The sequence below is a fragment of the Amblyomma americanum genome, chromosome 7 (genome assembly GCF_052857255.1).
Source record: "Amblyomma americanum isolate KBUSLIRL-KWMA chromosome 7, ASM5285725v1, whole genome shotgun sequence".
Classification (NCBI taxonomy): Eukaryota; Metazoa; Arthropoda; class Arachnida; order Ixodida; family Ixodidae; genus Amblyomma; species Amblyomma americanum.
In genome coordinates, this window is record NC_135503.1 from 153,406,118 (window position 1) to 153,982,833 (window position 576,716).

The following is a 576,716-nucleotide window of genomic DNA, read 5'->3' on the forward strand; positions in this document are numbered from 1 at the left end:
AAGTAAATCAGAGAACTGTTGGAAGATTAGCACTATGTGCCCACGGGAAAGCCACAAACAAGGCAGTACAGGGGGATATGGGCTGGGCAACGTTCGAAGCACGGGAAGCTCAGAGTAAAGTTCTATACGAAGAACGGCTGAGGAAATTGGATGATAACAGGTTAACAGCTAAGGTATTCAAATACCTGTACAGAAAGTGCGTTGACACACAGTGGCGGGAACGAACTAGAAAACTGGCCAGTAAGTTTGCCAGAGACGAGGAAGGAGAAAGAAGGAGCATTAAACGACAGGTTAAAGACGTCGAAGGTAAAAATTGCGTCGGTTCAATGGAAAAGAAGCATAGTCTAGAACTCTGTCGATGCTGGAAAAGGCAGATCAGGAAGGAAACGTTTTATGACAACTCAAGAGGCAGTGCCCTCCTCTTTGAAGCTAGGTCAGGGTGTCTTAGAACGCGCAGCTACGACAGGAAATTTAACGAAGATGTGCTGTGTGTGGTAAATCTGTAAAAACAATAGAACACCTCATCCTACTATGTGATGGTATCCATCCCGATGTCGATGCAGACACAGTCACTCTTCCTGAGGCCTTAGGGTTTAGAGATAACAATAGTCACGTAAATAAATCTGCGGCGGAAATTAGCAAAAAGCGATTGGAGGATTGGTGGCTCAAAATCAGAGAGGAGACATAAATTTTAAGGTGTAGGAAGATGTATTTTAAAGAAAATGGCAAATTTTATTAACAACTTACACTAGAATTAAACAAAAATAAAGGAAAAAACTGAGCATAGTGGCAACAACCACCGCCCCGTTTCAAAGGGGACGCTCCTATCTTCCATCCATCCATCCATCTATCCAAGGTTCGCTTATACGCAAAACATAAATACCCTGCTTGAAGGAGACAACGTAGGAAATTTCACCCGTCATAGGCTTTGGACAGCATTATAAATCAAAATACGCCGGTTGTTGTTCTTGACAACTTCTCCCACGCGCTGAAATGGCTGGGAATCTAGCTGTTTATTTTCTCAGTAATCTCCTTTGTCCAACTTACAGCCAGCATCCATGTTCTATCTGGAATAGACACCTATATTCTAACTCTATCACCTAGCCCACTTGGACCACGCGGCAGCCCCGCGGGCCGCAGACCTTTCGCGGTTTCCGCACACATGTATTATTACTATTTTCTTTTTTTTAACTTTTGTTTGATAATTTTATTGTATCTTGTGTTATGTCTTCCGCGCCTTATTAATTCTCATTAACCATTTGGTATTTGTTTGGCACCACATTCTATTCATTTTCTTTGTGTGTGTTCATATTTTCTTCTTTCAAAGGTCTTTGTGCTAATATTAATTTTTCTTCTCTTTTTCTCTTTCGTTTTCTCTCCCAAATTCCTCTCTGCCATCTCATTATGCACGGGCGCTTCGCTCAATATTTTTTGTCTTTTTTCTCCACGGCTGCCGCTTTTTCACGGGAAGCGCACTGCCGGACACGGGTTCAAGCGGCCTAGCATATTTATGGGAAGAAGGGCACCAGGATGTCTGGTAGAAAAGCCCGACAGAAGAGCCTAAAGAAGAAAAGAAGCAGAGATACGCATACGACACGGTTGCAGCTTGCCGTTGCGGCGCCGCGCAACAAGTGTCTCGTGCGCGTCCCCAGCAAGCGTCTCAGGATACCTGATACGGGCCGCCCGCGCGGGCACGGCGGCGTCCTGCGGGAGTGGCGTAGAGAGGGAGGGGGAGAGTGCGGCCTCCCGGTGCGCCGAAAGCCGTGTTTAACGCTCCTTTTCCTTTTCTATCGTTGTTCAAATTCGTTGTCTTTTGTACTCCTTTAACTATTTCCACCTCCCCGTTTTTCTCTGCGTTTTTCTGTGTTTCATTCAGTCACTGTCCCTGTGAGAGCTGCTGCGCGGTCAAGTACACGGCCCCTTGCCCTCACTCTCAAGTTTGCTTTGAGGGCGGAGTTTATACATCCTCGCTCGCTCTGTGTCCTTATATTGACAAAACTTTTTACTGTTGGCACAATAAACCTTTGAAAACGAACAGTAGCGTTTGTCGTAATGCTGTAGTTCAAATATATATATATATATATATATATATATATATATATATATATATATTAAAGGAAATGAGGGGCCCGTTTGACAAACTTATAAAGGGAGCCAACAGTCACCGAAACCAAGGTTCATAGGGGACGTTATTATTGTTATTATTATTTTTAATGTGTTGCGCTTATCAGTGGGATAATATTACTTAGATAAATAAATATTGCTTAATATTACTTAGATAATATATATATATATATATATATATATATATATATATATATATATATATATATATATATATATATATATATATATATATATATATATATATATGCTTTAAAAGATTAATTACTCCATCTTCCACACATCGAATGTCCCACAAACCCTCTTGAATAACGTTGTCGTAGGCTCCCCTGATAACCACCCCCTCCCCTGGCACACCGCGTCGCAGCGCTCTCCATTGGCGCCTTTGGTAACTCAGTACCTTGGCCGCCACGAAGCGGCGCGCTGTCAGCAGCCCTTTGCTTCGTGTGCGCGAAGCTCACTGCCGGCGGCCGTAACTGGCGCTCCTCGCGCTTTAAATGCAAGGCTAGCTGAGATGCGGTTCGAACGCCGTCTGAAGCGGATCAGCCGCTGATGCCTCTGCGCGCCTTGATTGTTTTGTCACCATGCTGCCATGATCACCGTGTCGCTGCTTCTTTTTTTAGGGCGAAAGCCTTTACTGGCTCATCGTTGTCCGTCCGTCCGCGAAATCTGTCGCACTACAGCTGTCAAGCAAATAGCGTCTACTGGATAAGAAAAACAAATCATTGTGCACGGCCGGATTCGAACCACCATCCTTCCGTTCCGCCGTCGAGCGGGCTAACGAATACGCTACTTCCTGCCAAGGAATATGTAGAACTCCTTGTCTAGCTGATTTTACGAGCAGGGACACTTTCTTTTTCGTTATTTTCATCGTCCCACAATAATTTTTGTCTAGCTGATTCTCTCACGGGCAGGGAAACTTTATTTTTTATTCTTTTTACAGTCCCACAGTAGTTTTTGTCTAGCTATTTAGCTCGTTGTGCCTTAGGCTGTGTGGGCTGGTCAACATTATTTTTCTCCCTTTTTCTCTGCCCACACTAATATATTTCTAGAGTAGGGAAGCTGGAGAGTGTTTTCGGAACGGCGTCGTATCGGACGGATACCTCCCAAACGCCCTCCAGTGTCTCCAGCATTTAAGATTCACAAAGAATTGTGCACTCAACCAACACCTTGACCGCACATCATTGACACGAGGAGCAACACCGCGCTTACGCCTCACCGCACTTTAGGTCAGCAAAGTGCCCCCCTGAAGTTTTCTCCCCCAGCTCTGCTGGGAACGCAAACCACGAGACTCAGAGGCACCCCTACGGGACGGGCGCTCCTAAGAAGGTTGGGTCGGGACACGAGCTGACTAGTAGACAGATAGGCGGACGTACCGGACCACCTTAGCAAAACCATTAACGTGGGGCCATTGCCGAAAAACATGGACCCCAATCTTCACGAAAACAGATGAAAAGCGAGGGCTGAGTACGTAGAAAGAACGCTAGCCCAGTTAGACAACACCGTATACACGGACGCTGCCGTATATCCGCGCGAGAGAGAACGCGTAGCCGCGACGGTAGTGGTAAACAAGGAAGGAAATATGATCACGTGTGCCACGGCAAAAGTCGCCGGCACAGCGGAGGCCGAAGAGATTGCCGTTGCGCTGGCGGCAGCAGAAGACTACACAACGGGCCGATCTCTCAACGTACTGACGGACTCGAAGGAGACGTGCAGGAACTACACGAGGGGCAGGATCAGCAGAACAACCCTTAGAATACTCAGCGGGGTAACTTCCGCCGAGGAGAAACCCAGGCATAACCTAATCTGGATCCCGGGCCACGCGGCCATAGGGGGGAACGAAAGGGCAGACAGCCTAGCTCGAGGTAACGCATTCCGAGCAGGGCAGTCAAATGCTCCGGAGCTCCGCCTACAGGCTTGCGAGGGGGGATACGCAGAGGCCTTGAACTTGCATAGGGGAGCTAGAATTAGATATCCACCACCACACAAAACCCTAACAAAGGATGAAGCGACCGGCTGGCGCAGATTACAGACCAACTCCTCTTCTAACCTACACATACTTAATAGGATGTTCCCGACACAATACAGAGCCACCTGCCCTTGGTGCGATGCCATACCTATACTTTACCATATCGCGTGGGAGTGCGAACGCAACAAAGCATTCCACCAACACGAACACCCGAGTGCGGAGCAATGGGAGAGTCGGCTCACCAGCGGCGAGCTCACGACACAAAGGGCCTCTGTGCAGCACGCGAATGATGCAGCACGACTCAGTGGAGCCATGGAATAGGGGCCCACCCTTGCTGACGAGAAGCCTCAAGTCGCCAGCGCCAGAGAAGACGACGGAGACTTCATAACCGCGAAACCCTTGAAAGATCCAATAAATTTTTCACTCACTCATTCACCCCCAGCTCTAAGTGCTTTTTCGTGGCTTCAGGCGGGTTAATCAGGCCCCGCGATCTGTTCAGAAGCATTCCTTCCTCTTCTTGTAAGCTGCACATGCAAAGCCTACTCAAAAAGCCGCTGTCAATCCGCACTGAACTCTTCGAAGTCGTGAAATTGGGGCAAGAGTAACACATCGTCCTTAGTGCGCTCAAGTTCTACCGTAAAGAAGAAGGATTAGGTACAATAAAAAAATACAGCGGCTGACGTTAATTGGCTTCCAAGATACCTTTTTTGTGCGTGGAGAATCTCAGCATTTATTAACACCAGAGTTTCCTTTTAGTTCCAGGTCCTTGTGAGAAGAGTATGAATATTCTTTGACGCTCTACACCGATTCTCCTTGCGGAAATGCGTTTCCTTCAGTTTGGTTCGGTGTGTGGTTCTTAACGCCCGAAGCTCTACGTGTGCCTTGGGGGACGCTGTATGCGTAGGCAGGATTAGTTTCGACCACCACGTGTTGTTCGACGCTCACTCACTTTGCGCAGCACACGAGGACTTTTGCATTTAGCCCGCGTCGAACTACCGCAACGACGGCGCGCAAATGTGTGTGTTTATTCCTCGAAAGCAACTTAATTGGCACGGATGAACTTGTGTGCAACAAGCAAGGAACGCTTGTCGCTCGGCTTTGCTGGCGAAAGGGAGCGCATTAGACGAGGCTGCGAATTTGTTTAGAGTCTTAATGGAAACAATGAATAATTGCGCAAAAAGGACGGGACAAGAGAGCAGAATCACACGAGACAAGCGCAGAATAACAACTGATTTATGTCGCCGGTAAATTCGTCGTAGAGGTCCTTTTTTCGGCGCCTTGCAAGCTGTCGCGTTTGTGGAATTTAATTATGCCAGATAGGTATAAGAAGACTTAGTGTAGCATCAACCACAGGAACAAGTTTGTGCACGGTAGATCGAATGTAATCTATCAGATTCCGCTTAGTTGTGGTAAGGTGTACGTCGGGCAAACTGGCCGCTGCATCAACATTAGATTATTAGAGCATATCAATTCCTTAGCTGATTCTAGAAGGCAGCATCTGCCTGAGCATTGTAAGACCTGCAAGCATGACGACAAAGATTGCACTCCACTTTTCGGCAGGACTAAGATTACCGGACGCGCCAGGGATAGGAGAGAATGTGAAGTTATCGAAGCCTTGGAAATTGCGAGATTAGGGCCTGACAAATGTGTTAGCGAGGCTTCCATACATTAGCACCGCGAGGAGTTGGAGTTTCTTGGATTGACGAGATGATTATGGCTTTTTTCTTTGTAGTTGGTGCGCATGCGCTTTGTTGTCGAATGAAGGAGGCGTTGGTGCAATAAATTAGCTGTTAGTCTGCGCTTGTCTTGTGTGATTCTGCTCTCTTGTCCCGTCCTTTTTGCGCATTTATTCATTGCTTCCATTATGTCGTACCAACTAGCCCCTCAGCGGAACTTCTAGATTGTTCAGAGTCAACGATTCTCTACCCTGACGCGTGAAAGAGGCAGTGCCACCCGATTCTCGTTTCGAACTATTTCCGTTGTGCAATCGATTAGCGGGATATCTTGTTTTCTACTAAACCAATTAAAGCAGCCTCTTCCGAACTTCCGGCATGCTTAGTATGCGTTACCACCATGGCTGTTTCCGAACAGGAGCGCTTGGCGTATCTTTGCTCTTAAAGCATGTGGTGCTCAAAACAACACAGAAAAACATGGGGAACACGTGCTCGAGGGTGTTCTCCTTAATTTTGTGTAATTTCGTGCGCTCGCCGTTCCGTTACATCGAAGAGAACAACAATCACGGCGTCGTGTCCTTTTTGAGCGTTTTGAGTGTAGTTTCTGTAGTCGCGTGCATGATTATATATGCGCAATTTACTGGAAACGAAAAACAATGTTTGCACAAAAACAATACCGTAGTAGCAGCTAGGACAAAGGATTTCGGCCTGAGCGAGAGAGAAAGAGAACAGTGCCCCGAGACATGTCTGTCATGACAGCATCGTGACTAAGCAATAAACTAACCAAAGCTGGTAGCGGTGTGCACTCGCTACCGGGCATGTAGGAAGCCGCACACGTCAGTTGCTGACCCGCTTCGAATGGCGCTCGAGCTGCCGACGTGAAATGCGGCGCACAAGAGCAGGGTGTGCCGATAGCGCGTCGGATTCTGGCGACCTAATTATCAAAGGCGCTAAGCCACAGTTTGTCACGCCTTCCATTTGCTTACTTTTGACAGCAGCTGCATGCTTTACAGAGGCTTCGGTAAAGTCGAGAGAGGCGGAGTTCATTCTAGGTTCGAATTTACCGCGAGTTCTAAGCTAACAGGGAAGGAGACATGTTTTCTTCATGTGTCTGGCAATGTTAAGGGCAGTAAACTGCTGGGCGAGTTTATTAACATTACACGTCTTGGCGAACTGCGCAGAAGCGCGAGGAAGCCAGGAGAAAAAAAAAACTGACCCATGATTACGGTACTTTCCAGTTCGAAATTTGAGCGCAGTTTGATTTTATGCAATATATCGAGGCATAAACCTTGGACGCCCTCTAGGATGTGGCACAAGGCCTCTAAACTACTGCATTGAACGAACGATCCTAATTAATGCAGAGTGGCGCGTAACAGCAACCCTCTCTCTCTTGCGGCGTCCTCTCCTGCGCTTGCTGCCCCCTGCGAGGACGCGTTGCAGCGTGGTTGTCTCAGTGCTTCATGGAGGAACGCTGAAGCCACGAAAGACGCGTCTTCGCTTGGAGAACATCCCAAGTTTCGCGTGCCAGTTCCCAATAGTAAAGGTGTAGTCTGCACAAACTGCCCCCATAGACGCCCATGTATGGGCTCCTTGACGGTACGACTGCCGATACTTGGCTTACTCAAATTGCGACTAGTAGTTTTGTGGTAGTTATTACGAGCGCTGTTTGGAACATAATCGGCCACGTATCTGTGCGACAAATAAGGGCGCCACTTCCCTTGCGCAAGGGATCACCTCACATGGGCAAGGCTGTGCAGGGATTGCTGGGGTATCTGTCTGCTACCGCAACCACCGCAGTCACTATAGCACAGGTTACTACGCTGCACGTTCTAAGCACGACGGCTATCATGAAGGGGTTTAGGTAGTCGTTACGCAACAACGCAAACTGAGCGCGACCCCTCTCGCCTGCCCTCCGCGTCCACTTTTCAGCTTACGCTTCTCATTCTTCCACCCCCTCATCCGCCTGCACACTCTCGCCCTCCACCCTACTTTCATCTTCATCCTTCGACGTGCTCTGCCGGTTATGCAGACAATCACGACCACGCGCAAGCCAGCGTCTAAGAGCTGTGCTCTGAACAACGCGCATGCGCAGACTCCGGACTAAAACTTCAGGGGGCACTTTGCTGATCTAAAGCGCGGTGTTGATGCTTGTGTCACTGATGTGTTGTTAAGATGTTCTTTAACTACACAATTGTTCGTGGATCGTAAATGCTGGAGTCACTGGAGGGCGTTTGGGAGGCATCCATCTGATTGGACGCCTTTCTGTAAACACTCTCCAGCGTCCTAGACAAGGAGAACTACATACGCGTTGGCAGTAAGTAGCGTAGTCGTTAGCACGCTCAGCTGCGGAACGGAAGGGTGGTGGTTCGAGTCCCATCATGCACGAATATTTTTCTTATTTTGAAGAGTGTCATGGACGGACGGACGCCGCGAGGTGAAGCATGCATACGCCCGCAAAAGGGCCTAAAGTGACAGTAGCCGTCAGAATAATAATGCAGGCTGCGTCGAACATGAAAACACTCTACTTATTACTGGGCGAAATCGAAGAAACGCTGACACACAGCACCGTTTGGAGTGTCAAGGTCGACGTCACAACGGTAGGGCGAACAACACAGACATACTTTGTAGTAAAGAGTTACGCAAATGCCCCTCTGCCCGGGGTGGAGCACGACAAAGAACCATGGATGGATATTATTCGCACCCACCCCTTTGAATCCAAACACCACGCCTTTGAGTCGGGCTACTTGCTGGTGCTACCTGGTCTGGTAAATGTGTGTGGTGATCTTATTTATTTCATGCTTGACCTTTTTTTTTTTGCTCTAAGGGGAATTGTAGTTTAATGTTCTGTGACGGGTGATACCTCATTTGAAGCTATGTTATTTCGCCTTAAAATTCAAGAACACTCCCTTGTGGGAACTGACACGCCATTCCCTTTGTCCTTCAGACAGCGGCGATCAGCTTTTGGTACAAATGTACAGTCAAAAACTGTATTTTTTCGCTCGGTAGAATATTTATACCATTTTCACGCTTTGTTGTTGTTGTTGTCAAATGTGCTTAAGTGCTTGATGCCGTTACGTCTCTATTTCGCAAAGAAGCCGCTATTTTTTGCGTTGGAGTGTGCTTGTCGTGTCCTATTCCGTTATTAAGTTCGCACTGCTTCAAATGTCTCATTGTCTACGTCGCTATTAATTCCTACTTCAGTACAATGCATGCCGCAAAGAAATTTCAAAATGAGATATCTGCGGTGGTGATAGGTGCTCGGTAGGCCAAGCTCTGTGTAGGAGGCAAATGGAGAAGCTGTGCTGAGGATAAGTTCAAGCTTGCTGATAAGCTGAGCACAGCATGCGGATCACAGGATGCACAAAAATATTCAAGCACAAAAGAAACGAGGGCGGATGCGGGCGCCTCTGGTAGCTTCCCTTGCAACGGAGTAATAGCGGCCGAGAGAACTCAGGATGCGTGCAGCCTTGGTAGCGATGTAACATGCTGTTTCTTAAGTGAGTATAACGTAAAAAATCACCTGCGCATTCATATTTATGTACATAAACTTTCTTACAGTCGAATCCCTCTATACAGCAGCGGTTGCTGCCACATTGGCCTCTCATGCGCGAGGTGCGGGGTTCGATGCCCAGTGCCTCCAGGCACGCGCTGGTGATACAGTGGGCACAAGCTTTTCCTTGCCCTGGTGCTTGGCTTCTTTAGGATAAAATACTTAGACAATGGGTCTCTAACCCACATTGAGTAGACAAAAAGTTCCTTCTGCCATGGCACTAACTTGGCCACAGATGTCTTGCGCCATAGCATTCATCGTCATCACAGCGTTGTCCCTCTTTAATAAAACCCGTGCGAACAGTGGCAGCCTAGTCGAGCAAAAAGTAACTGTGCGCATTGCAGCTAAAGCTGCTTTTTCGCTGCGCTGCTCCGTGTGAGCAGCGTGAGGAGAATTTGTTCTGTCTTCGGCGTCACTAGTTGTTGCATCGGATTGTCGAGTGAGGCCTCAGAGGCAGGCGGTCGGCGTGCCTCGGTCTGCGGCGTTTCGTCAACGGTCTTTTCTACACCCCTCAATTGCATTCGTGCACTCAAAGTGTCCGCACTGTAAAAGTTCTAGCGCTTTTGATGGACGTCGCAACGTAGAAGAAGAGAGGACGCGTGCAAACTTTCTTGGTTTCTGTCTGAAGCGCTAGTGGTATTATACGATATCGTGAACGACTACCCCAGCTTTCTGCCCTGGCCAGATTATCCGGTACATGACACCACGAATCTTTTCGGGCCCTTTAAGCATGGCGTTATTCAATGTAAAAGCTACGCTTCTGCATCATGGTAGCACAAAGGTAAGATGGGCACGCACCAAGTAAGCGTTTAAAGGCACGACCAGACTGTGATCGAACACATCGGCGAAGCAGCGAGATGTCTTAACAATGCAGCACGACAGCATGAACGGCAGCAGTGCTTAAAAGGGGATGGTTGACACTGTATTCTGCACGAGTGTGCTGACTTCTGAACGAAGATAGTAATCCACCGCCACTTATGACAAGGACAAAGACAGGCATGGAAGGACGGGCGCTGAGCCCACCTAAGTTTATTAACGAGAAATCCTTCCTGGCCCCACTATGGAAAAAGCCAGCCGCGTGTGTGTGTATCTCGCAGGTGGTGTTGAAAATCCCAGCGATGGCGAGAAAGTTTCCAACGGTCATATGACGTACACAGCAAGCCGAGCACCGGCACTGAACACGGTGCTATACATGTCGTTCATTTAGTATATAAACTCGGCACTGGCCGATCTCAATGTGGCCCCAGTTTTCCCAAATTCGGACAACACTTTTGTGACGAAACCGATGTCGAACAGCGTTTCCGGGTGGTTTCATACGATTTCTCGTTGCGTGTACCTTACCTCTGCTAGTCCAATCGGAGAATAGCTTGCGACAGGGATTTTAACCTACGACATATGAACCTTTAACTGTATGCCCTCCCTGGCTTTGTTATTAAAGTTCTGATGCAACCGTTCGTCGTACAGGGCCTGGGTGCTATCACGCGCGAGTGTGCGTGTGGCTAGATCTCAGTGCACCCAGGGACAGCAATGCTCTTTGCATCCCCACACGTAAGCAGTCGTAAGTATCTGCAGAATTTTTGAAGCATGCCCTCCTACATTGATATCGAATAAAGAACGTCAAGCTGGTCTAGTTGGCGGCTGTTCACCTTTGGTTACTGGCCCGAAACGCACACAGACACAAGTATGTGTGTCCTTTATTTCCGCTGCCCCAGCTCAGGTGCTTCAGTATCGATGGCAGATGCCGGGGCTAGCAAAAATCTTTTCCTTCCTTTTTACTATTATTTTAATAAAACCACTACCACCACACAAGTATGTGCGTGTTTCGTGCGCACCCTCCTTGTGTCTGTGAGTGTTTCGCGCCTGTAACCAAAGCTGATTAAGTTAGAAAGAAGGCAGTTAGAGTATGCATGCGCTAGGCTAGACAGCGCCCTTTTGCCTATTTACTAGCAATCTGAGTTCACTTCACTAAAGTGGTGCTAGTGCACCATCCTAGAAACAATGCACTGGCAACTATCCCCGCAACGTGTTTAAGAGTGAGCAATGGTCTGGACACAGTGACCTACGCAAGGGCCTTACGTCCAAAAGTGTTCCGTGGCTTTCTTCCTTTCTTCTTTCACTCCCTCCTTTATCCCTTCTCTTACGGCGCGGTTCAGGTGTCCAACGATATATAAGACAGATACTGTGCTCACCCTCAGCCCTCCGCCGCCCAGGAGTGCTCTGCTGTGCGACTCCCGCGCCGCCCTCAGCCGCCTGCAATCTAACGGCCGCGGTACCCCACTAGTGCGGGAAATTCGCTCGCGCATCGAGCGCCTCGCGCAGAGAGGTTGTGCCGTGCGTGCACAGTGGGTGACCGGTCACTGCGGCATCGCCGGCAACGAAGAAGCTGACGACCTCGCGACCACTGCACACCAACTACCTGCCAGCGATCTGCCCCTTGCGCTGGAGGACGTGCAGGCGGCCATCCACGACCATCTCCGAAAGCAGCACCCCGACCCACGCATCGCGGGAGGTGAGCGCATCGACAGTGTCACCGGCTGTCGCGCACTTACACGGTCACAACGTGCAATGATCCTCCGCGCGCGCATTGGCTGCGTGTGGCCCGGGGAACGACGGGTGCGTCACGGAATCGCGACGAGTGATGTGTGTGACGGATGCGGTGCAGTGGAAACACTAGAACACCTGCTCCTTCGCTGTTCCGCGTTCGCCGATGCTCGTCGCGATATGCTCGCGGCCTATAGGGCGCAGGGCATACTATCAGACTCCATCAAGACGCTATTGTGGCCGCAGGGCAGTGCGCGCACTCGTGAGCGAACTTTGGTGAGCCTCTGTGCATTCCTCGAACACACGGGCTTGACGTCCCGTCTGTTCTCCGTCACGTAGTTACACGCAGTGACCGAACGCTCCGCGAGTTCTTCCTTGAACGATTAATAACTGGACGCCCCACTCCAGTTGTAACAAACACAGTGCTGTGCGCGTGTGTGATTTAATTCCTCTAAAATGAACTAATCACGCGCACAGCCTGGACACATTTCTTATTGTGTAAATAGTTTGTACATACTACTTCTCCCCCTATCCTCTATTCCTGTCCCCTCACCTCTTTCATTTCATTTCTCCATTCTGACTGCTGTCCTTTATTTCCGCTGCCCCAGCTCAGATGCTTCAGTATCGATGGCAGATGCCGGGGCTAGCAAAAATCTTTTCCTTCCTTTTTACTATTATTCTTAATAAAACCACTACCACCACCACCATTTCCTTTCCCCCCAAACCAATTATTATTATTATTATTCATGCGCGGGCTTCTGCTTTCACTTTTACCTTTTCCTTTGCTTTCGTTTTCGGATGGCCTCAAACAACGGGGCTTTCTTGGTCGCTTTTCACGGGGTCCAGTCCCTTGTTCAGACATAACGGAATCCCTGTAAATCAGTACGAGAGCATTACAAAAATGTCGCAATAGAGCGGCGGAACATCCCGCAGGTCACAGATTTATGGCTGTAAACCACTGCCAAATCTATCTATACGCACTCAAAAATCAATGGTGATTTCACAAGTGGTAATGAGGGTAGTGAGCACTAGCTATAAAAACGCAGTCATTTTTCAACCGCAATTTTTTCATCGTCTCCACCTCTCTCGCGGGCTGCTCCGGATTCTTCTCGAGCAGCAGCACCGATGTAATCGTTCTTCAGTTTGGCCTGCGTGACATCGAGACATAGTGAAAAAAATATTGGATAATATCTTGAAACACGAAGAAGTTACCTCTTGTCTCCCATGCAGTATTAACCAAACAGAAATACACTCTAACTGTGAAATCAGCTCTGTAATCAGTTACAGGTACTTGGGAATTAACTGCGACTCTTTCATGGATCATTGGCATAAAGAAGCTTACTAATGATGCTAACTGTGTACACGGCTGTTTGCGCCGCAACAATCGTTTAGCCCCTCCTTCCTTAAGGTTGCCATCACAATGCCTCTTTGTTCCACCTAGACCCGAGTTCGCATTTACTGTCAGGACCCCTACCATGTTGATCACGGTAACTTGACGGAATCAGTTCAAAACCATGCGGCGCATTTACTTTTTTTTTCGATTAATCGTATATGTCCAGTTTTACTCAACTTACAACGCAAGGCAACCGCCCCAAACTTGGATATCGACGCAAAGTCACCTGTATAGTTTAGAAGAACTTCTATTTGGGCTAGATGGTTCACTTCGATCCAGAAGGGAAAACAGTAGCACCGAAAAACACACACACGTACAGCAGAAGAACAACGTAGAACAAGCGCTAACTTCATCTGATTTTATTCCTTGAAAAGCGAGCAAATATGCAGAAAATCTAGCCATGCGCAGACAGAAATCTCACGTGCGATCAACAAAACCGTTCAAGATATGAAATCTCAGCTTTTACAAGGTTCACAGATGTATCGCTCACACACCCTTTTCCTCTTTTTCTGATGTGGTACGACCCTAAAACCTCTCGTGCCTTACTATCTCCGCTCCCGCCCAGAATCTTTATCTCATTATGTCGTGGTTCACACTTTTTGCATTGATTGCAATTTTCCCCCGCCGAATGTTCAGCCGCTCGGTGACACGCCTTGCACTCTGCGCAGTGTTTGGGTAGATGCGCCCCTCACCCTCCTTTGAGCGAGCGCGCGTGCTCTGCTGCACGGTCATTGATGCACCTGCCCGTTTATCCCACGTAGGGCTTCCCGCATGTCAGTGGTATCTCATAGACCACACCCGTGCAGCACTTCACAAAGTGTTTTCTATGTTTTTTCTCTGCAACCGTTCCTCTGTCCATCGCTGGCTACGCGTGCGCAGAGCTGAGCAAGCTTCCGTGGAGCCGAAAACACGACTGGTATGTCATGCCTATTTGCCACCTTTTTTACGTTGTGGGCGACCCTGTGCACATACGGAACAACTTCAGGTTTCGCAGCTTGCTTCTTTGGCTCCGATGGCCGCTTAAACACGGCGCCCTTGACTTTTTGTAGGAGGGCTTCTGCAACGCCTGTGATTACCGAGCTTGGGAGCCCGGCCCCCATTAATCGAGCCACTTGCGTATCAAAGCTCCATTGGATGCCATGCTGACACGACTTCACGAGTGCCGATTCCAGGCAAATATTAGCAATAGCGCGTTTAACTGTCTTTGAATGAGCCGATGCACACGGTAGCAGGTCGTTCTTAGCTCGAGGGGCATACTGCGAGCATACATGTTCTTCTCCAAGAGCAAGCCTCAGGTCTAAAAACCGAGGGCGCCATGTTTAAGCGGCCATCGGAGCGAAAGAAGCAAGCTGCGAAACCTGAAGTTGTTCCGTATGTGCACAGGGTGGTCCACAACGTAAAGAATGGTGGCAAATAAGCATGGCCTGCTAGTCGTCTTTTCGGCTCCACGGAAGCTTGCTCAGCTCTGCGCACGCGTAGCCAGCGATGGAAAGAGGAACGGTTGCAGAAAAAAAAAAATAGAAAACACTTTGTGAAATGCTGCACGGGTGTGGTCTATGACATACTACTGACCTGCGGGAAGGCCTACGTGGGCCAAACGGGCAGGCGCATTTTTTTATTTTTTTTATTCGAGAAGTGTGCCATGAGGCATAAGTTGAAAAGGAAAGGGCGGAAGGAATGCACGGGATTGAAAGTTAAAAGAAGGAGTGAAGAACCGTTGCGCTGAGGTAGTCGGACAGGTTGCTAATGAAACGGTTGTCCATTGTCCACTTCACGAAGTCACTTTCGCGGTTCCACCGCAGGCCTACCTCCCAGAGGAGCCGTTTTCTGATAGCAGCCGTCGCTGGGCACGTCCACAAGTGCCGCACATCACATATGTCCGGTGCAGCGCCACAGTGAGGGCACCTGTCAGGTAGTGGCAGATCTTTGGCACGCCAGCGATGACGGACAGATGGTGTCAGAGCCGCCCCTGCCCGAATCCGGCGCACGGATACCTCCTCCTGTCGAGTAAGACTACGGGGGAGAGGGTGCGAACACGGAGGAATTAGAGCACGTGTTCGCTGGCGCAGAACTTCGGAATCGGAAACGTGGGACAGGAACGGATCTGGGGGAAGAGGGGAAGGTGGCGGATCGTCTAATGTATGAAGATGAGTCATAGCATCCGCTTGAATGTTATGTGGATCCTGGGCATGGCCGCGAATCCAGTGTATGCGCACAGGACATGGATACTTTGCGCAGAGCACATGAATAGACTGTGAAATCTGGAACGTTCGTCGAGCAGCCTTCAGCTGTTTAAGGGCGGCGCGGGAGTCGGTGTAAATGTGAACTGTATTGAATGTTGGAACGAGCGGAATGGAAGCAATGGCATTGTAAATGGCTTGAAGTTCCAATGCCAGGGGAGTGCACGTATCCGCAGTATACGTTGCGCGAGAGTTGAGATGCGGATGAGATGGACTATACACAGCAGTAACTCCCCTCTCTGCAGAATGAGATGCATCCGTGTATAATATGCACCCTTCAGGCAGATACGCTGCTGATACCGACGGGGAAACAGTGGGGCGATTGTCAGTGAGCTGTCAATAGGACCACGGTGGAAGTGTCTTTAAACGATGAAGTTTGAGAGACTGTTTTCGAGCTCTATTTGCCACCCGTTGGTCGATGATTTCACTGAGTGTATTAAGTTGGGCGAACTCCTGTAGCACAGGTATGGGTGTTAAACGAGGCAGATATGTTATGACGCGCATAGCCTCACGATTGATAGCTTCAAGGGAGTCCCACTGTCTGCGGGTGAGACGTTGAAATTGAGCCTGATATACTATCCGTGGCTGAAGGATAGAGCGCACAAGCTGGCGGGCCGTATGAGCACGTGCGCCACCAGAGCGCATAGCTATGCGACGAATCAGACCTAGAGTAGCGTGAGCCGATTTACGGGTGGCTGTCAGCCACTGGGTGCCAGTCCCAGATGTATGGAGGAGAAGACCAAGAATACGAACAGTTTCTACCTGAGGAATCAGAGAATTATGTACCGTAAAATTTAAAGGGGGAGCTTTCCGTAAGGCGGCTTTATTTCCAATTCGAATGAAACATGATTTAGTAGGAGAGAGTGTTAGACCCAAAGGTGGGAGGCGAGATGTCAATACATCCAGCGCGTGTTGAAGGACCGACTGATGAATAGACGCATCTGGATGACAGCACCACAAGGTGATATCATCGGCATATGCAAGCACGCGGATAGAAGGGATGGTCTCTAGGGCTCGAACAAGAGGAATTAAAGCCACATTAAATAATGTGGGGGCGAGAACGGAGCCCTGCGGCACTCCTCTATTGGAAGTGAAATTACCAAAGGGCTTTCCGTGGACACGCACGCTGAAGGTTCGATTTGCTAAAAAGGCGTGAATGGAGAGGAGGAACCGGTGAGGGAGACCAAGAGTTTGAAGGGAGGCAAGAATGGCAGAGTGAAGGATGTTATCATATGGCTTTGTTATGTCTGTAGCGATTACGGTTCGTACAAGGTGACTCTGTGGAGAGTGGTCAAGCACGTCAGCAGCCAAAGTAGCAAGGCCGTCCTCCGTTCCAATTTGTGGGCGGAAACCAATTTGGGAATCTGGTTAACAATCATGGGATTCCAGCCACCATGATAAGCGTGCGGCTAGAATGTTTTCATAAAGCTTGCAGATGGTAGGGGTAAGGGAAATTGGACGAAAGGCCGAGAGAGATACTGGAGGCTGACCTGACTTGGGGATTGGAACCACAATAGAATGCTTCCAGTCTCCCGGCATGACGCCAGAAAGCCACACTTCGTTAAAAGTATCAAGTAGGGTTTGCAAAGCCCTCCCTTCCAAGTTACGGAATAAGGAGTTAGGTATGCCGTCGTGCCCGGGAGTAGTAGTAGTTTTTAAACGGTCAATGGAGGCCAGCAGCTCTGCCATGGTGAGGTCAGAAGTAATCCCATCGGGGGGCTCTGTTACCGATAAGTCAGGTGGAGACGTAGCGGTGCACTCATGGTTTGGAAAAAATTGACGGGCCGCTTGTTGTGCAAATGTGTCCTCATCCACATTTAGCGCGAGGCGAATGCTCTCTGTGTAATCTGCAACCTGAGAAGGGCGCTCCATGGCGTGAAACACTCTCCAAAGATGTCGATTGCCCTCCGTAGAGGACAGGCGGGCACACCATGCAGCCCAGCGTTGCCTGTCTAGCCGCTTTGCGTAGCGCCGCGGCCGTGCGGTAGCGCGGTGAAGAGTAGGAAGAGCCGAAGGGTCATCGGGGTGACGAGTAGCGTAATGATCCGCCTGGCGACGAAGAGCCCACAGATTCAAGAGATGTATGTCCGGGTTTGGGTCGTCTTCATTTACAGTAGTGGTAATAGTGTGAGTAGCGAGAACAGCAGATAGAGTAGACAATGCTGAAGAGGGGTTGAATGTAGGTAAATGATTGTCTGCGCGTACAGAATCCCATGATGTTATTCGTGCAGTGCGGCGTATTTTCCGTAGACGCGTAGGCGTGAGGGAGATAAAAATAGGGCTGTGATCGCTACCCCAAGTATCAGAATCAACAGCCCAACGAGGGTTACCGGGGCCTAACCTCCAAGTCAAATCAGGTGAATACGGGCCACCTCGTGGGCGGGTAGAAATATTCGGGTGGTTTAAAAGTTGAAAGGAATGATCTGAAAAGCTCCCTTGTATGTGTGAACCCCTTGAGGAATCCGATGGGTAACCCCACGCAGTGTGTGCGCCGTTGAAGTCACCACCAATTAGAATAGGGATACCCGAGTTGGTAGAACGTAGAAAACGAACCCATCCCAGATTGGGAGATGCGGAGCCAGGACGACTATAAAAAGAAACTAGGACAAGGGGTGTGCGTGCAGGTTTTACGAGAAGGGCGACAACCTCTTGACGTGTGTTGCACCACCGTGAAAGGTGGAGCGGTGTGTGCGGAACTGAACTGTGAATATAAATTGCAGATTTACCTGGGCTGAGGGAGGAGGCGGTGCAACGGCGATCAGGGATAGATGGTGAATGTTATGCGCAGAAACCTGAAAGGCGTGGGAGTGCATTATTCTCTTGCAGTAGGAACGCCCATGCCCTCAGCTTTCCGTCGCGAAGGCGGATGTTCACTTCAGAGGCCTTATTAGAGAAACCTCGACAGTTCCACTGCACCACCACCGATGATGATGCGCAATCCATGACGAGGCCGAAGAGCTTCCACGATGAGGGATGTCACCTGCTTCATCAGCGCTAATATCTTGTCCACTGTCGGGGTAGTCACGGCTAACAGGTGGTCGGCACCTGATTGTGGGCCAGTGCTTACCCTAGGTGATTCCTCTGATGATTGCTCCCGAGTTATGAGAATTCTTCGAGAGGATCAATGAGAGGATCAATGCAGGCGCATCAATGACCGTGCAGCAGAGCACGCGCGCTCGCTCAAAGGAGTGTGAGGGGCGCATCTACCCAAACACTGCGCAGAGTGCAAGGTGTGTCACCGAGCAGCTGAACATTCGGCGGGGGAAAATTGTAATCAATGCAAAAAGTGTGATCCACGACATAATGACATAAAGATTCTGGGCGGGAGCGGAGATAGTAAGGCACGAGAGGTTTTAGGGGCGTACCACATCAGAAAAAGAGGAAAAAGGTGTGTGAGCGATACATCTGTGAACCTTGTAAAAGCTGAGATTTCATATCTTGAATGGTTTTGTTGATCGCACGTGAGATTTCTGTCTGCGCATGGCTAGATTTTCTGCATATTTGCTCGCTTTTCAAGGAATAAAGTCAGATGAAGTTAGCGCTTGTCCTACGTCGTTCTTCTGCTGTACTTGTGTGTTTTTTCGGCGCTACTCTTTCCTTTTATGGATCAAGTGACCCGTCTGTACCGCTACCCTGTCTCACCTCGCAGCCGTATTATTTTACCAGCACATCGCCGCTCTCACCGGCTCAACCATGACAAGGCCGTACGTCCATCTTGGGCCCGTTCGTCGGCTCATCTTTCCTCGTTTTTAGCGCGAACATCCAAAGACTGGAATGACCTTCTCGCTGCAGCTGTCATCCATCGTAACCGTGGCCACTTCAAGTACGTCGTTGAACAACTTATCCGTAATTAGAAACGCCCACCCCTTTTCTATAATCCCTTTGCATGGCCTTTCATCATCACCATCATCCCCCTCGCTACGCACAGTGCAGGACAAAGCCCTCTCTCCAGTTGACCCTCTCCTGTGCCAGCTAATCCCATCCGCCCACCTAACTTTCTGCTGCCTCCTTTCCCCAAGTCTGGCGCATCAGCGCGTGAGGATTCAACATAGCAGGGTAGCAGCTACTGTTCTGGACAGGTTTAGAAGATCATTTCTTCGACGTAGGAATCCTCGCCCCCCCCCCCCCCCCCCCCCCCCCCCCGCCCCCTGATGCCGGACTCTGCGGCCGCATTTCGATCGAGGCAAACACGCTTGCGTGCTCTGTTCCGGAACACTCATTTACGGCGTCATTCGCAGCACGTGAGCATCTTCGTGATGGGCAACCCCACGTGCGGCGATTTTCTTTCATTGGAGCAGCCTGGCAGGACCAGAGCGACTGCTGCCTATGATCGCAGCAGAGGCAGCTCTTGAAACGGGCCGCGCTCTTTCGCAGCCTGTCTTGAGCGGGAAAGGCTCGAAAGGCCCGCGCGTCGGGGAGGCGCTGCGCTCGCCCGCGGCCGTGGCCCCCGCGGCGGGGCGCGTGCATAGCGCCGGGCGGCGGCGGTGGCGTCGCGGCGGCGGGCGAGTCCCTATGGCCGGCAGCCGGTGGGCGCCTCGCCGCCGGCCGGACCCCGAGCTGGGCGCCCCGCCGCCACCGACTGGCAGCAGCGGAGAGCAGCCCCCTCGGTCGCTGCTGCCCGAGCGCTTGTCGACGCGGCAGCCCGGCCGCGACGCGCGCCGCCGCCGACACCAGCTCCTCGTGCACAACTTCCTCGAGAGGCCGCGCGGATGGAGGGCCGCGCTCTACCACATCGCCGTGTGAGTGCGTGCGAGCAGCCCCTTTTGGCAGCGCACCAGCCGGGTCGAAAAAAGCTGCGCCTGCTTTGCTGCACGCCGTCCCCGCCCCGCCGTGTGTGCACGCGTCTGCCGCTTTTCCACGAGGGCGGAAGTGTGCATGCGTCCTTTCGGGGCACCGTCTCGCCCGCACGGCGCTGGAGCAAATGTCAAAAGGTTGGCGCCAGAACCCCGCATTCCAAACAATGGTGCGGCCGCTCCAGGGCGCCAGAGCGTTGCGGCGGCGTGCGCAACCAAGAAGCGACGAAGCATGCGTCTCCGTCCTTGTAGTCTTGGACGCAACGTGCGCCAAGTGTTAACTGACAGGCGGCATCTTATTCTGCGCCGGTGTCCTTAATCACCCGCATGCACTCTTCCGGGGCTTGGCGTGAGTGTGACGGAGTACTTCATTAATAACTCTTCGGAGCCATGATTGCATCATGAAGAAAAAGTGGGGTCACACAGAGCGCGTGGAACATTCCCGATATCGTGTACGGCACTTGGCTGAGTGAATCACTGTCCAACTATGCTCACCCCTGCTATGCACGGCTGATTTAACGACCTTTGGCCTCGGCCACGCTAACCGATTTGTGTCGAACCGACCATGTGCACCGGGACGAATGTGTTCGCCGCCTCACATCGGAAGCGCATGCTGGCGTGAAATACAGCCAGCAGTAATTCGTCGCGCGGACGGGGATCGTATCGACGTCACGCTATGACCCGAGAGGCGCAAATAAGGCGCCGCCGCTCATTTCGGGTGCCGCGCGTCGCGTGAGCTCGCACCTGCAGGCCGTTGCTTTGCGTTATCGTCCATCGATTAGTGTCCCCAGAGTGGCCCGTGGACTGCCTCACGGAAGGCATGGTTCAAAGGTTATGCTCGACACGCCCCAATTTCGGACAGACAGTCAGTTTCTGTGAACAGCAGTGGCACGGGATGGTTTTACGCGGTAACTGTCGGCACAGCAGCTTTTATTAGTGACTTTCTTGGCTCCACAAAGGGCTGTGAGGGTGTGCCCGCAATGGTAAAGCCATTCATGCCGGCGTCGTACTATTATAAACTGCCAAATGCACCGGTAAACTACCAGTGCATGTAAATCAGGTATCATGAGATAAACCTGTCAGGAGCCGGCCCGTGTGCGCGTGTCTGCCCACCTTAGCGGATTGTGCAAGCTGCGGTACTGCGCTGAACGATGGAACACAGTGCCAGCCACCGACTGTTTGTGATTGGCAAAGGTGTGCGAAGGGAAACGTGTGCTTTCCATGGAAAATAGGTTCATGAGCATCTTTAGTAACAGGGCAAGAAATAGAAGCGGCGTTTACATGACGGGGTGGAGTTAATTGAGTTGTGTTAAAAACCGGTTACTGGGTTCATGGAAACACCACTGAGTCGGGTCCGGGAGTCGAGGGAACGAGTGCAGTCAACTCCGCTGCAGGGGGTGCGTTCACTCGCTCGAGCCCAACGGCAGATAGCATGTAAACCGGATCGAGTCGAAGAGTCGAGTTAGTGGGAGGGGTGATGATGAATGCAAGCCTTTCTTCGTTTGCACCGTCACGACACCGAGACAGCGATGCCGAGCCGCAATATTGGAGTATGCCACTGCCCTCTCCCGCTGCGCTGCTCAACGCTTAGTGTCGCTGCAGTTGAGCTGGTCTCGACTCGCTGAAACCGAGTTAATGTAAACACGCAGTCGTTGAGTTGAGCTGACCTTGCTCAGCTCGATCCCCTCACTCGATCCCCGCTTTCGGGTTCATGTAAACGAGGCTATAGTGAATTCGAGGCACACAGCTCCTAGCAGTGACGACGGTAGAAGGGTTGATGTAAAAATTAAATCATTTCTTAAGCGCGAACGTTTCGGATACGAATCGGATTGTCTTTGGTTTGCGGTTCAAAATACTTTGCATATTGTTGTACAGACTTACTTCAATGTCGCTGTTCTGCGTGAAACAACGGACACCCCAGCGTTCTTCAGCTCAACTTCATTCAGGAAGGGTGGCCTCCTCGTAGAGATATTGTGGTAGCCACAGCGCGTGGACGATCATTTGCGTCTATTGAGATCTGACTATGGTCGGAGCTCTTAGTTCGCTGTATGGTCCGGGACCCTGTTTCTCTGCCAATGACTGTGGCCACAGTGTAGCTACAAATACAACAAAGTATTAACGACCAATGCAGCAGAGCAGGGAGGGTCTTTATATCGTCGGGTTTCTGTCCAGCCCATTCTGGACTAACCTGAAACCAGGCCTCGCGTAGCCCGTATTGGTTGCGAGGCATCCCAGCTGAGAATGAATGGCGCGTCTAATGAGCGGCTGCGGAAAGGCCCTTCCCCTCGCGGTTTTCACCAGCATATTTTTTTTTGTGCGCGCCCACGACGCCTTCGCCACCGCTTTGGAGACCTTCAGGGAATCCGGCCAGCAGCGGCCCAATTCAGCAAGGTGGTTGGCGAAGAAGAGAAAGTTAGCCTGGCCCCAACGCGGCATCGTGATAGAATCCTTCTTGCACAAGGGACACAACGATCAACCACTCGCTTCTCCGACGAGTGGTGAAAACGATTTGAAGTTTCTCGTCTTTTTAGCACCGCGTGATCATAAAAACGTAGCAGAAATGCTGTTCACAGTGGTCGTCAAGGTACAGGCGACCGCAGGAGATGGCTGGCTTGTTAACGGTAGGATATCAGGAGGCATTACCACCGCGGTTAGTGTGGCGAGGGTGCACATTAAAGCGCGGCCGGCGGCTTTCGCTCTCTGGGTTCCGTATATTATTCTACGCCGTACGACCATTCCAGCTCAATGCACTTTTTGTCGCTGGCCCAGGTCTACCCAGTGCAATTGCACTTCTCGTTGCGGACTGCTTTGGGACTCCGTGGACATCAGTGCCCTGCAGCTTATGGCCGTGGAAAGGCACGCATTAGCGCTAAGCTTTGTTCCTTTTTTGGTCTGCTCTCTACGTGCGTGGAGCATCACCGACGTTCTCTCTTGCCTCGCCAGCGCCGACCTTAACTTGTTTCGCCTGATCCCGGCGTAACTTACCGGCTGTCACTGATGATGCTTCTTTGGCCGCTGTAGCTGCGCAATAATTAAACGCCGTCTGTATTCGCCGCTGTGTCCGCTAGGATGGTTTGTGCGTTGCTGGTTTTTTCAGCCCCTCTCGCGTTACGTGGCAGCCCTGATGACGAGAAACGTAAGCCTGTTGGTTATTTCCTCCGGGCTCCTTGCTTTTTCTCCGCCACGTCGCTCACACATGTAGTCGCTACCACAATCGATGGATTTCAACGGCCGCGTTTCGATGGACGCTAAATGCAAAAGGCACCCTTGTGTTGTGCCATATCGGTGCACGTTAAATTTCCCTAGGTGGTCGAAATTATTCTCGAGCCCTCCACTACGGCACCCCTGTCTTCTTTCAGTCCCTGCTTTTTCATTCCCTCACGGCGTGGTGAAGGTCACACCGAGAAGTGAGACGATTGCCGCGCTTGTCATCTTCTCATAACCAATCACTTCATCGTGCCTGGTTTGCTGCTTGGCTTTTTGGGCACTCGAACCACGAACTGGTGCGGAACTTGCTCTCGTTTAAATGAGCGCACCGCTGTCTCATAATTTTTGCGTCTCAATTTTCAGACAGCGTCCTCTCCTGCGGTCTGCTCTAACGTGGGCCTTATTTCATGCAATTTTACGCTTGCGCATCAAACGTGCGCGTTGCCCGAACGCGGCTCGGCAACACACCTTATTTAGCTTGGAAGGACTGTGCGCGGACGTACAGCGGACTATGCATTCAGCATTCCCCCTCCCTTCCTGAAGTTCGGGATCGTTCCCTTTGCTGCGGCTGAGAGCTTTGCCGTAGCTGGAATCGATTTGTCGTATACACAGCGCGCCCCAGACAAAAAGACAAATCCGCTCGGGATTCGCCTGCGCGCGAAACAGCCTCCACGGCCGTCTGGCTGAGGACCTGAGCAACCCGTTGCGGCGTTCCCACTGGCATGCGTCTTTTTCACTTGCCTCTTTCAGCGCATGCTGCACTACGATGGCCCTCTTAGAGAGCTTGGGCACCTGCTTACCAACCGTCTTAGAGATACAAAATCCCATAGCATTTAGATTATCTGCTGTGGTGTCTACGGTAGTGTCTAGTGTTCTTGTTGCGATTTTCCCGCCACTAATCCACCTTAATCCATTTAGAAGGGAGGGGTAGGGGCAACTTCATAAATTAGGTGGTCCCAAGATTGTAAAACTTGGCGGTGCTGATGACGTCATGACCCTCTCGTCCATCAGGGAATTTCATGACAGACAAGCCGGAAATTTTTTGTCAGTCAGAAAAAATGCTGTCACATTAGTAACGAGGTGCACTTTGTTGACAAAGCTGTTAAAGCTCTTCAAAACCTGCAGCTGAGCACTCGTGCCGGAAGCGTGTTTGCTCACACTACAGCTGTCGCATGACACTGTCACTTATCGCCGTGTTCTATTAAATCAGACAGCTTTCTGTGGCTTCAGGAAATGAGCTGAGCCGACGCGAGTACTGTCTGTGCACAGCGTGCGCAGAGGTCGCATTCACCGCGTTCTCTCGCTTGCGGTCGCCTTGCTTGGAAACGGACATTCCTGTTGCATTTGCAGCCCTTATATATACAGTCTAAAAAATGCAGTGTACCGCAGAGCGTTTTCCTTATTTGAGTTATGACAAGAGGAAATCCAATGGCCTGGAACTATTAGAAACACGAGTCGAGAAAAGAGCAATGCAAGTTTTTGTGTGAAATAATTACCTTGAAAAAATAAGCGAACAAACGCATATTCCTCTCTCTTCCTTTCTTCTTTCACGACTTGCTTTATCCCGTCCCTTACGGCGTGGTTCCGGTGTCCAACGATATATGAGACATGCAGATACTGTGCAATTTCCTTTCCCCGAAAACCAATTATTTATTTATTCAAACGCATATTCATGCCTCCTCCAAAACAACGATACGTTTGAACAATACTGCCGCGTTACAGCTTTATAAAACGCGATTAGATGGGTTCCAAAACTCTTTCCTCCCTTGTATTCATTTGTGGAATGGCCTTTTGAGTTGCGCCCCGCCGCGGTGGCTCAGTGGTTAGGGCGCTCGACTACTGATCCGGAGTGCCCGGGTTCGAACCCGACCGCGGCGGCTGCGTTTTTATGGAGGAAAAACGCTAAGGCGCCCGTGTGCTGTGCGATGTCAGTGCACGTTAAAGATCCCCAGGTGGTCGAAATTATTCCGGAGCCCTCCACTACGGCACCTCTTCTTCTTTTCTTCTTTCACTCCCTCCTTTATCCCTTCCCTTACGGCGCGGTTCAGGTGTCCAACGATATATGAGACAGATAATGCACCATTTCCTTTCCCCCAAAACCAATTATTATTATTATTATTATTTTGAGTTGCGCTACTGTGGCGCGAAATGTATTGAACGCTCACTGGAGTCACACTAGAAGCAACGAGAGAAACGAGCTTGTCCTCGTTGTTCCGCGCCAACTTCTTCAGTATGCATATCAACCAACTAGCCCAACTTTCTGCTCTCCTAAGTGTTATTTCTAGTACATCAGGCTCTTTTTTCTGCAACTTATTTAACTTCGATGCCCCCGCAGTGATTGTTGCAGCCGTTTCTGTGTGCGCGTGCAAGGCGAGGGTCTTTTCATGGCATCTTCGTTATGGTCTGTGCCCTACGGATGTGTTTGTGCTCACAGGGTTCTTGGAACCATCGGCGGGACACCGAAAACGACTGTGCCGAATGTTGAGGTCGGAGTGGTGCATGCAAGCTAGATTTTTTAAGGACCAGCTGCGTATCGTCAGTGGCAGAACGACAAATGACTCGACATTTCGTCACTGGTGTGCCACTTCGTCGTACCTAACTGAGCTCCTTTGGAATTGTGTTCTCCCAACATTGCCAAGACAACAAAAGACTCGAAGACCGATTCAGGACGTTGTGACACTGGGAAACGATGAAGTTCCTGCCCAGTAGCTGGAAGTCCTCAAGCTTGGTCCGTAGTTCGGCTTGCCTTTGGTGCTAAAACCTGTTGAAAAGATAGCAGTTGCCCGGACAATTTCGCGGCTATCGCGCAGTGAAGTTCAGGCAAAGATGTTCCGAGGAATGCGTGGACATGGTGGCAAGGACGCATGAGAAGAAGAAAGAAAAAGAAAACGAGCATTGATCGTGCTTTTGGTGCCTATTTGTTGCTTCTGTGTATTCCTGCTTTTCACTGTACTTTTTAACGCTGCGCTGTCAGTGGCTGACATTCTTTTTCTGTCACTCACTCCCTTTTCTGTTATGACCCTCGTGTCGGGCCTGCGTTACTCATAAGTGAAAGAGCGAATAAAATTACCGGGGGCCCTTGAGCAACTTGCGTGCGAGTAATGAGAAAACATTCCAGTTCTGTTCTGTTCTGTTCCTTTATAGTTGGTGCAGTTGCAAGCACTAGTACTGATTCTTCCTTTCTACCATTTCGTAGTTCACCGTATTTGGTGAAGTAGCGCTGTTTAGACCAATCGCGAGATTTGTAACGCCGCCACTGTTTGGGAGACGCCGGGCTTTCGTGTCGATTAGCCATCTAACGCTTTCGCATTAGCGCTGCAATGGCTAGCTCTCCTCCGCGGACCGGGCTTCCTTCCGCGCACGAAAGGCTGAATTCCGCCGTTGAATGCGTTTCACCTTCGTTCACACCACGCTTCCACCGTGACGTTTTTGGGGTACTGCACGTCAGCATTGTTATTCCCTGGGGAGTGGAACCGAAGGTCCGTGAAGAAGTGGCAGGCCTTTCAAGGCTGCTTCTCGACGAGTGCGTGAGCGGAGCCGCCGAGGGCCGGAGCATTAATGGCGCTTTGAGTTTGAGCATAAACGGAGTAGGTTTTTTTTTTAATTTCGGCCATTGTTGAGCGCTGTGTGTAAAAATAGAAATGAATGTTGCTTTACTTGGTACGGGGCAGTCTGTTGAGCCTGCAATGTGCTGTCTTCTTTGCCACTGTTTGCCACGCCATTCATTCATGTACCGAACGACTGTGCCACGCACTCGAGGGTTTTCTGCGGAAAGGAGCGTATAATCAGTGACGAGATTCTGAAACTGCTTTGGTACACCCCGCCATATGCGCAGTGAGTATTTCGCGAATAACTTTCGAATGAAGCGCTCCCTCTCGCGGCCGAGTGGCGGCCCTCGAAAGAGCTTCCTATCAGAGTGTGACCCTGCCAGTGCTTCCGTGAGCCTCCAACTGCTGACAGATGGTGTGCTGCTTGTGCTACGTGGGCTTCGCCACCATGGTGCACCGCACTATGAACTGGCTCCAGTCATAAAACGGTCTCCAAATGACGCCCTGTGGGCCCTTTTATGAGTGCGCTGAAAAAATAAAAATGCATTTTAAGTGAACGCAGCGAAGGCTGTGCACCACGGCACGAAAAAAAACAAAAACAAACAAATCGCCATTTAACTCCTGCTGAACTTGAACGGTCAGTGATTCCCGCATTGCGTTTCTAAGCGACGCAATTTGCTTTTCGTTTTTCACTACTTCCTCTACGAAAGTGGCAGCAATGGGTCATGAATTGTGTTATTATGCTGCGTTGCCCGCATCGAGAATTATATTTAGGCGATTTGATTATACTTAGGCTCGTATTGTGCACAGGTAACTGATATTTCATTCTTTTTCTTTCTCCCTGAACTCTGTTTTTCTTGTCATAATTTCGCGGCCTGTGCTCTTCTAGCCTGCGCAGCATGCAGTCTCCCGTAGTAGGCAATGCAGCTTTACTCGCGGCAGAGGTGAGGGATTTACTAATGCGCGGGGAGCAGCGACAGCTGTCAGGCGCTCCTTTCTCGGTTTCGCGTCGTAGTATGATGTCGTTGTCTGTCGTCGTATTTGGCTGGTGCACTGCCATGAGAACCACTGGGAGGGTGCTTACCACGCAAGGAGGAAGGTAACGTGTGAGCGGAGATGCGCCTCACCGTTGGGTGGGAGGAGCAGGGTACGGCGAGAGCGTGAGAAGGCGCAGCCGGTCGGCGGTTGCCACCGAAACCACCCGAAGGGTAGTTACCCTGGAGGGACGAGGAGGGTTGTCCTAGAAGGAGGACACACGGCGAGAGGAGAAGGCTATGGCGAGAGTGTAGGGGCGTCATGGAGAAAAAATAAACTTAGGAGAAAGCGTCAAGTCAGGCTGCCGGCCTTTGCAAGCTAAGTGCTCATGAAGCCGTTCCCTCCCCCGGTTTGTCGCTCTCCCAGTCAGCCCCTAATGTTTTGGTGTCCGTATGCTGGAAGAGAGAAACAGGGAATGAAAAGAGGTTATCGCTATTATTTACCTCTTACCCTGCAAGATGGACTTCGCCTCTGCCCTACGTTAGCTTTAGCGCAGTCGTGTTGCATGACTAATGCTTCTGAGGGTCCCGGATTGAAAGATTAGAAAGAGAAAACACAATCGTGAAGTGCATCGTTTGCTTCGAGAGGAGTATTCTGCGCTTAACAGTTATTGCGTTCTCTGTTTGCTTAGTAATTTGCGCTTGCGAACTTAAGTTGGCTAGTTTCCGTGGACGAAAGCTTCACTACTTCTTGGAGAATTAGTTCGTGACGATGAAGTTATCGTCAGTGCTGCTCTGCCACGTGCCTAGTAGTGCTCAGGATTCCTCAAGCTCCCAATATGCTTTCGCCTACGTTCTCGGCATTGCATCCGTTTTCTGGTAATTTGGGAATAAACATATTTTTCTAAATGCTATTATAATCACTTACAAGACCGTGCAGTGAATGGGCCCCAGCGTGGAGCATGTAATGCAGTCGCTTGGGCGCTACGCCGTTGCTGTAAGCTGATAACCATCTCGCAAATGTGGTCTCCTGCATGGAAGCGATCAGACAAACGACGTCCCGGGCTGAAGTAATCACGAAAGAAAAAAAGGAACAAAAGAATGGCTGGCTTCAGCAGAGTGAGCTTTCAAATGAGGCCGAAGAGGCTTGCAGAGCCGCAGCTGGATTAAATTCTCTTCTCGAAACCCTGCTGTGCGCTCGGCGAGTGCTTGTGCGAGGAAGTTCAGCATGGCTGCGCAATTCCTGCTTCACGTTGCGTGAAAGCTCGAGTGGCTCCTGACAAATTAAAGCACTCATCCCGCACTGTCGGAAGCCTAGCCACAGCACCGGCCTTGTGGAAAGCGCGCGAATAAAACGGGCGGCCCAGGGCTTAAAGGGCCGCTTCCAAGCATGAAGTGACTCAGGAAACTGCCCAGCGCGCGGATTCAGACGTCGGGACAGTTCAGTGCAGCGCTGATCCGTCCGCAAAAGCGAAACGCAGTTGGTCGTGGGAAGGCATAACTCCTGCAGTTTCGTTTGCGGAGTAATTATGTTTTTCTTAAAGGAAATTAGTCCGCCGAAGCAGTAGTTGTTTGGCCAGTAGCAACATGCCTGTACTATTCACTTGGCCTTTCAGTCACGCCACGCATTTGTTCAACCGGTCCAGGACGTCTATCAAAAACGTGCATAGGACAAGAAAGCCGCTCCTCTTCTCGCAGCGTCCGCACAGTTGGCTCTGGTGTTCGGCTGCTGAGTCTAAGGTCGCGGGATCGACGACTCACGGTAGAGGAGGCTGTATTTACATGGAAGCAATATGCAAAAGACGCTGCGCGATGTGACTGGACATTAACGAATCCCTGCTGGTCGGATGTTTCCAGAACCCATTGTTTCCTCGCAAATAACGTCTCTATAATTGTAGCATTTCACCCGTGTGCTGTTTCCACGAAGGTGTACCATCTAGCCCGGCACTGAGCCCTTCTGTCCAGAGCACAGCGTCCCTCATAGCCCCATGGGCACGCTAAGCGCAGAGTTGAACATACCAGTTCTGGAAGCAGCTGCGATAGACATGTTGTGTGCGTACAGTGCCTTTGACGCTGCACTGTGATATTCGCGCAGCTCATGCAGACAGTGTGGTGCTCGAATAACTCTGCTCATGCGACGTGGGACTAACGAGAAACGCGGATTCGAAGGCAACTCCAAGCGCTGATGTGATCCCGGCAGGCATGGCACCGGCGGGAAGGAAACGAGCGGACACCACTAGCGTCGTCCTCCTCCTCCCTTCGCTGTGGCGCCACGTGTCTCACCGGGTTCAACACAACCGATTTTATGTCCGTTGTGAGCGATGATCCTTTCTCGGCGTTGTCGCATCCTTGTTTTACTTTCTCCTTTAAAGGAGTAGAATATGATAAGCCATCGAGGAGGCCCTGCCGTAGCGGGAAAAATAGGCAGCACTAAGAGAATGCCCGCCCTCATCCTAGTTGGTTGCAAAGCAGGGATGCAACGTTGTTCACACGCGGAAAGAGTCTTGCCTCCACGAGACTTCCATGCGACCGGGGAAAAACAAAGGCATCGGAGGAGGAGGAAAAGCGAAAATTGACGCCCAGAAGCCAATTAGGCGAACGTCCAAAGTCGCCAGGACAAGCAAAGTGGAGAGCAAAAACAGCGATGCCACAAAGATACCGCCACGAGTGACCGGGCTGGCAAAACCAAGTGAGAGAGAAAATGCTGATCACTTCTCATTCGTCGCACTCGATACCTAAAGCAGCAATAAGGCCGTAGCGCAAGCATTAGAGCTGGGTGGCCAAGAAGACGGGACGAGTGAAGTTGGCGGGTCCTCGCGCAATGAAGATGTATTTCAAAGACAGGTCTCGTACTGAGCATTTTCGTGCAAGATTTTATTGGGAGGGCAATAAATACGATGAATAGGGCGCATGTCAGCGCTGTCTGCTCCAGTGTTACACACCGCATAAAAGGCACAAAAAAGTAAGAAAAGATTGGACGCGTATTGGTTCAGCGTTCGTAGCGATGACTGGAATGCGACATCGAATACCTTGCATGGCATTGACCTTGAATGGAAAGCGTCGTTTAAAGCCATTCCCGGGCCAGACATTCTACGAAATAAATGGAATCTGGGTGACATGCCCGCCTCTAAAACTGAACTGCAGAGTCACATTATCCGGGGTTTCGAAAAAGTCCGCGTAAAGCGGCCGATCTCTTCAGAGGTTGGACGCCTTCCCCGCGCGGCTCGCGGGCGTCGTCCGCGGCCTTTGCTGCAGGGCGCTACGCCTCCTCCTCCTCCTTTCTTGGCCGTTGCGTGCAGATCGTGTCGCTCGTTGGCGGTGTTTGTGGTCTGCACGCCCCAGATGAAAAGAACGAGGCGCCCGGCTTAATCACTGAACCGAACAGTTAACGTTCGCTCTTCTAGCGTTCCACGCTGTGATTCACGCAGAGAAGTGTCGTCGGTGTCCCACTCAGCGTCCCCGTATGCGACCCGTGTTCGAATGCAGTTCCGATCGCAATCACGCCTGTCGGACTTTTTAGACCAAACTTCCGACGCGTTGCCTCCGCATTGCTGCGCTATATATAGGACGGAAAACAATAAAGCGGCGCGGGATTGCGCCAGGTCTCTGCGTCCCGAAGCGAATTTTTAATTCCGCTCGTTGTAACGACCCTCTGCGGGCATGACAGTGAAAAGCTAGAGCTGACAGACCTTTCTGTCTTCAGCAGTCGCGGTCACATTGTTTGACAGCTGAGGGCCAGGCGGTCAGGTAGGGATTGTATACGCTGGCGAAGGCGCGCCGCAATATCAGCCCGCTTGAAATATGAGGAGCCGAAAATTGTGCATACAGTCTTTAGCAAAACCGACACTCGGGTCTGGCGGTGACAGCTCGGGGTGAAGAGAAACAGCCCGAAGAGACCGTGGGTGGAGAGTAACACTTCGTGAACGCCTAAAATCCGTCTTAGGGGTTACTAATGGCCTGGTTTCCTCTTTGTTTATCGTTTCGCAGACACTGATACTCCCTCCTGCGCAAGTATTCCTTCTCTTCCGCCTAGATACTGCCTACATGCATGCTAATATACGCGGGATTGGTCATTCTCTACTGTATAGCCATAGGCCACCGGGAGTCCTCAAACCTCTGCGGGCGCAGGTAAGCGCGCCTAAGCGAAACGCCACTGTCCCGGCAGGTGGCTGTTTCAGACACGGCCACCGGTGGGGCTTGTGAGACCCAGGTTTCTATTCCCGTAGTCCCCTCAGGCTCATTTTGGCAGCTGAAAATTGCATCGAATTTATTTCCATTAATTTCATTTCCACGGGGGCAAGTTGCTCACCACTCGGTCGGCAGGTTGTCACCTACTTTTCTGGACACTCCTCTACGTGACGACGGGTTCTGCGCTGAACGGGCGCCTCGCATAAGCTTGCTGCGGAGAGAACGACAAATATACATGATTGGAAACATGCAAAAAAAGAAAGAGAACAGCTTGAAAAATTAAATGCGATTAGTGGAACGCAACAGTGTCATGTGGACGCAAAGTTGGCGCGTTTTTTACATGCAGTTGAGAAAAATGATTGCGCTCTTATGGAGCGACGCAGCCGGTGGCTGGCTCAGGCAGACGGGCTTCTTCCTGTAACGGTGGTATGCCTCATAATTGCCCGGTGACGTTTACTTTCGCTTACAACGTTCGCCCCGTCTCTCTCTCCGCCGTCTGTCCACCACGAACGCCGTCTTGACGGTTCGCTCCTAAGCGGCGCCACCGCGACGAGAAGCCAGGTTTCATTTCTTTCCCCTTTTTTTCTCCGCCTGCACTGCTCCCGGTGACGTGCGCATACAGCGTGAGGAATGACGTCACGCTAGCGGTGGCCCATGACGCCGGTCCCCTTGTCCGTGCTGCACTGATGGACAGGCGCCAACCCCCGCCAGTGACGGCACGCTGAACAATTTTGTCGGCTGTTATGCGACGGATGGGCGGAGCATTGTACCTGTGACGCGAGCAGAGGCGTGCCTGCATTGGTCGTTTACTTCCGCTCCTCCCGTGGCTGTTATTGCAGTATGAAATGAAAAGGAAACGAAATGTTGCGTAGCAGCCCCAGGTGTCGATGCCAGGTGTAGAGACAAGTAGAGTGATGCCCCGCCTTGACGGCGTCGGTGACGGGGCCTCCATTATTCGCGGCGGCCGCCTAGACTGCGTCTCTGTTCACTCGCATTCCCCTCTTCGACAGACCGTTTCTCCAATGAATACCACGAGGCCCTCTCTCGACAAGGTCCTCACGGTGAATGGAGTGATTATACGTGAAGAAGACCTGACACAGGCTACAAGAATGGACAAGTTGGTGTTGCTCATTCAAACCTCGAACATGGGAAAAGCGCTCTCGATCTGCGTAAAAGTGTTGTGAAAGACAAAAGCAAATGACTGCAAACAAGCCTCGCTTTCATTTGGAAAAAGAACAGTGGCTCGAGGTCTGGCCTTAGTTTATTTGTTCCACCACTTCGTAGTTCCTTCGAGCAACGCTTTGACCGGGTCTGAAAGTGGGATTTCTCGAAGAAAGTACTTTGGATGCCACTGTAATACAGAAAATCACGAGCTGTGCCATGTTCAGGGAAATAAGCCCTTGAAAAAATGTGTAATGAGCTTCTCATAAAAGTCAATTATCCTAGACATCACGTTCACCAGGTATTCCAGATGACGCCTGAGCGGAGCTTCAGATGCACTGCTGATTAGTATTAGCCACCGAGTTCCTCATTACGACGTGATTTGTTTTTTTCCTTTTGAGACTCTCATTATTTGTAATGAATACATCTTGAACTCATAATGCATTGCTGAATGGTTTATGATGTACGGAAACTACTGTTTTGGCAAAAAATTAACTCTAGTTGTGCATGTGCCTTAAGTGTGAAAGCATTGGTTTATGTTCTTTTTATTTGCTGGTTATTTTCTAATTTATTTTTATTTTTCCTTTTGCTCTGTAATGGCACACCCCGTTGTAAGGAAACGCATTAACTATGTTCACCTTTGTCCGCCGAAAAGCGATGGTTTCATTCATTCACATATTCATTCATTCATTCATTCATTCATTCATTCATTCATTCATTCATTTAACATACCCTCAGGGTTGCGTGCTACCTGTTAAAGTCCTGGGTTGAGTTCCCCGCACCTTCGGAATAAATCTTTTATTTTGCACCACGGTGACGTCATCTGGGATTGTTCGCGACCACTTCCTCTTTCTACGACGTAGTGTTTCGTTGTGAATGGGCCATATAATGTTTCCGCATTAGAAGACAAGCTCTATGTCGAATGCCATTCTTTTCTAACGGCTTTTTAACATCATAAAGAAAAGCTGCGGTGATACTCTAATTGCACGTAATGTAAACATCCGCTGCAGTATTATGTATGGAGATTTTCCCCGAGCGTGGGACAGTCCAGCACCAGATCCGTCAATCATTACAGCTGCCGCTGGCCCTCTGAATTTAGCAAGTAATAAGATCGATTAGACGACATTACAGTGCTCTGGAAAGGTAGGCAGGTAGGTAGGTAGGTGAAAACTTGATGAGCCTTATGGATGAGCCACTGCCTAGGGTTGGTCTGGCTCTTCATCCCGGGTGGTGGCCAACAGTCCATGACGTGCGGCGACCTCTCCAGACCACTCTACCAGCCGCCGTTGTGAGGCGGGTTCGCAGCTAGAGACCGCGATCTCCCAACCTTCTTTGTCCGTGAGGTTTCAGCGAGATTTTGGTTGCAATTCTTAGCAGAGATATAAAATGTGGTCAAAGTTGGCTCTCGCAGCCCCACAAAGAGAGCATTCGGGTCTGTATTGGCCTGGATGGATAAGGGCTAACAATGGCGGTGAAGGGAATGTGCTAGCCTGGAGCTGTCTCCAAGTAGATTGTTCTTTCTACAGGGAGATGTGTGGTGGGGGATAGACGAGTCTTTGCTCCCTGTAATGGAGGGCTATTTCATGATAGGTGACGAGCCGGTCCCTAGCGCTACCCCGGTCTACGGTGTGCCCTGCTCTGTTGACGTACGCTCGAGCAAGAGAGTGGCCACTTCGTTTCCGGGGTTGCCTGCGTGGGCTAGCACCTAAACAATTTGAACTGGTAGGGGTTCTGTGGAGCAAGAATTGAGAATTTTTCGGGTGGTAGAATGAATCTGTCCCCGTGCAAAATTCGTGATTGCTCTGGAAACACATGCGTCGCAGCGATACACTCGCCTGATCCGATGTTTTTCATACCCTGCTCGCTCCTCACATTTATATACTCCTAATAAGAGGCCCCCTAGAATGTGTTAGCGCGGTGCTGCTAATAAACAGCTTTTTCTAAGAGAATTTTGGCGTCATGCATGCAAATTCTGCAGGTGCAAATGAAGGGATTTAACTGTAAGGATTTTTTTACTTTATGCGCATCATTACTGCACGAGAAATTGAAAAAAAATGTGTTGGACGTGCATGATATTGGTACTTCTCTGATGTCTCAATGCATCATGAGTGGTGCTAAAAAACTATTTTGTTTTAATGTTGGAGGTTAATTTAAGAACTCATCTAGAATTTTATGATGTGATTTCGGTGCAAAAAAGTTAATGCCAAAAACCAATCAAGAAATTATAATGGCGGTCTGATGCAAGAACACTACACATGTTGCCTTTACAACTACCTCGTGATGGCACATGATTATATCATAATTATATCTGAAGTTTAATACCAATTTTTTAAGGAGGGAGTGGGGCAGAAGAAAGTCCATCTGGGTGCACAAACGATTGATGTGAAGTGCATTCGCAGTAACAATTTTATTAGGGAGAGTCTGTGCCGATGTTTGTTCACTATATTACACGCCTAAAAACAACATTAATCTTTTTAATTCCATGAAACGACAAGAGCGTCCCCAATTCATGACAGCGGCTATTTACCCTCTTCCGCAAACTGAAAGTGAATTTTCACATATTCGCGAAAGACTGAGATAGTGTCTCCATTCTGCCTGCTTTTCTTTATTTCCGCTGCCCCAGCTCAGGTGCTTCAGTATCGATGGCAGATGCCGGGGCTAGCAAAAATCTTTTCCTTCCTTTTTACTATTATTCTTAATAAAACCACTACCACCACTGTCTTCCACTGCAAGCAGCGTTCCACCCCACTCTTAAAGGGTCCCCGAAAAAGGTGCTTGAGGTTGGCTATAAAATGCTCGCATTATATAGAGTACAGGCCAACGAGTGTTCATGCCGCGCACGAGACAACAAAAGCGAGCCGATAACTTACAACAAAATTTTTAAAAGTCCCGCTTCCGTGCCTACCGGCGACCTGCGGTGCTGGGCTTTCGCCCAAATCCTGTATCCGCGCTCGTTGCGTCAGCAGCGCACTACAATCAATGGTTCGCGCGCGTCGGCAGCCCGCGGAGGGGGCGAGTGCAAGGGGGCTGCGGAGGAGCGCCGACATTTCAGCGTGCAAAAAGTGACGAGAGGAGAGGGAAAGGCGCGAAGACGCGGAAATTCAAATTTTGCCTACAGATAACTCAGCTTCTACAAAATGCATCAAAAAAATTCTTGCTGGAGGATATTGGTGAAGCGGCGCCCTTCAGCATCCTGGGCACACCGCATGTTTGTTGGGACCTTCTTTCATGGCTTCTTTAAGAGCACGTGCATCGCTTAGATTTCCTCTTAGTCCGCCACCCAATGACACAGGCGATATTGTTTCTCCTGAGCAAAGGGACGTGCACCGCCGACTCAGAATATGCGTGAGCAGTAGCATTCATCGGGGACATGGCGTCAGTGCGGAAACGTACGCGGCACCATAAAGGTGTTGGCGATGCGGAGACGATGCAGTGCCGTCCGGAAGGACTGAAGTCACGTCCGTTAGGGGGCGCAACGCTCTGTACGGTACGGCTTAGCACTTTTTCCGACACGCAAGTTTCCTCACCAGAGTAGTTAGTAATCGACTCGTCGGTGCGGGGGGTTCGGAGCGGAGCGAATACGTGCCTTGTAGTCTCCTGGTGTGCATGCGGCAAATTGGGTGCTGAACTAATTGCCCGGCCTCCGGCGTCAGTGGGAGGTCATCAGTTGTGCACACATGCCTGTTACAGCACCGTTTGGCCATCGCTTCCGTAAATGAGACGAGACGGCGTACTCAAACTGGCTTCCTAAATGGCCTTCTCATGCGCGAATGTCACGTGTGTGATGATCGAATTCCGGCAGCACGGCATGGCAGACCGTGAGCACGCTGGCAATGCTTCTGCTGAGTCTGTCCGTGAGTCAGCGAGGACACGCACTCGCCTTGCGGTGGCTCGAGTGACTCAACTTGAACACCTGGACCGTGTTCCAGGCAATCACGCGTGACGCGCTATGCGTAAGACGATGCATCACTGCGTGTCTTCAGATGGTACACAACGCGGCGGCGCCTTCGTCTCCACATATTGGACTAAAAGCTGGTTTGCGACTATAACCCACTTGATTGCTTTGACGAGCTGTACACATCAGAAAAAAAAAAACGTAACATACAGATCACAACTGGCAACTGTTTACTCATTCATGAAATCTGGCTGGTAGACATGCGGAAACGCCTTCTTATTAAGAAGATTTAAAAAGGTATCATTGTAGCAATTGCGATTAGGTACGGCGTAGCCCAGATGTGTGTCAGTGTTGTTTCGGCTTCCCTTTCATAAACCTAATTAGATATGTTGAAAATGTTGCAGAGATCATGTTTTAACTGGGGTTTGCTACCTCATTTCGTTCTGCTTTATTTTTTGTGTTGGTTGTGTTTTTTCGCAGGTGTGTATGTTCTCGAATTTTTCCTATGCTCGTGGTTCCCTGCCTATAAAAGACAGATTTCATGACGAAGTCGGTAGAATTGTCAGTTTGCGTTCTCTGCGCCCGTGCCATTCCTAGTGCTCGATTTTTTTGTGACGTGTACAACGCGTCAAAGCGACAATAGTGAACCAACCGGCCCCGGTTGTCGCACTTTTATAGCCCTCTTGTTGCCGGCTGACGACAAACTGTCGGGGGGGACCCATGCCAGCTTGATCGAACCATGTGCTACGTGGCGTAATGGGTTGGAGGATACCAGCGGGTTTAGATGCGCTTACTTGAGGCTATTCCAATAATGGCAGCCCTTAATGTAGCTGTGGATAGCTCCCGTGATCCGGCTGTCGCACTGGAGCTAGCGTTCGCGCAAGAGCTCAAGTGGCATGTGCTGAGTTCATCATAACTGACCAGAATAACGTCGTAGGTGGGCTCAGTCAAGGGGCCGAGTTTTTCTTGTACAGGATGCCTCTGCGCATGCAGGAAGACGAGCGGTCCCTATAGAAACCTGTCGTGCATGGCAGACGCCCGGCTTTCCAAGTGATCAATTACAGGTCGGAGCTCTGCGTCAGCTGAATGATTTGTAGTCAGAAATGATTAAATATTTTCTAGTCAATCATCAATAGCCTAGTTCTCGTTGAAAAAGAACAGTGCACCAAAAAATCCATTTCCAGAAAAACGCAATAAAAATTCCGGACACGTAGAAGCAAGAAGATTTTTCAAGCGACTGCACGAAATATTCTTTCTTCGTTGAAGCAGCTCGAGATTTCCATACTGTGGCCAGTCATAGGAGTTCTTCACTATGTTTTTAAATTATTGCAGTTGCAGCTCATGTGTGTTAATGCATTGCTGCGGTTCTATGCTCATAAATGCATTGTGTTGCATGTATCATTGGAGATTGATAATAAGGCGTGTATACCTGTGCCTAACGTACTCCTGCCTATCTCGGTCCGGAACACGACTGACAGTATGTTAAAAAATGAATAAATATTAAGTGAGTCTCTTTTGCTGCTCATTTCAAGGAGACAACAGTCCTCCTACTTGCTGTACTCGTAGGCGCGTACGAGGGCGGGTCAACGTCTTCGTCCCTGCGGCCATGCCTGCGGTGTTGACCGTAGATCTAGTCGCCCAGACGGATCCCGGAGATGTGGTCGCCGCGAAGAATGGTCACCGTTTTCAAATGGCGTCCGTATAGATCGGATAGAAATTTGCTGGTTTCCCACGTGCCCTGAAGGCATTCTTTTTTTTCCTGGGAGCAGTAGCTTGCAGCGGCTCGGGGGAGTGCGTACGCGATCACCATTTTCGCACCATCGCGGTGTTGGACGAGTAGACGTCTGGATCGACGTTGCTGGCGCCGATGTGCACCTCGTGTCAGTCTCCTCGTCCACGTGCATAGGTATGCCTGCAGGCGTCGGTGCACAGCCCTGCAAAGGCCTCTTTTTGATCGTCGGTCCAATCGAATGGTGTACGTATCATTGCGCGTTACAGATCAAGCAAACGTTCGCCAATCTTGGATAAGTCGCCGAAGACGCGGCGGCGCACAAAATGCGCGCAAGCTCAGAAAGCGCCTGATCGCTGCAAATTCGGATACAGTGACACTTTTGTCCAGACCGTGTCAAACTCCGTCGGCGCTGACAACACGACCGAGGAACTTCAGCCGTTGGTAGTGGAAGTGACGCTTTTAGCTTTGACCTTGAGGTTGACCCCCCGGAGGGCATTCAATATTGTCCGCAGTTGCTCAATTTGTTCGGTTGAGCGTTGCAGGAAACATGACGACGCCATCTGGGTAAACAAGATTGCCAATTGAGGCTCGCGACGACAGCGGTCAACGTGCGCTAGGGAGCCGTCTGGGTGCAATACCGGCTGCAAAGGAGCACCTTGCATTTCTACAGACGATCCGGGGTCGCGAAGGCAGTTTGTACACGGCCCCTGTCGTCGGCCGCAGTTTGCTGGTCAATCGATAAAAAATACTCCGCAGAATGAAAGTCTGTCACAGAGTTAGTCGTGGATCCGTTGCAGGATAACCTAAATTAAAATTTTTGCGCTTCATTTCCGTAGCAGGTAAGAACGAGAAGCGCAGACGCGGCTCAACACGGATCGCCATGATTCAACAACACGAACGTAGAAGTGCAAGCAGCGCTGCGAAGAAGCCTCGTATCGTTCCTGCAGGCCCGCCAATGTGCTTCTGGGCAGTCGTCAAAGAGCTGTGCTATAACATCCCGCAGACTGAAGTTCTTGTGCCACTTTCGGTGCAGTGAGCTTCCAGAACATGTGCGCTGTTTGAGCGGAGCGGTTTCTGTTACAAGCCTACCTCCAGTTTGTCAATAGGTTCATCTATTGTACCTCTGTTAATAACAGTCGATTGTATTTGGCAAGACGCAATGGAATGCTACACCTATAGGACTAAATGAGCTCGGAGTCATGAGGGCGGTCAGGTGGACGACTTCCTGAATTGCTTGCCTCACGATATTTACTCGGAATCTTACCGAGGGCTCCAATTCACGTCGGAGGTCCCCCAGGATTCGCAGCTCCAGTTTTTGGAAGTCAGTTTGGCGTTGGCTAGGCACCGCACATGTCGGTTTACAAGACGAGGGGGAGAAAGGAATCCTTCGTCGTGACTCCGAGCACAGCAAACTGGTGCAAAGAGGAATGGCACTGTCTCGTGTTCTCCCTCTGCTTATAGGCTACTTATTGGTGTAGCTGCACCTCGTCAGAGCGGCAAAACCAGCTTTCAGTGGAAAATAGCAGTCAAGAAAAGGAGCCTTTTGCTGTCCTGCCTGACGTTCATGGCATCTCTCACAGGCCGAAATAAATTGATCACTGGCTCGAGGTCAAGGTCGTCCTTTCCGCTTCCCTCAAGTTTAAAGCAATATACGAAAAGGTTAATTAGTAATGCCATAATTGGGGAAAGGTATCTGTGAGGCTCGCCATTTTTCACCTTTCATCACCTGCTGAACAGGACTTGTCTATAAAATATCTCTTTCATGTGGCATGTACTATGAGAGGCCAACTGCACGATGCCTTAATGATCGGCTCCTAGTGCAATGAAGAAATTGTCGTTACCTGCAGAAGTGAAGGAATTTGGCCAATCACTGTATAAAACACGAATACGTGAGGGAAAATACAAGAAAAAAAGGTGAGGTCATCGAGGCTTTCCGAATGATTTCTGGCAAGCAAAGCGGCTACTCAAGCTGTTATCGGTTGCCCTTATCCGGAGGGAGATTGATTTTGCTGGGCAAAGATAAAAAATTGACATCAGTGCCGACTGATGTTCTTATGGGATAATTTATATCCTATACGACAGCATTTTAGTAACTCTCCAACTAGAGTAATGTGATTTTCGTAGCCTACCCACGCGGCACAGGCCCGGCATCAGCGTGAGAGCGCCCTGTTGGACTTCCCGCCCTCTTCCCCGAACACTCGCAGCATCTACGCGCGATAGACGAAACATCCTTCATCGCATCTCGCTCGGTGTCCGCAAAAGACAGCCGAGCCGGTCTCCTCGTTCCCACGTGTCAGCCCTGGCTTCCCGCACTGGCACGGAGCCAGGTTTTGGCCACGCGACACCAGGCGTGGCATCGAGTAGTTGAACGATGAGGTTGGAAGGCCGCAGCAGCCTCCAAAGAGCAGAAAAGAAAGAGAGAACATCGCTTTCGCGCCCCTGGCATCACGCGGTTCTTCCTCTCTCCTGCTCTCTGTCGGCTGTGCGTGCCACTCGTGCGTTACGTGGAGGGTTGCCGTCTTTGGGCTCTCCGCTCCGTTGGTGTCCAAGGGCTAAAACAAGCGCCAGTAATTACGCCTCCGAGTAACGGCCCACGTGGGCGTTTCCGACACCGGCGTGGGGAGATTAAAACGTCTCGTCGCCAACTTCCCTGTTAGCGCGGCTTCCTAGCGGTGACAGCTGCGCTTGGACGGTTTTGAAGCGATAATTAAACGTTCAATTTTTAAGCGCGCTGACTATGTCTGCTTTTCTACCACGTAGCATGCGTATGGGGATGTTTCAGTTCCGAGAACACGGCGAATGTCAGCAAGCAAGGAAGTGACGTTTTATCCCGCTACTCCGCCCGCCAGTGCTGGGGCGCACCCCACTGCAATGGACAGGCCCAGGATTCGCTCGGGTGCCGGGTGATTTTAGCGAGCTTCAGCGCATCCACAGTACAAGCGTTCTTGGTAGCGTTGGCGATGAGATTGTGTCGGAAAAGCGTCATTGTCCGCACAACTTTTCCGGTGGAGCATTGTTACAATTTAAAGATTGGCGGCGGCTGCGTTTTTATGGAGGAAAAACGCTAAGGCGCCCGTGTGCTGTGCGATGTCAGTGCACGTTAAAGATCCCCAGGTGGTCGACATTATTCCGGAGCCCTCCATTAATGCACCTCTTTCTTCCTTTCTTCTTTCACTCCTTCCTATATCCCTTCCCTTACGGCGCGGTTCAGATGTCCAACGATATATGAGACAGATACTGCGCCATTTCCTTTCCCCCAAAACCAATTATTATTATGTTAGGCGGAAAAGAAAGGCTCAGTAATAATAATAATAATAATAATAATAATAATTGGTTTTTGGGGAAAGGAAATGGCGCAGTATCTGTCTCATATATCGTTGGACAGCTGAACTGCGCCTTAAGGGAAGGGATAAAGGAGAGAGTGAAAGAAGAAAGGAAGAAGGAGGTGCCGTAGTGGAGGGCTCCGGAATAATTTCGACCACCTGGGGATCTTTAACGTGCACCGACATCGCGCAGCACACGGGCGCCTTAGCGTTTTTCCTCCATAAAAACGCAGCCGCCGCGGTCGGGTTCGAACCCGGGAACTCCGGATCAGTAGTCGAGCGCCCTCAGTAGCTGTCTCACTATTCGGCGGGCACCTGAACCGCGCCGTAAGTGAAGAGAGAAATGTGGGAGTGAAAGAAGAGATTAAGAGGATCGGTAGCGGAAGACTCCGGAATAATATCGACCACCTGGGGATCTTTAACGTGCACTGACATCGCACAGCACACGGGCGCCTTGCCTTTCGCCTCCATCGAAACGCGGCCGCCGCGGTCGGTTTCGAACCAGGGTACTCCAGCTCAGTAGCCGAGCGCCTTAACCACTGAACCACCGCGGATGCCCACACTACTGCCGCAACATTATGAGCAAGAAGGAATGGACCCGCGGACGTGATGCTGTAAAATGGACCTGGGGTGAAATCAGCAGGAAGCGCCGCTCTGTAAAAACTGCATTTGTTTTTATTCTGGGCTTGTCTGATGGTGTCATCCGTGCTGCGAGAACTGAAATGCCAGAGGAGAAACTTGTTTACTGCTGCACTGCAAAATCAAAATCTAGGTTTCAATCTCTCAATGGAAACAAAACATTCATTGTGCCCAGTTCCGTTTTCCTCGGTAAATGGAGGAGGTGTTATTGCTCGCGATTTATATTTTTAGCCTCGTGAGGCAGTGTGGTGAACTCTGCACGTTTCTTTTGCAGTTGGGTGCTTGCGGCTGGAAACGTGTGACGTTACTGTATCCGCTCGAAAGTAACGTTGCGAAGAGCCACATTTTTGTGCCTAGTATCCCGCTTGACGCCGTCCCATAGAGGTTTTGGAATAAATTGTATCCGTGCGTTTCAGTCTAGTGGCACATGTTTTTTGAGATATCCAAACCACAGTCTATAGCCCGAACGTGCCTATAAATATGCTCAAGGCTGCGAGTTTGTTGCCAACGCTTGCTCTTAAATGTTATCTATATGCATACCCAGAAATACTGGCAAGAACATTTTTCAACTGTAAATAATTTATGCACGGAGTTTCTTCATATATGAAAAGAATTTACTATGACAATCAATGCATTGCAGATCTCCCCTGAGCACCCTGAGCAGGCTTGCATTCTTTGCTATCAACGTTGTCGCTATCGTCACAAACTTCTGCCTTTGTTTCCTATGGCAGTCGTAACTACGCTATGCGAGATGTGTACAAACTTTAAAAGAAAGATGTTGCCGCACATCGGATGAATAGGCCATCACTTTCAGTAAATCCATAACAGTGCCTGACAATATTACACAGTTGCCTCACAATTAAAATTGATGCTCAAGAATCGTGGACATGATGCAGTTGACTGACACCTTGAGTTATTCACAGGACGGCACGTCGTGACTAAAACACTCACATTGGCGCTATTACATCCTGTCCCGTCCTCCGTGTGCCCTAGTGTGCAAGTAAATGCATAATCGCCACGTTGCTCTAATAGATTTTGAATAAAGTTTTCACCTTTATTGCTACCCTAAAACCGGGCCTCTTAAGTGCGTTTTTTCTACGCTTCTTTACTTCTCTCTTCAAGTTGGAGTTTGAGACGGAGAATCAAATCGAATTAAGTCCGGGACGGGTATAGAATTGTCTCTCCTCTATTCATGAAAAGATAGGTGCCGAATGAGACTGGATGGAGAGTAAGTTTTCCATTCTTCATTATTTTGATAAATATGCAAAACCTCCCAAAGTTGCATGATTTCTCTTCATTTTTTATTCTGCCGTGTGCGTAGAAGAGCGTTGTCGCTTCTGGAAGTAAATCGCTTTGCAGCAAGAGAGAAGCGACCATTTATATGCAGAAATTTAATATTCCCATACATATATGCGATGACCATCGAAAACCTCATAACGCGGTATAATTCGGAGAAAAAAAAAAACAACGTTCTGAGCTGAATTGAAAGGGGAACATGAGATACGTAACCGTGGACGGAGAAAAAGATCAACTACTTTCCCGCGTGCTTTTCATTTTAATTACCTGAGCACAGGTGAATAGCCACCCTATTCTTTGCCGATCCCCCAGTGTGGGTATGTGCCACCGTTTGATAGGCTAACAACAACAACAACAACAAATGGCGGTGAATGGCGCTGCTCTGTCCCGGAATCTTCGTCGTCGCGTGTCGCTCATTGTGTTTCCAGCACACTGGCCATTCGTGCTCGAGACCATTTTTTGTCGCGCATTGCATATTGCGCGTTGCAGTGAGTAGGTGTTTAGTCGCAGTGCGTTTCTAGGTTGCAACGCTGAGCTCCTGCCCACGATACCACCGCAGGCCTGGGTTGTTATTGCTGGGTATGAAGCTTGCTTTTTAAGCCAGTGAAGTCATGAGCAGAACAAATTTAAACACGCAAGGGGAAGGGGCAAGCTGTCGTCTGCGTGGAAGAGCGTGATGTGATGCGGGTGGAGACAGAGGGTACCACTGGAGTCCGTTTCGAAAGTTGTCAGGCGAAAAGAAAGAAAGGCACGGCCCATCATCATCATCATCATAAAGAACTCTATATTTTAAAGAGAATTTTGAAGCGCACCATCTTCCGAGCCCCCGCAATGCCCCATTGCACTCAAACGTTTATGTTCCTGCGGTTCCTCAAATCTCGAACGCAGTGCGCTGCAGAGGACAGTGCACTTCCAGGCTGCTTTGCTCCATTCGGCGTCAATAAGACCCGATCGCTGGGAGATAGAGAAAAAATAATGGCGGTGGTTTAGCTCTGGTCAAACCTGGAGTGACGCGATAGCTACAGCTGGCCGAGTGGAACTTGCTCAGTCGAATTGGAAAGTCAGTCTTTGGCCGCTCTTTTTCGCTGGGCGTTCCTTCTTCATCGTCGTCCCACTTGACACGGCGCATGCGCACAGATGTGGCAACTCTGTTTCGCCCTCCGCACCACGTGGCTGGTCACGTGACCAACTACGTGTTGAACCACGTGACCAACCACGTGACAGCGTGGCGGCGCAGCCACGTGGTGGCGGCGCCGCCACCTCCACGGCGCCGTCACGCCGAAGGCTCGAAATGCTACCGTAATCTAGCTATCGCTACAAAAGAGTGACTGCATTGCACAAATTCGAAAGCATTAACGTTTGAACGTTTGCTGCGACGTTGGTGGCTTCTAGTCGACGCCTTTCTACACCTACTTACCCAGTCTGCTCAGATCCGACCGCCACTCTTCGATCTCGGATGCTATACTACTCGACGATGTGTACTTTTAAAGCGAAAGCTTTAATTATTACTCCCCTCCGTAGCTTCTTCGCCATGTGCGCGAGTTTGACCTTGAACCGAAGAAAACCACGTGAAAGTTATGACCTCACTCAGCCGCCACCGCCGAAACCGAGCGCTCGCCTGTTTCTATAGGCCGTGGACGTTCATTGTGTTCATTGGCGTTGATGTTGACAAGGCGCTAGACTCCGAAGATTTTCCGGAAAGGATAGGCGCATAACTGGCTCCCTGGGTCAGTGGACGCCTCAGTCGAGCTTTGAGGTACGTGCCGGTGGTGAGAGAGAGGTGCGGGCTGCATTCATTAGCGCTGATAACGCTGTGACAGACACGCGGAACTGCAGCAGTAGCCCCGCTGCGTTCATTGGGCGACCAACCTTTCGCGATCAACTATTAAACTGCCACCTGCATGGTGGCGGGGGTGGGCGCGCTGCCTATCCAGTGTGCGGGCCGCACTCAGCGTTACAGACGCCAAGCCGCGTCCACTTGCCGGATACACCACAGCTTTCGCTTTATAACCAGGAGTGCCCGGGTTCGACCCCAACAGCGGCAGCCGCGTTTCGATGGAGGCGAAACGCAAAAGGCGCCCGTGTGCTGTGCGTTGTTAGTGCACGTTAGAAATACCTATGTGGTCGAAATTTAGCCGGAGACCTCCACTACGGCAGCTATTTCATCGTTTGTTCTTTCAATCCTTCTGGTCTTGAACCCGACCGCGGCGGCAGCGTTTCGATGGAGGCGAAATGCATAGGCGCCCATGTGCTGTGCGATGCCAGTGAACGTTAAAGATCCCCAGATGGTCGAAATTTTTCCGCAGCCTTCCAGTACGGCACCTCTTTTTTCCTTTCTTCTTTCACTACCTCCCTTTATCCCTTCCCCTACGGCGCGGTTCAGGTGTCCGCCGAGATGTGACACAGATACTGTGCCATTTACTCCCCCCCTCCCCTCCCATAAAAGAAAACAATTTTCAGTTGCCCTGCTCGAGATGTGAGGAAGATACTGCGCCTTTTCCTTTCCCCTGCACCATTGCGGTGGTGCACGAGGGAGAACAGGTCAACAGGATCTCGGCAAAAACTAGCGACGCGCTCATGTTGGAGGACGTGGCAATTGCACTGGCCGCCACACACTCCGACACAGCGTACATAATTTCGGACTCGCAGCAGACCTGCCGAAATTGCGTGCGGGGTAAGGAAGCGCCACTCGGCCGCAGAATACTATTGGAAGTTGAGAGCAATTCGGATTCGGCGATTAGTAAAAAAAAAAAACATAGTATGGGTGCCCAGACACCATGGGGTTCATGTGAACGAGGCTGCTCACTCGGCTGCCCCAGCGTTCCTTCCCCCGAGTTCCACTCAATCCCCCAGTTCTGCCGCTGCAATCGTACCAATCCCGCTATTCTCTTACGCGGATGTTACAAACCATTTACGCGTCTGCAGGAGGGTACTCCTCCCGGGACCCGCCAAGGGTCTCGACAGAACCGAGGAGTGCCACCTTAGACGACTCCAAACCGGGTCCTTCTTAAATCCCGCCGTACTAAAACGCATGGACACTACATTCACGGGCAGGTGCAAATTCTGTGGGCAGTATGCTGACCTATATACCACATGGTGTTGGCCTGCCAGCACAATACACACAGCCGTTATAAGTCAGACAAACAGGGAGGGCTCGGAGGCGGCCCTGTCCAGCTCGGAGTTGGAGGCCCAGCAGTCCTTGGTCCAGAAAGCACGGGCAGCGGCGGCGGCCAATGGCGTCCCGGAGTAGGGATTGCCACCCAGCGCAACAACCATCCCCACCTCTGCTTCCCAATTTAATGCAGTGCAACAATAAATGTTTTCCCCTCCTCCTCCTCGGCAGACTTCTGAACCGCGCCGTAAGGGAAGGGATAAAAGAGGGACTGAGCGAAGAAAATAAGAGGTGCCGCTGTGGAGCGCTCCGGAATAATTTTGAATGCACCTGTTGCCTGTAGCGCCCCTAATCTTGTTCTTTTCGGAATGACTCGATTTCAGTGTTTTCAGTTTATAACCGCCATGTGCAACTGTCCCTTACTCTCTACTGTTGACTACCAACATCTCATGTACCCATGGAAGGCTCGTGCGTGTAAAACCCGGCAGTGTGAGGTAGCTATGACACTCATGCGGTGCAGGATTCCCCATTTAACTTCTACTTATATAGATGCAAATTCGGTTTCACAAACATATGTGCGGCTTGTGGTGAAGTCGACACGTTGGGGCATTTCCTACTGTCTTGCCGGAGGTTTGCACAACAGAGGACAGTAAGCCTAGAAATTCCCATTACAAAGTTGGGTCTCAGTTTGTCGTTCCCTCTCCTCCTCTCTTTCGGCGTGAGCGCCAGGGCTTTTGCTTTGCATCAAGTTAACGAATACCTCCACAATTATATAACAGCTACCAGCAGATTCCCTTGCTAATTGTTTCCGAAATTTCCGCATTTAAAAGAGCGTTTGGATATTGTAATATATTTAATTCTCAGATATTCTCTCCCGATATTTTGTTTTTTCCTTTTCTTTTTAATCACTCTGAAATTTCACCCAAGACACAATCATTAGCTTGGTACCAGTTCACCCTATTCTATGCGGTCTCCCCACTGAACCCTAGCCAATCCCCCGCCGTCGGTATGTGCCATGTCACGAAGGCACCAACAACGACAACAACCTGGGGATCTTTAACTTGCACTGACATCGCACAGCACACGGACGCCTTTACATTTCGCCTCTAAAAAAACGCTGTCGCCGCGGTCGGGTTCGAACCCGGGTACTCCAGCTCAGTTTCCGAGCGCCTTAACCACTGAGCCACCGCGGCGGGTTAAGTGCCCTCAGAATTTTTGGGTACAGGAGCCGAGGCGGCTCAGTTCCGCTGTTCGGTTGCTGTCCGGAAAGACGCACGTTCGATCCCGGCCGCGGCGGTCGCATTGCTATGGAGGCGAAATTCTAGAGGCCCGTATACTATGCAATGTAAGGGTGCTTTAAAGAACCTCAGGTGGCCGAAATTATCCAGAGCTCTCCACTATACGGCGTCCCTCATTGACTCAGTTGCTTTGGAACGTTGATGCTGGGGCTAGGTAACTACACCTCTGGCTCAGGAAATCACTTCGAAGAGCGCTATCTCCATAACTTTACTCGCGAACAAGCGACGCAGAAGTGCCTGATGGTGGCTTTATAATCCGTGGAGAACATTTCCTCGTTGCATCCTGACGATTTATTCTGTAAACCTGTCTCCACGTACGTACCTTTTCTTTTTGTCGCGAGATGATATTCATCGTTTTTATGTCCACTCTTAACGCGCCCGCGTCACGAATATCGACGAAGTCCAGGAAGGGACCGAGCCAACCCGTTCACGGTACTGATCTTTTAATCGGAAATCGTCACGAAAATACGCCACACAAAAAACAGAGAACACACGAACGTCATATGTTATCCAGGGTAGGAACGTCTTTGCTTGACGACGACGGAGGATTTCTCATTAAAACGAGTTGCGATTGCGCGCGTGTCGTTTCGCTCCCTCGTCATTTTTGCGGCGCCTTAGATATACGCACCACCTCAGCATCGTTTCTGATGCGTAGTTTCCCGTTCCCCGTGCATGCTTCCATGGTGGTTGACTTGAGGGATCTCAGTTGCCCAAGTCGCAGTTTGCATTAGTTTTATTGTCTGCATATCGCGCAGTTGCCTGCCGAAGACAAGTGAAGCAGGCGCCGTATCTTGCCTTTGTGCCGCGGTTAGTTGGTGCTCAGAGCGAGACCAGCGGAGCCCGGAAGCCAGACGTGCGCTTCTTCAGAGAGCTCAAGAATCGCAGCGCATAGGTCGGCACACTCACTCGTCGGTGTGTGCCCAACTATGCCTCGTCAAAGCCAACACTCAGAGCTGTGTGACTGGCGGGAAGTGTATGAGCGACCCTCATCTCAAGGCGCAGGCCGGGGTCATCTATTGCGTTCCCCAGCATGCTGTACCCATCGTAACGTTTGGATCACTCTGACGGCCCCGATCCTTTCTAGAACAAACGTGACCGCACGGATGGTTTCGCACGTCATGTTGGCGCTGGAATGCACGCTGCACAGTGCCGAACAGCCTGCGTCACTGGTGGCGGGTGTTTACTAGTTCCAGTTGATAGACGCGACCTTGACCACCTCGGCTGGCCCCGTCAAGCTTCGGTCGCGTCGTCACGCTGCGCAGCCTTTACTGGAGGGCGCCCCCGTGAGCGATGCGTCCCACCTATAGAGGCTGCTGCCGCCGCGGAGCCCCTCCGTAGTTGCACGTGTTTGCAGGCGCCGATCGATGGGCGGAAATGAGCGCTGCCCGCGGATCGTGACCGCGGGCCTGACTGCGCGCCAGCGGCGCCGTGTTGACACGCCCTAATAGGCCGCCGTGGAACTGTCGGCGAAGCCCCGCTCTGGACGGCGGCTGCTGGTCCCCGCCCTGGGGTGTAGTTAGTGTTGCCCTCGAAACTCTGCCAGGGTACGGCCTCACACTTGGTCGTTAACAGCACAAGCTCGAAGCAGAAGCGATCTCGCGTCGCCGGCCCCACTGAAGCGTTCCTTATGAGGAGCGTATACGCAATTGCGGAATGTGTACTTTTTAATGCCACAGCATTATGTGCCTAATGCGAAGGAAAACCCGTCACCGGAAGGTGTCGGCAGAAGTTGTTTTCAAAATGTGCCCAGAAAATGTGTCCACAATTGGGGGTACCGCTCACGTGACCTCATTCGTAGAAAGAAATACACAGACATTGGGGTTTGAAACCAAGCCCTATGCGTGCCAGGGGGGCACTCAGCGCATATCCGAACAAGAGTTTTTTCCTTCCTTTACTACGTGTTATATGCCACGAAGGGTCTTTGTTTCTTGCTTGTTAGAGGGGCACGAGGTGAACGCGTTGTGGTCCCTATGACAGTAAAGTGTGTTGTGGATGTGTACTCATGTTACACAACGGTGACTTGAAAAAAAAAAAGTTGCTGACGCATTTTTCTAATGCAGCAGACTGCAGTGCTCTCAAAGTTTTTTTCCACACGTTTTTCATAGGGCTTTCTTATCCTTTAATTCCGCTTGGTCTCTACATAATTTTTTTTTGGGGGGGGGGGGGGGGATCGCACATCACACGGACACCTTTAGCGTTTTGCATGCATCGAAACGCGGCCACTGCGACCGGGTCTGAAAGAGGGCTCTCCGGCTCAGCAGCCGAGCGAAGCCACCTAGAGGTTGCTATACTCAGTTACAAGTGCAGCAGAGGGACCGCTTCCACAGACTGCACGACCTCTTTGGCCGCGCGACAGATGAAATAGTCTCTTGACCGGCTGCTGTGGAGACGAAATTCAGCGTGTGGACCATCACCCGCCGCGGTGGCTCAAGGGTTAGGGCGCTCGGCTACGTAGGCGGAGTACCCGAGCTCGAACCCGACGGCGGCGGCCACGTTTCGATGGAGGCAAAACGCCAAGGCGCCCGTGTGGTGTGCGATGTCAGTGCACGTTAAAGATCCTCACGTGGTGCGAAATAGACATGGCATCACGACAAACAACACGAAACGGCACGGCAGCTGACGTAATGTGACGTATCTTGCGCTCGCTGCTGTTTTCTGTTCACGTCAAAGCGGTCAGAAAACGGCGCATGGCGAAGACGCGGCTACCACAACTTCGTAGCAGTTTTGTTCATTGGAATGCGTGAGTAACGCCATGTATACCACGCATAGCGGTCTTGCAAAGCATAAACGGTTTTTGGTGGTGTGGTATGACACTTTTACTTAAACAGCCATTATGTGAGACGGTTAACAAGTTCTGCGCCAAGGTGACGAGGGCGCGCTGCACGTTCAAGTTCTGGAAGGTGAGCCAGGTAAGCCAGCGCGGAGGAAAGGATAGGCGGGGGTCTGGAAGGCTGTGTGGCACTGTGTTAGGCAGTATTCTGCATCTGCGTATGATTATAAACGGTTTCAGCACTGAGGTGTAGAACTGTACCGGTACAAATTAAGTTTGGCGGGCGTATGAAGGAGATTAGATTGTATTCAGCGAAAGATGCGAGCTTCACGGATCGATAAGGATGGGTGTAGCGGAGGTAAATCAGCTGTCTAATTTTTGCTGCGTGTAGTAACCGGCTGAGGTGGCTCAGTCATTATGGCGGTGATTTTGTAAGCCCTGACTGCGTGCACCGTCGGTGGGCTCGTGCATGGGATCCGCGGTGCTCGGTGTATAGAATCACAGGCAAGCTGGTGGGCCAGCTCTGCCGGCAGTGACCAGGGACCCACCGAAGGGTCAACAGCCGTGGCGCTCAGTGCTGCCGGCCGAGTAGGGAAGGGGAGGGTTTTGTCGTGAAAAGTCCGCAGAGCTGCCTGCGAGTCTGTATACACTATGTATGCGGTGTCGGGCGGTGGAGTGGCGAATTGTTTAATGGCATCGGTGATTCTCGTAGCGCGAGAGTGGTGGCGGGGAGTTCTACGGGCCGTTTTTGTGAGAGCTGGTAGTAGAGAGGGAAAGAAGGAGAGTCACAAAATATGAATAATATCCACTCTTCATACTCATACGACGTCTGCATTTCTTCGTTGAAAGTGATATCAGGACAGCAGCCCCTATCATTCCGCCGCCGCATTGCGAGTCGCACCCTTTATCACAAATCTTCACTCGGTCACCGTATGTTACAGCCGCAACACACATATCTCACCACACCGGTCATTCACTTCAAGTTGCCTGGTCACCACCGCTCAGTGCCACGTTTCCTGCATGCTTCCTTTTCACATAAAAATACGTACTGGAATGTCCTACCCCATGACATCAACGTCACTTCATGATCTACCTTTCAAGAAAATGTTACCGATCACGTAAAATGCTAAATAATCGTCGTTGCTTGTTTGCTAAATTAAATAAAATCCCTCCCCTTATGTAATGCCGTGTCAATGCAGAAGCTCGGGCAAGCTGGTACAACATTCTAAATAAATGTAAACCACCGCAAAAAACGGGACGATGGCAGAAAACGACACACAACGGGCTGACTAACAAGTCTAGTTTAATACGCCAGGAGGGAAATATATACCCAGAAAAAGAAAGATAACAAATAAAAAAACACATGACAGAAAACTCGATAGAAGATTTGCTATCATTGTCAAGCCAACAGGAGAGATAGGTGATTTCTTTCTCGATCAGGTGAACAGGTGGCTTACTGACAAAATTCTGGCCCCTCAGTTGAACTTGCAGGCATTTCCTGCACCGTACGAGCTTGACCAAGAAATACAAGACCAAGAAAAAGAGGAAAGTTTTCGAAGTACTGATCGAGGGAAGCCATCTGTTCACTTGATCGAGAAAGAAATCACCTATCTCTCCTGTTGACTTGACAATGATTGCAAATCTTGTATGGAGTTCTCTGTCATGTTGTGTTTTGTTTTGCTTTCTTATCTTTCTTTTTCTGGGTATATATTTCGCTACTGGCGGATTAAACTTGAGTTGTTAGCCAGCGCGTTGTGTGTCCTTTTCTTCATTCGTCCCGTGTTTTGCGCTGGTTTACCATTCTTTCTATGTAATACCCACGGCAAAAGGGGACCATTAAGATAATAAAACTACACTGAACACAACTGAAAGATGGAGGATGATGGCAGCTGTGGAGCGCGCGGTTTCAATGAGGCAGGCGTCTGTGCAGTGCACCGCCGCATTGTCAAGGGTGGCTTGTAGTTCTATGCGCAGGCTTGGTGGCAGCCTGCATGTGTGTGTGTGGACATGTTGCGTGGGATGGATGCAAGGCGGAGGTTAGAGGGTAGGTCGGAGACTGCGGTGGGTGTGGGAAGCAGATGGTTGCGTACGGGGTCTGGAATAGTATCCACCGCCCAGCTGGCCAGACGGACAGGCGGATGATTTGCCTCTCCCGGTGCAGGTTGCGGAGTGCTTTAAGGGGTGAAAATTACCTATTCTGTACGGAGTGTCTGTAGAAGCCTCAGCGTGGAGTTCTAGTGTTGATTTGCATAATGTATTGAGGGCCCGGTTTAGTTCTGTCTTTTTATGTGCCTGTGTGTGTGGGGGGGAGGGGGGTAATAAAGTCTGTAGCATAAAAGTTTGTTCAGGACCAGCGCTTGAGCTGCGTGTGTCTCGAAAAGGCTGGCACGTTTTAAGACTACGCGGAGAAGTAAGTGTGTGATTGAGTGGCATGTACGTACGGCTGATTGATGGCAGAAGTGTTGGTGGTGAAAAACTTTTTTCATTGTGCAAAAATACAGTTTTGGAGTCAGAATACACCCGCCGCGGTGGCTCAGTGGTTAGGGCGCTCAGCTACTGATCCGGAGTTCCCGGGTTCGAACCCGACCGCGGCGGCTGCGTTTTTATGGAGGAAAAACGCTAAGGCGCCCGTGTGCTGTGCGATGTCAGTGCACGTTAAAGATCCCCAGGTGGTCGAAATTATTCCGGAGCCCTCCACTACGGCACCTACCTCTTCCTTTCTTCTTTCACTTCCTCCTTTATTCCTTCCCTTACGGCGCGGTTCAGGTGTCCAACGATATATGAGACAGATACTGCACCATTTCCTTTCCACCCGAAACCAATTATTAGTCAGAATACCCCGCTACATGGTCGGTATCCTTAGCCCGGGACACAGCACGACGAGGCTCCGTCTCGCGCCCGCTTTACCAGAGGCCTTGGGACTCCATGGGTGTGGAGCAGTTGAGGAGGGCAGTCTCCCATGCCCCTTGGGTAAGGGTAGGGGAAGGTGAGGATTCTGGTTACATGCTCACATCATGTGAAAGATATATCGCAGATCTCTCCACAGTGCGGGCAACGCCCATCTATGTTAATTGGGATCAGTGTTTCACGTATACGGCAGGACAGAGAAGAGTTCCTGTCTGCAGGCTCCGCAGAGTTCGCTCCTCAGCTTTACTCAGCTCCTTGGCAGGGCCCGGGCAGAGGTCGTGGCTGTTGCAGTAATGGATTAAGACTTCGCGGAACCGCAGAAGCGGGTGATGTGCTTCTGAGCAAGTCGTGCTGAGATGACGAACCCGCTCTGTAAGCTATCGGGCGGCCGCATCAGCGGCCTCAATGCCTTGTAGACCCTGTTGGCAAGGAACCCAGGTTATCTTTGTGTGAGTTGGATCGGCGGCAGCCACTCTTGGAATTTGGGAGCTAAGAGGTAATATTTATCCTGCAAGCTAATGTTCACAGGCACCTGGCGCGAAATTCGGAGGTCGTGGGTTCGGATTCCACAGACGGGATGGTTGCTTTTTCTGCTGGTTTATGATTAATTTCCTTTACGCAACAGATTAATTGCAGCATTATTCTCCCATCGTTCAGCACTACAAATAAAAAGAAATCCAAACATTACCCTATGCACCTTGATTTCGGTGACTGTTGGCTTCATTCGTAATATATATATATATATATATATATATATATATATATATATATATATATATATATATATATATATATATATATATATATATATATATATATATATATATATATATATATATATATATATATACACGATAATATTTACCTCTGGGACACGGATGCCAACTGCGCAGTTCGTTTGGAAACGTCAGGAAATGATGCGCCACAAGTAGAAGCTCGGAACCCGGGAAGTCCTGATGACTGACCCAATCACCTACCTGCCTTTATTACATTCAAGTAACTCTTCCTTACCACCACTTGATAAGCATAGTAGTGATAGCGCGTTATGTTTTTTTTTATGCTAATGTCAGAAGTATCCCCTCGAAAGCCGTCCTTATTTTTTCGTTCATCGACTCGTGTTCTGCACCATTAATAGCGCTCACGGAAACGTGGCTTACGGACAACGTTCCTGACGACAAATTTTTTTTTTACTCAAGACACGTTCAATATATTGCGACAGGGCGAATCGGGGAGGCGGCGGTGTTCGGTTGGCAATAAAAAAAAAGACATCCTGTGTACCCATTATAGTTTCTACGTTTCTTGAATGTGTATGGGCTTTGCTAAAATGCAGTACTACAGACATACTTTTTGGTGTTTTTTATCGGCCCCCAGATTCGGGCAGTGTTTTCGCTGAAGAATTCTATCGCATTCTGGGTGAATTGCGCAACCGGTTTCCAGATTGTGCTTTATTGATATTTGGTGACTTTAATTGTCCCCACATTAATTGCGCTACACTATTTGTCGCGGCGAGTGAAAGAGAGTCGAACGCATTTCTTCAGTCATGTTTAGATTGTTCATTATCTCAACTCATCATGGAACCGACACGGCGCATTCCCACATGCTCCAGCATACTTGATCTAATACTTACCAATATTCCTGACATTTGCACCAACATCAGTTATATTTATGGGCTCTCCGATCATGACATCATTACTGGAAACATTGTTTGTTCAGAGAGAGGTACGAAGGTGACTAATAAGAAAATTATATCCTATAGCAAAGCTAACTTCGATGGAATGAATGCTGCACTATCTCTCTTTACTGACGTTTTTCTTACTAGCTTCTCGTCCCGTACTGTTGAAGAAACATTGATTGCGTTCAAAAATGTGTACTCCGCCCTTGTCGATAATTATATACCCACCATAACAATTAGGAGTAACAGTTCTGCACCATGGTTTAACAAGCAACTTCGACGCTTAAACAAAAAAAAAAGCGATTATAGAGACAAGCCGTCAAGAGCAATCGTACATCATCGTGGCTTAAATACAGGCAGTGAGACAAAGAATACCTGGCCTTACTTAAATCCTCTCATAGACACTTTTTTAACCATGACCTGTCATCTGTGGTGACTATCAACCCTCGACAATTTTGGCAAGTAATAAACTCCAGCAGTCATCCTGAAATCCCGCTTACTGATCACACAGGCGCCACTGTTCCCGAGACAGAGTGCGCAGAGATATTAAACAACGCATTTTCGTCTGTGTTCACCCGCGAGGACGTCTCTCCGTGCCCAAACATAGGTACACTTTCAGATATGAATATGCAACAGATTACTATCAGCGAGTCCGGTATCATATAACTACTTAATAATCGCAAATTGATGTCTGCATCTGACCACGTTGGCTTCAACAACAAGTTGTTAAAAAGCACATCAGAAAGCATTTCGGTAATCTTATGAGCACTTTTTTCAGAGCCATTGTCATCCGGCCGGATTCCTAATGACTAGCTCACAGCCAAGGTTATACAAACTTTTAAATCTGGCGATGGCACATCCCCTCTTAACTACCGACCCATTTTATTAACTAGTACCGTCTGTAAACTACTGGAGCACATAATACATTAACAAATCATAACATACCTAGAAGAGCATAACATAATCTTCAAATACCAGCACGGCTTTCGCAAGGGACATTCATGCGGTGTGCAGTTAGCAGGATTTACTAATGACTTGCTATCCTGTATTGACGTCGGCAACCAGGTGGATGCCATGACCCTGAATTTTTCCAAAGCTTTCGACCGCGTTCGTCACCACAGGCTACTAAGGAAACTAAAACATTTTATCTTTGACACACAAGTCATTTTATGGATAAAAGATTTTTTGTCATTTCGAACACAGTTCACAAATATAAACACCTGCAATTCCTCTTTTATTCCCGCCACGTCCGGCGTTCCACAAGGAAGCGTGCTTAGTCTATTGCTTTTTCTAATATATATCAATGATTTGTCTAACTGCATCTCGTCCCGTGTACGACTGTTCGCCGATGACGGTGTTATATACCGCATAATTACTACTGAAACTGGCCAACGAGTGTTGCAATCAGGCCTAAGCGCGATTAATATGTGGTGTTCTGACTGGCAAATTACCCTAAGTCATAACAAAACTAAGTGCATGTCATTTACACCTTCCGCTTCCCGCAATCTAACCTCATATTTTATAGATAACAATATTGTCGTGCTTACTACCACATACAAATGCCTAGGAGTATTTTCAAACGGATCTAACATGACATCATCACAGCAACGTTACTCTTGCAACTGCTAATCACTCACTCGGAATCATGAAACACAGACTAAGGTAAGAACCCTCACACTTAAAAAAGCTCGCATACATCAACCACCTTAATCAGACCTAAAATTGAATACGCACGTGCAATCTGGGACCCGAGCCAAGATTACATCGTACGTAACATTGAATCCCTGCAAAGCCGTGCTGTTCGCTTCATTTTTTCCGACTATTCACCGTACACCAGTGTTACATCTTTAAAAAATCGTGTCGAGTTTGATCCACTATCACTACGACGAAAACACGCCCGACTATCTCTGTTTCACAAGCTTTATCACCACGACGTTTTGCATGACGACTTCTTTCAGCCACCTTGCCTCGCCGTGATCATCCTTACAAAGTGAATCGCCCAGCCTGCCAGTCATCACTTTAGGCGCAATCATTCATACCTATAGAACCATAAGTGACTGGAATGACCTACCATCAGATATGACTTCAGAGGTTCATCCAGATAAATTTCACAAATGCTGCATACTTACATAAGAGTGTGATGCCCCTGTGCATCACTTTAATTTTATAGAGATAGTAATCCTTTTTTTTTGTTCTCCCTCGAATATCACTACCTTCTTCCAGATGTTTCTTTTCCATTCTTTTTTTTTCTTTCTGCGTTGTTTTTGTATTCTTAATCCCAGCTGCCTGAATTTTTACGCTTTCTATTTGCGCTATAGTGTTGTTGAATTGTTTATTAGTGTACTTCAAAATGATGTCTATTTTTTCTCTCTCTTTTCTGTTTCGAGCAAAGTGTTGTCAAAGTGCTTCGTGTGCCCCCCCCCCCCCCCCCCCCCCAAGTAATACCCTCCCAGGGAGGGCCTTTAGGTTATATGAATGAATAAATAAATAAATAAATTTAGGGGAAGTTTTTGGTATTAATATTTTTTTTTAATTTGTGGTGCTGAACGACCAGATTAATTGAAGAACGGCTACGGTACGCGGGCCATCCTAGGGTTGGATTTAAAGAAAGCGCTTGATAACGACTCGCACGAGGCGAGACTCACCAACCTCTCAAAACTAAACGTAGGGCGACACACGCGTACGTAAGAGATTTTTTGTCCAACAGGACAGCGCAGCTAACTATAAGGGAACTCAAATAGGAAAATATACCACTGATAAATAAGGGTGCCCCGCAGGTGTCAGTTTTATCGCCCTTTTTATTCAACACTGCGCTGATGACGCTCCCTCGGAAGACTTGACGGCATAGAGGGTATGAGACATACCATATATGCTGATGACGTCACGCTGTGGATGAATCACGGATCGCACGGGCAAATCGAGACGGCCGTACAAGAGGCGGCGGACGTCGTAGACGCCCACGCCCATTGAGCAGGACTGCAATGCTCCCCACAAAAGTCGGAACTGCTGGTCATCCGTAATAACGGATGGGCCTGCAAAACTGAGTCGAATAGGATGCAACTGAAAACCCAAGACAACGAAATTCCGGAAGTATACATGATACCGGTGCTTGGAATGCTTATACAATCCAACAGATGCAACAAAGTAACGCTGGACAGGTTGACGACCTCTGTCCAGCAAATTATAAGGATCATTAAGCGCGTGGGCGGCAGGGCATGAGAGAGCGCTGCGCATTGCGGCTCGTTCAGGCTTTCGTCCTCAGTCGGTTCGTGTACGCCACCGCTTACCTGGATCTCAAGAGAGCAGATATTGAAAAGCTGAACTGCCTGATAAGGCAGGCATACAAGGCGGCTCTCGGCATCCCCAGAGACACGTCCACCGCGAGACTTCTGTTTCTTGGGGTACACAACACCCTTGAAGAGCTTATCGAGGAACATCTTATACATCGCAAGAGCAGCGGCTCAGGCAGACAGGTACGGGGCTTTACATTTTGCGAAGCTTAGGCATACAGGGCGAGGACCCTTCAGGCCAGGTGATATACCTACAGAGATGCGCGAACGCATTCTTGTCAAACCTATCCAAAGAACATGCAAGCCAACCATCACGATAACCGGCCGGGGCGAAGACGTTAAGCAAACAGTATCGAGGGGACGATAGTGCCGTGTATGTTGATGCGGCACGCTATAACATTACAGGCAAAGACGCACCAGCACAATTCTCAGTGATTCCAAAACCGCCCTTCGCAACTTCGCGAGGGGACGTATCTCCGCCGCTGCATACAAAATTATTCTTACGATGCCAAAAGATAGGAAGGAAGTAGATCTGGTGTGGGTCCCGGCCCACGCGGGTGTTCCGAGGAATGAGACCGCTCACCAGTATGCTCGAGGTTTCGTCACCCGAGCCGGCGAGGTGGTCTCGGACCCGGATGGCCCCAGGGGCGAGACACTAATTACATATCAGTCCAGAACCAATTATTACAGGGAGCTTAAAACGAGCCTTCCTCCTCCGCTCGTTTCGTTGAGCCGCGAACAGCCTACCGCGTGTAGGTGGCTGCAAACGCGGTCGCAGCCAAAGCCGTAGACGTATTCCAATATCTTTCCTGATTTGGTAAGTCCGTATTGTAAGCAGTGCGGCGAGCCTGCCACATTAGACCACATAATCTGGGACGGCACGGAGGACCCGCCTCCGGCAGATCTAGTGACATCGCCCACGCTTTGAAAATGGGAAGCTGTTCTCGCCAGCCCTGACCCGGACGTTCGGTCCCGGGCCACGGCAAGAGCGCAGGAGGTCGCCGACACACTTTAACTGCCGGCCGCCTGGAGCGGCTGAATTGGCCCAAGAATATCACCATCTTCCTGACCATAAAGATTTCTCTCTCTCTAGGTGGGCGGATGAGGTTAAGAAGTCTGCGGGCATATATACGATGGCCGCAGCTGGCACAGCTAGACAGGGTCAATTTTTATCACTGTTATTTAATATTATTCATTGTCATTCCAGGCACATCTCCAATAGACAGAGCTGAGCAGATCCATAGCGAAAGGCCAGTAATGAATCTATACACATGAATGTCAAAGAGAGAGGTGGAAGAGTGCACGCACGAACACAATATCGCACACTAAAAATGAAAAACAAATGATTGCACAACTCATCCAACTACATCGTCAAAGTAACCCAACAACTTGTTTACAGCAACATTACATAATTAACACTGTTATGCAAGCAAAAAGACACATTATTATAAAAAGAATATGCACTTCATACACCACCAACAAAATCCACATTACACACAAGTGAACTAGTACAGTTAAAGCACAAAAACCTATGAATAAATGCCCTTTACTTACTGTTTGCATAATAGCAGCATGGCTATTATAACCGCAGCGCCAAAAAGTATCTTTTTAGTGTTATTGTGTTAGAACTATAGAAAGCAGGAAGAATGCCTAGGGGAAGACCATTCCAAGATTTCACACCTGTGTTCCTCGGGCGCCGGTGGCCATACATGTTATGACAGAGAGGCATTAAAAATTTCCCTTCGGACGCTGCGCGTGAATTTCTATGAGGTGAAGAAAATCTAGTTGGCGGAAAGGGAGTCTGGTTCTGTGTTACCCTGCATACGAGTAAAGTTGTGGCGTAATCACGCAGTTTAAGTAAGGCCATTATTTTGGAGTCCATAAACAGCGATCCCGACGGGGTGCAAGGTGCTGCCGAGTGAACAAACCGTAAAGCTTTCTTCTGTAATATTATGCAAGGTTCAGGATAAGCACGATATGTAAATCCCCAAGCCTCAATGCAGTATGCTATATGTGACTGAAAGATGCAAAAATAAATTTTCCTTAAAGTTGCCATATCAAAATACTTTCGTGCTTTTTACAGAACGAAGCACGAATATGACAGCTTTTTCCGGAGGTTGTCTAAATACGGTTTCCAGTTTAATTCACAGTCTAGTAAGGAACAGTTAAGACTTGTTGCAGTTCTTGGCTGCCTAGCTGTATATGTCAAGGCAGCATATTCCTGCGCCTATAACCTGATTTATTAAAGATTCAAAGGGCGACATGGGAGAGGTCTTTGCCCTGCAGTGGGCGTAGTCAGGCAGATATGAGGTTGAGTGGACGTTGTGCGCTAGATCGCGAAATGCTGCAGCGATAGCGGTGGTCTGAGGCGTAGGCAAGCGAAGGTGCCAAATGTTGCTCCGGCGTAGTTTGATATTGGTTTCATGGATATTTAAAGCGCAGCAATTATCTCACTTCTGGGTCGACATCTCCACTGCGCCGTGAGCGAAGGGAGGATGGTGGGAATGAAAGAAATGTTGGGTTGTGTTCAGAGCGCTGGTGTGGGAAACGCTTTTCCGCCTTGTTCCAATGCCTTGACAAAATTCCGGCGTAGAATTCCGGTCGTTTTAGTTTCGGCAGGGGCGGTTTCAGTTTCGGCCTCGGCTTCTCCGTGGCTCCGGGACAATGTTCGCCTGAGCTTTGCTAGAATGGGAGCTAAAAGCGTATACTGCTTTAAAGGTAATAATCCGCGACTCCTGGGCAGAGTGTACCTGAAGGAATCGAGGAACGCAGCTGCGTTGTCCATCGCATATTCTCGGCGGCTACATTTCCCTTCCGGCGAGTGCCTACCAGCACCTTGTGCGACGCAGGTGGCGTATCGTGAAATGTTTGCGGCCCCATCTACAGGTGCAGGAGGCAGCAGAACGGGTACTACTTGGTGTGTGCAAGCTGCTGCTGGGTGCAACCACCACCACTTCTCTCACCCGTAGCGCTGCTGCTCCCTCCCTATTTGTAGTCAAATAGCGCCCCGCTGTTGCTCGTGGCCCGTGCAAGGTTCGCTGGCCGCAAGCGGCAAAGCCACTTTCGGTGCCGCTTTGCTGGGCTGAGTCGCTTCGCGTCTTCGATGGAGCCAAGCACTTAAGCGGCGTCCTTTGAAATGCACTTAGCACGTGCCAGGGGCGGAGATGGACGTGCGTTCTTTGGTGATGTGCACCCCAGCTGCTGCGCTTGGTGAGTGATGCGTCTGCGTCCCGTGCGGGAAGGAGCGATCACGCGACCGAAGGACAAAAGCCGTGCGCTCACGTTTTAAACAATGATAGCTTTTTTGCATTGTGAGCCTTGCATGCACCCTCCTCTTTCCTGCCCTCTTTTCTAGTTCCCTCACATAGTGCGGTAGTTGTGCGGGAACCCTCCTTCCGGGCACTCGGCTGGGAGCTCCTCTTGGCTAAGCGCTTTCTCTGCTCCGTATAGCTACGCACTCTGTGGGGGTTCAACGTGTTTGTCTTGGAAAGAATGTCACCTCTGCAAGCTTTGTCGGAGTGTTGCGTTGCGCAGGTTAGAACCTTACCGTTTCATACTGGCAATGGAAACGTGGGGAAAGACAGTGGAAGCTTATTCTTTGTACAGCCTCCAAGCGCGCCTTGTGGCAGTTGAAGGCAAGGGTTATTTAAATAAGGACGGGAACACCGCAACTTTTAGGCGTTACCGGAGCCAGCCTATACACTACCCGCCGAGGTGGCTCAGTCGTTAGGGCGCTCGTGTACTCAGCCGGACTACCCAGGCACCCGGCCGTGGTGCCCGCGTTTTGATGCAGGCGAAACGCAAAAAATCTCGCGTGCTGTGCGACGTCTGCACGTTTAAGACACCGTGGTGGTCACAATAGAGAGTTTTAGTTTCACGTACGTAGAGGGTTCACGTACGCAAACGTGAGACGTCTACGTAGCCTGCACGCAGGTGGTTTGAAACCCTTATAGTTACACGTACGTGAAACATGCCGCGCGTTACGCTTAGCGCCATCTACTAAGAAACACAGACACTGGTTGTAGCCAAAATCATCCGACAAGTCATTAAGCCAAGCCATTCATAGCGAGACCGTTGCTATGATGACGACCAACGCTACTTCGTGAGGCTTAGCAGCTGAAAAATCGCCCTTCTGTTTGAAAAACAAAACCTATTTGTCGCTTGAAACCTTATGCGAGGGTAAGAATGGGCAAATCGAAGGCGAATACAACAGCTTAGAACACGATATCGCCTCGAGGGATTAGCGAAGAAGCTGTTATCGCTGTGAAGCGGCGGGCAGGGCGCCGCCATGTTTGTCAACGCTACGTACGCAAGCAACGCAAAGACCGCAACGCAAAAATCCGAATCTCACGTACGTACGCGAGACTCGCGCAGACCCTTTGCGTTCTGCGCATGCGCACTGGTCACCCGTAAGAGCTCTACGTACGTGAAGCCTCTACGTACGTGAAACTAAAGCTCTCTAATTATTCAGAAGCCCTTCGCTACAGGGGCCTTTTTCTCTCTTCTTTCACTCCCACGAACACGGACAACCTCCGGCCCATCTCGCTCACGTCCTGCGTGGGCAAGGTGTTGGAGCACGTCCTCATGTGTAGTGTGACGTTCCATGTGTGTGCTACGAGGGTCCGCGTTCGACGGCGCGGCGTAGACGGAGCCCCCAGTGGCGGCTAAAGCACTCAACGGAAAACAATTCAGCTGGAAGAGAGGAGAACGGCGACAGCCGGTCTCGTTTTGGAAGCAGCCAGCACACATGTTTCTACTGTATATGGCTGCAAGCAACTTGAGTGGGATTGCTTTCGGGCCTGCCGCCGTGGACCGCACGGAAAAGACCCAGGTGACAGCTGCGTCCAATTCCCGAGCACATCCTAGCGTTGAGAGTGAACGACCAAAACGAAGGGGTTTAAGCACAACCGGACCCCCTTTCCATAGTGTCGGCACGAGTCGAACGCCGCCGCCGCCGCCGCCGCCGCCGCGGAGAGACGGGCGTTATCTTCCCCAATTGCCGTGGCCGTCCCGGGGACAAAGGGGCCTCGTTTCGGCGGGCCTGGCCCCGTGGCAAGACGGCGGGCATCATCAATCAACCCTTCCGAGCACATCCCAAGACAAGGGACCACTTTCCCGGCCTTTTGGTGACCTCGCGTTCCGGCCTTGAGTGGCGAGTTTCATTTGATGGAGAACGGAGGTCGGTGACCCGCGGGAACCGTCAACCAGCCAGAGCGTGCCTTACCACAGCCGACGCTACCTCGACGACAACCTTCTTTCCCTCGGACTCAACACGTGAGGGGGGCGAGACCATAAGTGCGATGGTGTGTTTGTGCGCCCAAGTGAAAGGCCTAGGGCCCCCCCCCCCCACTCCGGCGTGGGCGTCCTCACCCTAGGGAGTGTGGGGATAAGAGGATATAAAAATCTACAAGGAGTACGGAAGAAGGAACGCTCAGGACGACATCGTTCGCCAAGGGGGCCTTCAGCGCCGAAGCCCGACGGCGTGCAGCTTCTGCCAGCAACCGTTCGAGCTCAACTCCGGAGCCCCTCCATCGTCCCCATGAAGTCGTCGGCACGTAAGCTCGGACGCCCCAGCCTCTGATGTATAATCATAATCCTGTGTAATTATTGAATATATCTGTTTTGTTTAAACTGAGCCATACGGTGTCTCATTGCCTCTCCGTCCCGTGTGGACCTGCGCATTATAAGGGGTCATCACAGTAGGTGGCAGGATTACCTGGAGGAGTCGGGACTTTATTCCACCACGATCATCGGGTTTCGCCGTTCCCTCAGCACCCAAGATGCGATGATTCTCTTGAAAAACGAAATCATTGACGCTGATACCCGAACGAAAGATAACAAGGCTATCCTAGGGCAGGACCTGCAGAGCGCCTTGGACAAAGTGAAACACTCTGCGATCCTAGCCCAGGTGTCCACACTCAACATGGACACAAGAACGTACAATTACATCAGGAACTTTCTGACAGGGCGGACTACCGAGCTCTACGCCGGAGATCTACGGCTCCAACCGAAAAGGCTCGGCAGTGTCGGGACCCCCAGGGCTCGGTCATCTCCCAGTTGTTATTCAACCTCGTTATGATCGGGGTGGCCAAGCGACTCTCTCGAGTTGAGGGAGTCCGGCACACTATCTATGCCGATGACATCACGCTGTGGGTTCCGGGAGGCAGCGATGGTCACATTGAGACCACCCTGCAAGAAGCCGTCGACGCGATCGAAGACCAGCTAAACGGATCCGGATTGATCTGCTCACCGGCCAAGTCAGAACTCCTGGTGTTACCACCAAAGTACGTCAGACGTAACAAAAGCGAACCGAGGGATTACGAGGCCATCAAGATCGTCACGAGGAACGGTCAAGTGATCCCTGAGGTCGACAAAATCCGGGTGCTTGGCATGATTATAGACAAGCGACGGGGCAACGGCGAGACCATTTCCCGTCTTACAGCCAAGATTACCAACGCAATACGCCTCATCCGACGAGTCGCCAACCGCACGGCCGGTATGAAAGAAGGAAGTTTGATTCGGCTTGTGCACTCCTTCGTAGTTAGCCACGTCACCTACGTTGCAGCCTTTCACAACTGGATGCAGTGTGAAAAGAATAAGATCAACGGCCTCATACGCCGAGCTTACAAGGCGGCGCTCGGCCTTTTCGAGTGTACGGACACCAACAAGCTCCTGAAACTCGGGGTCCACAATACCTTGAGGAACTTGCGGAAGCGCAACAGACTGCCCAGCTGGAGCGGCTCTCTATCACCAAGGCCGGTAGGCGTATACTTCATTACTTGGGTTTCATGCCCAGGTTGAAAAAGGCCACTAGTGACGTTCCTGTTCCTGACGGGACCCGATGCCGGATTCGGGTAGACCTCATCCCTAGAAACATGAACCCTGAGTTTAATAAGGAGCGAAGAGCGGCGAGGGCCAAATTCCTCATCGACTTTTATGCCAAGGATGCGCATGCCAGGTTCGTGGATTCGGCTGAATACCAGGGAGACCACACGGCGTTCGTAGCTACTGTCATCGATGCGTCATCAGGCGCCACGAGGGCAAGCTTACGGGTCCCAGAGGCATGTCAGGCGGAGGAGGTAGCCATTGCCTTGGCCATTGCCGACCCCGGATGCCAAACGGTGCTGTGTAATTCCCGAAGTGCAGTGCGGAATTATGCCAAGGGCAAAGTGTGCGGTGAGGCTGTGCGCGTTCTGTGCTCGACTGACCTACATCGGGAAGAAAGGTATGTCAGACTCAGGTGGTTCCCGGCGCATGCGGGTAACGATGCGTCGGAGAAGCACGCTAACCACAACGAGACGGCACATGCAGTGGCGCGAGCGCTAACCAACCGCGCCGCTGCAACCGACCGTCCAACGTGGTGTAGTGCCAAAGACCACATGACAACATTCAATGAACTTACGCAGTTTTACCGCCTCGCTCGAAGGACTTTCCCACCCCCACACCCGGGACTGAGCCGAGCGGAGGCGGTGCTGTTTAGACAACTTCAAACTGGTTCTTTACCAACCCCGGTCTTAATGACTCATCTATACCCAAACTTATATAAAAGTGATGTGTGTCGCGTGTGCCAGCGGGAGAGGGCAACTCTGACGCACTTCCTATGGGACTGCACAAAATTCCCCGACGAGGCTTCTAAAAGCATAACGATTCCGCCGCGACTCGCGGCTGCGGCGGAATGCTCTGACCGTGACGTGCAAACCTGGGCCGTCCAGCAGGTCTCGGCGGCTCTTGAGCGACAAAGGCCTCAGATCCTCCGCTGAGTTGCCGCCTGGGCCCCCGTCACGGCGCCATTAGATCATGATGCCATTAGGCCATGACGTAAATAAAGTTGTTCCTCCTCCTCACTCCCACGTTCCTCCTTTCCCTCATGGTTGAAGTGACCGCCGAGAAGTGAGACAGTTTCTGCGCCTTTCCTTTCTTCAAAAACATTTTTTTTTCACACAGCACGTTAAAGATCCCCAGGTGGTCGAAATTATTCCGGAGCCCTCCACTACGGCACCTTTTCTTCCTTTCTTCTTTCACTCCCTCCTTTATCCCTTCCTTGACGGCGCTGTTCAGGTGTCCAACGATATATGAGACAGATACTGCGCCATTTCCTTTCCCCCAAAACCAATTATTATTATTATTATTCACACAGCGGCTGTTCGTTCTGGAACAAGCCTGAAACGTTGCCCTCCACGCTACAAACACTGTGTTAGAGCGCGTGCACAAAGTCACCGTTCGCGTTAAGAAATACCCGAACTCGGCCATTTCGTTCGCACCGAGAAATTCCCGACAGAGCATTTTTCAACAGCAGGTTGTGTTTGGACGCAATTTTTTCGATTGCACCATAAAGATTAGTATAGATGCAGATCCCTACTCGGGACTTGCAGTGTTCTGCTTTTTATATTAAAAAACGAAGTGCTAAGACAGAAGTCCAAACGAAGACTGCGTATTGTTGAGGACCCGTCGTCGTCGAGTACGTCCACGATCACCACGTAGCGTGGATCATCGGCACATACTATCTTGTTTGTGCCAGAGACTCCCACCAACAATCTCAACCACATCAACAGGCAAGCCACGTCTGCGTTCCTAGAGGCTGGCGTCCCGGGAGCAATTAAAGATCTGAGGGTGAATGGTTTCGGGAATGTCGTCGCCATTGATGTCATGGTCCGAAACGCGCTTGAAAGTTTGAGCAACATCAAAACGCTCGGCGGCATCAGAGTTAGTTCTCATGTCCTTCTGGGCAGCGGCAGTGCGGCTGGCGTCGTCTACGACACCGACGTGGCTATTTGCGACTCAGATCTGCCCATTTTGATCCAACCAGCTACCGACGGTATAGCCATACTACAATATAAGCGCCTTGGGAGGACAAAGTGCATCAAGTTGACGTTGCAAGAGTACTGCATTCCAACGTACGTGAAGTTTGGGCACTTTCGGCACGTGGTTAGGCATTTCGTCCCGAAGCCTTTCCACTGCCGGAAATGCATGAAGATTGGACATGTGAGCAGTGTTTGCTATTTTTCCATCGTGTGCCCACTGTGTACGCAGCCACACAGCGGCGATTCTTGCCGGGCAACAGTCCTTACGTGTGCCAATTTCCGCGGCCCTCATGACGCTGCCTCAAAAGATTGTCCTCGCCTGAAAAGGGAACGTGCGATACCTAAATGACAAGAGACAATTCCACACACAGAGGAGCCGCCGCTGTGATGCGACGACGCCATCCCCCTCGTCACAGCCCTTCTAAAAATCTAGCGACCATTGGAAAAGATCGTCCAGGAACTTCCGCAACTTGTCCTCCCTCTCCGCATACCACTCTAAGGAACGGGAGCCATATGACTAGAGAGGCAGGGACGGTTGTCGCAAACGGGCCTTGGTCATCCTTGCCTGAGCTACATACACCCGCAGTGACCATGCAGGTATTGCGCACCCCATATCCCGAGCCTATTGCTAATCAAGCGCAAGGCCCAACTCCGGTCCAAGACCGGGATCGGGAAGTGACTTTGCCATCGCCAGTCAGGAACAACACTTTCTGCGTGGCATGACAAGTGGCTGGTGAGGTCATTGTGCAACCACTGGTGATTAAACTCACAGCAGTTCTAACAAACTATTTCTTCCTTTCCTCAAAACCAACGTGTTTGCTTATATGTGTCTGGTACACTTCTCGCATTGAAATAAAACGCTATTCAGCTGGCCGTCCAGCCTGCCAGCTCGTATATGTTTGATTGACCTGCGTGTGCTCCGCCGTCAAAGGCGGGCGCGTGTTGCGACCCGCACCATTCTTGCTACTCATATTGGGAGGCGCGTATACAATTTGGCATAGAAAACTATGCGGATTGGCGTTTTTTTTTTCTTTAGCAACGTCGATTAAACTTAATCCTAACTAGGTATGTATGCATGATAACCTGACTTTTATATTACGTTTCAAAGTGTAACCCAAATTCAAACCCCATCTTGCAGACCCCGGAATACATGGCTTTAATTATGGGCGGACATAGATCACGCACATGAAGCATATAGGTAGAGAAATAGTTTACAGCTATGTACACGCATGACTTGTGCATGAAATGCATACCGCAGCGCCCTCGGATACCACGGTTCCCCGCTACTCTCACTGACTCTACGTCACCGCTTGGCCGGACATGGCCATGTGCGATCGAGCGTAGCGTCGCCAGCGGTGTCTGCGTCCATGCTGCGCGCTTTAATGCGGCCCTTTTGTTTTAGCGGAAGTTGAAATTGTTGCAACCTAGCAGTGGAGTTCACCTTGCGGATTCTGCCGGCAACTGCTCCAACGTAGCGACATTTAAATGTTGAATAAGGTCGACAAATCAGACCTGAGACCCAGTTCTAAACACAATCACCTAGAACAGTCAACACTCAGCTTTTGCTGTCACCGTCTGGAGTCCAAATCCGAGCCCTGGAGGAAGTTTAAGAGAAGGCGTGAAACCTCCTTCCTATACGACTACTTTCCGCACGGGTAGACAATGTCCTGAAGGGAACTGTTAGGGGCGCTCCTGTATTCTTGGAGGGAAGCGAAAGACACACACCTTTCCGCGTTGTGCACTGGACAGCACATACGATAACGTTGTATATAACCGCACGCAACACATGTGGAACACAGAGGAGACGATTCCAGACCCATCTTATACATCCACGCAGGGGTACGAGCAGAGCCTGGCTAATGAGGTGGAGTAAAGTGGCCTGGGATCTTTTTAGTCCCTTGGTCACACATGGCTTGTTGGGTGAACTCCACAGGGTTCTGAAATGGCCAAGCACCGTTTCTCTGAAGAGAGTGTTGACATTTTTTTAGGGCATTTTCTTCGATTAACTGTCAGCGCTTTATGGGCGAGACTGTCCGCCACCTGGTTGCCTATGACACCAATATGTGCGAGCACCCATTGGAATCGTATGGGGAAGCCTCTGCTGTGCAGATTATGCACCATGCATAGAGAGCTAAGAGACAAGGCATCAGTAGGGAACCCGCGCTCTAACCTTTCAAGGGTAGATTTTGAATCAGTCAGGATCACAACATATTGAGCCGGACAAGACCCTAGCTTTCGTAAAGCCGGCTCAATTGCAACGCTTTCGGCCGTTGTGGAGGTCACGACTTCAGTAAAGCAGCATCCAAAAAGCAATGTGAAAAGTGGAGGCTACGCCCAAGTTCAGCTCTTCGATTACGACAGCCGCTAACATACCTTTGCGCCGCCTGACATTCGAAACGACTGCTAGAGACGTCCTTATACCTGAGTCTACGGCTCCAGCACAAGGACGTCTCGAGCATGATGGATAATGTTCAACTGTCTAGCAGGGCAGCTCGCCTTTGGCAGTCAGGTGCTAGAAGTGATAAGGGAACACGCCTACTTAGGGCAGGTAGTTACCGCTGATCCGGATAATGAAAGGGAAATAACCAGAGGAATTGGGTGGAGCGCAAATGGCAAGGTTCTATCAGATCATGAATAGCAGGTTACCAATATTCAATTGTACAACAGCTGTATCTTACCGGTACTCGCATACGGGGCAGAAATGGGGAGGCTATAACGAAAAGGGTTCAGCTTAAGTTAGGGACAACACAGCGAGGCATGGAAAGAAAAATAATAGGTGTAACGTTAAGAGACCGGAAGAGGGCAAATTGGGCGAGGGAACAAACGCGAATTAATGGCACCCTAGTCGAAATCAAGAGGAAGAAATGGTCTTGGTCAGGGCATGCAATGCGAGGGCAAGATAACCGCTGGCCCTTAAGGGTAACGGAGTGGTTTCCAAGAGAAAGTAAGCGTAGCAGGGGCGGCAGACGGCCAGGTGGCCGGATGAGATTAAGAAGTCTGCAGGCAAAGGGTGGATGCAGCTGACAAATGACAAGGTTAATGGAGAGACATGGGAGAGGCCTTTGCTTTTCAGTGGGCGTAGTCAGGCTGATGATGATGATGGTGATGATGAAGGGAATTTAGTTGCAGAGTTCCAAGTATTTGTACGTTACTGTAGGGTGAGATTAGGGGTTATGGCTGAGTACTAGCTCTGTTATAGATTTAAGTTTAAGTTTGAAGTTTGAAGTTTTGTTTATTTCTTACAATATACCTCCTTTCGAATTCTAGGTTAAAAGCCACTAAGCGGCTATAAGAAAAGTGAACTTTGAAGTTACATGAAACAGGCACCCCGCCTGGCATCAGGCTTCAAGAAACAATCTGGCCTGAACCAAATCTTCAAGCTTTCTGCCACCTTATGCGGACTCAGAATTTAGACATACAGAAATGGTGTTATCTACAGAAGATATACGGAAGATTGTTATACATTATATACGTAACATATTTTAGCGGCATGTAATGCATCAATTGTTTTGAGCAAAAATAATGAGGGGCGCTTCAAAGGGCATGAAAAGCAGACAAAAAATTGGCTGTGGTTTTCTCGGGTTAAACATGGAGTGACGCGATAGCTACGGCTGGCCGAGTGGAACTCGCTCAGTCGAACTGCAAAGTCAGTCTTTCGCCGCCCGGTTTCGCTGGGCGTTCCTTCATCTTAGTCCCACTTAACACGGCGCATGCGCACAGCTGTTGCAGCTGTTGCACGCCGCGCCGCAGGAAGCAGCAGGTGCTCCGCACCACACGACCAACCACGTCACCAACGGCCGCACAATATGATCAACCCACGTGATCAACCACGTGACCAACGGCGACGCCACGCTAAAGGCTGGAAATGCTGGTGTAATGTAGCTTTCGCTACAATAAAGGTTTGCTGAATGCAGGATCAAAAGCGCGGGAAATATGTTAATTTCAATAATAACTTCCTAGCTGACATAGCTGAAATTATCTTCTTCTGAATTGCAGACGAGAAAACATGTGAATGCGTCAGAATCTGAGGAAGACGGGTGGAATTAATTCAGGGCTCAAATGAGTTCAGGAATCTTCGAAATTGGGCTTGGGTTACAGTGTGCGCTAAAACGGGCTGTCAGCCGGGGGCGGTTTGAACAGTTTTGAAAGGAACCTCACATTTTCAATAGCAGCTGAAATGGCGTTTAACTTAGTATCACTGAACGCATGCAAATAAAAAGAAGAAAGCTCTATAACAGAGCTTTCCCCCCTGCCACAACTGCAGTCAGATGGCACTATAACTAAACAGTGTCTAACAAAATAATGGGTGTGACGAAGAAAAGGGCATTCCCTTTTGAAGCTTACTTGGGTGTCTATGTGTTTGATATCTCGTTTTAGCGAAGTATAATTCTCCTATAATGAGAAACAACTCACCCCAAATCAACCCCACCAGCCACTTCGCACTTATGCCAATTTGTAATGGACGCCCACACATCCGTACCATTTTGTTGTCGCAAATCACCGAAGATACTTTGCCTTGTCGAACACCGCATAAATCATAAGGAATCTTATCCCACCTCCAGCGTGGCCTGAGTGGAGAGTTTGTCTGGACCGTTCGTAAGCTTCAGCTTGTTTTCTGATGCTGACATGTCCTTCGTCGCCGAAAATTAGATCTGCGGTTTGCTGGATGATGCCACGCTTCAGACTGCACAAAGCCCGCTGCGCGGGCGCTCTTGTTCTCTGGTTCCATGAGCAGTTCCGTTTTCGTGGCATGGCTGCATGGTCAAAACCGCCTGGCAGTGCACTTGGTGTGCTTGGCAGTGCCGCTAGTTTCGCAGGGCCAAACGGCAAAAAAAAAACAAAGCGAAAAACAATTTGCGTTGGCCTGAAGGCGGCCATTGTCAAGAACATTGGTCTGGGGCCTGCACTCTCCACAGGACATTCCTGTCTTGCGGACAAGTGTTGTGGCCTGCGTGCGATTGAGCCAGCCAAGACGTGTACTCGTGACGAACAGCCGTCGCACGGCCTCTTTTACAACCGCCCATATCGGCTTCAGCGTCCATAAAACGCCGCTAAATATTGCGTATAGGCCTCTTCATATCCTCTACGCCCAGCCTCGCTGGCTATGCGCGGCCAAGAGGTGACATTTAGTTCAGTGCAGTTTATTTTCCTTGAAGGGCAACTGAAGAGGTTTCAGAATTCGATGAATTTAAAACGGCTGAATGTCTTGCAAAATATCCTGTGGAATCGTTTTTCCCTGCCATTTCAAATCGCGGCGTAATCGCCGAATAAAGCGATGTGGGCGTTGAGGTTCCTCTGGAGCGCACAGCGACGGGCAGAGGCCCCGATAATAATGGCATCACGTACGACGGCGATACGTTTCCAGCGAAGAAACGGTTGCTTCATGGAACAAAACCAACGCCATCCAAGGTGAAGCTCACGAAGCATTGTTTGGCGGCATCGGAAGACGCACAGCTGCATGCAGGCGGAGGCAGCGGACATCTGAATTTTCGGCGGTAATGACGTCGCTACGAGTTTCCTCACACTTGCCAAACGCAGTGAGAAGCCTGAACATCGTCATGGTTTTAATCGACGATTACGCCACCAATTTAGATGCTAGTGCAAAAATAATTTGCGTGCTTTTCCGAGAAACTCCGTAGGTTCGAGTTCTTGAATAACCTAGAATTCTCAGAAAACGATTTTAGCTTCCCTTTTAAGGGCAACTGCAGAGGTTTTAGAATTTGGCGAGCTTAAAGGGGTCGAATGTGAGAAACTTGCACGTAAAGCATGCGAATTCATTTTGGCGTAGCATCTGAAAAGGTGCTGTCATTGCCGATTAAAGTCGCAGCGTTCTTCCAGCCTCTCAGCAGCCCGCAGCGCCATGTGGAGGATACGTGATGACGTCATCTATGGTACCGGTTCATTTACAGCCCATGAACGCTTACTTCGAAGGAATAAAACCAACGCCACGGAATGCAAAGTCCACCGAGTGTTCAGAAGAGCGAGGTTCCGGGCTAGTTGGTGATGCATTGTATTTAGAAACAGCGCGATGAAACGCTGACAACGCGAAGAAACGACACACACAAGCGCTGACTCACAACCTAATTTTTATTTTGAAGGAAAGATGCTTAAATAGAAAGATATGAGAGGGTCGGTAACTGAGCTTCTGCAGCAATAACCGGCAATCAGTGTGGTCGCGTCACAAGATTTCTAAAACAGGAACAAATGAAATAAATGATAAAAAGACGGTGTAAAGAGCCGCGAAAAGTTGGTGAGGTGACAATAACGGAAGCAAAACCAATGAAAAATTACCCAAAAGGGCGGAGAATGGGCTAAAACCTTGAGGGACACAGAGGGAAATATACAAGCGAATACATAAAAATGAAGAAGGTAAAACCTTTAAAAACGTGCCCAAAAGTGGGGATCAAAACCGTTAAAATCTTGTAAGACGCTGCGGAGAATGAAACTAGATAAAGGCACTACTAACAAGGGATCATTGAATCATTCAGCTGTATGTGGCACAAAGGAACCTTAGTTGTTCGTCAAGCCACTCAGAAAATTCAGCTCTTTTTCCGACAAGTAGAGGGGCTGAGTGCTCACGCACTGTTCGCCAGGATAATGAATTTGGCTCCCAACATGATTTCCGCACTCTGTTCCAAAGTGAATAAACCACCGGAAACCCGAGGGTGTAGGGTGACACACTCTGACCAATATGTCCCCTGTGATTAAGGAATAATTTACTCCGTACCAGTGTCATGCGGGAAGAGGCATATCCGTCAAACGGGAACGTTCATCAATATTCGTCTCCAAAAACATCAAGCAACGTAAAAAGTATAGCCATTTCTGGGCACCTGGCTAAGCATTGTAAGAAGTGCAAAATCACAGAAAACGGCCTTGAAAGTACCTGCACCCCTGACTTTAATCATTGCACTACTGTCGGCCGAGGACGAGATAGGTTGGCGAGGGAAATCGTCGAAGCGCTCCAAATTCATTATGCTTGTGAACAATGCGTAAGCACTGCATCCCTCTCATTTTCGGAAAAGGAGCTCAATTTTCTGGGTGGCTTGATGAACACCTAACGTTTCTTTTGTACTACTTACAGCTGAATGCTTCAATGATCCCTTGTTGGTAGTGCCTTAATCTTGTTTCTCTTCCGCCGCGTCTTACGAGATTTTAACGCTTTTAATCGCCCCCTTTTTGGGCACGTTTTTAAAGCTTTTGCATTCATTTTTTTAGTGTTCATTTGTATATTCCCTCATGTGTTCCTCAAGATTTTAACGCATTCTCCGCCTTTTTGGGTAATTTTTGATTGGTTTTGTTTTGTTATTGTCACCTGATCAGCTTTTTGCAGCCCTTTACAACGTCTTTTTATCGCTTATTTCGTTTGTTCCTCTTTTTGAAATCTTGTGACGCGTCCGCACTGATCGCCGGTTATCGCTGCAGCAGCCCTGTTACCCACCCTCTCATGTCTTCTATTTAAGCAATTTCAAAAGAAAAATTCAGTTGCGAGTCGGCGCTCGTGTTTGTCGTTTCTTAGTGTTGTCCGCGTTTCATCGCGCTGTTTCTAAGTACACCGAGTGTTGTTTGGCAGCATCCGACTACGACGGCAGGGTGTGGTGTAGAGGCAGCGGAAATTTAGAATCCTACCCTCCGTGGCGTTATACCAAGCTTCTCCGCAGTCTTCTGATGCTAAATGGAGAAGCCTATAAATTTACATACGATTACGTCATCGTCTTGAAACGCTAGAGGTAAAAAAAAAAATCTTGGCATATTTCACCTACAGCCAATTACATTTGGACCTTTGAATATCGCGGAATTCTCAATAAGTGTTGCAGTTCATCTATAAAAACTCCTATTCAGCGAACAAAGAATTCCACAGCGCTCAAAAAGGCGAGCACGCACAACACACAGGCAGGATGGGCGGTGGGAGGACTGGGAGGCGGCGCTGTCGAGCTCATACGCGCAAGGACCAGCACTGGCTGGCGAACTTGGCAAGAGTGGTGGCTGCAAAAGCCAACGCACTGCTTGAATTAAGGCGCACCCAATTGACATTGATTTATTCTGTTCATGAAATGTTGCGCGCGCGCACACACACACACACACACACACACACACACACACACACACACACACACACACACACACACACACACACACACACACACACACACACACACACACACACACACACACACACACACACACACACACACATACACGCACACGCGCGCGCACACACACACACACACACACACACACACACACACACACACACACACACACACACACACACACACACACACACACACACACACACACACACACACACACACACACACACACACACACACACACACACACACACACACACACACACACACACACACACACACACACACACACACACACAACGCGGTGACGCGTTCAAATTTGGGCTTGCACATGCAAGTACTTGCGTGCTGTTTTTGAACCGATCTGCGCACGAATGGCAGGTGAAGACGAGGGCATCCAAAGCAGAGCCCCAGAGGCTGGAATTTTATCACGTGGGATGTTATTGGTCGCACTATGGCAATGCCGACAAGAATAGATGCGGATTGGTCGAAAACTCCTGAAAGGTATCGTCCGACGCCCTTATGCTTCGTGCATTACAAGATATCTTAGAATATTCGTTCTTCTGGTCTCCAGCTTGTGGCATTCGATTTATTAGGGCAGCACGAAGTGCGTGGAAAGAAGGCCATAATATCCAAAAAAATAGCCGTATCGCACGTTCGTTGCTGGAGACAGTGACGGATGGGGTGAGCCAAGTGACCCTTATTCAGAATGATCGTGCAAAGGCTTTTCATAAAATGCGTCACGCTTTTTTGTTTGCAGTCTTGGAGAGTGCTAACATTGGTTATGTCTTGCTTAAAAGCATTGAACTATTTTATGTTATACAGCGTCCTCTACAAGACTGATGGTTAATCAAAAACTTACAAAGCGTAATCCACTTGGATCATCGGTTAAACACGGCTTTCCGCTATCGCCTTCGTCATTCTCTTTATGTATTGAGTTCCTATGCCTTAATATAAAATATAACAGCAATTCAAGGGTTCTCGCTACCGAAAGATGGAATTAAGATTTTGGCTTATGCTGATTACGTTGCCTCTTTCTCTTCTGATAAAGAGGGCGTGCTCGATGTTTTACATGTAACTTAGCAGTGCTCTGCGAGTTCGGGTCTGCTCTTAACCATGATAGACAAAAGGGGTTTTGGTTAGGACAGGGGGGGTTCTTAACCGAGTCTTTTTGGCAGCATCAGGTGGGACTCCGAAGAGTTACACTTTTTTGGGCTTCCCTTGCATCAGTATCGCAATAGTGGGTTGAGCTGGGATTCTCAAATCTCATCCGTCAGACGATAAACCCAGGCTTGGATGGGTATGGAGGTGTCTGTGTTTGCACGAGCACAAGTATGCAATACAGTCCTAGCTTCGACGCTCATCTACGTTACACAAGTATTTCATTGTGCAAGAAAAAAAAAATCACAGGCAATGCATAGAATTTTTGCGACATTTATGTCGCGCTCTCAGTGGAAGCGTATCCCTGCTGAAAAAAGTTGCCTGATGCAATGGCCTCATGCAGGCATCGGCATAAAAATTTCATAAAATTTGTATGATGTTACACTACATCTGTGTGACAAACGTATGGTTATGCGAAAATGGATGACATTTGTATGATAATTGTATGACATTTCTATGACAAACTGTATGAGTTAATTGCATTATACATCTTTTTTCAGCAGCGTTAGATAGTTTGTTTCTCCTTGTGGAGTCTGGCGGAGCTCGTCTTCAGCACCTGTTTGCCCATCAGCTATAGTTTCTCTTTCTTTAAAACGGCAAACCATCTCTTCCCCGTCGCTGTGCTTAACAGGTGATCAAGTGCCTATACTATCTGTGTCCACTGGTCATAGACGTGAGAAGCCTTTGTGGGGTTTCTTAAGGAAGTTGCCGACACGTTTCATTTCCTTATACGTTTTTCCTTAGAGTGCCCGTACAGTCTCTCTACAAAACAGACGACAAAAGTTTGGATGGAGACGTGCTTTTCTGTACCGATGTATGTTCAGCTTTACCTCAATTTCCTAGAAAACAGTGTATAAAGCAGGCGGAAGGGATATGTATCTAATCGCTCGCCACGGCTTTCTTTTTTAAGCTTCAGACGATTACCTGTCGAAATGTGGCTGCGTGCTCACGGGACGTTCGTGCCATGGTCAGTGATCCGTCACATAGGTCAGCAGCCAGAAAATATTGATTATTGCTTTGTGTTTTGTCGGGACTCCATGTTTTTTTTTGTTGTGGAATTCTTCAACGAACTCTCCAAAAAGACGTTGAGATCACTTCGTATACGATAAGGTTTTTTCTCACAATAAAAGGTTCTAATCTTCCATGTGATCCGTTTTGTTTTCATCGGGCTGTTTAGCCTGTGGAAGAGCCGCATTACATATGCCACTCAGACAACATGCAGGCCCGCAACGTTCATCGAAGTCTGTTCAGAGAGCGGTCTGCTTTGGTGCGGGGGAATATGCTGCGCAGGATCGTGTGTGGCTGCCCTTTTCTTACTCGATGCATGCGTGTGTCTCCCGGAGTTTCGATGTGCGGACAGAATGATAGCAGGGTGCTAGTGTGACTATGTCTGAAGGGTTGTGGCCTGGTTATTTAGGACTTACCTAAAGTATTTACCTTATTTACCCGTACGCTAATTTACCTTATGTATTGTCAGGAGCCTGCACTGCACGCAACTGGTTTCTCATCAGTGACTCTCTTCTTTTGGTGATGGAGCAGTTCCTTCAGCACGCCTGCTCGTTTTGGCACGCTAGGCTGCGTGCAGCCATGCCAGAACCGTGAGCGCTCCTCTCTTCGGCACCGTCAAGCTTTTTTATTCTTGCCTACGTGTGCCTTCAGAAGGACCCAGAGTTCTCATTTAAAGGGGGCCGTTTTTTTTTTTGTTACTCTCTTTCTAAGACGCGCCTAGCTCCGAGCTCCCTGTCCTGCGGACGCAACGCTCCGTAACTTTTCATCGGAGCCAAGGAGGACATCCGAGCGGCCCTCTGCTGACGCTCATTGCGGCTTAATGGGCTGCCGCCGTTTCAGCGAGGCTGAGCGGGGGCGCGTCTTCCTTTCGCTCAGCTCTGTATCTTCCTCACCGAGCGGCGAATAGTTGCCCGCGTTGGCAGCTGGCACGCCTAAAAGACCTCAGCGGACGAACTGAACTCGCGGCTCCTTGGGTCAGTCTGGACATATATACAGCGTATCTGCGTAATAGAACATTTTGGAGGCTGCTGATTCTGAACGCCCGTTGCGATGGAAGGGGGCACATTTCCTTCCGTATTGGGTCACCCTGTCTTCGGCTAGACGATTTTGCGCGAGAGTACTGCCTTAGGGATACCGGTCTTGAAAAAAAAAAACTGTTAGAAAACTTTGCATCCTCTTCGGATCCTGACCACTAGTATTTTCGGGTGTTTCTCTTTCCATCAGTGAAAGTGATCTTCCCGTCAACTTCGCAACTCATAATTTCAATCAACGAGTTTTGCCCATTTGTGTGATGTGTAACTAGCGTTACACTGCTCACTTGCTCGAGGTGTACAAGTCATATTTCACCCGCAAGACCGGATGGCAAAGTGTTTCATCGAGGTTTATTCGCGTTTCCCGCCCCTCTTTTTCTTTTCCGTTCTCATGTCCGAGGACATTTTTATCGCTTGCTTCTTCATTGTGGCACCAACAGCGAGTGGGACTAGCGAGGGCCAAGTCCCGCCCCTCGAATAACAACTGCCGCGAGTCGCAGATCGGTAGGGGCAGAGGTACGGAGGCTGACACGGATGTGTGTCCCGCAATGCCATTTGATGCTACTCAGCAGTGATCCCTGCGTAACCCGATGGGAGGGCATCATAGACAAGGAACAGCAAAAAAAAAATAAAAAGCGCTTGAAATCTTTGTTGTTCTGTTTCAGATCCAAAAATGTAGTATTGCGTCGCTATTCCAGCGTTGCACAATGAATTTTTTCCAGTTCATGTTCCAGCTTATTGTTGAATTGTACAGTTATCTTCCTGCCATAGAGAAGGAGCAGGAAATCATTATTAGTTCCAGAAAGAAAAGAAAAATGAAACTTGAGGTCTTGGCTAGGTGATGAGAAGAAGTTGCTTCGTGGTGAAGACGTCGCTTCCTGAGGGTCCGGCGTCGACAGCTAGGTCCATTGAATAAAAATTACAGGTCTTTTGCGAATAGGAGAGATCTCAACAAGCCAAATATTTTGCTGCTGTTAAGATGCTGCACATGAACTTTTGTAAATTATTTGCACTTACCTACGCGCGTATATGTTCTGGTTATTAGGCATGCCTGCTTTGCAACGTATGCACCGTCTTTGCCAGAAGCAGAAGCCAGAAGAATGTGATTTGCTTCTTGCTCGTACAGATGAGCCCCTAATGCTTCGCTAAAGATAAAAGAAGCCTTGAAAGGTGAGGGCAAAGGGGATCTCCATACCTTACACAGATTTTGTGCCTGACGGGTGAATGAGGGGCGACGTGCTTCAATATAGGGACCCTGCGCTGGAGTTTCTCTGCCTACCACCAGCGTGGCCTAGCGGCCATCGGCCTAGCGGCTAGCGGCGCGGCCTAGCGGCTTCAGCGCCCGTGGCGCATGTATGGTGTGCAGACCACACGGCAAACCATGCAAGGCGCGGCCGACGCCCGAAGGAGCAAGTATTTTGCCTGGAATCCCGAGCGACGTAAGACACCACCTTACAAGTGTTGACAATTTTCCCCGCATTATACGACCGTGAGGCTCCTACAGTGGCTCCTTAAGGATGGCTGAGAGGCATAAGCTGTACACCCGAAAAACAATTCACCGGGTGGACGTTTGCTCGCTGTAAACAGAAACTAATATCCACATCGTTTCGACTGCACTCGGAGTGCTTTTGTCTTTTTTCTGCTTCAGTGTTGGTATTTGCTTGCGTAAGCAGCACGAGAACTTTCAGGCAGTTTTTTTTTTTGGATACATGCTAGCACCACATCGCTTTATTTGTTTTAAGAAGCGAAGCAAATTTTCTCTATTTAAATGATATTCTGTATACTGTGCCTCACGTTGACACTTTTCTTTCTTGAGGTAGGTATGCCATTATCGGCTGCACTGACGCCTTTTTTTTTTGTCTCTCATGCTTTGTCTCCGATTTTCGAAACCTAGCAGGCGCTCTAAAGGGGCATAGGAAGGCGCGTTAAGTGCATACGAGCCTCAAATTTCGCATAGTGGTGCAGGCGATAGACAGAAACTTGCTTTTCTGGTTTTGCCTGAATAATGATTTCATTGTGTGACACTGAACGGAACAACTTCCAATGCTGAATAAATTTTGACTCCTAAAGTTAGAGCACGCCAAGTGGCTGACTGGCCTGCTGCAGATGATCACTGTGTCGTCCCCACACTTGACTCTTTTTTTTGAGGGGGGGGGGGGGGGGGCTTACCATTGTCGTGCATTACGAAAGCAACGTTCTATAGCGGCGTCATGCTTGCATGCCCTCAAAGCAAGCCATGCAGGCGCATGCTATATATATATATATATATATATATATATATATATATATATATATATATATATATATATATATAGAAGGGGGCACTTCTACAAAGACACTTTTATTTATCAACGTTTCGACCGCGGTGCGGTCTTCTTCAGGACTGTAGTGGTCTCGCGTCAGATGGACGTTTTAAGTTTGTGAGCTTAAGAGGAGGGAGAAAAGAGTGTAACACGCAAATAGCAACAACAGCTCAAAAAATTGGAAAAAAAAATAAAGATGGGGGTGCGGGGAGCAGACACGGACAATATTAGAGGAGGAAGCAAAAAATAGAAATAAAAGAAAAAAAAGGGGGAAAACTAGTATAGTAAGGAAGGGTGGGGTACAAAAGGAGATGGCGAAACGAGAGAAAGGGAGAGGAAGACGGTGCCCGCGATATGGGCAGCGCGGCCACCACAGGCGTACGAAAGCAAAACGTGCAAACAAGACACAAACAAAATGCACGAACACAAAGATGGGCGCAGCTTCAGATGCGTGGCCAAAGAGGAGCCGCTGCGCAAATGACACTGGCAGTGACGAACAGGCCAAACGAGGCGCCTTTTGGGGGTCTCACTAATTTCCGGTGAGCCGAGGGCTAGAACGTTAAGGAAGGAGTGGGCTACGTTAACGAGCACATGTGTAAGAACTTACGGGGTCTGGGTTTCAATGAACGGTGCACCCCTCTCTCTGGGCGGGTCGTTGAACCGACCTCGCCGGGAATACTTGTTTGTAGGGGAGGAGGGCTAGGCTAGCTGTGTGTAAAGATTTCAAATTGTCGGAAAATATAAGGAAAGAACGTCAAAAGCTTATCAATACTGCACGAGGCATAATAGTGCAAGCAAGGAGGGGTATGATTGCCTGGGATATACACTACGAGTTATAAAAGGTATATATGAGTTAGCCAATTAACGAGAAGTGTAGTATTATTTTGTTTGGGGGTCGTGAATAAAAGAAAGGGTACCAGGCTTTTCGTTAAGACCTTCTTGAATAGTATTAAACTTGTGGATAAAATAGGATTCACGTTGTTCACGTTCTCGCCTGTTTTTGAAGCCCCGTTGAACAATTGTTACTTTTAGTTGGTCAAATGGGTGCCCTTCTGCGTTTACATGCTTGGATAGGGGACGGTTTGGGAGAGACTTGGCGTGTGCGCGGTGATTGTTAAATCGAATGCGGAATGCAGTGTATGTCTGTCATGTGTAGAAGAAGGTAAATAGTAAATAATGTTTGATGAGTCGCAGTCAAACTTGCCGTTGATTGAATGCTGGAAAACTGACGTCGTACTAGTTGCGGAACACGTAGTCTGCATGCGTTTGCAAACTTTGCAGCGACCTTTACCACAGGGCTGGCATCCATATTTTGGGGTTTTGTGTTCCTTGGAGTGGACTAGATGGTTCTGAATGTTTTTGGCACGCCTGTAAATCACGCGGGGTGCGCATGTAAATATTTTCGATAGTCGTTGACTTTACTGGAGAATATTAAAGTGCTTATTAAGAATTCTGTTTATGTTCGGTGCGTTACTGGTAAATGTGAGGATAAGGTTTGTAGTGTAATCATTTCGGTTATCTCTTCGGTGCCCCTGGAGTATTTGACTACGGTTAAGATTTGAAGCTCTGCTTATGGCGTCATCAACAAGGCAACGTGGATAGCGCTGTGTTAAGAGCACGTTGCGCATGTGTTCGGAGTTTTCATGAAAGTCTAGGTCGTTAGAGCAGATTCTTCGAAAACGATGGGCCTGCGAATAAGGGATGCTGGTTTTGCAGTGACGGGGATGGGCGCTTTGAAAATGTAGATATTTTTGTGAGTCGGTTGGTTTTCTATAAACGGTTGTACGAACTGACCCCTTGTCCACCAGAATGTCAACATCAAGAAAATTGATTTGACTGGCTGAGTAGGTGTGCGTAAACTTTATGTTTGGGTGCACGCAGTTGAAACTGTCAATGAAATGGATAAGCTGTTGTTTTGTGTTTGTCCATATATAAAAAACCCTGTGGTAAAGGTCGCTGCAAAGATTGCAAGCGCATGCAGACTACGTGTTCCGCAACTAGTACGAGGTCAGTTTTCCAGCATTCAATCAACGGTAACTTTGACTGCGATTCATCAAACATTATTTACCTTCTTGAATGCACTGTGTGTAACCAGCAATACATAGGACAGACAAACACTGCATTCCGCATTCGATTTTACAATTACCGCGCACACGCCAAGTCTCTCCCAAACCTTCCCCTATCCAAGCATGTAAACGCAGAAGGGCACCCATTTGACCAACTAAAAGTAACAATTGTTCAAGGGGGCTTCAAAAACTGGCGAGAACGTGAACAACGTGAATGCTATTTTATCCGCAAGTTTAATACTATTCAAGAAGGTCTTAATGAAAAGCCTGGTACCCTTTCTTTTATTCACGGCCTCCAAACAAAATAATACTACACCTCTCGTTAATTGGCTAACTCAGATATACCTTTTATAACTCGTAGTGTATATCCCAGGCAATCATACCCCTCCTTACTTGCACTATCCTGCCTCGTGCAGTATTAATAAGATTTTGACGTTCTTTCCTTACATTTTACGACAATTTGAAATCTTTACACACAGCTAGTCCAGCCCTCCTCCCCTACAAACAAGTATTCCCGGCGAGGTCGGTTCAACGACCCGCCCAGGGAGAGGGATGCACCGTTCAGTGAAACCCAGACCCCGTGAGTAAGTAGCCCACTCCTTCCTTAACGTTCTAGCCCTCGGCTCACCGGAAATTAGTGAGACCCCCAAAAGGCGCCTCGTTTGGCCTGTTCGTCACTGCCAGTGTCATTTGCGCAGCGGCTCCTCTTTTGCCACGCATCTGCAGCGGCGCCCTTTGTGTTTGTGCATGTTGTTTGTGTGTTTTGTTTGCACGTTTTGCTTTCGTACGCCTGTGGTTGCCGTGCTGCCCATGACCCCCGCACCGTCTTCCTCTCCCTTTCTCTCGTTTCGCCATCTCCTTTTTTTACCCCGTCCTTCCTTACTATACTAGTTTCCCCCTTTTTTTCTTTTATTTCTATTTTTTTGCTTCCTCCTCTAATATTGTCCCTGTCTGCTCCCCGCACCCCCATCTTTATTTTTTTTTTTCAATTTTTTGAGCTGTTGTTGCTATTTGCGTGTTACACTCTTTTCTCCCTCCTCTTAAGCTCACAAACTTAAAACGTCCATCTGACGCGAGACCCCTACAGTCCTGAAGAAGACCGCACCGCGGTCGAAACGTTGATAAATAAAAGTGTCTTTGTAGAACTGCCCACTTCTCTTAAATCTATATATATATATATATATATATATATATATATATATATATATATATATATATATATATATATATATATATATGATGCACCTGCGGAACCCGCACATGCTGTTAATATAGCAAGCGTGAACAGTGGTAACCTCGGTGAAAACCATGTTGTGGCAATCATACACGATCGTAAGCTAGTACGAATGTTTTGAGGCGCAAGGACAGGCATTGTTTGACGCCCAAGTTTGTTTTCATTGGTTTACTGTCAGACTCACTACATTAAATTTCTACGCGTGAAAGACGACTAAAGTGGAAGATTTTGGCCTCGTTAATATGCTAGCGCAGTTTTTCGAAAGCACGAACATATGCTGAACAAGTTTACTGTGCGTATCGCGTGCAGTTCGCGGAAGTTCACTTGAATACTGACCCCGTGCATTGACACGAAGGTTCGTCGTTTCAGAGCATTTCCTTACCGGGGTTCAGATAATCAGCTGTGCAAATGCTTCCGCGGTTGTCAGACACACTGGAGCGAAAAACAAAAAAAAATACACTCAAAAGGAGTTTGACTTCGAAACCCGTAGCGCAGCATCAATGGCGATGTTTCCCACAGTGCTGCGAACGCATAGTCGGTGTTGGCAGGCAACTGCGGCGATGAAGACGTGCTGTTTAACTAATCTAGAAATGTCCTTGCTCTTCGGAACAGTAAAGTTGAGACAGAAAGTCTAGGAACGCAACAGAAAGCTGACGAGGCAGCCATCACGCCAGCCACGTTCCAATGGCATCGTCTGCTCTGTCGTACTATGTATTTACTCACTTTAAAACCAGGTGACGTTGGGCGTCAGAAAGGCAGATGAGGAACGAAGCCTTCTATAATAACTCAAGAGGCAGTGCCCTACCCTTTGACGCTAGGTGAGGGTGCCTTAGAACGCGCAGCTACCAAAAATTTAACGAAGAAGGTGACACATGTGCTGTGCGTGATAAATTCGTAGAAACAGTTGAACACCTCATACTCAATTGTGATGGTATCCATCCGGATGTCGATGCAGGCACAGTCACTCTTCCTGAGGCCCAGGTTTAGAGATAACAACGATTATGTAAATAAATCTGCGGTGGAGGTTAGCAAAAAGTGATTGGGAGATTGGTGGCTCAAAAGCAGAGAGGTGACATAAGAAAAAAGGTTAGTGCTGCGCGAATGAGGCACGGCAGGAGAACTCACTCGGGTAAGGTTAGAGGTGTAGGAAAAGGTATTTAAAGAAAATGGGGAATCTTAATAACAATTTACAACACAGTTAAACTAAAATAAAGAAAAAAACGGCCATGGCTTAGCTTAGTTAACCCTGGTGATTGCGAAGCAGGGCCAGCCTTGGTCAGAGATTTCTCCTGTCTTTTCTTCGAACGCTCTTGTCTCTGCTGGGGTGTTTCTTGTGCACGCTGTTTTCTTCGCTTTTCGTTTTCCTTCTCTCGAAACGCACGTTCCTTCTCGAGCCGCTGCTGCCGCTGTTCCGGGGTTTCTTGGACACGCCTCTGCCGTTTAGTCGCGTTCTGAACTAGTAGAAGGAGACTCACTGTCGGGCAAACTCATAATTTCTTCCTTTGCTTCTGCTGTTTCCACAGGGGAGGTTGCACGTTGTCGCCGAGCTGCATACTGGGCACGCCGCTTAGAAAGTCGTTCTTCTTCCGTCTCCGTAGCTCGCTGATGCTTCCTCTTTGCATTCTGCCGAGCTGCCTTGTTCGTAGGCACATCGTAACATCTGGCTGTATGACTGCCTTGGCGAGAGGAGCGGAGCTGTTTTATACAGCTGGTGTGACGTCACTCTGACCGTAGCGCCCCTGGTGAGAGGAGCGGGAGTTAGGCCGCCGTTGGTGGCTACCGCCTCGCCTCGCGACGGCGTGAGATGGGGCCCCGTTTTTACACAGATGGTGTGACGTCACACCGACCGTAGCGCCCCTGGTGAGAGGAGCGGGAGTTAGGCCGCCGTTGGTGGCTACCGCCTCGCCTCGCGACGGCGTGAGATGGGGCCCCGTTTTTACACAGCTGGTGTGACGTCACTCTAGGTCACGTGGTGTGACGTCACGCAGCGAGGTCGCGCTAAAGGTCAATGGTGCCTACCACCGCCTCGCCACGGAACGGGCTGAAGTGCGACCTAAAGTAGTATTGCTTCGCAATAAAAGCCGAGCATGCTGGCAACTGCCACCACCCTGTTTAAATGGGGATGATCCTACATTCGATGGATGGATGGATGGATGGATGGACGGACGGACGGACGGACGGACGGACGGACGGACGGACGGACAGATGAATGGATGGATGAATGGATGGATGGATGGATGGAAGGAAGGAAGGCAGGAAGGAAGGAAGGAAGGAAGGAAGGAAGGAAGGAAGGAAGGAAGGAAGGAAGGAAGGTGCGTCTTACCTTCCATCCATATTTGACTCACCACCGAGCACTAGGGTATTCTCTTCCTCCCTCCTAACTTCCAGATTTTGCTGCCTCATATCAGTTACTGCGACCTTATTGCTTGTGGTTGGCTTGTTCCCCTCCTCTCCATCGCCTCCAAACTTCCTAGCTGCCACGTGTGCATAGCTGTTCCTGTCTAAACCTGCCTGACCTAATTCCTTATCGCTGTCCATGCCAACGCATGCCCCATACACGTGGCTGGCGTTGGAATGTCCGCCAATGTGGCTTCACTTGGTGGTGTCAGCCATTTTTGCCTCCAACAATTGTCTAAGCTGTTCTTGAAGTTCGCGCTTCTCTGCCCTCTCTACCTGTAGCTCTCTTTTTAACATGCCTACGTAACGATAGGTTGGTGTTCGCCTGGTCAGCCCTGTTCAGGCGTGTACTTAATACGCAGCATTTGCACACAAAATTCGCGTCTTCGGCCTCCTCTACAGTTTCTAACTGTGTTTCCTTCCAATTCACCGATGCTTCACACTCCTTGCATTTAACCTTCAGTTGCTTGACCATCCTAGCAGCACTCTATTGTTACTACCACAAAATGCTAGGATATCTACATGCTAAAAAAAACCACCCGCAAGCACGTGCTCAAATAAAATTCTGCCTACCCAAGAGTCGATCACCTAAAAAAAGAAAAACGAATAACAACCGTTTTAAACTAGTTAACTCACAAATGAGCCCTACAGATTTATTGCTGCCGGCCGGAAAGGACCCGGCCTTTAGGTCACTGACCGGCTCTTTCGCGAGCACTTCACCTAACTAGCTTAGATCTAAACCCATCCTAAATTTAAACTCTCAACATATTAAACGAAAGAACTGATCTATTTGTCGTAGTCACGGCGCTCTCGCAGTCGTCCATCCGTCCGTCCGGTCCCGGTCAGTACGCGTAATCCGAAGAGCACCGAAACAAGCGTCCGCACCGCACGGCTCTCAATTGCCCATCCATCCTGGAGCGCCCCCTGGGCAGCGCAGGTTCCCTATACGACAGAGAAGAAAACCGTGCTGCCTGCCTACTTTTGCCAACGACGTTGCGTATCTCACATTACACTTAATTTGGTTTTTGTTTCTTATGGCATTTAACGTCCGAAAAGCAACTCAGGCAATGAGGAACGCCGTAAAGGAGGACTCCGGAAATTTCGACCACCTGGGGTTCTTTAACATGCGCTGACATTGCACAGCGCACGGGCCACTAGCATTTGTCCTCCACTGAAATGCGACCGCTGCGGCCGGGATCGAACCCGCGTCTCTCGGGTCAGCAGCCGAGCACCATAACTACTGAGTCACCGCGGCGGCCCACTAGACTGAAATATGTCGTATGGGCACAAGCGGCTTGGTCTCTAGGGCACTCCGCACTATAGGCTCGGTATCTTCAGTAAATCCTAAACATTCGCACTCTGAAAAATGCGGAATATTCAACAGCCGGTATTGGGAGCTGAATTATTTATTTTTTAAAGTAAAAATGCCTCCCAGAAGAATGCTGAGGTGCATTTTGGCGATATTCATGGTGTTTAAAACCTTACACGCGCTTCCGTTTGCGCACCCGAGGCGCATAGGTCCAAAACACAGGAAGTCACAAAATTCTGTCGGGTATATTTCATATCCTGGATTTTTCCACGCGTGTGAAGTGACGGAAGGAATAATTCGCGCACGTGGTGTTGTGAACCCTCAGGCTTCATTTCATCATGAAAGGACGCGAAATGAACAGAACAGGGAGGTAGAAGGCATTCGGTATGATGGATAGTAAAGGCATTCACAATTTCATTGACGAAGCGAAAGTCCAGCCCACTTCAAACGCATATGACGGCCGCGCATACTGCGTTCGTTCTATCCGCGAAGGTTGTTGTAAGTGGATCTCCTAGATTATAGCGAAAATTATTTAGAGAAAAGAGGCTTTTATATTTTTAATAAATGCTTCATGTGCGTCTGCATCAAATCAGTGTTTTCTAAGCTCTGCGGCTGTCATGGGCTGCACAGCCGAGACCCTTGCCGCCAACAATCTGCCTCAGGGACGTGTTACATCGTACCCCGGTTGCAGTGTTCACGGCAGCTGGTGGTAGGTGGGCCTCCTCGTAGAGCGGCAAGTTCTGCTAGTTGGTGCGTCGGCACCAGCTGGGGGGGGGTAGGGGTACTGCACTAAGAGACACGGTCGGCAGAGCTAGGTCCAGTCTACTTCTGTTGTTGGCGTCTCTTAGCGCAGTACCCTCGGCTTTCTCGTCATTGCGTTCATAAGACTGATGGCAGTAGGGGAGCGCTCATTCATTGCGTACAAAGACTTCGTCACTTCGTGGCTCGGCGATTTCGGCGCCATCATCCGCAACAGCGAAGTATATGGGCCGGCCAACTGAGCATTAACGACGCGTTACCACAGATGCGCACGCATGTGGTAGCGGATGTTTTGGGCAGAGTCACTTGCCCTTCCTTAGCGGATGCAGCAACGAAGCTAGCTCAAGTACGCGAAGCACGTATCAACCGCACAGTCTCCGCGCTGCCTGCTTCCGTTAACAAGCAGACAGCACGCCAACTTCGAGCTGCTCAAATCACTCCCATTGGTTGGTCAGAGACTGTGCGCAGTAGTCTTGCTTTCCACGCTGCCTGTATCTTGCGCCTGCCACGCTTCTCCTTCCACTTTGAACAGTTTGCCGGCCCTCATCAACTTACGCGCTGACTGATTTTGCAGAGGCCTGTGCGCATGCGTAGTGTACACTTTAAAATGGACATTTAAACTGATGCCATCATTATTATTATTTATGCATTCTTTAATTCTTACCGCATAACGCACAGAAAGGCTGGCAACTGAGGCGTGTGGCAACATGGGAGTGCAATGACGACGCACCGGTGAGAATGTTTTCAGGGAGATTGAGGCCCAATCAATGAGTGCAGATTACGGGGACTTGGGCTGTGATGTGTCCGTGTACGGTCTTTCTCTCGTGCGCTGCCACATCCTGCAAATGCTACATCATGCTGCTCACCGATCTATGTTAATAATCTTTCGCTCTTCCCGCACTTTCGCCAACTCTTCTTGCATTTACCACGTGAACACTGATGCTAACAATAACTGCAACGAAGAATGTACCGAAATTCTGGTGTTCCCATTTGGCATTTTAAAAACACTTGCCACAAATCGATATGTATACAACAGGCTGTTCGGAAAGGAAGCTCTTCGAGAATGATGCGTTGATTTCCAAATATTTATCCGTTCTAGGACGCGGAAGTGCGACCTATTTTCTACCACAGTACGAGAAGCCTGCCCCAGGAAGCTCAGGAGACAGTATCTTAATTGGGGTAAATCGGCGCGAAGCACGCAGGGTGTTGAAGCAGCATGCACTTCACAGAAGAGAAGAGGTTTTCACTACAAGATCCTGACCACTGAGCGCATGATGTAGAATGTAGCTCCCCCCGCGGAGTAATTATTAAAAAAACATCAACGCTTGCAATACTATTGGCGTAGCAATGAAATTTTAATATCCCACAAACTCCGTTTCTTCATCCTGCATTGTCACGTGCTACAGGAATGTGCTATTACAAATGGGAGAAGAGTCCAGCCGTGCGCTGCAATCCTGGAAACCCTTACCAGAGGTGCACACTTCTGACAAATTTTTGCACCGTTATATTTTAGAGTTACTGCGTACCGTATGTTTTTTTTTTACCGGTTGCGTTGCACCTTTAAATTTAGCGTCGGCTCCGAACTATTTGCAGGCTACGCTTTAACCCTCATCTTTACCGCTCATGGTTCGTTCGAGGTGAACCGCCAAGCTGCCGAACTATGTGGCGGCTTGACGCAGTGAAGGACGCTCCGCCTCTGTCGCCTTCCCTATGTGGCCAAGAAAAGCTGTTGCTCAGTATAGCTAGTGCGCGCAATGATGACGTTGGAAGTTTTTAGGTGGATTCCGTCTTGAATGTCCCCTTTGTGATTTAAGAAATGTGTGAAAACGTTTCTAACGGTGTGTTTATTGGAGCGCACACGAGGTCTGTGCCTGTGTGGCGAGGGGTTGGATGCGGAGAACTGGTTTTGACGATATTCTTGACTTCAGCTATCAAGTGTTTATCCTGCCTGGCGCCCATTTCGAAGGATTAGCGCAGAGCGCTGTACTGTACATCGACGAAGGCGGATCTGACTAGTCAGTGCTTTCACCTTGCCTAGGTGACCACTGTCCTGAGAGGTATTTTATCACTTTTGCTGAAGACGACTACGGTCTGCAGGCATGGGCAGTATCGAAGATATTGGCATCTTCGTTAATACCTTTCGTTACGTTTTGTGAACCGGTATTAGGTATCGCTCGCCAAAAATGATAGTATTGGAGTATAGGTACCGGAAATGCATTTTTAGTGTATCGTGCATTTTAACGATACTCGATACAAAAATAAAATAAGTGTGCCTCAGATTGTGAAGCTTCTGTGAGTCAGCCTTGGGGCCCGTTGTTCAGACGATAGCGCGCTGAATAAAGGGAGGGAGTAGGAAGAGATGATGCCAATGCCGTTGGCCATGTCAGTCGTCTGTCTTCCTACGTTCTTCGTTTGGCAGACAGAGGGCATACATATCGCGCTTCTGCACACTCAGTTGGAGAAGGGACGAGGAGGAGCTTAGAGGACATTTTTTTGTTTACTTTGTAAGCACGATAGAGGTCACGCACTCTTCCACGTGCAGGTCAACGGGGTCATCAGCGCCGGCAGCATCAAAGGCATCTATCTGCTCACGCATTTCTATTGCTTGCAGGAGCAACGCTACAACAGTTAGCTCTGAAGAGGCACTTGTCAAGCTCGAGTTTCTTAACTACATCTCGAGGATCGTCGAGTCGACGTGGATTTATGGTACAATCCTATGCGCTGATAAAAGGTTCTTCATAAAATACAACGCGGCAACCTGCTCGTGTGCTCCTGTAGAGAGACGTTTTCATTTGCTTCGCTTGAAGTGAAGCCACATCGCACAGCTCTTTTGGACCTGCGGTTTGGGGAAATGCTGTTACTTGCTACGTTTATGTGAAAAAAACGACAACATATAAATAATATAGAAGTGGAAGATATGTTTTACCTAATTAAAAGTTTTAGCCATTTTTTCCTTTGATGTCTTCCTTCTAGCCTTTAAGAGAGAATGTTCAACTTCAAACGTCTTTTAAACTTAATGCCGAGAAAATAACTGTTTGACTTTCCAAAGCGCGCGGAGCTTGCACCTTTTAGCTCAGGACAAAGGCAAAGGTAACTGGTAAATGCTGCATTAAGAAACGAAGAATATCAGAAACAGTTTCAAGTTTACTAGCGTGTAGTTAAGTGCTTAGAGACCGGCTCGTATGAAGAACATTAGCTTTAAATAAAATTTTGCTCGGCAGCTTATGGAAGCGATCGTTTCAAATTCCGATGCTAAAGTTTTAAAGAATCCAGCTGAGCCGACTTTGACGAAGTTCAAGCTTCAAGAAATCCACGCGGCCAGATTCGTTTAAACTCTTTCAAGTACAGTGCGCTATATCAAATGCACCAAAAATTTCAAAACCCGCAGGGAAATTTTTTAACCTTGCAAGTCATATTATCAACTTATATTACTTCCGTGCGAAGTGTCTGCACTTTGTAGAACTCCATCTGTAAACTGATGGAAGCCATTTTTACGAAGTGATCACAGTTTGCTCGAAGAACAAAAACTGATGGAAGAAAAAAAAATCGAAATGAGACAGTTTTGCTTAACACGTGGCGCTTAATACGGGCGCAAGTCCAACGACCACGAAGCTGCAGTGTTTTAGTGTGAGCGTGACTCTGCAAAGCAAACAGCACTGCGTTCTTCTTCGCAGCAAAATAACCATTTGGCGTATAATCATGGGACCTGAATTGTGTTAGAGGTTTCAATCGAAAAAACTGGCGAATGCTTGCACACTCCAAACGGAACAGGCACCCGCTATATATGTGTGTACATGCGATACCCGCGTGAAGGCATTTTGCACCTGCTGCAAAAAGCTTGCAGTGCCGGGGAGGACAGCCAGACTAGTGGCTGCTCTGCAGACTCTGGAGCCTCGCCTCAGCAGCGGGCGGAGAGGTTCAGACAGGCGTCAGTGCAGCAGAATCATCGCATTCCGAGTACTTGCTTGGTCGGGGCGCCAAAGGCTATTTTACAATAAAGGCTCCGTCGTGAAGTTTCGAGCTTGCACGGGATATTTCATTTGGTCATTTGGAGGCGCTATAGGCTGCCTTCAACAATGCTTTCCGAGTTTCATTATTTAAACGTGCACCGGTAGTTCGAATGCCCCTGAATGAGATTACATCGCAATTTTCGGCTGGTACACGCGGCAGCAAAGGTGAAGTGGTTACTTTTTGTACACGAAATGGTAAAATGGAAGTCGACGTGCCACCTTAATGAATTACAGAGGACGAAAAGATGACACTAAGTATTCTGAAACAACTTTATGCTTTCGAATGATACGCCGGCGGCGTTGCTGCCACATGTTCTCGGAAGCGAGTAGAAGCTAGTTTTCCCTCTTCTAGGTAAGTAAGCCGACACGCGGGCGTTGTAGAAACAAGGAACGCCTCCTTGGGCTTTTGCTACGTATACAGTATAGCTCCCCTACCGGCGCGGATTAGTGAAGGATCAAGGCATGTTCAGCCCTGATCTTAAGTTTCATAGCGGTGCTATCTTTATAACCCGCAGAGGGAAGGTGTTACTGTAGTATCGCGTGGTATATTATGGGATTTAACGTCCCAAAGCGACATCGGCTTTGAGGGCTCCGGATTAAATTCTGCCGGCTGGGGTTGTTTAATGTGCACTGACTTGGCATGGCTCACAGTACAAGGCCCCATAGCATTTCGCCATTTCGCCTCCATCGAAACGCCGCCGCCGCGGCACGACTCGAACCCGTGTCCTCGGCAAGGACAGGTCTTCCATTTCGACGGCACACGCTCGCGGAAGGGTACGAAAGTCAAAGGTCAAACGCGTGCCGAGCTGCTCTCGCGCAAGAAGCGGAAGAGAAAACAAACTTGAAATTCGAGAGGCGGGGCACGATGACACTTCTTGCAATCACAGCGTGACGGAACCTCGCATCGTCCAAGTGTTTACACTCTGCCCTGTCCACCCGGCTCGTCCAAAAGCATCTTCAGCTCAAAAAAGGGCCCGTCTCTCCTCATGGGAAAACAGAGCGGAGCGCCAGGCGGCCGTGTAAGCGAAGAAAGGGGAGAAAAGGGAGCGTTCGGAAGTGGTGCTCTAGTTTGGCCGCTGTCTATCGTGCGCCTATGCAATCGAGCGACGCGAGACAAATGTTTGCCACGCTCGGTGGCCGCGGACCAATCGGGCTAAGTGCACCGCGGGGCCGCCCTTGGAGAGGAGGAGCCATTTGTTTCACCAGCCGATTCTCCGGTATCAGCGATGCCGACGGACAGCTCCGGCCCCGCTACGCAGCCGTTATTTAACCCGCTCTGCTGCGGCCCCGCTTCGAGGCGAGACGTGAGAGTCGCATGGCTTTGCGCTGCTCATTTCGGCTCCTCCCTGGGCGTGACCACGGGGGTCGGCACTCGCTGGGCTGAGCGCCGCTTGAATGCCCCCTGGCTCGCGAGTGTCGCAGCCTAGACACTGCGACCCTTCGCATGAGGCGTCGGCTTCAGGTCGCGCCGCTACATATGCACCTCGTGACGCTGCGCGCCACATGAGACGACTTTGCATCCGCGTTATGATCGAAGGCGGAATGCGCACTCTAGTTAGTAACAAAACTGAGATACAGACTACGCCTGAGTGGAGAGAGCTGATGGCCCCAACAGCCCGCAACTATGGACCGCGAAAGCCTAATGCGCTAGCGGCACCAACGACGGCGTTTCCTTCTCGCACATGCGGGTGCGTCCCATTGGCTCCGCAGCTAATGAGCCGGATCGGCCTGGCGGTCACGTTCCGCTTAGCGGGCCAAACAGGAGGCGGAGGAACATAATGCACTGCGGCTGCTAATTGAAACTTTCAACCTCACGGCGACGCGTGCCGATGGCGACTCTTAAGTTCCGCTGTTTCCATCGCTGCTTTTTCGGCCTACCACGGCGCAGTAATAACCGCAGTACGTGGATGAACTGCCAACGTGAGGGCTGCTACGTTATTTCGCATAGATGGGCGACATTTTCATCTGCTGGGAACTTTAACATTTCTTCCTTTTTCCCTCCGCAACGCATTTTAAGTGATTCGCCCATCTCTTCAGTAACTTTCTCTGAGCCGCTTCTCGTGGGGGCTAGCTCCGCGGATGTGGCTCGGAGGTGGCCGACGGGGATGAACGGGTTGGCGCCGATTTGGCCCGAGGCCGAGGGGTTTCGTGCAGTTTCTCGACGAAAGCGAAATGCCTGACGATGTATGCAGCGCCGCGCCACTGGGTTCGTCGCTTTAAGATCCTGAAGCGATAATCTAGAGACTACATAACATGTTTTAGTGGCGTGTCCACCATACGCACGTGAAAGACTCATGCTCGCACCTGCTTTGAAGTCTATGGACACCAAGCCCCTCTCGGATGATTTGATCCTCGATGCTTGGCCAGATAGTTTGAAAACTGTACAGGCAACGCGAGCGCTCTCACGCTTTTTAAGCGACAGTACGTTGCCGTGCGTTTGTGATGTTAGAAAGTGTGCCTCGTTTTATTTTTATGTATTTCTTCATCTGCCTCCTCCCATTATCATCATCCCCCATCGTGACCCTCCTTTTTCTCCTCTTCCCGTTCACCAGTGCAGAGTAGCTGTCCAGATATTTATTTTTCAGGCCAACCTCTCTGCCTTTCCAACCAATAAACCCCCTCTATCTCTGAGGCGATAAAAATTACAGCCCTGAACACCGCCTCTCCTATACCCAATGCTGCTGATATGGGGTGTAAAGACATGTTCGACACTTACTGAGCAAGATACGGCTCAGCGCGTGTACTGCTGGGCAGTAATCATAAATGCTGCCTTTTCAAGTTTCCTTTCCACCCTGGGGGGTGAAGCGTGCTATGCGCTGCATTACCATAGTAACAGCTGAATAAGCGTGATAACCAGAAAAGGAGTTTTATTCTTCTTCATCCCATGTCCGGAAGTTCGCATTGTTTCAAGAGACTCCTCTTCGTAGTATTCCGGTGCTCCCTGCTGATTTCTCTTCATCTCTTGAACGTATTACGACGATGGTATCGAATGTAATGCAAAAGTTCATATAACTTCTTCATAAACCTTTCACACGTCGTTCAAATTGTATGTGTGTTTAGAGTGACGTTATTCTTCTATAATAACCCCTTTTTTTCAGATAAGCAACTGATCTCTTTCAGTGCATGTAGGTTGTGGATTTCAAGCAGAAGCAATCGGCTGTCATGGAGGTTTTTTTGATGGTTGCAGGCTGTCCGACGTTCACAGAAGGCTTCTGAATGTTTACGAAGATGGCATCACTGACGAGAGGGATGTGCTTTGATATATTCACAAGTTTAAACGAGCAACACAAGCGTTGAACTCAAACCATGCCGTGGCAGAGCATAAACGGCGACCATTAGTCAGCGAGTGGAATTGATGCCGGACCAAACCTATCGGTTGCGATGGAAACTACATTGACTAATAGCCTTGTATAGAGGAAGAGCTGCTCTGCGAGCGTGCATAATGTGAACGACGTGTGGCTTAAAATAAAAAGAAAATTATACCAACTTTTACGTTGCTTTCAGTACAATGCTCGTACATTCGAACGAACCTGTCTCGGGAAAATATAGCAGTACAAAATATCCACTAGCTAAGAAATGTGAGTTTTTCTTCGAGTCTATCTGCCTTCAAACACGTGTTGCTGAAAAGCGGTTGCTTGGCACTGCGGAAGATTTAGTGCGCCGCGAAAATGCTAAACATGAAAAAAAAAATATAAAAAGCCAAGCAGCTGCTCTCAACTAGGCCGCGTGCGTGCGCCCACCTCCGCCCAGCAGCGCAGGGGAATTGATATGAGCCGCTCCTGCCTGGGGCGGAAAAGGAAGGCCGACAGAAAGCTTCCCACAAGTGCAAGTAACTGCGTCCCAACGCAGCGGAGCACAGATGCCTTGCTTGCCTTATTTTCGTCGCGTTCTCTCCCTGTTGCCCTGGGACGAGCTAGCTTGTTTGTCGCAGTAGTGAATTAAATCTGTCCCTTCATTTTTTCGTCTAGTTCTGTTTTCTTTAGTCGGGTGCGTTCTATTATCCTTTTTTATTTATTTATATGAACAGTAAAAAAGAGATTCTTGCTGCGTAGCGGCTCTGACTACTCCTTTTCACCAATTCGTAGCAACCAGTTTTATCCTTCTTTTGATTAAGATTACCCAGAACCTGCACGTGATGCTGGAAGCAACTTTCCGGGGCTTTTTCTTGTTTATTTCCCCTCCATTTTCGGCGCAGTTTTTCCTGTCTCTCTGCGCTTGGCACATTGTTTCTTCCAAGACGGTCCCTCGCTCGCCCTCCGGGGGTTCTGTGGGGGGGGGAGAGGATCTGTTTCAGCGCGCGACGCCTGTCGAAGCCGCGACGCTCTGTACTGCCTGGTCGGCTCCGAATGCGGAAAAAAAATCTTCCCGTTTGGAGCAGCCCCTCCTTATTGCGAGATCAAACGGAAGCTTAATGTAGGTGCACACGAAGACGTGAAGCCGTTCGAGCGCGTCGGCAAGGCCAAACAGCGGGCGAGCAACACGGTGCGCCAAAAGATGCAACGGTGCAGGCAGTAATGCACACCGCAGAAAATCTTCACTCAATTCCACGGCGCACGGGATGTTAAAGGTTCACCCTTCGCGAACGGGTTTACGTAATTCTTTGCATTGAAAATTCTTTGCAGCTTCCTGTGCGCTCGCGTGAAGCATTTGATCGGTAGTGGCGCTGCAGTCTTTTCCTCAGAAGGCCGCAGTTCTTAAACACATATAAGAAAATAGGAGTAGCGTGCCCGAGAGGCATAGCATATTTACACTTGGTTTAGAGCTATAATTATTTCGCAGAAATTATGCCAGTTATAAAAGGTAGCCTCTCCTCGTACTCTTCTACCCAAGTGCACGCCTTCGCTGAGTGGTATACTAATCGTGAGCCCGTGCTCAGGCATACAAATTTTTCCCGCCGCTCAAAAAGAAATCCTTTTACGTTCAGAGGAATCAGCAAAGGGTCTATTTTGCGAGAGGCATAGGTGAAAGGTCATACAGCTGCGCGGCATTATACACCCTGCAACTCCTTAATTGGGCCGTAGAAAGAGCGCACTGTCAGTTGTACTCTTTGCCAGAGGAGGCGCTTCACTCCTTAAGAAATTGGGGGGGGGGGGGGGGAGTAAACAGCTGCTATGAGAGAGTACAGCAGTCCTACTCCTTGGAGGGTAGCAAGAAAATCGTAATTGGCCAAACATAAAATGCAGCCGGGTGCTGAGTCCGAGCGCACTGTGCAATTAAATGGAAGAGGCTGACGTCGGCTGCTCTTCATGGCCGCGAAAGGAGCCACGACTGTCAGGTGTAGTCTTTGCCAGAAGAGGCGCTTCACTCCTTAAGCAATTTGGGGGTAGTAAACAGCTGCTATGAGAGAGTACAGCAGTGTCACTGCTTGGAAGGTAGCATTAAAATCGAAAGTGGCCAAACATCAAATGCAGCCGGGTGCTGAGTCCGAGCGCGCTGTGCAATTGCATGAGGCTGACGACGGCTGCTCTTCATGGCCGCGAAAGGAGCCACGACTGTCAGGTGGTCTTTGCCAGAAGAGGCGCTTCACTCCTTTAGCAATTTGGGGGTAGTAAACAGCTGCTATGAGAGAGTACAGCAGTGTCACTCCTTGGAGGGTAGCAAGAAAATCGTAAGTGGCCAAACATCAAATGCAGCCGGGTGCTGAGTCCGAGCGCGCTGTGCAATTGCAAGAGGCTGACGACGGCTGCTCTTCATGGCCGCGAAAGGAGCCACGACTGTCATGTGGTCTTTGCCAGAAGAGGCGCTTCACTCCTTTAGCAATTTGGGGGTAGTAAACAGCTGCTAAGAGAGAGTACAGCAGTGTCACTGCTTGGAAGGTAGCATTAAAATCGTAAGTGGCCAAACATCAAATGCAGCCGGGTGCTGAGTCCGAGCGCGCTGTGCATTTGGAAGAGGCTGACGACGGCTGCTCTTCATGGCCGCGAAAGGAGCCACGACTGTCAGGTGGTCTTTGCCAGAAGAGGCGCTTCACTCCTTTAGCAATTTGGGGGTAGTAAACAGCTGCTATGAGAGAGTACAGCAGTGTCACTCCTTGGAAGGTAGCAAGAAAATCGTAAGTGGCCAAATATCAAATGCACCCGGGTGCTGAGTCTGAGCGCGCTGTGCCTTTGGAAGAGGCTGACGACGGCTGCTCTTCATGGCCGCGAAAGGAGCCACGACATTTAGGTGGTCTTTGCCAGAAGAGGCGCTTCACTCCTTTAGAAACTTGGGGGTAGTAAACAGCTGCTATGAGAGAGTACAGCAGTGTCACTCCTTGGAGGGTAGCAAGAAAATCGTAAGTGGCCAAACATCAAATGCAGCCGGGTGCTGAGTCTGAGCGCGCTGTGCATTTGGAAGAGGCTGACGACGGCTGCTCTTAATGGCCGCGAAAGGAGCCACGACTGTCAGGTGGTCTTTGCCAGAAGAGGCGCTTCACTCCTTTAGAAATTTGGGGGTAGTAAACAGCTGCTATGAGAGAGTACAGCAGTGTCACTCCTTGGAGGCTAGCAAGAAAATCTTAAGTGGCCAAACATCAAATGCAGCCGGGTGCTGAGTCCGAGCGCGCTGTGCATTTGGAAGAGGCTGACGACGGCTGCTCTTCATGGCCGCGAAAGGAGCCACGACTGTCAGGTGGTCTTTGCCAGAAGAGGCGCTTCACTCCTTTAGCAATTTGGGGGTAGTAAACAGCTGCCAGAGAGAGTACAGCAGTGTCACTCCTTGGGGGCAGCATTAAAATCGTAAGTGGCCAAACATCAAATGCAGCCGGGTGCTGAGTCTGAGCGCGCTGTGCAATTGCAAGAGGCTGACGACGGCTGCTCTTCATGGCCGCGAAAGGAGCCACGACTGTCAGGTGGTCTTTGCCAGAAGAGGCGCTTCACTCCTTTAGCAATTTGGGGGTAGTAAACAGCTGCTATGAGAGAGTACAGCAGTGTCACTCCTTGGAGGGTAGCAAGAAAATCGTAAGTGGCCAAACATCAAATGCAGCCGTGTGCTGAGTCCGAGCGCGCTGTGCATTTGTAAGAGGCCGACGACGGCTGCTCTTCATGGCCGCGAAAGGAGCCACGACTGTCAGGTGGTCTTTGCCAGAAGAGGCGCTTCACTCCTTTAGCAATTTGGGGGTAGTAAACAGCTGCTATGAGAGAGTACAGCAGTGTCACTCCTTGGAGGGTAGCATTAAAATAGTAAGTGGCCAAACATCAAATGCAGCCGGGTGCTGAATCCGAGCGCGCTGTGCATTTGGAAGAGGCTGACGACGGCTGCTCTTCATGGCCGCGAAAGGAGCCACGACTTTTAGGTGGTCTTTGCCAGAAGAGGCGCTTCACTCCTTTAGAAATTTGGGGGTAGTAAACAGCTGCTATGAGAGAGTACAGCAGTGTCACTCCTTGGAGGGTAGCAAGAAAATCGTAAGTGGCCAAACATCAAATGCAGCCGGGTGCTGAGTCTGAGCGCGCTGTGCATTTGGAAGAGGCTGACGAGGGCTGCTTTTCATGGCCGCGAAAGGAGCCACGACTGTCAGGTGGTCTTTGCCAGAAGAGGCGCTTCACTCCTTTAGAAATTTGGGGGTAGTAAACAGCTGCTATGAGAGAGTACAGCAGTGTCACTCCTTGGAGGGTAGCAAGAAAATCTTAAGTGGCCAAACATCAAATGCAGCCGGGTGCTGAGTCCGAGCGCGCTGTGCATTTGGAAGAGGCTGACGACGGCTGCTCTTCATGGCCGCGAAAGGAGCCACGACTGTCAGGTGGTCTTTGCCAGAAGAGGCGCTTCACTCCTTTAGAAATTTGGGGGTAGTAAACAGCTGCTATGAGAGAGTACAGCAGTGTCACTCCTTGGAGGGTAGCAAGAAAATCGTAAGTGGCCAAACATCAAATGCAGCCGGGTGCTGAGTCTGAGCGCGCTGTGCATTTGGAAGAGGCTGACGACGGCTGCTCTTCATGGCCGCGAAAGGAGCCACGACTGTCAGGTGGTCTTTGCCAGAAGAGGCGCTTCACTCCTTTAGAAATTTGGGGGTAGTAAACAGCTGCTATGAGAGAGTACAGCAGTGTCACTCCTTGGAGGGTAGCAAGAAAATCGTAAGTGGCCAAACATCAAATGCAGCCGGGTGCTGAGTCCGAGCGCGCTGTCCATTTGGAAGAGGCTGACGACGGCTGCTCATCGTGGCCGCGAAAGGAGCCACGACTGTCAGGTGGTCTTTGCCAGAAGAGGCGCTTCACTCCTTTAGAAATGTGGGGGTAGTAAACAGCTGCTATGAGAGAGTACAGCAGTGTCACTCCCTGGAGGGTAGCATTAAAATCGTAAGTGGCCAAACATCAAATGCAGCCGGGTGCTGAGTCTGAGCGCGCTGTGCATTTGGAAGAGGCTGACGACGGCTGCTCTTCATGGCCGCGAAAGGAGCCACGACTGTCAGGTGGTCTTTGCCAGAAGAGGCGCTTCACTTCTTTAGCAATTTGGGGGTAGTAAACAGCTGCTATGAGAGAGTACAGCAGTGTCACTCCTTGGAGGGTAGCATTAAAATCGTAAGTGGCCAAACATCAAATGCAGCCCGGTGCTGAGTCCGAGCGCGCTGTGCATTTGGAAGAGGCTGACGACGGCTGCTCTTCATGGCCGCGAAAGGAGCCACGACTGTCAGGTGGTCTTTGCCAGAAGAGGCGCTTCACTCCTTTAGCAATTTGGGGGTAGTAAACAGCTGCTATGAGAGAGTACAGCAGTGTCACTCCTTGGAGGGTAGCAAGAAAATCGTAAGTGGCCAAACATCAAATGCAGCCGGGTGCTGAGTCCGAGCGCGCTGTGCATTTGGAAGAGGCTGACGACGGCTGCTCTTCATGGCCGCGAAAGGAGCCACGGAGACCAAGTGCAAAGAGCGGAAGCGGGTGGAGGCGGCACTATTGAAAGAATGCGCTTACCACCACCTATGAGCTGTCCTATAGAGCGGACCACGCCTTTGCTGCGATGTATTTTGTGCCTTCGCTTACACTGTTTCATGCATGGAAGCGGCTGAACGAATTGAGCGACTGAGCAGGGGTGTTACGGCGAAAAATTCCAACTTGTTGGAACTCCTTCGCCGTTCGAGTCGCTGCGACGGCTCGAATCACGTTTTCGCGCCATGGCGGCAGCAGCGGCGAGCGTTTTCGCCTGCCCGCGAAACGCGCTTAGGCGACGAAAGAGACTGCAATCTTTTGCTCCATGCAGCTGCGCAACATGCCCCGTTAGAAACGCATGCACTGGTGACTCCATCCGCGTAATCCCGGAGTAACATATGTTTCCATCTACCGGGCATTGAAGCCGGGCTTCAAATGCCAGACTCTCTCTGCGGCATACCGCGCTGGGTCGTGTGCAGTAAGCACCAACTGCACGCCCTCTTACAACTCAGGTGCAGCAGCGTGCATGAGGAGCGCTCTTTGGCACTCACGCGTGCAAGATAGCTTCAGCCCCATAAAAAATGGCAAGTTTAAATCTCTACGTACGCATGCGTTGGAGCAGACCTCTCGGTGCCATCTCTCGGGATTTGGGGCGAAACTGTTCTACGCCTCTGTACTTCGGTGCAGCGCTGTGCAGGGGCGGTTTGGCCTGCTTTTGCACTGCAACGGAGCTATAACACAATGTGCCCAGTTTGGGCCGGCGTCAGAGCAGAAACGAAATGCGCTGTAGTGGGAGGAACGAGTATGCCCCCCCCCCCCCCCAAAAAAAAAAACGATTTGTTTTGCTACTTCTTTAATGATTTTAGAAACAACTTTTGGATGTCATGCGCAGGAAGCGAACTATTTAGAAACCGGAAGAAATCATGGTTGCCACACATATTTGTGGAGTAATCTTTAACTTAATGCCCGAACCTTGTTGCCTGTCATATTGAAGAGTCTGTACATTCGTGGCCTCCTAGTGGGACGGAGTATAAAAATGCGCTGTGTCTGCGGAATGCCGTAGCGAACTCCTGCATATCCATTAATTTGGGCTTTTGCGAGAACAGACAGACATGTACAGCTAATTGTTGTAAATAGCGTCTCCTTGTGGTCTTTTTTACGACATTTTTGCTATAAAGAAATAGAAATACGCGCTCCGTAGGATGGATCCCTCCAATGGAAAAAGACAGCCGCGGAACGTGAGAGAAAACAAAAGGCTCGCTATCTGGGTCACATCACTCGGCAGTAGTAGGTTCAACGAAGAAGTAACGCGAAACACAGCAGAAGACTTACCGCCCCGGCTATAATATTACTAGGCGCGCTTCGGAGATCACTCTTGACACACCATACCTATAGCGAACATTAGCAGGTACTTCATACATATGCTAGCACACGCCGTTTGGGTGCTCGCCTATGAGCCCAGGAAACCATCACGCCTTCCCTAAGGATGGGTTCGAAAATATCTAACGCCGAATCGTGCTCCGTAGTATGTGGACCGCGTCTGTACACTGTACTGACTGGCAATCCGCTGCTTTGTCTCGACAGGTGAAAATACATTGGAGAGGCAAAATATCGATGAATTTCTCTGTTTCGACGCACACAAAACCTGCGCCAAGCGGAGCAAGGATTCACACTGTAGTAGAGCGGCAATCTGTGTAGTTGGTGGATGGACATCTTGGAAATGGGAGAGTTACGCTTAAGAAAACACGGACAACAAAGCGGAGGTGGACAGGACGCGCGCAAACTGACAACTCAGTTTTATTGAAAGGAGGACGACATATGCACAGTGAACAAAAATCACGTACTCAGGGCTATCAATTCGCTGTATATAAGTCATCTTCCGTACCAAAAAATTCAGTGTTGAGTCTGCGCGTGTCCTGTACACTTCTGTTCCTATCGTTCGCATCCTATAGCGCCAATTAACCACATTTTCAAGACGAAGAATTGATACGCAGCGCTCACCTGCAACTCTGAATATCTGTGAAGGGGTAGAAGAAGAGGAACCGAAGAATTAGTGGAAAGAAAAACAACCAATCAAGAACGCGCGACTGCCTGAAAATCTACCGTTATCTTCAGGCCTGCTGGTGTCGCAGAGTGTGGCGTCCACCTCATCCCCTGAATGTGCAGGCGGTCGTATATCCCCGGAAGCGATGCCTGTAGCAAAGGCCATTGTGAGCCGGGTTTCCCTCCGCACCGGCAAAGTAACGGCGTCTTCGCATGAGCGTCATGCGACAGGAGGCGAGTCAACGTTCGGCCCCCATTTCGTACGAACGCCGTCTACCGCATTCCACCTTCTCGTGACGCAGGTGCCCAAATGATGGCCTGCAGAGAGAACTCGCGTGCTCCGCGAATCGCCCGCCAGAAGCAATGCGCACTGTGCTGCGTTTCGTGCGGCCGCGAGCTGAGTTTCGGAGCCGCTGCTGTTTTTGCTGCTGACACAGGGGCTCGCCTGTCTTCATTCCTCGGAAGCGCGACGAGAGCGCATTTGGTTCTGCCTGTGCCCTCCAAAGATGGCCACTGTGCCTTCGTCACGGTGCCTCGTGGTTTTTTGTTTTTATTTTGGCTTCGCTACCTTTTCAATTAAGTTTTTTCTTCGTGTTTCTGTATGCCAGCAGCGGATGTGCTCAGCTGCGAGTCAGCGCTGCGCGCTACCTGCACTGTCCGAGTACGCTGCTCGATCGTCGTCGAAATGTCTGCCACAACAGAGCACCCATTCGCTGCTATGCGCCAGTTTGCCCTTTCCATGACAGCTGTATTCTTCCTGCCGTTTTAATTTCTCCAAGTTATTTAGCTCACGTCTGTATGAGCGTCAAGAAGGCTTGCAGCAAAAATACGTATATAAATTAGGCTCACCGATTCCATCTCAGCGCGGCCAAACACCGAGTCTCGAAACCCCATATTTTGTTTCCGACTGTTTGCTTCCGTATGATCGGCGTCATTTTCCTCCCAGGGCGTCGCCCCCAACGGCTGCCGACACTAGGGTCTCTGGTCCTTTGGGCCTGGCTGCGCAGCTTTTCAACTGACAATAGACAGAAAAACAAGTACGCAGTGGAAAGACCACAGTAACGCAGCGTTCATAACGGTTCGCTCCGCAGTTGGCGCCTTCACGTGTGCGTCGTGAACAAGAAAACGTCAGGCACTGGTAGGCGCTCCTGTTCCACCGATGGACAAAGCTGAATGGAGGCGTGATCCGTAGCATGAGTTGCGCGCTGGTCGTTCTGATAAAGGAGAAGAAATTTTACTCTGAAAGGCTTCTCGATGGGAGCAGTGTGGGTAGCTGGAGGCAGTCTATGAGAAAGAAAACATGCTTCTGCTTCTCCATTGCACGGTAGGTAAAACGCGTTGTGGGCGCTGGTCGCACTGTCAGCTGGGCTCCGCAGCGTCACCTCTGCTCTGCGTGTATGTGCACTGCTTGGACAGAGCCAGCTGCAAGCCTAGGAGAGAAGTGCGGAGGCGCCGTCGGCATAACGCACAACGTGAGATGGGTCTGTGCTCGCGGCGTCTCGGTGGATCGCGCGACTCGCAATAAAACATGACCGGCGCCGAGGGAGCTTCTTTCATGTTTCGCTTCTGCTTTCATTGCCGTTATTCAACGCGGTCTTTCTTGCCTTGGGCGATCGTTATTGCGCACTGGGCCCCGTGCGGCAAGTGTTTTTTATCGTCGGTCCGGTAGATGGCGGGGCGTTCCATGATGAACGGGGCGGGAGGAAATGAGGAGAACAAACACCGCGGGCCAACGGCGGAATGCAGCAGTGTCTCCATGGCAGTTGCGTTCAATGCCACGGACTGCGGAGAGGCAAGTTGCCAGCGCTTGCGCAACCTTGGCCCCGTCTCCGAAGTGGCGCTGTGGAGCGTGATTAAACATCATCAAATTCATGTCAACGTGCGACAAATTCGGTGCAGAGAATTGTTGCGAGAGGAGGCTCCCAAGTGTACAGCAACACCGATTCAGGACGCCTGATCGTTGGAGGCCAACTTCAGTCCTTCAGGCACCGTGCACTACGTTAGAGCATCCTTGTCCAGTCTTTGGTTTTCCATTACGCAGTGCTATGGCACCGCGGCTTGGATTGCGTCGAATTGCGCCAACGGCACGATCACGCATCCTTACATTCGATCGTGCGATTCGGCTGCCTCGCCCGAATGGTACTGAAGTGTAGTATATGGTATATTTTGAACGATAGCTTAGCAGTGTGGACGATTATAAACGGCGCCCGTTTTGCTTCTAAAGCTAGGACAGCACTTTGTGCGCATTCTTTTCTCTTACTGACACAGTGCAGTCGGTCGGCTGCGCAATCAGGGCTGAAGCCGTGTGCTTCGCCGGTTCCGGCATCGGAGGCCGAGCTTACCGAAGAGCCCAAGGAAGCCCCGCAAAGCCCGTGGTTCGACGGACAAAGCGCTGCTCGGATACCCGTACACGGACGCGCGCGGGTGAACCGGACTGGCAGCCCTTCCTTTACGCGCGTATCTCTGCGAATATCGATGTGGCCAACTGCGTGCATGCTCGCGCCCCTCTCCGCCTCTCGCCCATGTGCAGTAGCGCACAATACGCGGGAATCTTGGTCGAGGCCGATTCAGAGGTAAGCAGCATCTACGATGCAGTGTGCGCTACCATTTTATGGTGTCATCTACATTCGGCTACGAGATGCGCAGCACATTGCCTGTCTCTTCGCACTAATGAGGCACGTAGATGCGCGTCTTTTACCGGTGGTCGCCAGAGGCTAACATGCGCGAATTCACTACGGTGGGTGACGCTAGTCGGTGCGACAAAGCGAATTGATAAAGCACTCTTCCGTGTCTCTCCCGCGATGTGCCACATCGCTGACCGTGCACACGCGAGAGACTGGGTGCAGCTGCCGCAGAAATGTGCGCCCACACAAGACCCTCTGTTCTCTCGAGTATGCCGCACTCTCAAATAAAAAAAGAATATTTTTCGTCTTAACTTTCCTGCTTCAACACCTTCTTTATCTTCCAAGGCTACGTGAAGGCAGAGATGTACACTGCAAAATTGGCGCAAGAAACAGAACTGACAAAGAGGAAGACACAACTACCGGCGTCATGACCAGCGTTTTGTTTCCTCCGGCGCCGTGTGTCCATGGGAGTAGCGACCGTCGGCAGGGGACCAAACGAAATGCAAATGAAATAGATGGTTGCAGAGTATTGCGCCAGATTTCGATTTCTGCAGTGGCGTTCAGATTAGGCTACGCCTATCTGGCATTCAGCCAAATCCTTTTCAAACGAGAATACCTTCTGCCGAAGACATTCGTTCCTTTTCTTCACATGCTTATTTTCCTTAGGGTGGTCTCTAGGCGGGGACTAGCCTCAAGTGCCTTACTCATGTCGATCATTCATGCTCAACTTTTTTCCCCTAGTTCTCTGCGCAGGCCTACGTTTCGCTCAAAGGCGTCTCTTAGGTTTTTCATTCGAGTTGCATTTCTTCTTGAAACATATGTAGTACTTTTGCCGCTTCCTTAGTCATATTTCAGAAATGCATTTTTCGCACTTGTTGCAAGCATGCGTGAAACCCTAGCGCAAAAATACTTGGCGTGGTTTACGTACAGGTATTCGACGAGGTCCTAGATATTCAGGTATGCATGTAGCCAAGAAAAACTATCGGCGCTTTCAGGGCTTCCGTGGCGCACTTTCCCCCTGACACAGCGATCTTGTCGCTGCAAATAAAGCCGGCTCACTGTAGGTGTCGGGCTTGGCGCCTCCTACCGGTACGCCGCCCGTGCTCTGAACCTCAGTTCACCGCTGCGGGCAACTGGCGCCTCCAGAGCCCAAAGCAGCGGAGGGCTTCGACGGGCGAAAGGACATCGCGCGCATGCTTTCGAAGCAATTCAGTCGGCTACTCCGGCGGTGCCGACAGTGCTTTCTCTATTTCTTGAATTGAGAAATCGTGGCTATAAAACCTGGGATTGTGGAATAATTCCTGTCGTTTTGCAGCACATTGGCCTTTGAGCATACGTAATATTGCATTTTATCAACATGCCATTTATGCGGGAATATCACAGCCGTTTTACTCACTATTCCCGACATAAAAACAAACGGCTACCTATTGTTTGCCCACACACCCTGTTCAGACCCGTACTGAGAAAATAGTGAGAGTGAGCCTCACGGGAGGCACCCTGGCAGCAAATATTATATTAGCGTAATTAGACAAGAAATTAATGTTCCAATCCGCTAACAATCAACTTATTGGTCTTAAAGTTAAAAACCATGTAACTCAAATTCGGTCCTAAATTTTTCCTCTCCTTTTCTCATTTTACACGGAACGCAAGAATTTTTCGCAACTGTATTTAGAAAAACTGCATGACTCGCTCGTACAGCTCAGCTTTCCTGCTGGTAACATGCTGAGGAGATCGTGAATATTTAAGTGTTTGTTTGTCCATTCTTCAAAGCTGCCGCCACGCCGCTCTTTCGCTTTGTTTACGATGCAAGACGCGACTAGATTTACCTCGATTGATCCAGCCGGATCTGATTCTACGTTGTTCCAGAATATTCTAGTAGCTTTGCACGCTTGATCTCGAAAGTTCGCTATCAGCTTTAAATTGAGCACTGCCAAGAGCGGCGGGCACTCTCTTCGACGACCGCCGAGCAAGCTGGTTGCTACGCCGCCGCTGAGTGATTCAGTCCATTGTGGGCGCAAGTCAGCCCAAATGAAGAGTTTTTTTGAGACATCTTCGGCGCCTTTCTGCTCTCCGGACTACAGTCACCACTTCGTCACAATATGAATAATAATAAAAAAAACTATCGCATGGCCAGTTTTAAGCAAGGACCGTGATGAAGAAATAAAGCCAACAAACGTAATGTGACACGGCTGTAGTGAATTCCTAGATGGATGCACCGAATGTATAAATAAAGCGGCAAAAAATGTAAACAATGTCTGAAGAGGTTCAAACGCGTGCATCGTTATGCGTCGAAGTGTTTTGCTGGCAAAATGAGCAAGAGTGGCGGCCAAGCGCGTTTTCATCGTCACCAGCTGCAACATTTTTAACAACAAGGTTCGGGTAACAAGATCAGTGTCGCCGCCGTGGTCACTTCACACCATGCAGCAGCTGAAAGGCCCCTCAGCAGCACTGCGTCAGTCGAAACTCCGTATAAAAGAAACTCTGTTTCTTTTAACACAAAACAATAAATGGAAATGAGGAAAGCTACTGCTGCCGGGTATAATGGCAGTCAAGACGTCAAGTATAGTGGGCTGTCGTGCAGACGACGCCACGAAGGACTACAACCAAGATGGCGCTTGGCCACTTCCGCTAAACGCGCATGCAGGCGCAGAGGGGTTTGTGAGATCTCGGTGCTCATGCGACTAGTGACGTCGCCTGTGACGTCACTCTAACGACGCCTTAGTTGTCTCCTCCACGGTGTAGCCGAGGTAGCTGAGCTCTATCATTTTGATCTACTTTGAATCCCCGAACGAAGGAATGTGGCCGAGGCGAGCCAAGCTGGGATGCTTGGTTGAAGTTGATTTTGCAACAAAGTGTTGCGAGGAAGGCCAGGGAAAAAGCTGTATAAACAGCTTGGGGGATACTGACTTCCCCTTTACAAAGCGGCATTGACGGTGGCAGAAGCACGAGAACAAAGAACAGATAAAGGGAAAAATGGGAACATCATGAAAGCATATGCATAATATAATAAATATATACTTGTAAATAAAAATAAATATCAGAATGCAGCGCGCAGGAAAAAAGACTACAGGAGGGGGGGGGGGGGGAAGAGTGGTGCTCACGACAATAGCAACATAAACCTACTTGAATCTTGATCGCAGATCCCGTAGAGAAACGTCGGACAAGTCAAGATTATCACGGCAGTGCAGCTGGCTCAATAACTTAGGTAAAGTGTATTACAACATCTGATGGCCATAATGGGTACGATATGTCTTAAAATTCCAAGGCTCTATGCGGCACATATCATACACTGTTTTGTTTTTCTCTAAACCATCCAGGTTAATCAAAGCATCATCGTTTTTCATTCTTGCGAGTTTAATTTATGAGACAGCCTATAGTCATATGTGCATTTTATTGGTACAATGTTGTGTTTTTTGAAAAGATTTGCGGTGTGAAAAAATATGGCACTTTACTTGCAATGCTTACGATTCGTTTCTGTAAGACTAAGTTTATTAAGATTTTCTACTGCTGTTCTTGCCCACACGAGGCATCCGTAGTTAAGTACAGAAGAAAATAAAGAGTTGTAGAGTAGAATTTTAACCGCTGTAGGAAAATTAACGCAATGACGGCGCATGATACCGACTGTTTTGAAAGCTTGTTAACTGTGTAGCTAATGTGGTCAGTCCATGATATATCGTCAGCAAAGTAGACGTTCAATGTTTTTACAGACTGTACGAAATCAACTCTGGTATTGTTATTGGTATTGTTAGCAAGCAGCTAGTCACCTTTGCTAAAGCTAATTCCGACAAATTTGCCCTACGCTACAAAACCTTGCATATCGGTCCCAGGCGCTACATTTTTGATGAGATCTCGCAAACTGTGAAAGAAATAACAATTGCTACACCGCAATCAGATTAGCAATCATCTCTTCGCAAACAACTAAAAACCCGCCCCAAAAATATTCCCCTGTCCGCTGTGTTCACCAACATACGTAGTTTCCTTTCCAAGCGCGAACTTATTTCCAATATTGTCTTGTCATCTAGCAGCAATCTACTGATACTAACCGAAACCTGGTTGAACAGTGCCATCGCAGATAGCGAAGTACTAACTGACTTGCCAGACTTCCAAGTCTTTCGGAAAGACCGCCAGGACTCACGAGGAGGGGGAGTACTGATAGCGGTGAGCCAGCAGTTATCAATGTCGATAATTGACGACTCGTCCGACCTGGAAATCTTATGGCTCCACTGCCACGCTGTACCACACACGATTTTACTTGGTGTCTGTTATAGGGCTCCACATAACTCTCGTGATTTTTCCTGTCAGCTTAATAATTCCGTAAGTAAACTTATCACGAAGCACCCTAACGCACACATCTTCCTCTTTGGCGACTTTAATTTTCCTAATATTGATTGGCAGCACCAGCCCGCACCGACAACTAATAATGGCGAAGCAAGGGAATTTCTAGATTTCTGCTACAATTTTAACCTTACTCAAGTAATATCCAAACCTACGCGCGTAACACAAAACTGTGCGAACATTTTAGACCTATTACTGACTAATTGCCCAGATAGCGTTCAGCCCATTACGTACCTCCTTGAGATTAGTGATCACAAAACTATGCATGTCAACATCGACCTTAAAGCAATTATGCGCCCAAAATACAATAAAACAATCCGCCTTTACAACAAAGGTAATTATGATATAATGAATGCCGAACTGACAACGTTTTTCGTAAGTTTTTCCTCAAGTTTTCATTCACGAAGTATTCATGAGAACTGGCTAGCATTTAAGAATAAACTTGATGCCCTAGTCAATGAATTCATTCCCCAAATAACTTTCCACGCTAATCCACACAAACCATGGTTTACTAAACGTCTTAAAAGGTTGGAAAATAAAAAGAAACGCCTGTTCCGCTCAGCAAGAGCCCATGGAGCGCAAAGCGCATGGGCGAAGTACCGCGCTGCGGAAAAATCGTATCAATCTGCTATCCATAACGCCAAGCACAACTTTTTTCATCAAGACCTTCCTAATATGCTCAGCGATAACCCCAGGAAGTTCTGGCAAGCCGTTAACCCTCATCATGAACACATGATTACCCTCAAAGACGAATCAGGCATGGCTATGACCGACTCTGAGTGCGCTACTTTATTCAACGCAGCGTTCTCATCCGTCTTTACTAATGAAACCGATACGCAACTTCATACATCTAATTTACTCTTTGAGCATGCTATGCCGGTAGTCGCATTTTCCTCACTGGGTATTGCGTCCTTAATTAGAAACATGGAAATCTCATCTTCATCTGGTGTAGACAATATTAACTCGAAACTTCTAAAGAACACTAATGATATTTGTGCCGAGTTCTTATGCTTACTTTTTACCCAGTCACTCTCAACAGGACAACTACCGGACGATTGGAAAACTGGAAAGGTCGTTCCAGTCTACAAATCAGGTACCAAAGATTCGCCGTTAAATTACCGACCCATTTCCCTTACTAGTGTGCCCTGCAAACTAATGGAACACGTCATCTATACTCATATTATAAACTTCCTCGACTCGAACAATTTTTTCCATTCGTCTCAACACGGTTTTCGGAAAGGTTTTTCTTGTGAAACGCAGCTAGCCCTATTCATTCATGATTTACATGCTAATCTCGATTCTAACCTACAGACCGACGCCATTTTCCTGGATTTTGCAAAAGCATTTGACAAGGTACCTCATAAACGCTTAATCCTAAAACTTTCCCGTTTGAACTTGGCCCCCGACATAGTAAAATGGATAGAAGAATTCCTGACTAATCGCTCACAGTTTGTCGTTGTTAACAATCAAAATTCCAATCCGCTACCAGTAACATCAGGCGTCCCTCAAGGTTCTGTACTAGGCCCGCTTCTCTTCCTAATTTATATTAATGACTTACCGACCAATGTGTGCTCTAATTTTCGCATGTTTGCGGACGACTGCGTCGTTTATCGCACAGTTACTAACGCCTCCGACCCAACATATCTTCAAGATGACCTAAACCGCATACAGGAATGGTGCGACCGTTGGCTAATGGAACTGAACCCTCATAAATGTAAACGTTTGTCCTTCCACCGCCGCCGTAACCCGCTTGATTTCCCATATGTAGTCGCTAACGTTCACCTGCAGTCCGTTTCATCATACAAATACCTAGGCGTCACACTGTGTAACAACTTATCATGGGCTACACACGTTACTAACGTCATTTCCTCGGCTAATAAAACTCTCGGATTCTTACGATGTCATCTTCGCCACGCCCCACAACAGGTAAAATTACTAGCATATAAAACTCTTGTCAGGTCAAAGTTAGATTACGCATCGCCAGTTTGGAACCCTCATCAAGTTTACCTTATCAATGCGCTCGAGTCACTTCAAAACAGAGCAGCCAGATTCATTCATTCCTCCTATTCGTACGATATCAGTGTAACATCTTTAAAAGCGGAATTCAGTTTAGCGCCCCTTTCACTTCGTCGTCGTATTTCTAGCCTCTGCCTATACCATAAATTTTTCCATAGTTCGCTGCGCTGCGCTCCCTACATTGCCCCGCCAGCCGGCATATCCCACCACATTCGTCATCCTTTCCAAGTGTTTCGCCGCCGTGCCCGTACTGTTACCTGTGCCGCTTCTTTTTTTCACCGTGTTTCTGTAGACTGGAACGACCTCTCCAATGACATCGCTACCATCTCATGCCCATCCACATTCGCCGAAGCTGTTACCAACCATTTTTCAACATAACACTTGTTCATTTGACTGTATGTACCCACCCCTTATGTAATACCCCCAGTGGGTCTTTAAGGTATTAAAATGAAATGAAATGAAATTCAGTCAGAGGAAACGCGAAATGTTTACGACGCGAGTGAAACATGACCGCTTTAGTTTTATTAACATTAATTTGTAAATGATTGTTAAATGCCCAAACAATTATTGCTCTCAAGGTTTTGTTTGCTTGGTTGCCAAGGTCAGCAGTTAAAGCACCAGAAGAAAAACAGAAGACTAGTGTCGTCAGCATAAATTATGTACTTGGCAGTTCTATCGACGTGGACAATGTCATTAACATAGAGAACAAAATGAAAGGGGCTTAAAATACTCCCTTGTGGAACGCCAGAAACTACCGGTTTCAGCTTGGAACATTCACCAGCTATATTAACGAACTGGGACCTATGTCGCAAATACGAAGAAATTAACAAGTGTGGTTTGCCTCTAATGGCATAATTATCCAATTTGTCAAGTAAAATAAAATGATTAACTAAATCAAACGCTTTTGAGAAATCTAAAAATAATCCGAGTACCAGATTCTTTGAAGTTTTGCAGTATGAACTCTTTCTGAGCAAGAAGAGTTAATTCTCTCGATTTTTTTTTTTTGCAAAAGCCATACTGAGCAGTAGTAACAATGTTATATCTATCAATGAAAGACGGCAGCTGTTTAGAATAACTTTTTCCAAACCTTTAGAAAAAACAGGCAAGATAGATATAGGACGATAGATTGCCAATTCATTTTTGTTTCCTTTTTTAAACGCTACTATAACTTTCACTGTCTGCATAAGACGCGGAAAAATGCCAGACAGAAAACGCAGATTAAAGATATGGGCAAGGCAAGGCGCAAGAAAATCGATAACAAACTTTATCTGATATACCTGCCAACCTGACGCGTCTGTAGCCTTACTGTTATTCAGCGATAAGAATGCTGTAACTACTTCATTTATTGTAACCGGTTATAAAAATATTGTTTCACGGTTTTGGCCAATCATATAGGACAAATCTGCGTCACTAACTCATGAGTCAGCAAAGGAAATAAAGTAGTCGTTGAAAGCATTCGCTAACTCAGCACCCTTTAACTAATTTCTATCTTGCATACTTTGAGCTGTTGGTTGCAGAGAGTTTCTTAACATCGACTTTAACCTCTTCCAGACATTTTCAGATCGCCCCTCATTTGAAATAAAGCGGTTAAAAATATATTGCCTTTTAGCAACGCAAAGTTGTTTAGTCACAAAGTTCCTAAATTTCTGGAACTTTTTCAACGCTTTAGGACACCTGCTTTTCAAAAATAGCTTGTGAAGTTTATCTCGATTCTTTATTAACTGCAGCATTTCTTCGCCGATCCATATTTTCCTACTTTTCTTTGATTGTGTAAATTTCTTCAGAGGGTAAGCAATATAGTGGATCTCGGAGAATTTTTCTAAAAAAATTTTTATATGCTTTATCAAGGTCGCTTTCTGCAAAAACCTATTCCCAGCTAACGATAAATAAGTGCTGCTTAAACTCACATAATGTGCGATCATTTATAAGTCGAGAAGATGATCGTTCTAGTTGTCGCTTAGAATTGAGACTCATATTGACAGATATAAATATTGGGTAGAGATCGCTTATAGCGCGAACGATAGTATAGGATTTTAGGCTTTCTGGATTAAGGTTTGTGATGAAGAGGTATAAGAGCGTTTCAGATTCTGAGGTAATCCGTGTGGGTGACATGATAACATTTTCACAGGAATGAATGTTCAGTATGCTCTTGAAGTCAATTGTATGTTACTATTGGCTAGCATATCAATATTAAGGTCACCACGTAAATTTAACTGATACTGTGATGAAGAAGACGAAGTTGGCAGTGGCCCGAGACGGAGCGCTCGCGCTAGGCCAGCGGCCATTAAACCATATCATTGCCATAAGTCATCTCGTCTCATTCTTCGGCTGGCCGTCTCGTAAAAATATTGGTTCATGTTGACAAATTCTAAGAATGAATCTTAAAATGAAAAGAAATCAGTAGAACGACTACCGGGAGGCCGATAGCATGTAGAAAATATCCGCGTGCCAGGCCTAACAGTAAGCACTTCAGAACGAGGTGTTTACAACAATATCCGAGAAGCATTTTGGATTCCAAATCATTCGAAACTAACATATAAACACCTCCTCTTCTTCTAGCAGGACGGTTCAGATAGGAACACTTGCATGTTGGAATGTCATAAACATCCTCTACACAGGCAAACCAAGTTTCCGAAAACATAACATAAAAGCGTGTTTGCACTTCAGCGAAAAAAGTCAATTTCGTCTTATCTCAGATTAAAATGATTGAAGGTGCAACATTGCGAGTTATCACAATTAACGAATCTACTGAAGTCACACAAATCGACGGGATCAGTAAAAAAGGATGCCATTTAAAAAAAAGTTACGCCGCTTTTCAACACAAATTACTTGCTTCACAGTTTGTCAAGATCTGCTTCACAATGAATGACAATCGCAGGATCACGTTCTTTCTTTCTAAAAAAACACTTTTCGATTCCGGTGCCAAGCGAAGCTGCCACCATTGCCACCTGCCTAACCCTTTGCATAGCGCAGCAGCTCACGACTTTGAACCGTCATATTCTCGGCTACTGAAACCTCCGACTTGGCATCTCTGATAGCTGTCCGCTTTTGAAGCCACATGTCACGCATTGAGTATCGTGAAAAACGCACAATGATCCCGGGCGCCTTTCCTGGCTTTGACGGAAGTCTGTGCGTAGTTTCAATATCATTCAATGTGAGTTCTGGTAAGTTCATGGAGTTTGCTACATCATTTATCTTTTCCATCAGATTCTCATCTTTAGTCACTGGTATGCCGTGCATTTCAAGGTTTAGCTTTGTACTACGCCATTCGAGGTCGTGCACTGTCATTTTCAAGGAGTGAATCTCATTAGCATCGGAGCTCGTCACAAGCGCATTTATGCACGTTTCTTCAAACTACAGATTTCCTTATCATGTACCAGTCGCTCGAGTATGTCATCATACTCTTTTGACATTAGTTCATTTGAAAGCGTCACTTCATCGTCTTGCATAGGTAGGCCAGCGAGAGCATCAAGCTTTTCACATATACCGGCTAAACAGCTAGCAAGTTCAGGTTGCTTACTGGATTTGTCAGAGCCTACTGCTTTTGTTTTGCGACAATCTGGACATCGCCACGTCTTACGACCTTTCTCGCCTTTAGACTTATATGCTGATTCAGAAATTCCAGGGCAATCACCAAGATCATACGTGTACTCACATTCGGCACACCTGATGGCGCGTCCTTCACTTGGTAGGCATTCTTTGCAGGAAGGGCATATCTCTGGCATGATGCCCTTTGGTACAACTATTGCACATACACGTTTCAAAAGAAAAAAAACTTTCGTGCAACACCAGCAAGGAGAGCATAGCGAAGAATACGGTCATAGTAAGCAACACGGCAGATTAGATAGCTAGGTGCATCAGTTTGCTGGGACACTAACGTCGACCGACCGGCACGGCCGAAATCTGTAGTTCACCGACGACATGACCCTGAATTTTCTGCCTTTTTCTAACGCGAAAACATTAAATGGCTCATCGGCACAATAACCTGGCGTAGCCCAATAAGCGGCCTTACAAAGCTAACGATTGGTCGAAACGGTGTTGCGTCTTCAAAGGCGGAAATATACGAAATGGTAATCCATAAAGGTCACTAGTGCTTACAACTGCACTAGCTACAAAAGGACAGAATGGAATTGGAAAAGAATTAGAAGGGAATTTGAATTTAATAAGAATAGGATTCGAATTGAATTGCAATAGAATGCATACTTTCGCATTACGCGCGTAAGTTCCTCAAGTGCCCCCGGCAATTTTTTAACGTTTCGAAAATTAATGAACCGTTAATGAACCATTGATACGAGTGAATCGTGCAGTCGCGTCTAGTGCAGCTTAATCAATGCCATAAAGGCACTAAATCAAATCAGTGTTTGATCTCAATTTACCTACAGTGTTACGGCGTACTCACCATAGCTTATCATACCCCATTCTTGCTCTCTCTCATCACATGCGGGTTTTGCGTTGTGTGGTACTGGCACCTGATTTGGAAGTGGTTGAAATCAGGGGGAGAGACTCTGTTCCATTTATCTTCGGCCAAATGAACAGGCCGAGCAGCTCGCCAAAGAACCCCCCCCTGGTAAATGATGTACCCTGAGAAAGAAAAGGCCGCAGCAGCAAGACAGGCTGATCGCACTTTCATAGCTGTCGCGGAGAGGTCCGCTCGAAGCCCCGGGGCGAAGGAGAGCTGCGCTTGCGCCAACTGATTCGATCTGAGCGAGACCAGAAGAGGTTGCAATTGCCTTCAGCCCACAGGGCCCGGAGGCGCCGCGCTTTTGTTTCCGCTGTGCGACGCACGGGGTTCTTTTTTAGCCGGTTCTCCGTTCTGTTCGCAGTGGACGAGAGCCTTGAGAGGATTTTGATACTTCTCGCCTATTCGCTCAGAGTGACTCTTTTGATCGTTTTCGCGCCAAGGCTTTTTTTGTGGCCTTCAGCGTAATATTAGCTATTTTTCGAAGATCCCGCAAGGACCATAACTGCGATCGTTTATAAGCTGAGATTAGAGATCTTAGAAATCTTTAATGTATTGCACCGACATTCTGTAAGCGTAGTTGAGAAACAACATGAATATACTTTACCGTTAGTTGTACACGGGCAACACATGGCCGTTAACGCTTTCTTTGATATCAAGTGACATCCAAAGAACTTTAGTACAGCCTTGGCAGCTGCATGCCGATCATCCTGCCCCTGTGTGGGATGCAATCCACGCTTATGGCGAGAATGAGTAGCATTTATTCCTCATTTAATAGGCATGTATGAATATGCAATGGCGCTGAGCGCAAAGAAACAGTACTTGAACGCACAGGGCGCTTTCAAGCCTTGAACAACCATGGTGGACAATAAAAATTTTCTGCGAACCTCGAATCATTCTTTTTTCCTCTCTCTCTCTCTATCCCTCTCTTTGCTTTTTTTCGTTCTTTCATTCTTTGTTTATTTCTTATGATGTTTCTCCATTTTTCTGCCTCCTGTTTTTTTATTTCTATCTTTTTTTGTTTCCTTCGTTCTTTGCTCATCTGCTTCTGTCTTTCGTTCCATGTTAGTATGTTGCTGTTTATAGGTTTTCGTTCCTTCCCTTCATTCTCGCCCTTTCTTGCTATTTGTTCTCTTTCTTCCGTTTCTATTTCTTACTTTCTTCATTATTCTCCTCCTTTCTTTATTTCTCTATTTCTTTTACACCTTGTGCCTTCGTGCCAATCACAGAGTCATCGCTTTTTGTGCCCTCGGCGTTTTTGTCGGACTGAAATAGTTTTCCGTCTGCGCGTGCAACTCGTTCCCCCGTCACACCGGTGACGGCGCGAAGTCTGATCGGCTGCGCGCAAGAGACAACACGACAGAGGGCGCGAGAGTTTCTCGCACTGGGCCGCCCGCGCTGTTTGCGATTCGGCGGGAATCCCACTCGCTTCCATTTCGGCCAAATCCGCTCCGTACCTGCGCGAGTCGGGCCATGGCAATGCGGGCAGCAGCGGCTTACCGCGCGAGCTGTGTGGCACTTCGGGAACGTCGAGAGAAGAGGGGCGAACCTCCCTCCCTCCCGGGTTCTGAGCGCTGTTAGCCCCGACTGTCGGCGCTGCGTCGAGTCGTATGTTTGCGAAATGTTTCGGCTGTGGAGAATTCACCGAGCGCCTGTGCGAATGACTCGAATGATTTAGTGCGCCACTGCTGCTTTCCGCTCGAGAAACTAGCCCACTGAGCATGCATAGCACCTTTATTACTGTTATGAAATATCCATGTCCAGCTCAATGTCGCATATAGGGGCAAAAAAAAATTGTTTTTGAAGATTGGAACATTCCTTTTCCCCCCAACTCAGTTAAAGCTAGCGTCGTTGAGACCGAAAATGGCTGCGTGATTCTTGTTCAGATAGCTGTGCAGTCTAGCCAGGGTGATCTATGTAAAAAAAATTGGTCTTTGCGCCACCGGAGTTGGCTAGAAAATAATGGCGGCGGGTGGGGTAGCCCTAAAAGCTTTGTCTTCAGCGACGGCTATAGCCTCCGTGTCGCATGAGCGGTGCAGTCCGCCGGTAGAGAAAATAGATGAGCCGTCCACAAGAGCAGGGCTCCCCGCTCCACATAAGTACCGCGGGAGTCAGCGAAACTTGAACTCTCCTTGGTTTCCACCTAGTTTGTGAATCATGAATCATTAGGACTCGTCGAGTTCAGATCACTTCACTGTCATTGGCACCGCGGCGTTTTACCGGCAATATGCGCATATAATTTCACAGCCTGGCCTGATTTGCACACATTCACTTGCTCGGAAACGTTTTTAAAACCTAGTCCCGATACGGACGTTTTGAAGAGCTGACTCGTTCACGATGATATGAGGAATGTTTCGAGGTGCGTGCAGAAAGTACAGAACAGCGCCAACCTATCAGCTTGGACTTCGCCGATATCTGCTCACGAGCTAGAGGGAAGTGGGCCAGATGCAGTTTTCTCCAACGAGGCACTACACTGACGCCATGTTTGCAGTGAATGTGGCAGCGTTCAGTGATCGTGGTCTAAAATAGTCGGTGTGGGTGGATGCCGAGAACACACGCGTGCCTGGCGTGCGCTGCCGACGACCAATGGCCAGCAGACGGTGGAGGCTTCCTTCTGAGATGCACAGCAAAGTACCACGAAGCTTTCATGATCGGGCGCTTGTATACTGGGTCTTTCACGTAACGCTTTATGAAATTTTTAGGCTTTTTGAGCTAGAAGACCGCTTTTTTTCGGCATAGCGTTGTCGGCGGTGTAAGCATCTCCTAAGACCTGCGAACTAGTAGGCTGCTTAACTAATATTGATTAATTAACTTTTTAATCACTATTGTTGGCATTCTTATTTACTGAGATGCGTGTAGCCCACGGTAAGTAGTACCAATATCACTTTTTAGAATTTCAAAAACTCACTTAACCCCGGCGCCGTGGCCGAGCAAATGCCGACTATTTGCATGAGTCACGTTCACTGTATTCGTGGCTTTGCGTGCAAGCGGCTTGAAAGCATTTTGGCGTGATAGAGACAAAACTTGTTGGGTCACAGCACCGTAGTTGGCTGCGTTTTCGAAAGTATAAAACCTGATAAGCATATTAGTTACGGTGTGCCGCGACTATCAGTAAATAAGAACATAGTAAGAGTTAACTATTCAGTGCTGGTTAAACAGCCTAATGTTAACGCGCCTTAGCTGCACTCCAATACGCCACACCGTTGACAATGCTATGCCGAAAAAAGCGCTCTTCTAACCAAAAAGCATAGTTTAGAACTTGCAGAACATGCCAGGGGAAACGCGCGGTATAAGAGGAGAAGAATAAAGAAGGAAGTCGGTCTAGTTGGTACTTTTGATTAGCTGGCTTCGACGTGGTAACCAGCGGTAAAAAATACAAGGTACAACAAAAAAGGTGCCGACAGGAGACACGAGAGACAATGGAAAGGATGGAGAGGAGGGGACACGTGTAGTGCGTGTCCCGTCGGTATCTTTTCGTCGTGTTTTTTTTTTTACCGCTAGTTACCGTGTCGCAGCCAGCTAATCAAGAGGAGAAGACTCCCAAGCACGGCGCACTACCGCATAACCACAGATTCTGAGACGGTTCATTGAGAGCACCAACGTTCGTAGAAGGACGGAGCAATGGCGGGCAGGAAACTGTCGCGGGGCTGCTGCGTTTGTTTCTCATTTCCGGTTTCTCTTTTCTGGCGCAATCCGAGGCTCGCCGTTGCACGCGTGTGCTAACCGCGTCCCGCGCGTTCTTTCGAGGGCGCCCAGGCTTTGTGTTTACGTCGACTGCTCCTAGCAGAGCCGCGTACCTCTTTCCTATTCGTGCGGGGAAAAAATTAGCGTCCTTCCTAAGAGTGTCCCGCGCATGCACCCGCCCGGCCAGACGGCGGCGCCCCTGGCCGTCGTGCGCGTTCACTCGTGTTCATTCCAGCGCTTGACGGGCATTAGAATAAGTGGGAGAGGAGGGCATAGACAAAATTAAACGCATGATTTGCACTGAGTTCCTACGATAGCGCCTTCTGGCGACGTAGGTATTCTGAATAAGTAAATAAATAAATAAATAAAACGCAACCCACCGGTAAAATAGCGGTTCTATACGAAGCAAGGGCACAGGAGAACTCAAAGACCGCTATAGAAATATGAAAAGAAATTAATGATCTAGGCACCCTGAAAATTCCCCTAGTCTCCAGGTTTTGCTTCATCTTGCATTAATGAAAAGAAACTAATGAATGAAGAACAAGCGGGAAGACCACGCGGACGTGCAGAACTTTCGTCGCGGGGCTGAGCTGGGCAAAGCACGGCGGTCTATAGCGACGAGCGGAGGTGGTGTCACATGCTTCGTCGTGGCGTTGTAACCCGTTTAACGATCAAAAGGTCCGCCAAGGAGAAGCGACGGCGTTCACGAGGCTGCCGCACGAACATCGCCAGACGAACTTCGTCAGTGTTTGCATGTTGTCTGTATCACTTAGGCGCGATGCGTGCGCTGTGAAGCAGCTCGTCCAGCCCCCGTTCTTACCTTGAGTTCAGACGTATCAACGCTGTGCACGGCGCGCCATTGGCAGTTATTTCCGCTTTTTGTAACGGGAGGGTCGACCTTCTTGGAGCGCAGCCGCAGACCCGCAGGTTCAACCCCGTGCCCTCAAGACTTGTGGGGCCTCGTGCTTTGCAAGGATGCTTCTGCCGCTTTATTGTCGTGCGATCGGTGATCGGCGGCTTTTAAACCGCAGCCGGTGACCGAGATTGATTGCCGGACAGGCGGAAACTGCTAGCGGCAGAAGGATAAGAGAGTGCATGGGGCGAACGATCGATAGAACACGGTGATTTTCTTATGCGATTGTCCATATGACTCTTACAAAGACATCGATAGAAGGAAGGAAAAGCCTTCGTTCACAGGCTTCGCGCTGAAACTCGTCCGCCAGTGTGTGATAGCAAGACAGTTGACGCCGCATGTCTCAGCGCTTGGAGAACAAAGCACGGAGCACCATCGAAACAATATGTATTGGATGAGAAGTAATGCCGCCAAATTACGGGGCACTAACGAGCACTCACGGAGATAAGGGACGGAGGGCGCGCAACTTTTCACTGAAGCTCGAAGCCTGCATGCGCCACGCCTTTTTGTTTTGCTAGAAACAGAGCTCCGGCGTGGTACGGTACGGGCGGGGGGACAATGGCTTCTCCCACAGGCGCTCGTCTATTGCATTTCCCCTCGATTATTTTGCTTCTATTCGCACCAGTCAGTGGTAGCGGCAAGGTCGGACCCAGTCGAAACGCACCAGGGCACGCGCTCGTACGCTACCGTTAGAGGCTATATTTCGATTTAAACCGACAAGAACCGAAGAATGTACGCCGAATTCATTTTCTGAAATCTGTCTTTCCCCAACAGAGGTCCGTATCCTTGAGGTGTATACCACAGCTTGCTGTCTATTGAATCTGAGAACAGTGGACAACAAGAGAAATAACGAAGTGCCCAAGCAGACAGTGGTGAAAATACGGTATGGTTGCATTACGGGATGCTCCCTACTTCCTGAATGAAGGAGTGAGCAGTTTATTGCAAGCAAGAAATGCAGTTACATTAATCGGAACCAGGTAACGCTGTTCTTACATGAAGGCGACTAGACAGGTAGGCTTAGTTTTGCTCGCCTAAGGCAGGCAAGTGTATAAATGTGTTGCAGCTCTCGCTTGTACATTTTCTTGTTCATTTGGTTTTTGCACAGCCTAGATTTAGGAAACTTCCGTTTAAAGGGGCTGTGAAGCATCTTCTGAGGAGAGCACATAAACTCGCTCAATCGCTGTATTCTGTCTTCGTGAACACCTGAGCCAAATAATACGGTTCTGCACACAGCAGCCACAATCGCGCATAAGAGTTGAGAATTCTTTCCCGGGGACCTTTCTGTGCTAGCGGGCGGCCTTCCTTGCGGCATGCTCCTGCGTAATTCTGCTTTGCTCAGATTCTTCTAGGCGTCACGCAGCTGTCATGGCCGGGGCCACTCAGCAGCGTTGCTCCGGCGGCTCAGGAAGCTCCGCTCCCCGGGGAATTCCCGCGCGTGTCCAAGGATGGGGCCCGCGGAGGAGCGCCGACATTTCAGCGTGCAAAAGCGAAGAGAGGAGACGGAAAGGCGCGAAGACGCTGCAATTCAGATAACTCAGCTTCTGCAAAACGCATTGAACACATTCTTGGAGGGGCATATTCGTGAAGCGGCTTCATTTAACATCCCAGGAATTCCGCACCCTTATTGATAGCATTTTCAGAGTCGGTTTAAGTCTTGTGGCCTGATATCTTAACTTCTACACTTTTACTTTTCATTTAATCACGACAATTTGCGCTTTAATTACTGTGCATTAACTGCTGTTGCTAGAAACTTTTTGCTGACTAGGCTCGAAAAAAAAAAAACAGCCCGTGATATCGAAAACTGCGTTCTGAAACGAACACCGAATGAAGTCAGGTGAATTTTCAGGTCCTAACATGCAGTAAGGCCATCTCGTACCAATCTGCTATCGGCGCGGAATTTTCACCCTCAACCCAGCAGCGAGATGAACGGGTCCTACGTCCAGCGCAAACAGGCTGCAGAGGCGACATTTTCGCCCCATGACGCGCAGAAATCCAGCAAGCAGTGAAAACGTGTGTCGCGAAGAGCGCTTGGCAGTTACCAATGTACACTGCGGGGTTCCTGTGCTCCGGTTAGAGCAGGAAGTTCCCGGCTCGCGGCCGCTGGCATTCGAGAGCCCGTCGTCATCTCTCCTTGTGTCGAGTCGCTGTGAGGGTTCGCAGAGTTGCGCCTATACCTCCGCCATATAGCTCTGTTGAGCATGCAGGTGACCGAGGAAAGGCGCAAACTCTGGCATGCAGGAGCGAGGCTTCATGCAGAGGTCGGAGCGAATGCAGGCTCAATGCACTTCTTTTAGGCGGCAGAACTTGCTCTGTTCAGGCCAAAATATTGCTACGCTGAATGGCACTCTTGCTAGTAATGTGTCGGCTGCACCAAGACCTGTCTCACTGAGTCAAGAACAAATACTCGCCATGAGGATGTGCGGCGCCACCTCAGACCAGACAGACCAGGCCATTTTATTTCCTTTCAGTTGAAAGTGGAAGACGAGGCAAAAGGCATGGAGCCTGACAAGGCCTCGACTCCCATATTTAGTACGGAGCAGGCAAAACTTCAATACATTTGCAGGGATTTCTCCTGATGAACGGTGTACACATGGACATAAAATATAAAGTACTTATGAACACAAAATGCTGGCTGTCGATTAACGCAACGTTCGAAAGCACATCAGAGGATCCGCGACAACACACTGGCGAGAAAAAGAAACCGCTGGATAACATGTTGACAGAAACATGGAAAAAAAACTTTTTTCGCAAGAGCGGTGATTTGCATGGGCATATGAGTGCAGCTATATACCTAAGATATCATCAGTGATCATTAGGAATGCTTTGTACTGTAATTTGAAGGGCTTAAATGGTAGCGTAATATCAATGTAGGGCTCATGATGGTTAAATAACTTTGTTGCTTGATAATCAGCATCCTGTCTTCCATAATTTGTTCTAACTTTTCTTGTTTTATGTGTATGGGTTCGAAAGCTATAGTTTGGCGATTTATCTGTAAATCTAGTGTAGTTTTTTTTATGGATTAATTTCATCAGTTTAGAGTAATACACTTTGTTGGTCGGTAATATATCATGTCTTAAGACTTGTGGCTGGGTTGGTAGGTCACGTATTCTACCTCTATAATTCTCAAATAAACGTAGAACGCGTTTTTGCAGTACGAGCAGCCTGTCGTAATTTCCTTTAGTCGTAGTGCCCCACACTAATATTGCGTAAAGTAGCCGTGAGTAAAATAACGTATAATATAAAGTCTTTTTCAGCCAGAGAGAGATAAGTGGAGCTATACGTCTCATACAGCCCACAGCATGGGAAAGATCAGTTAGAAGGTGATTAATATGTGGAGTCCAGGATAGATCTTCACTGAACCAGACACCTAGAAATTTCTGAAAATGTACCTTTTCAATGTGTTTCATTCTGAATTTAAGTGTGAGGCTTTCTTTAGTAACTTTGTTGACTGGTTTGAAAAGCATGAACTTTGTTTTACGCGTATTTAGTTGCAGACTATTGTACTCGAGCAAAATAGATAGCTGAGACAGGTAAAGATTAGCTGTCTTTTCTAGGTCATTTGCGTGTTTACCTGTAAAAAATAAACTAGTGCCATCAGCAAAGACAGTTATATCAGGTGTGTACTTAACATCTGTGATATCATATATATACAAGAAAAAGAGCGTGGGACCTAGTATGGAACCTTGAGGTACTCCTAGTTTTATTTCTAAGTTTTCAGAGTGCTCTCCATTGAGGTTTATGAACTGGTATCTTAATGACAAATAGCTTTTAATGAGGTCTGATGCAGCGCCTCGAATTCCATACCCGTGAAGTTTGTGAAGCAAAATTTCGTGGTTGACAGAATCAAAGGCCTTCCGTAAATCAAGAAAAATTCCCAAAGTAAACATTTTTGCTTCAAAATTCATTATGATTAATAATTTTACATTGAGCAGGGCCTCTTCAGGTGCCTTGTTTTTTTGGAACCCGAATTGAAATGGTGAGATTATATTATATTTTTGCAGGGACATAGTCGATTATTTATAGACTTTTCGTATACCTTTGAAAAAACCGGTAACACAGAAATTGGTTTATAATTAACGAAACCATTTTGTGTTCCTCCTTTGTGTACAGGTACCACTTTAGCTATATTAAGCTGGTCAGGAAAAGTTCATGTTGATAGAGATATGTTTATTAAATGTGACAATAGAGGACTTATTTCAGATGGTACATACTTGACAGTTGGGACTTGGATATCATCATAACCGCTCGCCGCATTTGGCTTCAGTTGCTTTATGATTTTGTCAATTTCTGGAGGTGTGACGGCACTTAGGACTATAGAGGTTGTTTGTGAGCCTACCTGTGTTATTTTGTTGCCTAAGGATTGAAGGCACAATGCTTTATTAATGAAGTACTTATTCATTTCATCCGCCAACTCTTTCCCGCGGAGAACAGCATTATTCACCAACATCTGTTCTACTGGGTCGGAATTTAGGCCTTTTCCTCTGAGGGCGTTGACTTGTTTCCATATTTTTGCAAGATTGCTCTTTATTTTTCAAAACATGGTTTCATAATTTTTTAACTTAGCCTGTTTGATGTCAGCATTTCATTTATTTCGGATTTTCTTGAAATCACAAAAATGTTTCCGTCTTTAGTGGCAAGAAATCTGTGAAACATCTTGTTCTTAGCTACTATGCTTTTGTATAGTGCATTATTAATCAATGGTTTCTTTATTTTCTTGTTACGTTTTTTTTTATTTCTCAAGGGGAAACGCAGAATCATAGCAATTTCTGAATATTTTTAAGAACGTTTCATATGTTCTGTTTCTCTTCATATTCTAGGTATACGGGATACCAGTCCGCTTGTTGGATTAAAGCTTTGAAATTATTCATTGATACCTTATTGATACTTCTATTTTGAAAACAATTGCCGTTATGAGCCTCATGGGATAGGCGATGCGTGGCGAAAAAAAAGAGGTAGGTGATCACTGATGTCACAGGAGAGCGTGCCAGAAACGAACTATGAAGTGTTGTGGTTGGTGACACAAACGTCAATGGATGTAGGGCAACTGGGGGTGATTCGAGTTGGTCCTGGTATAGTGATTTCGCATCCGTACGATGCAACAAGATTGTTGAAGTCGGGTGAATAAATGTCTTCAGACACTGTATTAATGTTAATATCACCCATGATAAGGAATGGTTTTTGAGAGGATTTACAGTATTCCAGAACCACGTCGAACTTAGCCAAGATACGTCGCTGGTAGCCAGTTGGCGGTCTGTGCACAACCACAGGTGCGAAATTTTTTGCATCAATCCCCAAGCACTCAATATCACAATCTGAATCAGTAATGCCATCAATTATCTCACCTGCGAACTGGCGCCGCAGGTAAACAGCAACATCACCACCTTTACCACTTCTATCTGATCGTATGGACGAGTAGTTTCTAATTTGTGGCGAGGATTCAGTTTTACCTAGCCATGTCTCACAAAACAACAATGCATCAAAATTTACTTGTAGTTCATCAAGATAACTAACCAAGTCATCTTGTTTGTTTCGAATGCTTCGTAAATTCAAGTAAAAAAGGCAGAAACATGGTTGGAAAATACTGAGCTTTTCCTTGAGTGCATCGCTTTCAATACAGTCATCCATTGACATGTCTGGCATAAACTAACAAATGAAATTGATAAAGCAAAAAAACTGGGGGTACAATCACTGAATAAGAGCAATGTCATCTTTTGGAGCAATTTGAATGACATCGGACGATTCATCCTTGCGCGCAAAGATTTTGCCCCCGCTTGTCCAGACAAACTTCCATTTAGCTTGCTTTTTCTTCGCAACAGCTGCGCCAAGAAGTTGTTTGTTCTGCCTCGTCAAGTGCTCGTTAATGTATACAGGAACACTTCGTTCGCTGATATCATTATCAAGATCAACTGTGGAAATTTTCTTCTTCTTGGTCTTGGCAGGCAGAGCATTCCTCTTTGCGCGACTTACAAACCGGACGACAATATTCTTATCACTTTGCTTCATTGTCGGCACTCTGTGGCAGATATCGATATCTGCGTCATGAATGTCCTCACCCACCAGTTCACCGATATTTTTTAGAATGGCAGCCGAGTCATGATATTTTGGAACACCTTAATTTCTAAGTTATTGCCCCGATTGTACTGCTTGAGCTCATGAAGGCGTTTTTCAAGCCTTTGGTTTTCGACTTTTAGTTGATTATTTTGTTCAGTGAGGGCTTGTATTTCCTTTCTGAGGGCCTTGACATCGCTGCCTATTTCCTTGAGCTCATCACAGGTGTCGCTACAGAAGCGAATGCTGTCTTTTAGTTCCCTGATGTCTGCACGCATTTCTTTGCGAGAGTCGGCTAGCTGTTTCTCGATCTCGGCTTTCCCTCCCGTGATTTACAACTGTAGAGACGCAGTAAAGACAAACAGTTCACAGCAGAAACCTTTTGCTGTGTTCGGCAGCAGTGCAACACAATCTACTCATTAAATGTGCTAATGAATTGCTTCGTGCTCACCACCTTGTAAGCGCCACACTTCACAGGCGTATTCTTTATAACAAGTAGCAAACACTTGTCTAAAATATGCGTGTGTTCGATAGAAAGCATCATTTCGAATGAACATGCGCGCTCGGTCAAAACTAAATGTCACAAACCACGCGAAGAGGGTGTCAGCCGCGAAGCATTTGGCTTCTCAGCAATGCATGAATGCTTTTTTTCAATTATGTTTGGCCAACACAGGTGCGATAGGCCCAGAGTAAGCAGACGGGAAACACTGGGAACCCGTGACGCTGCAAGGACAGAGCGCGGCCGCGGAGAGTCTGCGTGCAGAAGCCGCCTGGGTGTACACGTTCGCCGAAATTTCTTCGCCTGGCAGTGGCCGTGAGAAGTGGTTGCGGCGAATCGACCGTTGCGATATATATATATATATATATATATATATATATATATATATATATATATATATATATATATATATATATATATATATATATATATATATATATATGTGTGTGTGTGTGTGTGTGTGTGTGTGTGTGTGTGTGTGTGTGTGTGTGTGTGTGTGTGTGTGTGTGTGTGTGTGTGTGTGTGTGTGTGTAAAAGTGCTACATAAGAAATGTCCAATATTTTGATATCTTTACAATCCTTGATACAATCTTCTGATTGTATCAGTCTACTTTATACATTTGTTCCCTGCTGTGTGCCATATAAAGGGTGCTTTGGGGGTACCTCAGACGATTTCAGGTCACCTTTTACCCGGATCTACCCGCATCTGTGATGTCAATAAACGACATGGCTATGCGCCGTTCGTGTTGTGCAGAAATATTCCAAGGCGGTCGAAGCGCGTTATAACAAAGCCGAGGGGACCTTGCGATTCCATCGCTATAGCCGTTACTTCGTTATGGCTGTACGCAGGCTTAGAAACAACCACTGGCGTTAATGCTGGCGTTGGCGTTGAATAGCTGGCGTTTAATGTGGCACCGATGTGCGCTGCTCGAGACACCCGCACCGAACGCCCACCACACGGCCGGATGTACGTACCGCAACCGAATATATTTATATTACATATTTATAAGGTACGGCACTGCATAGTAGTCAACGTGTATATTGTCTGTCTGAGTTGTGTCTTTTTTCATTACTTTGCTTGCTGTTGCTTAAAGTGGGGCCCGCTGCTTTATCAAGCTCTCGAGAGACAGCTTCTACTTCGGTCCGGGTGTATCATCATTGACATGATGGTCAAAACGAACATTATTATTTTTATATTTCGGTCTTCCCGACGCGCACCGCTTTCTGCCGTGCCACACACGAGCTTCAGTGCTTTGCTCTTAGAGGAATAATGCCGCAGGGGACAGGCAGAGACCTATAAATAATACTTAGCTCCGCCAGATAGGCGTTGAAGCCGATATGGGCCGTTGCGACGAGGGCGAGAACCCGTTTTGGTTGGCTTCACCGCACAATACTTGAGTGTATGTCGTGAGTGTATTGTGAAATATGTGCACGGTGGACCGGAAGGCATCGATGGTGGCAGCCTTCTGTTCAGGGAGATTGTTCTGCTCATCCGCTTCCCTCTTTTGGGCTCTGTGATGCCTGCGTGATGTCGATGCCATCGAATCCACCAAGCGCGCTGCCAAACAGTTTCAACGATGCGACCACGGGCCGAAAATGGGGACCAAACTGCCCGTGCAAGTAGAGAAACGAGGCTTACTCGCCTTAGGTTTGAATTACCAGTACTTCTTGGTGGGCTGGTGCGTCCCTCTTCCATATATTGTAAAAGGCTTAAAACTTGGTCATCGTCGTCTTCTGTGTTCGCCTTTGAATTCTGCGCAATTAAAGGGGCACAGACGACAAACTGAAGTTAGCCTGTAGCAATTGGAGATCGAGTTGTAATCACGAAGAGAACGCACTCGCTAAAAAAACAACTTTTACAAGTTGGAAAAGACATAGAATTTCTTCAGTACGCTGACGACATCACGCTGTGGAGTACTCACCAGAATCTCCGTACTCAGGAGGCTGCCCTTCAATCTGCTTTTGATGTTACCTGTAATTACGCATCATCCATCGGACCTCAGCTATCCATGCATAAAATAACATACACGTCAGTCGCCAACCGCTGGGGACGCCGTAAACTTGCTGCAAGTCCAATCCCTCTTCGTCTATCAGGAATCCTACTACAGGAAAGTCCGAGTGTAAAAATCCTTGGCTTAATGATTCACCAATCAGGATCAGCGTCTGCATGGCTTTCTCATTCAAAAAGGCAAGCTGTTCATACTTTGGGTTTGATCAGAAGAATTGCCCCTAAAACTGGTGGCGCAGGCTCGTTCGTTGCATGGCAATTGGTGAGGGCAGTTCTGCAGCCACGTATTGTTTATCAAGCCCAGTTTCAACATCTTACAAGAGCCCAATGGGATCGCCTTGAAGCCGTGAACCGAGAGGCTATGAGGACCATTACGTGCCTTCCACGCATCACACCGGTCATAGCTTTACAAGAGAATGCGCAGCTCAATACCATTGATGTGAGCTGGTGCAGCAGCGCCGTGAAGCGCGCAGCCTTAAGGCCAGTCTATCGCACTCCACGCATGCACTGAGGACTTATGCAACGTCACACTCCATTCTTCAGCCGCCAACGCCAGTTCTTCCCCGATGGAAGTTTGTACAGCTCAGCGACAACAAGCAAACAGATAATCGCCGGCCAACATCTGCTCATTCGGCATCATTGCTTCGCCAGAAATTTGAGGAACAAGATGCTTGCCTGCCTGAAGGATCCATTGTTGTCTACGTAGACGTAAGCATACAAGACTGCAAAGCAACAACAGCTATCTACTGCCCGTGCAGACCTGCCCTGAATCAAAACTCCTGGTTTCAGCTTACGGAACCCCCTTCGTCCTTTTGTGCTGAGCTCGTTGCAGTTCAAGAAGCACTCTTCTCTGTGGCCGACTTAACTATGCTCCCTGCGGCCCGCGTTGTAAACCGCACTGACGCCTTTCAAGTTGTCCGGTTGCTACGACGTGTTCGGCGCTGTCCAACGATATGTCAGGGCGTCCACCGATTCGCGGCACGCATCCCGCAGCCAGTACATGTTGAGTGGGTCCCACGGGATCTGCTCATCACCGACTCGGCTCCTTCATTTGGACAATTTTACCCTCCTTTCATCAAGAAAGTAACTCCTGCGGCGCCGCACACGTGCTATCACCCCTCCGTGTGCGGTAACCTTCTCCCGCGCTCTTATCCGTGCAGAGGAGGTTGCGCTTAGGAGGATCCGGGTCGTGGTTGGCCTCACACCAGCCATCACTCGGAAGTGGCCTCAGTACCGAGAATTGTTTCCTCGGCCAGGGTGTCCGGTATGTAAACACGAGGACATTGAGGCCGACATTCATCACTTACTCTGGGACTGCCGAGCTCTCAAGCATACAAGGATCCGGCACCTGATGGTAGCAGGTCTTTCACCAAGCAACCCTTCTTCATACATTGCCTGGACGCAGGGACCGTACCATCGTTCTCTACTGGACTTCATCAAATCATCTAACCTTTTTCCATTCATTTAGATCATTCATCACACCTTCACCCATCATTGATGCCCTGGGGCAATAAATTTCGCTTTACAAAAAAGACAAAAAAGGTATGCAGGTGTACACTAAAATGCATGCGTCGACACCGGTCTCGGATCCCAGAGGCCACTCTACACCTCCATTCATTTCAAACCTCTCCTTTTCTAAGGAGACCACAAGTTTGAATCGACTGGCGAGAAGGTTATTAGAACAGACTTTTGTTTTCCGCTATAAATGCGTAATTCGCTGTCAGACAAACGTCAGCACAGAGATGGAAACCGACTGAACCGACTTGAGGGAAGAGAAGAACACAGACACTGTTCTGTGTCCTTCTCCTCCGTCCCGTCTGTTAGCGCTGTTCAGTCGGTTCCCATCAACATGCACCAACCAGCCCGACTAAGCCTTGTCAGCATAGTCGGTGTCCCATTAAAGGGGCCCCGAAACACATAATCAGCGCATTGTTTTGCCTCTTGGTTGCATACAATGAGTTATAGTGATGCTATTAGCATCGGTCGTACCGCGTATACTGTGGTTTTTAGTGTTTTAATTAGCTCGCAAAATCAAATTCGTGGCTCGGACGGTGTCACCATACAGTGGCGGTTTTTAGTAGCGGATATGACATCACTTTGCGCGAGGTTGATGATTGGACAAAGAGTAAATATATTGCAAATTGGGTTAATAACTAGAGATAAGTTTTGTCATGTTTTTGTGTTTTATATTACATTAACAAAACCAGCTTGTTTGCACTAGATAAAGGCACTGTCAATCAAGTAAAACAAAAACACGCCACCAGAGGAACTGGCTACTTTTTGCATCGAAGGATTTTGCGCCTCTCTGCAAACATCCTACAACCTAGCACTAAACACTTATTACTACTCTCTATGTATCTGAAAGCGGCTTTGCGGAATCGACCGATCGAGCCATTGTTCTCTATAAGCGTTTGTTTCGGTCCCAAGGAAGGATGCGTTCGTCTCACATTTAGCAGGCAGTGCGCATCGTCAGTTTGTGGAGAATCATCGGGCGGTGGCGCCACGTTCCCGTCAACAGCGCGCGCTCCTTGCCCGCCGTGGCCAACCAGCGCGCTAGGAGCGACGGGCGATTGTTGGCGGCAAGCAGTAGCGGTACGCGCTATGCTAAATGTGTCTGATATCTTGCGCACGCTGTCACACCGTCGCAGTATCTCGCGCTCGAGTTCGGATCCATAAGTAAAGGAACGCCACTGATCAGTGTTCCCTCCTGCGCCGTCGACGAGACGGTGAAGCATCGCTGGGTCAGCTGGGCGTTCACATGGTTCTTGTAACCATGCAAACGGCGCCGCCAGCCTGGGCAAGAACGGGTTACAGAGAACAGGCAACCGTGGAGTGCAAACTTCCACCATGTGCTAAGATAGGCTGTTTTGATTGGTCGCCCTTGGTGTCAACATTAGGAGAGTGAAATGGGAATGGGAAGCTGCGCGAAAATCGAGTTGAGGGCAGCATTTTGTTTGCTTGCATTTTGAAATTTCTTCATTGAAGAACTCCCGTTCCTATGCATCGATTCTCGTAATTCTTTTTGAGTCAGCATATGTGTGACAAAGAATCCATCTGAAGCGTAACCGGCATCCGTTCAAGCGGTGTTTCGCAGCCGCTTTAAGTGGAGATTAAAAAACTTCAGTAATTTTGACAACTCTGTAGAGCCGCAGCGGGTCGCTCGTGGCATCGTTAAGCGGCGCATTTACCCAATTTTTGGCAAAGTAAGGGGCGCCAGCGTCAAACTGCGCCTGACAAATCGTACAGACAAACGCTTTCCGGACGTTTTCCGGGTGTTTTGTGCGGTCCTCGGCAGCGCAGATTTTGCGCAGGCGCTTCAATTTGCCACATTGAGTCGGCACTGAAGTTTTGTGCGCCGTTGCAAGATCGACATACTGGGCGCGAAATGACCAGCGAGGTTCACTAGATCTTAGTTATATCACGTTGCAGGTCCGTACAAATGACATATATAATGCATGAGCTACTATGGGAGCTTCTAAGGGGAATGGATATTCCTTCGATACATCCATTATGTCGTTTTAATCTCTTTAAAACGGCTTTTGACTCTGCTTTCGCGCAGATAAGTCGGCATAACAGCAAAAATGAAAACAATAATATCGAAACATAGTTCTTTCTGTCAAAAAGTGATAGATGTGATATTAACCCAATAATTTTGTACTCTGCCATTCAGATAATCCTGAGCGATCTCCCGCACCGCTTCTGATTTCTAGTTCTTTATTTCTTCGCAGCAGTTATCGAGCATTGGCGCGAAGGAAACTTTTTATTTCCTTTTTACAGTGGTGGGCCAAGTACCGGTGCGTGGAGCTCGAAGGGGAAATATCATGCTTAGGCATCGTAAATTTATTATATCGTGCGGTAAACTGTACGGTCATCCATCGCTGTCTGCCTTCTGTCCGCGTCTGGACCATCCGCTCGAAGTTAAGCGCATCGCGTGTCGTTCATCTGCATTTGCGAAGTCATTCATACCACGCACAGTGAACAACTAATCAGCGCACATAGCTGTTGAACCTAACGCATCGAATTCCATAAGCTGAAACGCAGTGGCGTTGGTATATCTTTATCCCGTGTCACTCATTTTTTCCTTGTACTTCGCGATAGTTTAGTTTTCTCGCTTTCTGCCTTGAAACGTACCCCGCCTCATTTTTCATTTGCCACAATGCTTTAACATTTTATTGCCTAGCTAGTAAAAACATTATAATGTTCTGACTGTCGTGTGTTTGCGTACTTATAGTGTCAGGTGTTGAAATTATACTACCATCTAGTTCAGTCCTTGACGTTCATAAAAATGCACTGCACTCCCCCCTACTCCCACCCGTGTCTTCTAGAAAGAAGGCGTTTAAAGAGAAGCTGAAATGATTTTTTCAGATTTCGAGGTTAATAAAGAATTCCGATCTGCCACGCTTCTAGGCAAGGCATGCAAATTATTCTTGAGCTAGCATTTAAAATGGTGGCGCAATTGTCGATTAAAACCGCGACGATGTTCAGGCTTCTCTTCATTGCGTTGGACAATGCGGGGAAATACTAGTGACGTCACTGCTGCCGAAATTTCGGGTGTCCGCTGCTTTCGCCTCCATGCTGCTGTGCGTCTTCCGATGCCGCCAAACAATGCTTCGTGAGCTTCACCTTGGATCGCGTTGATTTTCTTCCATCAAGCAACCGTTTCTTCGCTTGGAACGTATCGCCGTCGTACGTGACGCCATTATTATCGGGGCCTCTGCCCGTCGCTGTGCGCTGCAGAGGAACCTCAACGCCCACATCGCTTTATTCGGCGATTAAGCCGCGATTTGAAATGGTAGGGCAAAACGATTTCACAGGCCATTTTGCAGGACATTAAGCCGTTTTAAACTCATCGAATTCTGAAACATCTTCAGTTGCCTTTTGTCTTGAATAATCCAAAATCAAGAGGTGAAATGGGATTGGGCAGGGCATGTAATGCAAAGGCAAGACAACCGCTTGTCCTTAAAGGGGACGTAGCGTATTCCAAGGGAAGGCAAGCGAAGCAGGGGTCGGCAGAAAGTTGGGTGAGCGGATTAGATAAAGAAATACGCGGGGATACGGTGGCCGCAGCTGGCAATGGACAGGGTTAATTGGAGAGACATGGGAGAGGCCTTTGCCCTGCAGTAGACGTAATCAGGCGGCGGCGGCCGCCTGATTACGTCTACTGCAGTCCGCCGCCCCGCCGCTACCGCTGCCGCCACTGCTGCTGCCGAAGTATAAAAATAAATCTGTATAGTGTAGCCGGTTTGTATCTCAACTTTTTGTGCACTATTCTGAGGTTCCCCGAACGTTGTCACAAGTGATAATAATAATAACTTTATTTGCATCACACGCACATGATGCCGGAGACCCGCAGAAAAAGCTGTCATTAAGGCAGCTTGACAAGGCCACAGGCCCCCACACTGGCAACTACACGTAGCGGTCAGCAGTCATTAAAAAATATATACAAGAAAGTGTGAAAGAGCAAGCAGAAGTTACCACATTGAAAAAATGAAATTTCCACAAGACCTGACTGTAACAAGAGGGCACACAATTTCAACAAATCTCACTGCCGGAGATATAAAAGACGACATAGCAAATGAAAGTGACGGTTTGAGATAGAATGTTCTGAGAATATTTTGCTATTTTGATGATTTTTTAGTTCCTAAAGTAGTGACGAAGTTTCTTGAAAGTAATATTCTTCGGTTGGTATGTTCTTCTTAGGCAACGTATTTAAAAGTCTTGGTAACCGGTTTTTTAACATTTGTAAACCATATGTTGTCCTACATGTTTCAACTTCCCATCTCTCAAAATTTCGCGTGTTTTGTGTGCTGGGATGATTTCTTAGGTTGGCTATCTGGCACAAGAAACAGTACCATTTTTTATCTCTTGTTTGTATTGTTTGGACAGACGATAATCATAAGTCTTCGTAACAGGCATCACTTTATACATGAGAAATAATCGTTCCGAGGGATAGCACATGGGGACACTTGCAACGGCACGTGGAAACTTTTTTGCAGAACACGAATTTTGTGTATATTGTTTTGCGTCGTAGAGGCCCAAACCAAATGGCAATAATTAAGTCTTGAACAAAACAAGGTATTATGCAGTAGCATCATTACATTACGCAGTAGTACACTTGCATTTCGGTATGTGAGGCCGACTACTTGCGGGAGTTTTTTGTTAAGCAGTTAATATGTGCATTCCAAGATAAGCTCTCGCGAAATATAACACGTAATGTTTTAATACAAGGCACCATTTCAACTGTGGTTGATTTGAGCAAGACAGTTTGGCTAGTTCTTATAGGTTTATTTCTGGCGTGAAATAAAACTGCCTTTGTTTTTTGTATGTTTATTTTTAAAAGCTTTTCTTCACTCCATTTCTCCAGCTTAGCTAGGCTTTCATTGGCATGGCGAATTACTTGATCGGTATCATTTTCTGAAAAGAATAGACTCGTGTCTTCTGCATAAGTGTTGAATTTTGTAGCTGGAGCTACGCTTACTATGTCACTCACGCAGAGATTAAACACGAATGGCCCCAAAATACTGCCTTGCGGCACGCCACAATGAACTGCTAGCGAGTCGTACAAAATGCCTCTATATCTACAATTTGCTTCTTATTGTTCAAATATGATCGGATTAACGAAGCAGCCACACCCCGAAAACCATATCTTTCTAGCTTCCTGATGAGTAGCTGATGATTTATGAGGTCAAAGGCCCTTGAAAAATCTATAAATATGCCTAATATTACGTTTTCTTGTTGAATATGGTCTAAAATGTACTCTTTTTGGGCAAGAGGTGCCGACGCGGTGCTAACTCTCTTTCATCAATCTAATCCCCCTGACCATCCCCCTGACTCCCTGACCATCTAATCCCTCGATAGGCAGGTCGCGCGTTAAACTGCTGCCTGAATTGCAGAAGAATCGTCCAAACTTGGCTGGGTCGCCGCCAACAATGCGAACGCCTATGTACATGTAAAAAAAAATGACTGCTCTTTGATCTCAAGGCTGCCTTGAAAAACAAGCCTCACACCGAACTTCTACTGTTACCTCAGCCGCATGCTGTGGCACATCTTACAGCTGCGGGGTATTGCCGTGCTGTCCTCACCAGAATTGATCGCGAAGTTGGGACAGGGCGTCCGCTTCGCTTGTCGACGCCCAGTTCGCCAGGCGAGGTAGCGCTTTCTTGCAAGACTACTGACATCTCAGGAACGACATCGGTACAGAAGCAAATGAAACGATGCTCACATGCGTGTGCGCGCGCCTGCGTTAAATTTATAGCGCAATTCCTCCTCCGCGCCGCTAAGGAATGCTTTGTGCCCTCTGAACTACAGTGCTGTGGCATCTGGTAACGCTGCAATACGACGCCAGCGTCTATATTTGCTACGTGTTGGGCTCCGTTTTGCGCATTTTGACGCCGTTGTCCTGTTGACGTTGGCGCTCGGTAGGGGGTGTACGGGCGACGCACATTCTGGAGCCTGTCCTGTCAAGCCGACATTCCAGTGGCGCCGGGGAAAGCTTTGTCGTTTGGGGAGGGCAAAAAGCGTTGCTTAGGAAGCCGCGACAAGTGTCGGCTGACGCACTAACTGCTGTCCCTGTAACACGGATATCCATTGCTTTGAGCACAATCTTTCCCAACTATTATTTTGCTGTCCGAAGCGGCGCCTGTGACGCCAGGGCCGCATCGCCGCCTCTCCTGATGAAACTTAAATTGATGAATTGGTTTTCATTTGAGGACGCAATACAGGTGAATCCCCGCAGGTGGCGTAAGGCTAAAGGCTCGAAAGCCTGAAGAGGCCTGAGCCCCCTCACACTGGTTACAGCCTGCAGCAGCATAATTGCATTTTCTGACATCCAAACATATACGCGGGCACGATAGAACAGAAAATATTTTGCATGCTTTTAAAATACAACGCGCGAAATACGAGGAATGCACAGTACAATAAATCAATGCAACGAAAGTACATTTTGGAGGTTTTGTTCAAGAATGAGGATACAGAGGCAAGCATGTACACTCGACAGAACCTAAGCCAAAAACTAATAACAAACGTTGCACACACGCTGGATGTTCGAAATAATACCATTGAGCAGAATAGAGTTTCATCTTAAATCGCGGGCTAAGGAACAGTAGCACGTGAAGGAAAGAACTAAGACTATTAGGATGAAAGTGGAGCCGAATAATACCAAAGAGGCGGCTCAATCAGTTGAAAAGACAGTCGTGACGAAATACGACTTGCGTCCTGCATAGCGCCGCCGAGGCAGTTCGTGGTGGCAAGCTTTTGCAGCGCGAACGCCGCAAGAGAACGCGTCTCTTTCTCCGGTGGATTAGTTTTCCGCTTTCCACCGAACAGAAGTGCGTTGAAGGAGAAAATGAATTTGATGATATAAAATTGTGGCTTTAAAAGCGCGAGCAAACTGCCGCTTTTGCTTCCTGTTTTTAGGCTCTTTGTTTGCCTACCTTTTTTACAGACAAGCCTCGACTGACGATTGCTCTTTGTTCTTTTTGCCTCTTTTCAGATTTTTAATGGTTTTCACGTGTCTGGTGCTAAGTGTTTTTTCAACAATCAAAGACTTCGAAGAGTTGGCCGGTGCCATATTGCTGCGAATGGTAAGTGCTGACAAGAAAAAAAGCGGTGAGTTTAGAGCCCTTCTACATCCAACGTAACGTTCGCTTAACGGTACTGCGCTTCAGCGTCATTCTCCTAGGGCTCACGTTCGAGGCCTTTAACGCACCGCGTACTGCGTCAACAGTACCGGGAATACTACAGTCCTCCCTGTGCCAGTAGTGCCGGTGGCGACGATGGTAGGGAATTAGTGCAGAGTTATCGTAATGCGGTGAACCTAGCAAGTGACCGCGGATGTGCCACAATGCAGTGTAATAGATACGGCGGTACATAGGATGAGTAACATTTTAGCATAGCGCATAGCGTATAACATGGCGCACAGACTAATGGGTTCCCTGAAAAAAAGTTGCAAACAGTCAACGCAGAAAAGACAACGCCCATTGACGCGTAGCAAAATAACAGCTACGTAGTAGCGTTTCTTTCAGCGGTCGTGAGTGACGCGGCGTAAAATCAGTTCGCAAAAGTATGTATAAAACTGTCTATCTGCTTCAACGAAGAACCACTGTGACTGGTTTTTTAGCGCCGAGTTTATTTTATGTCCCGAAAAATTTTGGGCGGCAGGTAAGGAGGCCCTCATCTTTTCTTTGTATTTCTTCTTCCGCGGCAGTAGCGTACAGCAGCAAAAGCTTTTCAGTTTTCTACAGACAGAAAACTTAAGAGAGAAGCGCTGGTAACACCATTTTTCGCCCAGATCGTTGGGTCCCTTTCGTCGGAATCCGTAGCTTTATAGCTGCGATATCGTAACCTGACTTCAGTCGACTACAGGACGTGAGAAGCCCGACACGAGGCGGTCAGCGCAATGAACCAGGCCCACCGCGGGCCCGTGGCTTCAAGCCCTAGACCGGCACAAGCCTGGAAACGAAAAGTGAGGTCCAGGCCCAGCGACACAAAGTTTTTCGGCGCGGCCAGGCACGAGGGACAAGCCGGTGCCGTATGCTTTTCGTTAGGCCTGAGACCAAGTTGTGCTGTATTGTGTATTCTCCTTGCTCGGAGGAGGAGGAACCAAGGTTGGTGGAAAGTGTGGTGTTGGAGGAACGCGGCGCACTTGGCCGTCTGGCTGCGGAGGAGGCTGCCACTGCGGAGGCAAGAAAACGGGGTCGGTGGCCTTGTTAGCCTGACAAGAGAGAAAAAAAAGAAGCCCCGAAGGACGCGAACACGGAAGGGCTGCAAGAATTGCGCTAGAAGCAAAGAAACTTTTACGAAAAAGCCTTATTAAAAATAATGCCAGGAAAATGGAATGGGAGGAAACATCGGGAAGTAAAAAATAGCACGCACAGAAGGATGAAAATAAATGCAAAGAAAAGAGATACCGACTAACAGCATAAGAAAGGGAGAGCGGCGCAAGACAGCGTGAGGAAATCAGGTCTCCCATGCCCTGCAATGCAGGACAAAAGCATTTTTTACCACGAAACCGTTTATGCAAGTAATTTTTTCATATAATGTAAGATTTAACTATACCATTCAATATACCCGCAAGACCACCCTATGGCAGTCTCGGATCTTTTTTTGCTATTAATATTTTTACTATCGCCAAAAGCGCTTCCATTTGGTTTTCTGCGGCAGTCTTGACTGCTCGATGCGATTGATGAAAGCAAGCTAAAAGAAAGTTTTTGTTAGACATCGGAAGAATGGACCATTACGTTCAATATATCCATAGCAGTGTCTTACATTTTTTCAGTATTTAAAATTTTTGTCCGAGAATGTTGGACATGTCCAGATTTGAGACCTTGTGAGAAAATCATGCCTGTGCAGAGAGGAGCTCGCATTGAAGTTTTTTTGCGCAATGTTTTAGCTGCCGTTCAGGCCAAATTCAGAAAAAAACATCGCCCTGAAACCTCGGCGGTCTTCGAGCTGAACATGGAGCCGAAAACTCCGAAACTTTACATCCCACTCTAGCGCTCCTTAAAGGAACTGACGCGCCGCGTTGGCCTCCGGGGGTTCTCAAGTCATAGCGCAGACAGCTGCCATTAGAGGTGGTAGCGCGTAGCACAGTGTGCGCTACTAAGAGTCTTTCCCTCGTCACTCGCAAGCTGCGGCGCCTGCCAGCGTGGAAGGGACTCTAATATCTGAGCTTTGTTTGTGTGCGCCGGGGGCTAAACTAAAAGAAGCGACGCGTCTCCTAGCGCCGTTAAGCCTTCTGTATCTTAGACATACTGTTTTTCCGTGTTGCAATTGCGCGATTTCAAAAAGCCCATAAAATCAAGAAATTACGCACTGAATGCATAAGCGACAGCTCGGTTTTTCAAGAGAATGTCATTTCATGAATGGCACGTAATTGGTCACCTGCAAGATAACAAACCTGCACTATTGATTTTTGTTTTTTCTTTTAATGTTTTTTTTCTCAGCGTTGTTAGTTACGCGCACGTGAGCCCACCTGTATTGCGACAATCTTCACAGAGTAAAATACAGTTATGTTCCAGCGTCATCCTCTTGCGTACGCGTCTTTTTCTGGTGGTTTTTTCGGCGACCATGCACGAACTGGCCCGTCGAGCTAAGCTTGCTGAATAGAGAATTTTTAGTTCGAATTGACCAGCCTTGGGATAAGGACGATTGGTCAGAAGACTCACAGACTGCTTTTGGGAGGCTCCATGCTGTGTTTTCACTCTGCCCATTTAAGTACATGTTGGGCGGCGCGCAGCTGGAGCTTGGATTTGCGCTCAAGATGAGGTTAGCACGGAACGCTTACTGCACAGCCGCCTCTATAACGTGTCCGACAGCCATGATGGAGGAGCAGGCAAGTTTCGGAAAGCCCAAGCAGGTCGCCACTAAGACTAATGTGAAGAGAGATGTGAAATTGTCATCTTCGATTTTCAAAGTATCGACCACTCTTCATTGGTGGGAGCCTATCAGTTGGCTGTAATCTTACAGATAAGCATGTTTGGCTGACAGTGACAAAGTTATAGAGCCATCAAGCTCCTTCTCCTGTAGTTTTGGTTTTAGAGCCCAGCGTTCCTCGTCTTGGTCGACGTAGTCGGTGTTGTTGGTGTAACTGGTTGTCCATGGATGGAAGGATAAAGCTGAACCCTTTAAATCAAGCCACCTAGCCATGACTTATGAAATTTTACTCTTGTCTTGATTTTAGCCGCCAATCAGATAACCATCGCTTGGCTACTTCTACCCGCTTAAAATCTACTTTCCCTTCACTGTCCTTAAACCCCAATGCCTTGGGTAAATCAGCCCCGCTGCTTTCCACTGTAGGGTGAAGCCCTTTACAGAAAAGTATCAGGAGTTCAGCCGTTTCCTCCTCCTCTCCGCACGCAGCGCACAACGTGTCTATCACGTGGTACCTGGCTCTATATGTCTTAGCCCGCAAAACTCCCGTCCTGGCCTCAAACAAAAAAGAGCTCCCCGACAATTATCATAGATATTTACTTTCGCAATTTTCTGCTTAAAGATCCTGTATGTTCCCAGTGCCGACTTCGTCAGCATCCCTGTTTTCCACTGAACTCTCTCTGTTTCTTTAACCTTTTTCTTAACCGATAATTGCTTATTTGCCCCCCTACTGCTGTCCAGATATTTGCTTGTCAATTTTCAAGCACGCTTTCTCCATTTCGTGTCCACATTTCTCATGTACAGGCACCTGCAAACTATCCTAGCCCACTGCATTTCCCCCAGTTTTCTCAATCTCTCCTGAAATGCTATCTTACTGCTAGCTTCTCTGCTCTCGAACGACACCCATCCCATATCACCCTGTACCCCCTGATTTGGTGTATTGCCATGTGCTCCCAAAGCTAGCCTCCCTACGCCGCGTTGTTTAATTTCTAACCTTGCTTGAACATCTGGTCTCATGCACAGGACAGCATTACCGAAAGTGAGGCTAGGAACCATCACCCCTTTCCAGATCCCTCTTACCACTTCATACCTATTGTAATTCCACAGTGCCCTATTATTAATGACAGCTGCATTTCTACTAGCTTTATTCATTACATATTTTTCATGCTCTGTCAGGTACTGAGCACCGTTATTTATCCAAACCCCAAGATACTTGTACTCATCCCCTACTTCTGACGTGAACTCCTGTATTCTATGCTCGCCGCCTTCATCTATAAATATCATGACTGCAGATTTTTCCATACAAAACTTGAAAACTAATCTATCTCCTTCTGTACCACATATGTCTATAAACTTCAGCAAATCTTCCTTGTTGTCAGCCATTAGCACTATATCATCGGCGTATATTAGTGCCGGTAATGACTGTTTAATCCATTCTCCTTGCTTGAAAAAAGAAAGGTTGAAGCCTAGTCCGCTCCTCTCTAGCTTGGTCTCCAACCCTTGCAGGTCCAACATGAACAACAAAGGAGACAGAGGACATCCTTGCCTAAGCCCCCGCTGTATCTCTACAGGCCCTGATGCATTTTTTCCCCATTTTATGAACACTCTGTTACATTTATATATATCTTTTAAAATATTAAATACTCCATCCTCCACATCCAATGTGTCCAGTATGTCCCACAAATACTCTTGAATAACGTTGTCGTAGGCTTCCCTGATATCCACAAATGCTAGCCATAGGGGCCTGTGATCCGAAGCCTGTGCCCAAGTAGCAGAGCGAAACGCCACCTGGAAGGTGGCTATTGCAGCGTAACACGCCACGTGCCAGCCGTCGCAGGTATCGTGTGAAGAGCTGCTCTCACACTTTGCCTTACCGACTGTCCTAATCGTCTGTGAATTTTTCATTGCTCGCCGTTAGCGACGCTTTTTCTCCTGATTTAAGCTTATTGTTTCATCAGTGTTCTAACTGACCAGCCGACGAAACCGTTTAAAATGAATTGAGCCACTCACTTGCTCATTTAACTTGAAGTTCAGGAACATTCCCGTGCTTTGTGCTTACAGCAGAATGAAGCTCATTGCCTTCACGTCAGTGCTGCCATAGTGTTTTGAGCATGAAACGCTCTCAGCTGCCATTCTCGGCGAAGTCAGGTGAACATTGTCCTAACCTGAAAAACGGGAAACCGAACGTCAAGAAGAATATGAAACCAGACCATAAGAATGACCTCGTGCTGAACAATTGTTCGGAATATTCCGAAAGTTTTCGTCCGAATGGCAGGCAGTGGGAAAAAAAAAGAAACTTGCCACGCTTGTAGCCCAAAGCCATGATTGGAACAAGCACCGGCGCAAACTTAGCAGCCTCGTCCTCTGATGTCTTGGACCTCCCATCCATCGCCGTAGATTTTTTTTTTGACGTGATGTTTATTACACGCGTTTATGCACAAGTATGTACACGGAAATGTCTATGTATACGAAGGTTATTTACGAAGCAGTTAGCTAGCGGCTGCACTGCACTAGTTTAACTTGAAAGTAACATCGCGCGCAGCTAACACAATTGGAAGGACGGCAAGGAAAGACAACACATCAACATTTGAAACCAATTTAATGGAAAGCCGTTTTCCTCGTGAATTCCATTCACCTCGAGCATCATTTGGCTGAAATATGATCAGGGTAAAACGACTGGGGTTGGGCTGTACTGTTCAACACGCGTGTTTTCCACAAGCTGTGGTTGATAATCATCGTACACCGTGGGAGTTTAAAATAATGTGTTTCTCTGGTGACCCCCCCCCCCTCCCTCCCCCAAGAAAGAAAAAGAATTGCATGGTTGCTGTTATTGAAGCAGAGTTCGTGATCGTTTTGGGTCGACCACACAGGCGGCACTTGACAGAAGCGACAGAAATATCAGTGCGAGCGCACTATTCCGACGGGTCAACCCCGGGCAAGACCTTGACATGCTTGTATGCTTGCGGTGTTCGCGGGTTTGTGGCAAGTGAAAGATATAAAAAGATATCCACGACTGGCATTTGAACCCGTGGCGGCGCGAAGAGGTCAGCTTCGCTCGCCACTGCACGGGAACACTACGCTATCGCCGAAGCCGTTCGCGCCTCTTGTTAAACTGCAACACAATCTCGCGCTGCGCATTGCCCATCATCTTGTTCATTTACTAATACTGCTGTGAAAATAATATTCGTGGTTTGAGCCATGTTGCGGAAGTGACAGAGAGATGTGCGCTGCATGCGTCGGCGTGTACACCGTTGTGGCAGAAGCACGGCACTAGAGCAACACGCGTTTTCGTTGACAACAGAAACGCAGCACTGGGTCATAGGACGCCGGCGTACATTGGGCAAATTGGCACTGGCGATGGGAAAGTTGAAGACGTGCATAACTGGCTCCCTGCGTCAATGGAAGCCTAAATCGCGCTCTCACGTACGTGGCAATGGTGCCCACCTGCAAAAAAACGGTGCTTTCGCACAATACTTTGCGCTTAGTAGTGCTAAACTGCCAGCAATTATTTTTTACAATGTAGTAGTAGTAGAAAACATTTATTCCAAAAAGGTAGGATATAGAGGCGAAAATACAGATTTTGGGTGCAGTCCTTATTTCAGGACCCCAATGTCCACCGCAGTTGCTATTGCTTGGGATATCAGCTTTCGCTGCTTCGCCAAGTCAGAGCTGAGCAGGGCAGACTCTCACTGCTCCTCGGAGGGATGGTTATCTAGTTCGGGTGGCTTGGGACCGGAGCAGTCCCATGTTACATGATATGTTGTTGGAATTCCGCCACACCAGGGGCAGATGCTGTCATATCTGTCGGGGAAGATGATGTTGTACTTGTGTAGGTTAGGAAAGGTGTTCGTCTGTAGTTGTCGCCATTCCCTCGCCTCAGCTGCCGTTAGCTTACGGTGTGGTGGGGGATAGACTTGTCTTTGTGTTCGGAGAAAGAGGAGGCGCTCGCCGTACGTAGAGGGGAGAGGGGTGAGGTCGGGGAGGTTAGTCGCTCGGTTAGTATATCCTCGAGCTAGACTGTCCGCGGCCTCGTTTCCCTCGAGTCCCTCGTGCCCAGGAGTCCAAGTGATGTGGTGCTTGCATGTGGAATTTTGAACTTGTGGGGTAGTCATAATGGGAGCGACGGAGTGCGGAAGTCTGCCAGAGAGGAAGAGGCGACACGCGGACTGGGAGTCGGTAATAATTTTTAACGCATTTCCCGTAGCATCGCCGTGCTGGATTGCGAGGGCAATTGCAGCAGTTTCTGCTAGTGTGGGAGAGCAGTTTCGTAGGGAGGCGCTGGCGATTTCCTTGAAATTGATGTCCAAGACGACCACCACCGCGTTTGTTGAATCGGGGTACATGCATGGCTGCGTGGACGTATACAGCATTTTGTGCCTGTCGATGTGTGCGGCGCATAGTCCACTCGCGCCTTTCGTCGTCCCTTTTGTGAGTCCGAGTGCATGTTCTTCGGGAGTGGAGCTACATACAGGCGAGTTCGCAGAGTTGAGGGTAGGTTTCGGTTGTCCTCGACGGCGCGTATGTCAGCCGGGGAACCCACTCTTTCCAAGATTGCGCGTCCAGCTTTGGTGGTGAGGAGGCGTTCCTTTTGCGATGCTAGGACGGCTTCTCGAATTTCTTCTATTGTGTTGGTCAGTCCCAGGTCCTCGAGGTGGCAGTTGGCCGTGTACATCGGGAGGCCTAACGCATGTTTGTAGGCGGTACGGATGATGGCATCTGCTTTGTCTCGCTCATTCCCCAGAAGGGGTAGGAATGGGAGACCTATGAAAGGCGGCTCATAACTAGAGGCTGTATCAGTCGAATTGTATCCTCCTCTCTCATGCCTTTTCGGTTGCGGGTGATGCGCCGAATCATGCGGGAGATCTGGAGGGCAGTTGTCCGGAGACGCTGTAACGTGTGGTTGGCTTTCCTGTCGCTCTGAAGCCAAAGGCCCAGGATGCGGATAACAGGGACTTCCTTTATTCTCGTTCCTTCGAGGTAAACCTCGATGCCGCCGGGAGATTTGTAGGCATAGCCCTGAATGCGGAAATTTCGGATTTGTCGGGTGCGCAGCGGAGGCCACAATTTGCTGCTTGTCTTTCTACGCAATTGACTGCCTCTTGTAGGGTGTTTTCTTTGTCGGCAAGGGAACCCCAGGTGGACCAGATGGTAACATCATCAGCGTAGATAGTATAGCCGATGCCTTCAATAGCCTCGAGTGCTTTTGCCATGCCGATCATAGCTATATTGAAGAGGAGAGGAGAGATGATAGAGCTTTGGGGAGTGCCTTTGTTGGGTGTCTGCTCTGTGCCGGAGCGGTAAAGCTTCAGTTTGTAGCTCATAGAAAAATGTTTGCAAATGTAGAAATCAGCGTTTTACTGACTCCCATTACCCGCCACGGTGGCTAAGTCGTTAGGGCGCTCGGCTACTGATCCGGAGTTCCCGGGTTCGAACCCGACCGCGGCGGCTGCGTTTCGATGAAGGCCAAACGCTAAGGCGCCCGTGTGCCGTGCGACGTCAGTGCACGTTAAGGATCCCCAGGTGGCCAAATTATTCCGGAGCCCTCCTCTACGGCACCTCTTTCTTCCTTTCTTCTTTCATTCCCTCCTTTACAACTTTCCTTACGGCGTGGTTCAGGTGTACAACGATATATGAGACAGGTACTGCGCCATTTCATTTCTCTAGAAACCAATTATTATTATTATTACTGACTCCCATTAATACATATTGTCCCTTGAGACCACAGTAGATAACGCGATACATCGTAGACGGGAAAAAGCATCGCTATCAATTTCCTGCATAGAGTATGGCGTGAAACTGAACGGAAATACTCACTAGAAAACAGAAAAGGCGAAAAAAAGACACACACTGAAGCATAACGTCCTGCACAAATGCTAGTAAAAAGAGGCGGTTGTTGAAGTTTAGAAAACGCACAACTAAGTTTTGAGGCACAGCCATGAAGTCGACCTGCAAGAGTTATCTAACAAAAGATGGAAACAATCTCAAAAAGAAGAAACGCGCAGCTTGCTGCCTCACGTACATAGGTAGACTTAGCCTAGCCAGCCGGCACCAAACGGGCCTGAAAAGGCGAGCGCGCTGCATCGGCCTGATAGAGGGTGACCATATAACTGTCACAGATATTCGATGGGAACGCTCGATGTAATGTTTGCAGTAGAAGGGGACCCTTAGAACGGAAGTTTTTGGGGCGAAAAAGCCCTTGCAGGCCTGGCTGCATCAAAAATTTCAAGGCGATGGGGTCTCAGCAGAAAGTTCAACGGCTGGAACCAACCCGCTCTCTACAGTAATGTGTTCACGTGAATGCGGGAAGTGGGACCACTATATATATAGAGGCCACACACGCCCATTTCATTCCAGCGTAATGGGGCAGTTCTCAGCTCCGTTGGGCCAAACCACAAGCAGAACTTTTGAAACAATTCATCTGAGCACCAGAGGCAACGCCACACTGACCTATCATTGTCTTTTCTCGCCCTTCTCAATGCAGTAAAAAGTGAAATCGCGAGCATATATATGCAAACACCTTGACATTATTACTTTTGAACAGGGAAGCCATGGATACCTGTATTGCAGCTGTGGAGAGCACTCAGATATAGCGGCTGTAAGTATAAATATAAATAAATATAAATAAATTCTTTATTTCACTCATGAAGTGAGGGAGTGCGGGAAAAAAAGCTGAAAATTCAGCTTGACTAGTTCCCAGCTCCCCAGATTACAAAAAATTCAAGAAACAAAAGAGAGGACAAGGGAAAAAAATAAAATAAATAAAATAATGGCAGAGCGGCATAATAACAACACAAATCAAAATACAGAAATGCTTTGTTTACAAAGTCAGATTGGCTTGTACAAGGAAAATAAACAAAACAATTCTAATTAAACTGTATGATACACCGGTGATAAGCGAAAGTACATGCCGGAAAAAGCCCGAAAAAACAAGAACTTTACATAAGTAAAGGAAAGAGACGGAGAAAACAATGCGCATGAACAGAAAAGCGTTGCTCAAGGAAAGGTACAGCGTACATATGCAAAATGCTAGAAATACCCCATCATATGAAGGAATTGTTTTCTATGAACAGTAATTTCAGTTCTCTTTTTGAAGTTAACTCGGGAGTGATACCGTTTCTGTAACAGATATTTAACAAGTGTGGTAGCAATCTGTTTATCATTTGTCGTCCATAATCTGTCCTGCAAGTTTTTACTAACCAAGGCTGTGTGCTTCTATATTCATAAGCTAGTGTCCTTTTACAAAGAGATGCCAACCGTAATAGACAATGAGTGTTGTTTTTTATTTCAATCCTATAACGCGAACACAAGCCGTGCGAGTATAGGCTGTCTATTTTCATTATGCAATATTTCGAGAACAAAAGGTGGGAAGGGTGACTTCTGGGGACGTTTTCAATGTTTCTTAACATTTTTTTCTGCAATGTCAGAATTTTTTGCAAATTTCCTTTGGTTGTATTCCCCCAGACTAGTTGGCAATAGTTTATGTGTGAGTGGAATAGTGCATTGTACAATAAAAGTTTAACCTTTGGAGGTAGAGTATATCTGTTTGCGTACGTTACTCCCACGATGCAAGACAGTTTTGAGATAACGTGGCTCACGTGATTGTCCCACGTCATATTTTCGGTGAAATATACTCCAAGTATTTTGAATGTGTTTACTATCTCTATCTTTGAGTTGTTCAACTTAATGTCTCTGTCTATGCTAATAATTTTGTTTTTCGCACGGTATAGGACAGCCTTCGTTTTACTAACGCTTATTTTTAATTTGTTCAGTTGGGCCCATATGTCTAATTTCTCAAGAGTTTTGTTCGCTCTAGTGATGACCTCATCTGCGCTAGCTGCAGTGAACAACAGTGTCACATCATCCGCGTAAATGACAAATTTTATCGTTGGATCGATGCTTATGATGTCATTTAGGTACAAATTAAAAAGAAACGGGCCAAGAATACTCCCCTGAGGCACACCTGCAGAAATGGGCAATACATGGGACGAGTAGCCATTTAAATATACGTACTGGTTTCGATCATTTAGGTAGGATGTCAAAAGCGATAGCACAGTTCCACAGAAGCCGTACATTTCAAGTTTTTTCAGTAGGATAGAGTGATTTAAGTAATCAAAAGCTTTTGTGAAATCGACGTATACACCAAGGGCTACTTCTTTGTTTTCGAGAGATTCTAGAACAAATTCCTTTTGCTCCAGCAGTGCCATTTCTGTTCATCTGTGTTTTCTGAAGCCGTATTGCGCGTCGTGAAGAATATTGCATTGTTCACTAAAATTTGTTATTCTAGAGAGAATCATTTTTTCAAATCCTTTAGAAAAAACTGGAAGTATTGACACGGGTCTAAAGTTTGTAAATTCATTCTTACTTCCTTTCTTGTGCAGTACACTCACTTTGGCAAGCTGCATTTGCTTCGGAAATAGTCCTTGAGATAAACAAAGGTTATATGAGTTAAGCACCCTGCTATGTCTTCTATCACATACTTTACTGGTTTTATTACAATGTCGTCTGCGTCAGCACTTTTACTGTTTTTTAAGCCCATGAAAACCGATATCACCTCTGACTCTGATATTGGCGTTAAGAACATAGATTTCTCGTTTCGAGTATTAAGAGTATTTTAATCGACGAAATTACTAGTTATATCTGTAAAGTGGCTGTTGAATGCATTAGCTAAGTCAATGCCTGTCAATTCCTTACCCCCCTTCTGCATTGTTGTTATTGGGCTTGAACCTGAAGACCTGCCCAGAAGTGCATTCAGTTTCCTCCATAATTCATCTGACTTATTCATAGAGGAAAACTTGTCACAAAAATATTGATCGCGCGCTCTCCGTATTTCCGTCGTCAGTTTATTTCGAAACACTTATAAACGCTTTAAATATGTCAGGGTCTCGTGTTTTTTCAAACTTTTTGTAAAGCTTGTCCTTTTTACGAATTTTCTTCAGCAATTCAGGTGTAATCCATGGCTTCCTAATGTTCTTACGTTTCTCTGCATGTTTATAAGGAAAACACTTGTATATACGTAAAAAGGCCGTTAAAAACAAAGCGTAAGCCCTTTCGGCAGCTGTTTCATTGAGAACGTCACTCCAATCATGACTATTAACTTCCTCTTTGAAAGTGTTCAGTTTTTTTGTCGAAATATCCCGAAATAATTTAGTTGTCACTTTTCTATTAGGAAATTTACTTTTCGGAATGCACATAAAACTGGCGCGGTGGTCACTGATATCTGTATTTATTACACCTGCGTTCAGGACAGGCATGTGCGTATTGGTTATAATTAGGTCAATTAGTGATTCAGACTGCAGTGTAACACGTGTAGGATTGGAAATCACGTTCTGAACAGCGAAGGAATTTAATAGATTTTTAAATTCAATTTTCGTGGGGTTGTCTACAAGGAAGTTGATATTGAAATCACCACCTAAAATGACATCGTATTTGTTTTCGCTTATAAAAGATAAGAAAAAGTCGAGAAAGGAAAAAAAGGATTTTAAGTTTCCGCTTGGGGGGCGATAGATAACTGCCACAACCTTCCTTTCGATAACAAGAGACAGGACTTCATAATCAGGGTGGACAAAAGGAAATTCATGCAACACTTCAGATTGAAAATGTTTTTTTACCATCAATAGTACGCCACCACCGCGACTGTTCGTGCGATTGATAAAGTGTGAGTCATACAAAGGAATCTTGAATACATTGTTATGTTCAGTATACCAAGTTTCGGTCAGCATGACCGTATCAAAATCAAAGCCTAACTGCGTAAAAAGCAACTCGAGATCGGCTGTCTTAGCCACCGCTGAACGAGCATTTAAATGAAATACACTAAATGATTGCGGGTTCTGAGATCCGCAAACATTCAGAAATTCACTTGGCATTACACAATCAGAAGTGTCCAACGCCATGTGCAATGAAGGAATGGCACCTTGACGCTGTCACTGACAAAACTGAAACTGAAAAAGACTAACGAAAAAGGAACACGTAATAAAGCTAAGGAGCTTTATCCAAATCCGCCGTACACGCAACATGAATTGCATTCGCCCCGTCTCGCTGTCTGACAAAAATTTTCCCATTTCTGTGCCAAACGTACTTGAAGTTGTTTTTTGCCCAGTTTTTTGCGTCCCTAAGCAACTCCTTGTTCCTTTTTGTCAAGTTCTCGAGCATAAAGCAGTTTGTTTTCATTTGGTTCAGTTCTGCCCTCTTGCTCAAGAACAGATCTTTGTGTGATTGTCTTGAAAACCGGACAAGAATCGCTGGGACCCTATCTTTAGCTGCTGGCAATTGATGCACAGCGGCCACATCGCTCACAGTCAGCGCGGGCAGGCTCACCTTGCTCGTAACAGCGTTAACCTTCGACAGCAGGTCTTCATTTTCACTTTCTGAAATTCCATGGAATTCGATGTTTAATTTCCTGCTCTGCCACTCAAGGTCATTAATATCCTTCATTATCTGATCAGAGTCAAGCAAGGGTTCCCTGCTTTCTATAGCGTCAGCCCGTTTCCTTAATTCGGCAATGTCCTTATCTTGGCGGGTAATGTGCTGAAGAATTGTGTCATACTGATCTGACATTGTTTGTACCGACTGCTCAATGTTCTCCACCGTGCACTTCAATGTCATAAGCTGTTCCAGTTTTTCATTTATGCTCATGAACAAGCTGGCATAATCAGTTTCCTGCTCCGTGTTCGACCTGCCACTTTGGCTGCCCCTTGCGCCTGCATGCCGACATGTTGGACAGCGCCACGCCTTACGCCATGCTTCACCCTTTGACCTGAACGTTGATTCAGCAACTCCTGAGCACTTTCCGAAGTGATGCATATAAGTGCAATCCACACATGGAAAGCCCTCGTCATCTGGGCAATCGTCATTACAAGCCGAACACACCTCCGCAGGCATGGCAGCATACAAGCACAATTTCACACACGCGTATTTAGCCGCGAACTACGAGAGAAACAAATCAAATTACAACGACAGATCAGCAGCAGCAGCAGCAGCAGCAGTAGCAGCAGCAAGGGTAACGAAGAAAGGTAAGAATAATACAGAGGAATTTTCGACCAACCTGCAAAAATGCAGTAGAACAGCGTTCACAGTTGGTCGACTTGGCTGCTGCCGCCGCTGCTGCCAAAAAGCTCAGCCGAGGGTGGTTCCGTCCTTCTTATACGCTTGACAGCGACATGCTTGGTCACGTTGACGTCACGATGCTCCGAGAGATGTTGCGCAGCTGCAGGCAGGGCGTCGGCCGGTATCGTCAAGATTTGCCCTCTTTCCTCTCTTGAATCAAGGTGCGGTAGCTGATCACACGAACATCGATGTACACATCTGTCGGCCCTGCAAAAATGCAGTAGAACAGCGTTCACAGTTGGTCGACTTGGCTGCTGCCGCCGCTGCTGCCAAAAAGCTCAGCCGAGGGTGGTTCCGTCCTTCTTATACGCTTGACAGCGACATGCTTGGTCACGTTGACGTCACGATGCTCCGAGAGATGTTGCGCAGCTGCAGGCAGGGCGTCGGCCGGTATCGTCAAGATTTGCCCTCTTTCCTCTCTTGAATCAAGGTGCGGTAGCTGATCACACGAACATCGATGTACACATCTGTCGGCCCTGCAAAAACGCAGTAGAACAGCGTTCACAGTTGGTCGACTTGGCTGCTGCCGCCGCTGCTGCCAAAAAGCTCAGCCGAGGGTGGTTCCGTCCTTCTTATACGCTTGACAGCGACATGCTTGGTCACGTTGACGTCACGATGCTCCGAGAGATGTTGCGCAGCTGCAGGCAGGGCGTCGGCCGGTATCGTCAAGATTTGCCCTCTTTCCTCTCTTGAATCAAGGTGCGGTAGCTGATCACACGAACATCGATGTACACATCTGTCGGCCCTGCAAAAATGCAGTAGAACAGCGTTCACAGTTGGTCGACTTGGCTGCTGCCGCCGCTGCTGCCAAAAAGCTCAGCCGAGGGTGGTTCCGTCCTTCTTATACGCTTGACAGCGACATGCTTGGTCACGTTGACGTCACGATGCTCCGAGAGATGTTGCGCAGCTGCAGGCAGGGCGTCGGCCGGTATCGTCAAGATTTGCCCTCTTTCCTCTCTTGAATCAAGGTGCGGTAGCTGATCACACGAACATCGATGTACACATCTGTCGGCCCTGCAAAAATGCAGTAGAACAGCGTTCACAGTTGGTTGACTTGGCTGCTGCCGCCGCTGCTGCCAAAAAGCTCAGCCGAGGGTGGTTCCGTCCTTCTTATACGCTTGACAGCGACATGCTTGGTCACGTTGACGTCACGATGCTCCGAGAGATGTTGCGCAGCTGCAGGCAGGGCGTCGGCCGGTATCGTCAAGATTTGCCCTCTTTCCTCTCTTGAATCAAGGTGCGGTAGCTGATCACACGAACATCGATGTACACATCTGTCGGCCCTGCAAAAATGCAGTAGAACAGCGTTCACAGTTGGTCGACTTGGCTGCTGCCGCCGCTGCTGCCAAAAAGCTCAGCCGAGGGTGGTTCCGTCCTTCTTATACGCTTGACAGCGACATGCTTGGTCACGTTGACGTCACGATGCTCCGAGAGATGTTGCGCAGCTGCAGGCAGGGCGTCGGCCGGTATCGTCAAGATTTGCCCTCTTTCCTCTCTTGAATCAAGGTGCGGTAGCTGATCACACGAACATCGATGTACACATCTGTCGGCCCTGCAAAAATGCAGTAGAACAGCGTTCACAGTTGGTTGACTTGGCTGCTGCCGCCGCTGCTGCCAAAAAGCTCAGCCGAGGGTGGTTCCGTCCTTCTTATACGCTTGACAGCGACATGCTTGGTCACGTTGACGTCACGATGCTCCGAGAGATGTTGCGCAGCTGCAGGCAGGGCGTCGGCCGGTATCGTCAAGATTTGCCCTCTTTCCTCTCTTGAATCAAGGTGCGGTAGCTGATCACACGAACATCGATGTACACATCTGTCGGCCCTGCAAAAATGCAGTAGAACAGCGTTCACAGTTGGTCGACTTGGCTGCTGCCGCCGCTGCTGCCAAAAAGCTCAGCCGAGGGTGGTTCCGTCCTTCTTATACGCTTGACAGCGACATGCTTGGTCACGTTGACGTCACGATGCTCCGAGAGATGTTGCGCAGCTGCAGGCAGGGCGTCGGCCGGTATCGTCAAGATTTGCCCTCTTTCCTCTCTTGAATCAAGGTGCGGTAGCTGATCACACGAACATCGATGTACACATCTGTCGGCCCTGCAAAAATGCAGTAGAACAGCGTTCACAGTTGGTCGACTTGGCTGCTGCCGCCGCTGCTGCCAAAAAGCTCAGCCGAGGGTGGTTCCGTCCTTCTTATACGCTTGACAGCGACATGCTTGGTCACGTTGACGTCACGATGCTCCGAGAGATGTTGCGCAGCTGCAGGCAGGGCGTCGGCCGGTATCGTCAAGATTTGCCCTCTTTCCTCTCTTGAATCAAGGTGCGGTAGCTGATCACACGAACATCGATGTACACATCTGTCGGCCCTGCAAAAATGCAGTAGAACAGCGTTCACAGTTGGTCGACTTGGCTGCTGCCGCCGCTGCTGCCAAAAAGCTCAGCCGAGGGTGGTTCCGTCCTTCTTATACGCTTGACAGCGACATGCTTGGTCACGTTGACGTCACGATGCTCCGAGAGATGTTGCGCAGCTGCAGGCAGGGCGTCGGCCGGTATCGTCAAGATTTGCCCTCTTTCCTCTCTTGAATCAAGGTGCGGTAGCTGATCACACGAACATCGATGTACACATCTGTCGGCCCTGCAAAAACGCAGTAGAACAGCGTTCACAGTTGGTCGACTTGGCTGCTGCCGCCGCTGCTGCCAAAAAGCTCAGCCGAGGGTGGTTCCGTCCTTCTTATACGCTTGACAGCGACATGCTTGGTCACGTTGACGTCACGATGCTCCGAGAGATGTTGCGCAGCTGCAGGCAGGGCGTCGGCCGGTATCGTCAAGATTTGCCCTCTTTCCTCTCTTGAATCAAGGTGCGGTAGCTGATCACACGAACATCGATGTACACATCTGTCGGCCCTGCAAAAATGCAGTAGAACAGCGTTCACAGTTGGTCGACTTGGCTGCTGCCGCCGCTGCTGCCAAAAAGCTCAGCCGAGGGTGGTTCCGTCCTTCTTATACGCTTGACAGCGACATGCTTGGTCACGTTGACGTCACGATGCTCCGAGAGATGTTGCGCAGCTGCAGGCAGGGCGTCGGCCGGTATCGTCAAGATTTGCCCTCTTTCCTCTCTTGAATCAAGGTGCGGTAGCTGATCACACGAACATCGATGTACACATCTGTCGGCCCTGCAAAAATGCAGTAGAACAGCGTTCACAGTTGGTCGACTTGGCTGCTGCCGCCGCTGCTGCCAAAAAGCTCAGCCGAGGGTGGTTCCGTCCATCTTATACGCTTGACAGCGACATGCTTGGTCACGTTGACGTCACGATGCTCCGAGAGATGTTGCGCAGCTGCAGGCAGGGCGTCGGCCGGTATCGTCAAGATTTGCCCTCTTTCCTCTCTTGAATCAAGGTGCGGTAGCTGATCACACGAACATCGATGTACACATCTGTCGGCCCTGCAAAAACGCAGTAGAACAGCGTTCACAGTTGGTCGACTTGGCTGCTGCCGCCGCTGCTGCCAAAAAGCTCAGCCGAGGGTGGTTCCGTTCTTCTTATACGCTTGACAGCGACATGCTTGGTCACGTTGACGTCACGATGCTCCGAGAGATGTTGCGCAACTGCAGGCAGGGCGTCGGCCGGTATCGTCAAGATTTGCCCTCTTTCCTCTCTTGAATCAAGGTGCGGTAGCTGATCACACGAACATCGATGTACACATCTGTCGGCCCTGCAAAAATGCAGTAGAACAGCGTTCACAGTTGGTCGACTTGGCTGCTGCCGCCGCTGCTGCCAAAAAGCTCAGCCGAGGGTGGTTCCGTCCTTCTTATACGCTTGACAGCGACATGCTTGGTCACGTTGACGTCACGATGCTCCGAGAGATGTTGCGCAGCTGCAGGCAGGGCGTCGGCCGGTATCGTCAAGATTTGCCCTCTTTCCTCTCTTGAATCAAGGTGCGGTAGCTGATCACACGAACATCGATGTACACATCTGTCGGCCCTGCAAAAACGCAGTAGAACAGCGTTCACAGTTGGTCGACTTGGCTGCTGCCGCCGCTGCTGCCAAAAAGCTCAGCCGAGGGTGGTTCCGTTCTTCTTATACGCTTGACAGCGACATGCTTGGTCACGTTGACGTCACGATGCTCCGAGAGATGTTGCGCAACTGCAGGCAGGGCGTCGGCCGGTATCGTCAAGATTTGCCCTCTTTCCTCTCTTGAATCAAGGTGCGGTAGCTGATCACACGAACATCGATGTACACATCTGTCGGCCCTGCAAAAATGCAGTAGAACAGCGTTCACAGTTGGTCGACTTGGCTGCTGCCGCCGCTGCTGCCAAAAAGCTCAGCCGAGGGTGGTTCCGTCCTTCTTATACGCTTGACAGCGACATGCTTGGTCACGTTGACGTCACGATGCTCCGAGAGATGTTGCGCAGCTGCAGGCAGGGCGTCGGCCGGTATCGTCAAGATTTGCCCTCTTTCCTCTCTTGAATCAAGGTGCGGTAGCTGATCACACGAACATCGATGTACAATCGCCCAATTTTTTAACCTGAACGCGCGAGCATCGACCGGCCAGTCGATAAGCGCCGTATAACGGAGCACAGCGGCGAAGTGTGCGAGAATACGCGCGTGCGCGCAATGCACAGTCCAATGCAGCTTCCCTCTGCCAGGCTGTTCCGGCAACCGGACCCCACCCCACCTGCTTTTTTGTCCGTTATCGCCTTTCCTTCTGTTTTCTGCACGCCACTGACAAAGGATTAGAAAAGGCAACGTGGTACCGCCTTCTTTTCTGTAGGAGAGGGAAGTGTGAATTGATAAGTGAAATAATCCGATCAGATGTCATTGCTATCGCGCTTCACAGTATATAAGGCCTTGCATCCGCTTTCTGGAGTGTTTGCTTCACGCAGCATCAACAATGCCTCCTCGGGTGCCAGAGGAAAAGAGAGTAGCTGCAGTACGCATGTCTTTGAGCGGCACATCCCAAAGACAGATCGCGATGGCTTTGGATTTAAATGTAGCGACAGTGAACAGGATAATTTGCGCGTTTAGAGACGAAGGGCGCATAGGTGATGCAGCAATGAACTGCGTTCGGAAGACGACAGCAGAAGAGGATGCCGCCTTGGTTCTCGCCGCCGAGACTAATCCCTTCATGACGGCTGGCCAGGTTAGAGATGCGGTTGGCCTCGATGTCAGCGAAGAATTGGTGAGAAAACGGCTTTTGGAAGAAGGCCTGAAGAATCGAAGTGCTGCCCAATAGCCGCTTCTTTCCGACACAGCGAAAGCAAAAAGACTGGATTTTGCACAGGCCCATCTGCACTGGACAGCAGATGACTGGCACAATGTCGTCTTTACCGACGAGTCCACATTCTGCACGCAGTGGGACCAAAAACGCCAAGTATACAGACCAGACCTAACGAGGTTCGTTTCTTCCTATTACGAATATTTAGTTAGTTTGTGCCTGTTTCTATTTTCACAAATTTATTCCTGTGAGCCTTTTCTTGTTATTGTTAATTTAAGATACGTTTGTGGTGTAAATTGCCGCAATTTTAAATTGACTTATTGTTCTCCTCTCTTGTAGGTATGACCCCCGATACGTCCACCAAGTGAGAGCCAGTGGACGCAAAAGCATCAACGTTTGGGGGATTGTAACCAAAGAGGGCCTTGGACCACTATACAGAATACAGGGCCGATTTTGTACCGCCTCCTACATTAATATCGTCGAACAGGTGCTCCTGCCTCATGTGCTCGACGGTCCTTTCAATGACGGCTGCTTCATCCTACAGCAGGACTTGTCCCCCGTGCACACGTCTCGCGCTGCCAAAGGCCGCCTGGAAGAACTCGGAATCATGACGATTGACTGGCCGCCACAAGGAGCGGACATGAATGTAATTGAAAACGTGTGGGGCCTAATGAAAAAGAACTTATCAAAAATGGGTCTTCACAACGTGAGCTGCGATGAACTGTGGCGCAAAGTTGAAGCCGAATGGGAGCTGTTGAAAATCGACCACGACCTCGTACCAGCGCTGTACGACTCTCTTCCGCGACGCATCGCAACGGTTGTTCAGTCTGGTGGAGCCTTCTCCAAATACTGAAGGGCAACAAGCGAGTTGCGACACCCGGGACCCCACAATTTCTCAAGCAGCTGGAATTACCAAAATCTCTAATACCCCTTGGTAACCAGTGCGAGCAAAGGTATCCTTATTGAGGCGTTGTTTTTCTTCTGGTTTCGCTCTCGAGAAAAGCAATAAATTTATTTCTGGTCAGACATAGGCAAGGCACGCTATTCTTTGCAACATCGAAGTTTCTAATCAGCAGGACTTCCAGCGGCAGATATCTTTTTGCCGCAGGAAATTGCCGCGTGAGCCGTAGGGAAAATAAAAATAAAAAGAAGTGCTGATTCTCACGTAGTGCAATCAGCCGGTGTATGTCGCATTCCATCGAGCCCAAGCGGTGCCACTTGACCCTTTGAATATAGCGTGATGGCAGCGTTCAGAAAAGAAAAGACGAAGACGATAACGGTGCTCGAAAGGGGGTGGGGTCCGGTTCCCGGAACAGCCTGGCAGAGGGCAGCTGCACTGGACTGGGCATTGTGCGCACGCGCGTATTCTCGCACACTTCGCCGCTATGCTCCGTTGTACGGCGCTTATCGACTGGCCGGTCGACGCTCGCCCGTTCAGGTTAAAAAATTGGGCGATTGTACACATCTGTCGGCCCTGCAAAAATGCAGTAGAACAGCGTTCACAGTTGGTCGACTTGGCTGCCGCCGCTGCTGCCAAAAAGCTCAGCCGAGGGTGGTTCCGTCCTTCTTATAGCTTGACAGCGACATGCTTGGTCACGTTGACGTCACGATGCTCCGAGAGATGTTGCGCAGCTGCAGGCAGGGCGTCGGCCGGTATCGTCAAGATTTGCCCTCTTTCCTCTCTTGAATCAAGGTGCGGTAGCTGATCACACGAACATCGATGTACACATCTGTCGGCCCTGCAAAAACGCAGTAGAACAGCGTTCACAGTTGGTCGACTTGGCTGCTGCCGCCGCTGCTGCCAAAAAGCTCAGCCGAGGGTGGTTCCGTCCTTCTTATACGCTTGACAGCGACATGCTTGGTCACGTTGACGTCACGATGCTCCGAGAGATGTTGCGCAGCTGCAGGCAGGGCGTCGGCCGGTATCGTCAAGATTTGCCCTCTTTCCTCTCTTGAATCAAGGTGCGGTAGCTGATCACACGAACATCGATGTACACATCTGTCGGCCCTGCAAAAACGCAGTAGAACAGCGTTCACAGTTGGTCGACTTGGCTGCTGCCGCCGCTGCTGCCAAAAAGCTCAGCCGAGGGTGGTTCCGTCCTTCTTATACGCTTGACAGCGACATGCTTGGTCACGTTAACGTCACGATGCTCCGAGAGATGTTGCGCAGCTGCAGGCAGGGCGTCGGCCGGTATCGTCAAGATTTGCCCTCTTTCCTCTCTTGAATCAAGGTGCGGTAGCTGATCACACGAACATCGATGTACACATCTGTCGGCCCTGCAAAAACGCAGTAGAACAGCGTTCACAGTTGGTCGACTTGGCTGCTGCCGCCGCTGCTGCCAAAAAGCTCAGCCGAGGGTGGTTCCGTCCTTCTTATACGCTTGACAGCGACATGCTTGGTCACGTTGACGTCACGATGCTCCGAGAGATGTTGCGCAGCTGCAGGCAGGGCGTCGGCCGGTATCGTCAAGATTTGCCCTCTTTCCTCTCTTGAATCAAGGTGCGGTAGCTGATCACACGAACATCGATGTACACATCTGTCGGCCCTGCAAAAACGCAGTAGAACAGCGTTCACAGTTGGTCGACTTGGCTGCTGCCGCCGCTGCTGCCAAAAAGCTCAGCCGAGGGTGGTTCCGTCCTTCTTATACGCTTGACAGCGACATGCTTGGTCACGTTGACGTCACGATGCTCCGAGAGATGTTGCGCAGCTGCAGGCAGGGCGTCGGCCGGTATCGTCAAGATTTGCCCTCTTTCCTCTCTTGAATCAAGGTGCGGTAGCTGATCACACGAACATCGATGTACACATCTGTCGGCCCTGCAAAAACGCAGTAGAACAGCGTTCACAGTTGGTCGACTTGGCTGCTGCCGCCGCTGCTGCCAAAAAGCTCAGCCGAGGGTGGTTCCGTCCTTCTTATACGCTTGACAGCGACATGCTTGGTCACGTTGACGTCACGATGCTCCGAGAGATGTTGCGCAGCTGCAGGCAGGGCGTCGGCCGGTATCGTCAAGATTTGCCCTCTTTCCTCTCTTGAATCAAGGTGCGGTAGCTGATCACACGAACATCGATGTACACATCTGTCGGCCCTGCAAAAATGCAGTAGAACAGCGTTCACAGTTGGTCGACTTGGCTGCTGCCGCCGCTGCTGCCAAAAAGCTCAGCCGAGGGTGGTTCCGTCCTTCTTATACGCTTGACAGCGACATGCTTGGTCACGTTGACGTCACGATGCTCCGAGAGATGTTGCGCAGCTGCAGGCAGGGCGTCGGCCGGTATCGTCAAGATTTGCCCTCTTTCCTCTCTTGAATCAAGGTGCGGTAGCTGATCACACGAACATCGATGTACACATCTCTCGGCCCTGCAAAAACGCAGTAGAACAGCGTTCACAGTTGGTCGACTTGGCTGCTGCCGCCGCTGCTGCCAAAAAGCTCAGCCGAGGGTGGTTCCGTCCTTCTTATACGCTTGACAGCGACATGCTTGGTCACGTTGACGTCACGATGCTCCGAGAGATGTTGCGCAGCTGCAGGCAGGGCGGCGGCCGGTATCGTCAAGATTTGCCCTCTTTCCTCTCTTGAATCAAGGTGCGGTAGCTGATCACACGAACATCGATGTACACATCTGTCGGCCCTGCAAAAACGCAGTAGAACAGCGTTCACAGTTGGTCGACTTGGCTGCTGCCGCCGCTGCTGCCAAAAAGCTCAGCCGAGGGTGGTTCCGTCCTTCTTATACGCTTGACAGCGACATGCTTGGTCACGTTGACGTCACGATGCTCCGAGAGATGTTGCGCAGCTGCAGGCAGGGCGTCGGCCGGTATCGTCAAGATTTGCCCTCTTTCCTCTCTTGAATCAAGGTGCGGTAGCTGATCACACGAACATCGATGTACACATCTGTCGGCCCTGCAAAAATGCAGTAGAACAGCGTTCACAGTTGGTTGACTTGGCTGCTGCCGCCGCTGCTGCTAAAAAGCTCAGCCGAGGGTGGTTCCGTCCTTCTTATACGCTTGACAGCGACATGCTTGGTCACGTTGACGTCACGATGCTCCGAGAGATGTTGCGCAGCTGCAGGCAGGGCGTCGGCCGGTATCGTCAAGATTTGCCCTCTTTCCTCTCTTGAATCAAGGTGCGGTAGCTGATCACACGAACATCGATGTACACATCTGTCGGCCCTGCAAAAATGCAGTAGAACAGCGTTCACAGTTGGTTGACTTGGCTGCTGCCGCCGCTGCTGCCAAAAAGCTCAGCCGAGGGTGGTTCCGTCCTTCTTATACGCTTGACAGCGACATGCTTGGTCACGTTGACGTCACGATGCTCCGAGAGATGTTGCGCAGCTGCAGGCAGGGCGTCGGCCGGTATCGTCAAGATTTGCCCTCTTTCCTCTCTTGAATCAAGGTGCGGTAGCTGATCACACGAACATCGATGTACACATCTGTCGGCCCTGCAAAAATGCAGTAGAACAGCGTTCACAGTTGGTTGACTTGGCTGCTGCCGCCGCTGCTGCCAAAAAGCTCAGCCGAGGGTGGTTCCGTCCTTCTTATACGCTTGACAGCGACATGCTTGGTCACGTTGACGTCACGATGCTCCGAGAGATGTTGCGCAGCTGCAGGCAGGGCGTCGGCCGGTATCGTCAAGATTTGCCCTCTTTCCTCTCTTGAATCAAGGTGCGGTAGCTGATCACACGAACATCGATGTACACATCTGTCGGCCCTGCAAAAATGCAGTAGAACAGCGTTCACAGTTGGTTGACTTGGCTGCTGCCGCCGCTGCTGCCAAAAAGCTCAGCCGAGGGTGGTTCCGTCCTTCTTATACGCTTGACAGCGACATGCTTGGTCACGTTGACGTCACGATGCTCCGAGAGATGTTGCGCAGCTGCAGGCAGGGCGTCGGCCGGTATCGTCAAGATTTGCCCTCTTTCCTCTCTTGAATCAAGGTGCGGTAGCTGATCACACGAACATCGATGTACACATCGGTCGGCCCTGCAAAAATGCAGTAGAACAGCGTTCACAGTTGGTCGACTTGGCTGCTGCCGCCGCTGCTGCAAAAAGTGCATAAACTATGGCGGAGCTTAAGTCGCCTGATGGTGGGAGCTGGGACGCCTGCCGGCGTTTGCATACGTCATATTTTTTCTGATTTTTTTTTCGATTATCTATCTAGGTTGCTGTGCAAAACCTAATGGTTGCGCACAAACCGGTGGGAAGGTTCTGACGACGTCATAAGGCCACGTGACCTCTCTCAACTAAACAATAATTTAATTGCCTCCTGCCACAGTTGGCAGGTTGCAATCACCAATCTGGATGGCTCACCATAGCAGGTTGCGATGACGTTGCAAGGCCAGGTGATCTCCCTTTTACCAAACGCCGGATTTCGCTTACCCTCATTAACCGCATTTTAATGCGCTACGCCCTCGCAGTAGTGCAGTTTATGCTTACTGCTACTCCTTACACCGGCATAGACAGTAATATTTTTTTGCACTGCTTTACTGACAGAGGGACTTCTAGCGTAAAGCCAAGTGAAAACATTGAAACTCCGCCTAAAATGTCCGCGGCAGGGCACCGTGTGATTTATAGGACGCGGCCGTTTATTGTCACTGTGACCGGCAATATTGATACGGGAATAAAAGAAGAGGCGGAGAGCGAGCGCGAGCGGCGAGCGCGCGGCTCTGGCACGAGGGAGATAGAACGAAAAAGCTTGGCCGCCGCCGGTCGTGCTTCGCCGGCTCTCCTCCGTACTGCTGCTATATTTCTCTGGGCGGGCCCGTGGCCACCCCGTGGCATCACACACCGTAACATTTTGGTGGCAGCGGTGGGATCATGCCGCTCACCCGCTCCCGGAATCAAGCACCCGACGTGCCAGACGACAGGAGTCCACCACCAGCCGATAGCGCCGACGACGCGGCGGCCGGCGCCGCTAGTCCTAGGCGCTCGGAGGGGCTCGGCTCTTCGCAGCAGCCGGACGCCGGTGTTGAGCGCCTCCTGGATACAGTCACCCAACGGATGGACGCATGGGAGGCCCGTCTGACTGCCCAGGCTGGGGAGATGGAAGCTCTCCGGCGCGAACTCCGTCGCCTGGTGCCAGCCGAGCCGAGCACAGGTCAGGTGCCTTTGGGCGTCCCCGCCGCCGCTGTTTACGGCTCTGCCGTCGCTGGGCCTGCGGTCGTGGCCGCCAATGGCGTGCTCGGCGCGGGTGCGTCCTCGCCGCAGTGTTCGTTGGACGTTGTGGAATTGCCCACATTCGACGGCACCATCTCGTGGGATGCTTACCGCATCCAGCTGGACGGTATTGCGGCGGCGAGGGGCTGGGACGAGCAAATGAAGGCATGGATGCTCGTTGCAAAACTGAGGGGCCGCGCCACCGAGCTGCTGCAGAGCGTGCCGCCCGACCAGCTGGGCTCTTACACTGTTCTGGCGGGCCTCCTCGCCGACCACTATGGTGCCTCAGGTCAACCCCGTGTGCAGTACCACCGCCTGCGAGCCCGCCGTCAAGAGCCCGGGGAGACGTACCAGGACCTCGCCGCCGCCATTGAGCGCCTGGCTCTGCAGTCGCTGCCGGGAGCGCCTCAGAACGCCGTGGCCCTGGTCGGCACCGAGGCGTTTGTCGACGCCATCCGACTCCCCGAGGTGCAGCGCTTGGTCCGCTCTGGCCGTCCTGATTCCGTCCGCGCCGCCATGGCGCTCTCCATCGAGGCGGAATTGACTTTGCTGGCCACGCGGGGGTCGCCACCGTCTGCCGAGCGCAGCGTCCGGGTGCAGGCTCCTCGGTCCGCAGCCCCAACTGCGGCCTCTATCCGACGCCTGCGTAACGACGTCCGCATGACCTGCTTCCGCTGCGGCCTGCGGGGACACTACGCGAGGGACTGTGCCGGCCCTCCAACGTCGGGAAACAATTTGGCGGAGATCCCCACACTCCTTCGTTCTCCGCGTCCCCTCCTTTCGTCGGCTCCGATTACCACTGATGCTCCTTACGTGCTCGTCGACGTCGCCCTGCTTGACCGGCACGTAAAGGCCTTGGTTGACACTGGAGCGGCTGTCAATGTACTGCACAAATCGTTTGTTGCTAACGCGCCCCACCTGCTTCTGCCAGCCGCCAAAACCCGGCTCTTAGCTTTTAACGGCACCCCTGTGGAGCAAGTCGGACGTGTCGTCGTCAACCTGACAGCACTCGGAAATACCATCTCCACCGAGTTTGTTGTCGCAGACAGCCCTATTTGGCCAGTGGTCCTCGGGTGCGGGTGGTGCCAGCAAGCCGGAGTCGTCCTTAATTTTACTAGAACCAAACCACGGGCGAGCCGAACTTTCTGTGGGCCGGGCTGGCTTAGCCGGGTTTCCAGCCTCGGTGTCGCCCTGTGGCAGTCCCTGGTGTCGGCGACCAAGCGTGCCTCAGCATCTCTGCGTGACCTCGCGACGAAGTGGCCGTGTCGAGTCAAGCCGTTCGACGTCACTACCGTGACTGTGGCGTCCGCCGTGACCCTGCCACCGGGTGCGGCAACGTGGGTGTATGCCAAGCTTGACAGTCCGGTCACAGCAGACCTGCTGTTCGAACCCATCCGGTGTTCAGCTCCAGCCCGTCAGATGACCTCCCCTCGAAGCCTTCTGCCTGTGCTCAAAGGAGAGGCCCACGTATTTATACTCAACATCAGCAGCGTACCTCTCGCGCTGACTCCCGGCACGCAATTGGGTACAGCCTCAGTTTTGGACCCCGGGTCACCAGTGGCGTCTCTGCAACCTGAAGCCCCGCCTCGCCACCCTCCAGCGCCGGCGATCCTATCATGGGAAGAATTTAACTTTGGACCCAGCCTGACCTGCGCGGAGCTCGCCTCTCTGAAGACCTTGCTGCTCGAGCATCGCAGTTGCCTTGCTCTCAGCGCCGGTGAACTCGGGTGCACTTCCTGGGCTCAACACCGGATCAACACCGAAAACCGCGGGCCCGTTCATCACCAACCTCGCCGTGTAGCGCCAGCCGAACGGAGAGTCATCCAGCAGCACGTGTGCGACATGCTTGACCAGGGAATCATTGCCCCTTCTTGTAGCCCTTGGTCCTCCCCTGTCGTCCTTGTGCGCAAGAAGGATGGAACATTCCGCTTCTGCGTTGACTATCGGAAGCTAAATGCTATTACTAATTGCGACGTGTACCCGCTGCCTCGCCTCGACGATGCGCTTGACCGCCTGAAGGGGGCCCGTTATTTTTCCACGCTAGATCTGCTCTCGGGCTACTGGCAGGTGCCTGTTCACCCCGATGATGCGGAAAAGACGGCTTTTGTGACTCCCGACGGCCTTTACCAGTTCAACCGTATGCCCTTCGGTCTCTCGAACGCTCCAGCCACCTTCCAGCGTCTCATGGACCGAGTCTTAGGCCATTTGAAGTGGACTATGGCGTTGGTCTACCTGGATGACGTAATTGACTACGCGGCTACATTTGAAGAACACCAGAGACGCCTCAAACTCGTCCTCGAAGCCCTTACCTCTGCTGGGCTTCGCTTAAAACCAAAAAAATGTTTCTTCGGTTTCGCGGAGGTGACGTACTTGGGTCACGTTGTGAGCCGGCATGGCATCCGTCCCGACCCTGAAAAGCTAAAAGCGCTTACAGCTTACGAAGCTCCCACCACCGCCAAGGAGCTCAAAAGTTTCCTTGGATTTGCTTCGTATTTCCGTCGTTTCATTCCGGACTTTGCCAGGCGCAGCGCTCCATTGACCGCCCTGCTGAAGAAGAATGCACCGTGGAGTTGGACGCAGGCCCAACAGCTCGCGTTTCTTGACGTCAAGCACGCCCTCCTCGAGCCTCCTACATTGGCCCATTACGACGAATCGGCCCCCATCGTCCTCCACACGGATGCCAGCCAAGATGGGCTCGGCGCTGTCCTCCTGCAAGAAGACGAGTCTGGTGACCACAAAGTCCTAGCTTATGCCAGCCGCCAGCTTTCCGACGTTGAGCGCCGCCGCCACTCTTCAGAACTCGAGTGCCTCGCCGTTGTCTGGGCCGTCGAGAAGTTCCGTCCCTACCTGTACGGCCGTCACTTCACCATAGTCACGGACAATAGCGCTCTCACTTGGCTGCAGTCCGCCAAACATTTGAATGCCAAGATTGCACGCTGGTCCCTGCAACTTCAAGAGTACAATTTCACAATAGTGCATCGGCGCGGCTCTGCCCATCAAGATGCCGATTTCCTTTCTCGCCACCCTTGTTCCGTGACGGCTTTGACGGACCTGAGGACTGCACAAACGCAAGATCCCGCCATTGCTGCCATAATCCACTCCCTTGGCACCGCCGCCGGCGCAGGCCTCCGCCAACTACGCCGGGTCTACCGAATGAAGGACGACCTCTTGTGTCATGTGAAGCGGCTCCGTGGTCGACCACCCGTCTGGTTGCCAGTTGTGCCGGCAACACTGCGGTCGCAAATCTTGCGCGGCTTACACGACGCTCCCACGGCTGGTCACCTTGGTCGCGGCAAGACCTACGCACGAGTGTCGGAGCGGTTTTGGTGGCCTAATATGTCCAGAGATGTCAAGGAACACGTGGCGTCCTGCCAGACATGCCAGTACAGAAACCCGTCCACAGGTGCAACCAAGCCACCCCCGCAGGCTTTTTCGCCACCAAGTTCCCCTTTTGAGCTGGTTGGACTGGATCATTTGGGCCCGTTTCCGAAGACGCGTGCCGGCAACCGGTATGTTCTGGTTGCGATCGACTACTTCTCCAAGTGGGTCGAAGCACTGCCCGTTCCAGACACGTCGTCCGCTCATGCCGTCGCGTTTGTGGAACTGCATCTCGTTCTTCGGCACGGTGTTCCCCGGCGCCTCATCACGGACCGTGGGAGCTGCTTTATGTCCCATGAATTCGAGCGAGCCCTCCGCTCCTTCGGCATTGCGCATTCCACTACATCCGTCAATCATCCGCAGTGCAATGGCCTCGTGGAGCGTGTTAACCGTACCCTCACGGATATACTCGCATCCTACGTCGCTCCGTCCCACACACACTGGGATCGTTTTGTTTCTGCTGCAGCTTTTGCAGTCAACACTGCAGCGCAAGAAACAACGCATGTGACGCCGTTCTCAGTCGTCTATGGCAGAACGCCCTCCATCCCTCTCGACGCGCAGTTGGGCCTTCCCCATCCTACTGCGTCACCAACTGAATCTGCTCAACGACTTCATTCCGCCCGCCTCGACGCCCAGCGCAACCTCCTCACGGCTCACGCGCGTGTGCAAGCGGCCAACGCGGCAGCACCACCACATCCCCCCTTCCGGCCCGGTGACTTGGTCCTCGTTCGCCGCACCATCCGTGCGACTGGCCATGCCGCAAAGCTCTTGCCCCGATACCGCGGCCCTTACCGTGTCGTTGCCCGACTCGGCCCCGTGACATACCGCCTCGAAGACCTGCCAGAGCATCGACCATGCGGTGTGCACCACATTTTCCCAGAGCATGTTTCAAACATGAAGCGATATGTCTGCGGCGCCTGCGGTGACTCCGACTTAGCTACCGGGTCCTCATCAGTGCCGTCGTCGCCTGCTGGCTCCATGCCTTCCCCACGCAATGCAGTCCCATAAACGGATCGCCGCTCAATATGCATAAAACTCCCTGAAGTTAGCCTAACCGGTGTGGGACCTTCTTCGGCGACTGCAGACACCTTCGCCCAGCTCACACACTTCGAATTCAACGAAGAGTGTGACCGTTTCCTATCTGCGAGCCCACATTGCATCGGCCCAGGAAACCCTGCATCAAAGCACGGCCTGACTTCTAACAGGCGGATTTAATTGCTATCATCCTATAAGTTTCAAGGATTCACCTTGTCTTATGATTTATCATGGCACGCCCATATTGGCAGCATCATTTAAGCTTCGAATAAAACACTCGGTTTTCTCACGCTTTGTCTGCACCTTGCCCCCCTCCCTTCCCCAAATACATGTAAAATTACTCGCATGTAAATCATTTATGAGACCAAAATTAGAATATGCCTCCTTCATATGGAGCAGTCAAGAGTTCGACGGAAATCCGTCTGGTCAGGCATGGTGATGCAATGAAGTGAAGTAGCAGTCACTGACCATAGTCGAAAAAAGAAAGACGTTTCGAAACCCGTACGGGTTTCTTGTTCACAGTGAGCAGGACAAGAGCGGTGGCGAATTTATATCCGGAGAATGTGACGTAAAGATCGGGCGTAGATGCCTGGCATGGGGCCAGCGTTCTTGTTTAATGTTGCTTGTGATGTTTGGATGAATAGCGATTCCAGCAGAAGGCGCGTCGTCAGGTTTCTTTCCTTAGATAAGATGGAGGCATTGCCCCAGTGAATCTGGTGGCCAGTGTCGTGTGCATGACCCGCCAGCGCATTTGTGGCATGCTTTTTGTTTTTCACATCACGTTGGTGGTCCTTTATGCGTCTTGAGAACTTCCCTGTCTCACCGATGTAGGCATGATTGCAGTTCAGGCATGGTATTTTGTAGACGACTCCTGGAAACTGCTCATTTGGTAGTCGGTCTTTTACATTCATTAGCTGATTCCGCAGCTTGCTGACAGGCATGTGGGCCACGCGTAAGTCGTATTTTGAGAACACACGAGACAACGCTTCGCTGATACCAGGCATGTATGGAATGCCTGCTCGTGTTCGATACGTCCTACAATCAGTGGTAGCTGGATGTGCAGCTCGTTCTTGTAGCTTTGATATGAAGCGGCTCGGATAACCGTTGGCTGACAGTTCTTCGTGCACTCTTTTTAACTCCTTTTCTTGATCTTCTCGGCTTTTGCAGACACGTGTCGCACGTTTGGTCAGTGATGTGACGACGGAGGCTTTGTGCGCAACTGGATGATTTGAATGAAAATTTAAGTACTGGGCTGTGTGCGTAGGCTTTCTGTACACAGAGAACGAAAGGCGATTGTCCCTCCGCTCGACCAGGACATCCAAGAAGGGAAGGCGGTTTTCTTGCTCAAACTCGGCCGTGAACTTCAAGCTTGGTTCGACACTGTTTAGTTCATGTAGAAACCGCGACGCGTCCTCTTTCCTTAATATGCAAAAACAGTCGTCGACATACCGGTAGAAGACCTTGGGTGCTGGAGTGAAAGCATTCAATACCTTGTCCTCTAGTGCTTCCATGACGAGGTTTGCTGGGGTGACCGATATGGAAGCGCCCATCGCAGTGCCTTGGGTCTGTCTGTAGAACTTTGAATTAAAGGAAAAATACGTATTGCTTAGGCAGAACCGTAGCAGTGTGCTCAGCTCTGGAACGTCGAAGGGCGTTTGACTTGCCAGGTTGCGGTCCTTCTCCAACGCTTCCTCGCACGTGGAAACGGCTAGGTCAACCGGGACACTGGTGAAGAGTGCCGTGACGTCGAAGGAGACCATTACGTCCTCTGCGTCCAATTCCAAGTCATGCAGTTTCTGAACAAAATTTGAAGAGTTCCCGATGTACGTCCTAGTCTTTCCGGATAAAGGGCTGAACACTTCGTGGAGGTACCCCGAAAGTGGATACAGTGGCGACCTTGTGAAGTCCACTATCGGGCGTAGGGGGACTCCAGGCTTGTGGATCTTCGGTAGACCGTATATAGCAGGAGCCGAACCATTTGTGCATAGGAGGCGGTAGTAAAGTTTCTTGTTATCCGGGGGCACGAGCTTAAATAGGCCCGCCAGCAGTTCTTGCAATTTTGTTTGCAATCTGGCCGTAGGATCGCGTGGTACAGACAAGTAGGTGCCGTCGTTCAGTAAACCGATCATCTTGTCATTGTATTCACTGCGGTTGAGCAGGACGGTAGCATTCCCTTTGTCTGCCGGTAAGATGGCAATCTCCGGGTTCATTCTGAGGTCGCGTATGGCTCGTTTCTCAGCCACAGAGAAGAGGGGCTTATGCCGCCACTTCGAGAGAACGCCAATGGCGCGAGTGCGGGCTTCATCTCGGACGTTCATAGGTAGCAGGCTTACCGCACGCTCAACCGCACAGATTACCTTTTTCTCTTCTGGTGGGCGATCTGTATTAAAGCTCAAACCGCGGCAGAGGACAGAGGTTTCAGCTGCGCTTGGCTTGTAGGAGGAGAGGTTCACCACAACCTGTCTTTTGTTCTCTTTCCTTGGAATCCGAAGAGCATCAATCTTCTTCTCATGCGATGCCTTGCAATGCCGTTCTCTTACTGCTGCCGTGTAGTTGGCGTGCAGTTGTACGTCCGGAAAGCGCTCTTGGACAATGTATTCGAGCTGTCTCCGCGCAAAAAGCGAGTCGGTCTCGAGGCGCTTTATCTTCTGCCGGCATTCCTGAACACGTGCAAGTACCAGTTTTCTTTCGCCGTGTTGAATGATCTGGTGGCCCCAGACGGAGTGGACGGGAGTTTTGAGACGGAGAGAATTGGGTACCAGGTTCTCCCACTTGCATGTCAGGTTGAAGTCTAGATGGGTCTTGAAGGCTGCGACTCTTGAAGTTAGTGAAACAAAGCGACGAATCTTGGTGACCACGTCTTGTCCGTAAATGCTCCGAAAGTTCATGTAGTCAAGAGTTCGACGGAAATCCGTCTGGTCAGGCATGGTGATGCAATGAAGTGAAGTAGCAGTCACTGACCATAGTCGAAAAAAGAAAGACGTTTCGAAACCCGTACGGGTTTCTTGTTCACAGTGAGCAGGACAAGAGCGGTGGCGAATTTATATCCGGAGAATGTGACGTAAAGATCGGCCGTAGATGCCTGGCATGGGGCCACCGTTCTTGTTTAATGTTGCTTGTGATGTTTGGATGAATAGCGATTCCAGCAGAAGGCGCGTCGTCAGGTTTCTTTCCTTAGATAAGATGGAGGCATTGCCCCAGTCAATCTGGTGGCCAGTGTCGTGTGCATGACCCGCCAGCGCATTTGTGGCATGCTTTTTTGTTCTTCACATCACGTTGGTGGTCCTTTATGCGTCTTGAGAACTTCCCTGTCTCACCGATGTAGGCATGATTGCAGTTCAGGCATGGTATTTTGTAGACGACTCCTGGAAACTGCTCATTTGGTAGTCGGTCTTTCACAGTCATTAGCTGATTCCGCAGCTTGCTGACAGGCATGTGGGCCACGCGTAAGTCGTATTTTGAGAACACACGAGACAACGCTTCGCTGATACCAGGCATGTATGGAATGCCTGCTCGTGTTCGATACGTCCTACAATCAGTGGTAGCTGGATGTGCAGCTCTTTCTTGTAGCTTTGTAGCTGTTTCTTGTAGCTGTTTTTTTCGTTTCTCTGCAGCTTGTGCTGCCAAAGGTGTAAGCCGATCGAGAGAAGCGGTGGGCGAGTGTTTGGTGGCGCTTCTGGAGAGAGAGGGGTTAAGGCGGAATGGTGAAGTATTTGGAGTGAGTGTGGGCAGCGCCCTGTCAGGGAGGTTTGGTGGGGAGGTGGGTGGCGCTTGTGGGAATAGAAGACATCACACGCCAAGAATTGCACGTCGGGAGCTTCGCGCGCCGCCGTTTATTGTTAGCGCTGCTCATACTGCTAAACACGGTAGCAGAGGCTAACCTGAATTGGACGCCCCTCCTAGTCTCGCAGATGGCTGCACCATGGCGTATCGCGATCTGCTTATTCATCACAGCGGCTGGGAAGCTGCATCGAAGCACACTAGCTAACCGGATGTTGAAGCAGCAGCTGCAGGCGACGGTTCCATCCCACGCACGGTGTGCGCAAGGAAGGAGTGAGTGTGCATAGAATGCTGTGAGCGACGAAAGAGCGGACGTGCCTCGTTCCGTGGCGCGGAACGCAGTTTTGTCACGCTTTCCCACTTTCCGCGAAATCGTGATCCCGACAATGCATTGTAAGCTCTGTTTACTCTACTTCATCGTCCACCGTAACGCACTTTCTTCTTATCTGCACGTGCCTCCTTGTAGAGCACTTTCTGGGGACCGATGGCACCGCGAAAAGTGCGTACTGGCTGCTGCACTCTCTTCAGTAGCAGCTGCTTGCTGCGTCTAGACTGCCTGAGGTGTGAGATACTGCGGCCACCCCTGCTTCGGCACGGGCTATGCTGCCTGGTGTAGTCCCTGCAAGTAGAAAATGAGTTGCATGGTAGTTGTACTTTCTCCCCTTGTGTAACGCACAAGAGCTGTGGTCACCTGTGACTTGCAGCTCTCGCGAAATTCTTTCGTCTGTTATTCTGTTGTCTGCCAAGGAAGAAAGCCCCTTCTGAGTGGCAGAAAAAAAGGCGCTTTATCTCCGCAAGGGCTCTTACTAAGTATCACCCAGAGACGCGTCGGGCACTTGCGCACTTAATTTTCAAACTATAGATCGCCTGCTGTTACTGCTGCACTTTCTGCAAAACAATTAAAGCTCAATCGCCAAGTCAAAGCACTCCATGCACTTGGAGGCTGCCTTTCACACGTACGGAAACCCTTTGAGTAATAAACTTTGGAAGCAATATTCGGCGCCCAGGAGGTGGGCGGCTGGTTGTACCAAGGCGACTTGATCACTCCAGTCAGGCACGCCAAGAGGCAGAGCTAGGCTAATGTGGTGACTGATGGACAAGGGAAAAGCCAGTGCTCTGGTTTAGCATAAAGGGAGGGAAGGAGAACTGGCAGAGAAGCGTTGGCATGGTGAGGACATTTTTTTTCTTTTGAAGCGATGTTTATTGCCTCAGGGCATAAAAACTATGAAGTGAGAGATGAGTAAGATGCTTAAATTAATGAAAAAAGGTGGGCTGATTTGATGAAATTTGTTCGCAGTTTACGTATTTGCTGACATGCGGCACCGGAAGACGAGTGACATCGTCCCTAAGCTGCCTTCCGTAGCGCTTCAAGTCACGCTTCCACATAATCTGTCTGTCAGTCATCGGTGGGCTGACCCAGGGGATTGTTGGAGCCCAAATATGGGAATCGCGGGCAGCCTGATGAACCGCTCCTCTACCAGCTATCCCTAAATGTCCAGGTACCCACCACAGCCCACAATAAAGCAGTGATCTAGCGAGGAAAAAGGTTTCGTACAAACGATCGATATTTAGTCTGAAGTGATGCGCCACGAATAAGTTCCCGTAAATCTAGAAGATTTCCAAGAAACACTGCTGTGATTTCGTCATATTGTGTGAATTAATTACTTCATGGAGTAAAACTTAGGCGTGACCGGTAGTAAAGATGTGTCGCTTTTTTTTATAATTGCGTCGACAATTTGCTCCAAAAGATGAGATTTTCTGTGGTGTAGTACTGTTGCTGAACTGTTTGTCAATTTATCGAGCTGGGTAGTCTCTAAAGCGCCAGCGATGAGTTGATTACTGAACCCTTAAGGCCTCGTTGCTGGTCGGTGGCTTCGCCTTTGGATTGCAGATGCACTAATGTGAATCTCGAGGGCGAGCTGATGCACCAGCTCATCACCTGAAATCTCTTTGCTTCGCAGTTGTAAAGAAGCGATGGCGGCCACGGATAATAACTCCGTTCTGATGCCTACTGCGCAGACTGCCTCCCCCATGGGCCAATCTGGAGCGTTACCTCTGGCAGTGTCCGGCGGCACTATCACACCTTCCTGACCCGCCCTCTGAGGCTGTGAGAGATACGTCGGTGCGGTCTGTTGAGCTGGATTGTTCAGCAAGGTGGACATTATGTACCTCATAAGTATCAATATTTAAACTATAAATTAACTAAATTATCTAATTAACTTTTAACAAAATAGCATTGGGGAGCTCGTGTCGCTCAAAATTCGCCAATTCGGCGTTGTTGTTGGCGTCCTCGACCGTGAGCAAAAAATCCCGAGAGAAGCAGCCTATAGCAGGTAGGTGGGACAGCTAGGTCGAATAACCTCCTTGTGTGTCATCACAAGCTGCCCACCGGATTATGAGCAAGCTGCCCACCGTACCAGGTGCCACTTATGATGACTGGTCACTCATTGGCATCCATCCAAGCGCACTCATGCGGCTACAGAGGAAAGCTATAAAGCTTTCTCAGAAACTTCGCACTTAAAAAAAAATTGGCGGTGGTATAGATCTGGTTAAAACTGGAGTAACGCGACAGCTACAGCTGGCTGAGTGGAACTTGGTCACGTGACCAACCACGTGACGAACCACGTGATCAGCCACGGCGCCGCGCCGCCGGCAGCTGCTCCGCACGACGTGACCAACCACGTGACAGCGTGGCGGCGCAGCCACGCTGAAGGCTCAAAATGCTACCGTAATGTAGCTATCGCTCCAAAATTCGTCCTGTTCCGGGGTTCGAACCCGGGACCACCGCTTCACCGCAGCAGTCGCTCTACCTATTGAGCTAACCGGGACGGCACGCTTATGATAGGGCGACTGCGAATTGATCAATAACTCGAATAATCATAACCATGCCGTCGCGGTTAGCTCAGTAGGTAGAGCGACTGCTGCGGTGAAGCGGTGGTCCCGGGTTCGAACCCCGGACCAGGACGAATTTTTCTTTAACTCCGAAGTTTCTAAGAAAGCTGGATAGCTTTTCTCTGTAGCCGCATGGCTGCGTTTGGGTGGATGCCAATGAGTAATCATTCCCTTATTACAAATATACTCCACCCTGTGGGATTCCCCTAAACATTTGTTCAATAACTACTGGTCGCGAGAGGTTTCTCAGAAGAACTACTTGGGTCGCACAGGTCCCACCTGTGGCAGTGCCTGCAATCGCAGGGCAGTGGCACATCGCTTATCCGCTGCACCACCGCGCCAGGAGTGGCATGAGGACTCCCAGGGAGATTTTTTATTTTTGAGTTTAGATAAGTTGCTTCTGAAATTGATGGCCGTCAGCATCCAAGGTGAGCTATATTTTAAATTCTCTTTATCGGCAATGTGGTTCCAAATATCGAGTGTCAAAAGCAACCATTTCAAAGCTCGTTGAGTTGGCTTAGAGCATGCATATTTATAACATAGCATCGCTGGCACTTTTGCATCAAATACAGGCGTAGTAGCATTGCATTACCTAGAACAAACTAACTTGATTTTGGCTACGATATCACGTCCAGGGACGCCATTTTATAATTAGGTAAATGAAGCATTCAAATGCGTGTTTTTGACGTTTCATATTTCAAACCACATTGCCGATTAAGAAAATAAAAAACAGGGCTTTCCTTCGAGGTTGACGGCCATCAATTTTGCGGTGTAAATTTGCCCCTAAAATCAAAAAATAAAAATTTCATTACTTTATTTAAGTCAATTAATCGTTTAACTATTGGTATTTGTGAGGCACATAATGTCCACTCTCCTGTGAAATCCAACTGAAAACACGGCAGCGACGTATTTCTCACTTTTGCAAACAAAAATCTATAAAGGTTAAAAGAAATGACCCATTATATTGACACCGCCCATTCATCGTCGTCGTTCTACTAGAACCACGAGAGCGCGGAATGCGCGCGCGAGCTGGCCTTAGAAAAAGAAGCCGAAGTGTCTGGCTGCGAATGCTCCGCTTTTGGGACTGCTACTGACGTCCGCTGCAGTCACCTACTTTGACGTATCCAACCGAGCTGTACCACCCGTGACATCTGGTGGAGGTGCTGGGTCACGCATTCCATGCCTCGGACTCCCCCAGCAAGCAGGGATTCAAGTCCTCGAGGGTCATCTGCCATCGAGGTGACGCCTGTACACCACGGCAGCCGCCGGCTCCAAGGCCTTCAACCCGAGTTTGGGCTTCTGGAGTCTCGCTCAACCCAAGCGGTTCGTTCAGCGCCATCGTCGACGACCGTCCAGCCCGAAATAGGCATGCAGACGACGATTAGTTCACCTTCTGTTGTGCTGCAGCAGCCTCGGGAGCCACCGATCTTCCAAGGTTCTCCAGGGGAAGACCGGGAAGACTGGCTGGAGAAATTTGAACGCGTGGCCCGGTACAACAGATGGGCGGAAGACTCCAAGCTTCAACACGTGTTCTTTTTGCTGGAGGGCGCAGCTCGTACGTGGTTCGAGAACCGGGAGTCGTCCATAACGACGTGGAACGTATTTAAAGACCAGTTCCTGAAGGATTTCACCACGGTGATTCGAAGAGAACGGGCCGATCTGCTCCTTCAGTCCCGAACCCAGCTACCAAATGAAAGCATACTGGTATACTTCGAAGAGATGGCAAAGTTATTTCGTCGAGCTGACCCGGACATGACAGAGCAGAAGAAACTCCGGTACCTTATGCGAGGTGTCAAGGAGCAAATCTCTGCCGGACTGGTTCGCAATCCACCGAGCACGGTCGCAGAGTTTCTGTCGGAGGCAACCACCATGGAAAACACACTCGATATGCGGTTGCGGCAATACGAGCGTCAACCTTTGGCCATGACTGCGGCAACCACGGACATCAGTAACACCCACATGCTTCGCGAAACCGTACGAGCTATCGTTCGCGAGGAGCTCCAGAAGCTGTTCCCGGCTGCGCCGCCTGCGCCAACGGTTACTGCTCTATCCGAGGTTATTCGGGAAGAGGTGCAACAGGCGCTTACAACACCAGCTCCCTGTCAGCCGTCCACAGCCCCACCGCAAATGACATACGCCGCTGTTGCTCGTCGCGCACAACCGCCGCCGACTCGTCTTCAGGAAACCCCGGCCTCTTTTCGGCCGCTCGTCCTGCTCCATCGTATCCCCGTAAAAGTGACATCTGGCGCACTCCCAACTACCGTCCTCTCTGCTATCACTGCGGTGAGCCGGGCCACCTGTACCGCAACTGCAGCTTTCGTCAGATGGGCCTGCCGGGGTTCCCTGCAGATGCACCACGTCCGCAGCCTGGGCAGCGACCCAGAGAAATCAACGATTATCTGGCCGAATCTGCCGATGGGGCCCGCAGGTCGCCATCCCCACGTCGTCGGTCTTACGGTGACTTTCCTCGGGGAAGGTCGCCAAGCCCCCGCCAGGAAAACTAAAAGCGGCAACCTTTGAGGGGGAGGTTGCTCACCGACGAAAAGCAACAGACCCTCCTACGCCGCAACTAGGTGGCCACCCGATGCCACGACCGAATGCCGTCCAACACCGTGAAACGCCGACTCGACGGGAAAGCCACCTGACGTATCGAAATGAACCCGCGCCGCACCGCAGCCGTGACCGAACACCGCGCCGTACCGCTCACACGCCGTCTACGACAGCAAACCTGAGCATTTCCCTCGACGGAACAGACGTCACTGCACTCGTCGACACAGGGGCGGATTACTCTATCCTCAGTGGAAATTTCGCCGCCACTCTGAAAAAGGTCACCACTCCGGGGATGGGCCCACAGATTCGTACAGCCGGGGGTCACTTAGTTACACCGACCGGGACTTGCACATCAAGAGTAGCAGTTCAAGGCGCAACCTACCTGGCAACGTTCGTTATACTCGAACATTGTTCACGTGACGTCATTCTCGGGATGGATTTCTTGACCGAGAATGGAGCGGTCATCGACCTCCAGTCAAAAGCCGTGTGTTTCTCCACAGAGAACGCAATACACAGAGATCCAGACCATCCGACCGCACTTTGCATCCTGGATGACCACGTCACCATCCCACCTCGTTCGAGTATTATGGTTTCTGTCGGCGCCAAGACTGTGCGGAATTTCGAAGGCGTCGCGGAAGGCAACCAGATCTTGCTTTTTGCCAGGAGCCTTGCTGTCGCCAGAGGAGTCGTTAATCTCGTCGACGGAGAAACAGAAGTGCTGATAACCAATTTCGGTGGTGCACACCAACATCTGAACGTGGGAACCGTTGTGGCTCACGTTGATGCCATCGCCCATGTCAGCAGCACACCCAGTATTTCCACAATGTCGGTGTTGCAAGAGCAGAGCCCAGGCACTGGTTTCACGTTCGACGTCAATCCAGCACTCTACCGACGCAGCAACAAGTTAAAGATCTTCTTCTGCGCTACGGCGACATCTTCTCGGTATCATCGCGTGTTGGACGAACTCACCTAGCGAAGCATCGCATTATTACGGACGATAACGTGCACCCTCTCCGACAGTCCCCCTACCGAGTGTCTCCCGCTGAACGCGACGCTATTGGCCGCCAAGTCAAGGAAATGCTCCGCGACGACGTAATTCGTCCTTCCCGGAGTCCCTGGGCGGCGCCAGTCGTCCTTGTGAAGAAGAAAGACGGAACATTGCGGTTCTGTGTAGACTACCGTCGCTTAAACAAAATCACCAAAAAAGATGTCTATCCTCTCCCCCGGATCGACGACGCTCTGGATCGCCTTTGTAGCGCTAAATACTTTTCTTCGATGGACCTCAAGTCAGGTTACTGGCAAATTGAGGTCGATGAGCGGGACCGTGAAAAAACAGCTTTTATTACTCCAGATGGCCTGTATGAATTTACGGCCATGCCCTTTGGACTGTGCTCTGCACCGGCAACTTTCCAACGCCTCATGGATACCGTCCTTGCCGATTTAAAATGGCAGACGTGTCTCGTCTATCTTGACGATGTTGTCGTCTTCGCCCCGACTTTCCAGGAGCATCTTCACCGCCTCGAATTGGTCCTACAAGCAATAAGGTCTTCTGGACTCACGCTCAAAAATGAGAAATGCCACTTTGCGTATACAGAGCTGAAGTTCTTAGGGCACGTTGTGAATCAAGCCGGTGTTCAGCCTGATCCTGAGAAAACAACAGCTATTGCCCATTTTCCGCCGCCGCAAGACCCGAAAGCTATCCGCCGTTTTCTTGGATTGTGCGCGTATTGCCGTCGCTTCGTGAAAGATTTTGCTCGAATTGCCGAGCCGCTGACGCGCCTAACAAGGTCGGACACACCTTTCACGTGGGAAGCAGCGCAAGAAAATGCATTCCGCAGCCTTCAAAGCCTCCTGCAGGCGCCTCCCGTTCTGGCTCACTTCGACGTAAACGCCGACACGCAGCTCCATACTGATGCCAGCAACATCGGCTTAGGTGCTGTCCTGGTCCAGATCCAAGCAGGTCAAGAACGGGTCATCGCTTACGCAAGTCGATGTTTGTCACCAGCCGAATCAAACTATTCCGCTACCGAGAAAGAATGCCTTGCCATTGTATGGGCCACTTCGAAATTCCGACCGTACCTTTACGGCAAAAATTTTAAGGTGGTGACCGATCATCATGCCTTATGCTGGCTCGCAAGCCTCAAGGACCCGTCCGCTCGCCTCGTCCGATGGAGTCTGCGGCTCCAGGAATACGACATGACTGTCGTGTACAAATCCGGGCGCAAGCACTGACGCCGATTGTCTGTCTCGCGCCCCAGTAGATCCTTCTACCGACGCCTGTAATGATGACGACATCTTACTGACTGCTCTCAGCGCCTCCTGCCTCGCTGACCAACAATGCGCCGACCTCGAACTTCGAGACGTAATGTAATTTCTCAACGGCAGCAACAGGACCGCCCCACGCGCTTTCAGGCGCGTGTTGCCATCTTTATGCATCCGCAATGGTCTTCTGGTCAAGAAAAATTTCGCTCCAAACAATACGCAATACCTAATCGTCGTACCGCCTAGCCTGCGCAATGAAATCCTCCAAGCCTCCCATGACGAACCCACTTCTGGACATTTGGGCATAGCCCGTACGCTATCCCGAATCCAAGAGAATTACTACTGGCCTCGTCTCCGTGCTGATGTCACTCACTACGTCAGAACGTGCCGAGCCTGTCAGCGTCGCAAGGTACCGTCAACCAAACAAGCTGGGTTCTTGATGCCCATTAGACCACCCACAAGGCCCTTCCAACGAATAGGAATGGACATGCTGGGTCCGTTCCCACGTTCGAACTCTGGCAACAAATGGATAATTGTCGCGACGGACTACCTTACCCGCTATGCAGAAACGTCAGCTCTACCCAGCGGCACCGCTTTAGAAGTCGCTAAGTTCTTCGTGCATCAGATCGTACTCCGCCATGGGGCACCTGAAGTGCTGATCACTGACAGAGGCCCTGCGTTCATGGCTGAGCTGCTGCAGGAGATCTTGGTTTACAGTCATACCGACCACCGCCGAACAACGTCGTACCACCCTCAAACGAACGGGTTGACTGAAAGACTGAACCGAACCCTTTCTGACATGATTTCCATGTACGTCGATATTGAACACAAAACGTGGGATGAAGTGCTTCCTTATGTCACCTTCGCCTACAACACGGCCATGCAAGAAACAACGCAGATCTCCCCATTCCAACTCGTCTACGGCCGTGCAGTGACGACGATGCTCGACGCAATGTTACCACATCTGGACGACTCCAGCCTTCACACTGATACCTACACGTTCCTGGAACGCGCCGAAGCTGCTCGCCAACTGGCCAAAGTTCGAATTCAGGACCAACAACTTCGAGATGCAGATAGCTACAATCGGCGCCGTCACGACGTCCATTATGCGCCTGGCGACCGTGTGTGGGTGTGGTTCCCCATTCGGCGACGAGGACTGAGCGAAAAACTCCTCCATCGCTACTTCGGACCATACCGCGTGGTCAGGTCATTGGGCGACCTCAACTACGAGGTCATTCCCGATGGATTTCAGAAGTCCCGACGGTCCCCGTGCCCTGAAGTGGTTCACGTGGTCCGCCTGAAGCCTTATCACGATCGGTAGCCTCGCCCACTAACCCCGTTCAGTCCTTCCGACCTCTCCACTCACTCCCAGCATCGGGACGATGCTTCTTTTTGCCGGGGAGTAATGACACCGCCCATTCATCGTCGTCGTTCTACTAGAACCACGAGAGCGCGGAATGCGCGCGCGAGCTGGCCTTAGCAAAAGAAGCCGAAGTGTCTGGCTGCGAATTCTCCGCTTTTGGGACTGCTACTGACGTCCGCTGCAGTCATCTACTTTGACGTATCCAACCGAGCTGTACCACCCGTGACAATATATGCTAGGGGTGCGCGAAAATACAATTGTTCGCACTCGGAGCCAGTACGACAAGTTGGCTTAGAATATCGAATAAGTTATGAAGTAATGGAGCAGAGATGGAGGTATTCGCAAAAACAATTTGATTTTAATGTACAGCGGCAGCGAAGATTGTTTCGCGTCCGCAGGTTGGTTTTGGTTTTGGGCTGGGGAAAGGAAATGGCGCAGTATCTGTCTCATATATCGTTGGACACCTGAACCGCGCCGTAAGGGAAGGGATAAGAGAGGGAGTGAAAGAAGAAAGGAAGAAAGAGGTGCCGTATTGGAGGGCTCCGGAATAATTTCGACCACCTGCGCCCGTGTGCTGTGCGATGTCAGTGCACGTTAAAGATCCCCAGGTGGTCGAAATTATTCCGGAGCGTCCGATGCAGACGAATGTTTTTTTTTTACAACGATAGCTTTTAGGCGCCCGTCCCAGTTTTGCACGTCGCCGTCGTTGTCGTCGGCTTAACCGGTGGGTGTGCGCCGGTCAACCTGGGTCGCTTAAGCCTACGGGTGGCTCTGTGTGGAACAGCCGCCTGCCGGTGCAGGGGTGCATCACGTGACCACTGCAGCAGTGCGATATTTTTTCTTTATTGCATGGAAATAGTGCCGATAAGAAAAGTCCAAGCGCGCTTACGCCACAAAACACCAGGCCATTATACCTCTGCATGGCCCTTCCTTCCAAAGCATCAAGAGTCTGGGAGGCACACACATGCATCTAGACAGGGGAGCCAGCTAAGCGGCTCTTGCAGGGCAACATATACTCCCCGCACCAAAGCGCATTGTTCACGAAACAAAGACTTCGATGACCGTAGTGATTCGGCGTGGCGGTCCACCATGCGGCTCTTCCAGAGACTACATAAATAGTCCCAGCAACATAAATATTTGTTTACAAATACAAATCATATGACGCAACACAGTTTTTCTCCACAGGCAAAAAACGGATACTGTAGGGAGTGATGTCAACGTCCTTCTTAATTGATCGTTGTAAAATGTCCCAGAAGAAGATGGCATCAATGCAAAGGACAAAACAATGGTCAATTGTCTCTGGTGTATTGCACAGGCGACAATTAACCGTCCATGGCACAAGCATCTCCTCAGCATGAAGCCATGCCTTCACAGGCAGCGCTGACGTGTGCAGCTTAGAATGTTTTGGTGGCAGCAGAAATGCACATTCTCCTAACACGTTTCAAAATAGTGTTGTCAAGGAAGTCCAGAAAACGTGGCCGATACAACGGTACAGGGAAGAAATACTCTGTAAGTGCCTGAGTCATCTGCCTTCTGACGAGGCTATACAGGTAGTCTAAAGAAAAGCGCACAGTGAGGAAATTGAAGGTGTCAGCAACTTCCTTAAGGAATCCCCATAAAGGCCCCTCACGATTGTGTCCATTCGGTGCAAATAGGAAAGGCAAATGAGCACTGAGGCGCCTAATAAGCACAGCTACTAAAGAAGGGTGGTTTGCCGACTTAAATTAGGGAAATCGGCCACAGAAAACAATAATTCGCAGTTTCTAAGAATGGTCGGAACGTGTGGATCGAGTTTTCGCGGTAAAAAGACGAGTTCAGATTCCTCTTTAGTGCACCTCTAAGGAAACAAGTGAATCATGTTAGCTAGTAAGCTGGTCAACTAATTTATAATAGTGAACTTTTTAAATCTCAGTTAGGCGTCTCGTTGCAAATGAAGATTTGTAGGTAGGCATTAGTAATAACCGGATATTTTTAGAATTTCTAAAACGCGATTACACTCCGCGTGGCTAAACAAGCTTCGACCGCCGGGCGCCTTTCTTGAAGAGCGCGCGTCTTTGGCACGTGCGTGAAACAGCGCTAATTCTCCGTGGCAGGCGTGCCACGTGACTATTAGCAATTTCCACGAAAGGGGCCGCTTCAGTTTATCCAATATGGCGGCGCTACGGGGGTATCCTTCTGGGCACAGCCTACGTAGAATCGTGCTTGTTTCAAAATTTAGTTATAAACTCGCGATTCATTTTTCAATATAGCGACGTCGTTTGAGTTGGCCTTTCATTGCTCGACTTTTAAGAGGACTAAAGAAAAGATAAACAACTCACTGACTGTAGTGTGAACATGGCTGGCGTGAATGCGTAGCCGTGAACGGAGTTCTTCCTTTGGGGCAGGGTAAAAGGAGGGCACATGTCCTCCTGACTCCTCCTGAATTACGGATTAAACTTCGTCTGGACACGTGGGGGTAAGAAAGGAGGAATGAGGGCAGCGCTCAAGAGAAGGTGCGCACAACGAAGACAAAGGATAGTTAGACGAATTGAAAAAATAGTTGCTAAATGTATTCGCCATTTCCTCGGGATCAGATAAAATAACACCACCGTTATCCTCATTATGCTTAATACCATTAATACATTGTTCTTACTAACTGCATTGTCGCTGGTTGTATATAGCTGCCATTGTGAGTGTTTCTACATATCTTCGACCTTGTGATAGCGCGGCTTGTATTGTTTGTTTCACACCCCAATATCTTTATTATGTAATGGATATTTCTATACCATTGTTTAAAGTGCATAATATGTAGTGTGCCCCGTAATGCAGTATAATGGTGTTGCAATATTTTAATCTACACGCGTTCATTATTACTGGAAAAGCCTGCTCAGCATTGTTCTTATGTACCACTTTGCAATCGCTCACTCCCCTCTCTAATGCCCTTCGCATGGGCCATGAGGGAACTTGACATAGATAAATATGAACTTCTGGCGCTTACGTTAGGTGTGTGCTCTGGGGGGTTGTTAAAGAATAGTGCCTCGTATTAACACAGGTCCGCGGAAAACATCTTTTTCTGAACAGCGCCTCGGTGGCTGACAAGAACTGCGTTGTCATGGTCCGGCAAGCCCTAGCCTGCAAACTTCATGTCCGCATGCTCTCTCTCCAGTGCTGGCACCAGAAAACTCGTGAGCAGCTACCGCATCTTCTGCCTCGCCAGCATGCAAATACGCACTGAACAGGGTTGGTAGGAAATATTTTTACTGCAGAACTCTGACAACAACGCTTTAATGTGCCGGTGAGCCCCTGACACAGCGGAGCGAGAGGCGCCGATGCTTCTCAAGGCGGAACCGCATGGCGCGTTTTCCGCGAGCGAAAAACGCGACGCGCGGTGCACGCCCGCGTTGCCGTCAACGCGCGAGCACCCGCACGAAAAAAGGGGAGCGGCGCCTTCGCGGCGCGTTTTCCGGGTTGCCAGACAACTTAACTCCCAACGACATGAATTGTCCCTGCTACCGCATATGTAATATGCCCTTAAACTTACACAACACTGCAATAGAAATAATCTTAGTGTAATTACACAACGACATTTTTTTTCGAAGTATATTTATCAAGCTTAATTTCAAGCAGGAAGAGTGTGTGCGAAACTGCGACTATGTGATTTCTGCATGCCAAGAGGCCGCTGCTTGTTTACAACTCGACATAGAAAATGGAGAGTTGGGCGCTTACTACAGAGCAGAAGAGGCGGTCGCGTATATCCCACAGGACGCGACGCCTCTCCACTTCCGTGATAAGGGCCTCGTTGAAGACTGCTTTCTCCATTTTCGATGAACACGATGCGCGCACGAAACAGTAGCACGTGTTTTTCACGTGCGCGCCGGTTCTGCAGAGCGAAAAAAAAAATGCGCCGAAGAGGTTCCGTCGAGATGCGCAGAGAGTAGGGCCATCTAGTGGCAAAACCAAAAACCAAAAATGCCACGTGACCAAATACCACGTGACTTACTTGAAATCTGATTGGCGGACGCGCCGCGCGAGGCGTTTTTTTCTACTCCGAGCAGCAGCACGCGGCGGCGCGATTTCGTGCTGGGCACGCGTCAAAACGACGCGCGCGTCCCAGTATCCGCGTGTCAATCGCGCCTGAACCGCGCCATGCGGTTCCGCCTTCAGACTAGTTCGCGGCGACGCCGCATGGTGTCGATCTCGTGAAATTCGCTGATCTCCATTTTTAACTTGATAGCGTTAAGGCTCCCGTTCTGTAGAAAATCAGGCGCTGGCATTGCTGGCGTTGCGAGCGGAAAACGCCCGGAGAAACGACCTAGAAGGGGCCACCTAGGTCGCGTGACCTGTTGGCGTCATCAAAACCTGCCCATCGGATTGTGAGCAAACTGACCACCGTAACAGGTGGCAGTAAAATTAATGATTGGTCATGAGAGGTTGTTTGCGAAGGCTCAACCTGAACCGCACCAACCCCACCAGTGGCAGTACCTGTCATCGTAGGGCAGCGTCGAATTGATTAACCGCTGCACCACCGCATTAGAAGTGGTCTGAGGACTCCCAGGGACCTATATATGTAAATTTTAAAACGACCAATTCTGCGTGTATCGGCATTAAACCTTTTCACTCTGTCGAGTGCTTAAGTGTACCCTCCAGTTTTTGTTTTTGGTCGCGTCGTATATCCAGTTGCTTGCGAGAACTTTTAACAAACATATCAGTTAGTGGTGCGCGCTGTTTGTCTATGCACATGCAGTTTTTTTTTTCGTTCCGGCCGATGGAGGCAACGCGGGAAAGCAACATCACAGTTTGGCACGGGAGTAACAGCTTGGAGAGATGCGAACGAAGAGACCCACGCAACACGCTTGATCGCCAACAGCTGGCTTTCATTATGCACGCAGCAAAATGCGTAGGAAGGCGTTAGGCTAGTAATAACCCCACTTTAACAACAAGCCACGCATGCACCGAACCTCAGGTCGTGTAACACAACGCTGAGAAGAACTGCCGCGGAGATGAAGAAACGGTTAGGAGAGTTAAAGAGAAGAAAATGACACTAGAAGAAGAAACAGGAATGAAGGGGAAGGAAAGGTAATAAAAAAAGGTGTCGACAGGGCCTCAAATCCAAATAAAGGCCCGGAAAGAAAAGGACGGTGCACAGCAGTGTTCAAGTGGGACGAAATTATGCGGGTACAGTGTATATGTCTGCCGCTTTGTAGCTGGTCAGTTTGATTCCGGTCAGCTACAAAGCTCGTCAGCTATAAACCAAGGTTTACCCCCATATGAGACAAACCGGGAGTGTGATGTCTATTTGTTTACGGAAATGTTTTCATTTTAACTTGATATCTATTTGCGACCTCAAGAAGCCGGTCGTCGTGATCGCACTCAGACGCTCATTTGTAAGTCGTGTCTCACTAAACGTACAAACAGTACAAATAATGCTTCAAATGACAGGTCGATCAGATGGAACAATGACGTTTTTTACCCTTCATTTTTTCCACCGTTTACGAGGCTGTCTTCAAGTAAACAGCCTTGAGATCCTTCCGGTTGAGCAAGTGCAGAACTTAGAAAATTGCATCCGTACTTATTCTTCAGAGTGTGTCACATAAGCTTATTAAGAAAGCATGAAATCTTGGCATGTTTTGCAATGCGCGGCATGTTTTGCAATCCAATCAAAATTAGGCGCAGAAAGCGCTGTTGCACGCAACTACCCCCCTCCGCGCACCTTGCATTTCTCCCATGAGTTTCTTTTCAGTGTCCCTTCACGGTAGAGTGCTCGTTCGTCTGGAGGGTGTAAGATCACTACCGGCATAATTGCTGCGAAATCTCGCAGTTTTGGTTCACCGTCACCGGAGATGATGAAGATTTCCGATTAATTTTGACCGAATGAGGCAAGTATTCCACCCAAATGTAACGTAAAACAAAACTAACCGCCAAGTGCCACCTTTGGGCGAATTTTGAGCACTAACGAGCATACGGTTAGGCCGAGGGAATTTTTTCCCATTTCGTTTGGTGTACTCAACAGTCAGTAGATCTCACTTCTCGCACGCCCAAGACGCGCGCTTTTCAAAACGAGAGCGCGATGGCAAAGTTTTGTTGTGCCATAGCGGCGAGGGTTATCGCGTATTCTAAATTCTGAAAAATGAAATGGCTATTACTAACGGCTAGTTATAAGTCTCGATAACATGATTCACCTTTACTATTGATGACCGCCAGCACTGGCATCAGAACGCTGCAGAGGTTAGGTCTATATTTCTGAGGGCCCATATTTAAAATTTCTAGTTCACCTTCGTTCAAGCGGCGGGTATACACAGAGGACCACGGTCCTTCGAGAACTCTCTGGCGGCGCCCTGTGCAGCGTACACAGAGTGATGCAGAAAGAACATGGAAAAAGGAAGAAAACGTTTCGTGGCACGGTGTTACCGATGCATTCGTTACATCTGGGATCGTTGGTTAACGTATAGGTAAGTGGAGCACCATTGATTTCGTTGGTAAATATTTGCCTGTGTTGTTCTTTGGTTACGACAGTTGCGACGGGTTTATTGGTGTTAGCCAGATAGAGCACCGATCAGCAGGTGTCTCGAGTGGACGGTTGAGCATGGAGTTGTCTTGGGCGCGGCATATTTTTCTTTAAATGGCGCACTCGCCCGCGAAGAGTTTGATGTAACGCCTCATATGTGCGGTAATGTCAGTACTATAGATTATAAACAAACGCTCTGGGGGAGCCTTGAGTAAGCTCGGGTCTAACTGGGACCGAGTTGAAAGAGATATTATCCTCTATCCTTCACTAGTGCATTATTGACGTACTGATGCCCTTTTTAAACGGAAGACAACGCGAAAAGCACTAAAACTTACGTCGTAGGTCAAAGCAGCCGTGCTTCGCTGGCAGCGACCTCGTTTTAGAACTATCCAAGTTAATTCGTCGCTGCTTCTTCCGAGGGAAACGGAGCGAAGTCTCTCATGCAAACGAAAGCTCCTTTCTCAGGGGACATTTTCGATGCAGTGAGTTTTTAGAACAGTTGGACCGAAGAATACATAGAAATAATGGCCTGGCTGGGGCTGGATCCAGGAAGTTCTGTATGTTCATGGTATGTAAACACTTGCTCGTGGTAATAAATAACAGTAAATAAAGGAAACATTCATTTTCTTCAAACGCACAAAAAACTCTCTGAGCCCTTTCTTGAAAGGATATGATGCATCAGATATTGCGGTTCTCCGTACGACTGAAGACTGTACGTAGACAATATTACATGCTGATCAATGTTGCATTGAATTCTATGGTGCGTAAGCGACTAGGCCTATTACACGGCATACGCGAGGAAAATATTTCTTTTTTTGGTTTTAGCAGCAGAACGTTTCTAAAATGTAAACTTAGCTTGAAAGGCGTTCTTCCTTTATAAACATAAGCGCGCACTTGAAACCTCAAGTACACGTACATTTTCTGCTAGGAGAATGCTAGGTTTTAAAGTGATGCGTTCGTAGCGAAATACTTGGAATGCATAATGTGAAAGATTAATCGAAATACGCTTTGTGTGGTAAAACCGGTTGTGGTCCTTTTCCAAGCATTTCTCCCCGGATGAGCCGATAACCAGGTCTGGGGATCTTTCATACCTATTGGAAAACCAGTGGGTACCCGGCCGGGTGCCCAGAGGACAGAACTCGGGAGGAGTAGGAGGAAGAGGAGGAGGAAAGGCTAGGAGGTTAACCGGTAGATGAAACCAGTTTGCTACCCTGCACTGAGAGAAATGGATGGGGGGATACAAAGGTGAGGGAGAAGAGGCAGTGATAGGCAAAAACAAAGGGAAAAAAGGCTTGACAAAGTCACAGCCTGTCGCACAGGTCCGACACTGGTAAGAACCGCAGGAGGGCCTGGCAGGCCCTCACCGCTGATGATCGCCGCGGCCAGTGTCCAAGAAATCTGAACTCCGTTAGCGGGCGTGAACCAATGTGTTCCAGCGCACGGCGTAGAAAAAGTCTGTCAGAAGTGTACGCTGGTAATTCACAAAGAATATAAGATGTGATCTCGTCGTGGCCACAGATGTCACATGACCGAACCCAGCACCTTCCGAATGCAAAACGGATGCTTCTCAAGTGTTGCGCATAAACATAAGATGTGTTTTATTTTTCGCGCGCTACTTTCTACATAAGTCACACCTAGATTTGTCTTGTTTCTTGAGTACGGAGCTGCGTGTAAGATGCGTATGTGAAACGCGAAGGCCACATAAAATCACTTTGGTAAAGCGTTCCTCTTGTCTACATGACTTCCATTCTTCGAGGAATGGCTTAATGATTGCAGTTTGTTGTTTACTTGAATACACCATAATGCCTAGCTGAAATTTAGGTCTCAGTTTACTGTGTAGTACTATCTTCACGTTATATGTCTGCAGGGTATATTTACACCTTACTATTTCATCAAAACGGGCTCCTGGGGCACATATGTCAGACCTCTTGTTACGACTAATTCCCGACCTGAGTGACGCAGGAGAATGTTATTACATGTCCGTGTGTTGGGGCTGTTATAGTCAGCACAGTCAGGCCGGAATTAAACGTTAACAGCGCCTGTGAACCAGACAATATATTTTATTTGTGAAGTTTCGGCTGCAGTGTACAGCTAACCTGATTCATGTTTCTGCATAAAGGGTCTACCAAAGTACATATGCACAAAATTTTACCTTCACATTATTTGTTCTTAGTTTTCCACATACAGAAAACTAAAAGGTCAGGGACAAAAGGTACGTTGTACCTGATAAGGTCCCTAATTGTTTAACTTAGTTCGGAAGCAAAGCAATTTTCTTCTAAAAAAACAAAGATACACGCTTAGATCACATAATGCAGCAATAAAAAAAATAGCGCTAGTAACCGCACATCACAACAGCATGCACGTGATACCTCAACTAGGACAACAAGTATAGTTAAAGAATGCAGCGCGAAAAGACAAGTACCAACGAAGAAGTGCACAGGACTGGCGCTGTTTTTGGATCAGATCGCACACCGCTGCGTATAGAACACTGTGCGGAACACTATAAAACAAGTCTTCAACGTCAATTGGGAAGCCAGTCGTAGCTTCTGTACTGCCTTTGTGTCGCTGTATAGCCTCTGACGAGCTCCTTACCGGAAAAGGGTCAGCTATAGGTAAGCCGTCCAAGTGGCCTGGTAGGTAGGTACCAACTTCAGCTTACCACGTACCTTTTTCCGAGATGATGGTCCTCAGAGGGCAGTCGGGCTTATGGGTTTTGCCTGTGAAGAAGACTTCCAAAGACAGTCCCGTGCCTTCTCAGCCGATGATCTTACGCTATCGAGATTGAAACTTGTCAGTAGGTTCAAAGCAATTGCTTTGTCTACTGGGGCGGAATTGAACCCTCTTGAAATTCTTTTCGAGCGCTACCTCAGCCTTCTCCTGGTAGAAGTGGTCAGGGAGGATGACAAATCCGCCTTCTTTGCCGCTTTACCGTGCCATAAGGTTTCCCTCCTTGAGGCGTTTGGCAACGAACACAAGGGGAGGCTTAGCCTTCTTGACCGATGGCCCACAGCGACGTAGCACCTCGAGCCGTCCCCAATGACACGTGCCTTGTCTTGCTCCGGAACTCGTTGTGCCATCTGCTGCACAATAGCCAGGAGTTGGTAATTGTTTGATGGTGGTTGAAAGCTGAATTTGGGACCATTCTGTAGGGACCCTTCTCAAGTCCTCAGAAGAGATGCATGCACCTCCGAGAACGGTGACGTTGGTCGTACCTGCAGCTCACCCCGGTCAAATGTGGCCTCTGAAGCGCGAGCACTCCGAGCCAGTCTTGGAAAAGATGCACTTGTCTCCTGAGCTCTGACTTCAAAATCTTGCACATACGTCGAGCATACCCCCATGACGGCTCCACAGGGCCGAACAACACCCGCACTTCAAGCGGCACAATTTTCTTTTTGAGATGGAACGAGAAGATCCTGGCAAGTTGAAATCGCAATAAGATTCGCGCAGGATATGGCGGCATCTTGCTTGCTCATGGTAGAAAGAAAAGAGCCCAATATAGAAGAAATCTGATGACCTAAAGTGGCTGTTTCGGTTGTTGGTCAGTGATCATGGTTAAAGAATGCAGCGCGTAAAGACAAGGACAAGCGAAGAAGTGCACAGGACTGGCGCTGACGCTCCTACCTACAACGCAACTTGTACGGCCTACCTATAGAAGACCCTTTTCCGGTAAGGAGCTCGTCAGAGATGATACAGCGACTCAAGGGCAGTACAGACGCTACGACTGTCTTCACAATTGACGCTGAAGATTTGTTTTATTCCGCTCCGCACTGTGGTCTATACGCAGCGGTGCGCGATCTGATCCAAAAACAGCGCCAACCCTTTGCAGTCCTTCGTTTGTCCTTGTCTTTTCGCGCTGCTTTCTTTAACTATGATAACTGACCAGCAAGCCCAAACAGCCACTTTAGTTCAACAAATATACATGATTGCAAAAAAAAAAGATTACTTTCATCACTCATCTCTGAGCTGCTGTTAGCTACAGGTTACAATGGTAAACAGAAATTCATCAAATAAAGTACAGTACTAGTTACAGGACGGTACAACAAATGTATCAGAATACATTAAGTTGACCAATACGTTTTGCACAAAAAAGAGATCATTAAGTTTGCACTATTGATTTGCAAAGTGATCATTAAATAGAGGCAATAATAACACAGGAAACAATTAGGACATATCAAACAGTGGAACTTTGCTCAACCAAGTATTTAACTAAATCTCTCTAGAACATTTTGGTTGTGGAATTTTATATTGCAGCGTGAATTTCTCAATTTTGATTTAATGTACATGGTGCAAAGTATTTAATACTTTCCTGACCGTAATTTGTCATATGCCGTGACATTCTATATTTAATTATTCAGAAAGGAAAGGATTCATTTCTCTCGAAGTACGTTTGTTCAAAGAAAGCATGAGTACCTCTCCTTTCTAGATAAATATGCATTGCAAGTTTATAAGAGTAATTCATCCATATGCAATACGGCGTGCTTTTCGAAAAACTCTCTTGTTGTACCCACGTAATTTCAGCCTTCTATAGCTCTGGTGGCTTTCTTTTCAAGTGTTTTTAAAGCTGTGATATTACTTGAAGTTTTTATTCCTCATTTTAAAAAGCAGCAACTTAAATGCGACTGTATCAAGCCAAAATATAGGGTTAATCTAAATTTCCGCGGAATTTGATTTCAAAGCTTCCACAAGGTTCTAGTGAGTTTTGTTAACATTAGTTTTAAGCTGTTTGCATCCTTGTTCCGTGATAAGAAGTCGTTAAAGTATGCACCCAGAAATTTAATGCCTGATGTTGACTGTATGCCTATATTAAGCGCAAGCTAAAGCCCTATCTACCAATACATTTTTTGACCAAAAAAAAACATATTTCGTTTAGTTTTTATTTAATTCTAACTTATTGCAGTATAATCACCCAGAAAGCTCTCGTAACCAATAGTTCGCAGTTATTTTATGTATGAGATGAGATCCACAGAAAAATTCGTTTGTATCGTCCGCACAGTGTATAGTATCTCGTCTGTTTTAGGTACGTTACATATACAAGTAATGTAAGTTGAAATAGAAGTGGTCCTAATATTGAACCTTGCGGGACTGGTATCGATAGAGTGCTATGACGAGAAGCAGAGTCCCCTATCTTCACGTACTGCTTGCGATTTGAAAGATTCTTTAATAACGTTTAATGCAGTGCCTCTTATGTGTTAACAATTAATCTTTTTTAACAATATGCCATGATTAACACAATCAGATGCTTTTCTCATATCGAGGAATATGCCAACTTTGTACAGCTTTTTGTCAATGTTTTCAACTATCCTTTCCTATATTGTTATTAGTGGTCATTCTATCGAATTACTGTCCTGATATCGAACTGCTTGGAGTAATGATTTTTGAGCTGTGTAGATAGGCAGAAAGCCTCCTAAGTTGAATCTTTTGACAATTTTTGAAAAAAAAAATTTATACATATATTGGTCGAAAATTTGTTTAGGTTTTCTTTTTCTCCTCCTTTGTGTATTACTGTCACTTGTGCAATTTTTAGTTTGTCAAGGAAACATCCTTCACTCAGTATACAATCGCATATATGTGCCAAGTGTACTGCAAGTACATCAGACGCTACTTTTATTGGCAGGGGTTTAATATCATCAGGGCCAGCTCCACCTGACCTATTCAATGATCCTACTATCTCTTGAATTTCGGTCTCATCAGAAGGCGGCAGAAATGTGGAACTTTCATTATGTTCGAACATATACTTTGTTTGGTCGGGTAACAACCCATCATTTACTGGCTTGGAAACACGTGTGAGAAAATGTTCATTGAAATTTTCGCAGAGCTGCCTTCCTGATGTTATTACTGAAGTAAAGACTGAAATTACAGCCATGCGCACATCTAATACTGAGATTCATTCTGAACTTGAGGGCATACGAGAGGCTATGGGTTTCCTGAATTAAAGTTTTGAAGAGTTTAACAATGATGTCGACGAGTTCAGGTGTTAGGTGGCGGAGGTGAAGTTCCAGAATATTCAATGCCAGCAGGAAATGCAGTAGATGCAGAAAGAACTCGTGGAGGCTAGGAGGGAGATTATTGAGCTAAAACAATACGGCAGGAGTCATAACATCGAGATTGGAGGCATTCCAGTTGTTAAAGAAGAAGATTTGCGCGCGGCCCTTTTGAAAATAGCTGCCTCTGTGGGAGTCGACGTCTCAGACGATGCCATAGACGCTGTACACCGTGTCCGTTCGAAGGACAATGGTACGCCAAATGTTGCGGTGCGCTTTTCCTCTCGTGCTGTGCGGGGTAAGTTCTTCCCTGCGGCTAAAAGGACAAGGCTTGACACTGGTATTCTTGGCTTTGAAAAGAGCGAGCCACTTTACATCAATGAGCATCTCTGCGTCGAGAAGATGTTGCTGAGCAAAGCCCGTAAACTGCGTCTGGAGAAAAAATGGAAATTTGTCTGGGTGTCGCAGGGAAAGATTCTAATGAGAAAGACAGAAACCTCTACAGTGTTAAGAATCGAGAGCGAGAATGACCTGGCTGGTGTCGTGTAGTGTTAGTTATTGTGCGCAGTATCAGAAAAAATCTAAACTTGATGATTGCTTATCTCTTCCGGCACACTTTTCGATATGACATTATCGCCATCAGTGAAACGTAGCTTAAGGAGAAAGAATCACGTTTTGTACCTGGCTACAAACTTTCCTCTCTACCGCGGGTTTCACGTGCACGTGGGTGTGGTGTTGCCTTCTTTGTAAAAGATAATATATCTTTTGAAGTCCTGCCCATTCTTACTATCAGCGACGATACAATTAAAGTGCTGTTTATAAAAATTGAGTGTGGTATAATTGTTGGAGTGGTCTACCGCCCTCCTGGTTCTGCTATTTCAGTTTTTCTTGAAAAACTCGAATCGGTTCTAGAAATTTTGACCTCTAAGAAAAGTAACCGCATTGTAATTGTGGGAGACTTTAACATAGATATTTCGGGAGACTCAAACAACTACACCTTACTTTTAAGATCATATAACATGTCCAACCTTATAACAGAACCCACACGTGTAACTGGCAATTCTAGTACGTTAATAGATCATGCACTTACCAATATTACTAATGACAGATGGGCCGGAACTTATATAGATCCAATAGCTGATCGCATACCCATATTTATTATAGTTAATATCCAAGAAAACATTAATCGTAAAACGACTGGTGGTGGGCCACAAAAAAAGATTGACTATCGATTATTTCGTGAGATTCTGCAGCAAACGGACTTCTCCGCTGGCTATGAGAGTGACATAAATAAGGAATGTAGAAATTTCTTTGCAACTGTTCAGGCTGCCATTTCGCAGTTCCACAATAATTAAATCGGATAAATATAATGTCCCTATATGCCCCTGGATGACTAACGACATCCTAGACAAAAAGAAAGAAAAATGGCATCACAAATGGAAACAGGCTAAAACAAAACATTATTTTTTAAGCCAGGTTAAGCGCTTTCGGAACCTGTCAGTATCTTTGTTACGCAAAAGAAAACGTGAATATTACTCATTTATCATTTTAAATGCTAATGAAAACATGAAAAAAATCTGGTACATTATAACAGGTGCAATAGGGCTTCGTTCAGACCAGCGTATATTACCTGGTTTAATTGATCAAGAAACTGCTGATGAGTTTAATGACTAATTTATAAATATTGGACCACACCTAGCAACTCAGCTACCTCCAGTTACTGATCCTGAGCCCACAATCAAATCAGTTGTAAATAGTTTTATAATATATGATGTAAAGATATATGAAATAATAACAGTAGTTAAAGAGCTGAGAACAAATAAGACAGCAGGCCTTGATCAAATTTCTGTTAAAATAATTAAGGATAATATTGATATATTAGCCGATCCTCTTCTTTGTCTATTTAATCACTCCCTTGAAAGTGAAATATATCCTGCTGAATTAAAAATAGAAAAGGTAGTTCCAGTATTTAAGGACGGAGATCGCTCGCATCCATCAAGCTATAGACCAATATCAATGATCAGTGTTATCAATACAGTTTTCGAAAAGATACTCAGTACACGTATAAACAAATTTATATCCGAATACAATGTGCTTAGCCCCCACCAGCATGGTTTCAGACCTCATAAATCTACTTCATCTGCGGTTCTCAACCTAACAGGAATGCTAAATACAGCTCTCAATGAGAATAGAATTGCTATCGTTGTATATATTGATATAAAAAAGGCCTTTGACACAGTCAACCACACGATTTTACTCAACAAAGTTAGCAATCATGAATTCAGGGGTAAGTTGCTGAACTTACTCGAAAGCTATCTTAGCGACCGCAAGCAGCATACAGTAATTGAAAAATATACATCTACTTCACAAACCGTATTAACTGGCGTGCCACAAGGATCGGTTCTTGGGCCCATGCTATTCTCACTGTACATAAATGATCTTCCTGCTATCCTTAAGTATTCCCAACCTTTAATGTATGCTGACGATACCGCTCTTGTATTTATGGGAGAGAATTTGGATGAAATATAGGATAAAATAAATGCAGAGCTAGACAATGTTTTTACGTGGTTCACGTCCAATCAATAACCCTTAATCTCAGTAAGTCTAAGTATACAGTTTTTCATTCCATAAAAAAGGAAATAAATACTGAGGAACTGCACATATCATTACGCGGCCAAAAAATAGAACAAGTTGGCTCGTACAATTATTTAGGTATTTTATTTGAATCATACATGCACTGGAAATCACATATTAAACACATTTGTTCGAAGCTCGCTTAAGCTTGCTATGTATTACTTAAAGCTCGTGAATGTTTTGCATACCCCATTATACCCATTCTTTACTTTTCCTTCTTTCATAGTCATCTCTCTTACTGCATTGAGTCTTGAGGTGCCACTTTCACAACTTATCTCGAACCTGTAATCCGTCTGCAAAAACGTGCATTACGAATTATTAAATTTTCAAGTCGTCGTCAATCCAGTAGATCTTTGTATAATTTTGTCCATGTGCTGCCATTCAAAGCATTGTACGAATTAAAAATTGCACAAACTATACATAGTATCTTAGAGACTAATGACCATCTCCCCATAACTTTGTTTAAACTCCCATTACGAAATACAAGAGCTCATAGAATTTAACGGGGCCTTGATCTGGAATTCTTTGCCAGTGCACATCAAGCAAGCCAATAACTTCAAAACTGTTCTAAAGAAATACCTTTTTGAAACCTATTGTAATGTTTAAATCAAATTGTGACACAATATTATTGTATTCCCTATGATGTGTGCGTCAAGAATAAATTTTGTATTTGTTAATTACATTCCTCCTCTGCTGTGTTAGTATTTGTGTTGTATTTCATCACTGGACCCTTTACTAGCCAATGGCAATGGGTCCAGCAACTGTTTTGTATTTTGAAAGAAACATGAATAAAATCTTTGAATTGAATTGAAACCGCCTACGGTTATTTAAGGGGGAAGAGAGTCCTTCCTTCGAGCATTAGATAGGTCGTTATAAACCTACCAGAAATTGTGCGGCTGGTTAATATTTTTGAAATTTGCTGCACTGGTACGCGTGTTTAGCTTGTTTTATCTGAGCAATAAAATTATTACGGATTTTTTTCAGTTCCTTGAATTTAGATTGGTCTTTTGTCACAAGGTAGTCCTCGAACAGCTTGTTTCTTTGTCTCCTTTTATGATAAATTTCGGTACACATCTGCTGCCTTCGTGCTTTCTTTTATGTTTCCAGTAGCATTCTGTGAAAGCTTTATCGTATAGGTTGATAATTTTACCATAAGAAATGGACGAACTTTTTCGCGCATCAGTTTCAGTAAGTACGCTAGACCAACCTGTCTCAAGAAGAACAGCTCTAAAATTGGTTACCGTTATTTCATTAATTTTCCTACTGTATACTCTGTTGCAGTCGGCAGTCTCAGAACATGACATTTTAATATACAAAAGAGGGCAGATGGTTACTGATACTAGCTGCAAGGACAGCTGAGGCGATGTTACCGTTGTCATAATTTGCAATGCAGACATCAGTCATAGTCTCAGAAGTATCAGTCATTCGTTTCGGAGTAGCAAAAGGTTTCTGCAGCCATGGCAAAGCATCTTCAATAAAAATTCACTCTGAGGCCAGTCCCCAACAAATCAATATCGATATCTCCAATAATCATCATTTTTAGACGAGGCCCCTATAAGTGTATGCAAATGTTGAGTGATGCAATGTGCTTTTCCTACTGGAGGTCTGTAGACAAGTGTTACAGTCACACCTTTACATCTGAAAGTCAGTATTTCGTAATCATCATTAACTGTAGAATATTGCTCTAGCAGAGTGCATTTCAGCCCCATCCTAGTACCTGTAGAAATACCGCCACCTTTCTTCTCGTGTCTAAATAAAGCGAAATGAACGCAGCCGTCGAAAATATGGACATTAGACTGATTAGCAAACCAGGTCTCCATGAAGCATAGAAGATCGAATATCAAAGCAGGTTCATCAAAAAAAGCCCAGAGCTGCTCGCCCTTATCCCTCAGAGACTGTGGGAATTCGGTACGAATACGAAAAATGCTTTACGGGTCCATTTGTTGCCCAAGACATACTGATTAACACATTCATAATCACACTTCGTTCCTTTCAGGATATCGGCCATTAGCAGCATTTGAGCAGCACGAAAAATAGCAGGTTGATAACGCCACCAGTGATACTATTACCTTCTAGGTTTCTCGCTCGACTGCGGTTTCATGTAGCGGCGGCCGTGGCCTTGGCATCATGTGATTGATATCACTCTCGTTTGCGATACGTAAGATAGGCGTTGACTCGCCTCGGCGTACAAGAATCTGCATTGCTGATGCAGACATATTTAAATCCCACTTCTTTCTTTCGTAAGATTGCAGCCCCTAGTAATTGCTCCTTCTTTTGCGCCAGGTGCCTATCCACGAACACCGTCCAGCTGTTGCCAGGTTGGGAAAGGGCATCTGTCGTTAGGCGAGTTTTCCTTGCCTTAGCCAAAATAGCGTTATGTTTGAAACGGCGTGTGAAACGAACAGTCCCATTCTATTCGCTGGATTTCAGCACAACTTTTTGTCACGCATCTATGTGAGCATATTCAACATCTTCGCGATGTTTTTGCATATTTTCTTCACAGCTGCCACTTCATTGCATCCATTCGGTAGCTCGTTTATCCATTTCATCTACCCTCTCTTGCAGCCTTTTGTTTTCCTTTCCGGCTCCCGGTTTTTTTCTAGCAGTTTCTTCTTATCCCTCTCTAATTCCTTCATGTCCTGCTGGATTTCGTTTACATTTTCGCAGGCGTCCGAGCAGTATTTCACACAATATTTAAGTGTACGAATTTCAATGCGGAGTTCCCTTCGAAACTCTTCGAGCTGTTCGGCTAAGTCCATAGTATCCTTCGTCATCGCTTCCAGTTAACAAACATAAATCATGACAGGAGTAACACACCCGTTTGCTGCAGCACAAGAGTAACACTCGTTTGCAACAGTAACACTCGTATGCTCTGTTCGGCAGCGGCGCACAGGGAGATACTGAAGTTGAGGTGCCAAATAAATTGCTCACCTGCAAAAAATAAGCGCGCAGTCTTAGCGTCCTTCCTCCCGAAACACAGCTGCCGAGCTGAGTCGAATGCAGTCGTTTTTGGCATCCGTCGCTCGCCACAAGCGGCGCAGGCGCTGTGGCGAGCCGGCACACCGTCCGAGGTGGTCACCCATGCTGTCGCCTAGCTTCCGTCGATGGCAGTCAGTGCGCTGATAAACAAGCTGCAAAAATTGAGCACGCAGTTAAGCACCGGCTGTGAAGGAATATCTAGTCGCAAACTATAGCACGGCATATGTACAGCCGCCCGCGCACTTGTGTGGACTGCTCGAGCAACGCACTCTTTTGTGCATTTATGACAATTGCCTCTGTCTGCCGGGCCTCATACAGCTTTTACAAAAATGAGGATGATGAGTTAAACATAACCCATCCTAATGTTCATGCACGATAACGTCAGGTGTAGAGCCATGGGCTGATGATAAATAACGGAAGTGCGCTCTATGGACGGTTCGTTCGAGCGCTCGTACAAAATCAAGAATATTTCGCTGAAGCTCATTAATTTTTTTGAACGACACAACAAGTATTCGCAAGCATCGCAACCAAGTCTTCATCAACACACGAGGACTGGATTCTTTGGCGTAAGAAAGTCATCGTTCCCTTTGATGCTGGGCGGTATTATGCTCTGGTCGCCGCTACCACGTGATACCATCGTGCAGTAGCGCCCATTCTCGGCCACTGATGGACGAGTTGATGGCGGAGCGCTTCGGCTACTTCAGCGCCAGAATGGTTGCCGATGTTTGTGTGGCACTAAAATAGAACAAATAACCTGAGTTATTTGGCAAGCAAGTACTATACGCCATAGCTCATCAGGCACGACCCACGCCTTCATTACTTTCTGCCAACACTGCGAAGGTTGCTGTGCTTTTTGCAAGTCGAACCGGCACTGATTCATGCCGCACTGAGCCAGAGGAATGAAGGGCAAGGCTTTGTCCAAGCATATGTGGTGCTTCTGCAGTGTAACGAAAGCCACGGAGCACGTCGCTGGCAATGAAGGATCACTTGCTGTATCTGCGGGATGCCTCGAGTGTGCGCAACATGGATGGGGACCGAAACAATCGTCAGAGTGGGGAATCGGGAGCACTGCTTCACTATAAACTTGGTTCCATGGCCTCCGTCTGCGCTTTTCGTTTCACTTGTACTTACCGCTCGTCCGTTTTAGCGTCTGCTCACAGCTTCCTCAACCTGATAAACATTCGACCCCGCCCTTACATATGCAGTACACGTCGAAATGATGCATGGGTTGTTCCTCACTGTCGTACGGAGAACGCTCGCCAGTCCATTTCATCTCATGCTGCTGTTCTTCGAAATAACTTTGAGTTCATCCTACCCGGAAAAGATGGCAAAACGTGCAATGCATGCGCACGAAAGCATTACCAGACCCATTACTGAGAAAAGCCTGCGGCGTGTGCTAGTGTGTACACTCGCAGGTGGTACAGAAAATCCCAGCGATGGTAAGAATAGAATGGCGTCATCAAGCGGCCGTAGGATGCACGCAGCAAGCCGACCACCACCACTTTATTATTACATGCATATCGTTCTTCGATATATACCTGCCACTGGACGACTTCTATGTGGCGCCAGTTTTCTTGACTACATCCGTACCAAAATTGTGACACAGCCGTTTGTCATACAGTGTTCGGGGTGCTGTCGTACGTTTTATCGCTGCGTATAGCTTACATGTGCTAGTCAAGTTAGCGGCTAGGTTGCGACAGGGATTCGTACCGACGACATATGAACCTTCAAATGTATGCCTTCCCACGCTCTGTACCTCTTTCTTTAAGGCGCGGTTGAGGTGTGCAGCGCGATGTGAGACAGTTACTGCGCCATTTCCTTCCTTCAAAAACCAGTTTTCATATCAAAACTGTGATGTAACCGTTCGTCGCACAGCTTTCCGGATGGTATACGCGCGCGTGTGTGCGTGGGTGGAGTGTGCGTGGGCGGGTGTCAGTGTATCCAGAGACAGTAATACATTTTTATTCCCATACGTAAGCATTCTGAAGTACCTCTGCCAAATTTTTTCTTGATGGATATATTTGATTTTTTGTATAGTTGCGCTTGTACTTTCTTGATGTTCTCGATGCCTCTGTCATCCGTTGCTGTGCTTTGATTTGAAATGCAATGCTGTTTATTTCTGAGTGGTGTTGAAAGTTTTATCGGCTTTGGTGTTCAAGCTGAATTTGCAAGTGTATGTGTTCTCAAATATGTATGTATTTGAAAGTAAATGTGTTTTTTGTCTGGGGGGGGGGGGAGTGTTTTGATCTGAAAGGTGCTAATTAGGGTGTTTCGTAGTATATCGTGGAAATTGAACATAGTATAGTCTTTTTTTATGTTTATGTAAGTACTAGATCTGCTGTCCGAACTGTGCATATAGGTTACCGGGCTGCGGCAATTAAGAGCCTTGAGAGAGATAATAATATTTGATTCGATTTTGATTTGACTGTGCGTGCATCTATCGAAAAGAACCGGCATAGCATGCATGGATCGAAATCTTGCGTCTCGCTCGAAACGGTTCGTGCTGGTGTGGCCGACCCACATACAAGGGCCAAAATAACGATTTCGCGAGAGGCGCCACATCACGTGACTCGGCGTCATCGTTCTCTGCACAGCAGGCCCCGACCGCGGACGGCGCAGGCGGATAACGAAGGATACGGGCCCTTTCTTTCTCGAATTCTGGCGTTGTTCTGCAGCACATGTAAAAGTAAAGCTCTAGGGAGTGGCATCGATGGTGTTTATTATTTTGTTTCGCTGGTGCGGGGGCGCTCGCATGTCAACTTTGCTTCGCCTCTGCTATTGCTTTCTGCCGGTGGTGCCATGTTCGTTGTGCAGTGTCGGCGCTCTGGTCTACGTTTAAAGAATGGAGGCGCTTGACGACGGTGTTAATTGTTTATTTAGACAGATCGAACATTACATCGCACGCAACGAAATAGAACCACCACTTTCATGAAATGTACAAATGTAACATACACTATAAGCAGTCTAGTTCAACATGACTTTGCAGATTCAAAATGCAGAACAGTAGTGACAAAAATATCAACATAGAGTGAATCACATGTAACATGTAAATTATATCAGAAATAGATATTTCGTACACGGTACTGCGTGTGCATAACATTTTAATGATTACAAATCTTACTTTAACTGCGAACCTATATGACTAAGGCATCATCGTGACACTCACAACACGTTACTGTCGTCCTTGTGAGCGAACGCAGGGGCCATGCAAGGATTGCAGCGAGCCGTAGTTGATTTTGGCGGACCTTCATGTCGACCTCTTTCCTTCCTCATGTCATCTTTCCACGAATGATTTGGAGGAGAGCGGTTGCAAGAATTGCCTTTGCGTTCGCTCCATTGTCGGCTGCCATGGTCCATCATGTGGTTACGAGGGGCGGCTGGATGATCAGCGCGTCACTCACCATATAACTCTCGTGCAGAGTCCCTTCCATTGTGTGAATCGACCTTAGTGGAGAACACAAACACTATATTAAAGGAATTTTCGACTACGCCAGCCAGCGAGCATGACGAAATGAAATTTGGAGGCATGTGCAGTCCGCTTAATGTCTTTCTGTGTATTTTTCAAAATATCGCGCTATTTAATTTCGAGAAAAGATGTGCAGTTCAATTGTGCGGGTTAAAGCATCCTTGTCCTCAAAATTGGCTCTGTGGAAGGGTGGACGACGAGGTGATTTATGGTGCTGGACGCCAATTTCCCTTTGCTGTTTGCCTCTTTAGTAGCCTGGCGCTCGGATGTTGATGTGAAACACATGGGCTCGACCCCGGCCTTGGCAGTTGCATTTCGATGAAAGCGAAAGGCTAGATGCATATGCACCGTGGGACATCAGCGCACAATAATAAACCCGAGGCGGTAGAAACTATTCGAAGCCCTGCACCATGACGCGTCTCACAGCAAACACCATAAACTATAAACCATCTTCATTCTGTCTTGCCTTGCGTATATTGTAACGTCCGTAACGCTGAAATAAAACAGTGGGCGCAGAGAGAGGCAGACAGCATCAGCCCTCAATGCACCCAGAATCTCTTTTCATTCATCGTTTTCCTCCGGGGGCGTCGTCGTCACGTCTGGGGCGCTTTCCTTCTTCGCAGGCGAAGCCCTTTGGGCGAGTGGGGAATTATGAGGCTATCAATTGGGCAACGTCCATGACTTTTGCTCTTGCAGACCGTCGATCACCGGTGGTAAGTCGAGCAATCCGCTCATCGAGGTCTCTGATATAGTCCACGACGACATAGGAACGAGTGTAGTTTGCCAGCATTCTTTCGTGTAAGCCAAGATTCCAGGTCAGTCTACAATGCCAGACGAATTCGCCAGTCAGGTAGGTGACATAGTGATGGTGGTCGCCGTAGTGAGCTTCCGAGCAGTTTTTGGTTGCGAAAGTCCTCAGGCGGCAAGTCGGTGCGCCTCTTCAGCCAGCCATGCAGTGATCTTCGTCGGCGAAGAATGGGAGGGTGCACGCTTTACACAGTATGTCGGGGGGCATGAAGTGGGAAGAATGGAGTGTAGCCTCTTGTCTGGCATTGTTGAATGCATACGTGACACAGTCCCAGTTTTGGGATACGCTAGTCCGCGAAGCCCCCAGATCTCTTGTCTTCGTTTCCCTGCTTGCCTCCTGAGTTCAATTTCAAGTTTATTGTTATTGCATGTACAAGAAACGGGCTTACATATTATATACAGCATCAGGAGGTCCCAGAGTGAGAAACTGCCAGGGGGGACCTCCTATCATTAGTGGGTGCATAAACGTATTAGAGCATCAAGTAGAGGGCGAACAAACAAAACAAAAGAAAAAGAAACAACCGCGTCAAGAAATACAATTCATAGGGAACAAGTGCAAATAAATAGAAGACAATTAGATATATACTAAAAACAGCGTTATACAGTAATATCACAATAAATAATCATAAGCAGGAATATCTAGTAATCTGTAATAAAAATTTGGCTCTTCTGCATATTACGAACAAAGAAAAATACAAAGTGTTTTACAGAAACATGAAGCCTAACGATACAATAACAGAAATAATGTAAAGAAAATTTAATAAATGTATTTATGACAAATGAAAAGATGGTTCTGCTAACAGTATTATTTTCATATTGTGTTTAAAAAACTGCAATGAAAGAGATGACATAATATTAACAGGGATGCGATTCCAAAGTGAAATACCATAGAAACGAAGTGTAAATTTACCATAGTTAGATCTGATTTTAGGTGTTCACCTCGTCGGACTGCGATCAGAGTACTTTGGCGTACTGTTTTTTTTCCCTCATCATGTCTCCTATTTCCATGGGTTTTTGTGGCGTTTGTTCAAAACTAGTGCCTGATGATAACTGTCTTAACTGCAGTGAATGTAAGAGCTCTTATCACTCTGGAAAATGCTCTGGGATTACAAAGAAATCCTTGAAAACACTGAACAGATCAATCTGGGTGTGCCGGACATGCATGTCGTTGAGGTCTGCACATCAAAAGGATACAGAAAATTCTGATACAGACAGTGAAGATGAAAGGAAGCAACCGACTATGAATGAGCTCATGAGGGCTATCCGTTCGCTAGATGAGAAACTTTCCAAGGTTAGTTCTAGAGTTGACAAGCTAGACAAAGCTATACAGTCACAGAGCTCGAAGAGTGATTCAGTGCTTGAACACATTGAGAAGCAAGGGCAGGTAATTACGGGCATTGAGACTTCGATGGAACTGCTTGCCTCCAAATATGAAGTAATGAAGGTGTCTGTGGCTTCGTATTCAGCTGAGGTTTCTGCCTTAAAGGAGAAATCAGAGGAGTTGACGGGATCTCTTGCGGGGCAGGCGGCCACGCTGAGTTATCTTGGCACAGCCTTGAATGACCTGGAAGCCTACTCAAGGCGCAACAACATAGAAATTCATGGTCTCAAGCTTGAGCAAAATGAGGACCTTGACGTTATGCTGAGGTCACCGGCAGGTAGGATGGAGATTCCAGAGACTACGCTTCAGTCCATAGAGGTGGCGCACCGACTACCTGCCCAAAAGGGAAAGATACCAGCTGTGCTAGTAAAATTCCATTCACATACTGCTCAGGAACAGTGGATAAAAAAACGCTACGCACTTAAGGAAGAGGATGTGTACATTAATGAGAACCTGCCTGCCCAGACAAAGAAGTTGTTGTGGCAAACTAAACAGGAAGCAAAGAAGAAGTCGTACAAGTTTGCATGGTTGAAAAATGGCAAAATCTTTGTGAGGAAGATCGAGGGCTCTCGAGCTATAAGAATTGAGAGCGTATGTGACTTTGATAAGCTTGAGTAACCATGAGTGAGGACTTCGGCTCATTTACCGACTGGAATACACACAGAAGTAGTTTGTTTAACTCCCAAGTCAATTCTGCTCTAGATGTTATCCATATCAACATAAGGAGCATTAGAAAGCACTGGAATTTATTAAATATCTACTTGTCTGATTTGCTTGGGTACCTTGATATTGTACTTTTGACTGAAACAAATGTTAACGAGTATGAGTCTGATACGTTTATTCTTCCAGGATTTCAATCTTTCTCTTGTTGCCGTGACTCTGGTAGGGGTGGTGGCGTATTAGGATTTGTTAAAGAATGCTGGCACATTGAAAGAGTAGCTTGTGCTTTTACTGCTGCGGAAGTAGTAGCTCTTTCACTCAGTTGCAAAGATGAGACATTTATTGTGCTAGCAGTTTATGGCCCTCCGCACTCAATACTAGAGGTATTTTTTTCTGAACTTGCGGAATTTTTAATTCACCACGATCGAATTAATGTAATAATAGCTGGAGACCTTAATATTGACATTTCCGAAATAAAGAAACCCGGTGTTGAGTGCTATTTAGATTTACTAGCTTCATATGGAATAGAAAATATGATTTCTAGTTTTACCAGGGAAGAGGTCATGGGCACCAGACTTACTCAGTCGTGCATCGACCATTTAGCAGTCAGACTCCCGAATAATGTCGCCAACGCTGCAGTAATACGAAGAAAGGTGGCGGATCATGATTTCACAGTGCTGTGTGTTCTGGCGCAAGAAAGGGAAACGCCGGGTCAAACCGTTAGAACGATAAAAAATAATTGATAACAAGTGCTTGGATGAGCACGTTCAAACTTTTGATTGGAGGTCTCTGCTAAGTCAAACTCACCTTGACGCTTATAACTCGTTAGTAGCCAAGTTTGATGAGATATATGCCAGTTCCACGAAGGAGGTTAAAATCAAGTTAAGAAATCCAGAGAAGAAATGGATAACGAAGGATATACTTAAACTTTCTCATGAGAAGGACAAACTATGGAATGACTATAAACAAGACGTCGAGAATCTTGCCTTGAAAGAGCAGTATAGGGCACATCGTAATAAGCTTACTGCTATGCTGAGGCAAGCAAAGAAGCAATATTTTTCGGCTGAGTTTTCTAGGTGTAGCAGCAATACGAGGAAAACTTGGAGTCTATTAAATGAATTATTAGGTAGACAGAAGAAATCTAATTTGGATGAGAAGTTGCTCTGTACATTTCTGAAAGCAGATCCTTCGACCATTGCAAGTTCCTTTAATGATGCGTTTGTATCATCCATTACGGAACTTAAAAAACAAACTGTTGTTTCTACCATTCAATACCAAGGCAAGAAAACAATTAATTCTGCTGCTTTTCCTCCTGTTGATCAAGATGAGTTGTGGAACCTTATTAGGATGCTACCAGACAGCAAACTGCCAGGCTACGATAAGATTAGACTGCGTGATTTGCGAAACAATTACTCTAAACTTAAAGATGTACTTTTACATATACTTAATGGGTGTTTCAAGACCGCAGAAATACCATCAGGTCTGAAGATCTCAGTGCTACGACCCATCTACAAGTCGGGAAAAAAGACAGATCAAACAAATTACAGACCAATTGCCATACTTCCAGTCATTAGCATCCTGATGGAAAAAATTGTGCACCAATATATGACATGTTTTTGTGAGAAGTGTTCTTGTTTGAGTACTACACAGTATGGTTTCCGTCGTAATATTGGTGCGGTTGAGCTTCTCGAAGATTGCTGTGATTTTATCAATGGTAACTTTGATGTTAACCAATGTGTTTTTGGATTATTTTTGGATTTATCGAAAGCATTCGATACCGTGGAGCACTCCGTTTTGTTACGTAAGTTGGAAAGTATTGGATTCCGTGGTCCATACCAACAATTTTTTGCAAGTTACCTTTCGCGCCGTAAACAAGTAGTGAAAATTAAAGAATCATTTAGTACTTTCTCTCATATTCAGTACGGCGTTCCACAAGGCTCTGTTTTGGGACCCTTTTTGTTTAACGTTTATGTAAATGATATGGTTAATCTAACATTCAATGCAAAATTATTTCAGTATGCTGATGATACAGCTTTAGTGATATCCCATGAATCAAGCCCACTCGCACTGAAATTAATTCAGTACGATATCAATAAAATAGTAGACTGGTTATCTGGAAATCAAATATACATAAACATAAACAAAACTGTGTTTATGTGTTTCAGAAATCCGCACAAGAATGTTGATCTTACCCAGTCGGTTATACTGCATGGTGGCAACTGTGCCAAATGCGAATGTTCGCCACTACCCTACTCGAGCAGTGTTAAATATCTTGGCCTATATCTTGATTCCAACATGTGTTGGTCTTCCCAATTTGACTATTTATTAAAACGACTCCGTGCTCTTTCTGTGCAGCTTTATCGTATCAAATACACTACACCTATAAACTTGCGTCAGACTGTGATTCATTGACGGCTGTGAAATCTGGACTGCAAGCGTTGTTTGAAAGTTTTAAAGAAAGGAAATACTGAGTTGCTTTCTAATTTCTATCTTGTTTGTGTTCTATTTATTAACTCCAGATTTTCTTTGCGTTACATTTATCAATCGCTAAATTTGTTGACTGAACTATATGTAATATTTCGGCTTTGTGTTATTGCTAAATTTTTTCTTCTTCTTTTTGCATTGTAAATTATGCAATTTCAGCGTTTTGTATTGACCGCATGCTGTTGTGACTGCCGTGGCCCGCCCACAAGCGCTTGCGCTTCTGCGGGCACACGCTATGTACTGTATATACATATCTTGCAATAAAATTCCTGTATGTATGTATGTATGTATGTATGTATGTGTGTGTGTGTGTGTGTGTGTGTGTGTGTGTGTGTGTGTGTGTGTGTGTGTGTGTGTGTGTGTGTGTGTGTGTGTGTGTGTGTGTGTGTGTGTGTGTGTGTGTGTGTGTGTGTGTATGTATGTATGTATGTATGTATGTATGTATGTATGTATGTATGTATGTATGTATGTATGTATGTATGTATGTATGTATGTATGTATGTATGTATGTATGCATGCATGCATGCATGCATGCATGCATGCATGCATGTATGTATGTATGTATGTATGTATGTATGTATGTATGTATGTATGTATGTATGTATGTATGTATGTATGTAATAGAAGGTTATAGAGTTCTGAAAACCTAGTATTATTTTTGTTCATGAGGTTATCAAAAGGAAGACTCTCTAAGGTTATTTCACGATGAAAGAGACGAAATGTAATGAGTGATAACTTATGATAGAACAGCTGTTGAATGGGTAAAACGTTAAGACGTTGATAGATAGGTAAAGAATGGCAGCGGAATGAGCTTAAAGGTCATTAATTTTATTGCCTGATTTTCAAGACGTTGAAGTGGTTTGAAATGAATGGAATATGTATTACCCCATGAAGATAAACAGTATGATAAATGACTGTTAATATAAGCATGATACAACGATCTAGTAATATGAGGGTGGAAGAATGCGCGTGTTTTAATGATAATGCGGATGCCAAATGAAACCTTTTATATTAGCGAGTTGGCATGGCTATTGAACTTAAGGTGTTTGTCGAGAGAGTAATACCCAGAAATTTAACAGTATCAGATGTCGGTATAACATAAGTATTTAACGAGGCAGTTATTGGAGAAGAAATCGACGTTTGTGGGTTATGAAATAGTACAAAGGTTGTTTTTAAGGGATTGATTTCAAGTTTATTATCAGTGCACCAGGAATACACATTGTTAAGATCAGTGTTAAGTGTGTCTTGAAGTGCGGTAAGCGATTTCTGTGATGAGTAGATGGTCATGTCATCAGCATATAACAAACAGTTACAATTGGTAAGTACATTAGGTAGATCATTTATAAATAATAAGAACAACAATGGGCCTAGTATAGAGCCTTGGGGAACCTCACCGTTAATTAATTTAGTAGAAGAGAATTGGTCATTAAGATACACTACTTGAGGCCTGTTAGACAAGTAGCTGCGAATAAGATTTAAAGGTGGGCCAGTAATACCGAAAGATTCGAGCTTATACAGAAGAATAGAAGGATCTAGAGTGTCAAAGGCTTTTGTTAGATCGATGAATATGGCTCCTGCAACAAACCCTTCGTCAATAAAGCGTTTAATGTTATCCGTGAAATTAATTAATGCCAATTCCGTCGAATAATTCTGCCTAAAACCAAATTGTAATGAAGAAAGAAGATTAAATTTATTGAGATAGTGCATTAGACGAGTGTAAATAAGTTTTTCAATGATCTTACTAAAAAACGGCAAAATGCAAATTGGTCGGTAGTTATTAATGTTTTCACGAGAACCCTTTTTGAACACAGGGATTACGTTACCATGTTTCATCAAATCAGGAAATATGCCTGTGCTGAAAGTTTTGTTAACAATATTTGCAAAAACAAATGGTATGTCTGCCGCAACCAGTTTTATTCTAGAAGGCGGAATAGAATCTAGGCCAGGTCCAGTGACATTATGAGAAAAAATTACCTTTAAAACTTCTTCGGAAGAAACCGGTCGAAGGAAAAATGACTGAGGGCAACGTGGGAGATGGCGTAAAACACTAGGCGATAGCGTGTTCTGGCAAGTGGCAAAATGATCACTAAAAGCATTTGATATGTCAGCCTCGGTTATGCATTCCTTGTTGTCGTAAATTATTTTTTTAATGCCCGTGTTAGACTTTGTAATATTAAGAAATTCTTTAATAAGCTCCCAATTACGTCTGGTATTCCTTCCGTTCTGAATTATCCGTCTTTCATAATAGTCCCGTTTTGCGCGTTTAAGGATACCAGAAAGGATATTGCTATAATTCTTAAATTTAGTTCGCAAAGCTGTGTTGAACGGCTGCAGTCGCACCTTTTTGTGAAGATTATTCTTTTTTGTTATAGAGCGCAGCAACGCATTTGTAATCCATGGATTCCTGGGAGACGAGAATCTTTGCTGATATGACACATGAGTTGTGCACTCATTGATATAATTTGTTATTGTTGATAAAAATATCGAGTACGCCCTGTCAGGACAGTTCTCCTGGAAAACGCTCTCCCAACAAGTGCCTTGTACCTTCTGGATAAATAACGTTTCATTGAAAGAAGTTTTGGAATATTGGTGACACTGCGTACGTTTTGCGACACCCAGAAGGAAGAACACAGGATAGTGATCAGTAATGGAATAATCTATTACTCCAGTGGTATAATCAGAAGATGATGAGGAAAATATATGATCTATCAATGTGCAAGAACCAGAAGTGTCGCACCTGGTTTGAACATCGATTAGGGAAGAGAAACCGTAGCTTAATAAGCAGTTGGTATAATCAGAGCGTGACTGACAGTTGGGATTAAGTATGTTGATGTCAATGTCACCACAAGTTATGATGACTCGCACAGCAAATTGTGGAACGAAAGATCATGACAACGAGTGTACGAAATCGACGAATTCACAAAAATGGCAGATCCGCCACTTCGCTGAACCCCACGGTAACTACATTCACTGGTATATCCTGGCAGACCAAATAGATTGCCATCTATCGGTGTTAGCCATGTTTCAGACAGGCATATTAACGAAGCATTATGGTTGAGTAAAGTAAGGAAGTTCAAAAGGTCATCATGTTTGCGCAGACTGGACAGCCGATTGGACAGCAGATTGGACAGCCGTCGCCGTAGCTCAATTGGTAAGAGCACCGCACGCGATATTCGGAGGTCGTGGGTTTGGATCCCACCGGCGGCATGGTTGTTTTTTCTGCTGGTTTATAAGTATTTTCTTTAAAATAAAAAAAACAAAAACAATTGATTGGCACTATAAATTAAAAAAAAAATAGAAAAACATTCCCCTATGCACCTTGGTTTCGGTGAGTGTTGGCTTCCTTAATATGTTTGTCAAACGAGCCCCTCATTTCATTTGCCTTGTCTGCTATATATATATATATATATATATATATATATATATATATATATATATATATATATATATATATATATATATATATATATATATATATAATATAATATAAAATCACCAAAAAATTGAAGAAACATAACAGGATTTAATTCACGACGTTTCGGCTGAACCACACTCGAAAAAGGCTGGTCCTCCAGCCGAAACGTCGTGAATTAAATCCTGTTATGTTTCTTCAATTTTTGGTGATTTTATATTATATTTTTTATATTATATTGACCAAATCAGCTGCCAGAAATCACTTTTCGCATATATATATATACATACACATTTAGGAGAAGTGGGCATTTGTAGAAAGACACATTTATTTATGAACGTTTCGACCGCGGTGCGGCCTTCTTGAAGAAGACCGCACCGCGGTCGAAACGTTCATAAATAAATGTCTTTGTAGAAGTGCTCACTTCTCTAAAAATCTTTATTCTGCGGAGCCAACGCAACCTACGTTCGTAACATTATATATATATATATATATATATATATATATATATATATATATATATATATATATATATATATATATATATATATATATATATATATATATATTAGCAGACAAGTTAAATGAAATGAGGGGCCCTTTTGACAAATTTTATGAAGGGAGCTAACAGTCACCGAAACCAAGGTGCATAGGGGAACGTTAATTTTTTTTTATGTGTTATGCTTATCAGTGAGATAATAATACTTGGATTAATAAATAGCTTAAAGAAAATTACTTATAAAGCAGCAGAAAAAACAACCATGCCGCCGGTGGGATCCGAACCCACGACCTCCGAATATCGCGTCCGGTGCTCTTACCAACTGAGCTACGGCGACGGCTGTCCAATCTGCTGCTCTCGTGGGTATTTAAGTTTACTGGGTGTAAGCGAGCCTTGAGAGTGTTCACCAGCGCCACCCTCGACCATAGCGGCGGACGTAGCACGTCCTGTAATACCGCGAGCGTGACGTAGAACGTCATCTAACGGCGAGGGCGGAAACTGTGCGAGAGCCCTCTTATGCTACCTATGGCATCAAGACTGCCAGAACCGAGACCCTCGTTAAGCTATTAGCAGACAAGTTAAATGAAATGAGGGGCCCTTTTGACAAATTTTATGAAGGGAGCTAACAGTCACCGAAACCAAGGTGCATAGGGGAACGTTAATTTTTTTTTTATGTGTTATGCTTATCAGTGAGATAATAATACTTGGATTAATAAATAGCTTAAAGAAAATTACTTATAAAGCAGCAGAAAAAACAACCATGCCGCCGGTGGGATCCGAACCCACGACCTCCGAATATCGCGTCCGGTGCTCTTACCAACTGAGCTACGGCGACGGCTGTCCAATCTGCTGCTCTCGTGGGTATTTAAGTTTACTGGGTGTAAGCGAGCCTTGAGAGTGTTCACCAGCGCCACCCTCGACCATAGCGGCGGACGTAGCACGTCCTGTAATACCGCGAGCGTGACGTAGAACGTCATCTAACGGCGAGGGCGGAAACTGTGCGAGAGCCCTCTTATGCTACCTATGGCATCAAGACTGCCAGAACCGAGACCCTCGTTAAGCTATTAGCAGACAAGTTAAATGAAATGAGGGGCCCTTTTGACAAATTTTATGAAGGGAGCTAACAGTCACCGAAACCAAGGTGCATAGGGGAACGTTAATTTTTTTTTTATGTGTTATGCTTATCAGTGAGATAATAATACTTGGATTAATAAATAGCTTAAAGAAAATTACTTATAAAGCAGCAGAAAAAACAACCATGCCGCCGGTGGGATCCGAACCCACGACCTCCGAATATCGCGTCCGGTGCTCTTACCAACTGAGCTACGGCGACGGCTGTCCAATCTGCTGCTCTCGTGGGTATTTAAGTTTACTGGGTGTAAGCGAGCCTTGAGAGTGTTCACCAGCGCCACCCTCGACCATAGCGGCGGACGTAGCACGTCCTGTAATACCGCGAGCGTGACGTAGAACGTCATCTAACGGCGAGGGCGGAAACTGTGCGAGAGCCCTCTTATGCTACCTATGGCATCAAGACTGCCAGAACCGAGACCCTCGTTAAGCTATTAGCAGACAAGTTAAATGAAATGAGGGGCCCTTTTGACAAATTTTATGAAGGGAGCTAACAGTCACCGAAACCAAGGTGCATAGGGGAACGTTAATTTTTTTTTTATGTGTTATGCTTATCAGTGAGATAATAATACTTGGATTAATAAATAGCTTAAAGAAAATTACTTATAAAGCAGCAGAAAAAACAACCATGCCGCCGGTGGGATCCGAACCCACGACCTCCGAATATCGCGTCCGGTGCTCTTACCAACTGAGCTACGGCGACGGCTGTCCAATCTGCTGCTCTCGTGGGTATTTAAGTTTACTGGGTGTAAGCGAGCCTTGAGAGTGTTCACCAGCGCCACCCTCGACCATAGCGGCGGACGTATCACGTCCTGTAATACCGCGAGCGTGACGTAGAACGTCATCTAACGGCGAGGGCGGAAACTGTGCGAGAGCCCTCTTATGCTACCTATGGCATCAAGACTGCCAGAACCGAGACCCTCGTTAAGCTATTAGCAGACAAGTTAAATGAAATGAGGGGCCCTTTTGACAAATTTTATGAAGGGAGCTAACAGTCACCGAAACCAAGGTGCATAGGGGAACGTTAATTTTTTTTTTTATGTGTTATGCTTATCAGTGAGATAATAATACTTGGATTAATAAATAGCTTAAAGAAAATTACTTATAAAGCAGCAGAAAAAACAACCATGCGCTGGTGAACACTCTCAAGGCTCGCTTACACCCAGTAAACTTAAATACCCACGAGAGCAGCAGATTGGACAGCCGTCGCCGTAGCTCAGTTGGTAAGAGCACCGGACGCGATATTCGGAGGTCGTGGGTTCGGATCCCACCGGCGGCATGGTTGTTTTTTCTGCTGCTTTATAAGTAATTTTCTTTAAGCTATTTATTAATCCAAGTATTATTATCTCACTGATAAGCATAACACATAAAAAAAAAAAATTAACGTTCCCCTATGCACCTTGGTTTCGGTGACTGTTAGCTCCCTTCATAAAATATATATATATATATATATATATATATATATATATATATATATATATATATATATATATATTGTAAGTTGAAAACGCTTCATTTAGCCACAGATTTATTTTGAGTCGACGTTTCGGACAGAGCCTGTCCTTTCTTGTGAAAGGACAGGCTCTGTCCGAAACGTCGACTCAAAATAAATCTATGGCTAAATGAAGCGTTGTCAACTTTAAATGTTTGCCTCTAGCAACCAAATACGTTTATCTTTCTATACAATATATATATATATATATATATATATATATATATATATATATGAAGGTTTAAAGAATAAAGCCTTTAGTTGCGACTGGTCCGTTGTCTGTTGTTGTCTGTTGCGCTGTTTTAATATGAATCCTTACCAACTAGCCCAACTGAACGAACGTTTTGCTCTGTAAAGGCAATATCAACCGCTGTATATTGCCGTTGTGGATTACGAAAAGGCATTTGACTCAGTCGAAAATTAGCAGCCACGCAAGCAATGCGGAATAAGGGTGTAGAAGAGCCTGAGGTAAAAATGTTGGAAGATATCTATGTGTGTGCAGAGCTACAATATCCCGCCATAAAGTAAGCAATAAAATTCCAATAAGAAAGGTTGCAGGAAGAGAGACGCGACCTCGCCAATTGTATTCACCGCCTGTTTACAGGAGGTATTCGGAGGCATGGATTAGGTACAGTTGGGGATAAGAGTTGATGGGGAATACCTTACTAGTCTGCGATTCGCAGATGACAATGCCTCGCTTAGTCACTCTGGAGATGAATTGCAAAGCTTTATCAGTGTGTTAAACCGGCACAGCAGAAGAGTATATATATATATATATATATATATATATATATATATATATATATATATATATATATATATATATATATATATATACATATATCAACATACATAAAACCAAAATAATGTTCAAAGGTGTCGAATGGGAGAAGCAGTTGACTAATAGCGAGTTGCTGCAGGTGGTAATGAAAAACGCCTACTTAGGGCAGATCTGGATGACGAGAGCGAAATAATTAGAAGAATAAGAGCAAGGTGGAGCGCAGTTGGCAGGTTCTATCAGATCATGAATGGCACTCTAGCTAGTATCTCTCAAGAGAAAAGTATATAACAGCTCTATCTTGCCTGTATTTACCTATGCGGCAGGAACGTGGAGGCTAACGAAAAGGGTTCAACTTAAGTTAAGGACAACGCAGCGAGCCATGGAAAGAAAAATGATAGGTGGAACGTTAAGAGACAGGAAGAGGGAAGAGTAGCTCAGGAATCAAACACGTGTTAATGACATCCTAGTCAAAATAAAGAGGAAGAAATTGGCTTGGGCAGGGCATGTAATGCGAAGGCAAGATAACCGCTGGTCCTTAAGAGCAACGGAGTGGATTCCAAGAGAAGGCAAGCGTAGGAGATGGCGACAGAATGTTGGGTGGGCGGATGTGATTAAGAAGTTTACAGGGACACGGTGGCTGCTGCTGGCGGAAAACAGGGTTAAGTGCAGAGATATGGGAGGTGCCTTTGTCCTGCAGTGATCGCAGTCGGGCTGTTGGCGATGATTATTATTGGAAATACATTTTCATTATTGCACCAATATATATTTGGCGCAGGGGCCAGGTAACCCTACAGCCAAGACAGAGCTCCTCAGGGTACACCTTGTCAAGTTTTTCAGTCATGCCACAGAAGGGGACGCTGCTTATCCACGTGATCTCGGGACACCGGAACAAAGGGCGTCTTACTGGGGGATTAACTCGCCGCGTACAAGCGTGTCAGCGCGCACAACCTGTATGACCCGATGATTAAGCTTGCCAAAATCATCATTACCTGCCGGGCACGGTGAGGATTTGGTTCGAGAGCCACGAGGATGAGCTTACCAGTTGGGAGGCTTCTAAATGTAATCTCTGGGACCTGCATGCTTCAAAGAAAGAGCTCCTGTGCCGTGGACAGACGTCCACGGAGTCGTATCTACGTTTAGTACATCCAAAACGTGTTAGCCATCCCCCTAGAAGTCGACGGCTAGAAGCGCCCGTCCTTGTCGCCTCGTCTCTGTCCTCGTCTGTTCAGCGCTGCTTTTCCAAAAAAATCAATCTCAAGGTTGACCACGTCCTAACATGCGTCGCTAATCACGCCTCACACCTTTTGGTGCACAAAAATTGCGGTATGGTTGGCGGTGTCAACCAGAAATGGCGACGTTTCGAACATTGCAACAAAATCAATATATCCCAGCAGTTCACTTGAGTGCTGGAAACTGCTGCGACGTCAACGCACTCCGCTTCTACATCGGACAGCCTGCCTCGCATTGTTCATCGCGAACTGGAGGCCATGGCGCCAGCCTCTTTTATGCGAAGCATACTAGCCGAACAACCGAGCTCTTCCTTGCTGCGCCGCGCGCGGCCGCGTAGCTACCACTTGACCTACATCGGCGCACCACGTGATATGACGTCACAACAGCTGTGAAAGCTGGGGCTCAACTCGTGCGCTCGCTTGCGGACGCGCAGCCTCCGCCGGCGGCCTAACTCCCGCTCCTACCGCTAGGAGATACTGACGTCACGCAATTGTATAAAAGGCGACGCACTCGTTGAGTCAGTTGATCAGCGAGATGTCGGCCAGGGAGAGGGCGGCTCGCCAGACCGCAAAGCGCAACTTACAAAGAGCCACGTAAACGGGCGAAGAACGAGAAGTACGGCTTGCCAAGCGACGTATGCTTCGCATCCTAGGCTTAACCATAAGCTAAGCCAGGCCATTTTTTAACCACCGGTGCCTTACCCAGTTCCTACAGTTTCGCTCATTCAGCCTATTGTGTGGCAGGAATTTTGTTAATCTTTGGCTTACAACCTATTTTCACCATCAGTTCCCAAGATATATGCTATTTCAGAGCACAGCTCTTAGGTGTCCGTTCGTGGATTCCGCGTCGAAGTCATCGGCGTCGGCGCCGCATGGCATGTGGCATTTTAGCTCGGCGCTACCTGCCACGGCGAGAGCAGAGGAATGGACAACCGGAAGGTGCCGCGGGAAGACTCGCATTGCTGACTATCGTATTCGTCTGTCATTTTTTCCACAATGCTGAGAGCTGGCACTCCGTACTACCCCCTCCCCTTCCTCCCCTGGCGTCGGCCAAATCTCTCCACACTGCCGAAGCCCCCGGTCATCTCCGTGCCATTGCCCTGAGTATTCTGGAGGGGAGCGGGCCGCCGCGCGTCTCGAGCTGATGCGTCTCATTTCGGCTCCGGCAATTTTCGTCCGGATTACCGAAAAATTCCACGCGACCGCGGAGATTTTGCTTCTGCTAGACGGACAACACCTCCTCGCACCCGAAGATACCGCTCTCCACCATGCGGGCCAATTTTTGGGCCTTTTAGGTCAATTTATGTCTTCACCCTGTGGGAGCTCCAGCTAGGCCCAAAGCCAAGTAGCCAGTCTCCAGCGTTCTTCGCGGACGCCATGGGGGCCTTTGCTCGTCGCGGGTACGATCCCGAGACGATGGCATGGACAGAAGTCGTCGCAGGCGCATTGTTTCCGCCTGAAACTTCCACTCCGATTAAGGAGATAGTGGACGAAGGTCTCTTCTCGCTGGTGGCACTTCGTAAACGCCAGCAACGCCTGAACACCTTGGCGGTCAACGAACCCTCCCTGAGTGCCGCTGTTTCTGTGCATCCGAATACTGCAAGCTCCAACTCTCAGCTCTCTCAAACAGTGCTATCGAAAAAATGGCGTCCCACCGCTATGCCACGACTCCGCAAAGAAACCTGCACGATCGTCATCAAGCCTAGAGTGACGATCTCAATGAAGACGGTCCTGCAGAACGGTGAGCTTGGTGCTTTGCTCTCAGCCGATGTAAATGCCTCTTCTGTGGACACGCTTAGTATCTGGCCCATCTGGGACCAGAATATCATTATCGCCACCACTCAAGGCGTCAATGCGGCGAACGCACTTGCTCGCGAATTTACCGTTAAATCTTCCAACGGCTCCATTCCGATAGTCGGCCACGCCAAAATCTATGGTGAAGTCTGCAGGGGGATTATTACGGTCCTTGAGCAGGAAACTTCTAACACCCTGAAATCTAAAGTCCAGTGGCGCGCTGGAGAGATAGCCTTCATCCGCAAGCTGGGGAAGTCGACGATTTCCCTGCTCACCTTCGTGGGGCGTAGAGTACCGCGTTACATGCACTATAACAGTGTGGTGACTGTGATGCGCGACTATATGCGGACTATTCCCGCGTGTTTCTGATGCGGCACCATCGGTCACCGCGTGAACTTAGGTCCGAATCCTCAAGACAATCGCTGCGGACACTGCGGCCAAACGGTCGCAGTCCTCGAAGACGGCAACAAGGCGTCCCACGAGTGCAATCCCTCCTGCATCGTCTGCGTTGGCGCCCATCTTACGGGCTCGCAAGACTGCAAAGCCAAATTCCGACGGCTGCAACAACCGGGCAACATGACCGGTTATAGAAAACAACCTCAGAATGCAGTGGCCACGGGTCTTGGCACCGCTCCGAAAGTCCCCCCACCAAGCAACAAGATAGTGCAAGGCACAATCGGACAAGCGCCACCGGCGGGCGCCTTGACCGGGCGTGCTCTCAAGCCCAAACCTCCTCGGTCAACTAATAAGAAGGCGTCACGTGATCCACGTGCCGTCGCTTTCCAAAACGAGGATTTTCCGCCTCTCGTGGGCCCTCCACCTGGCGCGCCAAAGAAGACATCACAGCCCAAAGTAGGCAGCCGAGATGGGCCTCCTCCGCCTCCCCATATTCCCTTACCTTCTCCTCCACCAAACCTTCGTCCTCCTCCCCCCCCCCCCCTTAAAGCGGTTTTTTTTGGGAGGGGAAAGGAAATGGCGCAGTATCTGTCTCATATATTGTTGGACACCTGAACCGCGCCGTAAGGGAAGGGATAAGGAGGGAGTGACAGAAGAAAGGAAGAAGAGGTGCCGTAGTGGAGGGCTCCGGAATAATTTCGACCACCTGGGGATCTTTAACGTGCACTGACATCGCACAGCACACGGGCGCCTTAGCGTTTTTCCTCCATAAAAACGCAGCCGCCGCGGTCGGGTTCGAACCCGGGAACTCCGGATCAGTAGTCGAGCGCCCTAACCACTGAGCCACCGCGGCGGGTCCTTAAAGAGGCTCCGAAACACATTTTCAGTGCATTGTTTTACCTGTTGGCTACATAGAATGAGTTCTTGTAATACTGTTAGCACCGGTCGTACCGCGTATACTGCGTTTTTTAATATTTTAATGAGCTCGCAAAATCAAATTTGTGGCTCTGACGGTGTCACCATACAGTGGTGGTTTTTAGCAGCGGATATGACATCACGGAGGGCGAGCTTTATGATTGGACAAAGAGCAAATATACTGAAAATTGGGTTAATAACTAGAGATCCGTTTTGTCAAGTGTTTGTATTTATATTACTTTAACAACACCAGCTTGTTTGCCATAGATAAAAGCACTGTAAATCAAGTAAAACAAAAAAAAACGCCACCAGAGGTACTGGCTACTTTTTACATCGAAGGACATTGCGCCTCTCTGTAAACATCCTACGACCTAGCACTAAACATATATGGCTACTCTCTATGTATCTGAGAGCGGCTTTGCAGAATCGATCTGTTCGAGCCATTGAACTCTATAAGTGTCCGCTTCGGTCCCAAGGAAAGATGTGTTCGTTTCACATTTAGCAGGCAGTACGCATCGTCAGCTTGTGGAGGATCACCGGGCGGCGGCGCCAGGTGGCGCCACGTTCCCGTCAACAGCACGCGATCCTTGCTCGCTGTGACCAACCAGCGCGCTAGGAGGGACGAGTGATGGTTGGCGATAAGCAGTAGCGGTACGCGCCATTCTAAATGTGTCTGATATTTTGCTCAGGCTGTCACAGGGTCGCAGTATCTTGCGCTCGAGTTCGGATCCATAAGTAAGAGAACGTCACTGATCAGTGTTTCCTTCTGCGCCGTCGACGGGACGGTTAAGCAGCGCTGGGTCAGCTGAGCGTTCACATGGTTGTAACCATGCAAACGGGGCTGCCAGCCTTGGCATGAACGAGTTACAGAGAACAGGCAACCATGGAGTGCTAACTTCCGCCACGGGCTAAGATGGGCTGTTTTGATTGGTCGCCCTGCGTATCGTCCTTGGGAGAGTGTAATGGGAATGGGAAGCTGCGCGAAAATCGAGTTGAGGGCAGCATTTTGTTTGCTTGTATTTTGAAATTTCTTCATTGAATAACTCCCGTTCCTATGCACCGATTCTCGTAATTCTTTTTGAGTCGGCATCTGTATAACATAAGTAATCCAACTAAAGCGTAACCGGCATCCGTTCAAGCGGTGTTTCGCAGCCCCTTTAACTCTGACTTCGCGGACCTCCGCCGTGAGCCCGAGACTCTCCGGGCACAAATTGTTCAACTTCACGAAAAAATTCACGCGCTAGAAACGGCTCGTTCCTCCCCACCCACTGCCCAGGTAGCTCCGGAACCGATGCAAGAAGTGCCGGCGGACCCGACACCCCCTAGCTCTAACGTGCGTTGCACCTCCCTCGAAAATTCCCTCGCCCAATTAACGACTCAGATGTCCAATTTTTACCAAATCCAAGACAACCTGCTCAAGGCAGTCACGGCCACAGTTACGCCCGCCGTGACAGCAAACATTAAGAGGTGGCTAGAGTCAAACCCTCGGCTTCTCCGCCGAATGGGACCCCTCAAAGACGCGAACCGCTCATCAATATACAACCGACCCCATGATCTAACCGAACTCTCGGAGGAGCCGGAACCGCTCCCGCTTCAGGTGACGGAACCTGTTCCGGCTCTCCAAGGTAATCTCTCTTCAAATCAGCACGGCTGCGTCCCTTTCAAACCAACCCCCTAGAGGGCGCCGCCCCCGCAAAGACAGCAAGCTCCTTGCCTTGAACAGTGGAACTGTCGGGGTTTCAAAGACAGGACCAAACGCGCCAACTTAATGGCGTATATTTACAACCTCAAGCACCCCGCCGCAGTCCTTGCGTTGCAAGAAACCGGGGCTGCGGTCAAGTTCTCGGGCTATAGTACTTTTCAACGATACCCGTTCACCTGTCTCCTAGTCCATAATGCCTACACAGCGCAGGAGGTTAATCTCGACTTAAATATGGAATATTCGTGCGTAATGGTCTTTGCCATCCCTCTACGGCGAACAGATAGTCCTGCAACCATCCTTCAAGGGACACTGAGGAGATCTCTAACAAATTTTTTTTGTTAGCAGAATCGGATAGTTCGGCATTTCATGGCTTTGTTGCCGCTTGTCCGAGAGCGAAATATGCATCTATTTCAATGAAATTTGGATTGAAAGTTGAAAAATATTTTCCCGCTGCTTCGATTCAAACTCGAGAACTCTTATGACGTCATAAGACGGAGTGACGTGAAACGTGACGTAAACACAGACTCCGTGATTTCTGGTGCTAGCGGTGCGGTCTAGCAGCTGCCGAAATGAAAGCTACCGCCGCCGCACGTTGAAGGCATCTATCGGGGGTCGCTACCGTCGCTTCGTTTACGTTTTCACCGGCGTCTTGCCAGCGTTGCGATGGATCCTGTTCCCGAGCCCGACGACGTAGTTCTCGCAAAAACTCCGGCCTGCATTTGAGCGACCTCCGCCCCACAGAGCGTGCGATGCTTTTGAGGGAGCACGGTTAGATTAGGCGCCGGCGGGTCGTTTCCCCTTTCCTCAGTGACCAGCCGTTGCAAACTACATATCATAACCCCAGTGCGGGCAGTCGCGAGGGGCCAGGACAAGGTCGGTGCGTTGCGCCCATCGCAGGCTGGCCAGGGCTTTGGGGCCAACAGATTGTGATTCCTTGAACGGCGCGGTTGCACGGTGCAGCAGGCGGCGTCGAACTCTCCCACCGTTGCAAGAGCCAAGTTATTAATTTATTTTTTTCCCACAAAAAACGGATGGGTGCTGAAAGGTGGTCGCGTTTAAAGTTGGCGGCTTAAGACTAAAGCCGACGCACGACGCTTCAACGGCTTACGCTGGATCCAAACGGGTCCACTGGATCGGGCTGTCTCGCCCACTTGCATGTACCTTCATATGTGTACTTTGAATGGATTAAATTAGCCGAGAGCTCGAAAAGAACAGCTCCGCCCAACTGCCGAAGCTATTGAATCACATCACAACGCGCACCTCGCGGCGGAGCCGTATGAGTCTGGCCGGGCCGGCTGCGGCTGGCGCACTCGGTGCGAAATAGACATGCTTCAAGTCTCCGCCAGTGCGGTCAGAGTGCGCCGAAGCCGCCGAACGCGTCGGCGGTCAAGCGCAGTTGGAGTATAGAGGGTCTCGCTTTGGACGACGTGACGTCGCCGTGCAGCGCGCGCGCGCGCGCGTTACGCCGGAGCATAAGCGCGCCTTAACAGAACCCGCCCTTAACCGCTAACCTGCGTATTCGGTGGCGGCATATATGGGAGCCACTGCAATCCCCCGCACACTCACTGAATAGACAAAACAAACCCTGTGCCGAGGCTCGGAGTCGAACCAGGGCCTTCGGCGTTTCAGGCGGAGACGCTGCCACTCCGCCACGACGGCTCAAGATGTATCCGTCAATAAAGGCGCATCTAGTGAATGCACTCTTCAGATGCAGAAATCTCAGCGCTTTCGCTGCCTAATAGAGCTAGGCCATCAGAAATTTTTCTTAACTGCCTTGTACCTTGTCTCCCGTCCCTAATAAACGATTTCCGTTAAGTAGTTTGAAGTTGACTGGCACAGCCGGGAATGTTTCGCCGGGCGAGCGTGCGAAGACACAAGTGCTCTTTATACTGCAAACTGTCTTGTACGATCGCCGACCATCGTGCCATCATAGTTTTTCATCGACCGTGGCGATCATCTGACCAGCCTTAACAGGCTGCTTCAAAAGTTAGCTAGCACTTGAAGCGGCACTTGGAGTTCCTCTGCTGTTCGGCGCTTGGAAACCGAGGTGCGTCAAAAACAAAACCACGGGCACGCAAAGCTCATAGACGCGAAGCACCATAACAAATCGAAACTCTCCTGGCCGCCTGTGGCATCGGTTTTCATTGCTTCCAACAGGTTGAATTCTGTCTTCCCTGCTTGTGTGATAAAAGTGCACTATCGGTTTTAAAACAAAACTTTCTGCAATATTTAACCGCGCAACCTTTCTTTGTCAGCCTCAGAGATTCGCGTCGAAGTAGGAAGGAAAACTCTTCCAAGCTGGCGACTCTTGTCCTATGACGTAACCACACTTGTACTTGCGCGATTGGCCTGTGGCGGCGATACGTGAATTTTGGTTCTCGCTATTTTCTACCTCACAAAAGCTTTGTTTTCAGTAAGAGCGGCGTTTTTGTGATCAGGAGCTCGTATTCTATCAATACAAGCCAACTTCAATTTCTCCTCAGTGTCCCTTTTATATTGCCACACTACTAACTCCTCTAGTGGCGCCATACCGCGGCTAAACTGCATTTCCTGGCAGTTGGCAAGCCTTGAGTCATCTCGGGGCCACATGCTTTGTCCTCTTCATCTCTCGTGCTGCCTGCTGCCTTGCGCGTCCCAACGTCTTGCGCGTATAAGTAAACCAGCCCTGCTTACGTCAACCGTTTCTTGGTGACATATTTCGTGGAGGTGCTGGGTATGGAGCTAGGGGTGGCTGCACAACTCGTCGGATTTCTTCGCGGACCATGTCCGTTACGGCAGCGACGCTGACCTGTGGAGCTTCAAAGCAAAGTTTCGCCAGTTCCTCGCGTTCAAGGCTTCTTACACGCTCCCTAAGCTCCTCGGCGGGCAGTGACGTAGGCGTGTACTGGGAAGCGGCTGCTACGCTTGCCTGACGTCCGTAGTGCGCACCACGTTCTTGCAGAGAACGCTCGATGCCCATTGCCTCCTTGGTGAAGTCGGACACTGTTCGTGGTGTGTCACGTACCAGTCCGGCAAACAGCTGCTCTTTTACGCCACGAATTAAGTGGCGTACCTTCTGGGCTTGGGGCATAACAGGGTTAGCCCGATTGAACAGTCGCGTCATGTCCTCGATGAACTTTGCGACGCCTCTCACCCGACTCACGAAAGATTCCGAACCGTTCTGCTGGGCCCAAGAGCAACAGCAGGCCTTTGAAGACCTCCGAACTCGTCTCCAAAGTACGCCCATCCTTGGACACTTCGACGAGTCAGCCGACATTGAACTACACACAGACGCCAGCAACATTGGCCTCGGTGCGGTCCTTGTGCAGAGGCAGGATTGTCTCGAACGCGTAGTCGCATACGCGAGCCACACCTTGTCACGATCTGAGGCGAACTATTCCAGAACCGAAAAAGAATGCTTGGCCAGTGTGTGGGCAGTAACCAAATTTCGCCCGTACCTATATGGCCGCCCTTTCAGGGTCGTCAGTGACCACCGCTCGCTGTGTTGCCTGGCGAACAGCAAAGATCCCTCGGGACGGCTTGCACGCTGGAGCCTTCGACTTCAGGAATTCGATGTCACCATCGTCTGTAAATCTGGTAGGAAACACAGTGATGCCGACTGTTTGTCTCGTGCTCCTATCGAGGACAACCGAGCTGACCCCGACGACGATTCTGTTTTTCTTGGCGCCATCTCCACGTCCATTCTCATTCAACACCAAACGGACGACAGCGAACTACGGCCCCTCATTGTGTATCTAGAAGGAAGCGCTCAGTCTCCCCCGCAAATCTTTTCGCTTCGCGCGGGCTGTCGTCATTCTGTTTACGTGATGGCGTCCTGTATAAGAAAAACTACAATCCAACAGAAGGGGTCTATCTACTCGCCGTGCCTACGGCCCTTCGCGACGAAGTCCTGCAGGCGAGCCATGATGGCCCACCTTCTGGTTACCTGGGTTTTTGAACTTCGGCACGAATACGGCAAAAATACTGCTGGCCCAGGGTTTCTGCAGAGGTGAAGCGTTACGTAAGAACTTCCCTCGATTGCCAGCGTCGCAAGACGCCGCCGACTAAGCCATCCGGCCTACTCCAGCCTATTGATCCGCCTCAGGTCCCCTTCCACCAAGTCGGCATGGCCATACTCGGCCCATTTCCGGAGTCCTCGCTGGGCAACCGCTACATTGTGGTCGCCACCGACTACCTCAGCCGATACTGTGAGACTAAACCTCTTCCCCGTGGTACTGCTGACGAAATTGAGAACTTTTTCATTCAAAACATTGCGCTTCGTCGCGGTGCACCCACCATCGTTTTGACTTACAGGGGAACAGCGTTCACCTCGGCCCTTACGCAGGAGGTTATGCGCCTAAGCGGCACCAGTCACCGCAAAACAACCGCTTACCACCCTCAAACGAACGGCCTCACCGAAGGGCTCAAAAAGACGATCGCCGACATGATTTCTATGTATGTCGACGCGGACCCCCGGAACTGGGACGCCATACTCCCTTACGTCACCTTTGCCTATAATACTGCGGCCCAGGAAAAGACACGCTTCACTCCATTTCGATTAGTACAGGGTCGCGAAGCCACAACCATGCTGGATGCAGTGCTGCTTCCAGCTAGCGCTACCCCCTCTGTTATGGGTGCTGCCCAATTTGTTCGTTACGCTGAGGCCGCTCGCCAACTCGCTCGACAGCGTATCCGGCGCCAGCAAATTCACGACGCTCGGCGCTACAACCTCAGCCACCGAAATGTGCGTGACCCGCCCGGCGAACAAATCTGGGTGTGGAGCCCAATCCGCATGCGAGGATGCTCTCAGAAGCTTCTACACAGATACTTTCGCCCCTACGAGATGCTTCGCCAGCTCAGTGAAGTTACCTACGAAGTTCTCCCCCAGGAAACAGTTCGCTCTTCTAGACAGCCGACTTCTGAAGTTGTCCACGTCGCTCGGTGAATCCGTACCACGCCCGCTAGTCCCTCGCGCGTGTCTACACCACACGCCAGACACGTGCGACTGCCTCCAATTGCTACCACACGAAGTCGGTGTCTTTAAGAGCTGTTCGTTAGCTGTTGGCCGTTTTCCTCAGGGCGGTACGTCTGCTATCGTCGGAATGTGCACTGCTCGTGTATCATTGGATCGACTACAGCCATAGTTTTGTTCTCTTTTCTGCCCTGAAATAGTGCACACACCACCTGTTCCTCGGCCTTTAGTTCCTCTGCGACCACTCAGCCCTCATCTGTCCTGGCAGAAATGTTGTTTTGCTCACCCTCCCGTTTTAAGAGGATTCGCCCGGTCTTCCTCTGCGTAGCCAGTGCACCGTCGACCTTTTCCGCCTCGCACCCAACGTAATGACGTAATCCTCCTTCTCCTGTGTCCCGCCTGTACCTAATGGAGACTGCGTCGTTTCTCCGGTGATTGACGGCCTCCTCGTTAAAAACTCATTTCACATACCATCGACACTATGCCGGAAAACTTCGCGTACCTTCCTGTTTTCAGCTTGGCCCTTATATCCAGCCGCTCCTGCGAGGCTTCTAATTGGCGACCCTTTGCTCTCCAGCCGAATTCCACGCCCCTGTCCAAACGCCACATCTTCCGGTTGGGCTTCCCTTTCTATGGCCTGACCGGGAGAGGTGTCGTCCAGAATGATCGCTACCAGCCTGACGCCCGCCCATGCTCATAACCTATGCCATCTTTTGGAATCTTTTCACGACAGCTTTGTTTTTACGATCGGCTTCGGAATTTCACGTCGGTTGTCACGCATCTCATCAACACCGACTACTATGCCCCTGTTCATCGAAGGCCGTCTACCTGTCTCCAGCGCCGAAGGGACGGTCATCTGGCACGAAGTCAACAGTATGTTAGGCAGTCATTACTGAGTCCAATTCGAGTCCGTAGGCGTCACAAGTAGTCTTAGTCAAGAACAAGGACGACAGCTGGCGCTTTTGAGTAGACTACCGCCACCTCAGCCAGATATCTAAGAAAGACGTATGCCTTCTTCCCCGAATAGAGGGCACACTCGACTGTTTTACGGGCCTAAAATTTTTTCATCGAAATATTCCGCTCTGGGTACTGGCTGTTTGCTGTGAATGACCTGCACTGCGAGAAACCGCATTGATAGCACTTGACGGTCTGTATCAGTTTAAAGCCATGCCGTTTTGTTTATGGAACATTCCGGCCACTTTCTAGTGGTCATTAATGGACTCCGATTCGGGGCTTCAATAGCGCCTCTTGCTTGCACTTCATTCGTTCATCGGGCATTTACATGACGCACTTAACAATATAATTAGGTTACGCCACCATTCTTAGGTATTAATATCGTACTTGGCGACTTCAATTTGCCTGGAGACATGACGCTAACAACATCGAAACATACATCTGAAAATGAACTTATTAGTACTTGTCTAATATTTGCTTTATCGCCAATGGTCCATCTCTCAACCAGGCAAGCTCTCAAATCGGCTAACATTCTTGACATCATCCTCACGTCACACCCAGATAACGTTTTGTAGGTTTCACACCTTCACATGCTTAGCGATCATGTAACAATTCATGCTACATACGAGTGTCGCATTACGCTCCGCGGAAAAGTAATCAAGAAAATAACATTGTTAGATAAAGCCGCTTATCAAAGGATTAACGAAGTGCTGACTCAATTTTGTAACTGGTTCTTAATTGGTTTCCACGAGCTCTCCGTAGACACTAACTAGACACTTTATAGAAATAAAATGCCGGAACTTATACAGCCCCATGGTTCAAAAGTACTCTAAACCATGTGTTATAAAAAAACGATTATTTCATGTGGCGAAAGCGTCTTGTAGCACAAGGGCTTGGAAAAAATACCACGGTGCAGAGAAAATATTCGCTTCCTTGGCAAGAAAACAAACAAAGCTATAATTCTATTCATTCATCCTGCCTTCCATGCTGCGCAACAACCCTAAAAAAGTTTGGAAACTTATTAGCCACCTTGGAATATTTTCCTTGTTTAGATCACCATTTACTGCCTTACTTGAGATTCGAATCCCTTGGAATCATAAGACTTATTGAATCGCTTAAACTTACTTAATCTGCTGGTGTGGACGGAATTAATGCAAAAACAACAATCAGCACCAAGAACGTCTCAAGTATTAGTTTATCGCATATCTTCCAGCAGTCTCTTTCATCTGATTCGGTTTCGCAGGATTGGAAGGTAGGAAAGGTCATTCCAGTCCTGAAAAAAATGCTCTTAACAGTCACCCATTAACTATTGCCCTTTATCTGTGGCTTCCGTTTGCTCTAAACTAATGGACCATTTACTTCACTCACACGTAGTGAACTTTCTTCTTGTAATTTCCTTCACCCCAACGTACATGGGTTCCGGAAGGTAGCTCTTGTGAGACTCAATTGGCATTATTCATTAATGATCGTTGTTCTAGCCTTGGCAATAACATTCCAATTGACACCACATTTTCAGATTCCGAAAAGGCTTTTGACAAAGTTCCTCAGAAACAGTTATTTTGAAAACTTTCCAGTCTTAATCTTGATCCGCACGTGTATGAATGCATTTGTGATTTCATGAATAACCGACAGCCATTTATTTGCGCTAATAATACTGCTTATTCCTGGTCCCCCGTGCTTTCATGTGCGCATCAGGGTACTTCTTTGGTCCCCTGCTCTTTCTAATATACATAAATGACATCAAACATTTCATCTAACCTTCGGTTATTTGCAGGCGACTGTGACGGTTGTGATTACTTATTGTGTTATCTGTCTCCCTATTAACAATATCGCTGATGCCTGTGCCCTCCAAACTGATGACCTCTTACGAATCGAATATTGGTGTAAAACCTGATTAAAGTGTTTAAATGTAAATAAAACTTCGTGAATTTCCTCTCATAGGCGACACTTTTATCCAGCGGCTGGAAGTGTACGATGCCGCGCTGTTATTTCTCCCATATCAGCCTGTAAGTACTCAGGAATTAGCATATTCCATGATATTTCCTGGTCCACACATATTGCAGCGATTACCGACAAAGCTAATTGTGTCCTGTCTTACTTACGACGTAGACTCCCATTAGCTTTTTTTTCTGTTAAATCTCTCGCCTGTAGAACGTTTCTTCGTCCTCAAATGTAGTATGCATGCGCAGTTTTGGACCCTCACATTTAATAATTTACCAAAACACTTGAACCGGTTCAAAACCGCGCATCCAGATTCATCCACTAAGGTTGCTCATATCGTTTTAGTATTGCTGCCGTGAAACATAAAGTATAATCTACATGGCCTCGATGTATGGCGCAAAACCTACAGACTAAACCTCCTTCACAGATTTTATCACTTATCCCTCGCTGATTTTGAATCATGCGATCACGCCTCCCTTCGTACCAGTCGCACTAAAGCCGTTTGACGGTCTCGCCGACGTACTAGTGCGCAGCTGCATTCTTTCTTTGTTCAAACAGCACTCGACTGGAATGGCCTGCCTGCCGAAGCCACACTCCACACCAGCACCGTTTATTTCAATAACCTCTTAAAATTAACCCAGTGTCATTCATTTCGTATTGACATATTGCATTCCATTTCCCCTCATGCAATACGCCTATCAGGGGCATTTCAAGTGTGAAATAAATAAATAAACAAATAAATAAATAAATAAACACCACCTTCACGATGCGCTGTACGTCTCATCTACGTTTCCAACATATTTAGACAGCGTTTGTACCATTCTTGACTTTTGCCAAAGAGACAGGCTTCAGCTTAATTCTGCGAAATTTCAGTTCGGCCGCTGCCAGCTGAAGATATCTATGTAGCTCGGACATCTATGTAGTCGGCACCTTTGGTGTGCGACCAGATTCAGCTCAAATCCATGCCGTTAATGGGTTCTCTACTCCCCAATGAAATGGAATTACCCGGAACATTACAGGCCTTTGTCCGTATTTCCACCGTCTCGTCAGGCGTTTCGCCAACATAGCCCGTTCACAACACACCTCCCCATGAGAGACGTTCCGTCTGTCTAGGGTCCCGCTGAGACGAAAGCCTTTCCGTCGTTCATCACGTTGCTGACCACGCCCCTATTCGAGCACTGACGCCAGTGGACACTCATTGCTGCTGTGCTAGCTGAGCCTATCGCGGCCATGAGCACCTCATTTCTTACGCCAATCGCCCTCTTTCCGCTGCCGAGAAAAATTACTCATTAATGCATGATGGCGATGGGGGCAGCGATGGCATAGAGGTAGAGCATCCGCCTCGCGTAGAAAAAGGACCGGGGCTCGAATCCCGGTGCCGCTCAATTCTCTACCGCATTTGTTCAAAAAAGAAACTCCGCGGGTCGATGGAATTGCATAACCAGGCCTGAGGTGCGGCCTGATCTCGGTGACCAGAAAAACGACAACGCACTTCGTCACCAGAGCAGGATTTGGACACCCTGGTGTAGGACTTGGCCACAACCTTCTATCAACAAACCAATTAGCCCTCGGCCCTCAGTCCCCAGCGGCTGCAGAACAACTGACCAAGGCGGCGCTTAGACCTGTGACGCAGCACAGGGTGCTAGGAATCTCTGGCTCCTGACAGACCGCTATTGGAATCTGAACATGGCAACGCTTCACGCTAGAACTTTATCCAGTGAGGATAGCCTAGCAGTACTGTTCGAGGAACTAACATGCACTAGATGGGATGTCATATATACGGCTCAGTGAAGTTAGGAGGGCAGCTGAGGCGTTTACAGCATTAAAGGTTGGCCGCATACTGTGCTTTCGCGGATTAGTGGATACGCGAGAACTAGGTTCTAGGAATATATGGGCAAAGTTATTGGGAGAGTTTGCAGATGGAAATAACTTGCGCATCATGATTGCCTTCTTCGGCAAACGATAGAACAAGAAGTAGACCTGAAAGAGCACCAATGGTGAGACTAAAAATGAAATAGCCTTCGTATTATGCGCTCACCCTGGCATTTTGCAGGATCTGGAGGTCGTCGGAAAGGTGCGTTGTCGCGACCACAAAATGGTAAGGTCTCGAATTAACATAGGTTTGAAGAGGGAACGGAAAAAACTAGTGAAGCGGTAGCCCATTAACGAGCTAGCGGAAGTAGAGAAATTGAGGATTTCGCTAAAGAACAGATAATTGGCTGTAACTGAGGAAGATGATCTTAATGTTGAAACAATGAACGATAATCTCACTGCTATCATTACTGAGTGCGCAGCAGAAGTAGGCGACGGGACGGTTTGAAAGAATACCGGGAAGCTGTCACCAGGTGACGAAAGATCTCATTATAAACACGAAAGCATTAGGTCGTCCAACCGTACGCACTGAATAGAACAAGCAGAGCTATCGAAGTTAATAAATAAGCGCAAGGGGAGTGAGGTAGCCGACATAAGAAAGTTTAATATGGAGAGAATATAGCATGCTGTATAAAACAGAGGTAGCGTAAAAGCGGTGGACAGGAAACTAGTCATAGGCAAAAACCAGATGTATGTGTTAAGAGGCAAGGAAGCAATATCGACTGGCAATATGGATAAAACAGTTAAAGTAGCCGAAGAGTTCTACACAAATCTATACAATAGCCATTGTATCAGAACGTTAATGAGAGAAAGAGTAGCGCAAAGCAATACGCCATTCTGGCAGAAACAAAAGAGAAAGTAAAGAAAGCCTTAGGGGCAATGCAAAGGACAAAAACAGCTGTTGAGGATCAGGTAACAACAGATCTGTTGAAGGATGGAGGGGAGAATGTGCTATAAAAACTAGCCACCCTCTGTACGCGATGCTTTATGACCTCGACCGCACCAGAACACTGGAAGAACGCTAACATTATCTTAATTCATAAGAAAGGAGGCGCCAAAGAGCTGAAAAATTACAGACCGCTCAGCTTACTGTCCGTTGTCTACAAGGTTTTAGTATTACAAAGGTAATCGCTAATAGAGTCAAGGCAACCTTATACTTCAATCAACTAAATGATCAGGCCAGCTTTTGCAATGAATATTCCAGAATAGATCATGTTCATATTATCAACTTGGTGATAGAAAAATGAGCAGAATATAACCAACCCCTATATACAGTATAACCTTCACTGATCACGAGAAAGCATTTCACTCAGTGGAAACCTCAGATGTCATGCAAACACGGCAAAATCAGGGTGTAGAAAAGCCTTATGTGAAATACTGGAAGGTATATATAGCAACTGCACAGCTGCCATAGACCTCCTTAAAGTCTGCAATAAAATTTCAATAAAGAAGGGCGTCATGCAGTGAGACACGATCTCGCCAATGCTATTCACCGCCTGTTTACAGGAGGTATTCCGAGACCTGAGTTGGGAACAGTTAGGGATAAGAATTTATAGAGAATACCTAAATAATCTACGATTCGCTGATGACATTGCCTTGCTTAGTAACTCAGGAGATGAACTGCAAAGCATGATCAATAAGTGAAAGAGGCAGGGCAGAACGGTGGGTCCAAAAATTAACATGCAAAAAGCCACAACAATGTTCAACAGTCTAGCAATTGAACAGCAGTTCACAATTGGCAGCGAGAGCCTGGAAGTTGTAAAGGAAGACGGCTACTTAGGGCAGGTAGTGACAGCTGATCCGGATGATGAGAGGGAAATAACTAGAAAATTAAGAATAGGGTGAAGCGCATATGGCAGGCTCGCTCAGATTATGCATGGCAGTTTACCAATATCGCTCGAGCGAAAAATGTGCAACGGCTGTAACTCGCCTACAGGGCAGAAACGTGAAGGCCAAAGAAAAAGGTTTAGCTTAAGTTCAAGACAACGCAGCGAGCTATGGAAATTAAAATGGTAGGTGTAACGTTAAGAGACCGGAAGCGGGCAGAGTGGGTGAGGGATCATACGAGGGTTAATGACAACCTAGTCGAAATAAAGAAGATAGGTGCTTATCTCATTTTGCCTTCGCATCTAATGAGAAGAAAAGGCAACGGCTGGTCGTTAATTGTAACAGAGTAGATTTCAAGAGAAGACAAGCGTAGCAGGGGGCGGCAGAAGGTTAGGTGAGCTGTTGAGATTAAGAAGTTTGCGACAATAGGGTGGACGCAGCTGGAAAAAGAAAGTGTTAGTTGAAGAGACATGGGAGAGACCTTTGCCGTGCAGTGGGAGTAGTCAAGCTGACGACGACGATGATGGTGATGTATTCGATGGCCTGCCCAGCTCTGTCCACTTTAGGGTATAACGCACGTGCGACGGGGTGCGCCGCCGTTCTGATTGATCCAGTGAGTATACCGCAGCGTACGCCGCTCCGTTGCTTGCAACGAGCGTGCCAGCGTTGGTGCAAGTTCTCTGCGTTGCCCAATGGTCCCCTTCAGCATGTTGACATTCCCTTAACCGTTTGTCGCGCTGGTCTCGATTTCTGCGACATTTTCTCAGCGTCTCGCTCTGGAAACAAGTAGATCACCATTTCCAACGGCTATACTACCCGTTACGCTATCACGCGTTCGTTGCCCACAAGCTGCGCAATTGATGTTGCCGATTTAATTCTACGCTACCTGATTCCTCACCATCGTGTTCCAAGGCAGTTACTTCCTGACCGCAGCCACTACTTTCTGTGAAAGCCAATCTGCTGTACCCTACTTTCGGGTTCCACGTAGAAGAAGTTGACCACAGCCTATCATCGTCAGGTCAGTAGGATACGGAATGCCTCGACGGCACCCTGATCAATACGGTCTGAATGTACACTGTATTGCAGAAGTTTATAGTCCACCGCACAGTTCATCCGAAACAGGGTGACTGTGTCGTTTCGCTTTGGTTGGCATCCTTTGGTCACGCTTGTCTTTCGCTTGTGCGGGGCTGAGGGCGATGATGTGAAGTCCCCTAAAAGATGCGCCGTGTCTCCGTTGACAAACAGGCGCAATATTTTAACAGGCGCTCGATATACTAAAGATCAACAGAAATGATTGTAACAAAGTGGAACCTAATTACAACACGGCAGAACTCTTTTTCTGTTTGGAACTGAGCTGAGTCACAACAATAATGTTAATTCCGCTGACGCACCGCCTTGCAAGTGACACTACGTTTCATTGCGGGTGTTGGTTCTAGATGGTAGAAAGGGCCAGGAACACACTGGAATTTTATTTACTCGCGCTCCGAGCACGTATTAGGGCAACTGAAAGCCAGAACTCAGAGCCAGTTTTTAGCAACGTTCTCATCACTGTCGCACTTATTGCAAAATAACTAGTGCGTCAGCAAGTGCCGCTTTCCATAAGGTTCTATGACCTGCATGCCGGATGACTCAGAGGTACTGGGAGTACGTTTGCTGCAGCAATCGCTCGGGGAGGTCGTGGTTTTCTGCGACTCTCCTGTTTTTTCAAACGTTTTCTTATGCATGTATTTCTGTCAACTGTCTTCTCTCTGAACGCGGCAGTGGTAGTGGCGCAGTTTGAGATAGTCATTTTCGGGCTTCCGCCGTGGCTCAGTAGTTGTGGTGCTCGGCTGCTGACCCGAAAGACGTGGGTTCGATCCCGATCGCGACTGTTGCATGTCGATGACGGTGAAATGCTGGGGCCCAGCGTACCCTGCGACGTCAGTGCACGTTGAAGAACCCCTAGTGGTCAAAATTTCCGGAGCCCTCCACTGCGGCGTCCCTCATAGCCGGAGTCGCTTTGGGACCTTAAGCTCCCATAAGCCACAAGATAGTCATTTGCTCGTGATGTGGACGGACGGACGAAAATTGGCAGACAGAGAGCGGTGAAGAAAAGACGCAAAGGCCCGCTAAATAACTCAACGTCGGCGACCTCGTCATTGTGGACACTGTAAATTTGCCTCGGTAACTGTGGAAACTTGCACGAGTGATGATACAGGCGTTCCGACAGACACAGAAGCTCTTGCGAGATCAGAGAGGATTTGTCTTGTGGAAATGAAAGGCGCAGTAACTCTCGCACTTCTCGATGCGCGGATTGCGCCGTGAGGAAGGGAGGGAGGGAAGTGGTCGTGAAAGAAGAAAAGGAAACAGGGTTGCCGTAGCGGAGGGCTCCGGAATAATTTCGATCATTTGGGCATCTTTAATGTGCACTATACTGTCGCTCCACGACGGATTTTTCATTCCAGGCATATTCGTCATTCCAGAAATCTGTGCGATTCACGTTTTCGCAATACAATCGAACTGCTTCAGTCTCTGCATTAATGCAGTTGAATTTAATACCAACCCTGCAGTCACGGCGCAAGTTTCGTTGGTTGAACTTCATAGTTTTGCTATTTAACCATAAATTTGGAAAACATTCTTCACCGTATCTTATACTACAAAACACCAGACGAACTCGACACTCCCGCCCCCTTTCTCTTACACCGTATTTTGCAAAGACTAACTATATTCAGCACTCTTTCTTTCCGCAAACCATCAGTGATTTGAACAGCTTACCAGCTTCGTGTGTACGGTCTCTTGACCTGATTAGTGACCATTTTTAGCTTTTTTTAGCTTGTTTTGTAAGCTTGTTTTTTGCCTTTCCATGTCATTTCCCGCTGCTCGTGTTCTGTTTGCATTTTGGTATTATTCCTCAATTTGTTATCTGTTACTGTAATCCAATGCTGCTTTGGCCTCACAGCCTGCAGTAAGTTATAAATAAATTAAATAAATTATATTCCATAGAGAGATACTGGAGCTTGTCCCCCTCGACATGAACGCGTAACATAATTTGGTGACCGGAACCGTTTTGAACCATAGATAGCTGGAAAGTAAAATAACAGTAACTGCAGATGTGGATGCCACAAGCGCTCCGCATGAGAATGGAAGAAGAAGGACAGAGAGAAAACAAAGGAGTCGCCGTAGTGGACGAATATTTTGTTTGATTATAGAAAACATTATTGATTTCATGCAGTAGGAAATTGGGAAATGGTGGCAATAAAGGGCGTCGCAGTGCAAAATCCGAACGCTATTTCTTTTCGCATAGTTGCTGTGGTTTAGGTTTGCTATATATATTGAGCTTGATACAGAATTGAAGATAAACTATAAACCGGTTTGGCTTATTAAACCTAGCGTCAAGTTAACGTAATGTGTACGCACAAAATGAGTGCTACTAGTGAAAAATATGCTTACAAGGCTGGAATAAGACTAGGTACATAGTTATGCTTTCGGCTGTTATTTCCAGGCTTCGGGATTATATGCTGCGGTGAACTAGGAATACGGTCGCTTTAATCTGCACTCAGTGATTATCAATAGGGGCCTTTCCCTTTGAATGACAGGTTGTTACCCGCCGTGCCAATTGCGCGCCCTGGTCTGGGCGGCAGCTGGCGTTGGCATTCGAGTCGCATAGCGTAGGACACGAAGAGGTCAGCTACGTACTTTCAGGAAGAGGAGCCTCCAAGATGCGTTAGCGAACGGCCGCTGCGCCACCTGGTGGCTCCGCACTGTGCACTGGAGAATGCGGAGGACGCGTCCATTCGTGCTAGAAGGGGTGATCGTTCGAGAACTTATCGGCTAATTGTGACGATCGTATCTTTATTAGCACGAAGGCAGCAGAGCGGACATTTTCCGTCCACAATCACATTTGAAAAAAAAGAAAATTCTGGCGCATGTGTAAAGCGTCGGCTTGAGCAATTGCATCAAAAGAATCATCAAGAGTAAGTCCACATGCTTTCGCGGAATTGTCCCATCAGATTTCTGATCGTTCCGTATTTTTTTTGTAACCATTTGTAATTTTTCCGTCCTAAGCCTTTTTTTCATTTTTTTTCTATTCAGTAATGGCTCTTGAGACAATTGCATAACATTCATTTAAAGGATGGGACGTGCTCGAGCAAGCTTTTTCCACGAAGAGCACGGAGGTGATTGCTTCCCTAGGCTACACTTTCATTCCCTGCGCCGTGCTTACCACAAAGAGTGTGATGGCGCGGCAGCCAATAGTTCAATGACGGAAGAACTACTGCTTACCGCGTATTCATATCGTACATTCTTGGGCGACAATTTTGAATATTGGAATATTGTAAAGCACTGTTATGAAAATATGGAAGGTAAATTCTCCATTCTTCCGATCTGTCGCAAAATATTTTCTTTTAATGTTTTTCCAGCGCTTGCATAGACCAGTTAAGACTACCATAGATATCCAATGGGGAACGTTTTCGACGATTCCAAAAACTTACTAGCGAACAATGCAAGCTTGCCGACGGGAGATCTGCGGATATAGTGATTGTTACGGTGAAGTATTATAATGTTTGAGAAAATAGCGCCCATACACTGTTTTCCGCTCAAAAATGCTTTTGTCCAGAATTGTTGGGTATGTATGGTGGACTTGTAACCACAGTTCAGAAAGGAAGTGCTTCTTACAGCTGAAAAGCGACGGAGAGCGTTCTTTGTGGCCTGCATGAGAGCAGTACGGGTCAACGCTCACTCGCCTGTAGGAGAATGGTAGTGTATGTTTAATCGAGACGTAGAAAGAATATAGAAAGAACCTCACCAGAGCAGGATTTGGGCTTCCTGGTGTAGTGTAGTACTTGGCCGCAAGCTTCCATGAACAAACCAATTTACCCACAGCCCTCAGTCCCCAGCGGCTGCGGAGCAACCGACCAAGGCGGCGGTCAGACCAGTGACGCAGCGTAGGGTGCTAATAATCTCTGGCTCCGGACAGGAAACTATTGTAAACTGAAGCTGGCAACATTTAACGCAAGAACATTATACAGTGAGGAGAGCATGGGAGTGCTCTTCAGGGAACTAGCGAGTATTAAATGAGATGTCATATATGGCTCAGTGAAGTTAGGAGGACAGGTGAAGCGTATACAGTACTAAAGGGCGATCGTGTACTGTGCTATCGTGCCTTAGCGGACAGACAAGAACTAGGTGTGGGATTACTCGTCAACCGGGATAGAGCTGGCAACATATAGCAGCTCTGTGGTATTAACGAGAGGGGAAGCAACTATCGTAATTACGCTCAATAAGAGGTGCAGGCTGAAGGTGGTGCGGGCCTGCACGCCTAGATTCAGCCGTGATGACCAGATCGTTGAAAGCTTTAGTGAATACGTGGAATGAACAAAATAAAATCGCAATACACTGTACTGACGGGTGACTTCAGTGCAAAGGTGGGCAAGAAGCAGGCCGGAGACCAGGCGAAAGATCTTATTAAAAAAAAAACGCCAAAGCATGAGGGCGTCTAACCCTGCAGACAGAATAAAAGTAGCATAGCTATCAAAGTTAACAAATAAGCGCAAGAGGGGAGGGGGGGGGGTGTAGCCGACATAAGGAAGTTGAATATGGAGAGAATCGAGTACGCTCTAAAAAAAACAGAGATAGCCTAAAAGCAGTGAAGAGGAAACTGGGCATAGTTAAAATCCAGATGTATGTGCTAGGAGAAAACGTGGGAAGTGTCATTGACAATGTAGATAAGATAGTTAACCTAGCTGAAGAGTTCTACAAAGACCTGTACAGTAGCCAATGTAATCAGAGCGTTAATGAGAAAGGCAGTAGTGCACAGCAAGGCGTCATCCCGCCGTAACGAAAGAGAAAGCAAAAAGCGCCTTATGAACAATGCGGAAGAGGTGAGTAGCTGGTGAGGATCAGTTAATAGCAGATCTGTTGAAGGACGGAGGGGAGATTGTGCTAGAAAATATAACCGCTCTGTATACGCAATGTCATACGGCTTCGAGCGAATCGGACGCTTGGAAGAACGCTAAATTGATCTTACTACACAAGAAAGGAGAGTCAGCGGCTTACTATGCGTTGGCTACAAGGTATTTACTAAGTTAATCGCAGATACAATCAGATCAACTTTAGACTTCAATTCAAATTCAAATTCAAATTCACTTTATTTCTTGTAGAAAGCAAGTATACATCATGAGCAAGAGAGTTTAAAAGAGGATTATTCTACCAAGGAAGACGAGGCAAAAGGCGTTTCATCTACGCCTGACAAGGCCTCGCCTCCTGGCGAGATACATTGCACTCTCTATGCTACAAAAGCCGTTGTAAAAAATATATTGTACCATTCATTACGTGTAGAAAACAGAAGCATTGTGAACAAGCATTATATGAAATTAAAACCGTAAGTACTACAGAAAACAAGAGAAATTTTCTTCACAAAAAAAAAGCTTACATCACAACCTGTTAGTTATTATTGTGTCAGAAGGTAAGAACCGCAGTTGCATAAATATTTATCTCAACAAAAGATTAGCTCCTAACCAGAAAATTATTGCAGAGTCAAAAGCCTGAAGAAGCAACATTTGTATCGACATATTTCAAGAATCTAACAAGGAACACAGCAATACAAACGAAACACAAACCTAAATGAGATAACAAGGAGACAGGTCATTTTTTTTCTACCAGGAGTACTTTTTTTATCCGTGCTTTATAAGTATACGGTGACTGTACATTCACTGCGATGTCAATAAGCTCTGGAAACAAATTTAAAAGGACAGGAATCTGGTAGTCTAACGATTGTGTACCATAGGAAGTTCTGACTTTTTTCTTAACAAATGAATTTGCCCTAAAGTTATAGCCGCATTCTTGACGTCGGTACTTCCCAAGAAATGAATTTAGGTTACTTTTTATGTGAGTGAATATGTTCAGTGCCAAGCGCTGTCGAAATATACTTGTAATTGCAAGTATTTCATTTTTTACGAACAGTGGAGCTGTGTGTTCTCGCAACGCTGCATTTTCTATGAATCGGATGCATTTCTTTTGAAGAATATGAAGACGTTCCAAATTACTAGTGGTAGTGGTGCCCCAAACTAGTATGTAGTATTGCAGTCTTGAATTAATCATGGTATAATAAAGCTGGCGTTTGAACCACGCTGGGAGCATAAACTTAAATCTATTTAGCATTCCAATAGTTTTCGCGAGGTCCATAGTCAAATAGTTTATGTGGTGTGTCCAGTTCAAGTTTTCGTGGAAATGTACACCCAGAAATTTCTGAGCGCTAACACGGTTTAATGTTTGCCCCTCGAAGACTAGTTTAAGTTTAGTGTCAATCGCCTTATTTTTAGCCCGAAAGATAATGTAGTTGGTTTTGTCTGTATTGAGTCGTAACTGGCTATGCTGCAACCACGTCGATAATTCTTCGAGCCATGTATTGGCATTCTTCATTAGGGTGATTAGACAATTGCCATGGAAAAACACATTAGTATCATCAGCATACAACACTATTTCGGGGGTTTGGGGTATTGATACAATGTCATTAATATATAAGAGAAATAGGAGAGGACCTAAGATGGAACCTTGGGGTACGCCATATTTAATTACCTGTGCTGTTGATCTGCTGTTATGAATACTAACGAATTGGAGGCGGTTGTACAAATAACTTTTTATCAAATCAAGAGCTTTGCCGCGGATTCCATAGTCGTAAAGTTTACTAAACAATATATCGTGTTTAATGGAGTCAAATGCCTTCCTGAAATCTTGGAATATACCAAGAGTATATAGCTGTCTCTCTATGTTTGTTATTATTTTTTCCTTAATATTCAGTTGTGCTGATTCAACGGATTTCCCTTTTTGGAAACCATACTGTTGGTTTGAAATTATACCCTTAGAGGACAAAAAACTGCTGATTCTAGTGTTGATTATTTTTTCCGCCACCTTCGCGAAAACTGGAAGCACGGATATCGGGCGATAGTTACCAATATTGTTCTTTGCCCCGCTCTTATGTATTGCGCACACTCGGGCGATCTTCATTTCATCAGGGAATGACGCATGACGCATTATGCAGTTGCAGATATGACAAAGGGGTACGCTCAAAATGTCGCATGATCCTTTCACCGCACGGACTGCAATATCGTCATGACCACATGCGCAAGTATCTTTGAGGCTTTTGATGACTGTTTCGATTTCACTTGGCGTGGTTGGAGACAAGAATATGGAACTAGTTTCTATCTTAGTTATGTAACTCCTAGATGAACTGCTCTGCGTGCTCTGTGACGCACCAGATGCTAGAAAATGACCGTTAAATTTATCTGCCAGTGAAGGACCTGAATAGGTTTTGCCATCAATGATTATTTGCTGGGGGACAGAATCTTGATTTTTACAGACAAGAGAGCGCATAAGTGCCCATGTTTCTTTCGGACAGGTATAAGCTGCTGTAAACTTGCTCATGTAGTACGATGTACGGGCTTTTTTTAAGTCAGCGTTTAACTTATTCCTAACCTTTTTGAATTCTAGGAATTTCGAGCTATCTTTAGTCGCAATAAATGAGTGGAACAGATTATTTCTATAGTTCAGTCTATTGATGTATTCATCTGTAATCCATGGTTTTCTTCCTTTCTTATTTCTTTTTATTTGTTTGAGAGGGAAAGCAATATTATATAATTCTTTTACTGTACGAATGAAGGAGTTATACGCATCGTTCGGGTCGTCGGTGCTCAAGACGTCATACCATGTTGTTTCTGATAGAAGATTACGGAATTGCGCAATGCCATTATCGCTGATAAATCTGCGCGATGTTTCAGTTTGGGGTCCTCTATGTCTTTGGATGATAGGTAAAAAACAAAAAAATGGCATGTGGTCACTAATGTTCACTGAAAACACTCCATAGCACACGGTGTCCTCTAAACAGTTTGTAGGGCATAGATCAATTAACGTCTCGCTGTCTGGTGTTACGCGTGTTGGGATACCAATCACATTAACAAGTCCTATCGAATGCATCGTCGCGAGGAAAGCATTGCAAGAATTGTCGAAAGAAAGCATGTTTATGTTGAAATCGCCTGGCATGACGAATGGAATATGTAATGAGAGCAGGTATTCGCCGAGTTCTTCAAAGAAGCTTAAGAATGCGGAAACAGACCCTGAAGGTGGACGGTAAATAACGGCTACTGCAAAAGCATGACTTACAACTGTTAGACATTCGTAGTTTTCTGTGATAAGTGTATATTCTGGAATAACAGTGTACATAATATCTCTGCTGATATAAAGTGCCACACCGCCACCCCTTTGCCGCTGACGACACAGTGTTTCGCAGTTATAATTGTCGAAGTGCACAGCATCTTGCGCGTTTTCGAACCAAGTTTCCGTGAAGGCTAGTATGGAAAAATTGTGATTCAGTGCGTCCAAATATGTACCAACATCGATATGCTTATTTTGCAAACTTCGGGTGTTAAGATGGAATAGAGATATAGATTTCCTCCGTGGTTGCTCTTTTATCAATTTGTTGAAAGAGTTTGTGTCATGATAACAGCAGTTACAAGACTGTTCAGCCATGATGATAGGCGCTCCTCTAGACACGTGACTTGTTCAAGTGATCAAGCGATTTGCATGATGTCATCTTCTGACTTTATGTGGATGGCCGCTTCACCTTGCTTTTTCCTGACAAGGATCCTGCCGTTTTTTTGCCAAGCAAACTGGTACGAACGTTCCTTTGCCCTCATCTTAGCCAGCCACAGCAGTTTCCGGTTTCGTGAAGTCATGTTGTCAAAAAAACTAAGGTCGGGAAGTTTCGTTCGGAGAAGTGCTTTTCGTTCGGACCACTGTTCTTTTACGGCGCGCGAAGCAAACCGTACAAGGACAATGGGTGTCTTCGGGGGTTTGGACGGCAGCCTGTGTACGGCTTCTATGTCCCTGTGTGTGACTTCTTCAATGTTCAACTCTCGTGCAATGTCGTTCAGCTTGCTCAACAAATTTTCATCATCAGTCTGCTTGAGGCCGTGAATTTCAAGGTTCTGTCGGCGGTTATATTGGTCCAGGTCGTTTAGTTGCTGTTTAAGTTCATTGATTTCTTCAGTCGCTGTTTGTGTTTCGATTTTTTCCACTCTCTCTTTGAGGTCGTCAATGTCCTTTTTTTTGTGAGTCAACCATTTCGATAACCTTATCGTACTTATCAGACAAAAAGCTGATGCTTGTCTCAATGCTTTCGACAGTTTCTTTGACTGACATGAGATCATCAATTTTCTCAAGAAGTGGGAGTAGGGCGGTGATGTTCCGATTCATCACGATTAGCCTAGCCGCAATATCAGCATCTTGTTCAGGTTTACCCTTTGCAGAGCTTGGGCCCTCCCTTAGTTTAGAAGCTTTACATGTCGGGCAGAGCCATGACTTTCCTATATCCGGCTTGGATTTCACTGCTGCTTCCCCCACTCCTGAGCAGTTGCCAGCATGATAAGAGAATGAACACTCAGAACATTTTATAGCCGTAGATTCCTTTGAAATAGTCTGCTGGCAAGCCAGGCATACGTCACAAGGCATAGCGTCTAGGAAAACACCGCAACACAGCAAACAGAAAACACAGCAGCAGCAGCAGCAGCAGCGGCAGCAGAAAAAATTTCGCAACTACTTAGTCGTTTAGAGCTTATTTCTATCTGAGCAAAAAAAGAAAAAGAGCACCAACCTGTAAAACACGGTTTGAAAGGATTATGTATAGTCCGTCACAGGCCGTTGCTGCCGCTGCCACTACGTGCAATGATGCGAAGCTTGGTGCGTCGACCGCTTCTTATAGTTGTCCATGGGCTGTCACTGATGACGTTGCTCCGGACGGGCCAATCGGGATGCAGGCAAAGATGCAGGTCATGCAGTGTTGTCGGGCCACACCGCCAAGCAGCTGTAAAACACGGTTTGAAAGGATTATGTATAGTCCGTCACAGGCCGTTGCTGCCGCTGCCACTACGTGCAATGATGCGAAGCTTGGTGCGTCGACCGCTTCTTATAGTTGTCCATGGGCTGTCACTGATGACGTTGCTCCGGACGGGCCAATCGGGATGCAGGCAAAGATGCAGGTCATGCAGTGTTGTCGGGCCACACCGCCAAGCAGCTGTAAAACACGGTTTGAAAGGATTATGTATAGTCCGTCACAGGCCGTTGCTGCCGCTGCCACTACGTGCAATGATCAGACAGCAAATGATCAGACAGGCTTTCGTAAAGGATACTTGGCAATAGACCGTACTCACACTATCAATCGAGTGATTGAAAAATGAGCAGGTTATAACCAACCCCTATATATAGCGTTTACTGACTATGAGAAAGCACTTGGCTCTGTGGGAACCTCAGCAGTCATGCAGACATTGCGGAAATAGGGTGTCTCAGGGCCTTAAGTGAAAACTCTGGAAGATATCTATAGCAACTGCACAGCTACCACAGTCCTCCATAAAGTCAACAATAAAATACCAATAAAGTATTACGTGTTCACAGCTACCATAGTCCTTCATAAACTCAAGAATAAAATTCCAATAATGAAGGGTGTCGGACACGGAGAGAAAACATCGCTAATGCTATTAACCGCTGTTTCCAGGAGGTGTTCAGAGGCTTAAATTGGGGACTGTTGGTGACAAGAGTTAATGAAGAATACCTAAATAATTTGGGATTCGCTGACGACATTCCCTTGCTAAGCCACTCAGGAGATGAACTACAAAGCATGATCACTGAGTTAGGCAGAGGAGAACGGTGAGTCTGAAGATTAACATGCAGAAAACTATAGTAATATTCAACAGTCTCACAAGGGAACAGCATTTCACTATGGGTAGCAAGGTGCTCGAAGTGGTAAAAGAATGCCTCTGCTTGGGGGCCGTAGTGACCATCAATCCAGATCATGAGAGGGAAATAACCAGAAAAATAAGAATATGGCGGAGCGCATAAGGCAAGTTCTCCCAGATCATGAACGGCAGTTGACCAATTTTGTTGGAGAGAAAAGTATACAACAGCTGTATATTACCGGTACTCATCTACAGGGCAGACACGTGGAGGCTAACGAAAAGGGTTCTTCTTAATTTTTCGACAACGCAATGAGTTATGGAAAGAAAAATGACAGGAGTATATAACGTTAATAGACCGTAAGCGGGCAGAGTGGGTGCGGGAACAAACGCGGGTTAATGACATCGTAGTCAAAATCAAGAAGAAGAAATGGGCTTTGCAGGGCGTGTAATGCGAAGGCAAGATAACCGCTGGTCCTTAAGGGTAACGGAGTGGACTCCAAGAGAAGGCAAGCGTAAGCGGGGGCGGCAGAAAGTGAGGAGAGGGATGAGATTAAGATGTTTGCAGGGATACGATAGGCGCCGCTGGCAAAGGACAGGGTTAAATGGTGAGACATGGGAGAGGCCTTTGCCCTGCAGTGGGTGCAGTCAGGCTGATGATGATGGTGATGACGGCGGAGTGACAAGGATGGAAGGTAGTTTGTCACGCGCATTTTGCTACTCTTGAGCCAGATAGGCGGGATCAAAGATGCAGCTGAGTGGAATCGTTCATACCCTATAGTAAGCGCCACTCAGGTGCGCATGTAAAAGTAGTTACAATTATGAGAGTAGTCATGAGACCAAAGCAGACATCCGGAAGGTAACTATCACCTTCTAAAAACGACAACTGCGCTAGAAAGCGCAGACAACAGAAGCCTAAGTAGACAAGAGGCGTGCAGGCACTCAAGTGAATTCAGATGAGCCTAAGCGCATCCTGTCCACTTGTGGTCCGGTTGTCCGTGTTTGCTCCCGGTGCAGTTACCCGATTTTCGAGATGGACATCCACCAACCGCTTAGGTTGCTGCTCTGCTATGAATATTACAGGCAGGGTTTTGAAAGCGTTCCATATGCCCGACATCAGGCAGTATTTCGCGGAAACTGCAATAGTCCACCGATCCGAGAACGCCCGAGCACCTCTTCCGAAGACGTTAGTGCTTCGAGAAGGGCGCGAATGTGACAGCTGGTCATTACCGTTCTTAGCGCCACTTGATGCGGGGGTTACTCGGCAGTTGTAGCTCTTCCTCGTTGACAGCAATCCGCTGAACGTAGAGTGTCTTACGATTGACGACTGCGCACACTGGCGCTCCCAAGCAACTCCCTTACTATAAACCTCCTCATAAGCACGGGACAAAACACGCTGGCTCAAACACGTATGAAAAACGACAAGTTATGCGGATGATGGTTTGTTCTGAGCGGACTGACTGCGCGAAGCCTTCAACATTTATTTCAACGTGGCGTCTTTTTGGTAGTTCACTCTTGGCCAGGCAGCGCACAAACGCTGCACAGGCAAGGCGGGGGCATGCGGTCCCTTTGGGGAGGACGATTCCGGCCAGAAGAAGGTAGAAGGCCTGCAAACTTTGCTGCAGTGGCATAGGAACGGGTTCTCCTGTATAGACCGCAGTTGGTCCGCAATGTGCAGAGGGCGGTCTCACTGTTTGCGCGTGGTTTGCAAAATGTTAGCTCGCATGGGGCAGCGGGTCTTTTATGCGGTTATCACTCCACCTGTTTTATGCCGAGTCACACCGTTTCTGTCGCGTCGGGTGCAGTTTGAAAGAAATGAGCTGTAGGGGGGGGGGGGGGCGTGGGGGGGGGGGCTTCTATAGAGTAAACGTTGGAGCCACAGTATACTATGCCTCATGTGGGGCGTTGTGTGGAATGGTAGTGGCCGCATTATAATTGTCAACGATTCGGCAACGTCGGTGCAATTTGGCCGTCTCGCACTTCGGCGTGTGCTCTCCTGTCCAATTTCGCGCTCTGATGCCCCACTCCGTACTCAGATGAACACGTACCAGGGCAGTCTTTGAAAGCAGCTAGATTTATCAAAAACTGCTGAGCGCCATTAAGGCCAGGAAGGAATGTCTTTCGCGTCGTAGTTTTGCTCATTGGTTTGCATACTCCCCTTGTTCGATGCGCAATACTTTGCAGATTACTGTTGACTCCGAAAGCGGATTCATTCACTAGAGAGCCGAAGTACGCGGCGTATGCCTGCTTGCTCGGGTGCTTCTGTCGTTTTCATGTAGGAAACGCAGTTCGTTCCCCGTTGCTTCTGATAGCCCGGAGTGCGATGCGACGATGCAATTCTAATAAGGCAATCGGTGTAACGCCGCCGTGGTTTTCTTGCTCGTAGGAGATCGTGATGGTCATCTGGTTCACCATCGAGTTCTTCTGCCGGCTATGGTCGGCAGGGTGCCGGTCCAGGTACCAAGGGTGGATGGGGAGGCTACGCTTCCTCCGGAGCCCGTTCTGTGTGATAGGTGAGTGCTTTTCTGGGCCATCTCTGCGACAATGGTGCCGACAATGGGATTGAAACACATCCGCCCACAGGGTGCGCGCCAATTAACGCCTTTCGTTCTTCCAGCTCGACTGACCCGTTTGCCCGCGATACAGGACGGGCCTCGAAAAACTGCGAAGGGCAATATGTATTTAGCGCGGATACTGCGCGGTTCTGGCTTTAAGTTTAGCATAAGTTAAGAACAACGCAGCGAGCTATGGAAAGAGAGATGATAGGTGTAACGTGAAGACACCGGAAGCGGGCAGAGTGGGCGAGGCAACGAACGCCGGCTAGTGACACCCTAGTCTAAATCAAGAGAAAGAAATGGGCTTGGGCAGGGCATGTACTGCGAAGGCAAGATAATTGATGGTCCTTAAGGGTAACGGAATGGCTTCCAGGAGAAGGCATGCGTAGCAGGGGGCGGCAGAAAGTTAGGTGGGCGGATGAGATTAAGAACTTTGTGGAGAGAGGGTGACCGCAGATGACATAGGAGAGGGTTAATTGGGGAGACATGGGAGAGGCATTTGCCCTGCAGTGGGCGTAGTCGGGCTGTGACGATGATGATGACCCTCTGCACAGACGACACTGACACGTTACTTTTGTTTCTCAAGCCCCTGCTGCGACTAAGTTTGCCTAGAGAACTTAAAGGAGTAAAAAAATACGCAGCGACGCGCATGGATTTATTAGCGTGTACACATCGGTACATGGAAGTCATGATTGCGTTGGATGGTTCCATTTGCCGTTGAATTTTTCTGCGACACATTCAGTCGTTGCTTGGGTCACGGCATCCGCTGTTCTTGCTACCTTGCTGTTCTTGCTTTAACAGCGGCCTAAGTTTATTTGTATGGCCTGTGTCTTTGTCCCTCTATGGGTAACTGACGCCTCGCCATTGTTGAACATAACCACATTGCACCAAACTGAAACCTGTTTAGCGACCACGATACACCAACCCAAGTTCTTAAAGACTGCAACACTTTCTGCTCGGAAGGAGTACGCGCTCTGAAGCAGGCAGTGGACTAAGGCGGACGATGCGCTCAGCTTCTGCATCACATTCGTTAAGTCTGTCCTCAAGCATGCTAGACTGTGCATTGAGCACTCTTCAGGGAATATTACCTCGTGCTCGGACACTTTTTGTTTACCGTTTGTTTGACCTACAGTGATCTGCAATTTTTGAAAATAGGCTTTTTATTTATTTGTTTTTTCTCACCCTTAAGGCTGTAAAGGCATTGCAGTGAGAAGAGCGCTTCTTTCGGCATAACGTTATCAGCGGTGTAACTCAACAGAATACGTCAAAGACGTGCTAACTAATAGGATGGTTATGTAATATTGAACAGTTAACTTTTTAAGTATACTGTTGGTCTCCTATTTTATTCAGAGGCGTCTAATCCACCGTAAGTTAGAAACACAACAGTTTTTATAATTTCGTAAACGGAGTTACCCTCGCCGCTTTCACCTAACAAATTTTGGCTACATCGCGCCAAAATACACGAGCATTCGAAAAGCTTGCAGAGAAAGCAACTCCTCCAGTGCACCTAACTCGTCGAAATAGCTAAAATTTGCTGCGCCACAGCGCCGATGGTGATATGGATATCGCTTACGATGGTCTACACGCCTCTCAATAAATAAGAATACTGACAGTACTACATACAAAGGCAACTATTCAATATTATTTAACAAGCCTAGTAGTAAGCAAGTCTTAGTTGCATCCTTACGGGCGACACCGTTAACAATGCTATGCCGTCAAAGCGATCTTCGAGTTCATAAAGCCTATGTTTAAAAATCACAGAACATCTTAGGGAAACACCCGGGATTTTTCACGCCCATCTTCCGTGTTCTACTACATCGCAATGAATCTTCTTCTATTGATTATTTTGTCTTTGGACACAGGTAGCTTTCATTAATGCTACGACGGCTGACAGCTGTGCTACAGTGCCACTCTGTGCTTCCGGCATCAAAAGCGCAGCGTGTCGTAATATGTGGTACTTCGAATTGAAATTATAGCTGTGGCTTACACACAAAGCATACGCCTTTATCAACGAAGAAGAGACATGATGGATGGGTTTCAGGCAGGTTTTCATTCAGGATATCTTAGTTGCCTGATTATCAAAATAATGCACTTTGAAACTATAAAGTCAGAGGCATACTGCTGGCAGCACGCGCGTTTGTTCCTTTGTCGTGCACTTCGTCATCAGAGAGCTTTTTCTATTATGATTTAGGATGTCAAATACCAATACGAGTATCCGCTTGTAGAATAAGTGCCGGTTTGACATATGTGTAGCCGGTACCCTTATGCTTGTGAAAGCATCACGCTTTAGTCTTAGCTCTTAGCTAGTGCAAATGAGTAGCTAGTGCAAATGAGTAGCTAGTGCAAATGAGAGAGCTTGTCTCCTGGGACAACTAGCGGCGATAAGCCGATGTGAAGGCAACGCTTCGGTGAGCTCTGTTTAAAAACTTGGGGTATCGGAGAGGTGTGCCTCCAGCAGCTCCGGCAGCACGTAATCGCAGCTCGCCGGGACATGTTGGCTGCTAAATCACGCCACGAATTTCGGTAGGCGGGGAATCAGGCTGCCAGGATTCACGGCGCAAGATTTGTATACGTAAAAGGTGCAAACACAACTCCGAGAGACGTGGCTGCACAGCGCAGGTCAGGGAGGCGTTGGCATCAGTCAGGTTGACTTGTTTCGAGGGCAGTGACTTGAATTTCCTTTCTAGGGAGATTTCAATGCACGAAAATGCTTGCTTCCCTTAAGGCGGCTTCCTACTCTTCAGTACCGCTGGCATTATTACTTGAGTTTAGCTCATGAGCGAACGGAGGGAGGGATATGTGGCCCCGTATAATGATGATTACCACCAGGTGTAGACAGGCGAGTACTGTCGTGATAGCAGGGTGCTGATCGCAGACGTGATCGTGATCGTGGCCTCTGTGGTGGTGCTGGCCATGGGCAGCAGCGGCCAGATGTTCGCGGCTTCGGCTCTCCGAGGTCTCCGGTTCTTCCAGATCCTTCGGATGGTGCGCATGGACAGGCGAGGGGGCACCTGGAAGTTGCTCGGCTCAGTCGTCTACGCGCACCGCCAGGTGTGTATGTAGCAAGGCCGTGGCGCATTCAAAGGAAGCGACTGTTGTGAAGACCTGATTTTAATGGCGTAGGATTAATTCAAATTTATTGCAATAAAATGGAATATGACTAGAGGCGGGGCATAGCTTGGAGAGCCCGGTCAAAAAAAAAAAACATGGCAGAGCCATGTCAAAAATAACAAAATATTTTGAGTTTTACCATAACGACAAAATTTCTTTTTCTGTGGTAATTTTGTTTAGTAGTGTAGTTTTTTCCGTAGAACTTTTCTGTAGTCTGTAGTACTTTTCTGTAGTAACTACACAGAAATTTGTTGTTACTACAGAAATTTCTTTCGTTGCTATAAATTTTTTTTTTCGGAAACATTACAGAAAAACTCTTGTGACAACAAATGTTTTTCTGTTGTGTTTTTCGACCCGGTAAGTACTGTGCCATAGTGGTGACGAATGTCAGATTGTTTATACCCAAGTAGTTATCGATAATTTGGCAGTGGAGAAAGGAAAGGATCCTGGCATATGGCTGTATTGTGCAGCAAGTTTTGTTACTGTCTGTGCGGTTTTCAGCAGGTGAGTTCTGTATGCCGTGCACTATGTCTGGTGGCGCGCAAGTCTGCGTAATATTCATTTCACCGTAAACTAATGAAATGGTTCCTATGGAAGTATTCAGTTTCATGTCTCACGTGACTGCATCTACAGTGTTCCGTAATGTGCACGCGCGTTAACTTCTCTGAAGTACAGAACGGAAGACGCATGACACTGCATTACGTATATGTCTGCAGAAAAGCAATCAATCTGCGCAGCTTACAACCACAGGCGCGTCTTGGCTAGCTGAGGAATCGTGAGAAACCAATATGATCCATAGCAGTGATCACGTCAATCAAAAATGTAGCGGTGGTCCGGATTAAAGCCTATTGCTTCCGGATTAGTAGAGAAGTTCTTTGAAAATTTCGGATATTAGTGGGTGTTAGGTTTTTCATGAAACTAGTTACGCTACATTGTCCTAAGTGTTGTCGAGGAGCTCAGGAAAAGAAAAAAACGTAGCGCAGAAAAAGACAAGGAATGAGAAATACGGATGCACGGAGCGCTAACTTCAAGCTGTTATTTGCTGCACAAAGAAAGGATGGCTTTTGAACCGTTGTATCACAGTTGCAGCATCTGTATATTCCTATAGCTAAGCATATCACACAGATACGCAAGCCGCTTTGGCAACAGTAGACAGAAGAGATACTTACACAGTCATTTTCCAAAACCGCAATCTATTCAGCCTCAATTATATCACGTGTTAGTCGGTTTTTGTGCACTTTTAAATGTGCATACCTTTCCGACACTCGTTCATCACGTCATGCCCTTGCTCCCGAAGCCTATCATTCAGGCAGATGCCTGTTTGTTCTACATATTGCTTGCCACGGGAAAGAGGTAACTGATGCACGACGTGTTCAATGCAATTGGCAATTTTTTGCTATGTTTCTTTTGCACAGCAGATCGCCTTTTCGACTTCTGCACATGTTTGGTGCACAGGTGACTCAATTTATTTGGGGCCGAAAAAACTACTATAGCGCCCGATTGCTGCGGTATTTCTTTTTGAAATTACGAGACAACTTATGAAAGTATGGGATGAAGGCAACTTTTTCTTTCTGATTATGGATTTTAATTAATTATGGATTTTTGAGGGGGAAGGACATCTGTGGTTCAAGAGCGCCATGACACAACTTTCCCTTTCTGACGCGGAACCTCTCACGGAGTGCACATCTCCGCGTACACTTCGATAATAGGCTGAAGTTCAGGCGCTTATTTTCCACTACGCGGTTGAACGAGCGCCCAAACAGACTAAGACTCTCAAATAAGTACACGTAGCGTGCTTGGAAGCATGGAATTTTTATTGCGAAAGTACTACTACATGAGGGGAAACCGGCTCGCTGAGTTTATGTGCAGCTTGACCTCGAAGCTGGCCTTGGCCAGACCATAAACAAATAAATACAGTGAATAATTCTCTGACTTAAATTCGAACCCGCGCGCAGCGAACAGATCGCTGTCGCTGGCTACCGCCCGAGAGCACTGTGCTATCGCCGCAGCCAATCGCGTCTCGTGTTGAACAGCAACACACCCTCACAGTTTGCATTACAAATGGTCGTCGTCATCAACTAATACTACTACCAAACTAACATCGTCGCCGGACGTGCCGACAGCCCGGCAAAGCAAAACCGTGAGCCAACCATGCAGGCTAAACAGACGCTTTCGCACGTCTACTCGGTTGAAACCACGTTAAAACCTGCCACTTTTTTCCTTAAAAACGCCAGACAAGCGAGCCTAAACTCTCCCACTTTATATTTGATGAGATATCGGAGCATTTTCGATGCTTCTCCTTAATGTTTAGCCGCAAGAATGTTAGTCTTCTCTTTCTGTCCTTGCACAGAGCTTTAAACAAAAAAAATGTTCTGACTACTTGAGCTTTGTCTTCATTTTCACAAACGGGGTGCCAAATGATTGACTTTGTACAAATGCTACCATTTGCAGAAACGAGATGGTTTTCATGGCGCAAGCCACAAAGCTCTGTTTAACAATAAAGGGCGCCCTCTTTAAGGAGTGTATAAAGTGAACTGCTTTTAGCACTCGCTAAGCGATTCACACATGCAGTTAGCCATTGAGAGTGGCAGCAGAGAATGACGGCACAACTGTATCAGCTTTACGACGTGCTCTTTCCTGCTACGCTGCTCAGACATTTACTGGAGCACTCGTTAGCATAATATTCCCGTTCTTAGAGCTGCTTCGATATTGCCCTGTTGAGGTTCATGTAATCTCTGTATATCATAGGCACTGGCTTCGCAGTTTAGCGTGCAGTCGATCCAGAATGTGGAATCGAGAGTTTAGCCAGGATATAGAATTCGCTATGTAGCTCTTCATTTCGCAGTTTGGCGTCCAAGGAAACGCGCTTGCGTTCCGAATTTTCTTACAATCATTCCCAGTTTTGCGCTAAACGGCATCAGCTGGTACAAAGTGTTGCGTATTTGCAGTTCGAGTCTCTTGTAGGCTTTCGTCTTGAAGCGAACTGAGCGTGCTTGCACGCGACAGAGATGTGCACTAACGCATGTTGTTTCTGTCCATTGCAGGAGCTCATCACCACATTGTACATTGGATTTTTAGGACTCATCTTTTCTTCATTTCTTGTATTCCTCGCCGAGAAGGATATCAACCCTGTAAAGTTCGGCAACTACGCCGATGCCCTTTGGTGGGGTGTGGTGAGTACCGTGCTCTTCTCTCGGACATTCCCTGTCAGACCAGGAAAGCTTGATGCTGTGAAAGCGCCCAGTTTACAATTTTCTTATGCAGGAAGGAAGTCACCACGCTGGCTCCGCCTTAACTCGCCAAATGGTGTTTTTGATTACATCTTTATTCCGGCAGGGGCAACCTGTTTTTTTTTTAACGATTTGTATTCTATGCACATATTGAAACTTTCAGCAATGCCATGCCAGTAAGGCTGAAATAATACGAACAGCTCTGTTTACTTTTTCTGTATGGACGGGTCGACTTCCGAAGCCCACAGAGTCTGGACAAAGGGTTTTAGTTTGGACGACTGACACCTCGCGTCGAGTGGCTTTGAACACGCAGAATCACACAAGTAATTTAAAATTTTTGGTAGATTACATTGATTGCATTGCACTGAAGCTCTCCACTTCCCAAATTCGGCTTGTAGCCCACAAATCAATAGTCCTCCCAATACTAGATTACGCGGTCGTAATTTAGGATCCGTTCACGAAAACAAACAATGATAAAATTGAAAAATTACAAAAAGAGCAGTCCATTTTGTTTTCAATAGTTCTGGACGTACATTAGTGACTAACTGTTGCATAAGGCTAGTGTTATACAATTAACCGAAAGGAATCGCGCCTTTCGTCTCAAATTTTTTTACCAACTTGTAAACAGCCATTTCAAGATTAATCTTGGTGAAATATTATCCTTCTTTTCGGTTTACAACAATAGGCAGCGACACAATCTCACAATTACCTCTTCTAGCCCTCGTAACAATTGGTTGAAATCTTCTTTTTTCCCAAGAATAGTAACGGACTGGAATCGGCTTAACAACGGCCAACTTTTACGGCAATATGTGGCATAATTTACTAGAAGTCTAAGTTTTCCCTAATTTCTGCTTTTTCGTTGCATATCATTGTACTTGCTCATCAGGTTTAAATATTTTTCTTACTCACTGGTTATAATAGTTGCACTACGCACTATTTTCTCGGTTTACTGCCGATGAGCGGTTGGTTAATATTGTTACTGTTATGTCTGAGCTTTTTTCCTGAACTTTTGACACCTGTGCTACGTATTATTTTCTCTCTTTATTTTCGATGAGTGGTTGTTAATTGCTGTGACTTTTATATCTGAGCTTTCTGCCTGAACTTTTGAAACTTGTACTTGTGATTTTCCTTTTTTGTATTCATGTAACCCACCTTGCTAAAATTCCATGTGAGATTGCAATATTCTGAAATAGATAAATAAAATAAATTTTCTCCGGCAGTCGGCAATAGTTGGTGTCAACGGAAGGGAGATTGTGCAGCAAGGAGGATGAGTCGGCCATGATTTCACCGTCTTTGAGCAGAATCCCTCCGTGCTACCTAGTTTTCTCAGAATAACGAGTCCAAAATATCCGCTTTGAGTTACAGCGTGTTGACTGCTGGTTGCCAACAGATGGCGCTGGTGTCCAAGAAGGCTGGGCATGTGTGGAATTTCTTTCTCGAGACAGGCAGGACAATACAAAACCGCAAAACTCTTTCCGTTGTCAATGCAATTTGCAGCCATGGCGGAAGGGCCAAGAACACATCCTTCATAAACGATAATACCGAACCATTGGTTCCTCATAAGACCTAGCGCTTTTTTTTTATTTAAACGAAAGAAGACGGCACCGTCCGCAGAGACAACGAACGCTGCCTTAAGTTATAGGTGCGAATATATCGAAATTTTCTGCAATGATTGGACTCGGTTAAAAGTGCTGTTAATATTTGAAATGGCATGAAATGCACTGCGGAGGCATTCAGTAAGTCCTTCATTATGTGGAGGCCTCGAATATGTTGCCACATGAATTCGCCGGGCAAGGTGGTAGGCATACAGATCGGCAGTTACCTCCGTGTAACGCCTTTTATCGACGGGGAGAGGTCGCTCACCCTCTACTTGCTTCGTGAAAGCCGCAAGAATGATGACATCGCATTTTAACCACACATGATGGCTAGGTCGTCTGTACTGGACGTGGCGGTGCTCGAATCAAGGGCCACCTGAGAAAAGTGTGCTTTCGAACAGCTGCCCAATCCGCCTGACCGTGCAGCCCAATTGAGCAGATACAGATGCAATGCCCTGAATGCACGACAAGAATTGCTAAGGTCTAGAAGCATGAGAGAAGGAGAGATTAATGAAGGCATACGCGATGATAGAAGGCCCAGAAAACCTATGCGTTCGGGCTCGGTCAGTAACCTCAGAAAAAGAAAAATAGAATTTATGAAGACAGATCTGCGCGTGCTGCAAGGACTCACTTAACCTGGTCCGTTTTTTTATGTGTTGCTTTTTGTGCGTTTCAAGGTACAATATCTCTCTGTACGTAAGTTCCACGTCAATGTTTAGAATAAACAGATCGTGGCTGTTTGCCCACGTCATGCCTGTCGTGTTTAAAACGATAGCTAGCTGTTAGAGCTAACCCCCCCTCTTTCCACAGTTTTGTTTTCCCTAGTCGTAAGGTGGAGCGCGCGCTCGCCCGCGATCACGTGACCGCCCCGGGTAGGAGCCCGTGTCCTGCGCCTTGTACTAGCTTTGTGTGGCGTGCAGTCGCAAAACAGCGCCACTGAGCATGTGAACCACCAAACGCATTTCAGGAGGGCATCTCGCCGTTCGTCTTCTGGCTACCTCCGTGTCAGCATCGTGACGCATAAGAAATTCGCAGTGGGCATCGCATCAGGGGACTTGGCTGTTGAAACCAGTGCAACAGAGTTGAGAGCACGAGGAACGCTGGGCCTGAATGTGGACTTGGGCACACACTGTAGCATAGAAGCGATTACGTCCGTGCGCATGTATTGCACTGACCTTAAACATGTGATATTTGCCCATTAGCCCGAAATTTAGAAATAATCACGAAAGTAGTTATAGAATGTGTACATAATCACCTGAAATAGAGGAGTAATTACTCGTTAGCGTTCACCCAAGTTCAGCCACACTGCTATAAACAAAAGCGATACAGCTTCCACAGAACCGTCGTAGTTGAAGAAAAATTCGTTCTGATCCTGGCTTCGAAGCAGGGACTCCATCGCCTAACATTTACTTTACAGTCATATGGTGGTGCTGTGTGGATGCTGATGAGTAATTACTCCATTACTACAGATCTATTCCACTTTCAGGGATTCCCCGAAATATTGGACCAATTAATTATGTAGCGCTAATCAGATAGCAAACAGATAGTGAATCACTGCCATACCACTACCGTAAGCGCCTGTAAGTTTTTACCCTGTTCTGGTTCTCTTTTTCCGAACATTGGTGAACAGCATCAGTTAGCCTCAGTCCTTACTGTTTCAGATTCTTGAGCAAGTGTGTGGGGCATGGTCACGGTTTCCGACGATAACGGAGGGCTCGGCCACCGGGATTCTTCGGCTCTTGGGTGGCCGTAGGTTCGCGAACTGCAGTCCCGCTTCCCTGCCTGCTGTTACCTATACGTAAAAATATTGAACGTCTCTCTCGTAATGGCGAGGAGTGGACGACAGGAGGAACTTCTTTACTGCCGGTTGAAAGCCGTAGTGAGTGGTCTCGAAAAGGATAAATTATTTGACTTTCTTACGAGAGCCATGACAACATCTCTCTCCGTGCTTACTTTGTGCGCGGATATACACACGTCGCACGCGCCTCCAGACTTGCAGACTCTTAGCCCATGAACGTGCTTGTGTAAAAAGGAACGTGTTTTGTTCTTTAAAAATGCTCCTCGCCATTCTTTTTAGGGATGCAGTGGGAAACTCAGGCCAGGCGCTCGCAACCCGGGTGGGAATTAATCGTTTTCTTTCAGGCACAATCTTCATGTTTTTTTGCTGGTATATTTTTTCTCTCACTAGGATCGATATAAGAACGCGGCTTAATTGCGGCCCTGTTTGCCTCTTTGTCGCCGGTGCTTGCCTAAGAGTATCGACCGCGCTCGCGACGAAAGCCAGGAGCCAGGATATAACAGCGCTTAAAGAGGGCCTCTATTTTGGTTCATTTTTTCTTTCTGTATGCAATAATAAGTAACACCCCGCCTTGGTATTTATTAGGCGCGCCCACAGTCAGGAGCCAGTGCTTCGGGCCAACACGAAAACTGTGCTTGTGTAAGTTGTCGGCTGAACAGGGGGAAAAAATAACGAAATGGCAAATGATTTTCTCGGGTCGTCACCTGGAAAAGTGAGCTTTGGACGGTGAGTTCATTTTCGCTCCAACTTATTCTTTCTGCTCCAGAATGCGTGGGCGAGGATGGCCGCGCGAAAACAATATCGGTTCTCAGCGGCGAGAATTACTTTTTCGCATTTCGCGTAATTTTTGAATATTTCAGCCGCGTCCTGTTATTCCTGCGATGAGTTCTAAAGATCAGCCGCTCACGGTTCCTCTGACTGCGTCAGCCGAGAACTGAATTTATGCAGCACTGGTATTCTGTCTTTTCGTTACGTACATATTACGGCAGGTGTAGCGGACGCTTGGATCGTTTTTTTTAGTTCTACGTGTTCGGCACAAGTGTGTAATACCCAGCAAAAGCAGACATTGCTCGTTTTCCAGGTTTTTCTGCCATTTTATAGTTTTTTTTTGGGGGGGGGGGGGTATTCCTCCCTGGTGATTGCAGATATTGCGTTCGCTTGTTAGCTTACATCTGCTGATCGTTCTAATCTTTACTGCCGAACTGTTAATAATAATAATTGGTTTTGGGGGAAAGGAAATGGCGCAGTATCTTTCTCTTGTATAGTTGGACACCTGAACCGCGCCGTAAGTGAACGGATAAAGGAGGGAGTGAAAGAAGAAAGGAAGAAAGAAGTGCCATAGTGGAGGGCTCCGGAATAATTTTGACCACCTGGGGATCTTTAACGTGCACTGACATCGCACAGCACACGGGCGCCTTAGCGTTTTTCCTCCATAAAAACGCAGCCGCCGCGGTCGGGTTCGAACCCGGGAACTCCGGATCAGTAGTCGAGCGCCCTAACCACTGAGCCGCCGCGGCGGGTGTTTTTGCGTATGTTGCTATGGCTTTTCTTAAATCTGTATGCCTGCCAGCGCTGCCAACTCTGCCAGTTGGTTATTCTGAGTGCACTTAGCTTTTTAGAATAGCTTTTCAAGAACAGACCGACGAAGTGTACCAAGTATTGTGTGCTTTCAGTCAGTAACGTGGGATCAGTTTTTGTTCCAAGAAAAATGTCCACAGGACGATTACCACCCGCAATGCGAATTTCAGCAGCACTCCGCAGTGAACGCCTTTGTTGATCATTCGAGTCGCGTTTGCCTCCGCTGCCTGCGCTTCGGGAGCGCCACGTGGTCGAGGCCCATATTGAAGGGTCTCTCCGCTGAATGTCGCCCACGCTCTCCCTTGGCCGAGGCCTCGGCTGCACGTCTAGCTTCCCGTCTTGGCGCTGTCGTGGATCGGGTAGCATGCCGTCGCTCAGCAGGTGTTGTCGGGCAGAACAGGAACGAAGCGGTCCGGAGACGGATTTAAGGTGACCAAAAGGGAGAACTTTAAGTACACTATTTACATTGTCATGGTAGCGTAACAACTTGGTCGGACACCGACCGGCGGAGCGGCCACTCTACTCGAGAGTCAGAACACACACCACTCCACTCCCTTCTGGTCGGAGTTTCTCTGTCGGCGAGCCGGGTATTCTTCTCGCAGCCGGGACACCCAGGTCCTCCTCTCCCCGTCCGCTGCTCGGTCACAGCCTGTGCCAGCGCGCCCAGCTAGCAGCCATTCTGGGAAGGCGGGTTTGGCCCGGAAGCGTCCCCAAAGTGATCCCGCACCACAGGCCCGCGGGAAGGCCGAACGAGGCAATCAGGACAACAAAGGGAGGGTCCGGCATATGGACGTCCGCGAGCGACGGCGCCTCCCAGTCTCCGCCTGTGGGTCCGTCACGGCCACATCTGCCGTTGATTAGGTCGTCCCAGCCCAAGGATCACATCAGCTCGTCCGCCGCCAAAAAGAGGCCTCGAAAGGGGCTACATCTGCTCGGTGACCTCTGAAGAGGCCGGATCAGCTGGACAGGTCCCTTGTTCTCCGGGTGGTCCTGATGGGGAATGACTGCAGGCCCAGACTCTCTGGTAGGGCATTAGTGATCAAGCCTGCACAATGCCCCAATCCAGCAAGGCAAGAGCACCGACGACCACCCCCAGCCGTGCCAGGCAATCCAGGAACAACGCCTTAAGCTGTTCTGCATGAATACGCCCCGTTTTTCCCACTCCCAGGGCGTCAGGTAGGATGAGCTAGCTGCGTGCATATTAGACATATGTGGGCGATTTCAGAGCCCAGCACCTTACAGTTTTGAATGAGATTTCGCGGCATTGTGAAAAGAAACCGCAGCTGCCGCTGCAATCAAGAGACAAACAGCCGATGGATGGGCTACGAGAGCCTAAAGTTGGACATACGGGAGGAGTTCAACATAACATTTATCATTCTCACCTAAGCTACAACTGAACACAATATCAAATGCGGAAGGGCACTCATAAAAACGAAGGTAAAAGCAAAAAAAAACTTTCATTACGCCAGGTACGCTTAGACGAGCTCCTGGAATAGCCAATTTCGCTTAGCGAACAAAGCCTCTGCTGAGGCCATCGGCATTACAATTTTCTTTACCCTCCCGGTAGCGAACTTCAAAATTATGCTCCTGTAGGGCGAGACTCCAGCGGAGTAAGCGTCCGTTTTTCGGAGCCATGTTCTGAAGCCAGGTCAATGGACAGTGATCAGTCTCGATGACGAATCGCGAACCGGCCAGGTAACACCGAAGTTTGTGGGTGGCCCACACTAAACAAGCGCACTCCTTCTCCGTGGCACTGTACGCCTCTTCACGGGTCGTCAGTTTTCGGCTTACGAATAACACAGGGTGTTCCTCTCCGTTATCGTCGCGCTGGCTCAGGACCGCCCCCATCCCCCTCTCACTCGCGTCGCATTGAACAACGAAGGTGCGGTCGTAGGAAGGAGCCTTTAGTACAGGCCGGCTGGTAAGCGCTTTCTTCAACGCGAGAAAAGCCTGCTCTTTGCTGGTATTCCAGTTCACCTTAATCGGCTCCTCCTTCCTTAAGCTATCTGTGAGCGGACTCGCCATTTCCGAGTAGCCTGGAATATAATGCTGATAATAGCCAGCCAACCCTAGAAAGGCGCGTATGTCAGTCTTTGTAGACGGCCTAGGATAATCGCGTATGGCTGCGACCTTAGCGTCCAGCGGCCGGCGGTAGCCCCGTCCGATAACGTGACCAAGGTACTCGACCTCGGCTTTACCAAGCTTGCACTTCTCAGCCCGGACAGTCAATCCCGCCTCTCGCAGTCGGGTCAAAACCTCGCGCAAGTGGCGCAGGTGAGCCTCCCAGTTGTCGGAGAAGACCGCAATGTCGTCCAGGCAAGGAAGCGCGTATGCTTCTGTACCTGTCAGCACCCGATCCATCAGCCGAGAAAAGCAAAACGGCGCGTTTTTGAGCCCGAAGCTCATCACGAGTGGTCGGAAAGTGCCGAGTGGAGAGATAAAGGCCGCGTACTTACTGGCTCTATCCGTCAGGGGAACCTGCCAGTAGCCGCGGGTTAGATCAAGAGTTGAGACATACTGGGCCTTGCTGACGGTTTCTACCCGCTCCTCCAAATTTGGGATAGGATAAAGTTGGTCACGTGTGATGGCATTTAGCTTTCGGTAGTCGATGCAGGGCCGTGGTTCCTTCCCGGGTGTTTCTACCAGTATGATAGGTGACGTGTATTCGCTCTTCGTTGGCACAATAACGCCGAGGTCAAGCATGCGGTGAATCTCAGCATTAAGGATCTCCCTTTGCCTCGGAGAGACGCGATACGGTCTGGAGCGAATAGGCTCGTCGGTGGTCACCTGAATATCATGCTCCACTGAGAGTGTATTTCCCGGCCTGTCTGCGAAAGTGTCCTCGAAATCTGAAAGTAGCTGCTGGAGGTCCTCTTTCTGTTGTTCGGTAAGCTCTGCATCACCACGTATCCTCTCGAGAACTCCAGTAAAAGAGGGGATGTCACTGCCTGGAAATACAAAATTTGTTTGCACCTCTTCAGGTGCATTCAGCGCAAGCTGGACGATTGCTTCGCGTTGTCGATAGGGCTTCATGAGGTTACAGTGGTAGATCTTTACCTCGTTCCGCCTACCCGGGATCTTTACCGCGTAGTTTGTTTCTGACAGTTTTTCCACAACCTGCGCGGGGCCCTTCCACTGCACGTCCAGCATGTTTGCCCTCGACGCGGCCAGCAGCATTACCCTGTCTCCCGCCGAAAACGATCGCTGTCGTGCGTTTCGGTCGTAGTAGAGTTTAGCTTTCTGCTGGGCCGACTTCATGTTGGCCTCAACGAGCTCTCTGCATGACTGAAGCCGTTCCAGAAGCTGAAGTACATATTCAAGGACGGTGGGATCCTCACCTTTGCCCTCCCAAGATTCGCGAAGCATGCGAGGGGCGACCTGAGCGACCGGCCGTATACCAATTCTGCTGGACTAAAACCGGTGGCTTCATGTGGCACTGACCGAAGCGCGAACATGGTAGCTGGCAAGCATGCCTCCCAGTCTCGGCGGTGCTCGTAGCACAAGGCCCTGAGGACTCTTTTTAGTACGGAGTGCCACGCCTCGACACTATTGCTCTGAGGGTGTCTGATAGAGCTGTGGATAAGGCGAATGCCGCATTTCTCCAGAAACGTGACCGTAAGTGCACTCGTAAAAACGCTGCCTTGGTCACTCTGTAACTCGGCGGGGAAACCTATTCTAGAAAAGACCTTTAACAGCCCGTCGACAATTCCCACGGAGTTCAGCTCTTTCAGGGGAATTGCCTCCGGGAACTTCGTCGCTGGGCAGATGAGTGTTAAAATGTAGCGATAGCCTGATGCGGTCACAGGTAGTGGACCTACAACGTCCACCACAAGCGCCGGAACGGTTCGCTAATTAGTGGCACGAGTTTCAAGGGCGCCTTGCATTTATCGTGGAATTTTCCTACCCTCTGACATGCGTCGCAGGTCTGGACAAATCTTTCAACATCTTTGAAGCACCCTGGCCAATAAAATTCTCTTAAAAGCCGGGCCTTTGTTTTTTTGATGCCGAGATGGCCGGACCAGCCGCTTCCGTGACACAGCTTTAGAAGGCCTGCCCGATATTTTTGGGGCACCACTAGCTGGTCGTAGTGCACACCTTTTTTGTCTTTGTACTGCCGATAAAGTACTCCTGCGCGCTGCTTCAGAGCGACGTTTTTCTTTCCCAGTCCCTCACCGACATGATCATGCAAATCTCGGAGAGTTGCATCGCTGTCCTGTTCAGCTGCGATGGTCTGTCGGTCTACCTTAATCAACTCGGGAAAGCCGTTTAACTGGGGGGGGGGGGGGGGGGCAGAACCGAAATTTCCAACTCCTCAATGGCCTCGCCACACGGCGCTGAAGGCGTCTCATTTCCGAAAGGAGCGGTCTCTGCGCCCATCTGCACAGTTTTTTCGCCCGTTGCATGCCTCTCTGCTTCCCCGGAATGACTCAACTGGGCCGCGATTTCGCGGGCTTTAGAACGCGTAAGCACGTGCACGGAGCAATCCCCATAGCTCAACCCCCTCGTCTCCAACTGCTCCTCCGAGCGGCTTGAAAAGAGGTAAGGGCACTGCTGTGGCAAGGTCGCCGACACCGCCGCTTCAGTGTGCAATATCCCAAACGGGCCCTCAATGGTGACGCGCGTGACAGGCAGACAGACACTGTCCTCTTGGGCCACCTGCCTGATCCACGCGCACTCGCCCGTGAACTCCTTCGGCGAAACGAGCGCGGGGTGCACCACGTCCATAGTAGCGGCGGAGTCGCGTAGAACGCGGCACTCTCTCCCATTCACTGTCATTTTGCGCATATACGGTTCCAGTAGGCGCATGCTTTCATCATCGAGGGTGGTGAGCGAAAAAACAACCTTTGCCTTTCGGCAACCGCTCGCCAGATGTCCACGCTCGTTACAGCGGAAACAGACTGGCGGTTTCCTCACCTCGAAGGCTTTCGCCCGCTCTTTTTGCTTCTTTTCTTTGTCCGCGTAGTCTCCCTCGACGGGCCATTTTCCGTGCTCCCCCTCGTGTGTCCCTTTATCTCCCTTCGTGGGGGTCGCTCGGTCCTCTCGCCGCCATGGACGATTCACGGAATTCCTGTATGGCTTTGTGACTGCCCGCACGTTTTCCTTCCCTCCGTCGCGCCTGGCCTGAAATTCTTCTGCAAGCTCCGCGGCGCGCTCCAAGCTTTTCTTTTCGGGCCCATCTTGAACCCAGAGCCGCGTTTCTTCATTCAAACAGTTGTAGAACTGTTCTAGGCAAATATGTTCTACAACTTTGTCGCGGTCCTCATAAACTTCTGCGGCCCTGAGCCATTCGACTAAGTTTGCCTTTAAATTGTACGCAAAATCTGCGTAGGACTATGTGGGCTGTTTCGCGGAGTTTCTGAACCGCCGACGGAAAGCGTCGGCCGACAATCGGTACTTCTTAAGCAATGTCGCCTTCACTTTGTCATAGTCGTCCGCTTCCGCTTTAGTAAGCCGAGCCAGCACGTCGGCAGCCTCACAAGGAAGAACCGTCAAGAGGTGTTGAGTCCAGGTGGTACGAAGGATTGCATTTTTTTCGCATGTGCGCTCGAAGTTTACAAGGAATAACCCTATGTCCTCGCCCATTTTGAAAGGAGACAAAAGATCTTTCATTTTTGCCGGCTTAGATGACAGGTTATTCCCAACATTGGGCGTAGCCGCTTTTGCCTTTTCCGCCTCAGCTTCAGCTAGCCTCACTTCCAGTCGCTTGCTCTCTAGCTCTAGCTCATATTGCCTTTTTCTTTCCTCCTCCTCAGCTTTATTCTTTATGTCCTCCCAACACTCTACGATCTCCTCATCCTCGAAGCCGCCTTCTTGAATCGCGTCGACAACTTGCCGTTTTGTCATGGATTTACCACAATGAATCCCCAATTCACCACATATCAAGACCATCTCCGTCTTCCGCAGCTTTCTCCAGTCCATGATTGCCCTTTTTTTGTGATCGCTAGTCTCTCAAGAGAGTTGCTGCAAAGCAAGGTTCAAATTCAAACAGGCTTCTGCAACCAAATTTTGCCTACCAAGAAGAACAGCACTTAATGTTAAGCCTGGCAGGATTCCAAGGAAAGAAGGCGATGCACTCACCAAACCGGAGCTAGGACATCACGCAGGCCATCCCGCCGCTGCCAACCAGTTGGTGTGGATCGGGTAGCATGCCGTCGCTCAGCAGGTGTTGTCGGGCAGAACAGGAACGAAGCGGTCCGGAGACGGATTTAAGGTGACCAAAAGGGAGAACTTTATGTAAAGTATTTACATTGTCATGGTAGCGTAAAAACTTGGTCGGAGACCGACCGGCGGAGCGGCCACCCTACTCGAGGGTCAGAACACACACCACTCCACTCCCTTCTGCTCGGAGTTTCTCTGTCGGCGAGCCGGGTATTCTCCTCGCAGCCGGGACACCCAGGTCCTCCTCTCCCCGTCCGCTGCTCGGTCACAGCCTGTGCCAGCGCGCCCAGCTAGCAGCCATTCTGGGAAGGCGGGTTTGCGCCGGAAGCGTCCCCAAAGTGATCCCGCACCACAGGCTCGCGGGAAGGCCGAACGAGGGAATCAGGACAACAAAGGCAGGGTCTGGCATATGGACGTCCGCGAGCGACGGCGCCTCCCAGTCTCCGCCTGTGGGTCCGTCACGGCCACATCTGCGGTTGATTAGGTCGTCCCAGCCCAAGGATCACAACAGCGCTTCCGTTTGCGATCTCGTGCCCGCGGCGGTGCTTGTTCGCCCCCGGGGCTCGGTATCTGTGTGACTTCCGAAGCAGTCAGTCATAAGGGTTAATGCTCGAGCTGTTCATTATTTATACCGACCACATCGAGCGATGCGCTCTGCAGTGGCGAACATTTTAGATAAGGACAGGTGCAAAACTTGTTCCGGTGATGCGGTCACGTTGTCTTTGCTTCAATCACAAAGATAGGCGAGCGCCGTCTCTAGGCGGGTGACAGTACCACATTAGTTTTCTTGGTTTTTCTCTTCGCCGCCGATGCGCCCATTGGCTGCGCTTGGTCACGTGGTCACTTTGCTGGTCCACGCTGGCTCGTGCCTCGCATCGTCTTTGCCGGGTGCGGCTGCTTCTAGCCACGCGTCGCCATTGATGTCCAGTGCTTGGATTTCGTCCACGTATTGTTAACGTCGCGTGCGCTCTACGCCTTAGGAAAGGGTACTCGGGGTCGCGATTCTGGTTGCTGATCTCGGCCGAAAGTGAAAGCCCTTCTTTCCTTGGCTCCACACGGTTAATTGAACGAAACACGACGTGCCCCTTCGTGCTTCGTCTGGATAAAATTCTTCGCATAATGTGTGGCTGTAAGGCAGCTTGCAGGGACTCTTCGTCCGCCGTGTGCATCTCTGGTGACCGCTGATGCCTTGCGGCGGAAGTGCGGGCCCCTTGCAGCACCGACTACAGCGGAAAGGCACCATATAAGAACATTTTCTCTTCGCTTCTTTTAACAATTGTGTTCAGGAATATTAGATTGAGTGCTTGATATTCTGACAAGTAATTGAAACACCTGCTGAATTTCGCAGCCTCGGACTGACTGAGGGCTCCCATTTAGTTAGTAAAATCTCATCGTTAAACACGAAATCTGACGTTTAGAAGCCGCCAAAGCCGGTTTTCAGGAGGCTAAAGAATCTTACTTGCCCCGGCATGCATGCAGGCGCGGTTAAAGAAGCCTGAACAACGAGCTTTTGAGCTTTCATGACGGAGCACAGCATTCCCTTTCTATATCGGGTTCCTGAAAGTTTGCCCAGCTAGGAACTCACAACGGGACGAGCAGCCGTTTGCCAATGCGTCTTCAAAATAGCCCGGCTGAAGTTATGGTTATAAATGCCCCATCTACTAAACGGTCTTTTTGTATTACTACAAAAGAGATGAAGGCGAAAACTACGTTTCTATTCCTTAAATGCGTTTTTGTACGCACGCGAGCTACCGTCTGCCGACGCCCCTCAAGCCGGGAGCAGCAGACGACGCGCCCATCCTAAACCGACCGCAGCACCACCGGCTAGGCGGCGATTGCGTGGGTCCGCTCCGCACCCTGGCGCCTCGGGGCTGCTTTTCTAACTACCTCTATCTAAATACGTTGGCAGCGGATCGCCTTCGCAGGCACTAGGCGCTGACAATTGCGCAGAGCCTTCCCCTCCTCACCCCTCGCTTGCCCTCGGTAAAAAAAAATGATAAGGCTGGATTTGTAATTGCGTAGAATTTGTATTTCGCTTGATAATGGAAAAGGTTGGTAGGTTTACTGGTTTATTGCGTTCAACGTCCCAAAGGGACTCAGGCTATGAGGGACGCCGTAGTGAAGGGCTCCGAAAATTTCGACCACCTGGGGTTCTTCTACCTGCACAGACACCGCACACTATACGGTCCTATAGAATTTCGTCTTCATCGAAATTCAGCTGCCGCGGCCGGGATCGAACCCGCGTCTTCCGGGTCAGCAGCCAAGCGCCATAAACTCTGAGCCAGCGCGGCGGCTGATAATGGAATAGGGCCATCCCGAACCATGCTCTTAACGAAAGTGAAAGTAAAGAAAGCCTTAGGAGCAATGAAAAGGGGAAAACCGGCTGGTGATGATCACGTAACTGCAGATCTGTTGAAGGAGAGAGGGGAGATTGTGCTAGTAAAACTAGCCACCCTGTAAATGCTATGCCTTCTGACCTCGACCGTACCAGAAGCATGGAAGAATGCAAACAGTATCTTAAATCACAAGAAAGGGGACGCCAAGGACTTGAAAAATTACATACCGAGCCGCCTATTGTCCGTTGCCTAAAGTGTATTTACTAAGGTAATCGCTAAGAGAGTCATGGCAACCTTACACTTTAATCAGCTAAATGATCAAGCAGGCTTTCGTAAATGATATTCCAAAATAGATCATATTCACTCTATCAATCAGGTGATAGCCAAATGCGCAGAATATAGCCAACCCCTTCATTGATTATGAGAAAGCATTTGACTCCGTGGAAACCTAGGCACTCATGCAAGCTAGCGGAATCAGGGTGTCAAAATATGTCAAAATAGTGCAATATATATATATATATATATATATATATATATATATATATATATATATATAAATATAGGCTGGTCCTCCAGCCGAAACGTCGTGAATTAAATCCTGTTATGTTTCTTCAATTGTTGGTGATTTTATATTATATTGACCAAATCAGCTGTCATATATATATATATATATATATATATATATATATATGACCAAATCAGGTGTCAGAAATCACTTTGGTATATATATATATATATATATATATATATATATATATATATATATATATATATATATATATATATATATATATATATATATATATATATATATACATATATATATACATATATACAAGTGATTTCTGACAGCTGATTTGGTCAATATAATATAAAATCACCAACAATTGAAGAAACATAACAGGATTTAATTCACGACGTTTCGGCTGAAGGACCAGCCTATATATATATATAGGAACTGTTCAGCTACCATAGTCCTCCACAAGGTCAGCAATAATATTCCAATAAGGAAGGGCGTCTGGCAAGAAGGCACGATCTCGCCAGTGATGTTCACCGCCTATTTACAGGAGGTGTTCCGAGGCCTGATTTGGGAACAGTGTGCGGTTAAGAGTTAATGGGGAGTACGCAAGCAATTTCCGACTCGCTGATGGCATTGCCTTGCTTAGTCGCTCAGGAGATGAACTACACAACATGATAATTGAGTTAGATAGGCAGAGCAGAACAGTAGGCCTTAAAATTAACATGCAGAAAACCAAAGCAATGTTCAACGGTCTCGCAAGGGAACAACAGTTCACAATTGACAGCAAGGAGATGAAGGTGGTAAAGTAATACGTCTATTTGGGGCAGGTAGTGATAGGTGATCAGGATCGTGAGAGGGAAATAACTAGAAGGATAAGAGTGGGGAGGAGCGCATATGGCAGGTTCTCTCAGATCATGAGTGGCAGTTTACCAATATCCCTCAAGAGAAAAGTTTACAACAATTCTGTCTTACAGGTACACACCTGTGGGGCAGAAACGTGGAGGCTAACGAAATGGGTTCAGCTTAAGTTAAGGACAATGCAACGAGCATGGGAAGGAAAACGATAGGTGTAACGTTAAGAGAGCGGACGCAGGCAGAGTGGGAGAGGGAACAAACGCGTGTTAATGACATCCTAGTCGAAATCAAGAAGAAGAAATGAACTTGGGAAGGGCATGTAATGCGGATGCAAGATAACCGCTAGTCCTTAAGGGTAGCGGAGAGAAAGCAAGCGTAGCAGGGGACGGCAGAAGGTTAGGTGGGCGGATGAGGTTAAGAAGTTTGCGGGCATACGGTGGGTGCAGCTGGCAAAGAACAGGGTTAATTAGAGAGACATGCATGGGAGAGGCGTTTGCGCTGGAGTGGGTGTAATCAGGCTGCTGCTGCTGATTATGATGATGAACAATGCTCGTCTGCCGCAGCTTATCTGGTCAAAAAGTGTTTTTTGCGGCGTTTCCTACAGCCTTCTGCTACCAGTAAGTTCGTATTCTGATTTGTCTTTTATGGATAAGTTGCTGAGATCTTGCAAAATGCGTGTATTTTCTAGAACTTCTACTACTGGTAAAGGAGTCTTAACTTGTGGGCGGCACGCTGTCAAGCCGAGCTGGCTGCTACGCGAGACCCTTCTTCGCCGCAGGCACGTACGCGATTGCACTATCTTACAGCTAAGGCACGCAACTATGAACGCGACCTCTCTCGACGGCAGTGGCATGCGTGGTGCGAACAAATTTCTGCAAAACCCTCGAATGCCTCTCTCTGGCGAACATTCCGTATAATGGAACGCGGTCGCCGTTCGACTGACGCAGCAGCGCCCTCATGCTTCGCGGCTAACTCGTCGCCAGATGATTTCGCCGAAGAAGCGGCGCGAAAGTTTTTCCCAAAATACGATGCTGTGCCTTCTTCAGCCGTTAGTTTAAATATGGCATGCATCCCAGCGCATGTATGTCAAATACCGTCTGATGTCTACGTAGATGGAATTGCGTGTTGCTGGCTGCAATAGATGATGCGAAACGGAAAACATCGCCCGGCCCGGACAATATTCAGTACGAGGTGTACAAGAACCTTAGTAGCGCCGCACTCTCTCAACTACTAGACACCATAAACAAAGTATGGTTGGATGGCGTAGTGCCCGAGAGCTGGAAATCCGCTGTCGGGATTCCTATCCCGAAACCAGGAAAGCCTCCGACGGACCTTGCAAACTTGCGACCTATCTCCTTAACACCTACGCTGTGCAAGCTGGCGGAGAAATGCTAGCCACGCGATGGTCAGGGTGGCTTGATCAGCACGGTTTTTATCAGCCCGCACATATCGGCTTAGCTGGCGGAGAAAATGCTAGCCACGCAATTGTCATGGTGGCTTGATCAGCACGGTTTTTATCAGCCCGCACAAATCGGCTTTCGTCCATATATTGGTACAGAGGACGGGTTGGCTGTCTTGGCATCTGCAGTTTTGTCATCTACCCGCAGCCGCAATGTGCGTACCGTTTTAGCAATTGACGTTGAAAAGGCATATGATAACATCAGTCATGCAGCCATTCTGAACTCCATTGACATGCTTCATCTCCCTCTGAGTGTGCGCAGTTTTGTCGAATCATTTTTGGAAGGCAGAAAATTTGCAATACGCCTCAGCGGCAAAGCGGTCGCGTCATTTGTTCCTCTCTGCGGCGTGCCCCAGGGATCAGTATTGTCGCCGACGTGATTTAATATTGCTTTCATCCCGCTGGCTTGTCGCTTACATGACATCCGTGACATAAAATTTCTTCAGCACGCTGACATCACGGTGTGGAGTACTCACCAAGATCTCCGTACTCAGGAGGCTGCCCTTCAATCTGCCTTGGATGTTACCTGTAATTCCGCATCATCCATCGGACTTCAGCTATCCGTGCATAAAACAACATACACGTCAGTCGCAAACCGCTGGGGACGCCGTAAACTTCTTGCAAGTCCAATCCGTCTTCGTCTAATAGGCACCCCACTACAGGAAAGTCCGAGTGTAAAAATCCTTGGCTTAATGATTCACCCATCAGGACCAGCGACTGCATGGCTTGCTCAGGCAAAAAGGCAAGCTATTCAGACTTTGAGTTTGATTAGAAGAATTGCCCCTAAATCCGGTGGCGCAGTCTCGTTCGTTGCACGGCAATTGGTGAGGGCAGTCCTGCAGCCACGTATTGTTTATCAAGCCCAGTTTCAACATCTTACAACAGCCCAATGGGATTGCCTTGAAGCCGTGAACCGAGAGGCTATGAGGACCATAACGTGTCTTCCACTCATCACACCGGTCATAGCTTTACAAGAGAATGCGCAGCTCAATAACATTGATGAGCTGGTGCAGCAGCGCCGTGAAGCGCGCAGCCTAAATAAAGGCCAGTCTATCGCACCCCACGCATGCACTGAGGACTTATGCAACGTCACACTCTATTCTTCAGCCGCCAACGCCATTTCTTCCCCCATGGAAGTTTGTACAGCTCAGTGACAACAAGCCGACAGATAATCGCTGGCCAAAATCTGCTAATTCGGCATCGTTGTTTCGCCAGAAATTTGAGGAACAAGATGCTTGCCTGTCTGAAGGATCCATTGTTGTCTACGTAGACGCAAACATACAACACTTCAATGCAACAACAGCTATCTACTGCCCGTGCAGACCTGCCCTGAATCAGACCTCTTGGTTTCAGCTAATGGAACCCCTTCGTCTTTTTGTGCTGAGCTCGTTGCAGTTCAAGAAGCACTCGGCTCCGTGGCCGACATAACCATGCTCCCTGCGGCCCACGTTGTCATCCGCACTGACTCCCTTCAATTTGTCCGGTTGCTACCACATGTTAGCCGCTGTCCAACGATATGTCAGGACATCCATCAGCTCGCGGCACGCATCCCGCAGCCAGTACGTATTTGGTGGGTCCCACGGGAGCTGCTGACCTATCAAAGCCAGGCAGATTTAGCGAACCGCCTTGCGAATCCAAACTCATCACCGCCTCGGCTCCTTCATTTGGACAATTTTACCCTCCTTTCATCAAGAAAGGAACTCCTGCGGCGCCGCACACGTGCTCTCATCCCTCCGTGTGCGGTACCTGTCCCCCGCGGTCTCACCCGTGCAGAGGAGGTTGCGCTTAGGAGGATCCCGGTCGTGGTTGCCCTCACACCTGGCGTCCCTCGGAAGTGGCCTCAGTACCGAGATTTGTTTCCTCCGCCAGGGTGTCCGATATTCAAACGAGAAGACATTGAAACCGACATTCATCACTTACTGTGGGACTGCCCAGCTCTCCAGCCTACAAGGATCCGGCACCTGATGGTAGCGGGTCTCTCAAAAAGCAACCCTGCTTCATACATTTCCTGGACGCAGGGACCGCACCATCGTTCTCTACTGGACTTCATCAAATCAGCTAGCCTTTTTCCATTCATTTAATCTCTACTACATCATTCATCACACCTACACCCATCATTGATTCCCCGGGGCAATAAATATCGCTTTTAAAAAAAAGGAGTGGTGCCAGGAGCCAACTCTAAATGCAAGTGGTGCGTTATATAGCTTCGGCTTCCTTGTAATCATGCTTAATTTTTGTGGGTAAACAACTCTTGAGCTATTTGGCTTCGAATTATGCATTTTACGTTGTGCGCAGTGGCCATACTGTGTGGTGGCCGCTCGTTTTGGTCAGTAATATTTCTCGAACAGGGAGCGTTTTGCATCAAAATGGAGACGATTTCTTAATGTCCTCGTGATAGAATGTACTCTTGGGGCGTGCAGAGATGAATGGCAAAAATAAAAGCCACCGAATTCCTCTGCCTTGAATTCAGAAAAAAGCTATCAAGACCAGCAAATATCTGCATCAAAACATGTCATACGGTGGTTGGTGCTGCAAGTCCTACTTCGCTCTAGTAGAATTCCAGGAATAACTTACGATGGAACAAACAAAGTGGCGAACCCTATTTATAATGATCACTCAAAACCCTCTGATCGGGGCAAATTCCTACTGCATGATCACTTGAAAAGGGTATTTTCGTTGCATACAATGTATGTGCAGGTGTTTCGCCTTTTTTTCGCTTTCAAAATTTTAATGCATACGAGAAACCGGGGTACAGAAAGGGCGAATAGAAAGGCTAGAAGGAGCAACATGTTCAGGCGCTTCTTCTGGCCATTGTGTGCTCAAGTGAGACGCATTGTCGCAATGTGGTGGTTTAGCTGGCACCGCGAGAGAGCATTCCTAAAGTGCTGCAGACCACATGCTTTGTCAAAAAAGAGTACGGAAGGGGAGTGCTGGAAAGGAACCTGTTTGCAGCAATGGATACATACACCCCTCCAGATCTGCTGCCCAAAAGGGGTCAAAAAGCCGGCGCCACCTAGCACGCGAGTGACGCGACCGGCCGGGGCTTGTGCCTGACCGACGTCTGGCTAAGGGCTGAAGTTTACCTCTGCCGTCTCACTCCGCAAGTGGCGGCGGCCTATCCTAAGGATAGCACTTACCGGGGGCCTTACTTTCGGTTTTTCGGCCTTGCTTTGTTGCTCAATTTCGCAATCATGGAAACGAATGTTGACCAAAGAGTCGTGCAACGAAAACTGAGCCGACTTTGGCGCGCTGGTATTGCATTGTTCTGAGCTTAAAAGTTCGACAACTTTGAAGCTTAGCTTATGTTTAGAAGCATGTACAACGTGCGCAATAGGTCACTGGACTAAAAATCGCGCAAAGCAGACGGAGCAAGGATGTACATTTTGGCCTTGGTGAGGAAGACCAAATTTTGATAGGTGTGTTATACGTCGGCGTCCTAAACGTTTTTAAAACAGCGATTGATTAAGATTAAAGAAAAATGTATTTTTAACGTTCATTCTTAGGCAAAGGCGTGTGTTGAATCTTTGACTGATTTCTTAGAAATTGGGCTGCTATGCATGACATCACCACCGCTTTTAATGATTTCTGGGCTTCTGCTTATGTTTGAGACTGTACTTTGTATTGGCTATACTTTGGCAGAAACATGTTGTATTCGGAGGAATGTTGTTGAGCGTCTTTGAGGAAGCGTTGATTTTTACCGCTTCCGTTCATGTGTATATTCTCAGCGCAAAAAACGCACGCGGTCGACGAGGTGAATAAAACAAACAGTGCACGAACGCCACTGTACTGTGCTGTTAGCGCTCGTGTGCTGTTTTATTATCTCGTAAGTCCGCGAGTAGTTTTTGCGCTAGGAGTATTCACATGGAACACTCACTATTCGGACACTCAGATTGCGCGCTACTTTGTTGGTGTCGTGACTACCGGGCCTCTGAAGCGCTTAAGGGCGGTGTATAACATGAACGTGTAATATGTACATTGCGCGTGCATGTTGGAAATGTTACGCATACATTAGCGTGCGGCGCACACATTGCGCATTCACAACTATCCTTAACGGTTCCCTTGTTCTCTCTTCTTCCGTAGATCACCCTGTGTACAGTAGGTTATGGTGACACAGTGCCCGTCACGTGGCCCGGGAAGTTGATTGCATCTTTCTGTGCTCTCATGGGAATCTCCTTCTTCGCTCTACCTGCTGTGAGTATGGCTGCTTGATGCGCATTTAACTCGGCCAGTGGGCTCACTGATCAGAACGTGACGGGCCTTTTGGCGCAGAACTAACCACGATCATTGAGTAGTGCTGTAGACCGTTTGATGTGCTGTTTGATCATATTGAGAAATATAAAAATTCAATGCTCTGCTTTTTTATTCTTGAAACTGGCGCCGCAAACTGGCCAGTTTGCAATGTCTGGAAGCATGGAAACGTGGGGTCAGTTTTTTGCGGCGGGAAGTAAATGTTACGCCGAAATCAGCGGGAAAAGTTGGCGATGAGGCGCAAACATCATGGCACCATCCATCACTGTTCTTTCAAAGAGAGCGAATAAAGAGCTGTCAACTGAAAGCAGAGAACAGTGTGAGCCGCTTACTACCACTTTGTTATTTGTTTCAGTAGTGCGACGGCTATGCCGATTGCACCACATGGCACCCATGGCCGCCCCCACTAGAGGCCCTATTACGTTACGAGAAAATCTGAGAAACCTGCCCGGAGCCTGCGCCATGACCGTACTTGCAAAAAGAGGACTACGTTCTCGGGCGCCGTATGTTTTTCAGCAGACAGGCAAACCGTGGCTCACGTGGGAACCAGCTGTCACTGTAATCACCCCTAGAGTCGCTAATCCGGCCATTTGTATGCGGTCGGCCGCCACTTTGACCCTGTCCTTCAGCATCAGCAGCGTCATTGCAAAACAAAAGCAGAAGCCAAACAGGGCTGGATAACTCCTTAATATCACTGCGGTCATCCTGATGTGCAGAGAGCAGGCAGCAAATTAGTTTCACGCCAAAATTCACACACGGTGTCTGTGTTGTGATCGTAGCGTTGTTGCTGGCTGTTAGCGACACAGCGGGCGAAGGCAACGCGGAAAGACGAGGACAACCGAAAGAAAGCAGACAGAAGCCCAAACCAATTTTCTAGCTGTTAGAGACAGCCGTAGCAATTTTTTTTAAATTTGAGACTGCTTTCATGCGCGGATCTGTGGCGCAACGAATGATGGCCATGAAAGAAACTCTTTAACGGGGCTTGCGAACCTCTGTGTGTCGTACAGTGTCCGGATGGCATGCACAGGCTGGAGATGCTGACATTGTAGCAAGCTCTGTTCGGCCTGGCCCACAATCACATTAAAAGCCTCGTCGTGTTCACATACCATGAATCGCACCAAATCGCGTGCCCATTCAACGCGGCCCTGTCAAGCAGCAGGAAATGTTACACTAAAACAGAAATTAAGGCGATGCTCAAGGCAGTAAATTGAAAAACATCGCGTAGCCACACCGCACGCAGAGCGTGGCGGTAGAACTGCAGAACTGGGTATACACTCTCATTCAAACAGCGCGAAAACAGCGAGACACGCTGACTTCGACTAAGAAAAAAAACATTCCCTATGTACCCTGGACTTGAAAAATTACAGGCCGATCAGCTTACTATCCGTTGCCTACAAAGTATTTACTAAGGTAATCGCTAATAGAGTCAGGGCAACGTTAGACTTTAATCAACCAAATGATCAGGCAGGCTTTCGTAAAGGATATTCCACAATAGATCATATTCACACTATCAATCAGGTGATAGAGAAATGCGCAGAATATAACCAACCTCTATATATAGCTTTCATTGATTACGAGAAAGCATTCGACTCAGTGGAAACCTCAGCAGTCATACAGGCATTGCGTAATCAGGGGGTAGAAGAGCCTTATGTCAAAATACTGGAAGATATATATAGCAACTGCACAGCTACTATAGTCCTCCATAAAGTCAGCAATAAAATTTCAATAAGGAAGGGCGTCAGGCAAGGAGACACGATCTCGCCAATGCTGTTCACCGCATGTTTGCAGGAGGTATTTCGAAGCCTGAATTGGGAACAGTTGGGAATAAGGATAAATGGAGAATACCTAAATAATCTGCGATTTGCTGATGACATTGCCTTGCTGAGTCACTCAGGAGGTGAACTGCAAATCATGATCAACGAGTTAGACAGGCAGAGCAGATCGATGGGTCTAAAAATTAACATGCAGAAAACCAAGGTAATGTTCAACAGCCTAGCAAGGGAACAACAGTTCACAATTGGCAGCGAGAGCCTAGAAATTGTGCCGGAATACGTCTACTTAGGGCAGGTAGTGACAGCTGATCCAGATCATGAGAGGGAGATAACTAGAAGGATAAGAATGGGCTGGAGCGCATATGACAAATTCTCGCAGATCATGAGTGGCAGTTTACCAATTTCCCTCAAGAGGAAAGTGTACAACAGCATAATCTTACCGGTACTCACCTACGGGGCAGAAACTTGGAGGCTAACGAAAAGTGTTCAGCTTAGGTTAAGGACAACGCAGCGAGCCATGGAAAGAAAAATGATAGGTGTAACGTTAAGAGATCGGAAGCGGGCAGAGTGGGTGAGGGAACAAACACGGGTTAATGACATCCTAGTCGAAATCAAGAGAAAGAAATGGGCTTGGGCAGGGCATGTAATGCGAAGGCAAGATAACCGCTGGTCCTTAAGGGTAACGGAGTGGGTTCCAAGAGAAAGTAAGCGTAGCAGGGGGCGGCAGAAGGTTAGGTGGGCGGATGAGATTAAGAAGTTTGCAGGCAAAGGGTGGATGCAGCTGACAAAGGATAGGGTTAATTGGAGAGACATGGGAGAGGCCTTTGCCCTGCAGTGGGTGTAGTAAGGCTGATGATGATGATGATGATGATGATGATGCACCCTGGTTATCTATCTATCTATCTATCTATCTATCTATCTATCTATCTATCTATCTATCTATCTATCTATCTATCTATCTATCTATCTATCTATCTCTCTGTCTCTCTGTCTGTCTATCTATCTATCTATCTATCTATCTATCTATCTATCTATCTATCTATCTATCTATCTATCTATCTATCTATCTATCTATCTATCTATCTATCTATCTATCTATCTATCTATCTATCTATCTATCTATCTATCTATCTATCTATCTATCTATCTATCTATCTATCTATCTATCTATCTATCTATCTATCTATCTATCTATCTATCTATCTATCTATCTATCTATCTATCTATCTATCTATCTATCTATCTATCTATCTATCTACCTGTCTGTCTGTCTGTCTGTCTGTCTTTATATATATATATATATATATATATATATATTAGCAGACAAGTTAAATGAAATGAGGGGCCCGTTTGACAAATTTATGAAGGGAGCCAACAGTCACCGAAACCAAGGTGCATAGGGAACGTTAATTTTTTTTTATTTTTTTATGTGGTATGCTTATCATTGGGATAATAATACTTAGATTAATAAATCGCTTAAAGAAAATTACTTATAAAGCAGCAGAAAAAACAACCATGCCGCCGGTGGGATCCGAACCCACGACCTCCGAATATCGCGTCCGGTGCTCTTACCAACTGAGCTACGGCGACGGCTGTCCAATCTGCTGCTCTCGTGGGTAGTTATGTTTACTGGGTGTAAGCGAGCCTTGAGAGTGTTCACCAGCGCCACCCTCGACCATAGCGGCGGACGTAGCACGTCCTGTAATACCGCGAGCGTGACGTAGAACGTCATCTAACGGCGAGGGCGGAAACTGTACGAGAGCCCTCTTGTGCTACCTATGGTATCAAGACTGCCAGAACCGAGACCCTCGTTAAGCTATTAGCAGACAAGTTAAATGAAATGAGGGGCCCGTTTGACAAATTTATGAAGGGAGCCAACAGTCACCGAAACCAAGGTGCATAGGGGAACGTTAATATTTTTTTATTTTTTTATGTGGTATGCTTATCATTGGGATAATAATACTTAGATTAATAAATCGCTTAAAGAAAATTACTTATAAAGCAGCAGAAAAAACAACCATGCCGCCGGTGGGATCCGAACCCACGACCTCCGAATATCGCGTCCGGTGCTCTTACCAACTGAGCTACGGCGACGGGTGTCCAATCTGCTGCTCTCGTGGGTAGTTATGTTTACTGGGTGTAAGCGAGCCTTGAGAGTGTTCACCAGCGCCACCCTCGACCATAGCGGCGGACGTAGCACGTCCTGTAATACCGCGAGCGTGACGTAGAACGTCATCTAACGGCGAGGGCGGAAACTGTGCGAGAGCCCTCTTGTGCTACCTATGGCATCAAGACTGCCAGAACCGAGACCCTCGTTAAGCTATTAGCAGACAAGTTAAATGAAATGAGGGGCCCGTTTGACAAATTTATGAAGGGAGCCAACAGTCACCGAAACCAAGGTGCATAGGGGAACGTTAATTTTTTTTTATTTTTTTATGTGGTATGCTTATCATTGGGATAATAATACTTAGATTAATAAATCGCTTAAAGAAAATTACTTATAAAGCAGCAGAAAAAACAACCATGCCGCCGGTGGGATCCGAACCCACGACCTCCGAATATCGCGTCCGGTGCTCTTACCAACTGAGCTACGGCGACGGCTGTCCAAACTGCTGCTCTCGTGGGTAGTTATGTTTACTGGGTGTAAGCGAGCCTTGAGAGTGTTCACCAGCGCCACCCTCGACCATAGCGGCGGACGTAGCACGTCCTGTAATACCGCGAGCGTGACGTAGAACGTCATCTAACGGCGAGGGCGGAAACTGTGCGAGAGCCCTCTTGTGCTACCTATGGCATCAAGACTGCCAGAACCGAGACCCTCGTTAAGCTATTAGCAGACAAGTTAAATGAAATGAGGGGCCCGTTTGACAAATTTATGAAGGGAGCCAACAGTCACCGAAACCAAGGTGCATAGGGGAACGTTAATTTTTTTTTATTTTTTTTATGTGGTATGCTTATCATTGGGATAATAATACTTAGATTCATAAATCGCTTAAAGAAAATTACTTATAAAGCAGCAGAAAAAACAACCATGCCGCCGGTGGGATCCGAACCCACGACCTCCGAATATCGCGTCCGGTGCTCTTACCAACTGAGCTACGGCGACGGCTGTCCAATCTGCTGCTCTCGTGGGTAGTTATGTTTACTGGGTGTAAGCGAGCCTTGAGAGTGTTCACCAGCACCACCCTCGACCATAGCGGCGGACGTAGCACGTCCTGTAATACCGCGAGCGTGACGTAGAACGTCATCTAACGGCAAGGGCGGAAACTGTGCGAGAGCCCTCTTGTGCTACCTATGGCATCAAGACTGCCAGAACCGAGACCCTCGTTAAGCTATTAGCAGAAAAGGTAAATGAAATGAGGGGCCCGTTTGACAAATTTATGAAGGGAGCCAACAGTCACCGAAACCAAGGTGCATAGGGGAACGTTAATTTTTTTAATTTTTTTATGTGGTATGCTTATCATTGGGATAATAATACTTAGATTAATAAATCGCTTAAAGAAAATTACTTATAAAGCAGCAGAAAAAACCATGCCGCCGGTGGGATCCGAACCCACGACCTCCGAATATCGCGTCCGGTGCTCTTACCAACTGAGCTACGGCGACGGCTGTCCAATCTGCTGCTCTCGTGGGTAGTTATGTTTACTGGGTGTAAGCGAGCCTTGAGAGTGTTCACCAGCGCCACCCTCGACCATAGCGGCGGACGTAGCACGTCCTGTAATACCGCGAGCGTGACGTAGAACGTCATCTAACGGCGAGGGCGGTCTTGATGCGATCTTGATGCGATCTTGTGCGATCTTGATGCCATAGGTAGCACAAGAGGGCTCTCGCACAGTTTCCGCCCTCGCCGTTAGATGACGTTCTACGTCACGCTCGCGGTATTACAGGACGTGCTACGTCCGCCGCTATGGTCGAGGGTGGCGCTGGTGAACACTCTCAAGGCTCGCTTACACCCAGTAAACATAACTACCCACGAGAGCAGCAGATTGGACAGCCGTCGCCGTAGCTCAGTTGGTAAGAGCACCGGACGCGATATTCGGAGGTCGTGGGTTCGGATCCCACCGGCGACATGGTTGTTTTTTCTGCTGCTTTATAAGTAATTTTCTTTAAGCGATTTATTAATCTAAGTATTGTTATCCCAATGATAAGCATACCACATAAAAAATATATAAAAAAAATTAACGTTCCCCTATGCACCTTGGTTTCGGTGACTGTTGGCTCCCTTCATAAATTTGTCAAACGGGCCCCTCATTTCATTTAACTTGTCTGCTAATAGCTTAACGAGGGTCTCGGTTCTGGCAGTCTTGATGCCATAGGTAGCACAAGAGGGCTCTCGCACAGTTTCCGCCCTCGCCGTTAGATGACGTTCTACGTCACGCTCGCGGTATTACAGGACGTGCTACGTCCGCCGCTATGGTCGAGGGTGGCGCTGGTGAACACTCTCAAGGCTCGCTTACACCCAGTAAACATAACTACCCACGAGAGCAGCAGATTGGACAGCCGTCGCCGTAGCTCAGTTGGTAAGAGCACCGGACGCGATATTCGGAGGTCGTGGGTTCGGATCCCACCGGCGGCATGGTTGTTTTTTCTGCTGCTTTATAAGTAATTTTCTTTAAGCGATTTATTAATCTAAGTATTATTATCCCAATGATAAGCATACCACATAAAAAAATAAAAAAAAATTAACGTTCCCCTATGCACCTTGGTTTCGGTGACTGTTGGCTCCCTTCATAAATTTGTCAAACGGGCCCCTCATTTCATTTAACTTGTCTGCTTATAGCTTAACGAGGGTCTCGGTTCTGGCAGTCTTGATGCCATAGGTAGCACAAGAGGGCTCTCGCACAGTTTCCGCCCTCGCCGTTAGATGACGTTCTACGTCACGCTCGCGGTATTACAGGACGTGCTACGTCCGCCGCTATGGTCGAGGGTGGCGCTGGTGAACACTCTCAAGGCTCGCTTACACCCAGTAAACATAACTACCCACGAGAGCAGCAGATTGGACAGCCGTCGCCGTAGCTCAACAGCCTAGCAAGGGAACAACAGTTCACAATTGGCAGTGAGAGCCTAGAAATTGTGCCGGAATACGTCTACTTAGGGCAGGTAGTGACAGCTGATCCAGATCATGAGAGGGAGATAACTAGAAGGATAAGAATGGGCTGGAGCGCATATGACAAATTGTCGCAGATCATGAGTGGCAGTTTACCAATTTCCCTCAAGAGGAAAGTGTACAACAGCATAATCTTACCGGTACTCACCTACGGGGCAGAAACTTGGAGGCTAACGAAAAGTGTTCAGCTTAGGTTAAGGACAACGCAGCGAGCCATGGAAAGAAAAATGATAGGTGTAACGTTAAGAGATCGGAAGCGGGCAGAGTGGGTGAGGGAACAAACACGGGTTAATGACATCCTAGTCGAAATCAAGAGAAAGAAATGGGCTTGGGCAGGGCATGTAATGCGAAGGCAAGATAACCGCTGGTCCTTAAGGGTAACGGAGTGGGTTCCAAGAGAAAGTAAGCGTAGCAGGGGGCGGCAGAAGGTTAGGTGGGCGGATGAGATTAAGAAGTTTGCAGGCAAAGGGTGGATGCAGCTGACAAAGGATAGGGTTAATTGGAGAGACATGGGAGAGGCCTTTGCCCTGCAGTGGGTGTAGTAAGGCTGATGATGATGATGATGATGATGATGATGCACCCTGGTTATCTATCTATCTATCTATCTATCTATCTATCTATCTATCTGTCTGTCTGTCTGTCTGTCTGTCTGTCTATCTATCTATCTATCTATCTATCTATCTATCTATCTATCTATCTATCTATCTATTTATCTATTTATCTATCTATCTATCTATCTATCTATCTATCTATCTATCTATCTATCTATCTATCTATCTATCTATCTATCTATCTATCTATCTGTCTGTCTGTCTGTCTGTCTGTCTTTATATATATATATATATATATATATATATATATATATATTAGCAGACAAGTTAAATGAAATGAGGGGCCCGTTTGACAAATTTATGAAGGGAGCCAACAGTCACCGAAACCAAGGTGCATAGAGGAACGTTAATTTTTTTTTATTTTTTTATGTGGTATGCTTATCATTGGGATAATAATACTTAGATTAATAAATCGCTTAAAGAAAATTACTTATAAAGCAGCAGAAAAAACAACCATGCCGCCGGTGGGATCCGAACCCACGACCTCCGAATATCGCGTCCGGTGCTCTTACCAACTGAGCTACGGCGACGGCTGTCCAATCTGCTGCTCTCGTGGGTAGTTATGTTTACTGGGTGTAAGCGAGCCTTGAGAGTGTTCACCAGCGCCACCCTCGACCATAGCGGCGGACGTAGCACGTCCTGTAATACCGCGAGCGTGACGTAGAACGTCATCTAACGGCGAGGGCGGAAACTGTACGAGAGCCCTCTTGTGCTACCTATGGTATCAAGACTGCCAGAACCGAGACCCTCGTTAAGCTATTAGCAGACAAGTTAAATGAAATGAGGGGCCCGTTTGACAAATTTATGAAGGGAGCCAACAGTCACCGAAACCAAGGTGCATAGGGGAACGTTAATACTTTTTTATTTTTTTATGTGGTATGCTTATCATTGGGATAATAATACTTAGATTAATAAATCGCTTAAAGAAAATTACTTATAAAGCAGCAGAAAAAACAACCATGCCGCCGGTGGGATCCGAACCCACGACCTCCGAATATCGCGTCCGGTGCTCTTACCAACTGAGCTACGGCGACGGGTGTCCAATCTGCTGCTCTCGTGGGTAGTTATGTTTACTGGGTGTAAGCGAGCCTTGAGAGTGTTCACCAGCGCCACCCTCGACCATAGCGGCGGACGTAGCACGTCCTGTAATACCGCGAGCGTGACGTAGAACGTCATCTAACGGCGAGGGCGGAAACTGTGCGAGAGCCCTCTTGTGCTACCTATGGCATCAAGACTGCCAGAACCGAGACCCTCGTTAAGCTATTAGCAGACAAGTTAAATGAAATGAGGGGCCCGTTTGACAAATTTATGAAGGGAGCCAACAGTCACCGAAACCAAGGTGCATAGGGGAACGTTAATTTTTTTTTATTTTTTTATGTGGTATGCTTATCATTGGGATAATAATACTTAGATTAATAAATCGCTTAAAGAAAATTACTTATAAAGCAGCAGAAAAAACAACCATGCCGCCGGTGGGATCCGAACCCACGACCTCCGAATATCGCGTCCGGTGCTCTTACCAACTGAGCTAGGGCGACGGCTGTCCAATCTGCTGCTCTCGTGGGTAGTTATGTTTACTGGGTGTAAGCGAGCCTTGAGAGTGTTCACCAGCGCCACCCTCGACCATAGCGGCGGACGTAGCACGTCCTGTAATACCGCGAGCGTGACGTAGAACGTCATCTAACGGCGAGGGCGGAAACTGTGCGAGAGCCCTCTTGTGCTACCTATGGCATCAAGACTGCCAGAACCGAGACCCTCGTTAAGCTATTAGCAGACAAGTTAAATGAAATGAGGGGCCCGTTTGACAAATTTATGAAGGGAGCCAACAGTCACCGAAACCAAGGTGCATAGGGGAACGTTAATTTTTTTTTATTTTTTTTATGTGGTATGCTTATCATTGGGATAATAATACTTAGATTAATAAATCGCTTAAAGAAAATTACCTATAAAGCAGCAGAAAAAACCATGCCGCCGGTGGGATCCGAACCCACGACCTCCGAATATCGCGTCCGGTGCTCTTACCAACTGAGCTACGGCGACGGCTGTCCAATCTGCTGCTCTCGTGGGTAGTTATGTTTACTGGGTGTAAGCGAGCCTTGAGAGTGTTCACCAGCGCCACCCTCGACCATAGCGGCGGACGTAGCACGTCCTGTAATACCGCGAGCGTGACGTAGAACGTCATCTAACGGCGAGGGCGGAAACTGTGCGATCTTGATGCCATAGGTAGCACAAGAGGGCTCTCGCACAGTTTCCGCCCTCGCCGTTAGATGACGTTCTACGTCACGCTCGCGGTATTACAGGACGTGCTACGTCCGCCGCTATGGTCGAGGGTGGCGCTGGTGAACACTCTCAAGGCTCGCTTACACCCAGTAAACATAACTACCCACGAGAGCAGCAGATTGGACAGCCGTCGCCGTAGCTCAGTTGGTAAGAGCACCGGACGCGATATTCGGAGGTCGTGGGTTCGGATCCCACCGGCGACATGGTTGTTTTTTCTGCTGCTTTATAAGTAATTTTCTTTAAGCGATTTATTAATCTAAGTATTGTTATCCCAATGATAAGCATACCACATAAAAAATATATAAAAAATTAACGTTCCCCTTATGCACCTTGGTTTCGGTGACTGTTGGCTCCCTTCATAAATTTGTCAAACGGGCCCCTCATTTCATTTAACTTGTCTGCTAATAGCTTAACGAGGGTCTCGGTTCTGGCAGTCTTGATGCCATAGGTAGCACAAGAGGGCTCTCGCACAGTTTCCGCCCTCGCCGTATGAGGACGTTCTACGTCACGCTCGCGGTATTACAGGACGTGCTACGTCCGCCGCTATGGTCGAGGGTGGCGCTGGTGAACACTCTCAAGGCTCGCTTACACCCAGTAAACATAACTACCCACGAGAGCAGCAGATTGGACAGCCGTCGCCGTAGCTCAGTTGGTAAGAGCACCGGACGCGATATTCGGAGGTCGTGGGTTCGGATCCCACCGGCGGCATGGTTGTTTTTTCTGCTGCTTTATAAGTAATTTTCTTTAAGCGATTTATTAATCTAAGTATTATTATCCCAATGATAAGCATACCACATAAAAAAATTAAAAAAAATTAACGTTCCCCTATGCACCTTGGTTTCGGTGACTGTTGGCTCCCTTCATAAATTTGTCAAACGGGCCCCTCATTTCATTTAACTTGTCTGCTTATAGCTTAACGAGGGTCTCGGTTCTGGCAGTCTTGATGCCATAGGTAGCACAAGAGGGCTCTCGCACAGTTTCCGCCCTCGCCGTTAGATGACGTTCTACGTCACGCTCGCGGTATTAGAGGACGTGCTACGTCCGCCGCTATGGTCGAGGGTGGCGCTGGTGAACACTCTCAAGGCTCGCTTACACCCAGTAAACATAACTACCCACGAGAGCAGCAGATTGGACAGCCGTCGCCGTAGCTCAGTTGGTAAGAGCACCGGACGCGATATTCGGAGGTCGTGGGTTCGGATCCCACCGGCGGCATGGTTGTTTTTTCTGCTGCTTTATAAGTAATTTTCTTTAAGCGATTTATTAATCTAAGTATTATTATCCCAATGATAAGCATACCACATAAAAAAATAAAAAAAAATTAACGTTCCCCTATGCACCTTGGTTTCGGTGACTGTTGGCTCCCTTCATAAATTTGTCAAACGGGCCCCTCATTTCATTTAACTTGTCTGCTAATAGCTTAACGAGGGTCTCGGTTCTGGCAGTCTTGATGCCATAGGTAGCACAAGAGGGCTCTCGCACAGTTTCCGCCCTCGCCGTTAGATGACGTTCTACGTCACGCTCGCGGTATTACAGGACGTGCTACGTCCGCCGCTATGGTCGAGGGTGGCGCTGGTGAACACTCTCAAGGCTCGCTTACACCCAGTAAACATAACTACCCACGAGAGCAGCAGATTGGACAGCCGTCGCCGTAGCTCAGTTGGTAAGAGCACCGGACGCGATATTCGGAGGTCGTGGGTTCGGATCCCACCGGCGGCATGGTTTTTTCTGCTGCTTTATAAGTAATTTTCTTTAAGCGATTTATTAATCTAAGTATTATTATCCCAATGATAAGCATACCACATAAAAAAATAAAAAAAATTAACGTTCCCCTATGCACCTTGGTTTCGGTGACTGTTGGCTCCCTTCATAAATTTGTCAAACGGGCCCCTCATTTCATTTAACTTGTCTGCTAATAGCTTAACGAGGGTCTCGGTTCTGGCAGTCTTGATGCCAGAGGTAGCACAAGAGGGCTCTCGCACAGTTTCCGCCCTCGCCGTTAGATGACGTTCTACGTCACGCTCGCGGTATTACAGGACGTGCTACGTCCGCCGCTAAGGTCGAGGGTGGCGCTGGTGAACACTCTCAAGGCTCGCTTACACCCAGTAAACATAACTACCCACGAGAGCAGCAGATTGGACAGCCGTCGCCGTAGCTCAGTTGGTAAGAGCACCGGACGCGATATTCGGAGGTCGTGGGTTCGGATCCCACCGGCGGCATGGTTGTTTTTTCTGCTGCTTTATAAGTAATTTTCTTTAAGCGATTTATTAATCTAAGTATTATTATCCCAATGATAAGCATACCACATAAAAAATAAAAAAAAAATAACGTTCCCCTATGCACCTTGGTTTCGGTGACTGTTGGCTCCCTTCATAAATATATATATATATATATATAATATATATATATATATATATATATATATATATATATATATATATACCGACGACCTCAGAATATCGCGTCCAGTGCTCTCCCAACGGAGATATTCGGAGGTCGTGGGCTGGGATCCCACCTTCGGCATGGTTGTTTTTTCTGCTGCTTTATAATCAAATTTCTTTAAGCGATAGAATAATCGAAGTATTATTATCCCACTGATTAGCACTACACATAAAAAAATAATAAAATACATTCCCCTAAGCACCTTCGTTTCGGTGACTGTTGGCTCCCTTCATAAGTTTATCAAAACGAGCCCCTCATTTCCTTAACTTTGTCTGCTATAGGTAGCATAAGAGGGCTCTCGCACAGTCGCCGTCCTTGCCGTTAGATGACGTTCCACGTCACACTCGCGGTAATACAGGACGTGCTACGTCCTCCGCTATGGACGAGGGTGGCGCTGGTGAACACTCTCAAGGTTCGCTTACAAGCAAAACATAAATACCCACGAGAGCAGCAGATTGGACAGCCGTCGCCATAGCTCAGTTGGTAGAGAACCGGAAGCGATATTCGGAGGTCGTGGGTTCGGATCCCACCGGCGTCATGGTTGTTTTTTCTCCTGCTTTATAATCAAGTTTCTTTAAGCGATAGATCAATCGAAGTATTATTATCCCACTGATTAGCATTACACATAAAAAAATAATAAAATATATTCGCCTATGCACCTTGGTTTCGGTGACTGCTGGCTCCCTTCATAAGTTTATCAAAGCGAGCCCCTCATTTCCTTAACTTTGCCTTCTATTAGCTTTACGAGGGTCTCGGTTCTGGCAGTCTTGATGCCATAGGTAGCATAAGAGGGCTCTCGCACAGTTTCCACCCTCGCCGTTAGATGACGTTCCACGTCACACTCGCGGTAATACAGGATGTGCTACGTCCGCCGCTATGGACGAGGGTGGCGCTGGTGAACACTCTCAAGGTTCGCTTACACCCAATAAACATAAATACCCACGAGAGCAGCAGATTGGACAGCCGTCGCCGTATCTCAGTTGGTAGAGCACCGGACGCAATATTCGGAGGTCGTGGGTTCGGATCCCACCGGCGTCATGGTTGTTTTTTCTGCTGCTTTATAATCAAACTTTTTAAGCGATAGATAATCGAATTATTATTATGACACTAATTAGCACTACACATAAAAATAATAATAAAATACATTCCCCTATGCACCTTAGTTTCGGTTACTGTTCGCTCCCTTCGTAAGTATATGTTTCTTCAATTTTTGGTGATTTTATATTATATTGACCAAATCAGCTGCCAGAAATCACTTTTGGTGATTTTACGCTTCATTTAGCCATAGATTTATTTTGAGTCGACGTTTCGGACAGAGCCTGTCCTTTCTCAAGACTGCGGTTACAGTGCAGCGCAGCGTCAGCTGACTTCCACGGTGGAGGGCCAGGTTGATACCATATCCAGTCGGAAAGAACATCCCAGCACCCCTCTATCACGCTACGATCTTCGAAAGCGCTGCGGTTCGGCACAACGGGTTCGTTAACAGTGACATTCAGGCCGCGTGAGTACGCCGACTCTCTCGCTCATCCTACCGACAGCCTTCCTCAAATAACTCTAAATTTTTAAAATTAAGAAAAATTGTGGATAAACGAATTAGGCATGAACTACATATTCATAGCCTAAAGGTCTATCTTGAATCAAAAACTGTACCAAAAGTTTTACAAGTGTCGCTAACACCATCAATGGGTGACCTGTGTGAAGAGGAGAAGGCTAATTGGAATCGTATACTACAATCTGCCTCTTTTAATTTGCTTGTAGGTACCATCGACCACTTTGAGAAGGCGTTGGTGGCTCTGAGAATGGAAAAGAGTCGTGCTCATCAAAAAATTACCCTTACCGCGCCGGAGGCCACAGAGCTTATGTTCTTTGAGGAAAAGAGAGCGACTGAGGTACGCGAGACCAAACGCAAAAAATTCATTCGAGACGGGGTTCCACACCACGCGTGGTCAAATTCAATAACAAGCGAAAAAGAATCAAAAACGGAGGCAGCTACAAATATTAACCCCACTATTATAATAAACTCCAACAGCAAATCCAGTAGAACGACACAAACATCAACAGTTCAAGAAACACGCGTAGAACGATCTGAAATGACAGCATCTACTAATAATAATCCTGCGGTTCCAAGCGCCGACTTTGCTTTCCAGCATAATATTATTAATCTATCAACCAGGGCCTTAACGACAGAGGAAAGATCCATCTCTTCTCGAGGCCTTACATTCTGCCCTACCACCGGTAAATGCAGCGAATTCTCGGTGTTAAAAGATTTGGACAACTTTGCACGAATGTTGCGACTCCGGGAGTACTTCTTTGATCGGGCGCGGGTTACCGCGGATAGCAGAGAACTCGTCGTTACTAACCACCACTGGACCCCTAATATAGGAAGCGACAAACACTTGGACATGTACATTAACGCCGTCCAGAAATACATTATTTACGCCTACAAGAACCACACTCCAGGGGGGCAGAACTGGTCTAAAAACGAACGGGATGCATTGAAGGCTCTGAGCAGAAGGACAGTTATAATCATAAAGCCAGCGGATAAGGTAGGTGGTATAGTTGTCATGGACAGCGAAAAATACATTGAAGAAGGCTTGAGACAACTCTCTAACATTAGTTTCTATCAACGTCTTGAAGCAGACCCAACTGCTCTGAGCAGAAGGACAGATATAATCATAAAGCCAGCGGATAAGGGAGGTGGTATAGTTGTCATGGACAGCGAAAAATACATTGAAGAAGGCTTGAGACAACTCTCTAACATTAGTTTCTATCAACGTCTTGAAGCAGACCCAACTGCGCAATACCAACATTTTGTAGAGGAGACCCTGGGTCAACTTGCGAAGAATGGGGACATATCCCTACGGTTATCTAAAGCCCTCACCGCACCACACCCGTCGCCGGGCCGATTCTACATGTTACCGGAAATTCACAAAAAGAATAATCCTGGCCGCCCTATAGTATCCGGCATAGGCACGATTACAGAACCAATTTCCAGTTACATTGACACACTAATTAGACATATTCCAACAACACACGCAACATACATACGCGACACTAACCATTTCCTTCGCGCAATAGCAGGTCTCGAACCCCCGGAAGGAGCCTTCCTGGCAACACTAGATGTAGTCTCTCTCTACACAAACATTCCTCATTCCGATGGCATTAAATCTCTGATCGAAGCGTATGAACAAAACAGAAAGGAGGAAACCCCTACCCCACGTGTTTTAGAAATACTGGCAAAAATCGTACTGGAATATAACAACTTCGAATTTAGCAATGAACACTCTTTGCAAATTAATGGCACAGCCATGGGTACAAGGATGGCACCCACCTACGCCAATATCTTCATGCATAGTACTGAATCCAAATTTCTGAAAGTTTGTCCCATTAAGCCCACCCTATACAAACGCTACTTGGATGACGTCTTTTTAATATGGACTGACACAGAGCAAGAACTCATACATTTTATTGAAAACTTCAACCTCGTCCACCCGAACATATCTTTCACTTACACGTACTCCAACACCACAATTAACTTTCTAGATGTTGAGATTTCGGTAAACGAAGGCTCACTTACCACCGGTGTATATAGAAAACCGACGGATCGCCAACAATACCTACATTTCCAAAGCTGCCATCCTTGTCACTCTAAAACAAGCATCCCACACTCTCAGGCACATCGATTTAAAAGAATATGTTCCCAAGACAAGGACTTCGTAAAAAATTCCAAACGCATGCGAGAAGTCCTCATTAAGCAACGATACCCCCCCGCCATTGTCGACGATGCCATTGAAAAGGCATCTAAACTCAACCGAGAGCAAATACTGGAGGGACGTCGCTACAACGAGGAAACAGATCACCGGGCAAATCTCGTACTTGCCTTCACCAGTAACCCGCCTAACGTAAGCAAAATCCTCAGAAAACATTTCAACATTCTCGAACAAAGCGAGCGCCTCACCAAAATTTTCACTGCTCCCCCTCACGTGGTCTACAGACGACCAAAAAACATTAAAAATATTCTTGTACACTCAAAAACAAATAACCAGCCGGTTTTGGGGTGCTGTCCCTGTGGAAAAAGAAGATGCCAGGTCTGCAAACACATACAAACATCAAGCTGTGCAGTAAGCACAGGTTCAGGCTTCAAATGGGAATATAATGGCAACTTTGATTGTCATTCCTGCAACCTAATATACCTCCTAGAATGCAGTATGTACAGTATGCAGTACATTGGACAGACCGTTAACCCTCTACGAATTCGCTTTAATAACCACCGCGCGCATATCTTATCCCTACCCAACCTTCCCTTGTCAAAACACATTAATGAGCGAAACCACCCATTTGATGCAATTAAGTTAACAGTCCTACAGGGTGGGTTCCACAACACCCGGGAAAGAGAACAACGCGAGTCGTACTTCATTTACAAATTTGAAACAATTCCTCACGGCATTAATGAAAGTCCAGATGTATTGTCCTCCATCCGCCCCTTGCAGGGCCGTTGCTGACATTACGTGAGCCAACTTGACCTCGGTCGTTTCTTGCCAGCGACATCTTTTTCAAGCTCACACAAATTTCTTCATTCCCCACCCCATCCCGCCCCTATCTTCCCAGTTCGATTCCCTTGCCGATGGGGTGCAATTGAAGAACCCTTGCCTAAGTGCTCACCCCATTCACATTTATTTCCCACACGACACTTGCCCGAACTCGGATGTTTTTCCACTTTTTTTTCCTTTTGCGGGTGTTTTCAGGCACAGTGCACGTGTGTGTAGTTAAGCTCACGGCGCCGCTGATTCTACATTGACTCGGGCTGCCGAAATGGTTCCAGATGACGGAAGTCTCCTGTCCTGTCTGCATTTTATTCTGTTTATTTGTTTACTTTTTCTGGCCAGGGCACGCGAGTGCACGCATCTCTAATTTTTGTATGTTGGACAATTCCGCCACCGTGTGTTTCCGTACACCTTACTCGCTTAAATGCTCCCGCCATTGTCATTTAGCCGCCACACGACACTGGCATGAGCTCGGATGTTTTACTGTTGTGTGTCTGGGTGTTTTCATGCACAGTGCACGTGTGTCTAGTTAAGCTCACGGCGCCGCTGATTCGGCCTTGGCTCTGGCTGCCGAAGTGGTTCCAGATGACGGAAGCTCCGGCCCTGTCTGCATTTTATTCTGTTTATTTGTTTACTCTTTATGGTCGGGGCACGCGAGTGCACACGTCTTTAACTTTTGTGTGTAGGGCGATCCCGCCACCGTCTGTTCCTGTGCACCTTACACGCCGCCGCTCTGTTGCCTTGATGGGTAGCCATTATCCCCTCCCCGCTCCGTGTTTTCCTTTTTTTTTCCCTCGTCCCGGGTCGGCTCCCCGTGGCTGCGGGGTGGGCGGCGGGGGACAGCGCGTTTTTCTTTTTTATTTGTTCCCCTTTTTTCCCTTTCTATCTCTAACTTTTCTAGTATTCTTTTAGTCTCCTCGATTTGGCTGCACTTTCCGCACTAGTTCACAAAAGTGCCGTGTCAGTGTAGTGCCAGTTCTTGCGGCGCGAGTGTAGCCCGACACTAGTGCTGTCGGTGCAGCGGCCAAATCGAGTGCAAAAGTGCAGAAACTTTCGTCTGCTGCGGCCATGTACGTGTTGGTGTTTGTCGCGTGTTTTCACATATGCGCGAGATTGTGCTAGCTGCATTGCACGCTGTGTATTTGCTCCAAGTGGCACATCTCGTGGAGCGGCTATGAACTTTGTTAATTCCAAAAGTGGTGAAGAATTTGACACCGTTCATTCCGTTGCGTTGTTTAAAGGGGCGCAGGCCGGTCGACCGTCACTGATTCAACGGGTACTTCGAAGAGGCAACAATTAATTAGACAGGTTATTCAGACTACCGCTCGAGACAATCTTTTACAGTCCATACGCGTGATTCAGGCTGCTTCCGTCCTATCGAAAAGTGACTGCGGTTGTCCGCCAAGAGTTGCCTGATATATATTTGAACTCAATCGCGTTCACTTTCGGCGGACGGTGACGTCGACGTGACTGTCAGAGGCTAAGTGGCAGGCGAAGGTGTGGGCTGACGGCGACCTCAAGCCCAGTTGCTGTCGTAAGCGGAGGTACTGATGTCGCAGCGAGCCACAAACGTTGCGATCGCCCACGTACTATAAAACATCTCACAATCTGCCTCTTATGGAAGCGCTCCATCGTGCTGCGTCTAAAATAATAATTGCACACAAAAGAGAAATGGTGTAAGCAACGTGCGAGGCTGGACAGAAAGATGCGAACCCATACGCCATGCCAGCCAGTCGCTTACGCGCGTACACAGACACGCGCACACGCGCGCGCATACACACACGTATACGCGCACTGTCATTTCAGCTGTTTGGTGAGGGCCCGGCGCAGATGCCGCGTCTTTCACGGGTACGCGGCCGTCTCAAACATGGTCTAAACGCCGCTCACAAATCAAGCGGCCGCGAAGCCGTCTGCTACGGAGCGCGCCAAGCACCTTGCACTACTTGCACGAGAAGAGAACTCGCCGGGAGGCTAGTGCAGCAGTGCAGAAGAACTCGTGCAGCACGAGGCCAAATCGAGTGCCGAAGTGCAGGTGGCACTAGCTGCACTGTGAAATCGAGTGCGAGAGTGCCGCACTTCCTGAACTGGTGCAGAAAGTGCAGCCAAATCGAGGAGACCTTTTGCCTCCGTTTGTTTCTTTTGTTCATGTGTCGTACATGGGTGCCAGTGCCAACTCCTTAAGAGGAGGAAGAAGACCCCTGTAACCTCAGTCTTCAGAAAGGACAGGCTCTGTCCGAAACGTCGACTCAAAATAAATATATGGCTAAATGAAGCGTTTTCAACTTTGAATTTTTGCCTCTAGCAACCAAATACGTTTATCTTTATATATATATGTATATATATTAGCAGACAAGTTAAGAGAAATGAGGGGCTCGTTTGACAAATACATGAAGGAAGCCAACAGTCACCGAAACCAAGGTGCATTGGGGAATATCTTTTTTTTTAATTTATAGTGCGGATTGGTGGGAGAAAAATACTTCAATTAAGCTTTGATTTAAAAAAAAAACTACTTATAAAGCAGCAGAAAAAACAACCATGCCGCCGGTGGGATCCGAACCCACGACCTCCGAATATCGCGTCCGGTGCTCTTACCAACTGAGCTACGGCGACGGCTGTCCAATCTGCTGCTCTCGTGGGTATTTATGTTTATTGCGTGTAAGCGAACTTTGAGAGTGTTCACCAGCGCCACCCTCGTCCATAGCGCCGGACGTAGCACGTCCTGTATTACCGCGAGTGTGACGTGGAACGTCATCTAACGGCGAGGGCGGAAACTGTGCTAGAGCCCTCTTATGCTACCTATGGCATCAAGACTGCCAGAACCGAGACCCTCGTTAAGCTATTAGCAGACAAGTTAAGAGAAATGAGGGGCTCGTTTGACAAATACATGAAGGAAGCCAACAGTCACCGAAACCAAGGTGCATTGGGGAATGTCTTTTTTTTAAATTTATAGTGCGGATTAGTGGGAGAAAAATACTTCAATTAAGCTTTGATTTTAAAGAAAACTACTTATAAAGCAGCAGAAAAAACAACCATGCCGCCGGTGGGATCCGAACCCACGACCTCCGAATATCGCGTCCGGTGCTCTTACCAACTGAGCTACGGCGACGGCTGTCCAATCTGCTGCTCTCGTGGGTATTTATGTTTATTGCGTGTAAGCGAACTTTGAGAGTGTTCACCAGCGCCACCCTCGTCGATAGCGGCGGACGTAGCACGTCTTGTATTACCGCGAGTGTGACGTGGAACGTCATCTAACGGCGAGGGCGGAAATTGTGCTAGAGCCCTCTTATGCTACCTATGGCATCAAGACTGCCAGAACCGAGACCCTCGTTAAGCTATTAGCAGACAAGTTAAGAGAAATGAGGGGCTCGTTTGACAAATACATGAAGGAAGCCAACAGTCACCGAAACCAAGGTGCATTGGGGAATGTCTTTTTTTTAAATTTATAGTGCGGATTAGTGGGAGAAAAATACTTCAATTAAGCTTTGATTTTAAAGAAAACTACTTATAAAGCAGCAGAAAAAACAACCATGCCGCCGGTGGGATCCGAACCCACGACCTCCGAATATCGCGTCCGGTGCTCTTACCAACTGAGCTACGGCGACGGCTGTCCAATCTGCTGCTCTCGTGGGTATTTATGTTTATTGCGTGCAAGCGAACTTTGAGAGTGTTCACCAGCGCCACCCTCGTCCATAGCGGCGGACGTAGCACGTCCTGTATTACCGCGAGTGTGACGTGGAACGTCATCTAACGGCGAGGGCGGAAACTGTGTCGTGGGTTCGGATCCCACGGCGGCATGGTTGTTTTTTCTGCTGCTTTATAAGTAGTTTTCTTTAAAATCAAAGCTTTATTGAAGTATTTTTCTCCCACTAATCCGCACTATAAATTAAAAAAAAAAGACATTCCCCAATGCACCTTGGTTTCGGTGACTGTTGGCTTCCTTCATGTATTTGTCAAACGAGCCCCTCATTTCTCTTAACTTGTCTCCTAATAGCTTAACGAGGGTCTCGGTTCTGGCAGTCTTGATGCCATAGGTAGCATAAGAGGGCTCTAGCACAGTTTCCGCCCTCGCCGTTAGATGACGTTCCACGTCACACTCGCGGTAATACAGGACGTGCTACGTCCGCCGCTATGGACGAGGGTGGCGCTGGTGAACACTCTCAAAGTTCGCTTACACGCAATAAACATAAATACCCACGAGAGCAGCAGATTGGACAGCCGTCGCCGTAGCTCAGTTGGTAAGAGCACCGGACGCGATATTCGGAGGTCGTGGGTTCGGATCCCACCAGCGGCATGGTTGTTTTTTCTGCTGCTTTATAAGTAGTTTTCTTTAAAATCAAAGCTTAATTGAAGTATTTTTCTCCCACTAATCCGCACTATAAATTAAAAAAAAATAAAAAAGACATTCCCCAATGCACCTTGGTTTCGGTGACTGTTGGCTTCCTTCATGTATATATATATATATATATATATATATATATATATATATATATATATATATATATATATATATATATATATATATATGAAGCCAAATTAGTGTGCATTCATTGCAGGGATGAGTAAATACGATCATTTTATTGGGGCGTCTAATTTTGCCTCATGGTATGGCGCAAAATGCAGGATGTTGAATTTTTAATTTACATAGATATTGGCATGTTAGGGTGGCCTCCGATGAGATTAAGAAGTCTGCGTGGATAAGGTGGGCGCAGCTGTCAACGGATAGTGTTACTTGGAGAGACAAGGGAGACGCCATTGCCCTTCAATGTCAGGTTGATGTCAATTACCCATCAATGTTCAGGCTGATGATTCTGATGATGATGCAGCTAGCGTTTTCATATTTAGTGGGCGGGATGCTAGGATGACAGGTAATCATTCGGCATTGTTTTTTCGGTCTTCAAACACAAAAAATAACGTCGATAATTTGGAAATTTATGTCGCGTATGGCCTCTCTCCCCTCTACTTGGTGTGAGCGTAGGAAGTACTTTATAGGTGAGATTTTGCATCCAGGAGAGGGAATCGATAATCGCCGTGTTCGTCAACAATTTCTCTGAACAGTCAAGATTCTCAAAATTAAAGGTTAAAAAGTGCTCACTGATTTACGCATCGTTCGCTACTGACGAGCAACAGAAGGAGCTTGTTGCTATACGCACACGAAAGCTGCGCATGAACAATCGGCATAATTCGCTAGCGTTCGCCCGGTCTGCCTTTTAATATTAGTTCGGCATTTATTAATGCGAGAGCTGTACATGGCTCACCGAGAACGAAAGCGGCCGCCCGTCGTTGTTGTCCAGAAGCAGTAGTCCCAAAACCCCGTATGACGTCACCGTGGGCTCGCATGACGTCAGCAGTAGACGATAAGATTGTGCCGTGTCCAGAAACACGGTGACATTATTAGAAAATAAAAATAAAAATTATTCCGTTGGTGCATGGTACCGATCCAAGGATCTTCAACTGCGAGGCGAGCGCACCACCCGTAGACCGCTCCTTTTTTTTTTTAACGTGGTATTTCCTAAACTGAAATTACGTTCTACTTGCATGATCTATTTACAAAGGTTTTAGGAAACGTGCCGTAAACACCTGAAAAAGACAGAGCAGCACAGCACTAGGCGGGAGGAAAGGCTGAGCACATCACCAAGAGGGAGTGGCACCCCGCTTTAGAGTCGATCTGTTCGTACACTTCCCTGAGATGAACTCTCATTTGGCGGGAATTAGATTTTCCCGAAACAAACGATTCACCTTGCCGGTCCATAATTCTGGTTTTCGATAAGCTGTGTAGTCCGATAATAAAAAAACCTATCAAGAGGTTCATCAACATATTGCACTTCAGTGAGGTATCGAGTGGCATCAGAAGTAAAATAACTTAGCTTTTTTTAAGGTTCGTTGCAAGACACCCAGAACAGAATTGCGTCCTCACAATAGATGAAGCTGTGTTCGATTGTTTAAGGAGCATCTTGGAGGCGGCATTTCAGAGGTGACGCAAAGATGCCCCTCTTTTTTTTTGAAGCCAAGTCTTCACAAGCAATGCTTACATATGTAGGTTATAGAAGAAAGACTTAGTGCACGTTGAAATTAGGATTTTTTGACCCCGCGTAGGATCATAATTCACTGTAATTCCGAAGTGAAATTAGCGGCGAATAGGAGGAGGGAAGAGCATCGATATCAAGACTTTGTACAAGTGATTTCGCGCTACTGAAAATGAGAATTCAGTTGAAAAGCGGACTGCCAGAAAACGCGCAGCAATATATAGCTCATGCATAAACCCTCGTAAACAAGGACACTCAGAAAACTTTGAATACAAATCAGTATGGGCAAAACATTAACTAAATATGTCTGCAAAAACGATCGGAGTAGCGAGTGGGGAAGTCTCGCTAAAAGACATAAAGCGGACAACAATCTGCCAGAGATAACGATGGACTAAACGTACAATAGATCACCAGCGCTGACAGGCAGGGAAAGATAGTCACGTTGCATGGGTTCCACTGAATAACCCCAAAGTTAAAAAAAACTCTTCGGAAGCAATGAATAGAAATCCTGGCACAGTGAACAATATATAAAATATAAAAATTCTGAAAGCACTTAAGTCTGCTTACGTGCAGGAATACGAAAGCATAGAACTTTCTTAAACGCGGTTTTTTTTCCAGGGCACCTGTAGGCGTTGCATTTTTCCTTTTTATTTTTTCTTCATTTTTGTTATTTCTTTAATTTTGATCATTTGTTTATTTATTTATTATTTTGTTTTAATTCTTTATGTTCTCTTTTATTTTTAATTTTCTTTTATTTTAACGGGTCACACAGGCACGCGAAACTGTGAGAAAATGCGCAGTTCAGCGAACAACGTTTGCGCAGATACACTCCAGATCATGTGCATAAGCTAATACTTCGAGCTCACTATCCAGGACACGCAAACCTCGAATAACTGGCACATAGCGGCTCTAAGCTTAGTGCAAACAGAATTGTCGAAATGGACGCCCCTGCTTGACACACGAAGAGATGGAAATGGGTTATGAAAGAGAGCCAGTCACAGTGAAGTGGGTAGAGCAATTATTGCAGCAAGGCCGTATTCCTTCGCAGACAGCTGAGCCAACAATAACGTGCTCTAAATTTCTCTAAACGGCCACAAAACCCTTTTGCTCCTTGGCGGGGGGTAAAAGGTGAACCTAGTGTATGCGTTCCTTACGACTGTATTGTAAAGCGTAGGTTTGTCATTAGAAAAGATTTAGTCTTTAATGAACCTCGCAAAAGAACTCATGATAAGGCAGTGCTTTCACATTAGTCCTTTAGATGACCGTGGATGAGACTTTTATAACTGACGTTGCTTGTTCTTCTGCAGGGCATCCTGGGGTCTGGATTTGCGCTCAAAGTACAACAGCAGCAGCGACAAAAGCACATGATCCGACGGCGTGTGCCGGCTGCTACTCTAATCCAGTGCCTGTGGAGGTGCTATGCCGCCGATGAAAATTCCATGTCCGTGGCAACGTGGAAGATTCATCAGGTCCCTCTGCCCAGTCCACCCACGTAAGCGACGGCGCTTGAAACTCAGTGGCAAGCCAGACATTATCTCATTCCTTGTCCGCCGTCCCGTACGGCCGAATCATTTTATTTCGTAATGAATACGAATGCGTACTCTGACTGGCCGATGGGCCGTGACCGTTGTGCAGTGAAAAACGGCACCACCACTTTCTGCTCACTGCCATTAGCTTGGTCGATGTGCGCACTATCCCGAAACAGGCTGAGTGGTAAGAAGGGAGGATCATTCTTGTCCGTGGCCGCGCTCTGAGAAGGGGGCTGGTGTTGCATTGACGCGGACAGTTAGGAAAATCAGTTAGTATTGGGAGAGTTCTTTACTTATAAACTGCGCTGGGAAATGACGAAGGCAAGTGCGCGCTCATCCCTTCGCTTAGTCCTCTTCCGTGTCTCTCCGCAGCTATCAAAGATGAAATGTTAAACTGCACGGAAAATTACAAAGTTTTGCTCTCGACTATTTGTTGAGCCGTCTGCATCGAGGCTCTGATCCTTCTTCTTACTGCGGTTTAGGCTTATTTAACCACTTGCAAGAGAGCAGTCTCACCAATGCATGGGCACAAAGGCGAAGAAATGTTGACATAGGGGTACCTTCCAGGGGTGCACTGTGAAATAAGCTCAGTGGCGGTCATTAACAAATTACGAACACAATGCGAGAACGTGAATGGTGGATTTGTTTACCAGGCTACATACCCTACAGCTTATGTTCGCAAAGAGGCCCGTTTGGCAGAACATAAGCCTCCAATGGGCGCACATGGACCAGATCTGCACGCCGTACTTCATACCCAACCTGTACTGGCCTTTAAGCCGCGCTTTTGGTGTTAAAGATGCATTGAGCTGCGCGGATGCAAGCCTCAGGTTTACTCAACCGAACGGAGAAACGACTGCACGGCAATGAATATGCGCTGCACGTCATCGCACGTCTCCACTGAAGGACATGGAACGTTTCACACGGGCTCCACTATAAGTTGTGCACGCTACGCTAAGCCTATTTGCGACTTTAGCACACTGAACAATGAGCTGTACTGTTAGTGGCGCTCTTTTTCATTCATCTGCAGGCAATAATTTTAAGCTGCCACAGGTTTCTGAATCTTTACGTACTCTACCTTCTGGGCAGACGGACCAATAAGTTGTACAACAGGTATAAATTCTTGGCTCTCGTATGGCCGCATTAGAGCGTAATATCTGCATAAATTTACTTTATATTGCTTTTAGCGGTGAGGCCGTGAGCTGAGAAGTTAGAACAAGCTGCCAAATTCACCCTATTTACTTCATGCAATTCAAGAATAGTGGGATGGGATAAGTGCTAGATTTTTGTTTTCTCTCTGACCTGCTCTAGCGTCGTCAAAAAAAGCGGGGAGGTGAGGAAGTTGAGTATGTAACTTTTATTTTGGTAAAAGGGTTGGGTTGAAGGGACCGCTGATCTTTTCCTTTGTCCTGAAGTATTTTTCTTGAATAGACGGACTGCTTACCATCTGTAACTTTGCCGGGGAAATCGTCGTAGTACGAATAAAAAGCCAAGGGCGGAGAAACTTCTCACTGTTCAGATCTCAATCAGACAAAATGTACTTTTGAAAGGCTTTTTACGTCCTTTACGTGCATCTAAACCACTTTATTATCGTTATGGTGTCTTCGTAAGCACCCTCTATATTTGGAAAACGGAGCAAATGGAGCACAATAAGTACGCCACACAAAGAACATTAAAAGACGCGACACTTGCTTTGTAAATCCATCGATAATTCAGTGGACAACCAGCTCTTGCTGAGGATGCACACAAGACTCGAAAAATATCACTGCGACGCTCGTAGCTGTCCAAAAAGATTAAGTGAAGTACACGATTTCTCAGTCATTCTAATGACAGCACTCACGACTTTGGTTAGTGTGTTTGCATGTTTATTGTTTTTCACTGGCACACTGAGCTGATTTTATTGCACAATTCACACCCACGCCAAATGCAAAAGATTTCATCGGAAATGTAACTACCGAACTTAAAAACGATGACCTGATGCCCTTTCATGGATCAAAGCCCCAGCGCAGTTTACTGAGTGTGAATGTTTCACGCTCATGAAGTGTGTACAGTCAGTTACCCGCGAGTGAGTTTTGAAATAGCTTGGTTTTTCTTCTCATTGTTACGCTTGAGACGAACTGTAAAAGGCGAAATTGTTTACAACACGTTCTATGTCAATTTGTCCCAATGATTCACTGGTCACCTAGGATTACTCTGCTTAGTTCACGGCATCAATAGCCTTCACACAGTCTTGGAGGTTCGCTTGCCTGGTGGCGTAACCTGTTAAGGAGTGCTAGGTGTGGACCTTTTGCATTTGGCTCACCGCACTTGTCTTGTGGCACCTGACGGTGTTCCGCACAGTGGCACAGTGTGGTCTTGTCTTGTTGCACTCCGTCTCCAGCTATGCCTCAGGGTCGTTCACAAGCACAAAGCGCAGAGACAGACTGGACCTGCCTGCCCCCGGGGCTGGAATCCTGTGAGTACACGGCACGTTCGGTTTGTCACGCCCCTCACACATGCCACCATCACCATAATAATCATCGTCACCATCAGCCTAACTACGTCTGCCTCGCCCAAATCTCCCCATTAACCCTGTCGTACACCAGCTGGAGCGCTCTTATCCCTGCGAAATTCTCAATCGCCTCCGCCTATACTCTCTAGTCGCATGTACATGAATACGGAAGAAGTCTACTCCAGTCAACTTTTTGAGGGAGAATGCATAAACGTCGAGGAGGAGAGGACGAGTCGCGCCTTTCCGTCTCAAGACCTGCTCTTTCTCTCGATAAATTGACTCAAGACGCATTCTATCGCATTCATGTAAACGCGGCTAGCCTGCTTCGGTTGCCTTCCTTGAAGCCACACGACGCTGCCCTAAAAGAGCATATGTTATTTTTCCGTCGCATTACCCCACGCCCATTTCCTGTAATGTGCACGTGTGCCCGCTAACGTGATACGTGCTTTTTCTAATTGTGTGAATGCACGGCTATTTCCAGGAGGAATTCCTACTTTTCGGCGCTTCAGCTTGGTGCATTGTACAAAGGAACACCCTACCCTGTTCCTGTGAAAGAGATTTTTTCGATGTGCGGTGGCTTTAAGAAGGGTGAAGGGGCTCAAAAGGCTAGCCTAGTGTTGCACAGCTAACAAATTGTGGGCTGGTTTAATGTTTGCCCTGAAGCCGATAAATATGTGCCCCTTGAAGCTGTTAGAAAAGCGGCCATGTATTTGCTTGCCTCTAGTCACTTCACATTTGAGCACATAGAAGACGACGCAAGGCTGCCTTCTTAAGCACATTCAGGCTTTCATGCCTGCACGTGCTTAAAAGAAGGCAGCCTTGTGTTGAATTCTGCGAAAGCTGTGTTCGTGCAATGCTCAGACACCATGCTTGACAGGGCCTGTGCTGTCCAGCGCACGACACTGCGGTGGGTATGGAAAGATGATTTACTTAGCCCTATCAGGTTTCGATGCATCTTCATTCCAGTTCCGCACTGAGTTCAGCACCCGTAGAGCAGCTTCCCGGCCGTGCACTTTCGAAATGGAGAGTAGTTTGAATGAAGCACGTCAGTGTATCCAAGGGGAAGTGTATACTGCCTGCTATTTGACGTCCGCTTGGCGCACACACTACAACCGCATGAATTCAGCGCGAGTCGCTGTTTGATGGTGGAGTCTACGGTCAGCAATGTGAACGTCGGAGGCTAGTCCATTTATCTGCCGTGCATCCCAGACTTCCTTATATTGTGACCCTTTCTTTCGGGAAAACTTGGTACTCTAGCTTGCGGTAGGTCCCAATTCATTCAATATACTGTTATACCGCCTTGCAGCACCACAAAAAATACGCCGTGGCAACGTATTTATTGCCATGATTCCAGGTGCGCTGCACCATTATTGTTCCTTGCACAGTATCTTAGCCTCATTATTGCAATGTTAGCTTTTAATGCGTAGTTCCCTCTGAATCGTCCAGTTGGCGCAATGAGTGCGGAGGAGGGGAGTGCGATAGAGAGGGTTGCACTGAGAGGAGCGTGCGAGGCAGAGCCATGCGCCCCTCGTGTTACCCTCGCCGTCATCGCCGGGCAGGAGGCGTGTGATCGAAAGAAACTGCCGCTAAACGTCCGTCGGCAAAACATCCTGAAAGTGATCATGTCCTCCATCGCCTTTTTCGGTCACGCTTCGGCAGGTGTCCCCGGTGGCGTGCTCAGCGTCTTGAATCAGAAGCAGTTCGTTCTCGGCGTCAAATCTGAGGACTTCCCTCTCGAGACCAATCTGAGGCAGTCGACAATATAGAACCCTTGCATCGGTCAGTTGTCGAGCGCGGACGGCGATGTAAAAGCGGCTACGCCAATAGAGAAGCGTCAGGCCGTGACGTCATGGAGATGCGGTGGCGCTGGCGGACGGCGCCTGGGACTTTCCGCATTAAGGGTGCGTTGCTTGCGTGCTATTGACCCTAATTTTCGATAGTCCGAAAAATTGTGGAGTGATTGGTCGAACCGCAAGACTCAAGAAAGGAAGCAGCATAAGTTTCAACAACTTCACTGGTTGCGTTCATACAAGGGCGAAAGCGAGGGACAGCGGCCGTCGAGCGGGACAAGTATGGTGAACGATCGGCTTCGCAGCCAGCAATGCGCGTCTGCATGAAAATCCGATCAGTTCGTGGCCGTCTCTTAATCCTCATAGTTGCTTTTCGGTCGCGTGGCCAACTGTTCCGTGTTTTTTGTCGTACTCTGAACGTGAGAAGTTAAGACGCGATATTCCGTGGGTGAGTGCTCCTAAATTGAAAGCAGGAGGGCCGTCTGCAGATGCTCGTAACCCGGACTACGTGCCGAGAATATTTTTGAGCAGAAACGACAAAATAGTATTTTCCAGTCACCTTCAGTGTTCACAGCAAGCCGCTAAGCACGACTTTGGAAGGAATATCAGACACGGGTAATATAGTACGAGCCGTAGGTTTCTCCTTTTTTGTTCACTTTCATGAGTTTCAACAAGTATCTAATTTGAACACTTGTCCTGGAAAGAGACTGAGCGTTGCTAGGGTCTCGGAAACGTCGCGTGGCAATGTTATTTCCCAGATTACACGAATTTTTCCATTGCAGGTTTACGAGAGGCTGGCCAACACAGAAAATACCACAGCAAACGTTATTCTGACCAAGCCAAGTACAAATATGCAAAATTTAAAATACGAATCAGAATGGGGAAACGTTTAGCTCAACATTGTGAATGTAGTTTTCGTTTTAAGCTCGAGGAAAACGTCTATGTGTACGCGCGTGCAGCTCTGCTCAAACTAGTACAGCAAACAGAGATCGTGTATTCTTGCAGACCTCCATACATATGCGGTGAAGTGAGTCCTCGACTGCTGCCAGAAGTCGTTTTCTTCATAAGTTCACTGGGAAATCGCTCAGTTTCCAAAGAACGGAAAAATCGCATTTACTTTTTTCAAAGCAGCTGTGTGAGCTAAGAGTCCAGAGGTTTCCCATGATCTCCGGACAAAGCAAGAAGTGCATCACAAGGCTCATCATGCGAAAAAGCTCATTAGGTTAGTCCATGGCGTCGTCCACCTCCTTGCGCTAGCAATCCCGTACGCCGATTCGGCCTGGAAATCGAGAAACTGTAGACGATTACTTTCCATACCTCGCGCTCTCTCGATTTCATTTACGTAGCCAAAGTAGTTGCCCGCCGTAGCCACTCCGTTGCTTGCTGCCAAATAATAGAAGCGGAGAAGGAAGCCAATTCAGCGCTGCGACCGGTAGTTCGGTTTTGCAAACAAGTTGAAAATTGCAGGACTACTCTCCGGGCATAAACGTAAACGTTCTTAATTAGCCCCAAGGGACGCGCATGCTCGGGTGCATTCGCACACGCGTGTTGGTTTCGAAGGCAGTGTCGGTTAGTGCAGTGTAGGCATGCTGACTTTTTGCCTACACCCCACGCCGCAGCTGACGGCAGAGCATGAGGCTTCTCTATATCTAAGCATTTGGCTGACCACAAAGTAGTCATAACTATGAAGGAAGAAAGCGGACAGGCGCAGAGCCAATAAACGCTGTGACGGGGCACAACAATGCGCATTATTGCCTTTTAATATGTGGCGTAGGCGGCCGTGCACATTTCTTTCATGTTGCGGTGCTGGCGCTGCGACAGAAGAGGTCACGACCGCACTGCCCTGTAGCCAGAGGCGTTGTGATTGGCTGCCGCCTCTTCTTCATTGAAAGAAAATAAGCGCAGTTTTTTTTAAGTACTCTCAAATAAGATGAAAGAATCGTTGGCAAATAAAGTTTTAGACATTAGGTTGTGGTTTGAAAGCTTTTTTTGTGAATTTTAGTTGTGAGAAACAACATTGAAACTGCATGCGCTACCCGCGAGCAATGAGGCACAGTAGTCAGTTTTTATCTTTTTTGAAATGGCGAGGTTGTGGGTCCAGTTCCTAACGCTCACGCGTTTGTACTGCTTATATAAAAGTAGTTAGTACGGCAATTTCATTCCGTTTCGACGCGATCCTCGGCTGACAATGGCAAGGACGGGAGTTAAAGGACTTCATGCTTTTAATTTATGCGCGGCGTTTTTCATTCGGTGCACTGAACTTGGTAATGCGTGATCCGTGTGTCGGCGGCATTCGTTGGACAGGTGGCTGATATTTCGTTCTCGATGGGTGGCAAGCGCAGGTTCAAGCACAACACGTCTTTCGTGAGCAGGCTGTCCACGATCCGTCGGCACCGACAGCCCGCCACTCCGTCGCACCTGCATTCCCCGATGTCCCGCACTCGCTACCACTGCGACTCCAACGCGAGCGCGGACAACGTCATGCACTCGGGGAGGCTTCCGGCCAGCTTCAGCGAGGACAGCGTCGCCAGAGACATCTCCGATGCCTCGAAGCGAAACTCGGACGGTGAGTGGCTCAACCCGCGGGTTTCCGTCAATGACGCGCATATTCATGGCGTGCGCTAAACAAATTTTTTTTTATAATAGCAGTTATGAATTATGTTCCACCACAAATATTAGATGGGAGGGCGGGAGGAAAAAAGCAGCTCGCAGGCAGCTAGACCAGGCCACAGCCCCTGGTTTGTTTAGTTTGGCAAAAGCAGCACAGCAGTCCATCAGAAGTGTACACAAAGTTGGCGCAGTGAGTGAAATGTAACATACACCATTTGGTAAGTCAAAGAATACCGCGTAAAGGCCATTTCATCCTGTTAGGGCTCTTCGCGCTGCAGTCCGTGGTGGCGGCGCGGCTGCAGTCGTCGGAGGCACCGCCGCCAGTGGTGACGCTGCTGGCTTTCTGTAGCCATGGCCTCCACAGGGACTGATCTTGTGGTTTCCCTTGCTGCTCACGCGAGAACGAACGGGACGCAGAAGACGGTCACAGGCAGGGGCACAACACAGCGCTCACTCACAAATCACATGCACTGCGTGCTGCTCCAACTTTAATTTTTTTATATAGTTACGAAATCACTGTCTGTGGGAATAATACCAGTTTTCTTTTTTCTCACGATAACGGTGCAGCGTTCTTCTACCCCTAATTGTGCACCTCCGTAATTTTTTCCTCACACATCGTTTACTGACGGCGATACCATTTTGCTTACAGTGGCCATTTTTCCTCTGAAGAGAGTGGGATTTGAAAACGGATGTAAATTGCCAGATATATTAATGCATAAGCCTCGATACATTTTCAAACATTTACGCTTTCAAAGGAGTTTATTTCTTCGGCTGCGCAACTATGCCAGAGGAGAGATTCTTCAGACCTTGTAGCCGTCAAAGTACAGAGCTTACTACAGAAACCAAACTAAGTTTGAAATCAAATGCGAGAAGGGACTTGCACGCGATGTGGTTTCTAAACTGAGAGCGATTTCCTCACTGAAAAAAAAAAGACATGCTCCCCGCCACCAAAAAAATTTTCGTCGAGCAACAGGTTGTGTGCAGTATTTATTCGCATGTTTTTTTTTTTCTGATCTAAAGAATCTCTGCAGATGGGTGTGACTATGCCTAACTCGGGGACGTCTGTTTCTTGAAATTTTCTTTTGCTACAAAAACCATTTGTCTATATCTGTAGCATGACGTCACGAAATTCTGAATCCCCGTTTGAACTAAAGATATCTTTCTATGATTTGTACTTTTAGTGACTTGATATATGTGTGGCATGCCCTTTCAGATAACACAAATGGTGGCAGATTTCATTTATAGTCCAAGTTCAATGTCTAGGCTAGTATGCTGCAAAATTATTCGCACATACACGACTCCATATAGCTCAGTACTGGTTTAGCTTTTATTAGGAGTCTAAAAATATTCGAAACTTGATATATTTGGAAATTGTATTTTCTGTTCGATTCTGTTTTTAGCGGAGTTTCACTCTTCTATTTCAACCTCCTAAACGTTCAGAAATTTTGAATTTCCTGTTCATGTGTGTGCGCTGTGAAACCTAGCGTTATTTTCAAACGGCAGGATCTTGCACATGTAAGATGAGTTAACTTGCCCTTTCTTCGTATATTTGGCCGCAAGCACTGGTAAAACAGACGCGGGCCGTAGTGCTAGGCCTTGCATAAAACCAGTGCTCTGACAGCACGATCCAGTTGTTATTCAGAAATTATAAAGATGCTATTATTGACGAAATAAGGTTTATTACTAAAGCTAATTATTGCCTCGGAGTCCTGTACAGGTACAGTAAATTAAACTGATTATGGTTGCATAGACAATTTCTTTGCAGTACCGTTTCTTCTCGCAGCTGTGTTTTGTGGAAAAGCATCTGTGTTCAGTTTTCTGGTTGCAAGTCTCGTGCGCGAAGTTAAAAGAAGCGATACTTTTATTTTTGTCAGCGTCCGACCGCGCTTGAATATGTTGTGCAGCCCAAGGAGAGCGCATAACAAACCCAACAGAGGGAGCTGGAGACGCGGGCGGGGGCAACGGGGCGTCAGACGCGGCGGATGGTATGGTGCCCAAGTCAGTCTTGGCAGCGCGAGGCGGTTCAAGCTGCGTCTGCCTCGTCCCTGCCATTATGGAGCAAGGTGGCGGTTTTGCTCGGAATAACTCGGAATATTTCGTCCTAGGCCGGGGCTAGTGGTGCCCGGACGGCGCCGCGCCGATGTAAAACATGCTTGGAGGTTGCGGGGTACACAGAGATGGTGTCGTGGCGGGAAGAGCGAAGCGGAACGGGCCGTACGTTTATAACGCAGTCCGCTAATCGCTCCACATGCTTTTGTGGCTGGGCTGTTAGTTTTTCTGACGGGAGCAAATCTCCGGGGAGGCGCAGGGCAGCACCGCAAACGAGTTCAGCCGCAGAACACTGGACGTGTTCTCGCAGGACGGCCCTTAAACGATGCAGCGCAAGGAATAAGGTGCCAACCAAACGGACGCTTTATTACAAAAACGCGAAAAACAAACGGAAGAAGAACTGCCTTCATCTGGCGTTTTTTTTTTCGGGGGGGGGGGGGGGGCGCCTATCTGTAATGATATCGAATCAACTGGCCCACCAGTACCTGCATAGCAAAGGAGAAATGATTCAGCTGGGTGTATATATAGGGTGGACTTCGGTCTGCGGTAAAGCCGTTCCTCCATGCCGTTGGGTCATGGGTTGTACGCAGTTGTGCGGCAGTGCTTGGCGTCGAGAAAGCTGGTGAGGCAAGCAAACAAGGCAGACCGTGTGTTCTTGCCGCGGTGCTGGGGCAACCAAAGCGAGATATCCACACGGATACGAAGGCGCAGGAAACAATATCGGTGACCTTTTCTCAAAGGGTACAGCCTATGGCCAGCGTATCAAGCGGATGATCACAGTGATAAGGTAGCGACAACTTCGAGACGGCGGTTGCGTTGCCATGACGTCCGGATACACTCACTGCGGCTCACTTGTTTTGCCGCCAAGTGACGTATGAACTTGATTATTAAAAATCTACAAAAGAAAAAGCATGTGACGGAAGGAAGGGTTGGACGTCTGGTGACATCAGAGCAAAACAGGTGGTGGTAGCAAACGCGAGACTTTTGCTACCGCCATGTGCATGTGCACTTTACAGCGTCAGGCCACTCGTATATGGAGCCACGAATGCGGTACGGGCTTAATCCATTGACTTATAAACTTATCTTGTGTAACGCCTTTCTGAAATTGCAAATTTCGTACAATTTTCCTGCTTATTTCGACGGACGCGAAATTCATGTTTAGAAAGCTCGGTTGTTGTTCTAATTGCAGCCGGTTGAAAAGAGCAATTGTGCCTGCAGAATCTTCACCAAACTTGTTTTTCCACCCAAACCACACTTAATTTGGGCAGGCACGTAAACGCTTTGTAGACGTTTAAGCGCAATTACGTAAAAGTGAAATACTTTTCGAACATGAGTTCGGCGAGATATCGAGACATAGCTGCTTTTATTTCTAGCGAAGGTTACCGATTTTTCCCGTAGAAGCGCCACATGCCGCACGACTTAGAGGTGACGTTGTGGAAGCCGTTAATAACAGGTAGTTGTGCCTCTAAGCAGCTTTGTAAATGGCGCCACTCATTAGTAGACGGGAAGTGCTTTTTCCAGTTCAGGGCCAGAGAGCCGGTATCATCAACAAGTTGTACGTTTTTTTTACTTCTTCACTGCTTACAGTTTCTCAATAGCTCTTCCTTGCTATACTAAAATGGAGGTGCGTGAGTATACGCGAGGGTTACAGGAGACACTGCCCTGTGTTTCTCCTAAAGATGTGGTACAAAGCCCGGCTTGCCTAGAATTCGGTGGCATGCCACCACTTTTGCGTCGGCAGTCATCACGTCCCAGGGGTTTCTTTTTCAAGCAGAGTGGTCATGCGAGTCTATTTTATTCCATTAAAAATGAGATAGTCCTTCATTTGCATGTTTTACACTCACGTCTCCTTGATGTGTATGCTCTATTTTTCAGTGTGCAGTTTTGTTCATAGAAGCTAAAATGTGTAATTCAGTAGATTAGGACTGAATGCGCTCCCAGGTAACTTCCTCTTGGCGCTAATGTAAGGGGCAAGAAAGAACAGCGTCCAGAGTACGAAATAAAGCACACCTGCTATCAGTCTGTCGTGGTACACTAATTGGACTGAAGAATGTGGCAGTGTCTCAGTAAATGTTATGACGGGAATGTTTAATTTTCGACATGAGGGTTCTGTGAAAATCGGCAGGTAATGTAAATGTGCGGAGTGTGATGAGCGAGCAGCATTTCCATTTCATATGCCGGCTGTTTTAGTGAAAATCATTACTAGTGTTTAAAAGTAGAATTTTTTGTTTAAAAGGGTGTATTTCTTTCGGACCAGCAGTGTGACCTATTGCAGATATAAGGAGACAGCTTTGACGGCTCTACTAGTAAGCTGGTAAACTAATCTAAACGGTTGTTTTTTTTTACTGTAATTTTTATGCACCAGTTTTTATTTCGAGCTTATTGCGGATAATAGCCATATCAGTACCTTTATTCTTGTCGACGCCGTAATGCGAAAAATTCAGGATCTCTGCTAATGGAAAACCGAAACCAGTTGCGCGGGCAGCGCTAGCATCTACACCCACAGCGGGGCGCCACTCTGCGGAGAGCGTGCCACGTGCTCTTCTGTGGCCCCCTGGTTGCGGCGAGGGGAAAAAGAGCAGTTTGCAGGCAGCAAGTGAGGGCTGCGAGTGAGGCCGTGCGATATGGATGTGGCCGCGTCTGAATTTTCGTTTTGCGCCCAGGTAAACAGAATTGGCTATACTGAAACACCTACAGAAATCGAATTTAAGAAATTTTGAAAACTGATATGGATTTTTTAACCGGTAGCTGCGTGTCGCTCTGATTTGTGATAGCGAAATTTAAGTGTGTTAAAATGCTATGTATTAGATTTATTCGCTTTTCTACTAACGCGTATTCAAGGATTTAAAACAAGCCATCTAAATATACGGAGACAAAAGGTAACTTTGGAGCATCGCTACTTCCTCAATCAAAGACCAGCAGAGACAAAAAGGGATTAGAGCTGTAGTTATCTAAACGGGCTTACATTATCCTCGGTGGGTAAAAATGTAAAGCTTGGCTTTCAAGTACGCTGGCAGGGCCTTCACATCTCTGCATGCTTACGGGCACTGATCACAGTTTCTCTGCAGGAACACAAGGGATGTCCCAGGATACATGTAGGGGCTACTTTTGAGTGCTGCTGGTATAAGGCTTTACTTAGTGCTGCTTGGTGTTGTCTCTTAAATCAAGTGGCGCGGGCTATTTAAGGAGACGAACGATGCGTGTTCTGTGTATTGTTACTAAGCGTTTCAGTAGTAATTTGTGTGAAAATTTTTTCAGCAGTTAACTCTACTTCCGCTGTGAGTAGAATTTGGAGAGTGCTTTTATGTGCATTAACTTGAATGAAAGCTACAGGACTTTTATTGGCATGCTATTTCCATGTGCGCCCCACCAGTGTTTGCCCATGCACAGCGACAAAAGGAATACGACAACAAAGCTCTGTGCGATACTTACCAGCTTAAAGCTTTGCAACACTCCTGGGCATTGTTCTTAAGATGCCCTCACCGAGTACATGCCTCCTCCCTTTTTGTGTTCTACCTGCTGTCCTGGCTTCATTTGTACAACGATTCAAATAGTAACAGTATTTTCAAAAAATAAATATGTAGATATGTGTGTTGCACCGATAATGATGGGCGACAAAGAAGTGCCATTAACGTACAAGAAGAATGATGAAGGAGAGCCATAGAGTCTAGGCGCACGTTTCATTGTAACCTCTGCCTTTTTTACAGACTCATTCACAACCAGAGCAGAATGAGTATTTCTGGGGCGGTAGCTGAGACCGCCTGCGTAACGTGGCTGTGTGTGCTTTCTTACGCTGATGTGTTTGGCGGGCTTCTCATCGTGGCATGGCGGCTGCATGCTCGCCTACTTGTGCTCGGTGTGGTGGTGCTTGCGTTGTTTTTTGTGTGCCTCATTGTCCGGGGGGTACGTGTTGCATGTTGGTGGTGCTTGGAGCAAGTGTCTTCTTGCAGTGTTTCCTGCTGCGGATCCCTGAGTGCTTTTCGTGTTCCCTGCTCCGAGCAGATTGCTGCGCCGAAGACGGGACCACTCCTTTCGGCCTCTGCGTGTTGCTGCAGAAAGAATTCACCAACCCGCCGTTCCTAGCCCTGTCGCCTGGCTTTAGGTCGGCTCCAGATACAGGTTGGACACAGGCACACTCTTCCAGACGCACATTCCACCCACTCAGATTGCACACGTTGCCACCACAACAACGCTGAGCGTATTCCGAACGCACGCCGTTGCCAGATGCAGATCCCGCGCGAGTGCAGATTCGCAGGTTTGCAGGCAAGAAACGTCTTTTTTAGCGTTATCTCCTCTTGATGAATTTGATGATGGACTGCGTAAAGAGGAAAGGAAACACGACTGGAATGCTCGGCGGCGTCAGGAGAAGGAAGACAGACTTTCAAAAGAAAGAAACGCTACAGTAGAATACAAGTCAAGAAGACAGCGGCATTTTCCCCTCAAAGGAGGCTCTCCAGCCAGTGGCGTCGGCCGATTCTCATCACGTCGCGTTAATCAAGAAGGAACTTTCCCCTTTCACCCACTTCCCGTGACGCGGGGTAAAAAGGCCGTCTCCTTCCCTTTCCGTCCTAGCCTCTGCTCCACAGCAGCCGCGAGGTCATGAGAACCGGTCGACGCCATTGGCTGGAGGACCTCCTTTGAGGGGCGTTCGCCGCTGCATCCTTGATTTGTATCCGACCAAGGTCTCTTGCTTCTAAGTGAGCACTTAATTCAGCAGAAGCAAGCACAGAAGTTCCCGAGCTTGCCTGATAGTCTTATCAAAGCAATATTGCTTGGTGGTTTTGCCAACATTCTGGCATGCTGGCTGCCGTTTTCGTCTGAGAATAAGGTTGTTCTCAGTCTTTCCGAATAAACGAACTAACGATTTGTCAGGGCAGTCAGGAATGCAATGCATAGGAATAGCGGATATTGGTTGATAGTTCGAAGTAGCCACAGTGCTGCGTTTTGCAGCAAATCCTCGGCAAGTCTGCTTAAAACTGCATAGCTTATTCAATGAATAAGGCAGCAATGTTTTTGCATGGCGGTTACGCCAACTCTTATTTCGGCATCTCCATACTTCGGCATTTGACTGGTAGTATGAAACAGCATTTTGCCGAAGTTTGATTACTGAAATGTGTGGAGAAGCCAGGTGGGTAACGGTATTTGCGTGCAGTTTTTGTCTCTTCGTAGACTTTTGCTTTTGTGTTGTCCTAAATCAGAGCCTTTGGCATGAGCATTGTGCGCAACCTTATAAGCGAAAATTGGCTATATAGGGGCTTTTGCACGTCAAACCGTCGCCATATGCGAGCTCGAAGGCAATAAATATCGATTTAACAGAGTTTGACACTGTCTTCCAATATCCCAGTGTCGGGCGCTCAGGAGAAATCCTGTGCTTCGCCACTGAATGAGGAAATCGTGCTTGCGATTTGGCGTACTGCTCTCCCCTCCGCTTTTTCCTGCTCAGAGGTAGTTTTCACCGCAGCATTTTCTCAAACGTTTTACTAAACGCTTGTGCATAAAAAAAAAAACCTATAAATGTTTAATGGGGAGACGTGTAATTTTTCCCGCACACATCGCAGAAGAAGAGAAAAGGGATAAAAGGTCTCTGTTGAAGACCGCAACCTCAATACCTATAGTCATGGCTGAGCTCTCGATGCACATCAGCTGGCGCCGTTCTGTGTTAGTAGTGAGCACCTGTTAATGTGTAGGGTGTCGCGCCTGAAGGCCGGCTTGGAAGTGGCATGGATTACGTGGCTCGCAAAGGGCACTTACGAGGGCCATCTGCTCGCTTGGTCGGTAGCTTTACTGTGGTGGCTTGCGCTGCCAGCTCCCGTATTAACTGTCACTACCAAGTCTTCTTTTTCTTGGACATTTGCACCATCTGCATGCTGCATGAACCGCATCAACCTTTTGCCTGCTGCAGGGCTTTCGTGACATGACTGGGCATGACTGTCCGCATATGCTTTATATACTCTGCATGCACTTGTCTGTCAGTGCAAATTAACCTGGTATTTTGTATATTGAGTGTTTAAATGAGAAAATGAAAAGGACCAAACGAGCTGCCATTCAGCAAGTGCCGAAACGCACTTGCTCTCGGAAGGCGGTGAAGGCTGCTAAACCCGACAACTTGTTATGCTGCTATCATGCCCCGTGGAGCGCCCGATGAACTTAACAATGTCTGGTCAAAGTTTTTTTCCTTGGAAAAAAATATCGCTTACTACTTGGTCACACCCGGAGCTCAGGTCTCATGTCGGAAAACTCTACTTGAGGACACATGTCAGTCAACCAAAACCCAATTTGCTAAAAATCAACACTAAGAGACCTGTGGTAACTCTGTATTGAAAGAAATTTCTGATCATTAAGTCTAAGTGACCAGCAGAGGTTAACCATAAGGAAGTCAGCAGAGCAACAAAATTTCACCTAATGTCAGTTTTATTTCGCCGAGCGGTTGCCTTCCCCGGCGGTGAAATATAACTTTGTTCGATTACTTATTTATGATGCAGAAGAATTTTCGTGCACTGAGTGGAGGTACAAAAAGTCGGCGACTGGAACTTGTGTGTTACTGAAATTGGCTTAGGTCACTGTCCTCAACATCGAACTTCTTTGTGGTTTCGCGCATTCTACGGTTCTTTTTAAAGCGAAGGCTTTACTAGCCTAGCGGCGCCGATTTCGCTGTTTCTGCACGAATGACCTTCAACGGCGCAGTAACGATCTTGAAGCGGCCTCGATATTAATAAAAAAACAGTAGAAAAATGTGCTGTAGGTGCGAATCGAACCCTTACCTCCGGCAATCGAGACGGGGACGCTCCCACTCCGGCACGACCATCTTTTTTCAGCCTGGCATTTATTGCACGCATTCATATGCAGGAAAGAGCTGTATACATTATTTACAAAGAAATTAGCCAGTAGTCGAACAAGTTAAAGGAAGCACCACGCCACACTACTAAAACGCACACCTTAACATAGGTTAAATAAAACGAATGCAAGAAAAGACAAGACATCAATAACCGGAGCCAGTCCGGTTGACAGTCACTGTCTTCGTAAGTGTCTTTCAGCTGGTGCACCATCTGCACGACCGTTTGGCTCTTGGAAGTGAATGAAGGCGCGTCTACTGAATGTACAAATGTTTCAAAAACGTATGTTCCAGATATGTACTGAGAACAGGATGAATAACTTTATCATGAGCACGAAAATTACAGATCTCCAGAGAAGCGAGTAGCGAAGTACGCTTTAGGCGAATTTCCTTCGTGCATGGCGAGCAGTCGTAGTGCCATCATGCGGCGCCCACTGAAACCCCAACACGCAATGTACGGCGATGGTGCAGCAGATGGGGCGCGTCCAGTGAATGCATTGATGTCTGAGAAACGTAGCTTCGAGTCATTTACTGTACGTTCATGAACGGGCGACATGGACGGAAATGAAGACGCAGTCGTTTCGACGAGCTCCGGTGCTGGCAGTTGTCCTGAACGTACGCTACGCTAGAGACGCTAAGGCCCCTCCGATACACCGCAGCTTTCGCTCTCTAACCAGGATCAACAGTAGTTGAACCGCAGCTAATTTTTAGCAATTTGTACAGTGCGACTCTACAGAAAAGTGCAACCGGAAATTCGCATTATTCAAATAGCATGCGAAAGCTAAACATATTATTGCACACCATATAATACGACACATTACTTAAGACAAAGCCTTTGGAACGAACAGGCTTTTATATGTCTCAAGTGAATTACGTGTCAACAAGGAAATTTGAGGAAATGACGAAAACGGTACTTCTGCAATTGCGCCATTATTAGCCACGTGAAAGGATGTGCGCTAGGAGGGTCGTGAAGAGAAGATGGCAGATGGAAATCAAATAATCTCTATTCGCTTGTTCCGACCTGCCGCTTTATCGCCAACCAAATTTCGAACTCGAATCAAGCGCAAGGAGTTTGAGTGGAAACTGCGCAGGCTCATTAACGGCGCCGGATTGACACCCGTAGGAGCGCATTTTTTCTGCTTTACATGCAGTATGCAGCCATAAAACCGTTTACACATATTTTCTTATCGCTCTTGCTCCGCAGGACATTGTCTGTGCAGTCGCCGTGCATGGTTTTGAAGCACCAAAGTTCATCTAAATGGTGATTATTTTTCTGCCTTCCACACTACTTTGTAACCAGAGGGCCGATAATGAAGGCGTAACAAAGTGCGGCACTAATTTCTCTATATCCCCAACTAGCTGGACAGTCGATAGCTGGGACTCTCACCCGTTGTTATGAATCTTGCCTTTCGGCAGACGTCCAGTTTTATTACTTAAAAAAAGTGAAATTATGCACTGATCCCCATCGCGCCTATTAATGGAGATATGAACGGCATTTTGCGTTTTTCAGCCGCATAGGTGACCTCTGTCCGGTTCTTCCGATTTCCCTCTCGAAACCGTCTATAGTGGTCAGCGACCCGAGCGGCAAGCGCCCCCTTGATGCACCAGCGCCACCTTTAGTTTCTTCTGTCCGCTGGCACTTAAAAGCTGTAGTGGAGACATGCTGAATCAGGTGAATTCAGGGTTGCTATACGTTTCTCGAAACACTTCTAATCAGTGGCTCTGGTAGGCCGTTATCCTAATGAGATGGCATTACGAAGGCCATGAAGGCGAAAACGGTCCGGTGGAGTCTGTGTGAAGCGTCCACCTGCAGGGTGGCGTTTGGGGAGATTTGCCTCTCTTCATCTGCCACCTGTCAACCGTCCCCTTCTCCCCCCCCCCCCCCCCTTAATATTTAAAGGGGAGAGTAGGGAGACGCTGGACGAATGACTCAGCCAAAACATAAATGACTAAGGAGGAAACGACCCAGACAGCAGTAGGCCTACCTACAAAATATAAATTCTTCCAATTGACTATCTGTGAAAAACTGAGGCTTGCGGGAGCTATTCATTCTCGCACTGCTCGGGAAGAGCAACCTAACGGTGAATTCCAATCGCAGGCCCGGAGCGGTCTGCACGCTCTGTGACAGAGCGCCTGAATCCGGCGCAGAGGGCGCGACCTGAAATTGCGATTGGAGTACACTTGCTCTGGCCAGAGCATGCAGGCCAGAGCATGTAGGGCGCCGCTAGCGCCGCTGAATAAGAACGTCACGCAAACTTCCGGCCGGATCCGCCGATTTCGGCGGAGCAGTCCCGACTGCTCCACGGAGCAATCTCGGCTCGGCAACAGCTCCCTGTCTACGATTGGAAGACGCGATCCGTGCCTCAGATCTGCGTTTGGAATACAGTTGCTCCGAAAAGAGCAGGAAACGTTGCTCCAGAAGTGCTCCAACTCTGCGATTGGAAGTCACCATAAGTCTGACAAGCCCCACCGGTGGCTGTATTTGAAACAGCCACCTGCCAGTGCAGTGGCGCATCGCTTAACCGCTGCGCCACTGCACCGGTAGGGGTGTGCGAACTCGCCACGACATAACGATGTGACACATTTTGCGTAGCCGGGTAATCGGAACTGGAATAGATTGGAGATTGAACGTGAGCGAATTCGAAATTGGAATGGAATCAGACTGTTTATGGTTAATGGGAGCTTAACATCCCAAAGCGACTGAGGCTATGAGGGACGCCGTAGTGAAGGGCTACGGAAATTTCGACCACCTGGGGTTCTTTAACGTGCACTGACATCGCACACTACACGGGCCTCTAGAATTTCGCCTCCATCAAATGCGACCGCCGCGGCCGAGATCAAACCCACGTCTTCCGGGTCAGCAGCCAAGCGCCATAACCACTGAGCCACCGCGGCGGCTGAATAGAATCAGAATTGGAATAGACAAGGGAGTGAACGGTAGCGAACTCTGAATTGACATCGAATCAGAACTAGAATAAATTGGCGAGTGAAAAAAATAATGTACCTCATTTCCTCCGCATCTCTCCATTTGATCGCCTCAAAAGTTTTTCTTAGTTCACTCAGAGTCACCATAACTAAGGTTTTTTCATCAAAGCCCATCCAACCTCATGGCATGAGCTAGAGCATTTAATTTTTTCTATTCTTCACCACCCTTGTTTTCCTTGTAATCACGGTGTGCTTTAACAGCGCCACGGACAACCGTCCACGCCTCCATTGCGCGTAACTTTGCGTTCACAAAACTGTAACGTTTTTATTATAATTCCCGCATATGGAAGCTCACTTCCCAGCTGGAAACATCCGCAGTGGGATGCTACTGGAACAGCGCACCTTTTGAGCCTGCGTAAGTATTAACTAAATTTGACCCTTGTTGGTTGCACTCTGGCCAATGAATGCTGCTGCTTCATCATGATGATATCATTCGTTCCTGAGCATGAACGAGCGAAATGATTTGGCGTATGGGCATAAGAAGATGTCTTCTAGCAAGTTTCAGTCGCAGGTGTTGAGGGGAAGATATGATTTTAATGCTGCCCGAGGAGGCCTCTCCGCATTTCCGGCCGCATGGAGTGCCGTTACAGCGCATATGCCGCAATTAGCGCGGCGTCGGGTTGTTCTCAGAACAACCCCGACGTCATCGGTATTATTTGAGCCCAGGCTGGCCGTGACGTCAAGGTGCACATCAGCGCTGCCGTCGACCGTGACCGAAGCTGCTGGTACACAATCATTTGTAATTAATTACTTACGCCACGTAGTGGTGATTTAGCACATCGTCGTGACTGCCACTCCCGTGGGCCTCTTTTAGGGGAAGAAAACATACATTCACATTGTGTCTGTACTCTTGGATAAAAATTAGTGTAACATCAAGACGTCCAAAAATGAAAAATGGAGTTTAGCACTCTGCTGACGACTGATTCTTTTATTGAAAGAGACAGATTATATAGGCACCTAGTCACAGCGCCTATCAGCTACTGAAAGTGTCAGACAGTTGTAGAGGGCGGCAAAAGCGATAAAAGCAGCAGGTTTGACACGAAAATGGCCTAAAAGTGATAAATGCGAACGACGAATCTTTTCCCTTTCCTGTGTTTCTCACGGCTTTATGTTGCGCTAATTTTTAGCCATGAGAAGAAGCACCTACTAGCCCCGCAAAAAGTTTTACTTGTGTTTATACCCTTTTAAACGTCCCAACTGGTAGTCAGTCAATCTTACTGGCAGCCCTACTTTTAACGTTTCCATAGTGACAGCGGCCTAGCTGAGAGAGCGGCCGACACAATTACGCTATGCTTGCCATACTGGAAACTATCCAGCTGACTAAGACCAGTCTTACTGCAGTAGTGCGACATGTCATTCTAACGCCACAGCGCAACTCATATGTCGGAACTTTGCTGGCGTGAGCACGGACCGTGGCTACAGAAAAGTTCTACTTTATATGAAGTGCGTGCACAGGCTTGGTCGTCCTAGAAGCGTAATGTGTCTTGCGAGTGAACCAAGTTTTCAACTCGAACCGAGTGTCCGGATTTTAACAAAGAAGAGAGTGTAGGCGCTTGCTCTTGTGAAAATGTCTACGGAAGTTTTCACCCGTGAGCTGTGCAAGTCTGTGCACTCTGCCTCTTCGGTGAATTACGTTTAACTCTTGCGCAGAACGAAAACCACTGCGGTAGTTTGCTGGCAACACTAGATTGCTTGCAACCGTTTGTTGAAAACCGCAGTAAGCACTGATTGTTCGGTCGCACTCAGAATTCAAGCTTCGTGACCTGTAAGGTTTAGGGTGCCTCCCTGGCTGTCAGCCATTGGCACTATATTTCCTGTATGTTTGCAGAAGCCCTGCATGATGGAGCTTGGAGTACAGGAACAGTCGTGTAGCATGTGGTCTGTTAAACCCTTGTGCAACGCGAGAAGAGGCGAGGTTTTGTCAACAAGATGATTTTACAGCAAGCTGTTTTCCGAGCGAGGCGCTTTCAGTTTGTTGGCAACGGGTGTTTCATGTGAACTCTTGAGGAGTCGTTATTCGGCGGCACGAAGTAATGGATAAAAACTTACTTAAAGTATAAGCTCGTATGTTGCTTTGTGTGAGGTTTAAGACCGCCTACATCTCGTCGCCGGTTGAACCCCTGTGAATTTCTAAAACCATCAGCTGGCGATGCAGTGTGTGGGATCGCCTCGGCATCGTTCGCAAGTAATGTAATCAAAAGTTATTTACTGTGCTGCGAAACTTGATGCGACAGTGATACAGCCAGTCCTCCCGTGAAAAGGCAGCCATAGCCGACGTTTTTTTTTTTTATGGTAATGCCTTGCAGTGTAGCTTGCCACGAAGAAAATTGCACTGGCTTGCCGATGCTTTCCGATGCGCCTTTTGGTACGTGGAATCGGCGCGTTGCTACAGAAACTGCGCTTATAACATGTGCAAACAATCTGAGGTGCCTGAACTTTTTTCTTTTCCAAGGCTATGACATTTTGTTCACAGCAGGCATCTGGGGCGACTAACAAAAGCAAACAGGTGCTTACAAGCTTCTCCTGCACACATTATGAACAGCTCTTATGCGCCATTCATTTTTGATTTTAGGTGAGTACGCTTTCCAAACACGTAGGTCATTGCACATTAAACGTCAAATATGAACGGGCGTCCTGATCAGCAAAGTCTCATGCCATCTAAAAATGACCTGGCATGTCTTGCTAATGGAATTCGAGGATGCCTTAGCCGATCGTCGCTGCAGCTTTAATGACAGTTTGGTACAGTTTTGATCCAAGTATTGAAGTAAACTGTCTAATACGTTTGCTCGGCCCAGAGAGTGCACACCTCATAAAGTAGTACACTAGTATTGTTATTCCTTAGTCATACTACACGTGCCAGTCCTTTCGAGGAATATTTATTTCATGCGAGATGTGAGACATCGTAGGTGGGTAGGCGTGACCCCTGCAGCTTTTAGTGAAATCAGCGTTTGCTCCGGTGTGCTCTGAGTGTTATCGCCGTTTGCGATTCGCCCAGTAATAACGGCTACAGCACTGTCAAGGACCGCAAATGTCGAGCAAGGTTTCCAGCGGATACCCAGTGCGCAGAAGCGATGCCACTACATTCTTTGCTTTTCTTCTCTATCGTTGTTCCTGCTCTCGGTCTCCGTCCTTTGCGCTGGCTTTCTTTCTAGAATCATGTACTGACTCGCCCAGCTCTCCGCTCTTCACCAGTGTTGCGCATATATGCAGGCGCCGCCTTGCTCGACCTTTTTTCACTGCGAGCGGCATTTTATGGAGTTTCCCCATTCTCCTGAGCCAAGCTTCAGGGTAATCCGACGGCACAGCTGGCGCGACACCATATCTATGGTGCTGCCTCAGATAGAGCTGAGGAAAAACAGATGGTGGGAGTCACGTGGCCTCAGCCAAGAGCGCACATGGTCCCGCCGCGCGCAGCATGACGTCAGAGCCATTGTGTTAAAAAAACGGCGTAGATCGCAGCTGTACCACTAACGCTCGAGCTCGGGTCTTCCACTGACACTAGCGTCGCTGGGCGTCGGCCGCTTAGTCTGAGACAACATTAGGGTGTAACTGGGGCACGAACTGTCTTCAACCGCCGCAAACACAGCATGTATAGCGTGGTCGCGGACTCAACGACCAGCGCTCAGGGGCTGAAATATCAGTGCAGGACGGGCAATCGAGCGTACGTGTTAAGCGTGCTGACAGTGGTACATCCGCTAGTGCTATGGCCACCAACATGGCTGCGACGAAGAGCATGTCGCCCGCCTTCGAGTACGACAGCGCGAAAGTTGGCGTCGCTGCAGAAGACCCTACCGCGCGCGCTGCCGAGCAGGACGCCCGTCGGCACCGGATCAGGACTGGGCATTGCATTCAGATGAACGGAGCCACAAGGACTACAGAACATCGCACAGTAAAGCGGCTATCACCAGAAACTTATGTACAAGCGGCGAGGCACTGGCTTTTTTTTCGTAGATCCCTAACGGAGGCGCTTCCCACGATTTAACAGCGCTAGAGAACTCGTTGAATGCGCGGTCTTCATGTACTTATCAACATCATCGTCATCAGCCTGAGTACGCCCACCGCAGGGCAAAGGCTTCTCGCATGTATCTCCAATTAACCCTGTCCTTTGCTAGCTGCGCCCACCGTATGCCCGCAAACTTCTCAATCTCATCCGCCCGCCTAACTTTCTGCCGCCCCTGTTACGCTTGCCTTCTCTTGGAATTGACTCCTTTACCTATAAGGAACCGCGGTTATCTTGCCTTTGCATTACATGCCCTGCATACGGGAGCGCATATGATTCTTTATTTAAGGAATGAAATATTACTAAAAAAGACGAGGACAGTTATCTTATTCTTGCGAGGAAACTATATTTATGCTCTTGATGTTGCCTTGCACATGCCTACAAATTGCTTCTCTAGTGACTGGTGAACGCGGATTCTTTTATTTTTTTTTATCGAGCACCCGCTGACCCGGTTGTAAGATAAGCCCTTTCTCCTTTGGAAAGCAGCATTGGAGCAAAAGTCTATTTATTGCCCGCTCACGCTAATTCCTCTTCACAATTTATCGCGTAATTTGACATTATGCTGACAATATTTGAGTAACACGAATTGCGAATCTAGTGGCCGAAGCGAGCATTCTTTTTCGGCCGCATAGGAGCTGTGCATGCGACTACGCTCTAGGCACTAACTAGACTATATAGGGGAGAAAAGTTTTGAATGCCAGAAAAAAGGAGGCGAAAAAGTTTTTTCTGGAAATATTGAAATTAATGGAAAATACTCAAAACAAAAATATGCAGGTAATTTATATCTAGGTACGCCCGAAGTAAGACAACGAAAAGCCTCTTTCAGGGATTCTTGTTCACTTACACATCATTGCCTGGAGCTTTGGCTTTCCAAAGGCTGCTGCTTGGTGGCATGTGGTATTAATAGTGGCTACTTTTGTCTTCACTAAAAGCAATGCCGAAGCAAAGAAGGTACATGCGTAGCAGCATTGAAAGGGACGCAAAGTGGCTCGACGGTGTTCCAAGGTCTAGTTAATCTCTCCAAAGCCAGTCTAGTGAAGATGTGAAAAGCCTGCAGTGTGGTGTAGAAAGGTGACTGCGCCAAGAATACGAAGGACGATAACGGATTTGACGATCAGTGTACATTTAAGAAACGTCTTTTCAGAATAGTGCACCAGACTTCCAGAAGATATTTTTCACGAGGCGCTGACTTCAATGATGCACACTTGTGGGGCGGCTTTGTTTCTAAAAGCCAATGCTGGCTTGAAACCTTCGAAGGCTCACATTCGAGCTACCGTCGCCACTAAGCGGCCGATTCTCGGGAGTTGAATACGACAAGGTGATGACCCAAACTGTAAAAAGCCGTGAAAAATATATTGGACTCTCACATGACATTCCGATTTATTCATACTTTGTTCATCACCACCGCGCCAGTAACTGCTATTAATTTTTTTTTCAGAAAGGAGAAACGACTGCTCTAATGTTGCACACCAAAAACGACTGCACACAATATTTTGACTCTTCAAGAAGCAAAAATCATTTCGGCATAGATGCGTGGTAGCGAGAAAACAGCAGCTGAATAAAAAAGTATTTTTTAAAATTTTGGCCACATGTAGTCGCCTTCACATATACAACAGAGCTGCACAACATGTGTCGTTTACGCCTTCCTTACCAAATGATAGGTAAAAGTGGCTCAATGGCTTACCTGGGAAATATTTTGGAACTGACAGGTGATACTATTTTTTTTACGGATGCTATGCTATTTTGACGCTTGTATGCTATTTTTTTACGCAGCATTCCATCACAGTTTCAATGTTCAGTGGAATAGATGGCCACTGCCTCATTTACGGGTCCGCTGCCGACCCACGTTTTTTCTCCTATTTTCCATCCCTCGCAATAAACCAGAAAAAGTTTTTTTTTTCCAAAATTCTTCGTTTTTTTCCCGAGCTCTCCCATCACTATATGGGAACAAACAGGGAAGAAAATGTCTTCTATCGCACTCCCGTTTAGGGGCAGGGTATAATGCCCAAGCTCTCTTGTGGATTTCGGTCACCGAAACTACGGCACAGCTACCGTTGCCAAACGGAAACAAATTGTATCTCCAAAACATGTGGTGTTCTAGCAGTTACGATAATTTTAACCGAGGTTTCAGTCTCCCCTGTTTGCCAACCTCGACATCTCCAGTGCCGAATTTTACTGCTGATTTCATCAAGTTACTCTGTTTTGCGGTGGGTATTTTACTGCTGATTTCATCAAGTTACTCTGTTTTGCGGTGGGTATATGCCTTCGTTTGCAAGGGTTTGAACTGCGTTTCTTTAGTGATCAAAATCACCTCACGGCTTGGGCCACATACTCTGCCTCTAAAAGAGAGTGGGCTAGAGGAAAAGCTTCACTTTTTTTACTTCCATAAAGACCAATTCGTACTTAGAGCATTGTGTGAAATGCTGGGGGCATAAAATATATTGGACAACGTACTCACTTGGGCTGTAGTCTAGAAAAAGTATTTAGTTCCGGGAAAAACTCTTTCGCAGCTACTTTCAGAACCGTGCTGCCATCTAGTCGGTATGGTTGAAGTAGTATCATTTCCTTCTTCTTCAGCAGCTCTCCAAAGCTCCAAGTCTGTGCGCACATGTTTTGCGGTGCCGGTCAAAAATGCAATCGGATTGACGTGCATTCCGGGAGCAAGTGAAGCACCTTCAGACGCTTATTAGCACTACTAACAAGGCATGTAAAGCGCACGTTCGAGCAATAAGGGGCTCGGACTGTCCGCTCTGTGTCACCATTTTTTTTTATCCTCTCTATATATGATATTTCTGAAAGCACAGCCATTGGTTAGAAACGCGACAAAATATATATTAATCGTGCCCTGGGACCCAGATAACCCTACTCTTAGAAACAAATTTGGGACAAAAGGATATGAGAGGCTTACGGTGAAGATGAAACAACATGGTTTTAAATTTATTGGGCTAAACAGCTTTAGCCATTGGTTGCTGTATGCTTTCATTTTGTTGAGGTAATTCCACGAAGGCTCTTGATCTCACAGGTTTTTAAATCACGGCATCATCTCTAAACAGACTAATCTCACCTAAAATTTGTGAGGGTAAGTCGTGAATGGAATCAAGGCCCACTTGTAGGGGTGGTTTGATGCAATGTTGGTAACAGAAGCGAAGTGGTAACGATTGCTATCAAAATGTTGGATGGATGGAAGTATATTATGTTTCAAGTTTAAATTAGTGTCTGAGAAAAATTTTTTTTGGGGTAAAATTGCTGCATGCGTTCATAAAGTGAAGAAAGATGGCCTTTGTTTGCGGGTGAGTATCGAGGTTGATCTCCAGACTGCAGAAGAACGCCCAGCTGAGTGTCACGTGACACGCCCTTGCGAAATTCATGCCATGAGGAATGGAAAACATATTTGAGTCCAAGAACTCAATAATTACAGATAGATATGGTGCATGAGCTTGCACCGCGTATTGGTCAAGGATACGGGCGATAGTTTTTAGGGGAATTTTTGTTTCCTAATGTTTGTACGGGCATGACTCCCGCATCTTCCAGCCGGCTGTTTTAGTGCCTGTTATAAGCTACTGCATAAAGGTGAAACGTGGCAGAGGCATATCTGCTATTTGATGGTTTTTGGCTTTGATTTCATCTGTCCCAGACTGCGGTGACGTCTACAGACTTCCAAGTAGAACTGCAACGCCACCAGAATGCAGTGTAGTAGAGGCATTTATGTAAATAGAGTGTTAAGTATATTGGCACCTTCAATATCGCTTACCTGTCCACAGTTATCGCTAGCAAGAGACATGACGGACATAAACTGTGCTTTTGTCACCTGCAAGAACTTCGTAAGCTTTACAGTTTAGATCGTTTGTTCTGTAGTTTCCATAAAAAGCACTTGGCCGTTTTAGTGGCGGCTATAGGGTGTTCACCTATGTGGCAGTTTTTAACGGGGGATGATTAGAAGGTATTTTTGCCGGAAGAAAAAGGCGTTTGTTTGTGTTTCCCGGGTTTTTAACGGTGATCGGGCAATAGGCTTACCAACAAAACTTTTTTCCACTTAATGCGAAAGGTTCCCAAGAGCATATCCTCCAAACAGTTCGCGCGTGTGAGCGCTAGGCGATATTTTAAAGGGGTGCCAATCGCACTGATTCGCTGTTTAAACTGGGCGCAGATTGAGGCAGGCATCGCTTGCACGGAATGTTTGTGGTCTGAAACAAACGAAAACTGAAAACGTGTCTCATTCCTATAGATTTGACCGAGCTTTTTGAAAAAAGAGGCGTCTGCTCCTAGATAGTCCAGCTTCGGATGCCCTGGCGATGTTTTTTTGTGTCGGAGCGCAATCAGGAAATAAGACAACAAACTGAGCTTGCTCGTTTAGTTCGCTTCGTAGGTGCGTTGTCACTTTCTCCTCTCGTCTTCCGGCAGCACAATGCAAAACTGAACACCATCACTTGTTTTGCTTAACCGTTTTCAGAGTTTACGACGGCTGGAAGCTACATTCTGCTTTTGGAATACGTTGCAAAGACAGCAACTGCTCTTTGACTTCCAAATCCAGAAAAAAACGCAGATTTTAAGCAGAGCAACACCTCACACCAAGTGTATTTTGTAATGTGGCGCTGAACTACGAGGGCCACATCTGACTTAACGGGTCACATTATCGGGCATCTGCCGAAAGTAACAATGAAAGTAAGATCAGATAATATGCTATGAGCGGCTTCATAAGGGAGTTTAAAGGAAACGACGCTGAATACCATGCAGCAGGTGCATTTTGGAGTTGTGATTGCGCTGCTTTACTTCAAGTTGCTTTTTCTGAAGACACGATTCTTATTTATTTACGAAATTTTTTCTTGAGCCCAAAAGAATGCTGACATTGACTTTCTGTCACATTTGCTGCGTGTCTATTGCATGTACCAATAAAAGTGTGTTCTTGTTTTTATTCGTAGATAACTTTGTTTTTAAATGAAGTGCATAACTTAAGCCACCATTATTTTAAAATTCACTTTTAAGTCGCGATAAAAAACAATTGTTTTAATTTTAGTACCATAAGGCGGATTATAACAGAGCCAGTTAACAAGGCTGCTATGTTACCATAACGTAGTATTATAAGATTGATTTGGATGTTAATCATACAGTATCCTAGTTTTTGGAGATATCGTGAACATTGAAAACAAGGTTGGCGGCACGAAAAAGGAAGAAATTGCCCATTAGCACCCACCAAATTTCAGCTGTATATCACAGAGGAAAGCTATGCATAGCTTCGTAGTTGAATGTTTTTTTTTTCTTCAGCTACAAGGCTTCTCCGGAAGCTGTGCAGCTTTTTTTCTTGTAGCCGTACACAGCGCTTGGGTGGATGGCAGTGAGTAAACGCTTCGTTCTTGAAATCCTTCGGGGATTTTTTTGAACACATTAGAACACAGTTGAGGGCATCGTGGCGCACTCGATATAATGCACCAACGCAGTTGCGATATTTAGAATAGTTCAGCATTCTGAGCTGGGTCGTGATGCTAATCTTGGAGCAGGGTGAATCTTGTTTAGTGAAACTGAGAGCAACTTCTCCTCGAGAACTTTGCAATGTTTCCAAAAAAAGGTTAACATCTGGCATTTCAGATAGAAGTGTCTCTAGGCCGAGATTCGACGAGTGTGAGCATGTTGCAGCCACACGATGATAAAATAGCGGGTACATTTTCACGTTAGATACGACGGCTACTTATGTTGTTGACTACAGAAAGCGAAAAGCTAGCTCGAAGGGATGGCGAACAGCGGTTGCATGATTGACAGTTTTGAACTGATGTTATGCCAGCTCTTCAAAAAGGGTTTCAAGTGTTATTAGTAAACTATCGTTAAGATCTAATGTAGGAGCTTCAATAAAGGAGGAAAAATTAAGAGTGCGATCTAGCAAAGTCTATGAAGTGTTTGCAGGCGGTTTGAACGGGGCAGGAATTGTCTTCGTCAGTGCTGCAATCAATCTTTTGGACTGAACACCATCACATAGATAGTTTCGTTACTTATAATATATGACAATCTTACTGTTCGTTGATGTTTCCGTGTAGCTGGGTGGCAGCCAAGGAGATGGGCGCAGTTAACGTATTTGGAGTTAAATGTTATCGCCAACTAATCTAGACAAGGACGAGTGACAATATTCTCTGCCATAACAAATGTTTCCACTGCAGAGGGTTGCTGTAGGCCGTACATTATCAAGTTGTTGTCCGGTGAATGATTTACTAAATGGTCGATTCGAGCATCTAGTGCAGTGCGCAAAAGAGAGATACAGCCTCAGGCTCAGACTGAGAGGCCGCGAACTGCTGGCATTTTCCTTCTATGTGCTAGGTGTTCGCTTAGTCGAGATAAATTGTGACCAAGCGAAAACAGCCGTCCCTTGGTGTCCTGCACATAAGCAGTTGCTTGGGCTTACGTGGCGGAGGTCTCGGAGGACTGGTTCCATCAATTCAGAACAAGGGGAAGTTTCTACGCCTCCTGACCGGAGTAAGAGAGCATGAACAACCCGGAAGGCGTTATGTCATGACTGCAAAACACCACTGAGTGCTTGGACGCTGAGCCTATCAATAGTTGCTCATTTTATCGTGAATCCAATGACAGACACTTTGGCGTGGATGGGCCAAATGCGAATTAGGTGCGCAAGCACGTGGCTTTTGGTAGGAGGCTCGGTTTTCAAGCTGAAGCAGACTTCTGACAGAGATCGGTGAAATCGGACTTAATCTCCACTTTAAGTGTATGACGTGATATCGTTGCCGGGTTAATACCCTTTAATTACAGAGAATTTTTACAACATTAGATTATTCAGCGCGGAAGCCCGTTTTTTGCGTAGACTTTTTTTACTGATTTTACATGCTTGAATCACTGAAATGAGGCACACACGTAATGACTGATTTAATTTGCTTTCTTTTTTTATCAGACACGCAAAAAATGTTTTTTTTCCGGGTCAGAATCACCGGATTAGTGCTACGTAGAAGACAACGATGGGCGGACAGTGCTGCGGGACGAAGTGGGACGAATCCGCAAATCTTCCGTTCTCATTTTTCCTCCAGCGTCCCCTCATTATATCTGTCCACAGTATTGTGGCACCCAAATCCCGCAAGTTGAGTCCTTAAAGTACCTACGCGTAATTTACGGCCCTCATCTAGACTGGCGACCTCATATCAGAAGTAGTATAGTCCTCAAAGGTGAGAGAGCTCTCGGTCGCCTGATGCGAATCGGCAAAAAGAAATTCGGTATGCGCAGAAACACTCTCCTATTTCTCTATAAGACTTACGTAAGACCCATTTCGAAGTTCGGTTGCGTTTTGTTCTCCGGTTTTCCTAGATACAAAATTCAACCTCGGGTTCTTTTGGAGAGGCGCGCTCTGCGGCTTTGTCTGGGTTTACCAAAATCAGTGGCGAATTGCATCCTCTTTCTCGAAGCTTGCGGACGTGGCTTGAACTCTCGCTTCCAGCTTCTCACAGTGCGCACCTTCTTACGGGGACTTGAACCAATGCCTGGAGTGGCTCCTCCAGTTTTTTTGACTAACGCAGCTTTGTTTCTAGATAAACATTGGCCGCTGTACAAACTGCCTTAATTTGTGTTTACTGAGCACCTTTTGTCTAGAACTGCAATCTCGCTTAGGTCTGTGCAATGCGTCAGCAGTTTGCAGGCTGCACCAGCTGTTTGCTTCGGCCATATGCTGCGGCTATATCCAAAGCACTTCTCTGCCAACGTGCTAAGTGTTCTCCTGGAGGAATACCTGTTTCAGTACTCGAGCCATGCTGCAATTTTCACAGAAGCCTCTCAACAAGGCGAAAAGGCAACAGTAGGTGTTTATTCCCACACCCTATATTGGAGTTATTCTCTCCGGGTCCCCGATTATACACAAATCTTCGCTGCTGAATTTCTAGCTATTGGTTTGGCCCTTCAAAATGTTCCCAGCAATATTTCTCAAGTTACCATTCTCTCGGGCTGCCTCTCAGTCTTGGCTGCACTAGAAAGTTCGCTAACTAGTCTCCTCTACCGATCTCTAATGTACATTGTGCCACGTCATGTCCTAGAGGTGCGCTTTCAGTGGATACCAGTGCACTGTGGCATTACTTCAAATTCGATGGTCGATTTCTTAGAGAAATCAGCCATCAATGGGCCTGTTGCCCAAGTCGTTCCGAATCTCACCCTTCTGACCACGTCCCGTTATGAACGTTACGATATACACCATTACCAGAGCCATGAGCCCATCCTTGCTACAGTGGATTTCGAACATTTGAAATTCCCACGGAACATACGTTCCTGCGCATCAAGGCAATGCGAGGTTTCCATTACGCTGTTGCGCTGTAGGATTCCTCGCCTTCATTTATATTTATGCCGTTCTTGGTTGACGCCGCCGAATCTATGTGCGCCATGCGGGGACGTTGAAACTATAGATCATTTCATACTCTACTGCCAGCGGTTTGCACGGCAGAGAATTCAGTTTCTGGAAAATCCTCTCGCTCAATCAGGGCTGCCGTTTACTCTTCCCGTCCTCCTCTCCTTCAGTGCAACCGTCAAAGGGCATGCCATTAGGCAGGTGTGTCAGCTTCTTCACAAGTATATAATTGAAACCGGGAGATTTTTGTGTTATCTTCTCGATGCCTTTACTTTCCTCTCAAAATTATTTTCTTTCTGATTAATTCTTAAAATTTAGTTGTTCTACTCGCACTGCTTTGTTCTCTTGATTTTCATTCCGGATTCCTCAAGCTGACCCGCCGCGGTGGCTCAGTGGTTAGAGCGCTCGACTACTGATCCGGAGTTCCCGGGTTCGAACCCGACCGCGGCGGCTGCGTTTTTATGGAGGAAAAACGCTAAGGCGCCCGTGTGCTGTGCGATGTCAGTGCACGTTAAAGATCCCCAGGTGGTCGAAATTATCCCGGAGCCCTCCACTATGGCACCTCTTTCTTCCTTTCTTCTTTCACTCCCTCCTTTCCCCTTCCCTTATGGCGCGGTTCAGGTGTCCAATGATATATGAGACAGATACTGCGCCATTTCCTTTCCCCAAAAAACCAATTATTAACCAATTATATTCCGCAAGCTCCCGCAATATTCTTGATTTTCTTTTTCTCTCAGAGTCCTCTCAATTTATGGGCCGCTTTAGCTAAACCTGGATGAGAATTTTCATGTTTGGATCTGCATCAAACCCTGGCCAATCCGCCACCGTGGGTAGGTGCCATCGTATTTGGGGCAACAACAACAACGACGAAGCGCTCGCGCTAGTATAGCTGCAGACCCGCCAGAGACGATTTTGCTCCGGGCAGAGTGAGTGAGTGAGAAACGCTTAATTCACAGAGAATATTGCAGTGGTTGGGTAGGCCCTCATTTCTGGAGCCCATCGGCTTTTGCCACCGCTCTTGCCTGGTTCACCAGCGAAAGCCGGTCTTCGGACCGGATTAGTGCTGCGTAGAAGACGGCGATGAGCGAGCAGGGGCCGGATTAGTGCTTTTGCACGCACTAATATACCGAGTTGGTCATTCTCTACTCAATATTCATAGATCGCTGGGAGTCCTCGTACCGCTTCTGGCGCAGTGGTGCAGCGGTTAAGCAATGCGCCACTGCCCTGCGATGGCAGGTGCTGCCACCAGTGAGGCTTGTGAAACCCAGGTTCATCCCGAGCAACCTCTCGCGACCAGTCAATAACTGCCACAATGGGCAGTTTGCTCACGATCTGGTGCACAGGTTGTGATGACGTCCTATGGCCGCGTAACCTACGTGGCCCTCCTAGGGCAGGTTTCCCGGGCCCGGTGGAGAGAGGGACCGTATAGACAACAGCTAAGCGGCTCAATGTAAGATGTAGTGCTAGCGCGCTAAAAAACCTTTTGATCTGCTAACCTGCCTGGCAAGAGCAAGAGGCGTAGCACGTATATTGGCGGAGCCAACTGTTTCTCGTTTATTAACCTATCTAGTGAGTGCCACAAGTCTGCCGCGAGGAAACGCCTTCTTAAAAGGAAACATAATTTTTTAGATGCTGAAAATAAGGACTCCGACTGACGACCAGGGACTCCAGCTTTGGGAGTAGAGCAGGTGTTCCTCTTCTGCTTAGCCGCGTCGAGATAACCTGGTGGCCTGGAGTCTGGTGGGGCTGACTCCAGATTGTCCCGAATAATGCGGCGCACTGTGGCCGCAAAGGATGGAAACGAGCTGAACGGCCTTCGGTTTGGCTGCCGTGTTGTCACACAGCCATGGCTGCTTGCATAGGGGGCCCCGTGCATCTGACGCCAGGTGAATTAATTATCTCTGCGCATGGAACCGCATGCGTAGTATAACCTGAGCTCTACATATCCACACGATGCGTTGTAGATTGCGCTTGTACACTGTACCACACAGGTATTTTTGTCGTTATTGATAAATAAGACGCTTTTATTTATATCAAATCGCTCATCTAGCGATGCACCACAAGCGGCGCTTTGCATTTCGCGCTTCTCTGCAAAACTGCCAAAGGCTGCCTTCATCACGCCACATGAATAATTCATCCTTACCTGAGCAGTTTATCCGGCGCTCATCATGCCTTGATGAACAGAGGACACGCGCACATGCGCCTTCGTCATACTTAAAGTGGAGTAAGTAACTCCGTAAGTGTTTTCGGCTTGTCTGCGAATTTTTTTTATTTTCAAGACTCGGTTTGGAGTAGTAATAGTGTGTACTGAGTATATAGAGCTAGCGCAGTGTGTTTGCTGGTCAGCACCAATATCCCTCATATGCATTCAACGCGACCATTCCTAATCAGGTATTAACATTCATCACTCACCGTACCTCGTCAGGATGAAAGCACTTTTAGCACGACAGCCGCAAATAGTCGGCTTGCCGCTTCCGCATGAATTGCAGATGCACGTTTCCCAGCACTTTTATGCGCAGACGGTTGTGGCCGACGAAAGCTGCGCTATGTGTAATGCTACAAGACCGCTTTTTGCCCTAATGGGAAACACGTGGCTGCCGAAGTTTCGAAGCAGCATTGGCGAAGTGGATTCTAAGGAGCCGGTCTTTCTGTACTGCGGTCGCAGTGTGCTTCAAGGCTTTCTTTTCTGCATGCCATTCGCTGCATCAGAGACAGTTTATTCAGGGGAACTGCTTATTGTCACTGAAATGACTCTGAAATGCCTCTTGTGCACGTGCGTACCAGCAGCTAAACAAAAGTCAGTGAACACTCTTTTCAAGCCTGCGCACAGTGGCATGCAAACATATGCATGAAATGGCCTCTCAGCCCGGTCAAAAAGGTGCGCCTTGGTATTCTGGAGACAGAAGCACGCGCCCTGACTCGCCTACGGTGCACGGTTTGCCATGCCACCTTAGGCCTCGACGTTCGTTCACTGAGGGAACTGCTTTCAGGACAAAGCATCGCGGAAGAGGACATTGACTCACTTGGGAACTGGAACTGGTAGTAGTACTTGGCTCTGAGTGGCGCGGTAACAACAAACAAAGTTCGCAATGCGCCTTGGCTGAAAGTGGCCCGCGGTAAAAGAACTTTGAGTGGACTATGCATGGTATGCTGATACCGTCTCTACGAACGCAGTGAACGAAATAAGACAACTAAGGCTGTGAGGAGCGCGGAACAAAGATGTCAGAGAGGAAGATTCACTATGAAAAAAGCGTGGAACGTTCACTGGGGAGCAGAGGATGACGAGGAAACAGTTGATTTTGGTCGCATATTTAAATGTCCAGTACTTCCATATTGCCGCTCTAAAGCTGACTGGTCGTTTGGATGCTAGCCTTGCATTCCAGGCTCTTCAGTGAGAGAGTAAGCTCATGCACTATCCTCGGCAAGTTGTCAAGTTTTAGCGGAAACAAAGAGGCAAGAATGTTTCAGCATCAATTTGACGAATCTATTGCAGTCGTTAAGCTGCACATGCAGATGCACAGCTCGGCTCGGTAGAACAGCCGCCATTGTGCGCGCAAGAAAAAGGCAGGGTTCTGCTTGGCCTGAACACACAGCACAAGATCTTTCTGCTATGAAGTGCAATTAATTCGTATCTGGATAGCTTAGAAAGACAAAACCGAAGGCTACTGATGTCGCTGCCGGAGGCAAAGTGTCGAAAAGCTCCACAGCAGTGCGCCGTCTCCTCACTCGCTGAAAAGAAATTTTATCGTTTGAAGATAATGCACTCTAAACGAGGGTGCGGTCGGTAGCTCGGGGAGATAAAGTAAAAAGGAAGGAGCTTGCCTTAAGATATCGTTTAGAGTAGAAACAGAATACCGAAATGTTACACTTGTGCCCTGGCCGAAAATGAATTTCAAATTTTCCATGATGAATTCGGTCTACGCTGCTTATTAAAATCGCTTTCGAGCGCAACAAGTTTTGATAACTAGGATAAAAACATGATCTCACTGAGACACTATAAATCAACTCCGACCCTATTCGCATTTCTGAGTTGTTGATCAGTCACTAGATCGAAGGCCGCGCTTGTTAACATGACGACAATTTCTGCCTGAAAACAATCTCTGATACTAGCAAACTGAATGCACTAAGTAAAGAATTGAGGGTGCCCAGACTTGCGGAGCACTTATCGAGGCAATTTGCTGTTGCTCTTTGATCTATGCTACAAACTACTCGCTGTTTCTTTCTCGAAATCACATTAGAGGACCTCTGATTACATTGGGAGACAGCCGAAGCTCAGGAAAAATGCTCTTTTATGGTTGTGTTGTTACAAGACTGAATTTCATAAGACTGTGAGCGATCGTTGTGCCAAGTAATTTGATTCTAGTCTCATGAAAGCAACTGAGTTTTGTGTTCAGCCGGTTTAGAAGCGGCTGCGTGCAATTTCCTGAAAAACCTGCCTTTTCTTCGAGCACAGGGTCTCATCGCTCCACAACACTTTGCGGAGGCTTTTTTCATAGGCTTGGGAAGCAAGAAATGTTTATTGGTAAGCTAAGAGCACTCGCACATCTGCTTTTTACGCTTCTTGTCAAAATATTGGTCTTGAACTATCACAGCGATTGTACTGTACTTAAATTAAAGAAAGCTTTCGCACTGTCATATTTCCGAGGCAATAAGCACTTACCCGTGATTTTCCTTACTTGAGCGATATGGAAGTAAGAAACCTGAAACCGCAATGCGAAGGCTGGTACTGATGAGAGATTTTCTCTTTCGAAGTGAGAATCTAAAGGAACAGTCTTATACCTGGTGATTGTTGAGAAGCTTTGAAATTACTTAAGCCTTTCTTGGGTTCAAGTGTGTCATGGCGCGCTTACAATGTTTGTTCATATACTCTCGCTTAATACTAAGGAATCACTAAAAACAATTACATGCTGTCAATTCACGCATATATTCAAATCACGCAGCTGTCGGTTTACTTCGTGGAGGAAACCTAAAATTGTTCACGGATGCACATTTGTGATGGCCTCACCCACGCATAGCTTGAATTTTTAGTTTCTCTTCGCGTCATGGCTGCCTACTGAGCACGTCTGCTTTCGCACTCCGGGAGCTGCATCACGCATTTCTGAGACATTTGTGCGCACGGAAGCACGTGTGGCCTTCCCATTTCAAGCGTCCGCCAGCAGGCGGCGATTGATGCCCATTGCTGCAGCAGCTCAATGCACAGGTACACAAGATAGACTGGAGAGCAATACCGCTAACTTGACATGAACACCGATCGGAAAGTGCACATTGTTTTGGAATTTGAAGCAGCTTGAGAGAGGCGAAGGTGACGTGGAAAGACGGAAACTACTGGCGCTCGTAGCGGTCGTTTCTGTGCTCCTAGTCATCCTTGTCTTTCACAGAGACAGAGGCTCTCGAGGGGCTCTGCGCCGGCGTCATAGCACCGCACTCCACTGATTGGTTACCGTGCGTTGAGGTCACGCTTGACGTACTTACGTCACCGCAACTTGCCCAGCGTGGCGCGTTTCGACGCTGGGAGCTCTGAACGTGCTGATATCACGAGTGAAATTACAGTGATGACCACGCATCCTCTTTAGAGAATGAGACTGAATAAATGGCAGCTCAGCGCACTACCGCAAGCGTTGCACTGTGCTAACCGTCTTGGGAGCTTTTCTGGTGCGGCTTTAAGTTCTTAGATTATTTCCCAGCTGGCATATACGAATGTTTTGATTCTCGGCACCTCTCTGCGTTTGCGGGGCAGCGTCTAGTATTGTGCTCAAGTCAATCTTGACTTGAATAGTATCGAGGATTACTGCTGTCATTTCATTCACTGAAACAGAAAAGCTAAAGCGGGCAGCCGGCTGTGTCTCAGGGGGTGCTTCGCGCTTGCTGAAAAAAAAAAACACAGTTGGTGTGACCAAGAAAGAAGAATTGCGCTGTTGACGCTATGGCACCAGAGTCAGCTACGCACGATGCTAAGCTGCGCCACTTCTTTGTGACTCCCTAGTCATGACAACTAGGAACGACCGAAAGTCACATGTCGGCACTAACAAACAAGAAGGAAAATTTCATTAGCCTAAGAGATAAGGTAGTAAAGTAGGCGTGGAATTTGCAGAAAGATGTGCCCAGCAGGTAAAATAACCCCGACTTTAATGACAAATGTAGTGGCGCCGAGGGATTAAGCACCTACCTGCCCAGGAATGAGACAGAAATAGTCTTATAAGCAATCCAGATATGGAAATCTGCAGGTATTTATCAGGTAACAGCAGATCTGTTGAAATACGGGGCGTTATCGGCCTAGATAACTTTTCTGCCAAGCATGCGCAATGCTTTTCGGTCCGGAGCGTAGCGGAGGCTTCAAGAGTAGTATTATCATAATCCTTGATAAAGGGGATGACAGGGACCTGAAGAACTGCTGACCAATCAGCTTACTCTCTGTTGCCTGCAAGTTAAATACCCAGTTGATCATTAATAAAATTAGAGCAACCTGAATTACCATAGTCGAAATAAAAGAATGGGCGTGGGCAAGGCATGTAATTCAAAGGCAAGATAACAGATGGTTAATTAAGGTAACAGACTGGATTCCAACAGGAGGCAGGCGCAGCAGGGGATGGCAGAAAGTTAGGTTGGTGGAGCCCGAATAGAATGGGACTAGTTTTCAAATCAAGCAATGTACTTGTGCATGTTCGCCTTCGGTTGCAGCCTCATATGATACAAACCCTCTTTCTTCGCTACCGCAGCGGTGGCGAAGTGGTTGAGCATCCGCCTCGTATACGGGAGGGGCGGGGTTCGATCTCCAGTGCTGCCGGGTGCCCACCCGTGATACAATGGGTACAAGCTTTCCCCTGATCTGGTGCTCGGCTTATTTAGGGTGAAATGCTTTGGAAATGGGTCCTTGACCCACCTTGAGAATTCTAAAATACCTTGCGCCATGGCGCTCTTTGGATATAGATGCCCTTGCGCCATAAAAATCAATCCTCATCATCATCTTTCGTCGCTGAACTGGTTGAGAAAACATACGAAAAAGCATATACGAAGAAATCTCTGGCCGATGTTTGAAAACGTCCGGCTTGACAGCGGAACGATAGGCCGTCGGCGCTTGTTGTAGCGAGAATGCACACACAGTGACGCCGAATATGCGGGCTATTTCGCAGGGGATGCATAAAAAATTATCACCATACTTTTGAGCGTTTAGCCCTCGACGTAAGGAACGATCAGGGATTGTCATGATGGTTGCAGACAAAAAAAACATTGAAACTAAAAATGTTTGCCAGGCAGTGAAGCTTTAGCTTAATGTTAAAACTTTGCCCACTTTACCATTTAATTGTACATATGAGTATTATTATAGCGATAGCATTAAAAGCGTCGTCGGAGAAAGAAACCTGTGGTGCCACTTCGCAGAAAATTCGCTGATCGATGAAGGAGGTGTGACGTCAAAGGAAAAGAAAAAATGGCCAGTAGCTTAACTTGGCTAACCCTGGAATTCAGCGAAAAGCAAACACGCTTGATAAGCGTCTGAGGCTCGTTCATGGCCGCTCCGCTAGTCTCGTAAAAGCCTTTCTTATATGCCCACACGGCCACGTGGCTATGACGTGATATCACATGGTCTTACGACACCTTCATCGAATTTCATCACAAGGCTTCACATCACCCAATCATATGTACTTAAGGTCAAAGTTAAACCCAAAGGTAACCCAATCACCATCGTTATCATCATCACCAGCCTTAGTACACCCACTGCAGGGCAAAGGCCTCTCCCATGCCTCTCTAATTAACCCTGTCCTTTTCCAGCTGCATCCACCCTTTTCCTGCAAACTCCTTAATCTCATCCGCCCAACTAACCTTCTGCCGCCCCCTGCTAAACTTACTTTCTCTTGGAATCCATTCCGTCACCCTTAAGGACCAGCGGTTATCTTGCCTTCGCATTGCATGCCCTGCCCAAGCCCATTTCTTCCTCTTGATTTCGACTAGGATGCCATCAACCCGCGTTTGTTCCCTCACCCACTCGGCCCGCTTCCGGTCTCTTAACGTTACACCTATGATTTTTCTTTCCATGGCTCGCTGCGTTGGTCTAACTTAAGCTGAACTGTTTTCGTTAGCCCCCACGTTTCTGCCCCGTAGGTGAGTACCGGTAAGATACAGCTGTTGTACATTTTTCTCTTGTGGTAAACTGGTAAACTGCCATTCATGATCTGAGAGAACCTTCCATATGCGCTACACCCCATTCTTATCCTTCTAGTTATTTCCCTCTCATGATCGGGGTCAGCTGTGACTACCTGCCCTAAGTAGACGTATTCCTTTACCACTTCCAGCACCTCGCTTCCAATTGTGAACTGCTGTTCCCTTGCTAGACTGTTGAACATTACTTTGGTTTTCTGAAGGTTAATTTCTAGACCCACCGTTTGGTCTGCCTGTCTAAATCATTGATCATGTATTGCCATTCATCTCGTGAGTGACTCAGCAAGGCAAGGTCATCAGCGAATCGCATATTATTTTCCGTACTCTCCATTTACTTTATTCCGAACTGTTCCCAATTCAGGTCTCGGAATACCTTCTGTAAACAGGCGGTGAATAGTATCAGCGAGATCGTGTCTCCTTGCCTGACGCCCTTCCTTACTAGAATTTTATTGCTGACTTTATGGAGGACTATGGTAGCTCTGCAGCTGCTACATATATCTTCCAGTATTTTGACATAAGCCGTTTCTACACCTTGATTACGCAATGCCTTTATGACTGCTAGATTTCGACTGAGTCGAATGCTTTCTCATAATGAATGACGGCTATATATAGTGGTTGGTTATATTCTGCGCATTTCTCTATCACCTGATTGATATTGTGAATATGATCTATCGTGGAATATCCTTTACGAAAGCCTGCCTGATCATTTGGGTGATTAAACTCTAAGGTTGTCCTACTCTATTAGTGATTACCTTAGTAAATACATTGCAGGCAAATGATAGTAAGCTGATTGGTCTGTAATTTTTCGTCCTCGGCGTCTCCCTTCATATGAATCAAGATAACGTTTGCATTCTTCCAAGCTTCTGGTACAGTCGAGGTCATAAGGCATTGCGTATACAGGGTGGCTAGTTTTTCTAGCTTGATCTTCCCTCCATCCTTCGACAGATCTGCTGTTACCTGATCCTCCCCAGCAGTTTTCCCCTTTCCATTGCTCCTAAGGCTTTCTTCACTTCCTCTTCCGTTACTGGCGGGATGACGCATTGCTCTGCGCTTACTGTCTCTCTTATTAACGCTCTGATTACATTGGATACTGTACAGATTTGTGCAGAAATCTTCGGGTACTTTAACTGTCTTATCGATATTGCTAACGACATTGCCCTCCTTGTCTCTTAACGCATACCTTTGGTTTTTACCTATGCCTAGTTTCCTCTTCACCGCTTTTAGGCTACCTGCGTTCTTTAGAGCATGCTCGATTTTCCCCATATTAAACTTCCTTATGTCGGCTATCTTGCACTTATTTATTAACTTCGATAGCTTTCAGTCCTATTCTGTCGGTAGGGTTAGACGCCCTCATGCTTTGGCGTTTCTTAATCAAATCTTCCATCACCTGAGACAGCTTTCCAGTATCCTGTCGAACTGTCCTACCGCCTACTTCTACTGCGCACTCCGTAATGTTCGCTGTCAGAGTATCGTTCATTGTATGAGCATCAAGATTGTCTTCCTCATTTAAAGCTGAATATTTGTTTTGCAGTGATATCCTCAATTCCTGTTCTTTCCCTCGTACCGTTAACTCGATAATGAAGTTATTCGTCACTAGCTTCTTCCGTTCCCTCTTAAAGTCTAAGCTAATTAGAGACCTTACCATTATGTGGTCTCTACAGCGCAACTTTCGGAGGACACCCACATCCTGAACGATGCCAGGTTGAGCGCATAGTATGAAGTCGATTTCATTTTTAGTTTCACCATTGAGGCTCTTCCAGATCTTCTTCCTGTTCTCTCCATTCTTTAGAGCATGCTCGATTCTCTCCATATTATATTGTCACGGGTCGTTCAGACGACGCGGGTCGAAGGCACGATGGGGGACCAGGACCACAGTAGCAGGCGCCAGAGACAGGCCAAGCGGTCGCGGTCGGGCTCACGAGCGAGTTCTGCCGAGCTTCTACCTCTTCACCGTCGATCGGCACCCCGCTGGTTGAAGATGACGTTAAGTGCAAAATGCGCGAATAATAATAACACACACGACAATATATCAATGCCCAATATCAAAGGTCAACTTAAGGTCATGGTTCAACATCAGGTGTCTAGGGTTCGACACCTGAATTGTACCACATATGGTCATCTACGGCTACCCTTGGTAGGCTGAAGCTCGTTCAAGGTCGTTGTGCCGCCTACCCGGAGACTGCTTTACCTAGCGTAGTGAAGCTTTTCCCCTCAAAAGCTTTAATAACTTACATCGGTGCCCACGGCTGCGCTAACTAACCACTTGCGCTGCCGCTGCATTAGACCGCTGCGCCATCGCTGCACAGTAATCTCGTGTGTTAAGCTGCCAGCCTCTCTCGCACTGTTTTGGGTGTTGCCTTCTTCTGCTTAAATCTGTGCTAAAGACAGCCCAAAAGGGAGACAACGCGGGGACTGGCCCCGACTAGCCCAAGTTGAAATGCGTGGCGGGTTTCATCATCATCAGCCTGACTACGTCCAATGCAGGACCAAGGCTTGTCCCATAACTCTCCAGTTAACCCTGTCTTGTGCAAACTGCGGCCATTTTATCCTCGCAAGCTTGTTTACCTCATCCGCCAACATAACTTTCTGCCGCCCCTGCTACACTTACCTTCACTTGGTATCCTCTCTGTTACCCTAAGGACCATCGGTTATCTTGCTTTCGCATTACATGCCCTGTTCAGGCACATTTCTTCCTGATGATTTTGACCAGGATGTCATTAACCCGCATTTATTGTCTCACCCACACTGGCCTTTTCCTGCATCTATGTGCTACACCTATTATCTTCCTTTCCAAAGCTTTCTGCGTTGTCCTCAATTCAAACCGAACGCGTTTTGGTAGTCTTCATGCCCCAGGCTTCCACGTGACCGGTTTAATGGCAACAAAAAAGACTTCTACCTATTTAGTTCGTATGTATTAGGGGCATCTATTATAGAATTCTGTGTAGCTGACTTCTTAGAATGTACCATCCGCCTGCCAGTGTAAGTGATTCCAGTGAAAAGGCAAGAATGAGGGCTACATAGTTGTACATTGTGCAGGGTATCGCGATATACTTGTTAACACAAGGCGCAAAAAGAATAGCAGACGGTTTAGCATGGCTAAGTCCGGAATATCGTGCAGTAGTACTAGTTACGGTGAGAACTTAAGCTCCTTACGTGCTAAAAGCGAACCTAAAAGCCTTTACCATAAAGACCTGTGGCCTAAAGGCTTTTACGCGTAAGGCATTTACAGTGATTTCTTTCTAAAGACCTTTATCCTGAAGATTGACCTCGAAGGCCTTAACCCAGGTGTACATTTCACGAGTTGAGTGAAGGCGTGTCAGGTGGACACACCAGGCAGGTTGCCCACAACCCGGTGGGCAGGTGGACCGCCTACCACAAAGTAGGTTCAGGGACGTACATTCCTTGCCAAAATTAACCAGGCTGCCGCGAATGCTGCTGCAGCAGGCGCGTGGCTGTGCGGCTGCGTTGCGTTCGCTGACGCTTGCCGGTGCTCGTCAGCTTCGAGGGTCCAACAGCTGACGCAACTTCGCACTCTCCCTCTCGCTCTTTGGATGATACGAACTAGGCGCGTATGATGTGCGGGCTGCGCTTTCACGAGTTCGGAGCAAGGCTGTGCCGAACGAGGGCGCTCTGTGTAGCGACGGTGCTGTCAGATATTTTTGGGCAAATGCCCTGAAGCGGATATCAGTCCAGTTTTTCGCTACATATTTATGCGTGCTTACGTTCTGTGCCCTACTGCTGAAACGGATCAGGAAAATAGCGCTTTTTTGCGCGTTTGATGTGTCTGAAAATTCAAACAGGGTAACGGACCTCGAAATTTGAATACGCTTTTTCCAATGTGACTTGCGTACTGCCACTTTCTGCGGCTCGAGTACAGAAATATGGGGAAGCTTGTCGGCCCTTTCAAGCCCACGTATCTCTCTTTTATGTTTGCAAACCGTATACCTGATAGCCCCTTCGTTACGCTGTTCATAAATCTTTGCAAAGTTTGATTGTAATAATATCTCGAATTTGCTTGTGGGAAAGTTTTTTTTTCAACAAACAAACTGCGATGAAGTCTTCCTCACGCTCCACCATTAGGCACTCGCGGTTTCTTTCTCAATAGCCACAACCCTTTATTTCTGAGCAACACTCTCTCGCAAGCCTGGCACATTCGTCCTAGAAACGAAAAACCCGAGCTCACGGTGTCAGAACTACCCTGCTTGTGTGTTTTCAACTTTTAGCTGACCACCCTTTTGATAGCTTGGAGCCTATTGACGCATCGGGGCGCCAGCAACACATTAAACGGTAATCGTTCCCTGCAACCCAAACGCACGGTGACAACCGAGCCTTTGCTCCAATTTTTAATCGCCCGGTTGCGATGCTCTTGAAGGCTCGAACCAACCACTCAGATAATTTCTTGACTAACATATGCCATCCTTATTAGTAGTAAGATTTTTATCTGTAGTAACACGCCCACCAACATTCTCAGCAGACAAAGTAAGACATTCTATGCAGACAAAGTTCCCTTTTCTTTATTAATCTATTTCAAGGACACTGAAGCTGGGCTTAGTAACAGCATGACATGCATCGTTGGTTATTTTGTTCATCAGGCTTGAAAGAGACACTAATTTGTTACTGTTGATACCTGCGTGGCGGCAGTTAATGAGACAACAATTTCAACAAAATTTTCTCCTGTCTGTCACTCAATATTGCCTTTTGCTTACTGTTTTAATCAAACTCTCTCGCTTTAATGTGCATTCTACTTTCATGCTTTTGTGCGCGAGTTGAACATGGAAAATCTCGAAAGCTATGAGGTAAATTGCAAGAGGTAGCGTCGTACCACTTAGGCCATAATTTTTTTTCCAATTTTGGTATAGACTGCCGAAGCGTTTTATTCATCGTCATCACCATCATCACAATTATCATAACCATCATCAGCCTGACTAAACGCAAAGGCCTCTCCCGTGTCTGTCTCGTTAACACTGTCCTTTGTCAGCTGCGCTCACCCTATGCCTGCAAACTTCCTAATCTCATCCGCCCACCTAACCTTCTGCCGCCCCCTTATACGCTTGCCTTCTCTTGGAATCCAATCTGTTACCCTTAGGAACCAGTGTTTTGTTCATACGAGCGCAATTTTACCATGGCTTTATCTTTTCTGTTGCCTAGTTTCAATCAATCAATCAATTAATTTATTTTTCGCATGAAAAAATACAGCGAAAAAAAGGTGACTGAAGAAAAAGCCGCTTTGTTGCGGCTTTACTAAGCTCCAGTCACCCAGCACCCATTAGCAGCGACGAACAATGCTCTTATGTGAAAAAATACACAGCGGAAAGAGAGAGAGAAAAAAGAGAAGCATACATCAGAAAATACAAAAACTGAAAAACAAAACAAAAAAACAGCAAAAAGCAAACAAACAAGGCATATTACATTAGTGCAATATGTAGTCTTAGCAGTATACAAAATTTATATGACCAGCTCGGTAATACGTTTAAGGGATAGTTTTTCAATGTCTATTTGTGAAGCATCCGAATAGTGATTTAATATTGTTGGTAACGTATGTTGAGTCATCATTTTACCGTAATTAGTTCGTGATGATGGAACTAGCCAAGGCGATTGATGACGAAAGCAGTAGTTAATCAAAGGTCTTTTTAGTTGCGCTAAATAAAAAAATACATCTAAGGTACCTGCATTGGCCCCTTTGTATGAGCAGAATAATTTATGCACGTACATGTCTTGCGCCTTAATGATCTTGTGCTTGTGAAAAAATGACGCTGTGTGTTCTGAGAACGACACGTTTTCAACTGCTCGGAGGGCTCGTTTCTGGAGAACGGTAATTTTCTGCAAATTCGTTAGAGTGGTGTTGCCCCACACCAAAACACAATAACACAGGGTGGAATGGAATAGAGCGTAATAAATCACGCGTTTTACTTTAGTTGGAAGGAAATGGCGGCACCGGTTTATCATTCCTACATCCCTGCATATTTTTGATGAAAGATAGTTAACATGATCATTCCTTGACATATGTTCCGAAAAAATCACCCAAAGTGATTTAACACATTTTTCTATTTCTACTACATACGGTCCCAAAACAACCGTCTTCGGAACATCAACTGATGAGCCACGAGCCCGAAATAGCACGCATTTCGTTTTCGATTCGTTCAGAATCAATGAATTGTTTTTGCACCAATCTTTCAGATTACAACAAAAATCCCGTGCTTTACTTTCAATTTCTGCCATGTCCTTCCCAGAGAAAAAAACGGTACAATCGTCCGCGTAAATACTGAACTCGCATTCTTCGTCTAGTTTTACGGATGCTGTGCACACAATAGAGTATTACCGTATACAAAGCTTTATATATATATAAAGTGGCACGTGTGTAAGTTTATTTTGCTTAAGACATTATCCATCATTCTTTCGAATGTGGCTGGCGCGTTGCACAGGCCGAATGGCATAACGGTGAACTCGTAAAGGCTGTCAGGGGTAACGAATGCGGTCTCCTCTCGGTCAGCGGCGGCCACGACAGGGATACAAGGGCAGATGCTTCCTGTGCAACTTCGACATCTTCAACGATGGTGACATTGAGTGGCCAGGAGGCAGAGGTTTCAGCAGTAAGCTCGTCAGACAAAGCAGAAAATTAAACTTCAGCGCGGGCGCAATCGATGACGGCGTTGTTTTGCGACAGGAAGTCCCACCCGAGAATGACGTCATGTGAGCATAAGGACAGCACCAAGAATTCGACTTTATATAATATACCGTCAATGATGGCCCGCGCTGTGCATGAGGCCAGAGGGCAATGCGCTGTTCACTAGCGGTGCGGGCGAGAGACCCAGGAATGACGTCGTGGCTTTGCGGAAACGGCGGCAGACTTTTTCACGAATCACTGATACCAAGGCACCCGTGTCGATAAGCGAATGTACCGGCAGTCCGTCGACGATGACATGAAGGACGTTGCGTGGGAAAACGGAGGCCTTGAGCTCTGCGAACAGCGCGCAGTTCTTGCCTCCAGAACTGCGGAACTTCAACGGAGGGAGAGCGACGGCGCATTGGTGACAGTGAGCGGAGACATGGTGGTGATGGAGAACGTCGGGTCCCGTAAGGACAACGGTCGTTGGTGTATACGGCCAGAGGAAAGGATGGAGGAGCCGAATGAGGCATCTGAGATGGATGCAGAATGGTTGAGATGTTTGGCGAGGCCCCTATGCGGCGGCGACAGTGGCGGAGCTGCGAGAGCGGAGAACGGGTAAGGATGAGGCGCTTCTGAAGTTCGTCGCAGTTTTGGCAATGGGTTATTACGTCGACGATTGGGGTGGGATTGCGTGCCAGAAGCATCTGGAGCGCATCGTCGTCAATGCCTTTCATATTGTGGTCAATCTTGGCGCGCTCAGACATGGAGGCATCCACGCGTGTGCAAAGGTTCACAACGTCCTCTATGCAGCTGGTGAAATTTTCACCGGGCAGCTGCGCCCGTCTTCGCAGGCGTTGTTCCGCGCGCAGCTTGCGCACCGCAGGCCTGCCGAATACATCGGAAGAATTGGTCTTGAAAGCCAACCACGTGGTGATGTCGCCTTCGTGGTTTCGGAACCATAGCTTGGCAACGTCCGAAAGATAGAATATGACGCTATTGAGATTGAGTCCATCATCCACCTTGTAATGAGCGCTCACCTGCTCGTAGGATGCCAACCAATCCTCGACGTCATGGTCGCCGGTGCCGCTGAAGACAGAAGTATCACGCTGGCGCAACACTCCAGCGCAGAGAACGGTCGGGGTGGGTGGGGTAGGACTGGGCATGGAGTCCTTAAGAATGGTGATACTTAGGCGAGACTTCGCCTTCAACTTCTTCGTCAGCCATGGAGGCAACATTAGGCGCGTTCACCATAGTCCACTACACTGGAAATTTTGGACGAGCGAATTTTTCTAACGACAAGTTTATCACCGCACTTTTTCCGCAAACGTTAGGACTCCATCATAACAGTCATTATGTCCGCAGATCCGTCCTCGGAAGGATTGTAATTTTCTGTTATTTACTGCCGAAAACGCACCCCATTGGCTTTCCATGAAGTCTTAATTACTCGCTTCAAATTCAGGACAAACTTTAAAAGAAAGTTTGGTACGCATCAGAAGGTTAGAGCGTTCCCATCACAGTAATCATAACAGTGTCTTACAACTTTCCACAGCTGCCTCTCTATTAAGAGTCCTGTCCAGGAAAGCAGGACTTGGGCCCAGTCGAAAGGCAGCATGGTCTTGCTTTTTCTTGGGATGAGTGTTAGTTTTCGATCAAAATAATTGCAACATGTGATCTTTTGGGTATTCATAAGAGTAGTCCTCCAGGTTTAGTGCTGAATGGATTGCTGATAGTCGGGATGTCATCGTCAGGATTAGCACGGCTTGCTCGGGGTGAACGAACAAAATTGTCATCGACGTCTTTGAATATTTCAATACCTCCCTGTCACCCAGCCGTGCGTGGGCACAATTGCCAGCTGACGACAAGCAGTTATTGCATTTCTCTGGCGCTACGCACGAATCAATATCTGCGCAATTTCTTTGCCGTGGTGAGTTTTTTCGCCGACCTTAGTACAGACAAATTAACGAGCCCTTTAGTCACAAAAAGCAAAGAAAGCATAAGAAATTGTTTCTATTTTTTAACTTGTAACGTTGATCAATGCTAAATTATTAGCGTAATTACTTTATTGCTGCGACATAATAAATGGATCATTGCAACAGTCTGTAAGCTCAAACACGTGCCCACTGCTGATGCCATTGCCGTTTTGGAACCGTTGGTACGGGGTGTCTTCAGGGCTGCCTTGTAAGACGTTATAGTGCTTCTTGAAATGAAATAAGCTGTCCATGTCGATACACAATCTAGCTGCTTGAAGGCCAACGTTTTTGTAGCGTGAGCTACACTGGCCGAGGTTGACCAGTTTCGCGTGCATCCTGTAGAGCCGTGCTGCTTATACGCGAGGGGCAGTGACGTCACAATGGTGAATAAAAAAAAGCCCTGTGTCGAAGCTTGGACTCGAACCACGGCTTTTGGTGTTTGAGGCGGAGACGCTACCACACCGGCACAACAGCTCTTTTTTTTTCTTTATTGCATAGAAATAGTGCCGAAAAGAAAAGTCTGATCATGCTTCCGCCACAAAACACTAGGCCACCTTACCCCTGCATAAATCCTCCTTCCAAAAATCAAAAGTCTGGGAGGCACACACATGCATCCAGATAGGGGAGCCAGACAGGCGCCTCTTGCAGGGCAGCGTATACTCGCCGCACCAAAGTGCATTGTTCACGAAACAAAGATTTCGACGACTGTAGTGATTCGGCGTGGCGGTCCATCATGCGGCTCTTCCAGACACTAAATAGTCCCAGCAACATAAATAGATCATATGGCACATAACTGTTTTTCTCCGTGGGAAAAAAACGAACACTGTAGGGTGTGATATCAATGTCCTTCTTAATTGTTCGTTCTAAAATGTCCCAGAAGAAGATAGCATCAATGCACAGAACAAAACAATGGTCAATTGTCTCTGGTGTATTGCACAGGTGACAACTAACCGTCCATGGCGCAAGCATCTCCTCAGCATGAAGCCATGCCTTCACAGGCAGCGTTGACGTGTGCAGCTTAGAATGTTTTCGCGGCAGCGGAAACGCACATTCGCCTAACAGGCTTTAAAACAGTGGTGTCAAGGAAGTCCAGAAAACGTCGCCGATACAACGGTACAAGGAACAAATATTCTGTAAGTGTCTGAGTCATCTGCCTTCTGGAGAGGCCATACAGGTAGTCTAAAGAAAAGCGCGCAGTGAGGATATTGAAGGTGTCACCAACTTCCTTAAGGAATCCCTATAAAGGCCCCTCACGAGTGTGTCCCGTCGGTGCGAATAAGAAAGGCAAATGAGCACTGAGACGCCTCATAAGCACGGCTATTAAAAAAAAGGTGGTTTGAAGATTTCAAAAAGAAAAAAAAAATGCGAGACAAGTTCATGCACGAGTAAGTGAACAAGGCCGATTCCACCAGACTCTAGAGAAAAAAATAGGTTATCGCGACGCATGGGTTCCCATTGGGAACGCCATACGAATGTAGCAAACATTCTGTGCATCACTTGCACTTTCTTCCTCGCACAGTGGAGAACCTGCAGCACATAGGCAAGTTTTGCAATAAAAAATGTCGCGGACTTGAGCCCGGCTAAACACTGATAGTTCCCTGCCCATCGAAGCCTGGGTTTGTCGCCTCATGGAGACTATCTGAGAATCCCAGTTGGCGCCACTGTTGCGAATTTGGTGAAGAGGAACCCCTAGGTAGTGAAGCGGCCCGCAGTCCCGGCTTATTCCACCATAATGACTTGGCATTGTACCCCAATGGCCCAACCAAAATCCCTTGGATTTATCTAGATTAAGAGCCGCTCCTGATACTTCACATAACTATTCAGTCAAATACAATGCCTCAAGCGCACTCTGTTTGTCAGAACAAAAGAGGGCGACATCATCTGCATAGGCTAAAATCTTAATTTCACACTGCGCCAAGGAGAAACCATGGATATAAGGACGGTTAATAATACTGAGGCAAAGGGTTTCAAGATATAGGGCAAACAACAAAGGCGATAAGGGACAACCTTGGCGAACAGATAATTTCAATGGAATAAGTTTGCTTAGCTCTTGGTTAACAATTAGCCTTGTATAGGACTCCTTATAACACAGTCTCAGAAATCTCCTGGGCCAGATGGCATTTCTAGCGCGTTCTATAAAACATTTTCCACTTGCCTAGCGCCTGTCTTGATGGAGGTTTTCCAGGCTTCTTACGATGTTGGTTTTTTTGCCCCCCACTTTCTATTCTGGGCATACTATATTAATTCCAAAAAGCACAGATTCCATTCGGTTGAAAACAGTTGAGGGATATCGTCCAATTTCCCTCTGTAATGGAGATTACAAACTTTTTCAATGGTTCTTTTCAATCGTCTGCAGCTAATTGTCGCTCACGTAATAGGCACGCATCAGGTCTGCGGTATCAGAGGCCGCAGCATCCAAACCAATATTCATATTGCACGGTCAGTAGTAGAGGCAGTATCAGATGAGATCGGATAAGTAGCTCTAATTCAGATTGACCTTGCCAAGGCCTTCGATAAAGTTCGTCACGATTTCTTGTTTGCAGCCTTAGAGCATGCAAACATTGGAGCTGTTTTGCTTGGGTGCATAAGACTGTCCGCCACGACGGCTCGATGTTTAACCGTGAATAAAGGCGCAAAATAAATAAGCGCAGGGTATCCGACATAAAGAAGTTTAATATGGAGAGAATCGAGCATGCTCTAAAGAACCGAGGTAGCCTAAAAGCGGTGAAGAGGAAACTAGGCGTAGGAAAAAACTAGGTGTATGCGTTAAGAGACAAGGAGGGCGAAGTCTTTGGCAATGTGGATAATATAGTTAAAGTAGCCAATGTAGCCGAATGAGTTGGAGCGCATATGGTAGATTCCCTCAGATCTTGAATAGCAGGTTACCAATATCCCTCAAGAGGAAAGTGTACAACAGCTGTATCCTACCGGTACTCACCTACGGGGCAGAAACGTGGAGGCTAACCAAAAAGGTGCAGCTTAAGTTAAGGACAGCACAGCGAGCCATCGAAAGTGAAATGATAGGTATAACGTTAAGAGACTGGAAGCGGGCCGAGTGGGTGAGGGAACAAACGCGTGTTAATGACATCCTAGTCGAAATCAAGAGGAATGGGCTTGGGCAGGGCATGTACTGCGAACGCAAGACAACCGCTGGTCCTTAAGGACAACGGAGTGGATTCCAAGAGAAGGCAAGCGTAGCAGGGGTCGGCAGGAGGTTAGGTGGGCGGATGAGATTAGGAAGTTTGCTGGTAGAGGGTGGGCGCAGCTGGCAAAGGACAGGGTGAATTGGAGAGACATGGGAGAAGCCTTTGCCCAGCAGTGGTTGTAGTCAGGCTAATGGTGATGATGATGTGTGAATGCGCGCATTTTATATACTAACTCTTCCGAACCAGATGTCGCCCGCTTACGCTACGTATATCCTATCCTAGAAGGACTAGACCGTCATTAATTTTCGAGTTACTGCGCTAGACTGCGCAGATTGCGCTTGATTTCCCATCACATGAAAGTTTCATCCAGGCTCACTTCAAATATCCTTGTGGAGAGATATTAGGGGTTGCTGGTTGGCCCGTTTGCGCAATCCGGTTATATGTGTATAAGTAACAGGCCTTAGCAAGGCCCAAGCAAGACGGGCATGCAGATATTAACAATGGATAACCAGGGTTAGCATAAATGTGAACCCGGAGAAAGGAAACATTGTTCAGGCATAACAAAAAAAAAAAATCATTGTCTCTTTGCAACTTTTGTAAAATATTTCTGGTCCATTTTTTTCCAGCAAGCTTTCGATGCAGCTGTTTGCTGCTCTGGCAGTATTCCTAACTCTTAAACATATCTTTAACGACTGCTAGGGCGTTACACTGTGGAGTGTTTGCTGGCATTTCAACGAAAGCCTCCTTCCCTAGCATGTTGCATAGGCTAGCCGCTGTCGTTTCCAATAGTGAATCGACCTTAATAAGCTCCGGTATTGCACTTTTCTTGGGAGTCATTCTAGCCGCTTTGTTCGCACTGAACTTCTAACCGTTTCTAGAATGTAGAAACTGTTCAGAGAGAGAACACTCCTGAATGTAAGCAGCTAATGCGGTTGTGAAGCTCGGGAGACAAACACTTCTGGGCGGCTGATTTGCGCAACTGGAAGAGGGACGCGTGGAGCCTGCTTCTCTGAGTGGTAATAACATATTCAAAGTATGCATAACATCCACAGGGTGTATTCAGTTTTGTTAGTTCAATTGCTCGTCTTAATCTTCCGAAAGCACAATTCTTCGCGTTCTAACTGTCTTACTCTGTGCTTAGGTCGCTGAAAAATGCCGAAAGTGCGGCTGAAATATTTCGGAAATCCTGGATTCTGAACAACCAGGGGTAAGATGCTTACACAAGTAATAATTTTCAGTTAAAACAATGCATGTCGATGAGTAGACGCAGTCAACCGATATAAATACAGGTTTTGGCTCGTGGAACTAATTTCACGCACTGAAAAGAATGGAGGGAACTACGCGTGTAGCGTGAATTTATGAAAAAAAAATTACCTGTGGTCTAACTACTGTTGAAGCTGGTTAGAGAGCGAAAGCTCCGGCATATAGGGCAACTTGACGCGGCTTAGCATCTCTAACGATGAGTGCGTTCCGCACAACTGCCAGCACCGGAGCTCGTCGAAGCGGCTGGGCCTTCATTCACAAGGTTCATGTCGCCCGTTCATGAACCACTCCGTACAGATCTTGAAGCTACGTTTCTAAGACATCTGTGCGTTCACTAGAAGTGCGCCATCGGCTGGACCAACGTCGTACATTGCGTACTGTGGCTTCAGTTGGCGCTGCATGATGGCGCTACGAGTGCTCGCCATGCGCAAAGGAAATTCACCGGAAACGTACTTCGCAACTCGCTTAACTAAGATATCTGTAATTTTCATGCTCATAATTAAATTATTCATGGACGCCTCAATACATATCTCAAAGATACATTTCTGAAACATCTGTGCATTCACTAGACGCGCCTTCATTCACTTCCAAGAGCCGAAAAGTCGGACTTGAAGCTTGTCATAGTCGGTGCACTTCATTCATTCATTCATTCATTCATTCATTCATTCATTCATTCATTCATTCATTCATTCATTCATTCATTTTTATTTGTTCTTCACAACATGACGTACACATTGTGAAAGGGGCCAAGAAGAAAATCCGTTCCTTTACGGCTTGAAAAAAAAATCTTGGTCCCCCCTGGCATTGACGGCAACGAAGCAACACAATCCAGAAACAAATGTACAGAAAAAAATATACAGAAATATACAGAGACAAACAAAATTATAACTTGGCATTTTTATGAAACGTATGGCGACAAGCTCATGGAACGGTCGGGAAATAAAGACATGCAGTCATAATGAAACAGTGGCTAAATATCTGTACAAAGTGTTTTGTTTATGAAATGTGTGGTGTGTATTAGGGACATGCAAATTAATAAAACAACGCCTTCAGGTTCCGGAAATTTAGTCCTAAAATATCTGTTCCCGCTTTAATATGTTCATTTAGTAATCGAGGCAGGTTATTCCTAAGACCCTGAAACCCATAGTTCGTACGGCATTTTGGCACTTTCCAACGGTCTGTTGTCCTCGTATTGTAGGCCGCGTTGCCTGCAATAAAGGGAAAAAAAGGCCCCCACCGTCTGGAAGACGTTGAAGTAACGAACGTTAGCTGTTTGGTTTATTAGACAAAGAAAGCGAAGAAGAACGCGCCCGTTGTCGAGTTACGCCCCCTTAATATACGTCGCAAAAGGAATTTGCTTCGTTTGGGTGGGGGGGGGGGGGGGGGGGGGTAAAGTAATAATAATTGGTTTTGGGGGAAAGGAAATGGCGCAGTATCTGTCTCATATATCGTTGGACACCTGAACCGCGCCCTAAGATAAGGGATAAGGGAGGGAGTGAAAGAAGAAAGGAAGAAAGGGGCGCCGTAGTGGAGGGCTCCGGAATAATTTCGACCACCTTGGGATCTTTAACGTGCACTGACATCGCACAGCACACGGGCGCCTTAGCGTTTTTCCTCCATAAAAACACAGCCGCCGCGGTCGGGTTCGAACCCGGGAACTCCGGATCAGTAGTAGAGCGCCCTATGCACTGAGCCACCGCGGCGGGGCGGGGGGGGGGGGGGGGGGGTAAAGTTGGATCTAGAATTCGGTTTGCGATATGGTAACGCTTGAATTAGTAGTTGCGTGTAGTTACGTGTACTTGTGTGTGAACTACCATTGCACATGGCGCTACAAATCTCAATGCGAGATGTGCTGTTTTCTAGTTGCTGCCACAGATAGCGCTGTGATCTCAGGGTGGTAGCAGACCCCACAAAACCTCGAAACGTGGTAAGAGCTAACGCTCTTATAAGAGCAGTCGTGACGGAGTGGAAGAGTCCCCGTCTCGCATGCCGGAGGCCCGGCTTCGATCCCCTCTTGCAGCACAATTTTCATCTATTTTTTCATTTAATTAAGACCGCTTCAATGCCATATCTGCGCCGCTTAATGTCATTTGTGCACTCAGCAAAAGTGTTTACAGTGGCTGAGCTTGAATTATTGGAAAACCGCTACTGCTGCCGAGTTGGGAGGTACTGGTTATAATTAATGTGTCGTTTCGTTTCGCAATGTAGCTAACTTTGCCCGTGTATTCTGTTCGTAAAAAATTGAGAAAGTCGCTTAGCTCTGACTTATTTAAAACGTATATTGCTCCAGCGTTAATATGTATTCAAAATGTGGTTTTAGCACAGGGGCCTCTCAAGGCTCAGTATATGGCACCTAATAGAACTTATGGCGACAGTGTGCAAAATATGATTACACGTTTGTACCCAAGTTTGCGTAATTACTTCATTTGTACTGTTGTATTGGTGTGTACTGTTTTGTTGTTGATGTTTTTTTTCATCTTAATAAACGTTACATTGATAAGGTATTTTCCCCGCACTAGATCCCTCCCGTGACTTGACGCTGATAACACGCAGATGGAAGATCATTTTTATGGCGTTTCAGAATTGTTTGCTGCATTAGTCCAAAAGGCATTCGCCGGCTTCACTGTATGTAACCCAAGCTGCTTGCGCCGCTTTTACGAAAGTTCATACTCATCTTTAAGAGCTTGTACTTCGGCAGCAAGGACAAGCCTACTATCCTGCATAACTCAGGCATTCCACGCTTTATAGCTGTATCTTTGGAATGAAATTCTGTGCGGAGGTTGATTTAGCGACGCTGCCAGAACGTCTGGGCAATTGTTGCCATCTGCGTGTCTTACTTTGACTGAGTGCTGCGTACGTGATTCCCCAGCCACACGAGAGCTCGTCGCTCATCTGCGAGGAGAGAATGCAGAACAGATTCCGTCACAGAGCGGAGATCGTTTGTTCCAGCTTCTGCGCAGCAGCCCGTCTCGACCACTCATGATGTGCTCTTCTGCTTCTGAGCACGTCTCACTTTCTGGAATCATGGACCCCTGTGATGTTGCACCGACTGCACGCTTTTCTGTGACTATCCACATGTTGCTTGAAGCACCAAGTTCGCATTTTTGTTCCTCTCTGGCACTTGTGATGAGAATGTTTTCTTTAAAAACATTCGCGGCGCTTATTCTTGACGCACGTGCACGTTCTAAAGAGAATGGATAAATAAACAGCATCTCCCCTCCCTTTCTTTTCACTCCACACTAAAAGCAATCGTTAAAACTAAACAAGACACTAAAGCGAAGCTATCCGGGTGCCAGAAATTCCTCTTCCTAAACATCTATTCATGACTGCTCATCTTTAGCCTTGTTAGTATGGCGCCTGAGACGACAAGGCGCCGTATAATGAAGATCGAATTGAGTTGGAATGCATTCATGTTTTTTCAAGGCAAGAACGGAAGAACAAACATAAAACAAACTGAAAATACACAAGCTCCGTCATTCAGCTATGGCTTTATTGAAAACACTGGACGATCTTGAACAAGAACACATCACGGCACAAAATCAGGCGTGATATCTTAAGCAGCGGTCGAAGACCAAGCACGTGCACGCAAAGCCTTCACCAGACTTGCAGGCAGGTGTTAGCTGCGCCTCCACCACTTAAACAGAAGGTGAGCTCAGCAACCTAGATGGGTAATAAACTCGTGCGCTTGCTCACGCTCACCCAGAGTTTGCTATCAGGTTCGTCTCTATTTGCACATCTTTGTTCTGTTTTGCTTAAAAGGTTGTTCCGTGGCTTCAGTACAGCAGCAGTTTAAAGACAGCGCCGACATCGTTCCCTCTTCGTTCTTAACCGTGTTATTTTGTGCTCAGAACACTCATTAGGACGATGTGCTGCTTGCGTCCTGACCTCAAATAACACCAGCCGGCCACTGGGCAAATTTTCGCAGCTCACGCCACTGGCTGCGCAAGGTTGTTAGTAAGATGCCTTGGAAACGGGGACTGCGGGAAATGAAAGAGTAGACATAAAGGCGAAATGACTTGAATGTGCGTGGTGTCATCAGCTTATCTTGTGGAGTGGGATCCTTGAAGCAGCTGTCGCCGTCAGTCCTTCGTCCCTGAGGAGTGCCAGGTGTCTCTGAGCTTGGCCACCTGCTGGGATATTACAGCATTTTTTTTCATCGGCTGCGCAGGAAAACAAGAAATGAACATCGATCAGGCCCACATGTGTAAAGGGACCTATTTCGCACAGACCTGAATAATTTAGGTCACTATCAGGGCACTAGAGTGCATTGCAGTTTTTTTTATTTCGCGCCGCCGATAGATCAGACTTAAAGATATATGGTCATTATCTGGTACTACGACGACAATCACGTTTTTATATGGTATGCATAGGGGTTGGACTTTTCGGTTTAAATCCAAAACCTTCGATAAAAGGACCCTGAATTCACTTTTAAAGCGACAGAGTTAAGGAGGTCGTGTCGCAGAAAATCCGGCGGGGTGGACCATGGAAGAAAAATCTACAAAAAATCCCCAGAGAAGCAACCTAGGAGCCAGGCTGGCCACTCACGTCACGTGACCTTGCGGCGTCATCAACCTGCCACCATGTTGTGAGCAAAATGCCCACCGAGTGAGGTGGCAGTTAAATAAATGATTGATCGCTTGGAAAGAGCAACCTGGGTCGCGCAAGGCCCCCCGCTGGGAGCACCTGCCATCTCAAGGCAGTGGCGCATCGCTTAACCGCTGCACGATTGCGTCAGACGCGTTATAAGGGCTCCCAGGGATCTATGAATGCCAAGAATGACCAATTCTGAATATATGGGAATGAACCCATTCCACTATAGCGTCATACCTTTAAGGCGGAGCTTAAGTGTCCGCTACAGTCGTTTTTAAAAATTGGTTTCAATCGACGAAGCTCAATATTTCAGAAATGCATGCTACTCTTAGCTGGATAATCAGTAGTAGTGAAAACTGAGACGGTGTTGGAACCAGGAACACGCTGTGACAGCGGTATCGTTGGAATTTAGCTCTGTGGCTGTGAGATTTTGGGCATCCTTCTGCGAGAACACAAGCCGCTGCAGATAGAGAGACTTCCCTTCCTACAGCTAAGAGCTGTTGTCTAGCGTATATGGCGCCGTCTTGTCATACTCATCACAAACTTAGGGCCGTCGCTTGGTTAAGTAAGTTTTTGCACCGCATGCAAGGATCTGATAACTTCTGGAACCGTAACAAGCAGTAACCGTAAACGCGGAGCCATGCATAAATGGCACGAAAGTGTCATGTTTTGGCTGGCTTCCGCAACGGTCGATCTATCGCTGCCGTCCGCCGGCGGACCACATTATGCGCGGTCGTCTCGTTCAGAGCAGAGTGCAAAGAGAAGATTACAACCAGGGTTTTGAAGCTAAACATCCACTTACGTTTCGCTCCCAAGATTGATCACTATACTTCGACATGTTTGCTTTTTGTTATGCCTGTACAACTTGCTTTAGCAAGTATTGGTCTTAATAGAGCCATTTCTTCGCTTTTTACGGTTACATCAGCTGCTCATTCTGAAAAAAAAAAAGAAAAAAGTCGAAGATAAACTCTGCACTTCCTATGACCGTACAGGTGCGTCATATATTTTAATGAAAAAAACAGCAATAAAGTTTTGTGAGCACAAAACATTATTCGGCGAAAAATACCATAGCTTCTTTCTGACGTAAACTCCGTAAAACTTCCGCCGAATTTCAAAAAAAAAAATAAACCGAAAAGTCCTACCCCCCAGGTGTGTTTCACAGCACGCCAAGCTTGAAGTCCCGGAGGTGTTCACGGGCTCTGACAGAGGTCGTAACGGGGGGCTGCGGATAAATTTCGGCTGCAGGCGCTCTTAAACTTACACTGACATTGCCCAGGCACGGCCGTTTTCGCAAATTTTGCCTGCATAAATATCCGGCTGGTATTCACTCCTCTGACAAGCAGGCTTTGACAAGAATGTTTTGTTGGTTTTGTCAGCACGGGCAAACGCGCATGAGGTTGGTTGCCGTTCATGACACGAGCACCTCCACGTCTGCATTCCTGTATAACCTCTGGATATGAAGTTAGATGAAATGGTCAGAAGTCACCCGCACTTGTTTCAGTTCTAGCAGTTATTTTTGTCTTGCATATTTGCACGAAAAGTCTGAGCCCTTGTAGCTGCAAGATTCTTGAACATGGGCAATATTTACGCCCATTCACCGATAAGGGAGGATATTGCCACGGCCTTCCGTGATTTGTCAGGAGCGAATTAGCATTATTTTTTATCTTTGTGCTTAGAGCGTTATATGTGCATTTACTTGTACTCTGCAAGGTGTTGGCGCCCGTGATCTGTTATATTTCTGTGGTGAATACTAGAGCGTACGTCCAAAAGTGCTTGAGAAACGGAGTTAGTTTCATGTGCTTCTGGTTTAACCGCCTTTGTCTATTTCATTAGTTACGTGATTCAATGCCAGGTTAAAGGGATTCTAGGAAGAATGTCAGTGCATTAGTGGCGCGCAGCTAACGGTAATGACTTTCTACCTGTGGCTGGTTGTACAGAATTCAGCCAGTTAAAGCTGGAAACTGGTCTTCACTGATTTTATCTTATATAGGTTTCAGAGAAAAATTAAAATAGCAATTAGGTCTCAATGAAGGTTGCAGCAACCCTGAAGCTAGCAGCACATTCAGTTCTTTAGAACTATACTATACTTACTCAAACATCAGCGAAAATTCTAAGAATAAATTTTGCAGGCCCTGGCAAAAGCAGGCCTCCGTAGAAGGACCGGGTAGATTACTGCCGTCGTGCACCAACCAATAAGTAACAGCTGAACTAAAATAATCGACGAAACGCTGCTGGTCGTTCTGCCATAAATATTCTGCGCAAATGATTGGTGCTTTTTTGCAATGTGGCTGAGTACTCTCTCCCCTTCAATAAATCAAGGTACAGTCTACGACGGCTATTGATTCCTCAAGTCGATGCCGACTGTTCTCGCCAAAAGCATCTTTATTTGTTTCTTAAGGCCCAACATTACTTACTGCTGACGCTGCTATTTTCGCAGAAAACTAAGAGCATGTCTGCCTTCACCTTCTACACGCGTTCTGTGCGTTCAGCTAATTTATTTCTGGAACGGAAAATGTAAAATCATAAATTGCCTTAATAAGGGCACCATGGGCCAGTACAATCTCACTTAAAATGGGCGGTTGTTCAGCAGCAATTGGTAACTCAGTTACAGTAGAAAGGTAGTACAAAGCGTAGGTAGAACAGCTTCTCTATTCAAGGCAGAAAGGTGGTTTTGAAGAGGAGAGTGCAATACCATCAGGCATTTGAGGAAGAGACATACATCTGCATTTCGATGAGGACATATTGGAGAGGGACTGCCACAATGCCCATGCTCAGATTTCAGTAGTGAGACAATAAATCGTCCGCAATTACGGAGCTTCCCTCGCAGATGGAGGAGCAGTTTTTGTGCTCTCTTTCCACATTTATTCTTTTGCTTACATATCCTGAGTCCGGAGCTGTGTAAAAAGAATCCGTTTCTCTGAAAAAGTAATGGCCAGGAGAGAGTGATGAGGGTCCTTAAGTGAGGAACGTCATATGTTGCGCCGTGCAAGTAGAGACATGTTGCTCGCTGCCAGCTGCTAGATCCTAACCTTTGCTTTTTTTCTGAATGATACGGGCGTTAAGTGCAGGACTCACCGCGATGAGATTGTTCTGTTCCTACGGTCACTTATGCCTTGCGTGCACTCTGGTCATTTTGAGCGTTGTGCGCCTGGAAAATGGTGCAGCACGGACATTGAATCATGAAGGTTTTCGCTACTAAGTCAGCAACAGTCTTTCACAACGTGCATGAATCTGGTTATCTTTACACAAGGACGTAAGCCACTCGTTTAAGTCACGCTGTTGATAGTTGTCATACAGAAGGTGAAAGCATAACCATTGAACGTGGCCGAGCCACCAGATAAATCTTGGAAATGTGAGCTGCAGTAAGAGGCCAAAGTTGAAGAATCGCAGGACTACTCGTTCCAAATTCCGCTAATGCTTTGCGTGCATTCTTGTCATTTCTTCTGCTATCTCAGTTCACACAGATGGCTCAGTGTTTTGTGTGCCAGTGAAGGGCGTATACAGTTCTCCATCATGGAGAACTCAATGTGTTCGTGTGCAGTACTAACCGCATACTTGCCCTTCTACGCTAGCTGCTTGGCTTAGCGGCCATTGAATATTTATAAGGGGCGTTTCAAAACTGCCAGGGGGTAGGGATTTCGCACTTCTTACCAATATTGTGCATTGTTTTCGGCGTTCGATTGTGGTCGGATATGTAATAATTTAAAAGAAGAGCCCCACTTGACGGAGTCATCTATCTTTCCCTTTTACCCTACAACTGCAGACGAAGAGCCCGAAGAACCCAGGCTCACAGTGCTCACGAAACAGCATAAAAATGCCATCAGATCGCTCAGGAAGGTAAGATGACATACCTTATTGCTGTAAGGTCTTTTCATATTTGTTTTTAATTGCTGATGTAACGCTGTGAACTGACTGGCCTTCCAAATGGCAATGAAATTACTTTAGCACTCTGGCTACCCTTCGTACGGTTTTATTAGCTAGAGATCGCAAAAAATGGTTCCCTAGGCATGTGCTGTACATCTTGCGTCTTCCAGCCCACATTTTTGACACTTCCTATGACAGGTGTGAATTTGCGAAGACAAAATTACTCTGAGAAGAACTGTGCTGTTTTTTTTTTCTTCGAGCTGTAAATAAGAACTTCCGAGTTTTCTTCAGTTGCTCAAGTTTCGGAGCCGTTGCCTGGCCACTTAGTTTCACTTCTGGGAAGTTGTGCGCTGAAAATGAACTGTGCTTGATGTGACCGATAGCGCATTTAAGTATCTCTTTCTGTTTCACTCCTAGAGACAGGCAGATTCAAGATGATTTGGGTTTGTAGTGCCTGAGCAGAAGCTCTGAAGTAGACGCGGCAGACTGCGCACAGCGAGGGTGGAGATTGTGGTATCTTTCCGTTAGTGTGACATTCGAAATTCGCCCTTTTGGTAATTTCATTTGCTTGCTTCGCCTGTTCGCCGCCTTTCGGCGTTCTAGGGTTAATGCGTGAATGATCGAGCAGCTCGGCATGTGTAGTTTAGGTGAAGCTTATGCGACATTTGCACTAAAGCTTTGGAGTCAAGGGCCGGTATTCAGTAACTTTCCCGAAAATAAGCAGGGTCAGTTTTTGCCCGGTGTCTTTCTCGGTGGGTGTCGTGAGTCGGCAGCACTCACGTGCGTGCGGCCATATTTGGGCAAGAGTGGTTTCCTAGGTACGGTTCCGTTAAATATGGAGTCTGTCAAGCGCATCACGCTGATGGGAATATTGCTACTTCAACTAAATTAAATCGCCACCTGGAACACCGCACGACACGGAGGACGACTGTTGACCTTCGTGTAGTTTTTGTTGACCGTCGGTTGGTCGAACTGCAGATTTCAATCGAATGCAGCCATGGCGCTGAGTAGCAAGCCATTGTTGCTGCTTAAAATTCTCTACGAGGCTGAGATTACACGCTGCGACGTTTGCAGTTTATTATGAACAAATGCTTTGTGAGTTCTTTCAGCGTAATTAAAAATGTAATTCCTTTTTCTCCTGCTTCCATTCCAGATTAAATATTTTGTAGCGCGGAGGAAATTCAAGGAGGCCCTGAAGCCTTATGACGTGAAAGACGTCATCGAACAATACTCAGCGGGTCATGTTGATCTCCTTGGACGAACCAAGAATATCCAATTCAGGTGAAGTGCAAGCATTGACTGCCTACTTACTGTTGTTTCTTTAAGTACTTTGTAGTAAGTTAAACAGTGTTGCTCATCAGTTAACAAATTGTAATAGAGAAAAACTACAAACCACTGAGGCACGCTTCATCGAAATAACAAATAAGCATTTCTAGGCTTTTCGTAGCAAATTATACGCTGCTAGCTTGATAGAGTGAATCGGACACGCATGTGAAACTCAGCCCTGAAAATCCGCTTAGCTCGCAGATGACGGAGCTCTTCTCCCTATCGACAACAGCCTAGGGCTGCACAGACCACGACAGATGAAAAGAAAAGAATTTATTCTTTTCGTTGCGTTGTGTAGCATATGACTAGGAGCTGTTAATGCGGCAGATAGGCGTTGCAATCCGCATTGGAGATCACTTTAGGTGTACTGTGGCACGACCAACGTGCATTTCAGGTAGTAGTATGCACTGTGCAGTAGGCGAATACCCGAAATATTTCTGGTGGAATTCTGGTTAGTGGCAAACGCCCTTCTTTGATTAAAGTCAGCGTATATTTTGTTTCGACATAGTTAACTCGACAAATCTGCTATGTGGACGGGCGAGGTGAAAAAGACATCGGGAGATCTGAACAGGCGCAGTTTCATCACGAAAGAGATTTCAAATGAGCGAATGGTTACCCATTACCACCCATAGAAGCTCAGCCATATGGCTACCGAAGAAAGCTATACAGCCCTCACAGGAACTTCATAATTGAAGAACAATTCATGTATACAATATTCAGTATTTATGGCACCAAGGTTTTTGCGGCCAACGAGCGCCATGGCACAAGGTGTTTTCGCTTACTCAAGGTGAGGTCGAAGACACATTTTACAAGCAATCACTTCAGAAAAGCCCAGCAGTGGCCAAGGGAAAGACTGCACCTATTTTATCACCGCTGGGTACGCGGCGGCACTGTGGATCGAACAACGCATCCCCGCAAGCGAAGCTGATGCTGAGATCACTAGGCCACAGCTGCGGTGATGAATTCGTTTTATTCCGTGGATCGAACCCGCGACCACCGCCTAAGCGGTCTAGTCGCTCTACCAAACGAGCTAACCAGTGTGGCTAGGAGATGGTCGGGCGAGAACAAATTGATCAACAACTCGATGTGTTAACGATATTGGTTTAATGTGTTTAAGGGAATCCCCAAGTTTGGAATAAGGCTGCAAATAAGGGGTTAAATACTCATTGGCATATACATAACGAAAGGCATAGAGCGATCTTTTTTCTTTTTTTGGTCTGTAGCACCGCATTCGTTTCTCGGATGAGGTCGTATTTTCTTTAACTACGAAGTTTCTGCGCAAGAGGTATTGCTCTCCTGTGCGGAGTTACGGCTGCGCTTGAGTAATCACCACCCACTTCAAACCTTACTAGGACTTGGAGGATTCACCTAAACGCATTTTACCAACACCTTTCCCACTTAGTGTTGCTAATCGATTCGACGCAATCTCTTCTATTTGCTTGAGCCTGTGTAGCTTACTTAGCATAAGGCAACTACCCCGAGAGGCGGTGGTCCCGGGTTCGATGGCCAGCGTAGGATGTATTTTTGTAACCGTACAAAGTTCCTAAGGAAGCCGTTTAACTTTCTTTTGCAGCCGTACCGCTGAGTTTCATGTCATGTACAAAAACAGTTCGTTGTCATGTACTAGTACAAGGTCACGTACTACAAGAACAGTACAGAACACGAATTTTTTTTAGACTCAACTAACACGCGTCTGGGATTCCTTCAGTAAAGAATGCTCTGTGTTTGGAATTTTGCACTGATTCAAGCGGTAAAGCTGGTAGAGGGTGGTGACACTTCTAGAGAATGGTTGGGCATCACACTTAACGCGCCTAGAGGATCGAGTGGATCGTGGCAACTTTCTAGCACCCTCCGGACACCTGCCGATTTCTATTTACCATGGTTGCACGAATGCCCAGGGTTCGCTCCGTCTAATGCCTCTCGCCGTAAAACATACCGATCTGTGAAGAATGGCAGAGTGAACGAAGAATAGGGCGAAACGTTTGCCTACTGGGGCTCTCAGTTCAGGGCGCTCTCAGAGGTGGTCGGATGGGGCTGGTGGTTCCAGAATGAGATTGTCACAGACGGCCTTCTGTCCTCGGCTGATGTGCTTAAAGGGACTACGCAATAAATTAATTGAGATTACGTAAAGCAGACGAGAGATAGGCATTTCATCACTCGTCACTCCAGCGCAACAATTTTCAAGCTACCATCAACAACAACGAAGATATAGACGATTAAAAATTACGCTCCTCCTCTTCCCCCCTCAACTCCTACACGCGGGGCACCAGACAAAAATAAAGAAAACAGTTCTGGGACTGGGCCGCACCCGTGAATACATCATCCGCTGACGTTCCCTTTGAAACATCCGGTTGTTGCTCCTAGCACCCCAGCAGCAGCATCGGCGGCTTGATTGCGGCGCGCGTCGGGTTTCTTTGCTTGTCGTCTGTTGTAGTTAGCAGTAATGAACCCGGACCTCGAGGCGTGTCTGGTCGCTCATAAGGCCGCGATGGGCATCGAGCCCTATGCGTTCACGCCGTACCGGCTGGACGCCAGCAGCGACAGTAGCGACTCGGCGAACCACTACGAGTGGCTCCGGAACTCCCGACAGAAGGAGGCGGCAGAGGAAAATTGAAAACATATGCGAGAAGGCAATTACCTGGCTCGCGCTCTCCCGAGGAGCTCGCGCGGCGGCACGAGCAGACGATTTTCACGGCTACCGGAAGCGTTCCCGTGACGTCGTGGCTGCCGTGGCTCCAGTGAATGACAGCATGTAGTGTCCTGGTGACGTCATGGGTGCAGTGACGTCTTTTTTCACGATTTTAGTTTCAAAATCGCTCACTACGATCACACCAACCGGCCCGCGAATTTAAAAAAACACGGTTTTTAAAAAATCATAATAAATTGCCGGCTCAGTTCCGAAGCCTCATACTTGGTGTGAATGCTTCTTAGCATCATTTCTAAGCATTTACAAGCGACTTTTATTCATTGCATAGTCCCTTTAAGTTGAGCCTCCAAGGCGGCGTTTCTGTAATGAAACGTCGCAGCAGAGAGATCCGCTCTCGCGGGATGGTGGGAGCGGGGAATGCCGATGAGGAAGCCGCGTAATGAGTAGGAATGTTCTTCGGGGGTTGGCCTGGGCATTGAAGGTAGGTCTGAAGTGTTGCATGGAGAGGTAGGGGAGGAAGGAAGGTTTGGAATTTGTAGGCTGCGAAGTCTGGTGGCTTGTCACAAACGTTATGTGAGTAAAAGGCTAGACGAAGTGTGATTGCCGGGGCTCCTCGAATTAGAGAGCCGCAACTGCATGCATCATCTCGGTGAGAGAGCATGCAGGAGCAGCACTGATTTATTTTCCTTCTTCCACAGACTGGACCAAATACTCGGAAAAGTTGGTTCCAAAGCGAAGGACGTTTATGAATCGAAGATTAGCCTCGCATCTAGAATCGTGAAAGTTGAAAGGGCGGTAAGTAATCCTCTTTGTCTTCGCGCATCGTCGATAGCCGACCGGCGACGCAGGCACAAAGGTCAGCCGGCCAGTACCATAACCTTGCTCTATCGCCCAGGCCAGTGCGACGCATTTAGCTCGTGTCGGAGCACACCTCCGGCTTCGTGCGCTATTTATTTGAGCTGCTGCGCCCCTATTGGCGAAATGCGATCATGTGGCTCCAAAGTATGCATGTGCTGCAGAGAAGCTGACACTTGCACACTGTTAAAAACCCGACTCCTGCCTGACCAATTCCGCATATAGGGCATTCATTAACCGCTAACGCTATCTTGTCATGCTTAAGGCGGAGATTCAGTCCAATTTCGCCGGTGTTCCTCTGAAGCCTGCTTGACCTCGAAAATGTAGCCTCGAACCGAAGTGCTACCTCACCGAATTCGTATTTGGCCTAGCGACGCTAAATCCGCCGCTTTTATTTGCTCAATTGCACCCTTTCATTGAAAAACATTTGTTTTCTAACTACACGATGCAGTCTGTAAGCATTGGTCTCGTGCATTACGTACTCTTTGTACTCCTTGGTTTTTAGTACGTTCGCGCTGGACCTTCCATGCAGCCTCTTAACCGTTGTCTGTACGGTCCCTCTATATGCCTACCGGATAGTGGGCAAGCCGCCCTAGGTGGCCTGCCCACTCAAAAGGGCCCACTCAAAGACGTCAAAAGGGCTTACCCAAAGACAGTGGAAAAGAGAAATTTTGAAGTCATGCCTTATGTGCATAAAGTCGCCCACACCATCAAAAAGGTCGCCGGAAAGCAGGGCGTCAATGTTGTGTTTTCAGCTCCCTGCAAGCTTTCACGCCTGTGTTCACGCGTTGCACGTGGCGGGTCTTATCGGCCGGTTTGTTCGACGCAACATGAAAACCGCTACGTCAACTGTGCCACAGGTGTTGTTTACAAAATTCCGTTGACCTGCGAAAAAGTGTACATTGGGCAAACAGGCCGATGTATTAATGACAGACTAAGAGAACAGCACAACTCTCTGTCCCCTACTGACGGCGCTAACTTGCCTCGACATTGCCGGGAATGCGGTGCTACCCGCTATTTTCCAATGTTAGTATTGTCGGCAGAGGCAAGGGAAAAGTTGAGCGCGAAATCCTCGAAGCGTTCTTCATTAGTATTCAAGGAGATGATTGTATCAGCAGTCCTTCTATCTACCTCATGCAGAAGGAACTTAGCTTCCTTTCGCAACGGCGTTAGATTACAGCTTATCTTTTGATGTAGGTTGCTGCTAACTGAGCTGCGCAAACTTTGCCATTTTTCCTGGGAGTCTGTTTTCTTCTAACAAGCACAGTTGCTAGTCCAGTCGTCGTGTGTGTGCCTCGTCTCTTCGCTGTGTCCCGTTTTTTGACTGGTTTTACTCCTGAACATGTACCAACTGACCCAGATTTCAACACTACTGCCCAGGAGGCAGGTATGCCACTTAGGTCCTGTGGCCTTCTGACGTCCTGAAAAACTGCCCACCGTGGTGTGTGACAGTTCAAATAATGATTGGTAGCAAGTCGTTGCTCTTTAAGAGCAAACTGGGTCTCACAAGCCCCAACGATGGCAGCATTGCCATCGCATGGCAGTATACGCCAGGAGCGGTGTGAGGACTCCTAGAGAGCTACGAGTGTAAAGTAGAAAATGAACAATTCCGCACATATAAGCATTAATCCAACAACGTTTCGTGTCATACTCTTTTAAGGCAGAGCTTAGTGTCCCCGCCAATTTTTTAAGGTGCGCATACCAAATTAGTTATATTTGTTGGATAGAGAGAAAGGAAGAAAAGACGAAAGAAGGGACAGACGGGGACATAACACAGGCGTAACAAGAAGTAGTGGCATGCTTAGCAGGTTCCCTGTGGCCGTGCACGGTGTAGGGATGGGTCCGGTAGCCTTGCAAGCAGTAATCCCATGCAAGGCCTTACTTGCATGCCGAGAAAGTTCGCTTCAACTGGCTTAAGTGTGGTTGTTGCCCGACCCAAGTCGTCGCGCCGACTGACAGGGCCTGCTCAAACGCATGCATTCCTGTTTCTCGCGTCAAAGGAGGTGACACTAACCTCTGTGCAATCTTTTCTGCCTACCACATTTTTTGTGCTCTTTCTATCAGGGTTCTCAGCAAGTAGTATTAAGTGGTTTTATTAAAATAATATTAAAAAGGAAGGAAAAGATTTTTGCTAGCCCCGGTATTTGCATCGATACTGAAGCACCTGAGCTGGGGCAGCGGTATTAAAGGAGAGCAGGCAGTATGGAGAAGTGAAATGAAAGAGGAGATGGGACAGGAAGAGAGGACAGGGAGAGCGGTGATATACATAAATTATATACACAATAAGAAAATTCCAAATCGCCGAACTCGCTTTTCTACCTCTGTTTACTTACTTCGTATAGTTTTCTCACAGAAACATAGTGCTTCCTGAGAATCGCTCTGCGTTGTAACAAAAGCTCTAAATTGCGCCATACGGTTTATCAGATGTCTACCTAAATCCGCCGCAGTGGCTCAGTGGTTACGGCGCTCGGCTGCTGACCCGAAAGACGCGGGTTAGATCCTGGCCGCGGCGGCCGAATTTCGATGGAGGCAAAATTCTAGTGGCCCGTGTACTGTCCGATGTCGGTGCATGTTAACACAAGGTGGTCGAAATTTCCGGAGCCGTTCACTACAGCGTCCCTCATAACCAGAGTCACCATGGGATGTTAAGCCCCTATAAGACAGATATCTACCTAAGGAAAAGAAAGCGCGAGGGTAAATTTTTTGAAGGTTAATCATAATCACGGTGGGTAATCACAGCCGTAATCTTTCTTTTGGCGCAAAATAATAATTCAGGTAATAGCACAAGAAACAATTGTATTGCCACAAAGTTTTGTAATGTTTAATTGTTCGTGCTCAAAGCCACCGGCACGCGGCTTTATCATTCGGCTTCAAATGAGATGCTACCAAGTTTAACAGGAATGTCTTGGAAGGGGTGCGACTGGTTCTACTTTGTTCGTGATTGTCGTAGGCGATTTCCGTGCCTTATCTCCGAGCGCATCCCAGAGCGGCGGTGATTCTTTTTCTGGACGACCGCGGAACACACGTGCTGGTATCACTGCTGCCGAGTTGTTCAATTATTTTGTTGGCGCAAGTCAGCGCATAGAGAGTTCTCTTCGATGAACGCTAGTCTGATCGTCTGTCGTCCATGACGTAGTCACCACTACGTGACATCTGGTGGGCCGTCAAGTTGTAATGAACCCGAAGATGCAACCATCCACCCAGCCATTCCCTGTGGTTGTTCTTCAATCTCGTGAGCTCAAGCTGTATGACCGTGTGGCAGGGCTCTACACCTGGAATGACACCACGAAGCTGCGGAATGTTTATTTATTTTGCGTTGGAAGGCCCTGCCTTGCAGAACCTGGCATGGGAATCATAAAGTTTCTCTACTGACATGGTACCAGCTTCAAGAACGGTCTGGTCACGACGTTGTCAAGCCTCGTCGGGAAGGAACAAGCCGAGCTATTTCTTCAGTCCCGTATCCAGCTCCCGAACGGATTCGTGGTTGCCTGCGTGGGATAGATGAAACGCCTGTTCCGTTATGGTTTCCTTAACATGGCCGAGAAGAAGAAATGAAGCTTCTTGATGCCTGGCGTCCGGGAGTAAGTTTCGCCGGCCGTCGAAAACTGTCTCCAAATTCGCCTAAGATGTGTTGACCACTTGACTCCGAGACTCGGCAGTACAACCACCCGGCACCAGCCTGTGCCATTCTCCCTGACACGGCGACTGACACCATCCACAGCTTGTAGGCGGTTATCCGCGAAATTGTCCGCGAAGAGCTGGGTAGACTGATGGCGTCTTCTCCACAGGTTCAAGCAGCGGCTCTCAGGGATGCCGGGCGTTTAGTCCATCATGCGCTTGGCTCCCCTATCAGCTGCAAGTGCAACAAAAGCGCATGCTTATTTAAAGAAATAAGTTGGGCTAGTTGGTGCTTTTGATCCACAGACTGCGACATATTACTAGCGTTAAAATACAATGGACAAAGAGCAGAAACACACAGGACAGACGCTAGACTTCAACTGCCGTTAATTGCACACGTAGGAGAAGAAATCACTATGCGCATCTGCGCATGCTCGATATACAAGAGAAATTTGATTAACACGATCGCTGGTTATCGCCGAATATAGAGTACAAAAGAAAAAAGCAAAGTAGAGTAAATTCACAATAGATTGAACCACGTGCTTTTTGCCAGGTATGCAATTTCTTTACTCGTGAGGGCTATTGAAGGGGAGCTCACGCATTTCTCTCCTGCTTTATCGATACGGAAAGCCTAAAATATTTCCCTACCAATCTGCTTGTCGAACCGCCTCAGCACGCGAGTGCTGCGAAAAAGAGGGGTGCACTCTTCCCCCTCTATTTCGCCATCTTTCGTCGTTTTTCACTTGCGGCAATGGGCCGCCAAATAACCACCTCCCATCAGCGCTACGACTGTTCTATGCTTCCGCAATCTTTCATTCAGGCACAGGCCCGTCTGGCCTATGTAGCACTTGCCACAAGTCAGTGGTATCAGGCTGACCACTCCAATGATGCAGTTAACAAACCGCGTGGCGTGCTTGGTTTCACAGGCTCTGGCTTCCTTGGTGGTGTTCACCATGCGGCACATCCTGGAAAAGAAAATTCTTTTGTACTCTATATTGGGCGATAACCAGCGATCGTGTTAATCAAATTTGTCTTGTATATCGAGCATGCGCAGATGCGTATAGTGATTTCTCCTCCTACGTGTGCAATTAACGGCAGTTGAAGTCTAGCGTCTGTCCTGTGTGTTTCTGCTTTTTGTCCTTTGTATTTTAACGCTAGTAATATGTCGCAGTCTGTGGATTAAAAGCGCATGCATGTCCTCCAATTTCAAATAAAAATTTTGAACATTGGAAAATTGTAAGATGTTTTACGAAAATAATAAGGGCAATGATCCTTCCTTTTGATGTGTAGCAAAATCTTTGCTGTAAAGTGCTTCCATCAATCGCACCGAACAGTTGAGACTCCCATAGAAAACCAATGTGGAACGCTCTTGATAATAGCAAGAACAGAAAAAAAAGTTCAAGACGGTGTTAGGGTGATCTGCGTATCCACTGATTGTTATAGTGAAATCTTGCATTATAAGTAAAAATTGCGTTCATAAAAGGTTTCCCGCTCAAAAACGGTTTTGTCCAGAATTGTTTTGTATTGATATGCCGTAGACCGCTGCATTACACAATGCTGTGCTTCGACAAGACACCCTAGCCCTTCTTCGGCATGAAGCAGCATTGCAAGACCACTGCTCTGCAGTCCCAGCCCGCACAGCCTACGAGCGACGCGCCAGCCCCAGAAGGCGTGACGTCTGGGGACTTGGCAGCAGTGAGGCAGCAAAGGACGCTTTCTTCACCAAGCAACTTCGTTCCGTGCCGATTCAGATACAACCCGACAACGAGCGATTTTCCACTGGTGCCTACGGCTGCCCTTTGACTGCATCAGATAGCGAGGCCAAGAACTTCAGACTATCATCGCCTAAAGAGGGGCTTGACCCTTAACGACCGCTGCCACGTTGTCACCTGAAGGCTACAAAAGCTGAGAACATCGGTGCCTCTAGCCACTTGGCAGCAGCGAGGCAGCAAAGGAAGCTTTCTTCACCAAGCAACTTCTTTTCTTGTCTATTCAAATACAACCCGACATCGAGCGATTTTCCACTTGTGCCTACGCCTGCCCTTTGAATGCATCAGATAGCGAGGCCAATAACTTCGGACTATCATCGCCTAAAGAGGGCCGTGACCCTGCACGACAGCTCCCACGTGGTCACCTGAAGGCTACAAAAGCTGAGAATATCGGTGCCTCTTGCCACTTGGCAGCAGCGAGGCAGCAAAGGACGCTTTCTTCACCAAGCAACTTCGTTCCGTCCGATTCAGATACAACCCGACAACGAGGGATTTTCCACTGGTGCCTACGGCTGCCCTTTGACTGCATCATATAGCGAGGCCAATAACTTCGGACTATCATCGCCTAAAGAGGGGCTTGACCCTTAACGACCGCTGCCACGTTGTCACCTGAAGGCTACAAAAGCTGAGAACATCGGTGCCTCTAGCCACTTGGCAGCAGCGAGGCAGCAAAGGACGCTTTCTTCATCAAGCAACTTCTTTCCTTGCCGATTCAGGTACAACTCGACAACGAGCGAGTTTCCACTGGTGCCTATGGCTGCCCTTTGAATGCATCAGATAGCGAGGCCAATAACTTCGGACTATCATCGCCTAAAGAGGGCCGTGACCCTGCACGACAGCTCCCACGTGGTCACCTGAAGGCTACAAAAGCTGAGAATATCGGTGCCTCTTGCCACTTGGCAGCAGCGAGGCAGCAAAGGACGCTTTCTTCACCAAGCAACTTCGTTCCGTCCGATTCAGATACAACCCGACAACGAGGGATTTTCCACTGGTGCCTACGGCTGCCCTTTGACTGCATCATATAGCGAGGCCAATAACTTCGGACTATCATCGCCTAAAGAGGGGCTTGACCCTTAACGACCGCTGCCACGTTGTCACCTGAAGGCTACAAAAGCTGAGAACATCGGTGCCTCTAGCCACTTGGCAGCAGCGAGGCAGCAAAGGACGCTTTCTTCATCAAGCAACTTCTTTCCTTGCCGATTCAGGTACAACTCGACAACGAGCGAGTTTCCACTGGTGCCTATGGCTGCCCTTTGAATGCATCAGATAGCGAGGCCAATAACTTCGGACTATCATCGCCTAAAGAGGGCCGTGACCCTGCACGACAGCTCCCACGTGGTCACCTGAAGGCTACAAAAGCTGAGAATATCGGTGCCTCTTGCCACTTGGCAGCAGCGAGGCAGCAAAGGACGCTTTCTTCACCAAGCAACTTCGTTCCGTCCGATTCAGATACAACCCGACAACGAGGGATTTTCCACTGGTGCCTACGGCTGCCCTTTGACTGCATCATATAGCGAGGCCAATAACTTCGGACTATCATCGCCTAAAGAGGGGCTTGACCCTTAACGACCGCTGCCACGTTGTCACCTGAAGGCTACAAAAGCTGAGAACATCGGTGCCTCTAGCCACTTGGCAGCAGCGAGGCAGCAAAGGACGCTTTCTTCATCAAGCAACTTCTTTCCTTGCCGATTCAGGTACAACTCGACAACGAGCGAGTTTTCACTGGTGCCTATGACTGCCCTTTGACTGCATCAGATAGCGAGGCCAAGAACTTCGGACTATCATCGCCTAAAGAGGGGCGTGACCCTGCACGACAGCTACCACGTGGTCACCTGAAGGCTACAAAAGCTCAGAACATCGGTGCCTCTTGCCACTTGGCAGCAGCGAGGCAGCAAAGGACGCTTTCTTTACCAAGCAATTTCTTTCCTTGCCGATTCAGATACAACCCGACAACGATCGATTTTCCACTGGTGCCTACGGCGGCCCTTTGACTGCATCAGATAGCGAGGCCAAGAACTTCGGACTATCATCGCCTAAAGAGGGGCGTGACCCTGCACGACAGCTCCCACGTGGTCACCTGAAGGCTACAAAAGCTGAGAACATCGGTGCCTCTAGCCACTTGGCAGCAGCGAGGCAGCAAAGGACGCTTTCTTCACCAAACAACTTCTTTCCTTGCCGATTAAGATATAACCCGACAACTAGCGATTTTCCATTGGTGCCTACGGCTGCCCTTTGACTGCATCAGATAGCGAGGCCAAGAACTTCGGACTATCATCGCCTAAAGAGGGGCGTGACTCTGCACGACAGCTCCCACGTGGTCACCTGAAGGCTTCAAAAGCTGGGAACATCAGCGCCTCTAGCCACTTGGCAGCAGCGAGGCGGCAAAGGAAGCTTTCTTCACCAAGCAACTTCTTTTCTTGTCTATTCAAATACAACCCGACATCGAGCGATTTTCCACTTGTGCCTACGCCTGCCCTTTGACTGCATCAGATAGCGAGGCCAACAACTTAGGACTAGCATCGCCTAAAGAGGGGCGTGACCCTGCACGACAGCTATCACGTGGTCACCTGAAGGCTAGAAAAGCTGGGAACATCGGTGCCTCTAGCCACTTGGCAGCAGCGAGGCGGCAAAGGACGCTTTCTTCACAAAGCAACTTCTTTCCTTGCCGATTCAGATTGGACAGCAATTTTACGGTTATTTATTTAAGTCGCATACTGCTGCTTTCGCTTCTGCCAGTGTTGTTTTCATCATTCCTGTTTGCTTGTCTGTACAGTAACATGGGAGCGCGTTTTGAGGACTTCAGGGAAGAGTTAAAGAAAGAAATGAAAGAATTCAGAGCAAGGTTGAACGACACCTCCGAAAAGAACTGAGAGAGATTAATGAAAGTCTTCAGTTCTTCGACAACAATTTTGAAGACGCTAAGGCAAAAAACGAAGCCGTAGAGAAGGAAAATGCAGTATTGAAAAAGGAAAACGAGGCCCTGCGGAACGACTATGACAACATAAAAAAGCAACCAGAGGAGCACGATCTTACGATCGTAGCACGAGAACAGTACTCTAGAAACTGCAATGTCTTAATGAAAGGTGTTTTGCAGGAGCAAAATGAGGATGTTACAAGCACTGTATGCAAGGTTGCAACATTGCTAGATATGACAATAACGCCTGATGACATTGACGTTTGCCACAGAGAAAGGCTCGCAATGACTCAACTCGTGCAAACATTGTTGTTGAACTGAAAAGCCGATCGCAACGCAGCCTGCTTCTTCAGAAGGCCAAAAAAAACTCGAATTTCAATCACTGACCTTGGACATTCTTCAAGTAACCCCATTTTCATCAGTGAGCACTTTTGCCCAGCCCTAAAGTGCTATTGGGTAAAACTGTTCATAAGAAAAATGCTTGCAACTGGAAATCTGTCTCGATTAAGGATGGCAAAAACTTTGCTCGTAAAGAAAAGTCATACGTGCTGCATGTGCAGTGTAAGCGTGATATTGATAAGATTGCCTAACGTGTGCGTACCTGACCTCGTGCTGTGTTTCTGCATCCCGATATGGCAATAACACCTGCAGAACATAGCTCAATTTTTTGCTTCCATGGTCTAAACAGTCTTATATGTTTTCATTTAAATATACGGTCAGCGCGAAACAAAGAGGGTCAATTACCGGCTCTCCTAAACAGTTTGTTTTCAACTCGACGTACTAATGCTTTTCGAAACATAGTTTACATCTGATTCCGACGTCAAGAAAGATGCAGATTACAACACGTTTTTTTCTAAACCGACCAAACAAACGCGGTGCTGGTGTGCTTATGCATTTCAAACGATCACTTCACTGTGAATTATTTGAAGAATTTTTTTTTACCCACGTTGAGTACTGAGTGTCTTGATGTAGCATGTCAAAAATATCTGCTTGTAGTATGTGTACCCTCCAACTGAGGGTAACGTCTCTAGTTTTCTCTATCTCATTGATGGGATACTTAATTATGTAAATGAAAATAAGCCCCTTATTATCCTCGGAGGTGACCTGAATATTGAAATGCTAATTCGATCTAGATTACAACGTAATTTTGAAACACTCTTTGACTCGCATGGATTTAATAACCTAATTGAAACAGCTACACGCGTGACACCAAACAGCAACGCATTGATAGATGTATTTATAACCAATGAAGCTATACAAATTGCTACCTCCGGTGTTCTTGCCTCACATATCTGTGACCACATGCCGATTTTCCTATTGAGTCGAACGACATCTAAGGACAGGTGGAAGGAGCCAGCCGTTAGCCCAAAAATACAGAATATAAACAATAACACATTACAAAAATTTCGGACTATTCTCTTAAGAACAAACTGGGATGTCGTATATAGCTGAGAAACCTGTGATGAAACGTATAGTAATTTCTTGTCTCTATTTCTATACGCGTATCTCGTATCATTTATTTCAGTCCCTAAGCAAAAACCAACAACTCAGAAACCTTGGATACCAAAAAATGTCTTAAAATGATACGAAGGAAAGATAAATTGTTTAAGAAGTTGATAACCATACAAGACACACATGACTGGGAGATATTTAAAAGCCATAGAAACAAAACCACTGCTTTTATACGGAATAAGAAGCGAGAATACCTTTACGATCTTTTTCAGCCACAGTGCAACTCTATACCGGACGTTCTCTGGAAAAACATAAATAAGATCCTAATCCGTTCTATTACCGATCACGGAGTTAGCGAATTGACAATAAACAACTCCCTGGTTTCAGCCATTGAGTTGGCGGAGGCTTTCAATAATCATTTTGTTAATTTAGTTTCGAGTTCACGTCATCCTGAGGCTATAAATGGAATCAAAAGGAACAGTGAGAGTTTGTACTTAAGTCCCACAAATGAGAGTGAGATTCATACAGCATTCATTTTTTTGAAAAATATCACGGTTCGTTATATCGATGACATACAAATTAAACCGGTGAATTATGTTTTAGACCTAATCTTACTACCTCTTTTATTTATATATAATTTGGTTCTTTGGCATCAAAATTTGGCATCAAAAGTAGTCGTACTGTGCAAGGGAGGTGACAAAAATAACTTGTCAAACTTCCGTCCGATATCTATATTACATGTTTTTTCTAAGGCCTTAGAAAAATTAATACAATCAAGAATCATACAATTTGCAGAGAAATCTCATCTAATTACTTCCGCACAATATGGTTTTCGTAGAGGCCGATCCTCTGAACTGGCCCTCCTGGCACAAAAAGAAATTATTCCGAAAGGATTTGAAAAGAAAGAGATGGTTGCTGGTGTATACATTGACTACTCTAAAGTGTTCGACCGCTTAAATAACCAGACTTTACTAAAAAAATTAGAAGCATATGGAATTCGAGGTATACCCCTAGACTTAATACGTTCGTACCTGGAGCATCGCACACAAAGAGTTGTAATAGGCGAAAATCTTTCTTCTTCAAAACGTGTTACTGCAGGCGTGTCTCAAAGAAGGATCCTAGGGACCCTATTGTTTAATGTTTATGTCAATGACACTGTAAACGTAAGTACAAAGCCACAATATATAATATACGCTGATGACAGAACACTTTTATTTCGAAACAAAGATCACAGGCAGCTTGTAAATAACATAAATCAATCATTGGATATTTTAAGCGCTTGAAGCAAATTTAATTCACTGAAGATATATGTAACCAAAAGTCGTGCATTTTCCACAAGACAGTCTCAAATTTCTATCACGCCTTCAAATAATAATCCAATTTTTGACCACGCTCCTATTGAAGTCGTTCATGAAATGAAAACGTTTGGTGTTTATTTAAATAAACAAAAATATCTCGTGGGATAGGCACATAAAAGAAATAATTTCACGCCTGTCAAAAACAGCAGGTATTATAGCAAAGCTAAATTTCTTCCTACCGCCGAAAATTTAGCTACATATCTATAACTCGTTATTTTTGTCTAAATTAAACTATTGTTTCCTCGTATAGAGTACAACAACACGAACAAGTTTAAATCGCATATATGCACTACAAAAAAAGGCAACTCCCCATATAGCTGGAAAAGACTACTACACTCATACTGCGCTGCTTTTTAAGAATTTTAATGTAATGTCAGTACACTATCTCTACTCGTATAACTTGGCATTTCGCTACAAACAGCACATAACTTCCTCTAAGAGTACAATGCTTTCGATCGTCAATCTAACAACACTTACACGAACATACTTCGCGTTCTGCTCATAACTGGGCGGCACCTTTCGTACGAACGACGTTTGGCCAGCAAATGCTTGCACATACTCTGCCCACTCTGCTAAACTATTTTCGCTAAAATAAAGTCAATGTTGAGAATGTTAATGAAAAAACAATACATTCATTTTTTTTCTCTCAAATTTAATTTTTCTGGTTTCCTGATGTGGGTTCCTCCTGTGTCTTTTGGGTTTTTCGCGGGTTTGTTGCTATGTACAATTGCTGTTATTCGCTGATCATGTTTATCATTCATATTGTGCCTTTACCTTTAACATCAAAAAAGGCTGAACTATGCGTAGCAAGAGCTACAGTGTCCGTAAATGGACTGGGATGTACTGCCTAAATTGTATAATGCACCTAATCTTATTACCGACAACTCGCTCTTTTGCCATGTAATGGGGCCCGAGCGCCGTCAAGTGAATTAACGTTCACTTTTTGTCTCGAGTCCCTCATTTCTTACTGAAATGGAAATAAACTTCAAACTTAAAAAAAAAACTTCAGTGCCTCACAACCGTCCGCTATGTTTCATTGCGGGGAGACTGTACATTGCGGTGAGGCTGTACTACGTCGCACTGCGAGCACACGCCCAGCCGCACGTTGAGGTCACCGTCGCCGCCATCTTCACGGTTCGCGTCGCCATGCCGCAGCTACGCGGCGTCCGTTAAAGGACGGTCTCCCAGCCCCCCTAGAGGAAATTGCAGGACGGTTAAGCGTCGTGGACGCGACAGCGTGTTGCACCGCTGCCAAGGAATGCACGCTACGCCATCGCCCGTTAAACGTGACGTCTTGCCCGTTGGACAAAACGCTCGGAGTCTCCAGGAGGTCTCTCAAAACACAGACGCTGCTCCACTCGTAGACGGCTGCGGTTCCATCACACCTGTTCAGAAACGAACGACACTACCCCGACGTAGAAAGGTCGCCTATGCGCGCGCCATCTACCGGGCCAGCGCATGCATGGCGAAGGGGGGATTCAGTTGGTTCCACACGATGTTGCTACGACTGCACGCCAAGCACGGAGGAAATTTACCGGAAACGCATGGTACTCGCTTAATTCCGACATCTGTAATTTCCATGCTCATAATTACTCATGTACTTCTCAGTACACATCTAGAAGATGCGTTTCGAGAAACCTGTGCATTCACTAGACGTGCCTTCATTCATGTTCAAACGTCGAGCCATCATGGCGGAGTGGAAGCATCCCCGTCTCGAACGCCAAAGGCCCTTGTAGTTTTTTATTCATTGAGTGTGCGTATAGTCTTATTTTTACGCAGCCCCTGAATATTTCCCACGCGCGGTGCCAACAGCTACAACTACTACTGCCAAGACGACAACGACGAATGTTCGTTCGAAAGAGTTGTATACGCAGTCGCTTAAAGGTAAAGGCAGCAACCTTTCGAAATGAGATTCGTTCACGACAAAACGCACCAACACCCCCCCCCCCCCCCCCCCCGAATAGCTGATCCTACACTGAGACTCATAACGACTGCGATAACCTCCGATCTCGAAGTGACTCTTGACACCCGTAATGTTACTGCTGTGGTTGATACAGCAGCCTACTGTTCTATGATGACTGGAACATTCGGCACGCAGCTGAAGAAGGTCGAAACCACTTAAGACGGCCCGCAAATCTGCACCGCTGGAGGCCACATTAGACAGTTTTAGCTGACCGGTTTTACTGTCCACTCCAGGGCTGAGCGGAGCGAGCGCTAAGTAAGCATGCGCAGTACGCTCACCCGCTAGCGGGTCAGCGGAGCGGCTCTTGAGCGTCGTACGTACGGAAACTTTTCGGGTTTTCTGGTTAGTTCAAGATGGCTGCCTCCGGCTCGGCGGTAGCGTCTTAGAGCGCTTCCAGGTTTCACTGTTTCAAGGGCTCATTTCCCCGACTGCAGTCGTCGCACGCGCTTCAAAATCAACAAGGACTGCTGTTTGCAGTGTGACATACGCAATCAATGCTTCTGAGCGTCTCTGTCGACATGTGGACGCGGATGGCAAGAAAAGCCGTGGTCGGAGACAAGCGCGATTTGACGTAGTGTGCTGTGATGAGCCTCATAGACTTCCTTAGCGGCTATTTTCGGCACGATAAAAAGTAAATTTGAGAAAGTACGTGGCTACCTTTATGTCTGGACCAATTCATTAATGCGAGGTGCTTGAGATTGGGATGGTTGGAAGATGATCATATGCAAGACGTGCGCTGCTTAGATTGAAAAGGACAGGGTTGAAGACTACACGGACGGTTAAGCGCAATTTTTAACGCGACAGCGTTAAGGAGCTCGCGTCGCAGAAAATCCTGTGTCGTCGACGTCGGCGTTTTTGGCCGTGCACGAAAAAACCGCGCCGTGTGGGAAGGGATTTTAACGCGACAGCGTTAAGGATTGATTGATTAATTGATTGGTTGATCGATCGATCGATCGATCGAATAATTGATTAATTTATATGTTGATTGATTGATTGCTCCATCGATCGATCGATCGAATAATTGATTAATTTATATGTTGATTGATTGATTGCTCCATCGATCGATCGATTTTTCCTTCCCTTACGGCGCGATCCGGGTGTCCAGCGAGAAATGTGAGACAGGCGTCATTTCCTTTTCTTAAAAGCAATTGTTCATTTCATTTCCTTTCCTTACGGCCCGGCTCGGGTGTCCGCCGAGATATGTGAGACAGGCGTTCTTTCCTTAAATTGTCGGACGGGCCACGCGTCGCGCCGAAAGGGTGATGGCGTCCCGTGTACCCGTAGGCAACGCATCGACACACTGCCGCGTCTCACTCTTAAAGACGAAGCTTAAGCGTCCTCCAATTTTTTTACGCTTAGCCTTAACGCTTAACCGTTCGTGTTATCTTTAGCACCGTCCATGTCAAACTAAGCGGCGCACGTCTTGCATATGATTAAAGCGTACGCACTACTTTCCTCATCCGAGGCGTGTACAGAAACTTTTCACACTTTCTGTCCTAAAGTAACTTTGGTATGCTCGGGCAAGTTCGGAGGAGCGCCGCGCAAGTTGCAGCCAATGGCAGGAAGCTCGGGTAAGCTCGGAGGAGCGTCGTGCAATCTGTAGCAAATGGGAGAATGCTTGTGTAAGCTCGGATAATAACTCGGGTAAGCTGCGCGAGAACTTACTCAGGAAGAGCAACAAGGGTCGCACAATTTCTACGAGTGGCTGTGACGGGAACAGCCACCTGCCTGCGCAGTGCGCACATTACTTAAATGCTGCGCCACTTCCCTGGCAGTGGTACGAAACCTCGCCGCCATGTATGAATGTTAAGTAGAGAGTGACCAATTTTGCATATACCGGCATTAACCCACGGAGCTCCTAATGGTGCGCAGTCTGGTGGCCAACTCGAACTAAGTTACACAAACGCGCGGAATACCACAAACATCACCAACCACAAACGTGCCAACGGAAGCAGCATTAATGCACAATGCTTTCGCTATAATAGCAGTAAGGAGACTTAAGTGGCCCCCTGTATATTTGTTCGTCTGTTGTAGTTCGTGTACGCACATGCAAAGGGGTTCACGTCGACACACTGCGAACGTTTCCAACTCAAGAGATCGTCTATTGATATCCACTTTACTCGCGACAAAGGGAACGTACACTGCCGGAGTCGGAATTCTTGCTGTGCGCAGCGTAGGAAGCAGGAAAAACGCTGAAATACCGGCTGAAAGTTGCCGCAAGCACGAACAACACAGCTGAGGCGCCAGTAACAAAATTTAGTCAAGAATACTGACACCTTGACCGAGCACGGCGATTGGTTTTTTGGGCAAACTAACCGAGCAGTCGGGAAGCCTTTGCCATCTCCGACCGATCCGCAGCAGACTCACCTAACCAAGATCAAACGCCCACCTTCGTCATCAATTTGGCACTGCCACAGAACAGACAAGTACAGATCTGCAGTGTTCTTGAAGTTTCTGATTCTGGTTTTCGTTGTCGTCAAACGTCCGCAAACACCGAATTACGAAGCATCGATTTGTAACCGACGAACACGCCAGACGTTTCTTCCAAAGGCCCTAGCTTGTGTCACCGCGAGAACTTCAGGACATCCGGCACCAACTGGACGAAATTTTGCGCGAAAACGACATTGAACCGTCAAAGACCCGCGGAGTCACCGGTGACCGTCGCTTCAACAAGATAGCGTAGGATCATGCCTACACTCTCTTACGCATCGTCGACACTCTTGACCGGCTAAGCAGTGCATGGTACGACGAACCCCAAAAACGGCTACTGGGAAATTGAAGTCAATGAGAGAGATCGAAAGAAGACCAGATTAAAAATGTCGGATGAGCTCTTCGAGTTCAAGATAATACCATTTAGCCTTTGCTCCGCGCCAGCGACGTTTGAGCTTTTAGTGGGTAGAGTACTGGTAGGCCTGAAGTAGCAGATTTGTTTAGAGTACTGACATAACATGTTTGTCGTCATTTCAATCTTGACGAGCACTTGAAAAGGCATTACTGTACGCACTGAAGTCCTCAGGGCTAACCTTGAAACCGGGGAAGTGTCACAGGATCTGCTCTTCCTGAGTCACATCGTAAGCAAGGATGACGTACGCCCAGATCAACAGAAGATGGGTGCTCTAGCACAATTCTTACAGCCAGGGGAGAAGAAAACCTTACGAAGATTTTTGGGACTTTGTGTCCATTACCGCCGGCTTGTGAAGGTGCTTTCGCGCATCGCCGAGCCCCTGACACACCTTACAAAAGCAGATATTTGTCCCGTTCGGATTGCAAACTCGACAAATTAAAGCCTTCTAGAAATTTCAACGCTGTTTTCACCAACCGCCAGTCCTCGGCAGCTTCCGAGATCCGTACGGACGCGAGCAGCTTGGGCTCGGAGGCTCATCGTCCTAAGGAAGAGAGCCAGTTACCGTGAGTCGCTCGCCGTCAAAGGCTAACTACTAAACGACGGAAAGAGAGTGCATACGGGCTACATTGAAATTCTGTCCATGCATTTAGGGAACCATTTAGGGTTGTCAGTCACTCGCACAAGTTATGCTGGCTTGCTTATTTGAAAGACCCCCGGGCCACCTCACTCGCTGTAGCCTACGACTCGGAAGAGGTGGGCGTTGTTTCACCTACTGAGAAGGCGTTGGCTTCGCGAAAGGGCTTTATTTAAAGCCGATAGAAAAAACAGGCACACACGCATTACTGACGCATTGGTCAGTCAGTACACCTTACCGAACGCTACCTACATGACAATTATATAGGCACAGGGTGAGGGGCAGTCGTACTGAACGCCAGCAACAACGCTGCATGAAACGCGAGCGTTGCAACCTGCATTGCATAGAACGAACGCGGACACAGACCGCAATGCGCGGATGCAACAGACGTCGCCGTAGTTAAGTCCGGACGCAAGCATTCCAACGTCGACTGTCTGTCACGAGTGCTTGTCGACGCACCTGCGAAAGACGACCATGACGGCACCTCCTAAGATCTATCAGCAGCAGCACTTAAGCTAAGAAGAACCAGCGCAAAAAGAACAACGGACAAGAAACAAGGAGGCCGACACGGACAGAAGTTGAGATCATGGCATACCATTTCAACTATCCCAACAAGTTTTGCTGAAGCCCTTAAGCGCAATACCAACACTCTGGCCTCCGACCTACGACGTCTATTCGAGTATTGAAAAAAAACGCTTCTTCACCCCTTGCAGAATTCAAGCTGAGACTGTCCTCATTCTGTCTGCTAAACGGAATCGTTGTGGATAACTTTGCGTCTAACAAGGACACTTACCTTGCGGTCGATCCTAATAACCTTCTAGAATAAATTTTTCGTGCTTCACCCGATGAACCGACAGCCGGGCACAAATACGGTGCACGCGATTCTCACCACCATGTGACAATACGATGCCGGTGAGATATGAAGTCCCGACCTCTGCGTGTCGCGAACGGTGGTCTACAAACAGCCATCATGGCTGCCTAACCATCTACATCCGAGCGTATTTGTGTTCTCTGTAGCCTAACTTTGAGAGTGACTTCATGTTCTTGCGTCTTATAGTTGGTCTCCGTAGCGAACAAATTTCCGGACATCTAGGGACTAAAAGAAGTCATGTCCTACCAGTGTACACGTACCGTATTTGTCAAAATTAACCAGGCAAGTGTGCTTCTCAGCAGTGTACAGTGAGGACCTTACGGCCCCACTAAAGACCAAAAGGATTCACAATGTGAAGTGAAAGGTTCCGCTTCGTTTTCACAAATTTAATGCTGAACAGGTGCCATAAGTAACCCGCTACACGGCGAAGAAGCAAGCCCGGTTACTCAAGAAGCAAGAAGTTGCCCGGCTACGTTTGGCAGAGGCTCTATGTCTGTCGTGTTAACTCGGTGACCGACGCCTAACATCAAGAACAATAGGTTCTGCTGGAAGGATACTTTCGTAGTTAATGACTCGGGCGCCCCATACACGTCAGCACTGCAATAAAGTGGGTGGTTATTTCTTTTTCGGCCAGAAAGTCTCATGCGGCTTCAAGGCCTGCGCTTCTGGGGCATGGCAAGTTTTTTGCGCTAAAAAAGACGACACATAGACAAGACGACATTACGAGCGCAGTAATGCGTAGAGAAACTTCGCTGAGTTCCGTGACCCAGCCTTTCAGGTGGACTCCCTGTCATGGGCCACCACCCCTCATTATTCTTTGGCGCGCAGGTGGAGGACATCGAGTCCAAGCTGGACCAGCTGATGGAGATGTACGTGGAGGACCGGGCCCGGCTCTTCGCGGTGCCCGCGGTGCCTCCGCCGGGGCTCAGCCTGCGTCACCAGCCGCCGCCACCGCCGCCACCGTCGGCAGCGCCGTCCATGGCGCCGTCGCCGCCGCCGCCTGCGCCGCCACAGCCGCCGGCCCAGCCGGCCCAACCAGCGAGCGCGCCGGCGGCGCGGCCCGCGCTAGTCGACAAGCAGTGCAGCGAGCCGAACACGCCCGTGACGAAGACGTTCGAGCGGCCCACCGTCATGCAGCGCGGAAACTCGGACCTGGGCGCGCGGCTGCGGCGCCGCAACCAGCAGAGGCCCGTGATGGAGGCGCGGCCTCCACCCGCGGCGGCCTCTTCGTCGGTGGCCAGCACATCGGAGAGCGCGGCGGCCAGCGACGACGAGCCGAGCGGAGCCGAGGAGGAAGACGTGAGCGTAGTCACCGTGTCCGTCACCGAGACGGCCGCCCTCCTCAGGCCGACGCTTCACAACGTGTCATCCGCCTGATCAGCGGGCCGGGACGCGGGACGTCGTCTCCCGGCGGCCACCGCCGCCACCGGAGGTCGGCGCTCGTGCCGCCCGGCGACCGATACCTGCACGCATCCTAGCGCACGTTGTTGCCCGAGACGCGATTTACGGGAGGCCCGTGACAACGCGATGTTTCAGATGAGCACCTTCACTTGTTCGACCACTCTGACGTGTCCGGCACAGCTTGCATTGTGATTCCCTTTCTTTGCCCACTATGATTCGGGGAAGCATCCTGATTTTTTGCGATCATCCCACCGCTTCCAGGTGCATTCTAGAAAACGGTGAGCTAGAATTTTTTTAATGCTCATTCAGTGGCCACACATGCGTGGCAACAGATTTGCAGAAAAAGTATGATTAACCTTCCTTTTTTCTGTTCAGCACGCACGAATTCCGGTTGAAAATCTACGTACATTGGTTCTCATTCAAGTTTTAAAGGAGAACATGTCGTGTTGTGTTCTAGGCAGCTTCGTTAGGCACAGCGGCACTGTCTGTTTTGCACCACCACTGTCCTGAATCTTTCCGCGCTAATTGCTCGTAGGATGACTTGTTACTACTGTGGCCGATACTGGACCGTCAAACCGCGGGAGAACACAGAAGCAACGCTCATTGTAGTTGCAGCCTTGTCGGCTCACTACACGGAACTCCACGCAGCCAAACATTCCGATAGCCTGAATGGTTTGTGATGATGGTGCTTGTCAATGCCGAAAGCTAATGCACAGATATTCAATTATGTGCGTGTGTGTTTGTGATAAGGACGACATCATGTTTTCTTACCACTTTTATTTTTCCTCCTCTTCGTTTGTTTAGTACATACTCAACGCGGCTAAAGGCGGAGGGTTTCTGGCATATATAAAATGGGCCCCAAGATTTCCTTAAATATTTATTGTAGCTAGGTAGAGTTGTTTCAAATGGAAGCCTTTCAGTACTTTTGGACAGTTTCCCTGGTGGTTCTTTTGCGGTAGGTCAGTCGCAGCCGAAATCGCAGAGCGGGTCTAAAAATGCTCGCTGGGTTATAGGCCTAGTGTCACATGCGGCTGGTGCGAACGGTAAAGGAGCAAAATAATGATTAACCAATCAAAAGAATCGGTAGCGCTTTTGTTTTTGCGCTATTATGAATGCACTTCTCTGGTCTACTTGGCACACAGGTGCTGACTCTTTACTTCTACTTACATTATGCACGCGCGAACTGAATAAGTGTTTTTTGTTGCTGCTTACTCAAGTGTGCTCTTTCTAGCGCGTGGCAAATGGTGCTGTCGCGTGCAAGAGGTACAAAGATAAGTTACCATGCTTCCACGAATTGCGCAATATGAATCATCTGCCGCATCTATGGCACAGGTGCCATATAATGCCGCATGTACTGATAAATTTCACCACACGCCTGCGTTGAAGCACGTGCAGGATGTTTTACATACGAGGCGATTCAAAAGGAGCATTATTTTTCATATGGTGGGGACTTTCTTGTGCACAGTGCTTTTTCGTTCAGACTCGCTACTTATTTGTTCCTACAGTGAATAAGTAACCAGGAAAGAAAAAAGTCCTAAGTCGTTACTGCTTGCCACTTTCAGACCGACATATTTCGCTCTCTTCTGTCTGTGATGTCTGGTACCTTGCATTAAAAACTCGTGCTGAACTAAGTCACAGCCATTCGGTCCATTATATTTGTTAAATAAAAAGGCACCAACGAACCTACGTCGTGTATATAGTTTTGCACAGATCAGCACATATATATTTGTCTAACCCATAGAAGGAGAGTTTGACAGGCAGTAAGTCATATCAGCACGTCACGCGAGTTGTTTGTTTGTCTGTTTGAAAGGAACGGGCAAAGAAGTTGGTCTGCGTAGACCAAATAGCCTAGCGTTATGTCTTGGGCAACTTCGCTGCTGGTTTCTAACTATAACATTTGCTCCGTCAAAGCGTTTCTGTTGATTTTAGCAGCTCGGGCAAGATATGCACCATTGGCTTTCCCTGCGTGCTTCAAGTTGGAAGCTGGAACTTGTCGAACGGCTTATATCATATTTATTTTTGTTTGAGCGTCTGATTTAAATATTTCTCTCATTGTTGAGCTCTTGCATGGTCTTTCGGTAAGTCATTTTAAAGCTTGAGGGAGCCGAACCGCCATGCAGTTTGAGATTCACTGGTAGTGCCGCAGTACGCGTACCTTTGTCCTGTGAGCAGGAGAAAAATAGATCGATGTGCACAGAAACACATCTGAGCATACGTTTCATACCACGCACACTCCACCTGCGAATGGAAGATGGGCGCACCCGCAATAAATTTTGGCAGTGCCAAGGCGACATACTGGTTTGGAATTCTGCACTGGCGTCCACCTCGCGCTGAAAGCATTTCGAAAAGACTACACAACTCCACAGGCACAGAAGTCGCACGTTGGCAGCGGGTTTGCACAAGGTGTGTACAAGGTCACATGGTTCATAGGCAGACCATTGCGATTAACGCATGTTGAAGGTCACACTTGTTCTCGTCGCGATGGACAGGCTGTGTCTTGTGAAGTCATGAATCTTCAGCTCAAAGATCTGAACGAGTCACCACTCCAATCTCTTATTTTTCTTTTTTCCTACAACGTTCTCACAGTTATGCTGATCTCTCAAGCGTGCAATAATGTCTCGCTCCCGCTCAAAATCTCGCGCCAGCAGTGTGCTGTGCCCCTAACTGTTTGGAACTTGTTGCAGAAGTGGTTATTGTAGAGAAGTACTCAACCTTTCAGTGCGTTCAGCGATCTTCGCAAACCTAGGACATGTCCGACAAACCTGGAACCTGTGAGACAGAAATCGCGTCTTTGAAAGAAGGCGCACAAGCTTCCGCTTAGCTTTCGCAGTGACTTGCCATTATCCCTCTCTCAATTCTTCATGCGGGACACGATTTTCGTGCATTTCATGCATGGTCTATCGTAAGCGCATATGCGCTCAGTGGAGTTATAAAACGCAGATTTCGATTGCTGTGGGTGTTACAGAAGTGTGAGGGTCATGAAAATTGAGTGCGGAAAATGTGACTTTTGGACCATTAATGTAGTCTTTTTTGGCGGCTAAAAGTAAAAACATTGGCAGTTTTCCAAACGGCCTAAGGAGAGGCTAATATGAACGCAGCGAACCTTTAGCTCTTTCCTCGTAGCTTATGTTGAACTGGTAGACTTAACAAATAACACAAACCGGGTTAAATTGAAATCGTCTGAAACAGTTGCGTGAAACCACTATAAACTAGCGCTAACTCTCGCTTAAGTCACCTGCTGTCAGCTGTGCGCTGAAGATGCGCTTATGCGTTCGGATTCGCTGGGTGGCCACGGACAATAAAGCACACGGCTAGCTTTCGGGAATGAACCAAAACTTGGCGCTGGTCCAGACGTCTATAAGCGTCTTTACCTTTACTACGGTAGTGGTCCATTACTTCGCCGTCACGTTACAGGGGCTTTCGTCGTACGCCACCACAAAAGGAGCAGCGAATGCGGTCGTGTTCACCTCGTGCACAGTCGTAGGATAACCCAGACCTTGCCAAAAACTAGCAATCAGGTTTGATATTAGGATATTTCCTTTTTACTTTCCTGGTCCAGTTATAACCTCAGCTGCGGAGCTGCGAAATTCGAGTAAAAGTCAACGGTCGTTACTCAGCTTTTTATTACTGTTATACCCTTGAGCTTAGCTCCAAAGCCACTCAGTTCTCTGGCTCCAGTTGCGACAGTTCAGCCTGGCGCGAGCGCTTCAGTGAAGGGTAAGACTCAGACGTTAAACTTCCCCCGCCCTTTCCCTCCACCGCAGCGTCTCTAGACGCAACGAAGTCGAATGAACGTAGTTTCAACCAATCAATCACATTAGATCTGCTTGCGCTAAATCACTGCGCAGAATTGCAAGAAGGAGCCAAGTGAAAGCATCTTATCGACACAGATCTGTCTATGAGGGCCATCGTCGAATCGTGCGGGACCTTCCACTACCGTTAAACAAATAGTGCATTCGCTGTAGCTTCCTGTGTTGACGTAACTTTCTCCAATCGGCTGGGTGGCTCACTCATGGCTCGTTTTAGGTTCTCGTTGTGTCGACCGTCTTGCAGGCTGCAGATTTCCAGTGTTGCTGGGGCCACTCTTCTATCCTGGTGCTGACACTTATGTGTGGGTCACGGAGTTCTGGGTTTTCGGCTGCGATGATATTTTCAATCGCAGGGGCTCCAGATGGCAGGTCGGCTGGCTCCTCAAGTCTTGTGGAAAGGAGCACAATCGTCGCACGTGTCCTTGAATACTTTCTTTTAGCAATTGTCGCGCAAAATGGAGCGCCTTACGACGTTAAAGCTTTATCGGGCTTACGTATGTTCCCGGTGCTACTCTGTGATCTATCTCCACGTGGAAGCATTCTATCGTTAACTTGCGGTGTTAATTTTCACTCGAAAAGAACGATTCGAACGTGCCTTAGACACTGCCTCTTTGGGGCTCTCTTAAATACTGTATTTGAGCTTGTTTAGCGCAATCGAAGCTGCGTAGCGTTTTCTTTGGGATTACTCTTTTTGTGGCGCCTAATTGTACTCTTGGATTTGAAGAATAATTTATGAATCAGGTGATATTTAAAACACAGCTACTGTTGCTTCAGTTCCGCGATTTTCCCAGTTCAATAGCCGCAATGGAGCATGCTTTTGTGCAACCTTATCACTACCCGTTTTGTGTCTTATTTCCAGAGGGATGCGGTATAGTGTTCGATCACGATAACATTGCCATCCAAGCTGCACAAAGATCAAACTCCTCCTTACATTTTACGTGCGTCATAACACTTGCTGCTAACGTTAAACAGGGCGGTCCGTACTGCAGTAACTTATAGGTTTAGCTGTAGTAGAATTGTGATTTGCTGATGGTTGGAGTTGTTAAGGCATCTATGAAATGTTGTTTTGCGCAGAAACAGAGAACAGATGATTAGAGCTGCAGATATTGCGCCGCAGCTTGGAACAGCGTTCAGGGCAGACAGCACCCATTTCAAGGCATAGTCTCGACGATGTCTGCGGTTTCGTTCACTCTCAAACGTTATTACCCAAAAATAAAGGGGGAAGTGAATTACCTATGTTTAATCCTTTGAATGTGCTTACCTCGGTTTTCTAGTATGAATGCTGCTTATTTCAACGTTTCCGAGTTTGTTCCACTATTCTTACTAGAGACATTTAAAGTATCCTGCGTTATTACAGAGAACCGTTGCTGCTTAATCTCTCGTATTTCGTCCACATAAGTGGAATATTCAAGCTGGTTGGCAACAAGGGCTGCACGAGCAGACTGTTCAAATTGGTTGAGCAGAAAGCTGCACACAACTGAGGCCGGCAACTCTGCGACCATGCTGCAATATCCGATGATACTGGCCAATTCACTAATTTGGCACTGCACACTCACAAAGTTATGTGATACATTAGTGCCTCGAAGCTACTTCAAGCGACGAACTACATTTTAACTCTGATATATAGAACTCTAAGGGGATCGCAAAATTGATCGATATATCGATAACACGAAAAATAAAAAATGGCAACACATAAGCATAGCTCTAGCCTAGAACCAAGGATACATTGCACCTACGCAAGTGGCACGCTTCTTGCCGCGACAGGCCTCCCGCCGGCTGGGAGGGCACTGCTCGTCAGGCGTTGCTAGGCCTAGGCTGCTGCGCATCGAAGCCGCAGAGGACTTTTTTTTTTAACTAGCTACTGCCTATAATAACTTGTCTAACCTTGTTGCCAGTGCATTAAAATTTAGAGCTAATCTCTGCTACGCTTTTGGCTGCAAAGTAAGCCAAGCACGTCAGGCGAGTGCCGGCGCTACGATTTAGTCAGGTTGGTTAAACCGTGTGATGGCAATGTGGCGAGGCAAATGAGGGTCAGACTGAATTCCACCCATCCCGCGTTCACCTTGTCAAACGGTTTCACAGCGCTAGCTCTGCCAGCACTGCCGAAGGTCGCGCAGCCACGTAGTGTGCGCATGCGGAACGGGATCGAAGAGAGTCGTTAAAGAAGCAGCACTTGCAAGGGCACGTTGCCTCAGTTCGACATATCGAAATACCGCCGAAGCCAGAGTTTGATGCACGGCGCGACTTTGCTATACTATTACACAGTATTTTCAAGCGTTTAATCTGTGTGTTCGACATTGGCAGTAATTAGAAGTACCCGGGTTTGATATATCATCCATGCATAACTGTGTTACAGCGTGGTGGTCCTGGCTGGCAGAAACAAAGCATGTTTTAACGTGATCCTAGATGCAGTCCTTTTGAAATGAAATCAAAGCTGTAAGAAAGACGTGGAGGGAAATTATATAACACAGAGAATCGCCAAAGAAGCGCAGTGCGCAGCGGGCTTTTGCAGAATGCGCGAGAGACGTTCTATGAGGAAAAAGGAAACCAGAATCTGACAGCCGCTTCTCGCCATGAGGTGCGGAGCTCGTGCCTCTGTGGATTGGAGGTGGCTGCTGTAGGGCACTACTATCGTCGCTTCCGTAACCCAGGCCGCACGGTCGGACGTCCCTCTCTTTGACTTGCAGTGCACAGCTCACGCGCTCAGGGGAGAAGCTTGTCGTCGCCGCTTGTGGCTTTCAATCGCCGGCACAGACAGAATGTCACAGCGACACGGCGAATGACCTCTGTGCCGTCCCCGTATCTGCATATTTCCACTAAAGTAGTCACTTGTACCGAGAGTCTCCGTTCTGAATTGCTCGGAATGAGGGGGATGCTTTTTGCCCCTTCAGAGATGACGCTCTATGAAGGCACGGTCGGCGTGTGGATAGATAGAAGGGCCAGGCTTCACATCTGAGCAGCGCGTATCCGGAACACAATCCCATTTCCTGCGCCTGCTGACGCCGCGTACACGGTACCTGAAGAAAGCCCTTTCTGCAACGACGTTTGCAGCACACGGGTGGAGCTGAGCTTGCTTGTTTACAACCAAAAACGTCTCACCTTCTGCGTAGTATTCCGCATTGCAACCACCTCTTCGCTTTTTCCTCTTTCGCTGTCCTGTAATCGTCCCGCTCGCTGGCGGAAATACACCTGGTTTCGATGCGCAATGTGAAAGAAAGGCTTCCGTGCAATAAAGTGAAGAATTTTCGCATTTGTTCTTCGGCACCCCCCACACGTTTGCAACCAGATGAGAGCTCATGAAATTCAGTGCGAACTTGTCTTGATGGGACCTCACTTCAGAGCCTAATGAGACTCCGCAGAGACGTTTTTTTCTTTTGTAAATAGAGTTTATTACACAGTTGAAAAAATTATGGTTGCTGAGTATGATCCCGATAACAGGCGATGCAGAAACTGATCTGTACACCGCGATAACTTTTTCCGGAAACGGAGCTAAAACTATGGAGTCAAAACACGCCCTCTCTCCCCACGCAGCGAGATGCAGTCCCCTCTGGTAGTTATAGTTTTCTCATAAAACATACTATATTGTAAATATTTGCTGCTAATGCGAAAGTCTAATTGGCTAATTGGTTTTCTCATAGAAGGCTGTAGTCAAGTACTACACCATGGCAGGGCTCCGGCAGGGCGTGTAATTCAATGACAACCGCCGGTCCTTGAGTGTAACGGAATGGATCTCGAGAGAAGGGAAGCGTATCAGGGGCCGGCAGAAAGTTAAGTGGGCGGATGACATTAAGAAGTTTGCGGGGATACGGTGGCTGCAGTAGGTAAAGAACAAGGTTAATTGGAGAGATATGGGAGTTGGCCTTTGCCCTGCAGTGGGCGTAGTCAGGCTGAGGATTCTGATGAAGAGGGCTCGTCGATACGAAAACCTGGCGTCTCGTAAAAAGTGACGTTACAAAACTCCCGATTTGTCGAAATTGTGTGGCGTCATCAAAGGCGGGAAAATACGAAATGTTGGCCAGTAATAGTTAGTACTGGTACTTACTGCATTTCAGTGAAGGCGCAATGCAGCAACGTCTTTGTGTTGTGTGATGTCAGTGCAGCTTACAAGTGTACCAAGTGCAAAGCAACAGAGTGAAATTGCAATAGAATCAGACTGAAATATGAATAGGAATCGAATAGAATTAGAATAGAACTGCAATAAGATTTCGATAAAATTGCAATGCTTTCGTATTAGACGTGCGTAAGATCCTTAATTGTCCCGGTAGTCTTTTAAACACTTATTTTTGAAACAACGCCCAACTTTTAACGTTGAAAGTAAAGAAAGAACAGTTTTCTTCTTTACAGTACATTTGATTGGAACGTCACGTTACCAGAAGCTGCCATTGATGGTGCGAGCTTCCCCAGCGACGGTGTGAAGATACCAGCGGGAGAGCAATCTGCTCCTTTGGCCTTTCCTCCATCGCCAAAAGAGACTATCGCCCAGTACTGAATGGTATTTTGACATCTCGGTTACCGTAAACTTTCCTTTGTATTTCCTCGGGGCTCAACAAATACAAGTATTGCATACAGTAAGAGCCTGGAGGGGGTAATGCTAGCTTCGAACAGTATCAACTCCGATGTATTCTATAGTTTGGACGCCTTCCCCTCTGAAGTGGCTTCTCTGTTCACTGCTCGCTGCTGGGAGAGTTGTGTAACCTACCCTCTATACGGAATCTAGTCTTCAACGGACGCGCACTGCTTTTCACGATTAAACAAAGTCATCTATATCGCACTGTAATGGGGTGCTGATGTACATGCACCCATCGAGCAATTACGGTCGCAAATATTTGAAAGTGCATTCGCGGGCTTGGGGGGTGGAGGGGTGGGGTGGGGGGGGGCGTCGATATTTGTACAGCAACGTTTCCGTCCGGCGGCACCTACGCGACTTCCTCTGTCCAGAATAGCGCCCGTCTGGACGGGCCTGGTGCTCCTCTGGCCTTTTGCTGTGTCGTCACCATGAGTACTTTACCCGCGCTTCATCAGCAACTGCACGCGTGCTGTTCTCACCAGACATGCTGCGTCACATAGAGCCTGCAACCTCGATAAGCGATTCTAAACGTGGCCCTCACTGAAACGATGTCCTGCATGCCCACATTCTGTGAACATAAATGCCTGTTCCTGGATGCGAGGCCTAAGTGTAATATATGAAGTACGGTCGCTATCTATTGCACAAGTCCCGGCTCGAGTCGCCTGCTATCGTAACTTCGGTGCTGAACAATTTGCAGTCTGAAAACCCTCCCTACCTAACATAAATGAATCACGAATCTTTAGTGTACGCTCAAGTAACGAGTTGGTCGTCCTCTTTCAGAATGGAAGTTTTCCTTCACAGTTGCTAATAAAAAAGCCGGGCTGAGAGGAACACACATTAGTTACAGGAAGCTGCGATCTCAATTTAATAACTGTACATTTTTTAAAACACCCAAACTTAATCGTTGACTACATATTTCCCGCAGAAGTGTTTGCTTATATCTGACACTCATGTTTCAGGAAGATGCTGTAATAGCTACAGAGCTTGGCACAGTGTCATTAAATGCTTTGACTTTAGTTCTTCAAAAAATAGAAATGGACCATAGCAGTACTTTATCAAAAAAAGGGCGGCACGAGCGAGGCATTAGAGAGCATGGCTCCTGAGTGCATCTAGTTTAAGCCCTCAGTGTTTTCTGGTTTCCGAGATGAGCACTCTCAAGCAGATATGCTACCTCTCTTTCGTTCTCCTGCTAGAAGAAGGTTAGTGCTCGCACGCAGTTATACACTAAGGGCAAATTTTTGCGCACTACCGCAAGAAACCGCAATTTGGGTTCACTAACAAAATCCTTGCTTTTTGTGGTTTTGCTTGTAGTAAGGCAGCAATGAAGATTTTGGGACACCGAGCGGCCATTCCAAACAAATTATCTTCCATTTTTTTTTGTTACAGCCAGGGCGAACGTTTATCGTGGTTACGTCTACTCGGCAGAAAAAAAAAAGACCGAGCTTGTCACCCATATATCTCGAGGTTTCTAATTGGTTTAGATATGCTCAGCTAAACTTCACCTAAATTGCTTTGTCCCTCTGCTGACCGCTGTTTGCTTCACCGTCAGCGGTCATTCGCACACAGGCCATCTGGTGGAGTGTGGATCTGACAGCACGCCGATCTGACACCACTCGCCGTAGCCAGTATGCAATTGCAATTCCGCAGGCAAAGCTTAACCACTAAAGGGGACACAGAGGAAGAGCACTCCATATTGACCTGCAGTCTCGCGTCATTCTAGCACGAAGGCTTTGCGGAGCACTTTTTGCCGCTCTGCTGTGGCTAAATGGCCTGCGCAGTAATGGTTGCCTGGATAGGCTTTTAATAGAAAAACATACACGAGCACAGTGTGCCAATCTGTTCGCTAAGCGCGATTGTTAAGACAGTTACTAAAAATTGATGTGGGCCAACACTGTAATGATTTATCATCGTGTTGCGGAAGTGTAAAAAGCCGCTTCGTACGGGAGTAGGTGTCGGTTAATTATGCAGGTAGTTCATTTTGCGGCGTCTTGCACACTCATTGACTGTACTTCGTCTTTCAGAGCTTGTCGCTACACAACATCTGCCAGAACGATCAGTTTCGCGCGACAGCATTAGGGTACCAAAAATGTGCCTAAATTTCACTGGAACAAAAGGGAAATAATAATTCTCGGTTGTAGACTGCATCAGCCTTGTCATTTCACTTTTATTTTAATCTTTGCAATCTATGTATCATATATTAGAAACGAAACGAATTTATTACTTTTTTGCAGTTGTAAAATCTGTATACGTGCCTTTACGGTTTTTGACCCCAAGTTTATTCATCAGTTCTCGGGGACCATATATGTCTAAATTGCCGTAAGGCATCGCTACGCCTTACGGCGGAAATAATCTCTTGAAGTGCTGGAAAACAGAGCATTTTCACGACGTATGTTCCCAATTTTGTTCAGTCCTAACGTCTTTGAGATCGTTTAATTTTTCCGGGCTTGTTGTGAAGCCTGTAGTGCTTTTACACGGTTGTATTTTAGTGCTAAACTGGCCTTGAAGCTCCTTGTAGCAAGAGTGACTGCAGAAAACGGATACCTGTTTCCGCCGGCCATGCGACAGGTCTCAAGATGCGGAACGTTGTAACTTGGAACGCGTACTTTTAATTTTAATCGATGCTAAAACTTGGCACACTGTGCTCCGGAGAATTCTTGGGCGTACTGCGAGGGCATAACTTTTATTTCGAGCTTATTGTCCCTGACCTAGATCTCCGTCCCATCGGCTGTCCAAATGGCAGCGACCCCTGGCGTCCCTTTTTCTGTACATTCGCCGCTCGCTAGGTTTAAACCACTGAGCCCTGTGAAAGCACTCTCGCTTGGCCTCACTGTCACACGAGCTTGCGTACGAGGGACCAGCCTTGCTGCTTTGTGGTTCTCGTCGTTAGGTAGCCGTAAATGTGTCTATAGGTAGGAGTGAATGCGGGTTTTGCTTGTAGTATTCACATGAAAACATTTGCACGCCTTATTCGAAAACGTTGGCTGAAAACACTATTGAGATTTCTCAATCCGATAATGGACAAATCCAACTCTCGGTGCCTATGTAATCACTTGTCATAGCCAACCAATTGCTGAAGAGGAATGCTGCTGTTGCGGCTGCTGCCAAGGCTTATTGAATAAGAACATGCCACTTCTGATAACCCAATAGAGTCGAGGGGCAGAGGAGGAGGAAAGACAGGCAGAGTAACTAGAGGGGCGTTCCGGCTTCCTTTTCTGTACCAGGAGAAAGACGATGTAATTGGAAAACAGCCCTTACAAAACTTATTTAGATAGTCTATAGACTGTCCATTGATTTTTGTCAATAAAATGTAAATTTTCTACAGATCAACCCTATAGACAAGTATATAGACTATAGACAGTCTATAGAAATCTTTAGATTATTGGCCATGAACTATAATATACTTTTCTCTCTAGACGGCCTATAGACTATGAACAGACAGAAGGTAATGTCAATAGAAAGACGATAGAGTCTATAAGAAGTCAGTGGACCGTTTTTGAGATGAGGTTGAGAAGGAAGAAACGAGAGTCCGATGTGGAAGCGAAATGACTATGAATATCATATGCATTTCTGTTTCGGGATGAGGATTTTGCCACAAATTACGCCAGAAATGACACAAACATACCAAAGTGGGCTGGTTGACGTTGCGAATTCGGCAGTTTCTCGTTGGAAAACACGCGAAGGAGATACAGACAGGCGCACTGTTAAGGGCAAGCGGCTTTTCGCTTGCCCTTGCTTTGTCACCAGAGCTTGTTCTTTCCGTCTCTGCAGCTGTGGAAGAGACACTAACAAGTGTGAAATAACTGGCGCTGAAGCCTTCCAACCACCTCTCCAACCATGCGAGACCTTGTGCGGGCCGAATAAATTTTTTTTTCGCACATACCGTGCATTATTTTACGTTTGATTTTACTACTGATCGCTGTGAGATATACTGCTGCAGTCGATGTCCTCACGTATTCCAAGCTACTTCTGGTTTAATTGTGTTCACACAGGCGGATGCGAATGGCAAAATTTCACTTTTTAAATTAGTTATATATGTGCTCGCTTGACAGGCAGGTGACTCCATTTCGTACGGTCCGATGCTTTCGAATTTATATCTTCATTTTGAAACATCACTGTTTTTGCGACAACTGCAGTATACAATTGAAATCTGAACGAATTAGCGGCCGGCATATCAGATGGGATATGTAATAAAAACGGGACTTAAATTTCCAGTTTCTGACATGGAGCATTATAGTCTTCTTTTGTCCGGCATCATTTTTCTTTTGAAGTTTCAATCTCTGCCTTGAAGCAGAGATTTTTGTGTCAAACCTAGCACTGGGCAGAGAAAAGCAAGGCCTACTAATATTAGACGAGAATAGTTACCTGGTTGCGCACAACACAGTTACTGTAACCCTCCTGACTGGTAGCGTATAAATCAGCCCAGCTCAGCGTAAGGATTTTCCCTTACTTCTTGGGTATTATTAGCCTCACCTCCATATTAGTGCAAGTAATTGACAACCACGAAAGCAATAACTCCGTAATTGTGAATGATTTCATCCTGTGAACCCTACGGGAACCGTTGCGACTTAGAAGTTGGAGCAAGTCTGTATGCAAGGAGATTTTTAAAACAGGCTGTAGGCTAGCTTGGACTTTTTGTGGCGCTCCAATGTAAACTGCCCGCAATGCTTGCTTCCATAGCTTTATTGCATGGTGATAGAATAGCCCACGGAAAAATGATTTTTAGTTGATTCGTTACTTATTATACGATGTGGCAGTTCGCCAGCCAGGCGCGGCAACGTCTCTCGGCAACCCCTCTACCAATAAAGCGGTTTCTTTTCTGGTGAGAACGCAAATTTGTAGTTGGCTGTATTTTTAAAATCATTTAACTGCCAACTTATGTTTGACTGCAGTAGTGCAATAAAAACATCTACGACAGGCGGAACTCCTCCTGAGTGTTACTTGCAATTTTAACTCTCCGCCACAAGCATAAAGAAACTGGGCATGACCGAGCGACAGGTTTAAAGAGGCACTAAGCAGAACTACATCTGATTTTTAAAGCCAAAGCTTTACTACTCCCCTCCGTAGCTTCTTCGCCGTGTGCGCGCGTTTCACCTTGAACCAACCTTTAACCACGCGACAGCTACGTAGTCACCAAGCCGCCGGCGCCGCAAAAAAGCGAGCGCTCGCCTGTTTCTATATGCCATCGGCATTCATTGTGTCATTGGCGTTGGCGTTGACAACGTTCTAGATTCCGTTGATTTTAAATAAAGGAAGGGCGCATAACTGGCTCCTTGGGCCAGTGGGCACTTCAATCTCGCTTTGAGGTACGTGGCAGTGGTGAGAGAGAGATGTGGGCTGCATGTATTAGCGCTGAAAACGTTGCGGCAGACACGCGCCACTACAGCAACAAGTCGCAGCGTTCATTGGGTGACCAACCTCTCGCGATCAAGCGTCAATTAAACTACCATCTGCCAGGGTGGCAGGGTGGGCGCGCTGCATATCTAGAGGGCGGAACACACTCAATGTTACAGACGACAAGCCGCGTCTGCTTGCCCTATGCGCCACCGCTTTCGCTCTGTAACCAGGTTCAGCAGTAGTTGAACTGCAGCTAATTTTTGACATAGTAAAAGTCGATTTTAAGGCTATTTCTTGTTATGTTGTTGTTTTTGTGACAGAAAAAGACGCCTCTGGGGCCGGGAAATCTGCATTTCAAAAATATTTTGTCAGTCAACTCTCCTAGTGTACGCAGAAAATCACCGTTTCGAAGTGAATGGTTCTGTAGTACAGTCTCTGGTATACGCGCCCTGTGGTGACGCACACAGATTGCTTTCAATATTGGCCGGTGATGGGGGTTACCTGTAATTTATTTTTAGGCGTTTTTATCGCTTATGAAATTTCCATCTTCAGGGAAAGTAGTGTCTTTTTCTGTGGAACGCGGTTATCTATAGATACAAGTGAACGTCATTCTGTTATGAACGTCTCTTGAAATTCACACTGTGTGCTCTGCGTCCGTCTGAAGAATAAAAAAAATATCAGCACTATGCTATAGGAAAGTGTGCAGGGAGCTTTAAGAAGTAAGCATATTGGGCCTGTTCAAGGTACGCTCGTCTATATTCAGATGGCAGAAAAAAGGACGCACATCGCGCAACGATGTATGGACATTTTTATTTTGCATGCTTCGTGACATTAAAGTAACAAGCTAAAACCTCTCTACTTGAGGGAAAACCTCGCTTCTTTAGCTCAGCTGAATACCCCCCCCCCCCTAAAAAAAATGGCGGAATACACTGGCAGGGACACAAGAGAGAGAAGCGCCCAGTTACAACACCGAGACAGCGCTGGTATGCGATTTTTGGTCGTGTATATTTTCCCGATGTTTTTCCCGCTGCGTGTCAAGAATGTATAGTGCTACAGCGATCGTGCTGTGGGTGGCCAGGCTGCACGTGCAGCCAGCCTTCGTGGTGGTTCCACTGGAGCGGAGCAGAGGCCAGTACGCGACGTAGATTTTGAAGCAGGTGTATGATCGCGCTATGCACAAGGTTCGCTGCTCTTGTGAAAGTGATTTGTCCGACACAGTTGCGCCAGCAACGACTTGGCGTTGTCGTGGTAGAATGTCTCGAATGGTGCGAGCACTGGTCCGATGCCTGTTTAAAACGCGACCTTTCCTCCCGTACTCGTCTGTCTCCTCTGACCGTGTGTAAAAATAACACCAAAAGCTCCCCACAACAATTAACGCCCGTATAACGTGTATAATGCAATCAATTACAGGGCCAATACCGTGCTTCAGACCGAGGCCCAAAGGCGGTGCCCACAGAATGGGAGCTAAAAAAATCTTTGAATGCAGATGCGACGGCGCCACACTTCCGAAGTTATTGCCTTCTAGGTTGAAATTCGTTCTTGGGACTACAACGCGGAGTATGATAGACAGGACAGCTGACTCTGGCGCGCAGCAACGCATTCGACAGGCGCGAATTTGCTACGCGAACGTCTAGTGCGTGACTGGCGCTCAGTGCGGCGCTGAACTCTGTCCGTCCGCTATACCCTTCGCTCACCGATGCGACTTTGTGCCCGTTTTCCGTGTGCTGTGCGATGCGTGCACGTTATAAGTCCTCATGTGGCCGAAATTAATCCGAAAGTCGCCAATACGGTGCCACTTCCTCTTAGTTCTTTCGCACCCACTTTTCTGCCTTCCCTTACGCCGTGGTTGAGGTCGTCCACCAAGAAGTGAGACAGTTACTGCGCCTGCCTTGTTCTAAAATAAAATACCAATCTTCCCCCTTGGGCTATCCGCCTTGCAAAAATAGCCGCACCGATGTGCCATTTGTCAACACTGCTGCGAAAAGAAATGCTGTGGCGGCCCAGCAGACCAAGCAACCAGTGCAATACCACAAGGCAGATGACAAGCGTGACGCATGACACGGAGCATGCAGGTTAAAGGGGAGATTATGTCCGGCTCCACGGACCACGCAGCCACCGCAGTCACCGAAGCGGCGGTGCGGCGGAAGCGTTCTAGTTGCTCCAAAGCCACTAATCGGATACCCCACCAAGCTTTCCGCGATGTAGCAAAACTAGTCCTTTATCCGCGGAGTCTGCTCTCTTGACTGTCTCATTCAGTGGAATAGAACGCCTAACAACTCGAACTACATTGGTCCTTTTTCCCACGCGGTGTTAAGTGAAGGGCATGTATTGTGCCCTTAGCGCACGTGAAAACAACCGCAAGTTCTTCCTCAGCAAAGCCTTACCGAGCGCATGGAGCAAATTGCCCTCTATTAAAAGTCATCAAATACAGTTCGCTAGCCCATGGGCTGCTTTGCTTGCGTGGCATGAAAGCGAGTGATAAGATTGGAGCATTCAGCGCGCGTAAGCAAAAGCAGGATGCGCTATTTTTTCATCCACAGATGGCGCGCTTTCCTCTTCCACACTTGTTTCCATTTTTTAAACAGGTGTGCAGCCTTTCACTATTTCCCCTTGGTAATAAAGGCCGGTGTTGTAGGGCCTTTTATTGTTTTTCACAAGCTTTTAGGATACGCTGTTTCTTTAGAACAATGGCGTAAATAGAACACCACTACTGGCTGAAGAAGGACGCGCTCCTACGTGTGCCGTAGATACCTTTTAATGAGGATGCAGTGGCAGGCGAAGTGCTTCACTGTATCACCGGCAGAGCCTAGGGGAGGCTCCGTGTGTTGAGCGGTGTGCTAGGGAAACGTTATGACTTATAAAGGTCCAGTTCCCACTCGGAATTCAGAAAAATAATAAAATGAAATATAAAGAAAGCTCATACGATATGTGTTTTTTAATTGCGTCCCAAGATGATTCAGGCTTAGAGTGCTCACAAAAGTGGGGTTTCTTCGAGTGAAGAAGTGCCACTGCCCAAGCGGACTGCAACAAGGTACTGCTCTCACAGAACATATACAGCGTGTATTATGCATAGCTGCGCAGAAAGGTTGCTGATACTTTCCCCAGATACTGTCGCAAACAGCAAAGCAACGGCCTACATGGTGGATATACCGAAAATTTATTCATTTTTTTTGTGTTAATATAAGCTATCCGAAGCAGGAGGAAAGGAGACGGTTCTGTAAAATGGGTTTAGTATTGGCTGGTTTTTCTACGTTCAGATGGGCCTCCTCACGCACATCCCATTTATATGACTTCCTCTTTGCATTCCAAACTGATTGGACAGATGCGGCCCCTGTACGCATATGAGAACCCACAGGTCTTCGCAATATAAATAAGCAGGCGTTATCAAGCGCCAGGTAATACTACAAAAACTTGCAATCGAAACACTGTAATATCTCTTGTACTAACCGTAATACAAAACAACCGCTGGAAGACATGGGCTGATAAGACGAGACTGCGCCGGACTGACAACTGATTTTCATTTATGAAACGCTTCTTTATACACACTGGAGATGATAGAACACTCGGCGATCATTACCGTCACGTGTCCTTTCTCTTCATCTTTCTCTCCCAACAATGCGCATTCCTTCGCTAGATGTGATAAGGAAGTGCTCCTCACGCATGTTTCTTTACAATGAACGATGTTCTTAGCTCCGATGATTTCCCACGCCGTTCCATGCGCAACACATGAGTGAGTAGCAACTCCTTACCACTTCTAGCGATGGAAAGGGCATTTCAGGAAGGAAAAAGGTGAAGAACAGCCAAATGTGATTGTAATGATCGCCGACTGTTCTGTCATCTGCAGTGTATATAAAGAAAAGCGTCATGGATACTCAGTTGTCACTTCAGCGCAATGTGTGTGTGTCCCATCTTCCCGTGTCTTCCAGCGCTGGTTTTAAACAGTGTGTAAACAATTCTCCCAACAAGAAACTCTACGTACAGCTTGGAGGGTACAGTTTCTACAGAGTTTCTACACTGTAGTAATGCGACACTGTCCTGGCATTTATACTGTGCGATGTCAGTGCACGGTAAAGAACCTCTGGCGGTCGAATTTTCTGGAGCCCATCATTACGGTGTCCCTGATAGCCTTAGTCACCTTGGGACGTTATACAACCATAAACAATAAATCATAATTTATAAATCAGCCTGGGTGCATACAGAGACAAGGCGGAGAAGAGAGACACGACGGTTGGGCGCTAGTTGGGATAATGCTCCACTATTATGTACGTGCGAAGTTGCAGAGGGAGCCTTTAAGAAGCGACGTTTAATATCTTTCCTGAACTTTTGTCATCTAATAAAGTGTAAATAACATTTTTGGGTGGCTTACCTCACAGCGCACATGCTGTTTTCTATGTGCCTTCCCGTTTTTGGTGGTGTGGAACTGAAAATAGCGAAGTACGCATATTTAACGAGCAAGTCCGGGTTTAAACTGACGGCAGTCATTTGTATTTCTGGTTATGCAATTACAAATTATAGCCGAGGCTGTCAGAACAGGGGGAAAAATTGGTTTGCGTCTATGCCCAATTATCGCCAGTCCTTCGGTACAAGCATGCTAGGCACATACGCGATTTGCGTCAGCTGGGCTCGCTTGTTTTCTTCCTACTTTCTAAGTCCACTCCTCAAGGTCGATCGAGCTTACTTTGGGCCAACAAATGCTCGGGGAGAGCTACTAAATGCCCTGTGACGAAATCACGGGATCTGCTACCGTCACCATTAACAGCACAGCCTACGTCGCCACTCTCTCTTATATTTCTTCTTCCATGATGTCGCTCGCTTGGCAGAGATAAAAAAGAAGAAAGCAGGCAACGAACAGTCTGTTACGTTGTACCCTGTGCTCTCGCTGAAATCGAAACGCTTTGAGATTCTGCCAGTTTATTTTTACTTCCCGTAAGAAAGACCGGCAAACCTGTGCATTTTAGATCTGTAACCACGGTATGTTCCCATGGCTTCTTTTTGTTATTGTTGTGACGTCGTCTGCGTTGACTCCAGAACATGTAGCAATCGTTGTTGCGATTCTGTGTCGCTCGCGTCCGATTCGGTGATTCGATATTGCTCGCGCATGATACCGTACTGGGCTAGGACTGCAGGCCGCACCGTGTTAAAAGTGACGTGAAGCTCTCCTCTTGAAGTATATATGATTTCTCTCCGAACCAAACAAGGCAGGAAGGATAGTTGTGAAATAAATCTTTAGCACTGTCTCGCCGCTTTCAAGTATTGAAGTGGAGGATATTGTGCTGTAGCAAATTTAACCAGGGTTGCAATTTAGAAATTTGCGATGGGACCAATGGAACACTACATCGACTACCCAGTAATACAACCGGGTGCGATAAAACGCAGTACAATCACTCGTTTACTGCACGCACAAGAGATTGTACCACACTCATAAAAGTTGAAAAAAAATGGCTATATAGTTAGCTGTACTTTCAATTACCTGACATAATTGATTACGGTAGAGAGAAACACGAGCTGAAGTTGGATGAGCAGTGGTAGCGAAACCTCAAACTTCTCTTCTAGGAGGGGGAGAGCAAGAAAAGAAAATACAAGCATTATACTTTAAACGTCTAAAGCTGTCGTCACGTAAGTTTTCGGGTTGCGTAATGGATCAAACCTACGCGTAGGTATCTGCGTTAATTGAACCTCTAATAATGGCTAATGATAGCCCTTTCATACCTACGACGACTGATATGAATTACTTAGTGATTAGATTATAGAAGACACTGGGACAACTTCGCCACTCCATTTGGGTCAAGAGCTATTCGGTTCTTCCGCACACCGTGCACTAGGCTTGACTACACCAATAAAATCTAAAGAGCGCAGCAATACCAACCTGATTATTCTACCTCTGCAATTATAATAATCTAGTGAGAACGGTCACGTTACATTGCCAATGCGGCCTGACTCACGGCAAAGGCGAACGAGGAGATTTATTGTAACGTGCAGTATAGAATGGTAAGTACGTAAACCTTTCCAATGCCTAATCCTTCATAAACTCCAGCGAAACATTATAACGTGCGTCCGCAGTGCGCCCTAGCCAATTTGTGCTAATTTCTGCTCATCCGTGGACGCTCGTGAATCAAGTGTATTGCTGTCATATATGTTATTCTAAAGTTACAGTTTTGTCGAGCATTGCATCTCTTTACCGTCCCAGCCTAAATGTCTTTCAGTAATGTCAAGTCTCTTTGGTGGTTGTCAGTGCAGCATACGCTACTTGAGATCTCACAATTCAGTACAGCACCCACTGTGCCCTTTTCACTTATTGCTCCGGTCGAAATCTCTTCATTACCGCATTGCTGTTGCAATGGGGCTACATTTGCGCCGTTAGACATTTTATTCTCTATTTTTGACGTAAATTCACCTGGCTGCTATATGACGCAAACAAAGTGCCTGGACGCGCTCTAATTTTTAATGACGCACTTGTATGACTCAAAATTTGAGCCCACAGGGGCAAACTTTAGGCGGACCTCTCCATTTTCAAGGCAACGCTCAAAGCCACCGGCTTCGCATTGATCTCGTCCTAGTGAGACGCCTTTGCAGACATTCTGCTTCCGAACGATCTGCTGCGGCGTCGACGCATGCTGGTTTCAGGCGTCCAATAGTGGCTGATCATTGGACATTCTTCGTGAACGAGTGGTGTTCGTTCCAGGAAGTGGAACGCTACGAGGTTATCCATGAAACACTTTGGCATAAATCAGATGTCCTAGCATGGTAGCCATTAAGAGCACCGTTGACGCCTCAGATTCCTAAATATATGGTGAATAATTGCTTTTGGAACGCGCAGACCAACGTAGCGTTATTTCGTCTTAGGCCCGCCCGATTGGGTGCTGCGGTGTTGGAACAATAGCGTAGCTAAGATGAGGCAGTTTGCTGCTAATATAGATTGCTCTGCAAATTCCGCCTATCTGTTCGTACAAGACAACATGCGAATCCTCTTGGTACACTCTGTATCGGACTGTAGACAAAGAAGGTAAGAAAAACCGGTTTCCCTGACTGCACTGAGAGCAGTGGACCATAATGTGTAGTCACAGCCATATTTGGCTATAGGTCACTTTTGGGTGAAGTTGTACATTTCGTGGACGGAAGGCAAGCAAATAAGCGAAATGCTTGTTACAGTCAGGCTGCGAAAACAACTGTTGATCACGTGACCTGCTTCTGATGAACTGAAAGAGGCATCTCTTCGCTAATGCATGCCAACAGAGAGCGAAGTCAATGCCCGATTGCAGCTGGTGCGCGGAGCTAGTTCGAACGCCAGTCTTGAAGTTCGTCTCTGAACTACTCTACATCGCGCTCACATTGTGATTCATTCATTGCCTGTTGCATATATAAAAGGAAGATTTCATTTTGCCCTTCGATACCTCATGGGGCTGATGTCACTCTTGAGCTGCGACCTTACCGGCGGCATTGTTACAGCACACTGCTTTCTGTGCGTTCGCTATTTACTCTGATGGCACTTTTAAAATGGCGGAAAACAGAGCTAGCACGATTAACCCTTCGCTAGCCGCCAGTATTCACTGAAATGTTCTCTCGCGCTCAGCGTAATTCTGAAGAGGGCTGTTTTTTTGTGTTCGTTTTGTTGGTTCTACTTAGCCGAAGGCTGAAGACAACTGCAACTAAGAGCTTTCACACGTAACACACAAAATGTATAGCAGCCGTCCAAAGTCAGCGTGTTGTTGTTCATACCATTTCTCTTATATGCTGTCGCCGTTAAGATGTATTACCTCCATTTCACTGTAACAAGCTTTCTGCTCTATTCATGTTCAAACAGTGCCATTTTCCGAAGCAAACGCAAAAAGCTCCCTTTCGTTTTGGAGGCGTGATGAACGGAGTAGCTGGAAGTAGTCCCTGTTAGCAGAAGTGCATTTCCTGGCCACTATTTATTCAACCAAGGAGTTCATTCTGCTCTGCGCGGTAGACTTAACGAAATTTTATCTCTTCCTGTGTTTTGTGGTCCTTGCTTTAAAGTCATTGCACTCAGAATAGACCTGCGCTTCGTCTGTACAGAAAGCACTGGCCATGGTGCGGATGCAGTAGCTTTCGTAAATGGGCCTTCGCTGGAGACAGCGTTGTGCTACCAGCAAACATAAGTTTAGAGCTCAGTCGGAAGTCTATTTACAATTCTCAAGTTTAGAAGAGTAAAGTAGTCCGTGGTAGCTCTGGAACCAAAGAAAACAAAATTGGCTGGGCTTAGCTAAGGTTAAGCCTAGATATCTCGAAGCGACATGGTTCGGTGATGCTTATGGTTCAGCTTATGGTTTTGCTTTATGATTTAGCCCATGGTTATGCTTACGGCCTTTTCAATATTATTTCGCAACTGCTCAGCAATTCCCGAACTTTCACCATCTTGGCTACTCTCAGCTGACATGGCCGAACGTCGCTGTTCAGCTTCCTTTTCACGCCGTTTAGCGAGACGTGCCTGTCGTACTTCTGGTGTTTCAGACTCGGCTTTGCTGCGTCGTTTAGCGAGACGTTCTTCTTGTTGTTCGGGTGTCTCGGACGCTCGTTGAGCTTTCAGACTTTCATTTCTTCGCTCCTTTTCAGCCAACTCTCGTGGTAGCACTTCTGTATTTGTAGTATCACTCTCTTCTTCCATGTTGAATGCGCACGCCTGTTCTCTGGCAAGCGGTTATATAGTCGGCCTCCGCGATAAACACGCGCCCGCGGCGAAAGTCAAACGATGACGCATAGCGCGTGGCAGCGGCGAAAGCTCAGGCGACGGAGTCGGCGGCGGCCACCTGCGCCGTGCGTGACGTCACTCGTGCTCCGACATACGCCGACTCGCGTGAAGCGTGGTGTTGACTAGCGTAGTGAAGCTTTTCGCTTCAAAAATGAATGATTTCTCCTCGTGGCAGCATTGAGCGGGAGGCCTTGTGCTCACGGAATCAGAATATCACGACATTATGGCGGCAGCCGTATCAAACGGAATCCTTTAGAGCGCCTCCTTATTTAGTGGATCACTATATGTTTGAGTGAGATTTTCTGTCATATTTATTAGCGTAAATACAGGGCGCGTTGCAGATTACGTATATTTGTGGACTTAGTGGTGGACGACTTAAGAAGCAAAATTAGGCGCCGCCACGCAGCGCGAAGGGCGTTAGCGCGCCACGCGAGCAGTGTGCTCGCTGCTCCTATTTTAGTGCAATGTGCCCTTAGGTATTCTTGCGCCTCGCCGTTCTATGTGCGCTTTCAAGCCATTCTGTATGGCCCTTTCCTTGGGGCGTGCGATAGACAGCGGTGGCAGTGTGACGCAGGATGTAAATACGAAAGAGCGTAACTTGAACAAAAGCATTAGTTGAGGGAAGTAGAGTACAATAGAATTAGAACTTCATCACTAGAAAAGTGAGCCACGTGAAGTCAGTGAATAGTCTAAGGAGCCCGACAACCCGTTTTAGTATGTTTTCGCAAAAGAATCAGGCGCTGCGTAAAAAATCGCATCATGTTAATTTTAGAATCTAGTTATTGATGATTGATTGGTGTGTGATAGGCGATGACGAGTTAACGGAATAGCCGTAATTAATTGAATAATTAGTTAAAGGAAAATGGAAAAATATGAAAAAACGGGGTTCAAAGGAGTCAAAATGCTCAGAATGAAAAGCCAATGCTTGATGATCCTAGCTAAAAAATTTTGAGTGTGTAGTTAATCAAATAAATAACTGAAACAATTAAAAATGAAAAATGTGTTCAAAGGTGTCAAACTGCACAGAATGGAAAGCCTAATATTCTGCACTATCGCGTCATATCCTTAAAGCGGAGTTTAAATATCCTCTACAATTTTTTATGTTGTGCTCCACTTCGTAGAGTTGTATAGGCTGAATATGAAAGTTTGTTCCCCTTCGTATCAATCATTTCTGATAAATTTAAAGCACGCCTTGATTGCTCAATCGGCATTTGTCGTCGGTAATTTGTTTTATCTTTGTCATGACGCCAAAGTAACAAAAGTTTTGCGTAGAGAAAAGGTCTTTCCAAGGAATTTATTTAGGAGACAAAATTCTCTAAGATATGACCGGCCATAATAACACGTCATAAATGTTATACACTGAGGAAAACAACCGCGCTGGGTTGGTTGGGAAAAGGCGAAGGCGGACAAAAAGGTGCAAGTAGAGCGATGAAGCTCTTCGCCTGAGTTGTCGTTCTCTAGTGTCTATCTCCATGTTGTGCTAACAAATTTAGCGCTGCGTTTCTGCAAAATAATCACACAACCTGCTCCATTTTTTCCTGTTAAATACACTACAGGAGCACATAACTTATGATTTTGTTCCTGCAAAAGTTTGGGCTTGATTCTTCAAATTAGTCCACTTTGAAACATCGCATCATAGGCACCAGTCAGTTTTTTTCTAGTTGATCGCACGATGGCATAGATAAATGCGGTCGGAGGCAGCCGCTTGACTTATTAGAAAGCGCTTCTAGTTGGAACTTAGTTTGAGTGCGGTCTCAGATGCTGCAAGAAGAAACAACCATGAAGACGTAGAAACGCTTGCGAGTCTAGAAGATATATTGTCGTGTCTTTACTGAACGAGAAGTTAAGAAAGTCTTTGCTTATTCTTTCCAAAGCGGTTAACGTAAGCGGTGCTCTAACTAGACAAAATAAAATCAATCATGGCATTGGTTTTAGAAAAACACTTTATAAGTAACGGCGCAAGGCGGCTTGCTGCTTTTTATTGTAATTTGCAACATTTTGTGGAGCCTGTGCTTACGTACTGAAAGAACTAATGCACGGTAGCGTATTAATGGTAACGGAAAAACTGATATCGATAGCTGATAATATTTGGCAATATCTGCGCGAAAACGGTTTTCGCAAACTACATAAATTGTCCTTGTGTCTTTTGGACGTGCGCGCAGCTTTGGGGACTTGGTAAGCAACTTGAGGGCAGAAAGAATGCGCAGTGCTGCTTCAAGGTTTCCATTGCAACGAGTTAAATTACCAGGAATTCAGGACAGCAGCGAGCCAGTGTAGCTATGCCTAGCGGCTCATCAGGTTTACTTCTGCAGCCACTCTGTCACTCTCTTTCTTACCTGACGGATGATGTCATCGCGCTATTTTTGAGTGTTCAAAGCCATGCGCCACTTCATGCCAGCCAAGAGAACTAGAAGCGCTTGTCACGAATTCCTGGTAATTAGCGAAGATAAAGTAACGAAACAAGACATGCTTTTTCTGACTGTGCGCACACGGCTCTACTGTTTCTGTACCGTACTTTTTTATTTGAAGTATTACCAACTTTCCGCGTGCTCCATTTTTGTTTCACGTTGACCGCAACCATGGTGTACTGAGCGTTACGCGTATACCCTGTTACGACAGGTATGTTTTTCAGCAGACGCCCTTGGGGCTACAGCTGTTAAGTTATTGAGCGAAACTCGCCTCGGTACTGCATGATGGTTGTTTGCAAGTTCTTCATAATGAACCGCGCTCCAGATTGTATGATACCCAGGACACGCCCATATGCCTTCTAAATGTGGAGGTTGCTGTGTGCCTGTTTTTATGATGCAAGTGCAGCTTCCAAACAATGTGTGCGAATGTGAAATATCTGCTGAGATTTTGTAAAATACAACATTTCATTCCCGACTTGTTGTTTGTCTGAATGTGGTTCGTGTTTTTTCTGCTGGCATATTTGGGCACCAGCTGCGCCGGATATGCAGCAATCCGCAAGCCGCAGAATGATGTTACGACAAATCAGATGGGGTTACAAACAAACTACGGACTAATTAAATAGCCTTACGCCTCCACCCGGACACCTTGTTCAATCTCTACGTAGTCCATACTAAGAGGAAACAGGATCGGGCGGCAGTAAGGAGAGGGAAAGCAGACCTTGAGCTCTGCAGCGTGGACTTTGCAGAGAGGAGGCTTGTTCACAAGCCACTTCAGGACTCGGCTGCAGTAAAGATAGGGGAAAAAAACATCAGCTTTGCAGCATCAGCTTTGCTCAAGGGAGGCTTGTTCAAAATTTACTTCAGGACTGGGCAGCAGTAAGGAGAGGGAAAACTTGCAGGATCAGTTTTGCACATGGGAGGCTTGTTTGCAGTCTACCTCAGGACAGTAAGGGAGTAAGACAATGGCAATTAAACCTTGTGAAAGGGAGTTTGTGCACAAATAGATCAGGAGAAAGCGTTCACGGCGGGCGACACAAAATGGCGAACAGAACGGCGGGCAGCGCCGACGGCAAGTCCAAAATCAAGCGATCTCGTGCAGCGCAGCAACGCTTCTTCTTTCACCGGCGCGGCCGTCATGGTTCGCTACAACTGTCCAGGGAACGAAGAGGAGCCACCCTGGTGGCCTACGGCGAGGGCAAGAGGAGCGGGTCGTAGTAGGTCTCCAGGCGGCTGACGTGGACGGTTTCTCGGCCGCGATGGCGCAAGTACGAAGACGAGCAGCTCCACGACGTAATTCAGAGGCGACGTTTGCTGGACGACGCGATAAGGGCCGTGGTATTCTGTACGGAATTTTGACGACAATCTTGGTGGTGTGCCTAGAACCCAGAGCCAAACTAGTGATCCTATCGGAAAAACGTGTTGCCCGTTATCGTTATCGTGACTATGCTTTTGGCGGCCTTGGGATGCCGAGGTAAAAGAGCGCGCCAACTGGCGGCATTCCTCCGCATGCTTTGCGACTTCAGAGAGGGGCGTCCACTCGGAGGTGTCAGGAGTATATTGTAGGATGATATCCAGCGTGGACGACGGCTCACGCCCATGCAGCAGGAAGAAAGAGGTAAAACCGGTGGTTGACTGTGTGGCGGTGTCGTACGCGTACGTCACGAAAGGATGGACAGCGTCCCAGTTGGTCTGATCCGCTGCGACGTACGTCGTGAGCATGTCTCCGACAGTACGATTGAAGTGCTCTGTCAGCCCATTAGTTTGAGGATGGTAGGCAGTGGTGGTTTGACATACGATGCGACATTCGGTGAGCAGAGCTTCAATGACGTTGGAAAGGAAGACGCGGCCTCTGTTACTTAGGAGGTCGCGCGGCGCGCCGTGGCGAACAATAATTTGCAGCAGGAACATCGCAACTTCGCGGGCAGTAGCAGCAGGAAGGGCGGCTGTCTCGGCATACCGGGTGAGGTGGTCGACGCAGACGATATTCTAACGGTTCCCAGAGCCCGTACAGGGAAGCGGGCCGTAAAGGTCAACGCCAACGCGATCGAAATGGCGTGCCGGGCAGGGAAGTGGTTGCAATGGGCCGGTCACACGAGGAGCGGATGTCTTCCGCCGCTTACAGGCGATGCAAAATCGGACGTATTTCCGAACATAGGCGTACATGAAGCGCCAATAGCAACGCTGACAGTCTTTCGAATGTTTTCAGCACACCGGTGTGCGCACACTGAGGGTCGGTGTGGTAAGAAGCGCAAATATGAGATCGTAGGCGGAGAATCGCGAGAAGCCACCGCCCACCATCAAGCATGTAGTTGCGACGGTATAGAAGGCCATCCCAGAGGGCAAAGTGCGGAGCTTGACACCGTAATGTTCTTGAAGGCGCAACGTTTTGTGACGAAGACACGGCATCTATTAGGGAAGCAAGCCACAGGTCTTTCCGCTGCTCCGCAGGCATATCAGCGATGGTAAGAGACGAAAGCACGGGAACTGTCGCCGAGGAGCAGGCAGCGTCGCTGGGAATGGGAGACTGAGACAAAGCATCGACGTCCATATGCTTACGGCCGGATTGGTAGATGACGCGGGTGTCAAATTCTTGAAGGCGAAAAGCCCATCGAGTGAGGCGATTGGATGGATCTTCAATAGAAGATAAGCAGCAGAGCGCATGATGGTCCGTAATGACGTCAAACCGACGACCGCTCAGATAGGGCCGGATTTTCGTTAGTGCCCCTGCAATAGCTAAACATTCCTTCTCCATGACGGAATAGTTGGATTCAGCTTTGATGAGCCCGCGACTCGCATACGCAACTACGTATTCTTCAAACCCGTCTTTCCGCTAAGCTAAGACAGCTCCGAGGCCAACGCCACTCGCATCCGTCACCCATTTTTCACCGGCGCCTCGTCTTCATCGGCGCTTCGTCAGTTATCTGCCTATGCGGTATCAGGCGCGCCTGTCATGGTTCGCTCCACTTGTATTTTGGAGGGTCAGCTTTGCACACGGGAGGCTTGTTCACAACTTACATTTAGGGCTGGACTGCGGTAAGGATAGGAAAAACAAATCTTGAGCTTTGAAGTATCTGTTTTGCAACCGAGAGGCTTGTTCACAGTCTGCTTCAGGACTGTGCTGCGGCGAGGATAGGGAAACAAACCTTGACCTTTGCAGCATCAGCTTTGCACACCGGGCGCTTCTTAACAATCTACTTAAGGATCGGGTTGCAGTAAACAGGCGGCAATAAAACCTTGACCTTTGTAGGAGCAGATTTGCAAACTTGTGGTTTGCTCACGAAGTACTGCAAGATTTCACTGCAGTGAGGAGAGGGAAAACAAGCCATGCGCTCTGCAGGATAAGCATTCTACATGGGAGGCTTGCTCACAATCTAATCCAGGACCTGGCTTCAATAACGAGAGGGAAAACAAACCTTTGATTTGGAGGGTCAGCTTTGCACACGAGAGGTTTGTTCATATCTGCTTCAGGACTGAGGTGTAGTAAGGAGAGGTAGCCAAAGCTTAGGTTTGAAGGGTCAGCTTTGCATACAGAAAGCTAGTTTTCAACATACTTAAGGGCTGGGCTGCTGTAAGCAGAGAGAAAACAAACCTGGCTCTATGCAGGCTCCGCAATCACACGGGAGGCTTGTTTGCGATATATTTAAAGACAGCGCTGCAGCAAGGAGATCGAAAAGAAACTGTTCTTCCACGCTCAGCTTTCCACACTGAAGGCTTGTAAACAATTGACTTCAGTAGTGGGGAAATTAGGGACAGGTAAAACAAACCATGACCTTTGCAGGATCAGCCTTGCACACCAGAAGTTTATTCGTAATCTACTTCAGGGTTTGGTTGCAGTATAAAGAGGGCGACCAAACTTTTATCTCATGCAGGATTAGCTTTGCACACCAGAGATATGTTCACAATCTACTTCAGGATTGGGTTGCACTAAAAAGGTGGAAGGCAAACCTTGATCTTTTTGGAATCAGCCACGCACGCTCCGGCCTTGTTCACAATCTACTTCCGGATTTTCGTGCAGTGCGGTGAAGGAAAACAAACCTTAGCCTTGCAGGGTGTGCTTTTCACACGGCAGCATTGTTCAAAAGCTACTGTAACACGGAGGTGCAGTAAAGTTCAAAAACAAACCTAGAGCTTTGCAGATGTAACTTTGCACATGGGAGGATTGTTGACAATCTGATATAGGAGTGCGCTATAGTATGGATCGGGGAAGCAAACCTTGACTTTTGCATTATCAGCTTTGCATACGAGAGCTTTGTTCACAATCTAAATCAGGACTGTGCTGCTGTAAGGATAGGGAAAGAAACCTTGAGCTTTGTGGGGTAAATTTTGCGGTCGGGAGGATAGTTCATAATGTACTTCACTACTGGGCTGCAGTAAAGGAGTGAAGAGCAAACCTTGAGATATGCAGGATCAGCTTTGCACATGGAACACTTGTTCACCTTCTACTTCGACTACGCTGCAGTAAGGACGGGGAAACGAACCCTTGAGCTTTGAAAGATCAGTTGCGCATACGGGAGGCTTGTTCCCCAGTATGCTTTAGGACTGGGCTTCAGAAAATAAAGGGAAAACAAGCCATGGGCTTTGCATGATCAGCCCTGCATAACGGCAGGCTTGTTGACAGCCTTATCCAAGATTGGGTTTTAGGTAAAGGCGGGAACCAAACCTTGAGTTTTGCAGGATCAGCTTTGCACACCAGAAGCTTGTTCACCACTTACTTCTGGACTTGTATGTAGTGAGGAGAACGAAAACAAACCTTAACTTTAAGCGTCGGCTTTGCACACGGGAAGCTAGTTCACAATATGCATACATGATTGGCACCATTGAGGAGAGGGAAACAAACCTTTCGCTTTGCAGGATGAGCAATGTAGAAGAGAAGTTTTATCAAAACCCATTTCTGGGCCTGGTTGCAGTAACGAGAAGGAAAGGAAACATTTGCTTTGCAGGGTCTGGCTTGCACACGAGAGGCTTCACAATCTGCTCCAGGACTTGGCTACACTAAGGTAGAGGAACAAAGCTTAGCTTTGCAGGGTCAGCTTTTGATACGAGAATCTAGTTCTCAACATACATAAGGACTAGGATGCTGTAAGGAGAGGGAAAACAATCCTATCGCTTTCCAGGATCAACTTTGCACACCAGAGGCTTGTGCACAATCCACTTCTAGACTGGGCTGCTGTAAAGAGAGGGAAAACAAACCTTTGCACTGCAGTGTCAGCTTTGCCAGCGGGAAGCTACTTCAAACCGTATTTAGTAACTGGCCTTGAAGGAAGCAAAGAGAAAAGTACCTTTGGGTTTTGCAGGATTTGCATTGGACATGAGGTTTTGTTCACTACCTATTGAGGAACCGTGATGCGCTAAGCAGAGAAGGGAAACAGCTCTTCAGGTTGAGCTTTGCATATGGGAGACTTCTTAACATGTGGTTGAGTACTGGGCAAAGGTAGGGCATGGAAAACAAACCTTCCGCTTTGCATGAACAGCTTTCCGCGCAGGAGCCTTGTTCGGAAACTACTTCACGACTGAGTTGAAGTGAGGATGGTGAAAAACACTCCAACCTTCGAGGCACAGCTTTGTACGTGGGAGGCTTGCGCGCACTGTAGTTCAGGACTTGGCTGCAGCAAGGAAAGGGAAACAAACCATGAGCTTTGCAGGATCAGCCTTGTCCACCGGAACCATCTTCACAGGCTACTTCACGACTGGGCTGCAGTAACGATAGAAAAATGAAACCCTGAACTGTGCAGGATTAGCTTTGCATACTTCAGGTTTACAATGAAGTTTAAGACAGGGATGCAGTATAAGGAGAGGGAAAACAAACGTCTTGATTTGCACAATTAGCATTCCACATGGGAGGCTTGATCGCCGTCATAATCATTCACTGGTTCTTAAAAGCCATTAGGCCACGGCATTATATATGGGGGCGTGACTCGTAATATATGGCTTGTTCACAATAACATTTTGGACTGGGATGCACTAAGAAGACGGAAAAAAACCTTGAGCTTCGAAGGATCAGCTTTGTACAAGGGGGCCATGTTCACAACCTGCTTCAGGACTGGGCTGCAGTAACGATTGGAATGACAAACCTTGAGCTATGCAGGATTAACTTTGCACACAATCTTGTTCACAATCTACTTCAGGATTGGGTTGCAGTACTAAGAGGGCAACCAAACCTGGACCTTTGTAGGATCAGATTGCACACTGGAGATTTGCTGACAAGCTGCTTCTGAATTTCTTTGCAGTGAGGAGAGGGAAAACAAATGGTAGTTTTAAGGGTCAGCTTTGCACACGGTAAGCTAGTTCACAATAGACTTAAGTAATTGCCTTCAGTGAGGTGAGGGGGAAAACCTTGCGCTTTGAAGAATGAGATATGCACATGGGAGGCTTGCAGTAACGAGTGGGATAACGAAATTTAGCTCCGAAGGGTCAGCTTTGCACTCGGGTGACTTGTTCACAATCTGCTTCAGGACTTGGCTGCAGTAAGGAGAGGGATCAAAGCTTCGCTTTGCAGGGTCAGGTTTGCACTCGGGAAGCTAGTTCTCAATATATACTTAAGGACTGGGCTGTCGTAAGGAGAGAGAAAAGAAACCTTGCGCTTTGCGGGAACAGGCTTGCATACGGGCGGCTTGTTCACACTCTAAGGACTGGGCTGCAGCAGAGGAGCGGGAAAAGAAACTGAGCTCTGCAGCCCAGCTTTCCATACGAGAGGCTTCTTCACAATCTACTTCAGTAATTGGCAAAGTAAGGACAGGGAACGCAAACCATGACCATTGCAGGATGAGCTTTGCATACAATAGGCTTGTTCAAAATCTACTTCAGGATTTGGCTGCAGTTAAAAGAGGGCGAAAAACTTCGACCTTTGCAGGGAGAGATTTGCATACGGGAGGCTTCTTCACCCGCTACTTCAGGATTGGGTTGCAGTAAAAAGTCGGCACTCACACCTTGACCTTTGTAGTTTCAGCTTGCTCACTGGAGGTTTGCTCTCAATCTAATCCAGAATTTCAATGCAGTGAGGAGAGGGAAAACAATCCTTAGCTTTAAGGGCCAGGTTAGCACAAGGAAAGCCACTTTGCAATGTAGATATGTGATTGGCTGCAGTGAGGAGAGGGAAAAGTTAGCAGTGGCTTAGCTCGGCTATGCCGGGATATACGTAGCGTGAGCTACGCTGAGCCGCTGGACATGAATTGCCGCTGAGCAGCAATTTCGCTCTCCTTCTCCATGGCTATACCACAATGGCAAACGCCCCGCTATATGTATACCCTCACTGATACCTCTGCGCATGCGCACAAAATGAGAGTTGCTATCAAGCGGCTCCGGCGCCGCGTCAGATTTGGCTACTGCGCAACAGAGACGCAGAGTTGGGCACGCGCCGGCGGCAGTGCGCCTGCCGCGGCTATGACGACACTGCTCAGAATGCGCAGACCTGCGAGGCGCGCGCGGCGGCGGCTCCGGCGCGCCAGCTGTGGCCGTGTGACGTCACTGCTTTTAGCGCATGCGCAGCACGACTCTCCAGGAGCCACGCGAAACTGCTCAACCTCGGCCAATGTAGCTCACGCTACAAAAACCTTTGCAGGATAAGCATTGTACACGGGAGGCTTGTTAAATCTACTTCAGGACCTAGCTGGAGTAAAGAGAAGAAAAACAAAATCTGTTTGTTTTTGCGCGGTCAGACTTCTACATGGAAGCTGTTAAGTGGAAGCCTACAGGGCCGATGGGACCCCCCCCCCCCCCCCCCGCACCTGTTACCAGGAGCGGTCATGCCCGGGGGGGAATCGAGGAATGTACGTCGAGGCGTGACGCCCGCGCTTAGGGTGAGAGGCGGCACTAATCCTTTTTGTCCCGACGCGTGGCAACCGGTGGATCGAATGCGCATGCAGCGAGCTGCGCATTCCACTGGGCTCGGACCGGCGAGCCCTGGGCTCCGCCCACTAGTACATACGATGCAATTGCTTTGGTATTGGTCCAAATTGGGCGAGAGCTAGATTACTCAAGCTCCGCCCAATTATCGAAGGGGTTAAAACCCGCGGGAAACGACGACTTGGGACGAGCGCGCCGAGTCTCAAGCTCGGCCGTTTTTAACAGCCTTTTTTTAAATAGCCTTTCTTTATCAGCCTTTTTTTTAAACTGCCTTGTCATCACCACCTTGTATTTCAATCACGTCTTCAATAAATAAGTTTTGCTTTGAGAAGTTGGAACTGCTGCCCCAACCTGCAACGTGTCGCCGGACGAAGACCTGAAGTGCTCTTCGTACTGCTAACTGCCGTTCCCATCAGTAGGAGGGCAGGAAAGTTTAACTGGTGCCGTGACCAGGATCGTCTGAGCGGCTTCCTGCAGAGCGGTTGGAGGCAGTACCTTCCTGAAGACTGACGGGGCAACATCTTGGTGAGAAGCCCCGGAGACCAAGGTCCAAGTGAGGCGATTCCCTTGTGCGAGGCCTCGGAGTCAAGGCTCCATGTCAGCGCTGACAGCGAGGAAGCGGACCGACGGAGCGCCTGCGGCTGGCGACTTCTGCGGCACCCGCGGCTGGCGACTTTGAAGGCCGGGAGGACGTGAAGGGCCTGCTTCAAGCTACAGATTCCGGCCACACTTCTGCGCCTCAGGACGTGACTTGCTGCTGCCACGAAACAAGTGCCATGACCGACACCCGACAACGGAGTGAGTTTCCCCGTTCTCACTTTACTTGCCTCGAGAGTGCTTGAGCCGTAAGGTTAGAATTACGCAAGGCACAATGGCTACATTCAGTTGGCAAAGTGAATATGGCTGTGGATATGGGTATGAGTATGGCGCTCAGCGCGCAGAAATGTCAGAGGCTGAGCGAGCCAGAGAAAAGGAGCGGGGCGACGCTATTATTCGAGAACTCAAGCGCCAGTTGGCGGTAGCCGAAGCGAAGCTTCGGCAGGAGAGGAAGAGAATTGAGGAGGAGCAACGCTCGCGGAGAGCGGCGCGGGTATCGTCGGAGCCGGCACGGACAAAGCCATACTCGATTAGCGCGAATGACGCTGTTGAAGCGCTGGTCGAGGTAGGAAATAACGAGGATAACTGCGGAGGAATTCAGTCGGCTCCTATTGAAGACAGACAGCAGGAATCCCAGGTTCTTGCGAACGATACAGCTGTCGATAGCGCCGAGGAGCCGCGAGTTGTCGAGTCGACCAAGAATGTTGACACAGACCAGCAGTCCTTTATTCCCAAGGTGGAGGCGAGTTCCACGGACATGGCTGTTCAAAATTCGAACAGTGATCAGACCCTGCAGGTCGAGTGTTGCGAGGCGGCCGAGCAAGTTATTGGCGGTGCTAATGGCACTGATGAGCGCAACGACATGAACTGCTCGGTCGGCCCGATTGCCCCGAATGACCAGTTGTTGTTCACTGAAGCACCAGCATGCCAGGCAGAGAAATGTGAAAGCGGCATGTGCGTTCAACCAGCATGCGCCGCACTCACAGCGGCGTCGAAGAAGCCAGCACCACAGATGGGTAGGCGAGGTTGTTCGGAGCCGGAAAACTCAGACTCGTTCAAAGCCGCAATAAGCTTGGCTCTAGATGAGAGGAATCAGAGCAGTGACGACGGGGGATTCACCCCATGTCCTGGAAGGAGCGAAGTTACACTACCGCTGATAGAAGCGAAGCGCGACCTATGCTGCGATCTCCTTGCGGGTCTGGGCGACAGGCGAATCGCAAACATAGAGGTCTCTGATGACGAATTCATTGAGCTGACCATGCCACGCTCTAAGAGGCTCTCTAGACACGAGCAGTTAAAGCCTTTCGCGGAGGCTTGCACCCCATATGCGCAGACGGTCGGCGTCTCCTTCGAGGAAGACGAGAGACACAACCGGAGAGCAGGACGAATGCGAGAATGCTGCACGCTGCAGAACGTATTGTTCACTTTGATGCCACCGGGCAACGGGTTCGATCCTGGTGGATAGCGACAAATGCATAATGAACACACAGCCTTAACCCACTCTGCCACTGCCAGGTTGCGATAGGCATAAAAATTCCTTGTGGCTCGAGCACACGATGGGGCAGTGAGTGAGAGTGGGGGAACGCGAAGAATTCGCTCATGCCAGTGTGCAAATTGTGTCCTGTGTGAACTGTTCTCGTTGTGACAGTTAATCCGTGTGTGACGAAGAGCACCGTGTTATTATGTGTCTTGCCCTCGTCGGGATTGTGTTGTGATGTACATAGAACTTCATGAAAACTGTGGTATGTTTTCATTAACCCGTATTCATGGCAATGTTGTTGCACGTATGATTTTTCTTATGATTTTACCAGAGGGTCTGATTTGTGCTTGTCGTCCTGTAACTGAAATGTGTAACTAAGAGTTGTGCTTGCGTCTGCATGCCTGAAGGTATCCTCCCTAGCATGTTTTTTCTTCTTTTAATTGTTAGTAGGACTCAGAAGGGTTTTTTTATTGTTGGTACAGCGCCCAGTTGAGGGCCCGGTCCATTGTGCACTTGCGCGTTCCATATTTGTTGAAGGCCGCATCCTTTGTGCTATTGTGGGCTTCGGTATGTTGTGTGTACAGCAAGTGTCCCCTCAACATTCTTGGTGGGGAGGTGTTAAGTGGAAGCCCACAGGGCCGATGGGACCCCCCCCCCCCCCCCGCACCTGTTACCAGGAGCGGTCATGCCCGGGGAGGAATCGAGGAATGTACGTCGAGGCGTGACGCCCGCGCTTAGGGTGAGAGGCGGCACTAATCCTTTTTGTCCCGACGCGTGGCAACCGGTCGATCGAATGCGCATGCAGCGAGCTGCGCATTCCACTGGGCTCGGACCGGCGAGCCCTGGGCTCCGCCCACTAGTACATACGATGCAATTGCTTTGCTATTGGTCCAAATTGGGCGAGAGCTAGATTACTCAAGCTCCGCCCAATTATCGAAGGGGTTAAAACCCGCGGGAAACGACGACTTGGGACGAGCGCGCCGAGTCTCAAGCTCGGCCGTTTTTAACAGCCTTTTTTTAAATAGCGTTTCTTTATCAGCCTTTTTTTTAAACTGCCTTGTCATCACCACCTTGTATTTCAATCACGTCTTTAATAAATAAGTTTTGCTTTGAGAAGTTGGAACTGCTGCCCCAACCGGCAACGTGTCGCCGGACGAAGACCTGAAGTGCTCTTCGTACTGCTAACTGCCGTTCCCATCAGTAGGAGGGCAGGAAAGTTTAACTGAAGCCTTGCTCAATCTTCTTCAGGTCTGCGCTGCAATAAGGATAGGTTAAACATCCTTTGAGCTTTCAGGAATGAGCTTTGCAGATGGGTGACTTGTTCACTATCTACTTCTGGACTCTGCAGCAGTGTGGAGAGGAAAACGAAGCCTGAGCTTTAGAGTTCAGCTTTGAAGGCGGGAGGTTAGTTTACAATATACTTGGGTAATTGCCAGCAGTGAGGAGAGGGAAAACAAACCTTGCGCTTTGCAGGATCAGTACTACACACGGGAGGCTTGTTCACAATCTACTTAAGGAGTGAAGGCCGTGACGAATGTGATCGCATAACTTAGCTCTACAGGGTCAGCTTTGCATTCGGGACGCTTGTTCGCAATCTGCTTCAGGACAAGGCTGCAGTTAGGATAGTTAAACAAAGCTGAGCTTTCCCGGGTCAACATTGCACTCGCGAAGCCAGTTCTCAATATAGGCAAGGACTGGCCTGCCGTAAGGGCACGGAAAAAATCGTTGCGCTTTGCGGGGTAGGGATTGCATAAAGGAGGCTTGTTCACAATATGGGGACTCCGCTGCAGCAAGGCGAGGGAAATAATCTGAGCTCTGCAGGCTCAGCTTTGCACACCAGGGGCTTGTTCACAAAAAACTACGGGATGGGGTTGGAACAAACAGAGGGCCTTCGAACTTTGACCATTGAAGGATCAGATTTAGTTGAGAGAAAACAGACGCCAACCAATATTTTTAACATTGCCCAATGTTTTGAGACCAACTCGGTCTCATCTTCAGGGGTGACTTAAGTGTGCCAGCAGCAGCAGTAGCGGGTTGCTGCCTTCACTCTTCCTTTGTTAGCACGTGGCGCAGTCCGCTAACGTACGTGGAGGGAAGCGTTCCTGGAGTCCTATTCATCGCCTCATTTGTGAGCCGGATGTGCCATGACTCCACATGTCGCCTCTTGAACAGGTTTGCTTCCACGCCCAAGACGCCCACTTCCTCGAAGGCTATCCTGTGATCAGCGCATATCGCAGTGGTCAGCGAGGGGGTTGGATTCTGAATTCATTTGCCGGATGTCATTTTTATGTTGCCTTATTCTTAGGTGGAGGTTTTTTGTTTCGCCAGTGTATGAAGCCGGGCACTTTGAGCATGATATTTTGTAGACGACACCCAGTCGTTTTTCTCGGGGGCGCGTGTTTCGTTCATTGTAAGAAGCAGCTTATTGTTGAAACAGGTTTGTGATTCCATGTTTTCCGAGAATGCGTACGAGTGCCTCGCTGGTTCCCCTCACATATGGAAGCGCAACGCGCTCGCGTTTCGTCGTTTCATTGTTGGCTAGTCCCCCTGTCCTCCGAGTTTGACGGCGACCAACACGTTGAATAAAGCCACGTGTGTAGCCGTTCTTCTGTAGGTCGGCGAGAACGGTGGCTTCTTCTGCTTTTTTCTCGGCTTCGGAGCAGCATATTGACTTTGCTCTTCTCAGGAGAGAGGAGACGACGGATCCCTTGTGGCTAATAGGATGGTTGAAATTAAAATTTAAGTAGCGGCCGGTACGGGTTGGCTTCGTATAGACACCGAACTTTAGATCTGCCTCTTTTCTTCTTATGAAGACGTCCAAGAATGACAAAGTGTTGCTCACTTCTCGTTTCATTGTGAACTGAATAGAAGGCTCTCAGGCCCGCCTTAACCATACATCAGTCATAGATGCCAAAAGAAGTACCTGAGAGCCAGCTGCCATAAGCCAGTTCTCCTATTGCAAAGACCTATAGCCAATCTTATAAAATATTTTTCAAGGGCCCTTTAAGCGCCAAGGTAAGTATGGCTGGTTTTACCAGGTTAGAATGCGGCGAGGTTGTAAAAAATAGCTCATCACACTGTAGGTATAGTAAAATGTCAGTAACATTCTTGGCCTTTAGAAGGGGTATTCAATTATCTTTTTTCATATGAGAGTACAAGTTCTCGCAACAGCTAGATAGACCAGCTTATTGCAGCTGGATCTCACGTGCTCTTTCTGACCTGTGCGGCAGAATGTATGCTTCAGAACTTGAAGTGCTAGAGGAAACAGTAAGGTCACTGAACATAGAACCAAATATATCAGTAGCACCGTATCTACCACGTGTTTAAGGGAAACCCGCCACAAATTCTTGTAATTCTTATAATTCTTATTCTCTTTACCTATAATTCTTATAGGTAAAGAGACGCTTTTTATAATGTAGTAATGCCAGCGTTGGAGCGCGTCAAAAACCAAGCAAATAATGTTAACCACTAAAGCAATTAACTTCTAACAGTTAACCTTTAACTATTTCCGAAAGGCGCCTGATGGCAATTAGCGATTTGTATATGACCTTTTGTAATGGTCGCATCATTTGTACAATTTCGAAAACGCGATTACCTTCGCAGCTGCCGCTCCTCCAATTTGGGCCACTTCTCGCGCCATTAGACAACCGAGCGCCTGCGGGGAGCGGAAAGCGACGTCAATCAAATCGCGACACTCCCTGCCGCATGTGCCACGTGCTAATTTCTGTCCCTACCGCACTGCAGTTCTCCCCGCTACTCGCCACTTCACTGCGCCGACACGGGATAGTCGCGATTTGACGGGCGCAGCTTTCTGCTCTCCGCAGGCGCGCGTTTGTCGAATGGGTCGAGAAAAGGTCCAAATTGGTAGATCCGCAGCTGCGAAGGTAATCGCATTATACGACAAGATAGGTAGGCGGCAAAGGTAGACATGAAGAAAGTTGAGTTTTTAGGTACGTGGACGACTATTTCATTTTTCCTACAAAGCAACCCGGTTTGACACGCAGGGACAATGTAAAAGATACGTTATAGGTTTTTAAACGCCACGGGATGGGTCTTACCTTCACCTACAAACTGCCTGATTATAATAGATTACAGTCTTTAGATATTAACCTCACCTTAGCGCCATAACACACGTGTTGAATGTATTCGCCACGAGCCTGAAGAGACTTGTTGCGGTTTGAATCTGCACATTATAAGACGGTAAAACGCACATTGGCAGGTTAATTGTGTCTGAATGCAGCCTTGCAAAAGTCTCATGTCCACATGGTGGATGACAGCCACAACAATCAGGGCGGCAGGTTACAGAGTGCTTGTTTCCCTTTGTCAGTCGTGGTCGCTGGGACAGAGAAGCTTCTTCAACGAATGGAGGCTGGAACACCCCACGACGGTGGCGGTCGCCCAAATATTAGACCGGCGGTTGTCCCCTATATTCATATAGGGCGCCCTACAGCCCGAAAAATGTAGCCAATTGATACGCGTGATTCAGGCCAGACTGACGCGCTTCATGGAGCACAACGACTTGTGGCCGCGCGAGATGGTCGCGTTCCGGCCGGGCTTGTGCACGCAGGACTGATGCTTCGCTTACTGCACGACGTTACGAATTCGAGATCCAAAGACGCGAAGGTAATTCTGGGTTTAGATCTAACCAAAGCCTTTGACAGTGTTAAGCATGCAGTTATCCTTGCGGGGCTTCAGGAGAGAGGAGTCGGCGAGAGGACGTATAGTTACATCAAGGACTTCCTGTAAAACAGAACTCTAAAAGAAATATCTCAGGACATATAATCCCCCACGGTACACGTGGGAAATCAGGGCACGCCGCAGGGCTCGGTGCTATCCCCCTTGTTTTTAAGGTGATGATGAAGGTGCCCTCAAGGACATAGAAGGCCTAAAATTCAGCACGTACGAGGATGGCGTCAACTCCTGGTTGAACAGTGGCTGTGACGGTGGCATGTAAGAGTTCCTGCAGGCTGCGGCGGACACTGTAGTGTCCTATGCGGCCGAAAGCGGCAGCATCTGAACTCTTCATATTGCCGCGAATCTTTGTAGTGCTTGTTTCTTCATTCTTCAATGCTGCCAAGAAAGCAATTGCAGGGTTTAGTTGGTGGTTCGCTGTGTGAACCGCGCTGGATTTAAACAAACAAGACACACTGCAGGACGACAGACGAAGCGTGAGCTTTCAACTGATTTTGTTCCCAATGGGTTAGGCTTTTTTATGTGAAACAGAGAATGACATGACGATTTTGGTTACAGAGAAAAAATGAAAGCACCACAGACAAGAAAACCGTCACGCGTGCCCATTGCTCAGCGAGAACAACTCGGCCACAAAAATTAGCTATCTTCGAGAGTTAATGATTTAGTGCTAACAAAACTTTCTCTACCGGAGGTCCTAATCTTAAAGGCTTTGATTATTTCCCGTTCTGTGTGTTTTTGCGTAGCCAAAAATTGTTGTGTCATCAAAACGTGGCTTCCATTTTCTGCAGTCTTTACAATGGTAAAAATGATAAGGCAGGTTTCCTCGGTAAGTCGTCTGTTGACACTTGTTGGAATGTTCCACGAGTCTTGTTTTACGAGTCTTGTTTTACGCACCTTCCTTAACTCTCCAAGATAGAAAATTTTTGTGGCTGAGTCATTTGCGCTGAGCAATGGGCACGCGTGAAGGTCTTCTTGTCTGTGGTGCTTTGATTTTTACATTTTTTTTGTAACCAAAATCACAATGTAGTTTTCTGTTTCACATAAAAATGCGTAACCATCTGGAATAAAATTAGTTGACAGTTCGCTCTTCGTCTGTCGTCCTTACAGTGTGTCTGGTTTGAATAAGGCCAGAGCGGTTCCCACAAGTCAACGCTGCCGACACGCCGCTTTATCGCTTTGTTTGAGGTGCAAGAAGTGACCAGGTTGATCTCGATTGATCGCATCCAGGTGAAGCCGATTCTACATTGTTTCAGACTTTTGTTGCAACTTGGCGCGCTTGATGCCGAAAGTTTGCTATCAGCTTGAAATTGAGCACGGCCGAGAGCGGCGGGGATTCTGTTCGACGAGCGCCGAGCACGCTTGTTGCTACGCCGCCGCCGAGTGATTGAGTCCATTATGGGCGCAAGTCAGCCAAAGTAAAGAGTTTTGTTTAGACGCCATTTTCGCTGTCTTTCTGATCTCCGGATTTCAGTAACCACTAAGTGAAGTCTGGTAGAGGTGCTGGGTGGCCGTTCACGTATTGGACACCCTCTTCAAGTCTTCACACCAGCCATCTGCGCTTCGCACCCGAGGATGAGCCACCAGTTGACTGAGCCAGCCGAAGTCTCCAGGGAGAGGAGCCTGAGAGGAGCCTGAGAGGAGACGCGGCAACGTCAACCAGGGCCTCGTCACAGACATCTACCCCGCTGTCCTGCAGCAGCCGTGGATGCCGCCAACATTCAATGGCTCCCCAGGCGAAGACACCGAAGAATAATTGGACCAATTTGACCGCAGGGCATCGTTCAACAGCTGGGATGATGCGACTAAAATAGGAAACGTCTTTTTCTCACTGGAAGGCTGAGCCCACACGTGTAATAAAAACCACGAGTCTTCCCTAATGACATGGGAGCTATTCAAGAAACGTTTGAAGGTAATCACCAGTGTCGTGAGAAAAGAAAGAGCCGAAGGACTCCTCGAGTCCTGGATCCAGCTTTCGAACGAGCTCGTACGCGGTTACGTCGAAGAAATAAAGCGCCGTTTTCGTCAATACGATCCTGATATGACTGAGGAAAACAAAGTTCAGTTTTAAGCGTGGCGTCAAAGTGCAACTCTTTACCAGCTTCGTCCGCCAGCCTCCATAAACCGTCAAGGAATCCATGCCGGAAGCCTGCACCATCGAGAAGACCCTCGACGTTCTGAGTGGGCAGTACAACGGCCCTGCTTATGTTCATTCATTCATTCATTCATTCATTCATTCATTCATTCATTCATTCATTCATTCATTCATTCATTCATTCATTCATTCATTCATTCATATTTTATTCATACTCCGGAGTGCACAGGAGGCCAAGGTAAAAGCCGTTCTACGACGGCTTGAGGGGTCCTTGGCCCCCAAATACAGTGGCAGCGGAAAGCATAAACACATCCACAAAAAAAGATTTCAGCCTTATGCTACTTGTATATGAGCATTCTCAAACATAGAAAGATTATACAGAGATTATACAGAGAGATTATATACACAGAGATTATAGAGATTATACAGAGAGGACCTATGAAGTACATACATGTATGCACAAAAAACAAGAATAGAAACATCCATGATGACTATCAGTTTGTAAATAGCTGTTTAAACGCAGACAGGGTTAATTTCACAAGATCAGTGCCTTGTCTATTGTAATCATTTAGAAGCCTCGGTAATGTATTGTGGAGCATTTGTGTACCATAATTGGTGCGGCATTTTGGGATTTTCCAGTATTCTGTGTTTCTTGTGGGATATGGCAGATCATTTTGCGTCAATCCTACGACGTCGAAAAGGAGAGATACCGTGAGTTTTGCGCTGAAATAGAACACGCGAGACAGTATATAACGGTATAAATCATGTGCTCGGTGCATGTTGAACTGGTTAAAGAGAGGAGCAGACGATTCTGTATATTTTAGATTTGCAATTATGTGTAAGAATATTTTTTTTTGTAGTTTTAACACCTTGTTTAAATTTGCCGTGGTAGTGGTGCCCCCTGCTAAAAATCAGTAATGTAGAGAGGACACAAAGAGAGCATTATATGTCTTTAGTTTTACTGATTGTGGAAGGCAGTAACGGGGGTGATTTAGTATTCCAGTGACCGAGCGTAGCTTCTGCAATAAGTTATTTGCATGATCATCCCATTGTAGATTCTCTGAAAAATAAACACCCACCACCTTAACACATGGAACAATATCTATTTTACAATTTCTAAAGGTGATATCATGCTAAAAGCTAATGCGTCTGCCCTTTGGACGAAAATCACTGCCTTTGTTTTTTAGTGTTTATTTTTAGATGGTTATTGCTCGTCCAGGTATCAAGCTTTCCTAACATACTATTCGCTCTTATTATTAAATCAGTTTCACAAGGTGATGGGATAAAGATACTCGTGTCATCCGCATATATGACTAGCTGAATGCCGGGACAAATGTGGGTTATGTCATTTATATACAAATTAAAAAGTAATGGTCCGAGAATGCTTCCTTGCGGGACGCCAGCAATAATTTGTTGTTCACTAGATATGAAGTCATTTACTGGGACAAACTGTATCCTGTGTGAAATGTAGCTATTTATTAACTTCAAGGGGAGACCGCGGTTTCCATAATGGTTTAATTTATCAAGCAAAATTGAGTGTCTGATGTAGTCGAATGCCTGGGTGAAGTCCACAAAGATACCAGCAACCAGCTGTTTATCCTCAAACTTCTGTATTATGTATTCCTTTTGATCCATGAGAGCAAGTTCAGTGCACATAAGTTTTCGAAAACTGTACTGGGCGTCAATTATAACATTGTATTTGTTGCAGAAACAAGTTATTCGCTTGAACAGAACCTTTTATAAACCCTTTGAAAATACAGGAAGAATAGAAATAGGTCGATAGTTTGAAGCGTCAAGACTATCGCCTTTCTTGAAGATAGGCGTGACATGTGCGACTTGTATTTTGTAAGGATATATGCCGGAAAAAATACACAAGTTAAAAACGTATGACAGGACTGGACCGATAAGATCTATTACGTATTTAACAGGTCGAATCTGCACGCCATCAGAGTCGCAGCTATGGGAGTTCTTCAGGTTCAAAAATGTAGAACTGACTTCAGTTGCATCTGTTGACTCTCAAAATAAATTGTTAGGATTTTCTGGTCCTAGTATAGAACAAGTTCCATGTGTTACGGCGCTAAAGTCTCGGTGTACAAAATAGCCATCAAATGTATCGACCATATTTTGTCCATTCAACACCTGTCCATCATGAAAAATTTCTGTGACCATCTTTGTCTTTTCATTTCGCCCCATTAGAGAACTTAACTTGTTCCACATAACGCTTGAACGCGCCCAACAAGAAGAAAAAACGCGAAAATAGTATGTTTCCCTTGACTTCTTCAGTTCTTTGTTTAGAGATGTGCGAAGAGATTTAAAATTGGCAAGATCTTCCTCTTCGAGGGTTCGCATAAACTTTTTGAACAGATGGTCTTTCTTTTCAATTCTTCTCAGAAGCGGGCGTGTAATCCATGGCTTTCGGCAACCTTTTCCTCTGGCGGCAGGTTTGTAAACAAAATACTTTTTGTAGACTGAAATAAACGACCACAGAAAAGCCTCATTAGCAATGTTCACGTCACTCTCGCGAAGGATATTGTCCCAGCATAATTTACTAATTTCTAGGCGAAAAGCATCAAGAGCTGTCTTGGAAATAACTTGATAGGTTGTAGCCACAACTGGAAAAAAAAATTCTAGAAATATTCATATGAATGCTGCAGCATATCGGTAAATGATCACTGACAGAATACACGAGCACGCAACTTTTTATGTAAGATGAATCACAGTTAGATATAAACAGATCTAAGATATTTTCTGAGTAAAGGGTGATTCGCGTGGTTCAGCTTGTAAGAATTGCACAGCCATTTCACAAGAGCATATTTTCAAATTCAAGCTTCTGTGTGCTGGTGCAACCCATGCCAATATTAAAGACACCACCAAGAATAATCTTGTATTGATTTTCATTAACAACTGACAACAGATCTTCAATAAAATCAATGAAATCACTTATACAACCACCGGCAGGGCGGTAACAAACAGCGATGACAAGGGCATGCACCTGTACACACACAACCTCGTAATTGCGGGTTACACATGAAAACTCTGAAAGTAAGGTCGCTGGCAATGACTCACTCACAAGTAAAGACACGGCTCCTCCCCGGCGAATAGACCTGTACACGCAGAAGGATTTCATCCCTGTGAGCTGGAAAGTATTTGCACTGTTGGACTGCCACGTTTCCGTGAACATGAGAACGTCCAAATAATCATTTAACTTCTGGAATAAGCATTCGAACTCTGAAACTTTGTTACTAATTGACTGCACATTTGAATGAAAACTGTTCAGGAGACCCTTTTTTCCAGCTCCAAGTGTTGCAACTAAATCGTTTAATGCTACCTGGCCCAGATGCATGGCAGAAAAAAAGTATTCTTGATTTGCGAAAGGAAGGTCAGATTGGAAGGTCAGATTGGCTTCGTATCAAGATAGCCCGGTCACCGTCTGCCTTTCGCAGGAAGATTTTGCCGTTCCTATCCCAAGCGTAACGGTGACCGTTATCTTTTGCCGAATACTTCACTGTGTGAAGCAGCTGGCGGTTTTGGTTCATGTTTTCCTGAATGAAAGACCAGAATTCTTTTTCTTCAGCTCATTTCTAGCTTCGAGCCATTGATCCCTGACAGCTTGTCTTGCGTATCGATCAATTATACCGGGCGTTTTGTCATGCATAGCAGGCAGGCGGTGTATAGCAGAAATATCCATTTCAGAGATGTTCGGTATACCTACCAAGTTGGCAATGGAATTTATTTTGTCTACTAAAGTTTCGTTTTCTGAGACCTTTACCCCATTAACTTTCAGGTTTAATCGCCCACTTCTCCATTCCAAGTCATTTAGCTCAGTCCTCAGTCGCTCACTTTCCTCGCCTGTGCTTTGGACCCTGCTCTCTAGAGCTTCTACTCTTCTACGAAGCTTTTTTGTGGCATTTTCTTGTGTTGCCACGCGAGTTGGCAACTCATCATATTTATCGGACATTAACTGCACAGCTTTTTCGATGTTAGGTACGGCTTCTTTCAGGGGCATTAGTGCGTACATTTTCTGATTAACGCACATCAAGATAGACCTGAGATCATTTATTTAATCTGGCATAGATTTTTCGGTCTCAATTCCTGTTTTGTGCTTGGCAGAACTGCATGTGGGGCATACCCATATCTGTTTTGCAGACTCAGATTTACTCTTGTATTGTTTTTCTGTTAACCCAACGCAGCTTCCAAACGGGTAGGAATAGGTACACTCCCCACATACTAAAGACCGTTCAGCTAAGGCAAACTCTGTTACATGTGGGGCAAACATTGTCAGCAGGCATCATAACCAAAAAAAAAATAATAATAATAATTGGTTTTTTGGTGGAAAGGAAATGGCGCAGTATCTGTCTCATATATCGTTGGACACCTGAACCACGCCGTAAGGGAAGGGATAAAGGAAGGCAGATGCCACTTTTTACAGCAGAGGCAGTGGCAGCAGCAGCACGTATATTCTAGTAGTAGAATTGCAAACAAAAAAAAGCACCAACCTGCAAAAAGGCAGAGTTGCCTATAGCAGTGCATTCCTCGTGCTGCTGCCGCTGCCGAATGCGTTCCGCCTTCCGAAAGCACCTCTTTATCTTCAGTGTGGCTGCCAACCGTGACGCCCCTGGTGGATGCTCGATGCCCCGATGAACACGTGCGGGTTTCTGCGCTGAATCAGGCCCCAGCCAATGCTTGCAGAGCAAAGTTGTGGCCGGTGATTAAAACTGCAAAAAAGCAGAGTTGCATTTAGCAGTACATTCGTCGTGCTGCTGCTGCTGCCGAATGCGTTCCGCCTTCCGAAAGAAGCTCTTTATCTTCAGTGTGGCTGCCAACCGTGATGCCCCTGGTGGATGCTCGATGCCCCGATGACCACGTGCGGGTTTCTGCGCCGAATCAGGCCCCAGCCAATGCTTGCAGAGCAAAGTTGCGGCCGGTGATTAAAACTGCAAAAAAGCAGAGTTGCATTTAGCAGTACATTCCTCGTGCTGCTGCCACTGCCGAATGCGTTCCGCCTTCCGAAAGAAGCTCTTTATCTTCAGTGTGGCTGCCAACCGTGACGCCCCTGGTAAATGCTCGATGCCCCGATGAACACGTGCGGGTTCCTGCGCTGAATCAGGCCCCAGCCAATGCTTGCAGAGCGAAGTTGCGGCCGGTGATTAAAACTGCAAAAAAGCAGAGTTGCATTTAGAAGTACATTCCTCGTGCTGCTGCCGCTGCCGAATGTTGTTCTTGTTGTTGTTAGCCTATCGAAAGATGGCACATACCCGCACTGGGGGATCGGCCAAGAATCGGGTGGCTATTCACCTGAACGCAGTTAACAAAAAGGAAAAGCACGTGGGAGCGCAACACCGGTGAATTTTTCGTCATGCACAGAAACGGGATGAGTGTTTTGATTTTAAAATTTTAAGAATAATAATAAAGAGAGGGAATAAATATTAATGATTTAGTCAAAATGTAATAATTGATAGAAAAGAAAAGGTTGGAACACTTAGCAAGGCAGTCGGTGAGATTCTATCAGGAAATTTAGAACAGCGGTACAAACAGATCTGTGGCTGAACACAAATGTGGTGGCGCCAAATGATAGCAAGAGCGGGCTGCTCAAACTAAGGCCAAGATGCTGCAAGGGCTCCTCCAGCAACCGTCTTCTCAGAGAGTTGAATCGGCGACAATACAGCCAAAAAAGTTCAATAGATTCAGGATCACGGCAAAATGCACAAAGGGGAGAGAGCGCCAAACCCGACTTGTGTAAATAGAAATTTAGAGGGGGGATGCGGCAGCGCAGCCTCGTCAGTGATACTTCAAGCTGCCGAGAGCAACAAATTTTCCTGTTCCAATAATATTTAAGGTGCTCATAATCCGCCGATGTTAAAATTGATGTGTCTTGCGTGCTTAAAAACGCACGTCGCCGAAATCTAGATGCTGTGATATAGGCTATAGCCGGGATGATTGGCAACACGGGGCCGCTGAGGGAAGCCTTTGCGAGATTATCAGCAATCTCATTTACTGTCACACTGCTGTGACCGGGAACCCATGCTAAATGAACAGGGCTCAAATGCGGAGGAAGTAGGGATAAGAAAGTTGATAAAATGGGACCGTCAACATGTGCAGCGAGGGACGAACACAAATATAAAGAATCAGTAATTACTGCAACTGCTGTAATAGAGGGGTCTAGCTTGCGTAGAGCAAGTACAACTGCTAGAAACCTTGATTTCAGAGGGGCAGGAAGTGCCGGCAAAGGTAGCAATCACTGATTCAGTGGGCATCCGCAAGTTGTTTACATCCCGGCTACAGCGGTGCACAGCAACAACACCTGTAGCCGACAGAAGCTCAAGAGTCACTGCCGGAGACAGGGAAGAGTCTACGCCTCGTACAATACCTTTCGTGCACGCCAGATGTGAAGGGATGAAGGAACTTACCCGAAGGGAGGCAAAGGATGAGGAGTTTAGTAAATCTCTTACACAGGCGAGGTCTGGCGATCTGCACAGAATCCCGCCGCGTGTAAACTGGCGAACCTCTGAGATTGACTCATAATGAGAAGTCGCCGACTGGAGAGCAGCCCGAACAGCACCAGGGTTGTTCATCTTGATAGCACCACCATCCTTAGGCACCAGCGCGACAGGGATACTGCCGGCACCACTGCGCAAAAAAGCTTCCAACGGTAGGAGATCAGTGGACAGAGAAGACGACCAGAGGGAGCTCCCCTGGCCGGGAGACTGGGTGGACATAGCCCGGGCTTACTGCCTTACCACACAAAGACGCAGAGAGAAAATGCCACAATCAGCCACCCGAAACTTAGCCGATTGTTCCCAGCAGAGCAGAGCCGTCGGGGCAGCGATGAACAGGACGAACGCCACTGGGTCGAACGATGCCCGTGCCGAGACTTGCTGCAGTAGGCTGGCTGGCTCCAACGTTCGATGTCAAGGCACCTTAACAAGTACACTTCGTCTTCGTCTTCCTGTTTCGTCTGTTTTTCCTTCATTTTTTCTTCATCATTTAGCGAGATATCAGCACTGGAGGAGCCCTTGCAGCATCTTGGCCTTAGTTTGAGCAGCCCGTTGTCGTATTTGGCCAAGAGTCCAACAGATGGCGGCACCGCCCCATTGCTGTGCTTAACTGCACAGTTCGCGGAGCGCGCGAACATGAATAAAGTCAGTCGTTCACCGGACTCTGTGTTGGCTGTTCGTTCTCTGGCGCTCGCCCGCAATGCGCGGGGCTCGGACATCACAATGGCGACGAGGAACACGTGTTGAACTGTTTGAAGCGTTCCTGTACTTCGGAAATGCCAGGCGTCGGCAAGCTAGAGCCGTTCGACACGCAGACGAACTGGGACGAGTACCGAGAGAGAGCTGTTCAGTACTTTATTGCCAACGATGTGCCGGATGACAAGAAACGAGCTGTCTTGCTCACGTGTTGTGACCCGGCCACATACACCTTGCTGCGGAATCTGCTGGCGCCCGTGAAGCCGTGCGAGGCAAGTTTGACTACCATTTTTGATGTCCTCGGGAGGCATTTCTCGCCACAGCCGTCGGAAGTTGTTGCCTCATTCAAGTTCAACTCCAGAACACGACAGGCGGGTGAAGCGGCTGCTGACTACTTCGCAGCCCTGAACAAGCTGGCCGATGAATGCGGGTTTGGCACCTTTCGTGAGAGAATGCTGCGCGACCGTATAGTGGCGGGAATTAACGATGAATCGATGCAGAGACGACTGTTGGAGCTGCCGGACTTGACGCTTGACATGGCGAAGAAAACGGTTATCGCGATGGAAGCGGCAAACAAGGATTCGCAAGTGCTTTCAACGGCGCCCGCGCCCTTTGTCGCGCCGACCAACGCTGTGTCACGTGACTCTACGAAGCCGAGGCGAGAAGAAACGGCCATTTTGTGCTTTCGCTGTGGTGGCGGGCATCTGGCGACGCAGTGCCGACATCTAAACAGTGTCTGCCACAACTGTGGGATTAAGGGCCATCTCTCTCGTGTGTGCAAGGGGAGAAAAAATGCGACAAACACCAGGAGAGCGAAAGATGTAGCAAATACCAGGAAAGCGGCGCCGCCGTCTGTGAACAAATCTTTGCATGTCGTGAACGATGCCAGGTGTGATGAAGCCAATGAGCGACCGGATGCGCTTCAGGTATACGAATTGTGGAGTCTGCAAGGCACTGCAGGAGTTACTCAGCCATACCGCGTGGAAGTCGCGGTGAACGGAACTTCGCTGCTAATGGAAGTTGACACGGGAGCAAGTGTATCCGTCGTATCTGGGGACACATTTCACCGAAAGTTTCCGTCGGCACGTCTGAAGCCTTCAACTGTTGTGCTGAAGAGCTACTCAGGTGAACTGTCTCCTGTACTAGGAAGTTTGCCTGTGACTGTTCAGCTGGGGAACCGGAAGTGCGAGGAGGTGTTGTACGTTGTTTCTGGTGATTGCCCGTCCCTCATGGGGCGCGGTTGGATGAAGGGTCTTGGTTTGGAATTATGCAATGCGAGAGAGCTCAATGCTGTGTCGTCGCTTGAGGATGTACTGGCTGCGTACTCCACTGTTTTTGATGGCAAACTTGGAACTCTCAAGGGCGTGGCTGCCAAGATCACCATTCAAGACAATGCCAAGCCAAGGTTTTTCAAGCCTCGATCTGTACCGTTCGCGATGATCGATCGTGTTAACGAGGAGCTGCTCCGTATGGAACGCGCTGGAGTGCTGCAACCGGTAAGATCATCAGAATGGGCTGCACCCATTGTGCCTATTCTCAAGCGCAACGGACAGATTCGAATCTGTGGTGACTTCAAGGTCACGGTGAATCCTGTGACTGTGCCGGAGAACTATCCGATACCGCGTGTTGAGGATCTATTCGCCAGACTGAGTGGGGGTGAGAAGTTCTCCAAGCTCGACCTCAAGGATGCCTACTTGCAAGTGGAGCTGGACGAGGCGTCCTCGAAACTGCTGACCGTCAACACGCCAAGGGGGCTGTACCAATACACACGCCTGCCTTTCGGCGTAACCTCAGCACCGTCGATTTTCCAGAGGGAGATGGACAACTTGATGCGCGGTCTACCACACGTGGTCGTGTACTTCGATGACATCCTGGTGACTGGGCGCAATGATAAGGATCACCTTCAGAACTTGTGCCGAGTACTGCATCGCTTGAAGGAAGCCGGTCTGAAGCTGAAGCTTGACAAGTGCACCTTCATGGGTCCAAAAGTGGAATACCTGGGCCACGTTGTCACGTCGGCTGGTTTCCATCCTAACCCTGAAAAGACTGAGGCTGTGCTGAAGGCCCCCAAGCCTAGCGATGTGAAGTCACTGCAAAGTTATTTGGGACTGGTAAATTTCTACCGGCGATTCCTGCCAAATCTGTCTGCTGTTCTTCATCCACTGAATCAATTACTTGGAGCCAAGACACCGTGTATGTGGGGTGCTGACCAGGAACGCGCGTTTAGGGAAAGCAAGGAGTTGCTGGTGTCTGCTGCGGTTTTGGCACACTACGACCCTAGGAAAACATTGGTGCTGATTTGCGATGCATCACCGTATGGAGTGGGGGCTGTGCTGGCTCACCGTGAGGACACGGGCGCTGAGCGTCCGATCGCTTTTGCATCAAGAAGTCTCACATCAGCTGAGCGCAACTATAGTCACTTGGATAAAGAGGCACTTGCCCTGGTGTTTGGAGTGACCAAGTTTCGGCAATATGTCTGGGGCAGAGAGTTTGAGGCGGTCACCGACCACAAGCCTTTGCTAGGCCTGCTCTCCGCTGACAAACCCGTGCCAGAGACGTGCTCTCCTCGAGTGCTGCGCTGGTCACTGATGCTGGCCGCTTATAACTACAAGCTTAAGTACAGACCCGGAGCCAGCATCGCCAGCGCTGACTGCTTGAGTCGGCTGCCGCTGCCTACTTCGGAACACACTGTTGAGCGGCCAGCTGAAGTATTCATGCTTGAGGCTGTTTACCCCAGGGTTTTGGTGGCGTCTGTTGTGGCGGAAGCCACTTCCAAAGACCCTGTGTTAGCAAAGGTTCGCGAGGCACTGTGGGCTGGAACAGAGCTGCGGGATCCTGTGCTAAAGCCATATGCCAATCGCACAACGCAAATGAGCGTCCAAGAAAATTGCATCCTGCTGGGTTCGCGAGTGGTTATTCCTAGTACACTGCAACCTCAAGTGCTGCGTCTACTCCATGAAGGCCACCCTGGAATTTCAAAAATGAAGGCAGTTGCTCGAAGCCATGTGTGGTGGTCGACCCTGGATGAAGACATTACGAATACGGTGCGTGGATGCCGTGTGTGTCAGGAGAACCAGAGAACTGCGCGGCCAGTAGCTATGACGCCATGGCCGTATCCCGAGAAGCCGTGGTCACGAATTCACATCGACTTTGCTGGACCTCTCAAGAATCGCTACTTGCTGATCGTGACGGATGCTTTTTCAAAATGGATAGAAGTTGTTCCTGTGACCACACCATCAGCAGATGCCACGATTCCATGCCTACGGACTATGTTTGCTGCCCATGGTTTGCCAGACGTGATTGTGTCGGATAATGGGCCAGCATTCGTGAGTGCCTCGTTCAGGGAATTCCTTCAGCGCAATGGCATAAAGCATGTGCTGACGCCACCGTATCACCCGGCATCAAATGGTGCTGCGGAGCGTGCAGTGCAAACTATCAAGGCAAAGCTGAAGAAAGCAGTGGGTGGAAGCTTCGACTGTCAGCTAGCCCGCGTCCTGCTGAACTACAGGTCAACGCCGCACGAGACTACTGGGTGCTCCCCGGCTGAGTTGATGATGGGGCGCAAGCTGAAGACAGCTTTGACCCTACTGCGGCCTGACATGAGGTCCACAGTTCTTACAAGGCAGCTAAAGCAGAAAGTTGCGCACGAGCAGCATGCCCATCGGACGCCGCTTGTGCAGCCAGGGGATTCTGTATATGCACGAAACTTTCGAGATGGTCCACCCTGGTTTCCTGCAATGGTGACTGCTACATCGGGCGACCACATCGCCGATGTCACATTGCCTGATGGTCGGTCCTGGAGGCGACATCAAGAACATCTGCGACACGATTTCTCCGCAACCGAAGTGTCTCCGCCGGCTGCAGCAAAACATCAAGTCGGTACACGTGATGTTAGTGCAGATGGCCAACAGACCTCTGCCATGCAATCACACCTGAATGCCGGCAGCGAGGACGGATCTGTACAGCACGAGGCTCCACCAAGGGATAATTCAGCACTGGGTGTGCCGGTTGATCCAGAGCTTCCCAAGTGTGAGCCGCAAACACCACCGTTGCGAAGAAGCTCAAGAGCAAGACGGCCCAATGTACGCTATTCGCCGTGAGGCCTGTTCACGTTACCTTCTTTGTGTGGGTGGGGAGGGGTGTCGTATTTGGCCAAGAGTCCAACAGATGGCGGCACCGCCCCATTGCTGTGCTTAACTGCACAGTTCGCGGAGCGCGCGAACATGAATAAAGTCAGTCGTTCACCGGACTCTGTGTTGGCTGTTCGTTCTCTGGCGCTCGCCCGCAACGCGCGGGGCTCGGACATCACACCCGTTCTTGCTATTATTTGGCGCCACCACATTTGGGTTCAGCCACAGATCTGTTTGTACCGCTGTTCTAAATTTCCTGATATAATCTCACCGACTGCCTTGCTAAGTGTTCAAAACTTTTCTTTTCTATCAATTATTACATTTTGACTTAATCATTATTATTTAATCCCTCTTTTTATTCTTATTCTTATAATTTTGAAATCAAAACTCTCATCCCTTTTTTGTTCATGAGGAACAATTCACCGGTGTTGCGCTCCCACGTGCTTTTCTTTTTTATTACCTGCGTTCAGGTGAACAGCCACCCGATTCTTGGCCGATCCCCCAGTGTGGGTATGTGCCATCTTTTGATAGGCTAACAACAACAACAACATCAGCACTGAGGTGAAGCCAGGTTTACGTTTTTGAAAGTAACACCCTTGCACCTCGACGGCACTACCAGGAGTATTAGGGCCACATGCACCCGTTCATGCAGGATGGCAGCACGTGTAATAGAAACTCCTAATTTGTCAGGTGTAAGGGTGTGCATGGAATTATGCACTCTTTCAAAGTGTGAAATTTTTTACAGTGTGCGCATGGGATTTTGTAGACTACACCCGCTTGTTTTTCTCTGTAGACGCGGTCTTTCGGTCGTGGCAATGAGCGGCTTATTGTCGAGACAGGTCTTTGAGCCACGTGGATTCCATGTTTTCCGAGAATGCTTGCGAGTGCCTCGCTGGTTCCCCTCACATATGGAAGCACAACGCGCGCGCGTTTCGTTGTTTCATTGTTGGCTGGTCCCCCTGTCCTCCGAGCTTGACAGCGACCAACGCGTTGAATAAAGCCACGTGTGTAGCCAGTCTTCTGTAGGACGCCGAGAACGGTGGCTTCTCCTGTTTTTTTCTCCGCTTCGGAGGAGCATATTGATTTTGCTCTTCTCAGGAGAGAGGAGACGACGGATCCCTTGTGGCTAATAGGATGGTTGGAATTAAAATTTAGGTAGCGGCCGGTATGGGTTCGCTTCCTATAGACACCATGCTTTAGATCTGCCTCTTTTCTTCTTATGAAAGCCGGCGCGGTGGCTGAGTGGTTTCGGCGCTCGGCTGCTGGCCCGAAAGACGCGGGTTCGATCCCGGCCGCGGCGGTTGAATTTTGATGGAGGCGAAATTCTAGAGGCCCGTGTACTGTGCGATGTCAGTGCACGTTAAAGAACCCCAGGCGGTCGAAATTTCCGGAGCCCTTCACTACGGCGTCCCTCATAGCCTGAGTCGCTTTGGGACGTTAAACTCCCCATAAACCATCTTCTTATGAAGACGTCCAAGAATGGTAAAGCGCTGTGCACTTCTCGTTCCATTGTGAACTGAATAGAAGGCTCGACTGAGTTGCTGTGTGCAAGGAAATTTTCGACCTGCGATGTCTTCAGAACGCAGAAACAGACGTCAATGTAACGAATGAAAACTTTCGGATTTTCTTGGAACGACATCAGTGCTTCCTCTTCGATGGCCTCCATCGTCAGGTTGGCAGCAGTCACCGAGATCGCGGCGCCCATGGCAGTGCCACTGGTCGGCTTATAAAATTCTCCTTTGAAGGAAGAAGCTGTGCTGCATAGGCAAAACTCCAAAAGCAGGCAGAGTTCTGGGTTCAGGCTCGTCCTGGTACCTAGGTCAGCGTCCGCTTCGAGGGCTTGCTTCGCTGCGGACACGGCAAAGGGCACGGGAACGCTGGTAAAGAGTGAGACCACGCCGAATGAAACCATGCACTCGTCCGCTTCCAGTTGTGCATACATGGGAAAGACGTTCGACGAAGGGGCTGGAGTTGCGCACGTGCGTTGATGAGTTGCCTGTCAGGGGTGATAGGACTCGGTGGAGGTAGGCCGAGAGTGCCTTAAACGGTGAGGTGGTGAAGTCGACAATGGGGCGCAGCGGAACGCCAGGTTTATGAATTTTTGGCAGTCTGTAAAAGGCCGGTGCTGAGCCGTTCCAGCAGATCAAGCGTAAGTAGAGGTGTTTGATTCCGGGTGGTGCTTGAAAGTGGATGCTAAAAGTTTGTTTATTTTGGTCTGAAGTTGCGAGGTTGTATCCATTCTTAATTTTTCTTACGCTGCGCCGTCGAGGAGTGTTTTGACTTTTTCGTCGTAATCCTGTCGGTCGAGCACCACCGTCGCACTGCCTTTGTCTGCCGGGAGGATGACGATGTTTTGGTCGCTGCAAAGGTCTCGGAGAGCTGACATTTCTCTTTTTGAGAGGTTCTGCGGCTGCCCAAGTCTGATTCAAGGTGGCCTTAAAATCTCCACAAATCCTTAACTGTGCCATCTTTTTCAAACACTGGTACTATGGGGGTCACCCATTTTATGGGCGATATTATGCCTAGCGACACTACCCGATCCAACTCTTTTGCCACTTTGTCGCGGAGCGCATACGGAAGCCGTCTCGTCCTGCAAAACTTGCTAACCGCACCGTCCCTCAGCACCAAGCTGGCTGGGGGTCCCTTCATCAGACCCAATTCTTCGGAACAGACATCCTCGTAGGTACTGCGTAAGGCGTTGATGTGGCTAATGGCTTCTCCCGCCACCGGCAATTCTCTTTTACTTACTTTCAGTACCGGAACTCCAGCCCTATCCAGCAGGGTCTCGCCCGCACAGGCTTGGTCCGGTGCAATCTATGAGTGTGCATTCAACTGACACACCTTGTTGCGCAGCAGCTAGCTGAAGCTCGCCTAACACAGGCAGCCTTCGAACGTAGCGCGGAAGTTTCAGATGTGAAGGCTTCAAATTTGGCCAGTGTTTGCAATGCTTATCGAAAATCTGTCGCGCTATGACGTATACTGGTGATCCTGTGTCTACTTCCATTGTCAGTTCTACACCGCCCCAATTGAACGTGCGGCGAATTGACGGCTCGAGACACTTTGTGCGCGCCGACAGCAAAGTCCAGATATGAACAGTTTCATAGCAATCTTCCGATGTGGTTTCTTGCACTAGTTGTTAATGTTTGGCCATGAGGCACCGGTGCAGCAGCCCCCAATTGCTTGTCGCGGCGATTGGGACACATTTTTGCGAGATGTCCACGTTGACCACAGTGATAACAGCGCGATTTGGCCCAGCTGAAGCTGTTAGCGTCATTTTTCAAGCTTCCACATCTTCCACATTGCCGACACGCTGCATTTTCGGCGCTTTCTCTCAGTGTTGGCCTGCATTGCGCTTGAATTTTCAATGGTAGTGTTACTTAATTCTGACGAAATTTCTTGCGCATCGCTTTCCGCTGCTTCAGCAGCTATTGCTATCGCTTCGGCTTCTTCTAACGTTAGCTCTTTCTTTGCCATGAGTTGTTTCCGTACTGCACTTGAGCCTACACCGCAGACAATCCTATCTCGGATCATCCTGTCAAGGCAACTGCCGAAGTTGCAGTTGTCTCCGATGCAGCGGATCTCGACGAGGAAAGCCCGAATAGATTCTCCTTCCAGTTGCCTACGACTGAAGAATGTGTAGCTCTCCGAAATTTCGCTCCATTTTGGGTCATAGTATTCATTCAAGGCTTTTATAACTTCGTCATAATTCAAAGCGTTTGGCGCGCGGGGAGCCACCCTTAAGGCAAGAATTTGAACAGTCTGCGTGCTCAGTGCAGCCACAAGAAGTGCTCTCTTCTTACTTGACTCACGATGCCATTTGCATCGAAATACGCCTGCACTTTGATCAAGTACGGCCACCACTTATCTGTGCTTTTGTCGAAACTCGGAAGCATCTAGAAGGCCATGGAAGCCGCCGGCAGGGCTGTTTTCAGGGCCGGAGTGTCTGGGTCTGCCTTGACGAAGTGGGTGTCGTTTTGACTCGTCGCCACTGCAACATAGCCGCGGCCGATAGGCCACGGCAGGAACGGAACGAGCGTGCACGCCTGGGAATGAGACACGTATAAAGACAAGCTTTTATTGTCAAAAGCGGGTGGTTATGTAGTGATCCAGGAGAGAGGGGGCATGGCGAGGTAGAAAGAGTTGTGTTGGGTTTTATGGCACATAGGCAGCTAAGGCCATCATACGCCAAGCTCAAGGTATAAAATGGTTTTCTGTTGAATGTTTAGGAATATGAAACATCGTCGATGGTGTAGATGGCCTAAAAAGATTGTACTGCCTAGTACTAACAGATTAGAAAAAATTAGGAAATGGCTAATAGTAAAAGCGTTAAAAGAAGGTCAGGCAGCCTTAGCGGCTATCCTTGGCTGCAGGCAAGGATCCTGAGGCTCCCAACCAATCATATAAAAAGCCTCAGCCTACCTCTCAAGAATGAGAAAGTGTCTGAGGTGTATCTTATGTAATAAAACGAACCAGTGGATCAAAAATTAGTTTTTCAAGTACGCCTGCTCCTTTTAAAAGCTAAAAACGGAATGTTAACAGTGGCATTATCATCTAAGAGCAATGTTGGGTGGAAAGGAATGCATTCATGATAAAATTGAGTCAAGTGCTTTTTTCTTAGTTTTTGTAGTTTCACCCATGAGAATAAATGTGGTTAACCATAAGTTCATCTCCGCATTCTTTGCAAATAAGTTTATCTTGTTTTGTTAGCAGGAAGTTGTGCGTAAGGTGCTTGTGGCCTGTTCGGAGACGGCATAAAATCACTTCCTTAAAACGTTCCTGGTTCATACATGACTTAAATTCACCTAAAACCGGCTTTACTAAGTGTAGTTTATTATTCACTTCACTGTTAATTCCAAGCCGACTGCCATTTTTTCATTAATTTCTGTTGTACTAATTTCATTAAAGGTGTCATTCGACATTCACATTATGGCGTCATTCGACGTGAGGTCCATGTTTACATGCGTGCCGGTGGACTTCGCAGTCGAGTGTTGCAGGAATGCCCTGAACAACGACATATCTCTGCCAGAACGGACGCCCATAGAAACAGACGACCTGTGCCGGCTCCTAAAATTCTGCCTGTCAAACACACACTTTGTGTTCAACGAGACGATGTACAAGCAGATCTTCGGGACAGCAATGGGAGCCTCCAGTTCCGTAGTCTGCTCCAACCTGGCCCTAGAAGCTATCGAGAGTCGTGCGCTTGCGTCGTTCGACCTGCCACCTAGGTTTTTACTGCGGCCCGTTGGCGACTGTGTCTGCGTCATCCGACGACAGGATGCGGAAACATTTCTACGGCACCTGAACTCGTTTCAAGAAAGCGTGCAATCCACTATGGAAGAAGAGAACAATGGGCGGCAGCCTTTCCTCGACGTCCTCATTGAGCGAACGGCGTCACGACGAGCGTGTACAGGAAGCCCACGTCCACACAGGGAAGTACCTGAATTTTCTCTCTGCGCACCCAATGGTGTCAGCGAGACGTTATGCCGGATATTGGCTGACTACGATATCCAAGTTGCCCACGTCCCATTCAGCAAGCTCAGAAACCATCCGGTAAGAAGTAAAAGACCCGCTTGAAAAGACAAGCTACCTTGGGGTAGTTTACAAAATTCCTTGCAAAGGATGTTTCCAAGAACAGCAGTGTGACGGCAGAAACAAAAAAGTGACGACTAACGCTCTCGCCGAACACCAGCAAAGCACGGGCCACTTGACTGACTGCATGGGATTCCGCGCGCATACTTGAAAAAGAAAAATCATTATCTACTCGCCTGCTCAAGGAATCCCTTCAGATACAAATGACAAGCCAAGCGATTAACAGGACACGGGCAATCTGTCCGAGATATACACCCGCACGATACGTAACGTTTTCCCTACATAAGCAGCAGCCTGTCTCGTTTTCATCCTGTTGTGAACAAGGCACCCGTAGTGGTGCCGAAACGTCAATGCTTTTACGTTTTTTTTTATATGACTTTGGCGAGTACTCGTTTCTGGATATGCTGAATTTCCCTCGCCAGGCGGGTTTCCGTCGAACCCTCAACTAAGTCATTAAAGGGTTTATTTACTTTTTTATTTCCTTGCCACGAGCTTGGGCAGCACATAAATCTGCTCTCTCATTGCCTTTTGTTCCGACATGACTCGGGACCCAGCAGAGTTTAATGTTTTGTCCTCGAGCTGTGGCTGTTACTGTGTTGTGTATGATGTCACCAGGTATAGGATTATTGCGTTTCAGAGTGGAGGGCTGTAAGTGCACTTAAGGAGCCTGTGTAAATAATAGCGTTTTTGGGGTTCTCGCTTAGTATTTCTTCTATGGCCACACATACTGTGCAACATTCTGCAGTAAAGATGGATGCGCACTGTGGAAGTCGCATTGTTTTCTCCGAATTCCCTCGCACACTGCGCTTCCTACCTAAACATTTCTTTTCGAACCGTCAGTGTAAAAGTCCGTACTGTATTTTTCTTCGAGTCCAAGGAATTCCTGTACTATATGCTGCGGTGGAGTTTGCTTTTTACAGAACTGCGTAAGAGTGAAATCACAGATTGCAGGAAAATTGTGCCATGGAGGCAGTGCATTTCGTCTCCGAGCAATGGCAGGTAATGTATCTAGTACGCCGAGGTTTTGGCACATCTCTTCGAAACGCAGGAGGAGTGGCCTTACAGCTAGTGGTTTGTTATTAAACAGTGTTCTTGATGGGCACTTTGCGACTATGGGGTAACATAGGTCTTTGGGAAGGGAACGGATTTTTAAAATGTACGAGCATGTGAGAATCGTTCTTCGGTCTGTAAGTGATAGTCCGTTTGTTTCTACATAAAGACTGTGGGTGATGTCCAGTATGCACCACTGGAAAGACGTAAACCTAAGTTATGTACTGGATCCAGTCGCTTAAGGTATGATGGTCTCGTTGACCCATACACTATACATCCATAATCAAGGGTAGAGCGTACTACCTAGCGGTAAATTTTTAAAAAACATGTCCTGTCGGTACCCCGGTGTTTTCAAGACAGTACTTTGATTATGTTAAGGGATCGGGAGGCTTTCTTTTTTAGTGCATTTATATGAGGCAGGAAAGAGTTCTTTTTCAAAGGTTACGTCCAAGAATTTGTGCTCATTTTTTACGGGTAGCCGTGTTTTGTTCAGGTGTACGAATGGGTCGGCTTGTAGGCCTCGTTTGAGCGAGAAAAGAATGGCCACTGTTTTCTGTGTGGAAAACTGGGAACCATTTTCTTCTGCCCATGTCACTAGTTTATTCACTGTCAACTGTAATTGTCTCTCGCATGTTACTAGGTTTGAGGACGTGCAGGCTATTTGCAGATCGTCAACATACACTGAATACATAATGGACTTCGGGATTTCTTTTATAACAAACAATGTTGTGCCTAATATACACCCCTGAGGAATCCCGTTCTCTTTTTATTAAAGCGAAATTTATAGCCTTAGGGCATCAATGATGGATGAAGGTGTGATGAATGATGTAGTAAAGATTAAATTAATAAAAAAGGTTAGCTGATTTGATGAAGTCCAGTAGAGAATGATGGTACGGTCCCTGCGTCCAGGCAATGTATGAAGCAGGGTTGCTTGGTGAAAGACCTGGTATACCATCAGGTGCCGGATCCTTGTAGGCTTGAGAGCTGGGCAGTCTCACAGTAAGTGATGAAAGTCGGCCTCAATGTCTTCGTGTTTACATATCGGACGCCCTGGCCGAGGAAACCCCGTTCTCTTGAACAAAGCTCCTGAACAAGGTTGATCTTGGCGTACTTGAAATGAGCGGTCGGAAAGGAAGTCATCCAGGCAGTTCAGCATCCTGCCACGGATGCCAAGCTCTGCTAGCTAAGTCACGAAGGATGCCGAACCTCCATGTGGTGTCGTATGCTTTCTCGGGGTCAAAATAGACGGCAAGACAGTGCTGTTTCTGTATAAAAGCTTCTCGGACAGTATTTTCATGGCGAGCTAAATGATCTGTTGTTGAGCATGCATGCCTTCTTAAAACTGCACTGATGGATCTCAATAAGTTTGCGAGATTCAAGCAAGAAAGGTAGTCTTACATTCAGCACACTGTCGAACGATTTGGCAAGGCAGCTGGTAAGGGCTATTGGCCTGTAACTACTCGGAGATGTTGGTTGCTTTCCAGTCTTCAGGAATGGTACAATAACTGCTTCCTTCGAGGCTTTCGGTAGTTTCCCGAGTACCCATATTTTGCTACAAAATCTCAAAAGTGCTTCTACAGACGGTTGGGAAAGATGTGCCAGCATTTCGTAATGTACATTATCAGGGCCAGGTGCTGTCTTTTTTCCGGCCGAGAGAAATTTGTTTCTGGGATTGTTATTAAACTATTGTACAGTTCGTTCGTGCGACCAGTTGATGAAAGTCTGTTTCTCCCCTGCATGTTTATAATTTAAATATGATTCTGTGTAGTGTGAAGAACTAGAAATGTTTGAGAAATGTTCACCTAAGATGTTATCCTGTTCCTCTATACTTGTTTGTGTATCCGGAGCTGTTAAGAAAGGAATTGTGTAAGGAGAAAAGCTTCCGTTAAGCTTGCGGACTTGTTCCCAAATTTGTTTGGATGTAACTGAACTATTTATGGACGATACGTAGTCTCTCCATGATGTTGTTTCAGCATTACGACGGATGTACCGTGATTTTGCTCTTGTCCTTTTAAAATATTTGAGATTTTCATGAGTTGGGTATCTTCGGAAAACTCCCCACGCTTTATTTTGTTTCTTTTTTGCTTCCCGGCATTCTTGTGTACGTGTACCAGACCTTGTTGTTTTATCGTACTGTTCCTGACGATTGAGGAATAGCTTGGCGCGCAGCATCAATAATAAAAATTGTAAAAATTTCATTCAGTTCGTCAACGTTAAGATTGTTTGAAAATAATTTCTCCAGACTGGCCTTTTCTCTAAACAGTTGCCAGTCTGCTTGGTGTAGCTTCCAGCGGCGTAGTTTACTTGGGATGACTGATAGTGGTGACGAAAAGTTAATCACGAAAGGAAGGTTATCACTTCCGTACGGCTTATCAAGAACATCCCACTTAAAATCGTAAAAACAGATGAAGAGCTAGAAGACAAGTAGATCTATGCAACTCATTTTTCCTCAGGCTGGAGAGCAATATGCGGGTTTGCCTGTACTGAGTAGGCAAACATTATTGCACAGAATAAAGTATTCTATTATACGGCCCCTATTGTCTGCCTGTTCACTCCTCCAAAACGGGGAGCGCGCATGAAAATCCCCGACTATATATACCAGGTATGGCTCTGGTAGCTGACTAAAAAGTAATTCTAGGTCACGGAGTGTTTTTGTGAGGTGTGGTTGAAGATATACTGAGCATACGGTAATTGTTTTAAAGCTAAGGACGGTGACTGCAACGGCTTCATAATTCGTCTGGAGCTTTATTTCATGGATTGCAACACCGCTCTTAACTACAACAGCAACGCCTCTAGAGCCTATTTGCCTGCTCACGATCACGGCGAAAGATTTTATACTTAAAAAAAAGTAATATGAATTAGCCCAGCTAAACCAAGATATACAAAGCGAAAAGCGAGATTGAGGTCTCCACTGACCTACGGAGCCGGTTTTGCGCATTTCATTTCGTGAAAATGAACGGAGTTTACAAAGTTGTCAACGCCAAAGAACTCTATGAACGCCGTCGGCTCACTCGTTTTCTCTGGTTTTTGATTTTTTTGGCGCCGTTTAGCAAGGCGTGCCTCTCGTGATTCTGGCGTTTCAGCCGCTTGTCTAGCTTTGCACTTTTCATATCTTCGCTGCTTTTGAGCCAACTCTCACGATAGCACTTCTGGGTCTTCTTCTTCCATGGCGAAAGGTCAGGCGGCGGGGGCAGCGCGCGGCGACGACGACGGCTGCGGCAGCAGCGGCCACCTGCGCTCCGCGTGACGACACTCGGTTTCACAGTCAGACGACAGAGTCAGCGCGCGATGGCTACGTCGGCTGCGGCAGCAGCGACAACCTGCGCTGCGCGTGACGTCACTCGATTTCGCGCATGCGCAGCTGTGGCAAATCTGTAGTGTGGCTCACGCGAAGCCCGCTGTTGACGAGCCTAGTGAAGCTTTTCGCTTCAAAAATGTTTTTGTATATTGGTCCCAAATTGGTTTCCTGAAGGCACAGTGCTACAGGAGACAGAGAATGTAAGAGATCTGTTCCTTATAGTTATTTAAAATTCCACGACAGTTCCAGATAAGAAACGCCATCATAAACTTTTAAGGGAATGTATTCAAAGCCTCAGGTCCCTCCTTGTATAGGGCCTGTTATCGTGATTTTTTTTTCGGTCAAGCGAGCTCCACCGCCGTTGCGGCAGAGGCGAGCTCTGACTTGTATCCATCGCCTCAGTGGAGGCGCTGGAGTTCCACGGGGAACCCGCGTGCAGGGGTGTTGTGGCCTTCTCCCCAATGGGGGAAGCCTTGCGGGCTGCCGACTTGGAGGCCGTCGGGCCCGTTTTTGGGGATGGCAGAGCAGCTCTCGCTGCATCTGCCCGGGGTGCGGATGGCCCTGCCTCAGCCTCACTAGGTGTGAGCTGGGCAGGTGCCGAAGGCCGGTGTGGTGCGCCGCGCCCACGCACCACATCGGCGAAGTATGTATGTGCGGTGAAAGAGAATGTGCTCTGCGTCATTGCGTAACACTGTCTTGCCTCTTTAAATCTTACATTCTCTTTGGTCTTGATGGCAATAATTTGTTTCCAATGCAGGACGCGACCTTATAAGCGGCGTGATCGCATTCTCAGTTTGCGCAGCGTGGTGCAGCATCGCAGTCCTCGGATTTATGGTCATTGGAGGCACATTTGGCGCATGTATCGCGTTAGCAGCAGCTTTGGGAGCCGTGGCAAAACCTTTGGCGTTTGAAGCAGTGTCTCAGGGTTAGGGATATATGGCCGGACAGAGATTTTTGCGTACTCTACCTGGATTGATTCGGGCAAGGTGCAGGAAGCAAGGGTCAGTACCAAGTGTTTCGTTGGAATTTGTTTTCTTTGCGCATTTTTATCCTATATACATTGGTTACATTTGGTTCGGACAGTCCTTCCAGCATCTCCTCTTCTGTCAAGTGTAAAAAGTCTTTATCGGAGATGACACCACGTAGTGTGTTTAGCGATCTGTGGGGTGTTACAGACACAGGGATGTCACCGAAAGTTTCAATGTCAGCTAGTTTTTTTAATCATGTCGACAAGCTCTAGCAGAAGGTCTCCACTAGCCAATTTTGTCACTTTGTGCTTCGGACCTAATTAATCTGTGAGGACTTTTGGGACTGTGAAAGGAGATATGAGTCTGGCTGGTTTTTCTTTCTGTTCACTATGAACGATGTGAAATTTTGCGAAAGATCTTTTCTTTTTGATAAAGAAATGGGAGGTTACATCGGTCCACTCCCTTTTCAGAGGGCGATCATCTGAAAGTAAGGAGGCAACCATGGAAAAAAAAATGTTCTTCGGCCGTGGTGCCAGCCACCCACCACGGAGCCCAACTAGGGGACGGTATAGGAACTTGAAAACAAGCCCTGCCCACGCCAGCTGCACACCACTGCTATAACCGAATATGACGGAACTCAGGGTAGTTTGTCACACAAGGTTAACCCTCGCCGCCAGGAAAAAAGGAAGAATCATGAAGTGAGTAGGGAATAGGAGAGTTGTGAAAAAGAGATAGGAAAGTGAAAGATGGAGGGGAGGACAGAAAAAGGCGACTGTCGATTTCCCCCGGTCGGGTCAGGCCGAAGCTGCCGTCTACAGGAAGCTGGGGCCAAAGTGGTGTGTTGCCTCCGCCGAGGCGCCTTAAAGGTCCAAACGCTCGGCCGCGGCTCAATCACCAGGATCCCCTTTTCCCCGGACACGGCGCTGCCACGCACGGCTAAGCGCGGATGCTCAGGTCAGTGGTGACACACTGCTCACCATCATCGCCCTTCAGGGATGTCCCTGCGGATGCTCGGGAACCCGTGGTATCGCCACTCACCAACGCCTGCATATAGCTGACTACCCCCTGCGGGGAGCGAGGTAGAAAGAAAACTTCACGCTTGTGCAGTGTGTAGCCCGCACTATGACACACCTGCCGATACAACAGGGTGCGAATGGAGAGTGATGATATCATATTACAATGAATTGCTTGGTGTGTTCCTGGTTATACAGGGGACCACACACACACTGGGTGGCACTCATATCGCGTAGACATGCCACGGCCAGTTGATAAGCAAGGCATGCACATACAACATGCAGCGCATGCCTTCCGCATATAGCATATGTCTCTGAACCAATACCAGTTCTCATTGCTGCACTCCGCGCACAGTTGCAGAGAAGAGCTCTGCACACTCTCATATTCCGCCAGAAACCCATACACGCACTCCCGTAGCGGTGGTTAGTGCGCTCGGCTACTGATCCGGAGTTCCCGGGTTCGAACCCGACCGCGGCGGCTGCATTTTTATGGAGGCAAACCGCTAAGGCGCCCGTGTGCTGTGCGATGTCAGTGCACGTTAAAGATCCCCAGGTGGACGAAATTATTCCGGAGCCCTCCACTACGGCACCTCTCTATTCCTTTCTTCTTTCACTCCCTCCTTTATCTTTTCGCTTACGGCGTGGTTCAGGTGTCCAACAACAAATGAGACAGATACTGCGCCATTTCCTTTCCCCCAAAACCAATTATTATTATTATTACTCCATCTCAAACGCGTATGCACATGTGTGGTCAGCACTGTACAACATGTAGGCGCGCACAGCACAGCATATGCAAGTGTCGCAGACAGGAATTAAGGCTTGTTTCACAGAGAAACCTGGCGCTACTGTCACAAATTTCGTGCCTGCCCTGTCCCTCGACCACTTTTTCGGCCGAGGTAGCCAAGGCGCCTCTGTTTTTCGCAAACATGTCGTCGCGCGGTGGCGATGATTTTGACCTCCTGCGTGGACACATAACCCCTCGAGACAAAGGAGGGGCCTTCAGTATCATCCCGCCCCACCCTGTATTGTCGCCTGGACGCGAGCGCTTGTGTGTTGTAGGAATGGGGATCTTTGGGTTGAATGCCACGGCACCCTTCGCATGCGATCCTCGTTAGCATCAGGGCTTTCTCTCGCGTTCCTTTGTTTTTCTTTCGAGGTCTGCGAATCCGACCGCGGCAGCTGCGTTTTTATGGAGGCAAAACGCTAAGGCGCCCGTGTGCTGTGCGATGTCAGTGCACGTTAAAGACCCCCAGGTGGTAGAAATTATTCCGGAGCCCTCCACCACGGCACCTCTTTCTTCCTGTCTTCTTTCACTCCCTCCTCTATCCCTTACATTACGGCGCGGTACAGGTGTCCAACGATATATGAGACAGATACTGCGCCATTTCTTTTCCCCAAAACCAATTATTATTATTATTAGAATCGTTGGTGCGCTGTACTTTGAGCTTTTTTAGTTTGTTTTCTGGAGGTTGTAATCGCGCGCGCTACCGAGCGCATACCGACCTCGGCGGGCCTTGCTCTGAGGGAAACAAAGGAACTCCACTCTGGATGGCACAGACAAGGTATTTATTGCTACAACAACAATAACGCCGGCTAGCAACAAAATACGCTAAGAAATCCAGGTCGTCCGACTCGCCAGCAAGGTTACGAGCGAATATTCGCCCATGCTAGGGCAGGGGAGAAACTCCGATGCAGGTCGGGACGAGCTGGCTGGGAGAACGTTCTCCCCCACGAGGCCTCGCCCCATTGGCAAATAGCGGAGCGCCACGCCGGAACATCAGCGCGCGTCCAGTTCCCCAGCCGAAGAAGGAGTCGTCTTTCGCGCGCAGGAAACACGCCGTCCGTAGGCCTCGTGTAGCTGCGACGCAGGCGCCTTCTCTTGTTAGCTAATAGGGAAGACGCATCGCGGGGAAGCAAACCAAAGGGGACAGAGTATAATGCGCGTCTCCACAGTTTGTTTCCCACCAGAACGTGGCGGCGGGAAAACCGCGAGGCGAGCTGTCGACTTTGAAAAATCGGTACGTGTGGACGTGAGTGAGGTCAGCCAAGGAGGGGGGGTCTGACGCGCAGAGCGCGTTGACGGCGCTCCCGAAGACGAGTGGCCAAAGTTCGCCTGTATCCGCAACCCTCACTAGAACCGCAACGAGCGTACGCAGCTCTACGCTCCCTTCGACCGGACCTTGCCACTCCGCAGCTAAACTACCGCTTCTCCCCACTCGCTTGAAATTTGTTTTTGTTTTCCTGTCGCGTGCTGTTTCTCGTCTTCATCTTTTGTACAGCATTACTTTAATCTTGTAGCATTGTTTTATACTTGTCGCCCTGGTGTTTCCCTCTTCATTTTAACCGTTTGTTTGCGTTCTCAGTCTGTTATTTGTGTCGCGCTTGTGTACAGCGGCCATTTTGCTAGCCTTTGTCCTGTAACATGTTGATCTTGCCTTAATAAATTGTTTGTTGCGAAAATTCTACAGATGCCTCCATCATCATCATCATCATCATCAGCCTGGCTACACCCACTGCAGGGCAAAGTCCTTGTAGCGCCCCTCGCACCACGCTCGCAGGCCACGGCACGCGGCGCCGGACAAGAAAGAGGAAGTTTGGCTAGGCAGCCGCAGCGCAAATAAAGAAACAGTTTGGCCGATCCCCCAGTGTGGGTATGTGCCATCTTTTGATAGGCTAACAACAACAACAACAACAACAGTTCGAACCTCAACCCTGTCGGAGATGGCACTTCTTCGACTTAGCTCCGACGGATTTGGCGACCCGGCTTCGAACACGCAACCCCATCCTCCTCCATGGATTCCGCTCGCTCTTCCGCCCTGTCTACCGGCGATGGCACGCCCCAGAATGCTCAGCCTCTCGGTGCTTCGGTGGCCGCGTTCCAGCCAGTCAGCATGCCGCTATTTTGGCCCAGTAGCCCCCGCGCCTGGCTCCTGCAGGTTGAGGCGCATTTCCAGCTACGACGTATCACCAATCAAGGGACCAAGTTCCTCCAAGTGGTGTACTCCCTGCCTCCTGACGTCGCTGAGGAGTAGTGGACGTCATCAGCTCGCCGGACACGGCTCGCCCCTTCGACACGTCGAAGGCGACTCTCATCGACCGCAAGTCAGCGTCCGAGCGCAGCAAACTCCAGCTGCTTCTCAGCGCTACAGAGCTTGGTGACAGCCACCCTTCACAGCTCCTCCGTCGCATGCGCAAGCTTCTTGGAAACTCCGCTGCTCAGCACGAACCCCTTCTGCGTGATTTTTTCCTTCAGCATCTTCCCAACACGTGGTCCCCATCCTCGCAGGTGCGGGTGAGTTTTCATTAGACAAGCTCGCTGAACTCGTTGGCTGTGTCGCGGTCTACTCACAGCACCCCAGTCTCAGCGCCGTGACCACTCTGACTCAAGCTACTCCAGCGGCCTCCCAGTTTGCGAGCATAGAAAGCCGACTGGATGTTCTTGCCAGGCGGCTCGATGTCCTCGCACCCTTGCCGCGCCGTTCTCCGCCGAGGTTCAGGCCGCGCCTCCGCTCCCCGAAGCCCCAACCATCCGACGCGCGGCCAACCCCTCGGCTGTCTGCTGGTACCACCGTACTTTCGGCAGCTCTGCCCGCAAGTGCACCCACCCGTGCTACTGGTCGGGAAAGTCTGCGACCGGCCACTGACGGCGGCAAGTGGTGCTGGTGGACGGACACGCCGCCTCTTATACGTCTCGGATAAAATAACTGGCACTCGTTTCATGGTCGACACGGGAGCACAAGTCAGCGTCATAGCGGCCTCTTGGCCAGATAGCCGTTGAAACAAACAGACCTCTCCGCTCCAAGCGATCAACAACTCCCCCATTCGCACGTACGGCCAATGGTCCCTGACGCTTAACCTCGGATTGCACCGCAAGTTTCGCTGGATCTTCATTATCGCTGACGCCTCGCAAGCTCCTCTCGGCGCGGACTTCTTCAGTTTCTTCAACCTAGCAGTCGACATGCAAGCTCATCGCCTCATAGATCTCAGCATGCACCTCTTTATCAACGGCGTACTCTCCACCGCTGCGGCGACGGAGCTTCGCGCTCTCGTCCCTGTTTCGCCGTATGCGAAAGTTCTCGCTGATTTTCCCAACCTCACAAAGCCGCACACCAGAGAGTCACCGATAAAGAAAGCACTCGATCACTCACCACATCATGACTTTGGGACCTCCGGTGTTTGCTCGCCCTCGCCGCTTGTCGGGAGAACGCATCGCTATCGCTTGCCGCGAGTTCCAACACATGCTTGAGCTCGGCATAGGACGCCCTTTCTCCAGCAACCGGCCGTCGCCAATACACATGGTGCCAAAGAAAGGTCCGGGCGACTGGAGACCTTGTGGAGATTACCGCGCCCTCAATGCTCACACTTCACCAGACCGCTATCCGCTTCCTCACATACAGGAGTTCACATCAAATATGACTGGGTGCACAGTCTTCTCTAAAATTGACTTCGTGAAGGCTTATCATCAAATTCCTGTGGAGCCCGCTGATATTCCGAAGACGGCCATTACCACACCGTTCGGCCTCTTCGAGTATGTGCGGATGCCTTTTGGCTCGCGCGACGCCGCACAGACTTTTCTGCGAGCTATGAACGAGGTTACGCGAGGCCTCGACTTCGTGTTCGCCTAGATGGATGATCTCCTCGTAGCAAATTAACCGTTCTGAGCGTGAAGCTCATCTGCGCGCCCTCTTACACCGACTTGATGAATATGGGCTCGTCATAAGCACGAACAAGTGCCTATTTGGCGTAGCTACATTAGAGTTCTTCGGCCACCTTGTCACTTCACAAGGTATTCGGACTTTCGACATTCGTTAGGTTGGAGCAACCTAAAAAGAATAAAAAATAATAAGCCCCTGCCTGCACCACTAACGTACAACAGGTTTAATCCAATCTGAATATAAATGAAAAGACCCGAAGGCAATGATATAATTTACCACCCGCGGGTGGGGAAAATGAAAAAAAAGAGGCGGCAAAGTCATTCAAGATTGAGCAAAGTCAAAATCATTCAAGATTTTCCGCCCCCAAACGCTTAAAAAGCTCAGAGAATTCTTGGGCCTCCTGAACTTTCATCGCCGCTTTATCTCGAAGCTGGAGCGCCTCTTTCCTGAAGCCTCTGACCGATCTTTTGGCTGCCAAGATTCTTCTGCGTCACTTGAGTGGACTGAGGACATTGCAGCTGCATTTGCTGCTGCCAAGGCGCCCGCAGACGCAACTTTGCTCATGCATCCAATTCCTGACTATCCACTGCGCCTCGTCACCGACGCCTCGAGCTTTGCCGTCGGCGCAGTTCTCGAGCAGTACGTCTCTAGTTGGCAGCCCCTCGGGTTTCTTCGCCCAAAAGCTGAAGCCACCTGAGTCTAAATACAGCGCCTATACGGTCGATAGCTGCTCGCTGTGTACCTTGCCATCAAGCACTTTCGCCACTTCCTGTAAGGCCGGAACTTTCACGTCATCACGAACCATGCATATGCCCTAGTTTGACGTTTGCCTTCCGAAGGAACCACAGCACCTACACTGCACGCGAGATCCGCCAGCTGTTTTATCTCCGAGTTTACAGTGGATCTCCGTCACGTCCATGACCCGGAGAATGCTGCTGCTGAGGCGCTTTCTCGTGCTAGTGCCATGGAGCCCGAATCCCGAGTGGACATGGAGGATCTAGCGGCTGCACAGCGCAACCATCCAGAGCTGCATCGCCTTCGCTCTTCATCCACGTCCCGGTCCTTCGCCGAATGTTCACTGCAGTTTTCCTCCCAGTTCATTACGTGCGAGACATTCAATGGAGTCTCGCTCCCCTACGTACATTTGACTTTCTGTCGCACCATTTTTGGAAAACTGCAACGCCTGAGGCAGCCTGGTATTTGTGCTACGCAGAAGCCGGTCACATCTCGTTTCCTTTGGCCAAGCATTAATGCAGACGTCGGCAACTGAGCACGAACCTGCTTTTCCTGCCAAAGCCTCAAAGTTCACCGGCATACAGTCACACCTGCCTCTCCTTTTCGGCCACCTGAAGCGCAGTTTTCCCATGTTCACATGCACACTGTTGAAGCGCTCCCGTTATCCAGTGGGGCCTATTATCTCCTCGCATGTGTGGATCGTTTCACCCGCTGGCCCGAGGTGTTGCCCATTGCCGCACAATGGCCGAGACCGTTGCTTCGGCCTTCATGGCCGACTGGGTCTCTCGCTTCGGTTGCCCGTCTGTCGTCACCACCGACCGCGGCCGCCAGTTTCAATCGGTCCTGTTTACTGCCCTTTCTAATATTCTGGGCGTCCGCCACATCCATACGACCGCCTGCCATCATTCGGCCAATGGCATGGTGGAACGTCTGCATCGACAACTGAATTAAGGCTGCCCTTACCACTTATCAGTCAAGGGAACGCTGATCCGACCACCTTCCCCTCGTCCTCTTGGGCATTCGCTCCGCACTCAAGGCTGACCTCGGCAACTCTTCTGCTGAGTGAGTTAGTCTACTGTGTTCTCCTGCGTCTCCATGGGGAATTCTCTCCTTCCGGAGGGGACTCCGTTAATCCATGACGCTTCCACCTACATCCGAGACCTGTGCAACACATTTGGAACATTACCCCTGTCATCCCTGCCGCCCGTCACCCTCAGTCCGTGTTCGTCAGCCAGGACCTGGCCGTCTGCGCACATGCCTTCATTCGCCGTGACCACGTCCATCCATCCCTCACGCCGGCCTACGATGGACCGTTCCGTATCCTCCATCGTGAGCAGAAGACCTTCACGTTAGACGTCAACGGCCGTGAAGACGTCGTGGCTGCTGATCGCCTCACACCAGCCTACATTGCCACTCCTCTGGCCGTCGGCTCTCCACTCACTCTCACTTCGACTGCGCAACCATTGTGTGCAGCTTCCTCCAAGCATATCCGCTGGACGAATCCTGCAGTTTCGCTCTACGGGGAGGGGGGTGTCCTGTAGCTCCCCTCGCACCGCGCTCGGCTTGCAGGCCATGGCACGCGGCGCGGGACGAGGAGGAAGTTAGGCTAGGCAGCCGCGACCAATCCCCACCGTGGGTATGTGCCATCGTATTTGAGGCAACAACAACAACGCCAGCAGTGTAAATAAAAAAAAACCTCAACGCTGTCGAAGCTTCATCTTCCTCGCCTTGCTCCGACGGCATCTCCCATGTCTTTCAAATTAACCCTGTCCTCTATGCCTGCAAACTTCTTAATCTCATCCACCCACCTCACTTTATGCCGCCCCTTACTACGCTCGCCTTCTCTAGGAATCCACTCCGGCCGTTACTCTTAAAGGGGCTGTGAAAGGGGTCCCAGAAATATGCGATGTGCCCAGGATGTTAAAGGACGCCGCTTCACAAACATCCTCCAGCAAGAATTTTTTAGATGCGTTTTCTGGAAGCTGAATTATCTGTAGTATTGATATTGATTGGTTTTTGGGGAAAGGAAATGGCGCAGTATCTGTCTCATATATCGTTGGACACCTGAACCACGCCGTAAGGGAAGGGACAAAGGAGGGAGTGAAAGAAGGAAGGAAAAAGAGGTGCCGTAGTGGAGGGCTCCGGAATAATTTCGACCACCTGGGGATCTTTAACGTGCCCTGACATCGCACAGCACACGGGCGCCTTAGCGTTTTTCCTCCATAAAAACGCAGCCACCGCGGTCGGGTTCGAACGCGGGAACTGTAGTCAAAATTTAAATTTCAGCGTCTTCGCGCCTTTCCCTCTCTTAATAATGGTTTTTTTGGGGAAAGGAAATGGCGCAGTATCTGTCTCATATAACGTTGGACACCTGAACCGCGCCGTAAGGGAAAGGTAAAGGAGGCAGTGAAAGAAGAAAGAAAGAATAGGTGCCATAGCGGAGGGCTCCGGAATAATTTCGACCACCTGGGGATCTTTAACGTGCACTGACATCGCACAGCACACGGGCGCCTTAGCGTTTTTCCTCAATAAAAACGAACCCGGGAACTCCGGATCAGTAGTCGAGCGCCCTAACCACTGAGCCACAGCGGCGGGGCACCTTTCCCTCTCCTCTCGTCGCTTTTTGCACGCTGAAATGCCGGCGCCATGGTCGGCGCTCCTCCGCCGGGCCCTCGCCTCCTCCGCTGATGCGCGTGAGCCAATGCTAGCAGTCCGCTGCTGACGTAATGAGCGCGGATTCGGGCGAAAGACCATCACCGCAGGTCGCCGCTAGGCGCGGAAGCGTGAGTTTTAAAAACTGTATTGTAAATTGTCGGCTCGCTTTTGAGGTCTTGTACGCGGCATGAACGCTCATTAGCCTGTACCCTACATAATGCGAGCATTTTATAGACAACCTCAAACACCCTTTTCAGGACTCTTTAAGGACCAGCGGTTGTCTTGCCTTCACGCTACATTCCCTGCCCAAGCCCATTTCTTCCTCTTGATTTCGACTAGGATGCCATTAAGCCGCGTTTGTTCCCTGACCCACCCTGCCCACTACCGGTCTCTTAACGTTACACCTATCATTTTTCATTCGATGATTCGCATTCTTAGACCTGCCGTTCTGCTCTGCCTGTATAACTCATTGATCATGATTTGCATTTCACATCCTGAGTGGCTCAGCAAGACAATGTCACCAGCAAACCTCAGATTATTTAGGTACTCTCCATTAACTCTCCCCAATTCAAGCCACTGAACAACTCCTGTAAACCGGCGGTGAATAGCACTGGTGAGATCGTGTCTCCTTGGCTGATGCCCTTCTTTATTGGGATTTTATTGCTTACTTTATGGAGGAGGTCATCCGCCGCGGTGGCTCAGTGGTTAGGGCGCCCGGCTAGTGGTCCGGTGTTCCCGGGATCGAACCCGACCGCGGCGGCTGCCTTTCGATGAAGGCGAAACGCTAAAGCGCCCGTGTGCTGTGCGATGTCAGTGCACGTTAAAGATCCTCAGGTGGTCGAAATTATTCCGGAGCCCTCCACCACGGCACGTTTCTTCCTTTCACTCCCTTCTTTGTCCCTTCCCTTATAACGCAGTTCAGGTGTCGGCCGATGTGACACAGATACTGCATTTCCTTTCCCCAAAAACCAGTTTTAATTTTTTATGGACTATGCGCTTATAAAAATGATCTACAGACAGTCTATAGACTCTATTGCCTTCCTATATATATTTCTTTTTGTCTACTTACAGCCTATAGAAAAAAAGTCTACTAAAAGTGTATGGCCATAAATCTGTAGATCTATGGACTGTCTATAGGATTTGTACTGCCTATAGACTGTTCTCTAGGTTTCTATACAGAGTCCATAGACTTTATAGACAAAAGTCTATGGACAGTCTATAGGATGTCTAAAGAAGTTTTTGTAAGGGTGGTAGCTGTGCAGTTGCGATATATTGTGAGCGCTGTGCGCGAACTTTCACCTCTTTCATCTGTATATCCCCACCATCATCATCGCTTGCCTGGGCTCGTGGGATCACGTGCCGAGTGCCAGGCTGTTCCCGAATAAAGACGCCCGTGCAAGCAGTGGCTTGCAAAATATCTTTCAGTATATTTACATAAAGTTCTTCTACACCCTTATTCCGCAACGCCTGTATGACTGCTGAGGTTTCCACTGAGTCAAATGCTTTCTCATAATCAATGAAGGCTATGTGTAGGGGTTGGTTATATTCTGCGCATTTCTCTATCACCTTATTCATACTGCGAATATGATCTATTGCGGAATATCGTTTACGAAAGCCTGCCTGATCATTTGGTTGATTAAAGTCTAAGGTTGCCCAGGCTCTATTAGCGATTAATTTAGTAAATACCAGGCAACAGACATGCCTCCAGTTAATCAGGCGTGGCCCTTGTCGCTGGTCAGCAGTCCAAATCTTCTAATCAGGCGTGGCCCTTGTCGCTGGGAGGAACGGGCTCGGACGTGGCGTTGGATCGGACGCTCCCGCGAACGATCCTCGCTTCACCCATGCCCACCGCTGAATTCAGCGACGGTCAACACCGCTCTTGCCTGGATTTCGTCTTCGAAGCTCGGATAACGCCGTCGGACGCATCGGCAAGTCCCTTTTTGCCTGTTTCTGCGGACTTTTCTGCGTTTCGGCTCTCGCCGTTACGCACGGCCCGCTAGGCCCACGCCAGGCCTAGCGACCCCGCTCTGACGGGGCTGTGCCGCATTATCTGAGTGGGATCTTCCTCCAACATTGGACATGGAAGTCACCGTGGAGGGGACTGACATTAGCCCCGAAGAAGTTTCGCACCAATATGGTTGGTTCACCGTCGGTGAATCGAAACGCTCCGGTCACGAACGCCAAAGGAATAACCCCGCGGCACACAATGGAACCGATCGCGCCCAGGGACAGGGCAGCATGCGGCACACTGCCGACTCCTCTGCGAAAAAGCTTGGCCGACGCCTTGCTCGACAATCGGTGGCGTCGAACCTACCTCGCCTACCCAAGGGCCTAACCAAGGTGATATTCCGGCCATCGGGCGGCCTCCGTATACTCGAGAGCTGTGGCCAACTCGGCATCTTTCAACTCATCCGGGACGCCGTGGGCCTCACCTTGGCGGAATCATCTGAAGACTGCATGCTACTCAACTTCAAGCAACACACCATACTGGTGGCCACCCATACCGCGGTACGAGTGGAACGCTACTTAAACATCAAGGAGCTCATCTACGGCGAGAACAAGATCGCCATCACCTCGTATGTCGCCACGCCGGATGGCAGTGGTAAAGGAGTGATCCAAGGCGTTCCGAAACATCTATCGGACGCTGACATCCTTGCGAACCTTCAGCATCCAAGGAATCCTCCAATATGTGGAGTCCGGCGCATGGGTGCGCAGTCGCAGACGGTCCTCATTCTCTTCAACGGTGAGCGAGTTCCCCGTTGGATCAGCTTCGGTGGTGGCATGATTCGCTGCTGCCTCTACAAAAAAAATACGAAGTGTGTTCTTTGTGCGGACAACTCGGACATCGCAGAGACGTTTGCCCGGACCTGAAAAACGCTCGCTGCCGCGGATGCGGCGTGGCCAATCCTCCTGAGGCACATAGCTGCGAGCCTGAGTGTGCCTTGTGCGGTAAGGGCCATGAACTGGGCAGCAACAAATGCCGCGAAATCTACCGCACTCCATACATTGTCAGCAAACGCCGCTGGGAACAGGAACGCCAACATCTGACCCAGCATAGCCAAGAGTCGCTGCTGTCTAAAGAGCGACGCAGCCGCTCCAAAAGCAGGGGACGAACAAATTATAGACATCGATCCAGCTCCTTTCCACGACTGGAACCGAGAGGCCGGTCTGCCTCCAAATCCAGGACTCCTTCACACCAGCCACGGAAGCCCGGTTTGAACCAGGACGCCGTCGGCACGCAAAAGGTAGGCTGGGCAGATAAAGCCTCTCAGAAATCTAACTCCAACCCCTCTGAGCTAGCAGACCTGAAAGTGCTGGTAGGGAAATTACTTCGTGAGGTCGAGGACCTAAAGAAAGAAAATGCCGCTCTAAAACAGCAACAAATGCAGGCTGGGTCACCGCCTACGACCGATGGCGCCAATAACCCTACCCCCTCTACCTCCGCCGGAGCGGACATGCATGCTGAATCAACGCGGGCACCCCCGCCTAAGCGAAAAGCAGGCGATTCCCTGTCCGAAGGCCAAACACTAGCCGACACCATTCACAAAATTGAAGAAGCGCAAACGCAGACTAACAGCACCCTCATTCAAGTGCAGCTTACAATGACTTCCATCATGGAAGAATTATGCAGACACCGGCAGGAATTAATTAACTTAGGCAGCTGGCAGCAGGAAGCAGAGAGCAGGCTCCTTCCTCACAAAATTCGCAAACCTGCTTCTTCTGAAGAGGTATCCGACTAGCAACAACGTGGCGCCACAACCCAATTACACCATCTGGCAGTGGAACTGCCGAGGATTTAGCCGCAAACGAGCTGTATTCCAACAACTCCTCAACAATAGGGACGGACCGGACTTAATCGCACTACAAGAGACACAAACTAATAGCAAGCTAGCTGGGTATCAATCCTTTTCATCGGGGTGTGGAACGCTTGGAGTCACGACTCTTGTCAAACGAAATATTACGGTAGTACAGCACGATACCCCAGTCACAAATGTGACACACGTGCTAGTCGAATTAATTCCGCCTAGGAAACCCGACCACAGTCTGTTTGTGCTGAATGTCTACAGCAGCCCAAAGTTACGGAAAGCAAGCTTCGGCCCGCTTTTTCAGGCGACCCTGAAGCTCGCAGGCAATCACCCCGTCATTTTCACGGGAGACTTTAATGCCCAACACCCGGCTTGGGGTTACGCACAGGAGGACATTAAAGGTAGAAAACTGTGGCTCACCGCACAACAGTGTGGGTTGACTCTTCTTACAGATCCACTAGTCTCCACCCGCTGCGATAACAGTGTTTCCAGGGATGCGTCTCCCGATCTGACTTTTGCTAAAAATTCGGGCACTCCAACATGGATAAACACTCAACAAAATTTCGCAGCGATCACTACATATTGGAAATAGTGACCTCAACTGGCCCCAAACGTCGTAGCGCTCGAGCCCCCACCCTTTTCGATTGGGACACGTTCCGCGCTAAAAGAGCCGCCCGAGAAGCTGATACCCCCGAAATACTAGACATAGATATCTGGGCACAGCATCTTTGTCAAGATGCCAAAGCAGTCACCCATACGTTAGACCAGGCTGACCACCTGGAGATTGCGGACAGCCGGCTTCTTCACCTATGGGAGGCAAAGAGAGGACTCGAGAACCGACTCAAACGACAGCGGTGGAACCGCAATCTGCGCAGAAGAATAGCTAGGCTAAACAAGGAGATCGAGGATCATGCAGCTATACTTACTCAACAAAACTGGGATGACATATGCAACCAAATGGATCGCAATATGGGAGTCTCTAAGACTTGGCACTTGCTCCGTCATCTACTTGACCCTACAGGTAGCAGAACCACCCAGAGGCAGAACCTGCAGAAGCTTGTGCATGAGTATGCAGGCTCACCAGAGGACCTTTTCCTTGAACTTAAAGATAGATATATTGGCAATGCTCCTATCCAAGCCTTCCCAGATTATGCTGGTCCGGAAAACACGCAGCTCGACCCCCCATTACTGTGGATGAGGTTAGGGCAGAGATTGCCAGGCTAAACTGCAAATCCGCCACTGACCCAGATGCAGTATCCAACAAGATCCTCCGCAACCTGGATGAAGTGTCGCTACAATCACTAACTGAGTATATGCAGAAATGCTGGTCGGAGGGCTCCATCCCACAAATATGGAAAACGGCAGAGATCATTCTCATCCCAAAGCCAAGGAAGGCACTCAGCCTTGAGAACCTCAGGCCGATTTCGCTCACGTCTTGTGTAGGTAAGCTCATGGAGAACGTAGTTCATATCCGCCTCAACCGGTTTATGGAGGAGAACGAGCTGTGCCCTCCAACCATGATTAGATTTCGACCAAGACTTTCTACGCAGGATGTAATGCTTCAGCTCAAACATCAGATTATTGAGACAAAAACGCGGGACACCAGAATAATTCTTGGACTTGACCTGGAAAAGGCCTTTGACAATGTCAGACATGATGCGATCTTGGAGAACCTTCATGAACTGGGGTGGGAGCCCGCACCTTCAACTATATCCGCGACTTTCTCTCAGGTAGAAAGGCGCATTTTAAAGTAGGAGGTCTCCACTCGCATGACTTTCCCCTCGGCTACAAGGGCACCCCGCAGGGATCGGTCATATCACCATTTCTCTTCAACGTTGCAATGTTGAAACTTCCACACCAATTAGCGCAGGTTCCGCAACTCCACCACAGCCTCTATGCTGACGATATCACCTTGTGGACCGCCGAGGGCAATGATGCCGAAACCGGGGAGAGAGTACAGCATGCAATAGATATCGTGGGGAACTATGTAAACCCTAGGGGGCTGCGGTGCTCTCCAGCCAAATCTGAATTTCTCCTATTCCGCAACATCAGATCCCTTGCGCAAACGCCACCAGCCATCGAACTCAGTATTCGCGGAGTCCCCATTCCTCGAGTGCCCAAAATTAAAATCTTGGACCTAATTCTACAAGAACACGGCTTCAATGGTGACGTAATTCGGAAGCTTCAGGGAACCTCGCAGCAAATTATGTGACTCATTCGCCGCATTAGTAACCGCCACTCGGGCTTGAAGGAAAGCAATACTCTCCGTTTAGTACAAGCCTTTGTGATAAGCCGCATAGCTTACGTATGCCCTTACCTACATCTCAAGTATGCTGAAAAAGAAAAAGTGGAAGCCATAATCAGAAAATGCGTCAAACAGGCAGTTGGGCTACCCATGCACACAGCGACTGAGAAAGTGTTAGGTCTCGGTCTACATAACACCCTAAGCGAGATTATTGAAACGGTAACCGTCTCGCAGTACGAACGACTATCGGCCACACCAACTGGCAGACACAGTCTGTCCACACTAGGCATAACATACGAACGACAAGGCGGACCCACAACTGACCTTCCCAAACATATACGCCAGCTTCTGGTCATTCCTCCACTACCTCGGAACATGCACCCAGATTTCCACGCTGAACGTCGTACAGAGAGAGCTAAATCATTAGGCAAACGCTTTCTTAATGATACCTCTGTGGTATATGTAGATGCAGCAGATTCTTCGGCTGACAAGATGGTAGCTGTGGTCACCACGGAACGTGTTACACTCATAACTGGGGGCACTATACGCACTCAGCACACACATGTTGGAGAAGAAACAGCCATTGCTCTAGCCATTGTGGGATCCTCGGCAGAAACCATTGTAAGCGACTCAAAATTGGCTATACGTAACTACACGTTTTGAAGAATCTCCCTACAAGCAGCACGGATTCTGCTAAATTATCAGCCCACGCGGCGTATTCGCCTAATCTGGACGCCTGCTCATGCTTCCCTTGCTGGTAATGAGGCGGCTCATAACCTAGCTCGAGAACTGTCCCGCTGAGCTGTGTCGTGCAGCCCACCCGCCCTATACTCTGGCAAGGACAGGTTGTTTTCTTACAGAGAAATCCTGCAGCACTACAGGCTTGCAAGACTCAGATTCCCCCCAGCAGATAAAACGCTCTCCAAGCAACAGGCCAAAGCCTGGCGTAAACTTCAAACTAACACCTATCCAAATCCCCTATTGTGTAGCTTCTACTCGGAAGGACTCTACTCAAACAAATGCAAAAATTGTGATGCGAAAGCCGATCTAAATCATATGATCTGGAACTGCCCGCAGTCCCTACCCGCGAGTCACTTCATTACCGACTCTGCTCATTGGGAGGCTCTATTGCTCAGCCCCGACTCGGGGATACAGATCAAGCTCCCCCAGCTGGCTGAAGACACCGCCGCTGCCCAAGGGATAGCGGCCGCCGTTTAAGCGGGGGGCGACTTCGTGTCGCTCCTCTATATCCGCTGGAAATAAAGTTTCACAACCAACCAACCAACCTTGTCGCTGGTCAGCAGTCCAAATCTTCTAATTTCGCACGCGGGATGAAGAAGTCTGCCACTCCATCCCCTCCAAACTTACGGAGTGCAGTGGTTAGCAGGTTGGCCCTTATGATTTCGGCGCCAACCATCAAGCCACCCACAATATCCTGACAAAATTGCGGCTGCGTACAGGACTTGATGATTGCGATTGGCCTTGACCGCGAGGAATAGCGCTCAGGTGAGGTCGCACGCGCTGTCAGAACTGAGATCTAGGGAACATTCAGAGCTTGGCAGATTTGGAGAAACTAATCTCGGAAAGGAGATAAGATTCGAGGGAGCAGCCTTTCAGCAATTCCTCAGAGACGAACGTGCAAGATGCCGCCATCGCATGAAAAATGAAGAGATGTGTCGCGAGCGCACGGAAGAATGGTAGCGGCTTCGCGATAAGGCGCGCTCCTCTCATCTGCGGAGTCAGGAGACTCTTCTGGAAAGTTCCGTTGTTGCTAACCAGCGCCGGATAATTACCGGATACGCTTACCGGATAGCCTTCCACGGGTTTCTCTTTGCCCTGTAACAGGAGGCGGGTTACCTCCTCTGCATTGCTTGGCAACAAATGTTTCACCACCACTGCCGCTAGTCGGCTGCTCGAAATGAACACGGTAATGCAACTTCTCCGCGCGAGCGCTGGTTCGGATTCCTCCTCAGTTCAAAGTGAACTAACATCGCGTTTCACGGGTGTCTGTCCATATAGGCTGATGGCGCCGTTTAAAGATAACACGGACGACTTAGACGCCTACCTGACACTGTGTGAACGAGTCACAGAAGTGACCGCGAGACCAAAGGGCTACTGCCCCCAGCACCTGCGTTTTTGGCAGCATGCCTGGGTCGGATGAGAGAGACTACGCTAAAATCAAGCAAGCTCTCCTGTTGCGTTTCCGCTTGACGGAGGAGGGATTTCAAAAAGTTCAGGACAGAAGCCCCCACGAACACGAAATCCCGTTCTAGTTCTCTCGATTGAAGAATTATTGGGAGCAGTGGGCACAACTCTCTTCGTCCGAGACCTACAAGGATGTCAAGAGCCTTCTTTTAACGGTGCAAGTTCTGGACAACTGCACGCCTTTGATGGCTACTTTTATGAAAGAGAAAACGGCAGGCGAGGAAGGACCTGCTACAAACGGCAGATTGGCAGGAGGGTCCATATAGACCAGGTTCCTCCGCGATGAGCTCCCGCTATCTATATTGGCATCAATATCACCAGCTCCAGCTTTTTGTGCATGTTTTTGTGGCTGTCAAAGGCATGGGAGTTGTGGCTTTCGTGTGCTGCCGCTGAGCGTTGCAATTTTAGCATGATGGCAAAGCACCCTGACTCCGCCGATGAGAGGAGCGCGCCTTATCGCGAAGCCGCTACCATTCTTCCGTGCGCTTGCGACACATCTCTTCATTTTTCATGCGATGGCGGCATCTTGCGCGTTCGTCTACACGGCTGGGAGTTTGCTCTCGAACACAGCAAGCGTGCGGCGGGCAGGAAATTCAACGTGGGCGAGAACTGCGTCTAATGATGGTGCAACCAAAAGGATGAATTGAGGAACACAAGCTGCAAAAAGCGCGCTTTCCAAGGCAAGCCATGCAGGTTTCCCGAACTGGAAGAGCTGCTCAGCTATGTTATGGAAGTGCGGAAGAACGGTTGACAACAGAAATGTTGTGCGACTTCTTGTGGAATGAGCATGCACCACAGCACAGCATCAGCTCGGTGTTGGAAGACTCCATGAGTGACGATTAAACATAGAATAAATGCCGTTCATTTCCAGACTGTTGTCTTTTTACTATAACATTTTTTTTCCGTACATCCCATGCATGGGCCACACGCCGAAAACTGGCCTTAGAATCTGGAAAAGAAGTGTGGCTCTTACATGCCTTTATACAGTATAACCTTGGCAGAACCTTCCAGCAGTTGATGGCTTTCCAAGAAGCCAAGTCCCTTCTCCGCACCTGCTGTTTGACACAGGCACCAGTTTGGCTTGTTCAAAGATTCTTTAGTGCTTCACTTTCCCACAGCAAAGTGAATATGCTCAAGGTGGTCACGTCTGTCGTAGCAGAGCACTGCAGGATCAGTATAGTGACTTGGCATTCCGACAGCATCACTACTTCTTTGGCTCCCATCAAATATGCGTATAAATATACATTCGGCTAATAAAGTCCAGCTGAGGGGTTCAGCACCGATCCTGTGGTTTTTTTTCATCAAGTCATTGTGTTTTGCAATCTTCTGTAAAAATGGACAGTTAAGAGATGTAGACGGCAATATTCATGAGCACCAGCAGAAATTGCCAGAGTGGTCACAGTCTACTCCAATAAAAAAAGCAATATTACTTATGTGAATATACAGACAGTCCGTGCAGAGGACTCAACACATCCACGGAAAATAAACTGGTGCAAGACTTCGTGAAACTGGCTGATTTAACTCCTGCAGGTGTTAACAACAGGTCCTTTGCCACCCTTGGCACCTTTCCCCTTGGCCAAGTAGTCAGGTGGCAACAGCACTGCTATGCATGTCTGAAGAAGCACTCAAAATCTTTCAAGGTTGAGACATGACCCAGGCTTGAGAAAAACATCCAAAGGGTAGCTGCTAAAGTAAGTACTAAAAAGAAAAGATTGAGGAACACCAGCAAGGTTTGAAGATGAGCTACGCCTTTCACTTTTGCGATAATGTTCCCTAACTGGAGGGGCAGAACAAAGATGAAGTGAAGACTGTCAACTGTACTTCGAGCAAAAGAAAGACGATGCACATACAGGTTTGACACGCAAGCCATCAAGCTATGCTCCACATGACACGAGTGGTTACAAATAAATATGGCAATCAGAATAGGCTCCATGCACTGGCACGGTGGCGCCTTGTGGCACTCGCAGCGTCTACTGGACGTCCAGTAACGGCCTGTCTCAAGGGGAGAGCGTGCGCCCTCCTCAAGATCGGATGTGGTCCAGTGCGTTTGTGTCAGCCCGGCCGCATAGCAGACGCACACTTACCATGTTGCCAGTGTGGTACCACGGGTGAGTCAACGCCTGCTTTTCTGCGGATTTCAGCGCATTGAAAGCTTTGACGCCACCGCTGCATCACCGCTGCTACATTCAGTTTCAATTGCTTTCAGGCTGATCATCGGTCAAGCAACCAAGACTATGTTGCAGTCCCGACGGCATTGCAACATCCGGCAGCACAGTTCAACTTATTGAGATTAAGTGCCTTTACAGTTTGAGAAACTAGAGTCTGGTTGACCCAGGTAACGAAATCCACTAAGTGAGTGGTCGGTTAAATTGCGAAAAAAGCAAAGTTACTCACACAGATGATACTGCTCCACATCCTAAGGATTGACACTGCTTTACGTTATGCGTATGCCCCTCAAAGAAGCATAGCTCTAAGCATATGCAGATAACGCTTTTCTTACTGAGCATCTTCCAAAGTTAGAGGACTTTTATTTTAGGCATTTCATGAAGGCACCAACTGAATTATTTTTGTCGTTTTTTCTTGTTCATTGATAAATACTAAACTCAAGAAAGGCTGCCGTGGTGGCTCAGTGGTTATAGTACTGAGCTGCTGACCCAAATGACGCGGGTTTGATCCCAGCTGCAGAGGTCGCATTTCGATGGAGGTGAAATATTAGAGGCCTGTGTACTGTGCAATGTCAGTGCACATTTTTAAAGAACCCCAAGTGGTGGAAATTATCTGAAACCCTGCACTATGGCGCCCTTTATAGTTTGAGTTGCTTTGGGACGTTAAACCCCATAAAAATTCAAGATTCAAAGATTCAAGATTCAAAAGACTAACTCCAGAAAGGGTTTAGCGGTGTTGTGAAATCCAGGAAATATATATACAGAAATTTAAACCAGTTTCTATTTAATTAACCAAAAAAGGATTTTAGATCTCGGGAATGCAACAATTAAATATACAACATTTTAAACCACTGTAGGCAATAAAACGATACAAATACATATATAAGCTTAGGTGAAACAATGTGAAAAACAACATAAGCACTCTCACAAGTACGATGCTGGCCCCACAGCACGCACGCACATGCACAAAAAAAACGAAATTGACGTGCTGAACCAGAGATAAGTATTACAACGAAGACTGCAACTTCAGATGCTAGCTCCAAGAACTCCACCAAAACCATTTCCTGCGACTCACTGAGCGCATTCCCTCTACACAAAGGCATAAAGCAATTCCCGACTCCTACCAGTGATGGCACGTTCAAAACACCCCAATCAGTGTAAGCCTTTTCCCAGTTCACACTTACGAATTTAGTTCCACAATGCACTCTTTTCAAGTAGACCCTCTGTGCATGAGCAAGCATGCACAATCTCCTAGGAAAGAGATAAAATATCTTCGGTACCATGACAGCAGTGTTTTTATACCTGTTATGACATTGGTAAACAGAACAGGAGGTTGAGCACCCATAATTAGCTAAGTTGGTTTTTGCCTATGCAGGAAACACCTTGCCACCCGCCTTACTGACTGCAAAATGAACGAGAGAGTGGCGTCCACCTTTCACCACCGTTGTTAACCAGATGGTGCCACTCGCGCTCGCCAAACTGCAGCACATGGAGCCTATAGACTATTTTCAACGCAAGTTTTGCTACCCCGCCACTTCTGCAGAAGTTGTTGTTAAAGGCAGTTCTTAGCAGATTCTGCACTGCAAGTGTGCTTGGTAGAGGAACTTTGGAAGAAAGGAAAGGTGCAGAAATACAGAGTACTGCGCGCAAAAAGGTTCATAAGGAGCAAATGTGTTTCTTCAGTTTATTACCAAAAAGCCTCCCATTATCGGGGTATTAGACAAGGGATGGGTCTGATAACAGTCAGTATATTTCAAGTAGCAACACACTTTTACTGAGATGGGATTTCAAATGGAGAAATTATGTCATGTGTCTCTTACAGCTGAAAACTAATATGTCTAACATCTAAGGCATCACTTCCCAAACTAGCAAACTTCAAAATGTTATCCACTGAGTGCACTAGAAAATGTAATGTGGCTATAGTTTGTGTGCTTGTGCCAAGGTTGCCTCAAGCAAAACGCTGACAATGTGGAAAGTCGACGCTAGTTGGCATGCGGTAACGATTGTGCATAGAAAGATGCTGCCCGTGTGGTGTCCCAGCCCCCTGCCCCTTTCTTCCCCTCGCTCCCCGGCCACAGCTTGGATGAACGGACGTGGAATAACTACTAACACAAGCATGCCTCTCCCAGCAACCTCCGCTCCGTTTGTTCCAAGAAAGTTGGCATGAGGCAAGGGCTGTGTGCCCGGGATGGTTACATGATCATTTGAAGGGTGGTCAGGGGTAGGAAACTTCCATATACATAATTGTCCAGCGAATACAGATGTCAGCACAAAATCCCTTCCTTAGCGGCAGGAGAGAAGCCAACTTGAGCGTCATATTGCCGTCATGACAATGGTATCCAGCAGAAAAAACTTTATCCCCAAGCAGGATTCGAACCATTGCCGTCTAAAAAAAGAGCAGCTTCGTATCCCATGTCACTCAGCAAATATGTCCAATGCTGTAGCCTTATCGCGCTACATGCACGTTCAAGAACCATTCAGTTTTAAGCAGCAGTTCAGCTCCAGTCACCTCCAGAAGAAGTTGAAACTGACCAGAGTTTCCTACCCCAGGGTGGTCACTTAAGGCATTGTCGCTCATTGGGTGTCCCCCATCCAGGGTGCCTTCCTCCTTCCGGTGACCCTCGGCAGCATGGACAGGGATACAGGCGACGACAAGCACACTTTGCCCTGGGAACCTTTACATTAACAGCTAGAGCTGGAAAAAGCAGCAGTAAATCAGAGGACTGCAGGCATCACGGCTGAAGCCATACATATGCGCCATGAGTGCGGTGAAATTGGTCTACTGTGAATTGGGCATATATGTACTGTCTTTCTCAGAAAAACAGTGGACAGTTTGTGCCCTATACACCTCCTGTTCCTCTTTGGTACCTTCTGTGGCGAACATAGAGCAGATGTGCAAAGAGTGACGGGAAACCAAGTGGCTGCCAATTCGTTGGCATAAGCGAAGATGCGTGTTCCATCAGTGGTCACATCGTCGTGTTAAGAGGAAGCTCCCCTTTCGCCAAACTGGAGAACCATCTCATTTCCCGGATGCAGCTATATCCCTGGGGTGTGCCTTCTCCATCAGGCTCTGGCAGCACGCATCGAAGCGCGGTGTCCTCCCCTGAGTGGCGCCCTAGTACAGCTTGAGGTGTCCCGTGACGGCGTCCACGAGCTGCTCTGGCGCCGGTCCGACGCCCAGCACGGTGCGCTTGCCGGGCGCGAGCTGAGTGCGGCCGGCATCCCGCACAAGGCTAGTGACAAGGCCACGAGCACGCGCCATACCCGCCAGAGAAAGCATTTCCTCCTCTGTGGATGCCCGGAGCACCACCTGCACAAGAAAAGGCCATGAAAAGCTCTCTAAGCCAGCGCTACATGCTGCGGAAAGCGGATGCTTTGTTTGACACTTTCGAGTCACCTTTATGTCCTTAGCTGCTAGGGCTACACGAAGTTTCATTGGAAACATGTGGAGCGCCATAGGAAACCACAACAACCAATGGCCTGCAGAGTTGTGGTATTCTCTGCTAACCGTATACTGCAGTAAACGAAATCAACTCAGTATTAAAGCTGCACTCTTTAAGCAAGTCAGGGGCATCACTATTCTTGCGCTTACAAGTGCCGCCGCTCATATCAAATGCGCGAATTTCACAGCACCATGTCAGTGGCCAGCATGGCAGCGTTTCCTGGTTTGGGATGTGCAAAGTAAACGCTGTGGCCGTAACTATACTTGATGTCGCGCGCTTTTCCCACGGTGCGGAAGAAAAACACCACAGTGAAAATCACTCCACTTGGGGCCGTTCTTGGCATTTCAAGTCTCCCTAACTATAGTAGGATACAACTAAAAAAAAGCAGATGGTAGCAGTGGGCCATGGTCCAGGGCAACCTGCATTATTCCGCTGGCCAATCACAACAGAGAAAGAAATCAGCTTGTTAATGTTTGACTCTAACAAACAAGCCAGAGGCAACACAACTCTTGAACTTTTAATTTTATCTCGTGATTAGCTCCTTTTTTAGGTACCAAAAAAGCTTTAGCAATGATGTACTTTTTATCACGCAAGAGTTCTGTTCCACGGTCCCGAATGTGAGCAGAGTGGGCAGAGCTTCATTGCAGACTTCAGATGTAGCCGACTATGGACATATTCGCCTAGCTGTCTCCAATAGTTTCATCGCGCCAGTTAATTTTTTGGCGACAAAAACAATTTATATTTCCCAATGCGTGTCATCCTCAACTCTACGCAAAGTGACATGTTAGTGAAGCAATCAGAAACTTCTGCCGTCGGCACAACATGGCGTTGTAGCGAGGACTGTTGAACCATAGTTTACTGAGGTCAGAGCATCATACCGTCTTGCAAAGTAGTGGCATATGGCAGTTTGTTTTGTACTAGGTTTGAGCGAGGTACTTTCCTGATTTGGCCAGAATTAATTGTTAAACACTTCGGCTCCGACGACGAATGAAAACAATGAACTATCGCAGCAACGGTACTGGTAGCACCACCTGGCTACAGTGGAGGCTGCGGCGCTAGAGGGCTCGTTGCTCCAGTTGGCGTGAGATAGCACTACCTTTTGTTCCTGAAATGAAGCGATCAAGAAAACCTAGCACCTGGGCTAATTGAAATATCATCCACTTGAAGGAACAACTACACGCCGTGCACGACAAAGGTCTCCTAGAAATCTAGCACAAGTCGCCGCCCTTAGTATGCAGGTGCGAAAGGAGTTAAAGGAAGCGAGAACAGTATTTTTTTTTCTACGACACAGACTGATCGCTTGCAGAATTCTCCCGAAGAATTTTGAAGGCGCATGTCTGGTCCTAAATCAGCTGTAAGTAGTGTTTTAGTTAAATGATAGTGGCTAACACATTTAATAACTTCTTTGCATCTGTGTTTGTTCCTAAACTTGACAGAGCCCTGGTAGAAGTGACATGTGAGATCCACTGTGATATCAAAAGTAAGGCGTGATTTCACTGCTGTTAAACTTAGATTCGAAGAAGTCTTCGGGGACTGATATGAAACCTAATGAATTTTTAAAACGGTACGGCGAATGGATTTCACATTTTCTAGTTAAAATTTTTTCTCTTTCGTTGCATGCCAGGTGCTGTGCCAAACGAATGGCTGCTTGTTTCTGAATCTGATGATAGGCTGAGCGTTAAAAATTACCAACCAATTCCAATCATTTCTATGGCGTGCAAAATGTTGCAGCATATTATCTGTAAATGCCTAGTGTAGTACATTGAAAAAAATAACCTTCCCTACAGAAAACAACACGGCTTTCACAGTTGCCTCTCTACAGTCACACAATTATTTTAAACCATCCACAGCCTTGCCGCAGCCGTCAACTCTAGAGAACAAATAGATCTGATTTCTATAGATTTTTCAGGCATTTCACAAGGTGTGTCATGTGAAACTTGTTGAAAAAAAATGTACATGTTCGGTATCGATACGAAGACTGTCAATTGGGTACAGGCGTACCGGCACAATAGGAGGCAATTCGTTGCGATTGATGGTCAACGCTCAACAACCTTTGACATCCGGAGTCCCCAAAGGGTCATTTTTAGGTTCAATTTTATTCTTGTTAAATATAAACGACATTGCAAATGATATAAGTCCCCTTGTCCAAGTGGCATAAACCCGGGGAAGACATTTTACATGACCGTTTCCAATAAGAAATAGCATCCAGTTTTTCCATATGCAATTTACAACACTGAAATCAAACGCATCGCCAAACTGCAATATCTTGGTGTCATTATTATTAACACCCTGCACTGGAGCGAGCACATCAATTGTATTTGCAGCTCGGCTTGGCGCAACGCAAGCTTGGCTTTTTAAAAAGGGAAGCTACAGAACACTAACCCAGATATTAAACAGAAAGCTTATAAAACCATAACCAGACCATCCTTGGAACATCTATGTAAAATCTGGAATCCTCATCAACAGTACCTCCCAGACAAGCTCGAAGGAGTTTAAGGGCTTGTAGTTAAGATTTACTTTTGCCGCCTACCAACAGCGCCAATCCGTAACAGCTCCGCTTGCTTGGGCACAACTTCCAGCACAGGTCCCAAGAAGAAAGATAGCTGAGCTAAAGTTCTGCTATCAACTCTACTGCAATAAATTAAACCTGGATCCTGGCTTGTACCTGCCATTTCCTAGAAGTCTATCACCTCGTATTAATCCCCTTACACTATTATGACCTATACAATACAGTTGATGTTTTTAAACATATTTTTTTCCCAAGAACAATAACTGACTGGAATAATCTCCATTCACAATTATTTGCACACACCACATCAGCAGAAAATTTTGTGAAAAAGTTGGAAGTGCATGTTATCTAACTTGTTGTATGAGCATATGTGCTGTAATCTGCTGATCAGTATTTTGTAGCGAGAGCTACACTGCGCTACCAGTTATGCATTTCGCGGCGGCGAGGAGAGGTTAGTTGTGCATGTGCAGCGTTACGATGGCAACTGGAGAGGAGCACCAGGTGCGGCGTGTGCTTTGCCGTGGCCGCGCGCCCGCTCCACCGTCGGAGCCACGCATGACGTCACGCGGACGAGCAGTTGTACGCATGCGCCGATACCATGGTAACCAGAGAGACTCCACAGATGCGCCGCACACTTCGTCACCGCCTCACGGCACACTGCACTATCATCCGAACCACGCGTTACACGCGCAGCATTGTGTATAAAAGGTGGATATGTAATAGGCGGCTGTATCAAAACGTTTGACATGGATACAAAGAAAGAGAGTCCAGCCGCTGCTAAACAGCGGCATAAACAAGAGAAGATTAACTCTTGTGATCCTGAGGTTGTCGTCTGGCACTTGGCCACTCAACAGAGAATGAGCGTAAGAAGGTGAAGAGATCAGCGGAGACACCCGAACAGAGAGAGGAACGGCTTGCCAAACGGAGAGGCCAGACAGACTGCCGAGCATAATAGGCGGCACATAGCCGCCGAGATGAAGCCTATATGTCTCTCATTGCTAAACGTACAGTGACCACAACCTCAGCCAGGGAAACGTACCTCTCGCTACGTTTATCCTGGCATAGCCGAGCTAAGCCACAGCCATTTTTTTGTTATTCCTGAGATTTTTTATTCTACTGCATTCCAGCCTGTATGCTGTGTATCTTGAAAGTTGTTCCTTTGTGTTCCTGTCTTAATTATCTCATTCCCATCCTCTAACAGCCTGAAAGAACTAACAGTATTTCAAACGAACAAATAAATAAACCTCGTTGTTTTCTTTCTTCGTCACTGCAGACGATGATGATTTAACGAACGATTCTGACCGAATAAGATAAGTATTCCATCCAAACATAGTACAAAACATAAGTGACTGCCATACACCACCAATGCATGGGATTTGGGCACGAACAAGCAAATGATTAGGCCAGCACAATTTATTTCCCCCTGTGCGCTGGGGAGGCCTGTCAAACTTGTTTTCAGGAGGCCAGCCCAATGGGAGCGCATTTTTTGTAACCAGTTTCCCAAAGTTGCAGTAATGAACCTATCCGCACGAAACCATCCTTGTGTTTTGCAAACGCACCCCTGGTTGAGAGAAACCGTGCTTAAGTTCGCGTTTTCACTAAGTAGGGGCCGTTTGGGAATACTCTGCTAAACGAACTGAATCGTTGCGTATAGATGATGTCGACTAGATGCGACTCTTTAAGCTGAGACAATGATAACAGCAGTCCGTATTTTGTGTATTTCTCAAACCAATGAGTACGCGACTGATGTGCCGGTTCACTGTCGCTCACCGGTGTTGTGCCAGGGCTCCTTAAAAGGCTGCGTTTTGTGATTGTCCTCCGAGTAACACCGGGCTAGAGCACGGGAAATCGAGAGCTGCCAACAAAACACTCGTACTCGCGACGGCTTGGCACCAACTCGAGTTAGCAGCGGCAGCATCTCCCCTTTTGATCGCGAGGAGCAGGGTGGTCACTCCACCACTTCAGCGGGGCTCAACAATTGCGCAAGACTGCTATAGCCAAACGACACCAGAGGAAGACAAGGGTCTTCATCTAAATCTTAATCTTCCCACAACTGCCATCGATGGCAGCAGGGGGAGGAAGCAAGTCTTTCCCACGCTTCGAAGCAGACAAAACACCGCGCCCTCCTTGGAGGCCGGTCACCTTTCCGGAAAGGGTGCTCCAAGCTGACCTGGGTCATCACCCAGTTCCAGCAGGGCTGCTTGACCTGGTGGTGAATGTCCGGCTGCCGCCAAAAGGGGTGGCCTCATTGACGTCACCATCGCAACTGCTGTGTTGTGTTGGATTTTATGGCACATAGGCAGCTAAGGCCATCATGCGCCAAGCTCAAGGTATAGAAATGGTTTTCTGTAGAATGTTTAGGAATATGAAAAATCGTCGATGGTGTAGATGGCCTAAAATATTGAACTGCTTGGTAACAAACAGAGAAGAAATCTGGAAATAGCTTATGGTAAAAGCCACAGAGAAGGTAAGGTAGCCTCAATGGCTATCCTTGGCTGGACAGAGATCCTGAGTCTCCAAAGTGATCAAATTAAAAGCCTCAGCCTTCTCAGGAATGAGAAAGTGGCTGAGGGGTACCATGCAATAAAGCGAACCAGTGGTTCAAAATTTACAGTTTTTCAAGAACCCCTGCATCTTTTAAAACGCTAAAAATGGAAGGTATGTTAACATGGCATTATCATATAAGAGCAGTGCTGGATGAAAAGGAATGCATTCATAATAAAATTGAGTAAAATACTTTTTTCTCAGTGTTTCAAGTTTCCACATGAAAATAAATTGTGATTAACAGTAAGATCATCTCCGCATTCGCAAACAGGTTTCTCTTGCTTTGTTAGGAGGAAGTTTTGCGTAAGGTGCATGTGGCCTATCCGGAGACGGCATAAAATCACTTCATTAAAATGTTCCTGGTGAACACATGATTTAAATTCACCTAAAACCGGTTTTACCAAGTGTAGTTTATTATTCACTTCGCCATTCCATGCGGACTGCTATTTTTCTCTTAATTTACGCTGCACTAAGTTCATGCAATCCCCAAAAGGTGTATTTACATTTTTTATTTCCTTGCCACGAGCTCTAGCACCGCAGAAATCCGCCCTCTCACTGCCTCTTATCCCGATATGACTGGGAACCCAGCAGAGTTTTATGTTTTGTCCTTGAGCGGTCGCTGTTATTATCTTGTGTATGATGTCACAAAGAATCGGAGTGGCTGCATTTTTAGAGTGCAGAGCTGTAAGTATACTGAGGGAATCTGCGTAAGTAATACTGTTGGTGAGGTTCTTGTTTTCTATTTTTTCTACGGCCACACAGACTGCGTAATATTCTGCAGTGAAGATGGATGAGCACTGTGGAAGTCGTACTGTTTTCTCTGACTTCCCTCGGACCACTGTGCTTCCTATATAAACATCTGTTTTTGAACCATCTGTATAAAACTACTTAAAACTACTGTATTTTTCTTCGAATGCAAGGAATTCTTGTAGTATATGTTGTTGCGGAGTTTGTATTTTATGGAACTGAGTAAGAGTGAGATCACAAATTGCAGGAAAATTGTACCAAGGAGGTAGTGCATCTCGTCTCCGAGCAATGTCAGGTAATTTATCTAGTACGCCGAGGTTTTGGCACATCTTTTCAAAACGCAGGAGGAGTGGCCTTATAGCTAGTGGCTTGTTATTAAACAGTGTTCTTGATGGGCACTTTGCGACTATGGGGCAACATAGGTGTTTGGGCAGTGAACGGATTTTTAAAATGTATGAGCAGGTGAGCATGGTTCTTCTATCTGTAAGAGGCGGTTCGTTGATTTCTACATAAAGACTATTTATCGGCGACGTCTTGTAAGCACCAGAGGAAAGACGCAAACCTAAATTATGTATTGGATCTAGTCGTTTAAGGTACGAAGGTCTCGCTGACCTGTAAACTATACTTCCGTAGCCTAAGGTAGAACGAAGAGACCGATAAATTTGTAAAACACAAATCCTATCAGAACCCCAGTGTTTCTGGGAAAGTACTTTAAGTATGTTCAAAGTCTGGGAGGCTTTCTTTTTAGAGCATTATTATGTGGTAGGAACGTCGTCTTTTTGTCAAAGATAATGCCAAGAAATTTTACTTCATTTTTTATAGGCAGTTCGATTTTGTTTAGATGTAAGCGAGGGTTGGATTGTAGACCTTGTTTTTGGGAGAACAGCACGCCCACTGTTTTCTGTGTGAACTGGAATTCATTTTTGTCTGCCCATGTCTCTAGTTTGTTGTTAGCTGTGTTAGTCTTTCGCATGTTGTGACGTTGGATGATGTACAAGCTATTTGAAGGTCGTCGACATAGACTGAGTACATCATGGACTTTGGGATTATTTTCCTGATGGAACTCATCTTTACAATAAACAGTGTTGCGCTTAAAATACACCCCTGAGGAACCCCGTTCTCTTGAACGAAGTTCCTAGAAAGGGTTGATCCCAAGCGTACTTGAAATGAACGGTCGGAAAGGAAGTCATTTAGGCAGTTTAACATCCTTCCGCGGATACCTAGGTCCATTAGGTCGCGGAGGATCCCAAACCTCCAGGTTGTATCATATGCCTTCTCCATATCGAAGGAAACGGCCAGACAGTGCTGTTTGTGTATAAAAGCTTCTCTCAGTGAGTTTTTGAGGTGAACTAAATGGTCTGTCGTTGAGCATCCCTTTTTAAAACCGCATTGATGGGCATCAACAAGTTCGCGGGTTTCAAGGACAAATGCTAATTTTGTATTTAAGACACTTTCGAAAGATTTCGCGAGACAGCTTGTGAGGGCTATCAGCCTATAGCTGCTTGGGGAAGTTGGTGGTTTCCCAGGTTTCAAGAATGGCACTATGACGGCTTTCTTCCACTCCTTAGGTATTTTTCCTTCTGTGAATATTTTGTTAAAAAAATTTAAGAGTGCCTCTATGGCAGGCTGGGAGAGATGGGCAAGCATTTCGTAGTGTATTTGGTCGTGTCCTGGAGCAGTTTTTTGCCGGCATACAGTACTTTAGTTATTTCTTGGAGGGTAATTAGACAATTGTATTTTTCATTTACCCCTCCACTTGTTGGGAGCCTGTATTTTTCGGCCGTGCTTTCGTGTTTCAAAAATGACTGGCTATAGTGTGATGAATTTGAAACTGCAGCAAAGTGCTCCCCCAATACGTCTGCCTGTTCTATATTTGTTTGTGTACCGGGTGTTGTCCAAAAAGGAACTATGAAGGGTGAGTAGATACTATTTAATTTTCGAACTTGCTCCCACATTTTCTTCGAAGGGGTTGAACTATTTATAGAAGAGACATGAGCTCTCCGGGATGTTTTTTCGGCATTGCGCTGAATATACCGTGCTTGTGCTCTGGCCTTTTTGAAAAGGATAAGGTTTTCGTGTGTTGGGTATCTGCGAAAGACTCCCCACGCTTTATTTTGCCGTTTTTTTTGCTTCCTGGCATTCACGTGTGTACCACACTTTGTGGTTCTGACAGACCACCCCTGATGATTTTGGGATTAATAAGTGTGCGGCAGTAAGGATGCACGATGTGAATGCGTCATTTATTTCGTCTATGCCGTGATTTTCTAAAGCAATATTCTCTAAACTGGCCTGTTCTCTAAACAATTCCCAGTTAGCTAAATGTAACTTTCAACGGCGTGGCTTTGTCATGATGATTGTTGGTGAGGATGACAGGTTTATTATGACAGGAAGGTTATCGCTCCCATACATGTCGTCAAGAACATCCCATTTAAAATTGGTAAAAACACTTGGTGAACAGAAAGATAAATCTAGGCAGCTCATTTTCTTACTGCTTGGAGAACAGTAAGTCTGTTTTCTTGTGTTCAGGAGGCAGACATTGTTGTAGAGGATAAAATCTAAAATCCGACCTCTGACATCCGTTTGTTGGCTTCCCCAAAAAGTGGAGTAAGCATTAAAATCCCAACCAAAACATATGGTATTGGAAGTTGTATTAAAAGACTTTCTAAATCGTGAAGTGTGACTGTTTGGTGAGGTTCAATGTATATGAAACATAGTGTTATTGTCTTAAAATCGAGGACAGTGACAACAACTGCCTCATATCAGGTTTTTAGGTCAATTTTTCGTGTGGCAACACCAACCTGGACAACTATAGCATTGCCTCCAGAGAGCCTGCTTGAGGCCTCTCGGTCACATCGAAAGGCTTGATACTTTTTAAGAATGTTTTTTTCTGTGGTCCTAGGTTAGTCTCCTGGAGACAGTGTTACCGGGGAGAATGAATTTAAAATATCTGTTATGTCAGTGTAGTTGTTCAAAAGTCCACAACAGTTCCAGTGAACTAGAAAAGCCATGATTGTAGACTAATTAAAGATAAGTTTTAGAAACTAGGTTTTTGGGTTTTTTGGATCTGTTATAGTGACTTTATCCCTTTTTTGGCGCTCAAGAGAGCTTTGCTGCCGCTGCGGGGGCGAGGGAGGAGTTGTGTCCATCACCTCACGAGAGGTGCTGGTGGACTGCGGCGTCGCCGCGGGTGTCTGCGTTTGTGGGGTTGAATTGGGGAGATAAGTACGTTCTCCCCACTCAATCGTGGCTGACACGGTTCAAAGCCACCCGGACCCCACCCCGTGATCGCGTACGCTACCAAGCGCTCGCCGACCACGGCGGGCCTTGCTGAGGGAACAAAGGAACGACACATTGGCTGACACAAACAGGCATTTATTGCTACACCAACAATAACGCCAGCTAGCAACAAGGTACGCTAATGAATCGATGTGGTCCGACTCATCAGCAAGGTTCCGAGCGAATGTTCGCCCGCGCTAAGGCAAGGGATGCTCCGAAGGCCGGACGGGACGAGTACGGGAGCCTGTCTCCCCGTCGCTTCCTCGCCCGCCGGCGAAGAGCGGAGCCGCGAGTGACACGTCCACCCACGCCGACGATCCCAGCCGATGCCCCCATGCCCCTCTGCTGCGCGCGGGCTTTGGCAGTCTCCCGCGCAGCGATGCTGGCGCCCTCTCTTGCCAGTTAATGTAACTGACAAGGGAATGCGCTCAGCCTCGTGGTGAGACTGCTGCATGGTGCCTCGCGGGAAAGCAAACTCAGGGGGCTGCAGGGCAGGTCCCCACATGTTTCAGACCTCCCCTGACGGGGGGAAGTCGCATGGGCTGCCGACCCATGGACTGGCGCTCCCTGCTTCCGGGGTGACAGAGCAGCCTTCGCTGTCCCTGCCTGGGGCGTGGATGGCCCTGCCATTGGCTCGGTAGGTGCCAGAGTGCTGTGTGGTGCTACGCCTCTGAGCACCACATCAGCGAAGCTGGATTTCACTGTTAAGGAGAATTGGTTGGTGAGGGCAAATCGCCTTCTCGCTTCTCTAAATGAAATGTTTTCTGGGGTCTTTAAGGTGGTTATCTCCTTTTCCTTTTTCCAGGATGATCACGCCCTGGAGTATGCAGCATGGTCTCCTTCACAGTTTGCACAGCGTAGTGCTGCATCACATTCCTCAAAATGGGGGTCCTTTGAAGCGCATTTCGCGCAGGTTTTTCGGCCGCGGCAACTTTGTGAGCCGTGGCTTAACTTCTGGCAATTGAAATATCTGCGGGGATTTGGTATGTAGTGTCTGACGTTGACCTTCATATATCCAACTTCGATAGTTTCGGGCAAGGTGCTGGTGTTAAATATAAGGACCATGTGCTTAGTATCTATTTCCTTGTTGTCCTTGCGGATCTTGATTCGGTGAACGTCGATTACATTCTGCTCGGTAAGACCTTCAAGCATTTCAGCTTCTGTCAGATGGATAAAGCCAGTTTCAGAGATTACTCCTCGGACTGTGTTGAGAGATTGGTGGGGAGTCACGGAGACAGAGATGTCCCCCATAGATGCAATGCTTGAGAGTTTGGAGCATTGTATGCTGCCACGTAATTCAAGCAGTAAGTCACTACTGGCCAATTTTGAGACCTTGTAGCCGGGGCCCAAAGTGTCAGTTAAGCATTTGGACACGAGAAATGGGGATATTATACGGGCTTGCTTTTCTTCATATCGCAACTGCTGCGAAAGAGCATTGTAGTCTCCTCCTGCTGTAAGACACTCCAATTCGGCTCCATAGAGTGTCCAAGTATTACCTAGAGGGAAAGCTGGCACACCGTTGATGTGAGTTTCTTAAAGGGCACCTCACCCACTGTGTGGGAATGCTGGGAAGACACCGTGGGTGTACTTGGCTTGGCCCTAAAACTTTACTACGACTGCAGAAATACACATTTTCCGCAAACATACATTGCAAGGAAGCATTTTTTTACAACCAATATGACCTGCCAGAAAATGTGCTTACTGCACATTGCAATAAATGAGCAGAAAAGCACATAGGCATAAAAGATCACCGAATTTTCCTATGGTCAGAGAGGGCTTTTTCTTCATGCCGCCAAACATAGCTAACCGAAAAAAAGAATTTTTTTCTTGCGTTTAACAGACACTTTTCAAAGCAAATATTCTTTCAAAAAATTATTAGCGCATAAAGTACTACACTTTAGAAAGTTCCAATTTCACATTGCGAAAAAAAAGTTGGCAGTGGCTTAACTTGATATAATAATTGCTTTTTTGGGGAAAGGAAATGGCGCAGTATCTGTCTCATATATCTTTGGACACCTGAACCGCGCCGTAAGGGAAGGGATATAGGAGGGAGTGAAAGAAGAAAGGAAGAATAGGTGCCGTAGTGGAGGGCTCCGGAATAATTTCGACCACCTGGGGATCTTTAACTTGGCCAACCATGGAATTCAGCGAAAAGCAAGCACGCTTGCTAAGCGTCTAAGGCTCGTCCATGGCAGCTCCACTACACGCTTCTTCTTCTTCAGTGATTGTTGGGAAGGATGAAAAGGAGGGAGACACGGGCTTGTCTACTGGAGGACTAGCCTCCACGCCCACTGCCGGCATGTCGTAGGAAGAGGAGGGGAGGGGAAAAGAGATTGAAAGGAAAGGGTAGGCAAACTGCAAAAAAGCAGAGTTGCATTTAGCAGTACATTCCTCGTGCTGCTGCCGCTGCCGAATGCGTTCCGCCTTCCGAAAGCAGCTCTTTATCTTCAGTGTGGCTGCCAACTGTGATGCCCCTGGTGCATGCTCGATACCCCGATGAACACGTGCGGGTTTCTGCGCAGAATCAGGCCCCAGCCAATGCTTGCAGAGCAAAGTTGCGGCCGGTGATTAAAACTGCAAGAAAGCAGAATTGCATTTAGCAGTACATTCCTCGTGCTGCTGCCGCTGTCGAATGCGTTCCGCCTTCCGAAAGCCCCTCTTTATCTTCGGTGTGGCTGCCAACTGTGATGCACCTGGTGGATGCTCGATGCCCCGATGAACACGTGCGGGTTTCTGCGCAGAATCAGGCCCCAGCCAATGCTTGCAGAGCAATGTTGCGGCCGGTGATCAAAACTGTAATAAAGCAGGGTTGCATTTAGCAGTACATTCCTCGTGCTGCTGCCGCTGCCGAATGCGTTCCGCATTCCGAAAGCAGGTCTTTATCTTCAGTGTGGCTGCCAACTGTGATGCCCCTGGTGGATGCTCGATGCCCCGATGAACACGTGCGGGCTGCTGCGCCGCATCAGGCCCCAGCCAATGCTTGCAGAGCAAAGCAGCGGCCGGTGATTAAAACTGCGAAAAATCAGAGTTGCATTTAGCAGTACATTCCTAGTGCTGCTGCCGCTGCCGAATGCGTTCCCCCTTCCGAAAGCACCTATTTATCTTTAATGTGGCTGCCAACCGTGATGCCCCTGGTGGATGCTCGATGCCCCGATGAACACGTGCGGGTTGCTGTGCAGCATCAGGCGCCAGCCAATGCTTGCAGATCAAAGTTGCGGCCGGTGATTAAAACTGCAACAAAGCAGAGTTGCATTTAGCAGTACATTCCTCATGCTGCTGCCGCTGCCGAATGCGTTCCGCCTTCCGAAAGCAGCTCTTTATCTTCAGTGTGGCTGCGAACTGTGATGCCCCTGGTAAATGCTTGATGCCCCGATGAACACTTGCGGGTTTCTGCGCTGAATCAGGCCCCAGTCAATGCTTGCAGAACAAAGTTGCGGCCGGTGATTAAAACTGCAAAAAAGCAGAGTTGCATTTAGCAGTACATTCCTCGTGCTGCTGCCGCTGCCGAATGCGTTCCGCCTTCCGAAAACAGCTCTTTATCTTCAGTGTGGCTGCCAACTGTGATGCCCCTGGTCGATGCTCGATGCCCCGATGAACACGTGCGGGCTGCTGCGCCGCATCAGGCCCCAGCCAATGCTTGCAGAGCAAAGTTGCGGCCGGTTAATAAAACTGCAAAAAAGCAGAGTTGCATTTAGCAGTACATTCCTAGTGCTGCTGCCGCTGCCGAATGCGTTCCGCCTCCCGAAAGCACCTCTTAATCTTCGGTGTGGCTGCCAACTGTGATGCCCCTGGTGGATGCTCGATGCCCCGATGAACACGTGCGGGTTTCTGCGCCGCATCAGGCACAAGCCAATGCTTGCAGAAAAAAGTTGCGGCCGGTGAATAGAACTGCAAAAAAGCAGAGTGGCATTTAGCAGTACATTCCTCGTGCTGCTGCCGCTGCCGAATGCGTTCCGCCTCCCGAAAGCACCTCTTAATCTTCGGTGTGGCTGCCAACTATGATGCCCCTCGTGGATGTTCGATGCCCCCATGAACACGTGCGGGTTTCTGCGCAGAATCAGGCCCCAGCCAATGCTTGCAGAGCAAAGTTGCGGCCGGTGATTAAAACTGCAAAAAAGCAGAGTTGCATTTAGCAGTACATTCCTCGTGCTGCTTCCGCTGCCGAATGCGTTCCGCCTTCCGAAAGCAGCCCTTTATCTTCAGTGTGGCTCCCAACTGTGATGCCCCTGGTGGATGCTCGATGCCCCGATGAACACGTGCGGGCTGCTGCACCGCATCACGCACCAGCCAATGCTTGCAGAACAAAGTTGCGGCCGGTGATTAAAACTGCAATAAAGCAGAGTTGCATTTAGCTGTACATTCCTAGTGCTGCTGCCGCTGCCGAATGCGTTCCCCCTTCCGAAAGCACCTCTTAATCTTCGGTGTGGCTGCCAACTGTGATGCCCCTGGTGGATGCTCGATGCCCCGATGAACACGTGCGGGTTTCTGCGCCGCATCAGGCACCAGCCAATGCTTGCAGAACAAAGTTGCGGCCGGTGATTAAAACTGCAAAAAAGCAGAGTTGCATTTAGCAGTACATTCCTAGTGCTGCTGCCGCTGCCGAATGCGTTCCCCCTTCCGAAAGCAGCTGATTCTCTTCAGTGTGGCTGCCAACTGTGATGCCCCTGGTGGATGCTCGAACCCCCCAATCAACACGTGCGGGCTGCTGCGCCGCATCAGGCCCCAGCCAATGCTTGCAGAGCAAAGTTGCGGCCGGCGATTAAAACTGCAAAAAAGCAGAGTTGCATTTAGCAGTACATTCCTCGTGCTGCTTCCGCTGCCGAATGCGTTCCGCCTTCCGAAAGCAGCCCTTTATCTTCGGTGTGGCTCCCAACTGTGATGCCCCTGGTGGATGCTCGATGCCCCGATGAACACGTGCGGGCTGCTGCACCGCATCACGCACCAGCCAATGCTTGCAGAACAAAGTTGCGGCCGGTGATTAAAACTGCAATAAAGCAGAGTTGCAATTAGCTGTACATTCCTAGTGCTGCTGCCGCTGCCGAATGCGTTCCCCCTTCCGAAAGCACCTCTTAATCTTCGGTGTGGCTGCCAACTGTGATGCCCCTGGTGGATGCTGGATGCCCCGATGAACACGTGCGGGTTTCTGCGCCGCATCAGGCACCAGCCAATGCTTGCAGAACAAAGTTGCGGCCGGTGATTAAAACTGCAAAAAAGCAGAGTTGCATTGAGCAGTACATTCCTCGTGCTGCTGCCGCTGCCGAATGCGCTACCCCTTCCGAAAGCAGCTGATTCTCTTCAGTGTGGCTGCCAACTGTGATGCCCCTGGTGGATGCTCGAACCCCCCAATGAACACGTGCGGGCTGCTGCGCCGCATCAGGCCCCAGCCAATGCTTGCAGAGCAAAGTTGCGGCCGGCGATTAAAACTGCAAAAAAGCAGAGTTGCATTTAGCAGTACATTCCTAGTGCTGCTGCCGCTGCCGAATGCGTTCCGCCTTCCGAAAGGAGCTCTTTATCTTCAGTGTGGCTGCAAAGTGTGATGCCCCTGGTGGATGCTCGATGCCCCGATGAACACGTGCGGGTTTCTGCGCAGAATCAGGCCCCAGCCAATGCTTGCAGAGCAAAGTTGCGGCCGGTGATTAAAACTGCGAAAAAGCAGAGTTGCATTTAGCAGTACATTCCTAGTGCTGCTGCCGCTGCCGAATGCGTTCCCCCATCAGAAAGCACCTCTTAATCTTCGGTGTGGCTGCCAACTGTGATGCCCCTGGTGGCAGCTCGATGCCCCGATGAACACGTGCGGGCTGCTGCACCGCATCAGGCACCAGCCAATGCTTGCAGAACAAAGTTGCGGCCGGTGATTAAAACTGCAAAAAAGCCGAGTTGCATTTAGCAGTACATTCCTCGTGCTGCTGCCGCTGCCGAATGCGTTCCGCCTTCTGAAAGCACCTATTTATCTTTAGTGTGGCTGCCAACCGTGATGCCCCTGGTGGATGCTCGATGCCCCGATGAACACGTGCGGGTTGCTGCCCAGCATCAGGCGCCAGCCAATGCTTGCAGAGCAAAGTGGCGGCCGGTGATTAAAACTGCAACAAACCAGAGTTGTATTTAGCAGTACATTCCTCATGCTGCTGCCGCTGCCGAATGCGTTCCGCCTTCCGAAAGCAGCTCTTTATCTTCAGTGTGGCTGCGAACTGTGATGCCCCTGGTAAATGCTTGTTGCCCCGATGAACACGTGCGGGTTTCTGCGCTGAATCAGGCCCCAGTCAATGCTTGCAGAACAAAGTTGCGGCCGGTGATTAAACCTGAAAAAAAGCAGAGTTGCATTTAGCAGTACATTCCTCGTGCTGCTGCCGCTGCCGAATGCGTTACGCCTTCCAAAAGCAGCTCTTTATCTTCAGTGTGGCTGCCAACTGTGATGCCCCTGGTGCATGCTCGATGCCCCGATGAACACGTGCGGGTTTCTGCGCAGAATCAGGCCCCAGCCAATGCTTGCAGAGCAAAGTTGCGGCCGGTGATTAAAACTGCAAGAAAGCAGAATTGCATTTAGCAGTACATTCCTCGTGCTGCTGCCGCTGCCGAATGCGTTCCGCCTTCCGAAAGCCCTTCTTTATCTTCGGTGTGGCTGCCAACTGTGATGCACCTGGCGGATGCTCGATGCCCCGATGAACACGTGCGGGTTTCTGCGCAGAATCAGGCCCCAGCTAATGCTTGCAGAGCAATGTTGCGGCCGGTGATTAAAACTGTAAAAAAGCAGAGTTGCATTTAGCAGTACATTCCTCGTGCTGCTGCCGCTGCCGAATGCGTTCCGCCTTCCGAAAGCAGGTCTTTATCTTCAGTGTGGCTGCCAACTGTGATGCCCCTGGTGGATGCTCGATGCCCCGATGAACACGTGCGGGTTTCTGCGCTGAATCAGGCCCCAGTCAATGCTTGCAGAACAAAGTTGCGGCCGGTGATTAAAACTGCAAAAAAGCAGAGTTGCAGTTAGCAATACATTCCTCGCGCTGCTTCCGCTGCCGAATGCGTTCCGCCTTCCGAAAGCAGCTCTTTATCTTCAGTGTGGCTGCCAACTGTGATGCCCCTGGTGGATGCTCGATTCCCCGATGAACACGTGCGGGCTGCTGCGCCGCATCAGGCCCCAGCCAAGGCTTGCAAAGCAAAGTTGCGGCCGGTGATTAAAACTGCAAAAAAGCAGAGTTGCATTTAGCAGTACATTCCTAGTGTTCCTGCCGCTGCCGAATGCGTTCCCCCTTCCGAAAGCACCTATTTATCTTTAATGTGGCTGCCAACCGTGATGCCCCTGGTGGATGCTCGATGCCCCGATGAACACGTGCGGGTTGCTGCCCAGCATCAGGCGCCAGCCAATGCTTGCAGAAAAAGTGGCGGCCGGTGATTAAAACTGCAACAAACCAGAGTTGTATTTAGCAGTACATTCCTCATGCTGCTGCCGCTGCCGAATGCGTTCCGCCTTCCGAAAGCAGCTCTTTATCTTCAGTGTGGCTGCAAAGTGTGATGCCCCTGGTGGATGCTCGATGCCCCGATGAACACGTGCGGGTTTCTGCGCAGAATCAGGCCCCAGCCAATGCTTGCAGAGCAAAGTTGCGGCCGGTGATTAAAACTGCGAAAAAGCAGAGTTGCATTTAGCAGTACATTCCTAGTGCTGCTGCCGCTGCCGAATGCGTTCCCCCATCAGAAAGCACCTCTTAATCTTCGGTGTGGCTGCCAACTGTGATGCCCCTGGTGGCAGCTCGATGCCCCGATGAACACGTGCGGGCTGCTGCACCGCATCAGGCACCAGCCAATGCTTGCAGAACAAAGTTGCGGCCGGTGATTAAAACTGCAAAAAAGCAGAGTTGCATTTAGCAGTACATTCCTCGTGCTGCTGCCGCTGCCGAATGCGTTCCGCCTTCTGAAAGCACCTATTTATCTTTAGTGTGGCTGCCACCCGTGATGCCCCTGGTGGATGCTCGATGCCCCGATGAACACGTGCGGGTTGCTGCCCAGCATCAGGCGCCAGCCAATGCTTGCAGAGCAAAGTGGCGGCCGGTGATTAAAACTGCAACAAACCAGAGTTGTATTTAGCAGTACATTCCTCATGCTGCTGCCGCTGCCGAATGCGTTCCGCCTTCCGAAAGCAGCTCTTTATCTTCAGTGTGGCTGCGAACTGTGATGCCCCTGGTAAATGCTTGTTGCCCCGATGAACACATGCGGGTTTCTGCGCTGAATCAGGCCCCAGTCAATGCTTGCAGAACAAAGTTGCGGCCGGTGATTAAACCTGAAAAAAAGCAGAGTTGCATTTAGCAGTACATTCCTCGTGCTGCTGCCGCTGCCGAATGCGTTCCGCCTTCCAAAAGCAGCTCTTTATCTTCAGTGTGGCTGCCAACTGTGATGCCCCTGGTGCATGCTCGATGCCCCGATGAACACGTGCGGGTTTCTGCGCAGAATCAGGCCCCAGCCAATGCTTGCAGAGCAAAGTTGCGGCCGGTGATTAAAACTGCAAAAAAGCAGAGTTGCATTTAGCAGTACATTCCGCGTGCTGCTGCCGCTGCCGAATGCGTTCCGCCTTCCGAAAGCCCTTCTTTATCTTCGGTGTGGCTGCCAACTGTGATGCACCTGGTGGATGCTCGATGCCCCGATGAACACGTGCGGGTTTCTGCGCAGAATCAGGTCCCAGCCAAGGCTTTCAGAACAAAGTTGCGGCCGGTGATTAAACCTGAAAAAAAGCAGAGTTGCATTTAGCAGTACATTCCTCGTGCTGCTGCCGCTGCCGAATGCGTTCCGCCTTCCAAAAGCAGCTCTTTATCTTCAGTGTGGCTGCCAACTGTGATGCCCCTGGTGCATGCTCGATGCCCCGATGAACACGTGCGGGTTTCTGCGCAGAATCAGGCCCCAGCCAATGCTTGCAGAGCAAAGTTGCGGCCGGTGATTAAAACTGCAAGAAAGCAGAATTGCATTTAGCAGTACATTCCTCGTGCTGCTGCCGCTGCCGAATGCGTTCCGCCTTCCGAAAGCCCTTCTTTATCTTCAGTGTGGCTGCCAACTGTGATGCCCCTGGTGCATGCTCGATGCCCCGATGAACACGTGCGGGTTTCTGCGCAGAATCAGGCCCCAGCCAATGCTTGCAGAACAAAGTTGCGGCCGGTGATTAAACCTGAAAAAAAGCAGAGTCGCATTTAGCAGTACATTCCTCGTGTTGCTGCCGCTGCCGAATGCGTTCCGCCTTCCAAAAGCAGCTCTTTATCTTCAGTGTGGCTGCCAACTGTGATGCCCCTGGTGCATGCTCGATGCCCCGATGAACACGTGCGGGTTTCTGCGCAGAATCAGGCCCCAGCCAATGCTTGCAGAGCAAAGTTGCGGCCGGTGATTAAAACTGCAAGAAAGCAGAATTGCATTTAGCAGTACATTCCTCGTGCTGCTGCCGCTGCCGAATGCGTTCCGCCTTCCGAAAGCCCTTCTTTATCTTCGGTGTGGCTGCCAACTGTGATGCCCCTGGTGCATGCTCGATGCCCCGATGAACACGTGCGGGTTTCTGCGCAGAATCAGGCCCCAGCCAATGCTTGCAGAGCAATGTTGCGGCCGGTGATTAAAACTGTAAAAAAGCAGAGTTGCATTTAGCAGTACATTCCTCGTGCTGCTGCCGCTGCCGAATGCGTTCCGCCTTCCGAAAGCAGGTCTTTATCTTCAGTGTGGCTGCCAACTGTGATGCCCCTGGTGCATGCTCGATGCCCCGATGAACACGTGCGGGTTTCTGCGCAGAATCAGGCCCCAGCCAATGCTTGCAGAGCAAAGTTGCGGCCGGTGATTAAAACTGCAAGAAAGCAGAATTGCATTTAGCAGTACATTCCTCGTGCTGCTGCCGCTGCCGAATGCGTTCCGCCTTCCGAAAGCCCTTCTTTATCTTCAGTGTGGCTGCCAACTGTGATGCCCCTGGTGGATGCTCGATGCCCCGATGAACACGTGCGGGTTTCTGCGCTGAATCAGGTCCCAGCCAAGGCTTGCAGAACAAAGTTGCGGCCGGTGATTAAAACTGCAAAAAAGCAGAGTTGCATTTAGCAGTACATTCCTCGTGCTGCTGCCGCTGCCGAATGCGTTCCGCCTTCCGAAAGCAGGTCTTTATCTTCAGTGTGGCTGCCAACTGTGATGCCCCTGGTGCATGCTCGATGCCCCGATGAACACGTGCGGGTTTCTGCGCAGAATCAGGCCCCAGCCAATGCTTGCAGAGCAAAGTTGCGGCCGGTGATTAAAACTGCAAAAAAGCAGAGTTGCATTTAGCAGTGCACTCCTCGTGCTGCTGTCGCTGCCGAATGCGTTCCGCCTTCCGAAAGCAGCTCTTTATCTTCAGTGTGGCTGCCAACCGTGATGCCCCTGGTGGATGCTCGATGCCCCGATGAACACGTGCGGGTTTCTGCGCTGAATCAGGCCCCAGTCAATGCTTGCAGAACAAAGTTGCGGCCGGTGATTAAAACTGCAAAAAAGCAGAGTTGCAGTTAGCAGTACATTCCCAGCGCTGCTTCCGCTGGAGAATGTGTTCCGCCTTCCGAAAGCAGCTCTTTATCTTCAGTGTGGCTGCCAACTGTGATGCCCCTGGTGGATGCTCGATTCCCCGATGAACACGTGCGGGCTGCTGCGCCGCATCAGGCCCCAGCCAAGGCTTGCAAAGCAAAGTTGCGGCCGGTGATTAAAACTGCAAAAAAGCAGAGTTGCATTTAGCAGTACATTCCTAGTGTTCCTGCCGCTGCCGAATGCGTTCCCCCTTCCGAAAGCACCTATTTATCTTTAATGTGGTTGCCAACCGTGATGCCCCTGGTGGATGCTCGATGCCCCGATGAACACGTGCGGGTTGCTGCCCAGCATCAGGCGCCAGCCAATGCTTGCAGAAAAAGTGGCGGCCGGTGATTAAAACTGCAACAAACCAGAGTTGTATTTAGCAGTACATTCCTCATGCTGCTGCCGCTGCCGAATGCGTTCCGCCTTCCGAAAGCAGCTCTTTATCTTCAGTGTGGCTGCGAACTGTGATGCCCCTGGTAAATGCTTGTTGCCCCGATGAACACGCGCGGGTTTCTGCGCTGAATCAGGCCCCAGTCAATGCTTGCAGAACAAAGTTGCGGCCGGTGATTAAAACTGCAAAAAAGCAGAGTTGCATTTAGCAGTACATTCCTCGTGCTGCTGCCGCTGCCGAATGCGTTCCGCCTTCCGAAAGCAGCTCTTTATCTTCAGTGTGGCTGCCAACTGTGATGCCCCTGGTGCATGCTCGATGCCCCGATGAACACGTGCGGGTTTCTGCGCTGAATCAGGTCCCAGCCAAGGCTTTCAGAGCGAAGCGACGGCCGGTGATTAAAACTGCAAAAAAGCAGAGTTGCATTTAGCAGTGCATTCCTCGTGCTGCTGTCGCTGCCGAATGCGTTCCGCCTTCAGAAAGCACCTCTTTATCTTCGGTGTGGCTGCCAACTGTGATGCCCCTGGTGGATGTTCGATGCCCCGATGAACACGTGCGGGTTTCTGCGCAGAATCAAGCCCCAGCCAATGCTTGCAGAGCAAAGTTGCGGCCGGTGATTAAAACTGCAAAAAAGCAGAGTTGCATTTAGAAGTACATTCCTCGTGCTGCTGCCGCTGCCGAATGCGTTCCGCCTTCCGAAAGCAGCTCTTTATCTTCAGTGTGGCTGCCATCCGTGATGCCCCTGGTGGATGCTCGATGCCCCGATGAACACATGCGGGTTTCTGCGCTGAATCAGGCCCCAGTCAATGCTTGCAGAACAAAGTTACGGCCGGTGATTAAAACTGCAAAAAAGCAGAGTTGCATTTAGCAGTACATTCCTCGCGCTGCTTCCGCTGGAGAATGTGTTCCGCCTTCCGAAAGCAGCTCTTTATCTTCAGTGTGGCTGCCAACTGTGATGCCCCTGGTGGATGCTCGATGCCCCGATGAACACGTGCGGGCTGCTGCGCCGCATCAGGCCCCAGCCAATGCTTGCAGAGCAAAGTAGCGGCCGGTGATTAAAACTGCGAAAAAGCAGAGTTGCATTTAGCAGTACATTCCTAGTGTTCCTGCCGCTGCCGAATGCGTTCCCCCTTCCGAAAGCACCTATTTATCTTTAATGTGGCTGCCAACCGTGATGCCCCTGGTGGATGCTCGATGCCCCGATGAACACGTGCGGGTTGCTGGGCAGCATCAGGCGCCAGCCAATGCTTGCAGAGCAAAGTTGCGGCCGGTGATTAAAACTGCAACAAAGCAGAGTTGCATTTAGCAGTACATTCCTCATGCTGCTGCCGCTGCCGAATGCGTTGCGCCTTACGAAAGCACCTCTTTATCTTCAGTGTGGCTGCGAACTGTGATGCCCCTGGTAAATGCTTGATGCCCCGATGAACACTTGCGGGTTTCTGCGCTGAATCAGGCCCCAGTCAATGCTTGCAGAACAAAGTTGCGGCCGGTGATTAAAACTGCAAAAAAGCAGAGTTGCATATAGCAGTACATTCCTCGTGCTGCTGCCGCTGCCGAATGCGTTCCGCCTTCCGAAAGCAGCTCTTTATCTTCAGTGTGGCTGCCAACTGTGATGCCCCTGGTCGATGCTCGATGCCCCGATGAACACGTGCGGGCTGCTGCGCCGCATCAGGCCCCAGCCAATGCTTGCAGAGCAAAGTTGCGGCCGGTTAATAAAACTGCAAAAAAGCAGAGTTGCATTTAGCAGTACATTCCTAGTGCTGCTGCCGCTGCCGAATGCGTTCCGCCTCCCGAAAGCACCTCTTAATCTTCGGTGTGGCTGCCAACTGTGATGCCCCTGGTGGATGCTCGATGCCCCGATGAACACGTGCGGGTTTCTGCGCCGCATCAGGCACCAGCCAATGCTTGCAGAAAAAAGTTGCGGCCGGTGATTAGAACTGCAAAAAAGCAGAGTGGCATTTAGCAGTACATTCCTCGTGCTGCTGCCGCTGCCGAATGCGTTCCGCCTCCCGAAAGCACCTCTTAATCTTCGGTGTGGCTGCCAACTGTGATGCCCCTCGTGGATGTTCGATGCCCCGATGAACACGTGCGGGTTTCTGCGCAGAATCAGGCACCAGCCAATGCTTGCAGAGCAAAGTTGCGGCCGGTGATTAAGACTGCAAAAAAGCAGAGTTGCATTTAGCAGTACATTCCTCGTGCTGCTTCCGCTGCCGAATGCGTTCCGCCTTCCGAAAGCAGCCCTTTATCTTCAGTGTGGCTGCCAACTGTGATGCCCCTGGTGGATGCTCGCTGCCCCGATGAACACGTGCGGGCTGCTGCACCGCATCACGCACCAGCCAATGCTTGCAGAACAAAGTTGCGGCCGGTGATTAAAACTGCAATAAAGCAGAGTTGCATTTAGCAGTACATTCCTAGTGCTGCTGCCGCTGCCGAATGCGTTCCCCCTTCCGAAAGCACCTCTTAATCTTCGGTGTGGCTGCCAACTGTGATGCCCCTGGTGGATGCTCGATGCCCCGATGAACACGTGCGGGTTTCTGCGCCGCATCAGGCACCAGCCAATGCTTGCAGAGTAAAGTGGCGGCCGGTGATTAAAACTGCAACAAACCAGAGTTGTATTTAGCAGTACATTCCTCATGCTGCTGCCGCTGCCGAATGCGTTCCGCCTCCCGAAAGCACCTCTTAATCTTCGGTGTGGCTGCCAACTGTGATGCCCCTGGTGGATGCTGGATGCCCCGATGAACACGTGCGGGTTTCTGCGCCGCATCAGGCACCAGCCAATGCTTGCAGAACAAAGTTGCGGCCGGTGATTAAAACTGCAAAAAAGCAGAGTTGCATTGAGCAGTACATTCCTCGTGCTGCTGCCGCTGCCGAATGCGCTCCCCCTTCCGAAAGCAGCTGATTCTCTTCAGTGTGGCTGCCAACTGTGATGCCCCTGGTGGATGCTCGAACCCCCCAATGAACACGTGCGGGCTGCTGCGCCGCATCAGGCCCCAGCCAATGCTTGCAGAGCAAAGTTGCGGCCGGCGATTAAAACTGCAAAAAAGCAGAGTTGCATTTAGCAGTACATTCCTAGTGCTGCTGCCGCTGCCGAATGCGTTCCGCCTTCCGAAAGGAGCTCTTTATCTTCAGTGTGGCTGCAAAGTGTGATGCCCCTGGTGGATGCTCGATGCCCCGATGAACACGTGCGGATTTTTGCGCTGAATCAGGTCCCAACCAAAGCTTTCAGAGCGAAGTGGCGGCCGGTTATTACAACTGCAAAAAAGCAGAGTTGCATTTAGCAGTACATTCCTCGTGCTGCTGCCGCTGCCGAATGCGTTCCGCCTTCCGAAAGCACCTCTTTATCTTCGGTGTGGCTGCCAACTGTTATGCCCCTCGTGGATGTTCAATGCCCCGATGAACACGTGCGGGTTTCTGCGCAGAATCAGGCCCCAGCCAATGCTTGCAGAGCAAAGTTGCGGCCGGTGATTAAAACTGCGAAAAAGCAGAGTTGCATTTAGCAGTACATTCCTCGTGCTGCTGCCGCTGCCGAATGCGCTCCCCCTTCCGAAAGCAGCTGATTCTCTTCAGTGTGGTTGCCAACTGTGATGCCCCTGGTGGATGCTCGAACCCCCCAATGAACACGTGCGGGCTGCTGCGCCGCATCAGGCCCCAGCCAATGCTTGCAGAGGAAAGTTGCGGCCGGCGATTAAAACTGCAAAAAAGCGGAGTTGCATTTAGCAGTACATTCCTAGTGCTGCTGCCGCTGCCGAATGCGTTCTGCCTTCCGAAAGCACCTCTTAATCTTCGGTGTGGCTGCCAACTGTGATGCCCCTGGTGGATGCTCGATGCCCCGATGAACACGTGCGGGTTTCTGCACTGAATCAGGCCGCAGTCAATGCTTGCAGAACAAAGTTGCGGCCGGTGATTAAAACTGCAAAAAAGCAGAGTTGCATTTAGCAGAACATTCCTTGCGCTGCTTCCGCTGCCGAATGCGTTCCGCCTTCCGAAAGCAGCTCTTTATCTTCAGTGTGGCTGCGAACTGTGATGCCCCTGGTCGATGCTCGATGCCCCGATGAACACGTGCGGGCTGCTGCGCCGCATCAGGCCTCAGCCAATGCTTGCAGAGGAAAGTTGCGGCCGGTTAATAAAACTGCAGAAAAGCAGAGTTGCGTTTAGCAGTACATTCCTAGTGCTGCTGCCGCTGCCGAATGCGTTCCGCCTCCCGAAAGCACCTCTTAATCTTCGGTGTGGCTGCCAACTGTGATGCCCATGGTGGATGCTCGATACCCCGATGAACACGTGCGGGTTTCTGCGCCGCATCAGGCACCAGCCAATGCTTGCAGAAAAAAGTTGCGGCCGGTGATTAGAACTGCAAAAAAGCAGAGTTGCATTTATCAGTACATTCCTCGTGCTGCTGCCGTTGCCGAATGCGTTCCGCCTTCTGAAAGCACCTATTTATCTTTAGTGTGTCTGCCAACCGTGATGCCCCTGGTGGATGCTCGATGCCCCGGTGAACACGTGCGGGATGCTGCCCAGCATCAGGCGCCAGCCAATGCTTGCAGAGTAAAGTGGCGGCCGGTGATTAAAACTGCAACAAACCAGAGTTGTATTTAGCAGTACATTCCTCATGCTGCTGCCGCTGCCGAATGCGTTCCGCCTCCCGAAAGCACCTCTTTATCTTCGGTGTGGCTGCCAACTGTGATGCCCCTCGTGGATGTTCGATGCCCCGATGAACACGTGCGGGTTTCTGCGCAGAATCAGGCCCCAGCCAATGCTTGCAGAGCAAAGTTGCGGCCGGTGATTAAAACTGCAAAAAAGCAGAGTTGCATTTAGCAGTACATTCCTCGTGGTGCTTCCGCTGCCGAATGCGTTCCGCCTTCCGAAAGCAGCCCTTTATCTTCAGTGTGGCTGCCAACTGTGATGCCCCTGGTGGATGCTCGATGCCCCGATGAACACGTGCGGGTTTGTACGCTGAATGAGGCCCCAGCCAATGCTTGCAGAGCAATGGTGTGGCCGGTGTTTAAAACTGCAACAAACCAGAGTTGTATTTAGCAGTACATTCCTCATGCTGCTGCCGCTGCCGAATGCGTTTCGCCTTCCGAAAGCAGCTCTTTATCTTCAGTGTGACTGCCAACCGTGATGCCCCTGGTGGATGCTCGATGCCCCGATGAACACGAGCGGGTTTCTGCGCAGAATCAGGCCTTAGCCAATGCTTGCAGAGCAAAGTTGCGGCCGGTGATTAAAACTGCAAAAAAGCAGAATTGCATTTAGCAGTACAGTCCTCGTGCTGCTGCCGCTGCCGAATGCGTTCCGCCTTCCGAAAGCAGCTCTTTATCTTCAGTGTGGCTGCCAACTGTGATGCCCCTGGTGGATGCTCGATGCCCCGATGAACACGTGCGGGCTGCTGCACCGCATCACGCACCAGCCAATGCTTGCAGAACAAAGTTGCGGCCGGTGATTAAAACTGCAAAAAAGCAGAGTTGCATTTAGCAGTACATTCCTAGTGCTGCTGCCGCTGCCGAATGCGTTCCCCCTTCCGAAAGCACCTCTTAATCTTCGGTGTGGCTGCCAACTGTGATGCCCCTGGTGGATGCTCGATGCCCCGATGAACACGTGCGGGTTTCTGCGCCGCATCAGGCACCAGCCAATGCTTGCAGAACAAAGTTGCGGCCGGTGATTAAAACTGCAAAAAAGCAGAGTTGCATTTAGCAGTACATTCCTAGTGCTGCTGCCGCTGCCGAATGCGTTCCACTTTCCGAAAGCACCTCTTAATCTTTGGTGTGACTGCCAACTGTGATGCCCCTGGTGGATGCTCGATGCCCCGATGAACACGTGCGGGTTTCTGCGCCGCATCAGGCACCAACCAATGCTTGCAGAACAAAGTTGCGGCCGGTGATTAAAACTGCAAAAAAGCAGAGTTGCATTTAGCAGTACATTCCTCGTGCTGCTGCCGTTGCCGAATGCGCTCCCCCTTCCGAAAGCAGCTGATTCTCTTCAGTGTGGCTGCCAACTGTGATGCCCCTGGTGGATGCTCGAACCCCCAATAAACACGTGCGGGCTGCTGCGCCGCATCAGGCCCCAGCCAATGCTTGCAGAGCAAAGTTGCGGCCGGCGATTAAAACTGCAAAAAAGTAGAGTTGCATTTAGCAGTACATTCCTCGTGCTGCTGCCGCTGCCGAATGCGTTCCGCCTTCCGAAAGCACCTCTTAATCTTCGGTGTGGCTGCCAACTGTGATGCCCCTGGTGCATGCTCGATGCCCCGATGAACACGAGCGGGTTTCTGCGCAGAATCAGGCCCCAGCCAATGCTTGCAGAGCAAAGTTGCGGCCGGTGATTAAAACTGCAAAAAAGCAGAATTGCATTTAGCAGTACAGTCCTCGTGCTGCTGCCGCTGCCGAATGCGTTCCGCCTTCCGAAAGCAGCTCTTTATCTTCAGTGTGGCTGCCAACTGTGATGCCCCTGGTGGATGCTCGATGCCCCGATGAACACGTGCGGGCTGCTGCACCGCATCACGCACCAGCCAATGCTTGCAGAACAAAGTTGCGGCCGGTGAATAAAACTGCAAAAAAGCAGAGTTGCATTTAGCAGTATATTCCTAGTGCTGCCGCCGCTGCCGAATGCGTTCCACCTTCCGAAAGCACCTCTTAATCTTCGGTGTGGCTGCCAACTGTGATGCCCCTGGTGGATGCTCGATGCCCCGATGAACACGTGCGGGTTTCTGCGCCGCATCAAGCACCAGCCAATGCTTGCAGAACAAAGTTGCGGCCGGTGATTAAAACTGCAAAAAAGCAGAGTTGCATTTAGCAGTACATTCCTAGTGCTGCGGCCGCTGCCGAATGCGTTCCCCCTTCCGAAAGCACCTCTTAATCTTCGGTGTGGCTGCCAACTGTGATGCCCCTGGTGGATGCTGGATGCCCCGATGAACACGTGCGGGTTTCAGCGCCGCATCAGGCACCAGCCACTGCTTGCAGAACAAAGTTGCGGCCGGTGATTAAAACTGCAAAAAAGCAGAGTTGCATTTAGCAGTACATTCCTCCTGCTGCTGCCGCTGCCGCATGCGCTCCCCCTTCCGAAAGCAGCTGATTCTCTTCAGTGTGGCTGCCAACTGTGATGCCCCTGGTGGATGCTCGAACCCCCCAATGAACACGTGCGGGCTGCTGCGCCGCATCAGGCCCCAGCCAATGCTTGCAGAGCAAAGTTGCGGCCGGCGATTAAAACTGCAAAAAAGCAGAGTTGCATTGAGCAGTACATTCCTAGTGCTGCTGCCGCTGCCGAATGCGTTCCACCTTCCGAAAGCAGCTCTTTATCTTCAGTGTGGCTGCAAACTGTGATGCCCCCCCGCCGCGGCGGCTCAGTGGTTAGGGCGCTCGACTACTGATCCGGAGTTCCCGGGTTCGAACCCGACCGCGGCGGCTGCGTTTTTATGGAGGAAAAACGCTAAGGCGCCCGTGTGCTGTGCGATGTCAGTGCACGTTAAGATCCCCAGGTGGTCGAAATTATTCCGGAGCCCTCCACTACGGGCACCTCTTCTTCCTTTCTTCCTTCACTCCCTCCTTTATCCCTTCCCTTACGGCGCGGTTCAGGTGTCCAACGATATATGAGACAGATACTGCGCCATTTCCTATCCCCCCAAACCAATTATTATTATTATTATTATTGTGATGCCCCTGGTGGATGCTCGATGCCCCGATGAACACGTGCGGGTTTCTGCGCTGAATCAGGTCCCAGCCAAGGCTTTCAGAGCGAAGTGGCGGCCGGTTATTAAAACTGCAAAAAAGCAGAGTTGCATTTAGCAGTACATTCCTCGTGCGCTGCCGCTGCCGAATGCGTTCCGCCTTCCGAAAGCACCTCTTTATCTTCGGTGTGGCTGCCAACTGTGATGCCCCTCGTGGATGTTCGATGCCCCGATGAACACGTGCGGGTTTCAGCGCAGAATCAGGCCCCAGCCAATGCTTGCAGAGCAAAGTTGCGGCCGGTGATTAAAACTGCAAAAAAGCAGAGTTGCATTTAGCAGTACATTCCTAGTGCTGCTGCCGCTGCCGAATGCGTTCCCCCTTCCGAAAGCACCTCTTATTCTTTGGTGTGGCTGCCAACTGTGATGCCCCTGGTGGATGCTCGATGCCCCGATGAACACGTGCGGGCTGCTGCACCGCATCAGGCACCAGCCAATGCTTGCAGAACAAAGTTGCGGCCGGTGATTAAAACTGCAAGAAAGCAGAGTTGCATTTAGCAGTACATTCCTAGTGCTGCTGCCGCTGCCGAATGCGTTCCCCCTTCCGAAAGCACCTCTTAATCTTCGGTGTGGCTGCCAACTGTGATGCCCCTGGTGGATGCTCGATGCCCCGATGAACACGTGCGGGTTTTTGCGCCGCATCAGGCACCAGCCAATGCTTGCAGAACAAAGTTGCGGCCGGTGATTAAAACTGCAAGAAAGCAGAGTTGCATTTAGCAGTACATTCCTAGTGCTGCTGCCGCTGCCGAATGCGTTCCCCCTTCCGAAAGCACCTCTTAATCTTCGGTGTGGCTGCCAACTGTGATGCCCCTGGTGGATGCTCGATGCCCCGATGAACACGTGCGGGTTTTTGCGCCGCATCAGGCACCAGCCAATGCTTGCAGAACAAAGTTGCGGCCGGTGATTAAAACTGCAAAAAAGCAGAGTTGCATTTAGCAGTACATTCCTAGTGCTGCTGCCGCTGCCGAATGCGTTCCCTCTTCCAAAAGCACCTCTTAATCTTCGGTGTGGCTGCCAACTGTGATGCCCCTGGTGGATGCTCGATGCCCCGATGAACACGTGCGGGTTTCTGCGCCGCATCAGGCACCAGCCAATGCTTGCAGAACAAAGTTGCGGCCGGTGATTAAAACTGCAAAAAAGCAGAGTTGCATTTAGCAGTACATTCCTCGTGCTGCTGCCGCTGCCGAATGCGCTCCCCCTTCCGAAAGCAGCTGATTCTCTTCAGTGTGGTTGCCAACTGTGATGCCCCTGGTGGATGCTCGAACCCCCCAATGAACACATGCGGGCTGCTGCGCCGCATCAGGCCCCAGCCAATGCTTGCAGAGCAAAGTTGCGGCCGGCGATTAAAACTGCAAAAAAGCAGAGTTGCATTTAGCAGTACATTCCTAGTGCTGCTGCCGCTGCCGAATGCGTTCTGCCTTCCGAAAGCACCTCTTAATCTTCGGTGTGGCTGCCAACTGTGATGCCTCTGGTAAATGCTTGATGCCCCGATGAACACGTGCGGGTTTCTGCGCTGAATCAGGCCCCAGTCAATGCTTGCAGAACAAAGTTGCGGCCGGTGATTAAAACTGCAAAAAATCAGAGTTGCATTTAGCATTACATTCCTCGCGCTGCTTCCGATGCCGAATGCGTTCCGCCTTCCGAAAGCAGCACTTTATCTTCAGTGTGGCTGCGAACTGTGATGCCTCTGGTAAATGCTTGATGCCCCGATGAACACGTGCGGGTTTCTGCGCTGAATCAGGCCCCAGTCAATGCTTGCAGAACAAAGTTGCGGCCGGTGATTAAAACTGCAAAAAAGCAGAGTTGCATTTAGCAGTACATTCCTCTTGCAGCTGCCGCTGCCGAATGCGTTCCGCCTTCCGAAAGCAGCTCTTTATCTTCAGTGTGGCTGCCAACTGTGATGCCCCTGGTCGATGCTCGATGCCCCGATGAACACGTGCGGGCTGCTGCGCCGCATCAGGCACCAGCCAATGCTTGCAGAACAATGTTGCGGCCGGTGATTAAAACTGCAAAAAAGCAGAGTTGCATTTAGCAGTACATTCCTAGTGCTGCTGCCGCTGCCGAATGCGTTCCCCCTTCCGAAATCACCTCTTATTCTTCGGTGTGGCTGCCAACTGTGATGCCCCTGGTGGATGCTCGATGCCCCGATGAACACGTGCGGGTTTCTGCGCCGCATCAGGCACCAGCCAATGCTTGCAGAACAAAGTTGCGGCCGGTGATTAAAACTGCAAAAAAGCAGAGTTGCATTTAGCAGTACATTCCTAGTGCTGCTGCCGCTGCCGAATGCGTTCCCCCTTCCGAAAGCACCTCTTAATCTTCGGTGTGGCTGCCAACTGTGATGCCCCTGGTGCATGCTCGATGCCCCGATGAACACGAGCGGGTTTCTGCGCAGAATCAGGCCCCAGCCAATGCTGGCAGAGCAAAGTTGCGGCCGGTGATTAAAGCTGCAAAAAAGCAGAATTGCATTTAGCAGTACAGTCCTCGTGCTGCTGCCGCTGCCGAATGCGTTCCGCCTTCCGAAAGCACCTCTTTATCTTCGGTGTGGCTGCCAACTGTGATGCACCTGGTGGATGCTCGATGTCCCGATGAACACTTGCGGGTTTCTGCGCAGAATCAGGCCCCAGCCAATGCTTGCAGAACAAAGTTGCGGCCGGTGATTAAAACTGTAAAAGAGCAGAGTTGCATTTAGCAGTACATTCCTCGTGCTGCTGTCACTGCCGAATGCGTTCCGCCTTCCGAAAGCACCTCTTAATCTTCGGTGTGGCTGCCAACTGTGATGCCCCTGGTGCATGCTCGATGCCCCGATGAACACGAGGGGGTTTCTGCGCAGAATCAGGCCCCAGCCAATGCTTGCAGAGCAAAGTTGCGGCCGGTGATTAAAGCTGCAAAAAAGCAGAATTGCATTTAGCAGTACGTTCCGCGTGCTGCTGCCGCTGCCGAAGGCGTTCCGCCTTCCGAAAGCACCTCTTTATCTTCAGTGTGGCTGCCAACCGTGATGCCCCTGGTTGATGCTCGATGCCCCGATGAACACGTGCGGGTTTCTGCGCTGAATCAGGCCCCAGCCAATGCTTGCAGAACAAAGTTGCGGCCGTTGATTGAAACTGCAAAAAAGCAGAGTTGCATTTAGCAGTACATAACTCGTGCCGCTTCCGCTAGCGAATGCGTTCCGCCTTCCGAAAGCAGCTCTTTATCTTCAGTGTGGCTGCCAACTGTGATGCCCCTGGTAAATGCTTGATGCCCCGATGAACACGTGCGGGTTTCTGCGCTGAATCAGGCCCCAGCCAATGCTTGCAGAACAAAGTTGCGGCCGGTGATTAAAACTGCAAAAAAGCAGAGTTGCATTTAGCAGTACATTCCTCTTGCAGCTGCCGCTGCCGAATGCGTTCCGCCTTCCGAAAGCAGCTCTTTATCTTCAGTGTGGCTGCCAACTGTGATGCCCCTGGTCGATGCTCGATGCCCCGATGAACACGTGCGGGCTGCTGCGCCGCATCAGGCACCAGCCAATGCTTGCAGAACAATGTTGCGGCCGGTGATTAAAACTGCAAAAAAGCAGAGTTGCATTTAGCAGTACATTCCTAGTGCTGCTGCCGCTGCCGAATGCGTTCCCCCTTCCGAAATCACCTCTTATTCTTCGGTGTGGCTGCCAACTGTGATGCCCCTGGTGGATGCTCGATGCCCCGATGAACACGTGCGGGTTTCTGCGCCGCATCAGGCACCAGCCAATGCTTGCAGAACAAAGTTGCGGCCGGTGATTAAAACTGCAAAAAAGCAGAGTTGCATTTAGCAGTACATTCCTAGTGCTGCTGCCGCTGCCGAATGCGTTCCCCCTTCCGAAAGCACCTCTTAATCTTCGGTGTGGCTGCCAACTGTGATGCCCCTGGTGCATGCTCGATGCCCCGATGAACACGAGCACGTTTCTGCGCAGAATCAGGCCCCAGCCAATGCTGGCAGAGCAAAGTTGCGGCCGGTGATTAAAGCTGCAAAAAAGCAGAATTGCATTTAGCAGTACAGTCCTCGTGCTGCTGCCGCTGCCGAATGCGTTCCGCCTTCCGAAAGCACCTCTTTATCTTCGGTGTGGCTGCCAACTGTGATGCACCTGGTGGATGCTCGATGTCCCGATGAACACTTGCGGGTTTCTGCGCAGAATCAGGCCCCAGCCAATGCTTGCAGAACAAAGTTGCGGCCGGTGATTAAAACTGTAAAAGAGCAGAGTTGCATTTAGCAGTACATTCCTCGTGCTGCTGTCACTGCCGAATGCGTTCCGCCTTCCGAAAGCACCTCTTAATCTTCGGTGTGGCTGCCAACTGTGATGCCCCTGGTGCATGCTCGATGCCCCGATGAACACGAGGGGGTTTCTGCGCAGAATCAGGCCCCAGCCAATGCTTGCAGAGCAAAGTTGCGGCCGGTGATTAAAGCTGCAAAAAAGCAGAATTGCATTTAGCAGTACGTTCCGCGTGCTGCTGCCGCTGCCGAAGGCGTTCCGCCTTCCGAAAGCACCTCTTTATCTTCAGTGTGGCTGCCAACCGTGATGCCCCTGGTTGATGCTCGATGCCCCGATGAACACGTGCGGGTTTCTGCGCTGAATCAGGCCCCAGCCAATGCTTGCAGAACAAAGTTGCGGCCGTTGATTGAAACTGCAAAAAAGCAGAGTTGCATTTAGCAGTACATAACTCGTGCCGCTTCCGCTAGCGAATGCGTTCCGCCTTCCGAAAGCAGCTCTTTATCTTCAGTGTGGCTGCCAACTGTGATGCCCCTGGTAAATGCTTGATGCCCCGATGAACACGTGCGGGTTTCTGCGCTGAATCAGGCCCCAGCCAATGCTTGCAGAACAAAGTTGCGGCCGGTGATTAAAACTGCAAAAAAGCAGAGTTGCATTTAGCAGTACATTCCTAGTGCTGCTGCCGCTGCCGAATGCGTTCCCCCTTCCGAAAGCACCTCTTAATCTTCGGTGTGGCTGCCAACTGTGATGCCCCTGGTGCATGCTCGATGCCCCGATGAACACGTGCGGGTTTCTGCACTGAATCAGGCCGCAGTCAATGCTTGCAGAACAAAGTTGCGGCCGGTTAATAAAACTGCAAAAAAGCAGAGTTGCGTTTAGCAGTACATTCCTAGTGCTGCTGCCGCTGCCGAATGCGTTCCGCCTCCCGAAAGCACCTCTTAATCTTCGGTGTGGCTGCCAACTGTGATACCCATGGTGGATGCTCGATACCCCGATGAACACGTGCGGGTTTCTGCGCCGCATCAGGCACCAGCCAATGCTTGCAGAAAAAAGTTGCGGCCGGTGATTAGAACTGCAAAAAAGCAGAGTTGCATTTATCAGTACATTCCTCGTGCTGCTGCCGTTGCCGAATGCGTTCCGCCTTCTGAAAGCACCTATTTATCTTTAGTGTGTCTGCCAACCGTGATGCCCCTGGTGGATGCTCGATGCCCCGGGGAACACGTGCGGGATGCTGCCCAGCATCAGGCGCCAGCCAATGCTTGCAGAGTAAAGTGGCGGCCGGTGATTAAAACTGCAACAAACCAGAGTTGTATTTAGCAGTACATTCCTCATGCTGCTGCCGCTGCCGAATGCGTTCCGCCTCCCGAAAGCACCTCTTTATCTTCGGTGTGGCTGCCAACTGTGATGCCCCTCGTGGATGTTCGATGCCGCGATGAACACGTGCGGGTTTCTGCGCAGAATCAGGCCCCAGCCAATGCTTGCAGAGCAAAGTTGCGGCCGGTGATCAAAACTGCAAAAAAAGCAGAGTTGCATTTAGCAGTACATTCCTCGTGGTGCTTCCGCTGCCGAATGCGTTCCGCCTTCCGAAAGCAGCCCTTTATCTTCAGTGTGGCTGCCAACTGTGATGCCCCTGGTGGATGCTCGATGCCCCGATGAACACGTGCGGGTTTGTACGCTGAATGAGGCCCCAGCCAATGCTTGCAGAGCAATGGTGTGGCCGGTGATTAAAACTGCAAAAAAGCAGAGTTGCATTTAGCAGTACATTCCTCGTGCTGCTGACGCTGCCGAATGCGTTTCGCCTTCCGAAAGCAGCTCTTTATCTTCAGTGTGGCTGCCAACCGTGATGCCCCTGGTGGATGCTCGATGCCCCGATGAACACGAGCGGGTTTCTGCGCAGAATCAGGCCTTAGCCAATGCTTGCAGAGCAAAGTTGCGGCTGGTGATTAAAACTGCAAAAAAGCAGAATTGCATTTAGCAGTACAGTCCTCGTGCTGCTGCCGCTGCCGAATGCGTTCCGCCTTCCGAAAGCAGCTCTTTATCTTCAGTGTGGCTGCCAACTGTGATGCCCCTGGTGGATGCTCGATGCCCCGATGAACACGTGCGGGCTGCTGCACCGCATCACGCACCAGCCAATGCTTGCAGAACAAAGTTGCGGCCGGTGATTAAAACTGCAAAAAAGCAGAGTTGCATTTAGCAGTACATTCCTAGTGCTGCTGCCGCTGCCGAATGCGTTCCCCCTTCCGAAAGCACCTCTTAATCTTCGGTGTGGCTGCCAACTGTGATGCCCCTGGTGGATGCTCGATGCCCCGATGAACACGTGCGGGTTTCTGCGCCGCATCAGGCACCAGCCAATGCTTGCAGAACAAAGTTGCGGCCGGTGATTAAAACTGCAAAAAAGCAGAGTTGCATTTAGCAGTACATTCCTAGTGCTGCTGCCGCTGCCGAATGCGTTCCACTTTCCGAAAGCACCTCTTAATCTTTGGTGTGACTGCCAACTGTGATGCCCCTGGTGGATGCTCGATGCCCCGATGAACACGTGCGGGTTTCTGCGCCGCATCAGGCACCAACCAATGCTTGCAGAACAAAGTTGCGGCCGGTGATTAAAACTGCAAAAAAGCAGAGTTGCATTTAGCAGTACATTCCTCGTGCTGCTGCCGTTGCCGAATGCGCTCCCCCTTCCGAAAGCAGCTGATTCTCTTCAGTGTGGCTGCCAACTGTGATGCCCCTGGTGGATGCTCGAACCCCCAATGAACACGTGCGGGCTGCTGCGCCGCATCAGGCCCCAGCCAATGCTTGCAGAGCAAAGTTGCGGCCGGCGATTAAAACTGCAAAAAAGTAGAGTTGCATTTAGCAGTACATTCCTCGTGCTGCTGCCGCTGCCGAATGCGTTCCGCCTTCCGAAAGCACCTCTTAATCTTCGGTGTGGCTGCCAACTGTGATGACCCTGGTGCATGCTCGATGCCCCGATGAACACGAGCGGGTTTCTGCGCAGAATCAGGCCCCAGCCAATGCTTGCAGAGCAAAGTTGCGGCCGGTGATTAAAACTGCAAAAAAGCAGAGTTGCATTTAGCAGTACATTCCTCGTGCTGCTGCCGTTGCCGAATGCGCTCCCCCTTCCGAAAGCAGCTGATTCTCTTCAGTGTGGCTGCCAACTGTGATGCCCCTGGTGGATGCTCGAACCCCCAATGAACACGTGCGGGCTGCTGCGCCGCATCAGGCCCCAGCCAATGCTTGCAGAGCAAAGTTGCGGCCGGCGATTAAAACTGCAAAAAAGTAGAGTTGCATTTAGCAGTACATTCCTCGTGCTGCTGCCGCTGCCGAATGCGTTCCGCCTTCCGAAAGCACCTCTTAATCTTCGGTGTGGCTGCCAACTGTGATGCACCTGGTGGATGCTCGATGTCCCGATGAACACTTGCGGGTTTCTGCGCAGAATCAGGCCCCAGCCAATGCTTGCAGAACAAAGTTGCGGCCGGTGATTAAAACTGTAAAAGAGCAGAGTTGCATTTAGCAGTACATTCCTCATGCTGCTGTCACTGCCGAATGCGTTCCGCCTTCCGAAAGCACCTCTTAATCTTCGGTGTGGCTGCCAACTGTGATGCCTCTGGTAAATGCTTGATGCCCCGATGAACACGTGCGGGTTTCTGCGCTGAATCAGGCCCCAGTCAATGCTTGCAGAACAAAGTTGCGGCCGGTGATTAAAACTGCAAAAAATCAGAGTTGCATTTAGCATTACATTCCTCGCGCTGCTTCCGATGCCGAATGCGTTCCGCCTTCCGAAAGCAGCACTTTATCTTCAGTGTGGCTGCGAACTGTGATGCCTCTGGTAAATGCTTGATGCCCCGATGAACACGTGCGGGTTTCTGCGCTGAATCAGGCCCCAGTCAATGCTTGCAGAACAAAGTTGCGGCCGGTGATTAAAACTGCAAAAAAGCAGAGTTGCATTTAGCAGTACATTCCTCTTGCAGCTGCCGCTGCCGAATGCGTTCCGCCTTCCGAAAGCAGCTCTTTATCTTCAGTGTGGCTGCCAACTGTGATGCCCCTGGTCGATGCTCGATGCCCCGATGAACACGTGCGGGCTGCTGCGCCGCATCAGGCCCCAGCCAATGCTTGCAGAGCAAAGTTGCGGCCGGTTAATAAAACTGCAAAAAAGCAGAGTTGCATTTAGCAGTACATTCCTAGTGCTGCTGCCGCTGCCGAATGCGTTCCGCCTCCCGAAAGCACCTCTTAATCTTCGGTGTGGCTGCCAACTGTGATGCCCCTCGTGGATGTTCGATGCCCCGATGAACACGTGCGGGTTTCTGCTCAGAATCAGGCCCCAGCCAATGCTTGCAGAGCAAAGTTGCGGCCGGTGATTAAAACTGCAAAAAAGCAGTGTTGCATTTAGCAGTACATTCCTCGTGCTGCTTCCGCTGCCGAATGCGTTCCGCCTTCCGAAAGCAGCCCTTTATCTTCAGTGTGGCTGCCAACTGTGATGCCCCTGGTGGATGCTCGATGCCCCGATGAACACGTGCGGGCTGCTGCACCGCATCAGGCACCAGCCAATGCTTGCAGAACAATGTTGCGGCCGGTGATTAAAACTGCAAAAAAGCAGAGTTGCATTTAGCAGTACATTCCTAGTGCTGCTGCCGCTGTCGAATGCGTTCCCCCTTCCGAAATCACCTCTTAATCTTCGGTGTGGCTGCCAACTGTGATGCCCCTGGTGGATGCTCGATGCCCCGATGAACACGTGCGGGTTTCTGCGCCGCATCAGGCACCAGCCAATGCTTGCAGAACAAAGTTGCGGCCGGTGATTAAAACTGCAAAAAAGCAGAGTTGCATTTAGCAGTACATTCCTAGTGCTGCTGCCGCTGCCGAATGCGTTCCCCCTTCCGAAAGCACCTCTTAATCTTCGGTGTGGCTGCCAACTGTGATGCCCCTGGTGCATGCTCGATGCCCCGATGAACACGAGCGGGTTTCTGCGCAGAATCAGGCCCCAGCCAATGCTTGCAGAGCAAAGTTGCGGCCGGTGATTAAAACTGCAAAAAAGCAGTGTTGCATTTAGCAGTACATTCCTCGTGCTGCTTCCGCTGCCGAATGCGCTCCCCCTTCCGAAAGCAGCTGATTCTCTTCAGTGTGGCTGCCAACTGTGATGCCCCTGGTGGATGCTCGAACCCCCCAATGAACACGTGCGGGCTGCTGCGCCGCATCAGGCCCCAGCCAATGCTTGCAGAGCAAAGTTGCGGCCGGCGAATAAAACTGCAAAAAAGCGGAGTTGCATTTAGCAGTACATTCCTCGTGCTGCTGCCGCTGCCGAATGCGTTCCGCCTTCCGAAAGCACCTCTTAATCTTCGGTGTGGCTGCCAACTGTGATGCCCCTGGTGCATGCTCGATGCCCCGATGAACACGAGCGGGTTTCTGCGCAGAATCAGGCCCCAGCCAATGCTTGCAGAGCAAAGTTGCGGCCGGTGATTAAAGCTGCAAAAAAGCAGAATTGCATTTAGCAGTACAGTCCTCGTGCTGCTGCCGCTGCCGAATGCGTTCCGCCTTCCGAAAGCACCTCTTTATCTTCGGTGTGGCTGCCAACTGTGATGCACCTGGTGGATGCTCGATGTCCCGATGAACACTTGCGGGTTTCTGCGCAGAATCAGGCCCCAGCCAATGCTTGCAGAACAAAGTTGCGGCCGGTGATTAAAACTGTAAAAGAGCAGAGTTGCATTTAGCAGTACATTCCTCGTGCTGCTGTCACTGCCGAATGCGTTCCGCCTTCCGAAAGCACCTCTTAATCTTCGGTGTGGCTGCCAACTGTGATGCCCCTGGTGCATGCTCGATGCCCCGATGAACACGAGCGGGTTTCTGCGCAGAATCAGGCCCCAGCCAATGCTTGCAGAGCAAAGTTGCGGCCGGTGATTAAAGCTGCAAAAAAGCAGAATTGCATTTAGCAGTACGTTCCGCGTGCTGCTGCCGCTGCCGAAGGCGTTCCGCCTTCCGAAAGCACCTCTTTATCTTCAGTGTGGCTGCCAACCGTGATGCCCCTGGTTGATGCTCGATGCCCCGATGAACACGTGCGGGTTTCTGCGCTGAATCAGGCCCCAGTCAATGCTTGCAGAACAAAGTTGCGGCCGTTGATTGAAACTGCAAAAAAGCAGAGTTGCATTTAGCAGTACATAACTCGTGCCGCTTCCGCTAGCGAATGCGTTCCGCCTTCCGAAAGCAGCTCTTTATCTTCAGTGTGGCTGCCAACTGTGATGCCCCTGGTAAATGCTTGATGCCCCGATGAACACGTGCGGGTTTCTGCGCTGAATCAGGCCCCAGTCAATGCTTGCAGAACAAAGTTGCGGCCGGTGATTGAAACTGCAAAAAAGCAGAGTTGCATTTAGCAGGACATACCTCGTGCTGCTGCCGCTACCGAATGCGTTCCGCCTTCCGAAAGCAGCTCTTTATCTTCAGTGTGGCTGCCAACTGTGATGCCCCTGGTGCATGCTCGATGCCCCGATGAACACGAGCGGGTTTCTGCGCAGAATCAGGCCCCAGCCAATGCTTGCAGAGCAAAGTTGCGGCCGGTGATTAAAACTGCAAAAAAGCAGAATTGCATTTAGCAGTACATTCCTCGTGCTGCTGCCGCTGCCGAATCCGTTGCGCCTTCCGAAAGCACCTATTTATCTTTAGTGTGGCTGCCAACCATGGTGCCCCTGGTGGATGCTCGATGCCCCGATGAACACGTGCGGGTTTCTGCGCCGCATCAGGCACCAGCCAATGCTTGCAGAGCAAAGTTGCGGCCAGTGATTAGAACTGCAAAAAAGCAGAGTTGCATTTAGCAGTACATTCCTCGTGCTGCTGCCGCTGCCGAATGCGTTCTGCCTTCCGAAAGCACCTCTTAATCTTCGGTGTGGCTGCCAACTGTGATGCCCCTGGTGGATGCTCGATGCCCCGATGAACACTTGCGGGTTTCTGCGCAGAATCAGGCCCCAGCCAATGCATTGCAGAACAAAGTTGCGGCCGGTGATTAAAACTGTAAAATGCAGAGTTGCATTTAGCAGTACATTCCTCGTGCTGCTGCCGCTGCCGAATGCGTTCCGCCTTCCGAAAGCAGCTCTTTATCTTCAGTGTGGCTGCCAACTGTGATGTCCCTGGTAAATGCTTGATGCCCCGATGAACACGTGCGGGTTTCTGCGCTGAATCAGGCCCCAGTCAATGCTTGCAGAACAAAGTTGCGGCCGGTGATTAAAACTGCAAAAAAGCAGAGTTGCATTTAGCACTACATTCCTCGTGCTGTTGCCGCTGCCGAATGCGTTCTGCCTTCCGAAAGCACCTCTTAATCTTCGGTGTGGCTGCCAACTGTGATGCCCCTGGTAGATGCTCGATGCCCCGATGAACACGTGCGGGTTTCTGCGCAGAATCAGGCCCCAGCCAATGCTTGCAGAGCAAAGTTGCGGCCGGTGATTAAAACTGCAAAAAAGCAGAGTTGCAGTTTGCAGTACATTCCTCGTGCTGCTGCCGCTGCCGAATGCGTTCCGCCTTCCGAAAGCAGCTCATTATCTTCAGTGTGGCTGCCAACCGTGATGCCCCTGGTTGATGCTCGATGCCCCGATGAACACGTGCGGGTTTCTGCGCTGAATCAGGCCCCAGTCAATGCTTGAGAACAAAGTTGCGGCCGGTGATTGAAACTGCAAAAAAGCAGAGTTGCATTTAGCAGTACATAACTCGTGCCGCTGCCGCTAGCGAATGCGTTCCGCCTTCCGATAGCAGCTCTTTATCTTCAGTGTGGCTGCCAACTGTGATGCCCCTGGTAAATGCTTGATGCCCCGATGAACACGTGCGGGTTTCTGCGCTGAATCAGGCCCCAGTCAATGCTTGCAGAACAAAGTTGCGGCCGGTGATTAAAATTGCAAAAAAGCAGAGTTGCATTTAGCAGTACATTCCTAGTGCTGCTGCCGCTGCCGAATGCGTTCCCCCTTCCGAAATCACCTCTTAATCTTCGGTGTGGCTGCCAACTGTGATGCCCCTGGTGGATGCTCGATGCCCCGATGAACACGTGCGGGTTTCTGCGCCGCATCAGGCACCAGCCAATGCTTGCAGAACAAAGTTGCGGCCGGTGATTAAAACTGCAAAAAAGCAGAGTTGCATTTAGCAGTACATTCCTAGTGCTGCTGCCGCTGCCGAATGCGTTCCCCCTTCCGAAAGCACCTCTTAATCTTCGGTGTGGCTGCCAACTGTGATGCCCCTGGTGCATGCTCGATGCCCCGATGAACACGAGCGGGTTTCTGCGCAGAATCAGGCCCCAGCCAATGCTTGCAGAGCAAAGTTGCGGCCGGTGAATAAAACTGCAAAAAAGCAGTGTTGCATTTAGCAGTACATTCCTCGTGCTGCTTCCGCTGCCGAATGCGCTTCCCCTTCCGAAAGCAGCTGATTCTCTTCAGTGTGGCTGCCAACTGTGATGCCCCTGGTGGATGCTCGAACCCCCCAATGAACACGTGCGGGCTGCTGCGCCGCATCAGGCCCCAGCCAATGCTTGCAGAGCAAAGTTGCGGCCGGCGAATAAAACTGCAAAAAAGCGGAGTTGCATTTAGCAGTACATTCCTCGTGCTGCTGCCGCTGCCGAATGCGTTCCGCCTTCCGAAAGCACCTCTTAATCTTCGGTGTGGCTGCCAACTGTGATGCCCCTGGTGCATGCTCGATGCCCCGATGAACACGAGCGGGTTTCTGCGCAGAATCAGGCCCCAGCCAATGCTTGCAGAGCAAAGTTGCGGCCGGTGATTAAAGCTGCAAAAAAGCAGAATTGCATTTAGCAGTACAGTCCTCGTGCTGCTGCCGCTGCCGAATGCGTTCCGCCTTCCGAAAGCACCTCTTTATCTTCGGTGTGGCTGCCAACTGTGATGCACCTGGTGGATGCTCGATGTCCCGATGAACACTTGCGGGTTTCTGCGCAGAATCAGGCCCCAGCCAATGCTTGCAGAACAAAGTTGCGGCCGGTGATTAAAACTGTAAAAGAGCAGAGTTGCATTTAGCAGTACATTCCTCGTGCTGCTGTCACTGCCGAATGCGTTCCGCCTTCCGAAAGCACCTCTTAATCTTCGGTGTGGCTGCCAACTGTGATGCCCCTGGTGCATGCTCGATGCCCCGATGAACACGAGCGGGTTTCTGCGCAGAATCAGGCCCCAGCCAATGCTTGCAGAGCAAAGTTGCGGCCGGTGATTAAAGCTGCAAAAAAGCAGAATTGCATTTAGCAGTACGTTCCGCGTGCTGCTGCCGCTGCCGAAGGCGTTCCGCCTTCCGAAAGCACCTCTTTATCTTCAGTGTGGCTGCCAACCGTGATGCCCCTGGTTGATGCTCGATGCCCCGATGAACACGTGCGGGTTTCTGCGCTGAATCAGGCCCCAGTCAATGCTTGCAGAACAAAGTTGCGGCCGTTGATTGAAACTGCAAAAAAGCAGAGTTGCATTTAGCAGTACATAACTCGTGCCGCTTCCGCTAGCGAATGCGTTCCGCCTTCCGAAAGCAGCTCTTTATCTTCAGTGTGGCTGCCAACTGTGATGCCCCTGGTAAATGCTTGATGCCCCGATGAACACGTGCGGGTTTCTGCGCTGAATCAGGCCCCAGTCAATGCTTGCAGAACAAAGTTGCGGCCGGTGATTGAAACTGCAAAAAAGCAGAGTTGCATTTAGCAGGACATACCTCGTGCTGCTGCCGCTACCGAATGCGTTCCGCCTTCCGAAAGCAGCTCTTTATCTTCAGTGTGGCTGCCAACTGTGATGCCCCTGGTGCATGCTCGATGCCCCGATGAACACGAGCGGGTTTCTGCGCAGAATCAGGCCCCAGCCAATGCTTGCAGAGCAAAGTTGCGGCCGGTGATTAAAACTGCAAAAAAGCAGAATTGCATTTAGCAGTACATTCCTCGTGCTGCTGCCGCTGCCGAATCCGTTGCGCCTTCCGAAAGCACCTATTTATCTTTAGTGTGGCTGCCAACCATGGTGCCCCTGGTGGATGCTCGATGCCCCGATGAACACGTGCGGGTTTCTGCGCCGCATCAGGCACCAGCCAATGCTTGCAGAGCAAAGTTGCGGCCAGTGATTAGAACTGCAAAAAAGCAGAGTTGCATTTAGCAGTACATTCCTCGTGCTGCTGCCGCTGCCGAATGCGTTCTGCCTTCCGAAAGCACCTCTTAATCTTCGGTGTGGCTGCCAACTGTGATGCCCCTGGTGGATGCTCGATGCCCCGATGAACACTTGCGGGTTTCTGCGCAGAATCAGGCCCCAGCCAATGCTTGCAGAGCAAAGTTGCGGCCGGTGATTAAAACTGCAAAAAAGCAGAGTTGCAGTTTGCAGTACATTCCTCGTGCTGCTGCCGCTGCCGAATGCGTTCCGCCTTCAGAAAGCAGCTCATTATCTTCAGTGTGGCTGCCAACCGTGATGCCCCTGGTTGATGCTCGATGCCCCGATGAACACGTGCGGGTTTCTGCGCTGAGTCAGGCCCCAGTCAATGCTTGAGAACAAAGTTGCGGCCGGTGATTGAAACTGCAAAAAAGCAGAGTTGCATTTAGCAGTACATAACTCGTGCCGCTGCCGCTAGCGAATGCGTTCCGCCTTCCGATAGCAGCTCTTTATCTTCAGTGTGGCTGCCAACTGTGATGCCCCTGGTAAATGCTTGATGCCCCGATGAACACGTGCGGGTTTCTGCGCTGAATCAGGCCCCAGTCAATGCTCGCAGAACAAAGTTGCGGCCGGTGATTAAAACTGCAAAAAAGCAGAGTTGCATTTAGCAGTACATACCTCGTGCTGCTGCCGCTACCGAATGCGTTCCGCCTTCCGAAAGCAGCTCTTTATCTTCAGTGTGGCTGCCAACTGTGATGCCCCTGGTGCATGCTCGATGCCCCGATGAACACGAGCGGGTTTCTGCGCAGAATCAGGCCCCAGCCAATGCTTGCAGAGCAAAGTTGCGGCCGGTGATTAAAACTGCAAAAAAGCAGAATTGCATTTAGCAGTACATTCCTCGTGCTGCTGCCGCTACCGAATGCGTTCCGCCTTCCGAAAGCAGCTCTTTATCTTCAGTGTGGCTGCCAACTGTGATGCCCCTGGTGGATGCTCGATGCCCCGAAGAACACGTGCGGGTTTCTGCGCTGAATCAGGCGCCAGCCATTGCTTGCAGAGTGATGTTGCGGCCGGTGATTAAAACTGCAAAAAAGCAGAGTTGCATTTACAAGTACATTCCTCATGCTGCTGCCGCTGCCGAATGCGTTCCCCCTTCCGAAAGCACCTCTTAATCTTCGGTGTGGCTGCCAACTGTGATGCCCCTGGTGGATGCTCGATGCCCCGATGAACACGTGCGGGTTTCTGCGCCGCATCAGGCACCAGCCAATGCTTGCAGAACAAAGTTGCGGCCGGTGATTAAAACTGCAAAAAAGCAGAGTTGCATTTAGCAGTACATTCCTAGTGCTGCTGCCGCTGCCGAATGCGTTCCCTCTTCCAAAAGCACCTCTTAATCTTCGGTGTGGCTGCCAACTGTGATGCCCCTGGTGGATGCTCGATGCCCCGATGAACACGTGCGGGTTTCTGCGCTGAATCAGGCCCCAGTCAATGCTTGCAGAACAAAGTTGCGGCCGTTGATTGAAACTGCAAAAAAGCAGAGTTGCATTTAGCAGTACATAACTCGTGCCGCTTCCGCTAGCGAATGCGTTCCGCCTTCCGAAAGCAGCTCTTTATCTTCAGTGTGGCTGCCAACTGTGATGCCCCTGGTAAATGCTTGATGCCCCGATGAACACGTGCGGGTTTCTGCGCTGAATCAGGCCCCAGTCAATGCTTGCAGAACAAAGTTGCGGCCGGTGATTGAAACTGCAAAAAAGCGGAGTTGCATTTAGCAGTACATTCCTCGTGCTGCTGCCGCTGCCGAATGCGTTCCGCCTTCCGAAAGCACCTCTTAATCTTCGGTGTGGCTGCCAACTGTGATGCCCCTGGTGCATGCTCGATGCCCCGATGAACACGAGCGGGTTTCTGCGCAGAATCAGGTCCCAGCCAATGCTTGCAGAGCAAAGTTGCGGCCGGTGATTAAAGCTGCAAAAAAGCAGAATTGCATTTAGCAGTACAGTCCTCGTGCTGCTGCCGCTGCCGAATGCGTTCCGCCTTCCGAAAGCACCTCTTTATCTTCGGTGTGGCTGCCAACTGTGATGCACCTGGTGGATGCTCGATGTCCCGATGAACACTTGCGGGTTTCTGCGCAGAATCAGGCCCCAGCCAATGCTTGCAGAACAAAGTTGCGGCCGGTGATTAAAACTGTAAAAGAGCAGAGTTGCATTTAGCAGTACATTCCTCGTGCTGCTGTCACTGCCGAATGCGTTCCGCCTTCCGAAAGCACCTCTTAATCTTCGGTGTGGCTGCCAACTGTGATGCCCCTGGTGCATGCTCGATGCCCCGATGAACACGAGCGGGTTTCTGCGCAGAATCAGGCCCCAGCCAATGCTTGCAGAGCAAAGTTGCGGCCGGTGATTAAAGCTGCAAAAAAGCAGAATTGCATTTAGCAGTACGTTCCGCGTGCTGCTGCCGCTGCCGAAGGCGTTCCGCCTTCCGAAAGCACCTCTTTATCTTCAGTGTGGCTGCCAACCGTGATGCCCCTGGTTGATGCTCGATGCCCCGATGAACACGTGCGGGTTTCTGCGCTGAATCAGGCCCCAGTCAATGCTTGCAGAACAAAGTTGCGGCCGTTGATTGAAACTGCAAAAAAGCAGAGTTGCATTTAGCAGTACATAACTCGTGCCGCTTCCGCTAGCGAATGCGTTCCGCCTTCCGAAAGCAGCTCTTTATCTTCAGTGTGGCTGCCAACTGTGATGCCCCTGGTAAATGCTTGATGCCCCGATGAACACGTGCGGGTTTCTGCGCTGAATCAGGCCCCAGTCAATGCTTGCAGAACAAAGTTGCGGCCGGTGATTGAAACTGCAAAAAAGCAGAGTTGCATTTAGCAGGACATACCTCGTGCTGCTGCCGCTACCGAATGCGTTCCGCCTTCCGAAAGCAGCTCTTTATCTTCAGTGTGGCTGCCAACTGTGATGCCCCTGGTGCATGCTCGATGCCCCGATGAACACGAGCGGGTTTCTGCGCAGAATCAGGCCCCAGCCAATGCTTGCAGAGCAAAGTTGCGGCCGGTGATTAAAACTGCAAAAAAGCAGAATTGCATTTAGCAGTACATTCCTCGTGCTGCTGCCGCTGCCGAATCCGTTGCGCCTTCCGAAAGCACCTATTTATCTTTAGTGTGGCTGCCAACCATGGTGCCCCTGGTGGATGCTCGATGCCCCGATGAACACGTGCGGGTTTCTGCGCCGCATCAGGCACCAGCCAATGCTTGCAGAGCAAAGTTGCGGCCAGTGATTAGAACTGCAAAAAAGCAGAGTTGCATTTAGCAGTACATTCCTCGTGCTGCTGCCGCTGCCGAATGCGTTCTGCCTTCCGAAAGCACCTCTTAATCTTCGGTGTGGCTGCCAACTGTGATGCCCCTGGTGGATGCTCGATGCCCCGATGAACACTTGCGGGTTTCTGCGCAGAATCAGGCCCCAGCCAATGCATTGCAGAACAAAGTTGCGGCCGGTGATTAAAACTGTAAAATGCAGAGTTGCATTTAGCAGTACATTCCTCGTGCTGCTGCCGCTGCCGAATGCGTTCCGCCTTCCGAAAGCAGCTCTTTATCTTCAGTGTGGCTGCCAACTGTGATGTCCCTGGTAAATGCTTGATGCCCCGATGAACACGTGCGGGTTTCTGCGCTGAATCAGGCCCCAGTCAATGCTTGCAGAACAAAGTTGCGGCCGGTGATTAAAACTGCAAAAAAGCAGAGTTGCATTTAGCACTACATTCCTCGTGCTGTTGCCGCTGCCGAATGCGTTCTGCCTTCCGAAAGCACCTCTTAATCTTCGGTGTGGCTGCCAACTGTGATGCCCCTGGTAGATGCTCGATGCCCCGATGAACACGTGCGGGTTTCTGCGCAGAATCAGGCCCCAGCCAATGCTTGCAGAGCAAAGTTGCGGCCGGTGATTAAAACTGCAAAAAAGCAGAGTTGCAGTTTGCAGTACATTCCTCGTGCTGCTGCCGCTGCCGAATGCGTTCCGCCTTCAGAAAGCAGCTCATTATCTTCAGTGTGGCTGCCAACCGTGATGCCCCTGGTTGATGCTCGATGCCCCGATGAACACGTGCGGGTTTCTGCGCTGAGTCAGGCCCCAGTCAATGCTTAAGAACAAAGTTGCGGCCGGTGATTGAAACTGCAAAAAAGCAGAGTTGCATTTAGCAGTACATAACTCGTGCCGCTGCCGCTAGCGAATGCGTTCCGCCTTCCGATAGCAGCTCTTTATCTTCAGTGTGGCTGCCAACTGTGATGCCCCTGGTAAATGCTTGATGCCCCGATGAACACGTGCGGGTTTCTGCGCTGAATCAGGCCCCAGTCAATGCTTGCAGAACAAAGTTGCGGCCGGTGATTAAAACTGCAAAAAAGCAGAGTTGCATTTAGCAGTACATACCTCGTGCTGCTGCCGCTACCGAATGCGTTCCGCCTTCCGAAAGCAGCTCTTTATCTTCAGTGTGGCTGCCAACTGTGATGCCCCTGGTGCATGCTCGATGCCCCGATGAACACGAGCGGGTTTCTGCGCAGAATCAGGCCCCAGCCAATGCTTGCAGAGCAAAGTTGCGGCCGGTGATTAAAACTGCAAAAAAGCAGAATTGCATTTAGCAGTACATTCCTCGTGCTGCTGCCGCTACCGAATGCGTTCCGCCTTCCGAAAGCAGCTCTTTATCTTCAGTGTGGCTGCCAACTGTGATGCCCCTGGTGGATGCTCGATGCCCCGAAGAACACGTGCGGGTTTCTGCGCTGAATCAGGCGCCAGCCATTGCTTGCAGAGTGATGTTGCGGCCGGTGATTAAAACTGCAAAAAAGCAGAGTTGCATTTACAAGTACATTCCTCATGCTGCTGCCGCTGCCGAATGCGTTCCCCCTTCCGAAAGCACCTCTTAATCTTCGGTGTGGCTGCCAACTGTGATGCCCCTGGTGGATGCTCGATGCCCCGATGAACACGTGCGGGTTTCTGCGCCGCATCAGGCACCAGCCAATGCTTGCAGAACAAAGTTGCGGCCGGTGATTAAAACTGCAAAAAAGCAGAGTTGCATTTAGCAGTACATTCCTAGTGCTGCTGCCGCTGCCGAATGCGTTCCCTCTTCCAAAAGCACCTCTTAATCTTCGGTGTGGCTGCCAACTGTGATGCCCCTGGTGGATGCTCGATGCCCCGATGAACACGTGCGGGTTTCTGCGCTGAATCAGGCCCCAGTCAATGCTTGCAGAACAAAGTTGCGGCCGTTGATTGAAACTGCAAAAAAGCAGAGTTGCATTTAGCAGTACATAACTCGTGCCGCTTCCGCTAGCGAATGCGTTCCGCCTTCCGAAAGCAGCTCTTTATCTTCAGTGTGGCTGCCAACTGTGATGCCCCTGGTAAATGCTTGATGCCCCGATGAACACGTGCGGGTTTCTGCGCTGAATCAGGCCCCAGTCAATGCTTGCAGAACAAAGTTGCGGCCGGTGATTGAAACTGCAAAAAAGCAGAGTTGCATTTAGCAGGACATACCTCGTGCTGCTGCCGCTACCGAATGCGTTCCGCCTTCCGAAAGCAGCTCTTTATCTTCAGTGTGGCTGCCAACTGTGATGCCCCTGGTGCATGCTCGATGCCCCGATGAACACGAGCGGGTTTCTGCGCAGAATCAGGCCCCAGCCAATGCTTGCAGAGCAAAGTTGCGGCCGGTGATTAAAACTGCAAAAAAGCAGAATTGCATTTAGCAGTACATTCCTCGTGCTGCTGCCGCTGCCGAATTCGTTGCGCCTTCCGAAAGCACCTATTAATCTTTAGTGTGGCTGCCAACCATGGTGCCCCTGGTGGATGCTCGATGCCCCGATGAACACGTGCGGGTTTCTGCGCCGCATCAGGCACCAGCCAATGCTTGCAGAGCAAAGTTGCGGCCAGTGATTAGAACTGCAAAAAAGCAGAGTTGCATTTAGCAGTACATTCCTCGTGCTGCTGCCGCTGCCGAATGCGTTCTGCCTTCCGAAAGCACCTCTTAATCTTCGGTGTGGCTGCCAACTGTGATGCCCCTGGTAGATGCTCGATGCCCCGATGAACACGTGCGGGTTTCTGCGCAGAATCAGGCCCCAGCCAATGCTTGCCGAGCAAAGTTGCGGCCGGTGATTAAAACTGTAAAAAAGCAAAGTTGCATTTAGCAGTACATTCCTCGTGCTGCTGCTGCTGCCGAATGCGTTCCGCCTTCCGAAAGCAGCTCTTTATCTTCAGTGTGGCTGCCAACTGTGATGCCCCTGGTAAATGCTTGATCCCCCATGAACACGTGCGGGTTTCTGCGCAGAATCAGGCCCCAGCCAATGCTTGCAGAGCAAAGTTGCGGCCGGTGATTAAAACTGCAAAAAAGCAGAGTTGCAGTTTGCAGTACATTCCTCGTGCTGCTGCCGCTGCCGAATGCGTTCCGCCTTCCGAAAGCAGCTCATTATCTTCAGTGTGGCTGCCAACCGTGATGCCCCTGGTTGATGCTCGATGCCCCGATGAACACGTGCGGGTTTCTGCGCTGAATCAGGCCCCAGTCAATGCTTGAGAACAAAGTTGCGGCCGGTGATTGAAACTGCAAAAAAGCAGAGTTGCATTTAGCAGTACATAACTCGTGCCGCTGCCGCTAGCGAATGCGTTCCGCCTTCCGATAGCAGCTCTTTATCTTCAGTGTGGCTGCCAACTGTGATGCCCCTGGTAAATGCTTGATGCCCCGATGAACACGTGCGGGTTTCTGCGCTGAATCAGGCCCCAGTCAATGCTTGCAGAACAAAGTTGCGGCCGGTGATTAAAACTGCAAAAAAGCAGAGTTGCATTTAGCAGTACATACCTCGTGCTGCTGCCGCTACGGAATGCGTTCCGCCTTCCGAAAGCAGCTCTTTATTTTCAGTGTGGCTGCCAACTGTGATGCCCCTGGTGCATGCTCGATGCCCCGATGAACACGAGCGGGTTTCTGCGCAGAATCAGGCCCCAGCCAATGCTTGCAGAGCAAAGTTGCGGCCGGTGATTAAAACTGCAAAAAAGCAGAATTGCATTTAGCAGTACATTCCTCGTGCTGCTGCCGCTACCGAATGCGTTCCGCCTTCCGAAAGCAGCTCTTTATCTTCAGTGTGGCTGCCAACTGTGATGCCCCTGGTGGATGCTCGATGCCCCGAAGAACACGTGCGGGTTTCTGCGCTGAATCAGGCGCCAGCCATTGCTTGCAGAGTGATGTTGCGGCCGGTGATTAAAACTGCAAAAAAGCAGAGTTGCATTTACAAGTACATTCCTCATGCTGCTGCCGCTGCCGAATGCGTTCCCCCTTCCGAAAGCACCTCTTAATCTTCGGTGTGGCTGCCAACTGTGATGCCCCTGGTGGATGCTCGATGCCCCGATGAACACGTGCGGGTTTCTGCGCCGCATCAGGCACCAGCCAATGCTTGCAGAACAAAGTTGCGGCCGGTGATTAAAACTGCAAAAAAGCAGAGTTGCATTTAGCCGCACATTCCTAGTGCTGCTGCCGCTGCCGAATGCGTTCCATCTTCCAAAAGCACCTCTTAATCTTCGGTGTGGCTGCCAACTGTGATGCCCCTGGTGGATGCTCGATGCCCCGATGAACACGTGCGGGTTTCTGCGCCGCATCAGGCACCAGCCAATGCTTGCAGAACAAAGTTGCGGCCGGTGATTAAAACTGCAAAAAAGCAGAGTTGCATTTAGCAGTACATTCCTCGTGCTGCTGCCGCTGCCGAATGCGCTCCCCCTTCCGAAAGCAGCTGATTCTCTTCAGTGTGGTTGCCAACTGTGATGCCCCTGGTGGATGCTCGAACCCCCCAATGAACACATGCGGGCTGCTGCGCCGCATCAGGCCCCAGCCAATGCTTGCAGAGCAAAGTTGCGGCCGGCGATTAAAACTGCAAAAAAGCAGAGTTGCATTTAGCAGTACATTCCTAGTGCTGCTGCCGCTGCCGAATGCGTTCTGCCTTCCGAAAGCACCTCTTAATCTTCGGTGTGGCTGCCAACTGTGATGCCCCTGGTGGATGCTCGATGCCCCGATGAACACGTGCGGGTTTCTGCGCTGAATCAGGCCCCAGTCAATGCTTGCAGAACAAAGTTGCGGCCGGTGATTAAAACTGCAAAAAAGCAGAGTTGCATTTAGCAGTACATTCCTCGCGCTGCTTCCGATGCCGAATGCGTTCCGCCTTCCGAAAGCAGCTCTTTATCTTCAGTGTGGCTGCGAACTGCGATGCCTCTGGTAAATGCTTGATGCCCCGATGAACACGTGCGGGTTTCTGCGCTGAATCAGGCCCCAGTCAATGCTTGCAGAACAAAGTTGCGGCCGGTGATTAAAACTGCAAAAAAGCAGAGTTGCATTTAGCAGTACATTCCTCTTGCTGCTGCCGCTGCCGAATGCGTTCCGCCTTCCGAAAGCAGCTCTTTATCTTCAGTGTGGCTGCCAACTGTGATGCCCCTGGTCGATGCTCGATGCCCCGATGAACACGTGCGGGCTGCTGCGCCGCATCAGGCCCCAGCCAATGCTTGCAGAGCAAAGTTGCGGCCGGTTAATAAAACTGCAAAAAAGCAGAGTTGCATTTAGCAGTACATTTCTAGTGCTGCTGCCGCTGCCGAATGCGTTCCGCCTCCCGAAAGCACCTCTTAATCTTCGGTGTGGCTGCCAACTGTGATGCCCCTCGTGGATGTTCGATGCCCCGATGAACACGTGCGGGTTTCTGCGCTGAATCAGGCCCCAGCCAATGCTTGCAGAGCAAAGTTGCGGCCGGTGATTAAAACTGCAAAAAAGCAGTGTTGCATTTAGCAGTACATTCCTCGTGCTGCTTCCGCTGCCGAATGCGTTCCGCCTTCCGAAAGCAGCTCTTTATCTTCAGTGTGGCTGCCAACTGTGATGCCCCTGGTCGATGCTCGATGCCCCGATGAACACGTGCGGGCTGCTGCGCCGCATCAGGCCCCAGCCAATGCTTGCAGAGCAAAGTTGCGGCCGGTGATTAAAACTGCAAAAAAGCAGAGTTGCATTTAGCAGTACATTCCTCGTGCTGCTGCCGCTGCCGAATGCGCTCCCCCTTCCGAAAGCAGCTGATTCTCTTCAGTGTGGCTGCCAACTGTGATGCCCCTGGTGGATGCTCGAACCCCCCAATGAACACGTGCGGGCTGCTGCGCCGCATCAGGCACCAGCCAATGCTTGCAGAACAATGTTGCGGCCGGTGATTAAAACTGCAAAAAAGCAGAGTTGCATTTAGCAGTACATTCCTAGTGCTGCTGCCGCTGCCGAATGCGTTCCCCCTTCCGAAAGCACCTCTTAATCTTCGGTGTGGCTGCCAACTGTGATGCGCCTGGTGGATGCTCGATGCCCCGATGAACACGTGCGGGTTTCTGCGCCGCATCAGGCACCAGCCAATGCTTGCAGAACAAAGTTGCGGCCGGTGATTAATACTGCAAAAAGCAGAGTTGCATTTAGCAGTACATTCCTAGTGCTGCTGCCGCTGCCGAATGCGTTCCCCCTTCCGAAAGCACCTCTTAATCTTCGGTGTGGCTGCCAACTGTGATGCCCCTGGTGGATGCTCGATGCCCCGATGAACACGTGCGGGTTTCTGCGCAGAATCAGGCCCCAGCCAATGCTTGCAGAGCAAAGTTGCGGCCGGTGATTAAAGCTGCAAAAAAGCAGAGTTGCATTTAGCAGTACATTCCTCGTGCTGCTGCCGCTGCCGAATGCGCTCCCCCTTCCGAAAGCAGCTGATTCTCTTCAGTGTGGCTGCCAACTGTGATGCCCCTGGTGGATGCTCGAACCCCCCAATGAACACGTGCGGGCTGCTGCGCCGCATCAGGCTCCAGCCAATGCTTGCAGAGCAAAGTTGCGGCCGGCGAATAAAACTGCAAAAAAGCGGAGTTGCATTTAGCAGTACATTCCTCGTGCTGCTGCCGCTGCCGAATGCGTTCCGCCTTCCGAAAGCACCTCTTAATCTTCGGTGTGGCTGCCAACTGTGATGCCCCTGGTGCATGCTCGATGCCCCGATGAACACGAGCGGGTTTCTGCGCAGAATCAGGCCCCAGCCAATGCTTGCAGAGCAAAGTTGCGGCCGGTGATTAAAGCTGCAAAAAAGCAGAATTGCATTTAGCAGTACGTTCCGCGTGCTGCTGCCGCTGCCGAAGGCGTTCCGCCTTCCGAAAGCACCTCTTTATCTTCAGTGTGGCTGCCAACCGTGATGCCCCTGGTTGATGCTCGATGCCCCGATGAACACGTGCGGGTTTCTGCGCAGAATCAGGCCCCAGTCAATGCTTGCAGAACAAAGTTGCGGCCGGTGATTGAAACTGCAAAAAAGCAGAGTTGCATTTAGCAGTACATACCTCGTGCTGCTGCCGCTACCGAATGCGTTCCGCCTTCCGAAAGCAGCTCTTTATCTTCAGTGTGGCTGCCAACTGTGATGCCCCTGGTGCATCCTCGATGCCCCGATGAACACGAGCGGGTTTCTGCGCAGAATCAGGCCCCAGCCAATGCTTGCAGAGCAAAGTTGCGGCCGGTGATTAAAACTGCAAAAAAGCAGAATTGCATTTAGCAGTACATTCCTCGTGCTGCTGCCGCTGCCGAATCCGTTGCGCCTTCCGAAAGCACCTATTTATCTTTAGTGTGGCTGCCAACCATGGTGCCCCTGGTGGATGCTCGATGCCCCGATGAACACGTGCGGGTTTCTGCGCCGCATCAGGCACCAGCCAATGCTTGCAGAGCAAAGTTGCGGCCAGTGATTAGAACTGCAAAAAAGCAGAGTTGCATTTAGCAGTACATTCCTCGTGCTGCTGCCGCTGCCGAATGCGTTCTGCCTTCCGAAAGCACCTCTTAATCTTCGGTGTGGCTGCCAACTGTGATGCCCCTGGTGGATGCTCGATGCCCCGATGAACACTTGCGGGTTTCTGCGCCGAATCAGGCCCCAGCCAATGCTTGCAGAGCAAAGTTGCGGCCGGTGATTAAAACTGTAAAATGCAGAGTTGCATTTAGCAGTACATTCCTCGTGCTGCTGCCGCTGCCGAATGCCGATGTCCTTGGTAAATGCTTGATGCCCCGATGAACACGTGCGGGTTTCTGCGCTGAATCAGGCCCCAGTCAATGCTTGCAGAACAAAGTTGCGGCCGGTGATTAAAACTGCAAAAAAGCAGAGTTGCATTTAGCACTACATTCCTCGTGCTGCTGCCGCTGCCGAATGCGTTCCGCCTTCCGAAAGCAGCTCTTTATCTTCAGTGTGGCTGCCAACTGTGATGCCCCTGGTAAATGCTTGATCCCCCATGAACACGTGCGGGTTTCTGCGCAGAATCAGGCCCCAGCCAATGCTTGCAGAGCAAAGTTGCGGCCGGTGATTAAAACTGCAAAAAAGCAGAGATGCATTTTGCAGTACATTCCTCGTGCTGCTGCCGCTGCCGAATGCGTTCCGCCTTCCGAAAGCAGCTCATTATCTTCAGTCTGGCTGCCAACCGTGATGCCGCTGGTTGATGCTCGATGCCCCGATGAACACGTGCGGGTTTCTGCGCTGAATCAGGCCCCAGTCAATGCTTGAGAACAAAGTTGCGGCCGGTGATTGAAACTGCAAAAAAGCAGAGTTGCATTTAGCAGTACATAACTCGTGCCGCTGCCGCTAGCGAATGCGTTCCGCCTTCCGATAGCAGCTCTTTATCTTCAGTGTGGCTGCCAACTGTGATGCCCCTGGTAAATGCTTGATGCCCCGATGAACACGTGCGGGTTTCTGCGCTGAATCAGGCCCCAGTCAATGCTTGCAGAACAAAGTTGCGGCCGGTGATTAAAACTGCAAAAAAGCAGAGTTGCATTTAGCAGTACATACCTCAGCAGTCATACAGGCATTGCGTAATCAGGGGGTAGAAGAGCCTTATGTCAAAATACTGGAAGATATATATAGCAACTGCACAGCTACTATAGTCCTCCATAAAGTCAGCAATAAAATTCCAATAAGGAAGGGCGTCAGGCAAGGAGACACGATCTCGCCAATGCTGTTCACCGCATGCTTGCAGGAGGTATTTAGAGGCCTGAATTGGGAAGAGTTGGGAATAAGAATAAATGGAGAATACCTAAATAATCTGAGATTTGCTGATGACATTGCCTTGCTGAGTCACTCAGGAGGTGAACTGCAAATCATGATCAACGAGTTAGACAGGCGGAGCAGATCGATGGGTCTAAAAATTAACATGCAGAAAACCAAGGTAATGTTCAACAGCCTAGCAAGGGAACAACAGTTCACAATTGGCAGCGAGAGCCTAGAAATGGTGCCGGAATACGTCTACTTAGGGCAGGTAGTGACAGCTGATCCGGATCATGAGAGGGAGATAACTAGAAGGATAAGAATGGGGTGGAGCGCATATGGCAAATTCTCGCAGATCATTAGTGGCAGTTTACCAATTTCCCTCAAGAGGAAAGTGTACAACAGCATAATCTTACCGGTACTCACCTACGGGGCAGAAACGTGGAGGCTAACGAAAAGAGTTCAGCTTAAGTTAAGGACAACGCAGCGAGCCATGGAAAGAAAAATGATAGGTGTAACGTTAAGAGATCGGAAGCGGGCAGAGTGGGTGAGGGAACAAACACGGGTTAATGACATCCTAGTCGAAATCAAGAGAAAGAAATGGGCTTGGGCAGGGCATGTAATGCGAAGGCAAGATAACCGCTGGTTTTAAGGGTAACGGAGTGGGTTCCAAGAGAAAGTAAGCGTAGCAGGGGGCGGCAGAAGGTTAGATGGGCGGATGAGATTAAGAAGTTTGCAGGCAAAGGGTGGATGCAGCTGGCAAAGGATAGGGTTAATGGGAGAGACATGGGAGAGGCCTTTGCCCTGCAGTGGGTGTAGTAGGGCTGATGATGATGATGATGATGATGATGACCTCGTGCTGCTGCCGCTACCGAATGCGTTCCGCCTTCCGAAAGCAGCTCTTTATCTTCAGTGTGGCTGCCAACTGTGATGCCCCTGGTGCATGCTCGATGCCCCGATGAACACGAGCGGGTTTCTGCGCAGAATCAGGCCCCAGCCAATGCTTGCAGAGCAAAGTTGCGGCCGGTGATTAAAACTGCAAAAAAGCAGAATTGCATTTAGCAGTAAATTCCTCGTGCTGCTGCCGCTACCGAATGCGTTCCGCCTTCCGAAAGCAGCTCTTTATCTTCAGTGTGGCTGCCAACTGTGATGCCCCTGGTGGATGCTCGATGCCCCGAAGAACACGTGCGGGTTTCTGCGCTGAATCAGGCGCCAGCCATTGCTTGCAGAGTGATGTTGCGGCCGGTGATTAAAACTGCAAAAAAGCAGAGTTGCATTTACAAGTACATTCTTCATGCTGCTGCCGCTGCCGAATGCGTTCCCCCTTCCGAAAGCACCTCTTAATATTCGGTGTGGCTGCCAACTGTGACGCCCCTGGTGGATGCTCGATGCCCCGATGAACACGTGCAGGATTCTGCGCCACATCAGGCACCAGGCAATGCTTGCAGAGCAAAGTTGCGGCCAGTGATTAGAACTGCAAAAAAGCAGAGTTGCATTTAGCAGTACATTCCTCGTGCTGCTGCCGCTAACTAATGCGTTCTGCCTTCCGAAAGCACCTCTTAATCTTCGGTGTGGCTGCCAACTGTGATGCTCCTGGTGGATGCTCGATGCCCCGATGAACACGTGCGGGTTTCTGCGCCACATCAGGCACCAGGCAATGCTTGCAGAGCAAAGTTGCGGCCAGTGATTAGAACTGCAAAAAAGCAGAGTTGCATTTAGCAGTACATTCCTCGTGCTGCTGCCGCTAACTAATGCGTTCTGCCTTCCGAAAGCACCTCTTAATCTTCGGTGTGGCTGCCAACTGTGATGCCCCTGGTGGATGCTCGATGCCCCGATGAACACGAGCGAGTTTCTGCGCAGAATCAGGCCCCAGCCAATGCTTGCAGAGCAAAGTTGCGGCCGGTGATTAAAACTGTAAAAAAGCAGAGTTGCATTTAGCAGTACATACCTCGTGCTGCTGCCGCTACCGAATGCGTTCCGCCTTCCGAAAGCAGCTCTTTATTTTCAGTGTGGCTGCCAACTGTGATGCCCCTGGTGCATGCTCGATGCCCCGATGAACACGAGCGGGTTTCTGCGCAGAATCAGGCCCCAGCCAATGCTTGCAGAGCAAAGTTGCGGCCGGTGATTAAAACTGCAAAAAAGCAGAATTGCATTTAGCAGTACATTCCTCGTGCTGCTGCCGCTACCGAATGCGTTCCGCCTTCCGAAAGCAGCTCTTTATCTTCAGTGTGGCTGCCAACTGTGATGCCCCTGGTGGATGCTCGATGCCCCGAAGAACACGTGCGGGTTTCTGCGCTGAATCAGGCGCCAGCCATTGCTTGCAGAGTGATGTTGCGGCCGGTGATTAAAACTGCAAAAAAGCAGAGTTGCATTTACAAGTACATTCCTCATGCTGCTGCCGCTGCCGAATGCGTTCCCCCTTCCGAAAGCACCTCTTAATCTTCGGTGTGGCTGCCAACTGTGATGCCCCTGGTGGATGCTCGATGCCCCGATGAACACGTGCGGGTTTCTGCGCCGCATCAGGCACCAGCCAATGCTTGCAGAACAAAGTTGCGGCCGGTGATTAAAACTGCAAAAAAGCAGAGTTGCATTTAGCCGTACATTCCTAGTGCTGCTGCCGCTGCCGAATGCGTTCCATCTTCCAAAAGCACCTCTTAATCTTCGGTGTGGCTGCCAACTGTGATGCCCCTGGTGGATGCTCGATGCCCCGATGAACACGTGCGGGTTTCTGCGCCGCATCAGGCACCAGCCAATGCTTGCAGAACAAAGTTGCGGCCGGTGATTAAAACTGCAAAAAAGCAGAGTTGCATTTAGCAGTACATTCCTCGTGCTGCTGCCGCTGCCGAATGCGCTCCCCCTTCCGAAAGCAGCTGATTCTCTTCAGTGTGGTTGCCAACTGTGATGCCCCTGGTGGATGCTCGATGCCCCGATGAACACGAGCGGGTTTCTGCGCAGAATCAGGCCCCAGCCAATGCTTGCAGAGCAAAGTTGCGGCCGGTGATTAAAACTGCAAAAAAGCAGAGTTGCATTTAGCAGTACATTCCTCTTGCTGCTGCCGCTGCCGAATGCGTTCCGCCTTCCGAAAGCAGCTCTTTATCTTCAGTGTGGCTGCCAACTGTGATGCCCCTGGTGGATGCTCGATGCCCCGAAGAACACGTGCGGGTTTCTGCGCTGAATCAGGTCCCAGCCAATGCTTGCAGAGCGAAGTTGCGGCCGGTGATTAAAACTGCAAAAAAGCAGAGTTGCATTTAGCAGTACGTTCCTCGTGCTGTTGCCGCTGCCGAATGCGTTCCGCCTTCCGAAAGCACCTCTTTATCTTCGGTGTGGCTGCCAACTGTGATGCCCCTGGTGGATGTTCGATGCCCCGAAGAACACGTGCGGGTTTCTGCGCTGAATCAGGTCCCAGCCAATGCTTGCAGAACAAAGTTGCGGCCGGTGATTAAAACTGGAAAAAAGCAGAGTTGCATTTAGCAGTACATTCCTCGTGCTGCTGCCGCTGCCGAATGCGTTCCGCCTTCCGAAAGCAGCTCTTTATCTTCAGTGTGGCTGCCAACTGTGATGCCCCTGGTCGATGCTCGATGCCCCGATGAACACGTGCGGGCTGCTGCGCCGCATCAGGCCCCAGCCAATGCTTGCAGAGCAAAGTTGCGGCCGGTTAATAAAACTGCAAAAAAGCAGAGTTGCATTTAGCAGTACATTTCTAGTGCTGCTGCCGCTGCCGAATGCGTTCCGCCTCCCGAAAGCACCTCTTAATCTTCGGTGTGGCTGCCAACTGTGATGCCCCTCGTGGATGTTCGATGCCCCGATGAACACGTGCGGGTTTCTGCGCTGAATCAGGCCCCAGCCAATGCTTGCAGAGCAAAGTTGCGGCCGGTGATTAAAACTGCAAAAAAGCAGTGTTGCATTTAGCAGTACATTCCTCGTGCTGCTTCCGCTGCCGAATGCGTTCCGCCTTCCGAAAGCAGCCCTTTATCTTCAGTGTGGCTGCCAACTGTGATGCCCCTGGTGGATGCTCGATGCCCCGATGAACACGTGCGGGCTGCTGCACCGCATCAGGCACCAGCCAATGCTTGCAGAACAATGTTGCGGCCGGTGATTAAAACTGCAAAAAAGCAGAGTTGCATTTAGCAGTACATTCCTAGTGCTGCTGCCGCTGCCGAATGCGTTCCCCCTTCCGAAAGCACCTCTTAATCTTCGGTGTGGCTGCCAACTGTGATGCGCCTGGTGGATGCTCGATGCCCCGATGAACACGTGCGGGTTTCTGCGCCGCATCAGGCACCAGCCAATGCTTGCAGAACAAAGTTGCGGCCGGTGATTAATACTGCAAAAAGCAGAGTTGCATTTAGCAGTACATTCCTAGTGCTGCTGCCGCTGCCGAATGCGTTCCCCCTTCCGAAAGCACCTCTTAATCTTCGGTGTGGCTGCCAACTGTGATGCCCCTGGTGGATGCTCGATGCCCCGATGAACACGTGCGGGTTTCTGCGCAGAATCAGGCCCCAGCCAATGCTTGCAGAGCAAAGTTGCGGCCGGTGATTAAAGCTGCAAAAAAGCAGAGTTGCATTTAGCAGTACATTCCTCGTGCTGCTGCCGCTGCCGAATGCGCTCCCCCTTCCGAAAGCAGCTGATTCTCTTCAGTGTGGCTGCCAACTGTGATGCCCCTGGTGGATGCTCGAACCCCCCAATGAACACGTGCGGGCTGCTGCGCCGCATCAGGCTCCAGCCAATGCTTGCAGAGCAAAGTTGCGGCCGGCGAATAAAACTGCAAAAAAGCGGAGTTGCATTTAGCAGTACATTCCTCGTGCTGCTGCCGCTGCCGAATGCGTTCCGCCTTCCGAAAGCACCTCTTAATCTTCGGTGTGGCTGCCAACTGTGATGCCCCTGGTGCATGCTCGATGCCCCGATGAACACGAGCGGGTTTCTGCGCAGAATCAGGCCCCAGCCAATGCTTGCAGAGCAAAGTTGCGGCCGGTGATTAAAGCTGCAAAAAAGCAGAATTGCATTTAGCAGTACGTTCCGCGTGCTGCTGCCGCTGCCGAAGGCGTTCCGCCTTCCGAAAGCACCTCTTTATCTTCAGTGTGGCTGCCAACCGTGATGCCCCTGGTTGATGCTCGATGCCCCGATGAACACGTGCGGGTTTCTGCGCAGAATCAGGCCCCAGTCAATGCTTGCAGAACAAAGTTGCGGCCGGTGATTGAAACTGCAAAAAAGCAGAGTTGCATTTAGCAGTACATACCTCGTGCTGCTGCCGCTACCGAATGCGTTCCGCCTTCCGAAAGCAGCTCTTTATCTTCAGTGTGGCTGCCAACTGTGATGCCCCTGGTGCATCCTCGATGCCCCGATGAACACGAGCGGGTTTCTGCGCAGAATCAGGCCCCAGCCAATGCTTGCAGAGCAAAGTTGCGGCCGGTGATTAAAACTGCAAAAAAGCAGAATTGCATTTAGCAGTACATTCCTCGTGCTGCTGCCGCTGCCGAATCCGTTGCGCCTTCCGAAAGCACCTATTTATCTTTAGTGTGGCTGCCAACCATGGTGCCCCTGGTGGATGCTCGATGCCCCGATGAACACGTGCGGGTTTCTGCGCCGCATCAGGCACCAGCCAATGCTTGCAGAGCAAAGTTGCGGCCAGTGATTAGAACTGCAAAAAAGCAGAGTTGCATTTAGCAGTACATTCCTCGTGCTGCTGCCGCTGCCGAATGCGTTCTGCCTTCCGAAAGCACCTCTTAATCTTCGGTGTGGCTGCCAACTGTGATGCCCCTGGTGGATGCTCGATGCCCCGATGAACACTTGCGGGTTTCTGCGCAGAATCAGGCCCCAGCCAATGCTTGCAGAGCAAAGTTGCGGCCGGTGATTAAAACTGTAAAATGCAGAGTTGCATTTAGCAGTACATTCCTCGTGCTGCTGCCGCTGCCGAATGCCGATGTCCTTGGTAAATGCTTGATGCCCCGATGAACACGTGCGGGTTTCTGCGCTGAATCAGGCCCCAGTCAATGCTTGCAGAACAAAGTTGCGGCCGGTGATTAAAACTGCAAAAAAGCAGAGTTGCATTTAGCACTACATTCCTCGTGCTGCTGCCGCTGCCGAATGCGTTCCGCCTTCCGAAAGCAGCTCTTTATCTTCAGTGTGGCTGCCAACTGTGATGCCCCTGGTAAATGCTTGATCCCCCATGAGCACGTGCGGGTTTCTGCGCAGAATCAGGCCCCAGCCAATGCTTGCAGAGCAAAGTTGCGGCCGGTGATTAAAACTGCAAAAAAGCAGAGATGCATTTTGCAGTACATTCCTCGTGCTGCTGCCGCTGCCGAATGCGTTCCGCCTTCCGAAAGCAGCTCATTATCTTCAGTCTGGCTGCCAACCGTGATGCCGCTGGTTGATGCTCGATGCCCCGATGAACACGTGCGGGTTTCTGCGCTGAATCAGGCCCCAGTCAATGCTTGAGAACAAAGTTGCGGCCGGTGATTGAAACTGCAAAAAAGCAGAGTTGCATTTAGCAGTACATAACTCGTGCCGCTGCCGCTAGCGAATGCGTTCCGCCTTCCGATAGCAGCTCTTTATCTTCAGTGTGGCTGCCAACTGTGATGCCCCTGGTAAATGCTTGATGCCCCGATGAACACGTGCGGGTTTCTGCGCTGAATCAGGCCCCAGTCAATGCTTGCAGAACAAAGTTGCGGCCGGTGATTAAAACTGCAAAAAAGCAGAGTTGCATTTAGCAGTACATACCTCAGCAGTCATACAGGCATTGCGTAATCAGGGGGTAGAAGAGCCTTATGTCAAAATACTGGAAGATATATATAGCAACTGCACAGCTACTATAGTCCTCCATAAAGTCAGCAATAAAATTCCAATAAGGAAGGGCGTCAGGCAAGGAGACACGATCTCGCCAATGCTGTTCACCGCATGCTTGCAGGAGGTATTTAGAGGCCTGAATTGGGAAGAGTTGGGAATAAGAATAAATGGAGAATACCTAAATAATCTGAGATTTGCTGATGACATTGCCTTGCTGAGTCACTCAGGAGGTGAACTGCAAATCATGATCAACGAGTTAGACAGGCGGAGCAGATCGATGGGTCTAAAAATTAACATGCAGAAAACCAAGGTAATGTTCAACAGCCTAGCAAGGGAACAACAGTTCACAATTGGCAGCGAGAGCCTAGAAATGGTGCCGGAATACGTCTACTTAGGGCAGGTAGTGACAGCTGATCCGGATCATGAGAGGGAGATAACTAGAAGGATAAGAATGGGGTGGAGCGCATATGGCAAATTCTCGCAGATCATTAGTGGCAGTTTACCAATTTCCCTCAAGAGGAAAGTGTACAACAGCATAATCTTACCGGTACTCACCTACGGGGCAGAAACGTGGAGGCTAACGAAAAGAGTTCAGCTTAAGTTAAGGACAACGCAGCGAGCCATGGAAAGAAAAATGATAGGTGTAACGTTAAGAGATCGGAAGCGGGCAGAGTGGGTGAGGGAACAAACACGGGTTAATGACATCCTAGTCGAAATCATGAGAAAGAAATGGGCTTGGGCAGGGCATGTAATGCGAAGGCAAGATAACCGCTGGTTTTAAGGGTAACGGAGTGGGTTCCAAGAGAAAGTAAGCGTAGCAGGGGGCGGCAGAAGGTTAGATGGGCGGATGAGATTAAGAAGTTTGCAGGCAAAGGGTGGATGCAGCTGGCAAAGGATAGGGTTAATGGGAGAGACATGGGAGAGGCCTTTGCCCTGCAGTGGGTGTAGTAGGGCTGATGATGATGATGATGATGATGATGACCTCGTGCTGCTGCCGCTACCGAATGCGTTCCGCCTTCCGAAAGCAGCTCTTTATCTTCAGTGTGGCTGCCAACTGTGATGCCCCTGGTGCATGCTCGATGCCCCGATGAACACGAGCGGGTTTCTGCGCAGAATCAGGCCCCAGCCAATGCTTGCAGAGCAAAGTTGCGGCCGGTGATTAAAACTGCAAAAAAGCAGAATTGCATTTAGCAGTAAATTCCTCGTGCTGCTGCCGCTACCGAATGCGTTCCGCCTTCCGAAAGCAGCTCTTTATCTTCAGTGTGGCTGCCAACTGTGATGCCCCTGGTGGATGCTCGATGCCCCGAAGAACACGTGCGGGTTTCTGCGCTGAATCAGGCGCCAGCCATTGCTTGCAGAGTGATGTTGCGGCCGGTGATTAAAACTGCAAAAAAGCAGAGTTGCATTTACAAGTACATTCTTCATGCTGCTGCCGCTGCCGAATGCGTTCCCCCTTCCGAAAGCACCTCTTAATATTCGGTGTGGCTGCCAACTGTGACGCCCCTGGTGGATGCTCGATGCCCCGATGAACACGTGCAGGATTCTGCGCCACATCAGGCACCAGACAATGCTTGCAGAGCAAAGTTGCGGCCAGTGATTAGAACTGCAAAAAAGCAGAGTTGCATTTAGCAGTACATTCCTCGTGCTGCTGCCGCTAACTAATGCGTTCTGCCTTCCGAAAGCACCTCTTAATCTTCGGTGTGGCTGCCAACTGTGATGCTCCTGGTGGATGCTCGATGCCCCGATGAACACGTGCGGGTTTCTGCGCAGAATCAGGCCCCAGCCAATGCTTGCAGAGCAAAGTGGCGGCCGATGATTAAAACTGTAAAAAAGCAGAGTTGCATTTAGCAGTAAATACCTCGTGCTGCTGCCGCTGCCGAATGCGTTCCGGCTTCCGAAAGCAGCTCTTTATCTTCGGTGTGGCTGCCAACTGTGATGCCCCTGGTGGATGCTCGATGCCCCGATGAACACGAGCGAGTTTCTGCGCAGAATCAGGCCCCAGCCAATGCTTGCAGAGCAAAGTTGCGGCCGGTGATTAAAACTGTAAAAAAGCAGAGTTGCATTTAGCAGTACATTCCTCGTGCTGCTGCCGCTGCCGAATGCGTTCCGCCTTCCGAAAGCAGCTCTTTATCTTCAGTGTGGCTGCCAACTGTGATGCCCCTGGTAAATGCTTGATGCCCCGATGAACACGTGCGGGTTTCTGCGCTGAATCAGGCCCCAATCAATGCTTGCAGAACAAAGTTGCGGCCGGTGATTAAAACCGCAAAAAAGCAGAGTTGCATTTAGCACTACATTTCTCGTGCTGCTGCCGCTGCCGAATGCGTTCCGCCTTCCGAAAGCAGCTCTTTATCTTCAGTGTGGCTGCCAACTGTGATGCCCCTGGTGCATGCTCGATGCCCCGATGAACACGAGCGGGTTTCTGCGCAGAATCAGGCCCCAGCCAATGCTTGCAGAGCAAAGTTGCGGCCGGTGATTAAAACTGTAAAAAAGCAGAGTTGCATTTAGCAGTACATTCCTCGTGCTGCTGCCGCTGCCGAATGCGTTCCGCCTTCCGAAAGCAGCTCTTTATCTTCAGTGTGGCTGCCAACTGTGATGCCCCTGGTAAATGCTTGATGCCCCGATGAACACGTGCGGGTTTCTGCGCAGAATCAGGCCCCAGCCAATGCTTGCAGAACAAAGTTGCGGCCGGTGATTAAAACTGTAAAAAAGCAGAGTTGCATTTAGCAGTACATTCCTCGTGCTGCTGCCGCTGCCGAATGCGTTCCGCCTTCCGAAAGCAGCTCTTTATCTTCGGTGTGGCTGCCAACTGTGATGCCCCTGGTGGATGCTCGATGCCCCGATGAACACGAGCGAGTTTCTGCGCAGAATCAGGCCCCAATCAATGCTTGCAGAACAAAGTTGCGGCCGGTGATTAAAACCGCAAAAAAGCAGAGTTGCATTTAGCACTACATTTCTCGTGCTGCTGCCGCTGCCGAATGCGTTCCGCCTTCCGAAAGCAGCTCTTTATCTTCAGTGTGGCTGCCAACTGTGATGCCCCTGGTGCATGCTCGATGCCCCGATGAACACGAGCGGGTTTCTGCGCAGAATCAGGCCCCAGCCAATGCTTGCAGAGCAAAGTTGCGGCCGGTGATTAAAACTGTAAAAAAGCAGAGTTGCATTTAGCAGTACATTCCTCGTGCTGCTGCCGCTGCCGAATGCGTTCCGCCTTCCGAAAGCAGCTCTTTATCTTCAGTGTGGCTGCCAACTGTGATGCCCCTGGTAAATGCTTGATGCCCCGATGAACACGTGCGGGTTTCTGCGCTGAATCAGGCCCCAATCAATGCTTGCAGAACAAAGTTGCGGCCGGTGATTAAAACCGCAAAAAAGCAGAGTTGCATTTAGCACTACATTTCTCGTGCTGCTGCCGCTGCCGAATGCGTTCCGCCTTCCGAAAGCAGCTCTTTATCTTCGGTGTGGCTGCCAACTGTGATGCCCCTGGTGGATGCTCGATGCCCCGATGAACACGAGCGAGTTTCTGCGCAGAATCAGGCCCCAGCCAATGCTTGCAGAGCAAAGTTGCGGCCGGTGATTAAAACTGTAAAAAAGCAGAGTTGCATTTAGCAGTACATTCCTCGTGCTGCTGCCGCTGCCGAATGCGTTCCGCCTTCCGAAAGCAGCTCTTTATCTTCAGTGTGGCTGCCAACTGTGATGCCCCTGGTAAATGCTTGATGCCCCGATGAACACGTGCGGGTTTCTGCGCAGAATCAGGCCCCAGCCAATGCTTGCAGAACAAAGTTGCGGCCGGTGATTAAAACTGTAAAAAAGCAGAGTTGCATTTAGCAGTACATTCCTCGTGCTGCTGCCGCTGCCGAATGCGTTCCGCCTTCCGAAAGCAGCTCATTATCTTCAGTGTGGCTGCCAACCGTGATTCCCCTGGTTGATGCTCGATGCTTCGATGAACACGTGCGGGTTTCTGCGCTGAATCAGGCCCCAGTCAATGCTTGCAGAACAAAGTTGCGGCCGGTGATTGAAACTGCAAAAAAGCAGAGTTGCATTTAGCAGTACATACCTCGTGCTGCTGCCGCTACCGAATGCGTTCCGCCTTCCTTAAGCAGCTCTTTATCTTCAGTGTGGCTGCCAACTGTGATGCTCCTGGTGCATGCTCGATGCCCCGATGAACACGAGCGGGTTTCTGCGCATAATAAGGCCCCAGCCAATGCTTGCAGAGCAAAGTTGCGGCCGGTGATTAAAACTGCAAAAAAGCAGAATTGCATTTAGCAGTACATTCCTCGTGCTGCCGCCGCTGCCGAATGCGTTGCGCCTTCCGAAAGCACCTATTTATCTTTAGTGTGGCTGCCAACCGTGGTGCGCCTGGTGGATGCTCGATGCCCCGACGAACACGTGCGGGTTTCTGCGCATAATCAGGCCCCAGCCAATGCTTGCAGAGCAAAGTTGCGGCCGGTGATTAAAACTACAAAAAAGCACAGTTGCATTTAGCAGTACATTCCTCGTGCTTCTGTCGGTGCCGAATGCGTTCCGCCTTCCGAAAGCAGCTCTTTATCTTCAGTGTGGCTGCCAACTGTGATGCCCCTGGTGGATGCTCGATGCCCCGATGAACACGTGCGGGTTTCTGCGCTGAATCAGGCGCCAGCCAATGCTTGCAGAGCGAAGTTGCGGCCGGTGATTAAAACTGCAAAAAAGCAGAGTTGCATTTAGCACTACATTTCTCGTGCTGCTGCAGCTGCCGAATGCGTTCCGCCTTCCGAAAGCAGCTCTTTATCTTCAGTGTGGCTGCCAACTGTGATGCCCCTGGTGCATGCTCGATGCCCCGATGAACACGAGCGGGTTTCTGCGCAGAATCAGGCCCCAGCCAATGCTTGCAGAGCAAAGTTGCGGCCGGTGATTAAAACTGCAAAAAAGCAGAATTGAATTTAGCAGTACATTCATCGTGCTGCTGCCGCTGCCGAATGCGTTCTGCCTTCCGAAAGCACCTCTTTATCTTCGGTGTGGCTGCCAACTGTGATGCACCTGGTGGATGCTCGATGCCCCGATGAACACGTGCGGGTTTCTGCGCAGAATCAGGCCCCAGCCAATGCTTGCAGAACAAAGTTGCGGCCGGTGATTAAAACTGTAAAAAAGCAGAGTTGCATTTAGCAGTACATTCCTCGTTCTGCTGCCGCTGCCGAATGCGTTCCGCCTTCCGAAAGAAGCTCTTCATCTTCAGTGTGGCTGCCAACCGTGGTGCCCCTGGTTGATGCTCGATGCACCGACGAACACGTGCGGGTTTCTGCGCATAATCAGGCCCCAGCCAATGCTTGCAGAGCAAAGTTGCGGCCGGTGATTAAAACTGCAAAAAAGCAGAATTGCATTTAGCAGTACATTCCTCGTGCTGCTGCCGCTGCCGAATGCGTTCCGCCTTCCGAAAGCAGCTCTTCATCTTCAGTGTGGCTGCCAACTGTGATGCCCCTGGTGGATGCTCGATGCCCCGATGAACTCGTGCGGGTTTCTGCGCTGAATCAGGTCCCAGCCAATGCTTGCAGAGCGAAGTTGCGGCCGGTGATTAAAACTGCAAAAAAGCAGAGTTGCATTTAGCAGTACGTTCCTCGTGCTGCTGCCGCTGCCGAATGCGTTCCGCTTTCCGAAAGCACCTCTTTATCTTCGGTGTGGCTGCCAACTGCGATGCCCCTGGTGGATGTTCGATGCCCCGATGAACACGTGCGGGTTTCTGCGCAGAATCAGGCCCCAGCCAATGTTTGCAGAGCAAAGTTGCGGCCGGTGATTAAAACTGCAAAAAAGCAGAGTTGCATTTAGCAGTACATTCCTCGTGCTGCTGCCGCTGCCGAATGCGTTGCGCCTTCCTAAAGCACGTATTTATCTTTAGTGTGGCTGCCAACCGTGGTGCCCCTGGTGGATGCTCGATGCCCCGACGAACACGTGCGGGTTTCTGCGCATAATCAGGCCCCAGCCAATGTTTGCAGAGCAAAGTTGCGGCCGGTGAATAAAACTGCAAAAAAGCAGAATTGCATTTAGCAGTACATTCCTCATGCTGCTGCCGCTGCCGAATGCGTTGCGCCTTCCGAAAGCACCTATTTATCTTTAGTGTGGCTGCCAACCGTGGTGCCCCTGGTGGATGCTCGATGCCCCGACGAACACGTGCGGGTTGCTGCGCCGCATCAGGCCCCAGCCAATGCTTGCAGAGCAATGTTGCGGCCGGTGAATTAAACTGCAAAAAAGCAGAGTTGCATTTAGCAGTACATTCCTCGTGCTTCTGTCGGTGCCGAATGCGTTCCGCCTTCCGAAAGCAGCTCTTTATCTTCAGTGTGGCTGCCAACTGTGATGCCCCTGGTGGATGCTCGATGCCCCGATGAACACGTGCGGGTTTCTGCGCTGACTCAGGCGCCAGCCAATGCTTGCAGAGCGAAGTCGCGGCCGGTGATTAAAAGTGCAAAAAAGCAGAGTTGCATTTACAAGTACATTCCTCGTGCTGCTGCCGCTGCATAATGCGTTCCCCCTTCCGAAAGCACCTCTTAATCTTCGGTGTGGCTGCCAACTGTGATGCCCCTGGTGGATGCTCGATGCCCCGATGAACACGTGCGGGTTTCTGTGCCGCATCAGGCACCAGCCAATGCTTGCAGAGCAAAGTTGCGGCCGGTGATTAGAACTGCAAAAAAGCAGAGTTGCATTTAGCAGTACATTCCTCGTGCTGCTGCCGCTGCCGATTGCGTTCTGCCTTCCGAAAGCACCTCTTAATCTTCGGTGTTGCTGCCAACTGTGATGCCCCTGGTGGATGCTCGATGCCCCGATGAACACGTGCGGGTTTCTGCGCCGCATAAGGCCACAGCCAATGCTTGCAGAGCAAAGTTGCGGCCGGTGATTAAAACTGCAAAAAAGCAGAGTTGCATTTAGCAGTACATTCCTCGTGCTGCTGTCGCTGCCGAATGCGTTCTGCCTTCCGAAAGCAGCTCTTTATCTTCAGTGTGGCTGCCAACTGTGATGCCCCTGGTGGATGCTCGATGCCCCGATAAACACGTGCGGGTTTCTGCGCTGAATCAGGCGCCAGCCAATGCTTGCAGAGCGATGTTGCGGCCGGTGAATAAAACTGCAAAAAAGCAGAGTTGCATTTACAAGTACATTCCTCATGCTGCTCCCACTGCCGAATGCGTTCCCCCTTCCGAAAGCACCTCTTAATCTTCGGTGTGGCTGCCAACTGTGATGCCCCTGGTGGATGCTCGATGCCCCGATGAACACGTGCGGGTTTCTGCGCCGCATCAGGCACCAGCCAATGCTTGCAGAGCAAAGTTGCGGCCGGTGATTAGAACTGCAAAAAAGCAGAGTTGCATTTAGCAGTACATTCCTCGTGCTGCTGCCGCTGCCGAATGCGTTCCGCCTTCCGAAAGCAGCTCTTTATCTTCAGTGTGGCTGCCAACTGTGATGCCCCTGGTGCATGGTCGATGCCCCGATGAACACGAGCGGGTTTTTTGCGCACGATCAGGCCCCAGCCAATGCTTGCAGAGCAAAGTTGCGGCCGGTGATTAAAACTGCAAAAAAGCAGAATTGAATTTAGCAGTACATTCCTCGTGCTGCTGCCGCTGCCGAATGCGTTCCGCCTTCCGAAAGCACCTCTTTATCTTCGGTGTGGCTGCCAACTGTGATGCACCTGGTGGATGCTCGATGCCCCGATGAACACGTGCGGGTTTCTGCGCAGAATCAGGCCCCAGCCAATGCTTGCAGAACAAAGTTGCGGCCGGTGATTAAAACTGTAAAAAAGCAGAGTTGCATTTAGCAGTACATTCCTCGTGCTGCTGCCGCTGCCGAATGCGTTCCGCCTTCCGAAAGCAGCTCATTATCTTCAGTGTGGCTGCCAACCGTGATTCCCCTGGTTGATGCTCGATGCTTCGATGAACACGTGCGGGTTTCTGCGCTGAATCAGGCCCCAGTCAATGCTTGCAGAACAAAGTTGCGGCCGGTGATTGAAACTGCAAAAAAGCAGAGTTGCATTTAGCAGTACATACCTCGTGCTGCTGCCGCTACCGAATGCGTTCCGCCTTCCTTAAGCAGCTCTTTATCTTCAGTGTGGCTGCCAACTGTGATGCTCCTGGTGCATGCTCGATGCCCCGATGAACACGAGCGGGTTTCTGCGCATAATCAGGCCCCAGCCAATGCTTGCAGAGCAAAGTTGCGGCCGGTGATTAAAACTGCAAAAAAGCAGAATTGCATTTAGCAGTACATTCCTCGTGCTGCCGCCGCTGCCGAATGCGTTCCGCTTTCCGAAAGCACCTCTTTATCTTCGGTGTGGCTGCCAACTGCGATGCCCCTGGTGGATGTTCGATGCCCCGATGAACACGTGCGGGTTTCTGCGCAGAATCAGGCCCCAGCCAATGTTTGCTGAGCAAAGTTGCGGCCGGTGTTTAAAACTGCAAAAAAGCAGAGTTGCATTTAGCAGTACATTCCTCGTGCTGCTGCCGCTGCCGAATGAGTTCCGCCTTCCGAGAGCAGCTCATTATCTTCAGTGTGGCTGCCAACCGTGATTCCCCTGGTTGATGCTCGATGCTTCGATGAACACGTGCGGGTTTCTGCGCTGAATCAGGCCCCAGTCAATGCTTGCAGAACAAAGTTGCGGCCGGTGATTGAAACTGCAAAAAAGCAGAGTTGCATTTAGCAGTACATACCTCTTGCTGCTGCCGCTACCGAATGCGTTCCGCCTTCCTTAAGCAGCTCTTTATCTTCAGTGTGGCTGCCAACTGTGATGCTCCTGGTGCATGCTCGATGCCCCGATGAACACGAGCGGGTTTCTGCGCATAATCAGGCCCCAGCCAGTGCTTGCAGAGCAAAGTTGCGGCCGGTGATTAAAACTGCAAAAAAGCAGAATTGTATTTAGCAGTATATTCCTCGTGCTGCTGCCGCTGCCGAATGCGTTGCGCCTTCCTAAAGCACGTATTTATCTTTAGTGTGGCTGCCAACTGTGATGCCCCTGGTGGATGCTCGATGCCCCGATGAACACGTGCGGGTTTCTGCGCCGCATCAGGCACCAGCCAATGCTTGCAGAGCAAAGTTGCGGCCGGTGATTAGAACTGCAAAAAAGCAGAGTTGCATTTAGCAGTACATTCCTCGTGCTGCTGCCGCTGCCGAATGCGTTCCGCCTTCCGAAAGCAGCTCTTTATCTTCAGTGTGGCTGCCAACTGTGATGCCCCTGGTGCATGGTCGATGCCCCGATGAACACGAGCGGGTTTTTTGCGCACGATCAGGCCCCAGCCAATGCTTGCAGAGCAAAGTTGCGGCCGGTGATTAAAACTGCAAAAAAGCAGAATTGAATTTAGCAGTACATTCCTCGTGCTGCTGCCGCTGCCGAATGCGTTCCGCCTTCCGAAAGCACCTCTTTATCTTCGGTGTGGCTGCCAACTGTGATGCACCTGGTGGATGCTCGATGCCCCGATGAACACGTGCGGGTTTCTGCGCAGAATCAGGCCCCAGCCAATGCTTGCAGAACAAAGTTGCGGCCGGTGATTAAAACTGTAAAAAAGCAGAGTTGCATTTAGCAGTACATTCCTCGTGCTGCTGCCGCTGCCGAATGCGTTCCGCCTTCCGAAAGCAGCTCATTATCTTCAGTGTGGCTGCCAACCGTGATTCCCCTGGTTGATGCTCGATGCTTCGATGAACACGTGCGGGTTTCTGCGCTGAATCAGGCCCCAGTCAATGCTTGCAGAACAAAGTTGCGGCCGGTGATTGAAACTGCAAAAAAGCAGAGTTGCATTTAGCAGTACATACCTCGTGCTGCTGCCGCTACCGAATGCGTTCCGCCTTCCTTAAGCAGCTCTTTATCTTCAGTGTGGCTGCCAACTGTGATGCTCCTGGTGCATGCTCGATGCCCCGATGAACACGAGCGGGTTTCTGCGCATAATCAGGCCCCAGCCAATGCTTGCAGAGCAAAGTTGCGGCCGGTGATTAAAACTGCAAAAAAGCAGAATTGCATTTAGCAGTACATTCCTCGTGCTGCCGCCGCTGCCGAATGCGTTCCGCTTTCCGAAAGCACCTCTTTATCTTCGGTGTGGCTGCCAACTGCGATGCCCCTGGTGGATGTTCGATGCCCCGATGAACACGTGCGGGTTTCTGCGCAGAATCAGGCCCCAGCCAATGTTTGCTGAGCAAAGTTGCGGCCGGTGTTTAAAACTGCAAAAAAGCAGAGTTGCATTTAGCAGTACATTCCTCGTGCTGCTGCCGCTGCCGAATGAGTTCCGCCTTCCGAGAGCAGCTCATTATCTTCAGTGTGGCTGCCAACCGTGATTCCCCTGGTTGATGCTCGATGCTTCGATGAACACGTGCGGGTTTCTGCGCTGAATCAGGCCCCAGTCAATGCTTGCAGAACAAAGTTGCGGCCGGTGATTGAAACTGAAAAAAGCAGAGTTGCATTTAGCAGTACATACCTCTTGCTGCTGCCGCTACCGAATGCGTTCCGCCTTCCTTAAGCAGCTCTTTATCTTCAGTGAGGCTGCCAACTGTGATGCTCCTGGTGCATGCTCGATGCCCCGATGAACACGAGCGGGTTTCTGCGCATAATCAGGCCCCAGCCAATGTTTGCTGAGCAAAGTTGCGGCCGGTGTTTAAAACTGCAAAAAAGCAGAGTTGCATTTAGCAGTACATTCCTCGTGCTGCTGCCGCTGCCGAATGAGTTCCGCCTTCCGAGAGCAGCTCATTATCTTCAGTGTGGCTGCCAACCGTGATTCCCCTGGTTGATGCTCGATGCTTCGATGAACACGTGCGGGTTTCTGCGCTGAATCAGGCCCCAGTCAATGCTTGCAGAACAAAGTTGCGGCCGGTGATTGAAACTGCAAAAAAGCAGAGTTGCATTTAGCAGTACATACCTCTTGCTGCTGCCGCTGCCGAATGCGTTCCGCCTTCCGAAAGCAGCTCTTTATCTTCAGTGTGGCTGCCAACTGTGATGCCCCTGGTGCATGGTCGATGCCCCGATGAACACGAGCGGGTTTTTTGCGCACGATCAGGCCCCAGCCAATGCTTGCAGAGCAAAGTTGCGGCCGGTGATTAAAACTGCAAAAAAGCAGAATTGAATTTAGCAGTACATTCCTCGTGCTGCTGCCGCTGCCGAATGCGTTCCGCCTTCCGAAAGCACCTCTTTATCTTCGGTGTGGCTGCCAACTGTGATGCACCTGGTGGATGCTCGATGCCCCGATGAACACGTGCGGGTTTCTGCGCAGAATCAGGCCCCAGCCAATGCTTGCAGAACAAAGTTGCGGCCGGTGATTAAAACTGTAAAAAAGCAGAGTTGCATTTAGCAGTACATTCCTCGTGCTGCTGCCGCTGCCGAATGCGTTCCGCCTTCCGAAAGCAGCTCATTATCTTCAGTGTGGCTGCCAACCGTGATTCCCCTGGTTGATGCTCGATGCTTCGATGAACACGTGCGGGTTTCTGCGCTGAATCAGGCCCCAGTCAATGCTTGCAGAACAAAGTTGCGGCCGGTGATTGAAACTGCAAAAAAGCAGAGTTGCATTTAGCAGTACATACCTCGTGCTGCTGCCGCTACCGAATGCGTTCCGCCTTCCTTAAGCAGCTCTTTATCTTCAGTGTGGCTGCCAACTGTGATGCTCCTGGTGCATGCTCGATGCCCCGATGAACACGAGCGGGTTTCTGCGCATAATCAGGCCCCAGCCAATGCTTGCAGAGCAAAGTTGCGGCCGGTGATTAAAACTGCAAAAAAGCAGAATTGCATTTAGCAGTACATTCCTCGTGCTGCCGCCGCTGCCGAATGCGTTCCGCTTTCCGAAAGCACCTCTTTATCTTCGGTGTGGCTGCCAACTGCGATGCCCCTGGTGGATGTTCGATGCCCCGATGAACACGTGCGGGTTTCTGCGCAGAATCAGGCCCCAGCCAATGTTTGCTGAGCAAAGTTGCGGCCGGTGTTTAAAACTGCAAAAAAGCAGAGTTGCATTTAGCAGTACATTCCTCGTGCTGCTGCCGCTGCCGAATGAGTTCCGCCTTCCGAGAGCAGCTCATTATCTTCAGTGTGGCTGCCAACCGTGATTCCCCTGGTTGATGCTCGATGCTTCGATGAACACGTGCGGGTTTCTGCGCTGAATCAGGCCCCAGTCAATGCTTGCAGAACAAAGTTGCGGCCGGTGATTGAAACTGCAAAAAAGCAGAGTTGCATTTAGCAGTACATACCTCTTGCTGCTGCCGCTACCGAATGCGTTCCGCCTTCCTTAAGCAGCTCTTTATCTTCAGTGTGGCTGCCAACTGTGATGCTCCTGGTGCATGCTCGATGCCCCGATGAACACGAGCGGGTTTCTGCGCATAATCAGGCCCCAGCCAGTGCTTGCAGAGCAAAGTTGCGGCCGGTGATTAAAACTGCAAAAAAGCAGAATTGTATTTAGCAGTATATTCCTCGTGCTGCTGCCGCTGCCGAATGCGTTGCGCCTTCCTAAAGCACGTATTTATCTTTAGTGTGGCTGCCAACCGTGGTGCCCCTGGTGGATGCTCGATGCCCCGACGAACACGTGCGGGTTTCTGCGCATAATCAGGCCCCAGCCAATGTTTGCAGAGCAAAGTTGCGGCCGGTGATTAAAACTGCAAAAAAGCAGAATTGCATTTAGCAGTACATTCCTCGTGCTGCTGCCGCTGCCGAATGCGTTGCGCCTTCCGAAAGCACCTATTTATCTTTAGTGTGGCTGCCAACCGTGGTGCCCCTGGTGGATGCTCGATGCCCCGACGAACACGTGCGGGTTGCTGCGCCGCATCAGGCCCCAGCCAATGCTTGCAGAGCAATGTTGCGGCCGGTGAATAAAACTGCAAAAAAGCAGAGTTGCCTTTAGCAGTACATTCCTCGTGCTTCTGTCGGTGCCGAATGCGTTCCGCCTTCCGAAAGCAGCTCTTTATCTTCAGTGTGGCTGCCAACTTTGATGCCCCTGGTGGATGCTCGATGCCCCGATGAACACGTGCGGGTTTCTGCGCTGAATCAGGCGCCAGCCAATGCTTGCAGAGCGAAGTCGCGGCCGGTGATTAAAAGTGCAAAAAAGCAGAGTTGCATTTACAAGTACATTCCTCGTGCTGCTGCCGCTGCATAATGCGTTCCCCCTTCCGAAAGCACCTCTTAATCTTCGGTGTGGCTGCCAACTGTGATGCCCCTGGTGGATGCTCGATGCCCCGATGAACACGTGCGGGTTTCTGTGCCGCATCAGGCACCAGCCAATGCTTGCAGAGCAAAGTTGCGGCCGGTGATTAGAACTGCAAAAAAGCAGAGTTGCATTTAGCAGTACATTCCTCGTGCTGCTGCCGCTGCCGATTGCGTTCTGCCTTCCGAAAGCACCTCTTAATCTTCGGTGTTGCTGCCAACTGTGATGCCCCTGGTGGATGCTCGATGCCCCGATGAACACGTGCGGGTTTCTGCGCCGCATAAGGCCACAGCCAATGCTTGCAGAGCAAAGTTGCGGCCGGTGATTAAAACTGCAAAAAAGCAGAGTTGCATTTAGCAGTACATTCCTCGTGCTGCTGTCGCTGCCGAATGCGTTCCGCCTTCCGAAAGCAGCTCTTTATCTTCAGTGTGGCTGCCAACTGTGATGCCCCTGGTGGATGCTCGATGCCCCGATAAACACGTGCGGGTTTCTGCGCTGAATCAGGCGCCAGCCAATGCTTGCAGAGCGATGTTGCGGCCGGTGAATAAAACTGCAAAAAAGCAGAGTTGCATTTACAAGTACATTCCTCATGCTGCTCCCACTGCCGAATGCGTTCCCCCTTCCGAAAGCACCTCTTAATCTTCGGTGTGGCTGCCAACTGTGATGCCCCTGGTGGATGCTCGATGCCCCGATGAACACGTGCGGGTTTCTGCGCCGCATCAGGCACCAGCCAATGCTTGCAGAGCAAAGTTGCGGCCGGTGATTAGAACTGCAAAAAAGCAGAGTTGCATTTAGCAGTACATTCCTCGTGCTGCTGCCGCTGCCGAATGCGTTCCGCCTTCCGAAAGCAGCTCTTTATCTTCAGTGTGGCTGCCAACTGTGATGCCCCTGGTGCATGCTCGATGCCCCGATGAACACGAGCGGGTTTTTTGCGAACGATCAGGCCCCAGCCAATGCTTGCAGAGCAAAGTTGCGGCCGGTGATTAAAACTGCAAAAAAGCAGAATTGAATTTAGCAGTACATTCCTCGTGCTGCTGCCGCTGCCGAATGCGTTCCGCCTTCCGAAAGCACCTCTTTATCTTCGGTGTGGCTGCCAACTGTGATGCACCTGGTGGATGCTCGATGCCCCGATGAACACGTGCGGGTTTCTGCGCAGAATCAGGCCCCAGCCAATGCTTGCAGAACAAAGTTGCGGCCGGTGATTAAAACTGTAAAAAAGCAGAGTTGCATTTAGCAGTACATTCCTCGTGCTGCTGCCGCTGCCGAATGCGTTCCGCCTTCCGAAAGCAGCTCATTATCTTCAGTGTGGCTGCCAACCGTGATTCCCCTGGTTGATGCTCAATGCTTCGATGAACACGTGCGGGTTTCTGCGCTGAATCAGGCCCCAGTCAATGCTTGCAGAACAAAGTTGCGGCCGGTGATTGAAACTGCAAAAAAGCAGAGTTGCATTTAGCAGTACATACCTCGTGCTGCTGCCGCTACCGAATGCGTTCCGCCTTCCTTAAGCAGCTCTTTATCTTCAGTGTGGCTGCCAACTGTGATGCTCCTGGTGCATGCTCGATGCCCCGATGAACACGAGCGGGTTTCTGCGCATAATCAGGCCCCAGCCAATGCTTGCAGAGCAAAGTTGCGGCCGGTGATTAAAACTGCAAAAAAGCAGAATTGCATTTAGCAGTACATTCCTCGTGCTGCCGCCGCTGCCGAATGCGTTGCGCCTTCCGAAGGCACCTATTTATCTTTAGTGCGGCTGCCAACCGTGGTGCCCCTGGTGGATGCTCGATGCCCCGACGAACACGTGCGGGTTTCTGCGCATAATCAGGCCCCAGCCAATGCTTGCAGAGCAAAGTTGCGGCCGGTGATTAAAACTGCAAAAAAGCAGAGTTGCACTTAGCAGTACATTCCTCGTGCTTCTGTCGGTGCCGAATGCGTTCCGCCTTCCGAAAGCAGCTCTTTATCTTCAGTGTGGCTGCCAACTGTGATGCCCCTGGTGGATGCTCGATGCCCCGATGAACACGTGCGGGTTTCTGCGCTGAATCAGGCGCCAGCCAATGCTTGCAGAGCGAAGTTGCGGCCGGTGATTAAAACTGCAAAAAAGCAGAGTTGCATTTAGCACTACATTTCTCGTGCTGCTGCAGCTGCCGAATGCGTTCCGCCTTCCGAAAGCAGCTCTTTATCTTCAGTGTGGCTGCCAACTGTGATGCTCCTGGTGCATGCTCGATGCCCCGATGAACACGAGCGGGTTTCTGCGCATAATCAGGCCCCAGCCAATGCTTGCAGAGCAAAGTTGCGGCCGGTGATTAAAACTGCAAAAAAGCAGAGTTGCACTTAGCAGTACATTCCTCGTGCTTCTGTCGGTGCCGAATGCGTTCCGCCTTCCGAAAGCAGCTCTTTATCTTCAGTGTGGCTGCCAACTGTGATGCCCCTGGTGCATGCTCGATGCCCCGATGAACACGTGCGGGTTTCTGCGCTGAATCAGGCGCCAGCCAATGCTTGCAGAGCGAAGTTGCGGCCGGTGATTAAAACTGCAAAAAAGCAGAGTTGCATTTAGCACTACATTTCTCGTGCTGCTGCAGCTGCCGAATGCGTTCCGCCTTCCGAAAGCAGCTCTTTATCTTCAGTGTGGCTGCCAACTGTGATGCTCCTGGTGCATGCTCGATGCCCCGATGAACACGAGCGGGTTTCTGCGCAGAATCAGGCCCCAGCCAATCCTAGCAGAGCAAAGTTGCGGCCGGTGATTAAAACTGCAAAAAAGCAGAATTGAATTTAGCAGCACATTCCTCGTGCTGCTGCCGCTGCCGAATGCGTTCCGCCTTCCGAAAGCACCTCTTAATCTTCGGTGTGGCTGCCAACTGTGATGCACCTGGTGGATGCTCGATGCCCCGATGAACACGTGCGGGTTTCTGCGCAGAATCAGGCCCCAGCCAATGCTTGCAGAACAAAGTTGCGGCCGGTGATTAAAACTGTAAAAAAGCAGAGTTGCATTTAGCAGTACATTCCTCGTGCTGCTGCCGCTGCCGAATGCGTTCTGCCTTCCGAAAGCAGCTCTTCATCTTCAGTGTGGCTGCCAACCGTGGTGCCCCTGGTTGATGCTCGATGCCCCGACGAACACGAGCGGGTTTCTGCGCATAATCAGGCCCCAGCCAATGCTTGCAGAGCAAAGTTGCGGCCGGTGATTAGAACTGCAAAAAAGCAGAGTTGCATTTAGCAGTACATTCCTCGTGCTGCTGCCGCTGCCGAATGCGTTCCGCCTTCCGAAAGCAGCTCTTTATCTTCAGTGTGGCTGCCAACTGTGATGCCCCTGGTGCATGCTCGATGCCCCGATGAACACGAGCGGGTTTTTTGCGAACGATCAGGCCCCAGCCAATGCTTGCAGAGCAAAGTTGCGGCCGGTGATTAAAACTGCAAAAAAGCAGAATTGAATTTAGCAGTACATTCCTCGTGCTGCTGCCGCTGCCGAATGCGTTCCGCCTTCCGAAAGCACCTCTTTATCTTCGGTGTGGCTGCCAACTGTGATGCACCTGGTGGATGCTCGATGCCCCGATGAACACGTGCGGGTTTCTGCGCAGAATCAGGCCCCAGCCAATGCTTGCAGAACAAAGTTGCGGCCGGTGATTAAAACTGTAAAAAAGCAGAGTTGCATTTAGCAGTACATTCCTCGTGCTGCTGCCGCTGCCGAATGCGTTCCGCCTTCCGAAAGCAGCTCATTATCTTCAGTGTGGCTGCCAACCGTGATTCCCCTGGTTGATGCTCAATGCTTCGATGAACACGTGCGGGTTTCTGCGCTGAATCAGGCCCCAGTCAATGCTTGCAGAACAAAGTTGCGGCCGGTGATTGAAACTGCAAAAAAGCAGAGTTGCATTAACAGTACATACCTCGTGCTGCTGCCGCTACCGAATGCGTTCCGCCTTCCTTAAGCAGCTCTTTATCTTCAGTGTGGCTGCCAACTGTGATGCTCCTGGTGCATGCTCGATGCCCCGACGAACACGTGCGGGTTTCTGCGCATAATCAGGCCCCAGCCAATGTTTGCAGAGCAAAGTTGCGGCCGGTGATTAAAACTGCAAAAAAGCAGAATTGCATTTAGCAGTACATTCCTCGTGCTGCTGCCGCTGCCGAATGCGTTGCGCCTTCCGAAAGCACCTATTTATCTTTAGTGTGGCTGCCAACCGTGGTGCCCCTGGTGGATGCTCGATGCCCCGACGAACACGTGCGGGTTGCTGCGCCGCATCAGGCCCCAGCCAATGCTTGCAGAGCAATGTTGTGGCCGGTGAATAAAACTGCAAAAAAGCAGAGTTGCATTTAGCAGTACATTCCTCGTGCTTCTGTCGGTGCCGAATGCGTTCCGCCTTCCGAAAGCAGCTCTTTATCTTCAGTGTGGCTGCCAACTGTGATGCCCCTGGTGGATGCTCGATGCCCCGATGAACACGTGCGGGTTTCTGCGCTGAATCAGGCGCCAGCCAATGCTTGCAGAGCGAAGTCGCGGCCGGTGATTAAAAGTGCAAAAAAGCAGAGTTGCATTTACAAGTACATTCCTCGTGCTGCTGCCGCTGCATAATGCGTTCCCCCTTCCGAAAGCACCTCTTAATCTTCGGTGTGGCTGCCAACTGTGATGCCCCTGGTGGATGCTCGATACCCCGATGAACACGTGCGGGTTTCTGTGCCGCATCAGGCACCAGCCAATGCTTGCAGAGCAAAGTTGCGGCCGGTGATTAGAACTGCAAAAAAGCAGAGTTGCATTTAGCAGTACATTCCTCGTGCTGCTGCCGCTGCCGATTGCGGTCTGCCTTCCGAAAGCACCTCTTAATCTTCGGTGTTGCTGCCAACTGTGATGCCCCTGGTGGATGCTCGATGCCCCGATGAACACGTGCGGGTTTCTGCGCAGAATCAGGCCCCAGCCAATGCTTGCAGAGCAAAGTTGCGGCCGGTGATTAAAAGTGTAAAAAAGCAGAGTTGCAATTAGCAGTACATTCCTCGTGCTGCTGCCGCTGCCGAATGCGTTCCGCCTTCCGAAAGCAGCTCTTTATCTTCAGTGTGGCTGCCAACTGTGATGCCCCTGGTATATGCTTGATGCCCCGATGAACACGTGCTGGTTTCTGCGCTGAATCAGGCCCCAGTCAATGCTTGCAGAACAAAGTTGCGGCCGGTGATTAAAACTGCAAAAAAGCAGAGTTACATTTAGCACTAAATTCCTCGTGCTGCTGCCGCTGCGGAATGCGTTCCGCCTTCCGAAAGCAGCTCTTTATCTTCAGTGTGTTTGCCAACTGTGATGCACCTGGTGCATGCTCGATGCCCCGATGAACACGAGCGGTTTTCTGCGCAGAATCAGGCCCCAGCCAATGCTTGCAGAGCAAAGTTGCGGCCGGTGTATAAAACTGCAAAAAAGCAGAATATGCATTTAGCAGTACATTCCTCGTGCTGCTGCCGCTGCCGAATGCGTTCCGCCTTCCGAAAGCACTTCTTTATCTTCGGTGTGGCTGCCAACTGTGATGCACCTGGTGGATGCTCGATGCCCCGATGAACACGTGCGGGTTTCTGCGCAGAATCAGGCCCCAGCCAATGCTTGCAGAACAAAGATGCGGCCGGTGATTAAAACGTTTAAAAAAGCAGAGTTGCATTTAGCAGTACATTCCTTGTGCTGCTGCTGCTGCCGAATGCGTTCCGCCTTCCGAAAGCAGCTCTTTATCTTCAGTGTGGCTGCCGACGGTGATGCCCCTGGTGGATGCTCGATGCCCCATGAACACGTGCGGGTTTCTGCGCTGAATCAGGTCCCAGCCAATGCTTGCTGAGCGAAGTTGCGGCCGGTGATTAAAACTGCAAAAAAGCAGAGTTGCATTTATCAGTACGTTCCTCGTGCTGTTGCCGCTGCCGAATGCGTTCCGCCTTCCGAAAGCACCTCTTTATCTTCGGTGTGGCTGCCAACTGTGATGCCCCTGGTGGATGTTCGATGCCCCGAATAACACGTGCGGGTTTCTGCTCTGAATCAGGTCCCAGTCAATGCTTGCAGAGCGAAGTTGCGGCCAGTGATTAAAACTGCAAAAAAGCAGAATTGCATTTAGCAGTACATTCCTCGTGCTGCTGCCGTTGCCGAATGCGTTCCGCCTTCCGAAAGCACTTCTTTATCTTGGGTGTGGCTGCCAACTGTGATGCACCTGGTGGATGCTCGATGCCCCGATGAACACGTGCGGGTTTCTGCGCAGAATCAGGCCCCAGCCAATGCTTGCAGAACAAAGTTGCGGCCGGTGATTAAAACTGTAAAAAAGCAGAGTTGCATTTAGCAGTACATTCCTCGTGCTGCTGCCGCTGCCGAATGCGTTCCGCCTTCCGAAAGCAGCTCTTTATCTTCAGTGTGGCTGCCGACGGTGATGCCCCTGGTGGATGCTCGATGCCCCGAAGAACACGTGCGGGTTTCTGCGCAGAATCAGGCCCCAGCCAATGCTTGCAGAGCAAAGTTGCGGCCGGTGATTAAAACTGCAAAAAAACAGAGTTGCATTTAGCAGTACATTCCTCGTGCTGCTGCCGCTGCCGAATGCGTTCCGCCTTCCGAAAGCAGCTCTTTATCTTCAGTGTGGCTGCCGACGGTGATGCCCCTGGAGGATGCTCGATGCCCCGATGAACACGTGCGGGTTTCTGCGCTGAATCAGGCGCCAGCCAATGCTTGCAGAGCGAAGTTGCGGCCGGTGATTAAAACTGCAAAAAAGCAGAGTTGCATTTAGCAGTACATTCCTCGTGCTGCTGCCGCGGCCGAATGCGTTCCGCCTTCCGAAAGCACCTCTTTATCTTCGGTGTGGCTGCCAACTGTGATGCCCCTGGTGGATGCTCGATGCTCCAATGAACACGTGCGAGTTTCTGCTCTGAATCAGGCCCCAGTCAATGCTTGCAGAACAAAGTTGCGGCCGCTGATAAAAACTGCAAAAAACCAGAGTTGCATTTACAAGTACATTCCTCGTGCTGCTGCCGCTGCCGAATGCGTTCCGCCTTCCGAAAGCACCTCTTTATCTTCGGTGTGCCTGCCAACTGTGATGCCCCTGGTGGATGCTCGATGCCCCGATGAACACGTGCGGGTTTCTGCGCTGAATCAGGCCCCAGCCAATGCTTGCAGAGCAAAGTTGCGGCAGGTTATTAAAACTGCGAAAAAGCAGAGTTGCATTTAGCAGTACATTCCTCGTGCTGCTGCCGCTGCCGAATGCGTTCCGCCTTCCGAAAGCAGCTCTTTATCTTCGGTGTGGCTGCCGACGGTGATGCCCCTGGTGGATGCTCGATGCCCCGATGAACACGTGCGGGATTCTGCGCTGAATCAGGTCCCAGCCAATGCTTGCAGAGCAAAGTTGCGGCCGGTGATTAAAACTGCAAAAAAGCAGAGTTGCATTTAGCAGTACATTCCTCGTGCTGCTGCCGCGGCCGAATGCGTTCTGCCTTCCGAAAGCACCTCTTTATCTTCGGTGTGGCTGCCAACTGTGATGCCCCTGGTGGATGCTCGATGCTCCAATGAACACGTGCGGGTTTCTGCGCTGAATCAGGCGCCAGCCAATGCTTGCAGAACAAAGATGCGGCCGGTGATTAAAACTGTAAAAAAGCAGAGTTGCATTTAGCAGTACATTTCTTGTGCTGCTGCTGCTGCCGAATGCGTTCCGCCTTCTGAAAGCAGCTCTTTATCTTCAGTGTGGCTGCCGACGGTGATGCCCCTGGTGGATGCTCGATGCCCCGAAGAACACGTGCGGGTTTCTGCGCTGAATCAGGTCCCAGCCAATGCTTGCAGAGCGAAGTTGCGGCCGGTGATTAAAACTGCAAAAAAGCAGAGTTGCATTTAGCAGTACGTTCCTCGTGCTGTTGCCGCTGCCGAATGCGTTCCGCCTTCCGAAAGCACCTCTTTATCTTCGGTGTGGCTGCCAACTGTGATGCCCCTGGTGGATGTTCGATGCCCCGATGAACACGTGCGGGTTTCTGCTCTGAATCAGGCCCCAGTCAATGCTTGCAGAACAAAGTTGCGGCCGGTGATTAAAACTGGAAAAAAGCAGAGTTGCATTTAGCAGTACATTCCTCGTGCTGCTGCCGCTGCCGAATGCGTTCCGCCTTCCGAAAGCAGCTCTTTATCTTCAGTGTGGCTGCCGACGGTGATGCCCCTGGTGGATGCTCGATGCCCCGATGAACACGTGCGGGATTCTGCGCTGAATCAGGTCCCAGCCAATGCTTGCAGAGAGAAGTTGCGGCCGGTGATTAAAACTGCAAAAAAGCAGAATTGCATTTAGCAGTACATTCCTCGTGCTGCTGCCGCTGCCGAATGCGTTCCGCCTTCCGAAAGCACTTCTTTATCTTGGGTGTGGCTGCCAACTGTGATGCACCTGGTGGATGCTCGATGCCCCGATGAACACGTGCGGGTTTCTGCGCAGAATCAGGCCCCAGCCAATGCTTGCAGAACAAAGTTGCGGCCGGTGATTAAAACTGTAAAAAAAGCAGAGTTGCATTTAGCAGTACATTCCTCGTGCTGCTGCCGCTGCCGAATGCGTTCCGCCTTCCGAAAGCAGCTCTTTATCTTCAGTGTGGCTGCCGACGGTGATGCACCTGGTGGATGCTCGATGCCCCGATGAACACGTGCGGGTTTCTGCGCAGAATCAGGCCCCAGCCAATGCTTGCAGAGCAAAGTTGCGGCCGGTGATTAAAACTGCAAAAAAGCAGAGTTGCATTTAGCAGTACATTCCTCGTGCTGCTGCCGCGGCCGAATGCGTTCTGCCTTCCGAAAGCACCTCTTTATCTTCGGTGTGGCTGCCAACTGTGATGCCCCTGGTGGATGCTCGATGCTCCAATGAACACGTGCGGGTTTCTGCGCTGAATCAGGCGCCAGCCAATGCTTGCAGAGGGAAGTTGCGGCCGGTGATTAAAACTGCAAAAAAGCAGAGTTGCATTTAGCAGTACATTCCTCGTGCTGCTGCCGCGGCCGAATGCGTTCTGCCTTCCGAAAGCACCTCTTTATCTTCGGTGTGGCTGCCAACTGTGATGCCCCTGGTTGATGCTCGATGCTCCAATGAACACGTGCGGGTTTCTGCTCTGAATCAGGCCCCAGTCAATGCTTGCAGAACAAAGTTGCGGCCGCTGATTAAAACTGCAAAAAACCAGAGTTGCATTTACAAGTACATTCCTCGTGCTGCTGCCGCTGCCGAATGCGTTCCGCCTTCCGAAAGCACCTCTTTATCTTCGGTGTGGCTGCCAACTGTGATGCCCCTGGTGGATGTTCGATGCCCCGATGAACACGTGCGGGTTTCTGCTCTGAATCAGGCCCCAGTCAATGCTTGCAGAACAAAGTTGCGGCCGGTGATTAAAACTGGAAAAAAGCAGAGTTGCATTTAGCAGTACATTCCTCGTGCTGCTGCCGCTGCCGAATGCGTTCCGCCTTCCGAAAGCAGCTCTTTATCTTCAGTGTGGCTGCCGACGGTGATGCCCCTGGTGGATGCTCGATGCCCCGATGAACACGTGCGGGTTTCTGTGCCGCATCAGGCACCAGCCAATGCTTGCAGAGCAAAGTTGCGGCCGGTGATTAGAACTGCAAAAAAGCAGAGTTGCATTTAGCAGTACATTCCTCGTGCTGCTGCCGCTGCCGATTGCGGTCTGCCTTCCGAAAGCACCTCTTAATCTTCGGTGTTGCTGCCAACTGTGATGCCCCTGGTGGATGCTCGATGCCCCGATGAACACGTGCGGGTTTCTGCGCTGAATCAGGCCCCAGTCAATGCTTGCAGAACAAAGTTGCGGCCGGTGATTAAAACTGCAAAAAAGCAGAGTTACATTTAGCACTAAATTCCTCGTGCTGCTGCCGCTGCGGAATGCGTTCCGCCTTCCGAAAGCAGCTCTTTATCTTCAGTGTGTTTGCCAACTGTGATGCACCTGGTGCATGCTCGATGCCCCGATGAACACGAGCGGTTTTCTGCGCAGAATCAGGCCCCAGCCAATGCTTGCAGAGCAAAGTTGCGGCCGGTGATTAAAACTGCAAAAAAGCAGAATATGCATTTAGCAGTACATTCCTCGTGCTGCTGCCGCTGCCGAATGCGTTCCGCCTTCCGAAAGCACTTCTTTATCTTCGGTGTGGCTGCCAACTGTGATGCACCTGGTGGATGCTCGATGCCCCGATGAACACGTGCGGGTTTCTGCGCAGAATCAGGCCCCAGCCAATGCTTGCAGAACAAAGATGCGGCCGGTGATTAAAACGTTTAAAAAAGCAGAGTTGCATTTAGCAGTACATTCCTTGTGCTGCTGCTGCTGCCGAATGCGTTCCGCCTTCCGAAAGCAGCTCTTTATCTTCAGTGTGGCTGCCGACGGTGATGCCCCTGGTGGATGCTCGATGCCCCATGAACACGTGCGGGTTTCTGCGCTGAATCAGGTCCCAGCCAATGCTTGCTGAGCGAAGTTGCGGCCGGTGATTAAAACTGCAAAAAAGCAGAGTTGCATTTAGCAGTACGTTCCTCGTGCTGTTGCCGCTGCCGAATGCGTTCCGCCTTCCTAAAGCACCTCTTTATCTTCGGTGTGGCTGCCAACTGTGATGCCCCTGGTGGATGTTCGATGCCCCGATTAACACGTGCGGGTTTCTGCTCTGAATCAGGTCCCAGTCAATGCTTGCAGAGCGAAGTTGCGGCCAGTGATTAAAACTGCAAAAAAGCAGAATTGCATTTAGCAGTACATTCCTCGTGCTGCTGCCGTTGCCGAATGCGTTCCGCCTTCCGAAAGCACTTCTTTATCTTGGGTGTGGCTGCCAACTGTGATGCACCTGGTGGATGCTCGATGCCCCGATGAACACGTGCGGGTTTCTGCGCAGAATCAGGCCCCAGCCAATGCTTGCAGAACAAAGTTGCGGCCGGTGATTAAAACTGTAAAAAAGCAGAGTTGCATTTAGCAGTACATTCCTCGTGCTGCTGCCGCTGCCGAATGCGTTCCGCCTTCCGAAAGCAGCTCTTTATCTTCAGTGTGGCTGCCGACGGTGATGCCCCTGGTGGATGCTCGATGCCCCGAAGAACACGTGCGGGTTTCTGCGCAGAATCAGGCCCCAGCCAATGCTTGCAGAGCAAAGTTGCGGCCGGTGATTAAAACTGCAAAAAAACAGAGTTGCATTTAGCAGTACATTCCTCGTGCTGCTGCCGCTGCCGAATGCGTTCCGCCTTCCGAAAGCAGCTCTTTATCTTCAGTGTGGCTGCCGACGGTGATGCCCCTGGAGGATGCTCGATGCCCCGATGAACACGTGCGGGTTTCTGCGCTGAATCAGGCGCCAGCCAATGCTTGCAGAGCGAAGTTGCGGCCGGTGATTAAAACTGCAAAAAAGCAGAGTTGCATTTAGCAGTACATTCCTCGTGCTGCTGCCGCGGCCGAATGCGTTCCGCCTTCCGAAAGCACCTCTTTATCTTCGGTGTGGCTGCCAACTGTGATGCCCCTGGTGGATGCTCGATGCTCCAATGAACACGTGCGAGTTTCTGCTCTGAATCAGGCCCCAGTCAATGCTTGCAGAACAAAGTTGCGGCCGCTGATAAAAACTGCAAAAAACCAGAGTTGCATTTACAAGTACATTCCTCGTGCTGCTGCCGCTGCCGAATGCGTTCCGCCTTCCGAAAGCAGCTCTTAATCTTCAGTGTGGCTGCCGACGGTGATGCCCCTGGTGGATGCTCGATGCCCCGAAGAACACGTGCGGGTTTCTGCGCAGAATCAGGCCCCAGCCAATGCTTGCAGAGCAAAGTTGCGGCCGGTGATTAAAACTGCAAAAAAACAGAGTTGCATTTAGCAGTACATTCCTCGTGCTGCTGCCGCTGCCGAATGCGTTCCGCCTTCCGAAAGCAGCTCTTTATCTTCAGTGTGGCTGCCGACGGTGATGCCCCTGGAGGATGCTCGATGCCCCGATGAACACGTGCGGGTTTCTGCGCTGAATCAGGCGCCAGCCAATGCTTGCAGAGCGAAGTTGCGGCCGGTGATTAAAACTGCAAAAAAGCAGAGTTGCATTTAGCAGTACATTCCTCGTGCTGCTGCCGCGGCCGAATGCGTTCCGCGTTCCGAAAGCACCTCTTTATCTTCGGTGTGGCTGCCAACTGTGATGCCCCTGGTGGATGCTCGATGCTCCAATGAACACGTGCGAGTTTCTGCTCTGAATCAGGCCCCAGTCAATGCTTGCAGAACAAAGTTGCGGCCGCTGATAAAAACTGCAAAAAACCAGAGTTGCATTTACAAGTACATTCCTCGTGCTGCTGCCGCTGCCGAATGCGTTCCGCCTTCCGAAAGCACCTCTTTATCTTCGGTGTGCCTGCCAACTGTGATGCCCCTGGTGGAAGCTCGATGCCCCGATGAACACGTGCGGGTTTCTGCGCTGAATCAGGTCCCAGCCAATGCTTGCAGAGCGAAGTTGCGCCCGGTGATTAAAACTGCAAAAAAGCAGAGTTGCATTTAGCAGTACGTTCCTCGTGCTGCTGCCGCTGCCGAATGCGTTCCGCCTTCCGAAAGCACCTCTTTATCTTCGGTGTGGCTGCCAACTGTGATGCCCCTGGTGGATGTTCGATGCCCCGATGAACACGTGCGGGTTTCTGCGCAGAATCAGGCCCCAGCCAATGCTTGCAGAGCAAAGTTGCGGCCGGTGATTAAAACTGCAAAAAAGCAGAGTTGCATTTAGCAGTACATTCCTCGTGCTGCTGCCGCTGCCGATGCGTTCCGCCTTCCGAAAGCAGCTCATTAACTTCAGTGTGGCTGCCAACCGTGATGCCCCTGGTAAATGCTCGATGCCCCGATGAACACGTGCGGGTTTCTGCGCTGAATCAGGCCCCAGTCAATGCTTGCAGAACAAAGTTGCGGCCGGTGATTAAAACTGCAAAAAAGCAGAGTTGCATTTAGCAGTACATACCTCGTGCTGCTGCCGCTGCCGAATGCGTTCCGCCTTCCGAAAGCAGCTCTTTATCTTCAGTGTGGCTGCCAACTGTGATGCTCCTGGTGCATGCTCGATGCCCCGATGAACACGAGCGGGTTTCTGCGCATAATCAGGCCCCAGCCAGTGCTTGCAGAGCGAAGTTGCGGCCGGTGATTAAAACTGCAAAAAAGCAGAATTGCATTTAGCAGTACATTCCTCGTGCTGCTGCCGCTGCCGAATGCGTTGCGCCTTCCGAAAGCACCTATTTATCTTTAGTGTGGCTGCCAACCGTGGTGCCCCTGGTGGATGCTCGATGCCCCGACGAACACGTGCGGGTTTCTGCGCATAATCAGGCCCCAGCCAATGCTTGCAGAGCAAAGTTGCGGCCGGTGATTAAAACTGCAAAAAAGCAGAATTGCATTTAGCAGTACATTCCTCATGCTACTGCCGCTGCCGAATGCGTTGCGCCTTCCGAAAGCACCTATTTATCTTTAGTGTGGCTGCCAACCGTGGTGCCCCTGGTGGATGCTCGATGCCCCGACGAACACGTGCGGGTTGCTGCGCCGCATCAGGCCCCAGCCAATGCTTGCAGAGCAAAGTTGCGGCCGGTGATTAAAACTGCAAAAAAGCAGAGTTGCATTTTGCAGTATATTCCTCGTGCTTCTGTCGGTGCCGAATGCGTTCCGCCTTCCGAAAGCAGCTCTTTATCTTCAGTGTGACTGCCAACTGTGATGCCCCTGGTGGATGCTCGATGCCCCGATGAACACGTGCGGGTTTCTGCGCAGAATCAGGCCCCAGCCAATGCTTGCAGAGCAAAGTTGCGGCCGGTGATTAAAAGTGTAAAAAAGCAGAGTTGCAATTAGCAGTACATTCCTCGTGCTGCTGCCGCTGCCGAATGCGTTCCGCCTTCCGAAAGCAGCTCTTTATCTTCAGTGTGGCTGCCAACTGTGATGCCCCTGGTAAATGCTTGATGCCCCGATGAACACGTGCGGGTTTCTGCGCTGAATCAGGCCCCAGTCAATGCTTGCAGAACAAAGTTGCGGCCGGTGATTAAAACTGCAAAAAAGCAGAGTTGCATTTAGCACTACATTCCTCGTGCTGCTGCCGCTGCCGAATGCGTTCCGCCTTCCGAAAGCAGCTCTTTATCTTCAGTGTGCTTGCCAACTGTGATGCACCTGGTGCATGCTCGATGCCCCGATGAACACGAGCGGGTTTCTGCGCAGAATCAGGCCCCAGCCAATGCTTGCAGAGCAAAGTTGCGGCCGGTGATTAAAACTGCAAAAAAGCAGAATTGCATTTAGCAGTACATTCCTCGTGCTGCTGCCGCTGCCGAATGCGTTCCGCCTTCCGAAAGCACTTCTTTATCTTCGGTGTGGCTGCCAACTGTGATGCACCAGGTGGATGCTCGATGCCCCGATGAACACGTGCGGGTTTCTGCGCAGAATCAGGCCCCGGCCAATGCTTGCAGAACAAAGATGCGGCCGGTGATTAAAACTGTAAAAAGGCAGAGTTGCATTTAGCAGTACATTTCTTGTGCTGCTGCTGCTGCCGAATGCGTTCCGCCTTCCGAAAGCAGCTCTTTATCTTCAGTGTGGCTGCCGACGGTGATGCCCCTGGTGGATGCTCGATGCCCCATGAACACGTGCGGGTTTCTGCGCTGAATCAGGTCCCAGCCAATGCTTGCAGAGCGAAGTTGCGGCCGGTGATTAAAACTGCAAAAAAGCAGAGTTGCATTTAGCAGTACGTTCCTCGTGCTGTTGCCGCTGCCGAATGCGTTCCGCCTTCCGAAAGCACCTCTTTATCTTCGGTGTGGCTGCCAACTGTGATGCCCCTGGTGGATGTTCGATGCCCCGATGAACACGTGCGGGTTTCTGCTCTGAATCAGGCCCCAGTCAATGCTTGCAGAACAAAGTTGCGGCCGGTGATTAAAACTGGAAAAAAGCAGAGTTGCATTTAGCAGTACATTCCTCGTGCTGCTGCCGCTGCCGAATGCGTTCCGCCTTCCGAAAGCAGCTCTTTGTCTTCAGTGTGGCTGCCGACGGTGATGCCCCTGGTGGATGCTCGATGCCCCGATGAACACGTGCGGGATTCTGCGCTGAATCAGGTCCCAGCCAATGCTTGCAGAGAGAAGTTGCGGCCGGTGATTAAAACTGCAAAAAAGCAGAATTGCATTTAGCAGTACATTCCTCGTGCTGCTGCCGCTGCCGAATGCGTTCCGCCTTCCGAAAGCACTTCTTTATCTTGGGTGTGGCTGCCAACTGTGATGCACCTGGTGGATGCTCGATGCCCCGATGAACACGTGCGGGTTTCTGCGCAGAATCAGTCCCCAGCCAATGCTTGCAGAACAAAGTTGCGGCCGGTGATTAAAACTGTAAAAAAAGCAGAGTTGCATTTAGCAGTACATTCCTCGTGCTGCTGCCGCTGCCGAATGCGTTCCGCCTTCCGAAAGCAGCTCTTTATCTTCAGTGTGGCTACCGACGGTGATGCCCCTGGTGGATGCTCGATGCCCCGAAGAACACGTGCGGGTTTCTGCGCAGAATCAGGCCCCAGCCAATGCTTGCAGAGCAAAGTTGCGGCCGGTGATTAAAACTGCAAAAAAGCAGAGTTGCATTTAGCAGTACATTCCTCGTGCTGCTGCCGCGGCCGAATGCGTTCTGCCTTCCGAAAGCACCTCTTTATCTTCGGTGTGGCTGCCAACTGTGATGCCCCTGGTGGATGCTCGATGCTCCAATGAACACGTGCGGGTTTCTGCGCTGAATCAGGCGCCAGCCAATGCTTGCAGAACAAAGATGCGGCCGGTGATTAAAACTGTAAAAAAGCAGAGTTGCATTTAGCAGTACATTTCTTGTGCTGCTGCTGCTGCCGAATGCGTTCCGCCTTCTGAAAGCAGCTCTTTATCTTCAGTGTGGCTGCCGACGGTGATGCCCCTGGTGGATGCTCGATGCCCCATGAACACGTGCGGGTTTCTGCGCTGAATCAGGTCCCAGCCAATGCTTGCAGAGCGAAGTTGCGGCCGGTGATTAAAACTGCAAAAAAGCAGAGTTGCATTTAGCAGTACGTTCCTCGTGCTGTTGCCGCTGCCGAATGCGTTCCGCCTTCCGAAAGCACCTCTTTATCTTCGGTGTGGCTGCCAACTGTGATGCCCCTGGTGGATGCTCGATGCTCCAATGAACACGTGCGGGTTTCTGCGCTGAATCAGGCGCCAGCCAATGCTTGCAGAACAAAGATGCGGCCGGTGATTAAAACTGTAAAAAAGCAGAGTTGCATTTAGCAGTACATTCCTCGTGCTGCTGCCGCGGCCGAATGCGTTCTGCCTTCCGAAATCACCTCTTTATCTTCGGTGTGGCTGCCAACTGTGATGCCCCTGGTGGATGCTCGATGCTCCAATGAACACGTGCGGGTTTCTGCGCTGAATCAGGCGCCAGCCAATGCTTGCAGAACAAAGATGCGGCCGGTGATTAAAACTGCAAAAAAGCAGAGTTGCATTTAGCAGTACATTCCTCGTGCTGCTGCCGCGGCCGAATGCGTTCTGCCTTCCGAAAGCACCTCTTTATCTTCGGTGTGGCTGCCAACTGTGATGCCCCTGGTGGATGCTCGATGCTCCAATGAACACGTGCGGGTTTCTGCGCTGAATCAGGCGCCAGCCAATGCTTGCAGAACAAAGATGCGGCCGGTGATTAAAACTGTAAAAAAGCAGAGTTGCATTTAGCAGTACATTTCTTGTGCTGCTGCCGCGGCCGAATGCGTTCTGCCTTCCGAAAGCACCTCTTTATCTTCGGTGTGGCTGCCAACTGTGATGCCCCTGGTGGATGCTCGATGCTCCAATGAACACGTGCGGGTTTCTGCGCTGAATCAGGCGCCAGCCAATGCTTGCAGAGGGAAGTTGCGGCCGGTGATTAAAACTGCAAAAAAGCAGAGTTGCATTTAGCAGTACATTCCTCGTGCTGCTGCCGCGGCCGAATGCGTTCTGCCTTCCGAAAGCACCTCTTTATCTTCGGTGTGGCTGCCAACTGTGATGCCCCTGGTTGATGCTCGATGCTCCAATGAACACGTGCGGGTTTCTGCTCTGAATCAGGCCCCAGTCAATGCTTGCAGAACAAAGTTGCGGCCGCTGATTAAAACTGCAAAAAACCAGAGTTGCATTTACAAGTACATTCCTCGTGCTGCTGCCGCTGCCGAATGCGTTCCGCCTTCCGAAAGCACCCCTTTATCTTCGGTGTGCCTGCCAACTGTGATGCCCCTGGTGGATGCTCGATGCCCCGATGAACACGTGCGGGTTTCTGCGCTGAATCAGGCCCCAGCCAATGCTTGCAGAGCAAAGTTGCGGCAGGTTATTAAAACTGCAAAAAAGCAGAGTTGCATTTAGCAGTACATTCCTCGTGCTGCTGCCACTGCCGAATGCGTTCCGCCTTCCGAAAGCACCTCTTAATCTTCGGTGTGGCTGCCAACTGTGATGCCCCTGGTGGAAGCTCGATGCCCCGATGAACACGTGCGGGTTTCTGCGCTGTATCAGGTCCCAGCCAATGCTTGCAGAGCGAAGTTGCGCCCGGTGATTAAAACTGCAAAAAAGCAGAGTTGCATTTAGCAGTACGTTCCTCGTGCTGCTGCCGCTGCCGAATGCGTTCCGCCTTCCGAAAGCACCTCTTTATCTTCGGTGTGGCTGCCAACTGTGATGCCCCTGGTGGATGTTCGATGCCCCGATGAACACGTGCGGGTTTCTGCGCAGAATCAGGCCCCAGCCAATGCTTGCAGAGCAAAGTTGCGGCCGGTGAATAAAACTGCAAAAAAGCAGAGTTGCATTTAGCAGTACATTCCTCGTGCTGCTGCCGCTGCCGAATGCGTTCCGCCTTCTGAAGGCAGCTCATTAACTTCAGTGTGGCTGCCAACCGTGATGCCCCTGGTTGATGCCCGATGCCCCGATGAACACGTGCGGGTTTCTGCGCTGAATCAGGCCCCAGTCAATGCTTGCAGAACAAAGTTGCGGCCGGTGATTGAAACTGCAAAAAAGCAGAGTTGCATTTAGCAGTACATTACTGGTGCCGCTGCCGCTACCGAATGCGTTCCGCCCTCCGAAAGCAGCTCTTTATCTTCAGTGTGGCTGCCAACTGTGATGCCCCTGGTAAATGCTTGATGCCCCGATGAACACGTGCGGGTTTCTGCGCTGAATCAGGCCCCAGTCAATGCTTGCAGAACAAAGCTGCGGCCGGTGATTAAAACTGCAAAAAAGCAGAGTTGCATTTAGCAGTACATACCTCGTGCTGCTGCCGCTGCTGAATGCGTTCCGCCTTCCGAAAGCAGCTCTTTATCTTCAGTGTGGCTGCCAACTGTAATGCCCCTGGTGGATGCTCGATGCCCCGATGAACACGTGCGGGTTTCTGCGCTGAATCAGGCGCCAGCCAATGCTTGCAGAGCGAAGTTGCGGCCGGTGATTAAAACTGCAAAAAAGCAGAGTTGCATTTAGCAGTACATTCCTCGTGCTGCTGCCGCTGCCGAATGCGTTCCGCCTTCCGAAAGCAGCTCTTTATCTTCAGTGTGGCTGCCAACTGTGATGCCCCTGGTGGAAGCTCGATGCCCCGATGAACACGTGCGGGTTTCTGCGCTGAATCAGGCCCCAGTCAATGCTTGCAGAACAAAGTTGCGGCCGGTGATTAAAACTGAAAAAAAGCAGAGTTGCATTTAGCACTACATTCCTCGTGCTGCTGCCGCTGCCGAATGCGTTCCGCCTTCCGAAAGCAGCTCTTTATCTTCAGTGTGGCTGCCAACTGTGATGCCCCTGTTGCATGCTCGATGCCGCGATGAACACGAGCGGGTTTCTGCGCAGAATCAGGCCCCAGCCAATGCTTGCAGAGCAAAGTTGCGGCCGGTGATTAAAACTGCAAAAAAGCAGAATTGCATTTAGCAGTACATTCCTCGTGCTGCTGCCGCTGCCGAATGCGTTCCGCCTTCCGAAAGCACCTCTTTATCTTCGGTGTGGCTGCCAACTGTGATGCACCTGGTGGATGCTCGATGCCCCAATGAACACGTGCGGGTTTCTGCGCAGAATCAGGCCCCAGCCAATGCTTGCAGAGCAAAGTTGCGGCCGGTGATTAAAACTGCAAAAAAGCAGAGTTGCAATTAGCAGTACGTTCCTCGTGCTGCTGCCGCTGCCGAATGCGTTCCGCCTTCCGAAAGCACCTTTTTATCTTCGGTGTGGCTGCCAACCGTGATGCCCCTGGTTGATGCTCGATGCCTCGATGAACACGTGCGGGTTTCGGCGCTGAATCAGGCCCCAGTCAATGCTTGCAGAACAAAGTTGCGGCCGGTGATTAAAACTGCAAAAAAGCAGAGTTGCATTTAGCAGTACATTCCTCGTGCTGCTGCCGCTGCCGAATGCGTTCCGCCTTCCGAAAGCAGCTCTTTATCTTCAGTGTGTCTGCCGACGGTGATGCCCCTGGTGGATGCTCGATGCCCCGATGAACACGTGCGGGTTTCTGCGCTGAATCAGGCCCCAGTCAATGCTTGCAGAACAAAGTTGCGGCCGGTGATTGAAACTGCAAAAAAGCAGAGTTGCATTTAGCAGTACACTACTCGTGCCGCTGCCGCTATCGAATGCGTTGCGCCTTCCGAAAGCAGCTCTTTATCTTCAGTGTGGCTGCCAACCGTGATGCCCCTGGTTGATGCTCGATGCCCCGATGATCACGTCCGGGTTTCTGCGCTGAATCAGGCCCCAGTCAATGCTAGCAGAACGAAGTTGCGGCCGGTGATTAAAACTGCAAAAAAGCAGAGTTGCATTTAGCAGTACATACCTCGTGCCGCTGCCGCTACCGAATGAGTTCCGCCTTCCGAAAGTAACTCTTTATCTTCAGTGTGGCTGCCAACTGTGATGCCCCTGGTGCATGCTCGATGCCACGATGAACCCGAGCGGGTTTCTGCGCAGAATCAGGCCCCAGCCAATGCTTGCAGAGCAAAGTTGCGGCCGGTGATTAAAACTGCAAAAAAGCAGAATTGCATTTAGCAGTACATTCCTCGTGCTGCTGCCGCTGCCGAATGCGTTCCGCCTTCCGAAAGCACCTCTTTATCTTCGGTGTGGCTGCCAACTGTGATGCACCTGGTGGATGCTCGATGCCCCGATGAACACGTGCGGGTTTCTGCGCAGAATCAGGCCCCAGCCAATGCTTGCAGAACAAAGTTGCGGCCGGTGATTAAAACTGCAAAAAAGCAGAGTGGCATTTAGCAGTACATACCTCGTGCCGCTGCCGCTAACGAATGCGTTCCGCCTTCCGAAAGCAGCTCTTTATCTTCAGTGTGGCTGCCAACTGTGATGCCCCTGGTGCATGCTCGATGCCCCGATGAACACGAGCGGGTTTCTGCGCAGAATCAGGCCCCAGCCAATGCTTGCAGAGCAAAGTTGCGGCCGGTGATTAAAACTGCAAAAAAGCAGAATTGCATTTAGCAGTAGTTTCCTCGTGCTGCTGCCGCTGCCGAATGCGTTGCGCCTTCCGAAAGCACCTATTTATCTTCAGTGTGGCTGCCAACCGTGGTGCCCCGGGTGGATGCTCGATGCCCCGATGAACACGTGCGGGTTTCTGCGCAGAATCAGGCCCCAGCCAATGCTTGCAGAGCAAAGTTGCGGCCGGTGATTAAAACTGCCAAAAAACCAGAATTGCATTTGGCAGTACTTTCCTCGTGCTGCTGCCGCTGCCGAATGCGTTGCGCCTTCCGAAAGCACCTATTTATCTTTAGTGTGGCTGCCAACCGTGGTGCCCCTGGTGGATGCTCGATGCCCCGACGAACACGTGCGGGTTTCTGCGCTGAATCAGGTCCCAGCCAATGCTTGCAGAGCGAAGTTGCGGCCGGTGATTAAAACTGCAAAAAAGCAGAGTTGCAATTAGCAGTACGTTCTACGTGCTGCTGCCGCTGCCGAATGCGTTCCGCCTTCCGAAAGCACCTCTTTATCTTCGGTGTGGCTGCCAACCGTGATGCCCCTGGTTGATGCTCGATGCCCCGATGAACACGTGCGGGTTTCTGCGCTGAATCAGGCCCCAGTCAATGCTTGCAGAACAAAGTTGCGGCCGGTGATTGAAACTGCAAAAAAGCAGAGTTGCATTTAGCAGTACACTACTCGTGCCGCTGCCGCTATCGAATGCGTTGCGCCTTCCGAAAGCAGCTCTTTATCTTCAGTGTGGCTGCCAACCGTGATGCCCCTGGTTGATGCTCGATGCCCCGATGATCACGTCCGGGTTTCTGCGCTGAATCAGGCCCCAGTCAATGCTTGCAGAACGAAGTTGCGGCCGGTGATTAAAACTGCAAAAAAGCAGAGTTGCATTTAGCAGTACATACCTCGTGCCGCTGCCGCTACCGAATGAGTTCCGCCTTCCGAAAGTAACTCTTTATCTTCAGTGTGGCTGCCAACTGTGATGCCCCTGGTGCATGCTCGATGCCTCGATGAACCCGAGCGGGTTTCTGCGCAGAATCAGGCCCCAGCCAATGCTTGCAGAGCAAAGTTGCGGCCGGTGTTTAAAACTGCAAAAAAGCAGAATTGCATTTAGCAGTACATTCCTCGTCCTGCTGCCGCTGCCGAAAGCGTTCCGCCTTCCGATAGCACCTCTTTATCTTCGGTGTGGCTGCCAACTGTGATGCACCTGGTGGATGCTCGATGCTCCGATGAACACGTGCGGGTTTCTGCGCAGAATCAGGCCCCAGCCAATGCTTGCAGAACAAAGTTGCGGCCGGTGATTAAAACTGCAAAAAAGCAGAATTGGATTTAGCAGTACATTCCTCGTGCTGCTGCCGCTGCCTAATGCGTTCCGCCTTCCGAAAGCAGCTCTTTATCTTCAGTGTGGCTGCCAACTGTGATGCCCCTGGTGGATGCTAGATGCCCCGATGAACACGTGCGGGTTTTTGCGCTGAATCAGGTCCCAGCCAATGCTTGCAGAGCGAAGTTGCGGCCGGTGATTAAAACTGCAAAAACGCAGAGTTGCATTTAGCAGTACATTCCTCGTGCTGCTGCCGCTGCCGAATGCGCTCCACCTTCCATAAGCAGCTCATTATCTTCAGTGTGGCTGCCAACCGTGATGCCCCTGGTTGATGCTCGATGCCCCGATGAACACGTGCGGGTTTCTGCGCTGAATCAAGCCCCAGTCAATGCTTGCAGAACAAAGTTGCGGCCGGTGATTGAAACTGCAAAAAAGCAGAGTTGCATTTAGCAGTACATTACTGGTGCCGCTGCCGCTACCGAATGCGTTCCGCCCTCCTAAAGCAGCTCTTTATCTTCATTGTGGCTGCCAACTGTGATGCCCCTGGTAAATGCTTGATGCCCCGATGAACACGTGCGGGTTTCTGCGCAGAATCAGGCCCCAGCCAATGCTTGCAGAGCAAAGTTGCGGCCGGTGATTAGGACTGTAAAAAAGCAGAGTTGCATTTAGCAGTACATTCCTCGTGCTGCTGCCGCTGCCGAATGCGTTCCGCCTTCCGAAAGCAGCTCTTTATCTTCAGTGTGGCTGCCAACTGTGATGCCCCTGGTGGAAGCTCGATGCCCCGACGAACACGTGCGGGTTTCTGCGCTGAATCAGGCCCCAGTCAATGCTTGCAGAACAAAGTTGCGGCCGGTGATTAAAACTGCAAAAAAGCAGAATTGCATTTAGCAGTACATTCCTCGTGCTGCTGCCGCTGCCGAATGCGTTCCGCCTTCCGAAATCAGCTCTTTATCTTCAGTGTGGCTGCCAACTGTGATGCCCCTGGTGGATGCTCGATGCCCCGACGAACACGTGCGGGTTTCTGCGCTGAATCAGGTCCCAGCCAATGCTTGCAGAGCGAAGTTGCGGCCGGTGATTAAAACTGCAAAAAAGCAGAGTTGCAATTAGCAGTACGTTCTACGTGCTGCTGCCGCTGCCGAATGCATTCCGCCTTCCGAAAGCACCTCTTTATCTTCGGTGTGGCTGCCAACCGTGATGCCCCTGGTTGATGCTCGATGCCCCGATGAACACGTGCGGGTTTCTGCGCTGAATCAGGCCCCAGTCAATGCTTGCAGAACAAAGTTGCGGCCGGTGATTGAAACTGCAAAAAAGCAGAGTTGCATTTAGCAGTACATTACTCGTGCCGCTGCCGCTATCGAATGCGTTGCGCCTTCCGAAAGCAGCTCTTTATCTTCAGTGTGGCTGCCAACCGTGATGCCCCTGGTTGATGCTCGATGCCCCGATGATCACGTCCGGGTTTCTGCGCTGAATCAGGCCCCAGTCAATGCTTGCAGAACGAAGTTGCGGCCGGTGATTAAAACTGCAAAAAAGCAGAGTTGCATTTAGCAGTACATACCTCGTGCCGCTGCCGCTACCGAATGAGGTCCGCCTTCCGAAAGTGACTCTTTATCTTCAGTGTGGCTGCCAACTGTGATGCCCCTGGTGCACGCTCGATGCCCCGATGAACCCGAGCGGGTTTCTGCGCAGAATCAGGCCCCAGCCAATGCTTGCAGAGCAAAGTTGCGGCCGGTGTTTAAAACTGCAAAAAAGCAGAATTGCATTTAGCAGTACATTCCTCGTCCTGCTGCCGCTGCCGAAAGCGTTCCGCCTTCCGATAGCACCTCTTTATCTTCGGTGTGGCTGCCAACTGTGATGCACCTGGTGGATGCTCGATGCTCCGATGAACACGTGCGGGTTTCTGCGCAGAATCAGGCCCCAGCCAATGCTTGCAGAACAAAGTTGCGGCCGGTGATTAAAACTGCAAAAAAGCAGAATTGGATTTAGCAGTACATTCCTCGTGCTGCTGCCGCTGCCTAATGCGTTCCGCCTTCCGAAAGCAGCTCTTTATCTTCAGTGTGGCTGCCAACTGTGATGCCCCTGGTGGATGCTAGATGCCCCGATGAACACGTGCGGGTTTTTGCGCTGAATCAGGTCCCAGCCAATGCTTGCAGAGCGAAGTTGCGGCCGGTGATTAAAACTGCAAAAAAGCAGAGTTGCATTTAGCAGTACATTCCTCGTGCTGCTGCCGCTGCCGAATGCGCTCCACCTTCCATAAGCAGCTCATTATCTTCAGTGTGGCTGCCAACCGTGATGCCCCTGGTTGATGCTCGATGCCCCGATGAACACGTGCGGGTTTCTGCGCTGAATCAGGCCCCAGTCAATGCTTGCAGAACAAAGTTGCGGCCTGTGATCGAAACTGCAAAAAAGCAGAGTTGCGTTTAGCAGTACATTACTCGTGCCGCTGCCGCTACCGAATGCGTTCCGCCTTCCGAAAGCAGCTCTTTATCTTCAGTGTGGCTGCCAACCGTGATGCCCCTGGTTGATGCTTGATGCCCCGATGAACACGTGCGGGTTTCTGTGCTGAATCAGGCCCCAGTCAATGCTTGCAGGACAAAGTTGCGGCCGGTGATTAAAACTGCAAAAAAGCAGAGTGGCATTTAGCAGTACATACCTCGTGCCGCTGCCGCTACCGAATGCGTTCCGCCTTCCGAAAGCAGCTCTTTATCTTCGGTGTGGCTGCCAACTGTGATGCCCCTGGTGGATGCTCGATGCTCCAATGAACACGTGCGTGTTTCTGCTCTGAATCAGGCCCCAGTCAATGCTTGCAGAACAAAGTTGCGGCCGCTGATTAAAACTGCAAAAAACAAGAGTTGCATTTTCAAGTACATTCCTCGTGCTGCAGCCGCTGCCGAATGCGTTCCGCCTTCCGAAAGCACCTCTTAATCTTCAGTGTGGCTGCCAACTGTGATGCCCCTGGTGGATGCTCGATGCCCCGATGAACACGTGCGGGTTTTTGCGCTGAATCAGGTCCCAGCCAATGCTTGCAGAGCGAAGTTGCGGCCGGTGATTAAAACTGCAAAAAAGCAGAGTTGCATTTAGCAGTACATACCTCGTGCCGCTGCCGCTACCGAATGCGTTCCGCCTTCCGAAAGTAGCTCTTTATCTTCAGTGTGGCTGCCAACTGTGATGCCCCTGGTGCATGCTCGATGCCCCGATGAACACGAGCGGGTTTCTGCGCAAAATCAGGCCCCAGCCAATGCTTGCAGAACAAAGTTGCGGCCGGTGATCGAAACTGCAAGAAAGCAGAGTTGCATTCAGCAGTACATACCTCGTGCCGCTGCCGCTAACGAATGCGTTCCGCCTTCCGAAAGCAGCTCTTTATCTTCAGTGTGGCTGCCAACTGTGATGCCCCTGGTGCATGCTCGATGCCCCGATGAACACGAGCGGGTTTCTGCGCAGAATCAGGCCCCAGCCAATGCTTGCAGAGCAAAGTTGCGGCCGGTGATTAAAACTGCAAAAAAGCAGAATTGCATTTAGCAGTACTTTCCTCGTGCTGCTGCCGCTGCCGAATGCGTTGCGCCTTCCGAAAGCACCTATTTATCTTCAGTGTGGCTGCCAACCGTGGTGCCCCTGGTGGATGCTCGATGCCCCGATGAACACGTGCGGGTTTCTGCGCAGAATCAGGCCCCAGCCAATGCTTGCAGAGCAAAGTTGCGGCCGGTGATTAAAACTGCCAAAAAACCAGAATTGCATTTAGCAGTACTTTCCTCGTGCTGCTGCCGCTGCCGAATGCGTTGCGCCTTCCGAAAGCACCTATTTATCTTTAGTGTGGCTGCCAACCGTGGTGCCCCTGGTGGATGCTCGATGCCCCGATGAACACGTGCGGGTTGCTGCGCCGCATCAGGCCCCAGCCAATGCTTGCAGAGCGAAGTTGCGGCCGGTGATTAAAACTGCAAAAAAGCAGAGTTGCATTTAGCAGTACATTCCTCGTGCTGCTGCCGCTGCCGAATGCGTTCCGCCTTCGGAAAGCACCTCTTAATCTTCAGTGTGGCTGCCAACTGTGATGCCCCTGGTGGATGCTCGATGCCCCGATGAACACGTGCGGGTTTTTGCGCTGAATCAGGTCCCAGCCAATGCTTGCAGAGCGAAGTTGCGGCCGGTGATTAAAACTGCAAAAAAGCAGAGTTGCATTTAGCAGTACATACCTCGTGCCGCTGCCGCTACCGAATGCGTTCCGCCTTCCGAAAGTAGCTCTTTATCTTCAGTGTGGCTGCCAACTGTGATGCCCCAGGTGCATGCTCGATGCCCCGATGAACACGAGCGGGTTTCTGCGCAAAATCAGGCCCCAGCCAATGCTTGCAGAACAAAGTTGCGGCCGGTGATCGAAACTGCAAGAAAGCAGAGTTGCATTTAGCAGTACATTACTCGTGCCGCTGCCGCTACCGAATGCGTTCCGCCTTCCGAAAGCAGCTCTTTATCTTCAGTGTGGCTGCCAACCGTGATGCCCCTGGTTGATGCTTGATGCCCCGATGAACACGTGCGGGTTTCTGTGCTGAATCAGGCCCCAGTCAATGCTTGCAGAACAAAGTTGCGGCCGGTGATTAAAACTGCAAAAAAGCAGAGTGGCATTCAGCAGTACATACCTCGTGCCGCTGCCGCTAACGAATGCGTTCCGCCTTCCGAAAGCAGCTCTTTATCTTCAGTGTGGCTGCCAACTGTGATGCCCCTGGTGCATGCTCGATGCCCCGATGAACACGAGCGGGTTTCTGCGCAGAATCAGGCCCCAGCCAATGCTTGCAGAGCAAAGTTGCGGCCGGTGATTAAAACTGCAAAAAAGCAGAATTGCATTTAGCAGTACTTTCCTCGTGCTGCTGCCGCTGCCGAATGCGTTGCGCCTTCCGAAAGCACCTATTTATCTTCAGTGTGGCTGCCAACCGTGGTGCCCCTGGTGGATGCTCGATGCCCCGATGAACACGTGCGGGTTTCTGCGCAGAATCAGGCTCCAGCCAATGCTTGCAGAGCAAAGTTGCGGCCGGTGATTAAAACTGCCAAAAAACCAGAATTGCATTTAGCAGTACTTTCCTCGTGCTGCTGCCGCTGCCGAATGCGTTGCGCCTTCCGAAAGCACCTATTTATCTTTAGTTTGGCTGCCAACCGTGGTGCCCCTGGTGGATGCTCGATGCCCCGATGAACACGTGCGGGTTGCTGCGCCGCATCAGGCCCCAGCCAATGCTTGCAGAGCGAAGTTGCGGCCGGTGATTAAAACTGCAAAAAAGCAGAGTTGCATTTAGCAGTACATTCCTCGTGCTGCTGCCGCTGCCGAATGCGTTCCGCCTTCGGAAAGCACCTCTTTATCTTCGGTGTGGCTGCCAACTGTGATGCCCCTGGTGGATGCTCGATGCTCCAATGAACATGTGCGGGATTCTGCTCTGAATCAGGCCCCAGCCAATGCTTGCAGAACAAAGTTGCGGCCGGTGATTAAAACTGCAAAAAACCAGAGTTGCATTTACTCGTACATTCCTCGTGCTGCTGCCGCTGCCGAATGCGTTCCGCCTTCCGAAAGCACGTCTTTATCTTCGGTGTGCCTGCCAACTGTGATGCCCCTGGTGGATGCTCGATGCCCCGATGAACACGTGCGGGCGTCTGCGCCGCATCAGGCCCCAGCCAATGCTTGCAGAGCAAAGTTGCGGCAGGTTATTAAAACTGCCAAAAAGCAGAGTTGCATTTAGCAGTACATTCCTCGTGCTGCTGCCGCTGCCGAATGCGTTCCGCCTTCCGAAAGCACCTCTTTATCTTTGGTGTGGCTGCCAACTGTGATGCCCCTGGTGAATGCTCGATGCCCCGATGAACACGTGCGGGTTTCTGCGCCGAATCAGGCCCCAGCCAATGCTTGCAGAGCAAAGTTGCGGCCGGTGATTAAAACTGCAAAAAAGCAGAGTTGCATTTAGCAGTACATTACTCGTGCTGCTGCCGCTGCCGAATGCGTTCCGCCTTCTGAAAGCGCCTCTTTATCTTCGGTGAGGCTGCCAACTGTGATGCCCTGGTGGATGCTCGATGCCCCGATGAACACGTGCGGGTTTCTGCGCTGAATCAGGCCCCAGCCAATGCTTGCAGAGCGAAGTTGCGGCCGTTGAATAAAACTGCAAAAAAACAGAGTTGTATTTAGCAGTACATTACTCGTGCTGCTGCCGCTGCCGAATGCCATCCGCCTTCCGAAAGCACCTCTTTATCTTCGGTGTGCCTGCCAACTGTGATGCCCGTGGTGGAGGCTCGATTCCCCGATGAACACGTGCGGGTGTCTGCTCTCAATCAAGCCCCAGTCAATGCTTGCAGAACAAAGTTGCGGCCGGTGATTAAAACTGCAGAAAAGCAGAATTGCATTTAGCAGTACATACCTCGTGCCGCTGCCGCTACCGAATGCGTTCCGCCTTCCGAAAGCAGCTCTTTATCTTCAGTGTGGCTGCCAACTGTGATGCCCCTGGTGCATGTTCGATGCCCCGATGAACTCGAGCGGGTTTCTGCGCAAAATCAGGCCCCAGCCAACGCTTGCAGAGCAAAGTTGCGGCCGGTGATTAAAACTGCAAAAAAGCAGAATTGCATTTAGCAGTACTTTCCTCGTGTGTCTGCCGCTGCCGAATGCGTTGCGCCTTCCGAAAGCACCTATTTATCTTCAGTGTGGCTGCCAACCGTGGTGCCCCTGGTGGATGCCCGATGCCCCGATGAACACGTGCGGGTTGCTGCGCCGCATCAGGCCCCAGCCATTGCTTGCTGAGCAAAGATGCGGCCGGTGATTAAAACTGCAAAAAAGCAGAGTTGCATTTAGCAGTACATTCCTCGTGCTGCTGCCGCTGCCGAATGCGTTCCGCCTTCCGAAAGCAGCTCTTTATCTTCAGTGTGGCTGCCAACTGTGATGCCCCTGGTGGATGCTCGATGCCCCGATGAACACGTGCGGGTTTCTGCGCTGAATCAGGCCCCAGCCAATGCTTGCAGAGCAAAGTTGCGGCCGGTGATTAAAACTGTAAAAAAGAAGAGTTGCATTTAGCAGTACATTCCTCGTGCTGCTGCCGCTGCCGAATGCGTTCTGCCTTCCGAAAGCAGCTCTTTATCTTCAGTGTGGCTGCCAACTGTGATGCCCCTGGCTGAAGCTCGATGCCCCGATGAACACGAGCGGGTTTGTGCGCAGAATCAGGCCCCAGCCAATGCTTGCAGAGCAAAGTTGCGGCCGGTGATTAAAACTGCAAAAAAGCAGAATTGCATTTAGCAGTACATTCCTCGTGCTGCTGCCGCTGCCGAATGCGTTCCGCCTTCCGAAAGCACCTCTTTATCTTCGGTGTGGCTGCCAACTGTGATGCACCTGGTGGATGCTCGATGCCCCGATGAACATGTGCGGGTTTCTGCGCAGAATCAGGCCCCAGCCAATGCTTGCAGAACAAAGTTGCGGCCGGTGATTAAAACTGTAAAAAAGAAGAGTTGCATTTAGCAGTACATTCCTCGTGCTGCTGCCGCTGCCGAATGCGTTCTGCCTTCCGAAAGCAGCTCTTTATCTTCAGTGTGGCTGCCAACTGTGATGCCCCTGGCTGAAGCTCGATGCCCCGATGAACACGTGCGGGTTTCTGCGCTGAATCAGGCCCCAGTCAATGCTTGCAGAACAAAGTTGCGGCCGGTGATTAAAACTGCAAAAAAGCAGAGTTACATTTAGCACTACATTCCTCGTGCTGCTGCCGCTGCCGAATGCGTTCCGCCTTCCGAAAGCAGCTCTTTATCTTCTGTGTGGCTGCCAACTGTGATGCCCCTGGTGCATGCTCGATGCCCCGATGAACACGAGCGGGTTTGTGCGCAGAATCAGGCCCCAGCCAATGCTTGCAGAGCAAAGTTGCGGCCGGTGATTAAAACTGCAAAAAAGCAGAATTGCATTTAGCAGTACATTCCTCGTGCTGCTGCCGCTGCCGAATGCGTTCCGCCTTCCGAAAGCACCTCTTTATCTTCGGTGTGGCTGCCAACTGTGATGCACCTGGTGGATGCTCGATGCCCCGATGAACACGTGCGGGTTTCTGCGCAGAATCAGGCCCCAGCCAATGCTTGCAGAACAAAGTTGCGGCCGGTGATTAAAACTGCAAAAAAGCAGAGTGGCATTTAGCAGTACATACCTCGTGCCGCTGCCGCTAACGAATGCGTTCCGCCTTCCGAAAGCAGCTCTTTATCTTCAGTGTGGCTGCCAACTGTGATGCCCCTGGTGCATGCTCGATGCCCCGATGAACACGAGCGGGTTTCTGCGCAGAATCAGGCCCCAGCCAATGCTTGCAGAGCAAAGTTGCGGCCGGTGATTAAAACTGCAAAAAAGCAGAATTGCATTTAGCAGTACTTTCCTCGTGCTGCTGCCGCTGCCGAATGCGTTGCGCCTTCCGAAAGCACCTATTTATCTTCAGTGTGGCTGCCAACCGTGGTGCCCCCGGTGGATGCTCGATGCCCCGATGAACACGTGCGGGTTTCTGCGCAGAATCAGGCCCCAGCCAATGCTTGCAGAGCAAAGTTGCGGCCGGTGATTAAAACTGCCAAAAAACCAGAATTGCATTTGGCAGTACTTTCCTCGTGCTGCTGCCGCTGCCGAATGCGTTGCGCCTTCCGAAAGCACCTATTTATCTTTAGTGTGGCTGCCAACCGTGATGCCCCTGGTTGATGCTCGATGCCCCGATGAACACGTGCGGGTTTCTGCGCTGAATCAGGCCCCAGTCAATGCTTGCAGAACAAAGTTGCGGCCGGTGATTGAAACTGCAAAAAAGCAGAGTTGCATTTAGCAGTACACTACTCGTGCCGCTGCCGCTATCGAATGCGTTGCGCCTTCCGAAAGCAGCTCTTTATCTTCAGTGTGGCTGCCAACCGTGATGCCCCTGGTTGATGCTCGATGCCCCGATGATCACGTCCGGGTTTCTGCGCTGAATCAGGCCCCAGTCAATGCTTGCAGAACGAAGTTGCGGCCGGTGATTAAAACTGCAAAAAAGCAGAGTTGCATTTAGCAGTACATACCTCGTGCCGCTGCCGCTACCGAATGAGATCCGCCTTCCGAAAGTAACTCTTTATCTTCAGTGTGGCTGCCAACTGTGATGCCCCTGGTGCATGCTCGATGCCCCGATGAACCCGAGCGGGTTTCTGCGCAGAATCAGGCCCCAGCCAATGCTTGCAGAGCAAAGTTGCGGCCGGTGTTTAAAACTGCAAAAAAGCAGAATTGCATTTAGCAGTACATTCCTCGTCCTGCTGCCGCTGCCGAAAGCGTTCCGCCTTCCGATAGCACCTCTTTATCTTCGGTGTGGCTGCCAACTGTGATGCACCTGGTGGATGCTCGATGCTCCGATGAACACGTGCGGGTTTCTGCGCAGAATCAGGCCCCAGCCAATGCTTGCAGAACAAAGTTGCGGCCGGTGATTAAAACTGCAAAAAAGCAGAATTGGATTTAGCAGTACATTCCTCGTGCTGCTGCCGCTGCCTAATGCGTTCCGCCTTCCGAAAGCAGCTCTTTATCTTCAGTGTGGCTGCCAACTGTGATGCCCCTGGTGGATGCTAGATGCCCCGATGAACACGTGCGGGTTTTTGCGCTGAATCAGGTCCCAGCCAATGCTTGCAGAGCGAAGTTGCGGCCGGTGATTAAAACTGCAAAAAAGCAGAGTTGCATTTAGCAGTACATTCCTCGTGCTGCTGCCGCTGCCGAATGCGCTCCACCTTCCATAAGCAGCTCATTATCTTCAGTGTGGCTGCCAACCGTGATGCCCCTGGTTAATGCTCGATGCCCCGATGAACACGTGCGGGTTTCTGCGCTGAATCAGGCCCCAGTCAATGCTTGCCGAACAAAGTTGCGGCCTGTGATCGAAACTGCAAAAAAGCAGAGTTGCGTTTAGCAGTACATTACTCGTGCCGCTGCCGCTACCGAATGCGTTCCGCCTTCCGAAAGCAGCTCTTTATCTTCAGTGTGGCTGCCAACCGTGATGCCCCTGGTTGATGCTTGATGCCCCGATGAACACGTGCGGGTTTCTGTGCTGAATCAGGCCCCAGTCAATGCTTGCAGGACAAAGTTGCGGCCGGTGATTAAAACTGCAAAAAAGCAGAGTTGCATTTAGCAGTACATACCTCGTGCCGCTGCCGCTACCGAATGCGTTCCGCCTTCCGAAAGTAGCTCTTTATCTTCAGTGTGGCTGCCAACTGTGATGCCCCTGGTGCATGCTCGATGCCCCGATGAACACGAGCGGGTTTCTGCGCAAAATCAGGCCCCAGCCAATGCTTGCAGAACAAAGTTGCGGCCGGTGATCGAAACTGCAAGAAAGCAGAGTTGCATTTAGCAGTACATTACTCGTGCCGCTGCCGCTACCGAATGCGTTCCGCCTTCCGAAAGCAGCTCTTTATCTTCAGTGTGGCTGCCAACCGTGATGCCCCTGGTTGATGCTTGATGCCCCGATGAACACGTGCGGGTTTCTGTGCTGAATCAGGCCCCAGTCAATGCTTGCAGAACAAAGTTGCGGCCGGTGATTAAAACTGCAAAAAAGCAGAGTGGCATTCAGCAGTACATACCTCGTGCCGCTGCCGCTAACGAATGCGTTCCGCCTTCCGAAAGCAGCTCTTTATCTTCAGTGTGGCTGCCAACTGTGATGCCCCTGGTGCATGCTCGATGCCCCGATGAACACGAGCGGGTTTCTGCGCAGAATCAGGCCCCAGCCAATGCTTGCAGAGCAAAGTTGCGGCCGGTGATTAAAACTGCAAAAAAGCAGAATTGCATTTAGCAGTACTTTCCTCGTGCTGCTGCCGCTGCCGAATGCGTTGCGCCTTCCGAAAGCACCTATTTATCTTCAGTGTGGCTGCCAACCGTGGTGCCCCTGGTGGATGCTCGATGCCCCGATGAACACGTGCGGGTTTCTGCGCAGAATCAGGCCCCAGCCAATGCTTGCAGAGCAAAGTTGCGGCCGGTGATTAAAACTGCCAAAAAACCAGAATTGCATTTAGCAGTACTTTCCTCGTGCTGCTGCCGCTGCCGAATGCGTTGCGCCTTCCGAAAGCACCTATTTATCTTT

The 576,716-nt window shown here is 48.9% G+C and overlaps 1 protein-coding gene and 3 non-coding genes across 4 annotated transcripts; all 4 read left to right on the plus strand.

Moving 5' to 3' along the window:
- Nucleotides 1–19,995: 19,995 nt before the first annotated feature.
- On the plus strand, nt 19,996–392,188 carry LOC144096694 (potassium voltage-gated channel subfamily KQT member 1-like). Its single transcript, XM_077629534.1, has 13 exons — nt 19,996–20,229; nt 139,419–139,509; nt 247,862–247,988; nt 250,906–251,081; nt 254,186–254,314; nt 274,752–274,862; nt 299,000–299,184; nt 301,599–301,673; nt 305,842–306,065; nt 359,789–359,862; nt 361,043–361,170; nt 364,561–364,657; nt 382,970–392,188. The coding sequence occupies exons 1-13, from the start codon at nt 20,003–20,005 to the stop codon at nt 383,516–383,518; spliced, it is 2,193 nt and encodes a 730-aa protein (XP_077485660.1). The 5' UTR covers nt 19,996–20,002; the 3' UTR covers nt 383,519–392,188.
- TRNAS-CGA (transfer RNA serine (anticodon CGA)) lies at nt 280,685–280,758 on the plus strand. The gene has a single exon. It is a non-coding gene; the product is annotated as a tRNA-Ser (tRNA).
- TRNAS-CGA (transfer RNA serine (anticodon CGA)) lies at nt 284,816–284,889 on the plus strand. Its single transcript has one exon. It is a non-coding gene; the product is annotated as a tRNA-Ser (tRNA).
- TRNAS-ACU (transfer RNA serine (anticodon ACU)) lies at nt 330,674–330,745 on the plus strand. The gene has a single exon. It is a non-coding gene; the product is annotated as a tRNA-Ser (tRNA).
- Nucleotides 392,189–576,716: the final 184,528 nt, after the last annotated feature.

Coding starts and splice junctions, on each gene's coding strand:
- LOC144096694 (XM_077629534.1), top strand. CDS start 20,003: ATGGCCGGCAGCCGGTGGGCGCCTCGCCGCCGGCCGGACCCCGAGCTG. Junction 139,510..247,861: donor GTGCCATATTGCTGCGAATG/GTAAGTGCTGAC, acceptor TCTTGCTCGTAG/GAGATCGTGATGGTCATCTG. Junction 361,171..364,560: donor ACCAAGAATATCCAATTCAG/GTGAAGTGCAAG, acceptor CTTCTTCCACAG/ACTGGACCAAATACTCGGAA.